Source organism: Plutella xylostella, chromosome 23 (assembly GCF_932276165.1).
Source record: "Plutella xylostella chromosome 23, ilPluXylo3.1, whole genome shotgun sequence".
Taxonomy (NCBI): domain Eukaryota; kingdom Metazoa; phylum Arthropoda; class Insecta; order Lepidoptera; family Plutellidae; genus Plutella; species Plutella xylostella.
Window position 1 is genome coordinate 1,858,251 of NC_064003.1, and position 576,716 is coordinate 2,434,966.

At 37.0% G+C, this 576,716-nt stretch overlaps 19 protein-coding genes and 4 long non-coding RNA genes across 36 annotated transcripts; 10 read left to right on the plus strand and 13 right to left on the minus strand.

The window, feature by feature from the left end:
* Positions 1-45,674: 45,674 nt before the first annotated feature.
* On the minus strand, positions 45,675-87,635 carry LOC119692526. 3 transcript variants are annotated; one of them, XM_048629541.1, is made up of 7 exons: positions 87,285-87,635; positions 68,535-68,588; positions 54,000-54,133; positions 53,667-53,759; positions 48,226-48,411; positions 47,050-47,220; positions 45,675-46,791 (listed from the first exon to the last, which is right to left on the minus strand). In XM_048629541.1, the coding sequence occupies exons 3-7, from the start codon at positions 54,072-54,074 to the stop codon at positions 46,606-46,608; spliced, it is 711 nt and encodes a 236-aa protein (XP_048485498.1). In that variant the 5' UTR covers positions 54,075-54,133; positions 68,535-68,588; positions 87,285-87,635; the 3' UTR covers positions 45,675-46,605. The 3 variants fall into 3 exon arrangements, with proteins under 3 accessions (XP_048485498.1, XP_048485497.1, XP_048485496.1); XM_048629540.1 differs by lacking the exons at positions 68,535-68,588; positions 87,285-87,635 and adding an exon at positions 68,110-68,381; XM_048629539.1 differs by lacking the exons at positions 68,535-68,588; positions 87,285-87,635 and adding an exon at positions 58,774-59,313.
* A 43,048-nt stretch (positions 87,636-130,683) lies between these two features.
* Positions 130,684-153,001, plus strand: LOC105398244 (gustatory and odorant receptor 22). Its single transcript, XM_048629542.1, has 9 exons — positions 130,684-130,838; positions 132,294-132,392; positions 133,653-133,825; positions 135,189-135,314; positions 135,643-135,716; positions 136,866-137,011; positions 147,616-147,812; positions 151,561-151,722; positions 152,624-153,001. Exons 1-9 carry the CDS (start codon positions 130,805-130,807, stop codon positions 152,789-152,791), a joined length of 1,179 nt encoding a protein of 392 aa, XP_048485499.1. The 5' UTR covers positions 130,684-130,804; the 3' UTR covers positions 152,792-153,001.
* LOC119691901 (retrovirus-related Pol polyprotein from transposon TNT 1-94) lies at positions 137,164-146,577 on the plus strand. Of its 5 annotated transcripts, XM_048629535.1 has the most exons (3): positions 137,164-138,649; positions 143,527-144,452; positions 144,621-146,577. In XM_048629535.1, exons 1-3 carry the CDS (start codon positions 137,497-137,499, stop codon positions 146,445-146,447), a joined length of 3,906 nt encoding a protein of 1,301 aa, XP_048485492.1. In that variant the 5' UTR covers positions 137,164-137,496; the 3' UTR covers positions 146,448-146,577. The 5 variants fall into 5 exon arrangements, with proteins under 5 accessions (XP_048485492.1, XP_048485491.1, XP_048485493.1 ...); XM_048629534.1 differs by having other exon boundaries at positions 143,527-146,577; XM_048629536.1 differs by having other exon boundaries at positions 137,164-138,438; positions 144,102-146,577.
* Positions 153,002-158,186: 5,185 nt separating the features above from the next.
* Positions 158,187-159,051, plus strand: LOC125490406. Its single transcript, XR_007267667.1, has 2 exons — positions 158,187-158,408; positions 158,903-159,051. It is a non-coding gene; the product is annotated as an uncharacterized LOC125490406 (long non-coding RNA).
* A 40,999-nt stretch (positions 159,052-200,050) lies between these two features.
* On the plus strand, positions 200,051-201,010 carry LOC125490420. The gene has a single exon (XM_048629593.1). The coding sequence runs from the start codon at positions 200,051-200,053 to the stop codon at positions 201,008-201,010; it is 960 nt and encodes a 319-aa protein (XP_048485550.1).
* A 412-nt stretch (positions 201,011-201,422) lies between these two features.
* LOC105396024 (Kv channel-interacting protein 1) lies at positions 201,423-377,000 on the plus strand. The gene is made up of 10 exons (XM_048629594.1): positions 201,423-201,433; positions 201,644-201,822; positions 253,409-253,612; positions 293,655-293,675; positions 303,619-303,621; positions 364,725-364,827; positions 365,095-365,186; positions 375,981-376,054; positions 376,348-376,560; positions 376,890-377,000. Exons 1-10 carry the CDS (start codon positions 201,423-201,425, stop codon positions 376,998-377,000), a joined length of 1,011 nt encoding a protein of 336 aa, XP_048485551.1.
* On the plus strand, positions 261,753-267,498 carry LOC125490397 (uncharacterized protein K02A2.6-like). The gene is made up of 2 exons (XM_048629498.1): positions 261,753-261,933; positions 263,547-267,498. The coding sequence occupies exon 2, from the start codon at positions 263,569-263,571 to the stop codon at positions 267,391-267,393; it is 3,825 nt and encodes a 1,274-aa protein (XP_048485455.1). The 5' UTR covers positions 261,753-261,933; positions 263,547-263,568; the 3' UTR covers positions 267,394-267,498.
* On the plus strand, positions 372,951-374,826 carry LOC105396021 (small ubiquitin-related modifier 3). The gene is made up of 3 exons (XM_011568006.3): positions 372,951-373,115; positions 373,292-373,408; positions 374,251-374,826. Exons 1-3 carry the CDS (start codon positions 373,098-373,100, stop codon positions 374,386-374,388), a joined length of 273 nt encoding a protein of 90 aa, XP_011566308.2. The 5' UTR covers positions 372,951-373,097; the 3' UTR covers positions 374,389-374,826.
* Positions 377,001-382,970: 5,970 nt separating the features above from the next.
* On the minus strand, positions 382,971-386,846 carry LOC105389055 (delta(14)-sterol reductase TM7SF2). Its single transcript, XM_011560114.3, has 4 exons — positions 386,505-386,846; positions 385,168-386,422; positions 384,554-384,974; positions 382,971-383,986 (listed from the first exon to the last, which is right to left on the minus strand). Exons 2-4 carry the CDS (start codon positions 386,416-386,418, stop codon positions 383,700-383,702), a joined length of 1,959 nt encoding a protein of 652 aa, XP_011558416.3. The 5' UTR covers positions 386,419-386,422; positions 386,505-386,846; the 3' UTR covers positions 382,971-383,699.
* Positions 386,847-387,188: 342 nt separating this feature from the next.
* LOC105396022 (probable phospholipid hydroperoxide glutathione peroxidase) lies at positions 387,189-390,761 on the minus strand. Its single transcript, XM_011568007.3, has 4 exons — positions 390,603-390,761; positions 390,127-390,332; positions 389,769-389,932; positions 387,189-387,488 (listed from the first exon to the last, which is right to left on the minus strand). The coding sequence occupies exons 1-4, from the start codon at positions 390,689-390,691 to the stop codon at positions 387,345-387,347; spliced, it is 603 nt and encodes a 200-aa protein (XP_011566309.3). The 5' UTR covers positions 390,692-390,761; the 3' UTR covers positions 387,189-387,344.
* A 469-nt stretch (positions 390,762-391,230) lies between these two features.
* LOC105389053 (iron-sulfur cluster assembly scaffold protein IscU) lies at positions 391,231-395,822 on the plus strand. The gene is made up of 3 exons (XM_011560110.3): positions 391,231-391,413; positions 391,497-391,800; positions 395,362-395,822. Exons 1-3 carry the CDS (start codon positions 391,324-391,326, stop codon positions 395,427-395,429), a joined length of 462 nt encoding a protein of 153 aa, XP_011558412.1. The 5' UTR covers positions 391,231-391,323; the 3' UTR covers positions 395,430-395,822.
* A 220-nt stretch (positions 395,823-396,042) lies between these two features.
* Positions 396,043-409,809, minus strand: LOC105389052 (protein Son). 3 transcript variants are annotated; one of them, XM_048629423.1, is made up of 15 exons: positions 408,876-409,809; positions 408,507-408,587; positions 407,772-408,020; positions 407,253-407,416; positions 406,550-406,722; positions 406,004-406,147; positions 405,284-405,340; positions 404,738-404,799; positions 404,231-404,328; positions 403,627-403,721; positions 403,093-403,173; positions 402,733-402,840; positions 398,321-398,506; positions 396,871-397,056; positions 396,043-396,605 (listed from the first exon to the last, which is right to left on the minus strand). In XM_048629423.1, the coding sequence occupies exons 1-15, from the start codon at positions 409,709-409,711 to the stop codon at positions 396,495-396,497; spliced, it is 2,631 nt and encodes an 876-aa protein (XP_048485380.1). In that variant the 5' UTR covers positions 409,712-409,809; the 3' UTR covers positions 396,043-396,494. The 3 variants fall into 3 exon arrangements, with proteins under 3 accessions (XP_048485380.1, XP_048485381.1, XP_048485382.1); XM_048629424.1 differs by lacking the exon at positions 405,284-405,340; XM_048629425.1 differs by lacking the exons at positions 396,043-396,605; positions 396,871-397,056 and adding an exon at positions 398,868-398,936 and having other exon boundaries at positions 398,365-398,506.
* Positions 409,810-411,556: 1,747 nt separating this feature from the next.
* On the minus strand, positions 411,557-415,577 carry LOC105383649. Its single transcript, XM_011553740.3, has 5 exons — positions 415,151-415,577; positions 414,817-414,914; positions 414,397-414,513; positions 412,944-413,179; positions 411,557-412,363 (listed from the first exon to the last, which is right to left on the minus strand). The coding sequence occupies exons 1-5, from the start codon at positions 415,152-415,154 to the stop codon at positions 411,949-411,951; spliced, it is 870 nt and encodes a 289-aa protein (XP_011552042.3). The 5' UTR covers positions 415,155-415,577; the 3' UTR covers positions 411,557-411,948.
* A 3,063-nt stretch (positions 415,578-418,640) lies between these two features.
* Positions 418,641-440,371, minus strand: LOC105383660. Of its 2 annotated transcripts, XM_038113274.2 has the most exons (6): positions 440,232-440,370; positions 427,537-427,640; positions 423,570-423,686; positions 422,348-422,428; positions 421,733-421,968; positions 418,641-421,358 (listed from the first exon to the last, which is right to left on the minus strand). In XM_038113274.2, the coding sequence occupies exons 2-6, from the start codon at positions 427,636-427,638 to the stop codon at positions 420,959-420,961; spliced, it is 936 nt and encodes a 311-aa protein (XP_037969202.2). In that variant the 5' UTR covers positions 427,639-427,640; positions 440,232-440,370; the 3' UTR covers positions 418,641-420,958. The 2 variants fall into 2 exon arrangements, with proteins under 2 accessions (XP_037969202.2, XP_037969203.2); XM_038113275.2 differs by lacking the exon at positions 422,348-422,428 and having other exon boundaries at positions 440,232-440,371.
* A 41-nt stretch (positions 440,372-440,412) lies between these two features.
* Positions 440,413-444,970, plus strand: LOC105386101 (transmembrane protein 230). The gene is made up of 3 exons (XM_038113276.2): positions 440,413-440,479; positions 443,169-443,205; positions 443,648-444,970. The coding sequence occupies exons 2-3, from the start codon at positions 443,178-443,180 to the stop codon at positions 444,007-444,009; spliced, it is 390 nt and encodes a 129-aa protein (XP_037969204.2). The 5' UTR covers positions 440,413-440,479; positions 443,169-443,177; the 3' UTR covers positions 444,010-444,970.
* A 37-nt stretch (positions 444,971-445,007) lies between these two features.
* On the minus strand, positions 445,008-452,279 carry LOC105386100 (dnaJ homolog subfamily C member 21). The gene is made up of 7 exons (XM_038113273.2): positions 451,831-452,279; positions 451,049-451,193; positions 450,685-450,832; positions 447,303-447,517; positions 446,748-446,975; positions 445,871-446,245; positions 445,008-445,696 (listed from the first exon to the last, which is right to left on the minus strand). Exons 1-7 carry the CDS (start codon positions 452,019-452,021, stop codon positions 445,154-445,156), a joined length of 1,845 nt encoding a protein of 614 aa, XP_037969201.2. The 5' UTR covers positions 452,022-452,279; the 3' UTR covers positions 445,008-445,153.
* On the minus strand, positions 447,947-450,491 carry LOC125490357. Its single transcript, XR_007267625.1, has 2 exons — positions 450,360-450,491; positions 447,947-448,934 (listed from the first exon to the last, which is right to left on the minus strand). It is a non-coding gene; the product is annotated as an uncharacterized LOC125490357 (long non-coding RNA).
* Positions 452,280-454,172: 1,893 nt separating the features above from the next.
* On the minus strand, positions 454,173-470,730 carry LOC105386116. Of its 3 annotated transcripts, none has more exons than XM_048629343.1 (12): positions 470,654-470,730; positions 469,410-469,442; positions 469,143-469,211; positions 467,710-467,834; positions 467,169-467,352; positions 460,289-460,456; positions 456,179-456,368; positions 455,898-455,978; positions 455,761-455,805; positions 455,531-455,620; positions 455,128-455,214; positions 454,173-454,363 (listed from the first exon to the last, which is right to left on the minus strand). In XM_048629343.1, exons 2-12 carry the CDS (start codon positions 469,436-469,438, stop codon positions 454,280-454,282), a joined length of 1,152 nt encoding a protein of 383 aa, XP_048485300.1. In that variant the 5' UTR covers positions 469,439-469,442; positions 470,654-470,730; the 3' UTR covers positions 454,173-454,279. The 3 variants fall into 3 exon arrangements, with proteins under 3 accessions (XP_048485300.1, XP_048485299.1, XP_048485301.1); XM_048629342.1 differs by having other exon boundaries at positions 454,173-454,366; XM_048629344.1 differs by lacking the exon at positions 469,143-469,211 and having other exon boundaries at positions 454,173-454,366.
* A 15,150-nt stretch (positions 470,731-485,880) lies between these two features.
* Positions 485,881-543,271, plus strand: LOC105386098 (mucin-5AC). Its single transcript, XM_011556592.3, has 4 exons — positions 485,881-486,098; positions 537,191-537,283; positions 537,795-541,161; positions 541,440-543,271. Exons 2-4 carry the CDS (start codon positions 537,219-537,221, stop codon positions 542,268-542,270), a joined length of 4,263 nt encoding a protein of 1,420 aa, XP_011554894.3. The 5' UTR covers positions 485,881-486,098; positions 537,191-537,218; the 3' UTR covers positions 542,271-543,271.
* LOC125490412 lies at positions 520,752-521,011 on the minus strand. Its single transcript, XR_007267673.1, has 2 exons — positions 520,963-521,011; positions 520,752-520,815 (listed from the first exon to the last, which is right to left on the minus strand). It is a non-coding gene; the product is annotated as an uncharacterized LOC125490412 (long non-coding RNA).
* On the minus strand, positions 524,720-525,334 carry LOC125490411. Its single transcript, XR_007267672.1, has 2 exons — positions 525,111-525,334; positions 524,720-525,016 (listed from the first exon to the last, which is right to left on the minus strand). It is a non-coding gene; the product is annotated as an uncharacterized LOC125490411 (long non-coding RNA).
* Positions 543,272-543,432: 161 nt separating the features above from the next.
* Positions 543,433-546,499, minus strand: LOC105386095. 2 transcript variants are annotated; one of them, XM_048629567.1, is made up of 5 exons: positions 546,386-546,499; positions 546,039-546,095; positions 545,667-545,816; positions 544,153-544,383; positions 543,433-543,600 (listed from the first exon to the last, which is right to left on the minus strand). In XM_048629567.1, the coding sequence occupies exons 1-5, from the start codon at positions 546,428-546,430 to the stop codon at positions 543,502-543,504; spliced, it is 582 nt and encodes a 193-aa protein (XP_048485524.1). In that variant the 5' UTR covers positions 546,431-546,499; the 3' UTR covers positions 543,433-543,501. The 2 variants fall into 2 exon arrangements, with proteins under 2 accessions (XP_048485524.1, XP_048485525.1); XM_048629568.1 differs by having other exon boundaries at positions 543,433-543,588; positions 546,386-546,494.
* A 4,252-nt stretch (positions 546,500-550,751) lies between these two features.
* LOC105386094 lies at positions 550,752-555,052 on the minus strand. 2 transcript variants are annotated; one of them, XM_048629570.1, is made up of 6 exons: positions 554,903-555,052; positions 554,749-554,802; positions 554,211-554,297; positions 553,702-553,812; positions 553,053-553,175; positions 550,752-550,922 (listed from the first exon to the last, which is right to left on the minus strand). In XM_048629570.1, exons 1-6 carry the CDS (start codon positions 554,942-554,944, stop codon positions 550,881-550,883), a joined length of 459 nt encoding a protein of 152 aa, XP_048485527.1. In that variant the 5' UTR covers positions 554,945-555,052; the 3' UTR covers positions 550,752-550,880. The 2 variants fall into 2 exon arrangements, with proteins under 2 accessions (XP_048485527.1, XP_048485526.1); XM_048629569.1 differs by lacking the exon at positions 553,053-553,175 and adding an exon at positions 551,907-552,029 and having other exon boundaries at positions 554,903-555,051.
* Between the last annotated feature and the right edge of the window lie 21,664 nt (positions 555,053-576,716).

A 576,716-nucleotide genomic window follows, 5' to 3' on the forward strand; every position in this document is an offset into this window, starting at 1 on the left:
TATATATTAATTAAGAACAAGTTTCTTTGAAATCTATCCAAACACTGTTGACGGTTATAATTTTACCTAAGGTCTAACCTGCACCTGGCTCTCTCGAATGGAACCTTTGTGTATATCCCCAAGGTCTAAACTGCCTTCCAAAGCTTGGACCATTCCCCACTATGATGATCCACTGCAGGATGGTGGGCTCACATATTAAATATTATTATGCTATCTATATAGATATGCAGGTTTCCGTCACTGTAAGAGTGATTGTATACATATTACTTAAATTTAAAAGAACTTATTGTTACAAGTCAGCGCCGGTATCCAAACCTTTATCTCTGGCGTGAGAAGCAGGCGCTTACCCGACCTATCAACGCGTGCTTAGGCTGTCGAACTCTAAGCTCGCCTGCCCGTGGTCTAAAAAACTCATTCATCATCAGGTCATCAGTTCGTCTGCCCGGTTTCCTACACGTGCTTTTATAATTATTGGCACACTTATAGGACGAACTACTTCACAATAAACACTGTAAACAGCGTGACGTAAAGACAACGGCAGGAAATCCTATTCCCAAAAATTTCGCCGCAAAAACTCAAATTATAAAAAAGTATGCGGTAATGACATTACTTTATTAGATTGTGGGGAAAACACTACTTAATTCCGGGTGCTAGTTGCAATTGTTTTTTTTTCTTTGTATACTTTATTGGAACCTAGAAGAGGCGCTACAGAAAAGCTAATTAAACAATGCTAAATAAAATAACAACTTTGAAACAGCATTTTTTTTATAATTCATAATAAATAATAATTCATTTATTTTCTGTTAAATTTACATCGTCAGATTAATAATTAAGTATAATTAATTAATACAAATTAATAATTGTATATTAAACAAATTTACAAATTGATAATAGGTATATCACAATGTGTCATTAATTAATTATATTTTGTTTTGAAACCCTAAATTTAAATCAATACCAAGTTTATTGAACCACATTATTGGAGTAGGTTATTTACATTTATTGAATGAGTTTTCTTGGACTTTGACCGAGTAAATTATTCGACTTCTTGTAATAACTATTAAAAAGTACCTATAGTAATTAACAACCGTTTAACTACACTCTGGGATGTCCCTAATGTCACTTTAATCTTGGGTTCAGGGGACAATAACATTTCCATATGGAAATTAGTTACAATTCTTACAAATGAGTGAGTCAGGGTAGTAACGTTTTTTGTTGCAAAAATGACGTGCAAGCGAGGCTCCACAGATCGTGAGAATCTCAGGGCAATTTACATTGAACGAGTTAAATCCATAACACTCATTCTCGTTACTTACATGTGTACTGAGCTTGTAATTAGGTACTCCGTAGTACATTTTAGTAACCTTTGGTGTATGCAATTATGCATGATACCCAAAAAGATCAAGGTTCTATTTGTATTATTATTAAGGGCTACAAATAGTTAATGGGTGTGGCACTTGAAGTTGTTTGTGAGCTTAACTGTACATAGGTAATATAACCAATAGAATTTTAACTCTTTGCAAAATGAAATGCTCTAGTGTTTGTCGCCAACTCGCTAAGAAGTAACGATCATCCTTCGCCAAGGATGGTCCACTGCGGTACTTTGCTAAGAATCGTCACAATACCTACCAGCTACACATCCTCTGCCTCCTTCATCGAATTATTATTTTGCATTCAAATAATGATCACCATCACTACCCATAGCTGGGGCACGAACACGGGGGAAAGGGTTTTAGGCCTAGTCTACCATGCGGGCCTAGTACGGGTTGGTGGACCCCAACACAAGCAAGCTTGTGCTGGTATAGTTGTCGGGTAAGTGGTCAAGATGCCCGAAAGACTCTGACTAGGTTTAACGACTGTTGCTAAAACAGCAACCGGGGCCCACGGTATAACGTAACGTGCCGTCCAAAGCACGGAAACCACTTCAAATCTGTCACTCATCCAATGGGTACACACACATGGCATAAGTTGTTTAACTTCAATGATAAGTTACAATCACTGAAGTTTTAACCCTTTATAAAGCTCTGGGCGATATATGACCATCATATTATTATTTTGAACTTTATGACATCGACTTAAGGTCCAAAAGCAATGAAATATTGGAACTTACTCTGCCTTATAAAGGGTTAAATTAAATTAATCTTAAACCAGAGGAAATCATCGAGCGCTCAGCGAAAAAGACGTAAATGTCACGGGTGGCGGTGTATTGACAAGCGGGGCAGATATAAATATACGGCAGACGAAATAACAAGCCCCAGTGATATCGTAACACTGTTTAATAAATGGTAATTTGACACGACAAGTCAATTACTAACGGACATAAACATGTATCGGCACTGGTGGAATTTCGCTATACAGAACGACCAAGCCATATTTGACTTACAAAGGAGTCAGCATCGTCTACGCTGAATGATAAACATTCATTTTTTGAAGCGTAGATTGCAACAGACGCTCGAGGTTTACTTTTGCAGAAGGTGCTAAGTCAAGCTGTAAAGCCAGAGGTTGTCAACCTTTGTAGAGACTCTTCTTATTTTTATTTGTTGCAAGTGTGTTTGTGATGTCAAATTTGCAATTGATGAAGAGTGTTCGCATAAAAAGCTTCGTAAAAAATATATAAGTAAATGTTCCGTTAAAAGCGTCATAATATTGTCGATGTAATCAACGTAACGACACTATATTTCAGCGACTCCTCTTAAATATAATTTTAAATCAGATTAATAATCAAAATAACAAAATGAACAATATTTGAGGCAACGTATCCAATTCTACATATTCCAAACTGCAATAACACTAGCAACGTGACTACAACATGACAATATTACCAATCCTTCATCTCAATAAAATAGAGCAGATCCGTCTAAAACACGCATAAACGCAGTTCTGAGCGCTGCTCATTAGCTCAATATCAACACGTCTCGTACCTTTAACAGATATATAATCACTTGTATTATTTAAATTGCACCTGACAAATTACATGTTGGCACGCGGCCGCCGTCTTAGCAAGTTGAGTGCCGCCTGACGGATGTAGTAGGAGCTGCTACATCTTTTTCTAATATCTTTTTTCTTCCTCTTGAAAAAAGTGTGTTTTTTTTTTAAATTTCAAACACACACAGCAAGAACACAAAAATAAGTAATAAAAATAAATACTAAGTAGACTAACTTCACACCCTTGAACACACACTTGTAGGTATCGGTATCGGACTTGTACATATACATCAACTACCTAGCGGTTATGTTATTATGACCCGAATAAGTGTTTTAACACAGCATTGGTAAATAGTCACGTGATTAACAAAATTTGTGTAGTAGAACAAAATTTGTTTTGAATGACCCACGAGTCACCCCTTTTAACAAAATATTATTACACATTTTGTATAACGGTATCTAGATGAATAGATATGTATAATAAAAACAATCAAATTTATATAACAGCTCCATATAAATACAAATCTTATGGACAAGATTTGCCAATTAGTAGTCGAACGAAAAGAAAATGTGGACGTTGAGTAAAAATTACGTCTCATAAATAGGTGGTGTGTATAGCTGCTCCCACTGGCTTGCAGAGTTGCACAACCACTTTCCTTTATAAAAAATATATATCCATGGACACAGCGCAATGTATCTCGGGGTTAAATTATTTAATACACTCATAAGCTAAGAAAAAGTTCCACTCACAATATGCCGACACCAAATGACTCCAATTCGTTAAGATATTTATAATTTAGTCGATCAAAATATTAATGTTTTCATTTGGTATTATTCTAATGCAATATGCAATGTTAAATACATTAAACTTTAATATTGCAGACGGCGTCATTAAGCTGGCTTTTCTTTCTGTAGCAGTGAAAGAAATAATAGTGGACGTAGCTATACATGATGTATATGTTATGTATTCACACACCGACAAATACCTACCCATGAGTACAAAATAATGTGGAGCTAAAAGTACTGCTTCGTGATTAAGTAAATTTGTGAACGTATTAACAGTCCAGTCCAGTGGTACAGTCAGCTGCATTAGTAGCTAATCACTTTTGTACCTTTTCAATCTAACAAACCGCCTATCCATTGATTGAAACATTGACAGTTTGTCAGTTTGATAAGGTACAGAAGTGTATAGCTACTTATGCAGCTGACCGTACATACCTTACATTGTATTTTTGATTGTGCACGGTAACCAATACAGGGCAGTATTTTTTGCCAGAATCGATCCTGTGAAATTTGCATGTAGGTATGACTCATACAAGAACTCATTGTGTGGAAATAATATATTTAAAAAGAACCGTATTATTTATAGTTCTACAGTTATATTGGTAGCAAGTGTATGGGCGTTGAAGGTACAAAATTACCATTATAATATCGAATTCAGTATATTGGTTATGTTAGTATATATGATTATTGGTAATGTTATTGATGTTTCTAGATCTTCTCCCAATATATTTCATATGAAATTTTATCTTGGGGATATCTTGACTCTTCCTCATAATATTGTATTATGATAGTCAATACTTAAATTATAATATTAATTCAAATTAATATAGATATTATTTATTTATACACAGTTTATTGTATTAATAACATACACAGACAAAATACGAAGTTAGAAATACCAAAACTTTGGTAAAATTACCACCTTTATAAGTTTCACTTTGAATGAAAGAAAGTGTTGTACGCGCGTTTAATTCTTTTATATGAACATTTGCATAGATAGATATTCGTAGTCATTGTAAACGGTGTCTTTAAAAGCTTTTTAGCCATCTGAAAACAAAAAAAACTTAAGTCTACTGCAGTATCTATTATAATTATATCCAAAAAGGCAGTTTAAAAAAAAATACATACTACTTATATTTATTAAGATGAAACGGTGAATGAATCATTCAAATATCTAGTCACCATCACCATTAATTTAAAATTTATTAACGAATCTTAAATTTTAGTAGATTTGTACATAAAAATTTATTCCATAACGTCTGAAGCACCGCGTAAATATACAAAGAAATGAGAGCTTTGTGATAAAGCTATTAGCGGCGCGTTTTGACTATTTCAGTAAGACGAGTATTTAAATGAGGTTGGATTGGCACCTGTATGTCTGGTAACTCTGTGACGTCACAAGTGGTATTAACCTAAATCGGATATTTGCCCATATAATGTTGTGTTTGCAGGTGACATATGCTTTGCTCAAACGGGTTTATGTATGTGTCTATTTATAAACGATGAATGTATTTGTGGTTGCGTTATGGCCTTATTGATAGAGTCGGGATATTTGGTGATTTATTTTATGTTTTACTGATAAACTATACATTTAGTTTAATCGATTAGAATTACTAGTAACATATTAGAAAAATATTCAACATATAGTAAAAAAAAAACAAGAAAAAAAATAGTAAGTAAACGAACACTTAGCAAACTAATCTCCATTCATGTGTTCATACATCGTTATTTCAGTAAACCAAACCTTCACTATTCATTTGGAAATAGGAAAGAAAGGAAGCCAAAGATAAACAACGGAATATATTTCCACAATTCTAATACTACGGCCAGATAAACCCTTCATTGTTTAGGACAACCTGGGGGTCTTCTCTAGCTAGACAAAAAACAAATGAACGAGTGTTGTCATGTAATTGATACGTCCAATGCCACCAGGGCTAGTAGCACGGGGCGCATTTAAGACGTGACATAAGTTTTGCATCGCGCTCAGTCACATCGCGCTGCCTCAAGAGCGAGCGCGAGGGAGAACTTTTATCACGTCTTAAATGCTACCAGTACTAGCCCTTCAGATAGAGTCGTGGTTAGGGCATTTAGATAGATAGATAGATAGATAGAGTACTCTTTATTTGTACACCAAGAAATAATTAACAATTTTACATAGACACTTAACTAGGGTACAAAAGGCGGTCTTATCGCTTATAGCGATCTCTTCCAGACAACCTTTGGATGGATGGACTAGAGATATAAAAGGGGTACAGTGTACTTACTCAAGGAATATAGTTATATATAGTAGTAGATACTTCGTTTATGGTAATCTAGAGTGACCGAGGCTCGCCCACTGCAAGCTGTGGGTTGTTCACAGTGAACTCAAATCTGATTCGATCTGGGAAAGTATAAATCATAATTCTATTACATTGAATAGCTTCTTTAGTGTTGCTTCACGCTTGTATTCTCGGACTAAATTATGCTATTTAAACTAAAATAAGGGACTCCTAATTTACATGAGATTAGTACTTCATTTGTTTTAATGTATGAAAAACCTGGCGTGAGTATATTATATTTGGCTGATGATAATGATGCATATTTTCAGTCATATTCAGTAAAAAACACAATTAATTTTTTTTAATTTGCGTATATTGCGTAGTTCGAAAATGAATTAAGAACGAAACAATAGTTGAACCCATGCATCATAAAATAAGGTTAATAAATAACAGCAAAATGATTAAGGTGGATACATGTTATGAACCAACAATAATCATTACAAATAAAACGAAAAATAACTTAAAACAATAAACCATTAATGGCGTCAAAATGATAAATAGTTTATTGCTATTGTAAGTGACTAATAATGGTAATTAATCAATCTGTGCTTAAACTGTAGCTATAAGGGTAAGACCCGGTTTACACTTACACTAACAGTAATATAAAAAAGGATTTAATAGTGGGAATACCATTTAACCATTTACATCGATTGTAAACCTTATAGATGTAGTCAGTGATCCAAAAATTCATCCCTTTATTTTCGGAAAAACTATAGGTAAATGCACCAAGATATAAACTATGTACTTAAAAACCTTTACTTAACTTAGTATGTAAAACAATTTTTATAGTGACTTGGAAAAAGTTCTTTGCTCTAAAGAATTATAAAAGGATTTTTGTACCACAAACGGCATTGGTTATGTTAATTCTATACTCACGTATCTCAGTCAAATTCAATTAAATTTATTCACTGTTGGCACTGGTAATGAGAGAATTATGATTTATTGATAGTATTGCACTTAATACATAAATGCTATATCCGTGAAATACCATCTAACGCTATTGTTTACTGTTAACTTTAATATGTCAACTGGTTGGCAAATTACCAATTAAAGGTATTGTTTACTAGCCAACTTTCCTGCACATAAGTAGGTACAGTATAGGTACATATATTTTCTCTAAATGCGGTATGATACAGTCTAGCGGTATAATTTAACGGTTGTAGTCCTATCCATTCCATGACTTGGAACTTAAATAGTTTTCGCTGATGAATTAAATGGTATGATACTTACTACAACAATAATGATAATATTAAACTGAGAAAAATGTTGAAAATGTTACCGGGGCCTGTAGTCTGCAATATTTTATAGATTTCAATTGAATGATATGATAACAATATGTCCCATTCGTCATATAGAACTTTTTATTTACAAATCACAAGCTCTTAATTTATTCGTCTCTGAAAGCACATGAATAAAATGTAATTCTTACTTCTTATCCTCTTATTGTTCATCTGTCTTATTTCACTCATACTGTGATCTTCTTATTCTTCTTCTTCTTCTTCTCTTTCTGATGCATATAACTCGTCACACCCCAAATGGATACGACATTTTCCATTCTTATTGCATCTTAGAAGCAGCTTAGCGGTTATGTTAACGAATTCAAATGCAGGTTGCACAGCGTTTATAGTTCCCATCTCAGCGACGTTCCTAATTTGTGAGGCTTATCTAGTTTTATTCCTTACAGTTCTAACGGTCGAGTTACTAATGTTAAGAAGAAATGTTTTTAATAAAATAAAAAAAAAATATTACTATTAAATTCATGTTTACAATGTTTTTAAATCTTCAATATTTCTACCAGTAGGGTCTTCCTTTATGTCGCTGTATTCTACACTCACGGGAATTAAAAAGTTCCACTCAGAAAATTCCGAATCCAAACAATCCCCATTTTTTTTAAATTTGTTTGACAATATCCTTATGCTCTGTTAAATGTACTTTAAGGTTGCAGAAGGCGTTAATAAACTGGCCTTTTCCGTTAAGTAGTAATTTTGTGTTTTTCTCAGTCGAAACTTTTCATTGCCCGTGAGTGTATTTGGATAGTTACATAATATTACGAATTCTGATTGAAATCATTCGTAAAGATCGTGGTTATAAAAATCAATTGCTAAACGACTACTTTACTGACCACCGGCCCTTGGAAAGAACAGTTGTGAATAGTAGTACCTAAGTGCACCATTGTTCATTCGATGAAGCCTCCATCACGACAGATAAAAAATACACTATATTTCAAATGCATTGCTATCGCGATTCTGTTTCCATACGGTTCACATCGCTTTGTCCATCGAAAGTTTTCCAAAGAAGGCAAAACATGTCTTCAACGGTTGACTTACGATTCACGTTAATTTCCACCCACCCAAGTCTAGGGGTCAACCCATAGTGTACAGACGCCGTCAAGCAATTACATTGAGCAAACTCCACTGAAGCGTTGCCACCTGTTCTCACTTCAATATCGTTAATAATATTATTAGTAAACCTTATCTTGCATTTCAAAATAAACTTAATATCGTTAGCAATAAAACATAAAGCACAGGAATAGTTAAAATGATGGGTGAAAGGCAAAGGATACTGACCATAGAAGCGTCTGGGTTATAGTTGAAAATGCTGTGTAGGATTTGAAAAGAAAAGTCAGATGGATGATAGCATCCTACGCAGTTTCATTCATAGGAAGTCCGCTGCTTTGTTTTGTAATGAAATTGTTAGTTTATTTCTATAAATGTGTCATGAAGACAGTGTGCTAGGCGTTAGGAAGCGGGAGGTCCTATTAGTTATTGTTTTGTCAGGTATAGTCCGGATGCATGTTTCTGTGTCACTATTCTTCTAAATGACCATAGTTATAGACATCTGTAAGTACTTTATTGTGATTTATATCGTTCAGACAGGTTTGTTGAATTAATGAAACTTAACCTCTGCACTTGTAGCCTATCGCACTATATAGACATCATTTATTCAACAACAACCATGGTCAATTTACTGGTAAATAATAATATTAAGGCGTCAAAAATGCAATACTTATTAAGCATGTATTGTGTAAGTAGGCATTTGATAAATTCATAAGAAACTATGACAGTATTGATTTATATTATATTATAATTAGAACTAAATGTTAAGAAGCAATCATACATAGTCCTGCTGAGCTCATTCAAATATTTTGATTTTAATTACATTTTCGATAGCTTCATTACAAAATACACTTTAACACGTAACATTACATGAATTAGGTAGTTATACCTTTTTCTAATTAATTATTTTAGAAAGTTCTAATGTAGACAATATTTTTTGTGTTTGTGAACGATAATAATTTTATACTATACAGGATGTCCCGTATACCAACTAAAACAGGGTGATTCAGCGATCAAAATTTCTCTATAAATAATAAGACACCAACTTTCCAACTTTATAAATATAGCGCCTATTTCTGTCTCATCCCATTGTTAATTCCCGAGTGTCCCACAACAAAGCGCATATCTTAAGACTCGTCCCAGCTATCGTCGCACGTGGATCGCAGGCATGACTGTTTGTCTCAAGATAATAATTGCGGCGCGGCCGTGTGTAGCATGCATTGTCATTCGAATTGTGCAGTTTAAAATTATTGTTATTTTTTGCCGCGGATGCGGAATTTGTTGTGATATCGAGAGATGCTTCTGTTATTTTTTGTTTATGCGAGCTTTCTCATTGGATGTTGTAGCCGTTTATAAATAGGGTTGTACTGAAAGATTATATATGTATTTATAAAAATATAGTTAAAAATTTAAGGTAAGTACAGATACAGATCAAGTTGAATTTGCAAGCAGATATACATAATATAACTATATATTATGGAAGATATTGTATAAGAAATGGATATGGGCCTCACTAAAGCGACTATAGGTCAGGATTTTACTCAGGTAATATTGTTGCAGTAAAGTAATACAGCAAGTTCAAGCTTCTAAAGTTACATGAGCTTTTACACCAACAAATAAACCAAGAAATTGTCGCAATAAACTTTTAAAAACAAAAAACACAATTTATAGTGCAATTAAACAACAAATCTGGCAGTGTTATAGCACTAGTACGATCATAAATAACATTCGATTATTCACCTTTTGCACTATAAAAAATTTGCTTTTTATTGTGCCTTACAGACATTAAAATGGATAAGTAGGTACGTACACCGCGCTACGACTACAAAGAACAGGATTTTGCTTATAAAATAATAAAAGTGATGGAAAAAATAAAACTTTAGTGTCGGTAAGAAGATCTATTTTCGTTTACAACGGATTACGCACTGAATCTAGCCTAAGTACGAAATGGACAATAAATATTCGCATAGCTAAATACGGTTACATGTATCATTATGGTTTTGTGCGAAAGGACCCTGCCAAGACTTTGTTATACATCCGTAAAATATCTCCTAACTTTCAAGCTATTCTGACTGAATCTGAATGAATAGTCTTCTCTAAGCCTTTCACCACAGTGGCAAGCCTGGACGAGTCTAGTGTTTTTCACCGACACAGAAAAATAGGACCGAGAAGATTATGAAAATATAATATAATAGTTTCTAATAATAATCCAAACGGTCAGTCTTCAGGCCGCATCGGAGGTAGTCCTCAAAATCACCTAAACTAAAAAACCTCATCTAATTTACAAGCATCAGCAAGATTGTACAACCTTTCTTGGTTCAGTAGGAGCACGTACGGCATACTCCGCCATGAGATGTGGAAATAACTCCGAATATGGAGAGGAATGCCCGATTTGCGCCTACTAGACGGATGCTGAGTCAGGCCAGACATCAATTAGCCAAGCATAGACGGCGCCGGCAGAGTCACTCTAGCTCACGATAAATGTATTACTAATTTTCCTGAAGTTTCTGTAGGTTGACTGGTAGAAAAGGCTTGTAGCATAAAGTTCACCTTTAGCAAACTTGTTAGTAGATTTGTGCAATAAAGAATCAACTGAATACAACGAAGTTTCGGAACGCCTTGCCCAAACCACGACTACCTATATCATCTAGTTGTATTAAACATGACATTACAGCTTTCGTCCAGTAGTTATTTGCCAACGTAGAGTAACCCTCATGATGTTGGTGAAAAAACACATCATAGCTCAATGATTGTGAATCATAGTAACGCGCTCACGCACTGGAATGACATGACCTTCTTTTGTTTTTATACAGATGTCTCTGTGTTGAAGTAATAGGAACCATTCACCATAAAATATTTGGCAAATGTTTTATGGTGTCGTTCAATGTGGTTGTGCTTAAGTAATAAGTAATTTGATTTGATACTTGACTGATATATTTTTTTGTGGCTCTGGTTTTTTCAGTTAAACTTTTGTGGACCATAGGGCCTACGCCTACATAATTTACTATATATTATATTATTATTATTGGTGTGCACCTACAACATCAATAAATTTAAAATAAATCATTATTTATATAATATTATGTGTCCGACACTTCATCTTACAACGCTTCGTAAAGTGCAACGCTAAACGCCAAATTAAATTTAAGCTGCCAGCTAACATACCGGCTCCGGCTTAAGCCTACCTAGATGGCCTAACCGCAAATACTAGATCTGTTTTCATGAATGAGTTACGAAAGTGTGCATTTGCATTTAAACATTGGCGGAAACGTCGGTACGTTGGTGTTACTCCAGACACGGCGTAGGGACGGGGGCGATTCTCTACACTAGTAGACATTTCATTTATTACACTCACGAGCAATGAAAAAGTTCCACTTACAAAATTTCGACACCAAATTACCCCTATTTTTTAAACATTCAATTTTGAATTTCATCAAAATAGTTACGTTTTTAGTTGGTAATATTCTGATGCAATTTTGATTGTACTGCAATATCGCAGACGGCGTCTTTGAGCTTTACAATATTACACTGACGTATAATGAAAAAGTTACACCTGCCAATTACGTTATATATATGTCACTGGTTGTTTTTATTGCTCGCGAGTGTAGTAGGATCTAATAACCCACAAACAGAACTCACTTTCTCACTGGCACCATCGAAATAGCCCCCTAACAACTAGACCTTATGAATGGAAGTTTCTGAATGGAGCCGGCCGCCTGCATAAGTCACGGCGACATATCAGCGACTCGCCGCATTACTCACCGGCAAATCGCACCAGACATCGCACTGGACAATATGGCGGGATTCGAGAATATTATGATGATTTAGGTTACTGGTGTTGGGTGTAAAGAGGTTATGTTTGTGTTTTTTGGAGTTGTGGATTGTAGATGGGGAAAGTTCGGAAGCTTTTTAGCATTATTTTTCGTTTGTTCGTCCGTCTGTTTGCCCGTGTCAATCATCGTTATATGACAATGAAAACCCTATACACCTTGATTTTGGAAATTATTTCCCATTGGAAAATCTAGAAAGATGTTAAAGTGTGGCTTTGGTTTTTGTCTCAGCACATTTATAGGATAGCATGGAATAACCACAAAACCTATCGTGTATTTCTGAAATTTCTAAGTACAGCAGAGGTTGAACGACTTTTACGCCCCTTTTTAAAATTTTCGGATCAGTAGTAATTATACCATTTTTACAATACGCTGGTCATATGAGAAAACGCTGCATCTCATATTATTCTTCTAGCACAGAGTAGCTACAACTTTATAGAGTTGTAACAGGAATTTATGTTCTAGTCGGACCGCACTTTCTTCGGCTTTCAGACAGTTATATCTAGTTATTCACTTCTTTAGAATGCGAGATGCGACGCTGGAACCCCGTGATGCTAAATGGGGAGTTCCTATACGCTCCTTATACAAATACTAGCTGTTCCCGCGACCTTTCACCTTTATAATATTAGTGTGAATTACTTCAGCATCATCAGACAGGCAAAAAAAAATGCATTTTTACAGGCCTGTAAGCTTTTGATTCTTAAGTAGAGACCGGAAAATCGATTGTTCATAAACAACGTGATAAACAATGAATGGTTATGTCACAACACAGCAGAGCAGCCACTGAACAGTGTAGACGTTCGGTAGCGTGATATGGAATGCGTTTCGTTTCCGAAACCTGTTAAATTTTCACTGTATTCAATTGAAATGGGTCGTTTAGGAATCTACCACTACTGTCCATTCACAATGGTTTTCTACCATTTCATGGGATTTGCAACTATCTCCGACGCTCTTTTGTAAAGGACTAAATATAGTTCTACAATACTTACTTACTACAAATTGAGTTTGTTGAAAATTTTATTACGACTATAAAATAAAATCAAATTATACAAAACACAGCTCCCAATACGGTTTAAAAGCTGTTGACTTAAGTCCCGTTACTTAAAAATGATGTAAGGTTTACTTAAAATATATCGACGCTTTATTATTTAAATTATCGCCGAACAAAACTAAACATATCATTATTCATAATATTTGGCAGAGAAGATTCACCCTGGCCGCGCGCGAATAAATTAAAAAGCAAAATTCGAAAAAAGAACAATGGCAGAAGCTTGCGGGCCGCAGTTATGACGTCATAATTAAGGAGGCTGCACACCAGCGAATTACCTCCTTCGTGAGTCAGTAACCTCATCACGCGTGAGAAAAATGAACGTAATAAAAAAGTAAAAGTGCTTTCTTTATACAGGGGCAGGCTGTATCACCGCTCGATTATCGGTACCTTATTTCGGGCCAAATGATTCATGTCGATGAAAGGAGCGGAAGGGTAACATGTAAAGAATTTTTCGATTAGCGGTACGAGAGGTCTGCTTCATAACTGTAACCGAAAATACATAACAGAAAGCATATCTTAATGGATTGAGGAGAGCGTGCTTAGTTGCTGAATTAATGCGTTTGGTGCGTGATAAATCAATTGAAAAGTGGACAAAGGCTACGTAAGGGGGTCAACTCCTGCGCATCGTAAATTGCGATGTCACTGGTGTCGATAAGTGAAGGAATTGGTGACATGTCGGGGCGTCCTGGTGCGTCACTCTGGTTCCTCGCGACTGCACAACTACCGTGCTAATGGAATGAAAATTTAAGCTTATCACAATCGAAATCAGTGTACTTTAAATTCATTATCTTCGTTGAGGTTTCCGTAAACGAACGGTATTTAATAATAATGAACCATAACGATTTTGTTGATACCTTAAACAGATTTAAAGGAAGGCCTCTTTGCGATGCGCATCTTTTCATGAAAATGTGTGTCTTTGTGCGACACATCTTGTAGGTACTTTAAAATACAGTATAGGTATATAACAGCTGTGCAATTAGAAATAGATTTAATTTGTAATTTATTTTCCATTTCAAGGGAAAATGAACTTCATTTACCAGGCATAAGTATTTTGTCAATCAAACGTCTCGTAGGACTCACTTTGTTACATATTTCGACCTATTGCAATCAATATTTACGTATGTATGTTTTTCATCTTATGATGATAAATTTAAGTATAAAAAATTTAATTACTCCAATAATTTGTACGATCAAGATCTAATTTGTATTAAAATTGTCTTGTCCACTAGAAGGTTGTCTGGTAGAATGAGCTGACTGTTTTCTATTATGTTATTTATAACTTGTAATTTTGTAATAGTTTCTTTCATGGTGCAAAATAATGATTATCCCATTGACGAGTAAAGCCACAGGCTAACACTAGTCAGCAATCATAAAAATGGCTGCGAGATCGTGCGTGGGCGACGTCGCACGTTCCATTTATGACAAATATTATTAAATGCAAGTACCCGAGTATTAAATTAAAGTATTATAATATCCTATTGCGATTGCAATCCCTTTTATTGCTGCGAAATTTATAATTGTCCTCTTAAATAGTTGGCGTAAATCGTGTAGTTTACTGTGTGAAGGGTCTAATGAGGGTCCACAGAAGTTGTTAGAATCTGTATTTGATGTATAAAATCTCATCACGAAATCTTGGGCTCATGATATAAGATGTTCATAGTGTATATTGCTCTACCTTCTGCTTCCTCTTATGTATACACTCACGAGCAATGAAAAAGTTTCAGTGACATATGGAACAAAAGTGGCGGGTGAAACTTTTCATTGCACGCGAGTGTAGTTTCCGTGACGAATACTAGGGCTGGACTAGCATTTGTCCCCGTGAAAGGATAAGCTAGTCAGATTAGTCGTAGCTTACTGTCCAGGGTGCGCCGGTCTTAATGCTAGATATACTCAATACGTACGTAGGTACTTTGGGAGGACCTTTTCGTGTACCAAATTGCTTTACCTAAATCTTCATTATTCAATCGATTATATACGAGTACCTACGCTACTGAGTAAACTATTTATCAAGCAATCGCTTACGCACTCTTTATGTCTTCACTTCTTCCAACAGACCTTTGGAAGTAGCCTGACTAGAAAGGCCATGATAAAAAAATATTACGTTTGCTTTGGTTTTTCTTTTTATAATTCTGATTATTAACTTTCATTTTGATATTGTCGCCAAATTAGGTATGAAAGTTAATCCTTGCAATAGTTTTTAATGTATTTTTCATCACTTTTAAGGTCACTTTCATGCATAACCATAAAGTTTAATCTAATAACGAACGCGTGGGAGTGTAGTAATTAACTCTTTTTGATTATCTTATTAACTTTCTCTTGTTTACAACTAGACGGTCGCATTCAGCTACTGATGTCATCAGAACTTAATTAGTAGTTGTGTTTTGTTCCGTGGCACAAGCGATAACATGTAGATTTGATGTGATGAGTGGACGATGGACCGGTTAACTGTTAAGATTTGGGTTAAATATGCTAGGCCTATACTTACCTAAAAGCGCTCATAAAAGAATCGGGTTCCCGGGTCCTGGATATGCCCGGAAAATAACAGATGCACCTTAGTGAACTGTTTTACATCGAATTTACCATTACAAAAGCTGAAATCCATGCGAATATTATGTCGAAGCCTGATTTTGTTTTGAAAATTGTTCATAATATATTTGAAACCGACAGGAACCCTTTATTAGCTATGAAAATTTTACATGGAAAAAATAGTTATACCTAGACAGTTATAGTATATTTTTTACAATTGACTTACATATTATTTTAGTTTACCTCAAAAACGTGATCTATAACTACGGTAGCTAAATTAATTCTTAATTTCGACGCTAAATTAATTTGATTTGTGAACATTCGCCGATGAATTATTCATGCGAACATGTTAATGTTCACAATAAAACCAATGAGGTATAATATGCCCGCTACTCCGATCCGAATAAGGAGATTGTTCAATCAGTGATTTATTGCAGGAGAAAGCGATACCGTTTCGATGAGTTCGCGAATGTTTCATAACTTTTTGAGTGTTTTCTCACATATTCCTAACTTCAAAGTAAATGTAAGTAAATAACATCTATATGGAAACATATAATTTGTACAAAATTTTATGTCAAAAATCGCATGTTTACTGAATTTAGGTGGGAAAATGCGAAAGCGTTTTTGGATACTCCTTCTCACTTTTGTTTTCTAATCACCGACGGAAAAGTATTGTGTGTGTATGTGTTGTAAATTTAACGTGGCTGTGTGTCTACTTTAAACGGGATTACTAAAAGTGCAATGACGGATTTCCTATTATTATAGTTGTGTAAAGAGCATAGTTTTAGTATTTAAGTATTCTAAGTTTGAATAACTCATAATTATCAAATAATCTAACACAAACTCATTGACCCGGCAAGCCATTCCGTCAGAGAGAACATATATCAATGGCAGACAGAAGACCAAATAAACTCCATATTGGCACACATCGGCCCAGGCATAAATATTATTGGCATTCGTTTTGTTCCCTCACTACATTTTTGATGTTTTTAACTTGGTCTTTGGGTTGGAACCGGGAAAATAACTGTCAAGATTTTTGTTTTGGCTGGTTTAGGACAATTTTATTTATTTATTTATCGTATGGCTTTACTGGTCAGGTACATAAAATAATATTAAAATAAGAATTTATACACGTCACTAAAAACTACAATTATTTAAATATGCAGTAGCGCTGCTGGTGAGGTTGGTGAAGTCATCGGCAGGTCCGGCATATTTTGTGATAGGACACTCGAAGACGATGTGGTCTATGGTCTGCTGTGGGTGTCCGCATTCGCAAGCTGCTGACTCGCTCCACCCCCACTTATGCCAGAGGTATGCACAGTTGCCTACTCCTGTTCGCAGGCGGTTAAGTCGGCACCAGACACTCCGCGGTTCACAGAAGCCAGCTGGGCGTTGGGTTGTGCTTGGTACAAATAGTTTGCGAGATGGTGGGTTTTCGCTCCATTCACTTCTCCACGCATCGCCAGCTTTCCACGAAGGGTTGTATGTGTGGAAGCTCTTGGCAGGAGGGTCACGTGACTTAAGCCGTGTCTTTTTTAAGGGCTCAAGATCCTCGTTGATTGGCAGGGTAGGGTTTCCCAGGATCTTAACCATCTCACGGTTGAGGCAGGCTTCACGGCGAATATGGGGTGGGGAAATGTGGCTCAGGGCCGGGAGCCAATATGCAGGGGTGGGCATTAGACAGCCTGATATAAGCCTCATTGAGTGGTTCAGCTGGACATCCACCATCGAGACGTGTGTGCTGTTCTTCCACACAGGCGCACAGTATTCAGCCGTTGAGTACACGAGAGCCATGGTGGAGGTTTTAAGGCATGCAGCGTTTGCTCCCCATGTCGTGCCTGTTAGTTTTTGGATGATGTTATTCCTGCTCTTTAGTTTCCCTGCCAACTTCTCTAGGTGATGTTTGTAGGTGAGACTTCTATCCAGGGTTACCCCCAGGTACTTAGGGTAGAAATTGTGTCGCAAGATGGTTTCTTGGAAACTCACCTTAAGCTCTCTATCGGCTTGCTTATTGCAGAGATGGAAACAGCAGACTTCTGTTTTTGTTGCACTAGGACAGAGACGCCAGTTTCGGTAGTATGTTGCCATTTCCTTTAAATCTCGCTCCAGTATTACCTCAGTAGCTTCAAAGCTTTTATGCTGGGTCGCAAGTGCAAGGTCGTCTGCATAGCCAAATTTCCTCGAGGTGGTACTTGGAAGGTCGTGTATGTATAGTTTGAAAAGTAGTGGTGCCAGCACTGAACCCTGTGGTAGTCCATTATTTAAGACTCTTCTGTTGCTAGAGGTTGTAGAGAGGTTTAGGACAATAATAATTATATAGATCAAGTGAAAGAGGTCGCCTCTCGCACTCACGCCATTTTATATTTATTATTCACAATTTTAAGTAAATTTTTCTTCCGTTTTGTGTGTGTTCTGCTGTGTTATAGATATCTTGAATTTTTAAGGTTAAATGTAATTTTGATCAGTTAATTTTATGAGTCCGTGGTTACTTGAAATAAATAAATTATTGTCATTCTAATTATAAGGTACATTTAATAGGTCACTTGGGGTAGTCCTTTATGTGTACTTTTCATAAAAATAGTCATTGTAATAATGTTGATAAAAATGCTAAATGTTCTAGCTCTCGGTGCAATGAGTAGAAACCCAAGTTTTTATGTGCGACAACTTCAAAAATATTTCCCAAATAACTTTGGACGCAAATAAATATCGCTCTGTGGCACTAAATGTCAATAATATGCAAAATAATGGATGATAATCGAACTTCGTCTTGTGATTTGTTAGCTCCGAGTGTTCAAACATTAGCCGACCATTGGAAGGTAATGTAACTATCAAAAGGATTTCATTTTAATATTCTTTACTTTACTATGTAAAAGGCATGAATGTAATAAGTAATAAAATTGGCATGAAAGTAGCAAGTAATTAAAATTTAATTCAAATTAAAAAGCTTAGTACTTATGTACATATTTACCTAATTCCCACTTGATAAAGTTGGCCGAAAAAAAAACTCAAACTCAAATGTTTTTATTCATCGTATAAATAGGTACCTATGTTATTCCCTTAAATTGGGCCAAACACATTGAATTTCATATAACTACGTACAATCGTTCATACATACAATAAACCGTCTTAACCTGCTGACTGCACCTATATCTCAGACATTGTCTCCAAATTAACACCTACATTGCGTTTTCTTTGTTCTCAATGTTTGCACCACTGCAATTGCACGGGTTCAATACAAAGTGTCAAATTAGCGACATCAATGCAGTGGAAAAAAACGTAGAATGAAATGCTAATGTTGACACACCTACAGACGAGTAGAATACTGGAGGGTCCACTCTAGCTTAAGAGAAACGAAGTTACGGAACGCTTGTTACGATAAGAGCGGTGCGCGGTGGTGGCGTAATGGACAAAGCCTCGTCCCTCTCAATCGAGAGGCCGTGGGTTCAAATCCTGGCCTGTACCAATGAATTCTTTAAATTGTGTTTTCAATTAAGGAGTTTAAGTACAATAATACCACGTGCTGTTACGGTGATGGAAAACATCGTGAGGAAACCTGCACATCTAGATCCTAGATATGTATCCTAAGTGCATTGTACTTATCCTATGGGTCGCAACTTATCATGAGTACAAATGTGTGTCCTTCGGGGATTACAGTCGTGAGTGCATATGTATATGATACGATATGTATGTTGTTACGATAACCACGACTTTATCTCAGCGTAACAAACGGACCGATGACATGAAAGTTTCGTTTGTTTTTGTCAATCTAGAGTAACCCTCCAGGTGTAAGGAAGAACTAAAAGGGCATTACGGATGTCGGATACTGTAATTAACCCATCTCACGACATCGGTGTCTGCTAGACCGAGTTCACACACTTTGACACAATATACCGTATCTTTTAGACAGGGTGACGGCAGGGTAGTATGGTAGGTATATATTTTGTAATTTATTTGGGTGAGATAATGAGAAAAATAAATCAGTTAAATTAAACACCGGATAAAAATAATAATTGAGTTCCGATTGGGGTTTCCCAAACTTATTAAGCTACAGTCTTTATCAACACTTGTAAATACAGTCATACACATATATTTTTTAAATGCCACAACCGTCATAAACTAATCTCCTAGACCGCTATGTTCAAGTCTTCTAGATCTTTTTGCCTACGCCTAAACAGATTTATATTTCGTGAGCGGAAAACGGCTGACATTCCTAAGGGTCGGGCCACACTAATCGCAGGGTTAAGGGTGATTACCGCATCCTGCCGGCATGTGTGGGCGCACCTCAGCCTGTGTGCCTTGCTAACTACTAACATTATCTTTGACGGAGTATGGCGGCAATTAATCAACAATTTACTGCCATCATCACTGGTGTCTAGCTCTAAGATGTTATGTTTTATTACGATTGGGGTATGAGAGTAAATTGTCGATTATACAGGTTGACAAATTGACCGATTTGATGTTAACATTGGGTTGGTTCCTTGTCGCAGTAACAGTGATAATAAAGAACATACAAATACACTCACGGGCAATGAAAAGGTTCCACTGAAAAAAGGTCCAATTTTTTATCAAAACGGAAATGGCTACCTTGATGACGTCTTCTGAAACATTGAAGAATATTTTAACAGAACCTCAGGATACTACCAACTAAAAACTGCAATATTTTATTCCAATTTTACTTTAAATCTTTGAAAAAATTGGGGTCGTTTGGTGTCGGCATTTTGTGAGTGGAACGTTTTCATTGCCCAGGAGTGTATTAAAGTTACTTCATCTGGGAAATCGGAATGAAGCAAGAAATAAGTTAAGTTATCAGTAGGTCTTTTTTTAGTTTCTGAGTCGATACTGTACGGGTACTAAAGCTGTGACATATTTATATGCATATGTATTTTTATAACTGACCTTATTAGGATGCTGAGGTGCCAATTTAAATGCATTTCATCGCTTCTGACTAATCAGCCAAAGGCTAAAACGTCACTTAACTAAAGTAAAAGTAAGGCACCCGTGGGCGGCTATTATACAGCTTTTATTTTAATAAGTTCAATTAATAAGTGTATCTCTCTGTACTGTGTCAGTGGGGCGAAAGTAGGCGAATATTAAACGACGTCATAAACTTATTGAATTAATAGAAGAAGAAGGAGAAAGTAATAATGTTTTTGCTCAAGTCATAAAATAGCGAAGCTTGATTTCGATTTATTTATGTGAAAAGAAGTGGGAACAGTGTATGTAGAGCTCGTAAATTATAATGTAAAAATTTGCGATGGGTGAATTACAAGTAATGTTCGATTGAGTTTTTCTTCAGATGTAAATATTTCAAACTGAGATAAAGGTATATGTATTTATTCATTGCTCGCAAGTGCTATTGTATTAATTAACTACCGTACGTCAATAACATTTTTGTAGCTGTACTATTTAGATATTTACCTATCATTCCATTTTTAGGTAAACTGCAAACAAATGCACGATTCCATTTCAAGAATTGAAATCGCATTTCAATTGCACAACCAGCGCCTACGGTGAGGCGGTGTAATTGCAAAATAATTGATTCTTTTGATGAGTGCAGCACACAAAGTGTCACTTATAACGCACTTATCCAAGACGTATTCTTTATAGCGACGAGATTCTGATGAAAATTACATACACTTACAATCAGCTACTTGGCTAACGTTAAATTTCCTATTTCCTAAAAGTTACTAAAAATCCATCTTCTTCTTATTGTTCTTCTTTTCCCTAGTCTTATAATATTTAGGGTCGGCTTTGTGCTTCATATCGTGCCATTTACATAATTTTACACTGTTAAACTTAATTGCTGTTCTAAATATTACAAGTATTTTAAAGTCAGTTTTCAAATGAGTATGATGAACTTTATTAGTACCTAATACATACCTACTTACAGCCAAATAATCTAAACAAATAGCCTTCGTAGCTTTTAAAATCGGAACAGCTTCGTTTGACTGTTCCGAATAGCATGCCAAGTGCATTCGTCGTTATTACCAGAATAATGATGGCTGGTAAAAAACGAGACCGCTCGCCACACGTATGTGTTTATGTTTCTTCCTTTATTATGCAGAATATGAAAGTTTATGCCGATTGCAGTGATTTGTCAGACGTGTGATTGCTGTTTGTAAGAGGTTTTTAATAAGTGTATTGGAAACGCTAACGTTTTAATATAAAAGTTTATTTATTTTGTAAAAGTAACATAAATTATACGTATGTAAGTGTTTCCGTTGCTTCGCATGGCCTTGGGAATATCAAACCTAACATATCAGGAAATCTTTCAGCAGTTTATGTATAAACTCCGTTCTGGCACTAACAGATATTTCTAAAGTTAAATTTATCAAATACCACCTACTTCGAAAACCTTTGCATTCCATTGGTGCCTTTATTGCATAGCCGTATACGTTCAATCATGCGAAGAATTTGCATAGTTTCCTCAACAAATCATCAATAAGAGAACGATGAGCTGTCGTTTTTTTTGTAACAAGCATTTTTAACCAAACGATTTGGCTATAACCCTAAAATGCCGATGTGATGATCAAAGGGCCTCTGGGGTCTGCCAGACCGCGGCCGACTCATAATCTGTCAGAATTTAACAATATTTTGTCTCATTCTTCTGTTTATTGTTCGAGAGTAGACGTGTAGACATGCCAGTTAGCGTTAGGACCAATACTTATTTGTATACAGAAGGTAAAGTTATCTGATATAATCCCGTGTATAATATATGTATATGTCATGGTCAGAATTATCAGGCCCTTTTGCTACACTCTGTCCTCGGATTTCCTCATTTTAATTTGTATCAGTTACTTTCAGTTTCGCACTTGAGAATGCTAAATAAAGCATAACTTAGGTATGGAATGCAGCGCTGTATTGTCGTTTAATTACTAAATATTTTTTATTCAAATGATAAATTTATTGTTACGACCGAATGGCGTAGTGGTTAGTGACCCTGACTACTGAGCCGATGGTCCCGGGTTCGATTCCCGGCTGGGGCAGATATTTGTTTAAACACAGATATTTGTTCTCGGGTCTGGGATGTGCCCGTAAAATGGCAATAGGCCCGCCCCTTATTACATTGGGACTAACATAACACTCTGGCGAAAAGTGGGTGCAGCAATGCACCTCTGCCTACCCCGCAAGGGAGTACAGTAGTACAAGGCGTGAGTGCGTGTTTTTTTTTTTTTAATTTATTGTCCACCAACCCGCACTTGGCCAGCGTGGTGGACTAGGACTAAAACCCTTTCTTCATTGGAAGGAGACCCGTGCCCCAGCAGTGGGGACGTGACGGGTCGTGATGATGATGATGATTTATTTTGTGTCCGCTAGATGTCTGTTGATCCGATCAAACTTTAGTGTCCCTCACTAACCGACATGTCACCCGCACTATCCAATAACCGCGCAAATTACAAACCTTTTCTCTTTCATTGTTCAAACGCCTGTAACTTCTAAACCTCGATGGAAGGACAATAATGGTCGGTGTTGGAGTCAACGCGTATAAATTAGACGCGGAGAGGCGCCCCGACACCGCCCGGCGCGAATATCGGCCCCGGAGATCTCACGGACTTTTACATGTTCGGACTTTACACATACTTTTATTTATTTAAGTACCTATATGTTGTAATTTATTATTGGTAACTTTTTTATATAGCCCGAAACAAATAAATAATTAATGTCCGACTGCCAACCTTCAACTACCTAATATTTTTAAAGAAAGAAGGCAAGATTTTCCCGTGAAAAAATCCGGCATAAAAAGTAGCCTATGTATCAGCTTTCTACGTACAAAATGTCGTCAAAATCTTGTTATGATGGGTTAATGTTTAGTTTAGGGTAACATGTATGTGTTGTTTCACTGTTATCTTTCACATTTTTAGGTTAATCTTTAGTTTAGGTTAGTCTTTAGTTTAGATTAAGTACCTAACTTATCCTGTTGTAACATCGTTTAAGAATGATGTGGATACCTATAATGAGGCTTACATATCAGTATTTTATTATAAGAAAGACCTCTGTATTGTTTTATATGTATGCTGTTGGTGTTCCTTAATAAATAAATAAATAAATAAAACCTGTTCAATAGTTATTACATAAAAGAGTAACAAATTTTCATACTTTTGCCTTTAAAGTAGGATAAGATGTCACTATATAGTTGTTTGACTGGCTTTAAAATACTCTCACTACATTGACAAACCTTAAAGGCCCCAATTTCTTCTCGAGGGTTAAGATTGTAAACATTTTCAGCCAGCAATAAAAATCGAATAAGAATTTAAAAACCGAACGTTCTAAAGAGGTTCAAATTCACAGACGCCGCCGCCCAACGGCTAGGCGCCGCTCGCCTCACCGAATGTAAACGTTCCCTCTTTTTGTTCTCCTCCTTTGCTTTTTTATTAACTCTTTTACTGTCTTTTGGGGGTCTCCGCTCTTTATTTAATGAATCGGTGTTAACCTTCGCGAGCAACGAATAACAGGGTGCCGATTGTAGATAAACCATTTTGTGAATACTAACCGACCGAATTATACATGCGTTTGAGCATGGAAGGATCGTTTAGAGAGGTGAAGAGATAGGGAGTGGATGGGACGCATTCTTAACTTGGTGGTGTTTTTTGTTTTATTTTTCCTGTTTAATGGTGGAAATGACGGGATGTGCCGTGCGGTCTTTTGCTGTGAGTCGATAGATACGAATCTATATTATTTGTTTATTTCTTGTTAGAATCATTCGATTTTATGTGAACGTTTTGTAGCTATAGGCAATAAATGTGTCGTATAAATGTTATATTAGATGGTAAATTGCCTACTACCTACGATGACAGTTACATGATCTATAATGTAGGGGTTCGATGGAATGATGCTAATTACAGATACTTTGTCTATATTAATAACTGGTAATATACAAATACATATATATTATTTAAACGAACAAACAAGGACCATTTATTTAATAGTTATAATTATATTTATTTTACAGCATGACATTGTGGTTTATGTTTTGTGAAAGATTTATAGGCTAACATTGCTTAGTCTTGTCACCTAGCGACATCTGTGTTTTTTATTCAAAACTACTCTTAATAAACAATATTGTATTCATTGCTGTGATATTTGTCGTCAGTGCAATAAAATTATGGAAAATAGTGACACATTGATCATTAAAAAAATATACAGAAATTGAATCACTTCAATCCATACGAAGATTCATTATAACACTATTGATCATAGTTGTGCTACTCGCTACAAGATGGCGTTGGAGTTTAAATATAATATTTGGCAAAATATTACTTTTTTAAACGTATTAAATGTACAAGTAACTGGTGTTTTATTCTGGAATAATATCTTAATAATTAAAATACAAAAATACCTATATGATATGTTTAAGGTGAGTCACAAAAAAAATATAGGTACCTTGGTCGAAAACTATCTAATAGTTAGGTATAGCAAAAAAAGGTTCACACAAATTAGTAGGCGGTGACTACAAAATAAAATGTAAAAAATATGATAAAGACAGAAAGTATAACAAGGTCTTATACCAACTGATATTTATGACTAATCTGGTTCAGGCTATGGTCCAAACATGAAATCTTTGTCGGCATCTTTTTGATTTGAATAATTTTGGCTGTTGCTTATTAGTTTTTTTAAGTTGTTCTCGGGTTATGGTAACATCAGATTGAGTCAAGGGTGTAGATATTATACTTTAAAGAGCAAAGTTAAAGTTGCGGTATTTTAAATTAATTGCCAATTCACTTAACGGCTGAAAATACTTTTGCAAAGTTTTACACGTTATGATTATTCGACTTCAACCATTTAATGGTTTCTGTGTCAATGCTTTATTTATGAACGAAAGTGAGATTAGATACCTAGCAATAAAAATACCATCTCCTGAATAATAATTTGCTTACTTCTACGTCTTGTTAAAGATGTACTTATTACTTAATATCCTAGAAGTACTTATTATATAATAGTTCCTCGCTTCTACGATTTATTCTTAAAGTTCCAGAGCTCTTACAACAATTGTTTGGAACATCTATTAGCACAAAATTTACAGAATCAATCTTAAGTTTAGATATGAGTCATTTCATTCAGGTTTGTGTTTTATTCCTGAGCTTTAGATTATGAAAAGATAAGAAGCGAATGGTCAATCGGATACAAAAAAGGTCGCCTCACAGCTATTTTAGGTCGTTAAAATAAACTTAACGGACATTAATCATTTAATTAGCAGACCTTAAGTAGTATGTGATACTGTGAAGTTTCTTTACGTTTATACTAAATTTGCATTGCATCATTTTGGGTAGGCAATAGTGTATGATATTTTGGAAACGAGCAGGGCCGATTATTGAGGTACAGAAAGTACGCTTGAAAGTACCTACATGCAATAAATCCAGACATTATGAATACAATAATTTTGTATAATTCTTCTAATGCCTCTCTACTACTGGAGGTTGGCTGTCAGCTCTGCATACTCCTCTCTATTCTTCGCCAAGCGCATCAGCTGTTCCACGCTGGCCACTCCCGTCCATTCTCTTATGTTACGGAGCCACGACTTCCTTGTTATGCCCACACGTCTTTTCCCCTTCTCATTAATATTTATCTTTAAATACCCTCAATATTTATTATAAATCTCTCTATATAGAATTTATAGGTACTTTTTACAGACAAGAGAAGGTATGAATTCACGTAATCTCTAACTCTACATTTGCATTTACGAGCGCAAAATTTCCAAAAAAAACCTTCATTCATGACACCTTTCCCACAGTACAAAAGTTTAAACCTACTTTAACGCGTCAAAGGCTCCGAAAGAGACAATCTGGAGCCAAAACCACCGATAACCGAAGCTTAAACCTCTGAAAGACGGTTTAATACTGGAACACAGTTTTAAGTTTAGAATAGGGAAATTGGGAGAAGTGAACTAGGTAATTTAAGTTATTTTACGTATCTGTAGAGATTGTTGTAGTCAAGGTGTTATTGTTCGTTTTATTTCATTCATTGTTTCTTCTTGAGAGACATGGCAGCGCTCTGTGAACAAGGAAATGGGCCAGGCGGGGATGTCTTGGGCGGATGTCTCTGAGCTGGCCCAAGATCGTAAAGAATGGCGGCGCTTCACTTCGGCCCTTTGCTCCCCAGCGGAGATTGGGAATAAGTAAGTAAGTAAGTATTGTTTCTTCTTATACTGCCATCTGTCATAAAATATCATCATCATCTAATATAATTATGTAGGTTGATAAAAACCAGCTGAGCTCCTACATACTGCAGCATTTTGGGATAAAACAAAAATTTGATTTAACGATGCATATAAGTATAATTATGTACAGGGTGATAACTCAAAACCATAAAACCACGTTTCCTCGGTCTACCGCAACCAGCCACAAGCACTTGTATCTATTCTGTCTATTCAAAAATCTCTATGGCACATAAAAATCTATTTTAGCCACTCAACAGTCAATTCAAGAATTAAACAGCCTCATATCATATGATAACAAGTATGATCCTATATTTATTTTCACATACAGACTTGTGTCTCACGCACATCGCCAACATTCTTTGTCCAAAGCTCCATCGCGCGGCCTTATCAAAGCCCCACCCCTAACAGCCGATCGCAGACGATAAGCAACCCAGGAACGGACTTGCGAAACCCAACTTTAAACCATATTGTTTTAAAGATAACCATCTAGCACTTCATCAATGAGTTTAACTGTACCTGCTTTCTTCCATTCAAAGGCACAGTTTGCAAGCATATCGCTTAGATTTACACAAAAGATTTAATCCTGTAAAGTAGCCGAACATTGCAAGTAATCATTTTCACTATTGAGACACCAAACAAAGTGGAGATTTCTCATTTTTTCCCCTGCTTTGTGACAAAGGGTTCTTATAGAAATGTGGTGTCTGTATTGTCGCAGGCAAATGGTATTAAGGGAAGCTTTTTCTGAGCTAACGCTTCTGGCTTATGCTTCAATATGTGCGGTGATGCAAACGAAGTTAGGTGATTCATTGTCAGATGTTTATTTTACTTTGCCTGCGACATCCGGAGCAGAGAATGTGCTGAGATGGACGTGAAAGTACCAACACTTTCATCGGAGAAGGTAGTTGAAATACTTGTAAAGATGGTTGCTAATTAATAGGTATGTTTATATAGTTTTAGTGGTAAGTACAAACAACAAGAGGTTCCGGGTTTAATTCCACGGTGGGGCCATCATTTAGGGCGGGTGATTCCCTGATAGTACCATCATAGTTACAAGTCGCATGCGTTAATCATCACGAATCACAACTTTCAATGGCAAGTGCTGAAAGAATAACTGTCTGTGTATTTATACTCTTTGAAGAAAAAAACAATGGGTGGTATGAATTAGTACCTAATTCGTGAACGGGCGATGCTTGAGCGACATTCCGCACGCGAAGTAACACCATCTCCTTGGGAACCGCGCGCTCCCATACACATATTTCAAAACGCGATTACTATCTCGGCGACTATGCACGCGAGTTATTGAAGAGAACGTGAAAAATGATGACTTGACGCAAAGGCGACGCCGACTATACGATGTCTCTTTTTTTGCCATTGAAAATTTTGTCGGCGAAAAGGGAAGGCGAATTTGGGTGAACAAAGCGGTGCGCTGGCGCGGCGGGAGCGCCGCGGGGGCTTGCGCCCGGCCGCCCTGCGCATCGCCCACGGAGCGAATACTTGTCGCTTCTCACAGTTTTGTTGTCACGTAATTAATTTATTGCGCACTGAAGGTACAATTAAGACGCGTCTTCACCTGGCAGGTACTGCACATAGGTGGGTCCGTTCTCGAAATTGAGACATTAGCGGTCGATCCGCTTTGAGCGCAATTTTGAGCGGCGCGTTTGACTGTCATCGTCACGGAATTTTATTGTTGGCTAAACAAGACTAGATGCGGCATAGAGGTGGTACTCATTGTCGAGCGGCACTGTGACGCTTCCGGAATGTGTGTCGGTCTTTTGGTAATCATTTAAAAATATGATCAAGATGTCTGCCGGGTCGTGTCATCTGGAACTGTGGGATAGTTCGTAATCAGCGCGCCGCCATCAGCCGCGGACAATGTCCAAACCTGTCCGGCGCGTCACGACCTCATTTACAAGATTCACGGCCTTTGTCCGACACATCCACTTAGATACTCGTAACTTCTGTTTGTGATATACAATGTCTAAGTCCTAAAAGTGTCACTAACCCCGCTCTACATTGCACACGTTACGTTGTAACTTTGAATTCCAGTTTTTAAATGCACCAAAAAGCAATAAAGCGTGCTACCAGCAGTACCTACTTGCGCCCATAAAAATATTTTCGCATCAGAATAACTTATGTGCCACCCCATAATGCCGCGAGACGCACCGGCAAAACCTAATTCTGGAGTTATGTCCCTGGCAGATATGAGACTGGGAGATGTGAAAGGTTTACTAATGCGCAATTTTATACTTTATTGGCAATAAAACGGAGTGCGGCGAGGATACATGTATCATAAATAAGCATGTTTATATGGGTATAATAGATCGAATAATTGGGCGTAAAAAATAATGGAAAGGCGTGGAGTGTGTTTGGGCAACGTGAGCCAAGCGAGCGCCGCCCATTGGCTGAGCGAACACTCACATTGTAGTGGCGTGCTGAGCCCATTGTAACACTTCACGGACGGAATTTATATGCACGATTTACTTTTAATAGAGGTACATGAGCACCATCAAACTTCTAGAGATTTTTAGATTAGTGGTGCCAAAAAATTAATACACTAATTAGGTAATGTGCAGTAAGAATGACACATCTGCTGAAAAACCGATGACTGGTTGTGGTAGTAGAGTTAGGTATCGAGCGAACAGCACGAATAGGCTAACATAGCGTGAGAAGCTCTCGAGCCGGCTGGACCTACAGCATATTAATACATGGACGATATACGTATAGCTGGTGGTAGAAGTAGTTCTTGAAAGGATGGCCCAGGACAGGACCTTAGGATGGACCTATATTCAGCAGTTGGACGAGCTTTTTGGCTGATGATAAACCTAATTAACATTTAAATAACACATTCTAAAGCAAACCATAAAACACATCTTTATAGCAATCTCAACGAAGTATTTCAATTAATTACGTACAACATTAAAGCAATCTAATAAAATCAAATTGTTCAACTTCATAACCTGAAACGCATCAACGGATAAAATTTGACAGTATTGGTAGAATAATCTTGTAAAGAATTCGTGTCGGTGCCGCGCGATGTGTATCGCGGTGATAAATGCACGCGTCACAATTTATTGTGGGGTCTAAACGCCACTATTGTCTCAATGAATACTTTTTTCCCCGAGATATTATAGAGGCCCTTTGACATAACGCCACTTGATGGGGATTAGGGCACGATGCTGTTGTGACGGCTCGTCCGACGCCATTCTGTGCTCGATCGTAAATTGATTTTGATGTCTTTTTTATGAAGCACAGAAATCGATTTTTGATTTTTATTGGCTTAGTGTTTTGATATGTTAATGTGTTAGATGATGTGCTTAATATTGTGAGCGGATGGAGTTGGAATCTGCTGGTTGCAGGCGGCGGCGGCGGCGGTCGTTTTATGGTTGCTACGGCGAGCTCGACGGTCATAAAGAAATTAAGACTCAAACAAGTAGTATAAGGTTAATTTATTGAAGGCATTTGTGTTTAACGCGTTTACGTGACGAGAGCTCAGAGTCGCCGCGATCTTTTTTAATTTTTTACACAAAACACCAGATATCTTTTTATTACTTGTATCGTTTGTGAATACAAATGCGGTGCTTCGATTGCGGTATATATGTCATGTTTTAATCGGTTTTATGATACTAAATGTTTGGACAGGGGTTTTATAGGTGTAGTAACATGATATTTTTGTCGAGATACACTTTTGTTCTGGATTTTTATGATTATTTGACTATGCGGAAAGACTGCTTAAATTGGCTCTGTGAGAAACTTAAATTATCTTATTGTTCGATGACGGTGAAAATGCGTTGTTGAAATATTATTATCACACTAGTGCTTGTACATATTTATATTGTGTTTTGACTTCTATGAACTAGCTGCAAAAAATTGACAAAAAATACGTATGGAGGTATTTAAATAAGAATACACAAAACAAAAAATATTAGCCAATCACCACTTAGCCACTAACCTCACTTAACCAAGCAAATATTAGCCAGGCAATCAGTCCCTGCCCACAAACCACACATCTTCAATAAATGATTAAATCGAGCGACACAGAATAAAAGATGGCGTCCGCGGGCAGTTGGTCTGTGACAATGCGGCCACCTGTACTGCGCATGCGTCGCGCAGCTGTGGGGGGTCACTCTATACATTGACGAACGAATGACGACAAGCGACACGGTTAAGGGTGTTTTTGATAAGGTGCGAATTTCATACAAGTATTATTTGTGACGCAAGGAATACGAACGCGAGACGCAGGATAATGGCGACAAATGGAATCCGCCGGCTATTAAAAACAGCCTGAGAGCGTTTTAATATGGCGTGGATTTCATCAAGCATGCGGGATCGGACGCCGTTTTCCCGCGTCCCGCGTGTGAATTCCACGCATTACATTTATAATATGAAAATAATACTTTCAGGTGTCACGCGTGCGGTGCAATCCAACGTGCGTAATGAAATCCGCACCATATTAAAAAGACCCTAATACTATACGCATAATAAAGAGACAGATTTTGTTAACGCATCGCTCTAAAGCTCCGGAAAAACAAAACTGCAGCGCTAACCACCACCATCTCGTTATATTAAACGTACTGATTGCACGACAGCTCTCCTTCGTTATTTTATCGTCAGTATAGAGTAACCCTCGTGTGGCTGCAATCTGCGCACAATGGAGGCTTGTCTGTGATCGCCGACCGCAATGTGGACGGAGGCTTACATTTTTTCGCTGCTGTACTAGTTCAGATGGTTTGTGAACTTTATATTATTATTATGTACCTACTTTATATAATATTATGTAGGTCCCAGATAGCCCCGGTAGATTACCTAGTAAGACACATTATAATAATAAGTGGGGACATCTCATACACGGCCATCCGATCCCAAGCTAGGCAGAACCTAACAAGATCTGAGTAAAAATATCTTACTTTAAACAAATATCCCTGGCCGGGAATTATACCCGGGACCTTCAGCATAGCAGACAGGATATGTACCACCATTCCAGTTGGTGGTCCATATTGTGATACCTATTGAAAATAAAATAAGTACAAATATAAGTGAACACCAAATACCTTTTCAAAGCAGCAGTATTCTGAAATTATTACCGACTGAGATAGTATTAAAACAATTATTAAGTAAATTAAAATTACGACGCTTAACAAAATCTGATAAATCTCTTAAGATATCAGTAGCCATAACTACTAGTTAACCAAAGTAGTAAACTTTATATTATTACCAAATGAAAGTGCTAGCGCGCGCGTTGATGTCTTTTGTATGAGGAAAGTGCCGTATGCTAATCGCTAGAGGTGGTTAAACTGTGTTCTTATTTATTTTCTGTTAAGTTCACTTTTAATTTGTTTTTATTATGTTATAACATATAAACTGTTTTTAGTTGTTAGTTAATTGAGTACCCTCTATGAATAATCATAATTAGTCGCAAATATAACAGTAAAAATGATTAATTACTAAAGAATACTAAAGATATGTTCAATGTTAAAGCGTTAGTCAAAAAGTGTAATAGTTTTAGAATTGTATATGTCGAAGTAAATGTAAATTTTAAATCAGAAATACCTACATATTGTTTTCTTTGTGAAAAAATAGTTACTAGTAATATATACGAATATTTTACACACAGATTGGTCATACATTTTCAGATTATCAAACCAGATCTAACAATTGAACATACTGGGCTCGGTAACATCAAATAATACATCAAAATCCGTATCGAAGTACTGATGAGAGCCTTCAGCGGCCGCAGCTTGAAAAAGCTCTCGCTAACGGAAATGCCACCAACGATACCTCGGCGAGCCTCTCAAAGGCGCCGCGGATTCCAACGCGCTTTGTATAAACCAGCCTGCGTCATAAATAACGCTGAAATGATCGCCACGTCAGCCGGGCGCACAAAAACCTTCCTATTTGACATCTAAATTATTGCAAGTAGGAGGCCAGCTTTCAGTAAGCACTCCGCCCCGAGATCCCCCCGAATGGGCAGATGAACAAGCCAACACACCAACAAAGGGAACAGCAAATAATATATCAGATAAAAGAATTTTCAAAACAAACTCAAAATACTAAAGCGTTTGACACGAGCATCCGCTGCTCGCTGCACAAAAAATGTGGAGGAGCGGCGCTAATTGGCGACCCGAATTGGACTCTACACAAATATTTGTTGAGGCGATTTTTGTTTGCCGTCGCCACCGCTTTGATCCCGAGATAGATCTCAATAGTGGTGATTAAAGGCGCCTGTGATTTTGGTTGAATGCGTTTTTTTTTCGCCCTCCGCTGCCTTCAGCGGGTGTACAGAATAAACGGCACACTACTGTAAAAGAATATACAATTATTGGGCTTTGAACACTTACAGCGGGGGTGAAGTGCTCATAAATTCACGTTTTTTTCGTTCCGTTTCGTGCCTTTTAACAATCATAAACGGTTTTTGTGTGGAATGTGACGTTATTGACGATGTGTCAAAAGAGGCGTGTGTTTGAGTCCACACGATGATACGCTAATTACACGCTCGCCTATTTCACGGTTAACCCTCGTTTATCGGTGATTTGTTTCGTAACAAGATTACTTTTTTGGGTGATCCTTTTTCATTGTTAGCCGATTTAGTTTTGGTTTCGCTACAATTAAAAACTAAATATTATTATAGACCGTATAAAAGGAATTATCTATTATGATTATACTACAAATAAGATGACTAAAGAGGACCATCTTGCAAAAATATTTGGCAATATACAGTGGAACCCTCCAATCCTTGAAGAGCTGAACAGCCAAGTCGGCATCTCTATTGTTTCGCATCCGTCACGCTTTCATTAAGACGACTTCATTCAGAGGTGTTAACATTCAACGTTTATGTTTGAACGCCGTAAATTTGGTCCTTCCAAGGCTGTGTAACAAAAGGGCCAAGTGTCGTACAGTTTTGAAGTTGATTTCACAAGAGGCTGGCTGTACCCCGCGTGTGGGCCTTCGTCGCTGTTGAAATAATGTGGATGTGACAGTGATATTATTACGTTGGATAGTTTGTCCATATCACTGTTTGAGAGAATGCGTTGAAAACGCATTCTCTCAAACAGTGATATTAAATCAAAGATCATAATAATATAATTATAACATAATCATTCATTTGCTGCACTATTGTTTTGTTTACTTCATAAATAATTAAAATAACAGCATGAAATATACACGGAATTTTATCTCTATAAAACCCTGAAGCAACAAGTTTTACTTAGAGAATAATATAATTATGATAATTTTTGCAGTAATGCATTAGATTTTTAGTGACAAATTAATACACTTAAATAAAGTTTTTTTCTTTAAAATCGTATCAATGTTATCCCACCTCGCACGAATCTCAATAGGTCACCAGTGTCCTCATGAATGGGTGGTATCGCCGAGGCAACGGCGCATTTGTCCGGAATGTTACAACAAAAAATGCGTTCCTGATTGTTACAAATAAAAGTAACATCACCCGGGAGCCTGAGGGGCGTTGTTCTAAATGTTATATTAATTATGTCCAATTAATTTTGAGACGGTCTGCTTGATTCGCAAGGCTTGCCAACGTGTGGTCTGACCCAGACTCAACTCTTTCCAATTTGTTTTTTATTCGGCCTGATTATGACTTAATTAGGTACGCCATCCATTTTATTGCGGGCGCTTACTAATCACGTTTTAAGCTAATTAAAATTAAAGGTTTATAGCTTTGCTAGTCGCGGTTTAATATTTTTATCGCATCAATATTAAATAGATTTGAAATATGACAAAAAAGAGGTTGAGTATCAAAATTAAACGCTTGTAAGATGACAATGGGGTACGGCACCCCAATTTTTGTGTTTGTATTGGTGTCATCCTGATTTCACACGTTCATAGTTATCTGTTTTATAATATTTCGTGTTTCATTGTGTTGGGTCGCCTCCGCGGCGCCGCCGCCCGATTATGTTATTGTTGGGGACCGAAATTCTTTTATTTGACCTAAACGACATTCTTAAAAGTTTGGTGTTTTGCGACCGTGAGGATGTTTGACAAAAGCTTGTTTTATTTTGTTTCGGGCGTGCGATGACGCGGGCGGGTTGTTTGACCTCCTAGTTAGCTTCGGATTAAGTGCTTTATGGTCGCATGGGTTTCACTTTAGTGAAGATACTTAAGTATAAAATAATATATCTAATTATGAATTTAGAAAGAAGAATGCTCTCGTATCGTATTTGATGACCAAATCGGCCTCAGGTACCGTTTACAAGATAGGACAAAACTTGGTAAAATATCGTAGTCTGTTTATGCTTACACGTAGGTACATTTTTTTGGCACTTAATTACACATTCCATAATATTATAAAAAAAATGTTACGAAAAGGGAGAACAAAAAGTATTCATCTAACCGAATCAAATAAAATTATGGTAAATGCAAAACTTAAGGCGATGTATCTTCAAATTTAAATGTCATTGAAATACGTTTTTATCTACATTCTATCGATCTATTTTTCCGCAACAATTAACATTGCAAAGGTTACCGCCACTGCCGCAACTTGCTGAAACTTAATACTGACCCAAAGATCATTAAATTGTCCAATTATATTCGGTTTTCAATGAGTATGGAATAGTTATAATATCATGTTACCTTCCGGCAGGCTAGACGTTGCCTTACTTTTACCTCCATGCATTAAGGATTCTATCTGTAACGACCTAATACGTAACTGTTTTAAAATTTGTGGTTTAGATACATTATTATTTTAAAGATGAAAATAAGGATTACGTTTGCGTTTCTCAATGATCTGTAATACGTTATTAATATTACTTATAAGCCGTTACATACAATGAAATATACTTAACTTATTAATATAGCCCACAGCATAATTAATTACATTTTTTAAAGTTTGAAATAGACCGCCATTTTAGCTTTTTTATATACTACCAGTTTAAGTATATTACCTGTTTCCTTTATAATTAATAAAAATTATATTACGATAAGATTCGATTTACAGAGCTTTAAAATTATTTAGCATAAAATTATTTAAAGTAAAATCTATAAAACGAAATAACATTGAAACAATACATAACAATTATTGTATTTCATTCACCAATGTACCATTGAAAACAAAGTCGAACATGCGAGGCAATCCATTCCAGTTTAAAGTCCGTTATCTGTGATTTAGGAGTGCTAAACCACAAAATCATGTATCGATCTAAATAGTGTTGTCAACTTATCTAACAGGCAGTGGTTAACAACCATGTCCGAACACGAAACGCTTACCAATTATCAGGAGCCACAAACCATTCTGGATATCTGGATCTATTTTTTTTACTTTATTACCTGTTTGGTACCGTATCCTAAACGGCCACACCGTCACGGCAACACAAAATACGTTCTAACCGAATGTTGTAAGAGTCTTTTTACATTTTGTCCCATATAGAAGTAGGGTCAAACTCTTTTTGTTAAGATTTGTGTGTGGTTTCGAGATATAGAAACAATGGTTTTTAGGTGGCATTTTGGCGTCTTTGCAGATTAATTTCGTGAGTAAAAAGTTAAGGGTTTGTTTAAGCTACTTGTGAGGATCAATAGATAAGTTTCAGTCATGATAATCTTTTTTGTATGGATGTCGTAATCCTTCTTGATTTATTTTTAATATTTGCAACGTGGGAACTTTACGTTCGAACAAGTTGGTTCATGTCTTCACCTCTAAAGGACTTCTCTATAGGTGAAGGTTTTAAGGCGTGGTTCCTATTTTGTAGTTTGAAACCACTGATTGGATATTAAAATTATACAAAAGGAATCATAATAGAGATGAGAGTGTGTTTATTAATGAGCTTAGATATAAGATATAAATGCTACGCAAATATTGTATAATTTCCTCGTGTTTAATTCCAAATGACACTTATCCTACTAAAATTATACCTAAATGCGAAAATTTGTGAGTATGTATGTTTTGTGTGTATGTTTGTTACTTCTTCACATCAAAACGGCTGAACCGATTTAAAAGAAATTTGGTGTGGAGTTAGCTGACACCCTGGATTATTACATACTTTTTATTGCGATATTCCCACGGGAAAACTTTTTCAGGCGCGGGTACAGCTAGTTGCATATAAAAAACACATCGGTGACTAAAATCTAGACACTAAAGCGCGTCTCGGATGTTAGTAGAGATTTATGTAGAGCACCATTAACTTGACGCTTTTAACTACATTAACAAAACCATTGGTACTGATACTGTAACAAGTACATACATTCCATTCAACATTTCACTAAGAATTCGAGAAAATTTCGTGCGTCAGATACTGCCGAAAGAGCGAAATCCGGGGGCCTATTAAGACATCAGTTGCTCTCGCACATGGCGTTTAGTTCCGGAGTGAGTCACTTCATGTATGTATGTATGTATGCAATATGCACATGATTCATGCGCGCGCGCCGCTCCCGGAGTATCTCGGGATCTGCGGTGAATCAACGACACGATGCCGTGACTTTCCATTGGGAATTTTCTGTGCTTATTACTAAGTATGGAAGCGTCCGTAGTCGAGTTAGCTTGAGTGTTCGTAACTGGTAATAGAAGTTAAGCAAGACATGGCACGGTTAGTTATTGGATGAACCAATTTCGAAGTGACATTTGGGTTGACCACTAGCTAGCTAGCTTGTGTTGGGTCCACCAGCCCGTACTTGGCCAGCGTGGTAGACTAGACCTAAATCCCTGCCTTCATTGAAAAGAGACCCGTGCCCTAGCAGTGAGGACGTGATGGGTTGTGATGATGATAATTACTAAGTATTAGAGATGGGCCGAAATTCGGTAGACATTCGGTTTAACCGAACTTCGGCAGGTTTAACCGAACTTCGGTATTCGGCCGAAATTCGGTTCAAATGCCGAACATTCGGCACATCTATTTCTACAATTTTGTATGAAATACATTGTCGAATTTTGAAAGCAATGTTTTTGTTGGCGGGTGTCTCTACCTGGTAATGCATGGCCATTTTTTAAACCGCATTGAAATCGCGAAAAGAGAAAATGTTTTTCTACTACCTTAATAATTAACGTTAATATATAATATCCAATCTCCATGATTTTTTAAATGTTAACGACTCAATGAAATACTTGGTTTATAGTTTATTCTTTTTTCTAAATTTGCTATGGATTCAAACTTGTGGGCACCTCAAATATCGTAATTTTTGTGATCAAAACTGTGTCTGGAATTTCGTACAACATGTAGTTGTAGGGTTGTGTAAAAGTAGTATAGTCAACTGTGTGTAGAATCAACCTATAATATATCATGCTGAAGCGATTGACATCAAAATCAAAGATATTTTTTTTTATATTTACTTGAAAAAAAAAGTTTTCTACCGAAATTAAAATTTCGCCACGAAAAGTACCTATATTGTCAGTCGCGAACTGCATTGATCATAATACCTATTTCGCTAGGATCTCTCTTGACAAACTAAGATTTATAGAACAGCTGCAAATCCGAATTTCAGCGATAATTCTTGAAGTTGTTTAGTAATTTGGGTATATTTCCCTGCCAATTACAAAAGTAAAAAAAATACCGAATGTTCGGCCGAACTTCGGCCGAACTTTTCATTTTCACCGAATGTTCGGCCGAAGCCGAACTTCGGTTCAAACCACATTCGGCCCATCACTACTAAGTATATAGCATAGAACTTTATTACTATACAACAGGATAACGTAGAGACTAGTGAGTTTACTGCTTTGCTAAAGTTCCTACACCTTAACAATTATTATTTCTTAGCTAATTTTGAACAAATGTTTACTGGGTATTTTCAGGGTGTGTGCGCTTTGATTTTCATGAAATTCACAGAAAAAATCTTTTAGCCTATGTACCTACTGAAAGAATTGAGAGGCATCCTTTTACTAATTTGAAAACGAGAAGATTCTATATGCATCCTCATATTCTACCTAATATCGACCTATCATTTTTTTACCCCAAGCATTGCATAGTCATATTGTCTGATACAACTCAGAGGAATCCATCTCATGATTTCGCAATCGTGAGAACGCGAGCGTGACGCCGACTCAACGACATTCCAAATTCCAATCAATCGAGTCCATTCATTCACCTGAACTTTTATCAATCACCCTCCAATTTATTGGACGACTATTCTGGTCATGCAAACTATTGAGAATGTACTGCCCCACTATTCATAAGTCGAGGGAAAAGTTTCATATTAACAAGAAAAGAAAAGTAGCAGTAGCTTGCCATTGATATAAGAGCCTTGGTTTGAATTTATATCACCCTACTTATTGAATTTAGAGTTATTGAATTTATGCTCTTCTGGACCCACTAATGAATACAGGTAGGACATCAAGGAAACTCCAAGAAGGAAGATCTCGCAACTCTGATGGTGGAGGATATCAGCCTCCACCATAACAAATCCGTAGTAATTTCAACATTGCAATAAAATAGTTAAACTTTCCATAATCCGAGTATCGTCATGGCATAGTTTTCACATGGAACGACCACTGTGACTCATCCACAGCGAGAACAATTCGCCAGCATATTTGCACAGCCTTCTATTAGGTAGTACATATATCAAATTACTCATATTTTTTGCTTTCTCGGCTCTGAATAGTGAATCACTTTCGTTCGGTCAATGGCGTGACCTTGGGGCCTATGAATGAGATGAGACCGGTGTACGAATGTGCGGTCTTTAGTCTGTTACCGAATAACCGGATAGTGGTTATCGGTTGTTGCGTAATACTACACAATCGAGATAGTAATATATTAGTGTTTATTTATAACTGTGACAATTTTTTTCCCGTTATGTTTGAACGATGATTATGATGTTTGCACGAATTAGTAAATGTCTAAACCCAGTTTAAAAGTTTAGTGATTACATATTTTTATACAATGTTTTCAGAATAACTTTTATTACTCACTCCTTTCACTAAAATTACCAACGACAAAACAACATAAATAACCAGCCATACCTAATGCTAAAGGTCTGAGGTCCGTAGTCGTGAATTCCTTCATTTCCGGAGTATAGTCTTGACCTGAATTAACTCCGACGGTATCTCTGTGAAAGTGTTGTCACTAGTTGCGTAAGACTGTCGAGGACTCATCAAGAGATCTGCCAGGTCTATTTTCACTCTTAATGTATATTAAATAAGAGTGGACTAAGGTATCGCCCTTGGGGAACTCCAAGTTTTTTCGCAGTACCTCTCACTGTGAATCTAGCTGGTTTGTATTATGAGATGCTGTGACATTGGGGAAAGTCCTGGTTTTGCGATATACTGATATGGTTATCAGACCGCGACAGGTCTAATTATAATTGTGATTCATCGATTGCAAAAGGCCTAAATAATGTTGCCATATTGCTTTAGATCTGGTAATACTTACAGCTTTTGTTTCTAGAAATTTATTTTCTTTCCTTCTATTTTGCTATGTTACTTACCAATATTTTTCTGAATGTCTCAGATGGATAATGTGCAAACTCCGATCATTTAAGTAGAAACCTATCAAAATCCGTGCTGATCACTTATAATTGGTATCCACTTACTTAAATTATATAGGTACATACATACCTATAGTTCCTACAAAACACTAGGATTGCCCTTGCCCAGTACGCACTTAGCGAGAATCTGAGATTGGTTTTCCTCCTTACAATTAATCTAATTTAGATCTAGATAATTTTCATTGTCAGACCTTACGGATGATTGCTGGGATAAGTTCGAAGAAATAAGGTATTTTTAGTTGGTTTTTTTTTTTAATTTTAACTTAGTGAAAGGAGAAAAATCGATATACCTTAGTACCTAGAAAAGTCGTTGCAAATTATGACGATGATAGAGACACTGATGTTGTATAAATTTGATATAGGTTACTTAAAACTATTTCCTAAAATTACATACAATAATATTTAATAATTAAAAAAAACGTTATCGAATATTGTTGATGTCCCCAATACGACAAAGGACTGCAAGGCAAATAGAGTAGGTAACCTCAAACATGCAATGTGTAAACCCTTTTGTGTTTCTACTTAGTGTGTTTGTCTGTGTGTCTGTATGTCCTTACAGTCACGTTGAGCCTGCGGTTACTACAGGCCTCGAACTTTTTTATTTACTTACTGAGCTTATTATTGCAGTTGGTATATAGGGTAGAAATTTATATTTGGATGTGTTAAAGTTGACAGTAAAAAAATAATAATGATATAATTAAACAACATGCATAATAAAGTGCCTACACAGAATGTTATACTGAAAAAGTGAAATGTGCCTAAATTGTTAAAAAGGAATGACGTAAAGAATGATTTACTGAATACCTATTTGAATATGGATTATGTATCATACGAGTTTAGTAGTTTTATGTGACATAATGCTATTTTTGATTAATATAGGTAAAATCTTTTCATCAGCCTGTATTTACCTAGTATGTATCGATTTTACTGTGGTTAATCATTTCAAGTTATCGGAAAAACCTTAACCACATCATTAATGTATTAGATAATAGTTAAAATTCTTAAATCTGCAGTAATTTTGTTATGTAGAGGTTTGTGTTTTTATAGTATCGAAAAGGATCGTATCAGATTGTGAGAAAACAACTTGCTTATGCTGCTTATTTGCCCTAACTAAAACAAATCTAGAAATGACGTTATTTTCAACTAAAAGAAAAACCGTTGTATTGTATCTTTACCGAATTATCTTAAAACAATAAAATTAGACAGAGGACGTAAAAAAACCTTAGACCCTAGTAAAAAAATGGGAACACCCAAATATTCCGAAAAACTTTTTTCCGAATTTGAAAACACCGAATATGTAATTTACGAAATATTGCAATACCGATTTTTTTAAATGCCGAATTCTAAAAATCACGTAAATTATAATTTCGAATATTATAATCACGAAGATTTGTTATTACGATTGTCAAATACACGAACGTTAAAAAATACGATTACTCAAGCATACGAAAAATAAAATAACGATTTATTATAATCACGAAAAATTCAAATCCCGATCGAAAATGTGATAATTCGTGATTTTGACAAAAAAACCGTAAAAGTCTTAAAAACCTTAGACCCAAAACCTAAAGATAGGTGCGACGACGAGCAAAGCGAGGAGGAGCGTGTTAGGTGCACATAGATATCGAAAAACAAAGCGGAGCGCAGCGAAGCGGAGCGGACCGTTTCAAATATAGAGCAAAACAATTGCTCGGAATTTTATGGTGTTTACCCTAAAAAACCTTAGGACCTAAACCTAAAGATAGGTGCGACGACGAGCAAAGCGAGGAGGAGCGTGTTAGGTGCACATAGATATTGAAAAACAAAGCGGAGCGCAGCGAAGCGGAGCGGAGCGTTTCAAATATAGAGTAAAAATATTGTAAATAGAAAACTATTTGTAGTATTTGTTGTTAAGTAACACAACAAAGCAATGAAATTGCTCGGATTTTTACGGTGATTATCCTTAAAAACCTTAGGACCTAAATCTAAAGATAGGTGCGACGACGAGCAAAGCGAGGAGGAGCGTGTTAGGTGCACATAGATATCGAAAAACAAAGCGGAGCGCAGCGAAGCGGAGCGGAGCGTTTCACATAATATAGCTTAAAAAATATTGTTAAATTGTATACGGATTATGCTGTTAATAAACACACTATTCTTAATAACTATTTCTTGTTAACTAAGATACATTCGGGAATTTGTATTTTCGGAATATTAAAACTTCGGGATTCGTAATTTTAACAATTCGTTATAATAAAAGGTCGTACTTTTAAAACATCGAAATAATAATATTCGGAAAATTGACTTTCGTGATTTTAATAAATATGTGGTTTGAAATTTCGTTTATTGACTATTCGTGATTTTAGTTATTCGGAAACTTGAAATTCGGGATTGTGAATTATTCGGAACTATGAAATTCGTAATTTTAAAAATCGTTATTTTCATATTCGTAAAAAAGTAATTCGGATTTATGTAGTGTACCCTTAAAAAAATATATGTAAACTGCAGCATTCGCCCGGTATAGTATACATATTAAGTTGTAGTGCATAGCGACAATACTACTTGAAGGATCAAAAACCTCATCACGCGCAAACACCTCGGCATTAACATACATAATATCCTTTTTTTAAGTCCCAGTTTCGTGACACATCGTGTGTGAGCCGCGGTAAATAATAAATCCTACTAATAAACGTAAAAAAATACAAGCCTGTTTAGTATGGTGGGTGACTATGGTTCCGTAACAACTTAAAAATATTGTCCTGGTGAAATATTACAGCTAAGTAGTAATACTTGCTACCTACTTGATACAGCTTAGATACCTAAATAAATCATATATTATTTTACTAGCTTTTGCTCGTGATTTGCATAGTCTTTTAAAGGTAAACTTCCACCTATGGGTATCGTACAAATCGGACCAAACGGATTTTCATGAATCATGAATTAAGAAATGGCGTCGGCAATGCCAATAAAGTGGGCGCACTTGTGTGAGTTCCAGGTGGAAATTCCAGGAAAAAAGTAGTCTAACTTACTCAATATCGCATTAATACACCCGAGCTGAGAAATATTGACTATCACTTTTTGAAGAGTTAAAAAAGGTTTCCATCACATTTTCACCACCGATCCCTAACAGTGGAACGTGAGCAAGATAAAGAGCGCAAGAGTGGACCGAATATGTCGCTATTGTAGCGGCGGGGATCGTTAAACCAGCGCTGTGGAGAACTGCACACACGCCTATATCCCTGGCAGGGTAGGCGGAGGTGCTGTTTGGTATGATACTAGTTCCTGCTTTTATGCTACATAGTTCTAAAGTAAAAATAAGGTGTCGGAGAACAAGAAAAAAAACACGCACTCACGCCTTGTACTAATGTACTCCCTTGCGGGGTAGGCAGAGGTGCATTGCTGCACCCACTTTTCGCCAGAGTGTTATGTTAGTCCCGAATAGTCCCAATGTAATAGGGGGCGGGCCTATTGCCATTTTAAGGGCACATCCAAGACCTGAGAACAAATATCTGTGTTTAAACAAATATCATCCGGGAATTGAACCCGGGACCATCGGCTCAGTAGTCAGGGTCACTAACCACTACGCCATTCGGTCGTCACATCCTATACTCAGAAAAAATTATAATAACTTCAACACAGTAAAAATCAAATCAGGCTATATCGGGAATTTAAGTCGAAATCATAAGACAAAATATCTACATGTATTTTCTTTCTTCTGATAAGTAACTCCACATGTATCTTTTACATTAACCCTTTCGGTAGAAAGGTGGTAACCAACCGACCTTTTCATCCCGTTCCGTCTCCATCGCGCCCCCCGCGCGACAACATCGTCCAAAAAAACTTCCGCCGGCGTCAAACAAATAAACAAACAAGTGTAAATAAATCGCCAGCCATAATAATCAGAGCAAACGTCCCGTGTCAACCTAGCACCTTCGGACTACCGACGACAGGTCATTGTGCGACGAACCTCTAAGGCTTAGGGCAAACAGGAGGGTTCCTCTATAAGTACTGATGAAAAATGGACGGACATAGAGTCGTGGCTCGCGCAGTAGCGCTCCAGTAAGATAATAATAACTAAGAAACTTCGTTTTTTAGTCATATAGAGTGACCCCCCTCTGGGAGGCGGGAAATATGAAACCCTTTGAGATCGGTAGCTGAAGTGGTCGTGAAGATTATTGAGCACGAAATGGGAAGGTTTTTGGCCGTCACGTTTGAGGGTGCCGTGTGGAGGGTTATTATTTTATAGGTGAGATATTTGCGTTGATGTTACCGTGGGAATTTGTGTAAAGTTGTTTCATATACTTTTTTTTGTTATAGTGGTGATATGAAACAATCTAATGATTTTAAGTGAAAAGGTCTTCAGGACAAAATTTCTACTGAATACTTACCCTATTTGTTTTAAACATGGTGATCAATCATACAACAACTCTTATTTTCGGCCCAAATTTTAATCAATAATTAAATAGAAGACCCTCATGGAAGAGGTCAGTTCCACACTTGGCCGTCGGTTTCGCCCTTGCGCTTTTGTCGTCGCCAACGCAAATACGCACTCGTGAATGCGTTGTGTAAAGATATGAATTTGTTTCAACTCCAGCCTGGGAGTGGGAACACAGTGGAATGTCAACTGCGTGAAGTAAGTCTGGCCCTGTAGCACGGGTCGCTATTAAGACGTGACAAAAGTTCTCCGTCGCGCTCGCTCTTGAGGCTGCGCGATGTGAGTGCGATGAAAAACTCTTATCACGTCTTAGTACGGCCGTACTAGCCCTTCTGGAGGATTTGTGATATATTATGTGCTTCACTATAAAGGTAAGCGTCCACGTTTCGGCATCGTAGGACAACGGACTCATCGCATTATTATTTGTATATAAATTCACACAAGTGCGTCCACTTCATCGGTATTGCCGACGCTGTTTCTCCATACATTTATGGAGAAACGACAAATCGTTTGGTGCGATACGATACCAATAGGTGGACGCTTACCTACCTTTGTTTGATATCCTTCATTGATATCATCTCATTTATTGCATACTTAGCACTTTCTATTGTAATGAATTCCTGGATTGTGGTTTTAGACAAGACATCCCCTCAGTCGTCAGTCGTAGTGGTCAGGGGGGTCTCTCCTAGATGACGAAAAACGAAGTTTCAGAGCGCTGCTGCTGCGAGAACCACGGCTCTATCTCGTTGTATTAAACGTGCCGATTGAACGACAGTTTCTTTGGTTCGTTTTTCGGCAGTATAGAGTAACCCTTACCTCCAAGTCTTAGCCTACCTATAGAATGTGAGCCGCAACACACTTTAGTGAATTACCTACAATTGAATTGGGTTCAAAGTAAAAGAAAAATCATAACACAGAAGTAGTTTTAATAATAATTTAATTGAACAAACATGGGGGCCATGCTTGTCGTCATTATAAATACTTTTTGAACTATACAAATAAATGATTAATTCATAAATAAACTAGCTCTGTTCTTTACAATAATATTATTAACAGCTTCTATTAAAGCTAGTCGTCTTCATTGGATTTCAGTAACAGTAATATAAATAGTTAACAAATATTAAGGACGAGTTAAAATAATGGTTGTAGGAATAAAACATGTGTACATTATCCTTGCAGCCTCAAACACATCATTCACAATTAAATAATACAGTAATCTAGGGAAAGAGATCGAACCAACAAGTGGGGGGCTATTCTCAAACACACATCATATCCGACAATCGTCACTCGTCTATCTAATGTCTAGTTACATGTCCATGTCAGATACAATACAACCAATCTGCCGAAATATTAACATTAGCCCATTCACGCAGAGTGCTTAAACTTTACATTGTACACAAAGAATAAATATGAACCGCTAATGTTAGATAAGTCTGGTGAAATGGTAATACTAACAGTAAAGTTTACACTAAATAATACCGCAACAACGAATCTGCACAAGAATCGATTAAAATAGGAAATAATTTTAGACCTTGACTAGGATGACGGGAAATTTTGTTGCATACAATCAAGCGGCAGTCGCAATAATAAATAATAACATATTTAAATTCGTCGTCTATTTACAAAATAATACAAAAAGGAACTAATTCTTTCTAGACCCAAAATGGCAATTTAATGGCAAAGAGTTCTAAATCGCTACTAAACCTAGCGAAACGAGACTTGCAAGAACAAGCGTGTGACTTTGCAGCACGGAACCGCCGCGCCTATATAAATAAATACATTTGTCTAGTGTCGTCAAACCAAGCCGGTGGGAAGGATGCGCTAAACTCTTCAATCCCGCTGCTCAGCAGTTCAAGACTTGGCTTCTTGGGAATGTTTCTGGTGGACCCTCTCGAAGAGTCTGCCGAGGTAGCTGACGTAGTCCAGGGAGTCTCTGAAGACCAGCAGCATGTCTCGGAGACGGTCCTCGAACTTGGGCAGTTCGGACAGGTCCAGTGGAGGGATCTTGTCGATCAAGTTGCGTGCTCTGATCAGCTCCTGGAAATAATGGAATAATAGGGTTAACGTTTGTTAGATACCTACTTTATAGAGAGGTATATTATAAAGGGGGTGGATTTGATTGTTGTTAGTGTGTTTGTATTGTATAGGCTCTGAAACCACAAGATCGATTTGAAACATTATTTCTGCATTATTATATTTCATTGTGAATAAGTGCTCTTTATACTTACAAAATTAATAAAAAAATCTGTCCCGAATAATACAGGTAAATACGGATATTTCTTCTAAAATACTTACAAAGAAATTGCACAGCATAAACTTGATGTCATGGTAGGTGACGGTGATGTTAGTCTCCAACTGCTGATCCGTGAACTCGGCGCCCCGCGTCATCTTGTCGAAGGAGGCCACCACGAACTGCAGCCCTCTGTACAGCCTCGGCAGGACCGCGTCGAGCCGCTCGTCTGAGCTCTGAGGGCAAGAGAGAGGAGGGTTAGGGAAATATGTCAATGAGAGCGTAACTATAGTAATCTGGTGTGGACTAAAGGGGCCCATCGATGGGGGATGTATCAACCTGTACCAGATTCCCTTCTGGGTCATCCTGGACCGTCAATAGCAAAAGCTAGACTGGATAATCTTTTTAACATGGTGGAAAATCTAAGCTGCTCTAGTGTTTGTCGCCGACACGAAACGAAATCTGGTGTTCGTGGATGCATTATAATTATTAATTTTTAGGGAATACGTATGGCGTTTTAATTTTTCTATTATCTTCACAAATGCACAGCCTTATCATTTAAAGTACATAAGCAACACGCTTTATCAATCATATTATTATCTTTAAATTTAGCCAAGTTGTCCACGGAAAACATCCAAAAACGGAATCGCAATAATAATTGTTTCCCAATGATTACGTGTGCGATAGCGGATGAGCGCTCGGCCGACAATGCCACCAATGAAGGCAATTCCGCGAACGAGATTCAATAACATACACACATACACGTTTGTTGAGTCAGCGTTACCGCCTTAAATTTTGCAGCAATGATACTTAGTCTCTATCAAATAGACGCTGCTTGAGTAAAAAATTGCATTCCAAAAGTAATCCTTCAATGATCACAAGCACAATAATCAATTTGGTAAGGGCTGCTTACATCCAAAGGCAACATCAGACAGAGTAAGCGTCAACCCAGAATTAAATCAACCAACCAACAGCTTTATTGATAGGCAGCCAGTACTGCCTGAATGAGGAAGGCCAAGTGTTGTGGCTCGTATTGGGAGAGACCGATATTATTACCTAGCAGTATGGAAAGCGTCCGTAGTTAAGCTAGCTTCAGTGAGCAACACATGGCACGGTCATCGGTCAGCCATTGGATCCTTCACTGGAAGGAGACCCGTGCCTCAGCAATCAGATGGTCGAGATGCTCAGTATGGAAAGTAACCGAAGAAAACATAAAAAAAACAATATAAAACGCAACTCACCAAAAGCTCCTCAATGACCTGCGCCGCAGTGCGGTTGTGGTGCGGCGCGTGAGTCGTCCCCGGCGCCGCCACGTGGCTCGCCGGCAACAGCTCCGGCTCGAACCACGACAGGTTGCGGAACCACAGGTCCGTCTCCCACCGCTCTAGTAGCGAATCGTAGATCTCGAAGCTGTGCGTGTGGTACGCCTGTAACAATAGAGTGGAGTGGTGAAGGTTGAGGTTCCATGGGTCTTCTTCTTTTTCTTATCGTGTCGACGAAAAAGTCGCTAAATAATACATCCCCAGAACTGGGCCACTGATACTGCACCGCTGGTAGCGGTCATGAGCTCTTCCCGCTTACAGGTGTACGTCCATGGGTGACATTAGAGTGAGAGACACATGCTGAGTCAGAGCCATTTTACTGACATAATACACACCACATTTATTGTGATTCTTCTTCATGTCACTGTTTTCTATTGATGTTGTTTTGTATTTGTGATGTGTATTCTTTTAGTAAATAAACAATGTGTCTATGTCTATGTCTATTTGAGTATTTTGTAAGGGTTAAAGATTAGGTTTCTTGTACGCAACGATTATGCCGTCAATAATAGCTCTGCTTTCCATGGTTAAGTTTTGCTTGACTTGGCGTTCTCATGTGTAAAACTGAAATTCTGCGTCTATTGCATAACACAATGGTTTTCACGCTCAAATTTTAAATGGCTAATTTTAGAAAAGTTTTTAAACGTTGATTAATAAAATTTTTGGGAAGGATTTTATGTCAAGGTGGTAAAACTTATTAATAAAAACAACCAGTGCATGCCGATGATGATGATTGCTGCTCATCTGAACTCGAGCGCAACTCCGCGTATCACCGTGACTCACTCCTTGTTCTAATCCAATCAAACACACTTGATACAGTTCCCAGTAACATGGAACTATAAATAGTATTAAAAACAGTTACTAGGTGCTGGCTCTATACTGACGAAAAACCAATGAACAAGCGCTGTCGTGCAATCAGCATGTTTAATACAACGAGATAGAGTCGTGGCTCGCGCAGAAGCGTTCCTAAACTTTGTTTTACGTCGTATATGTAGGTACAGTGACCCTGCAGTCATTTAATAAATATGCCGTTGGTAAAGAAAACATTATTAAACGTTTATTTTTAATCTATCGATTGAAAAGAATTGCGTTGTCAATGATTTAAAGGTTACTGTGAGTGTGCACGTTTAGCTGGAAACAATAATGTCTGGAATACTAACATTATTGCCATAGGAAATGGTCCATCAAGCTATTAAACCTTACTATATAAAAGATTGCACTTGCTACTGCCATCCAGTACCTAACTGAAGTTTCTTGTGTGTAAATATGTAAAAAAAAACATTTGGTAAGTATTTTAAAATTATTATTTAATTTTAAATCAACTCCTTGAAATTATGGTTTTGTTTCTAAAATATACACATTGTATGACGAGCGTACCTTTCAACGCAAAATATTTAAATGACTAATCTACTTTCATAAATATTATTATCAAACTATCTTCCATTTTAATAATAAATGTAACTCATCAGAAAATTATAACACTACGGGATGGCGCCTTGGCTGCGACATAATAAAAGATTATTCATTATTGCCGCGTTGAAACAAGTGCCTAAGTAGGTAATTACCTTAACTAACTACCTAACCTATAACTTAATCGAATCAAATTATAATCACAATAATGAATGAAAATAATTTGTGCATTTTACAAAGACTCCATGCCTGCAAGTAAACGGTGCGGCCTTCGTTGATTACAAGACCTATAAAATGATGTTCCCCTCACGTGTAACTACTAGTAAACATTTCCACGAAGGGACAACTGGCCTCGCGTGCTGTGAACCAGGCCAGCTTGGTCCGTCGTGCCCATACTACCTGTATTACAGTTTTAATCCGTGTCAAACTGGTCGCTTCGGAAATAGGAAGACAATAAAATTATTTTCCGGGATAGAAACGAAAATCTAAGTACTAGCTGTTTTATTGATGCTCAATTACAGTTAGTTGCCAATAAATGAACCTGGTAGTTGGTAACTAAACAGATTTGAAGAAAAATATAATATGACTCATGAAATGTTTGTAAATTCAATCAAACCTAAAGACAGATTCATCAAGTAGGTATAATGTTCTTACTAATCTACATTACGCATTCAAGTAAAATCCTGACCTTCCACAATACTTGCTTTTGCCGTCATCACTGTTTTAGATCCTTGTTTGAAAAACATATCAAGTACTTGAAGTAATACTCTACATTTGTACTCATACATGCGTTATACTGAACGACTGAATGACAAATCAACGCACCTATGAAAAGATTTTAGCGGCTTATAACGAAACAGTGCTGTTAATGATTATTCAGAGTAGGGTGAAACTAGGTCTTAGCCAAAATTAAAAGAACTAACCCGGCTTGTTAAAATAACATTTCATAGTAGACTATTACTAGGTTAACATAGGCATGCCATTCTCCTAGTGAGTTGAAACTGGACAACACCTGATCAGAACATTAGGACGTCCATGTCAAGACCAAGGCCGTGTGAAAGCCGAGCCGGGAACAGAAGCCGAGCCACCGAAGTAGACTTGTAACACTAATATTTCCACATTAAAATTTGACACTACTACCTCACATAATAACACTGGTCTGCCAAGCTAAACGAAAACCTAACTTCATAAGGCAAAGGTTGTAACTTGTCCAAATACAGATTTGGTTAGCAGATGCAACATTTAGGTGATAGAAATTAAAAATGCCCTTTGTGATGTAACGGCACACGTCAATTGGCACAAGAAATATTGTTTGCGCTTACAATGGTGCTAATTAAACGCGAATTTGTAAGTGTCCCCTACAACGGCAACCCATTGTGCTGTTACCCAATTGACTGAATAATACACTCAAGTTTTACCTCAAATTCGAATATTATACAGTCCCGCTTGAGCGCTTTGATAACTTGCTTATGACCAACGTTCTAATACCTATATCGTTCATCTAAGCTTGAGACCTAAAGTCGTCGCCAAGTCTAGCGTGGCTTGCATATGTGTATAACAATAACAGTCGACAAATGGGTCTTAAAATTTGATAGGAATGCATGAGGCAGCATAAAGAGCACAGGTGCTGCGTCCGGTCGGTGCCATATCCGAAACATTACCTCACAAACAACTCGTACTCGTCACAGCCATGTGAACAAACTCATTCGGGACATCATGAAGAATTTGTAAACACGCGGTGATTCACCCATAGACAATATCTCGGACAAAAATGATGGTACAAATACGCGAAAATTTAAGCCTTGTTTCAATGGTTCGGTGGTTGCGCGACCTGTGTTATTATGATTAGTCACTCAACTTTCCCAAATTAATATAAGTACAACATATATTTGCTTAAACAGTCTTACTGAGGAGCTTAAATCTATTGAAAAAACAACCAAGCTGTTTTGTGGGAATCATAGGGTATGCTCAATGGTCATAGCAGTTCCATTTAGTAGTTCCGATATTGGCCAGTTATTTTGGCTTATATCATTCTGTAATCTTCCATTCTTAATTCCCGCCAAAATATTGTCTAAGAAGTGTGCGTCCGTGGACCGTGGGTGGGCACATTCGCGAGCCTGCATCCGCACCGCACTTCGGAAGCTTATCAGCCGTCCTGCACCCACACACTCACACACAGCGTTGTTACACACACACACTTGCACGCCCCGGCAGACAGCCTGTCGCCGTGTGAACATATTGTACCTATGTACTAAGTGCTACGGTATGTAATTCAATGTTTACATTAAAGGCGAGATAAGCGCGAATGCACGCGGAATGGCGCGGTCACACCACGCCGGCGGTGTCGGGTTGCTCGCTCTTTCACCGTAACATTTACTCGCATTATAGCTTCACTGAAATGCTCACTAGTTCACGGTCACGTATCCACCTCTATTTAGAACAGTCAGGTGCATGTTTTCGCTGCATTTTCTTGCGAATTTATTGACTCATTGTCGCCATCAGGTGATCGCAAAAATGCGAATGGCCCATTTAGTTTTTGCTAAAATGTTATGTTGTCGTCCATTACGCGGATGGAACCTGCCAAAATTACTTTTGTGACTACAAACGAGATCAGTGTTGCCTTAATAGTGGTAACGTGATACGAGACGTGTCAAAACATCGGTCATTACGACACATTCACACGGTGGTGACGACTTGCGACCAAAATTTGTCTTTGCCGCTTTAAACTCCCAAAATGATACTTAAATACAGGTAGCTAGGATTAACGCGAGTGTTTCGGTTACTTGGGCATTGAGTGCCGGTAAAGTTCGTTGAGTTTGTTATGACATTCTTATTACCTTTCGGCCAGTTATTACCTTAGACCCCACGTGGGCATGACATTACATTACTAGCGCTAGCAACAACTTCAAAGCTTTTACCCAAAACACAACCTTGGCGGAGAACAATAGTGGCTTTTCAATATCAATCAAAGCGACATTAGCAGCGAATGACCGACATTATGTGGATTGGCAGAAAAAAAACGACACATCGACGGCAGGTGGCGCGCGCAATACTAATGCGCACTCAGTATGCGCGTGCGCGCTCGCCCCGTCCTGTACCCCGTTCCGGCTCCCGCGACTCGATCATATCGTTTTACGAGCAGGCGGCCCACAGGACGTCCACGTTCGTTATTGCCGAGCCTACACAATGCCTTCGTATGTCATACATAGACAGCTCCCGCACTACGCGACGCTCGTCGATACATGACCCGTCGATATGTTCGATATCCGCTGCTCGCGCGACTTCAATGCTCAAGTGGACAATCTAAAGCAATCCTGCAATGGATCGTCATTGACTACACACATCGGACTCTGTCTGGGTTATAGTCGGCGGTCATCCATAAGCGATGCGGCGCGGCGACAACGCATTATAGCTCGTCAATCGTCTCAGCTAGCTTCCGATTCGGAAATATATTCAGAGCTGAGGAATGATAATTCTGTCATAGGAATAGACGTATTAACATACCGATGCATTGTTTCTCGTGAAACGTGCATATATTTTGTGGCAAACTAGAAGGCAGTTTCCGTGATGAGTAACACGTAGGTACCTAAATGAGAGACGGTGATGGTTCGAGGCGGTGGTCCGATGAAACGTTTAATTGGAAGGCAGGAAGTGAGGGCGGATGTGCGAAGCTGGCGCCTGCGCGATGCAATCTGGGTCCCTGTGTCGTGGCGGTGAGAAAACATCGCTAAACGCGGCCCCGACGGGAATTTTAAACCGTCTCCCGGGAACAGTTCACTTCACGAGGAGAGATGGCAGACGAATACAATTATTTACAATGCCATCTACGCACGTTCGTCACTCCTTGTGTTCATTGGCAGCGCGGCCCGTCCGTTCATTTGCGCGGCGCGTCGGGCATACAGATGCGCTCGCGAATATTACACTCCATTCATTAGCGGACAAAGAATACTTACGAATGAATTTTTATACGACGCCGTGTTCTCCAGTGTTCGCTTGGCTTGGTTCGCTATTTCTTCCGCTAGTGACGCGTTGTACGGGATTACGCTCTGGAAAGAAAGAGAAGAACATTAGACCTCCTGCAAGAAATTTAAGGAACGCTCTACATTTTATTCTAGTTTCAGCTTAAATATGTGTACCGCTGAAAGAACCCTGCATCCAACAGTAAACTTAATTAATATGGCTAGAGAGACAATCAAGCTTACTTCACAAGCTTAGACAATTAAAATAAGTTGTATTTTTGTAATAATTTATTTAATGGTGCAAAATAGAGAGTATTCTATTCTTACCGTGACTTCTCCCGTATAGTCACAAGGGTTCTCCCAATCGCTGGCGTTCTTAGACACGGGGGCCGCCGAAGACATCGGAGGTAGACCACTGACCAGCAACAGGAGACACACGGCCGCGTAGACGTTGACGTATTCTGTGGAGGGACGTGGCTGTCTTTAAGAGGTCTTGTTAAAATGGCCGTGGCCTAAGACCAATTGACCAGTCATATAAATGGAGACCGCTGAAGTATATATTTTTTTAGATAATTATGAAAGGAGTTGATTATTTAATTTATAAAAATATATTTACATCGAAATAGATTATCATCTATTAAGAAAACCTTCCGTTTCTAATTAACGGAAATGTTGTATGAGGAAAATAAAACTGCAGAATACTTATTTATCTATGAAAAAGGTGAAGAAGACATTATATTGATATTGACATCATCATTTCGATCAAGCAATATAGAGATAATAGTATTGACAAAAGTGCGTCAATGAGATTGGCGAGTTGTATCACTCGAGTTGTGAATGAATCGAGGCACGCGCGATGCAAACGATTATGGTAATCGATCGACATCCGATGAATAAATGTGTATATCCAGAGGTGGACAGCCTTTACTAATTGTTCAGTGAACCTCCATGAATGACTAATACCGTGCGATTTAACGGTTCGCGCGATATGTTCATCCGATATCGATTACTACTTTCATTCACTTAATAAGTTGTGAAATAATCGAACTAGTTGCGCTCCCGCTCCTACTTTTTTCGACCAATCGTTTTGCGATCTGAATATCAATAAGCAGGCTTTGTCTCTAGGCAACCTCCGCGTTACGGTTAATAATACCTATCACATTTCGTTCCGAATAATATCGGGAAACTGATAAACGTTGCCTGAATGCGTTAACTCGGCGATTTCGATTTCGTTTCGTACCTACCTGTGTGTGGGAACGGACATATAATTCTCAAAGTCAAATTCATCAATGAGAGCGCAGCGTGCGTTTTTTTTCCTTCACATATCGTTAGCGAGTTATTGGCGTCGGCCCGCGGCTCCGGCGGCGGTCAAATAAAACCAAATTATAGGGCGCTCGGCCGCTTATTATTTAACTAGGCCCCTGTGAACCGATCCCATTATCACACGCCCCCTGTCCTTTGCCAGACAGAGACAGCAACATCCCGCCTCTCAGCCCGAACATCGGCGACCATCGAAAATGCAACGCGATTTGCATAAACAAATTGACCGCGAACGCTATAAAACCCCACAATATAACTCGATAACTAGACGCGATTCAGTTTACTATTCGACTAATTGACTCAATAATAATGTTAGGCACAAGAGGGGCAATAACGATCGTGTCAAAAGGAAGGGCCGACATCACAACACGCGTTAAACATACGATCATAACATTTTATTAGCACTCCGCGGTCAAAGGCGGCCGCGTGACCGACGCCGCCGTCAAAAGTTCAACCAAAAAAATATAACAGGTCAGCCCGAAAGATATGGAGCCGGGGGCAATGTGTGCGGCGGATTATTCATCACCATCCACCACTAGCAGGCCACTAACGTCATCAACGTATTAAATATCCACGCCTGTTGCGATTATTATCAAACAGCACTGTTTTATCTTTCGTTTGCGTAAAATGACAAATCACTTCGCACGTGGCACGTCACATCCACATCAAACGAACGTGCAGCTAAATCGATGTAAACAAACCCTAATAAATGTAGAGAAAAAATAATTAACAACATTATAGAGACTCGATCGCATTCCTCTTCCCATTGAAGAACTGACCGGGGACCATAAAAACCGTAGATACCTACACGTAACACACGGGCTATAAGGAGGTATAAAAACACAGCCGCCGCAGCCCGGAGGTCGCACTACCCGAGAAACAAAGAGTTCGTTTATTTTTTAACAGCTCGCCCGTACACAAAAGAAGGCATCGCGGCATGAAAAACGACCACAACGAGAGCAGCTTGTTAACTTTTTAAAAAGAAATCGCGCGTCCACTAACTAGAATTTCGGCTCGAAAACCGAGAAAAGTTTGCGCCTCGTCTGCCGAGATGGCGCCGGCTGCAGCGGGTCGATAATTAGCGTTTATAAACTCAAAATTAAACTGCACTCGAACAACACGTCACGGGAGAAGGAGGAGGTTCTCGATAATTGACTTTTGTATCTTCACGCGATGAATCTGGGCGCTCGGGGCCGGTAACGGTACTATTAATATCCATCCGTGTGACATTACATAGAAAATGCGTCATGTTTGCCCATAATAGAGGTTTAATTTAAGTCGATTCATCATTTTGTTAGTAGCGGCTAACAACCGGTGTGGTCGTAAAATTTGACTGCGCATAATAAGGGCGATTATCGCGGGGACGCGCGTGGCGGCGGCGGCGGCGGCGGCGGCGGCGGAGGCTGCTCCTTCACTGAAAATCACTCTGATCGACCGACGCAACAGGTCGATGGCATGAGCGTCGATTAATCACTCACTTAAAAATCGAGCAACCCTTACAAATAACCTGTAATCGAAATAATTTCACATTTCACCTTTTGCGTTCGCATCGCCCCGTCCAATCAGGCTCGGCTTATTAGCAGCACGAACTACAGGCAAGCGCAGCTCTACATTACTAAATGAGCGGCTAAACGTCGCTAATTATCAGGGACATGTACAACTCTTGCAATAACTGTATTTAATTGGCGGCGGGCGCTCAGTGCGCGTTAATGTACATCGTCTTATGTGAAAATGTTGCTAATGAGCCGTCTCGCCGGCTAACGAAGCTGGCATATCACATGTAATAGAGCCCGACATAGGTATTTTCTTCCCTAATTACGATTAGAGGGAAAAAATTGCTGTTTACCTGCCCGCGGCGGATTTTTACGACAAATTAAGGCATTAAGGATTTTATAAATAGATCTCGTTTCTCTTGCAACCTTTATGATGCGTAATATTATTAAGTTTTTTATAACTATGACGTTACATATTCGTTTATATTTTTGATTCGATTTTATAGTTTTCAGTTACTTCATTATATTCGTATTGTCGACCGTAGATATTATGTCGGTAGGTAGGTATATTATGTATTACGTGCAATTAAATTGTATTATTAAATTATGTTTGCACTTGTAGCTAGTTGGAAGAATATTGTGAGTCATTGCCATTGAGGTTCATAGAAACACTCCGCTCTTAGGGAAAGTGGAAAATAGATAACAGTAAATTATAATTTGTTGTATGCAAAAATACTAATAATGAAGGGTGATGATGCTGTGTTTAGTTCAGAAAAGTTAAATTTAAAAGCTCAAGAATCAAGTGGACTTTGTTGGTTTTGTAACTACTAGGTAGGTACCTATATGTTATGTATAGAATTATCTCAATTATCCCGATGGTCAAAGCACTACGCATTAACGGCTGGACCGATTTTGATATAATTATTTAATTTTAGTTGCAAGTATTTGTCATTGTTTTGATTTTTTTAAAATCCCACGGGATAACCGGTAAAAATTAAATCAATCTTTGCGGGAGAATCTCGCGTTAAATATGGCTGACTGGTTTTTTATTTATACCTTCATAAAAAATAAAAAAATCACTATTATGTACAAGTTATAATCTCTGAAAGTAAATAGAAATCTACTTCCGGGTAAATAATGTATTGTTTATCTGACGCGGAGGCTAAAAGCGGGTTTGTGGTCATTTGAGCTCGTAATTATTATTTAATTGGTTTCAATTTAATAATAGTTTCTTCTTCTGACGACGAACTTTGTTAAGTAATTGAATTAAATAAATATGAGTGTAATTAATTAGTTTAATAGTAACATAAATTATAAGCTCTATCTTTATATGAAATGTTATTATTTTCTAAGGATTAAGTGATTTGATTCAATAAATAAACAGTGAGTTATTATTTTTCAGTACAGGTACAATATTGTAATTAAGCAATGTTTTGAGTTCCGTTAATTTAAGGCGAAGGTCTTCCACCCTCGAGTATTAATTTGTACTTATATCGGTACTTTCTTTTTATTCCTTTCTTCCCTCATTACAGTTATGTAAATGAATATAATGACCATACAAAATAATTAACACATTACTACTGAAAAAATATCTACACCAATTAGATAATCCGCCATCATACATCACCGCGACTGTCAAAAGTATGTCACATTTTTGCTTTGGCGACATTTTTTCCATCGTCCAGCCAGATCCCGCCCCGTCTTCGCCGTAAACGACGAGACCCTATATAGAACCACCGACAGATTCAACTAATTACGAAAGCCAGCATAACTGTACGTCGCGCTTTAAAGGATAGAAACGTTTAGTGAGATATGTCATGTCGGTAAGAGTGCGCTACTCTAATTACGGTTTGAACCACGCTTGGAGCTTCGTTCACACCGATCCAGTAGCTTTTCAGCGCGAAAATAGGCGACAGCTCTAGTTTGGTTCAAGTTTTTCTTGAAGGGTGCGACTGGAGCGAGTGATAGGAGGTGTGTGAACGAGGCACGGGCTGAGTTAGTTAGAGGCCTCATGTTTAGCATTGTATGGCGCGCGGAGGGACTTTTTTTGCGTAATGAAATTGTAAGCTCGGTGACGCTAATTGTAGAAGGATGGGATTTAGTCTGATTACTTAGGTCTTTAACAAAATACTTTTTTTTGTTTGATTAAATCTGATAATTATTTTACATTGGAATCCTAAGTAACTATAACATTGAAAAATATGGACTAAAATATGGACCATGGCCAAATCTTAGCGGCATGTTCAGACCTTATAAAAAAAAGTTCCACCGAAAATTTCGGCACTTACTATTTCTATCAGGTGCTCCCGTGCACGGCCGCCACCGCCGCAACACATCACTATCACAATCACTGCATCGGCAATAGAAACATGTCCTGGGGCAGAGTCCAGAAGTGACACCCCTCTGGCAGTTCAGCCACTTGGGCATACTGCTGCAAACATCACACCGCTCCAGAATCCTGACTATCACTGTGCCCCTCCTGCCGAGCAACGCACACGCCGGCAACTCCATATCCTTAAAACAATTCCGACTCTGACTTTGACACACCAAGTGCTGCCCCTTAACACAGCTGCACGGTGTTGCACGCGTCATGTTAAGTGAACGACTAAATTATTTGGTGTATCGCGGGGACAGATAAACCTGTGCGTACCCTAAGCACGTGGCGGTAGGAGTGGGGGTACGTCGGCCAATGGGGAGCCAGGGAAAACCCGGGCCGGCCAATGGCGTCACGAGGCGGCTGCCCGGCCCCGCCCCCCGGCCCGCACCTGTTGGACATGCACCCTTATGTAATCTTCTGGTTCGGGATAAGGGGCGGTTTTCAGTCCGCGTTTATGTTTTCACGGGTTTTTCAAAATTAATTACGTTGGTTTTTAATGTGTCTTTTGGATGGGGTAGGCTTTTTTACTATCGCATCTATTTTACGAAATTAAGAAAACAATATTTAATTATACAGAACACCGATATCTTTATCAGGGTGGTGATGTATTGATGATCTAATTATTTCTCGTAGTCAATAGCCAAGGTTCTGTATTTACCATATTTGTATATCGGCATCTGCTGTGAATTTCTATATGAACTGACTCATTTTGTAATCTAAAGACACGTAGTTTCAGTGGATTACTCACCTGAAAGTTTAATCAGCTACGGATGTATGAATAGTATTTTACAAATGCACTACACCTAACTTACCTACTACTTTACCTTAGGTACTATCGTACACCTAAGGTGCACCTACTCTTAAGTTATCTCAGACATAAAAATTAATCGTTAGTAAAATATTTTTCCTGAAATTGTCTAAATACCTACCACCTGGGTATCTATTTATATTTGTCTATGTCAGCTACATAATAAATGTTACTTACTAGTAACATTGGATCAAAACAAGAACGACACAATTGTATAACTGTTAAACGAAGTCAAAACAACACTATACAATAATTATGCATTCCCTACATATTTAATGAAAGTTTCGGAGCAAAATAAAAAAAAATCATAATTGTGGCGTATATTGTAAGCTATTTATAAATCCATTATCAGGTATTCTATACTAATTGTATGAAAATCGATCCCTCATTTGCGTCCAGTAATAAAATAATTGCGTCATTCGCTGAAAATTAATACTATCTCACTTTACATTCACGCTATTTCAGGACGTCACACATATAATAAATATTATCAACAATTCATGATTTTATTGAGCCAGGCCCCTATCACAAACTTGCTTTGACAATGATTATCGGATTCAATTTGTATTGAATTTGACACTATAATCACTTCGTAAATGTTACTTCGTTCTGACTTCGCGATAGATATACTGGTGATTTGTAACTTATCTGACTGGTTAATCCTTTCAGCGCGGTGATAACCCTAGTCCCTAGGGTTTGTAAATGACACGCTAAGAACAAGACTAAGCGAATGCCTCAAAGCTTCACAAAAATACCTGGGTACTTATAGCCGTTTTGCTAACATCCTTTATAATCGTCATCAGAGCTAAAAATATCGTAAAAACTAAACTTCCGTTATGGCTTTCAACTTAAATTCCTATCCAAATTAGGATATCTTGCACTCGCAAAGATGAAAAATGTTTACATACGTCACTAACTTCACTGATATTGTTGAGTGCTCACACACCTCTCGGCATACCTCGGAATTCGTCATATAATTATGTCGTCAGTGTCGTCACTATAGAAAAAAACCATGCTCTTATGGACATTGGCTAAAAAGGTAATGTTTGGGCATATTTACTTAGAAACTCAGAATTTGGTGTACTCAGTAGGTATAATGTTATAGAATCATGATAAAAAAAAGCTTAGCAAGTAGCTTTTTATTAATTTTTTTTTGTTTAATCTGTCCTGGTAGTGCCAGAACAATAACGAGTTGATATATGAATTATATGCAATTAATGTTTATATACTTTTTATTACAGGTAAGGCGAAAAAAAAAAATATTTCCACAATATATTTAACGCTCTTCAAAAAGCAGGGACATGTAATATAGTCTCTGGAGTGATAAATTTAACATAAAAAAGCGGAGATATACCTGTCATAGGATACCCAGATAAAGTTGTATCTACGAATGATCTACTTATCAAGCATTAACATCCTGTACTCGTAACATAATTATATATGGCCACAGATAGCATAATAATGATTGAGGTAGGTAGGTATATCTCATTCATATTACAATTAATATAGAGAAGAGAGAGATTACTTTGTAAAATACTTCTATATCTAACATACAACTGGATAAAAACATAACTAAAGTAACAACTGCACGATCACGTAACACACAAAAATCTGATCTTTAGATAATGCTCAATATATTGGTCAAGCGCAATGTCTAAAGCCTTATTTCGGCAATTAGACCCACAATAAATTGTGACGTCACAAAAAAAAACAATTGCTGACCTCAACTATGAATGACGCTGAACTTTTCAAGATCCGTATTAGAAATAAAACCTCACGGAAGTGATCCGGTAATGGGGAAGTACAAAAATTGCTATTGAATAAATTTTACATACGAGTACACTGTAATGTAATGTATATAGAGCTCTTTAAAAAATACATTCATACGAATGAGAACCTCCTTTTTTATAAAGTCGGTTAAAGACCAAATGCATCCGTTAAATAATGCGTCAAACACTCGGTATATTTTTTGTAGTAATGGTAATACCGCAATATTTAAAAGAAATATAATTAATATGGAAAACTCTTATCTACCGTAATTCAAACCCGAGAGTGTTAAGTTTGGTTCCAGATCTGCTTACCGCTACACCATCCGGTAATAATCAATGTAAACAAAAAGCGATAATTACAATTATCATTAAAAAAACTACTTAAGTATATCGCACCGCGCGACTTCTGTAAGCGTTTTTTAATAAGGTCCCACGATGCTAATTGCTTATCGACAGTTTTACCTGCTACTGCAACGAAATGCCCTGTTTTTTGGTCATTAGCAGTATTTGTTGGGTGCAAACGAATTAACTAAATGATATAACTATAAATAATAGTTCCTGTTGAGTAGCTATGGTTCCGTTATCATTTACTACTGACTGAGAAACAAGGATGATAAAAATTTTTTTTTTTATAATCTCGGTGAGAACATTCCTCTAACGAGCACTGAGCTTTCGAAAGCTCTGAACAAACTGAAACTGTTTTTTAGGCTGTTAACAATCTATTTTAAGTCCAAAAAAGTGACAAGTATGCACTTCTCAATGAAGAAGTATTAGGAGGCATTCATTACCAATGATAAAAGAGCTGTGGGGCACAAAGCTTTTGCGATGACGATTTTAAACTCAAACATCTCGGTCTTAGGGTGAATATCTGAAATAAGTCATGTTGTAATTAGGTATCTTGTTTCATGTTGAGACATGCACAATGCCTGCCCCCTGCTGGGGTGGTATCCCGATGGCCGAAGAGGGCGTACTGTTTAACATTGAAAAAAGTGAGACTAAATACTAGAATGTATTTCATGGACTGATTAATATTTGCCATCTACTACCATAAAATTATGAATGTTCAGGGCAGTTCACAGTGATATAATTATAATCTATACCATCAACAGTGGTTTGCCAAAACATACAATTAAAGTTCACGTTATAATTTTGTGTTCATTTGTAAATACATATATTAAGTAACTAAGTATGCGACTAAAGGCTGAAAGTATTAATTAGATGTCGGCATCATTATGATCAATTTATTGAAATAAATTATCTAACAGGTTACAGGCCCCACTCACAAACGGCCTATCCCAAAATTAGCAACAAAACGGGCGGACTTCAAAAATAACATAAAACTCATCTCCGTTTAAGTTTCGCATAAATATAAATGTCGTAAAAACCCCATTAAAATTCGCAAACGCTTTACGATCTTGTAAAGACACTGACTCCTGTAGAAGGCCACCGGGCCTATTTGTACACCGTTAACTACTTTATAGAGACAATACCAGCATCTCGCATCCTGTCACTTTAACTTTCACTACATTATTTGTGAGTACTTTACGTAATAAATTAGTGCATTGTACTGTGTTGCTGCAGTTGTAAAACCGATGCGCAGGCGCATTGTGAGTTCGGTAACGGTAGTCGCAAGAGCTAATAAACCCTTGGACAAAAAGTAGCGCGCGACTGTTGTATAAAACTGGTGTTTGGGGCGGCTCGTATAGAGGACCGGAGACAAAGAACGGGGGTATTTAGAACAAACAGTACTACAATTAAATTTGAATGACGTGAATAAGCGTGAAGCTCACTTTGAAAACACCGACCGGACTGGGAGAGCGTGAGATGCTGACTAGAATACACTTTTAATTTTGTAAACAATACATTATGCTATTTGTTCTGAATTAGATACTTGTTTTTATTATAAATCCAAGTACCTACGAGCCTACTAGCTTACGTAAAATTGAGAAATTGTAACTGTCCACTGTTATGATTTCGCTTATATTTAATACACAGCGCAGAATACATAATTACATACTTACCAAATAAACCAGCCATGGTTCTAATGTGTTCAGTTATTACGGACACAAAGAACTAGGTAACTCTAATTAAATATAAAAATACTTTATTGACTTTTTAAAACTTTTTGTCAATAGACTTTAATACAAGGTACGTAAAAGCCCATTATGTAATGATGCTTTTCAGGAACAAGCATTGAATTTTATATACGAGTACTGTCCACTTCGATATCGATACTGAATTTATTGAAACATTTTATGGCTTTTTGGCCAATGATGGTAAGTTATCTGCAGTTGATTATTGTCATCATCATCCATGACGTTCTATTCCAAAGATGGATCATGTTTTATTTGATTTCGGCATAGTAATGGTTACGCACTTAAACGCAAAAGAGCAAAAATTATAAAAATATATCTTAACGCCCAATTTTATTCAATAGCTACTACAGATGTAGGTAATTATAATATAATCACTTAATTCATTATTTTGTTGAACCGAAACTAACCTCACTCACCCTAATGAATTAAAAATTACAAGACATTGATATCGATTCTGAAGGCGGAAATTTTAAATTTAGAGACGTCAAAACCTTAATTTCTTTGTTTAAAATTCGACTCTGTGATTGTTTCCGTAAATGTCATTTTATGCTAGCAATTTTTTTAGTTTGACAGCGTTAAAATTAGAATTTCTGCCTTCAGAATCAATATCATTATTATTATAATTCCTTTCTTTTAACATCTTGTACAACCAAGTTTTGTAAAGTTTGGAATAAAAGATGATACAGGAAACACACAAATAGAAACTCTACTTACGTACTTCAGCGCACTTCCTTTCAACAACAATTATTTCATATAACACTGGCACAAAGGAAGTTCATTATTTTCTTCTAAAAATATAAAATTGTCTGTAAAAACACTTCGCTTTTAATCTATAAAATGCAATCATGTGTCGATGGTTAGTTAATGTTTTAAAATTCAAGGATAAGCTCCTGTATTTCATTATTTTTTAGTAAAAAGAGCAATCTCATCATCATCATCATCAGCCAGTGATCATCCATTTCTGGACAATCTGGACATAGGCCTCTCCCAACGAACGCAACAATATGTCCTATGCCTTATCCATATAGCCACTACTAGATATTTGCCTAAGGTCGGGTCGTCGGTCCAGCGGGCCGGAGGGCGTTCCACGCTATACGCTTGCCATTTTGTCTTGTCCAATAGAAAAACCGTTTATATGTCAATTTTATTTATTCAAAATAAACTAGAATTTTAGACCTGCTACCGTACCAGCACCGACACGTTAGCAATTAACAATCCCTTAGCAGCGTCGCTCGCCTGTCAAACATCTGTCATATCCATACAAGTTACGTCAGGTTTGACAGGGGAGCGACGCTACTTATGGATTGTCAATTTCTTATATTCGGTGGTGGTAACCGCATCGGAAACCGAAAGTAGTATCGATTCCAATTTTGTCACAATATGTAATATCTATATCTATAAATAGAAGCGTACTATAGCTATAATAGTCTATACAGTCTATAGTCAGTCGGTCATTGATTCGATTCTCTCGACTCGGGGTCAGTGTGACTCACCGAGTACTCGACTCGGCCGGAATCGATCAATGGATTGCCCGGCTCACAAAATACACGCCAAAAACGCCTTTAATGGGAACGTATTACGGTTGTTGTTCAAGTGTGGGAGGCTGAGGTACAACGTTCAGACGCTACGCAATGCTTCGTTGAAACGGAGGCTGTATGGGTTTCCTCGAGCGAAGGTCGTCTGAGCAGAGAAAAGCGTTAGTCATCGATCGAGTTTGACGTCAACGATCTGTATCGATACTTGCGATGCAATGCTTTTCCATTACATATCGAGTTACTAAAATTATACTTAAATGTGTTTGTTCTTGAGTAGGTACCTAACTACCTCCATGTAAAAACGGATGCGAATATTTGTCGTATTTACTCCCAACATGGCGCTCGGTACAACCTGGCTCGTACAATGTTGCCGGCGACATTACGATATCGAAATTATGATGTTTAAACCAAAACCACTGGATTCATTTCATATAAGTTTGTGGCAAAAGCAATCAATAGATGTGTGTACAATATATTTTTTGAATATTTTAAATAAGTCATTACTTAAGATATAAAAATACCGAATATAAACATTGAAAATCTAAAATGCCAATTTTATTTTGTGAAATTATAAATATTTACTCATACTCATCATGTACCTACCTAGTACCTACGAAAAAAAGCACAATGGTGCTTACCGAAAAATAATAAAAGACATTTTTAAATAACAAAAAATATTAGTATTTACATATAATATAAAGACAGTTGTATGTTGTCGTATTATGCAAGTAACCTAGTTTCCCATCACCGTACAGACAAAATTAATAAAACCATTCCCTTCAGCGCAAACTAAAAGAGAAATCTCACTAAGGGGGGTATCTCACTACGCAGGTATGTATGAAACGGGCATAAACGCTCCGCTATTAAACAAGATATAACAGCATAATTTCGTTTGATTTGACATGCCGAAACAATTTAATCATTATCTCTGTCGGGAAATTAACAAAATACTCCTCACTGTAAAACTATCTCACTGTGATTCAACGTAAAGTCTTAAATCGCGAATGGGGTGTAGGTTTCTTAGGCTGTTCTGTAGCTGGCAGGTGTTAGTTGAGGAATTGTCGGTATTTGTGCAGGATTGCAACGGGGTCGTATTATGGTTGGTACCCAGGCAGGCTGGGTGGGCAGGCGGTGAGTCCCGGCTTTTTGCAGCCCTGTCTGTGGATTCTGGACCCTGTGGTGTTTCGTAATTTTCGAGAGCTGCCACCGATAGATTTAGCGGCCGTAGTCTAATTTAAGTGTAGTAAAAATCGATTGGATTGGATCAAAGAATAAGGTCAAGTAGAGTTTTAAATATGATAATTTACCTAACTGTTAGTTTACGGTAACTTGAATGACTTTATTCAGTTTGAAAGAGATTTTTGTACCTATGTATTTCAAAAAGGAACAATTAACCAGAAAGTCAATTTCAGTAGGTAGGTAGGTCCTAAATTGAACAGAGCAAAGCTTACACAACTATCACCCAAAATTCAATATTTTGAAGACAACCGTTACCTACCAGAGTTTCCAGAATATTTTTTGTCAACCCCATAATCTTAAAGCTTGAGTTGATATACCAATTAAGTCACGGCTTTTAATTGAAGGACCAGTACGGGGGTACAATTAAAACATTACAGTCCCGGGACATATTATGCACTCATTAGGGCGCAATTAAAATGGGTGCTCATTAATGTGGTAAAAACACGAGACGAAGTGGACTCTCTTACTTTGTAATTGACAATAGAACCGATAGAATTGGCTACATTTTACTTGTTATACCTACCTATAGGTATATTAATTTGAAAAACTACTTGCAGCCTGGTAAAGATGTATGCTTGCTACCTGTTCGTTGTGTGCCTATAAGTTGCATAAATAAATAAACAATAATAATAATAAAATTTACACAAAGTGCGTCCACTACATCGGCATAGCCGACGCCATATCTCCATACATTTGGGAAAATCCGTTTGGTCCGATAGGTATGATACCGATAAGTGGACGCTTACCTTTAGAACTCGCCTACCCCAATGTTTTTTTTTTATTCTGGGGCAGTAATCTTAGTTATATTTATATGACCCCATGATTTTGTACTAGGTATAATCTTGAAAGGGGCTACTAAGCACGGCATTTTATGTCCTTGTCTAAGATCCTGCTAGCTCTTTTAATGAAAGTTGAAATACCTATCTGTTTATTGTTAGCTCTACATTTGATGGAAAGCGCCGCAGTGTGTGAAAATACTCATCTCAACACACTAACGGAACCTCTGGACTGGCTACGGAGAAATGTATTAAGTTATATTCGATGTCTATACACGAGTACACGTAAGTATATTAAATACCTGGGTTCCGCTCATCTCGCATAATCTTTATTAACCAAAACTCATTTCGCATAACTCGTATGGTCTAAACTTTTTTGGCCGAACCATCACTTTGCCAAGACTTATGTGGCATAAGGCTCGTTTCGTCTAAAACTCTTTAGGCACAATCTTTAAACACCTAAGTTTCGTTTGCTCAAATTTATGTTCGTCTATACCTATGTATAATCTTGTTTCTCCTAATGTGTTTCTCCTTATGCCAAAAAAGGTAGAACCCTCTTATGGTGAAGGAAATCATCGTGAGGAAACAAATAAATAAATAAATAAAATAATAGGTATTAACCTGCACATCTAGATGTGTACCCTAAGTGCGTTGTAAGTACCTAGGTACTCATTCAAAAACGGCTGAGGGATTACAGTCGTGAGCGTGTATGTATCTTTTTAACTTAAATTTTCAACACTTATCAAAATAGTATCAATATAATTTTCAGTTGATATAGTAAAATGTATGTGTGATTGCATGTGTATTCTAAATGAAGAATAAATATTTTAAAAGCTCAGTCTACTACGGACTACGTCCGTAATCATTAAAGGTAAAGTAAAATATTAATAATTCCTTAGCTTTAACTTTTCAACTTTTCCATACCGGGCGCATAAGTACAATTACATTACAAAGGGTAGTTGCAAGCATTTCAACTCTGAATCCACACGTAAATAGTCATAATATTGTATTTAAACCTAAATACCTTCAATCTCCTTGCTAGAACTTCTTCTATTCTTCGATGAAACCATCCGTTCAACATGATGTTAAACCTACTACTGTTTCTCTCTCTGAGCCTCCTAATAAACCTATAACCGTTGCTTTGAACACCACTTTATAACACATGATATGACACCATAATCACGGCAGTAAACAATTTCATCAAAAATAGATTCAGCGAAAAATACTTATTTAAAAAATGTAATCGAAATTTCACATTTACACTAAGCAATGTGACGTGAATAGACGCATGTCATCGGGCATGCCACGGCTTGACACTTTCGTATGAAATGACAACTAGGTGGATGTTAAAAAATATATGATATTGTCTATAGTTTGAAAAAAATGCCACGGCTTTATTTCATGTTTCATGCATGAAGGTTTCAACTGAAACAATAACAAACTCCTTACCTTACGCAATCAACTGAGTCTTTTTCTTCACCGCTGCCTCTGAAGCACGGTATCCTGTAAAGAAAAACAATTGTAAATTACCATGTTTTTTGCAATTTGAGAAATGCATTTTGCGATAATAAACTACCAAAAACAGGATGATCATTTCCTAATCAACTGTTTACGTGCAATTCTCACGTATGCCGAAGCGTCCCACTGCAAGACGGTTGCATGCGAATAAAATTGCAATTTGGCATAAAAAAATGTTCCGTACCTAATTTAGCGGGCACCGTCCATGTTGCGTTTTTGCTCGTTTTAGACTTGTGATTATTTTACCAATTTAGGTTTCAAGTCTGAACGTCTAAGTCTGGAGCTCGGGGCTATGGCTCACGTGACCTAGAGACTAAACAAATTATAGGTATGGCCTGTCATAATCGCAAATCAACCAATGTGTAGCGGGAGCATCCATGAAGGTCGTCGAGACCGAAACGAATATGTTTAAATGCTTTAAATCTTGACTTCTTCTTATGGGCGATCCACACTAGTGTGTTAAGCCAATGATTACCGCGGTAATGGACGTTAATCATAGGTGTAATTTGATCACTAAACAAGAGCTAAACAAAGTGAGTCGGTGACAAACACTATACCTCATTTCAGCTAAGGTGATTCCTGTGATGTCATGGAGACGTTTTAAGTTTTGCGCACAGTTTTTGCGGTTTTAGGGCTAGCGCGCAAAAGTACAGTGCCACAAACTTATCTGTTCCGGTGACAGCTCACATATATGTGTAATATTTCTTAATTCTATAAGATTTTAAGTTTGCTCGTATTGTTAATTCGCTCTTGCGGTATTAATAAACCCATCTAATCTATATCAATATACAATTCATAGTAAGTACTGAGATATGGATCAATTTACTTCGCTCTCACCGGAACAGATAAGTTTGTGGCACTATAACTTATTCGTCCCGCATCTGTTTTGTCTATCTATTTTGTCTGTGTCGCTAATGAAATATTATGAATCAACACAGATTTCAATTAGTATTTCTGCGTAATTCGGAAAATTATGAACTGTTTCGGGAATTATCTTAGCTGAAACAAGGTACATATTGTATATAGCTATAGCTTGGTTTGGTTGGGGATGTGTCCGTGGTTAAGGGATTGGCCAGTCAAATTGGCGGTATAAAGTAGCTGACTGCTCAGGATAACTGATACGTCAGGTGGGGGTGCCCCTATCGTGCATCCCAACACCGCATCCCAATACCACCAAATATTAATGGGAACTTTTCACGAGTTGTTCTTCTTCGATTCTTAAATAATCTTAGTAACTTTGTAATTTTGTTTAATAAGTAACACGAATCGAGGATGATGTCAAAATATCGCAGTTTCAATAACGTGTTGTAGTTAATATTTAATGAATTTAACAGCACATTACATAAATTTATTGAATGGCTAAAAAATAATGATCTCTCTATAAATATTTCTAAAACTAATATGATACAATTTCAAACTTATAATTCCAATCCTGACAAAATTAATATAATGTATGAATCAAATCAAATAGAAGAAATCAATAATACAAAATTCTTAGGTTTAATAATAGACAAGCACTGTAACTGGAAGGCCCATATAGAGCAAGTAATAAATAAGGTCGGAAAATTCATTTATGCTTTACGAAACCTCAGACAAGTGGTATCAAAAGATGCAGCCCTAACTGCTTATCATGGGTATGTTGCATCAGTTCTTGCCTACGGGTTACTATTATGGGGGCGATCAACTGACATCTTTAAAGTTTTCCGTATTCAAAAAAAATGTATTCGAGCCATAGTTGGTATAAGGAACGATGAATCCTGTAAACCTTTCTTCAAATCCTTAAAAGTACTAACAATATTTTCTATGTACATAAAAGAAGTATGCGTATTTGTTAGAGAACACATGGACTTGTTTAAAAAGCAATCAGACACAAATGAGAGGTCACGCAGAGATCCATATAAACTAACATTACCGAAGATTAGGGTAGATGTATATAAACATAATGCTTATGTAATGTGTATTAGGATATATAATAAACTGCCAATTGAGTACAAAAGCTTGCCTTATAAAAAATTTAAATGCGAATTAACAAAGTGGCTTTTAAATAAATGTTTTTATTCTCTAGACGAGTATATGATGGTATGACATTAATTTATTTGACATTTAATTATTATTTAGTATAAATTTTAACATAATACTATTTAAATGTGGCATGTGATGTGACTGATAAAAGTTTAATTAAGTATTTATAAAGTAAGTTATGTATTAATTTAATGTAATTTTATCTTAATCATTTATAATAAAATGTAATTTATTGCACGCTTTGAGAGTGGTAATACCACTTATTGTAATTTGCAAGCCTTACCAGGCAGAATATGTAGGAACCAAATTAATGTAAAACAACTAATATTGTAAACCCATATTCAGCAAATAAATATTTCTATTCTATTCTATTCTATTCTATTCTATTCTATTCTAATTTACGATACTATGTAAGTACAATTGTACAATCCTAGTCACTAATTGGCACATAACTAACGGAACACCTTCACGGATTTCCGTCCGAAGAAAAGAGGAAAAGGTGTAACAAATATAAATTAGCAACGTAATTGTGATACAGTTATCGTGAAAAAGAAACGAAAAGTGACATGACCCTTTACGGATCTATTTTGCCGTACCTATCTTACAAATATTTGACTACCGTTTCGATAACGAATTGTGACACCTATTTCATTACCGTCAAAGTGCTTATTAGACTATAGTGTTATAATTGTAGGACTGCTTCCTATTCCGGCTATTGTTATTGCATCCTGTCTACTCTCATCATTATTTGCTTACTTATTAACGTCACCATTTAGTTCAATTTTCCTTGAGAGCGTAACGTACGTGCTTACGCACACATATACGATTAATTTGCATGAGGATACACCAATACCGGGAGTTGGCAATTTTATCAATGAACTGAGTGTCAAGTGTTTGTCAATGAATGAAGTATCGAGCCGTGCCTCCTACAGAGCTATGCCTTCCTAGTACGTTCAGCAATCTTTTAATGAATGTTTGCTCCGTATCCGTTGTAGATCATTAATTGTTTTAACTTTCCAGGATACTGTTTTTATTTTTAGATCAATGTGATTTTCTGCTGCGGATGTAAGGTTCTAGATTGTTTCCTTTGAATGAAATACTGTGATATCCGGTCGTGTCCTGGTTTATTTTGTTGTGATTCCTGTGAATTTAACAACCTTACCCCGGTTTGTGCAGCGACCCAAGGTCTTTACTTCCTTTTGCTTACTTCATAATCCTATATTCTTTAATTTTGATAAGCTATTTTAGTTGTGTATATTACTATATCTAGATTTCTTAGTATTTCATAGATATAATTTATACGTATTATTGGAAACAGTAATTATAATTATGACAATTCAATAGACTATGTAGGTCCTAAAAAAGACGATAAGTTTACATTATTATAACTCTATCAACGGGTTCACAATTTTGGCTTAAAAGCCAATTAACTCAGTTCGTTATCGAATCGGAAAAAGTCGTACAGTCATAAGAAGTACATGCGTGTGGAAAATACGCTTTCAAATTTCCTTTCAATATCTATGTTTGACTTTAAACACAAAAAAGGCTCGGAATCTATTTCCATGGCGCCAACATAGTCCACGCAGAACTCACTATTTACTCAACAAGACGTAGTCAGTTGAACTAATGCGGCAACCATGTCGAATGCCCATAAAAAGCTATGTAAACTCAGTGTGACCTATACCGGCACATACCAGCAAACTGTTTACTAACATTACTGAATATCACCTCTTTTAGCCCGGTGATGTCAGGCTTAGGATCCGGATAACAAATAAAACAATTAATTTTAATGTAAACGTAAATATTAGATAGTACCTAAGTGAAGTGACGGCATTTAAATCAGGACGTGCCAAGTCATTGTCAGTCAGGATGATTTGCAGGATTTCCAAGAATTGAGAAAAGTCATTTAAAGCAATTTTTTTTTTAGAAAATATTTGTAAATTATTAAAGGTAAGCATCCACCTATCGGTATCGAACTCATCGGATATTCGTAATATTATTGATAAACAGCGTCGGCAATGCCGATGAAGTGGAGGCAGTTGTGTGAATTTCTATACAAAGAATACTGAATGCCTTGCATCCGTTACGTACGGTTCCGAAAGGTATTCATCATAATAACATATAATTCAAATAAACACTGGCGAAAATTGGGTGCACCTCAGCCTACCCCGCAAGGGAGTACATTAGTACAAGGTGTGAGTGTTTACATTATATTTATATTGAGTATTCATCATGTGCACAATCATGCAAAACAGGAGTAAATCTAAATAGACCTATAAATAATAATACAAAGAGTGTTAATAGTTAGACTTTAGATACTTGTTTTAATGACATGGATCAGAGTCTAAATAGACTCGTAATCATAGGCTACCTGGATACAAGTATGGAAATTCCACTTCCGTTGACTAATGTGTAGGTCGCACTGTGTAGGTAATGGCTAAATCCTGTTCATGGTAATATCCTAGCTCATTGGGATCGGAACAGTTAGAAGAAGTAGGTAGACATATGAAATATGATGGGACTGTACTAATTTTACAATATGAATAAATAAATGATTATTATTATTATTATATACTACATAGAATAAATACAAAGTTTGTTTTTCATCTGGAAATTTTGTAAGCAAAGCTCAGGTTTACGTTTCAATTCCTTCGAATCCAAGAATAGAAGAAATCATGGAACTAACGCAAAACATTTCCGATAAACCCATGAAACAGGTATAACAATCATAGTTTAAACTGTAAAAAGTAGTCAGATTGTTATTCTGACTTTAGTGTGGCTAGATTAACAGAAAGTGCATTTCACGCATATTTTTTTATTAGCTATACTCAGAATAGAATAGAATCACTATTAGTTCACTATTCTACCTAGAAGTCGGCAGTTGTCTCAAAACGCAAGATCGTAGTTTTCACAACTTGGTTGCGCTGAAATATTGACTAAGCATCTAGGTATGATTCCAGTAAGTGCGTACGTGCATAGTTCGGGTAGGCTTCTTTAGAATATTTTTTAATAATGCTGCCAAGACATTTTTGATGTTGTAAACATAAGTTTACTGGAAATGGCTCCGCTCCAAATACTAGTAAACATTAAATGTTTTTCTAGGTTATAGGTCATTGTTGGCTTGCCTATGAAATTAAACATTTTGAATTCGAAAATCGTTATCAAAATAAGTTCGCAATAGGCGCCTAGGTACTTACTTGCATAACATAATGGAATATTTATTTTTAAAAATTACTAGTAAAACCGAGCATGACGGCTCCATAATCATCATATTAACAAACCGTTCACAGTAAAATCAACTATAGTACCTTAATTGAATGATACATCTGACCTCTGAATAACCCAAAGGCTTAAATAAACTGAATAACTACTGATGCGTATCTTTCTAGGATCCCGAAACGGACATCTGAAAATACCCGGGATCCTATAAATACTCCACTGATCTTATGCTAGACGTCATCGAACGCAGCTTCGGTGATTCAGCTTGTAACAATAGGATCTACTAGAGTTCGTGCTTGTCAGTGGATATTCCCAATCTGATGGTAGGTACACTATGGGCCTATAATATAATCAATGAAGCGATTATTGAACGCAAAATAAATACTTAATATAGAAAAGCGATACTTATGTATTCATAAGGGACTGGTCTACCTTATTACCAGGACAATCTGTTACAATCGATAAATTAATAGTTTTCTTTAGATATATGATCCATTTCCAAGTAGATTTATAATGCTAGTTACAGTTACAATATTATTGTAACAGTCAGCCCTACATCAGTAGGTCGGTTATCCGTACCACTTATTGTGAATATAATAATATTAAATATTTTAGGCACTACTACCGAAACGAAAATGTAAAAAATGTGTTAAATTACGGAATATCCCGAGTGACTAAATAAAATGGTATGGCGATGAGTGACAAAAACTTATGACGACATTCTTGAACTTATTTAAAAAGTGGGCCAAAATTTCTCTTCGGAAAAATGATCCTGCTATGATTAATACTGAGAGAAGAGAGATAATAATTGTGTATACTGTGTCTACAGGAAAGGATTTATTTATTCTTCAGTGATATACCTACCTACGCCTATGCGTAAGGTACAGGACTTCACCTTTGACCTTTTTCAGTGAAGTCTTGAACTAATTAGACTATCCAATAGTAGGTTATAACAGGAAATATAAGACCATGTTATTAATTTCATTCCTTAAACTTACTTTACATACTTTTGGTTATTCTTTATCCATCGGATGGTTTAATACTAACAAGCTGAAAGTGGGAAGGAATAATATAAAGCCACCTTTTTAAAAGACATTCGCATTCACCTTAGAGATTATTTTTTATCTAATATACTCTAAGATATCATCTCACCTACTATATAGGTATCACAAATGAACAAGCTCAGTAGGTACTACTATATTCCATGGAACAGCCTGGAAAATACCTGCATTATTTCCGATCAGTCATTGCAAAATAGCCCTTTCCCTTGCCAACATCCTATTAACCCTGAGCATAGCCAATAATGACCTACCAGAACCATACCTAGCAGCATCAGTGATGGAAAACCCAATGCATGATGCATGATAAACCAAAGATTTTCTTCCATTAAATTAACATTTATAAGATGCGTGGAACGGAAGTAAATCGTTTTTTAACTGAATTACTCGTAATCATGATGTGTCATGGTTAGTTCAGTAGGGAATAGTTTGAGTACTTTCATGGAAAATTTAAACTCATTAACGCACGGTTGCACAACGAATCATCACCTAGCAAACTATCGTACTAAATGCGTTGGTCGTATCGTACTAAAGTCGTAGTAAATGCCTTCTGGCCAAAGCCGCCAAAGGCCATCCCCAAAAGAGCTGTAGAGAACGTCAGTTTTTCACAAACAGACACTAGATAAGTCTCTATGCAGTGGACTGGCGGGCGTCCCCCCTACTATTAAATATACCTGAGCGTAGGTAATCTCTATAATCCCTTATTATTTCTAATTTATGCATATAAATATAAATGACGACCGAATGGCGTAGTGGTTAGTGACCTGACTACTGAGCCGAAGGTCCCGGGTTCGATTCCCGGCTGGGGCAGATATTTGTTTAAACACAGATATTAGTTCTCGGGTCTTGGATGTGCCTGTAAAATGGCAATAGGCCCGCCCCCTATTACATTGGAACTAACATAACACTCTGGCGAAAAGTGGGTGCAGCAATGCACCTCTACCTACCCCGCAAGGGAGTACATTAGTACAAGGCGTGAGTGAGTGTGTGTGTGTGTTTATGCATATAACTTGACGAAACTAAGATTGAAAATCTTATTTCAGCAGAATTTTCGCATTTCCAAAACAACAAGAAAGAACTAAGCAAAAACAAACTAAACCTCAAAACACTATCACGAATACATTACACGACACAAGGAATATAAATGGTAAATATTAATAATTACGTAACATTGTTACAGAGCGTTGCCGCGAGCAATGACCTTGCAGTGAGGTATCGCGACGCGACGACGTCTACGTCACGACGCAACGTAACATTCCGTCACTGACGATGTGACGACGACGCACGTCACGCCTTCACAGAAACACGTTGCAACACAGACCGACAGCGGCGCCCTACATTTTCACACTTATTGTTGAAGTAGGAAGAGCGATATCGGCAGCATTGGTAAGTTGGTTTTAATCGGACATTAATGAACGGTTTATGCAAAGGATTAAACACGTTAAGGCGTTGGTTATTGAGTCGAAAATGTATGAGGTGTAAGGTTTTTAATGCAAAATCTGCCGATAAGGGTTTCCGACTGGGGTTTTTATTAATTTTATGAACAATATGGGCTGTGGAAAAGTTATTTTATTAATAATAGAATAATGTTTATGACTCAAGGGACGACGTGGATTTCATTATTTAGGTACATTATCTGCCTATGTTGTTAAAAAAACCTTACCGTAACATTTTTTTGTTAGAAATTAATTGAAATTATTGATTTTTAGGAGATTTTAAAAAGTTGCTACCATGGAAGTTTTTCTACTTCCATGATCACTACATACATAACACACCAAAAAAGTCAAAATAACTAGGTATACCTACTGACAATAAAAACCTTAGTTACTACCTTATCAACCGAGATCATGTAAATTTACATACCTAATTAACGGAAAAGTTGGATTTATCTTGGTTTTTTTTTTAATATTTACAATCATGTCGCTGATCTACTAAGGGAAAACACATCACAATGGGGGTGGCTAGCACAAAGGGAAATACTAGTCAAACTGAGCAACTTTTGAAAATACTTAAATGAAAAACATTATAGGTATGTATTCGTGTAAAAAATCTCTATAAAGAAGAAATTTTCTAAAGTTATCCATAATTACTATCGAATTACTACTGCTACTACAGAAATAAACATAGGGAGTAACTTCTATATTTATACCTATTACAGGGTCTGATAGTAGTACTCACAGTAGAAATTATTATGACAAAGAATAAAATAGGTAGGTATATCGTCGTTATTATTGCAAAATTAAATTGCGAAAAATCATATTTCAAATACACCTAGCGCCATCTAGTATCGAGTAGCAAAACTATTATTTGCATGTCGCACCTTCTGAGAACAATAGGGCCGTTCAAACGGGTAAAGTGGGCGTCAAGTACCGCTTACTAAACATAGAGAGCAGTATTCGCTAGACTACCACGCTGTATTCCGACTCTTATTCCAAGTTGGAATTTCCAACTAGGCTGTACTATAAAATAAATATACCTACTCTATAAATGTACTGCAACATTCGCTATAGATGATGATTAAAAATTACAAGCCTATGTTAATGATTTTGAGGTTGGTTGGTTGGTATTCAAACCCGGCCGCCCAGAAATGAGTTCATAGTGCCTAATCCCAATCAAAAAAATATTTTTTAAATATTAAAAACTACGAGTATGTACCTACTACCTAGGTCTGTCTGTACGTCATTCGTCACATCTACAATATCTGAAAATATTTTCATGTAACATACTAGCTACTTATAAGAACACTCGGAATAAAATAAGGTACAAGGTATCTATCATAAAAAACAGTTCATCTGTTTGAGATCAACGATACGACATACAATTACCCTGACAAAGGCACAGTAAACTTATAATAACACTTTCTTGTAGTCGGGGGTAAAAAACACAAGTTTTATCAAACCATTTCAGATTGCATCACCATTTCTACAACACAATATACTTAGATACGAAGTTATATTGATATCGATTCTGAAGGCAGAAATTTTAAATTTAGCGATGTCAAAACCTTAATTTCTTTGTTTAAAGTTCGACTCTATGATTGTTTCCGTAAATGTCATTTTATGCTAGCAATTTTTTTTAGTTTGACAGCGTTAAAATTAGAATTTCTGCCTTCAGAATCAACATCATTGTCTTATTAATTTTACTACGAAAGTAAAGTATGTTATCTACTAAATTATGTATGTAATCACTGCACGCATGACTTGCCTACCGTATCAGTGCAGATTGATAACACTAACACACTTATCTATGTATTTAACCTATTACGAAGTATATTTAAAATAGCACGTTGTTCTATAATACTACCTAGTATTGTATACGAAAAAGTTGTTAGGTATGGATTATAAGGAGTATGTATATGTCGCAGGCAACTGGTTTAATCTGCTGTTTGATTGAACCACTAGCCCGTTCATTGGATGGCGCTATTCAGTTGTATGACTAAAGGACAACTCGTCAAGTCGTTGATTGTAACGTTCGACGTCTTGACTGAACGTCATTCAGCAAAGTCGTTGAATGGGATATAGTATAGCAACTTTGTAATGTCTGGTTAGGGTGAACATCACCAGACAAGAGTCAACAAAAAGACTATGTTACAAAGCTCTTATCTCACAAATTAACTAAACAATTGTAACGAGCCGTTACCAAACCATCCACCGCACCTACCCACATACCGAAGCCACAAGAGCGCCCGCGAGTCGAGGTGGGGCACCACACAGGCGACTCCGGAGAATACAAGGGGCGCGGGGCGACCCGCCTATAAATAACCGCGAGCCGGCCGTCCGACCACCATTCGTCACCTCCTGCTCCGACGAGTGACCAGTCCGTTCCCGAGATCCTTCCCTGCACCTCTATCTATCTATGTATCTATTCACGCACACTATTCTCACTACACCGTCCTCCCTACGCTGTGGGTCGCCTACTAGCGGATCGAGGTTCCCCGGAATACACGGACGCCTGGGTCGCCTAGTTTAAAGCGGCCGTGTACCGAACTATACAATCGCTGGACACACACCGGCCCTCAGCCACACGTTCTTATCAACACAGCTACACTCCACAAATCCTGGAACAAATACACACGTACCACCGGTATTCGCCCGACCTCCTGTACCCTGTATTCCTTCCCCTTATTAAGATAGAAACATCCGCGTAGGCCCCTTCAGGGCCCGACCAATATAAATATAAATAACCGTGATAAGTATTTGTGCATTTGTGTAGTGTGTTAATATTAAGTACATAAGCTGTAAGTACCTTAGATATATAAGTTAACCTGGTTGTAAATAAAGCGGGTCCAGTGCCGCCTGAATTGTGTTACACTAATTAATCGGCATTATTAATTCTCACCCCGTACACCTACCGAGGTTATTTCCCTCCAGGGGCCTCAGGATCAAGATCAGGACAGTTAGGACCGCTTCACGGTCATTGTAGATCCCCCAGGCGACCAGGCACTCCTTCAGAGGCTGGCGCCAAGCTGAGCTAGTCTAAGACCGCTTCCCGGTACATATTAATTGAGAGTTACTAGGTAGGTACCAGCCCTAAGCACTAGGGACGTTAGTCATAAGGGTAAGTATCACATTACAATATAGCACCCAACCCCTACTCTCGGGGGAGGCCAGGCAGGTCGATTCACCCAGGGGTCGCTCCCCGGTGATCCAGACCAGCTCCTGCTGAGCTGCTACATTACATTTGGCGCCCAACGTAAAATCCACGAATTCTCATCAATATTTAATATTATTTAGCCCCCCGTAATAACTTGTTAATCATTAGAAATAACCGACCGACCGACTTAACGTTCAAGTTAACTATCTACCCGTAATTGTTCTAAAAATAGACCGACAACCGACCGACCGACCCCGTTTAACAAAAATTACAATTTAAAAGTAAAGAGCACGTAAATTTTTGTTGGTCATTTTTATTTAAATTTCCGTAACCGATTACAAACTGGCCCCGTTTTATAGTAGGTAAATATACAGCATCAAATGCCAACTTCTTGGATTTATAACCTTAATAAAGAGGAATTAATAAGGGAAAGTAGGGAGAGGAAGCTACCGACCGTAAATTTAAGCGTAGACAAGCTGAGGAAGCAGCTGTCCGACCACATCAGACAAGAAGAGGAGGAGACCTTCGAGATGACATCCGAAGACCAGACCAGAACCGCGAACCAGCTGAACCTGTCATCCATCGTGAGGGAATGGAATATATCGTTCGACACCGCATGCGACCCGGTTGAGTTCATCGAGCGCTTGGATGAACTGACGTCATCAGGCGACGTCCCGCAGGACCGATTACTCCAGGTACTACCTAAGGTATTAAGAGGCAAACCGCTATTATGGTACAGAAACAACTCAGACAGCTGGAAAAAGTGGGAAGACTTCCTAGAAGACTTCAAACTCTTTTTCTACCCGGCGGGATACGAGAAAAACCTGCTCGAGATGATCATCGCACGAAAACAACACCACCGTGAATCTTTCGTCAACTACCTGACCGACATACAAACCCTGATGAGAAGGTACGGAAAAATGACCAAAACAGAAAAAGAAGAAAGAGTCTACGAAAACATGAATGCCAACTACAAGTACTACATCAAGAAGCAAGACTTCACCAGCCTCGGGGAATTAATAAGACAGGCAGCCGAGTACGAGCAGATCACAGAAGAATCCTCATCTCAACAGTGGAATCACCAACTAGACCGACACCGTCAAACACCGAAAGTTTATCCAGAAACATCACCAGAACCTCGTAAAATTCACGAAAAATACGACAGGACCACATGCTGTTGGAACTGCGGCAAAGCAGGCCACTCACACAAGGAATGCCGGGGCAGGCAAGTACTGTTCTGTAGCCAATGCGGAGTCCTCGGGAGACTAACGCGCAACTGCTGCAGGAGAGAAACCAAGTTCGGAGACACGAACATAACCGCCGAAGAAACCCAACCAGAATACCGAATCTTCGAAAACGTAAAAATAGGGAACATGACATACCGAGCGTTGATTGATACAGGCTCCACCAGATCTTACATCAGTAGAAACATCTATGAAGAGAACTCGACAAACGCCGACACAGAAAAAATCGCAGGGATGCGAGTAACCGTCGCTGATGGCAGAGTCATGGACGTGAAACTCAAAATAGACCCAGAAATCGAGATACGGCAGAGAAAATTAACACACGAACTCTTCGTACTACCAGCTTATTCACCACCAAACCTAGTTATCATAGGGATAGACCTACTAAGAAAAGCAGGAGCCACAATAGTCTGGCACAACAACACCGAAAATACACCGAAAGTCAGCGAAATCGTCGCGCCAGAATCAACGCCACCACACAATAATATAATAAACGGCCCAAGAAAATCAAAATCCCGCAAGCAAAAGAAAAAACCTAACCAACAACATCCACCAAGATATCCCGACACAGCTTCGATCCAGGAACGAAAAGGATGGTTCGAGAGGAAAATGTCCGAAACCCGAAAATCACCAGAAAATGACCCAACATTTACAATAAAAAACGGCTCACTCCATAAACGAATTGTAAATCCGAGGTACGGGGTCAAGATCAATTCACAATCGCAGTGGAAATTATGCGTTCCGACATTGAAAAGAAGGTCGATTATCGAACAACACCTTAATGAACCGACAACAACAGGCTACCTGACTACGGGAAAAATCCTAAAAAGTATTGCCGAAACATATTACTGGCCCGGGATGTACAAAGATGTTCTTCATCATATGAAAAAGTACAAAGAACGACTGAAATCATCGTCATCAAACTCGCCGCAACCAAATTCCACCGAACCGAAGCAGTAATAACCTACCGACGACGTCATCACCCATCGCCAGATGTGCCTAGCCGCGGTACTCATGCGATGCCGAACGAACCGATAATTCCAAACCTACCCTCAATCATCAACATAATGAAGATTGAAGACAAATAGCCGTAAAAAGTTAAAACATTTGTATATTTATGACCTAGTCATTCCGTACCGTACCGTATAAATCTTATTATGTATAATTTGTAATTTAATTATAAATATACAACCGAAAAACCGCAATCTATATTGAAAATATAGAAATAGGTAAAAATGTAAACGCAAATGCACACATTTTACACCTTCCGTCCGTAGTTTAATATAATTTAAGTAAATATTAGACACACAGACATGTTAAACTTATAACATCCACCTTTTTGCATCCAAGTCACAAGCAAAATGTAGCTCAGACTTAGAACAAGGATTGTAACATTTATGAACGCAGCCCAATACGTTACTCTGTGAACGTACACAGGTTAGGATTTTAGTTGTCAAGTGTCAAACCACCGACCGAATAAATTTCAGCGCAAGGGCACATGCCGTATAAAATAAATTTTAATTGTTAATTTAGTTGCAATGTAAATAATTTAGTAAAATTTGCATATGTAACAAAACCGAAAAACTGAAACCGTATATACCTAATATAATAACCAGGAAAATGTATACCAGTACACAATAAGATGTACATATCCTACAATGTAAGTAAAACTAACCATGTATTTTATCCTTGCTCAGGCTCTTGTAAAAGCTCAATATTCACATCTTTTATGCAAAAAAAGAATCCCGAATATACCTGAAACCGAATGTCCTGATTTACCTGCACCAAGCAAGGATGAAGTGCTCATTTATTGCATTATCTATTTACCTGTAATCTTGTTTTTTTTTACCAATCTTAATAATATTACAATTTGTAAATTTAACCAGAAATAAATATCTAAGTAAATAAAATATATCCTGAATCCAGATGATAAAGTAAGAACCTGTTGTAAACAAATGCACCAGTACATGCACCTTTCTCTTTATTTTTTCTTGTATGTATCTACATAACCTGTGAATTTTTACCAGGTAAAAATTCTCCTGCTGAGGGGGGAGAATGTAACGAGCCGTTACCAAACCATCCACCGCACCTACCCACATACCGAAGCCACAAGAGCGCCCGCGAGTCGAGGTGGGGCACCACACAGGCGACTCCGGAGAATACAAGGGGCGCGGGGCGACCCGCCTATAAATAACCGCGAGCCGGCCGTCCGACCACCATTCGTCACCTCCTGCTCCGACGAGTGACCAGTCCGTTCCCGAGATCCTTCCCTGCACCTCTATCTATCTATGTATCTATTCACGCACACTATTCTCACTACACCGTCCTCCCTACGCTGTGGGTCGCCTACTAGCGGATCGAGGTTCCCCGGAATACACGGACGCCTGGGTCGCCTAGTTTAAAGCGGCCGTGTACCGAACTATACAATCGCTGGACACACACCGGCCCTCAGCCACACGTTCTTATCAACACAGCTACACTCCACAAATCCTGGAACAAATACACACGTACCACCGGTATTCGCCCGACCTCCTGTACCCTGTATTCCTTCCCCTTATTAAGATAGAAACATCCGCGTAGGCCCCTTCAGGGCCCGACCAATATAAATATAAATAACCGTGATAAGTATTTGTGCATTTGTGTAGTGTGTTAATATTAAGTACATAAGCTGTAAGTACCTTAGATATATAAGTTAACCTGGTTGTAAATAAAGCGGGTCCAGTGCCGCCTGAATTGTGTTACACTAATTAATCGGCATTATTAATTCTCACCCCGTACACCTACCGAGGTTATTTCCCTCCAGGGGCCTCAGGATCAAGATCAGGACAGTTAGGACCGCTTCACGGTCATTGTAGATCCCCCAGGCGACCAGGCACTCCTTCAGAGGCCGGCGCCAAGCTGAGCTAGTCTAAGACCGCTTCCCGGTACATATTAATTGAGAGTTACTAGGTAGGTACCAGCCCTAAGCACTAGGGACGTTAGTCATAAGGGTAAGTATCACATTACAATATAGCACCCAACCCCTACTCTCGGGGGAGGCCAGGCAGGTCGATTCACCCAGGGGTCGCTCCCCGGTGATCCAGACCAGCTCCTGCTGAGCTGCTACATTACACAATAACAATAAACGTACCTCCATATTGTTGTTCATAATTATCCAGTTTCGCCACTTTTTTTCTTTGAAACTATCCGCCCGCGGCGTAATAATAGGTAAATCCATGTTGTCACACTATTTTAACACAAATAACGCACTTTAAAGCTAATTTATTTGCAAAAAACTAACAATATAGGTGCTTTTTGTGTCAGCTGTTAGCTGTTAGACGCCATATTTGTTTTATTAACCACCTGACTGATTTTAAGTCAGCTAACTAGTTGGACGTTTTGTGACGCTTGTACAATCAACGTTCGGCCTAGTCATACAACTGAACAGCGCCATCCAATGAACGGGCTAGTGGTTCAATCAAACAGCAGATTAAACCAGTTGCCTGCGACATATATACATAAGTATTAAGATTATATACATAAGATTAACACAATAGTCTACATAATTATTATATCCGACAATATATCCCGGAATTTCCATGCCAGCAACTTACAGCCAGCCTTAAGTTATAAAAACACGCACTCACGCCTTGTACTAATGGTCTCCCTTGCGGGGTAGGCAGAGGTGCATTGCTGCACCCACTTTTCGCCACATCCAAGACCCGAGAACAAATATCTGTGTTTAAACAAATATCTGCCCCAGCCGGGAATCGAACCCGGGTCCATCGGCTCAGTAGTCAGGGTCACTAACCACTACGCCATTCGGTCGTCATCAGCTTTGATATTTTTAAATATAGGCCAGGGGTGGCCATCGCGGCTATCGGTAAGTACAGTACATCGTTCGTAGCAACCATTTTTTCTAGAGTAAGTACTTACGGGATTGTTATATGACTAGGGGTTTAGTCGGAAAAAGTCGTGCTTCGGTCCAATATAGTTGGCCACCCCTGGGTAGATAGTCAAGATTCTTTACTTAGGGCCAGGCCACAACACTGCGTTGCGACGTCGCATTGCAAAAATCAGCGACAATATCAATCAAGCATTTGTACGGGAAAACTTTAAAAACAGTCGCAGAATTTTGCGATGCGACGTCGCAACGCAGTGTTGTGGCCTGGCCCTTAGAAATAAAGGGCAAGCAGTTCAGACCTTATCGGTTACATTTCTTATTAATTATATCGTAATTTAAATGAGTCAATTATAACTAAGTAATTAAGATAACGGAGGAGACGAGAATACTTAACAAAATCAAAGCGTGAACAGAATCACCCAATAAATAGCAAGTCATTTTTCTTCATATTTGGCTGAGGCTGCTTTTAATTAAACTCGCGTAGTTTTTGGCGCGTAGCTATAAGCTCGTTTATAGAAGCTTATGTAGGTGCGCAAAGGCGCACTTTTTGGTACATATTGTACCTACGAGCGTTGGCACGCTTCTAACCTCCAAACCATGTTGCTACTAACCTGTGTTAATTTTTTGGTTAAATAAATATTTTTAATTTTTTCATATATTTTTTTTCAATCAACCACTACGTAAGTATTGGCCTATGGCCTCTCTCAAGGAGAGCCACAATATTCTATCCTTACTCGTCCATCCACTAACGGCAGTCTAAGGTCCTTCGAGCCGGAGGACGTCCCACGCTACGCTATTTATAGTGTAATGGTCGCGAAAGTGTATTGATTGGCTGATATAATAAATTTCGACTATGCTCACAAATCTTGTGAAACTAAGTTGAATGTACGTGTAAATATGCGTTGATTTACCAATTCTTATTACGTATAAGTATACCGCTCCCCAGCCACTCCTTACCAATACAATACGCTCCAGCTACCGCTGCACGGGTTAATTATCGACATAGATAAAAGTCACTATATCGCGGTTGGCAATAAATACGGCGCTGTGATATGTGGAACGCGCATTTAATGAGATTATCGGCGTCGATAACGAACCCGTGTAGCGGCCGCAGCTAATTACCATTTATCGATGAAGCAACGAATATTTTTTACTCATGCGGGATATAAAAATATATAAAAAAACACTCTATTTTGAGAAGATTAATGACACGGCTTGTTTTTACCCTCTGAGGTACATCACGAGCTATTACGTCCCCACTGCTGGGGCACGGGTCTCCTTCCAATGAAGGAAGGGTTTAGGCCTAGTCCACCACGCTGGCCAAGTGTGCTTGTGCTGAGAGAGTTGTCGGGTAAGTGGGCAACCCGACTGTCAGATGTTTTCAAGCCGCCCGAAGGCCTCTGACTAGGCTTAACGACTCTGAGGTACGGAACGCTAAAAACCGATTACATACTTGAAAAAAGCCTCATCGAAATTAATTCAATACCAGAGAATAATACCTAAGTATATATAATATTTATTTATAATAATACATACTTAACTAAATAAAATAAAATAAAACATGTGAATTGAAACGGCGATACGGCCCGCGACCTGTGCATGTTTATACAACATAGAATAGAATAGAATAGAATATTGCTTTATTGAACACCACATAAATCAGACATACAAAAAAAAAACATACTTATAGACTAGAACTAATGTACAATAGGCGGCCTTATCGCTGAGGGCGATCTCTTACAGGCAACCTTATATATATAGCGTACATACATACCTACCTATGTAGCGAAAATCGAGCTTCCAAGCCACAATTTACTGCCACTTCGAGGAATATGAGAATATGCATGCTATGCCTATATTGCCTACTAGCAGTGTGACTAGCTATTTTGCGAGGTATAGTGTATTGTGAAGATAAGCAAAGCAATCAAACCAATTTGCCCTCCGAGCGGGTAAGGTTTTCTTTTTATAAAAAGGCGGAAGTTATCACAGCTAGTAGGTACAGTATGTGCTGCCTTGGTAAAGGTTTAAAATTAACTTCTACTTAAGGCTAAACTCATAATTTTGTTTAGATTCACCTCCTGAGTGGCCTCTTCGGCTTTTCTATGCCCATGTTTAACACCCTGTATTCGCACAAGGCCAAATTGGAACATTGTAGGTGTAGCCATGCCGGTGAATAATCAAAGCTAGCCTGTCGATACCATATACTATGATCTGCCATACAAGACGTACACCCACGCTTCACATACCATGCCTAGTTGATCTATTTCGCTTATGTTACCAGACATAATGTAAATAACATAATTTGTGTATTATTTGTAGTTGTAGGTACTGAACTAATATAGGAACCTAGGTACATTTTATTTTACGAGGTAATAAGTAGGTGGGTACGATTGCTAAATGATCCACTGAACAACAATATAGGTAAGCAACCAGAATTTGTCCATCTTAACATAATAATAATAATAATACGACATACAAAAGAATGAATGTTTAAGCATCTACAGATGTTAAAGTCAGAATAAATTACCGGCTGATAGTAATAATGATACCTACACAGTCGTAACTACAGCCGTGAGTTAATGTAGTAACAATTTAGTCTTTGATCAATATATCCGATTCAGAAGGGGAACCATCTCTATGGTTTTATGAAAAAAACACTTACCGTTTCTCGCCGGCCGGTATCCAGATTCCAGACACTTGTTCTATATTTGAATTCGTAAATTCGCTTCCGTATTCGAAATCAAAGAGACGCGCGCGCACTCGAAAACTCACCGATCGAATGTTAAGATAGTATGACGTACCTACCTACCCAGCGAGTAGGTGCGGTTCGTATAATAGCAAACTCGTATTTATAGATACAAACACACTCACAGAAAACACTTATGAATGATCATTAATTCATCAGTTTTTACCCACGGAATTGTTTGTGCCTAATATTCTTTATAGTTCCGCTTCTGCACTACACACCTTAGGTACAGCTGAATCAATAATTGCCATCCAATTTACACTTTCGAAATAAAGTACCAAAAACCTCTTAACAAAACAACTTTTATTAAATATTAATTAGTCTACTATAATATTTATAGAATGTCACAGCGTTTTAGACTGAGGAACCGGCTTGAATCTCGCGCTGAAATATTCAAATGTAATTTCAGTTTCAGTTTATGAGTCGCGACGTATGTGTGTCGTTTCAGACTTTCGCGGCGGCACTATTAAAATAGTCGGTGCCGTTGTGACTGATATTTGTTAGCGGCGCGGCCCGCAGTCGATACGCTGAAGCGTCGTGTAGCGGGATTATGCGGTTTTGAGCATTTATTTATTTTAAATTTTTATAAGGGTGTGAAAAAAGAGTATAGGCAGGCTGAAAGGGGGCTACTGGGGTCAGGATTAAAAACCTTAAGAAGTTCGTGTTTCCAAATTTTATTCTGTGGAAGTTATTTCCACTGGAAATATGTAAATATGTAGACTTGTAAATGCATTAAAATTTATTTGAGAAGATATAGTAATATTATGAAAATGCCGTCATATATTAATTTCTTGCAGCCATACTTCGATTCTGAATAAGCAAGGCTGAGGGAAATTGTTGAGAACTAATCGCTTTTTGGGAAACCAGTGGATAATTTTCTTGGCTAATGGCATAGACTGATGGTGATGATATTTTATAGTATGTATGTACCTAGGTAGTTAAGAGTATTATTTTGTAATTTTATAACATTGAGTTTAAAATAGGCTTCAGGTCACATTTTGATTCCCTACCTAAATAATTTATAATTTACACAATTATCCAACCTCACCACCTAATTTCAATAAGCAAAACTAAGTGTAGGTGAATAAAATACTCATGGTATTTCCTCAAAGTATCAAGCGGCAGCAGTAGAGTGAAGTGATAATTGTACAAAGAGGCCATACAAGGTCGAATGCAAGGCCGTTTTTACTATTTTTCATAAACAAAGTCTTGACTGATCACAACTTAGATAATTTATGAATACACAATGTAGTATGTAGCTACTTATGGTAGGAAAAATATCGTAGTAGTAGATTTAAATTAAGTAAATAAGTTAACTTTCTTTGCACGGATTAATGACCTAGCTATCACCTAAGTGTCGTTTTTGATAATAAGAAAATAGTTTTGACATAAAGTTGAAAGAAAAAAAGAAATTGGTACCTAAATTAAACCTTTAAATTTATCTGTGTCATTATATTTTTAGAATGGCGTGTTAAACGTACAAATAGGTTAGCTTTTGAAGATCGCAATCGCATAATTAAACCGTAGCCTTTACAACTACTGTAAAGTAAGTTTTTAGCATGTTTTGGAGAAAATTACCCAGGAAATAAATTAAATTGAAGGTTTTACGGTTTGTTTGGACAGTCACTACCTTTATTATTTTTGAAGTCAGTCACTCATGTTTTGTATGTACAACTGTACTCCCTGCAGTGTGCAGTGCAAGGTAGGCAGAAGTGCATTGGTGCACCCACTTTTTGTCAGTGTTGCATTAAGTCCCTATGGAGGCGGGTGAAATAAAATTTTATGTTGCTGCTTTAATAATTTATTTAATAGATGATGGTGTTTAAATGATTCATTTAATAAACCATTAACTTGTTTTATCCCTAACTACAATTTAGATTTTTTTTATTCCAGATCATGGATAAATTTTTGTGGTAACCTTACGATAATCCATAATATGAACATAAAAATATACAAACCTAGATTAACAAAAACTAGGACAGTATCAGATAGTACAGCATTATGTTTTTCTATCATACTCGTAATCATTAGAAAAACGCAAGCATACATTGGCCTGAGGATTCCACTGTTCCGATTTCTTCCTACCAACAAACGTTCACACACTTTCCATCTCGAAACATTTGAATTGCCTTCAATCAGCGCCATTAACCACAATTAAAGGTGTATCGCTGGCCGCAAGAAAAAGACGTCTGGAGTAAATGAGGGTGTGATTAAAAACCTATTAAGTGTCTATTTGTAGAGGAACCGAAGTATTCCCGTGTGTAGTCATTCGGTCATTCGAGCTTACTTTGGATTTGAATTCCCGCCGAAAGAAAACTAGGGCCCGTGTTTTTAATTTGACGATCTAAATACCTAATTTGAATTAAAATATTAGTGTGTTAGTAAAACTTTTGGCAAACGTCTAAGCAGTTTTACAAGCTTGATTAAATGTATTTTATTCAGATGTGTAACTAACCGTAATTGTACATAACTAATATGTTATAACTTTCAATACCGGTATTGAAAAAAGCGTGGATTTTGTCCGGGATCCCGGTATTACGCAATACCGGTATTGCGGTATTGCATGCCCTACTGTGTACCTTGTGACCTTTAGTTTTAGTTTTAGTTTTTAAGTTAGTATTAAGAACTGGGCAGTCTGAAAACCAGCGCAGTGTGTTGCCGCATGCAATACGCAGCATTAGCTGAGGTTGTCCTATTGCCACTTTTGTATTTAAGTAAGCTTTCGAGTTGTATTTTCTGCTTGTGGCAATAAACTATTTTTCTTTCTTCTTTCTTTCTATGTATTACTCTAAAATGTGACCTAAATCCGATTATGAAGAGTTTAAATTTTTGATGAATATTAAAAAAATATATGTATTATCAGTTTTACCGACCTATATTCAAGCGGAATTTAAAAAAAAACTTACAAATTTAGACTTTTTGTTGAGGTGAGCACTACGTGCAGTAGCCATGAGTATGAATATACCACTATACATACCTACTACAACAAGTCACGCGACGGGGCAAACACCCATGCCAAGAGGCCCAAGAGTGATTAACTTAGGTATACTAAGCTTTTTATAGAAAAAAAAAAGTATTGCTAGATAGATAGATAAATGTCATACTCTCTAGTGATCAGATGAAACTATGGCCTCATATAGTTTATCTGTAACGAGTCTGTTAGTCTAACGTAAGTGTTAACTACACAATGGATTAAAAGAGAGTCCACTTGAGTTGTATATTACATAGATAGCTTAACCACGATACCTAATAAACCGCATGTACATAGGTAATCTTATCTCTTTTAGGTAAATGTTTACGGCTATAAATAATCTAATTTCGTTCGCTGTACAATCCCAGACACTCCGTACTAGATTAATTAAATATTTTATTCTAAAATATTTAGTACATACAGCTTCATACATAACACGGTATATACCAACAGCTACACTTTGAAAACCTTGTCAAACTAACAAACCACCTATACATAGGTATATATTCACATTATTCACCCATTCACACGCTGACAGTGTATTTATTTTAGTTGGTGAGTACCTACTTATAGTATTCGTTAAGATACCTAAGTGTCCACCAATGTAAACTTTTGCTGTCTAATAAACTAATAATTATGTTCAGTCAGTGTCCCACATTGTAACAAGTAACAATGATGACGGTAGTGTGATGGTGACTCAGCTTCCTAGAAAAAGACTCGCTTTCTACGCCCGGCGTCAACGTGTCTGATAAAATTCAAATAGAACGCATTGTTTATTAATTGAAAAAAAAGCTGTTACATCAGTGACGATATACGACGCTCTGTGCGTACTACGAAAGTGAAACTTTGATTCACACCACAGCGTCTACCAATGAGTTAAGTAATTGTTGACTAAAGGTATCCTGTATTTGATGCATTTCTATTTTATCCTTGTTATGATACTGTAAACTATACCTAATAAGTTGTGTACTATGTATAGGTAGGCACAGTGGTATATTCAATGAAATGATATCACACACATTCGAAAAATTGTTGTGTCACAGGAATCATCTTAGCCGAACCATAGAGGTAATCGAGGTAGATCGTCGTGTGATGATGACGTGGCTTTCTCGAATACTAGGCTCACTTTTTAAAGCCGGTGGCGTCAGGTTGTCTGATAAAATTCAATTAGGTACGTATTTTTTATGAATCAAATAAATACCGGTTAAGATCTATAAAGAATGGACTCGCGCAGGCTCGGCACGGTTCCGTACCAATCTTTCTAAATTAATAATTAAATACCTAGTACTTTTTTAAATATGTTTAGAAACCAAACTCCAAATCATTTTTAGAAACAGAACCATGAGAAATAGTAGTAAGGACCAGAAAAAAAGATTTTTTGTTTCTTAATTCAAACAGGAAAATGTAACACTGACTTACAAATTAAGGTGTTAAGAAAATGAAATTTGAATAATTTGTTTATCTAATTACTTTGAAATTGCAGTCGATTAAGATTTATTGGTTAATAATTGTAATGTCTCACCGGATAATTTAAATGGCTGATCACATTATTATAGGATGTTCATTAGCCTGGAATGTGTCTAGTGATGCTGTTGATGATTATTATGTTTAGCTTGTAAAGTAACCTCAAAATTCAGAATAAAAACTGTAAGTAAATCATTAGATAAAGATAAAGATAAAAAACCTTTATTCGATGTCCAGCACCACACACCAAAAATACACAAAAACAAAAAAGGTAGGTATTAGGTATTTTAAGTACTTACTCATTTATTCTTTTGAGTTGATAGTCATATTTAAGGTCATATTATTTCATATTTTCAACATGGAACTTATTTTTTAATATTAAATATATCGAATAAGTCGTCACCTTGGAATGACCCTTAATTTGTCAAATTAATTATGAATTAAAAGTGTAAGAGGTCACGTTCCGTGGTGGGTGATTAATAGTCCACGTGCTCTGAGATCGGTTTGAATTAATTTGACAACAACTGACCAAATTAATCATTGTTTCCTATTGTGATCACAGATCAGTTAGGATAACTTACGGGGTAGACCGAATATTTTTTTTAACAAAAGAGTTACATTTGAATTGCTATGTACAGTGCCACAAACTTATCTGTTCCGGTGAGAGCGAACTAAATTGATCCATATCTCATAACTTACCTTTGAATTATATATTGATATAGATTAGATGGATTTATTAAAACCGAAAGGGTGAATTACCACTACATGCTAACTTAAATTCTTATAGAATCAAGAAATATTAGACATTTACGTGAGCTCTCACCGGAACAGATAAGTTTGTGGCACTATACATTTGAAAGAGGACATTTTGTTCTTTGGGATTCACTACATTCGGGCAGCATATTCTTTTATTTAAAGGCAGCGTCCAAAGATCGATGATCAAATCGAGAAATTGGTGCTACTCGATGTGATGTGTCCATTGCGTACGATGCGGAAAGGTTACTTTACAGTATGTGACCACATAGTATAAAACATAGTCGTTTTCTCTGTCCCTTTGTGTACTTAATCTTTTTATCAACTGATTTTGATGAGGATTTTTTTTACATATTAATAGAGTGATTCAATAGAAAGGTTTTTTTATGTTGTATAAGTAATAAATTAAATTTAAAGTTTTTCTGTCGTGTATTGAGTATCAGCATTGTACCGAGCGAAACCGAGGCGGGTCGCTAGACTAGACATATATGACAGTTATTAGTTATACATATAGTGGAGCGGTGGTAGCTCAGTCGGGTAAGCGCCCGCTTCTCACGCAAGAGATGCGGGTTCGAATCCCGGCGCTGACATGTACCAATGAGTTCTTTGAACTTAAGTACAATATATACCATCGCTCTTACGGTGAAAGAAAACATCGTGAGGAAACCTGCATATCTAGATTTAGCATCTAGATATGTGAAGTTGTGAACCCACCAACCCGCAGTGGCCCAGCACCAGCGTGGTGGGAAATGGTCCAAGCTTAGGAAGGCAGTTTAGACCTAGGGGATATGCACTAAAGTTCCACTCGAGATAGCCAGGTGCAGGTACTTACACCCCCACAGAGAATAGAATAGAATAGTTATACATATTATATGTAAAGTTTGTCACCAACACGGTAAGAAGAACAAGATGGCTACACAACAAGTCCCACAATCCTGCGACAGGAGCGACATTCCGTCCTGTGCGTGACCCGGCCAATTACCGCGACTTACAATAATCATACTCCGTAATTCCACCAAATGACATTCCGACAGCCAATATGTGTCATTTGTGGACAAATTACAAGGCAATTTGTGCCATTACCAACTTTGATATACATCTAATCTGGCTCGGTTCAGCTCTTATTAAGACTAGATAGGGTCTGGTTTTGGTTGTTGGGTAGTTACAGGTTGGTTGGTCTAAGTATTGGCTCTAGGGGTTGGGACGGCGATGGACCAGTTGAGAAGTGTACGGCTTATTATGGAATTTGTAACTGGTCAATCGTACGTTTAAATTGACTTTGCATATGGATTAGGTACATTTTTATTTAACGTATGTATTTTGATTAGCACAAAACAGTAGTAATCACAGACCTATATGACACTAGATTCCCCAAGTACATACTTGCGTGTCAGAACAGAAGGTTGAACATGATCATATGATCAACTTTTGGTTCATACATTTAGTTAGTTCCGGCCAGCTGTCATTATCAGTGTCAAAAATAATAACTCCTATACAAATTTCGGCACGCCCGGTTCTCATAGAAATGAGTGCATTTGTGACATCTGGTGATATACTCGTAGGTCTGTGGTAGTAATAAGTAATTATATTTATTTCTATTCGCAGACTTTTGGCAGAAAGCGCTACTATATACATAAATATAAATACAGTCGTACAACTCGTAAGTACCTACATATAAATGAGTGTAATTTGTTCGGGCGTCTGTATGTATGTAAGGGGTAATTTTGCATATCATTACGTCGGTGCCTGCGCATTGGTCCACGCAGTAGGAGGCGCCAAAACATGGCGGACCATGAGAGAAGTCAAGTAAAATCTACTTATTAATTGGCAGCTAGTACCAGGTTATTGATGTGTATTGATTTTTGTAATGGCAGAAAGGCTAGTACCGGGCGCATTTGAGACGTGACAAAAGTTCTTCGCGCTCGCTCTTGAGGCTGCTCGATGTAAGTGACCGCGATGCAAAATGTGTTTTGTCACGTATTAAATGCCCTCCGTGATAACGTTACAGTTAGAAAAAATGTGAAAGTGGTATAACTGGTCAAAGATGGAATTTTCATATTTGAAAACAGAGCCTTTTAAAGCTTAAGTCTGCTTAATTAAGCAACAGGAAAAGAATTCAGAAAATAATAAATTTTAAATCTTATTAATAAATTATTCGGAACGTCGGTCCACAACACACAAATTCAGGCAAAAGTTGATTTAATTTTGGAATCAATTGCTATTCAAACTGGCATATAGTAATAAGAACTAGCAATACTGTATTTTGTCTAATTATTAACTAAGAGGTTGCTCGCGATAAGACCGCCATATGTGTTAGATTAAGTTTTTTATAATTTTGTCCATGTTTTTTGTTTAAAAATAAAGTAAGTAGGTATATCTTATCTTATTAACTCTTGAAAGTTCGAAATTTAATGTAACCCACCCAACTTTCTTTAAATAAGATATCACAAAGATATTTTAATTAACACCCCCACAATGAATACAATGGAACAGATTTCTATATTTTGATACGTAATATATTATTATGTAAATATGTAATTGTCATCATCATCCATATTTTTCATCCACATTAGTGTTCTAGAGTGGAGGCCGCGACTAGGCAAACGTAGTGTGGGACGCCCTCCGGCTAGATGGAGTGACGACTTGCGAAAGGTGCCTGGTTATGATTGGATGCGGAAAACTAAAGATCGCATCCAGTGGCGTGCTTTGGGAGAGGCCTACGTCCAGCAGTGGACTGCTATAGGCTGGTGATGATGAGGATGATCCATATTTTTTGCTGAACCGAATCAAAAAATACAGCTATTCATAGTTTTGTGCTTTTAGAATCGTTTCCACGAAGAAACGAAGATAGACTTATCTTAAATACTCCTACTGCCATCTAGTATCCAGTAGCTGAACTTAGCAATCTTTTAACGACATCTGCCGGAGATGTCAAGCAACTAGATACAATTTTACTAACGCTAGACTATATTGGTAGTGTTTAGTTTAGGGCTTTGGTAATAGAAAGCGCTAAAATATACATGGTCATCTACTTATACGATTTTGAAAACGGGTTGATTGTGGCACGTGGTCAGAAAGGTAATTTTCAGGTAAGTTACCTCACGTAAATTCGTCCTTTTCAGACCCCTTAGCATGAATTTTCTTATCTTTTCATATCCATGTATCATATCATTGTGATTTGAACAGGAGGAGCAGAGCTGTCCTAGTATGTAAAAGCAAGGAAATTTCAACAGTTTCAGGGAGTCTAATCTTGCTGTTTTATCCACATATAAATCCACTCCTCTCCATACACTCTATATTTATATAATTTGAACATTTATTTATAATATATTAAATATGAGGTCGTTGTCAAGCCTCATGATCTTATTTCATCACTCCCTACCATTGTTGTTTTATGCTCCTTACTAACATACCTCATTAAAATAATATAATCAAAACCACTTAAATTTTGATGTAAGATAAAAATAACAATTTCTATGCACTATAAATCAAAATCTAATTGCTCGGACTTGGACTGAAAACTATTCCCGAACCAGAATATCCCAATATTAGGGAATGCCACAATAATGGGTGATTCCCCGAAACTGTCCCACGGCTGCGGATAACGTAATCGTCTGTAAAATCGCAACCAACGGGGTCACTCTATAATATCTAACGAAAAAGTAACCCTCAAATTCATAGACAGTATTTTAAATTTACAACAAGGTTAAAATACACGAATTCCGATTCTTTACGTCACCCAAAAATATGAATTTCGTATAATATTTTTGGGTGACGTCACATTAATATCACGTCATTTTTAAACCTATTGTAAAGTGTCAAAAGTATCTATGAATTTGAGGGTAAGTTTTGGAGCTCTGCTGCGCGAACCATCACTCTATCTCGTTGTATTAAACGTGCCGATTGCACGACAGCTCTCGTTCGTTCGTTTCTCGTCAGTATAGAGTAACCCTCCTGTTACCGAAATTTCAAACCACATTGGCTTTTATGTAGAGCGTAACTCCTACGCAGTAAGAGTTAAATTTGAACCCGAATTCGGGTTTTGTACAAAATCACCTGCTCAGGCAGAATTACCTCAAACGGATTTCCATTTTGTTCTTCAACTGAATTGTACTGAACTGCAGCGATGTTGCATATTAAGTGGGGCATATTATTCTTCATCATTGGGTGTAAAAAGGCATTATTTACAATTTTATCACAATATTTTATGGCAATATTCTGAATTCATTCAATATTCTGTAGAGTTCATGTTTGTAATAGACTTCTCAGTGAGAATGTTCTAGGAGGTAAATTCACCTAGATAATTTTATTTAATTTATAGAAATCTTATTATGTGTTTGCCTCTGTTTGTTCTCCAATAAATAAAATAAAATAAAAATTTAGGACGGCGTTATTTACCAAGGGTTTTCCGTTTAGGAGCAATATTATGGTGCTACTGTCACTGGAACTTTTTCATTGCATTGCATCATAGCAGTGCCTATGGGAAAATCTCAAAAAAAATCCTCACCACTTTTGCAACACCCTGTATACATATAAAAGCGAAGGTACCATCCGCGTCAGCGTATCTCCAGCAGGTCGATAGATCTTCATTAGAGGGCAGTTTTCTGTCGACGCGACGCGGGTTCAATCACTTCACCAGGTTTAACCATTCAGTGTGGGGTGCTGACGCAATCGACGCTTTTCATTAACATTGGCTCACGCTGGAAGTTCCTTTCTGCATTCTTTGCTTTGATGCCGACATAAACTTGGAGTTCCTTTCTGCAACTCAGCACTGGGTGGTTATTTTTAATGGTCATTGTGGTGCACGAAACTAGCTTCCGCTATGGACGTATCACCTGCTTCTTAAATAAGGAATACTGAGACGAATACATACCTAAACACATACCTAGGTTGTAGGTATACTTACATTTTATTTAAAATTTAATAGCATAAGGGCTGATTTTTCAATGATCAGATAAACGCTATCTGACGAATAAATTTGTAGCTGTCACTGTCTAATACAAACAGTCAGACGCGACAGCATCAGAATTATTCCCCAGATAACCATTATCTGACCATTGAAAAATCAGCCCTAAGGCATATACTATTATAATAAAGACAGATCGTAACTCAATAAATTGGGGACCAGTTCTTTTCCTCGGAAATAAAAGAATTAGAACAATGTTGAAATGAGAAGCACCCGACACTCGGAAAAGGGGACTCGTCTGATTAAATTTGCATACATTCATTCAATCTCAGTTCAGTTTCCACGCTGAAACTTTCAAAACGTTAAGCTTCACGAAATTACGTAGAACATTAAAAGACTTTGAGCCCTAATTGCTCTAAAGTTTGTGACGCCCGCGCACCATAGAAACAAGAAGACAGCGCGACGTCACGGAAAATTCCACGGCCGCGAGCAAGTAAACAACATCCGCCGCCGCCGCCGCTGCCGCCACTCGATGACGTCATGGAAGATTCCACTGCCACTGAAGTAAACAAGATTCGCCGCCGCCGCGTGCCGCCACTCCCCACTACAGAAGCCGCATATAAAACGGCGCACGCGCGGACAGAAAGGCAATACTCGTGGGGTCGTCTTAGTGCTCACACCTAGCTCTGGTTGCGGTTCGGTCGACCGCGTCGCTTCCGGAGGTCTAGTGCGCTAAGACATAGACCGGCTCAGTAAGTCTGCCTTCCTCAAGCTTGCGTTGTGGTCTTCCCCCGCACACGTTTGCAAGAGCCTGGTGGAACTACGGAGTTCTCGAAAGACCTGGCACTTCTACTAAGTCTGGTTGCGGTTCGATCGATCGCGTCGCTCCCAGAACCCAAAGGAACTGCCGGATTCTGTACCACGTTTATTCCACCCCTGCTTCCCCAACCTCTCTGTAAAAGGGCCTTCAGCCGCAAGCATAATTGTCATATCCAAAAGCATTTAAAAGCATAAAAAGTCGCATCAGAATTGTCAATAAAACTAGATTATCGGTTTTTGGTCGTATTCATAGTCTGGGCCGTATGTTATAATTATATCGTGTTGTTGGTTAAGCATTATATATAAATAAAAGTCAAAGATTTTATCCTCGTTGTATTCGTAAAACCAAATCAGTTGTTTCAATTCAAACTCCACTCAGATAGGTAACCCAAATGATCAGTCATTAGGTTCATTTATGTTAGCGTAGCACCCCCTGAGCTAGCCGCCCCTAAGGCGCTACGTTACATTTGGCGCCCAACGTAATAACCCTGAAAGGGTAGGCCCAGTTGTTTCGTAATACTAAGATTTACGTTACATTTGTTGTCCAAATTAGTAATCCAAACGGGAAGACCATTTTGTTCGGAATTCAGGCCAAGAGTACAAGTAGGTACTTCGGTAGTCTTTCGTTTTCATCGGTTGGTCAAACCACAAGGGAGGTTCGGTTTTTGTCGTATTATGAGTAACTTAGTAGGATACGTCAAAATCGACTCAGTTTAGTAAGTGATTCGGTAGGTTTCAGTAGTCAAACACCAGTCACAAAGAAAGGTACGGTCAGTACAAAAAAGTAAAATAAACCCGGGATTCAAGAAATAACAACGGAGTAAGAAGGAACGAAATAGGAAAAGAAATAAATAAATGTCATCGTGGATATATAAATTAAAAAAGGAGGATTTAATCAACGAGTTAGAAAAACAGGATATACAGTTACAGTTTAAAGATTTATCAGTAGAGGATTTAAGAAAAACATTAATTAAAAAACTAAGGGAACAAGCAGATAGGGGGGAAGAAATTTGGGAGGAAAGCAGGTCAGAAGAGGAAATGTCAAAAGAAAAGAACAGCACAACGACTGCCAGGAGCCCGACAGACGGCTCAGCAGTCAAGATAACAGCAGAAATACAAGCGAACAAGGAAATCATGCAGGCGGTCTTGGGATGGAATATCACATTTGATAACCACAACGACCCAGTAGATTTCATAGAAACATTAGATGAATTCATAGAAGGCACAGAAGTGAATAAGGAGAAATTATTACACCTGTTACCGAGGATATTTAAAGGACAGGCTTTAGCATGGTATAGGAACATTAAAAGTCTCTGGAATACTTGGGACGACTTTATACAAGGATTTCAACTCCATTATTACCCGAATAACCAGGAAAATAGTTTATTAGAACGAATAATCGCGCGAAAGCAAAGATACTTAGAAGATTTCAATACTTATTTAACCGATATACAAACACTAATGAGGCGATACGGGAAACTGTCAGAAGAAGGAAAACTCGAAAGAATTTACGAAAACTTAAACACAAATTACAAATACTACGTCAAACGGAAGGATTTCAGTAAACTTAACGAACTCATCTCGATAACAAAAGACTTCGAAAAACTGAACGCGGAACGATATAAATCAAGGTCAACACCAAACGCCGCAACAAAACCAACATTGTCAAGCAACCGTAGACCACCTGAAGACGATAGAATACATAGGTCAAACAACGGTCGTAAAATAAATCCAAACTACAACAGCGAAACAATGGGAAATAGGTGGCCTGTCTTTTGTCGCGACGCATTATCTTTGTTATACGCACACTCTATGCACGCGTCCACATACTTTTTCACAAATCGCCTAAGTTTAGGAAACCAATATTCTTTTTGAATTCTTTCTAATGTTTTAGAATAGCCCGGATGGCCCATCTCATCGTGATTTGCTTTGCATATTTGCCACCTGGCGTTTCGCGGAACAACTAACCGTAAGCTGTCCTCTACCTTCCTATACACGGTTCGATTTTTGACATGATAATTCTTTTTAATATCTTTACACTCTTCATCTTCTTCCGGCTTAAGGATTTTAAACACCCGTGCGATATCGGGATCTGCCAGTTGCAATGTAAGAAGCCAATTATCCTGTTCAATATTATAAATATTAACGCATGGATTGTCATCTGATCCCACGGTTAGCGTGGCATTCCGGCTTAAGGCATCAACGTGCGTCATCTGAACTCCGGGACGATACTCAATTTCAAAAGAAAATTCAGAGATTTGAAGCCACCACCTTGCTATCCGCGGAACCAAGTCTCGTTTCGTTAATGTAGTTCTAAGGGCAGCGCAATCTGTATATACTTTGAAATGCAAACCAAGTAAATACACCCTTAACTTTTTTAGAGAGCAGACGACAGCCAACGCTTCTAATTCGTAGGAGTGCAAATGTTTCTCTTCGGCTGTCGTTTGCCTACTGAAGTAAGCGACCGGCTTTAGTACCCGAGTTTCCTTCTGCCACTGCATCAAAATTCCTCCAACGCCAAGGGAACTGGCGTCGGTGTGCAGTTCAGTTTCGAGCTTGGGATCGTAAAGTGCTAAAACTGGCCTGCTTACAAGTTTCTCCTTCAAAACTACAAAGGCTTTATCTTGTTCGTGAGACCATTGCCAGGCAGAATCTTTCTTAAGTAGGTACGTTAGGGGTCGGGCAATTTCCCCATAGCCTTGGATAAACTTACGGTAATACCCGATCAAACCAAGAAATTGACGAACCTCGTGGATGTTACGGGGTGTAGGGAATTTCTCTACAGCCGCAACCTTTGCCTTACCAGGCTGTATACCTTCAGAGGATACTTCATACCCCAGATACTCAACCTTCGTAGTGAAAAATCTACACTTTGATAACTTTAAGGTCAGCCCAAACTGCCTAAAAAGTTTCAAAACGTCCTCCAATCGCTGAAACATTTCGTCCGCATTTTTAGAGGGTATCAGTACATCGTCTAAGTATGCAAGAGCATATTCGAATCTCTTATTGCCCAAAATCTTATTGATCATCCGCTGAAAGACAGCCGGGGCATTCGCTAGCCCGAAAGGCATGCGTTTAAATTCGTAATGCCCATCGGGCGTTACGAATCCAGTAAGATGTTGACTATCTTTTGCCATAGGGACCTGATAGTACCCGGAGGCTAGGTCTAATGTGGTAAAGTAAGCGTTACCACTGAGATTCGAGATCTGGTCGTCAATTATTGGGAGAGGAAAACGGTCTTTACACGTCTTGTTGTTGAGGGCTCGAAAATCAACACAAAGTCGCTGTTCACCAGTTTTCTTCTTAACCATTAGAATAGGGCTGGAATAGCTAGAACTTGATTCTTGGATGATGTCATTACGAAGAAGTTCATCAATAGTTTCCCTTACTTTTTCGCGCTCTAAATGTGACAGACGATATGGCCGATATACCACCGGTCTATTATCCAAAAGTTCGATGTGCAACTCCACATCTTTCACACAGCCAATTTCGTTTAGATTAGTGGCAAAACAGTCCCGATAATCTTGCAAAAGAGAGTATAACCTATCTACTATCTCTGTTTCTAAACCTTCACCTATTTTCACATCCTCTCGCTTCAAAGGTTCCAAATCAGCCGCATTGGTAACGATCCTATTCATTTGGCATGAATCTCTTTCTAAGAAAGGTACGGCTCTTGCTATCAAAGTGCCTGTATCAAATTTCACAGCACCGGACGCCAAGTTGGTAATTATCAAATTACCCTTGCCATTTGCAAGGTGGTAAGCACCTTGAAACAAACCGAACTCTCGTCCGGACACAACAGAACAGTATCCCTCAATGTAAACATCACCAGTGTAGGTGGAATCACCAGCCTGTACAGTTACGATGCTTGTTTCCGTGACTCCAGTAGGCTCAGCAATGTATAGCTTAAGTGGAGCTTCATCAGTTTCGGAAGTGAACGGATTGCAAGATGGACTCTTGTAAAAGGTTAACCTGTCACTGTTTTTTAAAACCGTAATGAACGGAAGTTCCGTAAAGTTCTGTCCGATAATAATAGATGTTGGCATTATTTCATCAGAAATTACAAGGATCTCGATAGATGCATCAACTTCGTCAATTTTAATCGTTACATGCGATTTATACAAAGGATGAATAGATGAATTGCCAAAACTCCTTACTACAGGTAACCCGTCGTAATTCTTGGTCAATTGCAAGGCGTTTGCATCAGTTTGACGAATGAGACTACACTCGCTACCAAAATCAATGTATGCCTCAAAAGTTTTGTTATTTACTGGGATAACCTTAAAAAATTTGTCGTTAGCCTTATTGGACACGTCAATCTTTAAAGTCTTTCTCTCAGATGTGGTATCTTCATGAGCTTGTGATCGCTGCAGTGGTGTAAGCTTACAGTCATCACTGTCATGCCCGATTCTATAGCAACGTTTGCATTTAATTAGTGGCTTCGGACATTTATAATAAGGGTGTCCTTTTGAACGACAGTTAAAGCAATTAACGTTATTATTCCTATTCGATTGGTTGGCATCGTTTCTATTTCGGTTGATGGTTCTTTGATTACCTCTACTATAGTTTCTGTTTTCATTTTGATTCAGTGACTGTGAACGTTGGGAGCAAAGGAAATTTAATAATCCTTCGGGTTCCCTACAATCTAGAGTTTGCGCCCCACTTTTAATTGAACCTTCACTTAAACCATGTACAATACAATCAACTGCTTTCTTGCCACTTATTTCACACCTGTTTAATAAGCTAAGTTTATCATAATAGTACTCCCTAAGGCTTTCATCATTTCGTGAAGTTCGGCTAAGCATTTCTTCAAGAAGACGCCCATAGTTCTCCTCACTAGGAAATGCCTTCTGAAGTTTGATCTGCCATTCACTCCATGAATAAACCACTGATGGTAGAGTTTCAAACCATCTCTTGGCCAATCCGGTTAATTTTTGTAAAGAGAAATGTACAATTTGCTTTTCGTCCCATGCATAAATGGTGGCGCATTCATTCACCTTCTTTAGCCAGCCTTCGATGGTTTGAGCTCTATTGGAAGGATCAAACTCTGGTACCACGTTGTTCAAGTTGTTACTAAAAGATGAACTCTTACTTGATTCACCCTTGAAGTCAGCCAAGAGCTTTAGTACATCCTCTGTAGTTAGCCTGCTTGAATATTTACGCACTTTCCTGGGCGCTCTCTCTTCACTAGAAGACGATGATGAAGATGTTGAGGGGCTTCTTCTCCTCTTCCTCTTCCTTTTTCTTTTCATAGGTGGCGTCGAGGGCGGTGTAGCGCCGTCATCCTTCTCGAGAGGCATAGCTGTAACAATTAATTTCCTCTGACTAGCTATCCATTCATAATAACATTAATTCCTATTCAATAAAGTATACTATTCATATCCGATCTTGTTTTATTTTATTTCCAACTATGTACATGAGCACCTTAAACTTTTAATTTTTCCAGGAATAAAAGCAATCTTTAATTCAGTTAAAAAGTCTTGTCTTGTTTTCCTCTATGCATAATTTGGTATATATCTTAGTTAATCATACTCAATAATAAAAAATAAACTGTTTCCGTTAACGACAATAGACATACCTAGTCAACAACTAGTAAACATGGATAATTCATTCAAGTAGTAATCCAGTGGACATGGCTAGTCCACTCATACTTCATAAGGACATACCTAGTCCTTTCTAACCAAATAATCCAGTGAACATACATAGTCCACTCAAGTAATAGTCCAGTGGACATACCTAGTCCACTCATACTTTATAAGGACATACCTAGTCCTTTCTAACCAAATAATCCAGTGAACATACATAGTCCACTCAAGTAATAGTCCAGTGGACATACCTAGTCCACTCATACTTCATAAGGACATACCTAGTCCTTTCAAACCAAATAATCCAGTGAACATACATAGTTCACTCAAGTAATAATCCAGTAGACATACCTACTCCACTCATACTCACTAACGGACATACCTAGTCCTATCTGACCAAAAAATCCAATGAACATACATAGTTCACTCAACTAATAATCCAGTAGACATACGTAGTCCACTAACTCTCATCAGTTTTGAAAAATCTAATAATTGAGATCAACAGAGATCTAATCTAAGTTCTATGTACCTACTCAAATTGTCTGTCTAATAATTATTCATGTCACCTTTGTAACCGGGTACAATTTAGGTAAAATATTTTGTTTGTTCATTTTTATTTGTATATTATCTTTATCTCAGTGAAATTTCAGCATGTAAGCATCATCATATAAATGTAATTGGAGCAAAAACTACAAAAACAAGAGCTAGGCAGTAATTTATTTGCAGCTTTTAAGTACTTTTAATTTAACGAGTCAGTACGATCGAAGAGTAGCCTCGACCACGTACAGTGTCATGTGTGTCTATATGTACGATCGAAGAGTAGCCTCGACCACGTACAGTGTCATAATGTTATGTAATTATGTTTGTCATGCTTTATATTCAATGAATATGAATTTATTAAAAAAAAATAATTAACTGCCAGTCCAATTCTTGTAGCTTCAACTCATTTCAATTCGACATAAAGAAAAAATAAACCATGTGAGCGTACATACCTTGGATTTTATCCCGCTTCTGAAGTAATAAGAAAACTCCAAGTACAGCACAAATCACTTTATTCCTTTTCACAGATTCACTTTACAAATCACTTAAGATCACAATAACAATCCACAAGTAGGTATAAATAATATATGCTAATGTAACATCGACCATCCTCGTCGACTGACGGAGAGCGACTGAACCGAGCTAATGGCTCTCACTTGCTTTTATACTGGTTTGGCATCACTGCTCACTCTTACATTTAGCCATAGACGGCGGGACTGAGGCAGTGTTGCCAAGTGTAAAAAGACGTAGTGAACTCGAATCATGACAATCGTAACTCAATAAATTGGGGACCAGTTCTTTTCCTCGGAAATAAAAGAATTAGAACAATGTTGAAATGAGAAGCACCCGACACTCGGAAGTGGGGACTCGTCTGATTAAATTTGCATACATTCATTCAATCTCAGTTCAGTTTCCACGCTGAAACTTTCAAAACGTTAAGCTTCACGAAATTACGTAGAACATTAAAAGACTTTGAGCCCTAATTGCTCTAAAGTTTGTGACGCCCGCGCACCATAGAAACAAGAAGACAGCGCGACGTCACGGAAAATTCCACGGCCGCGAGCAAGTAAACAACATCCGCCGCCGCCGCCGCTGCCGCCACTCGATGACGTCATGGAAGATTCCACTGCCACTGAAGTAAACAAGATTCGCCGCCGCCGCGTGCCGCCACTCCCCACTACAGAAGCCGCATATAAAACGGCGCACGCGCGGACAGAAAGGCAATACTCGTGGGGTCGTCTTAGTGCTCACACCTAGCTCTGGTTGCGGTTCGGTCGACCGCGTCGCTTCCGGAGGTCTAGTGCGCTAAGACATAGACCGGCTCAGTAAGTCTGCCTTCCTCAAGCTTGCGTTGTGGTCTTCCCCCGCACACGTTTGCAAGAGCCTGGTGGAACTACGGAGTTCTCGAAAGACCTGGCACTTCTACTAAGTCTGGTTGCGGTTCGATCGATCGCGTCGCTCCCAGAACCCAAAGGAACTGCCGGATTCTGTACCACGTTTATTCCACCCCTGCTTCCCCAACCTCTCTGTAAAAGGGCCTTCAGCCGCAAGCATAATTGTCATATCCAAAAGCATTTAAAAGCATAAAAAGTCGCATCAGAATTGTCAATAAAACTAGATTATCGGTTCTTGGTCGTATTCATAGTCTGGGCCGTATGTTATAATTATATCGTGTTGTTGGTTAAGCATTATATATAAATAAAAGTCAAAGATTTTATCCTCGTTGTATTCGTAAAACCAAATCAGTTGTTTCAATTCAAACTCCACTCAGATAGGTAACCCAAATGATCAGTCATTAGGTTCATTTATGTTAGCGTAGCACCCCCTGAGCTAGCCGCCCCTAAGGCGCTACGTTACATTTGGCGCCCAACGTAATAACCCTGAAAGGGTAGGCCCAGTTGTTTCGTAATACTAAGATTTACGTTACATTTGTTGCCCAAATTAGTAATCCAAACGGGAAGACCATTTTGTTCGGAATTCAGGCCAAGAGTACAAGTAGGTACACACGGCAACGTCAAATGGTTGGCAGGGCACACTAACGTAGTGTATGTGTGTGTGTCGGCGACGTCGACACCAACGTAATCATTTAGTTCTCGACACCAACACACGGATATTGTAAACATGTAGTTGTGCCAGTGACAATGATTCATTGTTTTTATGATATGAAGCAAAATTTTGCCGGGCACTGTAACAGATTGAATGGCTCAGTTGGTATGATACAAGACTGACTAAAACCGAGACGGTGGTTCAAATCCCGTTGAACCTTAATTATTCCTTTTTTGTTTTTTTTATAGATTTAATTTATTTTTCAAGATGGTTAATAATAGTATTGTAGTATATAAGAATAAAAGCAACACAGAAAGTAAATGAAACAAGTTACTATGCGTTAAAATTACCAAATTTTTTAAAAACATTTTTTAAACTTTTAGGTTATTACGTTTTTGTTGTTTTTCGTTATAAAACGTAGTTCTAGTTTATATTATTAAGGAAAATTTTCAATTTGCAGTTTTAAATCATAATAAACATCAGACAGTAAGTAAAATAAAAGAATTAAGTAAAATAAAAATACCCAACAGTGGACTCGAACACACGACCTATGTTTCATAAGTCTAACATTCTACCAATGAGTTACGAAGTGTATAGACACAGGTAGTGAAATTTTGCTTGACGTCAATTTTATAACTAACTATTTAAATTACACTACCGATTGATATGTTTATTTCACAGCTGGTGTTCGGGCGTTTGCCTACGCGCAAACTCGTTTATGCTGCTGCTGTGTGTGTGCGGTTTGTTACTGGTGTGTAAGCCGCTTTTATGCACACATAGACCACGTTAGTGTGCACACATACACTACGTTAGTGTGCCCTGCCAACCATTTGACGTTGCCGTGTGTACTTCGGTAGTCTTTCGTTTTCATCGGTTGGTCAAACCACAAGGGAGGTTCGGTTTTTGTCGTATTATGAGTAACTTAGTAGGATACGTCAAAATCGACTCAGTTTAGTAAGTGATTCGGTAGGTTTCAGTAGTCAAACACCAGTCACAAAGAAAGGTACGGTCAGTACAAAAAAGTAAAATAAACCCGGGATTCAAGAAATAACAACGGAGTAAGAAGGAACGAAATAGGACAAGAAATAAATAAATGTCATCGTGGATATATAAATTAAAAAAGGAGGATTTAATCAACGAGTTAGAAAAACAGGATATACAGTTACAGTTTAAAGATTTATCAGTAGAGGATTTAAGAAAAACATTAATTAAAAAACTAAGGGAACAAGCAGATAGGGGGGAAGAAATTTGGGAGGAAAGCAGGTCAGAAGAGGAAATGTCAAAAGAAAAGAACAGCACAACGACTGCCAGGAGCCCGACAGACGGCTCAGCAGTCAAGATAACAGCAGAAATACAAGCGAACAAGGAAATCATGCAGGCGGTCTTGGGATGGAATATCACATTTGATAACCACAACGACCCAGTAGATTTCATAGAAACATTAGATGAATTCATAGAAGGCACAGAAGTGAATAAGGAGAAATTATTACACCTGTTACCGAGGATATTTAAAGGACAGGCTTTAGCATGGTATAGGAACAATAAAAGTCTCTGGAATACTTGGGACGACTTTATACAAGGATTTCAACTCCATTATTACCCGAATAACCAGGAAAATAGTTTATTAGAACGAATAATCGCGCGAAAGCAAAGATACTTAGAAGATTTCAATACTTATTTAACCGATATACAAACACTAATGAGGCGATACGGGAAACTGTCAGAAGAAGGAAAACTCGAAAGAATTTACGAAAACTTAAACACAAATTACAAATACTACGTCAAACGGAAGGATTTCAGTAAACTTAACGAACTCATCTCGATAACAAAAGACTTCGAAAAACTGAACGCGGAACGATATAAATCAAGGTCAACACCAAACGCCGCAACAAAACCAACATTGTCAAGCAACCGTAGACCACCTGAAGACGATAGAATACATAGGTCAAACAACGGTCGTAAAATAAATCCAAACTACAACAGCGAAACACACTGCTGGAAGTGTGGAATGCCGGACCACTTAGCTAGAGGATGTAGGAGTCGGAGGGCAATATTTTGTTGTAAATGCGGAATCATGGGAAGAACCAGTTTTAATTGTTGCCTGAAGACAGAATCAAGAACAATAGAAAATGAATCGTACACAATCAGGGACGTAACGCGCGATAATCGAATATTTATTGAGATACAACTTAACGGGAAGAAATATGAAGCATTATTAGACACGGGGGCAACAAATTCATATATAAACCACGAAATTTACAAGGAATTATTAGACGCAGGAGCAATGCAGTTTGACACAATAAAGAAAGTTATCCTAGCCGACGGAAGCATAATAGAAATAAATAAAGCGCTAACATTAGACATAGAAATAGACGGCATTTCAATAAAACACCAAGTCAACATGTTACCTAACACGAAAAGGATAATAATCGGGATGGATATCTTAAAAAGACTAGGGATGGACATAAAGTGGAACAAGATAGAGGAAAATAAAGATATTAAACCTGAATTAGCCGAAACAAATGAAATGAAAAGCACAGTAATACCATCAGAAGATAGTTTAGATCAAGCTCAAAAAAAGGAATTAGAACAAGTCCTAGATGAAGAGTTCAAGAAATGCGAAAACAGCCCAATCGGTAACAAATGGGTGGAACATAAAATAAAGCTTAAACATAAGGAACCCGTCAAGCAAAGATACTTCCCACGGAACCCAAAGATTCAAGAAATCATTAATGAACACGTACATAAGATGTTAAAAGACGGCATTATAGAAAAATCAAGTAGTCCTTACAGCTCACCGGTAGTCCTAGCAAAAAAGGAAATCGGAGAATATCCTAAATATGATTTCGAGATACAATACCGCAGCGGGACACAAAACAAAATAGCCGACGAGTTGTCTAGGAACCCAGGATACGCCAGTGCAGTCGAAAAACAAAATTGGTATGACAAGAAATTTAAGGAAATCGCGGAAAACCAAAACAAAGACGAAAATTACTGTATAAAAGACGGAAAGCTATATAAAAAAATCACGAACCACTTGTACGGCATGAAATTAGAAGAATATTCAGAATGGAAATTATGCGTACCACGTGAGGAAACTTTAGAAATTTTAGAACAAAATCACGACGACCCAAGTGCGGGACATTTAGGCGTGAAGAAAACCTTGAACAGAATCGCCCAACGATACACTTGGCCTGGGATGTATAAGGACGTAACGAGATACGTGGGCAGATGCGAAGCATGTCAAAGGCATAAACCATCACAAGAGAAAAAGGCAGGGGTAATGCATATAAAGAGTGCCAATGGTAAGAAGAAGAAGAAAAAGAAGAAGAGGAGTGGAAAAAAAAAAGGGAACGGGGGACACCGAAGTGGGATAGTCCGTCTCCCTAAATATATCAGGAAATCGCAATAAGAGCGCGGTTTTCCCTTTCCTTTTCTTTTTCTTTTTAAAAGCAAAGGAGCTACATTTTTTTTATTTTTTTTGTTGGTATTTTTGGCTCGTCACAATTTTGACAAAGTTTTTTTTGTTGTTTTATTCTGTGTACTCAAAGTCAAAAGCAGAAGGAGTACTATTTGTTAAAATTTGGTTAAAATAGTTAGTAAAATAGTCGCTTATATAGGTATAGGACTACTATTCTTGGAATAGTTAGTAAATTAGTTTTTCTAAGTAGCACTTAAAAGTATGAAGGTAGTTAAGTTTCGCAAGTTTTGAGGGACAAAACCACAAAAGGATTTCAGAGTATACAACATGTACTTAGACGGTGATTTTTACAGGTAAAAATCTCCATAAGAAGGGGGAGAATGTGACGCCCGCGCACCATAGAAACAAGAAGACAGCGCGACGTCACGGAAAATTCCACGGCCGCGAGCAAGTAAACAACATCCGCCGCCGCCGCCGCTGCCGCCACTCGATGACGTCATGGAAGATTCCACTGCCACTGAAGTAAACAAGATTCGCCGCCGCCGCGTGCCGCCACTCCCCACTACAGAAGCCGCATATAAAATGGCGCACGCGCGGACAGAAAGGCAATACTCGTGGGGTCGTCTTAGTGCTCACACCTAGCTCTGGTTGCGGTTCGGTCGACCGCGTCGCTTCCGGAGGTCTAGTGCGCTAAGACATAGACCGGCTCAGTAAGTCTGCCTTCCTCAAGCTTGCGTTGTGGTCTTCCCCCGCACACGTTTGCAAGAGCCTGGTGGAACTACGGAGTTCTCGAAAGACCTGGCACTTCTACTAAGTCTGGTTGCGGTTCGATCGATCGCGTCGCTCCCAGAACCCAAAGGAACTGCCGGATTCTGTACCACGTTTATTCCACCCCTGCTTCCCCAACCTCTCTGTAAAAGGGCCTTCAGCCGCAAGCATACATAATTGTCATATCCAAAAGCATTTAAAAGCATAAAAAGTCGCATCAGAATTGTCAATAAAACTAGATTATCGGTTCTTGGTCGTATTCATAGTCTGGGCCGTATGTTATAATTATATCGTGTTGTTGGTTAAGCATTATATATAAATAAAAGTCAAAGATTTTATCCTCGTTGTATTCGTAAAACCAAATCAGTTGTTTCAATTCAAACTCCACTCAGATAGGTAACCCAAATGATCAGTCATTAGGTTCATTTATGTTAGCGTAGCACCCCCTGAGCTAGCCGCCCCTAAGGCGCTACGTTACAAGTTTAACAATTGGCCCATCGTGTTGGAACTAGGGATGAAAGTGAAGTTGTTTGTTTCTTTATAAGATAGGTACCTACCTAAAAAAAATATTTAAAACTAGGAAAACATCATTTTAGCTCTTGTGCTTGTCATAGAGACGCTAAGAAGAATATTTGTAAACTTATTTGTATCCTTGTTTATAAAAAAAATCGTTTCTTCTTCTTCTTCTACTTCCTAGCCTTTTCCTTACTTAGGGTCGGCTTTGTGCGTCATGTTTATAGTCATATATTATTTCTAAGTAACTTCCAAAGAAGCTGCAAAATCTTTGCATCGTCCACATAAGACGACACGTGACGTGACACGCAACACATGTTAGAACCCATTTGTACGGCTTACGGCCAAGCCTGTACACTGCATCGTTACAGGGACACCCTGTATTATGCATGACATCTGTATAATGCGGCACATCAGAATAATATCAGCTGGGAAGCGGAATGCTCGTGGTAAGGTCGGTAATGTTTGCGGAATATAGCTGGTATTGTTTCTTGTCATTTGAGTATGGTTATATGAATGATAGAACGGTTCCCCTCATCTGGCCTAATCTTTATTGCCCTAAAATCGTTTCGCATAACTCGTAAGGTCTAAACTTTTTTGGTAGAATCATCACTTCGTCAAGACTTATGTGGCATAAGACTCGTTTCGTCTAAAACTCTTTTGGCACAAACTTGAAACATCTAAGTCTCGTTTGCTCTAATTGTTCGTATTGGTATAATCTTGTTTCTCCTAATATTATCTTTACAAATACTATATTAAGTATGTTTTAAATGTACAAATTGTGGTATTTTTCTCCTACATCCCGAAAATCACGATATTAAATGATCAAAATATCGAAAGTGAATGACCATTATAATTATTACAAACGTCAAAAGCAAAGCGGGGCGCAGCGAAGCGGAGCGGAGCGTTTCCCACATAGCGGCCACAAATACAAGGCACCAGTTTGCGCTCCATGAAAGTTAAAGCCAAACGAGTTAAGTAAGTACTGAGTACTTTATACTATGTAGGTACTTACCTAGCTTCACAAAGGCAGTCGGTAGAAAGTCTGAAAATCTGAAAAAGGCCATAAATAGTAACATAGGTAGGTATTCTGGATTGTGTATTGAGATGAAAAATGGTTCGGAAAATATAGTTGTACGGTTGACAGTGCATTTACTCTAACGATGACAGCCAAGCACTCGAATAAAGTCTGAAATAAATGGACCTGCTTCTTATTGGGTACTTTCGGAGAGTAGGTACTAACACGTATTACAGTGTAGTGTTAAATGTGAAAATATTATTGAAGTACCTACTTGCCTAGAGTGTCTGCGCTGGGATGAAAAATGATGTTATTATTTTATAAATACTTATTTTGTTACCTGTAAGATACTCACTTATAACAATTATTATGTATTATTTGTTATTGCACTCATATTTACACACAATCATTAACTAATAACTTTTTTAAAGGAAAATAAACAAAGGAATATTTTATCTAAAGCCATCCATATTTATTTTATATGTTTTCATGATAAGATATCCTCGTTGGGAGGTGAACCTCCATATTTCGTGTCCGGCCGTTTTGGCTTCAGCAAGCTTTTTCCATTCGCAAAATTCATGGTTCGTTTATATCAACCGTGTTTGCGCCACATATGAATTATTCAAAAGATTCGTCTCTATCTTTTTATGAAGCACAAAAGAAAAAAAACTGCCGAATCTCATAAAGAAATATGTTCATTGGAGGTGTAAATTCGTTGTTCTTTCTGTGAGGTATTTGTCGAAATTTTCGGTAAGTTTATTTTTCTCGAGGAGTAGTAGCGCAGTAACAGCTGGTTGCCGCTTCGACGCATAACTCGACATTGTATTTCTAGAGTAAATAGGTATAAATATTTGAATCTTTTTCTCTAAAAAATTTGCTTTTATGGGTAAATTGCGACTGGTTATTTTATGTAAAGAATATTATTTTTAGTAAGTAATTCATAATGGAAGCAAAAGCGGAGTTTGGAGAGTATTGTGTCTTACCGTTTTTAACCCGCGACGGAAAAGGGGTGTTATATTGCTATAATATTTATAATTTTCATACCTATTTATAATTAACCCGCATAATTTACGTTGCTGCACTAGCTTTTCATATTTTATGTGGTCAAGTCAACTAGGTACCCTACAAATTCACATGACAACTTTGTAAACCTGGTGTGAAAACAACAATGTATTTCTAGACATTCGCATTTAGTTTACATTCCCAACATCTTGCTTTCACTAGTCTTCCGTCTCGCATTCTCCACTGCGGGGCTGCGTCAGCAACTTGGATACAAAGCAAACATTTGCTCACTTGATGTAACGTATCAAAACAACGCAGCGCTCACATCGCCCTCTCTAGAGTTACTCTATACTGACGAAAAACGAACCAACGAGAGCTGTCATGCAAGCGGCACGTTTAATACAACGAGATAGAGTCGTGTCTCGCGCAAAAGCGGTCCTAAACTTTGTTTCTCATCATATAGAGTGACCCCCCCTGCACCGGAAATTAGCCGTGGAAATTCCAACAATAACCGACCGCCTTTAACCGCTCTTATCACGGCGTGCTTAGGACGCATATGGTTTGAACGAGACGCATTTGTAGACTGGTGAACCTAAAATCTAGGAAAAGTAACATTTGTAAACTGAGTCGCTCTCCATATTATTAGATGCAGCCGGGAACTCTACATTATTTTAGACTTGGCCTGGAAATGTACGAGATTATGAACCGTAATAAAGATAGCGTTTTAGTGAAGTGTACTAAGTGTCAGTGAAAGCATAAATGAGAGAAGGGTCTGAAGTGAACGCGTAAGATAAAATATGACTGTGTTTTATGTGTTCAATTCCGCCTTGTTATTGAATCCTTACTGAAGTTTAAGGGAACCTTTAGGAGGCAGTTGGCGACTTTGATAACTTTATTTTATTACGTGCGAGCATAACATTCCCCACATTTCAACAATGTGATTCACATTATTTATCCATAAAAAAACTTTCACTTATGATGACATTAAATTCAGTAGTAAACCTCTGAATCGCATCTGAAATAAGGTAATTGTAATATGTCGGTGGGGGTAAGGCAGCAGAGGCATGGGGTCATTCTATTATGAAGAAATCGAAGTTTCGGAGCGCTGCGGCACGGCTCAAATCTCGTAGTATATTAGTCGTTCCGTTCTTTTGTTTTTCGTCAGTACAGAGATAGAGTAACCCTCCACGACGAACCGATATCTCATTCACGTGGACCGATGTTGTCTATTCTACCGCAATTAGCGACTCCTTGTTACCCGAGATTGGCTCGGGGTAACTAATAACTAATCAAACTTGAACTACGGGGTAATATAGCGTGGGTATTATGTTAGGTGTGTACATTGCTTAATAAGTAGAGTGATGTTAGTTAGAGTAAGATATTTTGTAGTAGTATTATGAAGCAACATTTGAGGTATTTACTAGATCGATATAAAAATAAAAAAGTGGCGATAGAATTTTAGGTTATGGCAGGATTAAAGTCTAAGGCTCTCCTCACTGCACTGATTTTTCCCTCATATTAACTAACAAAAATACAGAATTGGCCATTTCATTGTGATGAATTAATTCTAATATTGCTAAGTTTGAAACGTTTGATTCAGATAGCGTTGAAACTCCGATACAGATTGTTTAAGCGAATAGCACAAGATTGTTGCAAACTTCCGTAGATTAACTCGTGACTGTGTTCCGATAATGACTTATTTGTCTATTCTGAGAAGGATCGAAGACTACAATAAATATTAACATATCTACCTACAAATCGAGCACGTAAGTTTTTATTCTTTGAAGAGAGCAAAATATTTCTACTTATACAACAGGATAATTTGTTTCATACAAATTGTATAAAGTTATTAGATTAGCATCCACACCTGTGCCTTCCCGAGTTTATCTTCTAATTTATCCTTACCTTATCTTTCATGAGAAGATGGAAAATAACAATTATACTGTACCAATCCTACGTAATGCAAAATTAATGTCTATATTAAAGTAAATACCTACCTACGTACTACCTTAAATAACTTTTAATCAATACCGTATTACACAACATTCATAAAAGGGAATAAGATTAAGAAATAGGTACTTTCAAATGTCTCAAATTAAAAAACCTTAATTAAGTAGATATTTTTTGAAAAACCATCATAAAATCTACAGACATACAAATATACATACATAGGGACCGCAAACATTTAGCACGTTTTTTTTGTCCAAGTTTAACGAAGGCCGCAGAGGAATGAAAAGCTGAATGTTTCAGAATTCACAGGGAAGTGCCGCGTATTTTCGCTCGCCATGTGTCGCACAAGCTGTGGTGCTTACTGAGAACACTCTATTGTACGGAGCCAACCACTGGCTTTCAGAGAAAAAGCCCCTTGAAATCTCAATATCAAACAATACTAGGCATTACCATGTCAAAAAGTCGCTTTTGGAACAAGTTTACGTAGCGTGCAACAAAGGTATGTATGGGGGCTTGTTGGTGTTAGACATTTATTTCTGTAGGTACATTTCTCGTTTTTCCGAAGACGTAAAATAAACGTTTTTTTAAAGAAAATAGAAAGAACCAACCTCTCTTCTAGGCGTGTAATGCATTCAAATATTCTTACCCCCTTATTCATAGAGAAGTTACAAGACGTTTTAACTAATAAACTGTTTTGTCCCTCTCTGTCAAAGAACAAATTGTTCCCTGTCGGAGAGGGACAAAACAGTTTATTAGTTAAAACGTTTTGTAACTTTTCTATGAATAAGGGGGTAAGACTCTAAAGTTACAATAGAAAAATTATTTTATCTTATGTTATCTTAAAAAAATACTACTCTGTTTTCTAAATGTACAGACCTATCTCTATTTCATACTTACCTCGAAGAATTTTAAAGTGCAGAGGCTTCGATCGTGGTAATGTGTTATTTAGAACATCACGAGTGTTTTCTAAAGTGGTTGTTAGCGTAAATTATTAATTAATGGCCGCACCTTACCCGGCTTACCCTGACGAGACAGATGAAGGTATGTAGTAGGATTAACCTGCGATGAATTACATAAATCTAAATAAATACAGACATAGATACCTATTTTTAAACGGTTTAGTCTGTTTCATTTTAATACACATACATAAATATTATGCTAATGACTGTAGCATCCAAAGGGGTAGTCAAACGGTGAATAAGAAGGTAAATTTATATAGTTTCAAAAATTATAAACATAAAATACAATAACATGCCCAATATTAATTCAAGATTTATTACACTTGTTGGTAAAGAAACTTGCAAGCTCATCAAGCCAAGGTTTCTACCAACAGGTAACTGTTACACTTTTTGATGCTCCAACCGGGGATCGAACCCTAGACCTGCGTCAGAACATCACTCACCCCAGTCATCTGAAATACTTTTAAACAAATGGCGACTCCACATCATTTGCCTGCCGCATCAGCATAACTGTATAACCGAGTAAGCGGAGGCGGCGTCGAATGATTGATTATGGCGTATTTTGTTACCGAAGCTATAGAAGGATAACTAATGCTGTGTGGAACAGTAAGTTATCTTCAAACTGTTGTATTATTTTCTTAGGAGCTTTTATTTGGAGCCACGCGTAGCGAATGAATGTTTGTCAAACACAACAGTTAAAACAATGTCCCAATTATTTTTATTGCTGAAACAGGCTTTAGACCAAGCAAATAAGATAGTTACTTAAAGAAAAAGTAACCATAGACATTACCTATATTGGTGGTAATCAATTTGTTTTGATTCATGCATGTCGCAATGTATTGAAACGTATTATCTGCGTAAAATTTCAGTTTTTTGACCTCATAGTTCATGATTTGGATTACAATCGCTGACCTACGAAGTTAACGTACTGTTTTACCTTATTTCAAACTACTCGCAGAAGTATTCACGGCAACTGTGCCTGGCATCAACAATACCATACGGCATTCTGCGTTCAAAGTTACAAAATGAACGACAATCGGTTTCGTGTGTACAACCCAAATCAAAATGAGGAGATACGGAAGAGAGACATGATGGGCAAGAATGGCAGCACGGATTTAATGGGAAATGGGTGTATGTAGCAATTTATTTATCAACACTTTAATACACAAGTACTATTACGTGTATTACCTTCTACGCAGATTGTCTGTTGCTGTAAAGGCTGAAACCTACTATTTCTATTTATCTAACCCTTATGAATGTCTCACCAGCTATTTCAGTCTGACGAACGAATGTGTAGTGGTTACTAGTTACTGACCCTGGGTGGTGTGCCGTATATCCAGGGTTTCTATCCCCGGCAGGGGCAAATATTTGTTTATTGGTAGATATTTGAACTCAACTCTTGGGTGTTAAAGTTTGTGTTACGTTTGATATCTCCAACCCTTATACATGTATACAGGGTTATTGGTAAGTAGACCTGATCCTTTCAGGAGGTGATAGAGGAAGGCATTTGCAGTCGATTATACCCTATAATGCATTATCCGAAACTTAACCATTTCTAAGATATTTAATATTTAAAGATTTTTTGAATTTTTGCCAAAATTTCATATTTATAATCTAAAATAAAAAAAACTAGCCATATTTCAATACTTTTTTTATTTGCTTTGCATTAGTAACATCTTAATAAACTTATTAAAATAATCAAATGGGCATTATTCGACTTAAATTAGACACAATACCTCAAAATAGATAAACATTTTTAAAAAATATTCAAAACCTAAAAACAAATAAATTAAATTAAAAAAGAATTTCATATAACAATTTTTTGTGCACTTTAGCTTAAAAACATTGTCAACTTATAAGCTTTCAAATGAGATATTCCAATATCAAATCGATTAAGGTATCATCAAGATATGGCCAAAACAATCAGAGAAGGCGGACAAAATTCAACAGAAAAACTAACAAAATTAGCGCAATTTCAAGGTAAAAACCGGCCAAGTGCGAGTCGGGCTCGCGCACAAAGGGTTCCGTAGCAGCAAATATAATAAACTTATTATGTCACCTATCTCAAAAACTATAAGAGATACTTTACTATAAGAGTACATGGCGACCCTCGCCATTCGAGACGGGCCTAATGCGGTCGGCTAGTAAAAATTGTTGAAGCATTAAAAATATAGTGTCTTCGTGGTATACTATCGTACATTGTGTTGTGTAAATTATATAAATGGGGAACACTGCAACTACAATGAGGCCTCCCGTAGAGGACCTAAATCGTCAAGATATCCTCACTCAAATAGGATATTCAAACAAGATAATCCAGCACAATGAAAATTTGATGGGTCACGTTGCGAAGACCAACGATTACTTGTACTGGCTGATGTTCGTGCTAGCAGTTCTGGGAGCATTTTTTCTGGCAAAGTACGTGAACGACTGCATCAACGGGAAGATCGAGCGCCGCGCGCGTGCTCACGCGCTCCAGATGAGGAGGTTGGGCCAAGCAGAAGCGGTTTGAGTGTTAAAGTTCAGTGTTACGAAAATAAATAATAATTGTGAACATAATAATATGGGCAATATAGTGATTGAAAGTTGAAAGTGATTAAACAGGAAGATTTTTATGGACTGTCAGATTGCGTATGTAAGTTAATTATTATACATTTATTTACGAAGGTATTACCCACCCCCATAATTATTCATCATAATTATTAATTCTTAATAATATGTAATCAGTTAGTTAATTAATACTTGTATTGGAAAATCTTATTTAATGGCATGTAACTTGAACAGAGTATATGATAAACTAAAAGATATTCGTACATATTTAATAAAGATAGGGGCAAAGCGAAGGCATGGTTCCATTTTAACGAAAAAATTAGAGGAAGCCAATATTTTGTTATCGGAATATAATACTTTAATTGACGATTTTAGCGAGGAGTGCAAGTTAGGTCAGATAGGTAAGGAGGAATTGTGTTTAATTACAAATATTTCAACGAAGTTTGAGTCTTTATTTGAGGACGTTAAGAGTTTATGTTGTGAAACTTCAATTATGGAGACTTTTAATTTAAAAACCGCTTTGACCTTATTACCCATAATGACAGATCAGGAGAATAATACAAAACAATTGATTGATGGAATTGATTATTACAACACTATTTTGTCAAAACAAGAATGTAAAACTAATTTGATACAATTTGTGCTTAAAAGTCGACTATCGCAAACGGCTAAACTTAAGATGGAGTCAAATTACACAAGTGTGTCAGCTTTGTTACTGGATATGAAAAGTCTATTATTACCGAAAAAATCAGCAACGGCAATACAGTGTAAACTCCAGAATATTAGGCAAAACGAACTATCTGTTAGTGAATACGGAAAGGAAATTACAGAACTTTTTGCGGATCTCACGGTTTCTCAAGCTGACGGAAATTCAGATCACTATGCCATATTACGGCCGTTGAACGAAAAGATGGCAATTAAACGATTTTCCGACGGTTTGAGGAACCGACGGTTAAGCACAATAATTGCTGCACGTAATTTCAGCTCACTTCAGGATGCGATACAAGCAGCTCAAGATGAAGAAGTGTCATCTTCTGGAGATATCATGGGTATGAGTAATAATAACCTACCTTCTAGGAATTACAGAGGACGCGTATTTACAAACCAGAGAGGGTACAACCGTGGGCAACCGCCGCAGCGCGGGTACATGGGCCCGCCGCGCGGACACCCGGGCCAGCAGCGCGGCCCAGGGCGCGGCCGCGGGGGCTACCAGCAGCACCGGGGAGGTGCCTACTACCAGCAGCGCTATCCAGGTAATAACTCTAATTATTTTGGCAGGCCATGGAACTATGACAATGGGAATCATGTCAATATGATGAGTGACGACTCTCATAACACACCGGAGGAACAGCGTGAGCAATCATCGGAAACAATTCAGTTTTTTCGAGAATAATGAAGTAATATTTTCTTGTAGCAGTACCCTATTTACGAACCTCGCCCTAAATGGAAAAGATTATGCATGGCTAATTGATACGGGTGCGTCATTATCGGCTATAAAATGTAAACATTTATTGGAACATAACATCGAGTTTATTAAGGAACGGTCTTGCATAAATGGTATCGGCGGCACAATACAGGCTATTGGATATGTTTTTATTCAACTAGAAATAAATGGACATTGTTTTCAACATAAGTTCTTCGTATTTGACACCATACCATGTGTCACAGCAGGAATATTAGGTAGCGACTTTTTAGAGAAGTACAGATCAATTTTAGATTACAACACCAATACGTTAACCTTAATTGGAACGGATAACATAAACATCACTATGCCGGTGTTAAGAAGTCAAAGTCAAAGTCAAAGTCAAAATTTTTTATTCATCGTACAAATATAAAATTTTCTGATGAACGTCAATTTTTACAAATTACTCTCCGTTCGGATAAGGGGGGGCTCTTTCTGTCTAAGGAGAAGAACGGAGGCAAGAAACTCCTGAGCCATCTTTTCAAAAAAAGACTTAAAACTAGTTGGTATACAATACATATAAGCTTAATTATTATTATTATAATAATATGAGCAGAGCTAACTACTTATCACAGCCATGCATTAACGTCCTCTAAGTAATCATCAATTCTATAATAAGCTTTTTTACTGAGTTTCTCTTTAATGTAACACTTAAACTTATTCTCTGGCATTTGAGCAACTTCTGCTGGAAGCTTATTATAAAATCTAATACAGTACCCTAAAAACGATTTATTAACTTTCGCCAGACGCATCGCTGGAAAAGCCAGCTTATGCTTGTTCCTAGTATTAATGTCATGATTACTGCCAATTGTATCAAAAGTTGAAATATTCTTTCGTACATACATTAAATTGGAAAAAATGAACTGACATGGAACTGTAAGGATGTTAATTTCTTTAAATAGTTCTCTCAATGAATCCCTGGAACCAAGTTTGTATATAGAGCGGATGGCTCTTTTCTGTAATACAAATATAGTCTCAATATCAGCGGCTCTACCCCAAAGCAAAATGCCATACGACAATAAGCTGTGGAAATAACTAAAGTAAACTAATCTGGCGGTTTCAACGTCGGTCAGTTGTCTAATTTTCCGTACAGCAAAAGCTGCCGAGCTCAACCTTCCAGCCAATTTGGCAATGTGAGGTCCCCATTGTAACTTTGAATCTATAGTCATACCAAGAAAGACAGTATCATTAACTAGGTCCAATTTATTCCCATCTAGAATAATGTTAGTATCGCATTGTCTAACATTCGGCAGTGTAAATTTAATACATTTCGTTTTCTTAGAATTCAATAAAAGATTATTTACGGTAAACCAATCGTGTATGTCAGATAGAATAGAATTAATTTCATAAAAAATATTTTCACTTCTTTTAACTTTAAAAAGCAAAGAAGTATCGTCAGCAAATAAAACTATATTAGTCAATTTTTCAACCATAAAAGGCAAGTCATTAATATAAATGAGGAATAAAAATGGTCCTAGAATAGATCCTTGAGGGACGCCTATCTTTACATGAGCCCCCTGTGATTTAGTATTATTAATATCGACCCTTTGTTGCCTCTTGTCTAAATATGAAGCTATCAAATCTAAAGCCTTTCCTCCTATTCCATAGTATCTCAGTTTCGAAATTAAAGTCTGATGGTCCACACAATCAAACGCCTTCGACAGATCACAGAAGACTCCAATAGCATCGTGATGGTCTTCCCAGGCGTCAAATATGTGCTTAATTAACGCAGTACCGGCATCGGTTGTTGATTTGCCTTTTGTAAAACCATACTGCTGGCTATGAAACAGTCGAGCTTCATTGAAATGCAAAAGCATCTGACTGAGTATGATCCTCTCAAATATTTTACTCAAAACTGGAAGAACCGAGACAGGCCTGAAATTTGCAGGGTCCTCCATATCCCCACTCTTGAACAGAGGTATAATTTTACTCAATTTCATAAGATCTGGGAACACACCTTCAGCGATACATTTATTAAAAATGTTAGCCAAAATTGGGGCGATTTTATTAATAATAGAAAGAACAAATTTAACTGACATTCCCCACAAGTCTTCAGTTTTCTTCATATTTAAGGACTTAAATGTTTTTATAATAGTTAATGTATTTATATATCTGAATTTAAATTCCTTATCGGTTGAAGGTGCGTTCTCCTTCATCAGGGTTTCAGCTAATGTAGCTGAAGAATCTAGGTTGCAAGTAGTCTCTAAAGGAATGTTCGTAAAAAACTCTTCAAAAACTCTCGCCACCTCGTCATTTGATGTTATTATGTCATTGCCTACCTTTAAAGATAAATTAGTCTCGCGTGTTCGATTCTTCCCCGTTTCGTTATTAATAATATTCCAAATGGCCTTAGATTTGTTAGCCGAGTCTTTAATCTTGTTATTAATAAAAATTGTCTTCGCACAGTGACAGACACATTTGTACATTTTGCTATATTTCTTCACATAAGATTGAAGAGTTAGTCATGACTTTCATGATTATAATTATTAAATCCCAGCGCGATCGGAATCTGTTTATTTTGTCAAGACAAGTATGTCTGAGGATTGTATGGTGTGTACCCAACAAATATGCGATGGAATTTATATAGCAGGTTCAATAGTTAGGCCAACTAATGGAAAAATACCCATTCAAGTTTTAAATACAACGGAAACAGAACTATCTCTACATTCATTAGAGCCAGAAATACACAAGCTAAGTGATTATTACATATTTCAATTTGGTAGCAGTGGAAATAATGCAGATAGAGTTAAAAAATTACTGCCGCAAATTAAATTAGGACATCTAAACCAAGAAGAGCAGAGGGCTATAGAAAATATATGTGCGAAATTTGCTGACATATTTCATTTGTCGGGGGATAAATTGACCGCAACGGATATTTGTCAACAATCAATTCAATTAAAACCTAACGTAGAACCGGCATTTAGTAAACCATATAGATTACCCCAAGCCCATAAGGCTGAAATCAACAGGCAAATCACTGAAATGTTAAAAGACGGAATAATTGAACCATCTCAAAGTGAGTGGTCAAGTCCGATATTACTAGTGCCGAAGAAAAATGTTAGTGATTGTAAAAAAAAATGGCGACTAGTTATTGATTATAGGAAAGTTAACGAAAGAATACAAGATGACAAATTCCCCTTACCCAACATCTCGGAAATTTTTGACTCTCTTTCGGGTGCAATTTACTACTCACATCTAGACTTATTTTCTGGGTATTATCAGATGGAACTCTCCGAAGAAAGTAGGAAATTTACAGCTTTTTGTACGCCACAGTGTCAAGTCACGAAACCAAATGTAAATTCAATAAATGAAGAAAATAATGCCAATACTTGTTCAGGGCAATATCAGATGAAAAGAATGCCAATGGGGTTAAAAACCAGCCCTAATGCATTTTCGCGCATGATAAATATTGCAATGTCAGGCCTAGCATTTGACAAATGTTTTGTCTATTTAGATGACCTCATAGTTTTTGGCCGAAGTTTGGATGACCATAATAAAAATTTATTTGATGTATTTAGCCGATTGAGAAAAGTTAACCTAAAATTAAACCCACAAAAATGCGATTTTCTAAAAAGAGAAATTTTATATCTTGGACATGTTATTACTGCAGATGGAATTTTACCAGACCCGAGTAAAATTAAAGTTATGGCTGAATATCCCATTCCCAAAAATTTAGACGAAGTAAAAAGATTCGTAGCTTTTAGTAATTATTACAGAAAATTCATATCAAATTTCGCAGAAATAGCCTACCCTCTTAATAAATTATGTCGAAAAGATCAACCTTTTATATGGGACACTCAATGCCAAAATTCATTTGAGAAACTTCGCAATGCACTATTGTCTCCACCTGTACTACAGTACCCTGATTTTTCAGACGCTAATGAGTTTCAATTACAAACAGATGCTTCTGGCTATGCCATAGCTGGAGTATTGTCAAACAAAAATGGTAGGCCAGTAGCGTACACAAGCAGAGGGCTTAATAAAGCTGAAACAAATTATCCGACAATAGAAAAGGAATTGCTCGCGATAGTTTGGTCCATCAAGTATTTTAGACCATATCTTTTAGGCAAACATTTTAAAGTAATTACGGATCATAAACCACTTGTTTATTTGTTTAGTATGAAAGACCCTAGCAGTAGGCTAACTAAATTTCGTTTGCAGTTGGAAGAATATAATTTCACCGTAGAATATGTAAAAGGCAAGGACAATGCACCAGCAGATGCACTATCCCGTATAAGATTGACTTCAAATGAGCTGAAAGAGATGAATGAAAGCGTGATGAATGTAATGACTAGAGCACAAGCGAGAAAACTTACTATAAATAATGACGAAAATACTACTCATGACGTCCCTTCGGACTATACTGTTTCTACAGACCAACCAAGAGTAATAGGAATTAATAATAAACCGAAGGAGTCTGTGGAATTGAGTTTTATAAATGAAGAGAAATTAAATAAATAAATAAAAGACAATTTAATTACAGAAAGAAGTTATCAAAATATATTAATGTATGTACCGTCAAAGAAAGTAATTTATATAAACCCATGTTCGCATTCACAATTCACGCGAGCCGTATTTGTGAAGGAACTTGAGGAATTTTGTAAAAAATGTTCTGTTCAAGCAATATATTGTATAAAGAATAAAGAAAGTAGTATATTTATAGAAACATTGGCTAAAGAAATAAAGAAAACAAGTGAGTGGAATGGTCCACGATTATTCGTTCTGCAAGGAATTCAAAGAATTGACGATAAAGACGACCAGCGGGTTATTTTGAACGACTTCCACTTATTACCAACCAGTGGGCACGCAGGTATAAGGCGGATGTTTAATAAAATTAGGAAATACTATTATTGGCCTGGATTAGAACGCGACATAAATAACTTTGTAAGTCGTTGTGATAAGTGTCAGAGACAAAAACATTCCACTTACGTTAAAGAACCAATGACAATCACAACTACCGCGCACACCGCAATGGAAAAAATATTTTTAGATGTAGTAGGACCGCTAGATCAGGATCATAAAGGGTATAGATACATTTTAACTATGCAATGCGAATTATCAAAATTTGTTCAGGCAGTTCCACTTTTGACAAAAAGTACTTCTGAGGTAGCACAGGCTTTTGTTAACAGCTTCATATTATCTTACGGAATACCAACAGAAATTGCGACAGACAGAGGAACGGAATTCCTCTCTTCTACGATGGCTGAGGTATGTACACTTTTAAACATAACTAAGCTACAGTCAACAGCATATCACCACCAATCAATTGGTGCTTTGGAGAACTCACATAAAAATTTAGGAGCATATTTAAGAATACAAACTGACAATCACCCCGAGTCGTGGAGTAATTGGTTGCCGTTCTGGTGTTTTTCGTACAACACTTCTGTTCATACAGAAACAAAGTTTACACCTTTTGAGCTTGTTTATGGAAAAAAATGTATTTTACCTAGTAATTTGTCAAATGGTACAATAGATCCATTATATACTTGTGACGACTACCCTAAAGAACTAAAATATAGGCTTCAGGTTTCACAGAAAGAAGCTCGTGATAACCTTATATTTAGTAAAACTGTAAAGAAAAATGTATACGATAAAAATAGTAAGTCTGTAGTTTATAAGCCAAATGATTTAGTAGTAATTAAGAAAGAAAATTGTAGCAAATTTGATAGCCCATGGACGGAACCATATACTGTAATCAGAGATTTATCGCCCAATGTAGAGTTAATAAAGGATGGTAAAATATCAATAGTACATAAGAATAGGACTAAACTATATAAAAGTTAATAACTATATTTTAATCAGGGATATTACTTGTCTAAAGATTTTAATTAATAATATTCATAACATGTGTACTACAATATATAAACATAAATGTATGTGTAAAAAAAAAAAAAAGAACACATAATATAAAGTTTTTTTTTTTTTCCCTTCCGTGGGAGGTGTAGTGTGTAAGTAAGACTATAACAACTATATTATAATACCTACATGTAATCTTTACTAACACATATGTATACTCTCTCATACTTTTATACAATATACGTTTAGTTCAGCATCAACCGTTCGTCTTTCAACTCGCCTCCGACCTACCTCCTTACAGATCAAACCAAAAATCGTTGAAAGAGTTAATTAGCATGCATCACCTCTATTTTTTTTAGAATTTTATACCCCGTAGTTATAAAAATAGAGGGGGGGGGACATACTTTTTACGACTTTGAGAGCTGATATCTCAAAAACCGTTCACTTTAAGAAAAATGTTTTTTAGAAAACTTTATATCATTTTAAAAGACCTTTCCATTGATACCCCAAACGGGTATGTACATCGAAAAAAAAAATTTCATCCCTCAGTTACATGTATGGGGGGCCCCACCCCCAATTCTTTTTTTTACTATTTAGTGTCATATTTTTGTAGCGGTTCATACAACACATATTCCCATCAAATTTCATCACTGTAGTACTTATAGTTTCCGAGTAAATTGGCTGTGACAGACGGACAGACGGACAGACGGACATGACGAAACTATAAGGGTTCCGTTTTTGCCATTTTGGCTACGGAACCCTAAAAAGTGTGATGGTTTTCAGTCCTGTTCACTTTAGTATGGAAACCCCTGTTGAGTTTTCTCCGCCTTCTCTGATTGTTTTGGCCATATCTTGGTGATACCTAAATCGATTTGATATTGAAATATGTCATTTGAAAGCTTATAAGTTGACAAGGTTTTTAAGCTGAAGTGCACAAAAAATTGTAATATGAAATTCTTTTTTAATTTAACTTATTTGTTTTTAGGTTTTGAATATTTTTTTAAAATGTTTATCTATTTTGAGGTATTGTGTCTAATTTAAGTCGAATAATGCACATTTGATTATTTTAATAAGTTTATTAAGATGTTACTAATGCAAAACAAACAAAAAAAGTATTGAAATATGGCTATTTTTTTTATTTTCGATTTGATATATGAAATTTTGACAAAATTCAAAAAATCTTTAAATATTAAATATCTTAGAAATGGTTAAGTTTTGGATAATGCATTATAGGGTATAATCGACTGGAAATGCCTTCCTCTATCACCTCCTGAAAGGATCAGGTCTACTTGCAAATAACCCTGTATATGACTGTGTATATTATATATATTTATATATGTATACTGAGCATGTAATGGAGGAAACTCATATCCTGTAGTGGACGCTGTCTTACGGGCTGTCCGATTAATCGGTAACAACTTAGAAACATAACAATAATAAGCTCTGGTAACAAGAATAAGTACCTATAACTTTTAACTTGTTCTCTTCTCCCGCAGCATACCAAGCCAAAGACCTGCACGGGCCGCAGATCACGGCGGCGGACGGCGCGCTGCTGGACGAGCACGACTCCTTCTACCTCACCACCAAGAGCCTGCTCGTGCTGTTCCAGATCATGGGCGTCATGCCCATCATGCGGGTGTCGCGCCGTGAGTTGCACACGACCGTGCGTTCATAGTAGTGTGTAGGTGGCGTGGGGGACCCCGTCCGAGTATGTGGAGCATGAGTATATAGAGCGTGGGACACCCTCTTTCTTATATGCTTCGCATAAGTATATAGAGCGTGGGACGCCCTGTTTCTTATATGCTTCGCATAAGTATATAGAGCGTGGGGCACCCTCTTTCTTATATGCTTCGCATAAGTATATAGAGCGTGGGACACCCTCTTTCTTATATGCTTCGCATAAGTATATGTTCGCGTGGGACACCCTCTTTCTTATATGCTTCGCATAAGTATATAGAGCGTGGGACGCCCTGTTTCTTATATGCTTCGCATAAGTATATAGAGCGTGGGACACCCTCTTTCTTATATGCTTCGCATAAGTATATAGAGCATGGGACACCCTCTTTCTTATATGCTTCGCATAAGTATATAGAGCGTGGGACGCCCTGTTTCTTATATGCTTCGCATAAGTATATAGAGCGTGGGGCACCCTCTTTCTTATATGCTTCGCATAAGTATATAGAGCATGGGACACCCTCTTTCTTATATGCTTCGCATAAGTATATGTTCGCGTGGGACACCCTCTTTCTTATATGCTTCGCATAAGTATATGTTCGCGTGGGACACCCTCTTTCTTATATGCTTCGCATAAGTATATGTTCGCGTGGGACACCCTCTTTCTTATATGCTTCGCATAAGTATATGTTCGCGTGGGACACCCTCTTTCTTATATGCTTCGCATAAGTATATGTTCGCGTGGGACACCCTCTTTCTTATATGCTTCGCATAAGTATATGTTCGCGTGGGACACCCTCGTAGTGACCTGCACGGGCCGCAGATCACGGCGGCGGACGGCGCGCTGCTGGACGAGCACGACTCCTTCTACCTCACCACCAAGAGCCTGCTCGTGCTGTTCCAGATCATGGGCGTCATGCCCATCATGCGGGTGTCGCGCCGTGAGTTGCACACGACCGTGCGTTCATAGTAGTGTGTAGGTGGCGTGGGGGACCCCGCCCGAGTATGTGGAGCATAAGTATATAGAGCGTGGGACACCCTCTTTCTTATATGCTTCGCATAAGTATATAGAGCGTGGGACACCCTCTTTCTTATATGCTTCGCATAAGTATATGTTCGCGTGGGACACCCTCTTTCTTATATGCTTCGCATAAGTATATGTTCGCGTGGGACACCCTCGTAGTGACCTGCACGGGCCGCAGATCACGGCGGCGGACGGCGCGCTGCTGGACGAGCACGACTCCTTCTACCTCACCACCAAGAGCCTGCTCGTGCTGTTCCAGATCATGGGCGTCATGCCCATCATGCGGGTGTCGCGCCGTGAGTTGCACACGACCGTGCGTTCATAGTAGTGTGTAGGTGGCGTGGGGGACCCCGCCCGAGTATGTGGAGCATACGTATATAGAGCGTGGGACACCCTCTTTCTTATATGCTTCGCATAAGTATATGTTCGCGTGGGACACCCTCGTAGTGACCTGCACGGGCCGCAGATCACGGCGGCGGACGGCGCGCTGCTGGACGAGCACGACTCCTTCTACCTCACCACCAAGAGCCTGCTCGTGCTGTTCCAGATCATGGGCGTCATGCCCATCATGCGGGTGTCGCGCCGTGAGTTGCACACGACCGTGCGTTCATAGTAGTGTGTAGGTGGCGTGGGGGACCCCGCCCGAGTATGTGGAGCATAAGTATATAGAGCGTGGGACACCCTCTTTCTTATATGCTTCGCATAAGTATATAGAGCGTGGGACACCCTCTTTCTTATATGCTTCGCATAAGTATATGTTCGCGTGGGACACCCTCGTAGTGACCTGCACGGGCCGCAGATCACGGCGGCGGACGGCGCGTTGCTGGACGAGCACGACTCCTTCTACCTCACCACCAAGAGCCTGCTCGTGCTGTTCCAGATCATGGGCGTCATGCCCATCATGCGGGTGTCGCGCCGTGAGTTGCACACGACCGTGCGTTCATAGTAGTGTGTAGGTGGCGTGGGGGACCCCGCCCGAGTATGTGGAGCATAAGTATATAGAGCGTGGGACACCCTCTTTCTTATATGCTTCGCATAAGTATATAGAGCGTGGGACACCCTCTTTCTTATATGCTTCGCATAAGTATATGTTCGCGTGGGACACCCTCTTTCTTATATGCTTCGCATAAGTATATGTTCGCGTGGGACACCCTCGTAGTGACCTGCACGGGCCGCAGATCACGGCGGCGGACGGCGCGCTGCTGGACGAGCACGACTCCTTCTACCTCACCACCAAGAGCCTGCTCGTGCTGTTCCAGATCATGGGCGTCATGCCCATCATGCGGGTGTCGCGCCGTGAGTTGCACACGACCGTGCGTTCATAGTAGTGTGTAGGTGGCGTGGGGGACCCCGCCCGAGTATGTGGAGCATACGTATATAGAGCGTGGGACACCCTCTTTCTTATATGCTTCGCATAAGTATATGTTCGCGTGGGACACCCTCGTAGTGACCTGCACGGGCCGCAGATCACGGCGGCGGACGGCGCGCTGCTGGACGAGCACGACTCCTTCTACCTCACCACCAAGAGCCTGCTCGTGCTGTTCCAGATCATGGGCGTCATGCCCATCATGCGGGTGTCGCGCCGTGAGTTGCACACGACCGTGCGTTCATAGTAGTGTGTAGGTGGCGTGGGGGACCCCGCCCGAGTATGTGGAGCATAAGTATGTAGAGCGTGGGACACCCTTCTTTCTTATATGCTTCGCATAAGAATATAGAGCGTGGGACACCCTCTTTCTTATATGCTTCGCATAAGTATATGTTCGTGTGGGACACCCTCTTTCTTATATGCTTCGCATAAGTATATGTTCGCGTGGGACACCCTCGTAGTGACCTGCACGGGCCGCAGATCACGGCGGCGGACGGCGCGCTGCTGGACGAGCACGACTCCTTCTACCTCACCACCAAGAGCCTGCTCGTGCTGTTCCAGATCATGGGCGTCATGCCCATCATGCGGGTGTCGCGCCGTGAGTTGCACACGACCGTGCGTTCATAGTAGTGTGTAGGTGGCGTGGGGGACCCCGCCCGAGTATGTGGAGCATAAGTATATAGAGCGTGGGACACCCTCTTTCTTATATGCTTCGCATAAGTATATGTTCGCGTGGGACACCCTCGTAGTGACCTGCACGGGCCGCAGATCACGGCGGCGGACGGCGCGCTGCTGGACGAGCACGACTCCTTCTACCTCACCACCAAGAGCCTGCTCGTGCTGTTCCAGATCATGGGCGTCATGCCCATCATGCGGGTGTCGCGCCGTGAGTTGCACACGACCGTGCGTTCATAGTAGTGTGTAGGTGGCGTGGGGGACCCCGCCCGAGTATGTGGAGCATGAGTATATAGAGCGTGCTTGGGACACTCGAGCACGACCAGAAGCAGCTTATATAATGTACTTTATTGAATAATGATTGTCCGGGGTCCGGTGCAAAATAGAAAGTCAGCGACCGATGCCATTCTAAGTAATAATTTCACCTCGATGGCAATGGCAAATCGTAGACGCCCTTTAGTGTTCCTTGTTTAAATCAATCCAAAATGAATTAATTTTTATTGCACTTTATTATACCAAAAGTAAATAACAGTAGGTAGTACCAAAAAGAAACAGTGTTTACAAAGTGTACGTGACCTTAATTCAACAAAACCTTGCTACTCTTAGAAATACTAGAGTGTCATAAAGGTAGCGAGAAAACTTTGTTGCACAGTAACTTTGTTGCAGAGAATGTTACAACCAAGGGACATTACTACGCGGGGCGATAGTACGAATTTTGGGCTTCTTCTTCCTCAAGTTGATAATAAATGAAACTTGCGTGCGTTGTACTAAATAGTTGTGACCGCAGTTTCATTAGCAATCACAGAAGATGTTGTGTTTAAGGGTTTAAGTTTGTAATCGGCATAAGAGGAAGGGTTGATTTGACTTTCTATGTTTTTGCAAACTATTGTAGGTAGTGCCTAAAGGTTCAAGTGAAATACGCAACAATTTTTTTTAATATTTTGCACGTCAGTCGTTATAGGGAGGTTTATTAAGAATTTGCATTAGTCATCGAACAAAATTTTATCAGAATAAAGAGCTGAGTGATTATGGATTGTAGCATAAAAAATACATAGCGCAGGTGACCCCAAGGGTAATTATTTGTATCTAGAAACTAGTTGACCATGCTGACGCCATGTTGTTGTCCCGTAATCCCGGTAAGTCGGTAACAGAAAGTGCTTTTAGCCCCTGACCGCTGCGCTGCGGAACACAAAACAAGTTTAAAGTGACACAGTAATTACTAAAGTACTTGCTTGTGGAAGACCTATTCTGGAATGTATTCATTTATAATAAGTTTTTCCTTTTTACATTGTCTTTGTTCGTTGATCGCACTTTGGACGCAAATCTGAGTGGTGAATCCTTTCATTTGTATGAAAAACCCTAATCTATAAGTATAGCAGCATCGATACGCCGATGAACAAGAAGAAAAAAATATTATTAATTAACTCACTATTAAAAACCACTATAGTAAAATATAGCAAGCTCTTTTTCTAGAGAGATCCTAATTACGAGCTTTGCTTTACCTTACAAGATATCCCTAGAATATTCCTGATTAAAAAGTTGGTTGTGAAACTAACAAATACCTACCGTAGTCTTCTAGACTCCTCCACTTAGCAATTTTCGATTCAATTTTACTTATCCAGACGAAAATATGAGAATAAGGCATTTGCTCGGTCGTTGTTCACAGATGCTAAGACGACTAAGCGCACTACGTTCAACTGGATTTCGAAGGCGACGCTCTGGGCTTACCTCGTCTGGAGTCTGGAGTGCATTGTTGTCGTCAAAGGTGGGTTTGGCTTGAATTCATTTACTTACTTACAGTATTTTTAACACCCTAATACAATGTAAATACTTAGTGCATTCACACGAATGAAGAAAAATACTAAGAACTTGTTTTAATTATAAACCATTGCGTAAGAGTGAAAACAAAATACCTACTTATATTTTTTTACACTAACGATTTCGTACACAAACCGACGCGGAAGCGATCTATCAAAGCTAAGCAGATAAGCGTGCCGTGCCAGGCAAGTCCTCCAATAGCCAGCGAGGGTGGCAACATAAAGTGTCAGTGTTGGCAGATGTTTTCCTCGTACACAATTTAGCTGCCAATTAATCTGTTGGATACCTACAAATAATAAATTTAACTTAGACCAATATTCGTTTAACTACAGCGCACTAAAATTGAGGTTGCCATTGGCCTGTTTCTTTCTAGTCTTTATCCATTCTAGAAGTAGAACATAGGGTTTCCTTTTTCTCGAGCATTCAACTGTGTCTCACACGTATTTTAAAATACCTACCAACTATATTTTACAAACAAACAATACAAAATCCCAGTACCGATCCCAAATTCCCTCAGACATCATCCAAATATACGAGTATGTTCGTAGTAAAAGCGAGACGTGATGCGTGTTGTGATACGTACAATGTCACACTGTATGTTACGCGGTGACTCTGTCGCAAGGACTCTTTCACGACTTATTTATTGGAGATGAGCTCTTTTATATCCTTAATGAAGTTTGGAAAGCTTGCCGGTAAATGACTTTAAGATTTAACAATGGCGGCTTTTAGGGAACTCTTGAAGTATTTAATTAACTTTGCTTGCTTGTGTTCTTGGAGGTGAGTAAATAATTAAGTCTCTTATTCTGAAAAAGACAGCTTAGAGCAATATGCTCGAAGCCTGGTATTACCTAGCATAAAAGACTTTAAAAAATGTTTTATGGCTTACAATTTTCAGTATCATTAGTGCTATCTACCGTTTTATAAAAAAGTAATCTAATGTACACCCTGCATAATCCTTATCGGACGATCCTGCACTATATTTAAAATTATTATTAATCTATATATTTATTACAGTGAAAATCTAAAGTGCCACCTTTTCCTTATACGTGCACGTGCATATAATACGTCGGGCGCACACTGGGCAGTGAGCACCTGACGCTAATCTTTCCAGTCTGTAGCTTCTGTCAGCTTTTGTCACCGACTTACTACGAAAAATAAGTGAAAACCTAACAACCAACTTAAACCAAACGTTAACTGTACATTCCAGTGGGCAGGGAGCGGCTGGAAACCTTCCAGAACAGTTCCAACAAGCGGTTCGACGAGGTCATCTACAACATCATATTCCTGAGCATTCTCATCCCTCACTTCCTGCTGCCCATCGCGTCGTGGCGACACGGGTCGCAGGTCGCCATCTTTAAAAACATGTGGACTCACTATCAGGTAATTAAGCCTCGTAATACTGTAAAATACTATAGAGTCTAAAGCTAGAAGTGACATGTGGACACATTATAAGGTAATTAAGCCCCATAAAATGACATAAGAGTAGTGCCTGAAGCTTAGTTGCAGTGATACGCAATTTTTAAAACCACACGTCTTATTTTTAAAAATACAATATAGACGGCTTATTCTTGACAGCCATTTAAAATCCTCACGTGCCGATATTTTGTAGGTATAAAAAATTACAATCAACTTTGCGAAATGATATTTATCCCAGAATTCAAAGCTCTTGAGTAAAAGCTTACTTACTTACCTGTTTTTAATTATGGAAAATATTTATCTTATATACGGCTACTAAACTGGGGCAAAAGACGGTGATTTTAATTTAAAGTCACGTCCGTCGTCTGAGCATTCATTTAATAAGATATTTTCTACAAAAAATCTTCTCTATTTTCTTTGCCTGGTTAGAAGGGTGAAAATTGAAAAGCCGGAAAGAGACCTAAATTAAATTTCGGTACAAAGTTTGTTTTCCGTGCCAAATTGGGCTCTATTCACTAAATGATAAAGTTTTGCTGTGTTGAATTTAGGTATTTAAAATTGCTATTAAAATATTTAAATAATTTCATCTTAAGCAAGTTAAATCATATGTAACCACATAAACAAATAAATAAACATTTTGTTGTCCAACAAAGTTTACATTATACACACCTGTGCAGTTTCAGTGATAGTATTTTACGACAACGTCAGAGAATCATAAAAATCTATTTCTCACATAATAAAAATGGTATTATTTATCTATCAAATATAAAATATTCGACATGACAGCATTTCAACCGAGTCCCGGTAGACTATTTTCAATAGAGTAGCAATTCCAATTCACTGAGGCTTTTCATCTTTTCGAGTCAAGATTGGAATTTGCTAAATCTATTTTCGTTTCGGAAATGGAACAGTGGATCGATAAAGGTACAGTTGCATTGGTATTATAGTATACATATATATATATATATATATATATATGCACTGATATGTTATTATAACTATTCTATTGTAAATTTAATAATGAATTTAAATATATACAATTCAGATTTGTGGACACTTTTTGACAAGTCTGCAAAATTGCAAATGCATCGACTCAGAGTTTGTGAAAGACGAAAGAACGCACAAATCATTATCCTATTTTAAAATGTTCTTATGTTGGTAATAGTAGAGGTATGTACTTACACTGGGTTTAAAAATACTTACATACCTAGCTTCTACACTTTTTAATTCCCTTTTTCTCCTAAGTTATTGTCCAGTCAGTTGCAAACAGTTTACCTTCTAGGAACGCATCCAGCGTCTTTTGTTTCTCACACTCATTTGTTTTCAGCTGAAATACCTGAAGATCACGGGCACCCCCATAGTGTTCCCCAACCTTTACTCGCTGACTTGGGGGCTCTGCATCTTCTCCTGGGGGCTGAGCTTTGCAGTCATACTGTCCCAGCACTACTTGCAGGTATAAACTATTAAAGTAGGTATTCGTTAACACGAAAACGTGTGAAGAATTGTTTTGCCAACTCATTTTGAAAACAATGATTCAGTAGCAAAATGACTATTAGATTTTCCACCTTTTAAAATTTTATTACATTAGATGGCGGCATTCTGAAATTAGTATAAAGTATACTTAATTATAAATCTAAAATTAAGACAGCTACAAAATTCAATTTTTATTTATTAAATACTTATAATACACCCATACCTAAATTAATCTAAGTACTCTTTGGTCTAGAGACACAAATCTATTGAATGTACCTAAGTCTTCAGTTCAGACTTTAATCTTACAGGATGACTTCGAACTCTGGCATTCCTTCGCCTACTACCACATCATCGCTATGCTGGACGGATTCTGCTCCTTATGGTGAATATACTGTACATATATACATAGTTACATAGATAACGATCAACTATATAGATAGGTATTCGAGCCCATAAACATGCATACACTTGTGCTATCACAGTCAGATTTTATGTTTTAGAAAAAGCATGATTTCTGCCTTATTTATTACGTAGGTAAATCTGGTCTGAAATAAATGATTTATTATTATAAATCAGATAATTTTGTGTGTTGTATTTTATATCTCTTGAGGATCTATATATTTCATGCTCTATTTTCAAATTAAACCAAAGTCAACACGGTAATTAGTGTAAGATTCTTCAAAAACATGAAACCGCTTTAACATTCGTATTATACATATTATTACCTCAGTATTTGTAAGCAACCATTTAAGTTAACAAGGAGGGAATAGTGCAAATATTAGCTGTAAACCGACAAAACACAAAACATTTACTAACAAGATAATTAACGGTCCTGAACACAATGTTATTTATGTCCCAAGGTTTTGTCTTATTGTTAAAATTTACATTGGAGTCTGGAATTGTTAGTTTTATTATTTATTATTTATTTATTTATAAACATTGCAGTGATACATAGGGTACAGAAGAATTCCCACAAAACCAATATTTTTGGTTTGACTGTGGGTAAACGGTGACATTTTAATTAAGCTGTTATTTAAAAATTAACAAAATAAACAATATATTGACTGTGTCAAGTGAGCAGTGCAAGGAAGGCACCACTCTCAATCATAATAAGTAGGTCAAAACCTTACAAGTATTGGCCTAAGGCCTCCTTACTAGATAGATTATTAGAGTTATACGTGTGATTTTATTTACTTCGCATAGGTGGATTGCAGACTTTTAATAGGTTATTTATTTCCTTCCCAATATCATAGTTTTACATGAATCATGTACGTACATGATTCAAGGTAAGGTTTTGGGTATGCTATGAAATTAGAACACCAAAATCAAACTGGCGATATACTATGGTTGTAGAAATCCACCAATGGTCTAAGCATGAGTTTATACTTTAGGTCGTAGCATAGCTAGTGATATATTATGACTTGAATGTCGATTTTGTGAAGTTTGAGCTTGAGGGCTTGTTGCTATATGAGATCTTTGACATAGCTGTACAATTCGAATAGTTGTTTTCTTGGGGTTTTTATGATTCCAGGTACATAAACTGCAACGCATTTGGCACGGCGTCCAAGGGCCTCGCCACAAACCTGCACAAGGCTTTGGAAGCGGACCACCCCGCGCTGAAACTGGCTCAGTACCGCCATCTCTGGGTGGACCTGTCACACATGATGCAGCAGCTAGGTAAATAACCCTATTATGTTAAGTATGCAGGTAGTTCTGGGTACGTCTAGGTCAATAGATTGGCTGCTCTGTATATTTTTCCCAATGTAACAGGGTCCAAGTTTGGATGTGTTGGATGTGTGCGGACACACACTTGAGTTGCGACTTTGTTGAGGTGAACGCAGCCAACACAGAATAATACTATGAACTGTCAACTTCATTATCTGTGGATATACATACTCTGTGATCGTTTTGTACTTACTTTGTATTCACCATTACTTGTAAACTTGCAATTAATAAATATTATAATAAATAGATAAATCCGTGAACATCTTGGCCTTTTAATGTTATCAGGTTATGGGCCGACCCGTACCTAGTGTTATTTTCAGTAAAAATAAATAAATTAACAATATTTTGAAAAAATAACCTAAAAGTGAAACTCGCGTGGCCACCGTAAAGGATTTTTTTCGCCGGTTTTCATTTTTCAGCTTCTAAATTTCAGCTTCATGATGAGTTCTAATGCCCACAATGGCATCGAAAGGCTAAAAGGCCGGGATAACTATGCCACATGGAGTTTTAGTGTGAAGACTTTTTTGGAACATGAAGAATTGTTGGAATGTATTGAGGCTGACATTGTTAAAGATGCGAAGAAGGACTCAAAAGCCAAAACTAAGATCATTCTACTGGTGGATCCGTCTTTATATATCCACATAGAAGAAGCCACGACCGCGAATCAGGTATGGGAAAATTTAAAAAAGGCCTTCGAGGATTCTGGTCTATCAAGAAAAGTAAATTTACTCAGAGATTTAATTAATACAAGTCTGGAAACAAGTAACGGTGTTGAAGATTATATAAGCAAGATCATGTCAGCAGCCCACAAATTAAGAAACATAAAATTCCACGTTGATGATGAGTGGTTGGGCACATTGATGCTTGCAGGCTTATCAGATGAATATAAGCCAATGATCATGGGATTGGAGAGTTCCGGTGTAAAGATAAGTGCAGACTTAATTAAAACTAAATTACTTCAAGAAGTAAAGGATAGTAGTGCCACTTCAGCTTTTTACACAAACTCGTCTAAAAAATTGTTCAGAAATAGCCATCAACAACAGTCTAAGTCTAAGGGCCCCCGATGCTTCAACTGTAACAAGTATGGGCACTTAGGAAAGAATTGCTGGTTTAAAAACAAGAAAGATAATCATGATAACAATAAAAGTAATGGTTTTGTTGCTGCATTTTCAGCCTTAACATCCAATGACTCTGCAAAGTGGTATCTCGACTCAGGCGCCGCCATGCACATGACGATGCACCGGGAGTGGTTGCAAGACGAGACAGTCCCACCAGTGCGGCATGTCCGCATTGCTGATGACAAGATGCTGCATGTTGAAAGCTGTGGCAAGGTTGAAATATGTGTACCTTCCATAAATGGCAGTACCAGTATGATTCAGGTGAGCAATGTCCTATATGTTCCTGATTTAAAAGCAAACCTGTTATCAATCAGCAAGATAATAAAGAGTGAATGTAAGGTGCAGTTTGATGAGCATGGCTGTCAGATATTCAATAAAAATGGAGAAAAAGTAGCAATGGCTAGTCAGATAAATGATACTTACATTCTACATACAAAAACAGCTCATGCTATGGCAGCAACAACAGATAATAATAATAGACGCATTTTTCCTGAAATAAAAATGACATATTATGTATCTAGCCTATCTGAAACCTAGTTAAACATTGTGAGATATGGCGTTTCGACTTTCTCCGTGTTCGGCATCATAAGGGTCACAGTGACAGTTAAATAAAGTCCATTTTTCTCTCCACCTTTAATTTGCAAGGTGCGGGTGCCTATATAAATAGAGTGAGTCGCCCGCGCGCCTCAGTTGTAATATCACCATGCAGAAATGACTAGGTTTCAGATAGGCTAGATACATAATATGTCATTTTTATTTCAGGAAAAATGCGTCTATTATGTAGTCTGAGCCTATCTGAAACCTAGTTAAACATTGTGAGATGTGTTTATTATCGCATGGTGGAGAGAAAACCAACTGTGACCCATAAGCTACTGATGAGTATATCAGTAGATAAATATTTGAATCTATAAATTTATAATGCATAGATTTCTAGGTAATAGATATACTAAAAAGAAAGGTATAAGTATACATAAGACTTAAGTACTTCCTTATTATTCCTGACTTGTCAGAAAGTTATGGAAGGTATGTACCTATACATATAGGTAGGTATTTATACATATGGATACACACAGTGCCTCTTCGAAAGCAATACTTATAAGTAATTATTGATCAAAATCTTGTTATTGTCAAGGCAATGTTTTTAACATACACTAGCCGAATGGATGGAACCAGTGAAATACTTTGCAACAATATTTAAAAGCTGTAAAATGTAGAATATCGATCCAGGCCGCTGGGGCTCAGGTCAGCACATGCTGACTAGGGTATGTAATTCTGGACTGACCTCAGAAATGCAGCAGCCGACCCTGGAGCCTCGAGGACCTGCTCAGTCAGCCCTGTACGACGACACGGCCTGCAACACCTGGCGCGGCATCTAGTCCTTGGAACTAGGAGTGGTGCTTGAAGGGAAGATAATTTTACTAAATATCTCAGCCTCATCAGCTACTGGAAAAGATTAGATGAAGGCTGTGACACTGGCGGATAACTAAGTATTCAGTTTTTCAAAACATGATGCAGGTCACTATATTCATATACTAGATTGACAAGTAACACACAGTCTAATTTTGTATTCTAACTAACTCGGCGGTTAACGAGTTCCTGTGCAGACTACTAGGAAGGAAAGTTATTTTATAAGCCTTTGCACCGATTTTGTGGGCTACTATCATTCTGTATCATCATGTGTGAATATTATGAGCTCTGGCAGCATTCCTTGGTAGATGACATCAATTAATAAAGATTGATTAACACAACAATAACAATTATAATAGTTGATAAATGAAACCCGGCTAACATGTCTTAACTGGGTAAGTAAATGATCAGTCATGCCACCAGGATAAGTAAAATGTTCAGTACTTCATATGAAAAACATTAACAAGGTCACCTTTAGGTATGTTCGTCAACACTAAGGGCAGGTCTCGGCCAAAACCTTAAGGCTTCGCCTTGTTGCAACTTCAAAGGTACGTAGGTAGGTACCTACTTACATTGTTGTAGGTTCGATTTTGAAACCATTAAGTCAACCTAGATAAAACAAAATAAAATAGCAGATTAAATAAAGATGGTACGTAAAGATGTTAGTTGTACCTGATCAGACCTGATGCAACGACAGCCAACATAGACTCTCTAATCTGTGGAAGCAACAATCATGGTGGCGGGAACATGGACAGTTGGACGAGCCATCTCGAGCCTGACTTATCAATCAGAACTGACAGTTCGCCAACAGCAGATAGCTTGCGGCTATCTATAGGTAAACTTAGGTAGTTAGCTATACCCAAGAAAAAGTCCTTGGACATCGATATGACAGTGGAACTGTGAATAACTGTGACATTCTTTAAAACAAAAAGACTTGTTGTTGTTGTTGTCCAGCTAAGGAAGGTTACCTACTTCAGCGACCTGGTATTGCATTCTGAAAGAACTGCGAAGAGTTAATATTATGACTAATAATTATTACTTATTTAGAAAGTTTTCAGCAAACTCTAATAAATCAAGCAGCTACCACGTCACCGCTGCCCGGTTATAACTCTGTACTAGCTTAGTAGATATATATACCAGTTCTAGCCTTCAGCTAGAGGCCAGAGAGCTCCTAAATGAGATGCGAGTACGAGCATGACACAAGTAATTTTTTTTACTTGGTAACTAGTTACGTAACTAACTGAAAGATCCATAAAACAGATTACTCAAAATGTAATTGTGAAAACGGCACGTCTGCATCTTAACCAGTCAGTATAAGTACTTTCAGCAGATACAGTGTTGAAAAATAGTTATGAAACGTTTGCGCCAGAATCGAATTAAAAATACATTTTCAAGCAATTTTGAAGCCGTTTAGGCATGAATAGGTACTTTCACACTTTGGATTGTGCTCCAAATGATAACCTTCGAAATTCATAGAGATTTAATGACGACTGCCATTGTTTATTATCTAGCCCCGTACATTGAGTAGGGCTGCGGCTACACGTGATGTGATACACAGTACACAGTAGGTATATGCATGTTCCCAGAATAGTGGAAGTTATAATTTTACCAAAAGGTAGTCGTCTCGTGCAAGAGCACCGTTACTCGATTTATTCGATACAGAACTAGTAGACAGCTGCTGCTGCGTAGGAGGTTCACGCATTTTTCAACAAAGAGCTCGGATACACACTCACAATCCACTGGGACATAAGGAAGACAGCTAATATGGTGCCACTCAGAAACCGCGATGACACTCCGATCATGATCACCCGACAGTAGGATCATAATAAATTCGGTAACTTGTGAAGCGGTATGGTATAGCAACAGCGACTTTCACGAAATCAGGAATTAGCTCAGTGCTTTTAGGTTGAACACTCGCCGGTGGGATTCACTTTGCTCATAGCCGAGAAAAGAAAAGACTCAAAGCTGGAATCTGCCGATGTGTCATGACACTTAAGATAGTGTCTGGGGGGGTCACTTTATATGACGAAAAACGAACTTTCAGTGCACTGCGACGCGAGCCGCTCTATCTGTTTGTATGTATTAAACGTGCCGATTGCACGACAGCTCTCGTTCGTTCGTTTCTCATCAGTATAGAGTAACGCTCCTGTACTTACCGTGCGTCACCATTCCCATGAGCAGTCCAATGATCTTTAGCCAGTTTAGAACAAAAGCTGCATTAGACAGTTTCTTCAGCAGAGACATCGAAATAAAAAATTGATTGCACAACTATCCCCAGGAGCAGTCTACAGGTCACTTTGGGCAGTACAGAAGAAAGCTGCTTTAATAGAATACCCTACCTCAGCGGAGACATCAAATTGAAGTGCTATAACACTTTTAGAAGCGGTGCACGTTACCCGATTTGTAATGACCAACCTTGGCAGTAAACGTTCGTCTGCATATGCCAAAATCACTGATGAATAGCGCACGTTACTCGATACCTTCTAAATAAGTCACTCATAATGATGGCTGATGATGATGATGACCGTGCTAGCAATAGTGCAGGCGGTTCCGCTGAGCATAAAATCTCTTCCCAGACAGGGGGCGTTTGGATCTGGCAACCAGAACAGGAGTGCCAGGTGTGCGCAGCGATGCAGGTGGGACAACACAGCCGCCAGGGCAGGAGTGCATGGCTGGGTCTATGCAGCGATGCAGGTAGCACAAACCGGTGGCCAGGGCCAGGACCGGGTGTACGCTGCGATGCAGGTGGCACAAAACGGTGGCCAGGGCCAGGACCGGGTGTACAGCCGCCAGGGCAGGAGTGCATGGCTGGGTCTATCTATGCAGCGATGCAGGTACCACAAACCGGTGGCCAGGGCCAGGACCGGGTGTACGCTGCGATGCAGGTGGCACGAGACGGCGGCCAGCGCAGGAGCACAGGGCCGGGTGTATGCTGCGATGCAGGTGGCACGAACCGGTGGCCAGGGCAGGAGCGCAGGGCCGGGTGTACGCTGCGATGCAGGTGCCACGAGACGGCGGCCAGCGCAGGAGCGCACATGGCCGGGTGCAGGTTACACGAAACTTCAATTTCACCGAATCGGCCTGCCTACCCTCAGCGGGTAGGTACCGGCGGATCACATTACTCGCCGCACATGCCACAATGTCCCAACATACTGAAACTCGGAGCCACGTGCTTCCTGTAAAAAATCCTATGACGGTCCTGGAAAGCTCCTGTTTGTAAAGCCTTACATAAGCTATAATCAAGTGCATTATTGTAATAGCAAAGTTTTTATCAACTGTTTTCTAAAAATATTAGAAATTGAGGGTAGAAAAATATATTTTTATAATTTTTTCCTGTATAAAATTAACATATGCTTTACTTAAAGCGGTCATTAATGTAAGTATCTAGCTCAAGCGCCACTAGTAGGACCGGAATATGTGATCAATCATCACCACGACTATTGAATCGGACCCTACTGCGTGGGATAAAAACCCCAAGCGCCGGAGCATTATGACCAGTGGCTGAGCTTTTAAAAGCAGTAAATAATAGCATTTTACTCACGGCTTATCAACTCAAACCTTCGTTGCGAAATCCTCAGCAATGGCTGCGTGCGCAGCAGCCGGCAGGCCCCGCGCCGCCTGGTCCGCATCACCCTACAGCTCCCGGCAGCGAGGACTCCGCAAATTCAATATTATATTTTTCCCCGTCGGAGCGAAGCCGACGAGAACCGTGGCTACACTGAGCCATTTTGCCGAAGTATTCACTTCAAAAATCAAAAACCAACTGAGGCGCGCGGGCGACTCACTCTATTTATATAGGCACCCGCACCTTGCAAATTAAAGGTGGAGAGAAAAATGGACTTTATTTAACTGTCACTGTGACCCTTATGATGCCGAACACGGAGAAAGTCGAAACGCCATATCTCACAATGTTTAACTAGGTTTCAGATAGGCTCAGACTACATAATACCTATTTATGGCACTTGAGAATGGGCCATCTGAATTTTACAGACTTAAATAAAATAACAAACTGTGCTACTGGTGTAAAACTGTCTGAAGAGAAAGAAAGTTCTGTCTGCATTTCATGTATTGAAGGGAAACAATCAAGGCTACCTTTCCCCAGTGATAGCCAAAGAGCGAGCTCCCGTGCAACATCATTGCTAGAGCTCATCCATACAGATGTATGTGGTCCGATGCAACAAACTTCAATTGGAGGAGCAAGGTATTTTGTGACTTTCATAGACGATTACTCCAGAAAAGTATTTGTTTACTTTATAAAGTCTAAATCAGAAGTATTTGAGAAATTTAAAGAGTACAAAAACAGAGTAGAAAATGAACTGAACTGTAAAATTAAAACATTAAGAAGTGACAATGGCAAGGAATATATCAACCAACATTTCAGTAATTATTTAAAGAATTGTGGTATTCTACACCAAACAAGCAATCCATATACTCCAGAACAAAATGGACTCAGTGAAAGAATGAATAGAACTTTGATAGAACGTGCTAAATGTATGTTATTTAATGCCATGTTACAGATGGGCTATTGGGCTGAAGCGGTGGGCACAGCTGCATATATTGTCAACCGCTCCCCAACACGAGCTCTCTCCTTCATCACTCCAGAAGAGATGTGGACTGGAACAGCGCCGGATCTAAGTCACCTGAGAGTTTTTGGATGTGAAGCTATGGTGCACATACCAAAAGAACAAAGAAGAAAATTAGATGCCAAGTCACGTAAATTAATATTTGTCGGGTACAGTGCTTGTACTAAGGGCTACAGATTTATAGACCCTCAGAGCAGACGAGTATACATGAGTAGAGATGTAATATTCTTGGAAGGCACAGCAAAGAGAAACACAGTGCAGTCATTTGCTTCTGAAAATAACACGGTGAATGAAAAGTCTTCATCAGCACCTGAAAAAGAAAAGAAAAATACATTAGAATCGGAAGTAAAAGTACAAGAAGTTGTTGAAAATAGAACACAGTTAGAAGATAAATCAAGAGAAAAGGAAAACATTTTAAATGAACAGAATAAAGTATACCTACCTTTGTCACAGACTGAAACAGCACCTGAAAATAATGAAAATGAAAGTTATAATGAAACCACTTCAAGCACACACTCTGAATTATTGTATGAAAGTACTCACGAGGAAGATACAAACTCTGATCCAAATGATGAGACTTATGTTCCCAGTGGAAGTGATGTAGACACCAGCCCTGAAAACAAACAAAGACCTAGCAGGAGAAACGAGTTCTACCAGCCCAGATCATACATATGCATGAACAGTGAGTCCACCATGAGCTATCTTGACAGCGATCCACTATGTCATGAGGAGGCTCTCAATAGCGATAAGAAAAATGAGTGGCTAAATGCTATGAATGAAGAATATCAAGCTCTGTTACAAAACAATACTTGGAACTTAGTAGAACTACCTGAAGGTAAAAAAGTAATCCCCTGCAAGTGGGTTTTCAAGACAAAAAGGGATGAAAATGGTAACATTCAACGATACAAAGCAAGACTGGTGATAAAAGGATTCAGACAGACCAAAGGAGTCGACTATCATGAAGTTTACGCTCCTGTTGTCCGATATAGCTCAGTAAGATATTTACTTGGAGTGGCTGCTAAATACAATTTGCGAATACATCAAATGGACACTGTAACAGCCTTCTTACAGGGAGATGTAGAAGAGGAAATATTCATGTGTCAGCCACCCAACTACGAAGAAGGACATATGGTGTGTAAGCTGAACAAATCTCTGTATGGCCTTAAGCAAGCTAGCAGGCAGTGGAACAAGAAGCTCAATGAAGCACTCCTCCAGATTGGTCTGACACGGTCCAAGGTAGATCCGTGTATTTACTACAGAATAGTAAATGATAAGAATATCCTGTTCATCACTGTATATGTCGACGACCTAATGTATTTCTTTAATGATGAAGAAACCGCATCAGTGGTCAAGTTGAAACTGAAAGAAAAATTTCTGATGAAAGACATGGGTGAAGTGAAACAATGTATGGGATACAAAATCAAGCAATGTGGTGATGAAATTCATGTCAGCCAGACAATTTATATAGAGAAAATACTTGAAAGATTTGTTATGTCAGATTGTAATGCAGTATCAACACCATGTGACCCTAGTGTCAACTTGAAGAAAGCTGAAAGCGAAGAGGAAATTTTAAGGAATATTCCCTATCAAGAGGCAATTGGCTGCTTACTGTATCTGTCACAAGGAACACGTCCTGACATAACATATATAGTAAACACTTTAAGTAAATTTAATAACCAACCAACAGCTCAGCATTGGGCAGCTTTGAAAAGAGTCTTCAGGTATCTGAAAGGAACAAAGGACTTACAACTTGTCTTCAAATGTGACGCTGGTAATATTGTTGGATATTGCGATGCAGACTGGGCCAGCAACACTGATGATAGAAGATCCTGCACAGGATATATGTTTCTATTTCAGGGTGCAGCAATAAGCTGGAGTTCTAAAAGGCAACCCACAGTTGCATTATCAAGTACAGAAGCCGAATATATGGCCCTATCTTCAGCTATTCAAGAGGCTATGTGGCTTAAGCAGTTGCAGGAGGATTTTTGGCCTTCTCTATCCAATGATTCATTTGATGTGTACTGTGATAATCAAAGTGCTCTTAGTATTGCAGGTCATGACGTATACCACGCACGCAGCAAGCATATAGACGTGCGATACCACTTCATAAGGGAGAAAATTGAAGCTAAACAAATAAGCCTCAAATATCAATGCTCAGAGGACATGGTTGCAGATGCACTCACGAAGGGCCTACAAAGACTCAAGCATGACCGGCACCTCAGCACAATGGGTCTGCGTTCAGGAGAGGGTGTTGAGGTGAACGCAGCCAACACAGAATAATACTATGAACTGTCAACTTCATTATCTGTGGATATACATACTCTGTGATCGTTTTGTACTTACTTTGTATTCACCATTACTTGTAAACTTGCAATTAATAAATATTATAATAAATAGATAAATCCGTGAACATCTTGGCCTTTTAATGTTATCAGACTTTCTAAATAACACAAAGGTTTTGTGCCGATTTCTGAATTTCCTATAAACCCTTTTTAAGTTGTTATATATGGAGTTATAGACGGGGAATAGAGTATTTATGCCATATGAAAACCAAATATGAGATAGAAACTACATTAAATAAAATATATAAGTACACCCTGTAGAAAAGTTGCTAATTTATTTTATTTTCTTTTACACTAACTTTCTTTTCGAGTGGAAAGCAATAGCCGTTTGTCCGTCTCGATAATAGTCTTCGAACCACAACAAGTGATTAAACAGGGCAATAATACCGCCATACGGGTTTAGCACCACTTCAGTTCAAGTACTAGCTATTTCTGTAACGGAATTCGGAGAATAAGTTTCAATCGTCCTGAATGTCATATATTATCCATCAGGATTCCGATGATTCTTTGCGCTCACACTTAGGTACCTACTATAGAAAGATAGATTGAATTTGAAAGTTACCATAGTAAATAGTTGTCCATCATAATTACTATGAAGTCATTAAGGGTGGGTTGCACCATTTAACTTTAACTATAACAAACGTCAAATCCCTTGAAGATCGATCTCTCTCGTCAAGGGATTTGACGTTTGTAATAGTTAAAGTTAAATGGTGAAACCCACCCTAAGAATGCCCGTTGTTCTATATGTGAAGTCTACGAAACTCTATAAAAAGGAGATACAACTTACTTAATTATTAGTGAACCAGGTAACAAAATACGATGACGACAATACTTATTGTCTTCGCGTTTCAAATAAGTACTAACTACGCGTGTCATAATATAATTATGGCTCTTTGTCAACGCTTCGATGGGGCCGAGGCACACACAACTCATCAAAGGGCCTCACCCAGACACTCTGGTTACACGTAACAAGGAGACAGTAGCCTCGGCCGAGCACTCGGTCAATTGCCAACCGTTCATTGGTCGAATTGGGTACTGTCTGGCTCCTCTACTCAGTAGGTGTAACAAGGGTGTAACTGTGATTATAACTGTGATTCCTTCCACAGGCCGAGCATACTCCAACATGTACGGAATCTACTGCATGGTGATATTCTTCACGACGACGATCTCACTCTACGGAGCACTGTCGGAGATCCTCGAGCACGGGTTGAGCTACAAGGAGATGGGGCTGTTCGTGATAGTGGGCTACTGCATGACGCTGCTCTTCATTATATGCAACGAGGCCTACCACGCCACGCGGAAGGTGCGACTCTCACATACAGCCAAATACTATCGATAAAATCGACGCTGGTAATTTACAAACTATCGATATCGATAATATTACTGTATTGATATTACTATCGATAAGACATACTATAGATAGCATCGTTATTATCGATAGTCTAGTCAACGTTTAAGAGCAACATATCGATACTTTATTGATTCCCAGCGTTGCTATTCAATTATTAAGATAGATACTATCGATATTTTCTTGATGTAGAGCATTGATTCTATCGATAGTATTGCTTTTTACCAATGATATTGCCGTAAAACAGCTACTAATACACCTAGGTACATAACCCACGGTGATGTACTTCACTCTCGAGCTCGCTGTAGGGAGCGTGTCGGAGGTCCTCGAGCACGGGCTGAGCTACAAGGAGATGGGGCTGTTCGTGATAGTGGGCTACTGCATGACGCTGCTCTTCATTATATGCAACGAGGCCTACCACGCCACGCGGAAGGTGCGACTCTCACATGCAGCCAAATACTATCGATAAAATCGACGCTGGTAATTTACAAACTATCGATATCGATAATATTACTGTATTGATATTACTATCGATAAGACATACTATAGATAGCATCGTTATTATCGATAGTCTAGTCAACGTTTAAGAGCAACATATCGATACTTTATTGATTCCCAGCGTTGCTATTCAATTATTAAGATAGATACTATCGATATTTTCTTGATGTAGAGCATTGATTCTATCGATAGTATTGCTATTTACCAATATTATTGCAGTAAAATAGCTACTAATACACCTAGGTATATAACCCACGGTGATGTACTTCACTCTCGAGCTCGCTGTACGCAGAGTGTCGGAGGTCCTCGAGCACGGGCTGAGCTACAAGGAGATGGGGCTGTTCGTGATAGTGGGCTACTGCATGACGCTACTCTTCATTATATGCAACGAGGCCTACCACGCCACGCGGAAGGTGCGTCCGACTGTCACATACAGCCAAATGACAAACTACCTACTAAAAAGCATTACTATCGATATTATTGTGTTGTATAATACTCGTATTAGTGTCGATATCACAAACTACCGATAGCATCGATACTATCGATAATATCGATGTATGTAATGTAATCTATCATGCTACCAGGAAGGAGAGATAAGCGGTCAAAAAAGTTATAACACTTTTGACTGAAATACTTAACCACACTATTGCAACCTACATAACCTGAAGTACACGCAAGGAGTAACGTATCAACTGTACGCGGACTCGGGTGTACGTCCAGTGACTCATCCTAATCGGACTGGCTAATCATGTTTCTTTTTATTTCAGGTTCAGCAACGTCACTCAGGAAAGCACCTTTCATAAATCGATATTAATTTTCTTACATTAAAACATGGTTAAATTGAGAGTAAAATGCCTCTGACAAATTCAATTTGCAATCCGAAGTGAAGTATCTGCGTACAAACTACAAAGTTGCAGTATTTGCCGATCAAAAGCGATCGTAGCTCCATTCTCTCGTTTCACGGCTGTAAAATGTAAAATAGTTCATGAAACTTTACGTTCCGAAGGAAATATTTTATTGATAGGTAGCAAGGCTCTTAGATAGTGTTTGTGAAATCGTAAACTTACAATGGAAGTATACAACTCCAATTCCTTTCTCATTGTAAAGTATAGGCTGGGGGAGGCTACCCAAACCTGAAACAATTAAGAAGAATTTGAGTATAATTGATTCCAATTTTAAAATTGTCATTGTCAAAATGTTTTTTTTTATTACCAAGCTTAGAAGGCAATAAGCCTTCTTGATAGGCATGATAATTCTTATAGGCAAAGTGTTAAGTGAACTGAATTACAAGGATTACAATTGTGAGCATATTTATAGGTACTGTATGTATTTCATATTAAATATCTAATCGGTAAATACAAAAGGGAAGTCGATAGGAATCGTGTTGTATGGGCCCTTCGCCACTGGCTTCACCATTGTAACGGGGCGCCGTACATTCTCGAGTTCTACCTTTATGAGATAACCCATCGTACTGTCAGCTGCATTAGTAGCTATAGATTGGCAAGTTGCTTGGCGACCCTCCTTGCGGGGTGAAAGACGCGGAGGGGACGAGGTACCCAAGACGACAGCGGGTAGCGGGAGGGGTAGCGGTGAAGGGCAACGCGTGCACTGCATGTCATTGTTACGGCAGTCTCGGCTCGGCCGCGCAGCCGAGGCGGCCACATGTCTTATATAGTCTGTCATAATTTGAGTGCGACCCACATGAGATCATTGATCCTGAGACCATTAGTCGTAGGATGAGTGTTGAGGCCTTTTTAATATTATCATTATATTATTATTAGGTATCTATAATTCGTCAACAAAATAACGTTAAAAACAACAAATCGTATAATGTCTCAATATAGGGGCTCCTTGTAGAACAGCGTACCGGATCAGTCATGCTACGCGGCTAAAGGTTGGTACTGCGCAGTCAGATACGAAAAAGTAAACAACAAAGACGAAGAGTCCATATGACAGTGCGTCAGTCAGTTGTCAGTTCTTGTAACTAGGAAAGCAACCAAAATTTATGTGATTTAATGAAAGCAATGAATGAGCAAAACACAGAGAAAAATTACAAAATTGATGAAATATTGAAAGAAAATGGTCATATCGTGCTTCGCCTACCCCCATACCACCTGGAATTAAATCCTATTGAACTTGTGTGGCGGTACGTGAAAGGCGAGCTCGCAAGAACGTCGATTGACTCTAACTTAGATAAAGAGATAAAAGACTTAGAGTTGCTTTTCTCTAATTATTCGCCTGAAAAGTGGAAAAATTGTGACGACCATGTCATAAAAAATTAAGACGAATATTATAAATCTGATACAGTATTTGACGATGTATTGGACAGGTATTTTATTGTTTATTTATAATTTAATGTAAATTAAACATAAAATATTATAGGTGTACACTGAACTAATATGACTGGCGTACTCTAGTACATTATACTTCAAAGTAGGTATAATGTTTTTTGTCTTAGATTTATAATTGAAGTTAATGAAAACGATGATGAAGATGAGGATGACGACGACGATGAACAAGTTCAAACAGAGAGTGAAAGTGACATGGAAATTGATTTATAAAATAAAACACTTTTACATAAATAAATTCAAATTGGTAGATATTCTGAAGGTAAACATCCAAATTTTAATGCTGTCAAACTATAAATTTTAAGCTAAATATGACATTTACGGGAACACTCATAGAATAAAATTTTACTTACGTCAGAAATAGTTACAAGCTATCGCGAGATTAATCCGGGCACACTTTTCTACGTGTGTAGCATGTCATGCTACCTCGCCCCCGCCACTTCTTTCACCCCGCAAGGAGGGTCGCCAAGTAACTTGCCACATTATATACACTTTGGTACATTGTCAATCTGAAACCGCCTATCAATACATTGAAATATTGACGGATCACCAGTTTGACAAAGTACAGAAGTGTATTTAGCTATAATGTATTTTTTCTTACTTGTCGTAGATTTTGAGCAATCTTTGAGTGTCTTTTTATTTGAATTAATTTAAAAATTAAATAAATTAAAACTTAATGACAAATGAAATGCTTATGAGCAAAAATGATTGATTTCGTAATTAAGCCATTTATTTTGGCCGTAGTTTATTTGTTTAATAGTACTATTTTAATTAAAAAGACACACAAAGATTGTTTACCTTTTTCGCCAAATAAGAATGAATACAGTATACTTATGCAGCTGACCATACATTCGCAGGTGGGCCACGAGTTCCAGGTGCGGCTACTGAACGTGAACCTCGGCTCCATAGACCGCAACACGCAGCGCGAGGTCGAGATGTTCCTGGTCGCCATCGCCAAGAACCCACCAATCATGAACCTGGACGGCTTCGCTAATATTAATAGGGAACTGTTCACTGCGGTAAGTGTTTAGGTGACAAATTGAGGCTTGTTTAAGTCCGGCTCTAGCGCAACCTGAAAACCTAGCACGGGGTGCAAGACTGATCTGCTTGGCTAATCCTCACTTCACGGTGACAAACCATAGTTCAGCTCTACGACACGTTTATTTATAGAAACTAGTAGTTACGTTTTGACATGTCGTTTTCTGCAATGCAATCTGAAGTCGTCCGCTATAATTACATTAATGTAATCAAACTCATCTCGCAATACCCCTTTAGCATATTGAATGCGTAATGGATATTAAACGTAAAATAAAAATGAGTTTATGGTTTTCGTGTATGCTTTATCGGCTTTATAGGAAAAAATAGCGGAACAGATTAGGATAGAGATAGTGAATAATCTGGTTACACATTGGGTACTATGCACCCAGTAATACCCATTAGGATTAGATTAGCCTATACGTGGATTAATCAAAAGAGGCAAGAGCGAAAGCATGGCCTAAAAATTCTTCAGTGAAATCGGAAAACTGAGGTTTTTATAAGGTATTATGAGGTATTGTGAACCTTAAAGCATAGGTTCACAATACCTCATAATACCTTACAAGTTGATAAAAAGGGTCATAATATAATAAACCTCCAGAGACCATTATAATCCCTGCTGCATCAGCCTGTAATCTTCACCGTTGAACGTAGGAGCGCCACAACAGTCTATCCTGGTATCACTAACGATCAAGACTGTTAAATAGAAATAATAGAATAGAGAAAAACGGACTCAATTTATTGAATGCATAAATATAAGCATAAGTACAAAGCATTTTCTACCAGTCATCCTGTGGGTTGGGTGGAAGTGAAAGATTTTTATATTATTTTATAGTGTGCAAAAACAAAACCAATACCTATTAATTTATTATCCTTCCCTCACAGAACATAAGCTTCATGTCGACATACCTGATAGTCCTGATGCAGTTCAAGCTGACTCTGCTCCGTCAGGGCGCGCGCAAGATGCTCAAGACCATCGTGATGGCCGTGTTCAACTCCACCACCACGCTGGCTGATGATGATGAAGAGGAGGAGCCGGATGTTGGCCAGTAGACTGGGGTAGCTGGGTGAAGGAGCGTGCATATTATGACGGGCTACGAGTTTGATAGTTGGTCGAAAACTTTTATAGTTTAACTTTTATAATAGAATAGGCTTAAATAGGTTGAGTTTAGTTTAAATTTTAGAGATAGGGTTTGTTGTACTTTTAGAAGTGATTTTAGTACGAATCTATAATTTAATAAGTAATTAAGTAAATGAAACAATTATGTGTTTTTGTGAGTTTTATTATTGTTTTAGGAGATAAATAGATTATAATAATGTCCTCCTAGCCGAATTTCGACCACGGCGGCCAATCTCAATTGAGATCAGCCATCTACGCAGGAGTAGATTATAGTGCCCAAGTGTGTGCGCAGTACACAGGAGCACTCTCTGTTCCATCACTCTCATAACCCAATGGGACGGATTGACCGACACGACTGGAGAGAGCTAGGCGCACGACCGACTGCTTTACATGCCCATCCGACAGCATGGATCGTTTCACTGTTTCGGACATCAGGTGATCAGCCTTCTATGTGCTAACCAAACTTAGAACCACAATTTAGAAACACAAATTGATGGTCCCACCCGGGAATCGAACCCGGGACCTCTGTGTCATGAAGCGAAACTTCTACCACTAGACCACAGAGGCAAATAGATTATAACTATATCCTATTCATATTTGACCTTGAAAAACTTTTTTCTTTTTATCTTAACGAGAGAGCTTTGCACATTTCAAGCAGGAAATTAACGAAGATGGATTTAGGTTTTACCTAAATAAGGTAAAGTTGACACAGGCCTGAATTATTATTAAAAAGTAAGTAAATATCCGCGTTAAGTTTACTTTTGAGATTGTAACGTTCTTAATTGTATAGACTTAATTCATCCATCCTCATAAATGTGTTCAAGCTCATAGCTAAGCTTGTAATATTATCCTAACTTCCTAAGTTTAATATTATAAATGCGAAAGTAACTGTGTCCGTCTGCCTGTTTGTTACCCTATCACGCCAAAGCTACTGAACGGATTTGAATGAAATCTGGTGTACACCCTGAGAAAGAACATATTAATCGCAAAATTCCCACGGGAAAACGTTTAAGGCAAAGCTCGCGGGAACAGCTAATGAATAAGACGATTAATATAACTATATAACTATACTGTTGCAAAAAGGGTATACTAAGCCAAAACCTACATGTGCAGCATGGTATATCTAAGCCCGAAACTGAAATCAAAATTTGAAAATTCGCGAAAAAAAAATTCTTTTTCCATAGAAACTTTGTTGGTGACTTTTTACTATGGAAAATATTTTTTTTTTTCGCGAATTTCCAAATTCTGATTTCAGTTTCGGGCTTAGATATACCATGCTGCACATGTAGGTTTCGGCTTAGTATACCAATTTTGCAACACCCTGTATTATAACAATTAATCAATACACCCCTGTAGCAATTAAAAATATCTACGTCTTAACGATTCAGTGTTGAAAGACGGAACTTAAGCCATGAATAATGGAATTGGCGACGAATAATTAACGCTGATAGAATAATATAACCTACTCTGTGGCTTTCTCTTCAAAGAATACTCTTTATTCCCAGGGGATGAAATAGTTTAACCAGATCGTAGGTCGTTGACCTAAATATTAATAGGAGTGGTTTAAGCGATCTATGCATTCAGCAAGAATTGTCTAGGTTACCTGCTGTTATCGAGGTCTGATTGTGAATGGGTGATGCTGATTAGAACTGTGTATAGTTTTGTCATGATTTTAGTATTCTTCGTGTACTTAATATTTTATGTTGCAGTAATCACATAAAAAATGTACCATATTTGTATTTATTACCTAATTCTATAAAAACTTTGGTATTCTGTGATAGTTTTGCTTTGTTACATACATAAAATACATACCTACCGTGCATACATTATATGGGTGATCTTGGTGAAGCCGACTAGAGGACACAAAGTTAAATTGATATCCTGTAATTAATTCAAAGTTGTTAGTTTGCAGGAGAGGGTGTCAGGCTCCTGAAAGTTTACAAACTGGAAAGATGAAAGGTAAATTATAGCCTTCGTTTTTGCTTTTCTGTAGTTAGGCAAACGTTTTTATTCTAATTGTGTGGATGGCAAACACAAGGAGTATACTATACTTGAGGCATTAGAAACTGAAATCGAACTTGTTAGACCTCTCGTACACATTTATGACCGTGTTCCAATATGTCTGTAAGTGCGAGCTGGAGGTCTGATAAGATTATTCGAACGTTTGTAATGGTTCAAGTACTTATAGGTTTTTTCACCATATTGAAAGGATAAGCCATAAGCCATTCAGTAACAGTTCCTGATAGCTGACATATACAGGATGTAATTTCAACAGTGCCGTAAACTATCAGGCCAATGTACCAATCCTGTATAGAGCTTTTTTCTCCGTCACAACCATTAAACAAATAAAAAATGGCAGCGTCATATTTTACAGCCGTGCATAACTTTCCAGTGGCTGCCCCGTCACGACCAGTTTGTCCACTGTCCGTCACGGTTTAAGGGTGCTTTTCCACCAGAGATGTGCTATGCTACGCTGCTATGGATGAGTTTGATATCCACCAATCATATTCAGTGCTCCACAAGCATAACATTGGTGGGAAGTTGGGAACGGAATTATTTAGAATCATCGTAGCAAAGTTGCATAGCACAGCTAAAAAGGCAAGGTCCCTGAGTTTGCAATTTTTTAAATCCCAAATTTTGGTTACAACTATCAAAAATAAGCAAATTAACAAACCTAAAGCAGCGTCGCTCGCCTAGTAAACATCTGTCAGATTCCTACAAGTTACGTCAGATTTGACAAGCGATTGTTTATTGCTAATGATCGGTCGTTCATCAATCAGGTTAGATAATCTCAAAATATTTATTTGCAACTTGAATGCCAAAAAACTCATGGAATCTACATGGAATACAAATCATGAAAAAAGGGAATACTGTGCCAAAGTATGACAATGTCGGACATAATTTGATTCCATATCAGTGTATTACCCCGTTACCCACCAAAACAGACCTTGCTACATAGGAGATAAGGATTCAAAGGTGCAATATAATTTGGGTGTTCCGTTGCCATAGCAACAGGTGGTCTTTGCTCTCACAGGCACATTACCTCCCCCTATATCTAAAGGGTTATTCTCAAATGACCATAATTTAATAAAATTGAATTAGTTTGTTTTATTATTGTAGTATTCCTAATGTAACGTTATTAATTTGAAGTATTCCGGAGCTTAAGATGTCCTGAAAAAAGTAGATAAGAAGTATAAGTTAATAAGTTAATAAACCGAAAGATTTATGATAAATACAACTAAGAAAATAAATGTTTCAATAACTAAACTGAACTGTTTAAAACATAAATAAAGTTGGAACATATTTCACAAATAATATACACTGTCAGCAGATGTTTCACCATATAGACATATTCAGTTAAGTTGCGCAGTAAAATAAAACAATAAAAAAGGCTCTAAAATGTTAGTAATGGAATAACCCGCTGAGCGGCAGTTCCGAAGAATTATTACCCCGGACGGCTCGCTGGCGGGGCCTTACGATAGCTACTTTAACTTCGGTATTTTGCAGCTTGTCTCAAATTTTCTATTATTTTGTTTTGGGAAATGTAACTCATTTAATATAGTACTTAACGTTAGTCGAAAAGTGTGTTTTTATTTGAGTACAACATGTTTATTTTTATTTTTCTTACTATAAATAACATAATATATTACTATTATAACTTAATTTGTAAAGCTAAGCGAAATAAAAAAACACTATAACGCTGCTACGCGAAGACTACGCCGTGCCGTAGCATTCAATGACTACGACGCGGCGTAGCAGGCGGCTACGAGGCGGCGTAGCAAACAAATAGCAACGAACCGTAGCACTCGATAGCTGCCGAGTAGTAATCTATAGCGATGAACCAAAGCAATAGATTTGTGAGCAATATCTATAGATACGTAGGTACTGGTGTAATGTACTAGTGGTACTGTGTCCCTTTTAGCTTACACTGTGCAGGGAGATTCACCGTCGAAATAGGCCATAATCTGTAGTGTGAATGTGTCTGAAACTGGAATACAAAGAATCAAAGGCATGGCCAAAATTGGTTGGAAGGGTATCATCCGCACTGTCCTTTGAATCGATAGTATATATTTATATACTCTCGGCCTGTAACAATGTAACTTGAAACACAATTTCGTCTATTTTTATCATGTGAAAAGTAGGAATTCAAATGCCAACTATTGCTTTTATAAGATGCCTGTATGGTATATGAATTGGGGGTGTGTTTAGACGAATTTTGGACCGCACTGCGGAACACTGCATGTCGCGTCACGTCCTAGCACGTCCCGTGTTATCCGGGTCTGAATAAAACCTGCCTATTGGCAGCCATCTTGATTTATTGTTCACGAAATATTTCTTTAGAAAAATTTAATACTCATGCGTATTTGAAATTCAGTATAATGATACAGAGTTTTTGGAAAAAGTAAATTTTTAATCGAACAATAGACACGGTTATTCTGGACGACTTTGATTATTGAATTGACCCTTCTTAAGCAAAGGCGGTTCACACACTTTACCGCCTCAGTGTGTGAATCACCTAACCCTCTTTACCTTATATTTACTAGAAAATCATATACGAATGAAATAAATATAACAGTTATTATTTCTTCTTACAATATCTTGTGAATAGCTCAATACTGAGGAAAAATATGTCAATTCATTCTCTCAAGCATTATTTGAAAAGGTCCTATCCAAATCTGTCACTAAATTAATGGAGAAAGTTTGTCCAATTCGTGAATCCATTTTTATATCCATTCTGAACATAATATTTTCTATAATTACTTGCAAGAACTTCTAAAAAGGGAGAACGGTATTTTAAGTATTCAAATACCACTTTATAAGTTGAGATTCTTCAATAAAATTTGACGTTACATTTTTGTGTACTCAAGAATTTAAATAAGTACGATTGAGTGGAATCTATTCGTTCGCGACTTAGGTACTTAAATACTGTTACCTTATTTTAAACCTATTATTGTGCGTAAATTGTATACAAAACAGTTCATACAAATAGAATTAAGTATAGGTAATTATATAATCAACATTAATATGATGTAAAATTATAAAGTTTTATAAAAAGAGATAATATAATAATACATAATATTTTTAAATTGAGTAAACACGTGGGTTTTGTGGAATCAAGTTGCGTACAGACCGGCCCAACGAAGGCCAACGAACGGGTTTCGTTGGCCTTCGTTGCTGCAATCTGCCCTGTATTATGTATGATAAATATCCATCATTGGGCGTTCGTTGGCCGTTCGTTGGGCCGGTCTGTACGCAGCTTTAGACAACCATAACACGTCACATACAACATACACATCAATTTGGCATGATTTGACATAAGACATAATATGACTGACATGTCACATGGATAAAAAACAACAAATTCGTAAATAATGAAACAGAAAACTGAATTAAATTATAATTATATTTAGCACACAACATAAATAAACCAATTAATATGTGTAAATTTAAATAAAACGTTTGGAAGTTTTGAATACGGTAGAGTGGGTCCAGTGGGTCTTACTCCACCCTCTTACCCATAGTCAGAAATGGAAACAGCTTCAATGTTAGGTAAGTAAAATTATTTTATTATTATTACCTGACTGGTATTGCTGTTCAAAGGTAACCGTGCTAGTTTCGGTATCGTACGCAACGGAGGCATCGCATTCAGTTTTTATTGTAGAGAAATTCACATGACACAATGACTCAACTTAACTTCATCAACATTGCCGACACTGTTTATTTATGACCATCGGTTTGGTGCGTTACGTTCTATACCAATTATAATAGGTGGACGTGTGGGACGTCCTCAAGATTATTACTTTGGTCCTTTTTCTGGACACCTAAGATGATCGTTATAAACCTGGCATGTCGTCTAGACTAGACCATACATAAATGCATCTTAAGAAGCACCCCAAAAATTCTGTTATCGGTCTTCAGTCTTGGTTCATGATCATATTTTTTTCAATGTTCACCCTTCTGGAAAATATTTTAACAATCCAATGTCTTATTAAACCTGTGCAATGACTAGATGGGTGAATTAAGAATGTCGAATAATGTTACAGGTCTGCTGTTTGTTTGTTGGCTGCTATCGAACTGCGTAATCTGGTTTTGTTTAACTTGTCTGGAGGACCAGTGTCAAGAGAACTACTATCCAAAAGAGAATTCTCAGTGTGGTTATGTCGTGTAAATAAATTGAGTTGTATACCAATGTGAAACTGTGAGTATGTTATTTTTACAGGCGGCGAATTTTTATAACAGGCTTATTATATCTGAAACCCAAAAAAATTAGTCAAAGCAAATTGTATATTTCAAATCTTAAAATGTAAACTTATCATAATATGTACTTATAACCAATCATATCATGATTTTAAAATAAATAAATGTTACCCTTTTAAAAAATGGTACCAATTATAATGGGACAATTGAATAAAGTAGGTCCAATCACAACATAATGATACACACGTCATACGTACAACACCCCTTTTTTTCTAACCATCCGTTAAAAATAATTTACATCACTTCCCGCAAGCAATTACCAGGGTAGCAGAAGCCGCTAGGAGTAGGTACAAAGCATGCATACAAAGTACCAGGAGTTTACACGTGCCCATCAGCCGGACGACGACAATAATAGCGTCAGCGGCAGACGAGGCCATTTACCTTGTAGCCTCCTGATATTACCTACATGCAGCGATCCTATCATTGATCTCCTGGTTTTAGTTGGGACGCTATATCTGGTTACGCCCCGTCTAGTCTTAGTATTTTAACGTAATCTTAGTATTTTTCATTGCATAATTTTTGCACATGGCAACATGGCTTGAGGATTTTGAATTTTACGTGGAATATGTGAACCTGCTCGCCATTGGTCCGTTGGAAAACTCGGATGACTCCTCGACCAATCAGCGACGTTGAATCCATACGGTGAATACGAAGCCAGTTTTCCGATGGACGAAATCACGTTGTGTGTAAAAATTATCGCGCCATATTTATTTTATATTAACTAAACATTATTGGATAAATATCGATCTGTGAATATTGTGGTCAATATCTTGGTGTACTGTGTTCTCTGGAGAGTGTACTTGGTGACCTGTCACCATGCTCCTATGCATATCGTCGCAGTCGTAGAACAGTGACGGATCTGATTTTTTTCGGTTTTCGGATTATTGCAGATTCGTCTTTAAAATTTCATTATTTACCAATACAACAAAAGTTTAAAAGAAAATCTTTTATAATAAGTGAAATACAGAGTCAAACACTGACGGTTTTGATTTTTTCATATTATGACCTTTGGAATTTACAGGTATGTTCAAGCCTTCTACTTATTAAAGCTGCCACGAGCCAATAACTTAAAAATTATAAATACACTGTCAATTTGCTTTTATATGCCGATATTCTCTAAGAGATTTATGTACCAATATCATATATACCAATATTGACCAATATGTAAGATCTTAGAGCGATGCAATATAGGTTACTTTAATATGGACAATACAAAAATGTACTTACGTACATAAATTACACAAATTTGTAACAGCTTGCTTGCCCTGTAATAACAAGATATTTGAAAGAAAGAAAGAAAGAAAGAAAGATACATTTATTTGGCACACTGAGACAGAACAATAAGACAGAAAAAGAAAAAGAAACAACAACAAAATAAAAAGAGAATACTTAATACAGAACAAACAAAACAAAAAAAGGTTGCTGTCCAGAGTGTCAAAACGGCACCAGCTCAGCATATGCTGTGGACAGTGAGGCCACAGCGCTGGTTTTCAGCTGGCCCTTGTGTTGACCTCAGTCACGAACGCGAAGTTGGTATTATATATATATTAATGATGGGTTGTGTTATGTGATAAGATATTAATAATTACATAGGTTATAATTGTTGAAAGAAATAAATATATAGTGGGTGAGACAGTGTTTGTGTAAGGTAGGTAGGTAGGTATATAGATAAAATGTAATATGTACAATCTGTATCAAATGTATTAAGTAATAAATATTAAATATTAGAAAAGGTAGAATAAGTAGAAATACAAAACATAAACTAAAAGTAAATAAAAGTGCACAATAGTAGTAAGTACTATTAGCCGGTACACAATGCCAGCCGATCATGGTACCGCCTACTTACTTATAAGCAGTGGCGGGTAACCATTATGAAACGGCACCCACAGCCTGCAGCGTGAAAATATTTTTCAGTATCCGGGCGTGACCCGTTCAGTGTGCCCGCGTCATCCCGCCAGCCGTGCTTAGATAACGGGACGAGGCAGCGCCCGCGCACCCACGCCTGGATACTACCAAATGAAGTACCCCACGAACAGCTAGCAACAATCCTTATACTCCAGTGTATAAGTACCTAAAGTGATACATAATGTTAATTTCATTACGTAATGAAGGCTGCGTTGACCAAAATAAAAGGTAAGAGAATAATAATATTATTACTGTGGTGCAATAAAAGACAATAGGAACACAGAAATAAGTAGTAGGTTAATAATTAATAAGTCATGTCGACGACGGGTAAAATATAAATAGATATCTAAACAGTATGGACCATAATTATATTAGTGGACATTAATATATTATTTATTTATTTATTGTTTAGAAAAACCAACAGCGTTTCACAAAATATAGTCTTAATTAGGTAAGTATTCTTAAATAAGGCCAATAACAGGTTTCTACGAAAAATAAGTGATCTTAATTACATGATAGCAAGCAAACAAACATATTTTTTAAAGGAAAAAAAAAATAAGTTAAATTACTCAGTTATTGTAGTAGTTACATGGATGGGGAAAACATATTATATAAGTATTTAAAAATTTAAAAATAGCTAACTGATAACTGTTACAAATAAATTATATACTTAATTAGTCTATATATTAAATCCACATATATTATAATATAATATTTTATACATATTATTACACAATCCTATTAAATAAAGCCACAAACATAATCAATTTATTACAATTTAGATATTTATTTATTACTTCACTGAAAGGGAGTTGTTGAGCATACTTATCATGCATCTACCCACCTATTTATCTAGCAGTGTAAATACAAATTTAACTTCTTATGATACAGTTTTTGAATGAGTTCCTTGTGTTGCGGAATGGGTCGATGTGTGAGTATTGTTTATTGTAGGTGCGGAGTAAGCGTGTCATAACAGAGTTTTGGCCATAATTCGTGCGATGAAAAGGAACATGAAACAGGGCCGTGTGTCTCGTACGACGAGTTGGGACACACAAACCAATTTGGTTCGTAAGATAAGGACAATCTAGGCGACTATTCAATAAATCGTATAGAAGTGTCACGTCGGATATCATGCGACGGTTCTGTAGGGTCTTCAGTCTGTAGTATCTACAACCTTCCTCGTATGAAACTATACCAACTTTCGCCTTGTAATTGAGGTATTTAACCATCTTTTGTTGAACACGCTCAATTCGATGGATGTGGGTCACATAGTTAGGGTTCCAAATACAGCATTATAAAAAATATTGTGTATACTCAACATAAAATAGAATATAATAAATATAATACGTGTTTTCAGGGTCAATTTAAGCAGCAGAGTAACCGGAATAAAAAACAGCAACACCAGATGTTATGATGATAAGTTTGGTGATGATTATTTAAGATTGCGATACTATGCAAACCGCACATTCTAAGATTTTCATATAATCGCTTAGCTATCAGCACTGTATAGTATCAGCATAATTCATCAAAAACTGTAACTTTACTGAAACAGTCAGAGACTCGGGATACCCAATTTATCATAATCTCCCATTCAGCCAATCACAGTGCTGGATGTCATACTTAAATTTTGTTTAACTTCTCAGTTGTGAAAGCGTCAAAACAAACCACTAGTGTCAGTTGTACAAGCAATGCGGCACTTTGGTTTAATAGCTATTGTACCGTATCGTAATTACATCGCTTAAAGAGATAGTGGTACGGGGACTGAAGTTTCAGATTCAGCTTAAGTTTATATTGCGGTGAGGTTAGTAGGCTAATTAGTGGAGCAGTTTGGTCATGGCTTAATAGTTTCCGTGTATGCAGGGTGGAGTTTTATCAATGTGCTACCTATCATCATCGACCCATCACATATCCCCGCTGCTGGGGCACGGGTCTCCTTCCAATGAAGGAAGGGTTTAGGCCTAGTCCACCATGCTGGCCTAGTGCGGGTTGGTGGACCCCAACACGAGCAAGCTTGTGCTGAGAGAGTTGTCGGGTAAGTGGCCAACCCGACTGTCAGATGTTTTCAAGCTGCCCTATCAGTAGGTCAATTTATCTGAATTTATCTAAGCAACTTTCATTATTATATGGACCCCGACTCTGAATTCACGAAAAAAAACAGCTGACGTGTTGTTTGTTTAAATATCGTATAACTTATTTAAATTTTAATTACACGTAATATATTATTTCATATTCTCAGTAACTCGGGGATCAACCAATAACTTTATTAACAGAAAATAATAAAGCAGGTTTCACGAAAACAAAGCAATTTTGGGGCGACTTTGTGCTTACTTTTTCAACTGAACAACGAAATTATGGGCAATCAAACTTTATTGGAAATCATTTAGCTATAATTCAGTAATAAATTATCCGACCTCAATAAATTTGTTAGCGATAAAAATATTTTCACTTCAATTTGACGCAAAAAGTTCTATGAAACATTCCGGTCCGGAAAAGGAATGCAATAATCATTGAAGGGTATTAAATTCCCCTCAATGTTAAAGAAACCCGAAACTTCATAAACATTAATTATTATTGTTGAATGACTCTTTGAGTATTGTATTAATTAAGGCGATTCAATCGTATTACGGTGGCTAGACGCATCATGACAACACACATCTAATTAAAACGCAAAGGCTAAGGTCTGAAAATCTGAATGTTTTTTACTGAAGTGCAATACAAATAGTCAAAATTATGTCGTTATGTAGTATCTGTGTTTCCTTTCGACTTATCAAGCTTTTAATCCATTTAGCAAACCCTTTGTAACTTGGTATGAATTGATCCGTATTGAGGTTCATAGTAGATAACAAAGTGTTTTCTAAATAGATTAATAAGAGCTTTTATTGGTTTATGGCTAATTGGGTTAGTATTCAACACTCTTTCTCTATCGTGGATGATAATGTCTTAATTAATAGTCTTTAACCACCAGCGCTGACCAATATTCCTCCAGCATCCCAGTTGTACCCTGAAGCAGGTCACACCCAGGTGGTCATTGAATTAGCAGGTTTAATTGAGTTTCTTGCCGGTGGCGGCGCTGGCGTCGCGTCGGCTTTGCCTCCGAGATTGCCGACTCTGCCCCGTGTAGCCTGATCGAATCATGCTGCGTTTATAACGGATGCTAGTTTTGGTGGTCAGGGGTCACTCTACAGGGTTTTCAAAACTCGTAGAACAAAAGTTGTTCAGAATGACCTCTTGAGGCACCCCCTTTCGGCTTAGTATAATACTCTTTTTGCGACACACTGTATATGACGAAAATCTAAGTTTTGGAGCGATGCTGCGCGAGCTACGGCTGTTTCTCGTTGTAGTAAACGTGCCGATTGCACGACAGCTCTCGTTCTTTCGTGCCTTGTCAGTGTAGAGCAACCCTCCAGTTGTTATAAAGTTACCGAAGTTAAAAATTCAATGATAATTTAATTGAACGCGTAATAATAATAATCTTAATATGTGGGGACATTTCACACACGGCCTTCCGACCCTAAACTAAGCAGATCCTGTACTAAGGGTATCAGACAGCTGATGGTAGGTATCAATTAAAGCCAGATCAGTGCTCATTATCACTAATATGGTTAAAACCCGTGACTTCCTAACTTCCTATTTCGGAAGCAGACTCGCTACCACCTGAGCAGAGCTATAGGTACGTGTTGTCTTGTGCCGTTCATTAGGGCCGATTTGAATGCAGTACTTTTTAATTAGGTATATGTCCCATCAGTGTGTATTGTTGAATCAATGTTTTAAACTACGCATCATTGGTTCAGTTATCAATTCATATATGTATAAACATCTAAATTAATTTTGAAACAACAACAAAATAAAAAGAGAATACTTAATACAGAACAAACAAAACAAAAAAAGGTTGCTGTCCAGAGTGTCAAAACGGCACCAGCTCAGCATATGCTGTGGACAGTGAGGCCACAGCGCTGGTTTTCAGCTGGCCCTTGTGTTGACCTCAGTCACGAACGCGAAGTTGGTATTATATATATATTAATGATGGGTTGTGTTATGTGATAAGATATTAATAATTACATAGGTTATAATTGTTGAAAGAAATAAATATATAGTGGGTGAGATAGTGTTTGTGTAAGGTAGGTAGGTAGGTATATAGATAAAATGTAATATGTACAATCTGTATCAAATGTATTAAGTAATAAATATTAAATATTAGAAAAGGTAGAATAAGTAGAAATACAAAACATAAACTAAAAGTAAATAAAAGTGCACAATAGTAGTAAGTACTATTAGCCGGTACACAATGCCAGCCGATCATGGTACCGCCTACTTACTTATAAGCAGTGGCGGGTAACCATTATGAAACGGCACCCACAGCCTGCAGCGTGAAAATATTTTTCAGTATCCGGGCGTGACCCGTTCAGTGTGCCCGCGTCATCCCGCCAGCCGTGCTTAGATAACGGGACGAGGCAGCGCCCGCGCACCCACGCCTGGATACTACCAAATGAAGTACCCCACGAACAGCTAGCAACAATCCTTATACTCCAGTGTATAAGTACCTAAAGTGATACATAATGTTAATTTCATTACGTAATGAAGGCTGCGTTGACCAAAATAAAAGGTAAGAGAATAATAATATTATTACTGTGGTGCAATAAAAGACAATAGGAACACAGAAATAAGTAGTAGGTTAATAATTAATAAGTCATGTCGACGACGGGTAAAATATAAATAGATATCTAAACAGTATGGACCATAATTATATTAGTGGACATTAATATATTATTTATTTATTTATTGTTTAGAAAAACCAACAGCGTTTCACAAAATATAGTCTTAATTAGGTAAGTATTCTTAAATAAGGCCAATAACAGGTTTCTACGAAAAATAAGTGATCTTAATTACATGATAGCAAGCAAACAAACATATTTTTTAAAGGAAAAAAAAAATAAGTTAAATTACTCAGTTATTGTAGTAGTTACATGGATGGGGAAAACATATTATATAAGTATTTAAAAATTTAAAAATAGCTAACTGATAACTGTTACAAATAAATTATATACTTAATTAGTCTATATATTAAATCCACATATATTATAATATAATATTTTATACATATTATTACACAATCCTATTAAATAAAGCCACAAACATAATCAATTTATTACAATTTAGATATTTATTTATTACTTCACTGAAAGGGAGTTGTTGAGCATACTTATCATGCATCTACCCACCTATTTATCTAGCAGTGTAAATACAAATTTAACTTCTTATGATACAGTTTTTGAATGAGTTCCTTGTGTTGCGGAATGGGTCGATGTGTGAGTATTGTTTATTGTAGGTGCGGAGTAAGCGTGTCATAACAGAGTTTTGGCCATAATTCGTGCGATGAAAAGGAACATGAAACAGGGCCGTGTGTCTCGTACGACGAGTTGGGACACACAAACCAATTTGGTTCGTAAGATAAGGACAATCTAGGCGACTATTCAATAAATCGTATAGAAGTGTCACGTCGGATATCATGCGACGGTTCTGTAGGGTCTTCAGTCTGTAGTATCTACAACCTTCCTCGTATGAAACTATACCAACTTTCGCCTTGTAATTGAGGTATTTAACCATCTTTTGTTGAACACGCTCAATTCGATGGATGTGGGTCACATAGTTAGGGTTCCAAATACAGCATTATAAAAAATATTGTGTATACTCAACATAAAATAGAATATAATAAATATAATACGTGTTTTCAGGGTCAATTTAAGCAGCAGAGTAACCGGAATAAAAAACAGCAACACCAGATGTTATGATGATAAGTTTGGTGATGATTATTTAAGATTGCGATACTATGCAAACCGCACATTCTAAGATTTTCATATAATCGCTTAGCTATCAGCACTGTATAGTATCAGCATAATTCATCAAAAACTGTAACTTTACTGAAACAGTCAGAGACTCGGGATACCCAATTTATCATAATCTCCCATTCAGCCAATCACAGTGCTGGATGTCATACTTAAATTTTGTTTAACTTCTCAGTTGTGAAAGCGTCAAAACAAACCACTAGTGTCAGTTGTACAAGCAATGCGGCACTTTGGTTTAATAGCTATTGTACCGTATCGTAATTACATCGCTTAAAGAGATAGTGGTACGGGGACTGAAGTTTCAGATTCAGCTTAAGTTTATATTGCGGTGAGGTTAGTAGGCTAATTAGTGGAGCAGTTTGGTCATGGCTTAATAGTTTCCGTGTATGCAGGGTGGAGTTTTATCAATGTGCTACCTATCATCATCGACCCATCACATATCCCCGCTGCTGGGGCACGGGTCTCCTTCCAATGAAGGAAGGGTTTAGGCCTAGTCCACCATGCTGGCCTAGTGCGGGTTGGTGGACCCCAACACGAGCAAGCTTGTGCTGAGAGAGTTGTCGGGTAAGTGGCCAACCCGACTGTCAGATGTTTTCAAGCTGCCCTATCAGTAGGTCAATTTATCTGAATTTATCTAAGCAACTTTCATTATTATATGGACCCCGACTCTGAATTCACGAAAAAAAACAGCTGACGTGTTGTTTGTTTAAATATCGTATAACTTATTTAAATTTTAATTACACGTAATATATTATTTCATATTCTCAGTAACTCGGGGATCAACCAATAACTTTATTAACAGAAAATAATAAAGCAGGTTTCACGAAAACAAAGCAATTTTGGGGCGACTTTGTGCTTACTTTTTCAACTGAACAACGAAATTATGGGCAATCAAACTTTATTGGAAATCATTTAGCTATAATTCAGTAATAAATTATCCGACCTCAATAAATTTGTTAGCGATAAAAATATTTTCACTTCAATTTGACGCAAAAAGTTCTATGAAACATTCCAGTCCGGAAACGGAATGCAATAATAATTGAACGGTATTAAATTCCCCTCAATGTTAAAGAAACCCGAAACTTTATAAACATTCATTATTATTGTTGAATGACTCTTTGAGTATTGTATTAATTAAGGCGATTCAATCGTATTACGGTGGCTAGACGCATCATGAAAACACAAATCTAAGTAAAACGCAAAGGTAAAGGTCTGAAAATCTGTATTTTTTTAACTAAAGACAAAGAGTCAAAATTATGTCGTTATGTAGTATCTGTGTTTCCTTTCGTATTATCAAGCTTTAAATCAATTTAGCAAACCCTTTGTAACTTGGTATAAATTGTATCTGTATTCATAATAGTAGGTATATAACAAAGTATTTTCATAATAGATTAATAAGAGCTTTTATTGGTTTATGGCTAATTAGGTTAGTATTCAACACTCTTTATCGTGGATAATAATGTCTTAATTAATAGTCTTTAACCACCAGCGCTGACCAATATTCCTGCAGCATCCCAGTTGTACCCTGAAGCAGGTCACACCCAGGTGGTCATTGAATTAGCAGGTTTAATTGAGTTTGTTGCCGGTGGCGGCGCTGGCGTCGCGTCGGCTTTGCCCCCGAGATTGCCGAGTCTGCCCCGTGTAGCCTGATCTAATCATGCTGCGTTTATAACGGATGCTAGTTTTGGTGGTCAGGGGGGTTTACTTTACAGGGTTTCCTAAACTCGTAGAACAAAAGTTGTTCAGAATGACCTCTTGAGGCACCCCCTTTCGGCTTAGTATATATAGTATACATTTTGCAACATCTTATATATTTTATGAAGAAATTCTAAATTTCAGAGCGCTGCTGCGCGAGCTACGGTTGTTTCTCGTTGTAGTAAACGTGCCGATTGCACGACAGCACTCGTTCGTTCGTTTTTTTGTCAGTATAGAGCAACCCTCCAGTTGTTTAAAGTTACCGAAGATAAAAATTCAATGATTACAAGTGATCACACACGGCCACCCGACTCCAAACTAAGCAGAGCTTCTACTAAGGGCATCAGACAACTGATACACAACCACATCCATAGGCACATAATACAGGTATCAATAAAAGCCAGATCAGTGCTCATTATCACTAATTTGTTTTCCCTAAACGGGGCTTGAACCCTCGACTTCCTATTTTGGAAGCAGACTCGCTACCACCTGAGCTATAGGTACCTACGTGTTGTCTTGTGCCTTTCATTAGGGCCCATTTGAGTGCAGTACTTTTTAATGGTTGGTTCCATCAAAGTCAAATATTTTTATTCATCGTAAAAATATAAAATTTTCTGATGAACGTCAATTTTTACAAACTACTCTCCGTTCGGATATGGAGGGCTCTTTCTGTCTAAGGAGAAGAACGGAGGCAAGAAACTCCTGAGCCATCTTTTCAAAAAAAGACCTAAAACTAGTTGGTATACATTACTTATAAGCTAAATAATAATTATTATAATAATATGAGCAGAGCTAACTACTTATCACAGCCATGCATTAACGTCCTCTAAGTAATCATAAATTTTATAATAAGCTTTTTTACAGAATTTCTCTTTAATGTAACATTTAAACTATACATCAGTGTTTATTGTTGAATTACTGTTCTAAACTACGCATCAATGGTTCAGTTATCAATTCATAAATAAGTACATCTAAATTAATTTCCCATTAGTGGTTCGATTTCGGAATTTGGTTGCGAACAAAATTTGGTAGGTAACCGAGGTAAACTTTGAGAGAAATTGTGCGAAAGAAAACTTAGAGAGAAAGTACGGCTAATGAGAGTTTGATGAAACGTACTTACTTTACAACTATTGTGAATAAATTTTCATGTATTTATGCTGCATTACCTACTATAAGTTGTTAGCTTCTTTCGGACAGATAATTAATTCAAAATATAATGTAGTTTGATTTCTAAGTTACCCACTATCTATACATAAAATTACTATGATGAATGTGAGTTCTAATTCCGCTGAAATATTTATTATGTTGTACGAGTATACAACACGCCACTCACATACACCGTAATTCACGTCGCCAATAATACAAGTTGTATTTATTTGTGAAAATATTTCGGTTTTCCTCAAATGTTAAGGATTAGTATTTTTCTCATTTCTGATGTTTTCTTCTGCGGATATATTTTCCGAACGAAAAACCAGTGATGGATGTTCTTTGAGTCGTTCTAAGAAACTCATTAGATTATGTCGACTGTGGTATACTGTATGGTAAAAATTTGTAGGGGGTTAATTATAATGTACTTACCTATTCTATTTTATTCTCTGTAAATACCGCACCTGGCTCTCTCCGTACTTACTAAACTATATCGGAACTATATTATTTAGACAGTTACTGATTCGATAAAAATATCTACCTATGTGCTGCAAGAATTACATCTTAACTCAAACACAAATTTGTATATAGGTTGTATACCTATATACTTAAGTACTAGAGGAAAAAAAATATTCTACACAAGCATTTCACTTCTAGAAAAAACAGTCCTCATCCCTCATTCCTGAGCTGAAACAATAGTCGTGCGGCGTCCTATTTTTATTTTAAAACCAACTCAATTAACAGCTTCGTAAAAGTGGTCTAGAAAAGGCAAACGTATTTTTTTCACGTAATCGTTTCTAGTTGTTAACGGAGCACTACAGTCAACTGTTAATGGGCCAGGGTGCGACCACACCGCGCTGCAGGGTGCGACCACACCGCGCGCAGGGTGCGATCACACTAACGCTGCAAAAGCCCAATTTCGGTGATCAATCAAAATCTCAATTTGAGCGTGTCAGTCGCGCGGCGCGTTATCCATCTTGTCTAATTCCGCCATACATTAGCGTCTGTGCTACAAAGTTTTCGGTCACCTCAGTTTATGAAAAATTTCATTACGATCCCATCACTTCTTGCTGTCAAACGAACGTGTAACGAGCACGGCTTCGCAAACTCCGCTCAATAAACATGGCCGAATTCGATATTAATTCGTTCCTGCCGCTTCCCTTTAACTTTGTAAGAAGACATTGTTTCGTGTAATTGAAAGCCCATGTTTAGTCTAAACAGGCGCGTGCAAACATCAATAATTGCCGCTCGCACGAAATAATAACTTAATCAAGGCGGAACACAATACGCAGCTATACGGCAGACGTAGTGGGCGCCTTTTATCAGGAAATTGCTGAAGAGCTATCACGCAGACAGTAGCTGTACATAAAATTAGGTTGCGCTGCCCTAGAGGGGAGCGGCGGCGGCGGCGGCGTAGCGTAGCAACCGTCAGCATCCCTGCCAGCCAGTGACGACCCGAGCCTCGAGGGAAGCGCGCGCCGCCGCGCCCCTAAACCCGCCGGAAAAATAAAAAAAAACAATTCCAAATTCAAATTTAAACTTGGAACATGTTCATTCTATTCATCCTCCTTACTGTGTACCTCATAACGCTCTGCCACGGCTGACGCCAGGATGCCATGTGGATTGATACCAGTGAGATAAGGCGAGAGTGAGCTGCAATTTGCACGGTCGAGTTAAGGTGATTTACGTGGCTGATTGAAAAGGTGGGTAGGCCCTTAAGGGCCGTTAAGTACACGACCGTTATCATTTTTGACAACGGAATTTTTTATAGACATCGCACTGTGTTTTTCTAAAACAATGATCGAGCTGTTTTAGACTATAAGATCAGGATTTACAAATGAAACGTAAGTATTTAAAACTGTAAGTATTTTTATGTACCTTGTTACAATAATTTAGGTTATTCTATGTATATGCCGTAATCCTTTTTATGACTCTTATAGCTTGGATGAAATACGAAGTTATAATAAGATGTATCATGTTGCGTTTGAAATATAAACCGAGATAACGACGTCTGTACTTGATCTGTAAAGCCTCCAATGACATTTCCTTACACGTTGTAGGTACATGCGTCCTTAGTTGGCGGGGTTTCAGTTTTTCACACTACAACAACACACTGAAACATGAAAAGTAATGTTTCAACTGTGACTAAGTTATGTTAGGAAAACCATACAAAACATTATCTAAAGTTTACAAATTCTAAAATGGTAGCGAAAGTGCAAAATGGAAACAAAACCTATGTAAAGAAATACAATTGGTTTTGGATGCGATCTACACTTAATTCCAGGATAAAACTACCGTATACTGTATGTTAAGAAATCTTTATTGAAGCCAATATTATTGTGCTTATTTTTATATAGGTAAAGATATTATGTATGGGTTTGTATAGGCATACGTAAAAACTAATTAGCTACTTGCCAATTCCAATGCTCGTCTGAAAGAGTTAGGTACTTACTTTAGAACCTTAAAGCGGAGCATCCTAATGTAAGTATTTAAATTCTTAAAATAATTTCTCCGGATATGTAGGTACTCTATGTACACCTTGAATGGTTATTGAAATAAATGTTTTTTTTACTTATTTTAATGATGAAAAGAGTAGCTTAATGACGCCGTCAGAATATTACCAACTAAAAACGTAACCATTTTGTTCAAATTTGCTATCGAATGTATTAAACGTGTATTTTAGTGTAGTGTGAGTGTATTATAAAAGTAAGAATATAATAAGCAAACTGTAACTAAAAGAAGGCACATAGATTTCTGAAGAATTTTCTCAAAATAACAAATAATAAGGTTAACAATAACAGATTTTTTGAGCTATTCGACTTGTATAAATAAGGGTACAAGTGCTCATTTAATGGTAATACCGAGTTATACCAGAACTATGTTCGGCGAAGTTGTTTGTGTAACTTATTTGGAAGGGTTTTTATCTCTTTTATTTGATATTGGAGAACTAATGGAAACACCCAGTGGGGAGTCCATCAAACTTTCGTAGAAATGTTCTGAGGTTAGTTTTATTTATTTTTGGATGATCATACAAGGTGGGCCAAAATAAGTCATCCGATGTTGCTCTAATTTTATTTCTAAATGAAAAACTTCGATTCTTTTTTTTGATTATGTTTATGAAATTAATTAAATTAAAGGTTCAACTTTACAATTTTATCTGTAAAGTCGAGAAGATGATATCGGCCAAATGGGCGCCGTCACAATTGATTGCCATACGGACTCGTTTTATGGCATTTCTCATCACTTCAGTGAGAACTTCGGGCGAGAGATTCTTGCACTCGTGTCGAATGTTGGTGCTTAAGGTCAGAGACACGGGCTTATTCACATAAGCACGGGTCTCCAAAAAACCCCACACTAACCATCTGAAACGGTTAAATCGGGCGATATTGCAGGGAAAAATGACAAATAAAACGAAAAAAAAAGGCGTTCCGCGTTCTTTGGGAGTATATCACTCCCTGGCAACTTGTCCACCAATATCAAAACAGATTAGAAATGAGAGCAACTTCCAATAGGGAGATTACTTTTGGGCCACCTTGTGGTTTAATGTTTCACTGTGTCACAAGCTTGTGTTGCTTTCTACTCTACTGTCTAAGTTACTGAAAATGCAAATTTTATCGATAAAAAACGAAATCTCTGAAACATAATAAATGTATAGGTACGTAAGATAAATCTGTAAGTATGTTTTACACTTGTTCTCTTTCCCTTTACATTATTTTGTATAGATAAATCTAAAACATCGACATTTCAACAAACAATTTTGCATGTGAAATCCTCCACTACAGAGTAATTTACTTTGCTTATAGTTAAGTTATGATGATAAAATATTAGATTCCCGTTTTTGTGATCTAAAAAAAGTCCGGACATTATGATGTATCCACGAGAAACAATAAATAAATAACATGACACGGTTCTCCTTTTATCCCGCTCCAGATTCGAAGATGTAGTCAAAATCGATACAGGGTTATTTCAAGTTAAGTGGACCGCCGGTTTTAGAGGATGCTTCAGATTTATTATTGTTTCAGATTTTGCTTTCTGTGTAGGTAAAAGATTTATGTATTGTGAACATTGTAAGCACTTATTTGATGGATTAAAATGGAAAAGGTTATTATGTATTTGAAAGCATAAATTTTTAATAAAAAATATAAGTGTACAGTACAGTAAAATTGCGATCAAGACTACGTCTGTGTAATTCCCAAGGTGGTAATCAGGTAGGAGTCATTTGCATGTGAGCGACTCGCTACACATAGGTATATTTATACTCACGTGATAGGTATAGCATAGGCCGTATTCTAAATTTAACTAAGTAGTTACTTATCATTATAAACTTTTACATTACTTAGGTATAGCTATCAGCAGAACCACGACTAATAATAACATTACAACCTCAATATTTTATCGCTTAAACAGTTTCTCAGCCCCAATTTTCATTTCCCGATATTTATGTAAACCGAAGAATATAAACAAAATGGAAGTCGTGTCCAGGACTACATCTGTTAGAGGCCGGGCGTCCCCAGTGAGACACGGACCCGGCATTTGCATACTCCGCCTTTTAGAGCCTCGGGAATATACCTAATAACGATAATAGGTTTGCGCTGATGGAAAAGTTCATTTTGTTTTCAGTTGCCAAGTGGAGTAATTGGAAATATTTACAGTTGATTAGCTGGTTGTAGTTTATTTGCCGTAGTAAGAGTGATGCTTAGGTCGATTAAAGATTAAACGTTGTTTTTTGTTCATGCAAAGTTATGTGCGTTTGAACCTTTATTTCTCCATAGTCGGTTAAATCATAACCAGGGAAAGGTTGATCAATTATCCGTCATCTCTATATTAAATTCTTGACAGCTGTTTCAAAAGTCAAGCAATAATCCCTGGTTTTGCTCTAACCCACTATGGAGAAATTGGCACTAAGCTTTAATATTACCTACCTTAAAAATGTAAAAATGTGTAGTTAGACAAATAATTCAAAACGTTTTTACTTATGAGCTCCCAACGCTTAGCATGCTAACTTACAATGCTCAGTAGATTGTGGTGTAACTGGCAGCTAGAACTCGGTGGGACGTGACAATCGTCTCCGAGACATTATCACGTATGCTATCACACTGTATCAAAGATAAGACTCCGGCGAAGATGTCATGTGTGAATTGCATGCTGAAGCCATCATGTTTTAGTATCAGGTAGTTATGTTATTATAGATGTTAGGTTAGGATAGCATAAATATAAGCTCAAGTCACGTTAACACCCGACCTAACTATTATAAAAACTTTGAACTGTTATTTATTTTATCAAGCCAGAGATACAGTCCTGTACAAAATATTCTACCATATGAATATTTTAGGTTACACACTATTTTCTAATTATACTTTCATTAATATTAATGTTATTTAAAATACATACACTAGTTTTTTGACAGACAGCGACAAAGAAGCCTTTATATTTGCCTGAAATGGTATTCCCGCAGGATTTCCGGGCTGAAAATATAACCTGTATAATGTTATGGCCCTATAACTTATGCTACTGAGTGTTTCTTCTTACTGAAAGAGTACACACTGCCTTCTACAAGAATTTTTGTAAATAATAATACTATTAAAACGGTTTAGATATTAAAATTAAAACATCTTAGTGTGATGAATATCTGCGCATATTTCAAAAAGCAAAAACATTAAATACATAAGTAATTAATATTTGTGTTAACTTCTGTTCTTGTGTGTGTACCATAAAAAAGCGGACTGCTGTGTACAAATAAAGAATAACATTATATCTATCTATCTATATTTTCGCAAAGAATCAACATGAATTCCAGCAGCATTCTTCATCGATCTTAGTAAGACATTCGCTTGTTTGAGGACTTGTCACAGGTTTTAACTGCTACCTTGATTTATTGGGAGTAAATCGAAGGAGAAGGCTCGGCCACGCTTTGTCAGATAAATTGAGTTACAGGCACAAGGTTGCTCGCTAATGGCTGCCTGTTCCAATTTGAATATACCTCCTTTGGGTAGTCGTTAAAAATAAGAGTCGCGATAAGTTAGGGTACTGCATAAATATATTTTAAACACATCCATGGGTTTCTCTGCGCCTTAAAAATGGTTTTCTGACGGATTTCCGGAATCAAATCAGACTGACCTTTTAAACTTACTTGCTTAACATTACATTAGATTATAAATAGTTTAGTTGCATCATTTTATAATCTTGAACAAATAAAGGACTTTGTATTAAACATTATATTGACTTCTCGACAATAGCTACAATATGCGCAATTATTATAAAGAAATAAGGTTATTGAACTAAGCAGACATGCTCGTTTCGGAAGGGTCAAAAAATGACAATACTTAGGTGTTTTCTTAATAAAGTTGAAGAAAAACGAGGATTTCTCAGAAAATTATTCAATTTGTTCTGTACAGCTGATGCTCAAAGTAATTCTTTCGTTTTTTCGTAGTCGTCTAAATGTTGTTACACCAAAAGTTTTCAAATAAAAATCGACTTTATTTTAAAATAAGGTACTTAGGTATTTTTTTTTAATCATAGGTTTATTTTTGATGAGAAAAGACTTAGAGCTCACTTTTATTTCTATGATAATTAATTACACCGAGCATTAAAAGACTAGACACATCAACTCGTAAAAACTGAGCTTCATATTAAAAAGTCAACGAACTAGACCTCGTTTAAATTTCATTTCATTAGTGACAAGAATAATTATAACATGGTCATAACAGTTTATTAATATTATAACGAGACTTTTTATTTATTTCTTTAACCTGAAATAAAAACTGTACTCGTATCAAAACATTCACAACTAAACTGATATCTGATTAACTAGGTACTGTCAAAATAATAAACTCCATAATATGAGATTATCTACTAATCTTACCTAGGGCTCAGCACAGTGTAATAATATTGTTTAATACGAACAAAGGGCAGCTTCGTCAGTTGAGAGAATACGTACTATAGTAACTGTAACGTGAATCCACGCGATATGAGCCCCTTTTCTGTTAACATACGAAGTGGGTGGATATTCTAATCTATATTCTATTTTATTATCCGTGGGGGTGTAAGTATCTGTATCTGGCTATCTCAGACGTATCACCTGTTCCTAATATTTTATACATACTTGGGTACATATTATACTAGCTGTTACCGCGCGCTTCGCTTCGCCTTAAAGAGTTTTCCCGTGGGAATTCCGGGATAAAAAGTAGCCTATGTTCTTTCCCAGGGTCTAGACCGTATGTATACCAAATTTCATTCAAATCCGTTCCGTAGTTTTGGCGTGAAAGAGTAACAGACAGACAGACAGACACACTTTCGCATTTATAATATTAGTTAGGATTGTACTATTAATGTACTTATACAATACAGTGTTGAAAATAAATAAATAGCATCATCAGCAGTAGAATCCAACTCTGACCAAATAGCCAATTCTCAGCCAACATACAGCGTAATTATTTAGTATGAGAGCGATCAGACGTTTAAGTAGTAGACTTGGCCCATTCTCGCTAGACCCACTGGACTTAGAGTTGAACCCTCAGGAGTAAACGCTACAAGCTTTGTACTGTAAAGTTACAACTAACTACAACATAGTTCAGTTACGAATTCGAAAGTCTGTGTTACCAGTTTCAGTAACAGTTAAGTTAATATATTCTATACCTTTCACAGCTAATCGAAAGCTAAACATATTTACCTACCATTTCTTTTGACCCCAGAAGGTTTTTTATACATACCAACATACTATAAAAAAACATTATCTCTCTCTCTCTCAGCCTTCTGTAGTCCACTGTTGGACATAGGCCTCTCCTAACGATTGCCACCCCAAACGGTCACCCGCCATCTGCATCCAGCGGCTTCCCGCTACCTTCCGCAGATCATCAGACCAACGGGTTGGGGGGCGACCGACACGCCGTTTGCCGACACGGGGTCTCCACTCCAGAACCTTTCTACTCCAGCGGTCGTCGGCTCTGCGGGCTACGTGGCCAGCCCATTGCCACTTCAGCGTGCTAATCCTTTTGGCTATGTCGGTAACTTTAGTTCTCCTGCGGATTTCTTCATTACGAATCCTATCTCGCAGGGACACGCCTAACATAGCCCTTTCCATAGCACGCTGAGCAACTCTGAGCTTGTGGATAAGCCCTTTGGTGAAGCACCACGTCTCGGCTCCGTAGGCCATCACTAGCAACACGCACTGATTGAAAACTTTTGTTTTCAGACACTGAGGTATGTTTTCAGTGAAGATGTGTCGTAATTTCCCGAACGCTGCCCATCCGAGTTGGATTCTATGAGCTACCTGTTTATCGAAGTTGGATTTACCTAATCGGATCACTTGTCCTAGGTAGGGATACTGATCTTGTGTTGGGGTCCACCAACCCGCACTTGGACTAGGCCTAAACCCTTCCTTCATTGGAAGGAGACCCGTCCCCCAGCAATGGGGACGTAATGGGTCGTGATGATGATGAATCTAAGTTTGTCTCCTTTATTTAATAAATATTTCATTGATGTTATAGTCTTCATATAGCAGATGTTAGCCTCCGCCTCCGGTTGCCCTACATTGCTCTGACAACTGAAATAATTAGCTTTTAAATATTCAGGTCAGTTAGTTTTATTTCGGTTCAATTCCAGTAATGGATATGGACATTCTGATTGCTTTACTACATAAGTATATCGTAAATTTTATCGCCCACCTATACCTACCTACCCTACTCTACCTATAATTTTATTACTGACTGGTTTTTCTGACACAAAAATCGATTTTATTGATACAAGGTACACCTAATTTTAAAAAATTGAAATTGTCCGCTGCTGGACCAAGACTTCTCCCAAGGAACACCACAATACTCTATCATCAGTCTTCCTTGTCCAGCCAATTATTGGCCGTTGGAGTGGAGTTATTATTCTTCAAGATGCACATGCTGAGCTGGTGCCTTTTTGACTCTTCTGCACAGGAACCTGTTGTGTTATTGTTTTTTTTGTATTGCAATATTGTCTGTATTTTTTTTCTGTTGATATAGTTATCTGTTATCTGTTGATAACTATATCAACAGAAAAAAATAGGGACAATATTGCAATACAAAAAAAACATTTTTTTGACACATTGTTGACACACTGTTGAGTGTCAAAAAAATGTTTCTTTATCTTTAATAACCGAAGAGAGGAGCATAACAGGCATTGGTGGAAAATTCAGGGCCTTTGCACAGCAGTGGGAGACTATAGCTTCATTAATAAAAAGGCTCAAAAACTTTTAGCCGGGTCTCAAAAGTAGACTAGGACATTTATCTAAGTAAATTTCATACGGTGAGCCATTAGACTCAGCACAAGTTTATTAGACCTCAAGTGGACAGCACTATATGATTAATAATTTATTAAGCCTCTTTAATAGAAATCTTTCTCCCTAGGAATTATGACTTTTTGTAGGAAATGTTACAGCTAAAGATATGGATAGCGAAATAAATTGTAGAAAAAATTAAGATTACCTGGCTTTTGGAACAACACAGATGGCTAATGTTTTTTTAATGAGCCGCGGTATGCCTTTTGCACTGAATCAAATGTTGATCGTTATTCGTGATTAAAATTTTAAACACTTACATTAGGTGCATCTTTATAAGCATCTCGACATATTTAATCTGGGATAGTTGCTGTCCTATGGTACCCCGGTGGTACAGAGGGCCTTTACAAGCGTGCGCCACGCCGTTCTGTCCTCAGCAACCGCTCTGGCTTCCGTCCAGCTCAGGCCTTGCGCTCGCAGCTCGCCGTCCACTGTGCGCCGCCATGTGTGCATGGAGCGACCGCGTCTGCGGTGGCCGCCAGGCGGTTTCCATTCGAAGGCAATGCTCGCTTTGCTCTCGGCTCCTTTTCTGATTGTGTGGCCAATCCATCTCCATTTTCGCAATGCGATTTCTTGTTCGATGGAGGTCTGCTTACACACGTTCCACAGGTCAACGTTCCGGATTGTGTTCGGCCAGAAGATGCGGAGGATCGACCTCAGGGATTTGTTGACGAACACTTGTAGTTTGTTCATCAATCCCTTAGTCACTCTCCACGTTTCACAACCGAACAGCAGAACCGATTTGACGACGGAGTTGAAAAGGGAGATTTTCACGCGACGCTTGAGCACGTTGGAGTCCCACACTGGTCTTAGTTGTGCGAAGGCAGCTTTCGCCTTATTTATTCTTGCAACGTCTTCGTCCGTCCCACCTTGGTTGGTGACTGTAATGCCGAGAATTTATCTGGGATGGTTTAATAATATATTTTGTTCGGTTTTTTGTAATTAAGTTTTAAATTAGGCACATCGGTGTAACTTACACCCCTCATAATACCACTTTAATTAAGTAAGCAAAGTTTTTATTTAGGTCTATAGTTATCTGTATCTATCTATCTATGCATATGTGTAGATATATCAGCGGTATTATTTATTATTAGGTATAAAAGTGTTATTTTTAAATGGGTCCCAATGGCTCAGCCCGATGCTCAGGCACAGTTCAAAATTAAACAATTATTCAAATAATGCATCAGACAGTATTTCGTATAATAATATGCAAATTGTCGCGTGATTCCACTACGTACGAGCGCTGTGGAATTAAACGAGTGCTACATGTTCAGATAATATGAGGTCTCGAGATTAAAACTAGTTTTTCCACAGTTTCACTTCTCCATAAGAGGATTTCCGTTGGGAATTGTGGGATTGATTTTTTTTATTTTGATGTAAGAGTTAAGTTACGTTAAAGTTTTAAATATTTATTTAGGTACACAAGTTTTGCAGTGTTAACACTTTTTTAATTGTGTGTGCAAAACCTACAAATGTTGAAACTTTTTGATACTATTAATACGATAGCAGCAATAATTCCGATGCTGAAAGATGGAAGCTTAACATAACAGGATCAGACAGATTGATGATTTACTTTAGTTTTAGTTCCCGAATTCCTTTGCGAAAGCGTACTGATTTCGCCATGGTGACTTGACTTCAGTTTCCATTTATATTACTGTCTTATACAGGGTGTTATTCTGAACAAAAGTTGTTCAGAATAGCCCCCTGAGTCACCCCTTTTCGGCTAAGTATACCCTTTTTGCAACCCCCTAATGTTTGAATATCGAATACTGTAACAATTTCACTTGACGGCTAGTGTCCGAAAGTGAGCTTAATTGGTGCATTCCGGTCACATTCCACTGCCACCGAATACCAGACTTTACTTCATTGAAATATCAAACAGTTGAGCGTTTGCAGATTATCATGCGTGCAGATCACCACAAAAAGAAATTACACCAGGTTTAACAGGTGTTGTATGGCAATTGACAGCGCTAAACATCTGTATAACGTGTATCTAGAACATAGTGAACCCTGAAGGTTTCTTAGGATTCTTTGGTAGTATGAAGATAATCTATAATGGAGCTGATATAATTTTTTTTTATAATCACAACAATATACAAATACTACACTCGCGGGCAATGAAAAGGTTCCACCAAGAAATACACTAAATTTCTTCTAAACGGAAAAGGCTAGCTTAATGACGCCTTCTGCAACATTGAAGTACATTTAACGGAGCATCAGGATATTACCAACTAAAAACGGTAATAGTTTGTTATTTTTCTTTTTTTTAATGTTTGAAAAAATTGGGGTCGTTTGGAGTTGGTTTTTTGTGAGTGGAACTGTTTCTCTGTGTATAAAGACGGAGACATTTGATAACGTAGATGTGACTAGGCGTAATAACTACTAAACCGAATTTAAAAAAAAATAATTTACTATTACACATTCCACAAAATCCGAAATCCCCACGGAAAACCCTTGAAAAGCGAAATTCGAAGCTAGATCGAAAAAGCTAGTCTTTAAAATAAGACTTTTGCTATTACGTAGCCCCGATATTTCACTCCCATTTAAGATATCCAACCAAGAGAGAAATAATATTTCCTCGGAAATTCGTACAATTACATTCTTCCGTCCATAAAATGGAATATTGCAGCTACTGCAGTGTGGCTGCACAGGATTCTACTTATCTCTTTACATTATGACCTTCTGAAGTTTAAATTGAAGTAGTGGTTAGCAAATCCAGTACGTCCTATACAGGTGTGATAGTTTTTCGAAAACTATAAGTATCAAAATCATTCTGACAGATAATGTTGACAAAGATGACAGGAGAAACCATAAACTATTTTCTATTTAGTAAATTTCAAAACAGAAACATGTCCAGCGAGCACCGGATTCGATACTATTTTCGAATCTACACGAAGGATCACTTTTACCACTAAACGTATTTAAATCAAATTTTAAATACATTTTGTACTAATTGACAGACGTATGACAGGCTACTAAATACGTTTAGCGTTTGGTGAAATTTCACCGAACATATGGAAAAAACAAATGTCACTTTTGGAGCTAACTTTGCCTTCCATTTTGACAGTGACAGTTGACGATACGCAACGTTAACGGAGGATCGAAACTTTTGCGCACGACTCTGTTACTTATAATGTGGCAAGTTACTTGGCGACCCTCCTTGCGGGGTGAAAGAAGTGGCGGGGGCGAGGTAGCACGACATGCTACACACGTAGAAAAGTGTGCCCGGATTAATCTCGCGATAGCTCTAGTAACTATTTCTGACGAAAGTAAAATTTTATTCTATGAATGTTCCCGTAAATGTCATATTTAGCTTAAAATTTATAGTTTGACAGCATTAAAATTTGGATGTTTTCCTTCAATTTGAATTTATTTATGTAAAAGTGTTTTATTTTATAAATCAATTTCCATGTCACTTTCATGTTCACTCTCTGTTTGAACTTGTTCATCGTCGTCGTCATCCTCATCTTCATCATCGTTTTCATTAACTTCAATTATAAATCTAAGACAAAAACCAAAAAAAACGTTATACCTACTTTGAAGTATAATGTACTAGAGAACGCCAGTCATATTAGTTCGGTGTACACCTATAATATTTTATGTTTAATTTACATTAAATTATAAATAAACAATAACATACCTGTCCAATACATCGTCAAATACTCTATCAGATTTATAATATTCGTCTTAATTTTTTATGACATGGTCGTCACAATTTCTCCACTTTTCAGGCGAATAATTAGAGAAAAGCAACTCTAAGTCTTTTATCTCTTTATCTAAGTTAGAGTCAATCGACGTTCTTGCGAGCTCGCCTTTCACGTACCGCCACACAAGTTCAATAGGATTTAATTCCAGGTGGTATGGGGGTAGGCGAAACACGATATGACCATTTTCTTTCAAAATTTCATCAATTTTGTAATTTTTCTCTGTGTTTTGCTCATTAATTACTTTCATTAAATCACATAAATTTTGGTTGCTTTCCTAGTTACAAGAACTGACAACTGACGCACTGTCATATTGACTCTTCGTCTTTGTTGTTTACTTTTTCGTATCTGACTGCGCAGTACCAACCTTTAGCCGCGTGGCATGACTGATCCGGTACGCTGTTCTACAAGAAGCCCCTATATTGAGACATTATACGATTTGTTGTTTTTAACGTTATTTTGTTGACGAATTATAGATACCTAATAATAATATAATGATAATATTAAATAGGCCTCAACACTCATCCTAAGATTAGTCTTACCATTAGTGGTCTCAGGATCAATGATCTCATGTGGGTCGCACTCAAATTATGACAGACTATATAAGACATGTGGCCGCCTCGGCTGCGCGGCCGAGACTGCCGTAACAATGACATGCAGTGCACGCGTTGCCCTTCCCCGCTACCCTCCCGCTACCCGCTGTCGTCTTGGGTACCTCGTCCCCTCCGCGTCTGTCACCCCGCAAGGAGGGTCGCCAAGCAACTTGCCAATCTATAGATGCTCTGGGTTTCGTACCCGGGCCGGGCTACTTATATTTAAAACGCCAAAGTAAATAAGTATGGACATTCATGGGAATCTGGGTGGAGGAATTTAGATGGATTTTATTATGTAGGTAGCTGGAGGTGGACACCCAGGACTTGATACATCCATATCCATTTCACGACAACGGGTTTGACGTGCTGAACCTTAAAAATTAACAGTATCATTATAACAAATGGTACCTACATTGGGCTACTCATAGTGTTCAGTTTATAAGTTTATAGTTGCGAAGTCTGCTCATAGATGGCGTTGTAGGTAGTCGTGTACATCGCGGTATGGTTTCGTTTTAGCTTATGTATTTATATTTTGTATGAATTTGTAGCTAGCCCCTAGCCCCCTGAAAAACAACTAAAATAAACGGTTATTCTTAATATTACGAGGTTTCATTGTGAATTGTGATTATATTATGGTCAATAAGTGCTAGAAAATAGAGTTTACACATAGGAAGTTCACTAATGAAATGCCACACCGTAATACTCGTTTTAAGAGAAAATTCGAAAACCAAAATTAACTTAATAACTTAACTTTCCTAAATTAATATTAAATTTTAAATACACATGACTTTGAATAACGAAGAAATACATTTGAAAGCAGGCAAGAATAACAAAGCTTCGAATACTTACTGTAATGTAAACATAACTCGTTTCCATTATTCAACAGGTCTTGCTTATCTAACAATCTTAGCTGCTGCCGTCTGCTAATCGCGTTCTAGCGCGCGTTTTCTAATTTAAATATTAGAAAAGTAAGCAATACAATGGAACTTAATTAAGCTTTGGAAATATCGAATTGAAGACAGAATATTAAGAATATCGATATAATATAGCAGGTGTCGATGTTCTTAGTAAGTTTAGAAGTTTATAACAATCACATATGCGTATACGTTCATTTGTCGTAAGAGAGTCTCCACTTTTTATGGTATCTCTCCAATGAATGATGAATACATATTATTATGCTCTGGTGGAAGCTTATGCATATAAATATAAATAAATATACGTACATAAATTTTACTTGTCCATATAATTTTATATCAAAAACCGTTAATTAAACTGATCCAAATAGACATAAGTAAATGACAAAACAGCGTTGTTTTTGTTGACGCCCCATTACGTCGTTAATCCCGCGAATCGTTGGTGTTTCTGCGAACCTTCACAATCGGCTTAGGGCATGGAGTGGTCGCCCCTTTGATGAACAAATGATTGTGTGACGTCATTTGTCACTTTATCACTGAACTGACTGCCAATCTAGGTTCGTCAGGTTCGTGGACCTTTGTTTTTTATACTGATATGATACCTATTTAAGCCTAGTCCTTGCACTTGTGTGAGTCGGGTTTTTTACGTTCAGAGGAATTGTAAGGTGCAATATGACTGCTCTGGGTATCAGTATATCTATTCGCAATTTTGGGTAGATTTTGATAATACAGTTAAATTAGTAGGTATTTATAAAAAAATATCTTTTCTTAATTATATTATAATTTTCTACCACTCGATATACAAAAAAGCGGATATCATTTCGTCTGAAAACAAATGATATTATGATAACTATGTCACTTTATAATAACATAATTATTTAATGTGTGCCAAATTGTATCATACTTAACCACATACACCAATTGTACTTAGTAAACGTAACTACATAACTACAGTCTCATTTTAAACAGCAAAATAAGGCTAAGAAATCAGTATCAAGTTAAAAGCATCCTTCAAGTTACGCTCCCATACCACACTCGAAGTGAAAAGCACAGTAAAAGCACTCGCAAGTTTCCACTGTCAATATCCGCTTACAGCCGACATCCTCGAATGCTCAAATCGATAAACGTGAGCTGTCGAGTTTGCGGAAGAATCGAGAATGATGGAAGAATCTAGAATAATATTATATTGTAAACAATCGACCGTTGCTAAGATTCTAGTAATGATTCGAGTTCTAACATATCATACATAGTGATCAGTTCTTTACTTATACGTATGTACCTTAATATGGGTTCAATATAGAAGGAAGAAACCTTTAAGATTTAGTAACATTAGTGCCAATTTCTTCATAGTCGGTTATCTAACCGACAGGGATTGATTTATAAATTAAACGTTATCTCCATATAAAACTCATAAAGTCAACCACTACACCCTGGTTATGCTCTAACCGACTATGGAGAAATTGGCACTTTGTATAAAAAATTAAAGACTTTAATAATCATCACGTAAATTTTGTTGTGACCTGATTTTATTAATTTTTCTGATAATCAAACTAATATGACACGCTGGTAGAATTTCTAAATGAATGCTCTGTAAGCGCATTGAGTACAGCTATCAATCAATCGCATGGATTAAGGGAAGGTTTCGGATATCCATTAAGTGATGAGAGTTGAGGGCCCTTAGAGTTGCTGTGCCATTTAAATCGAAATCCGCCCCCAATTCATAAGATTTTAAAGGACATGCAAAGTCTATTAAGGGCTGATTTTTCAATAGTCAGTTTAAACGTTATCTGAGGAAAAAAAAGGTTGCTGTCACTGTCTCATAAATACATTCTGACGCGACAGCATCAGAATTATTCTCCAGATAACTTTAATCTGTCCATTGAAAAATCAGCCCTAAATTGGATAAAGATTTTAATAAAAATGTGGATAAGGATACATTATGACAGGTGATCACTTATTTGTCTCTTGGCACGGTCACTTATGATGATAAGTAGAGCTCTTAGATTAACAATACACGTTTAAGGTAGAGCTTTAAATTTTTGTATCTTTTCAACGTAACAAACCATCAATGCTGGAATGATTTAGCGACTTCTGTTACTGTTTACATAAAGCTGAATCTATACTGCATCATTTTAACACGAAGATAATATACTTGATTCAGGCACCTCAAAAGCTAAATTGCGAAATACCTTTATCGAGCTGCTCGTATATTAAGAAGCAACTTACGACAGGATACAAACTAATAATCGAAAAATACTTGAAGTAGTTCCAACTCAAGCTAATTTGTCAAAGGGCAACCTCAGGGCATAAGTGACAGAGACAAGGGTGTGAAAGAAAATCAATTCCCTACGGACCGCAAACAAACGTATATTTACCTAACAATACATAGGTGGTACATATAGTTATGCAATATTTTGTATGAAGGGTACGGTAAGGAGAATACTGAAATCATAATTCTTTGCTAAAACTATCCTAAGCTGTATCTTTTTCAGTGATGACTAAGAGGTTTTATATAATCGTTGTTATTGTTATTTAATACCAGTAACAATGAGAATATAAAACATTCTATATTTAAATCGAAATCCGACCCGGGAACTCTTTAATTTATTGGATGAATTGAATTCAATGATCAGCTCATTTAAATTGGATTATTCTGTTGTATTTAAAAATACAATTTGCTGACTGAATTTTATTCATCTTTTTGAGTCTTTTATGTTTTCATTAAGAAAGAATATTAATTTGTTTTACATGAATGCTCTTCTGAGTACCAAATTAATTCTGGATTAAAATGAATCTGTTTTGGATATTCTGGGTAGATATAACTTTTTACTTTGACTTTTGGCCAGCGGGAATAGTTTTTCGCTAGTAGTAGTAGGACGCCACAGGGATGCGAAAAATACAACGAAAACCACCGACAGTGCTAGGGTTTAAATTTTATTTTTATTAAGAATATTATGTTTTTATTGTATAATTGTATATTTAATGCCTATGGATAACATTTTGGCTGATAATAAAGGACAGTTATTATCAGACAATCCTTTCCCTCAATAAAAAATGTGTATGCAGACATAAAGTTGCTAAACTAATTCATAAAAATCATTTCGACTACACTGTTTCACTCTCTCTTAAAACTTATTTTTTTATTTTAAATCAAGGTAGGTATATATTTAGCAGGTGACTAGTTGGAGGTCGTTGAACTTTCTGGATTACAGACAATTACACGAACAACTCTCGACGTCAGCGAGCTAGTTCAGCAGGCTCTCTGGGGCGCAACACCGTCAGCCAAATCACGACTTTAAGTCATGTGAACAGGACTGAAAATATAACATTTCTGCTCGGCCATAGTCATACTTTTTTCTATTACCTTTATGGCAGCGTATATGAGGGAAGTTTTTGAATGCGAATGTGTGGATGGTGGCGCCATGTGTTAGTCTGATGTTTATTTTAGTTATTAACTTAGAAAGAGTTTTGGTAAATGTTAAGGTGATCACAACATATTGTTGTAATCAACATATGGTTGTTTTTGGAAATTTGCTAAAGTTTAACTAACTAAGTATTTGTTTTAACACGCCTCGGGGAATAAATAAGCGGGTTTCATCTCAATAACTCAGATTTACTGTAATAATGAAAATTTAAACCCACTTTATTTTCATATTTCCCATAACTGATCGTTGTCAACCTGCTTGCTATAATTAGAAAAAATTAAACATATATAATCTTTATTTTAGTTTTTACAATAACCGATCGAGGTCAACCTGTTAATAGTAAGGATTCATTCAACTGCAATGAGAAGATGGTAGAAATAGACAAACTATAAAATTATTTGATGGTGGAACCTTAACAATATTCAGGAATGGAAAGCCAGTAATCTTTCGTACCTTATAAAAGTTTACAAAGCTAAGGCCTAAAGCGCGAGGCAATAATTTCAGGCTAAAACTAAAGATTTAGAAAAAAACATTTACCTATTTGAAAATGTAAGGTTAATCGCCTGCAAAACGGTAATAATTTCATTCAAACCTAATAGTTAATTAAACACCCTCATACAGTGTAACTGTAATCCTAACTATCCTATTACCTCAAGTAAACACGGGTAACAATAGAACAATGTATGCACCCCGCTTTATACGCTCGTAACTCAAAGCCATAAAGATTATATTACGATACCCATAATGATAACAGCTTGTGTTATGGCGGTATGACCACAAAGAGTATAAGAAAGAATGTTATACACTCACAAGCAATGAAAAATGTCCAGCGACAATAGCACCGAATAACTCCCAAACCGAAAAGGCTAGCTTAATGACGCCGTCAGCATTATTGAAGAACATTTAACAGCACATCAGAATACCTATTACCAACCAAAACTACGTCTTAATTACGAACGCAGAAAAGAATGTGTTTCTCGTAATTTCATAGCTAAAGGACTAGCTAAATGACAACTTAGCATAATGTGTCTTTCAATTTCAAAGAATTAGCTTTAGGAAATCTAGTTTAGGTACCTCAAAATTTATAAACTAGCTTACTTTACACGAAATCCTCCAAAATATTAGTTGACCACCGTAACTAGGGAGGCTAACACAGTACTTTTACCTTCTAGAATTTTCTAGAGCGATCCCAAAAATTAGGAGCTTCCCCGGAACGCGGCTAGGGATCGCTTACGATATTTACTGTAGTAAAACCTGGACAGTACGATAACTTCATACCACGGCTTTTTTTATAGCCTACTTGTTTTCCCACTGCTGGGCAAAGGCCTCCCTTTTATCTTCCACACCTTTCGATCCTGTGCGCCCTCAGCCCAATCAATTCAATCAAATTTATTTATTTATTTTTTTATTTATTTATTTCAATAACTTAGTCCAGGTCGTCCCGCCATCTCCGTCTCGGCCTGCCTCTCCGCCGGCGCCCGTCGCCCGGCACCCACTCAGCTTAGTTTTAGAAAATGGAAATGTTATTTGGTAGACAAATATGTAATGTTCTCGTTTTAAAATCCAATCGACATACTATTGTCATCTATAAAGTTTATCAGACTTGCAGCCTAGGTAAATACACTTTATTTCATAATGAGGACTCACGTCCTCCGCTGTCGATAAATTCGTTTAATACACTTTGCACCAATCACAACACCGTATTTATTGTGAAACGCGATATAGAAACGTTTATCTATGTCGATAATGCATCGTGCACAGGGGACAGTAATCATTTTATTTTTAAACATAGAACTACTACCGTGATAAAATGACCGTAAGTACTGCTTTGGTTTCTCTCAGGGCTCTCAGCGCCTGCCTAGACTAGCCTTTACGATTTTGTGGCTTTGGACGGGAAGGTAAATATTCGTCTTTTATACCCTCGGATGCCGCCATGTTTTTTAGGGGTTCTCCTTGATCTATGTTGATTGCCTTCTTTCCTAATATTGCGGATATTAAAAATAGGGTCTCTTTAGTCGGTGTAAAATTGTAATAATATTACCTTATTTTTAATAATAATGTTAATAGAATTAATTAATGTGTAATACACTCACGAGCATTGAAAAAGTTCCATCTGCCATTAAAGTTATACCACTGGAACTTTTTCAATGCGTAAATTTAGCATATATAGTAATTCATCATATCCTATGTGACGAGTTCACGTTGTGACTGACAAGTTTACAACATTTCGCCACCAGATTTTTATGTAACCTATAGTTTCCTACTTCTGGTCAAAGGTCTACCCCTGGGTCTTCCACCTATCTCTGTAAATAGCCTCCTTATTCCAGCTCCTACATATAAGGCCTCTAGAGCTGGATTTGCTATTTTTGAAAACTAAAAAAACTACGTTTTCTCCTGTCATCTGCATAAATTATCTGTCAAAAGTTTCATGATAGTTTCCGCAAGAGGCTCCACTGAGTATGCGAGAAAACGTAAACTTTTATAGTTTTCGTCAAACTAGTGTTGCCCAAATTCAGTCTTGGTCTTGCAGTCTTGGTCTTGTTCTTGCGTTTTTGCAAGACCAAGACCAAGAACAAGACCGCGTATTTTTAGCAAGACCAAGACCAAGACTGACCGTGCAAGACTTGAGCAAGAACAAGACATAGCCTGCAAGACTCTTGCGTCTTGCAGAGCGCTATTTCACTGAGTAGTTAGGTGTAACAGTTCGGTGTATAGGTAAGTACGCTTAGGAATTCTATGAGATGCAAAAAACTGTATCAAAGAAAATGAAAAACTGGACCTATGCGCATTACGACTAATACCATAAACATAGCGAATAAAAAAATATCTATTAAAATCAAAAAGTAAACTTTAATAAATAGTAATAGACTAATAGGTAATTGCAAGACTTGCAAGACTCTTGCTGCAAGACCAAGACCAAGACCAAGACTGGGAGCGCAAGACCAAGACCAAGACCAAGACCAGGTGTATTGGCGCAAGACCAAGACCAAGACTGGCTAAGTCTCGTCTTGTTCTTGCATTTGGGCAACACTACGTCAAACTATCAAACCTGTACTAGACCCCCAGGTCATCCCACCATCGTCTTCATACGTTTATTATCGCTTCCAAATCGCTAAGTCTCCGCTAATAGGTCGCTAGGGTTCCCGGGGTTTAGTGCAGTGGTCCAGTTGACCGGGCGATTAATTCGCCCCCACAAGGAGTATATGTCAGAAGTTCGACCACTGGTCCCCGAGGATGGGGCAATATCGTAAACATTAAAGTTAAGTCGTCTGTTGAGAGTACGCACTTATGTTGATAGTTTTATTCCAAATTTATGGAGCTGTTATAGCTTATAGTGTAAGTTGATTATTGTATAGCATAGGTAAAAGTTTTTTTTTAACTTATCGGCGGCGGCGTGTTCTTAAATTGTAAATTATTACGATAAGAAGGATGTAATTAATTAATGATATCAACAGAAAATCCTTTTTTATTTCTATAACTTATTAGTGGCTTAATGGTATTCCAACTTACATTCAAAGTATTCCTCAATAAAATCAGCATTTATATGCCGAAATACTAATTCAATATTCTCTATACAAGGCTCTCGCTGCCTTTCGTCACAGTCTGTTTAGGCAATCTCATTATTTCGTAAATTTTGTACTGCCTGTCGTATTTTGTTATTTCCTTTTACGCTCTTTTTTAGATTGCATTGAAAATTTTGGGGCTTTATTTATGTTTTTCTCTTAGTCGACAGCTGGCTACTGTGGGTCAAAGGATCATAAAATTCATAAGCGTGTCGTTTTACTTTACCTATAGGATTTAGAAAATAATAGAATATTTTACTTTATTGATAAAACAAACTACAAATATTTATTTAATAGTTATGGGGTACTAAGTGAGAATTGGTACGAGTATACAGGGTGTTAACTTGATTGCGTTGGAGCGGGAAATGGTAGATACAGCTGATGATACTGAACACGATAAGACATTAAAAAACGTATTTTATTTGCTTTAAGCTGACCAACATAAAACAGTTTTATTTAGTTCATTTTAAAATTTCATAGTCACCCTATTCATGTTTAGGTACGTTTGACAGAATGACCATGAACTTGAAAGCCAAGGTCTAGGCCAAAAAAATCAAAGCCAAGGTCAATAAAAAAGTATGCGTGCATCAGCACCACACTTGGAGCCACATCGTCAAGGTACCTACCGAGATTTTGGGTACTCGAAGTACCCAATCCATTGTAGACATTTCATTTTACTCCATAAGTATCACTTTATTGATACACAATAATTATCTTTTATGAATACAGAACAATTTCATTTTATGCTTCATAACATAGGTCACACGTATTCACAGCACAGCACAACATAAAACGAGATGAGGAACAAGGCTTGGTAATCAAAAGATAGAATTGTAGGTACCTTTTCCCTTTTAGGTAATAATTGTAAAAAATGATTGTAAACAATTGTAAACAAGTAAACAAGTACAACAATGACTGACTGACAGACTAGATCCACAGAGAAGGTAATGACTATCATAAATACTCGATGGTTATGATACGCGAGATTGTTATTATTCTACTGGTATTCAAAGTGAGGCCATACTTATTATGAGGATTTCCGTACTATTCGTCATCAAAGACGTCTTAATCGCAAGTACACAACACAAATCGAGATGAGCGAGTGTAAGTAAACTAATTCGTCATTGAAGTAGACCCTGTTATCATCCTGTTATGCATTGTGGTCTTTTATCTTTAGCTGCGTACAGACCGGCCAAACGAACGCCAACGAACGGGTTTTGTTGACCTTCGTTGCTCAATCTGCCCCTGTCATATGTATGATAAATGTCTATCGGTGGGCGTTCGTTGGGCCGGTCTGTACGCATCTTTAGGTAATAAAAGAAAAATAAAACGTGGTGAGTATCAAGGGTGAATACTAAACGCTTACCTTATTCTGAGTAAAAAGGTTTAATTATTGTTCTGAGCTCCTAGAAAGTCATAAATTATATTCTGTACGATCTATGAAACTTTATGCACATCAGCTGTTTAATTCATAGAGAAAAGAACACTACGTGTTGTTCAGGGGTGGGTCAGTGCCTTAATGGCTGAAGTTTTAGTAGAAGGTAGTGCCATCTCTTTATATTACTCTTACTACCAAAAAAGATGTAAGATGGCGTTATCAACAAGACCATAGAACAATAACAAGACACATAGATAAGTAGTATTTGAATGTTAACATTGTCATGATCTATGGCTTTTATGAAGAAATTGCGTGTCAGTGTCAGTTCAGTTGTCTTACAATGTCTCGCAAATAACATTTTTGTAATAAAAGCCTATACTCTTGGTATATCGTTATTTATAATTTTTTTATACCTACAAATAAAAATAAACATGGTGTGTCAAGAAAAAGCATCTTTATCCGCAAAAAGTGTTTTTATGAAATTCTTGTGACCTGACAGATTCCATATGGATCCAGGTTCCATGTGGTTCCACGGGAACCGAGCTGAAATGGCGGCACTGGCAAAGAGCGATCGACATCTTCATATCCGCTGAAGATTAAAATACTATGTGTACCAAACTGATAAATGTCGTCAAAGATTTGCCTCGCGAGGATAAATGATGCACTATTGGACGAAATGACTTTATCACCACAAGTGACAAGATTTGCTTCTCTTGGGAAACATAAACTAGCAAAACATGAATTGGTTTTCATGGTGAAAGGAATACATACACCCACTCGCATATTATTTTACAAGTGACATGAACAAAACTGAACTGAAACATTGTTATATGCGAGGTAATAAAGAGTTATATAATAATTTGTTTTTTATTTATTGTTGCATGTAGGTAGGTACATAAATAGATTGAACTTAAATTTAGCTGATAAATGTAATAACTGTTGTGTGGTGTAACTACGTTAACGCAAATATGTTTTATATCTTTATATAGATTGAAGTTAATAGCCGGATCCCCACCAGACGATCCAACGCGATCCGATCGCGCGATCCAAGGAATCTTACATACTAAACTTCTTGGATCGGGCGATCGGATCGCATTGGATCGTTTGGTGGAGATCCGGCTATTAACTTGTGATAACAATATCTATATATACAGGGTGTCCGAACAGGGCACCCTGTATGTATGTACAATGAGGTTGAGCAATATAAAGAGATGGCGTTGTAGGCTCAGTATGACGTATAGAGTATGACAAAAAACTCCTCGAGATGCCACTCTTTTCACAATTGTTTATTTTTTCTCTATGGTGTTGTTGATTAGTATGTCATTAATCACCATGAATAATTTCAATTTTATTTAATAATTGTTATTACCTACTGTGTAATTAATTACAATCATAGTTACATCAAATAAATTATGAAAAGTGAAGTTGATAACAAATTTACAGTGTGTGTTCTTTTGCAATCGAATGTCTCATTGGTTATGTGTTTGTGTAGGGTGACCATGTTTTTGATTAAGGTAAAACTTTCCACTTTACTTTAGACTTTAAACATAAATATTCGAGATTCTGATGTTTTTTTTCTTAGAAACGTGCTTGGTTAGACTAATACTAACCCCCATTTCCCGCTCAAACGCATTCTAGTTAACACCCTGTTATAAACAGGACCTTTAGAACCAAGAATGTCCCTGTTTCTTAAAATAACATGTCATTGTATTTACCAATTGTATGAAAGATCTCCAATACTTTGTCTCCATGGAGTCCAATACAATTATTTTAAATTTAAGTTATTTAATAAAAGCTACCGAATTATTTACTTAACTCCTTAGTCATAATAACAGTAGAATTATGAACTCTGTACTGCACTAATCTCTACCGCTATCAAGCCGCATATTAAAATACTAAATAAGACTTTAATCTTCCCCACTAATAGTTTCATTACTGCAGCCGGCCATCTTGGCTCAAATAACTTTTTATTGAAAATATTAAATCGCTCCTTTAGATAAGAGGATTTACTAGACGATATAGTTTTAAATGAGATGCATTTCGATGGATTTGGTTTTAAGCTTCGGGTCTCTTTTGATGGCAGCGGCGAAGACTTCGCTCTCAATCTCCGTACGTGAGGATATTAAAATGTATATTATAAGAAGACCATTTACGCCTGTTAGCTAACTAAAATATTTTTATATTTTCTGTTTACTTTTTTATTACTAGCTTTACCATACAAACCTACACGTCATGCTCTTTAGAAAGTTTTTCGTGGAAATTCAGAAGCTTAATCGGTAATGAATTTAAATCAACATGAACATCATTTTACTCATAAACCACATTGACCGCCCGCAGTAGAAACCATTCCACTTGAGAAATGTTCCCAATTATCTGTACCTGGCGCCACAGGTAGTGTCTCATTTAGTTTAGTTAAATCTGCTAAGTTATGCCAACACCCTTTTGGCACTCTATTTTGCTACTGATAAACCCGAGCTTAATGCTAAAAGCATTTTCTACCAGCCACCTAGAGGAGATACAGGAAAAACAGTTAGAAGGTGTTCGAAATAAAATAATAACGAACTAGGTATATTATGAGGACCTAAAAATTTGGTGATAAATGCTAACTGTAATACATGTTATTTAGTATGAAAAAAGCCATAAAAACGATTTTCATCTTCTAAATATATTTAAATGCAGTAAGACCATATAAATTACGTTATTTCCATTAAAATACGTAGGTAATAATAATAATTTTGCCATTACGCAGCAGCAATCATGTGTACAAATACTAGGCTGACATGATATCGAGAAGCAAACGTGTAAACTAAGTCATAAGATCGTATCTACTGACTTGACTATTCCAGCAAGGGAAACAGTTACATTATGTTCCTAAGATAATTTTATCATTATTGATAAATAAGGTTTACAAATTGTGGTATGCTACCGCAATTTCTTTAACTAATTCAGTAAACAAAAGAAGCCAATACATAGCTTTAGGCTAACATTTATGAGTATGGTATGACAATTCTGCTTGTTGAGGTAAAATCCCACACTGTTTATCAGAAGTTCAAAAGTTATTAGTAAACGTATGTACATTGCCGGGTATGTATAATAAAACCTTAAAAATTACTGCAAACGTCCACTAATCATTCGCCCTAAACAGTGTGTGAATGTCTCTACCCGTATTCAAATTCGCTCATGGCGGTAAAGATAAAGGGATATAGCATCATTGTTACATGTAAGATCGTCTTTGAATCGTTTCTGGAATAGCCGTCTATTGGCGATCAGCCAACTACGATAGTTGCCTTTGCTCCAACGAGCAACTGGACAATATTGGATCTGCTATTGATATTTTGGCTTGCACTTGTTTTGTATGATTATTATTGTGTGCGTTTGAGGGGGTTGTGAAAGTTTTTGATCGAGTATTAGGTATTTCGTTTTAACATCATCATCGCAGCCTGTAATCGTTCGGTGCTGGGCATAGATCCTCGGAGATTCCTCCGTTGGTGTGTGTGTGGTATACACTTGAATGAGAACCTTTTTTCGAAGTCGGTTAAAAACTCATCTACCCCAAAAATCATCAGTTTTTCAGCCAATACTTGATCTTTTACATTTTAATAGGCAGTAACCTATTTATTTATTTGGTAACTTTATTTTTGATGCAATCGGTATCATACATATAATAGTCTTATCCTCAATGTTTGCGTCTTATTTGCAGTTGGCTAATTATATATTTTATTTTTACAGGTTTAAAAGAACTTTGACGAAAAAGAATTGACTTGACTTGTGGTAAGTAAAGTTTCTGTTGTTGTCATTGTGTAGCTTATAGTCATATAATGTGCCTAGTAGATACGATAGAATTTGATCACTGTTCTTCGCATAGTTTATATACATATATGTACCATATAGGTACAGTTAATTTAGGGACCCTTACTGCCTCGGGTATTCATTGATAATATTATAATTCTGCGTTGTATAACTGATGGATTATTTTTACCTAAAATTAAACAAAAACATGATAAGATTCCTAATCCTAACCAAATGTAAAAATATTCAAATCCTATCTAAAGCATCTTCGTAATTATCTACTAAGAAGGTAACGTTGTGTGAATAACATAAAAAAAAACAAGCAGGAAATTAGAAATGTCGAAAACATTCTTCCCTGATTGGTGCCGCGAAATAAATGTTTTCCGTTTTGGCGAAACCGTCGAAGACAAAAGCATCGATCAGTGTTTTCTAAAACTCCTTTATTTCGTTAGATGTGTATTGTATTTGAAATATATTTTATGACATTAGAAGTCCCGGGTTAGATTCGCTGCTGAGGCGGATAGATCTGAGTATACTTTTTTAATAAAAGTATAAGTATACTGAAAATAAATTATTTATCGATATATATCATATATAGTCCCACCCGGTACAGATTAGGACACGTTATAAAACCATTTAATTCAAAAATAAACGTAATAATTATTGATTTGTAAATATACACATTGAATTCCATTACTTTTATATCAATTCATCTGTACATACCGTCGATATATTTCTTCCACCTTTCTATAACGAATAGGATGGGACAGCTCTACTGTGCTCAGTGTGACAGGGTGTTCAAGACGAAGTTCGGACTTGCCAGCCACATAAGAGCACTGAGTGTAGCAAAAGTCGCTGTTGTCGGATACGACGAAGAGGACATCATCATCATCATCATCATCATCCTAACGAATAAATTTAACCGACATGTCTACCAATGGCCGCAGTGTATTTAATAACAAAGACACATTACAAAGACACACCTATTTCCAGTAGAGCAATACAGACTAGCAAACACTTTTAATTTAGTTTCTAATTAGAGGAAGCTAGCTGTAATTACATTTGTTCCAGTCAGAAGTAAGTTTCTTTAACTCCCCCATACGGGCAAAGGTGTGGTCACACTGAACATACGAATAGGGAGTATATTGCATAAAAAACCCGTGATCTGCACCGTTAATATTCAGTATTTTCAGCATATCTTTGATATATTGTAGTTATATTAAACGACATTTCTGAACGAGACCATCACGAACCTTCAAAATCCACAGCCCACTGCAAATATGAGGTTACAAAAATAATGACGTATTTTGTAATACGGCGATACGGCTCGTGACCGCTCGTGAGTACAATAAACGTGAAGTGTAAAGCTAGTGCATGGCTCGCTATATGACTATCCCTTCAGTGATTACAGTCGTGAACATAATGTATGTATTTATTTAATACATAATTGATGAATTATTAACAATAGAAGTTAAATGTCTCACATTGTTTGTTTGTGTGTGCGTGTGTAACGTAGTAATTACTAGAATAAACTGTTCTATTTTTGAAGTATAATTGCAGAATCGATTTAAATCATAGTGCATGTCCATTTAAATATAAAAATTGCAAGGCTAACTCTGAGTAGGTATGTAAATAGGTCTACGTCACGGAATGGCCTTAAAGATGGCGATTGTTATAAATAATTACACCTTGCACTTTCCGTGAGATTAAAAGTATTTTTAAATATTTATTTTTACAGTTTATATTACAAATATAGGTATATTAGTGAGTTCAATTCTAAATATAGTTTTGAGACACTACTAGATGTACCTATGATATGTTTATTTAAAATTTATAGAGTGGATTAGGCCCTATCCTTTACGGGACTAATCCTCTCTAAAATTATATTTTGAATACTTACATTAAATTATCAGTTAACCCTAATTTATAGGTTATCTTCCTTATATTATGATACAACACCATGTGCACAAAGCCTTAGTATCTCTACACGTGGGTCCTGCCGGTACTTGTAAAGAAACTGAAAGCACTTCCTTTTGCAAGGCTTCCTAAAGATATCTATTGTCTTGTTTGAAACTGTAACAATAGCTTTTATTATGATGTCTTGTTATTGTTGAACTGGTTTTCTGTATTTAACCGTTACTTTCTTAGTGAACCCTTTTACAGGCATCGACTGAAATATTTCGACCACATTTAGAACTATATGCCATCGAACTGTGGTCGAAATACAATTAAATATTTTGACTTTACTGCCTTAAAAACAACCAAACACGAAATTAAACTGCTACGGCGCCGGCGTAGCAGTGCTACGAAACTCGTAGCCAACTTCTGCTACGCTCGCTGTAGTAAAAAGTTGTAGTCAAGTAATTACCTGACGAGGCAATGACAGGTGAAACTTTTTATAATAATATTGTTTATACTTACACACTGATTTTGCTTTTCAAATAAGTACTAATATTAAATTACTCAGTTCACCTGAAACAAGATCACTGAGAATACCCCATCCTGTATACTTACAACCTTTCCTTTCTCAAACGATAAAGTTGAATTATAGCTTGAAGATTACTCTGGCTTTCGAAAAAATACGTTTTGGCGAGCAATTGCTGCAACCACGACTCTATCTCGTTGTATTAAACGTACCAATTGCACGACAGCCATCCTTACTTTGTTTTTTTAAGCCAAAGTTGGCCTTCTGTACCGAGATCGCGTTCACTTATCTCACGGCACATTCAATATTAGGCTTTACGTTACCAGCCTGACTTGTTTCCTGCGAAGCCTTCAAATAAATCTGAGGCTTTCCTTATTGAATTCATTTTGCGTCGCCGGCCCTGTGTGTGTTGGTGTGCGAGCTACGAATCAGGTTAGGCTTTATATTTTATACAGTGGGTAATTAAATTTCAGTCCAAAATGTAAGTGCTCTAAGAATTTTAAAGCCAGTCATCCTGTTGATGAAATCTAATCATTTATAATGAAACTTTGAAACTATGTTATGATATGGCAGACTATATAGAGCCATTGAATACCTACTTACAAACCCATAACTGAACTGAGTGTATATAATTACATGTGTATACTATGCAATAAAAGTATAAATAAATATTCCCTATTGAAGAAATATTTTAATTTTAATATTTGTTAATTCTAAATAATACTTTTGAAAAACAGTAAAGCAAACTGCGTTTGCATCGATAGTTAATAATATAGGGAGTTGAAGGCCAAAATTTCCGCAGAACGCTTAGATTTATAGCACATATTTTTACTGTATTATTGGTTTTGTTTAGTTCTCCTATGTTATTTTGATTTGCATAGCAAAAACAGTTTTCTTTGTTAAATTGTAAATGATATATTGGTTTATGGTATTAATCAACTCTAAAAAACCCCGACATTCAACACTAGGGGCGTCTTGCACAACAAAGTTAAATAAAATTAAATAGTTTGTCTCTTGCTCTGACAGTATAATGTCAGAGCAAGAGGTCATAGATTTAATTTTATATAACTTTGTTGTGCAAGACGCCCTAAAAAAGTCACATAACTTTGGAATGGCTAAGCCGATTTTGATATTGTTTACTTGTCAGTGACGCGCGAGCTACTGAGCGCATCGAACGTGTATCGAACGAACGTGTATCGTGTGAACGTGTGTTGTGCCTTTTTGGATTTTCACTTTTTGGGCTATAAACTATGAATATACACAGAAGTCCAGTCAAGGTCGGGGGATCACTCAGTGATCTGTCCAGCTTACGGGACCGGGATGCAGACAACCTCGTGACCCTCCGCAAGCGAAAACAACCCGAGAGTGACCTTGCCGATACTCTCGCCGATTTCCGAAAAGAACTAATGAAATCCTTCCAAGACTTCTTCGAAATTCAAAATAAAAGTTTATCGTCATTGTGTGAAGATGTACGCCAGATCAAACAAGAAATGTCCGGGATGAAATTATGCAACGAAAAAATTTTGCAGGAGCAGAATAAACTAAAGCATGAGGTATCCGAGATCAAAACTGATAACAACTTGACCAAAGAAAAAATCGAAAAGCTGGATCGTAATCTATCTCAGGCGCAGCTAACCATTGCTCAACTTTCTTCTAAACTACGTGACAATGACCAACAAGGACGCAGAAATAACTTAGAATTCACGGGGATACCACAACAAAAGAGTGAAAACTTGTATAATATCATAAAAAACATTGCCACTAAAGTTGGTTTTACCCTAAATCCATCGGATATAGATTACATTCACCGCGTCCGAAGATTCAAACAAATCACGCCGGGCAAGCCAAGCGTCGCCGCCGCCGCCGCCGCCGGAGACGACGGTGTACCCACTTCTACCGATTCTACAATGATACCTAACATCATAGTCCGGTTTTGCCGGCGAAACATTAAAATGGAATTTCTATCAGCTGTTCGCGCTCGCCGGGGACTCACTACTGTTGATGCCGGCTTAGATGGACCCTCGAAACCCATTTTTGTGAACGACCATCTCGCTCCATACTATAAAATGCTGTACAGTCGTACCAGAGCTCTGGCCAAGCAGAACGACTACAAATACGTCTGGCTGAGGGACTGTCAGATTAACGTTCGAAAGAATGATACGTCGAGACCAATTGTTATTTTATCTGAAAATGATTTAGATAAAATATGACTTCCATTTACCGTTAATAACATTAACACAAAATGCCAAAATGTTCTAATGTTGAAGTTCATATTAGCTCTGAGTCTTATCGTTAATTGTTTTGCTAAAATAATGCTTACAACCATAACTATATCTATTTACACAGCTAACGCTTTTTGTTACGAAGCACGTAATTGTTCTTATGTATGTAACCTTCATAAAAATTATAATTACACGTATAAAAGTTTATACTATATGCTTACTCTTATTTACACTCGGATTCTTTGTAATGCTTTGTATATTCTTCCGACAATGCTTTTGATTCATTATAATTACATTCCTAATGCTAGCTATAGACATATTGTCTACATAAAAACATTAACTATGTGTACTATCTACAAACATAACATGCTATTTCATGCGATGAAACTGGTTTGTTATCATGGAACGAGTGTAAGTTGCGATCTCGAAAATATGCCTTGTATTATGCATACTTATCTATACCTATACTATTACAATGACAGCTAGATATAACTTATCCTTTTATTACCAAAATGCGAATGGGCTGCGTACTTAATCAAATGAGTTTCTTACAGGAGTTTTGAATAGTAATTATGACATTATTTGTATTACTGAAACTTGGTTACACGATGGTTTCTACAGTAGGGAGTTCTTTGATAATCGTTACGAAGTGTACAGATGTGATAGGGACCGAGCGGCGACGGGGCGAGAGCGCGGGGGCGGGGTGCTAGTGGCGGTGCGGCGCGAGCTGTGCGCCCGCGCGGCCCCGGCCTGGTGCGCGCCGCCGCCTGCAGACGAGCTGTGGGTAAGTGTGCCGCTAGGTAAGCCTGTGCCCGCCCAGGCCGACACTCCCACAGGACAAGTCAGGTATCTACACATTGGCCTTACTTACATACCTCACGGTCGCACTCACGAAGCTTTAATTAATTCATTCTATGATAGGACGAGCCAAAACATTTTTAATAATCCTGATGATATATTTCTTGTGTTAGGTGATTTTAATGTCACTAATGCCATCTGGTCCTATGACGAAGATATTAATTCCATGAATATAAACACAAATAACGACAATTTGGCAATAGTAACTGCGGAATTTATGCATTTCTCGGGAATTATGCAATATAATGCAGAATTTAATTATCTCAACAGAATACTGGATCTAGTTTTTTGCTCAAAACCATGTAAAGTTTCTTCTGTACATAACCCGCTCATCACTGAAGACCGACATCATAAGTCTCTCGAAATTGAACTATCTCTCTTATCTCCCCCCCCTCTAAAACACAACAACACAGTTAAGAAAATGTTTTTTAAGGGTGATTATGAGTCTATCCGTTCTGAGTTAAGTTCCATTGATTGGGTAACTGAGTTTTCTTCTTATAATGACATAAATATGATCACAAATGCTTTTTATAATATTCTAAATTCCTTAATAGAAAAATATGTGCCGATAACTACACGAATTAATCAAAAATACCCACCGTGGTACACCAAACCTCTTATTAAACTCGCAAATGAAAAGAATAAATTTCATAAAAAATGGAAGATCTATCAGAATTTAAGTGATTATCGAACTTTCTCCACCTTAAGAAAGCGATTTCGAAAGATGGAGCGTGACTGTCATGAATATTACTTGAATGTATCTGAAGATAATATCAATAGGAACCCTAAATATTTTTGGACTTTTGTAAAATCTAAAAAGTCCAACAACGACATCCCTAATACAATAACTTATAAGGGCGATAGTCTATATGAAGGAAGTCAGATTTGTAACGCTTTCAATGACTACTTTCACTCGGTTTTTATTTCTTCTAATAATAATATCACCCATGACCATTCCTCCGGCTCCGTTGCTGATATTGACTCCATAAAAATCGACGAAAAATGTGTCCTCAGTGAACTTAAAAAACTTAATATATACACAAGTGCTGGTAGCGATGGTATCCACCCATTATTTATTAAACAATGTGCAAATGAAATTTTGGTGCCTTTGTTATATATTTACCGCTTCTCTCTGCTAAGTGGCAATTTTCCGTCGGTATGGAAGAAAGCTCTAATCACCCCCATACCAAAAACTGCTCAAAGTAATGATGTAACACAATATCGACCTATTTCGAAACTATGCACTTTTGGTAAAATCATTGAGAAAATTGTTACAACTCAAATATCTAGTGCTGTAAAACAGGAACTATCTGAAAACCAGCACGGATTCGTAAAAGCTCGTAGTGTTGACTCAAATATGGTAGTTTTCTCAGATTATATTCTTAATGCCATGGACAGTAACCTACAGGTGGATGTCGTGTACACCGACTTCTCCAAAGCGTTCGATAAAATTAACCATGATTTGCTTTTGGTAAAGCTTATGAGGGCCGGTGTACACGGCAACCTATTAAGATGGATAGAATCCTATATACGGAATAGAAGTCAGGCAGTATGCTTGAAGGGGTATTGCTCCAGGTTCTTGCACATTCCTTCAGGAGTTCCACAAGGTTCACACCTAGGACCTTTGCTGTTCACGCTTTACATAAATGATTTAGGTAAGATCCTTGGTAACTCTGATCACTTACTTTATGCTGACGACACTAAGTTGTTCAGAAAAGTTTCTAGTATCGAAGACTGCATGGGTATTCAACACGATCTCAACTCATTATTAAATTACTGTAATACTAACCAACTCTTTCTTAATGTTGAGAAGTGTTTTGTTATAACTTAATACTCGAAAAAAGAAACCAATTATGTTTGACTATACAATAAATAATTTAAAACTCGTACGTGTTAACAGCATCCGTGATCTTGGCGTTATGATGGACAGCAAGGTTTCATTTAATCCACACATAGATAATATACTTAACAGAGCTTTCAAAAACCTTGGTTTTATTACAAGAATCAGTAAACCCCTTAGGGCGAATTCGTCCAAACATCACCTTACACGAGAATAACTATACCGGAATTAAAATTATACGCGAGTAAATATCTAGGATAAGTACATTTGCATTCTACCAAGTTATACCATGATTAAATTGAATGAACGAGGAACGAAACTGTAATGCAACTAAAATAAAAATAGCTGCGTTTCAAAGCATGCAATAGAAATGACATGCCAACTTAGTTTGAATGGATTATAAAAGTATGAAATTGTTTATGTTTTAATATTTTATTCGCTGTTGTTATTGTGAGACTTTGCCTTTTAACGTACTTTTGTTTACGTTTTGACAGATGTGTTTATATGTCATTATGACGGTTTTCTAATCAGCTGATGTGCTGCCGCCATTACAAAATTACTCTCGGATAAGCTCGTTACACGGTCAATTTTGGCGGTATAACATTTTATTCTTGGGATAAGCTAGTTATATTGGTTTCAGGTTTGGTAGAATGCAAAATCTGCTTACTCGCGAGTAACTGGTACTTTACTCGTGAGTAAACAGTTACTCGACGTTGGCCGAATCCGCCCTTAAAAGAATAAGTACTCTTAAACTTCTTTATAATTCGTTTGTTAGGTCTATTTTAGAGTTTGCCAGTGTAGTATGGAACCCTTCTTATCAGATTCATATTAATCGTATTGAAAAAGTACAAAAAAAGTTTGTTAAACTGTTAAATTACCGTAGCCATCGTTTAGATTCCTATGAAAATTCACTAAATTATTATAACTTAACATCGTTATCAAACCGCCGTAAACTCATTGATATGTCCTTTCTTTTCAAAATTTTAAATAACTTAATCGACTCCCCAACACTTCTATCTAAAATTAATTTTGTGACAAGAATACGCTTGCCCATTCGCACCTCGCGAAATAATAATAAAACGGCACTTGTGCCTCCTAACTTAAAAAAAAATTACACTCGTAATAGCTTCATATCTCGTTCAATCACGACTTACAACAAAGAATTTTCTGACGTGGATTTATTCAATAATCACCTTATATCCTTCAAGAGAACCTGTTTCATAAGCATGCAACAATAAGTAATAAACTTTTCATATAAGTAAGTACAGTTCCCCTGAATTGATAGTGCACATGTAGATCTTCACACCCGAATCATTGAATCGTAAGAGCCTGAAACAACACCTGCATTTTGCACCTTGTTTTAAAGAAATAGGAGTCAATATCACGTGTCACATAATCGAAAGCAACCGATCTGTCAAAGATTTCAAGCGCACTATCAATTTTGGACAACTGTAAAATATTATTTAATCTTAATTATAAGTACTTACAAACTAACTTTTGTAAGAATATTGTAATGCTGCTTCAACATAAAGTGTCTATTTTGTAGTTTATACATATATATATATATACTTTCAAATTGATGTAATCGGATTCCAAATTGCTTCTGTATTATTAAGCGTCTCTTTAGCTCTTTTTATTTTTAATATAAATTGAACTGTATTTTCGGCACAGTAAGGTCTATAATAGAATGTAAGTTTATTTAGATAATTGTCTGTATGTATGACTGTTTGTTGCCATAATAAAGATAAATAAATAAAATAATTTGACTGATAAGAATTAAAATAATTAAAAAAAATGCAGCATATAACTGGTTTATGTCAAGCCTAAATTAGTCGCTTACAAAAATAAAGTGTCTTTTGCTAGCGTTTGCCTAATAAAATGTAAAGAAAATCACCTCCTATTTTCCCAGCAACTGGGCTCCAATGTCCCGATTATCTTTGATTTCAAGCCCAATTTCTTGGAACTCTCCTCTAAATGGGCCAATTGGTTTAAACTACGGTTAGCTCAGAAAAACCATTCCACGAAACCGTTATCGACTGACCAAGTATCATATTTCGAGCAGAAAATGTAAGGGTGTGCCCGTTATTATTCTAAGATTATATTTTATATTTTCTTAGATATATAATTCTTTGTTATTTCTATCATAATATAATACCTACTTACAATTATTTCAAATAAATTCTGTGGAGTGACAATAATTTATTAAAAAAAAGAAAAAAAAACTAGGTACATATTATTTTTTTGGTAATAGAAGAGGTCGTGATAATTATTTTCTTTTTTTGAGACCTACATATGTCCAAAACGCCAAAGTTATTATTAGTTTTCAATAATTTATAACTGGAGATTACTCAGACTTTACTTGAAATCCGCTTCGATTGACGTTTACCCTCTATCCTTTGTACTAGCAACAATGATACAGGGTGGGCACTTGTGGTGGGCACACAATACCGTGGAAATGAATACCACCTTCGTAACCGTAATGCTAGCAGCTTATGTCAGGTTTTATTAAAATGTTCACTCATCTTTGTTATTACTATGCAACATGGCCATATATGTATTACTAGCTGTTCCCGCGCGCTTCGCTTCGCCTTAAAAAGTTTTCCCGTGGGAATTCCGGGATAAAAAGTAGCCTATGTTCTTTCCCAGGGTCTAGACAGTATGTATACCAAATTTCATTCAAATCCGTTCAGTAGTTTTGGCCTGAAAGAGTAACAGACAGACAGACAGACAGACACAGTTACTTTCGCATTTATAATATTAGTTAGGATTAGGATAGTATACTGCGTGATGATAATGGTCAAAGCCAAGTAAAAAAGAGTATCTGAATCGTATTTATTGTTACAAAAAATTTATATTTTACCATAATCAATATCTACGCCAAACAAAAAATATTTTTTAGTAAGTCCCAATAAGTTTAGTTCCTATGAAGTTGCTATAACCTAACAATATCCAAAGTAGAGCAACTAAAAGTTAAGGAACTTCTAGATCTAACTAGTGAGGCTGTTAGAATCGTTAAAAGTTATACAGACTAAAACACAAAACTTCACGTATATACAAATATATAAATTTTATTTGATTATCGTATGTTATATTATATATATATATGTTATATTTTAACACATAGGTGCGGTAGTAACTGCGTATAAGTACATATTCATTTTATTACTATATTTAAAGGCTATAGGTATATGTGTTAGTAAACACTAGACATATTATTATAATAACATAATCTAAACGTATGTTTAGATTATGTTATTTTAGCGGGAAGCCGCTGGATGCAGATGGCGGGTGACCGTTTGGGGTGGCGATCGTTAGGAGAGGCCTATGTCCAACAGTGGACTACGGAAGGCTGAGAGAGAAACGTATGTAGTTAGAAATTATTATTTGAACCTATTTTATAAAATTTACTAAAATGTTTTAACATTTCAACAAAGGTAATTTCAGCGTATTTATTTTATATTGAGATTGTTTACTGCACATTACACGTACAGAAATAAAAAATCTAATAGTAGCTAAAGCGTGAATAAGGAATTATTGTAAGGCCATTAATGCACCGAAAAAAAAACATACATTTAATTTCAATTCGGTAACTTCATAAACTATGAAAGAAAGTTTGCAGTCTTAAAAATAAAACTACTTGTATCTTACGAGAGTGCATTTAAAAAGTCGCCCATAGTTTTAGTTAGGAAACTGAGATCGTTTATCTTCATAACCTTCTTAAACTCTACATTTAAAGCTCTTTAATTTCAAAACGCTTAATCGTTGAAAGGAGTCTCGGATATGAGTAAATTAGAACCTTGAGTGTAGGTTTAACCCTGTCTCTCTCTTACACTATATTAGAGAGTGAGATAGCCGCACGTGGGTGTTATATTCCTAACTCTTGCGGTTTTCACGATGTGACGTCTTCTAAGACCTGCGGTTTAACACTTGTCTCTGTTAGTTCTAATATGGCTACTGCGGTGTACGTAATAAGGAACGGATTCAACTGCAGACGTTGGCTGAAATTGGATTATTGGAATGGCCTAGGCAGAATACAGTGTGGTCTGAATAGTTTTAGTGTTTGTGAACTATCTGGGCACTAAGTGCTACAATTGTTAGGAGGTTTCAAGAAATCTTGGCTTAGAACGGCCAAAGATTTATGTTGCTTGTTGGTATATGCGTATCTGGCTTATTATCTGCCCGTTTTCGTACACACAACTGGACATAGGCCTAGCCCTGCCCTTGGTCTACGTCATACAGTCACTATCGGCTACTGTAACTACACTCACGGGCAATAAAAATGTTCCATTCATAAAATGCCGACACCAAACAACCCACGCCATTCTTTTCAAATATTTAATTTAAAATTTGAACTAAATATTACCGTTTTAGTTGCTAATATGATGATGCTCTGTTAAATTTACTTTAATGTTGCAGAAGGCGTCATTAAGCTATCCATTTCAGTTTAGGAGTAAATTTTTGCTTTTCTTACGAACCTTTTGATTGCCCGTGAGTGTAAATTTGAAACTTGAAGATAAATAATAATAATAATATGTTTTAAGTTTTAGTATACTTAACACTTTACCATTGATTACATGAACACACAAAAAGCGGGCTGAAGAAAATGTTACAAGTCAACATTTTTACATTATTCCCATATCCTTTTGTTGGTAAGAACAGAACACACAGTCGCACACATACCTACATAATTATGGGACCCAGTTGCTATGACAATTTGTCATCCGTCAGACAAAGGCAAATGCGCCTTACCCCACATGTACCCCATTTTACACCCATTTTATCATATTTGCTAGTAAAATTTGTCATAAAGCCGCACCTTTTGCGTCAAAGCTGATGTTATGTGGAGGTGTGTCGCTATTGTGCCAAATGCCCTTTCATTATTGACCTGTGATTGTGCGAATGTGGAACCGTCATGCTTATTTCGGACGAAGCTTTTCACAGCTAGTAATTTTATGTGTTGGTGAAGTTAGCCAAGGTTGATTTTGAGGTGCACGTTTTGTGTGTTAAACCTTACCTACTTTACTTATTAAATCTACGGAGGAGTAATTTATATCCATCAGTACATGGTTCTAGACAATCTAGACAGATTTACTCAAGATGTCACCCCAATTTCTATACATATAATTAGAATACTTGCCTATGTATCTCATTCTTTTGACGACCGAATGGCGTAGTGGTTAGTGACCTGACTACTGAGCCGATGGTCCCGGGTTCTATTCCCGGCTGGGGCAGATATTTGTTTAAAGACAGATATTTGTACTCGGGTCTTGGGTGTTGATATTTATATTTAGTATCTATCTATCTATGTATTTGTGTAGATATATCAGCTTTCCGACACCCATAACACAGGTTCTGCCTAGCTTGGGGTCGGATGGCCGTGTGTGAGATATCCCCACATATTTATTATTATTATTACTAAAATCTTACAATGTATCCAGCTTGACTAAACAAACATTGTATTCAATACTACACGTTACAGGGCACTTCAAAAATGCGATGTCACAACAAAGTTACCACCTTTACCTATCACGGTTGGAATCTAAACGTTATTTTACCGTAGCACATAAACTCAGTCGTCCAAAACAAGTGCATATCAACATCAACACGAGATTAAGTCAACATTGTTGATGAACGAATCAACATGTTGATCAACGTAACTATGTTTGTGTCCAATAATGGTCTCTGCGGTTGCTGAATTATACATAAGGGGGTGTGTACAGTGGATGATACTGTATTGCAACACATTCTGTTATATGGAGTCCTAAATTACTCTTGCGATGCACACTGGATAGAATTTTGTCAGTAAGTGAGCTAGGTATTTCTCCCAAACGAATTTGTTTATAAATAAATCTTTTTCATTATTAAACATGACGTGACTTTGACGTTCTTGTATTTTTATTTTGAATGAAAAGCGTGTAATGTGTTAAAAAATCAGTTAACCAACTTTGTTAAGTATAAAAGCTAAGAAATATATTTGAGCTTAGTTCATGTTTCCAGAGATTATAAACATCCATGTTTATCTAATGTTGGAGTATTTTCATTTTAGAACTACTAAACTGAAACTTTATGTTCGTTAATTTAGGTATACATGCAGACTGCAGAGTATTAAAAACCTAACTCAACAGCAAGAAAACTCGCAAAGTCATAACATTTCATTTCATGCTTTTATTATGTTATATATAATTTTATGAAAGTCTTGGATGCGTTTATAATATAATAAACTCTCAACTCAAAGTTATAATAGTATCCGCAAATTATAGTAGGTATATATATTTTTTATGCTTCTTTTATTTTGTCTTAATACATATTTATATTAGTATAAGATAATAGAATATTGATGCCACGAAAATGAAACTTACAAACATACTTACAGACTCGGAACAATGTACAATACAATAGGCGGCCTTATCGGTAAGAGCGATCTGCCACGGGCAACCAAATATGTTTTTTTTTATTAAATGTGCTTCCATGTTTAACCCTAGCATCAGCTGTCGTGGTTACACATAAAAATATATATCATATCTTAACGGCTTCGCACGCGGAGAAGCCCTATTCTATAAACCTGTTAAGTTGCCTGGTGACCGCGATATTGACATAAATATTATACAAAGAGCTCTGCAATAAATAGAACTCTTATACGCTGACACGAGATAAGCATATATAATAACCAAGCGGCCTTGACTTGGCAGCATGTCGTATTATTTGACATGTTACTGTATTGTGAAAGCACCTTTAAGGCCTTTTTTTTTTCTTCTTATAGTGCATTTTTTAGACTTGTCATTTATTTTGTCATATTTTGGTTCATCAACACATGAGCGTTAACAATCACATAGGACACTGAAATTTTCCATGTTTCAAAAGCCAGTAAAAATATTTTTTTAAAACACTGTAATTAATTTCAACTCGCTTAGGTATTTGTATTTAAGGCACCACAACCTGCGTGAAGTTAGCAGCCTAAAGTTAGCAGCCTATGAATATGCGACCAAATTAAGATGGTCACTTCACTCATCCTGTTCTTATTCAATTAAAACGTATGCAAAGGCTTACGTTGTGTATAGTAGTAGTACTATATGCTAATAAAAATTTAATACAAACCAATATTGACAAAATTACCATAATTCTAACTTATTTAAATTAAAGTCAGCAGCCTAAATGGTCCATTTGTATGGAGACACCTGGAAGTTGTCCAGATGCCAGCATTTCACCTTGTTTATTTTGTGTGTGGTTTCATAAGAAAAGGCTGACAGAAGTTTCATCAACATTGAAAGAGGATAACAGGGGTAACGGGACGAAAGAATGAAAAAAAATGTAAGCAGCCTAAATGGTGAATTTGTATGGGGGCACCTGGAAGTCGTCCAGATGCCAGCATCTCACCTAGTTTATTTTGTGTATATTCCCATAAACAAAGGCTGACAGAAGTTTCATCAACATTGAAAGAGGATAGCAGGGGTAGCCAGGCCACTTTATAACTGATTTTGGTGGAAAAACGACATTTTGTATGGAGACACCTGGAAGTTGTCAAGATGCCAGCATCTCACCTAGTTTATTTTGTGTGTTGTTGCATAAGAAAAGGCTGACAGAAGTTTCATCAACATTGAAAGAGGATAACAGGGGTAACGGGACGAAAGAATGAAATAAAAAGTTAGCAGCCTAAATGGTGAATTTGTATGGGGGCACCTGGAAGTCGTCCAGATGCCAGCATCTCACCTAGTTTATTTTGTGTATATTCCCATAAACAAAGGCTGACAGAAGTTTCATCAACATTGAAAGAGGATAGCAGGGGTAGCCGGGCCATTTTATAACTGATTTTGGTGGAAAATCGTCATTTTGTATGGAGACACCTGGAAGTTGTCCAGATGCCAGCATCTCACCTAGTTTATTTTGTGTATATTCCCATAAACAAAGGCTGACAGAAGTTTCATCAACATTGAAAAAGGATAGCAGGGGTAGCCGGGCCACTTTATAACTGATTTTGGTGGAAAAACGACATTTTATATAGAGACACCTGGAAGTTGTCCTGATGCCAGCATCTCACCTAGTTTATTTTGTGTGTTGTTTCATAAGAAAAGACTGACAGAAGTTTCATCAACATTGAAAGAGGATAACAGGGGTAACGGGACGAAAGAATGAAATATAAAGTTAGCAGCCTAAATGGTGACTTTGTATGGGGGCACCTGGAAGTCGTCCAGATGCCAGCATCTCACCTAGTTTATTTTGTGTGTTGTTTCATAAAAAAAGGCTGACAGAAGTTTCATCAACATTGAAAGAGGATAGCAGGGGTAGCCAGGCCACTTTATAACTGATTTTGGTGGAAAATCGTCATTTTGTATGGAGACACCTGGAAGTTGTCCAGATGCCAGCATTTCACCTAGTTTATTTTGTGTGTGGTTTCATAAGAAAAGGCTGACAGAAGTTTCATCAACATTGAAAGAGGATAACAGGGGTAACGGGACGAAAGAATGAAAAAAAATGTAAGCAGCCTAAATGGTGAATTTGTATGGGGGCACCTGGAAGTCGTCCAGATGCCAGCATCTCACCTAGTTTATTTTGTGTATATTCCCATAAACAAAGGCTGACAGAAGTTTCATCAACATTGAAAGAGGATAGCAGGGGTAGCCAGGCCACTTTATAACTGATTTTGGTGGAAAAACGACATTTTGTATGGAGACACCTGGAAGTTGTCAAGATGCCAGCATCTCACCTAGTTTATTTTGTGTGTTGTTGCATAAGAAAAGGCTGACAGAAGTTTCATCAACATTGAAAGAGGATAACAGGGGTAACGGGACGAAAGAATGAAATAAAAAGTTAGCAGCCTAAATGGTGAATTTGTATGGGGGCACCTGGAAGTCGTCCAGATGCCAGCATCTCACCTAGTTTATTTTGTGTATATTCCCATAAACAAAGGCTGACAGAAGTTTCATCAACATTGAAAGAGGATAGCAGGGGTAGCCGGGCCATTTTATAACTGATTTTGGTGGAAAATCGTCATTTTGTATGGAGACACCTGGAAGTTGTCCAGATGCCAGCATCTCACCTAGTTTATTTTGTGTATATTCCCATAAACAAAGGCTGACAGAAGTTTCATCAACATTGAAAAAGGATAGCAGGGGTAGCCGGGCCACTTTATAACTGATTTTGGTGGAAAAACGACATTTTATATAGAGACACCTGGAAGTTGTCCTGATGCCAGCATCTCACCTAGTTTTTTTTGTGTGTTGTTTCATAAGAAAAGACTGACAGAAGTTTCATCAACATTGAAAGAGGATAACAGGGGTAACGGGACGAAAGAATGAAATATAAAGTTAGCAGCCTAAATGGTGACTTTGTATGGGGGCACCTGGAAGTCGTCCAGATGCCAGCATCTCACCTAGTTTATTTTGTGTGTTGTTTCATAAAAAAAGGCTGACAGAAGTTTCATCAACATTGAAAGAGGATAGCAGGGGTAACCAGGCCACTTTATAACTGATTTTGGTGGAAAATCGTCATTTTGTATGGAGACACCTGGAAGTTGTCCAGATGCCAGCATCTCACCTAGTTTATTTTGTGTGTTGTTGCATAAGAAAAGGCTGACAGAAGTTTCATCAACATTGAAAGAGGATAACAGGGGTAACGGGACGAAAGAATGAAATAAAAAGTTAGCAGCCTAAATGGTGAATTTGTATGGGGGCACCTGGAAGTCGTCCAGATGCCAGCATCTCACCTAGTTTATTTTGTGTGTTGTTTCATAAAAAAAGGCTGACAGAAGTTTCATCAACATTGAAAGAGGATAGCAGGGGTAGCCAGGCCACTTTATAACTGATTTTGGTGGAAAATCGTCATTTTGTATGGAGACACCTGGAAGTTGTCCAGATGCCAGCATTTCACCTAGTTTATTTTGTGTGTGGTTTCATAAGAAAAGGCTGACAGAAGTTTCATCAACATTGAAAGAGGATAACAGGGGTAACGGGACGAAAGAATGAAAAAAAATGTAAGCAGCCTAAATGGTGAATTTGTATGGGGGCACCTGGAAGTCGTCCAGATGCCAGCATCTCACCTAGTTTATTTTGTGTATATTCCCATAAACAAAGGCTGACAGAAGTTTCATCAACATTGAAAGAGGATAGCAGGGGTAGCCAGGCCACTTTATAACTGATTTTGGTGGAAAAACGACATTTTGTATGGAGACACCTGGAAGTTGTCAAGATGCCAGCATCTCACCTAGTTTATTTTGTGTGTTGTTGCATAAGAAAAGGCTGACAGAAGTTTCATCAACATTGAAAGAGGATAACAGGGGTAACGGGACGAAAGAATGAAATAAAAAGTTAGCAGCCTAAATGGTGAATTTGTATGGGGGCACCTGGAAGTCGTCCAGATGCCAGCATCTCACCTAGTTTATTTTGTGTATATTCCCATAAACAAAGGCTGACAGAAGTTTCATCAACATTGAAAGAGGATAGCAGGGGTAGCCGGGCCATTTTATAACTGATTTTGGTGGAAAATCGTCATTTTGTATGGAGACACCTGGAAGTTGTCCAGATGCCAGCATCTCACCTAGTTTATTTTGTGTATATTCCCATAAACAAAGGCTGACAGAAGTTTCATCAACATTGAAAAAGGATAGCAGGGGTAGCCGGGCCACTTTATAACTGATTTTGGTGGAAAAACGACATTTTATATAGAGACACCTGGAAGTTGTCCTGATGCCAGCATCTCACCTAGTTTATTTTGTGTGTTGTTTCATAAGAAAAGACTGACAGAAGTTTCATCAACATTGAAAGAGGATAACAGGGGTAACGGGACGAAAGAATGAAATATAAAGTTAGCAGCCTAAATGGTGACTTTGTATGGGGGCACCTGGAAGTCGTCCAGATGCCAGCATCTCACATAGTTTATTTTGTGTGTTGTTTCATAAAAAAAGGCTGACAGAAGTTTCATCAACATTGAAAGAGGATAGCAGGGGTAACCAGGCCACTTTATAACTGATTTTGGTGGAAAATCGTCATTTTGTATGGAGACACCTGGAAGTTGTCCAGATGCCAGCATCTCACCTAGTTTATTTTGTGTGTTGTTGCATAAGAAAAGGCTGACAGAAGTTTCATCAACATTAAAAGAGGATAACAGGGGTAACGGGACGAAAGAATGAAATAAAAAGTTAGCAGCCTAAATGGTGAATTTGTATGGGGGCACCTGGAAGTCGTCCAGATGCCAGCATCTCACCTAGTTTATGTTGTGTATATTCCTATAAACAAAGGCTGACAGAAGTTTCATCAACATTGAAAGAGGATAGCAGGGGTAGCCGGGCCATTTTATAACTGATTTTGGTGGAAAATCGTCATTTTGTATGGAGACACCTGGAAGTTGTCCAGATGCCAGCATCTCACCTAGTTTATTTTGTGTATATTCCCATAAACAAAGGCTGACAGAAGTTTCATCAACATTGAAAAAGGATAGCAGGGGTAGCCGGGCCACTTTATAACTGATTTTGGTGGAAAAACGACATTTTATATAGAGACACCTGGAAGTTAGCAGCCTAAATGGTGACTTTGTATGGGGGCACCTGGAAGTCGTCCAGATGCCAGCATCTCACCTAGTTAATTTTGTGTGTTGTTTCATAAAAAAAGGCTGACAGAAGTTTCATCAACATTGAAAGAGGATAGCAGGGGTAACCAGGCCACTTTATAACTGATTTTGGTGGAAAATCGTCATTTTGTATGGAGACACCTGGAAGTTATCCAGATGCCAGCATCTCACCTAGTTTATTTTGTGTGTTGTTGCATAAGAAAAGGCTGACAGAAGTTTCATCAACATTGAAAGAGGATAACAGGGGTAACGGGACGAAAGAATGAAATAAAAAGTTAGCAGCCTAAATGGTGAATTTGTATGGGGGCACCTGGAAGTCGTCCAGATGCCAGCATCTCACCTAGTTTATTTTGTGTATATTCCCATAAACAAAGGCTGACAGAAGTTTCATCAACATTGAAAGAGGATAGCAGGGGTAGCCGGGCCATTTTATAACTGATTTTGGTGGAAAATCGTCATTTTGTATGGAGACACCTGGAAGTTGTCCAGATGCCAGCATCTCACCTAGTTTATTTTGTGTATATTCCCATAAACAAAGGCTGACAGAAGTTTCATCAACATTGAAAAAGGATAGCAGGGGTAGCCGGGCCACTTTATAACTGATTTTGGTGGAAAAACGACATTTTATATAGAGACACCTGGAAGTTGTCCTGATGCCAGCATCTCACCTAGTTTATTTTGTGTGTTGTTTCATAAGAAAAGACTGACAGAAGTTTCATCAACATTGAAAGAGGATAACAGGGGTAACGGGACGAAAGAATGAAATATAAAGTTAGCAGCCTAAATGGTGACTTTGTATGGGGGCACCTGGAAGTCGTCCAGATGCCAGCATCTCACATAGTTTATTTTGTGTGTTGTTTCATAAAAAAAGGCTGACAGAAGTTTCATCAACATTGAAAGAGGATAGCAGGGGTAACCAGGCCACTTTATAACTGATTTTGGTGGAAAATCGTCATTTTGTATGGAGACACCTGGAAGTTGTCCAGATGCCAGCATCTCACCTAGTTTATTTTGTGTGTTGTTGCATAAGAAAAGGCTGACAGAAGTTTCATCAACATTGAAAGAGGATAACAGGGGTAACGGGACGAAAGAATGAAATAAAAAGTTAGCAGCCTAAATGGTGACTTTGTATGGGGGCACCTGGAAGTCGTCCAGATGCCAGCATCTCACCTAGTTTATTTTGTGTATATTCTCATAAACAAAGGCTGACAGAAGTTTCATCAACATTGAAAGAGGATAGCAGGGGTAGCCGGGCCATTTTATAACTGATTTTGGTGGAAAATCGTCATTTTGTATGGAGACACCTGGAAGTTGTCCAGATGCCAGCATCTCACCTACCTACCTGTCAGCCTTTTCTTATGAAACAACACACAAAATAAACTAGGTGAGATGCTGGCATCTGGACAACTTCCAGGTGTCTCCATACAAAATGACGTTTTTCCACCAAAATCAGTTATAAAGTGGCCCGGCTACCCCTGCTATCCTCTTTCAATGTTGATGAAAACATTGAAAGAGGATAACAGGGGTAACGGGACGAAAGAATGAAATATAAAGTTAGCAGCCTAAATGGTGACTTTGTATGGGGGCACCTGGAAGTCGTCCAGATGCCAGCATCTCACCTAGTTTATTTTGTGTGTTGTTTCATAAAAAAAGGCTGACAGAAGTTTCATCAACATTGAAAGGGGATAACAGGGGTAACGGGACGAAAGAATGAAATATAAAGTTAGCAGCCTAAATGGTGACTTTGTATGGGGGCACCTGGAAGTCGTCCAGATGCCAGCATCTCACCTAGTTTATTTTGTGTGTTGTTTCATAAAAAAAGGCTGACAGAAGTTTTATCAACATTGAAAGAGGATAACAGGGGTAACGGGACGAAAGAATGAAATATAAAGTTAGCAGCCTAAATGGTGACTTTGTATGGGGGCACCTGGAAGTCGTCCAGATGCCAGCATCTCACCTAGTTTATTTTGTGTATATTCTCATAAACAAAGGCTGACAGAAGTTTCATCAACATTGAAAGAGGATAGCAGGGGTAGCCGGGCCATTTTATAACTGATTTTGGTGGAAAATCGTCATTTTGTATGGAGACACCTGGAAGTTGTCCAGATGCCAGCATCTCACCTACCTACCTGTCAGCCTTTTCTTATGAAACAACACACAAAATAAACTAGGTGAGATGCTGGCATCTGGACAACTTCCAGGTGTCTCCATACAAAATGTCGTTTTTCCACCAAAATCAGTTATAAAGTGGCCCGGCTACCCCTGCTATCCTCTTTCAATGTTGATGAAACTTCTTTCAGCCTTTGTTTATGGGAATATACACAAAATATACTAGGTTAGATGCTGGCATCTGGACGACTTCCAGGTGCCCCCATACAAATTCACCATTTAGGCTGCTAACTTTTTATTTCATTTTTTCCTCCCGTTACCCCTGTTATCCTCTTTCAATGTTGATGAAACTTCTGTCAGCCTTTTCTTATGAAACCACACACAAAATAAACTAGGTGAGATGCTGGCATCTGGACATCTTCCAGGTGTCTCCATACAAAATGACGTATTTCCACCAAAATCTGTTATAAAGTGGCCCGGCTACCCCTGCTATCCTCTTTCAATGTTGATGAAACTTCTGTCAGCCTTTGTTTATGGGAATATACACAAAATAAACTAGGTGAGATGCTGGCATCTGGACGACTTCCAGGTGCCCCCATACAAATTCACCATTTAGGCTGCTAACTTTTTATTTCATTTTTTCCTCCCGTTACCCCTGTTATCCTCTTTCAATGTTGATGAAACTTCTGTCAGCCTTTTCTTATGAAACCACACACAAAATAAACTAGGTGAGATGCTGGCATCTGGACAACTTCCAGGTGTCTCCATACAAAATGACGATTTTCCACCAAAATCAGTTATAAAATGGCCCGGCTACCCCTGCTATCCTCTTTCAATGTTGATGAAACTTCTGTCAGCCTTTTTTTATGGGAATATACACAAAATAAACTAGGTGAGATGCTGGCATCTGGACGACTTCCAGGTGCCCCCATACAAAGTCACCATTTAGGCTGCTAACTTTTTATTTCATTCTTTCGTCCCGTTACCCCTGTTATCCTCTTTCAATGTTGATGAAACTTCTGTCAGCCTTTTCTTATGAAACCAAACACAAAATAAACTAGGTGAGATGCTGGCATCTGGACAACTTCCAGGTGTCTCCATACAAAATGACGATTTTCCACCAAAATCAGTTATAAAATGGCCCGGCTACCCCTGCTATCCTCTTTCAATGTTGATGAAACTTCTGTCAGCCTTTGTTTATGGGAATATACACAAAATAAACTAGGTGAGATGCTGGCATCTGGACGACTTCCAGGTGCCCCCATACAAAGTCACCATTTAGGCTGCTAACTTTATATTTCATTCTTTCGTCCCGTTACCCCTGTTATCCTCTTTCAATGTTGATGAAACTTCTGTCAGCCTTTTTTTATGAAACAACACACAAAATAAACTAGGTGAGATGCTGGCATCTGGACGACTTCCAGGTGCCCCCATACAAAGTCACCATTTAGGCTGCTAACTTTATATTTCATTCTTTCGTCCCGTTACCCCTGTTATCCTCTTTCAATGTTGATGAAACTTCTGTCAGCCTTTGTTTATGGGAATATACTTAAAATAAACTAGGTGAGATGCTGGCATCTGGACGACTTTCAGGTGCCCCCATACAAAGTCACCTTTTAGGCTGCTAACTTTTTATTTCATTCTTTCGTCCCGTTACCCCTGTTATCCTCTTACAATGTTGATGAAACTTCTGTCAGCCTTTTCTTATGAAACCACACACAAAATAAACTAGGTGAGATGCTGGCATCTGGACAACTTCCAGGTGTCTCCATACAAAATGACGATTTTCCACCAAAATCAGTTATAAAATGGCCCGGCTACCCCTGCTATCCTCTTTCAATGTTGATGAAACTTCTGTCAGCCTTTGTTTATGGGAATATACACAAAATAAACTAGGTGAGATGCTGGCATCTGGACGACTTCCAGGTGCCCCCATACAAAGTCACCATTTAGGCTGCTAACTTTATATTTCATTCTTTCGTCCCGTTACCCCTGTTATCCTCTTTCAATGTTGATGAAACTTCTGTCAGCCTTTTTTTATGAAACAACACACAAAATAAACTAGGTGAGATGCTGGCATCTGGACGACTTCCAGGTGCCCCCATACAAAGTCACCATTTAGGCTGCTAACTTTTTATTTCATTCTTTCGTCCCGTTACCCCTGTTATCCTCTTTCAATGTTGATGAAACTTCTGTCAGCCTTTTCTTATGAAACCACACACAAAATAAACTAGGTGAGATGCTGGCATCTGGACAACTTCCAGGTGTCTCCATACAAAATGACGATTTTCCACCAAATTCTGTTATAAAGTGGCCCGGCTACCCCTGCTATCCTCTTTCAATGTTGATGAAACTTCTGTCAGCCTTTTCTTATGAAACAACACACAAAATAAACTAGGTGAGATGCTGGCATCTGGACAACTTCCAGGTGTCTCCATACTAGGGCATGCAATACCGCAATACCGGTATTCGTAATACCGGTATTAGGGACAAAACTCACGCTTTTTTCAATACCGGTATTGAAAGTTAATACCGGTATTGAAGTAATACCGGAATCGGACTTTTTTAGGCTATAATAAAGCGATTAAGATATAGTATTCCTAAGTACTGTGAAAGCGCACTTGTTTCCAACCGTTTGATGCATTTTTCGGCCGTTTGATATCTACTGTTGACCATGCGTAAACGGACACTGGATGTAAAAATAATAATTTTTTGTAAAATTTAAACTCTAATACTCAATTCTCGTAAAAATCTATTACAAAAAACTGAATTTCATTGCTTTTTCTCGTTTTATTTTGACGTATACGACCTTTAATCACAATATATGCCATTTATTACAAGGAAATTTAATACCGGTATTAATACCGGGATCCCGGTATTGAGTTGCAATACCGGAACTCAATACCGGTATTGAAAATAGTTCCGGTATTGCATGCCCTACTCCATACAAAATGACGATTTTCCACCAAATTCTGTTATAAAGTGGCCCGGCTACCCCTGCTATCCTCTTTCAATGTTGATGAAACTTCTGTCAGCCTTTTCTTATGAAACAACACACAAAATAAACTAGGTGAGATGCTGGCATCTGGACAACTTCCAGGTGTCTCCATACAAAATGACGTATTTCCACCAAAATCTGTTATAAAGTGGCCCGGCTACCCCTGCTATCCTCTTTCAATGTTGATGAAACTTCTGTCAGCCTTTGTTTATAGGAATTTACACAATATTAACTAGGTGAGATGCTGGCATCTGGACGACTTCCAGGTGCGCCCATACAAATTCACCATTTAGGCTGCTAACTTTTTATTTCATTCTTTCGTCCCGTTACCCCTGTTATCCTCTTTCAATGTTGATGAAACTTCTGTCAGCCTTTTCTTATGAAACCACACACAAAATAAACTAGGTGAGATGCTGGCATCTGGACAACTTCCAGGTGTCTCCATACAAAATGACGATTTTCCACCAAAATCAGTTATAAAATGGCCCGGCTACCCCTGCTATCCTCTTTCAATGTTGATGAAACTTCTGTCAGCCTTTTTTTATGGGAATATACACAAAATAAACTAGGTGAGATGCTGGCATCTGGACGACTTCCAGGTGCCCCCATACAAAGTCACCATTTAGGCTGCTAACTTTTTATTTCATTCTTTCGTCCCGTTACCCCTGTTATCCTCTTTCAATGTTGATGAAACTTCTGTCAGCCTTTTCTTATGAAACCAAACACAAAATAAACTAGGTGAGATGCTGGCATCTGGACAACTTCCAGGTGTCTCCATACAAAATGACGATTTTCCACCAAAATCAGTTATAAAATGGCCCGGCTACCCCTGCTATCCTCTTTCAATGTTGATGAAACTTCTGTCAGCCTTTGTTTATGGGAATATACACAAAATAAACTAGGTGAGATGCTGGCATCTGGACGACTTCCAGGTGCCCCCATACAAAGTCACCATTTAGGCTGCTAACTTTATATTTCATTCTTTCGTCCCGTTACCCCTGTTATCCTCTTTCAATGTTGATGAAACTTCTGTCAGCCTTTTTTTATGAAACAACACACAAAATAAACTAGGTGAGATGCTGGCATCTGGACGACTTCCAGGTGCCCCCATACAAAGTCACCATTTAGGCTGCTAACTTTTTATTTCATTCTTTCGTCCCGTTACCCCTGTTATCCTCTTTCAATGTTGATGAAACTTCTGTCAGCCTTTTCTTATGAAACCACACACAAAATAAACTAGGTGAGATGCTGGCATCTGGACAACTTCCAGGTGTCTCCATACAAAATGACGATTTTCCACCAAATTCTGTTATAAAGTGGCCCGGCTACCCCTGCTATCCTCTTTCAATGTTGATGAAACTTCTGTCAGCCTTTTCTTATGAAACAACACACAAAATAAACTAGGTGAGATGCTGGCATCTGGACAACTTCCAGGTGTCTCCATACAAAATGACGTATTTCCACCAAAATCTGTTATAAAGTGGCCCGGCTACCCCTGCTATCCTCTTTCAATGTTGATGAAACTTCTGTCAGCCTTTGTTTATAGGAATTTACACAATATTAACTAGGTGAGATGCTGGCATCTGGACGACTTCCAGGTGCGCCCATACAAATTCACCATTTAGGCTGCTAACTTTTTATTTCATTCTTTCGTCCCGTTACCCCTGTTATCCTCTTTCAATGTTGATGAAACTTCTGTCAGCCTTTGTTTATGAGAATATACACAAAATAAACTAGGTGAGATGCTGGCATCTGGACAACTTCCAGGTGTCTCCATACAAAATGACGATTTTCCACCAAAATCTGTTATAAAGTGGCCCGGCTACCCTTGCTATCCTCTTTCAATGTTGATGAAACTTCTGTCAGCCTTTTCTTATGAAACAACACACAAAATAAACTAGGTGAGATGCTGGCATCTGGACAACTTCCAGGTGTCTCCATACAAATGGACCATTTAGGCTGCTGACTTTAATTTAAATAAGTTAGAATTATGGTAATTTTGACAATATTGGTTTGTATTAATTTTTTATTAGCATATAGTACTACTACTATACACAACGTAAGCCTTTGCATACGTTTTAATTGAATAAGAACAGGATGAGTGAAGTGACCATCTTAATTTGGTCGCATATTCATAGGCTGCTAACTTTAGGCTGCTAACTTCACGCAGGTGGCACCACACAGGATATAAACCCTCGTTGTGACACACGACAGCTCATTGGACTCAGTTCTGCATTAAATTAATGTTTCACCCTGTATGTGTGTGTGTGGGGTTCATTTTGCACGCACGGTTCATTTTTGTAACATAATTTCATTAAAAAATATACGGTTTTAATCTTAGGCCGCTTATAAAATTAGTTAAATTATATTTAGATTTTACTGTCCAGTTCTGAGGTTATTGACGTGTGCAGGGTATCACTGCCCAGGTATTGTGTGGTGATAGACGTGAATAGTGTACAGTATTTTCAAAGAAGTGTTTAATTACTTAAATAAACATACCTACCTATATCCATATCCACGTACCTAGCATTAACACGGAAATAATAAAACTCGGTGTAAAGTATAAAATCAACTTTTACTTCGTTCGCATCGCCCTAGTTTTGCGAACTCCGCCGAGCATAGGTTTTATTACCTGTAGCACTTCAGAACTATACTTTAAGTAGTTCGTTCGTAAATAATACTTACGGACGGTTTTATTTTATACTAGCAAACATGTTACACCAGTGGTTTGGGGCCACTTTGGAGCTTTAGTATAAAATATTATGTAAGTACTAATGTTGTACAAGTTTACTATAACATGTTTCACTCAGATCAGACATTTATATTATTATTTACATGCAATACACTCCTACACTCCGTTAGAGCAATAGTAATGGGCATTGATAGTGAAAGTTCAAACATCTTTATCAGCACAGTCTGGTGAAAATAAACTAGGTAAGTACTTAAACTGTTCTGTACTGCAGTCAAAATACAAAACACATTAGCGAGAGAGACCTTAGATTAAAAGGAGAGAACTCTATTCTATTCTATTCTATTCTATTCTATTCTCTGTGGGGGTGTAAGTACCTGCACCTGGCTCTCTCGAGTGGAACCTTTGTGCATATCCCCAAGGTCTAAACTGCCTTCCTAAGCTTGGACCATTTCCCACCACGCTGGTCCACTGCGGGTTGGTGGGTTCACATATCTAGATGTGCTAGATCCAGATATGCAGGTTTCCTCACGATGTTTTCCTTCACCGTAAGAGCGATGGTATACATTGTACTTAAGTTAAAAGAACTCATTGGTACATGTCAGCGCCGGGATTCGAACCCGCATCTCTTGATTGAGAAGCGGGCGTTCACCCGACTGGGCTACCACCGCTCCGCAGGAGAGAACTCATATTTTCCAAGTTTTCGTCGTTGAAATTCTTCATTTTTCATTTCCACTCGAGTGTGGTCCCGCGTGCGGGTCAGCGCCCTGAGTCCCCGACGTCGAGTGGCCGGGAAATAACTAAGCACCTAACTGTGTGGAATGCAATTTTTAAACCTTATCGGAAAAAGAGAGGTGTTATTAGTATAATATTTGTGGCTGTATCTATCAGTTTGTGGTATAGTGTAGCTACAAAACTGCTCCAACCATTTTCGTTTGGTTCAGTGTCGTAGGTAATGTTAGTCCAACAGAAACAAATGACTATAAATAAAGATCATGGACAAAAATGTCTGGGAAACAATGTGGAAAACCCTTGTCAAACGAAATTAAAGCAAGTAATTAATGAAATATCACAATTCTATATAAGTATATGTAAAATGAATACTAATATTTACCAAAACAACATTGAAATATCTCATCAGGTCTGTAAATGAAATTATTACAAATAATTAAATTGAAATTGCCTACTAAGTCAAATAATATTTTCATTATGTGTAAACCTGCATTCGTCGCTATAATTGATTTTTGAGCTTCGACCGTCACTCATCTAGTCTGCTTTGCATCTAACTGCGGAGTCTCTTATAAAATATTGCAAATTCTTTTTGTTACATAGTAATTTATTTAGCAGAAATGGCTCCGTAGACCAGACGTCCCAGTACTAAAAAACAAATGTAAATAGACTACGCAGCTGGGTACAGCACAGCTTGTAATTTATTAAGGTCCGGCCCTCCTCGTTATTGACTCCTTTGTCTCTGCCCGGGACTTATGTATTTAAACTACATTATGTATGCATAGACAGCATACATAATTACATACGTACCCACCTATTCTTACAATATTTCCGCGCGCCACATAAATTATTTATCCTTTACGTCCATGAATACAGCGAGATAAGACAGATAAGATGCATTAATTTTATCGCAACGCACCCTTTTTTTAAAGGAACTTTGTGTAATTTTTCTCGCTCTAAATTAGGGTAATTGCTTGAAAGGTTTAATGATAAATGCGTTCTTTAGAAATGGCTGCGCGTGAAAAGAATTAACGGTCTTCGCGTCAGAGGGCTATGGGGGAATATATAAATGGAGACTACGTGATGGAATCTGCTTGCCGAAACCGGGAAATTAAATTAATAGTGTCTTAAAACACGATACAGTAAGGGTGCCTGTTCACCTATTGTTTATGCTATGCATATGCAGAGCTATGCTGCGATTATATTATGAGTAAAATCCGTTCCCACCAGTACGTGAATATGATTGGTGGATATCAAACGCATCCATAGCCACGTAGCATAGCATATCTTTGGTAGGATAGAACCCTAAAGGTTATGGGTGTGGTACGCGTTTGATCTGTAAATAGTTTCAGCCACGGGGTCAGATATTATATCATCAGAAACATCAAGCAGATGCTGACCCCCACCGAATTCAACTTAGGTTTACTTTTCCGTAAACACCACCTCTCAATCTAACGCGATTCTTGGCCAGCAGACAGTAAGATGCAAGTATAAACTTGCTTCATCTAATATCTATCTGTCAGGTCAGATATCTGCGTGGCAGGTTGTACACCAAGTGGAGGCTCCGACTGTCATTGATTCGCGGCACGTTTGCCGAAGCTGAAACCCATCCGCTAGATGTGTTTGCAAATGAATGTCTCGGAACGATAGGCCCATTCCATCCACAGCCCTATCCATTAGTTACTTACTCCGCCAAATTGAACTTTAGCACCGCGCAACAGAATTTAAAACAGGTCATCGGTCGAGCGCTGTGACGGACCACGCTTTGATGTAGCATTCGATAGATGAACTCGTAAATAAAAATCTAAGGTTACTGGAAATCGGCATTCGTAATTGGAAATAAGAGCGGAAAAAGATTGGATATCGTTTTCTGAAAAGATAGATAGAATACACTTGATTTGTACACCAATAAAGAATATTAAGATTAACAAATTGCAACTTAATTAGGGTACAAAAGGCGGTCTTATCACTAAAAGCGCCATCTCTGCCAGACAACCTTTCAGCTTTCAGAGATACTTAGACAGATTTTAACGATTATGTCGCCAGTAATTAATAACGATACTAAGCATTAATTAATAAGTCGAGTACCTAAGTAAATAAATATGTTTGAAGCAGTAGGTATAAGTTTATAATTGAAATGTCTGTCCCAGACCATTTTGCCTTGATCATTATTATTGTAAGCAAACGCCTTAAGCCAGATTATATTATTATGAATTACATTCAAAGAAAATTCGCTTTAGTCTGCTCCAATAATTAGATACTTCGATGTACATAATATAGATTATAGAAGGTTTTCTTCATGTATACATTAGATAGAAAACCTTCCGCATTTGTGTTCAAGTTTATCTTACCCACTTTGATTTTTGATGAAGTGAATTAACTATTTCTTATAATAGAAAACAAGGAACTAATTATCATGAACGTTAAAAAAGATGATTAATTAGAAAGGAACCACCTCAAATAATCTATAAAAGTTTCTACTTATAGATTCGATCAATTGAATCTAGAAGTTTCGGAACGAACGTCAAATAGGATTACAACTTTTCACGATTAATTCCTAAATGGGCTTCGGCTTCGTCTAGAAATTCACACTTCACTTCAGATACGGTTCGGAAAACTTGGCGTACTTAAAAGATTGTAAAAGTTGGTCCGAACTTATTTCTGTCTCTTTGATGTGACCAGAATATATAAGAATTTGAGATAATTGGCAACAAACTCCGAAGGGATAAATGTAATAAATTTCTTGGCAAAAAAGAGTACAAAACGAAAATGGAAACATTAAGGGCCTTACCACAAAAACTTAGACAGTATTTAACATATGTTTAGCGCTCTCAAACGCCTACAAAATCTGTTGAATTTCGTTTTTAACACTACTTAAACAGTGTTTAAAGTTTATTGTGGTAGCACAGTAATATTTTTACCAAATTTAATAAAATACCTGTGTGTAATAAACAATGCGGACTAATAAAAGAATTTACATTTAAAAAAATATTTATAGTCCCGTCATTAGTAATCACTACGAAGTTTCATTGCATCATTTCTGTTTTAACCTCAACGTCAACCGCACTCCATCATTTATAAAGGAAGTTCGAACTACAGAGAGGCGAAGTTCGTGTGTCTCATAAAACTTTTTCTATTACATCTGGAAGTGTGCAATGGCGGCGTGTCTGTAGGTACAGTCAGCAATAGATAATTGTATGCCATCCCAACGCAAACTATATGATCCTAGACTCTATACTGAGGGCAGAAGGTAGGTGAATATAATTAAATTAATTTATCCATAGATACAATCAATATCTACAGGGTCTCCTGTAAATAGTGGACCAACGGAAAGGTTAAGCCCCAGTTTCACTATACTCTGTTAGATCATAACAAGGGATTAGTTTTTGAATTTGACACATCTGTTAAGAATTTACTATGGAGATGACGGGAACACGGGTGTTAATGATCTACCAGACTATGGTGAAACTAGGCAAAAGTATTTTTCATGTCATGTCACAGTCATATTGAACGTCAGTTGGTCATAAAATTAAAGTGTCTGCGCCGGAGTGGCATACGTATATCTTTGGCTGACTGTACCCACACGAGATCCGAGTACATACATTTATTGCACACGTGTGTAAACACGGTAAGACTTTTTGTTCTGTGTGTATTGTGTGAATAACTTTCAGCTTTGTTTGTGTACCTATCTGTGATTGGATAAGGCTTTTTATTATCAGTGGCATGTGTGTTGCGATAAGCTATACGTGTATATAGCTACCTAAACTATAAATGTGTTTCAATCTCCCGACAGCTGATCTATGGATCTATCGGCAATATCCATACCTATAGCTGCATTTTGGTATATCACGTCGGAAAAGACATTCAATACGCATTAAATTGGTTTCGACGGGTCTACCGTTTGAAACTAGATAGCCATTGTCGCATATAATACTAACATTCCTCTCCAATTTAGAGTCTAACCCCAAAATCTAAAGAAAAAAAAAGAATTCAAAAGCTTTCGGAATGCGGAAGATTGCTACAAACTAAACCGACTATCGGCGTCATTAGAATAGATAAGAATGAACTAAAATGTCATCTAAGTATCCCGGTCCGTAATCTCGACGGATTACGACGGATTTTCCGCCCTGAAACTAGCTATCACTGGCTAATTTATTACTCCTCTCAGATTGAACTGAAATGGGGTAAAAAGGGGCTTAGGAAGTGTTAGCTTTGGAGACGAACTAATGACCAAGTCATAGTTGAAATAAAATAACGATTAGACTGCAATTTTCACTCAAAATTTTATTTTTCACTAGTTTCAATTATTATGAAAATTTCACAAAAAAAATAATGGACAACTCCGAACATTACTTACACAAGAAAAAGACTTGTCCTAAGCAAAGAAAACTAGCATAAATGTAGTGAACACAACACAAACATATCTTCATACGGAAAATAAAACTGGCAACTACAACCGTCGATTCTTACAAAGCCGCTTCCCACTTTTTTCTCCGAATAACAGGGGGGTCACTTTAAATGACGAAAAACGAACGGCTATATCTCGTTGTATTAAACATAGTAATACGGACTGCACGACATCGACAGCTCTCGTTCGTTCGTTTTTCGTCAGTATAGAGTAGGCCTCCAGTTTCACAGTTGGTATCAGATGTCCCATTCCGTATTCACCGGGCGCGAGTCGTCACCGGTTTGTTTACAGACTGCCGCCAAACGCAATAAACAGTTGAGCTGGAAACGGAATTACTCATTCGACGTGACGGTTTGACCCCAGCGTTTCTGTTGTTGTTTATTGATGATTGCTTCTTTCTGGTGAATACAGGGTGTTGCAAAAGTCGTATACTAGGCGAAAAGAGTTGTTGACTGCGAACGAAAAAAAAAACAGTTCCTCATAGTAAAAGTCACAATATAACAAACTAAGTTTCTATGGAGAAGCTTTTTTACCATCCCCGCCATCAAAACAATATTTTAGTTGAAGCGGCGTAGTAATACAATTACTTAATCTATGTGACCTGCCTTTAACATTGGAAGTTATATAAACAGTGAGTTCAATCGCTCAATCCATGCGAGTAACGGCACGCAGTATCCGCCGCAAACCCACCGACTATGTTACTATTCTTTCCGAGTGTCCAGCAAACTTTGGCACCCGTCAGTCGCCGTATTGATCGAGAACTCGATGCGGGTCACCGAATCGAATCCGATCGATTCCACCGATTTTATCTCGAATAGCGGCGGATCGCGGCGGCTGAGCTAGATAGGGTCGCGTCTAACTTGGGATACGCGGCTTGTGAGTGTGTTTGTGCCTAATGTCAGTTGTAAAAGAGTGCAAGATGCCGTTTCAAAATAGGTTATAAGTTTCTAACCACGCGCTGTTGTGTAGTGTCCATTTGTAACTGATAACTGGAAACTGAACATATTACCTATTATCGATAAACATGATGAATCTGGGACGAGTCAATGAGATATACTTCTTATAACCGGTTTATTCAAGACTAGAGGATATACCTCTAATAATACGTTTCACTAGGTATGTAAGTATTATAATAAAATTATGTACTCTCTCCACCGTATTTTTACCTTATTTGTGCCCGTTTAGTTTAGCTCTGCCCTATAACTAGGTAATAATCAGTGTTATTTTTGAGTTGTTTATTGTAATTCCCCAGCAAAATCTGAACTTGTCTTTAGACTTGTATCAAGCTTGTATCTGATACAGACTTCGTGAGGATGGCCAGAGAGGAAAAAGTTATTGTGTCCTATGTCCCACAGTGGACGATTACACGCAGGTTATTATTTTATAGTTGCATATTTATACATATAGGTACATTAAATAAATCTTTGTATGCTTAGCAATAGCTATGCTTATACTGAAAGAAGAAAATACGGTATACAAATCATTATTATTTTATTTAATGTCGTTTGAACATAAAAAAAATACGTGGGCAAATTTTCTCTACTAATGTTTTTTTTTACCTAAGTCGTGAGTCAGTCGGCCTAAAATGGATTATTTATATTCCTTCCCGGGGTCGTGGATTTGTGTGCTTCCTAGAATTCTATTGTACATTTCCTTGGCTCGCAAATAGATCGAAGTAAACTTCCAGAATCAAATACATACGTAAAATGTATGGTTATTTTCCTTGAATAGTCTTTTGATTGAACTTGTGGGCCTTTTCAATAAATGTCTACCGATAGAATAAACATTCTGTGCGGTTCATAGTAGGTACTAATATAAATCTTGAATTTTTTTGTTTGTAATTGAAAAAAATATCTGATTTCGTTACAAAATTATCTAAGCTAGTTTAGACATTATAATGAAGTGGTTCCATTCAGGTAAGTCAAGTACAAGAAAATAACACCTCCACAAATAATATGCATACATACTAGAATACACCCACTGAAAATTAATTGTTTGTTAATTGAATATCTTCATTTACATCTATAGCATTTACTGTAGATATTTATTGCAAAAGTAATAAAATACGATCATATAACTCAAATTTTCCACGGCATTAAAAACCTTATTCAAGCCTGTTGACTGAAACAAACGACCTCATCAAATATTCATAGGTCTTTAGGCCTCATAAAATTAATTCTTTGTCATTCGTCTACGAGCTAACTCGCTATTAAAGTAAATTTCTAATCGGCGCTAACTTAAATCCATTTTTGCACCCGAATCCATAAATTTTGCGTTTTTTATTTCTCTCACTTTGCCAGTTAAATTTGAATATTCATACCAGGTCTGCACAAGATTGAATAAGTAATAAGGTTAAGCCACAAAAGCTTATTGGTAGAGTATTGTGATTTTGATTGGAAAGGTTTTGGGATAATGTAACATAAAGTCCTACAACCTCGTATCTGATATAATATATTTATATGTAGATGTGTTATCGTTTTTGTAAATACATTAACCATATTTCAGTTTTCTGATTGTGACATTTACCGAGTTACTAAAACCTTATGCTAGCCATTCAGCTATAAAGACGACGTTATGACAAACTGTATTTCTGCTTTCTTATATTTAAGCTTTTCACTACAATAAGTACGGTGGCCTGCGCCTAAAAGTATACAGGCGGAGTTTTTAAAATCGATCCCTGATGATGAAGGGACCAGCTACATCTGTTATAAATCTGGGGACGTGTTGTGTGTGATGTGTGTAGCAGTGGTGTTTATGTGGATGTGCTCGAGCAGCATGTGAGCTTGAGATCGCTATTTTAAAAACTCCGCCTGTATACTTTTAGGCGCAGGCCACCGTACATACAGTATTATATAGGTAGGTTCGCCACGATATGTGAAATTCTATAACAACGCGCATAAGCTTTGGCCACATCAATGAATAGCTACAACCATTTTATTTATATTCCTCTCGTAAAGCGGAAAAACTGCGATACGCTTTCACACTAAAGCATTTTATTGGTGACTTTAAATTTCTGTTTTGTCATCGCTCTATGTTTACGAGTCTTACCCATCAGGTACAGTAACTACCTATAAAGAATAAGGTCACAGTAACTTGATAAAAATATCTATTCTTGCGCCACTGTATAGTGTACAGTATGCATTCTAGAATGTCCTTACATAATACATAATTTTAGAATGCGGATACTGTGCATATGGAACGCATCTGGACTCTAGATGAGCAGGTGTCCACACATTATTTTCCTTCAGCATTTACCTAGTTAAATTCCTTAATTAAAAGAGTTAATTAATTGTTGTCATAAATTAGAATGCACGATCTCTTCAATGAGTGGACGAGATCTTGTCCACTCCGCTTTGCCTCTACGGCTCCACTTGTTATGTATATAGGTACCAACACCAAGACATAATAATTATTATGTGAATGTCTCAAAGCGACCAATAGATACAATACTATCACTTGTTACAATTACAATACATAACACCGTCATGGCGACAAAAGCCATTGGTGCCTGTCGCGCCGCAGCACTGCATTCGAACCGTGTGGCGTGTGAACATCACTTATTTGGCTAAATTATGCTCATGTACTGTAGAAAATGGCATAGGTAGCTGCTCTAACAAAATCCGTTACCTATTATTTATTTTATTTATTTGGTACACAAAACAGAATAAAATCATTACAAATTAAGAATATAAGCATTGAAGAACATAGATCTAGATTTCATTCCAAAGCATGCATACACATAATCATATTAATATAAGGAACATGCTATATTCAGAGAATTCAGGTCCTGACGATATCTGAAATTCTCTATACAAAAACACTGAAGGGCAATGAAAAGGTTCCACTGAGAAAAGCACCAAATTACTCCTAAACGGAAAAAGCAAGCTTAATGACGCCTTTTTCAACATTGATGTATATTTATCAGAATATCAGGATATTACCAACTGAGAACGGTAATATTTTGATCAAATTTTAAATTAAATGTTTGAAAAAAATTGAGTCGTTTGATGAGCGTATTTTGTGAATGGAACTTTATCATTGCCCGTGAGTGTATTTAAGATAATAATGAAAGTGTCATTTTTGGCCCTTAATCATTTTTTGGTTTAAAAATAACAATTATTTTGTTTCAACAGCTAAATATAATTTAGAGTCCAACGCCACTGAAAGACACATTTGACATTTCGGCTGACTAAAAATACCGCTATTTTGTAAAATGACGCCCGTATCCCTGAGCCCGCGCTCAATTGTCCGGCCAGCGGTCACCTGCTATTGTCAACACGCGTCGGCGAGCGGAAGCAGCACCCTGTACTTAGGCGGACCAAATTGTACACAGAGCATACTGTACATTGTAACGCAACCACAGAGTGGGCTGACCTATATCTTTTACTAGCTGTTCTCGCGAGCTTGGCTTCGCTTTATATAGTTTTCCCGTGGGAATTCCGCGATAAAAAATTGCCTACGTGTTGATCCAGGGTGTCAGCTAACTCCATTACCAAATTTCATTAAAATAGGTTCAGCTATTTTGATGTGAATAAGTAACAAACACACTCACAAACTTTCGCCTTTATTAGTAGGACTTTACGGAGTGCAGTTTTTTAAACTCGTGTTTTAAAAATATCTGCTTATACTTATAGCGGTGTCACAACGATTGCGCTTAGAACTTTCAATCCAATATGATGCATATCGCAATTGCCGATTTAAGGGCTTTAATATCATGAGAATTTCAAGCATTTGTCATAAGCTGCGAATGCGCCGGGCCCACGGGTTGACGAATCTTTAAAACTTTAATCTGTTTACCAATCATACTATTTAAAATTCTTATAGTAGGTACCTACATAATATTTATTATTATATTTGACACTCGTCTATACAATCTAACATAGTCACACAAATGTTAGTCGTACGGAGCGAGTGTAAACAGTACTTCGCTAGCCAGCGGTCACCGCCGCGCGCCCATCTAATTGCATAGCGATCTGCTATCTCCAGGGCTCTGTATGCAAATGTTGAAACATTTCTGCATACGGAATTAGCGACGAAGCTGCACTCTCAAATGCTGATTAGAGTAAATTAGTTATTATTTATTCAATTGGCTTGTTTTACTTTGTAGCTTTTTGATGCGAATCGGTGGGACGTATCAGTATTTTAATGTTATTTTTTGTGAGGACAGATTGTGTTTGTTATGTGGCCAGTTTTTATGTTTGTTATGTAGCCATGAACCTTAAACAACTATGCTAACTCGCAAAAATGATTGAGAACTTTAATTAAATTTATTATTAACCTTTACTCATTCAGATATTATCATAACTATCGATAAAAATGGCAATATAAAATATCCATAGGTTCGAAAAAAATTAAGTTCATCTCAATAAATATACTCCGACTCTTTATCCTAAGAACACTGATGAGAAAATACAAGCAGCCCGCAATGCATCCAGATTAGCGCTCGCTAAAATCCAAACCACAAGAAACAGTTAACACATTAGGAATTCCATCTCATCAGCAACATTGGACCTCAAACTCTGGGCAGCAGTGACGACATTACAGCAGCAGTAAAAGCCACATTAGTATCTTTGGACAATAAATCGCATCTAGCGAGGAAATGCTCGAGGCGTCACTCTATATTACGAAAAACTAAGTTTTCGAGCGCTGCTGCGCGAGCCACGACTCTATCTCGTTGTATTAAACGTGCCGATTGCACGACAGCTCCCGTTCGTTCTTTTTTCGTCAGTATAGAGTAACCCCCCTGTGTCCATTGTGGGAATAATGCAGTGGGGCTGCGTCATTGGACATAGATTCAGTTGCGGGATTTATGCCGGTCTGACTCGGCCTGAGTCAGTTAGCTTTATATTTAGGGGATCTAAATGATTTTGCTGCCTATTGGACCGAAATTCTAAGACAGATAGCCGGTAGGGGCTGGATGAGAAAGGCCGGTGATATTGTTGTGTAGTATTTATTGGAGAGTGCCTGTCTCCAAAGTTAGGCGATTATTGGCTGGATGATTACAATTATGTACTTACATTTACGGATGTACTACAATGTATTCTAAATAACCATAAAAAGATGCACAGTTAATGTTTGTTAAAACAAAGAGTTTACGCACATATACGTACATTTCTGATTTAAGTACCTATCTAAGAACACTTTTAATAATGAAAATATATACCTGAAAATCAGGATTACCTCAATAAAATCAATCCATGATCAAATAATAATAAAATGGAAATCTATAACTATTTTTCATTTAACTTAATCCGAACTTAATCCGAACTTAATCCCAAAAAAACATAGATTCCCAACATTCCGCGAAAGGTAAATTTCGGCCGTCACCTTAGTGACGATAAGCATATAAGCCTAAGCCGCGCTCCTAAGTCTTTCAGAGGGCGGCAGCTCCGGAAACGACACATATTTTATTCATGAAGTGGTATTGTTGTGGCCTTTGACATACCCAAGGTGTGAAGAGTGTACGCTAGTAGGGCTCACGTGAAACAAAAGAATATATTTGGGTAAAGAGTATAGTGTGGCGGTGGAGCATTGGGTAATGCGCTGGTTTTTCACAAAAGAGATACGCATTCGATTTCCGTGCCGTGTATAATTGTTCTAAAAACACAGGAAGCAAGTGAGAACAGCAACAAGTGCATTTCAATATAACAGATTAGGTAAGTACTCGTAACAAACATTGTAACTCAGGCTCTCAGCATAGAAACGTTTATCAAAATACTGCACGAAATGAGCTTTCCCGAGTGACGAATCAACTGTACTCGTATATACTTTATACATCCAACGGACCCTGGGCAGTCAGCGACTGAAGCTATTCTGGCTGGCTAATATTGTCACCACGGTGACAAACCCTAGACTAACTGTAGTTTTTGTCACCAACACGCTAAGAAGAAGATCGAAATTCTGTACTTAGTGAGCGATGACGTAGCGACTTTATGTGAATGTTTCCGTCGCCGTAATGAAATGAGCAGATGGCGGCAGAGGAATGTTACATATTAATGATTGTTTTAATTGCTTTACTTTCGTCTTCACGATAAAATGTGTAACTTGTCCTTAAATAAATGTTACAGCCTGGAATATTATCAGTGATTGGCACAAATTAGTATATGTCCATAAAATAACAAGAACAATCTTCTTGATAATTATGCATGTAAGTATGTAAAATATAAAAATTTAATATTCGCGATTAGGTACATTTTTTTTACGATCTTATGATTATTAATCGATTTATGTTTATAATAGTATTCAACCAAGTTGTTATCTACTTTCTTATAATGAAGGCTATGTACTTACCTGCTTTCTTCATTATCTCTAGCCCGGTATTTATTTATCTTAATGGAGTGAAAGTTTTAATGGCTTTATTTGCTTTCTTCCCTAGATTTTTTATTAAACTGCATCTTGTCACTTGAAAAGATCAGAAGCTTGGTTTTGTTGTAAATTTATTAAAATATTCAAATTCATAGACTGTTTTGTTAATTTACAACAAGGTTGAAATTGACTTTGAAACACACGAGTTTCGACTCTATACGTCGGTCAAAAAGTTGAAATTTGTACATCACAACGTCAATTTTAAACGTGTCAAAAAACTTTATGTGTACAAATAAAGAATATTCTATCTATCTATCTATGAATTTCGGGGCTCTTACCCATCGATAGAAGTTAGAAAAAAAGATTTGACTCATTTGTCTTTTTGTTAATATCCGTCATCAACTAACACCCACTCCCACAGAAGTGACAAAAGGATGAAGTAGAAATAACCGTGGCAAGTCTTTGATCAACTTTCTCGTTATTTTTGCGCACAAAAGTGGAAAAATAACAGAACCTGTAATGAACGAACGGGGAATTCAATGGATTTCTCTCATAATCGGCAACAGATTGTCTCGGCTCCCTGTCCGTATTATTTCATAGTTGCCGGATGCTTTGTGACTTTCCTTGTCCAATAATAGTTTGCGCTTTTCTTTCTTTCAGTCCCCTCGGTATTGTAAAATATAATATCCTTCCAATTGTTTCTTTTTAATTGGAGGAAAACGACTAGAGACAGACTGATAATGGCCTTAGTAAAAAGTATAATTATTTAAAAGTCGGGAAAGGTTGGCTTATAAAGCTTTTTCGGAGAGGCCTATGTCCTGTGTTGGACGTGAAATACCAATAAACAAACACCAATTTGGACCGCCACAGGGAAGTTTTCGATCAATTTAACAGGTCACGTGTAACATTTTTAAAACACATGAACGCAGTTGGTCGAACATTTTTGCCGCTTTGACAATCATCAGAGCGGAACCATGGACAATGAACCTTTTGTCAGTTTTGTCACACACACTTTTTTTCTGAAACAGTAGCTTTGAGTCGTGCGTGACCATACATACATAAATATGCTCACGACTGTAATCTCCGAAAGGGTAGTCAGAGGTGACTCGCAAGTGAGCCACCCGCTTTTGACTATGCATAAATCACGAAACGTATCGCCGTTTTTGAATGAGTAGGTTGGTAGGTATACAATATAATGCAATTAGGCTACACAAATACCTAGAATCTAGATCGTAACATTTTTTGCGTAATTTATATTTTTTGCCGCGATCAGAGCAGAAACATGGAAAATGAACCTTTTGTGAGTTTTGTCACACTTTCACTTTTTTCTGAAATATGTGGGCAGATTATCTTTTTCATAACTTGATTATGAATCTGTAGATTGACCCACAAGGCTCATTTTGTCTTAAAAGATATTTGGGTGGTCCATCACTTTGCCATAAAAAGGTATACAGAAGGGATAGCTTTAGATGAAATTACAATATATTTCACTATTTTATTTTATTAATTTTTCATACAACAACAACTTACATATTACCACATTGTATTATATGGATCTAAGAAAGTTGTGCAATAAATACAAACGTTTCCTCAAGAAAATCCTCCAGTTCTACAGAGAAGGCTGCGTTACTTACTGTAGCGTCGGAGAAACAATGACAGAGACAAAGAAACTCTTCAAGGCAGTTATCTCTAAAAGCTCCTCAAATACTCTTAAAATTCACCCATTGTGTCGAATGTTCTAACAATATTTTCACGCAAGACTTAACTTTAATAACAGAGGGGTACGGTTTAAAACGCATTGTTGGCTACTGAGCTGCATCCAGGGCAGAGTATAATAGCGTAATGGTATTGAAATTAAGTAAGTATGTATTTGTTTATGTGGTGTTGTTTTATAGGTAATGAGTTTAAATTATAGTCAATAAAGCCACAAAGTGATCGTTTTATGAGTAAAAACCTATACACTATAGATTTTTCTCTATAATATATAGACAATTTATCGAATAATATTGATCCCTCCTAAACAAAGGATGACAATTAGGATAAAGTTTATCTTTCCAGAATCAATTTGACGAACTCGAAATTTTTTGCATAAAATAATGAAATGAAAGATTTTTATTTGTCCTAATTCAACTTGACCATCAGTGATTTCAGTCACATTTCATAAAAAAATACAACCATCCCGGTTACATCACAGTGCACTTACTCTACATAAACTTTTTAGTTCATGGGTTTATGTATATGGGGGTAGAGATACCACTGAATACCACCGTTATTTTGCATATCTAAAAGAATTCATACACCTTTCCCCAGTGCAAAATTGAATAATAATCACTTTCACATACACAAATTAAGACGGGCCTTGGAATTACAATGTCGGCAGGAGAGAGTAGAATTTGGTAATTTAATTACAAAGGGAAGAGTAATATTCATTCATTTGGACGCTTGAATTTTCCCCATGCACGCAAACAACGACGGCAAAGGAATAAGGAGGTATCTTTTCATTATTTCACTGTTAAATTTGACGACCTGTACGTCTATGCTGAGACAAAGAAGTAATTTATCTATTTTAAAAATGCTTTAATTATTAAGCCCACCACATTTTATTTGTGCAATAAAGTTAATAAGTGTTAAATCCAACTAACTACCTCAGGAATAGCTTAGGTCTACCAGTGGAAAACATTCATAATTTATAATCCATATTTTATTTATGTTCTGTGTGAACACCGTATCCAAATCCTAATCCTAACTAATATTCTGTCTGTCTGTTACTCTTCCACGCCAAAACTACTGAACGGATTTGAATGAAATTTGGTATACATACGGTCTAGACCCTGGGAAAGAATATAGGCTACTTTTTATCCTGGAATTCCTACGGGAAAACTTTTTAAGGCGAAGCGAAGCTCGAGGGAACAGCTAGTAATTCAGGATTTCACTCGTTAATCAATTGTCCGATACCCCGAATGTGCGTTCAGAAACGTAAATGGTAAATGGCCAGTGGCCTCACTACATCGATTTATTAAGAACCATTGGCACGTTTGCACTTCACTGCTTCACCTCCATCCATTTACCACTAGTGATGGGACAGTGATCGATTGATTTTGTTATCGATAGTTTAAACCTCAGCCAAAGTCCGGCCTTTGCTGAGTAATGGTTTCATCACAACATTTATTCAATGACTTAAAGTGGTGGAAAGAATCCATTTAAGTTTTTCTCGCAACAAAATTCAAACCTTATCTTTAACCCTGTGGCATCAGAGCCTATGGGGTTATGTTTTTGACGCTATATTAAGTCCCGCGTTATCTCAATGCGGCAATTATGAGGATCTCCGTCCTACCTTTTCACCCCATTGGGTTCCGTCTGCTATCTACCGACGCAATTATGCGGGATTTTTATCCTGATTCAATTCATTATGCCGGGACAGATTTGAAACTTCCTCTGGATAAAATGTCAATAATAAGGTGGGAATATTAATTCGATAATTTATAGCAACAAAAAGACCGAGTTTTATTCTTGGGTTCTTATGAAGAAACAATATTCAGCAATAAATCGAAAAAACATTTAAGAGATTATAGAATAGAATAGAATAGAATACTACTTTATTGACTAAAAGCAATTTACACAAATAACAATTTACAATATACGGCCAATAGGCGGCCTTATCGCTAAATTATATTATAGCTTAAATTTATTAATTTTAATAGAGTCACTGAACTTTGTATTCTAAAGAATAATTAGTGTAGATGTATGTGTGAGTGTTAAAAAGGGTAAGCCGAAAATAGGAAGAAGATAATTTCTCAAAGTCGTAGAGCCAAATTTATTCAGAACAGGCTTAGTCAATACAACTTTTGCAGCTAGCACCATATAAATTTCATTTATCGAACCCAGATTGCTTTCAGACGCACATGTTTTCATCGCTGATAAGGGGAAGCAATACAAAAAGGCGGAATTTCATTTAAGTACTACCTTTCACTGCCAGTTTGCACGGTCTAGATATTCTAGATTAATGTTTCAGACGACCGAATGGCGTAGTGGTTAGTGACCCTGACTACTGAGCCAAAGGTCCCGGGTTCGATTCCCGGCTGGGGCAGATATTTGTTTAAACACAGATATTTGTTCTCGGGTCTTGGGTGTTGATATTTATATTTAGTATCTATCTATGTATTTGTGTAGATATATCAGCTGTCCGACACCCATAACACAGGTTCTGCCTAGCTTGGGGTCGGATGGCCGTGTGTGAGATGTCCCCCACATATTTATTATATTTATTTATTATGTTAGATATTCTGTAAGAGATCGCTCTTAGCTGTAAGGCCGCTTTTTGTTCATTATTCCTAGTTTAAGTTTTTGTTTGTATGTTTTACTATTTGTTGTGACCAATAAAGTCATAGGTATTCTATTCTAGTTGTTAGCCCCATCCCTACCCGTCTCGCGAGCGCCGCGTGTATTTCAACTCAGCATTTCTATTTACACATTTTGTTCTATCCGCGCCGTTGCTAGTAGAAAAATGGCGGCGTGTGGCGGCGTTCATCTATTACTACTGACTTTTACTACGAGGTGAAAAATCGCCTATTCCCAGAGTTAATGATCAACGATCTTTCATGGTTTAGTTTTAATAAAATTTCAGCTGTGTTTATATTAACGTTTTTACTGACACAGGTACTATAGAAAAATAATGTAAATTTTACGGCGAGGTTTAGTACTTTTTGTATGACCTTTAATTAATTACTGATTGATTTAAATATGATTTTTTTTAAAGACATTACAAAAAACTGTTTAGTTTTTGGGATATCTCTAATAAATATACTAAATAATTAAAAATTGATTCTTACCATACCATAAATGCAGGCATGTTTTAATGCCAACTCTTAAATACATTACAATATAAAACACAGTATATGTATATGTATAGTTCTTATTATAATAAATGTGGAAACATCTGTATGTATTGTATGAACTATAAGAAGCTGCATAGCTTCAGTTCTTGACCTCCCACAACATGTCGGCTGCTGATAACCCTACTAAATATCGTAGTCCACTCGAGTACCCTCCCGCCTAGCATGTGCTCATTACTTAGCTTGAAATTGGAGGACTACACAATTATGTCGCCGGCTCTATAGCCAGTGCGGATACTTTGTAAGTAAATTTATGACACAGTGTTGCAACTCTGTCATTTTAGAATGACTAACATTGATTAAAGCTTTTTGCATCATCTGGCTAATATGACGCAGAAAAATAATACCTACCTCATTCCAAAACCATGATCGAATACATAAAATATGTATATGAGATAGCGATCTTATATTATGATGTGTATGAAAGCTCTCATTTATGTTTATGCTACGCTCGCTTTAATAGACGGGAAAGAGCTAAATAGGCTCAATATTTTTATTGCTTTTTTTGCAAATCTTTCCTCAAATAATATAAATTTAGCAGAACACCCTATATGACTGATATAAACTGTTTTTCACGACCAATAACAGCACAATCTGCGTAAAAATCTGGATAGAAGTTAGACTAGTGCATGAAATATATATAGTGGCACCGTCCAATTTATTACCACGTAATTGGGAAGCACGCAGCATTAGCCGTTTTGCTATTCAGAAACCATTCTTGGTATTTGAAGGGTCGGCTGAATTCGAAATTGGGTGTGATGAGACCCTGATATGCGGTGATCGGCCTGACTGTCTAATCAGCTCTGATGTCGGTGGGAGTGGCTGAATTATAGTGACGGGAATGGAAATGTTCAACATACATACATAGTGAACCCAGAACGATTATAATTTAAATAGCAACGTATCGTACATGCAACGGCATTCAACAACCCAACATTCGCGAAGCCATAGGCATAACTAGTCTGCTTTCGACATATGTGTAGGAGATCAGAAGTTTAATCCGGAGATACGGAAATAATCTTATTTGTACTGGTTACTAATACTTGATGAGTACTTATTAAAATTTCGTTTTTGTTAGTTATCTAGTCGATATACTTACTCAAGAGATTATGATCGTAACTCAGAAATTGTACTCCAGCAGAGTTGTTTAATGAAGGATTATAGATTGCTGATGTGTCGATGACGGTACGGTAGCAGAAATGACTATTAATTGTTGACCACAAATAGACAAATAAAGAAACCTTTCTGCTCTCGTAACAGTCCTATAAATATGTGAGTATGTAATATGATGGCTGGATATGGTGGGTGCAGTAGAAATGAACTGCACATGTGGAGATGCGGCGGGGAAACGCGCAAATGCAAATATTTCCCTCAATACGGCGCAATGTGGGGGATGAGAAATGCGTACAACAAAATCTTACTTTTTATTAGTTTTTCTGTGACGTAAAGAAAAGCACTGTGTATAATTTGGATAGAAGCTGCGTTTTGAAAGAGCAGAAGTGTGTCAGTGTTGGTTAATAATAAATAATAATACTAATAACATAACTACTTACATAGAAAAACTTTTTTCTAAAACTATTTGTAATAGGAAGAAGAAGGCAGATAATAGTGTGATACACGACTCATGATTCTCATGAAACCTGTTCTAAGTAAAGAAAACTCTATACATTCAATTGGTATAGGTATAAATAATGTAAGTAAATATTTCATACATATGATATTAAGTATTTTTCTGCTCTGCAAAAAAAGCCTACAAAATTTTATAGGGAAAATATCCAAGATAAACTTAGACGTATTATTTGAGGAGCATGATAAAATAAATAATAAATTTCGTGGCTTTAACTTGGTATGGACGTATTACAGGATTTTCTTCATAAATTTTCGTATTTAGTATTGGAAACTTGCTCTCAGTTGGCTTCAAAGTGACTCGGAATCGGAAGCAAAACTATCTTGGATAGAAATAGTCCTACCCACAAACTATAAGTATCCCCATTTACAGTATGTCACTGTTAATTCATGACTAAATGAGTTGTCAGTGTTGGCAACACCAACACAAAGTTTATATTTTTAATATGTTATTTTGTTGTCTGACAACTCTCTTTCTATCTCTCTACCCACCTACCGACGTGTGTGCATATTGTTAATCACTAATAATCAATAATAGTATAGTCCCGCTTCGCTTCACTCAGTCTATTAATCGTGCAAAATTTCTCACCCTGAAGACGCACAGAGCGGTAATTGTGGAAACATTATTCACAAAAAAAATACTTATACTCTACGCTTCTAGAAATTCTAGAGAATTCTAAGTATTATTCATATCATGTTCCTAAGCAGTTTCAGTGACACTCGCGTTGCAGACATGTGAGCATGGCAAGCTATTCGTTTAAGTAATATTTCAAGCGCACTTTGCTTTGTGCTTACCCCCCGCGACAAGATACCACATTTGTCTTTCTTACTGTGAAATTGTATGTGAAACTGTATGTATCCAGTATACAGGGTGATTGCTAAGCCGATATATTCGTTTAAATGGATTTTAGAGAAAGGCATTTGCAGTCGATTAAACTCTATAAGGCTTTAAGCGAAACTCAACCATTTCGAAAAATGAATTTCCTTCTATACAGATTATGAGCATCCATCTATGCCGGCTATAAAGATTGAATTCTGAAAAAATATCGATCTTTGAATCGAAAAGCTGCCTTCGAATAAAATTGTTCATCAATTGTCAAAATAAATACAGTAGCCGTAATAATAAAATTGCTCTTCATTTGGAAAATTCCTTTCCGGCCTGGCCGACTTCCGGAAAAAAGATGGCAACTGGTGAAAAAAAAAGATAAAGTTGGATAATCGCCAAAAATATCACAGTCAGTGTCAACGGTCAGGAAAATACAATACAACACAATGCGAGTTTATTGTTCACCGTGGGTAATATAAAATTGTAATTATTATGAATTTCTCAATAAATATTATTAATAAAACTGTGTTATTTCCTTGGGTAGGTAAATGAAAGCATTTTCATTAAAGTGATCAGAGTATGTCCATAAATTTAAATGAAAATAGGCCTGGATCCTATGCTAACAAAATTATTAAACTGACCCTCAATAAAATTTCGGTCTACTTACTGAGGTTTAATGAGATAACTTCTTTGCGTCCTCTTTTTATAACATCTTCATTTATATCGTCTGATCTTATACGTCACAACCGGATAGTGTAATGGTTTGTGACCCTGACTGATATGCCGAAGGTCCCAGGTTTGATCCCAGGCCAGGTATTTGTTTAAAGGTTGGTGACTTGTCTACAAGTGGTGGTTGGTAGCATGGCAGCGCCCAGATATCACTACGTCAGTCAGTCCCTGTACGAATGGAGCTGTCACGCTGTCAAATTCATGAAAGTTGTGTAAAACCACTGTAAAACAGCAGACCTATCCCAAAAAGGGTAGACGCTCGGTGCAAACTCGAATAAAACAATACAAAAGGCACAAAATTTTATTTGGGAACAGGAAAATGTGTTATTTTCAACTTTAATGTAGAGTCCTTATGCACTAGCGGCTGTGGTTACATATTAAAATGTAATAGTGGCTGTCCGCGCGAAACACAATTTCATACTACAGCACAAAACGCAACCGTTAGTGCGTAAGCGCGTAAAGCTAAAATGCGTCCTTATTGCATAAAGCAATATCTACCAGACAACCTTTGAATGAAAGAGACGTATATTATGTGGGGATTTAAATTTGGTGGTGGATTTAGCTACAGTTTCAAATAGATGGTTGAAATACGGCGGTAGTCTCGTATCTATGTCAAGTGTTCGGGGCGGCGGCGGCGGCGGAGGGCGCGCCAATTACCAACCAGAAATACCCGCCGTTGTCACACTAATTACTGCTGACTTACTGTTTTTTGTTTACCTGTGCTTTAAAAAAAGCGAGGATTTATAACGGTTGTGGATTTTTTTACAGATTTGAAATAATTTTGTACTCTGTGTTTAGTGGATAAATAAGTTCTTGTTAATAAGATGAAGTTACTGTAAGAATCCTTTGCCCATTGTATTATTGTATATCTATTTGTTTTTACAAGTCTTATGTGCTAAATTCATAAAAACAAAAAAAAAGCAAATCATTATTTTACTGCAGTTTTATAGTAGCTACAATTAATTTAAGACTGCTACGAAATTGCTACGCGGCTACGAAACTGCTACGCGCTACGCAGTTATAATTCTTACGTATGAATATAAACCAAGTTATTATAAAGCTCCATAAACTAAAGAATACATGTTTTTTTCAGTACAAAGTGTTTAGAATACGAGTTTTAACAAGTTATTATCAGTATAATAAAGTAGTGCTTTTCTTTGATTTCAGATACGTGTTACAGCTGAAACTGCAATGAGTCAATTTTATGAATGTAAGTACCAACCAACATAATTGCATAGAATGCATTCCCATCTGTCGAATACCTGTAACTATGTAGGTGTATGCATGAATAGAGCCACCTCGAGGGACGAATCAACTAAATGTATAGGTGCGGCGCATCCTGGACAGACCTCCTTCAATCCTTCCACCATAGTGTCAATCCGTACCCTCAAATTCATAGAATGTATTGTAACTTTACAACAAGGTTAAAATTGACTTTGAAACACACGAGTATCGACTCTTTACATCCGTCAAAAAGTTGAAATTCATATATCACAAGGTTAATTTTAAACCTGTTGTAAAATGACTAAAAGTTCTATCAATTTGGGGGGTAGTCTGTATGTAAGTGATGTTAAGGAGTTAGTTATCTAACTGCTAAGCAAAGGTTTCGCCATGCTTACTCCACATTTTTCTGTTGTTGACCTCATGACGTCAGTTCAAAAATAAGTAAGAAATCAAATGACGGAGGTTTAAAACTTTTACTTGTCTTCCTGTATCTCATTGTGGTCGCATCTTATCGTATATTTTAGCATAAAGATGAAAAGTTGGGGCAAGTCGAAATTGCCTGTTATTTTTTATTACTTCAAATGGAAGTTTTATATTGTTTTTCAGCAAACGTGACAGTGGTTGGGTTTTACTTAGCTTAATTTTATTACGTCCGTTCTGTTTCGTTTTAAGACTCCTAAAGCTTTATTAAAACTCGTTGCTTTGAAGAAGTTTTTACGAGTTGCACATTATTTGGAGTATATGCATCCTTTCCATTATACACGTAGGTAAGTATAATAATTTACTTATGTCTTAGAAATTGGTTATATAAAATGCATAAATTTCATTATTTTCAGGTTGTTTAGTATTATTTTATACATATTTTTCCGAAAAGTGGGTGCAGTAATGCCTTTCTGCCCACCTCTCAACCTTTCAACAACTTTATTTGAGTGCATAAGATACACAATCTTTACACTGATAATGAAGAAAGACTAACAGACAAAACCCTGCCACATGTTTATAATATTAGAGCGGCTATTTTCAGGCAATCCCTTTATGGTGATTTCAAAAAGTCAATTAATCAATTAATCGTGAATATTCGATTTGTGAATAAAAATTTGCTGGTTGGAATTCGTCACGTCGAGTTGAATGGTCGGTGGGAAGCGTGAAATTAAATTACCTATTCGATTTGGAAATCTATTTTGATAATCTGTCAAACCTAACACATTCAAATTTTATTTTTGTACTATAGGCCATATTCAACTAGCCTGTATTTTTTTAAAAGAACTACGTCATCACGACCCATTACGTCCCCACTGCTGGGGCACGGGTCTCCTTCCAATGAAGGAAGGGTTTAGGCCTAGTCCACCACGCTGGCCAAGTGCGGGTTGGTGGACCCCAACACAAGCAAGCTTGTGCTGAGAGAGTTGTCGGGTAAGTGGGCAACCCGACTGTCAGATGTTTTCAAGCCGCCCGAAGGCCTCTGACTAGGCTTAACGACTGCTACCGAAGCAGCAACCGGGACCCACGGCTTAACGTGCCGTCCGAAGCACGGAAGCGTCCAGAAAAGCACCACTTGAAATTGGTCACCCATCCAATGGCTGACCGTGTCAGTTGTTGCTTAACCTCAGCGATCAGTTACGATCACTGAGGCCCGCTCGACTACGGACGCTTCGTAATAATGCTTAATCAGAAAAAAATATGTCCTGTCACAGAAATTATTCTAGCTGAAACGAGGTATAAGTGCATTGTACTCATTCAAATTACCTGAACTATCACGTCATAACAAATACACATTGTACAGCGACAAGCGGGTGGCCCGCTAGCGAGTCACCTCTGACTAGCCCTTCTGGTATAACATTCGTCAGCATTAATTTATGTGTGTACAACTCGTTTTTTACTATTTTACCAGAATTGAGGCGGCTGTCAAGTTAAAAATTCGTTTCCTTATCTGTGCCGCGGTTATCTGCGCCCGTAATTTATTAAAGCAATTTATATTTTTCCTTCACGGAAGGAACCTCCTGCGAGTGATGTTGTGTACCCTTTTAGGCCACTGGAGGAATGTTTTACATCTCTGCAAAGTTATCGTGGTTATTGTACATTAGATTACTGTTATTTATTTCAAGGAGGAGAGCCAGAATTGCTGTTAGCAATAATAGGTTGCCGCATGTAGTTTCAGAGTCATTATTCTTATTGGAGTTAGTGTCAAATTGCTTTGAGTCAGAGCGGCCACACTACTTTTAAAGCGATTATCGATACTAGCAGTTAGCCAGTCATATTCATTTTTATTTGTGTTGCATATTTTATGTTTAATTATTGAAAGAAAAAAATGAAGAAAGAAAGAAATACATTTATTGGGAAACATGTCATCTTAATTACACCCTATAAATTAAAACCCTCAACCTTAAAAAATGCATTATCAATTATTAACCACGCATCTCAAACAAAAATAAAAACATTGCAAAATATTTTTACGTAACTGCATGATTCCATTTCAAACTCATATAATGGCTATGTTATGGTCACGATTTAAAAACAAACTAAACAGGGGCCCGTGAGAATAAATAGCAGCAGCCTTCTCTTTATTAGGGAGTCAGGTCTCTCCTTACTCAAGGCTACCCTTTGTTGATGCCAAATTAAATGAAGCAAGCGTCAATGGGCCTTCACCAACATATTTTCGTAATGAAAAATATTATATGAAAATGTTTGTTGTACTCTTTTTCCTCCATCCATCCTTTCCTAAGATGGGCGAATCTACTAAATTGAAGCAAAATGCATGTAGACTTTTATTTTTATGACTTTAGCTGCAGTTCCCAAGTGAAATGGTTCTTTTTGTGAGAATCGGTAGCATTTTTGGAAGGTTGGGGTAAGGACAGATTATGTTTTTTAGTGGTTTGTTTTTCAAAGCCAATTTTCTTTTTATACCGTGCGGATTTTCATTAAACATGATCGTAATTGAGAAAGATAACATGTAATTTGAAACGTTAATTCCACGTTTTGTTCGAAACACTGGATTTACTTAGGTAAAACAAAGACAAAGACAGACACACTTAGATTACCATACATAGTAGAAAAGTTCTGACTTAGCTGCTTGTGAGGATCCAATTAAAGTTTGAAAACTAAGGAGTGCTTTTATGTTCCTTCATAAATAAATGTCCTATTATAATTTAAAGCTTATAACAAATGATAGACAAATGAGAGCCGGGCTCATATCCGATACATTAAATAACAAAACTTTGGTAAAACTTGGATGCTGCAACGCACCACTGCCTACCCTGCAAGGGAGGACTAATTCAAGACACGAGTGTTAATGTTATGTTAACATTTCACACCCGTACTGGCTGCTATGATTGCAGAGCTGGGTAGTTGTGAAGTTAGAGTTGTTCCGTAGTTGCTAGTTTTATCTGCTGGGTGTGGAATAAATTGAGATGTTAGTTTGGTGTTTCCTGGTGGGATTTCTCTTTGAATACAAAAAACCGGCCAAGTGCGAGTAGGGCTCGCGCACAAAGGGTTCCGTAGCAGCAAAATTACAGTTAAATCAACCTATCTCAAAAACTATAAGAGATACTTTGATCAAACCAAAAATCGTTGAAAGAGTTAATTAGCATGCATCACCTCTATTTTTTTTAGAATTTTATACCCCGTAGTTATAAAAATAGAGGGGGGGGGACATACTTTTTACGATTTTGAGAGCTGATATCTCAAAAACCGTTCACTTTAAGAAAAATGTTTTTTAGAAAACTTTATATCATTTTAAAAGACCTTTCCATTGATACCCCACACGGGTATGTACATCGAAAAAAAAAATTTCATCCCTCAGTTACATGTATGGGGGGCCCCACCCCCAATTCTTTTTTTTACTATTTAGTGTCATATTTTTGTAGCGGTTCATACAACACATATTCCCATCAAATTTCATCACTGTAGTACTTATAGTTTCCGAGTAAATCGGCTGTGACAGACGGACAGACGGACAGACGGACAGACGGACATGACGAAACTATAAGGGTTCCGTTTTTGCCATTTTGGCTACGGAACCCTAAAAAGGATTTGTATTTTCGGGTTTATTTGAAAGTTTTTGTTAGGTTTGGTTTGATTTATTAGAAAATAATATCTATATTATCTACAAACTGTAATTGGGTTTTAATCAGTTTTAAATGTTTTTTTATCTGAGTATCTTCTGTCCGTTTAGTTATTTTTATAATAGGTATTTATGTAGGTAAATAGGTAGGTACCTACTAATGCAAATGCACAGTTATCAAAATGCAAACACTGCAGATTTAGAACAAAGTATAAATCTCAATAATGTTTTACCTCTTTTTTTACTAAATGCTTACATACAAGGAGAACACCCTAGGCTACATACTAGGCGAAGAGACTAAGAGCGTAGACTTATATCTTCCTCTCATTAACATAAAATAAGTCCGCCACACGGTCCGATATATCCACATAAGACCAAAATTCCTTGGAAGCGCACCACAAGCCTCTGTCTCCAGGGGGTCACTCTATTATGACTAAAAACTATGTTTAGGAGCGCTAAACGTGCCGATTGCACGACAGCTCTCGTTCGTTCGTTTTTCGTCAGTATAGAGTAACCTTCCTGTTTCCAGCACTTGAGGCTGTTGACGTAATCATCCCTGAAATGAACACTTTATAACCATTGCCGTTGAGGAATACTTTACAAATCCCGTCTGACAGGGCAGCTGCCAAACAAAATTGCCTTCGCCTTAACACATCACTCCATTAAACGTGTCTGAAGCACTCCAAATTGGGGTCCTGAGAGTCATTTGTTTAGCGCCACACAGATTCATAATTAAACATGAACACGGTGGCAACGGCCGACTGATGTGGACTATGGATATTAGAGTTTGGTGTGATAAGACTAGGTACATAGAAGAAGCAAGAAGGCAGAAAGACTGTTTCGCATTAATCGCAACGCATCAGGGAGGTTACTCATAAAATAGACGAAAGAACGAAAAAACTGTAGCTTTAACCACGATTCTATCTCTCATTGCGTGACAATTCTCGTTAGTTTGTTCGTTGATTTAGTGAGTGACCTGATACAAATCGTACAATAGCGTAGCGAATCCAAAGGCACCAAATAAAAAAAAAATTATAAAAGTAATTAGACGTGAAACTATAATTTATTTGAATAAAGATAATTTACTACACGTCGATAAACTAAAACATCCATCGTCAAAAAACCTACACGTATATTATCTGTGCCACACACATGCCATAAACTTCTTTTTAGCTTACATTTATGTACTAAAAGATATAAAATATCATTTACGTATGTCGTCGTATGTATTTAATTGGTAGTTTAGCTCGAGCTCATAAAAGCAGTCTGCGTCAGCAATCTGTTTATGGGCTGTAATTATGACAATTGATCGTTCGTATTATTTGTAATGGATATAATATCGCATACAAAGGGAAAACTTATTTTATCGCCCAACGAATTAATCACTTAGGTGGCAATACCTACTTGTATGGACTAGCGAGCCTCTGTCCAAAACGCGTAGATGACGCTTTCTGTATGACACCGAGTATGTACCGGCGACTTTTAGTAAACCGCTCTGTTCGCAAATAACATTGATGTTAACTTATGTTAGTTCTACTACCTACCTAAACCTATCTACCTTAGAAATGAAATTGTATAAGTACCTAAATAAGTAATTTTAATACCTCCTTACTTAGTGCAAATGTAAAAGTAAAAGATAAGTACCTATGTATGTAGAAATTATAATGTTATATTCATGTTACTGCTTCGTAGACCACGATTGTATCTAGTGTCAAGACAAACCCTTTAGGTTTAATGGCACGTTAATTTAAAAACCTAACTATGTAACAAAATGTTTTGTATAAAATAAAAGTCCACCTTTTTTATTTTATACAAAACGTCCCCCCGATTTCATTCAAATCCGTTCAGTAGTTTTGGCGTGAAAGAGTAACAGACAGACAGACAGACAGACAGACACAGTTACTTTCGCATTTATAATATTAGTAAGGATAGATTCCACCATTTTAATTTCAACTCGAACTTTAAACAAAACAGTCAACGGAAAATAACCCTATTGCGTATTTTACCCGCACATACTAAGGGTAGAGTGTGGTGAGCTGTAAGGAATTCTAGGCCATTAATCTAGGATACATTCATTTGCATATGGTAATATGGTGTGAACATCGGGGAACTAAATGAGAAAACCCTAAGCTTTCCCAATTGCGAATTTCCTTGATGAAATAGCGGGGTCTTAACTGCTTATGACTTAGGGAAGGTCAAGGACATGTCTTCAGTTCTAGTCTTGGCCCTTGAGGTCTGGGGACAAGAGATTGTAGAAATAAATTAGCTTTGTGTACGTAATAAAGTGAGAAGTAGTTTTGAGGGTAGAAGCTAGAAGGTTGTAAAATATATATATGATATTTCTACTAGTGCGTCTCGCTAGTAATAAATATGAGGTGAATTACCAACATACTAACTTATTAAGTAGGTACAATTTTAATTTATTTTAGTGCTAAAATATCATATTATTATACAGTTTTCGTTTCCACAAGCGTTCCTATGACTAACTAAAAAACTTCAGTCCCAAACTAAATCTTACAATACGAAGACAGAACACCGTAAAGAAACAATTTGCTCTGCCGTTAACCTCACAATAATTGCTTCACTTCGTCACGTTCAAAATGAAAATCCTTTGAGTAAAAAAATAACTTTATTCTCGTTTTTCTTCCCTTAATTCCCGCTAAAGACAACAAACTGTAGGAAAGCTTTTTATTCCTCGCAGCGACATTAACATAGCAATGGATCTAGAAATTGAAAACTTTTAGAGATCCTTGCAAAATAAACCTTTAAAATCCATCCGCGCTTTCTAATAAAGTATTTTAAAGAAATAGTTTGCAATTTACCGCGCACAAAGCAATTTCCGCCACCTCAATTCTTATCTCCCCCCCACACATACGGAATCCTTCGTGAAATCTTTTTATTTCTTTTGTCTTAGAAGTTGCACAAGTTGACGTTTGTCGCTTTCATTTGCATGAGCCTCGGGGCTCAATTCTGATGCAAATCCAAGGAAAATACCGGCCAAACCGCTTTATTCATGAAGACTAACTACCAGGGAATTAGACCTGTTAAGGTTTACATTCAGAAGTTTTCACTTCGCCCCCTTCTGTGGGATTACGCTGGAACTTGCAGTAATCCTTCCATGCTTACAGTTTCAGCAACAAATAACTATATGTTACGATAGATATATGGGTATGGACGGCTAATTAAGTGAACAATAGAGCTGAATCTCACGTTAGCGTTAAATTTTAAGCAATCATTAAAAATTTATTAACGTTTGGCCGATTAACTAGGTAATTCGACAGTGGTGTTACAATATCTGGATACTGTGTGTGACGAAATACCTATCTAATAAAATTGAATTTAAAAAATATTGCGATCATGAATAACGATCTCTGGAAAACATGACTGGTAATAACCTATGTCTTATTTTAAAATAATCGCTAGTTTGCCAGTAGTTTAAGTCACCAACACTCTAACAAGAGATTAATAAAATACATAACCGAAGCATACCTTTAGTATAATGAAGTACCTAGTCCTCTTATATTATTATCTCTATGACATTTACTATTATAACATGTCATTATTATAACATAACACTTACTAAAAGCTTACATTATTCACTAACATAAACTCAAAGGTCAGCGCAAGTGTCAGATATCATTTCGAGCATAAGGACTTAGTTATTTATTCACCAAGCACCGCCCTTTTAGTGGCACCAAGTTTATTTGTAACTCGATTAACTACTAAACTACGTTTAAACATGACTAACACTATCTCTGTAGCGTTAACTACTGTGAATAAATTGAAAGTTTGTTGACCTGAGGTTAGGTTGATAGTTACAGCTATGAATATGCAAATACAGTTTGGTGACTGAATACGAGTAGAACATTTGAGTATATAAAAATGAGACCTGCGATTATTCTGTTAGCAAATCCACATATTTATAGGTACTACGTATAGATACGCTTTATGGATAAGCTTTAAGAATAATTTCTCTTCAACCGAAAAATATCCTGACAAAGGCATTCTTTCAGCCATTAAATACTTACATAAAAAAGCAATGTTAAACTCGTTGAAAACCTGAAAATGCATTTAAAAGCAGACTTTAGCTTAAACTAGGCTCACCGAAGCACTTTGTAAGCGAAGCGTCGAGGTTTGCATATTCAATCTCGAGCTACGAGAAAAGAGTAAAAAGTCCTTCCGCCGTCGAAATTAAAACGCCTCCAAACAAAACGACGGGGCTTGTTTAACAACAAACTAATTGTCCTTCGCCTCTGTCCCCACTAACAGTACTAACAGTCTTATTTCTTTGTTTACAGATTCCCGTCGGCCGGCCCCCGGCACGCTTTATTGAAAAAGTTTGCCTATACAACGCAAAAAAAACACTTCCGTATCGCTTCCTACAGTCTTTAACTCCATCAAAAGTTTAACCCTCGTGTAACCAGTGATTCCACTAACAACTTAAAAGTGAACAGTGTTGCTAAAGTGTAACCCGTGAAACGAAAGTGTGAAAAAATGTGCACGCGTGGCTGTTGAGAATGTGCGTGTGGGGTGTAAGGGTGCGTCCGCATTGAGGCACGCTGGGCGCGCGCCACGGAGAGTGCGGAGGAGCGCGAGGGCGCGGGGGGGGGAGCCTCGCCCGCGCCCTCCCCCGCAGCCGACGCGGAGGCGCCGCGCCGCCGCCGCCACCGCCGCCCGCTGTACCGCCGCCTCTTCAGCTATGTGCGCACCGCGTGGACGGGCGTCAAGTTCGCCTTAGGTAAATTGGTTTTTTGTGCCGTTTGTGGATCGCTCGGGTCAATCATGGTCATATTGTAAACAATTGATCTTATCCCAGAAGGATATGGAACGGATCACCCTCATATTAATTTGTGTGTAGCGAAAGCAAGTACTCACATCATTTTATTTTGTGTGCTATTGAGTTAAGTTGTTTTTTTTCATACTTAAAACCAACTTTTTACTGGTAAGGTGAACTAGGTTTTTCAGTTACTTTTTAGGCCCATCCTGAGTAACTTTACTCAGTAAATAAGATGAAATATTCGCTCTATTCATGTTTTATATTCTAAAATCCATCACGCTACGAAAAACTACCAAAAAAGCTTTACTCGTTAAAACTTTAAGTATGATCTTCAAAGTCAGGAGAATTTTAATTGAAATACTGAATAATCTGCTATATTTCTAGTGAAAGAGAGTTCAGATTGCCCTCCAGTCTGGAAACTTTAAGGTCAGACTGAAGACTACTTAAAATACCTAACAACTTTTTGCGGTGAAAAAGGAAAAGGTGTAAAGCCAATTAGCGCTTCGCCAGCTACCGAAACGGAAACTCGACTAACCAGATTTTACTTACCTAGGTACTTTTTTTTTAATATATTTTTTTTGTAATATAATATTTATTACTTAGAATCGTTTTTATTTAGAGCGGTTTTATATAGACTCGTTGGTACGGTCACTAAAGGAATGCACGCATGCAAGCCCATTAAATAAAAAAGGCGCCAAAAAATGGCTAGTATGAAATCACGATATACTGACGTTTATATACGTCGATAACGGTGCCATGCAGCCGTGACAGATCATAATATAACTATTATCGTTCATGGAAAAAATCCCGATACCTTTTATACGAAAAGCTGAATTTATATCAGCGCAATTTCCGATGAAGGATCTTAGCTTTACGTATTTACCTATAGGGTCAAAGGGAGGATTGTTTGATGTGGAAATTGAACGGGTTTCTTTAGTAGGCGCTCCGTAGCGCTTATATTTGTGCAGGAAAATGAGAGGAGAGTTAGGAAGGTAGTGTGTATGGAGCCTTGTGATTTTTATGGGACGTGGCTGGATAAGTAAAGTTTGTTTTTTTTGTTGCAATACAATAACTCGTATTTTCAGCAAACTATTTTTGTATACTTAATATAATATGTTATATAAATAAGAGGCAAAAAACAAAAAAAAAAAACACAAACAGGTAAATTAAACCTAATTAATACAAAAACTACATGTAACTTAGACCACATCACTACTTTCTAAAAATACGTTACAGCCGTAATATGACCGTAAAAACGACCGGTCTTCATATCACCCTTTATTATGTACCCTTCGGCTATTATCGTATAATCATTAAAAGACATTGCTAGCTAATAATCGTAAAAACGTATGAAGGTAGGCCCGCAAATAGTAAATTTACCGGCAATGACACTGTAAGGCAATGGTCACGTATGTGGCCTCATAACTCCAGTCGAGCACGTTACTAAGTAGTAACACAGTAAAGTAAGAACAGTGATGAATCTGTACAGTTGTACGAAAAAGGTAAGAACTATTTCAAAAATTAGTAGAAGCTGTTCAGGATGGCCCACCTGAGTCACCCTCTGCCTCTTTCAGCTACAACTACTATACCAGTTTTGCAACCGACTGTATAAGAATACCAGGCATTACGAATGAATTTAAAGTCTTATTTCATAAAGAATAATCCTGACAGGGAATAAGTAACAAATTACTTAAAATTAAACAGAAATAATAATATGATGATTATATTTATAAATAATATTTTCAATCAATATTAAATCGAGTATGTTTTTTGTAATTCCGATGCGTATCAATCTAGGACCAAGCACGTTTACTGTTAGATCAGTGATCTGTAATTTGCTCTCGTTTATATTAATATTTTTAGTAGCCATTACGTATTACGTATGGCTTAAGTAAAAAAGTATGTCATAAAATGATGGTATGAATATAGTATTGGTAATAAAAAGAGACCCTTTTTAAATGTCCTGTCGATTGCTAACGTTCAAATAATATGCGCTATTCTAGATAACGTTAGGTGTTATATTGATATTATGATGTAAGACTTTCTCGGGATGATCGGCTATTATAAATATATCTATTCTATCTACACTTTGTTTTTCTAGTAATATTATTTAAGTTACAGAAACATAAAACGCTCAATAGTAGGCTATATAAGAATGCTTATACAGTGGACCCCCTATAATCCGGCCCCTGTCTAATCCGGCGCCCCCTGTAATCCGACATAACAGAATTATGTTTGACAATCTTTGCTAATATACCTAGATCACGCAAGTTCGAACAGATCACAACTCGTATGCACCACCGCTATTGTGCTCGACGCGTATGCATTGTTTTAATTAGTTTGAATTTGACTACTAGTGATACCGGTACGGCCTAGCGTACGTTCATTGTTTACTATTTTTTCATTGTGTATTAGGTACTAACCTAGTAATGTCGTCACAAACCCAGAAGCGAAAGCACAAAACGTTGACAACTCGTCATTAGATATGTCGGATTACAAGGTACTCTTTCGTAAAAAATCCGGACTATAGGGGTCTTAGTCAGTGCTCTATAATCCGAAAAATTCGATAGTCCGACACTGCCCTGCATAATGTTTGCCGGATTACCGGGGGTCCACTGTATCTACTCCTTAATTAAAAAAGCAAACCAACTTTCACGTACTTTTAAAAACAAAACTTGAAGTGAAACAAGAAACTGTTGTCCTGAAAACAAAGTCGCCCGGCCGTTGAAAGTTGAAAACATTAGAATACCTCAAGAGTTAATTTCGTTAGTTCATTAAAACAACTTGAGTAAGCGAGCGTTCCTGAAACTTGTGGTTTTCAGCATCCGCCGCCGTGACTCACTGCATAGCAACTTTTACTCTATCGACACACTAATTATTATAATTAATAACTTTTACCGTAGGTATTAGTTTTAACCCTACATTCAGTAAAAGCAGGTAGGTGTTATGTTATATTATATTAACATGATATATTATTTATATTATATATTAACATGATGATAGAAACACACTATTATAGTTCAGTTTTAAATAATTTATTAGTTTCGATGATTGTACTTACATAGAGGTAAACGTAAATAACACTGTTAAGTCGTCCCTTTGAAAGGCACAATTCAAAAAGCATCAATAGTCAGCATTATAGCGCCATAACGATCCTCAAATTATTCCTTTTCATATTACAACGTTGGGTTCAAACTCTTTCAGAACTCGATCCTTTTTGCAGCGGATTGGCAGTAATGAAACTTTTTGGTGAGGCTTTTAGGGCTGTAGGCTCGCAACCTCCTTCTAACAATGTGCCAGCTATTATTCTTTTTAGATCGTTTCTAAATCGAAAATGCTGGCGTTTTATCTCTTACTTTCTTTCTTCTTTCAGTAGTTAACTAGTTCCGATCATCATTTAGCAGGAGTTTCTTTAGGCGTGTCCCAGATCTTTTTGGGAAAGTATATAAGCACTATCTTTCGAGCTTGAAGAGCTTTTACATTTAATCGTAATCTACGTATTACCATCCTAACTAATATTATAAATGCGAAAGTAACTGTGTCTGTCTGTCTGTCTGTCTGTTACTCTTTCACGCCAAAACTACTGAACGGATTTGAATGAAATTTGGTATACATACGGTCAAGACCCTGGGAAAGAACATAGGCTACTTTTTATCCCGGAATTCCCACGGGAAAACTTTTTAAGGCGAAGCGAAGCGCGCGGGAACAGCTAGTTTACCATAAAAACTCTATTATTCGTAACCTAAATTTAAACAGTATGTACCTAACAAGTTATTGTTCTGTGACAGTATTAACGTTTGCCAACCGCTACATTATAATAGCTATACTTACATACATTAGGCCTAACCAAATAAATAATTTACATATTTTGCAGGAAATATGGTGACTGTTTCACTGAAAATCTGTTCATGCAAATGTAACGCGGACAGACCCACTCTCCAAATAGCAAAATGGAAATTTATTAGCCAAATTATATTAATTTAGCATTTCAATGTTACTGTTCGAAAGTGATTTCAGGATAGGATACCAACATTTATAACAAAATAAAAAGATACATAGGTAATTTTATTTTGATAATATTATTTTAATCAACACTGTGAAGAAAGACTTCGTATGCACTTATTGCACAATGTATTATTAGGTCAACACACGCCAGCTATTTCTGCCAATTTATAATTGGATTGCATCTAAATTGTCGCTTCATAATAGGTTGGCACCAAACCAACGTAAGTAGTCGATCAGTCGCAAACCTCTCGCCTCTCGGGTCGCTAAACAACAATAACTGTGACATATCAGTGTGTTTCCAAACATTTGTATTTCTCGGCAAATCACTTTAACGAGTGTACGACTCGACCGTATCAGCGTTGTTAAATATTAAAGTGTTGAACCGAAGCCAACGTCTCAGTGTCGTCTCAAGTACAGCGCGCAATAAAACCACTGCGCCCGTTCACTGTTTGTGTTTTGTAAACTATTCGCACTGCACAATTTAAGAGTGTTTATTTTACGTATTCAGACAAACTGTTGCGTCTGCCGTGTGTGTGAGGAGCGAGTCGCACTGCCATTACGGATATCGCGAGTGCGACAGAGAGGGCCGCGAGCGTCAAGCAACGAGCCTTGAGCCTCATACGGACGAAGAGGTTCAAAAATGTGACCGACACTGACGTAGACTTGGAAGCAGTGACGGTAGAAGACGGTGAGACAGTGCCCGTAACTGTAGTCCAAAGTATAAAATCCAGTTTGAAAGATAAAAGATCTAGGAAGATTAAAGGAAAGTCGGCGAAGAAAAGAGTTCGGTTTTCAGACACGGACGAGGCATCAGAAAGGATTCCGTTCTGTCGCCGCTTTGTGCGTTTTTTCCATTTCCTCTGGCAGTGCACGAGGAACACAGTGCAGGCGGTGCTGAGTGAGTCACGTTTTGTTTTCTTTTAGTTTTCCTTTGTTTGTTTTTCGAACGCATTCTGATAACGCTACAGAAATTTGGACATACCTAGGTTGTCTGAGCTGATCCTTTTAAAATAATAAGAAGTAAAACTTTAGAATACAAAATTTTATGTAAAACGTAAACAACTCCTATAAAAATATCTGGTTTGCAAAATAAATTATTTTGCTGGCTGCGGTGTCTAGCATTATTTCCGGTACAGCGATCACAGTTATTACTTTTCTTTTTTATTTGCGCTGCTGTGAAAGAATATTAACATTTCACGTCAGCCACTTTTATTTTATACCGTAGCTTTTATGGATTACTGAAATAGTTTCAGGATGTGATAATTTGATAAAGTGGTTGGACCAAAATTATAATTAATATAATAAATATTCTTATAAAATAATGTATTTACCTACACCATAAAGTTTCAGTGATCAATTTCGAATTTATTTAAAATTTTAATTGGTAAATGTATGTATGGACAATAGCAAATACTTCCAAGGTTTATCAGTACAAGTATACTGAAACGTTCAGGAAGTAGATGGAAGTCCGAAATAGTTGTTCGAATTAATCACGAAACCGGCAGGCGTTAGTTTACCAACAATTTCGTAATTGAATTTCTGAACGATACCCCGGAAAGTTGCGGCTAAGAAATACGAAGATACGTGATTTCTTTTATTTTGTGTTCAGGAAAAGAAAATAAATCAGCTTCGAAAAGCGATGACGGGACTCAGGAATATAGTGAAATCAACTTATCTGTACCACCATCGACTAATAATCACGGATGAAGACAGGCTGAAGAATGGAGGGTTTGCATACAACTACGTCAGCTGCAACTGGCCCAGATAAGGTTGGTTTCGCTATTCGTGCTTCATTACATTAGAACCATGTCAAACTAGAGTCCATGGCACCACTGAAGTCCGATTATATTTCGTGGTTTCATTATCGATATAAATAACTGTGTAGTACTTTGACCTGTTGGGCAACAATCGCACGTTTTAAATTCACTCGATTCTAATTCGATAACTACTTTTTTCCCATCACTACTACTCCCTACCCCCTGACCGCCCAGCTTGCTGTCCTCATTCTTTTTCCGTGCGGGCAACAGTCAACAAGTTAGAAATGTCTAAAAGAACCTACGAAGAAAGGATTGACTATTACAAAAATAAAATTAAAAAGTACATGGATAAAGATCGACAGAAACGACGACGTTTGCGGTTGAGTTCATCTTCGGATGATTTCCCAGAAAATGACTACAGTAAGTACCCATATACAATATTATTAAGTGTTCCGAAGTGCTTGTGATACCAATTACTGAAACCTAGCCGACAATGATCTGTTTAGTTACAAACGCTCATGCCGGTTTTATATTGCCATAGATTCAAAATTGAACACGGCAAATAAAATTTCAAAACTACCCGCCATAGATTCATTTTATGAACACGGCGTTTTCAAATCAAATCTGATTTACCCTTTCTTCTCCTTCAGGGAGCGAGACCCTGGTGCTCGACCGAGACCAGGAGGCTATCATCGAGACCATGGACCCTCCTCCAGATCTCCGAGATGATTTAAGGGCTGGCTCCGCGGAGCCGCCCTCAGAAGACGCAGTGGACTTGATCATCGAGCCAACAGCGTCGGCCACGGAGCCTCCACCGGCCACAGAGCCAGCGGTCGCCGACCAGCCCACGGGCGCCGAACCCACCACTTCAACGACGGACGTAGACCCCGATATTTTACAAGCTCTCGGGGAAGCTACGGACGTGGGACCTACGTTTGGTGAGGAAATACACCAAACTTTATGCCAATTATGGCAGCCCTTACTTAAAAAAGGTATGTCCAAAGAAGCGAAGGACAAAATTTTAAAACAGTACTTGGTTCCAAGCAACTGCACACTGCTGCAGGCGCCGAAACTTAACATTGAAGTCTCCGCGACAGCCAACGAGATGGTCAAGTCACGTGATAAAAAAGTGGAGTCTGCCCAGCAACAACTTGGCGCGGGCATCACGGCCATCAGCAGAGCACTGACGACGCTGATGACGACAAATAATAAAGTGGAGGCCGTTAGAGTATTAAGTGATGGCTGTCGGTTGCTATGCGATTTGCATTTTATGGAGACACAAGGCCGAATCAAAATGCTCGCATCTGGGCTTACTAAGCCATTCCTGAACGTCATTCAAGACAGTGTACGGGACGAAACTTTGTTTGGTAATAATTTGTCTGAGAAGATTAAAGCATCAAATACTATAGAAAAACAAGGTATGCAAATAAGGAAGACACCACAACCTCCGAAAGCCACCACGTCCAGCCACTCAGGACCCAGACCTTCCCAGTTCCAGGGAAATTGGACGGGCCCTCCTCGGTACCCATACCCACCGAGACGGGGGGGGCGCGGGGGACAGCGGAGGCCGCCACCCAGTGCGCGCCGCCCGGCGCCGGCGCCCGCGACCAGCAGGCCGCCGCCGCCGCAGGGCAGGTCGCGTGCCCCAACTCGTCCCTGATGCAGGTACATTCTGGTCGTATTGCCTTTTATCATAATTGCTGGCTTAATATCACCAACAACAATACTGTGTTAAATTGGGTTAAAACAGGTGTTACTATTCCATTCGTCACACAACCTTATCAAATAATGAAGCCTAATAACCATCAGTCTCTTACAGAACAAATGGAAATGTCATTGGCTATTGATAATCTTTTAGAATTAGGTGCTATATCTCACGTTGAACCAATACCTGATCAGTATATTTCTAAAACTTTCTTAGCACTTAAGGCTAGCGGCAGCAAAAGATTTATTCTTAATTTAAAATCTTTAAACAAGTTTATACCTAAAAATCATTTTAAAATGGAAGATTTTAGAACTGCTTGCAAATTGCTTCAACCAAACTGGTACATGGCGAATATCGATCTCAAGGAATCATACCTACTTGTTCCTATATCTGTCGAAGATCGAAAATACTTGCGTTTTGAGTACATACCACCCGGCTCCGCCGAACCGTATACCTATGAGTTCAACGCCATGCCCTACGGGCTGGCCATAGCACCTAGGTGCTTCACTAAGATAACAAAGGAATTAATAACCCATTTACGATCAAAAGGATATAAATCTGTCCATTATTTAGATGGTTTTCTGTGTCTAGGTCGCAATTATAATGAGTGCATTGCTAATGTTCGAGAAACCATATTGTAGTGTTTGTCTGTAGCTATAAGCTATAGTGCACAGTCTCGTGCGCACTTGTAGTGGAGCGGCGCGGCAGTGGTACGAGAGCCGCCGGCGAGGGTACACGCGCCTGCTTGCATACGGTGTAGCTGTCGAGCCTGTGTCTGTCGGAGTCCTAAATATTACATGGCAACGAGGAAAAAGGTCAGTGCAAATTCAACTGTGTACAAAATGTAGGTGTAAAATTATAATAAACAATAAATACAGCAAAGAAAAAAAAACTTGTGTTGATAATGATAAGTATGCTTAACCGTTATTTCGAATAGCTGATTATTCTGGACAATATGGATAATGTTTGCTTATAGTGACTTAAGAAACAATTTGCCCTAATGAAATGCAGATAATTATTATTATTGCTGATGAAAATTAGTCATTATATCACTCGGCACCCGCATAGCTTATGCAAATAAATAACCGCTTCATCAATCAATATTGTTGAATGTGTACCTACTACGTTCATGCATGTCATAATCAGGTACCCATGTACATATTTGGTATAAAACCAAAGACAGTAGGTAACTAATTGTTTTTCTATAGTTAAGTACATACCTATAGTTAAAGATGGAACTTACCTACTGCGTAACGGCTACAGTGACCGATACTGCACAGCATAATGCGTTTGGGCAACAAAAACATATTACATACTTTCTATTAGTGAATTACCTTCCTACCTATTCATGACTGTGTGTGCGATGGTTAAGTGAGTATCTATGTGTTAGTAATAAGTAATCTAGGTACCTAATGGTCATTGTCGTACTCATTAAACTTGAGTGATGTTTTTTTTATTACTTACCTTTATTGTAAACATAGTTATGGTGCTCTTACTTACCATTTGTTTCGTGAAAATTAGTAGTGTTTTATCCTTCTTAGAAAACTGGCCTATTCATATGCTGTTGCAGGGTTAGATTAATTGCCTAGTATGTAAATGGGTAGTTAAAGTAGTCATCTTCTATTTGACTTGAGTGAATTATCTACTAGAGGTTTTCTATTAAGTAGGTAGGTACCCGTAATAGTACCAACTTACCTACATTTAACCGTTTAATATAGGTATGCCAAAGAAAACTGTGAAATTAGTGCATGTGAACTGTGGAATGTAGTGACTGTGTCAATTAAATTAAAATAGGCATAGGTACTTAATACTTAATGCAATAATTTTATTGGTAGGTAGGTACCTACTTTAAAAAAGGTAATACTGGCTTAGATCGCAACTATAAAGTTGGTGCCTTACTAAGACTAAAGTCGCGTAGGTATACATAACATAACAATAGCTAACAAATTGTATTTATGATGGCGTATTAACGCAACCATTAAATTGGTAATTATGATGGCGTATTTAAACGCATCCATTAAATTGGTATTTATGAAGGCGTATTAACGCATCCATTAAATTGGTATTTATTTATGATGGCGTATTAACGCAACCATTAAATTGGTATTTATGATGGCGTATTAACGCAACCATTAAATTGGTATTTATTATGGCGTATTAACGCATCCATTAAATTGGTATTTATGATGGCGTATTAACGCATCCATTAAATTGGTATTTATTATGGCGTATTAACGCATCCATTAAATTGGTATTTATGATGGCGTATTAACGCATCCATTAAATTGGTTCTTATCATGGCGTACCAACGCATCCATTAAATTGGTTCTTACATGGCGTACTAACGCATCCATTAAATTGGTCATTATTAAGGTTCACAGTGCACGTAAACTTTCAACCATTCAGGATAGTTTTGCATTGTTTACAGGTAGCCACATTAACTTAGGACAATGACAGCAGTACCACTGCTGGATAAACTCGACCTTACGGGCGATGGCGCTTCCATTGGTCAGAGATGGGAGAAATGGCTACGGTCTTTAAGCATTTATTTGGATACCACCGATATTAAATGTCCAATTAAAAAAAGGGCTACACTGCTTCTTCTTGGTGGCTCGGACCTTCAAGATATATTCTATAATTTACCTGGAGCCAACGCTGAAGCGAAAGACAATGCGGACGTTTTTAAAATTGCAATTGATACATTAAACGATTATTTTGCGCCCAAGCAGAGCAAAGTTTATGAGCGACACATCTTTCGGTTATTGGCTCAGAATCAAAATGAGAAGTTCGATCAATATCTTGTCAAACTTAGAAAACAAGCCGAAAAATGTAAATTTGATAAGCCGGATGAACATCTTATTGATCAAATAGCAGAAAAATGTTCATCAACGGATCTAAGGAAAAAAATATTGACAATAGGAGACGATATAACTCTAGATAGAATCATTACTGAAGCTCACACGCTAGAGGTAGTTGATCACCAAATGAAGAATTACAGAGAAGACTCCAACCAGGAAACTAATGCTGTCTTTCAAAAAAAGAACGCTGATAAGGCTTACAACCAGCGACGAATAGCGAGCTGTAACTGTACTAGATGTGGGAGCCACAAACATGAAGCAACGGATCAAACTTGCCCAGCCCGTGGTAAAAAATGTCATGTTTGTGGCAAATTAGGCCATTTTAGGCAATGGTGCAAGAGTCAGGTGGCACAAAAAAGGAAAGCAACGGAAACGAAGAAACAAGACAGACAGGAAAATGACACTAGAAACAAAAAGATGCGGAGAGTAAACAACGTTGAGGATGCGGAAGAAATTGACTACGTATTCTATGTTGACAACGACGCCACTATAGAATGCGTCATGGGTGGAGTTAAATTAAATATGCTCATTGACTCAGGCTGTAAACCAAATTTGATCACCGACAAAACATGGAAACTTCTAAAAAGCAAAAATATAATATGCACCAAGCAAGTAAGCAAACCTGACAAGACGTTGATTGCATATGGAAGCAAAACACCGCTAGACGTACAAGGCTCTTTTGAAACATTAATTGAGACGAATGGTAGATCCGAGCGAACTACTGTCTACGTGATTGGTAATGGCAGTCGCGATTTGCTCGGAAAAGATACGGCTGTGCTGCTGGGGGTTCTAAAATTAGGCATTGGAATAAGCCACATTGCGGATAAACCATTTCCTAAAATGAAAGATGTACTCATTGAGATACCAATTGACGAGCAAATGAAGCCAGTATCTCAACCTTACCGTCGCATTCCAATCCCTATAGAAGACAAAATAAATGCAACAATAAAGGAATTGCTAGACAGTGACATTATAGAAGAGGTGCATGAACCTTCTAAGTGGGTATCCCCGGTTGTACCTGTACTCAAAGACAATGGTGATCTACGAATATGTGTTGATATGAGACGGGCTAATCAAGCTATCTTGAGGGAAAATCACCCATTACCGTCTATGGACCACATGCTGCCCAAGATAAATAAAGCACAACTATTCTCCAAATTAGATATCAAACAAGCTTTTCACCAAGCAGAATTACATCCGAACTCCAGGCACTTGACAACTTTTATAACATCAAAGGGTTTGTACAGATACAAGCGCTTAATGTTTGGAATATCCTGCGCGCCAGAATTGTTTCAAAAAATTGTCGAAAAAATGCTTATCCAATGCGAAGGGGTGATCAATTTTATTGATGACATATTGGTTTATGGGCGCACAGAGGAAGAACATGATGAGCGATTGGGGAAAGTACTAGAGGTGCTGAAGCAAAATAATGTACTCCTCAACGAAAATAAATGCATTTACAAGGTGCCAAAAGTAAGCTTTCTTGGTCATGAACTTACGCCAGAAGGTGCGAGGCCTTTGGACAAATACATAAAAAGCATCGAAAACTTTCGAGTTCCAAAAACCATTGAAGAACTCCAAAGCTTCCTAGGGCTCACCAATTATATAAACAAGTGGATCCCAAATTTTGCAACTGAAACTGAACCGTTGAAAGAGCTTCTGAGAAAAAAGCTGGGCAGGAATTCAAGTTTGGAGCAATACTGGACGAAAGTACACGATGAGTCGTTTCAAAAACTTAAAGCTTTGCTGACTAACATTCAAACTCTTGGGTACTATGACGTAAATGACAAGACAGAAGTCATAGCCGATGCTAGTCCTGTCGGTCTAGGGGCTGTGTTAGTACAGTATGACAATAACGGACCAAGAATCATAGCCTATGGGAACCGCACGTTGACTGATTGCGAACGACGTTACAGCCAAACTGAAAAGGAGGCTTTGGCCATGGTTTGGGCCATTGAGCATTTTAACGTTTTCCTCTTTGGCAAACAATTCGACCTCATCACAGACCATAAACCCCTGGAAATCCTGTTTGGACCAAAATCTAAACCGTGTGCACGCATTGAACGATGGGTACTCAGACTCATGGCATATCGGTACAACATCAAATATAGATCTGGGAAATCAAATATTGCCGACTCCTTATCACGCCTCGGGCAAGACACGGATAAGCCTAAAACGAATATTCAAGATCATATTCAGTTTATTGTACACTACGCCAAACCTCAGGCAGTTTCAATGAAGTCTTTGATTGAGCATTCGGAAGATGACCCAGAAATAAGGAGTGTGAAGAAAGGATTAGCTAACAACGAATGGGACGAATCAATAAAAACATACAAAGTTTTCGAAAATGAACTCTGTTTTTACAACGGGTTATTGTTAAGGGGAAACAGAATTGTGATACCTACGAAATTGAGGAAAATCGTGTTGGATGCCGCTCACGAAGGACATCCAGGGATAGTCGCGATGAAAGGGCGACTCCGCTGCAAAGTATGGTGGCCTCGTATGGACAAAGATGTCGAAACATTGGTAAAATGCTGCAAAAGCTGCACTCTTGTAGGAATACCAAACTTACCCGTACCGATGAAACGACGAGAGCTTCCGATTGCTCCTTGGGTAGATGTCGCGATGGACCTTTTAGGACCTCTACCCAGCGGTGAATATCTCCTGGTGATCATTGACTATTACAGCAGATACAAGGAAGTAAAGGTCACAAAAATTATAACTAGCTCACAAATAATAAAACTGCTGCGAGAAGTATTTAGCCGACTAGGATATCCTTCTTCAATTACTGCTGATAATGGGCGCCAATTCGTAAGTGAAGAGTTCCGAAAATTTTGCCAAGACTGCAATATAATACTACATAACACTGTACCTTACTGGCCACAACAAAACGGAGAAGTAGAAAGACAAAATAGAGACATTCTTAAAAGGCTCAAAATCTGTAAATTAGAGAAGAAAGACTTGAAGGAATGTCTTTGGGATTACCTGATGATGTACAATTCCACGCCCCATTCTACCACTGGAAAAGCTCCGTCAGAATTATTTTTCAAGCGACAAAACAGAGATAAAATACCCTCTATGATTGATATAACTGAAAACTACGATTCTGAAGTAAGAGATAAAGACAAGGAACAAAAACAAAAAGGGAAAGAATATGCGGATATGAGAAGAAGAGCCCAAACATGTGATCTAAAAGCAGGAGATAAAGTATATGTCAGAGAAGGAGACGGAAACAAATTGACCTCAAATTTCAACCCTACACCACATGTCGTTGAACAAACTCAAGAAGGAGATACAATGGTGAGAAATGAAGAGACCGGTAAAGTGCTACGAAGAAATATCATGCATTTGAAAAAGATTGAAGGTGAATGGAGATCAATTAACCCAGATACTGAGAACAGTGAAGCTGATCATTAAAATGTAAATTATGAAATCATACTTAGGTCATTGAATTACTTTGTTGCTAAGGTGCATCTGTGATTGTGTGATTTGTGTGATTTAAATAAAGATAATTACAAGGAAGGGAATGTAGTGTTTGTCTGTAGCTATAAGCTATAGTGCACAGTCTCGTGCGCACTTGTAGTGGAGCGGCGCGGCAGTGGTACGAGAGCCGCCGGCGAGGGTACACGCGCCTGCTTGCATACGGTGTAGCTGTCGAGCCTGTGTCTGTCGGAGTCCTAAATATTACACATATTATTATTAGAATGCCTTGGCTTTGTAATAAATTATGACAAAAGCTCACTGCAACCTCAACAAAGCTGTAAGTTTCTGGGCTTCATATATAACACCACAGACATGACATTGTCCTTACCTATAGATAAACGACAAAAAATTCTGCAACTCGTGCAAAAATTTCTAAGCCTACCCACTGTTACAATACGCGAATTCTCCAAACTAATTGGTACTCTTGTGTCAGCGTGCCCAGCTATGCGATACGGCTGGTTGTATACCAAAATATTAGAAAGAGAAAAATATTTATTGCTGCAAAAGTATAAGTCGTATGATCAGAAAGTAGATCTCCCGCCTACAATTTTGCAGGATCTTTATTGGTGGAACAATAATGTGCTCATAGTAAATAACCCTATCAAACAACCTAGCTTTGATTTAACTATATACACCGATGCCTCACGCACAGGTTGGGGGGCATATTCTAATGACACACGAGTGAATGGGGGCTGGAAAGATGAAGAATTAGGCTACCACATAAATTACCTTGAATTACTATCAGTTTTCCTTGCTTTAAAATGCTTTGCTAAAAACAGATTCGGCTGTTCTATCTTGCTTCGAGTAGATAACACTACGGCAATTAGCTACATTAATCGAATGGGTGGCATTCAATTCCCACATTTGAATGCACTTGCACGTGACATATGGCAGTGGTGCGAAAAGCGAAATATTTGGTTACACGCCTCCTACATTAACACAAAGGAAAATGTCGAAGCCGACGAAGAATCGAGAAAGATAAATTCCGATGTAGAATGGGAGTTATCAAATTCCGCATTCGAGTATATCGTACAACAGCTCGGCAGACCCGAGTTAGACTTGTTCGCTTCTCGCACTAACGCCAAATGTAGCGATTATGTGTCGTGGTATCAAGATCCCGATTCGGTAGCCGTAGATGCATTTACAACCTCATGGCAGCCTAAGCTATTTTATGCGTTCCCCCCTTTCTGCTTAATTTTGAACTGTATCCAGAAAATTATTCATGATGAAGCTACGGGAATTCTCGTATTTCCTATGTGGCCCTATTAATTTGGGATACCACGGTTGTCCTAACCGTGGTATCCCAAATTAATGGACATTTTAGTGTCTGAAATAGTAATTTTGCATCCAAACCCAAGTCTGCTATCATCCCGTTTCAGACGGCGCCACCCACTGCACCAGACACTTACCCTGGGGGCGGCGCTGCTCTCCGGCTCGCGTTCTCTCGCCGCGGATGCCCACCGGAGGCCATCGACCTAATGATAGCTTCTTTGTCAAAAAGCACATTAAAACAATATAGCGTTTGTTTTAATCAATGGTGGCAATACTGTTACACAAATAATCATGAAAAATTTGATTCTTCGACATCAATTATAATTAAATTTCTCACTGATCAATATAACAACGGTGCATCCTATGGCACTATCAACTCTTTTCGGTCAGCACTGTCTCTGTTACTAGGAAATGATATTTCCCAAGATAAATCTATAAAAAGACTGATTAAAGGTGTATTTAGGTATAGACCTTCCTTACCAAAATATGCGAACACTTGGGATCCGCAAATAGTCTTGAGTCACATATCCAAGTGGACTCCACATACAGAACTTTCGTTAGAGAAGTTAACTAAGAAATTAGTAAGCTTATTAGCTCTTTGTACGGCTCACAGGGTACAAACATTTTCGTTGATTAAGTTGAGTAACATTATAATCAGTGATAGCGGTGTTAAAATTAATATTGTTGATTTAATTAAAACATCAGGACCAGGACGCGACCAACCAGTGCTGTACCTTCCATATTTTAATGATAATCTCGATATCTGTCCAGCGACGACACTTGTGGATTACATATCCTTCACAAAGGAACTGAGATCAACAAGTTCAGACCACCTCTTAATAACTGTGAAGCGCCCTCATAGGAACGCCACTGCACAGTCAATAAGCAGGTGGATCAAGCAAGTGCTGCAGGAGAGCGGGGTGGACGCGGCGGTGTACAGCGCGCACAGCGCGCGCCACGCCGCCACGTCCGCCGCGCACTCCGCTGGCCTCTCTCTCGATCTCATCAGGAAAACAGCTGGCTGGACTGCGTCCTCCTCCACCTTTGCCAAATATTATAAACGACCACTGCTTGAACAAAGCAACTTTGCCAAAGCTGTTTGTATTCCCAATAATAGTTCCAGTTAATCACGATTGATATCTGTTTCAATTTGCACTAATATAATATTATATAATATAAATATATTATGTACCTAGTAACTAAAACTAAAATTTTAGTAATTAAGAACTTACTATTACTTACCTCAGGGTGTATTGTAAATATTTGATTTATGTACCTATGTGCCTACCTCCGATGATAATTATGTGATTTATAAAAATATACATTGTGATTATGAATTAGAATCTCGTGTTTCATTAGCAATAAACTAGCAGTTATTAACAAATGACCTGAATCAAAACTTTGGCTCTGAACATCTACACAGTTATTTATATCGATAATGAAACCACGAAATATAATATATGATTAAACGAACTTACCTAAGTGAAGTTCGATCAATATTATATGAGTGGTTTCATTTGAAGATATAAATACCCTCCCACCCAAAACCCATTCAAAGTTTTGAATCAGACACGCGATTTCAGGTTATATACTTACTTTAAAAGAATGAGGACAGCAAGCTGGGCGGTCAGGGGGTAGGGAGTAGTAGTGATGGGAAAAAAGTAGTTATCGAATTAGAATCGAGTGAATTTAAGACGTGCGATTGTTGCCCAACAGGTCAAAGTACTACACAGTTATTTATATCTTCAAATGAAACCACTCATATAATATTGATCGAACTTCACTTAGGTAAGTTCGTTTAATCATATATAGCCGCGGCGCTGTTTTCAACGTAGTATTGTTTATTATTCTTTGGCTGCACTCATTGAACTAAATATCGGATAGTGTAAGCTAGGTTAGTCCCCGATTTTGCCATAAGATTTCCGTCGTGGCGCGAACACTACACTCTCAATAACATATATATACTACAGAACATCCAAGGATCGATAACAAATATATATTTGTACCGGATGGAATTAAAACCCCATTTTTTCAATAAATGAAACAAGGAATGTTGAGTAGGTGAACCTGCTTTAGAGTACTTCAATGAAAAATTACAATCCATAAGTTGCATAGTGATAATGAAAAACTCTTTTCTCGACACCCTGTAATCTGTAAGTATTTAACTGGAATCTAAGTAAATAAAGGATTACAATTTCTTACTTATTAAGTACTTACTTACTTTATACTTATATGTATATTATATTCTCTGTTTCTTTTTGACTGAATTATTTAATATACAAAACTCAAATAAACCAAAGCTCTCATGGCCTTTATCTTCGAACAAATTGACTACGATTCAACTTAAAACATTAGGAGTAACTTTCCGCTATATCGAAAAATTAGGGTTACCAGTTAACCTCGAAATAATAACGATTATGTTTTGTCTACACCAATTACTATTCAATTATTTTTATCCTCATAATTTCGAGTGTTTTCTTCAAAAAAAATATTCTTCACATTCATTACAAAACAAAAAGCGTGAAATTTATAACGGTACATATGGTAGCCCTATATGAAATGTAATGGCGGGGCAATTCTACACAACAGTTATTGGCAGGACCTCGAGAGCCCTTCAGCGGAAAGCCTGTAAGTGACATAATCGTAAAGCCGGGGCCCCGTCCAGTAAATTATTATATCGCTACGCTAAGAATTCCTGCGTACATTTTATGCCCCGTTTATATTTATCGCCTGAAATATTATTTGGGTCCCATTTAATGATGCGGCAAGACCGCGTTTTGTTTTTTTCTTTAAGTACCCGTATGTTTATAAAAATATGTGTAGTGTGGTCCTATATTTTTATAGTTGACTATTGAGTGTGACGTCGCGCCCACTTTACTGTACCTACATTTTTGTACGTTCCTGGAAAGAATAACATCGAGTAAATACTTAATTTAATTAAGTTAAATTGAAAAAATATATATTATAAATTATAAATAGTGTATTCATTAATCAGGAGTGTACAATGTTAATGAAATTCAATAATTGTTTTGTTTCTTGTGTCATTCATGTGACTGTGCTAGGTATATTGTTCTTCACTCGAAGCGGTAAAATTACACTGATACGCTTTTATTATTGTACTTAATACAAACAATATACATGTATGTAATGAATGAATTTATGGCAATAAATACCTGAACTGTATTACAATCATTATGATTATCGGCTCCGGCTGGACATAGGCCCACCTGTCCCTCTCCCCCCACTCGGGTAATTGAGGGAGGGAGGTACCCAGCACGTGACGTCCTTTTATTATCCGAACCAGGGGGTCACTTTACATTACGAAAAACCAAGTTTCGGAGCTTTGCGCGAGCCACGACTCTATCTTGCTGTATTAAACGCGCCGATTGCACGACTGGTCTATTTCGTCCGTTTTTCGACAGTATAGAGTGACTCTCTTGGCCCGAGGGTAGATTACGTGTCTTAATCTGAAAGGAAGGTTAAAGAAAAACCTTTTATTTTCCTCAAAACGCTTTATGTTACGGAATTTATTCGGCAATATTAATGGCAGAAATATGAAGGCATTTTTGAATATTTAACTTACGCGTGAGCTATGTATTTTTGTATGAAAATTGGGGTTTACAGTGTACAAAAAGCTAAGCTAAGCATCAAGCTAAGCTAGAAACCGTTTCAGCACCGAATATTTTTTAATTTATTTGTGTGTCACGTCTGCGTGTGTATGAAATAAATACCTATAATTGATTTATTTCTTTATACCATTTACAACGCTGGCCGCACATACTTGATACGCAAACAGATCCAAGCCCAGCCGGCGATGGAAGCGTAATCAGAGTATGATTACATTTGTATTGTAATAATGACGCGCAAATTGGATTCACCACCGACGGAGCGAGAAACAGCGCCGTCTGGCTTTCAGCTCATATGAAATTTAAATGAAGGCAATTGTACTATTTTATGGCGTTTCAGTTCAAATGTAGACGCTATTCTGTTCTTAGAGAGATTATGTGGGTATTTAGATTAAGAAAGGTTATATTATTATGTGGAAAAATATTTACAAGTTTTTCACATGCATTTTATTTTGACTCTCTAGCGCAATTTCGGCTTTATAATTTATTTTTAATATATTTTTTGTATAAGTTCATCTTTTTATACGAAATTTAATGGGAAACAATCAGATAAATCTGTAAATTTTTGGAATTTTGCCTAATAAGCGATCTACAAAAGGAACATTGTAACTAATATACAATTTTGCGTTGTGAAGCAACAGGTTTCAATCACGATACTTGGAGGAAAAAAGTATTTTATGTTATGCGCAGTTTTCCACACAACTGGTTTTCTGATACTGAGCTCATAAGTTCCCTTATCTGTGGCCCATCTCAGGACGACACCGGATTCATGGAACTAAGTGTTTCCATTTTTGAGGCCTTTGTTATTCTAGCGCTTGAAAGATAATAATAATACAGTGTGAGTCTTTATTATTTACGTACAACCTCGATGAAATATCCTAATCCTAACTAATCCTAATCCTAACTATCCTAACTATCCTAACTAATAATATTATAAATGCGAAAGTAACTGTGTCTGTCTGTCTCTCTGTCTGTCTGTCTGTCTGTCTGTCTGTCTGTTACTCTTTCACGCCAAAACTACTGAACGGATTTGAATGAAATTTGGTACACATACGGTCTAGACCCTGGGAAAGAACATAGGCTACTTTTTATCCCGGAATTCCCACGGGAAAACTTTTTAAGGCGAAGCGAAGCGCGTGGGAACAGCTAGTATTATAAATATGCGAAAGTAACTGTGTCTGTCTGTCTGTCTGTCTGTTACTCTTTCACGCCAAAACTACTGAACGGATTTGAATGAAATTTGGTAAACATATGGTCTAGACCCTGAGAAAGAACATAGGCTAGTTTTTATCCCGGAATTTCCACGGGTTTTTTTTTAAAACGAAGCGAAGCTCGCGGGAACAACTAGTATATTAAATATATACCAGCTAAGGAAAAGTTTTGGCCTGGTCTCTACAGCTATTATTTAGCTTAACATTGCCATAAAATAAACAAGTCGGCAATTCTCGGCAATTTTATTGTTTAACCCCTTCTAATGGACTCCCTGTTGTATAATTACGCCGATGTGATGTTAATAGGTACCAATAATGGCGAAGAAGAATACTGAGATAGAATAAAATTATTGTTATTGTTTGGTATAAATACACTAGCAATGAAAAAGTTCCATTCACAAAATGCTAGACACAAGAAAGGCCCGTATTTTTTAAACATTTCAAATATTGAACTTTTTAGTCGGTATTCTGATGCGTTATGAAATGAACTTCTATATTGCAGACGGCTTCATTAACGTAGTCTTTTCCTAATTATTAATAACCTTATTAGGTGGAATTGTTGTTCGAATTTTTTAATTGCTCCGCTATAACACTTTCCAAGTGTACAATAACTTCACCGATTTAAAATGCCACGTGTAGCTCGAACTGCTATAATATTATTCGCAACTTTTGATTTAGGGGTTGTTCTTGGCAACAAGTTTAAAAGAACATTATTATTCCAATTCCAAGTTAAAATCTTGTTTTGCAATGATAAATATGCTATGTTGCTTGTTTTGAGCTGAAATGCTAACTTTAGAGAACAAAGAAAGTGAAGGCGGAATCATTTCAAATCATTCGAATATTATCTATTATTCTTATAACAGTTTCGTTAGAAAAGTGGCTATGGACAGACACACAGATACACAAGTTAATCTTACAACAGGATATAATAATAATATTAATAATAGATATGTTGGACCATCCCACCCCAAACTAGACAGAGCCTAGAGATTACAATAAGTATATAGGATAACTCAATAATATCCACACAGATAAAAATATTGATTAGATACATATTAACTCCCAAGACCCGAGAACAGATATAGATCTATCTTTAAACAAATATGACCTTCAAATGGGACCTTCGGTATAGTAGTCAGGGTTACTAAGCCCTACACCATTCGGTCGTCATATGTTTTAGTCATGCTTAATTACAGTTTATTATCAACCGTCAATACCGCATGTACAAAACAAGACAGATTACGACAATATTGGCGACACTGACAGGACACTTGATCAATTACTGATTGATTACACCACTGATTTACTGAACTACAATCTATGACACACACTGTGCTTGATACTGTTATGTTGTAGGTAGATCATGAGTGTGTTAATAGGTACTGACAGCCTAACTATAATCGCGAGTAATGAAAAAGTTCCAGTGACAATAGCGCCTCATCATCACGACCCATTACGTCCCCACTGCTGGGGAACGGGTCTCCTTCCAATGAAGGAAGGGTTTAGGCCTAGTCCACCACGCTGGCCAAGTGCGGGTTGGTGGATATCGCCTAATTACTACTAAACGGAAAAGGCTAGCTTAACGACGCCGTTTGCTGTATTAAAATACATTTGTACTTTAATACATTTGTATTTTAATACAGCGCATCAGAATCTTACCATATTAAAACGTAAATATTGTGTTAATTTTTAAAAATAATATGTATGAATAAAATCGGGGTCATTCGTTCTCGGTGTTGGTAAGTACCTATAAATGAATATGCATACAGGTACGACCATCTTTATCTCAAACACGTGAAATATAAACAAGCAAAAAACGCCAGATCACTCATTGCTTCACTCGTAAACAATATGTTGGTCTTGACCGTTCACTTCCTTGATAATGAAACAGCTCATACCGAGCCAAGAATACCCATTGTTTATAGAGTCGGCCGCCCATCCCACCAGAGTAAATAATAGCCCTTACCGTAGTCAGGTGTTCATAATATTTCAGCGTGTACATACAGCAAAAGATACACGTGCGCCACCCGCAAACAGATTGATCTTGGGACTTTTGAGTGGAAGAGATAAAGATAAAAGATAAAATGTGTACTTACTCTTTATTGCACACAAACAGAAACCAGTGTTTATAGAGTCGGCCGCCCATCCCACCAGAGTATGGGTCTCATGGGTGGAATATGTATGAATCAAATAATATTTTATTACTTCAAGTTAAAGTATTGTTCATGTCTCGTAACACATTGTATGAAATTAAAGTGTTTGTTCTAAGGTAGCCTATGTAGCTCTTTTACTGACTGTATCTAATACTGTACCTAATAAACTCAGTGATAATTACTAATTATTCTTTAAAAAAGCAGATTTTATATACAAAATACACACTTACTTTATGTCCACAATTAAAATTCTCGTTTTAATTTATGGCTCACTAATTAAACTCACCGGCCAATAAATTACTTTAAAGTAATGAAAATTAAGTAACTGCAATTAATACTATCGGGAATTTCCCGCCGACAATCACTCATATTAATGACACACCCGCGCTGTCAACGAGACCCAATATACCATTGACAAAGGAATAAAGAGAGGACATGGCATATCCACGAAAAAAATGCGCCTACCTAAACTTTGGTTTCAAATAAAATGGCGGCTTTTTTCTTGAAAAATGTAAACAAACAAATTGTTTGACAGCTGAAGTACCTTGTGTTTGGATGTCAATCAACATGGCGACCGGTCGCAATGTTGTAATTTTAGGCAAATACAAAACTACTGTTGTCCTTTTTTACGTAGGATAACACCAATAAGTTAAAAAGAGACGACGATATATTTTTAAGTACCGATTTTTATGCCAGGTCCTCTCTTTATTCTTTTGTCATTGCAATATACACTATACAGGGTGTTGCAAAAGTGACATAGTAAACCGAAAGCGACTCAAGGGGTCAGGGAGTACTTACTAAGAATAGATTTTATTCTGGCTTTAGGCAATGCTAGCTGTTCTACCTGTTACATTATTTAATCACTGAAAACTTTAATGTAGAACTTTTCCATCCAAAATACAAGAAATACTCTTTTATTTATTAGTTCAGATCAGTATTTTTACATACCTATAGCATTAAGAGTTGTATCGTTAATCACATTAAAATTTACCAAATAGTGTTTTCTACATAAATATTATTATTATTTTACGTATAACACGTTCCTTAATATTATGTAATGTGTATTATTTATGTAAGTATATTATAGGTATATATATATGATATATATATAGTTATTACATATTTATTTGTTGTTTTTTTTTAATTTATTTATTTAGTGTATGTACTGTTTAAGTAGTATATATTTTATGTATATATATACTTGCACCACAACTACCTCACAATCATATAGACTTACTCTCTTCCATCCAAAGGTTGTCTGGTAGAGATTGCTATAAGCAATAAGGCCGCCTCTTTGTACTGTTTTATTTTTAAGTTTTGTTTTTTTTGTAATTTTTGTTCTTGGTGCAAATAAAGTGTTTTGTATTGTATTGTATTGTTCCTATACCTACAATTTATAATTACAATTACTCTACGTACAGTAAATATCTTCATGGAACAGGAAGCCACTGATATGCACTTAGTAATATAGTGGTATGTACTATCTGTTTGTGTAGTGTTTGCCGGTCATGAATATGATAATCTGTCTGATGGAACTAACACACTGAACATCATATTGAACAACCCATATTACCTACGTGGTTCTTGGAATAGTTACCCTACGTGAAAGTATATAGACATGTAGTAATGTGGTAATAATGAACGGATGCTTTGATATAACTGGTAAGCATGAAATCATCTTAAAAAAATAGTAATGAAAATGCTGCCATGCCCTTTTTATTATTCTCCCCTTTACCTAGACAGGACCTACAGCCGGTGTATAATAATGGATTTAAATTATTTTCTTTTTAGTAAAAATTCTTATAATAATAATGATTTGTATAACACTGAGCCACTAACAGTTTTTCCCACGCCGCGGCAAACGCAATGCGGTCAGGTAGTACATTTCGCGCTACAAAAGAACTCGAGGCGCCCACTTCAAACGTCCGCAGAGCGTCAAATTCGGGCGGGTTTTCGAACAAACCGCGCGCTAACACAGCAAACTCCGACCGTTCCCCGAATCGGCCAAAGATGTCGGTGAACATCGACATGGAGAATTTCTCCAAAAAACGCAACCTTCGGCGACGGACCCTCAACACACTGAAGTCCGCAGTGTCGGCGCTCAAGCAAATGGCCAGTAAGTGCTTCTCGAATATTCCCAATCCCAATAACAATATACCAACTTCCCTTTTAAATAGGAAAAGTTACGTACAGTGTCAAAGTTTGAACGTTACCACACAAATTTGCGTAAATGGCATTCAGGCCTCGCTTGAGGGACATCGAATGTTTATTAAAAAGTTTGTATTTCTTTCTGCGTGTTTCTCATTCAAAGATAAATTTAATGCGACTGTTTCTTGTTTCTTGACTGTATAATACTTGGGAATGATAATTTATTTAGGTTCTTATATCCTTTTCATATAAGTATACTAAATTAACATAATTTTCACGATGCTCATGATGTTTGAACAAATAAAGCTCTTCTATATTATCAAACTTATTTGTACAAGTCACATTCATACAACGCTAAGTTGGAAACACGAAACAGTCCAGTATTTCTCGAAACTCTTAATAAAACCGGCAACAACAGGAAGCTTCAAAATTGTGGCGCCCAAATAATGTTGCGGCTTTATTCCCTTCGGGTCCTTGACGCAAGATGGCGGGTTCCGCAATAGTGAAGAGGAACGGGGCTCCAACAATTCGTTAAGTATTTGTGAGCCGTCAACGCGAATAATGAAAGCTTCTTCTTTCTTTATCCAGTATTGTCTGTTCATTGTGACGCCGGCGGCTGAAAAACATTAGCCGCTCATCACTCATGCGGTGGAAGCCATCTTGTTTGTCAAATGTCAAACCAACTCGCGCCGAGCCCACTTGACAGGTGAATCGATTTGATAACAATTATTTCAATGGTCCTTTATCTTTCTCGTCCCTGTTGACAACCGATCTTTCTTCGCTGTAAGCTACTTTGGGGGAAGTGCTGAAAGAAACATAATTATTTATCATGGCCAAGGCTCATTTCCTATTCTAAGTAGCGCTCATAAAGCTCATTTTAAAGTGAGACTGCGTGAATATGTTTGTATGTGTTATTATTATCAGTTAATTCTATGTTAAAATATTCCTATGCAAACTTTACCATTACGCACACAATTAAGCAACGTCTTCATAATTTTCCTGTCAAGGAAGCATTCTGAATCCAACGAGTTTGCATAAAATTTATGCGCCCACCACACAGTCTTACATAGTCATGGGAAGCGCTACTTTATTCGTTGGTAAAATGCGTTCCTTTTCACGCGTCATACGCCTCCGTACGTGGGGAAAATAGAAACAGCTCTGCCATGCCGTGCCGTCAAATCTGACGTTTATTAATGAATACTGACAGTGCGCCATTGTTTCTTTCCCTGATTACTGCGAATTTCGCGCGTGGAATGGCGCGGGAGAAAGGGACCTCGGCGAACAGAACGTTCCGTTCCACCAATGATTTTATGCTTAATTGATGAAATGAGTGATACAGCACTCGCTGTGATGACTCGAGTTCCGGACTGCCATTGATTACTGGAACGTAATTATTTATTGAATGGAGCTTTCAGGCGTCCATTCATCCGTGACTGTATCGTATCTTTATTCAAACCACGCTTACGTTTTCAACATCAGATAAATTAATCACGTTTTATTTGAAATTCTGACAATCATCTTGAATGTTTGTTGTAGCTGATTGAGTTACTTGTTGAAGTTCATACGTCACGACTGTGTCAATGAATTTGTAAGCTGTGAAGAGGGAATTCAGTGGCGTCTGTTAAATTAAGTTTGGAACAGTCGCAAGTGGGTAAACCTCGCGTGCGCGTTAGAACCTTTGCTAAGTTAGCATGACAAATACTGGCACTCAGAGCGGGGGTTCTCTAACACAATAAAATTATTATTCACAATGTTATACGAACTTATATATTATATGCGAGAGAGTATCATTTCGCTTCTTTAGCACCAGTGTTAATGAAACGATAAAGTTAAGTAAAGCAGTTCAGATTTTAAATTACAAAAATGTAGTTTTTAATATACCTACATATAGTGTAGATTAATAATTCTTCCATGAAACTGTCAAAATGTTAGTAATTTAACCCTTCAAGTGCACCTAATCAATAACCACTAACCATCAGCGAGAATAAAGGACGTTGACCACAAATCCTGCCGCCTAATTACAGAGCAGCGCCGCAGCCTCGCTGACCAAAGATAATATTACCCACCACGACATTATTATTGTACGGTTACACACAACTATGCATTTAAAGCCATATAATTTACTATTAATAGACCTTATAATGGTAGGTAACCACTTGGTGCTGGACTGTGACATTTAGATTTGTGTGTGTGTAGAAGACCTTTTCTTTCTTTCTTTCTAAATTCGGTGTGTACAAAATACCTATTTCAACTTTCGTTTCAACAAAATGGCTTCATACACACAAACTTACGCGATACAATATTAGCAGGTACCTAGTAGGATTATTCTGGCTTTGCACCCGGTTAGGGGATATGCAGTCGGATCTATCCGTATCCGAGCGTGGCCGGTTGATTGTGATATATTTTTATCCGCGCCGCGAGTACCCTAATGAGGCCATATGTTATTCTAACGCCAGTTCAGCTGAATTAATATTCACAAAAAACGTGGTTTTACGCGGGGGCATAGCGCTTTGAACGAAAGGTCGTGTCTGCCTGTCACAGGAATATTCACAAAGTATCATGTAGAGGGCGTAATGTTTGAAATAATGATAATAATATTTTATGTACACCGCAGGAAACAATGCCAATTTAATATGTTGTAATGATTTCACAGCGATAATCAAACTGTGATAAAATTCAAGCGCATAAAAAATTATTAAGTGCTGTAACTTATTCTAGAGAACTACTTTCAATACCTCATAGGACTGGCATGTACTGACAGCTTTTATTTAAGGTTTGCTTATTTTGCAGTCAGATCATCGAGAATCCAATTTCAAAAATCTCAATACGATACAATAAAACAACTTAGCCTGTCCGATATCTCCGATCATTTTGACAGATTTGGGTCGCATTGGAGAGCATATCACGATGTTTTTCTGACGACATCAACACTGCAACGATTCAACCAATGATCTCCTACCTGGTTTCATACCTTCTTTTTTAGTTTTCGTCCGGTTGTGACACTTATATTCTGAATTGCAGCTCTTCTGGTATTTTAGGAATAGCCGTGGTTTGAAAGCATTGGGAATGATTTATTCAGCGAACATACTTTGCATAGGGTAGCACCGTATCATACAAACCATTTGCTATTATAATAGAAAGAAAACTAAAAAAGGTAAAAACATTGGCCGAAGATAAAATATGGTAGGTAGATTACAAATTTATTTTATTTAACATCTGGCAACCCCAGTCTACACCGCTGTTTCCATTATGAGTGAGCAAAATATTATGTTGAGTATGTATTGGCTATTTTTAGTTCGACCTTTTTACATATTATCTAGGTATGGTAACATTTATTGTTACTACAAGCTTTTGGTATGTGTAGTTGCGGAGATTTTTAAGTTTATGGAACCTAATTACCTATGCAAGGTAAACAAACACCAAAAGAATATAGCGTTTATAACAATTGACTGTCTGAATTTGAATGAACTATAGAAGTAACAACACGAATTCTAGTTATGTTACTTCTATGGTTATATATGTTTATTCTAAACATGACTCTCTCTGAACACTCTCGATTTATTTGACAAAAATCTCAACCACAATGGATTTATTTACATTGATTTTAAATTAGTGAACAAGCTATTCTCACTTATCAACAAACGTGAGAACAACCGCAGATTTGTTAAAGATGTAACGCAACACAGATAATTACTGTTGTAAACTTGAGTCGAAAGTTTCTCGCCACAGATATAACTTTGCCAGTAAAGTTTGTTCGTTTGTGAATGGTAATGCTTTAATGTTACTGTTATCTGAACTTACGTCGAGAAATTACACAAATGTATACGTTTTAATGTGTTTGAGACATCCGGTGGCCAGACAAATATATAAAGTAATGAATAAACATTTACTCATAGAAGTCCGGTTAAGAGTGGGATTAAATTCTAACGTAAGACGGAACATGAGAACATGAGTTCTGGAGTAGAGGCCACGAAGTGTAGCGTGGGACGCCCTCCAGTCAGTTGGACCGTAATGGATGAAGCAAACCGCGGATAAAGGCAGGCTTGTGAGAGGCATATGTGGATGGTTACGGGCTGATGATGAAGATGTAAAACAAAAGCAGGAACCAATCTACGTCATATCTAGTAATACAAAAAAGTTCTACACCCAAAAGCCTGACTCCAAATGGTCCCAGTAAAAAAAAAAAATATTGAACAAAATATTTACGTTATTAGAACGCGCTTAAGGTATGTAATGTACCTACATCAATAATTTTTAAAAAATGTTTCCGTTTATGTGTATATAGATGCAATGTCATTAGAACTTTTTCATTGCTAGTTTATGTATTTGCATAGAATGTAAGCCGCCATGTCACTTTAAGCGCACTCTTAGCAAATGCAATAAGGCATGTCGATCAATATACGCCGCATACTGAGACTGTGCAGCGAGCAACTGCATTACCGACCGAATTCAATAACGGAGACGCCAAGCCAGGTGGCCTCATGCCTAGGAACACTTCCTGTGGGGTTAAATTATATATACAGGGTGTTGCAAAAGGGTATACTAAGCTATCGTGAATTTTCAAAACTCGTGGATAAAAAATTGTTCAGGATGACCCCCTGAGTCCTCCACCCTGTATTCAGGTGTTGCAAAATTCGACGAGAGTTACTACAGATAAAATTCTACCCTGTGTACGTTGTATGTTCCATCTTTTGAATACCTAAAACGATTTCAAGTGGAAATTCTGAGATTATAGTTTTGATATTCCCAATTTAAGGGATATGTGTACATGCGAATGTTGTGTAATTACATAAATGAAGAAACAATAAAGGGATCTAAAATATTGAAGTTACCAATATACCTAATAAGTAGGAGTAGGTATTATTATTACTATACTGTGTACACTCAATGAGCACTTTGGTTTTAAAGTACTCAAAATCCTTAGGGAGCACCGTCGAGTCTAACTTTATTTTAGTTCTCCCTTCCAAGCATACTTGATCTATTACAAACTCATTTCAAATTCCTCTTCCTTTTGTTATTACAGTCTTATCGTGACCTATAAGCAAGCTAAGCACCGTAACCCTATAATAATAAAGTCCATTATCGTTTCTCTACTTGAGTTTTAATTCAAGTGCCGCGATATAGTCCAATTATTATTTTCCATTGTCCAATCTCAGTACATAATGCGACCTCGATCTGCTTGGACAATAAATATATTTTTTGGGTTACACTCAACGGGAATTTCCTGGTGTTTTGATTATTATTGTTTTTTTAAACACAAAACAACCCTGCCCATGGCCATAATACATAGCTAAGCAAATTCAACCTGTTTTGAAAATTAAATGTTGTTTAACGATGTGAATATTTGTTTTACAGACATACTCATATACATGTATACGTAGCAAACTATATACATACCTACTCCCTATTGACAAGGAAGAAAAACGAAGGGATAAACTTACAGGGCCAATTTTTTCAACGTTATAATTTAAAATGAGTTGCTAAAACCACTACTTAACATGTAAAACCTCGTAACAATCCCACTTTCTTTATCACTTTGTTAAAATTTTATCACTAAAGCTGCTCTTTTTGTCAAGAACAGTCGAGAGATCGTCACAATAGGGTCCCAACTAAAGCTGAGTGTTGAAGAAAATCTCCCTAAAGGAAAAATTAAGGGCCATCGAAAACTGATGACGCGAAAAACCCGATAGAGCTATCCAAGCCCATTTAAATGTCGACACTTGCGATGAAAAGGGATACTAAATATATATTTTGCACCTTTTATATGTATACGTTTGACCTTTGAAAAGATAAAGTCGTAACAGAAAAAAATAGTTTTAATCGCAACCCGTTTTCAACATAACCAAAAATATTTTCATCTGAGTATGTCTAAAGATAGAGAATTTGTGAGTTTTGTCACTGTAAACCCTTACATAGTCTGTGAGTTAGAAGCTAATAACAATAAAATTATAAGTTCAGCTCTCTTCAAGATACGTCACTTTCGTAGCATGGTCTACGCGGATGGCGTAGCGGAGCGGAGTTCGTAGCAAGTTGCTACGGCGCGGCGTAGGCATAAAATTCTCCTGCTAAAACGAAGCTTGCATTTAGCAAAAATTTAACTTTTATGGATTTGAAATTGTGTACCCTCATCTGTGGCATGAGAAGCAGGCGTTTACCCGACTGAGTTACCGTGCACCGCTCCTATAATAATAATACTTATGCATATGTATTTAATGTACGTACTCGTGTGTAAGTTAAATATATAGTAGCCAACTATAGGTGCAATATACTTATCTTGCCTTTGCCTATGGAAACTATAGGTATTTGATGATTTATGAGCTGATATAACAATAAATACAGAAGTAATCAAATGGAAATACATATAAGAGGAAACCACTCGTAAAATTCGCATTTATCCAGCACACACAAATACATCAGAACAAGTACCATTACTTACGTCAATCTATTAATCACACTATCTCTTTCCAACACACATTCGAAGCAAAGGACAAATATAAACGAACATCACATAAATCCATATTTATGGAATCGATGCAGTCATAAGTTTTCTCTCCATCTGTTTGGAAATCGGTTTGTGGTCGTCTCTTTGATACGAGTAATACCATGTAAGATAATAATGTATGTATGTAAAAGTATGCATTTACTCTGAATATTAGTATACAGGATGAGCCATTGTTAACGCGATATCGTTAGGAGGTGATACACATAGTAATTCTTAGCAACTTTTGTTCTTGGAAACAGGAATTGCAAAATTCGCGACCAAAAAAAAACAACCACTTTACTAAATAACACCCCTCTTTTTCCGTCAGGGGTTAAAAAGTAACACACAGCCTACAAAAAACTCTTGCAAGCAGAACATCTGAGAAGAATTTGAGCCTTATAGAGTTTCCTCACGTGGGGTCGCTTCTACAAAAGGAAAAGTTGGGAAAACTGATAAGTCACGTGCTTACCTCAAATGACAAGACAAAATTTACTTCATATGAGTTAGTTATATTTTATATTAAGTATACGTTGAACGTTGTAATGCTAAAATAAAATTCTTAATTGTCGGTTATTGTTTCAGTAGTTTCGGCCCTAATTATTAAATGAGTTGCTAATGGCATGGATTAATTAAATTTCGTTAAAATACCGCTTTTATGTAGCCAGTTTATTCTCTGAACGGAAAAAATATTCGGATTTTTTTACAATAAAATAACTATAATGCTGGGGAATCTTTGCAGTGATGCGAAAAACTTAGCTTGGGACACTGTCTATAGTGCTGATACGATGGATGCAAAGATTAATATCTTCAACTCATTAATCATCCAGCTGTATGATATCCATGCGCCTGTGAGAGCAGTTAAAATTAAACATCTTCCTGCTCCTTGGCTAACTGATGAAATTAAGCAACTCATTAGCCAAAAAGCTGCAGCCAAATCTAGGTTTAAGTGTAGCTCATCTGACAGAAATAGGCAGAAATACACTGCTATACGTAATCACTGCAATAAGGTGTGTAGGGATGCACAACGACGCCATATTCACGAATCGGTTCAAAACGGTGACCCAGCTAAAGTCTGGAATTTCCTCAGGTCGCTAGGAGTTGGTAGATCTCGTTCTGATTCTATTCCCAAGGACATAGACATTAACTGTCTTAACCAGCATTTCACATCCTCTGTGGCCATGAATAGTGCTACTAAACACAACACACTGAATTTTCTTTCATCTCAACCAACTCCTGACATTTCCTTATTTAACTTCAGTGACTTTACCGTTTGTGACGATTGTGACGTTAAGAAGAGCATACTACATATCACATCGAATGCGATCGGTACTGACAGTATCAGTCGGAACATGGTTCTTCCTATTCTTGACATAATCCTCCCAGTAATCACACACATCCTTAACTATTCCATTTCCTCTAAAACATTCCCATCCGCTTGGAAAGATGCTCAAGTCACTCCCTTGCCCAAGAAATCCAATCCATCTCTTGCTGACTTCCGTCCTATTTCCATCCTTCCCTTCCTTTCCAAGGTACTCGAACGTCTGGTCCATTACCAGCTGAATGCATTCCTAGTGCGAAACAACTTAATGAATCCGTACCAATCTGGGTTCCGCCCGGGACATAGCACTGTAACGGCCTTAGTGAAAATCACTGACGACGTTCGTCAGGGTATGGAGAATGGTGAGCTGACGGTGCTGTCACTACTCGATTTTAGCAATGCCTTCAATACAGTCGATTATGACATACTATTGGGGATATTGCGCTCTCTTAATGTATCTCCAACGGTAATTGACTGGTTTCATAGTTACTTGCACGGGCGCCGGCAGCGAATCCGTATTGAGGAGTCATTCTCTCTATGGTGCAGCACAACGGCCGGAGTCCCGCAAGGTGGCGTGTTGTCCCCTCTTCTCTTTGCCATATTTATTAACAGTATTTCTAATCACTTATCTTCTTCCTACCACCTTTATGCAGATGATCTACAAATATACAGCCATGCGCCTTTATCAGATCTCTCCGTTGCAATCAACAGAACAAATACTGACCTAGAACATATTTTGACGTGGAGCAGTGACTTCGGCCTAAGAGTCAATCCGACTAAAACCCAGGTGATCATTCTTGGCAGCCCTAGATTTATTTCCATGATTGACTTCGATTCCCTTCCACCAGTTATTTTTGATGGTGTACATATAGAGTGGAGTAAAGAAGTTAAAAACTTGGGGGTGTATCTGGACAGATCTATGACATGGAAAAAGCAGCTGGAAGTAGTTAGTAGAAAGATGTTTGCTTCAGCAGGTTCACTTCGCAGATTGCGGAATTTCTTGCCCACTTCCACCAAAATTGAGCTTTCTCAGTCTTTACTTCTACCTATTTTAGATTATGCCGATTCTTGCTATCCAGATTTAACTGAGGAGCAGTTAAATAAGCTTGAGCGACTCCAAAATTTTTCTATACGGTTTATATTTGGCTTACGCAAATATGACCATGTTTCCGACTTTCGCGCGAAACTCAAGTGGCTCCCTATTCGTCTTCGTCGCAATGCCCACATTCTTTCACTTTTATATTCCATACTCTTTAACCCAACATACCCCGCTTACTTAAAAGAACGCTTTCAGCTTCGTTGTGAATCTCACAACCTGACACTGCGCTCTACCCACAATCTCCGCCTTAATATCCCTCCTAATACCACTAAATTCTTCAGTTCTTCTTACACAGTACGCGCTATCACTTTGTGGAATGATCTTCCCTCAAAAATCCGACAAGCACCAACTCTGGAAACCTTTAAGAGAATGGTGAAGGAACACTACCTTAAATCAACTGTTTAGCTGTTATCAGATCATTAAATATGTATTAAAAATCATGTAAGTATGTAGGTATAATATGTATGATATGTATGTGTATGTATATGATGTATGTATGTATATGTATATATGTGTTTGTATATATTTATATATGTATTATATTGTATATAATTGTGTATTATAATACATGTAGTAGGCGTATGTACTTGTGTGTATTTTTTATTTATTTTTTGCTTATATTTAGTGTGTAGTAGATAATAATAACTTAAATTATACTATATTCCTTGATTAAGTACACTGTACCCCTTTTATATCTCTAGTCCATCCATCCAAAGGTTGTCTGGAAGAGATCGCTATAAGCGATAAGACCGCCTTTTGTACCCTAGTTAAGTGTCTATGTAAAATTGTTAATCATTTCTTGGTGTACAAATAAAGAGTACTCTATCTATCTATAATTTACATTAAGACAAGTTGCACAAAGCTTGTAAACTCAGTTAAGATATCGCTTAAAGATCCTTTCCTGACAATAAAACGTAGTAAGGTAGTATTTCGCTTAAAACAAACAGAGTTAGCTCAGTGGGAAGAACATAGCGTTGTATCGGCTGGGCTAATGCGAAAATGATGGAAAATGAACCTTTTGTTCTCGCAGAGAATCTTTGAAGTAGAAATGTGTAAATGACAGTTGACCTACTAAACGAGTGTTTTCATAACACGTGATTTTTTTGTAGACTGAGGCATTGCATTTCAGTTGTACTGTTTTTTAAATGCTCGCTGAAATTAGGGTCGTTATAAAGTTTTATACGGTCGTTATAAGGTTTTACGTGTGTAACTAATTATGCAGTTCCGAATGAAATCGGACGATCTAAATCATTGCTATGTTTATTTAGTTCACACTTATAAATGGTCATTAATTTATCTTTTTACTTTTTAACCGACTTCAAAAAAAGGAGGAGGTTCTCAATTCGTCGGGATCTTTTTTTTTTTTTTTTTTTTTTTATATTTTTTTTTATGTATGTTCACCGATTACTCCGCCGTTTATGAACCGATTTTGAAAATTCTTTTTTTGTTGTATTGGGTTGAGCTCCCAAGTGGTCCCATTTTTTTTTCAGAATTTTATCTCACCCCCAAGGGTGGGTAAAGGGGTAAAAACAGGGTATGAATTTCCATTTTGGGCACATATTAACCGATTCTAATGAAATTAAGAACGTAAATATAGTTCTTATAACAAAAAAATATGATGGTGACCTTGAGCTGATCTGATGATGGAAACGGAAGGCAGTCAGGGGAACTCCTCAACGGTATATAGCAACTACTTCGTGTTTAGGCTTGAATGATTCGTATTGATTAGTAGGACTTTTTGGTATCATTTGCACCTTACTTTTGATTGAAAATTATTACCAAATAAACTAAAAACTATTAAATAAAATAATAATTAAAAAAATTAAAAAACCGACTTCAAAAAACCACTAAAATGTAAGAAATAATTTAAGGTTTACACAAATTCTACTCGTATGAGACAGTACAAATATACCTAAGCTGGAACTGTTCTTTTTTGAAGTTGGTGCCATATTTCTTCAGATTACTTTGTCACCGCACCAACATCAAAAAAGAACAGTTCCTGCTTAGGTATATTTGTACTGTCTCATACGAGTAGAATTTGTGTAAACCTTAAATTATTTCTTACATTTTAGTGGTTTTTTGAAGTCGGTTTTTTAATTTTTTTAATTATTATTTTATTTTTCGTTTTCATTTGACACAACATCTCATCTGTGCCAGCGTCCGCTTCACGGGTCTGTTATCAACGTCGATAAAATCGTTTAATGCGCATTTCAACACTCACAGCGCCCTTTTTAATATAGTGTCGTTTATCGACATCGATATCGATCGCGTGTAGCGGTAGCAGGGGCACAGTACGTTAGAGATAGTGAAGTGAAGCAAAGTACGAAATCAATGGCAGAAATCTTTGAAATTTATTTGCTTTAACATAGACAGGGGTCGTGAATTATGGACGCCTTACTCAGATTTAGTTAGGTTGGCTGACGTTTTGTTCTTTTATAATTTATTTGTCTATTTAGTTCGTACTGAATGATTTGTATTTAAAAAATAAAATATAAACAAAATTAATTTTGTTCTACTAATTTAACGGATTTTTTAAATTGATGGCTTAATCTGCTTTGAAGTGTTAAAAAGATCACCTTTCAGTCGCACACAAAAGAATCGTATGCTCATCGTTAATCAAATACAATGGCATGTGTGCCTTATTAATCAATCTAGAGAGGTAATTTGTTAAGGACAGTTTTAATAACTAATATACATATGGGAAACTTACCCATGCTTTCAAGTGGTTTTTATATCACAAGTCACAACTGATCCTTTTTTTTCCATTGGCGGATGGCGTCGCCAAAATTTGGTTAGCATGTGTTTGTCATCGACATTTAAAAAAAAACTAATTTAATGCTGTCTCTTGTTGCAAATAAGCTGCCTAGTTGGCCTCCTGCCATCGGAAGTTATTTGACACTTTGTCTATCGTCCTTGCCTTTTGCTTAGTACGTCTCGTCTTGGTTTTACACATTGCACAGCTATATACGAGGGCGGGTCAATAAGTCCGTGACTTTTTGAAGAAAATACTGGTTTTTGGATAATTTTATTTTTTATTTTTCAACGTAGTCTCCTTTGAGCACTATACACTTTGTCCAACGCTGCAATGTTTTTATCTCTTCCAAAAAATGAGATTTCTCGAGGTCATCAAAATACCCACATTGGCCTTCTGTGGCGCCGATTCACCCCGAGAAACCCACTGTTTAGACTGCTGTTTGGTCTCTGGTGTATTGTGGTGGATTCACGTTTCGTCCACGGTGACAAAACGGCGCAAAAACTCGTCCGAATTTCGGTTGAACTACGCCAAACACTCCTCTGAATTTTTTCAATCATTTCAGGTGTAGAGACCTCAACTGGGTGCCATGGACGTCCGGCATCTTCCGTACTTGTACGGCCAGAACGGAATTCAGTAAACCACTTTTTAACCGACTTCGAAAAAGGAGGAGGTTCTCAATTCGTCTGTATGTATGTTTTTTTTTTTTTTTTATGTATGTTCATCGATTACTCAGCCATTTATGGACCGATTTTGAAAATTCTTTTTTTGATGTATTGGGTTGAGCTCAGGGGTGGTCCCATTTTTTTTTCAGAATTTTATTCCACCCCCAAGGGTGGGTAAAGGGGTAAAAACAGGGGTATAAATTTCCATTTTGGGCACTTATCAACCGATTCTTATGAAATTTATAACGTAAATATTGTTATTATAACAAAAAGATATGATGGTGACCTTGAGCTGATCTGATGATGGAAACGGAAGGCAGTCAAGGGAACTCCTCAACGGTATATAGCAACTACCTCGTGTTTGGGCTCGAATGATTCGTATTAACGAGTAGGACATATTGGTATCATTTGCATCTTACTTTTGATTGATAATTATTGCAAATAAACTAAAAATAACAAAATAAAATAATAATTTTAAAAAAATTAAAAACCGACTTCAAAAAACCACTAAAACGTAAGAAATAATTTAAGGTTTAGACCAATCCTAGGTCACAGTATAAATATACCTAAGCAGGTACTGTTCTTTTTTGAAGTTGGTGCCATATTTCTTCAGATTAACTACTTTGTCACTGCACCAACATCAAAAAAGAACAGTACCTGCTTAGGTATATTTATACTGTGACCTAGGATTGGTCTAAACCTTAAATTATTTCTTACGTTTTAGTGGTTTTTTGAAGTCGGTTTTTAATTTTTTACCATAGATATTGATGGCGCAGAGTCCCCATAATCTTTATCAAGCTTAGCCTTGGTTTCAGTGATGGTTTTTTTCCGCAAAAAATCATGCTTAGTGAGCACACGAAATTCAGTTATCCATTATGTTTTTAAATCACGCGGCAGTTGCTAAGAACGGGTGTAAAACACAAACCAAGTGACGTAACTGGTCCAAATTTTGACAGATGTCAACTGACAGTTGCCTGTTGACAGGAGCAATGTTGTTCTTTCAGTTAGGTGGCGAGAAATTACAAAAGTCACAGACTTATTGACCCGCCCTCGTATATCAATATACAGCTTTAGTTTTGTTTGTGGCTGTGTTTTACACTATCTTTTTTTTTAAGCCTACTTTATTTGCTACTGCTGGGAAAAGGCCTCCCCTTTTTCCATCCACACCCTTCGATCCTATTCGATGAAAAATTCGACGTGTAGGCCTCGGTAGATCACAATCGACTTTATATTTCCGATGTTACCTAATATAGGTAGGTAGGTGGGTATAGTGTGTATTCTCAAAAAAGAATGCCAATGCCCCCTATCACACGCAATATTTTGATAGATAGCTGAATACATCCATCAATAATGCTCATTTCATTGTTATATAAGTAATATTTCACCGTCCCTAGCATCGCCACCCGCTGACCAATGCTGGTGATAAATTCGTGCGCCTTTTTACTCCCGTTAATCCTTCGACATATTTCGCCGCAGATACCAGAATAGGGGGCCTCGGTCTAATCTGTACTTTGATTAATTTCAGCCATTGATCACACTAAGTGCGTTTGGCCAAGAAATGAGTGCTTTGCGATTGTCGTTGCTCTGGATGGGTAAATATGTGTGTTGACCACGTGAAATTGTGTAATAAGTAAGAATTAATTAATCTTATGCAACCCTGAGAGGGAAACTAGACAAATATTATGTAAACATTTGTTTTCTGAAAAATCTGAACCGCAAATTTCTTCTAATTTAGATATAAGTACTCTATACTGAACTTTGTCGTCACTTCATATTATTCTTGAATAAACTATCATTATGCATACATGCATTTTGTGACAATTATTTAAGACAATACTTTATTTTCTGCTAGATTAAATCTGACCTTAATCGTCAATTAATTAGTTAATCGATCCGACACATTTTTAATTCTGTTATGGGTACAGTGACGTCGTCCATCATAATGTGTGTATCGCATGACCCAGCACTATCTGATGTTCTCATCATGACGCAATGGCTGAGTAGTGAGCAACCAGCCTTATAACGAACTGAATTTCATTGCTCCTGCTGGCTTTCCTATTTAAGTAAAACTATAAAATTTTCTTCAGGGGCACCTCGTCTACTTTCCTATTTTGACTACTTTCCCATTGCGTCAACTTTCCCATTTCGTCCACGTATTGGTCCCACCTCGTCCACTTCCTACTTCGTCCACTTTCCCACTTCGTCTACTTTAGTACTCACAAGTCAGAGACGTCACTCTACGGAAGAAACTAAAAATATAAAGGGCAGTGGTGAAGGTGTATTGTGCCCGGAACTTAATTTAAAATAGACTGTCAGCTTTGGGAACAAAACTACTGTTTTTCAGGTACTACTCAAAAATGCCTATTCATACAGGGTGTTGGTTGCAAAAAGGGTATACGAAGCCAAAACCTACATGTGGAGCATGGTATATCTAAGCCCGAAACAGAAATCAGAATTTCAAAATTCGCGAAAAAAAAACATTCTCCATAGTAAAAAAGACACGTGACCAACAAAGTTTCTATGAAAAATGATATTTTTTTTTCGCGAATTTTGAAATTCTGATTTCAGTTTCGGTTTTCGGTAGGTTTCGGCTTAGTATACCCTTTTTGCAACACCCTGTATATCGTTGCAACTGTATTTTTTATTACGGTTAAATCATCCAATATTCATACTACAGTAGCCATGTATGATGGCTGATAGTGGTAATGAAGTACGCCGTCATACCCAGTAGACGCTCCCAAGGGTGTAGGATATAATTTTATATATAATTCGTTTGTACAAGGTGACCTAATGTTTTAATAGTCAAAAGTTTCACTGTGATATTTTAGTATACATAATGTTCACATGGCCTAATTTTACTACGGTTAAGTAACTGATTGATACCAATGAAATACGTCACCGCACACATAAGCTTAACGTAAAGGGATCGCCTTTTTTTCTTCTGTCGACCAGGCGTTCGCGCGTTCGCGTTCTACTGGTTGGCAGAAGAAAAAGAGGCGATCCCGTTACATTACGCTTATATGTGCGGTGACCTTAATGCGTTCGTGTTCACAGTCATTGTGTGCACAGTAAATACAGAGTGTCCGTGAAAGTATAATATGCATCAAAAGAAAGTGGTAGACTCAGGTGGTCTTTCTCTTCAACTTAAAATGCTACGACGTTGGAAAGCTCGAGTTATTTTTCTTTGCCTCTCCATAGAAACTTTGTTTGTCACGTGACTTTTTAGTGGGACAAAAATGCTTGTCCCTGCTGCGTCATCCCCTTTTATTTTATCTTTGCTTTCACAGACATTGTGTATGAGAAATCCCAGTTTAAATTCATCGTTTCATCACTCTATTTAAAACGCAGCGCGACAGAGATTACGGAAAAAAAATCATGTTCATCCGATATCATCAAATGTATTCACAAACTAACAATAACATACTAAATACTTTCAAAACATCTTACTAACATGTTAATATGTTTCCCAGGTCTAACAGCGCAGTCAGAAAGTAAGCTACAGATCAAATCAGCATGACTTTAATAACTAGTAGAATTGAACCTACCCATACACTTCATTACCCATATTACTTCCATACCTACCTTTAGATAGTAAATACTCATCTTTGATTACTAAATCCTTCTCTTTTATCTCTACTAAAGAAAAGAGATGGGTTTTCACTTGCAATTCACTATCAGATACATTTTACTGCATGAAAACGACACTGTTTTTAATTAACCAATCACGTTCAAGGATTGAATCGTTTATTGGAATCCAACACTCTCATTGGCTCTTAAAATAGCGTTGTTGAATGCACATGTAAATTGAGTACATCTCCAAAGTATGCGTATTTCATTTTGTTATATTATACTATAGCCTCCTTGGTAGTTTGTAGAGTTTAGTTGCAACTGTAAACCAGACACAGTTGAATTTCAAATACCAAACTTATGCTAATGTACTATGAAGAATTCAGATAATCATCTACATACGAGTATTTTTGGTAATAGATAATTCATTCACTTTTTATCTTTTAAGTAAAACCTTTATATGCGTAGTATTAACGCTAAAATTTTCGTTTTAAACATACTGAGATCAGTTTGAAACATTCACGGACCAACTATAGCTAAGACTCTTCAGTATTTCATCTCTCGAGTACATCTTACTTGAACCCTGCTTGACCCTATACGCATGGCTGGTCCAGTCAAATTAGAAACTTCACTATCACTAAAGTTCACATACATCACATCATAACACATGGGTAGTCAAGTCATGTTTTGATTCTGTAGATGTATTTTGCTAGCGTACTTCCTAATGATCCTTTTTGCAGGTTTATTGGTGAGTGTTTTAGTTATAAGTATTATAGTTCACATACTTTTAATATTATAAAAGTTAAAAAGATATCATTATTAAATTAATCCCCGTATTCTTATAATGTGCCATCAACGAATTTAGACTTTTATACTGAAACAATGAGTCGAAAATTGTGAGTTTTGTGCCGATTTACGAGATACTCGTATAAACTCAAGGGGTCAAGTGAAAAATCTAAAAAGTTGAAATAATAATTAGAAAGCCCATAATAATATTTTTAAAAATACACAAGATAACAAACACATTAACGTTTATTTATTTATTTACTTTCTTACTTATATTTTATGAACAGCTAATTGTTTGTGACGAAAATTTGATATGCTCCGATATTAAATTTTTCGGATGTTTTCCCATATTTACCTACTTGGTCAATTTAGATAACCCTTTTGAGTTTTTTATATTATATCGATGCTTTTGTTTGATATAATAACCGTTTATTTTGTAAATTAACTTGTTTTTAGCCAAGCGATACCTCCTGAAACTTTATAGGTATTTATTTATATTCAAACCGGTACTTTAGATATTTAAGATTTTAAGAAACTTTTAAGATGAAATGATAGGCCGAGCCCGCCTCCCCAGAGGACTATAAAGATACAATATACGCCCGTAGCTCTAATATATTTTAAGTTAAGGCGGTAAGTAAACAAAATTTCGCTGCTTAAGTATAAACAGAATTTTGCCTTCTCCTTTCCATTTTGTTTATAAGACTTTCTGTGCCAGGCGTGAATATCTAAGGCGGTGAACATAGAAAACTTGAAACCCTACTTGTCAGACAGGCGCGAGCATAGGATTCGATACTATTTTCGAATCTACACGAAGGGTCGCTTTTACCAAACGCTAAACGTATTTAAATCAAATTTTTAATACATTTTGTACTAACTGACAGACGTATGACAGGCTACTAAATACGTTTAGCATTTGGTGAAATTCCACCTAACATGAAAAAACAAATGCCACTTTTGGAACTAACAAATTTGCCTTACATTTTGACAGTGACATTTGACGATACGCAACGTAAACGGAGGTTTCGAATCCTGTGCTCGGGCAACAGTATAAATGCGTAAATCAACACCGTGCACTGCTGCCGAAGATTACATCATTTGTATTTTTATGGATATTTTCTCCTTTGGTGTATTAATTTGTTGACAAAAAAAAATACCTATACCTAAGTAATAATAAATAATAAATGTTGATATGGTGTTCCAAATATTGGACCATTTCTTCCGACTTTTCAATGCCGTATTATGTTTAAAACAAAAATATCCTTGTGAGCATATCTTAAGAAACCAGGTAGACGTTTTATTATATTCCCAGCAGATGCTCAAGGATCAGAATTAATATTCCCGACTACAAGCTAAACAGAAGTTGATAGTAAACAACGCTGCCCGACCGAACAGTTCGCGTACTACAGAATACTTTAGTTTAAAAAGTTGAGGCAAGTTGTTGGGAAAAATACAAGTTCGCCTCTTATACCTCTTATCTATCCTTCCCCACGGTCATTCTAAGAATGTTCTAGGTTTACAGAATCTATTGTAGCTGTCAAATAGACTTTGTTTTCTTATGAAAGTACCTACCTACTGTAATTATTTACTCTGGCGTAACCAGAATTAAAAACCTACCTTGCTATAAACTTGGTAGGCCAATGTAGTAACACAAACGTTTCGCAACAGATATGCTGATTTGAATATGTAAAAAGAGAAAATTATGAGATAATTGTTTTTGTTTGTCATGATTAAATTTCGCTGGCAATGTAAAAAATATAATTTGTACTCGTATATCGATCGATGACAATATAAAGTAGACAAGGTCCTTCTAAAGGAAACTTTGCTACATAATGAAAGATCGAAAGAAAATGAACAGGAGGTAGGTACAAAAGTAGAAACAATACGACACCTTCAAAACTATTCAAATTCCTAACTCGGTATCCAGTTTTTATATGACCTCTTATTGCAGTGGCGATGTACACTTCATGCCACAAAAACAGAAACAGCTTCAGCGTGAAAAGTTCACGTCAAGAGCACGATTTATGAGCAGAAAAGTCGAGAAGTTGAGCGCAAGGAGTAATAACTCTTGCAGCGGGCAACGGCGATGAAAAATTAACCCAGCTGAGATTTTTTACAAGAAAATTGCTAGCGTAATTTTTTGTCCCGATGTGTAGCAGATGGCTCGGACATTATAGAAATATTGTATCTAAATTAAGCGCTAGCTGATGCCAATGGATTTCGCTCCGCCTTTAAAGGTGGGATAAAACACATTTGGAATCGAAATTACATTTAACAAAACCATTGCTGGTTAGCCAAACGTAGTTCTTCTTCTTCTTAAGTCCTTTAACTCCTAGTGGAGCATAGGGCCGCAACTACAGCTTTCCACTTCTGACGATCAGAGGCAGCAGCCACAACTTCTGGCCAGCTCATGTTGATCGACTTGATCTCCTGGGCTAATGTCCTTATCCAAGTTATTCTTGGGCGCCCTATCCTTCTTTTTCCTTGCGGGGCAAACACTAGGGCCTGCTTTGTGAGTTGAGTGCCAAACGTAGTTAGTTAAACTAAAATTAAAATATATTTATAATTCCACTACTATACCCATTTTCATTCTTTCTATTTCCTATCAATTTGGTTGTCTGGAAGAGATTACTTTTAGTATTAAGGCCGCCGATTGTGCTATTTATTTTCTTTTCATGTTTGTAATACTGTTTCTGTTTGTGTGCAATAAAGAGTATTTTATCTTTTATCTTTACTTTCAATTTAAAAACAACTCACTCTCTGGGTGCAATGATCTAGGTACTTCTCTAGAGTAGCTTATTTAAACTGACAAATGAGCCCGAAGTTTTAAAGTGAAGTAAAGTCTTAAAGTGAACTAGTTAATTCCCGTTTTCATTCAGAGTGATTGATTCGCGCTCGTTATTTAAAAAGAAAAGACGAGACTGAAAAGTTTAGTAAAATGGGTATAGCTATGTAGTATTTTTAAATACGAACATTTTCTTAACTAACATAATATAGGTTTAGCTAAACATATTGGTTTAACTGGCTTGCTGAGATAAGTCAAAAAGTTTGAGTCAAATTTGTAAAACTTTCAGTTACTGAATTTCGCCGTAGTCGGGTCCACTTCGGGCTCTTTTGTTCTACACGAGTATTGCGACTAACTAACTGCAATATCATTGTCGGTTTTACATGAAGTTGTAAAACTGACCGTTTCCACTTTATCCAGATCGTTACTTGGTCCGTCCAACCACTGGTATAATGTAACCTTATCAATGCTAAAATGTAATAATAATAATAATAATAATAATAACGCGGCAGGGCAGCTTGTGGCGAGCTGTTGGGCATTAGCGACCCCACCCACCCGATGCCGGGGAGAACCCCTGTTCCTCATCTCTGGCTTGCCTTTATTGGTTGTCCAGAGTGAACACTGACGAGGAACAGGATCTCCCACCTCTTGCTTGCCTTCATTGGCTGGCTTGAGTGGTGTACCGCTAGAGCAGAAATGCTCGGAGGAAGGAAGTATATCCAGTAAGTGCTTGTAGGGGTCTTGACCGGCATCCGCGATTGCTCTGAGAGCCTTGGTATACCTCTCCACCCTCAGCACCTCATGCCATGTTGCCCTCTTGTTGCTACGTCACTGTAATGTGCTAGCGACTGTTTTGGGGGGCCCATTTAATGTGTGTGCGAGTCACCCCCTGCCTTTTTATCCGTATGTGAAACATATAGGTCCAGGCAGGGGCCATATTCCTTCCATAGTCCCAGATACCCAGTCCATTTAGCACCCCATTCCATAACCCTGTATTAGTTTTCTCCATATCCTACAATAGTCCTGCACTAACCGGGGATTTTCCTTGGGTTCACTTCTATAGTTATCACAGGGAAAATCGTCGGTTAGTGTCACATTCCATATAGATTAATGTTGTCAAACGGGCCTCTACGTGTTGGCTTCGGCCCCATGCACGCCTTCCAAATGCCCGGGACCCCATGGTCCCGTGATGGTAAAGACACAACATAATAATAATAATGTCCTCCTAGCCGAATTTCGGCTACGGCGGCCAATCTCAATTGAGATCAGCCATCTACGCAGGAGTAGATTATAGTGCCCAAGTGTGTGCGCAGTACACAGGAGCACTCTCTGTTCCATCACTCTCATAACCCAATGGGACGGATTGACCGACACGACTGGAGAGAGCTAGGCGCAGGACCGACTGCTTTACATGCCCATCCGACAGCATGGATCGTTTCACTGTTTCGGACAACAGGTGATCAGCCTTCTATGTCCTAACCAAACTTAGAACCACAATTTTAGAAACACAAATTGATGGTCCCACCCGGGAATCGAACCCAGGACCTCTGGGTCATGAAGCGAAGCTTCTACCACTAGACCACAGAGGCAGTTAGGCTAAAATGTAACTTTAATTCAATTAAGTATATTTTTAAAGTGTCATAACAAACACATCAATTTTTTTTTTTTTTAAAGACGTTTATTTATAATAAAAACTTAGGCTAATACAAAATTTTTTTCTGCCAAACTGCGTAACAGTTTGTTGGCAGACGCTCTTAGTTCTAATCTAAAAACTAAGTACTGACACTTATTATATTAAATTTAATTTATAAATAATTAAACTAATGGTACAGTTGATATACAGGGTGTTAACTAGAATGCGTTTGAGCGGAAAATGGGGGTTAGTATTAGTCTAACCAAGCACGTTTCTAAGAAAAAAAACATCAGAATCTCGAATATTTATGTTTAAAGTCTAAAGTAAAGTGGAAAGTTTTACCTTAATCAAAAACATGGTCACCCTACACAAACACATAACCAATGAGACATTCGATTGCAAAAGAACACACACTGTAAATTTGTTATCAACTTCACTTTTCATAATTTATTTGATGTAACTATGATTGTAATTAATTATACAGTAGGTAATAACAATTATTAAATAAAATTGGAATTATTCATGGTGATTAATGACATACTAATCAACAATTAAACAGCTGATTGTCATAAAGTTTGATAGATCGTACAGAATATAATTTATGACTTTCTAGGAGCTCAGAACAATAATTAAACCTTTTTACTCAGAATAAGGTAAGCGTTTAGTATTCACCCTTGATACTTACCACATTTTATTTTTCTTTTATTACCTAAAGATGCGTACAGACCGGCCCAACGAACGTCCACCGATGGACATTTATCATACATAATACAGAGGCAGATTCAGCAACGAAGGTCAACAAAACCCGTTCGTTGGCGTTCGTTTGGCCGGTCTGTATGCAGCTAAAGTTAAAAGACCACAATGCATAACAGGATGATAACAGGGTCTACTTCAATGACGAATTGGTTTACTTACACTCGCTCATCTCGATTTGTGTTGTGTACTTGCGATTGAGACGTCTTTGATGACGAATAGTACGGAAATCCTCTTAATAAGTATGGCCTCACTTTAAATACCAGTAGAATAATAACAATCTCGCGTATCATAACCATCGAGTATTTATGATAGTCATTACCTTCTCTGTGGATCTAGTCTGTCAGTCAGTCATTGTTGTTAACTTGTTTACAATCATTTTTTACAATTATTACCTAAAAGGGAAAAGGTACCTACAATTCTATCTTTTGATTACCAAGCCTTGTTCCTCATTTCGTTTTATGTTGTGCTGTGCTGTGAATACGTGTGACCTATGTTATGAAGCATAAAATGAAAATGTTCTGTATTCATAAAAGATAATTGTGTATCAATAAAGTGATACTTATGGAGTAAAATAAAATGTCTACAATGGATTGGGTACTTTGAGTACCCAAAATCTCGGTAGGTACCTTGACGATGTGGCTCCACGAGTGTGGTGCAGATGCACGCATACTTTTTTATTGACCTTGGCTTTGAATTGTTTGGCCTTGATCTTGGCTTTCAAGTTCATGGTCATTCTGTCAAACGTACCTAAACCTGAATAGGGTGACTATGAAATTTTAAAATGTACTAAATGAAACTGTTTTATGTTGGTCAGCTTAAAGCAAATAAAATACGTTTTTTAATGTCTTATCGTGTTCAGTATCATCGGCTGTATCTACCATTTCCCGCTCCAACGCAATTAAGTTAACACCCTGTATAATATGAAGGAATTTTATGCTATAATTTAGATGTTAAGTTTCAGAATTTAAAAAAATATTTTTTAATTTAAGTTTTAATGTAGTTTTACAAAATTTGTCGGTAGATCGCAATAGGGGGATATTATTACATATTTTAGGGGTTAAGTATCTTCTTGTCCTTTGTCCGTAGTAATTATTTGCCTTTGGCTGTATAAATTTTCTATTATTGGCTGATCTTGTAACATAGTGGTGATTTACCAGGGTCTTATGGTCATCGGAGTAATATGTTTCAATAGCAATCAGATACTTAACCTTACAATGAACTGGGAGTATTCGGCATGAGGCGAACAGTTTGTCATAGTCTCCATCACAACTATCTTTTGTTTTCTTATCAGCTAAATATTTTATTAATCTTATTTGTAGTTGTTTAATTTTATCTAAATATGTTTTAAACGTGAGGCCATAGCAACTCAAACCATAACTAAACATTGTATCTGCAAGGGCGTGATACACGATATACAGGGTGCGTCTATTTAATATTTTGCTAAGATGATAGAACTTGCCTAGAACTGATCGTAGTCTATTACATATTTCGTTAATGTGTGGTTTCCAATTAAAGTTACTATCTATCAATAGGCCTAGGTATTTGAACTGGTTAACAGTTTCTAACTTTTTACATTGACAGTTCTGATAGTCAGCGTGCAAACATTCGTACGTGTGGCCAATGATGTTAACTGATTTACTCGCTTTTGCTTTTTTATTATATGGCGAATATATGTGCATACATTTTGTTTTATTTATATTTAATATTATGCCATTATCGTGGGCCCATTTGGTAATCATATCAAAGTCTGTTTGCATATTGTTTTGTATTGTATCCAAATCCCTTCCGGAGAGCAACAAACACATATCGTCAGCGTACATAAAAACATTACATTTTTTAACTACGTTAGGTACGCTATTTACATGCATTATGTAGCCGACGGGACCGTACACTGAGCCAGTGGGCACGCCCAGATCGACGCGCACCTCGGACCCCACCGCCCCGCCCACCGCTGTCCGAAGTGTTCTGTCTGTGAGGTAATTACGGAACCACTGGTTTGTGGGACCACTGATTCCGCACTCCTCCATTGCTTGTAACAATTGGCAGTGGTCAAGGGTGTCAAACGCCTTTTTAAAATCTATAAAAACAGCGAGCACCTGCTGACCACTGTTCAGACTTGTGTTGACACTGTCGGTGAACCGGGCCAGTGCGGTGGCCGTGCTGCGCCCACGCCTGAAGCCGTGCTGCGAGTCCGATATTATGCCATGCTGCTCAAGAAATGAGCTTACCTGACCTACGACAACCTTCTCCATGATCTTATTGACCACTGATAATATAGCTATTGGTCTATAATTGGTATAATCCATGTGACTCCCCTGCTTATAGATGGGTCTTATCAGTGTGATGGGTCTTGAGTTCATTAGGATAAATGCTATTAGATATACATAAATTGATAAACTTAGCTAAGATTTTACTTATATCGAATTTCACATATTTTAAATCCTGTACCCTTATTTTATCAGAGCCAGGAGCTTTTTCACACTGTAAATTATCTATTATTCTAGCTACCTGTCTGGCACAAACTTTTTTATAGCGGAACGACACATCACTGCTTTTTACATAACAATCTCTGTCTAAAAATTTTTTATTACAGTTGTGCTTAATATTATTTATCTCTTGGGTAAACGTATTAGAAAACTTATCGCTTATATTATGTAAACTATCAGATTTTCCTAGGTATTTCATTATAACATTGTCTAAATTAGTTTTATTTCGCCCGAGCCACTTATTTATATTCGCCCATATTTTTCTAAAGTCCCCTTCGCACTTCACTATCTCATTTTGCCTAAACTTGTTTCTTGCGGCATTAATTAATTTATTTACTTTATTTCTAAACTTTGTATATGTTAACCTATTATTCATATTATTAGGAGCAGATTTCCAAGTTCTAAATAACTCGTCTCTTTGTTCCATTAACTGGTTTAAATGTTTACTTACCCAGGGTTGCGTTGTTCTTTTGTTAGTTTGGGTAACTATAATCTTACACTCTTCGTAAATACCGCTGAACACAAGGCATAGCTTATCATACAAAAGCAGTGGGCACTCAATGGATAAAAGTTCCGACCAGTTCACTGAACCTAATTTTTCCCTAACTAAAGCATTATTTAAGGAGTTTCGCTTGGCGTTCTCACAAGGTCTGTTTTCACCCGGCACTGTGTCGAGCCTAATCCCCACCAGATGGTGGTCCGACAACTTGCAGGTAAGCATGTGTGCGTCGGGAGGCCGCGCGCCGCTAGCGCGCACCCACACATGGTCGATGCACGACGTCACAAGCTGTCCGTCCACTATCGCCTCCCGCGTTATCTCCGTTGTAGGTATCGCACATTGAAGGCCCGCTCCACACATCGTGGTTTTGTAGCTGGTTACCGTTTTGTTTTCTTTATCGCCCAACATGTCTATGTTTGTGTCGCCAATCATAACGATGTCGTCTTTAGTAGGTATCGTGTTCAGTAATGTTTGGGTTTCTTTCAGGAATCGCAATTTATTTGTTTTAGGGGGTCTGTATGTCGCTAATAGGTGTATTATATTATTTTTAGTTTGAAGTTTCCCATATAGTGTCTCTGAAGCAGAAGTATCCTTTATTTCAGCCGTAAAGTTCAGTGATTCCTTTACATATATCAAGACTCCGCCTCCTTTACTTTTTTCTCTTGTGTTTGAGTATATATTGTATCCAGTTATAGAATATAGGGGTAATTCATCCTTTTTAATGTTTACTTCTGATAGTACAATAATATCAATATTTTCTGCACATAATTTTAATAAGACAAGTAATTCATCGAAGTTTTTTCTGAGTGATCTTATGTTTAAGTGTATTATATCAATTTTGTTTTCTTTATCGTTTATCATTAGACTCCAATTTTTGGAGTTACTGTATCTGGTATATTTTATTTCATTAATGATCTGTTCAAAGTCGGTGAATGTTGTCGATATAGGAAATCACGTAGTGTGTTCACGCCTATTTTATTCAACCGATTGTGGTTTTTTAGCAGCCTCAATGAGGGGCTTTATATCATCCTCGCATCTAATATTATATATTTTCTTTTCATTCTCATTCTTCCGAACTAATATTCTAGAATTCTGCATCCATATATATTTATATTCTGGCTTAAGCTGGTTTTTAGTGGACCAGAATAGTTGGCGTAAGTACTTAGACATATCTTCATTTATGAAGATGAACTGCTGGCTACTATTTCCATACACGCATCCATTTGTTAGTCGTGCCTTCCGTTGTCTTATCCACTGATCCCGCGCAGCGCGCGTACGGAGCGTGATAATTACCGGTTGCGGCCGCGGTTTTTCGCCCAACTTTTCTACGCCTACCCTCTTTACGTCTTCTATATCTTCAGATTTTAAATTCAATTTCTCAGCAATAGTACATATTACCGTTTTAATGTTTTCATTTTCTTTCTTTTCTAGTCCGATAATCTCCACATTCCTTTCCTTTTCTTTTTGTTCCATCACAATTACTCTTTCCTCTAAAGCTTTATTGTATTTTTCCAAATAAACACTTCTTTGCTCCAATGCATTTATCTTCTTTTCTGCGCTCTGCTTGAACTCGACCATTTGCTGGTACTGCTCTGAGTAAAAGTCAACAATACCTGTTATTTCCTCTAACTTCTTTTCCATTTTAAAAATTATCTCAAGCTTTTTGTTAACTTCTCCCAGTAATGCTTCCACAGTAGTCTTATTCGGATCAACGGTTATCTTCGGTGTCAGCAGCTTTGGTGAGCCATCACCTTTCTGACAGTCTTCGCATATCTCCGTTTGCAAGAATGTCTTCGCATTACGCACACATTTTTTGTGGTAAACGCCCTCACAAGAGCCTTTACATTTTATAATGTCATCCTTGGTAGTAGAGACAAATAGTCTACACTTTTTGCACTGCACCATGATTGACACAATTAGTAGTACCGGTACTGTCCACGATAGATCGTAATTGTATGCACACGTCCGCACGCTAAGAGCACCCGTGCGCGATTTGAATACATGATATAGCTATTTATAACATAACCGGATCAATTAGAACAATATTTGTTTTTTTTTGCAATTACTGAGTATGACTACTTATCGCAGAAAGAAAAATAATTATATTAAGTTAGTAGTCTGGTTGCCACAGAACAGGCACGAAAGTATATTCTAAACAAATAAAAAGCCTTTTCAGTTGGTAAGCCTTAAGAGCCGCAAAGCGTTTCTAAATAGTGAGGTGTCCTTAACGGATGAAAACCCACAAAACGCAAGGCTAAGGCTCTGGGAGGGAAAGCAGCCCCAGGATCCTTTTCTACCTCTTGAGGAAAAACTTGCTCCCGGTAACAGTCTTCCCTGGCACATCTGGAAGACTCTAAATAATAATAAGTTAATATTGCTGTCTAAGCCAAATAAAGTTTTTCTTTCTTTCTTTCTTTCTTTCTAAATCGGTTGCGAGCAGAGGTAGGCTGCTGCAAGGACAATCTCTGTAAGTGGGGCTATACCGTTGGTACCAACCTATGCGACTGTGGTACCGCCCCCAGACTATGGAGCATGTACTCTCCTGTCCCCTGTGCCCTTCCACCTGCACTCGGGAAGACTTACTCCAGGCCAACCAGAATGCTATCAAAGTTGCTTCTTTTTGGTCTGGACAAATATAAAAAATCGCATTTCATTGACACGAAAGAAGAAGAAGAAGAAGAAGTTGGTAAATTATTTAAGAGCGCTAACGAGACAGACCTTTCCCAATGCGAATAGAACGAGGAGGCACAAACCGCTAAACGCCGGGCTGATGAAGATTGCAGTTTTGCGATTTTCCATTCGATTCTCAGAGAAAAGCCACGAAATTGGGAGAAAATTGGGAAGGAAATTCGTCGCCTTAGGTCTCGAGTTAACGCCGAAAATTAAGCGGATGAGAGTTTTTAAATTAATCAAAACGTTAAAACTGTAAGTTTTTTAATTATATTTTTACATGCCTACAAGTCTTATAGTTTTGACTTTATTATTTTTGTCGTTTCCCCGAGATTATTACTGAAATAATTTACTGGCTTTTAACAGTAACTTGCCTAATGCCTACCAAACAGAACAAAAAGGTAAGAATATTAGATAGAAATATGTTCAAAGTTTGGACGAATGTTCCGAGTTCAGTAATTGCCAACTCCCGGAGGATATGAACACTATTCGTGTGGTCCACTTTTCTATTTCCCTGTGTACTAGAAGTCAACATTTATTTGTCTGTCTAATAAATAAGTAACTTATCGGTTAGGTTGGCAACTTATTACTTTGAGAAGGTACGAGGTAATTTACAAACCAACTACTACTTTTTCAATATCTAATTGTTATGGCTCTATACTGAAATAAATTACATTATTTAGGGTCAGTTTTGTTACCAAACACAGAACCTATTTAAAATTGTATTTGTAAAATTCAAATTTCAAATACATTTTGTATTAACTAAATACGTTTATCGTCTAGTGAAAGTCCACCTTAATCTTTTTCGAATAATGTTCATATTTATATGTATTTCGTAATCCCTTAGAATATAGGTACTTTGGACAATCAATTAAAAGTATCTCCCACGCAACAGTTATCTTTATCTCGCTCCGGCTACGCACACTTTCCTAATAAATAACAGTCCACATAAATATGATTTAGCTACTCGCACCCCGTAATTACCTACCCGGAGAAGTTATATCCGACGTCACGGCCCGGCTGGTGGAACAGTAAAATACACGCTGTATGTTTAAATGACATGCTTTCGAAAAAAAGTACCACATAATATTCTTATGCGCTGTTATATACGCTTCAATATTGCAGACGGCGTCATTAGGCTACCCTTTTCCGTGTAGGAGTAATTTGGTGCTGTATGTCACTGGAACTTTTTCATTTCTCGCGAGTGTATTAGATTATTGGATCAAACTGAGTATTACACCTAGATTCTATTGGTGGCGTTACGAAAATATATTCTGAAAATAAGGTACCTTACTACTACAGTTTCACTATATCAGGCCGCCCGCCATGTTTCGCGTATTTCGCGCTCATTCATGCGTTCATTTCCGTTTCCGCTTTATTTTCACGCGCGCATTTCGCTAGGAAGGAGTTTTTAATTGTTTCGCAGCTAATTGTTGGATTTTTGGAATAAATTATTGGGCTTTCTTCAGAAGAGTAGGAATGAAAGGAACAGTTAAGATCAATAGTTACTTACTAAGAATTATAAAGTGGTTCACCTATGTCTTGAACATTGAACCTATGTATCTTCGGGAAGGTCACTAATAAAATTCACTATGTCAATATAGAGGTACATAATAATGGCAAGAGGGCGGAAATTGTTACAATTTTGGTGAAAGAGGCTGATAATTTCCCGCCTCCTCCACCAACGTCGGTAGAGTGAGGTCACCGATTTGTATGCTCTCGCGAAAAGAGAGTGGTTATAAATTTCATAGTATATAGGTATTAAGGTGTTAAGTGTTTGTTTTTTTATTGTAAGTAATTGTAAAATACTCATACCGTCTGCTGATATTGAGTTGCATAATAATTCAGTTTTGTATAGAAATTTACACAAGTGCGTTCACTTTATCGGCATTGCTGACGCTGTTTCTCCAAACATTAATGAAAATACGTTTGGTCCGATACGTACGATACTGTTAGGTGGACGCTTACCTTTAGTCTGTACTCTGTATATATGTCGCAGGCATCTGGTTTAATCTCCTGTTTGATTGAACCACTAGCCCGTTCATTGGATGGCGCTATTCAGTTGTATGACTAAAGGACAACTCGTCAAGTCGTTGATTGTAACGTTCGATGTCTTGACTGAACGTCATTCAGCGGAGTCGTTAAATGGGATATAGTATAGCAACTTTGTAATGTCTGGTTAGGGTGAACATGACCAGACAAGAGTCAACAAAAAGACTATGTTACAAAGCTCTTATCTCACAAATTAACTAAACAATAACAATAAACGTACCTTCATATTGTTGTTTATAATTATCCAGTTACGCCACAATTTTTTCTTTGAAACTATCCGCCCGCGGCGTAATAATAGGTAAATCCATGTTGTCACACTATTTTAACACAAATAACGCACTTTAAAGCTAATTTATTTGCAAAAAACTAACAATATAGGTGCTTTTTGTGTCAGCTGTTAGCTGTTAGACGCCATATTTGTTTTGTTCACCACCTGACTGATTTTAAGTCTGCTAACTAGTTGGACGTTTTGTGACGCTTGTGCAATCAACGTTCGGCCTAGTCATACAACTAAGCAGCGTCATCCAATGAACGGGCTAGCGGTTCAATCAAACAGGAGATTAAACCAGATGCCTGCGACGTATACAGTGTGTTGTTTTTCGGACCCGACAAACTTTAAGGGCGGACCCCCACATATGGGGGTTTTTTCTCGATGAAATTATTCTTACTATCCACCCTTAAACTTTGTCGGGTCCGACAACACACTGTAATACTGTATAGCGTACTTGCCCCTGTCATTGCCTAATTCACTGACGAAATTCCACCGTGTACATTAACGCCCATTAGTCAATAACATAATCTAATCTATTGTGTACACTCGGTGCCCTAATATTAGCACTGAACTTGACACAAGATAACATCCAGCTTCTAGCTCAGTGGGTCGCCTGATCCTATAATCTAGGGATTACATGATCATAAACTACAGATTCACGAAGGAAACGTAGACTGGTAGGTTTTATTGCATTTTTTTAAACCTTACTGGTACTACATGTTGAACATTTAAAAATAGTTATACCTCATGCTTAAAATACCAATGCGCTATAACCAAGATATTAACCATCGAAGTTTTCTACTTCGATGATATTCACCTGAAATTACTGTTGAGATTTTCATGAAACGCTCCATTTTCCATCATATTGTCAACGATGCGGTTTTATTTATCAAACTGAATAATTCGTTGATTTAATATTAATTCACCTCTCTGTTTACAGAGCGCACACTTATCAATAATTATTAAAAGCATATTGAAGCTTTTAATTATAATTCTTGTTTATACTTTTGGGATTTTCGCCATTTTAAGCGTCGTTTTCTTTTCAACTGATCGAAAAAAGGCTTTACGAGTTTAACACTCATTAAATACAATCATATTGAGGGAAACATTAATTTCAAATGCGGTATTTTGTTTTACAAAGATTTGCACTCAATCATAAGACAAAAAAATATATATAATATAGTGATGTGAGTGAGTGGGCTTATCCAATGTAACTGAACCGGCAGCATTGTTTGTATGTACGAAAGTATTGAATAAAACATTCGGACATCGCAAGCAAGCTTCTCACTCTTTTTGTATATTGTTCTTGTTTACCCTGTTATACTCCTGTATAACTTTAATAGACCCCTGTCCTCAGTGGAGGATCCAAAAAAGAATGGGCAACCGCTAGATGATCGATCAGACGACTTGCGAGATGAGTCTACAAATTCTAATAATAGATTTCAGTAGAGCATACCATATTGCCAAACTAGTCAGGCTCCGAAATACCGGATATAATACCTGACGGGTCACTCTCTAAATCAACGAACGACCAAACAAAAATTGTCACGCTATCGGCACCCTTAACACAACGTGATAAGAGTCATGATAAGCACTGCAGTTTCGTTTTTCCGAAGCTTCGGAGCTCTGCGCGAACCACGGGATGATACTCGTATTATAGATTTTTGTATTAAGCGTGCCGATTTCACTGTAGCTGTCATTCGTTTTGCGTCAGAATAGAGTAACCCCCTAGTACCTGGACCATGTTAGCTTCAACTCCGTCGCTAAGCCCACGTCTGCAGTAGCTGTTTGTTATCCGCCCAGATTACCCGCTGCTGGTCAACAAGTGAAGCCGACAAGCCGTGGCTAGACTAGACTTGTCACGGACAAGCCAATTACAAGCTCGTGGATTACAATACTGCGGAGTTGCGGAGGTACGCCGGAGGTGCAGCGAGAGTGCTGTGAGATGTGGTGTTAGATGGAAGAAAGAAAGACGGAATGTTTGTTTGCAGAAAAGGAGTGTAGGACTTTTATGGGAATTACTGAAGTGTAGATTCTTTTCAGGAAAAAGAGTAGAGTAAGTTTACAGATTCAATTATAATAAATTTGGCATCCTTACAATCAGAAACAGTTCATAGGTTTAGGCCCATTTTCTAAAATATACTTAGGCATACACATATTACACATACATATTATTTAAGTAGTCGAAGAAATCATCCCACCCAACGTGCCTAATACTTACTTATAACAATATAGGTACTTAGTTCATATTCAGAACCCAAAGCCTGATAAATAACAAACTTAGCAAGCAAATACGATATAAATAAAATACTTAGCAAGCGACTGTGGGCTCTAAGCCATAAGATATATTTAGAAAGAGCTGCTTTATACGAGCTCTTTGAGATGTCGGGTCATGTCATGTTCTCAACTCAACTGACTACAATGAAGGATAAGCTTAGAGCATACGACTTTCGACCTTCGTTCATTTGTTTAAAGCTGACTTTTGACTGATCTGAACCTTCAAAGTTTTAGCTTACTGTTGTAAAAATAGTTACGTAAGGTGGAAAGATTATTTCAAATGCATACGTACCTAATTAAACTAAAAAAACACAGTGTGGACAATGGACATAGTAACTTAGTGTTGGATTCCATAACCCATACAATTATTGAAAGCCAAACGTCAGACGAAAATTGAATAGATAGATGAAGATGAAAATGCATAGTGTGGAGTGTACTTAATATTATCTTTCTTCCCCCTGGTATAAATACCTTCTCATCTTATTTATACAATAAAATAAATAATTTAAATAATGAGTATTACGACTTCCAACTTTGAGGGTACTTCTTTTAAAGAACATTTCTGTAGCCTATTCACGTCAAACGAAAGACGGTAAAAGAAAGATAAAAATGTTTCTTAGCCACATGGACTTAGCAAAAAATTTATTCAGGCTGAGGATTGAAAAGAGCTCTTGTACAAATCCTACTGAATCTCATTCATGAATGTTAGACATCGTGCAACAGGCTGCTCTCATTACTACCTCCATATTGTTACTGAGTCCGCTTGCTCGTATTTTGTTAACAATATTCCAAGCTCTTTGCAGTTTTGTAACAGTGGAAAGTTTTCGGAGAGAATTTAAGTCCATTTTACCTGGTTTTATTTGTAATCTTATTGTAAAAATGTTGCAAATTAGTACATAGGTGAACCATACCTACACCGTCGTCGATAAACTCTTGTTAATTACGTTTTTAATTTTTTTTTTTTTCTTTCTCACTTCACGATCTTTCTATTCACCTATAAGTTTAACTAACAAATAGGAAGCACTAAACCACCGCATGAAATAAATGAAACAAAAAACTCTGTGCAGTTTATGATAGTTCTGGTTTCGTACCTCCATCAATTCCGATAAAATGTTCCAAAAAAACGCCTGATATCACGTGTGCAAACAAAATACCGATTTCTCCTTTCAATTAAAAATCGACAGGCGTGTTTGTCAACAGATATAAATTTTGTAAAGATAAAAGTAAGCGGCCATTTTGTGAAATTTCATCCGGAAGGGGAAACGTGAGGACGCATCGAATGCGAAATGAGCGGGAACTGGAAACAATACGTAAGCTTTAGCCAACTTTTTCAATAAACCTGCGACTGTACTAGCCTACAGTTGCCTCCCTGCTCTATGTGGCGGGCTCAATTATGCAAAACCTTTTCACTACACACTAGGGGTGACGGACGAGGCTTTTTAAATTATTTTAATGTAAATATGTACAAAAACAAAAGGTTTAAAAAATACAGTAAATAATTTGCAGCTACCAAAAAATATAAGATCTATATCACCGCTATAATATTTAATTTTATGATCCTCACTAACGGGTAATACGTGACATGAAAAATACTTAACCTATAGAGAGTGTTTGTATGTATCGATAAAATATGATTTGATTTATCTATCATCCACCCATGAGTCTTATATCGGATCAAACTGTTTGCACTGGGGTGGGATACATATCTCTTTATCTGACTGTACACTCTTACTGACATGTAAGTATTTTGAAAATTACTAAGAAATTTTATATAGTCGTAGAACAAACAATTTTTTTATATTGAGCCTTTGAGCCATTTCTTTATATAGCCAACCGAGTCTTAGTCAAGCCTTTGGGACAAAGGTAGAGGTATAAGTTTCTGCCAAACTCGGGAAAAAACCCCTCTTGAGAACCAGCAACTCAACTTCGGTCGTTATGGATGGGTCCTTAAATGAGCTGTCAGTCAGTAGGGTTGTTTTACTTTCTATCAGGAGTTTAATTCATATCTTTCGTGGTTTATGTTTCTTTATTTTATTCGCATGAAATAAGTATCAGTATAAGTTCAACGGCATCTATAAAACAGGGCCTCGATTCTTGCAGTACGTCAATTGTATCGCATGATTTTTAGGCGACACAGAACAAATGGTAGTGAAACTTTGTAGATACTGATAGGGTTATTTTTATCGCATACATCGTATATTAAGGTGTCATAAGTACACCTTGTAAGAGGTCTAAAATGCTAGTCACTGAGATACCGATGTTGTTTTTTACGAAAATTAAGGCACACTGCAGACGTTTAAAGATTTAAGCTACATAAAACTATTCTTACCTACATAAATTTACGTGCCAACCCTGGTTCCACAAACTGAGGTCAAATTTATTTCTGCGCCCATCAATAGTCAGTTAGTAGTTTTATTTTGCGTTCAGCTTTTACGGCGAGTGAATGCGAAGCCGAATGCAGACCACTGTGCTCAATGTTTTTTCACATACGTTGTTACGGGTCTTATACATCCTATAATTATATTGTAGTAGTTATAATCTCTTAGTCTGGGGAGAGCAAACTTTTTTCCAAAACAAATATGTATTGGCAATTGCCTATTACCTACCTTATATAAAATAAATATATATAAACTAAACTTCCTTACCGAGTAGTAAGTAGACAAAAGAATTAAAAAATTATCTCATAAAAATTACCACTCTTCAAAAGGCACGGACATAAAATCTGTGGAGTAACAATCAATTATAAAAAAATAAAAATAAAATTACCTACCTTCGCACATATATACTTATCATAATCTTAAACATAAAAGAGTTCCCGTGATAGTGCTAGGCTTCCATCTCGTTATGTTATGTTTAATATCAAACTTTGCTAAATCCGTAATTTATAATAAGGAAAGTAGGTATTCAGTTTACCATTTTCAAGTAAAACAATTGGACTAAGACAGAATACTCGTATTAATATAGTATTTAGGGTGCTTTTCCACCAGAGATGTGCTATGCTACGATGCTATGGATGCGTTTGATATCCACCAATCATATTATTGGTGCACATAGCTTAGCACTGGTGGAAACGGATTCAACTAAGATATGTTTTTTGTATGAAATGATGCGTGCTATGGATGTGTGCTATGGATGCGTGCTATGGATATGTGCTATGGACCATCGCGAGTGGTGTAGCTATGTATGTGCAGAGCAGACCTACAGTATGCCCGCGCCGCCGCCCCCGTCGTTTCCCTACTATCGATACATAGCATAGCTCGAGATGCGCATCTTTCTCGCACAGCTACTTTGCGGCGGCGCATCTTCGTAGCGCATCTTCCTCGCACAGCTACCTAGCGTAGTATTGGTGGAAACGGTCACATATTTTCGTAGCGTAGATATTACATCTTCGCAGCATAGCTGCATAGCACATCTCTGGTGGAAAAGCACCCTAAGTCTCTAAACGCCACAGACACAATAATATCTAGACCTTTTTGGAAACTAGTAACTATATACCTATATATCTACATCTAGATAGATAGGTAGTTTCAATTTCCTTTGTTTGTCAGGGGAACAACGGATTAAATTAAGATGAGTTCTGGAAATTTCGATGGATATTAAATTTCGGAATTGACCTCAAAGGGACCAACCGAGATGGGTGAGTCCCACGCTTCCTTCGATGGGTGAAAGCCTTCAGCGACCTACCTACATAGGCCGAAACTATGTAATCAGGCAGATTCTGAAATTTCCTCTATTATAAATTCTCTCTCTAACCCAAATTAGCAATTAAATGAAAAATAAAACATTGATATGCGATCAGCTATAAAATTAATATTTTTCTTATAATTTCTTATTACCTACCTACTAAATGGTGTATTAAAATTTAAAATATATCTGTATTTCTTTTTAAAAAAAGTTACCTTACCATAATTTAACGTAGGTAGTTTATTGTTATGATTATCAAAACTTTTAATTAAACAACTCAGTCTATTTTATATCAACCTTCAATCAACCTTCCAACACACACACAGAAAATGAAAAAAAAAACTCTTTAATGCAAGCATAATTTACATACCTATTAAATTAAGTATAATTAAAACCCGTATTTCATTACGTTGATTAACAAAATTTCAAAAGATTCGTCTGACACCAAAGAGCTTAGTGTCACAACATTATGACGCGTAAAATACAACTCATCGGGTGTTTAAAGCTTAATACCGCTGATCCTTAAACAAAGGCTAAATAGGAACGAATAACGTTCCGATTTTAATAAAGCTGGTTAGCCAATGAGAAAGATATTGCGCTGGTTAATTGGATTAAACAGTGGTCCGGTGAAGTAATTACAGAGAGAGAAAGCCTTATCTACGGACCACAAGAAACACAAAGCTTAGCAAAGGGTTAAATTAATAAAATTTCCTCACATATTCTAATTTATTCGATGAAACTTCTTGCTGGTGTTTTTTCCTTGAGATAAATATTTGTAATTTTTTTGCCTTATGACTTATTACATATTTATGTAGAACTAGCTGTTGCCCGCGAGCTTCGCTTCGCCTTAAAATTATGTTGTCGTGGACGACTCCCGAACTACCTACCCAATGACATGCCATGGTGGTATTAAATTAGATGAAATTTGACAAATAAGTACGAAGATACTTGACTAAAAATGATTTTCATGACTTCATTGAGCAAAGACTTGTATAGCAATGGCAGAATAGTAATTTATAAATGTTTAATTTCAAGCATCTAACTTATGCAGTTTTGGTTTTTTTCATACTACTTATTTTTTTTCACTTTAACTCTCATTTTTCAAAACAAAACCATAACTTTACTAAGGTGTGCAGACATGTTAGATTGAAAACATCTAGGTATCTTGCAATATCCTATTGTAACTAAGCTTTACGGCTGTTTTAACAGCATGCAGATTTCATCACGAACGTGGGATAGCACGCCATTTTCCCGCATCTCGTGTGCATATTCCACGCGTTACAATGAATACTTGTATGAACGCGTGCGGGGAAATCCCGCGTGCGTGATCAAATCCGCATGCTGTTAAAAACAGCCTAAGTTAATGCCGAATTTCAACCGGTAACTCCGGTTTTTGTGTGAAAATACGGTACCTAAGCTACGTCCTACGTCGATCGACGATCTACGTATCAATCGTCGACGATCTACGTACTTCCAAATTTCAAGTACCTACGCTACGTTTAGCCTGTGCGTGTCATTCATAGGAATTCCGTATAGAAAATCTCTGCACATTTTTCCTAAACCACCTACGTAATAAGTTTCATGGTTTTATCTTCAAAAATGACGCATAAGAACCAAATTTTAATAACAATGAATAAAACCTCGTGTTGAAAAGTACAGTCGCTTATTGGGTTGTTTTCGAGGACCTTATAATCTTACTGCAACTACATACAAACTATAAGTACATTAGCTAAAATCAAACCATACCGCGATCTATATCCGATCTGACAACGCCATCTAGGAGAGGACATAGCTACTATATAAATTAAACTTCTAAAACTCAACACCCATAAAACTTTCAACCCCTATATTACACCCCCACACTGGTTTTTTTTTTAAATGCTAATTATTATTTTTTTGTGATTATGTAGTGCCTAAATACAAAATATAATATTTTTATCTTCAAAAATGACGAACTTCATACAAAATATGAACCTCTATCTTCATCAATTTTCATCCACTCACAGATCGAAGTTTCAAAAACGCTAGAACAAAATTTTTAATTATTGCTCATCAAGTGCTTAAATATAAAGTTTATTTAAAAAAAGATCTACCCCGGCCGGGAATCGAACCCGGGACCTTCGGCATAGCAGTCAGGGTCGGGCCACTAACCACTACGCCAGTCAGCCGTAGTATTTTTATCTTTTAAGAATTAAGTATTCGCATACAACTTTTAACCCCCCCTTTTAACCCCTTACAACCTCCGTTTCGCAATAAAAAGTAGCCTATGTTCTTTCTCAGGGTCTAGACCATATGTATACCAAATTTCATTCAAATCCGTTCAGTAGTTTTGGCGTGAAAGAGTAACAGACAGACAGACAGTTCCGGATATAACCAACAGATGGCACTAAAATCGCAATACAGAGAGCTTGTATGGAACTGAGGCCAATTAATATGAAGATCCTACATCGCGGTATTAAAGTTTTTCAGTTGTCTGAAATAAATACAAAACCTAATAACTTAAATCTATTCTACAGTAGGAGAGTCAGACAGTGACTTTCGCATTTATAATATTAGTTAGGATTAGGATAAGCTACATAAATAATGAGACTACTGAGATACCACATGAGACTCGTAAGATTTTTTTATATGATATTGAATATCAAAAATCTGTGAAAATTATAATAAAACATTGTGCTCATTCATTACAGCGCTACTTTTTAGGGTTGTCTGTTTTGGATAGCGTTTCGCTTGTAGATCACTGAACTGAAAGAGATGGGGATTAATATTATAACGGAAGCTCAAAACAATCATTCACGCTGAATTGGTCGCAACTGTTGGGAACCCTAACCGAACCGACGGCGACCTTAAAAAACACTGATAAGTATATTAAATTATATTTATAACTTTTCAAAGGCTGCACCATTGTGCAAAAATTGCTTAAAAAATATTTTGTCAATAATTTTTTTGCATAGTTTTCAGTCGGTAATCAAGTCATTGGTACAAATGATCATGTTAACTGGGCCACTCACAACATAACCAATACTGGGAGGTCACTCCATGTGACGACAAACTCGGAACGCTGCTGCGCGAGCCACGACTCTATTTCTCTGTATTAAACGTGCCGATTGCACGACAGCTCCCGTTCGTTAGTTTTTCGTCAGTATAGAGTAACCCCCTGGCTCGCAGCAGTGTCCGATGATGCCCGCTGCTTTCAGCGCGATAATTCGAACGATAATTGCAAGCGATTAGTCGCCAATGCAGTGGCGGCGCGGGACACTGACGTTTCAGCAGAAATCCTGATGGAAGTGGACCGCAAACACAATATTTTAACATGAATAAACAATGAATAATGTATTCGGTTTTAATGACTAATAAAAGTATAGCTAATGTAGGTTTCTGCGTAATGGTTGTAGTGGTTATAGTCACTAACTGCTGATGTCTGATATTTATTCAAATCATTGCTGCGCACGCAAATATTCTTAAATTATAAATAAATGTCGCTCTTGCTTTGCGGAAGCTAAGGACAACTCACAACCGCCATGTTAAAGAAAAACTCCAGATATGATAAAAACATATATTATATGATAGGTACTTTCATTAGCCCTGAAATAGTCTTCAGCTTTCATGCCATTTGTAAATTCAAAGACGCTTGAGCGTTTCTGCATGTCTCTGCCATTGTGTGTTCTGTTAGTAAAATACAGGCAGTAAATGGAGTCACTTGATCATTTTACACACATGTGATTACAGTGCGTTAAAACTGTCAGCACTTGGTAGCTTTAATAATTGCATGGAACGAGGGAATTGATACAATTACCTTTTTAAAAGAAATATAGGTAACATTGATGGGTCGGAAAAAGGCACGGCATTTAAATTTTGCTGACTGATAAATAACACAAAAGTATATTTAAATAATAATATAGAAGTGGGCTTTTAAAAGCCTTCGAGGCGTGGGTTTAAATCCTGGCACGTACCAATTGTTTATTTTTTATGTAAGCATACAACGTGATCTTATGGTGATGGAAAACATCGTGAGGAAAGCTGCATAATTAGTTAATAAGTCAATCTGAACCCACGAACCCTCAATGTTGCAGCGCGGTGGAAATTGTCCAATGTTAGGACGGCGGTATATACCACAATTAATTTATATATTAGCTTGTAAACATAGTATGCTGTAGATAGTTCACTATTCAATAATGAAACTTACAGAGTAAGTATTTTCCATCTAAGTTAGGTCACCATCATCATCCTACAATCGATCACCGTTCTACATAGTCTTTTCCTGATGAGTGCAAAAATAATCTGGGCACGATACATAAATAAACAATCTAAATGGGACGTAAAAAAAACGCGTCTTTTATATTCCCATCAGATTTCCACAGAAAATCCAACAAAATAGGAGAATCCATGCAGCCTTGTGTCATACGCGATTTAAACCAGCTCAGGTACTTGCAACATTTAATGGAAAACAATACGTGTTCTGAATAACGCAAAGCGTTGGCAAAATAAATAAAAACAGAACCTGCCTACAAACAACCATAGTCTGATTACTCCGCAAATGAAATAACTCTCTTCCAGTTTGAAGCACGCAACGGTCGGTTTTGTTTTTATTCGGACATTCATTTGTTTTTAATGTATCGACACAGGAATAAAACTGTATACCGAATGGTGTGGTCACTGTAATGTAATATGCTTTTGAATCGATGTTGTATCGATATAAACTTTAAAAAAATACATTTTACTATGTATATTTTCAGTTAAGAACAGGATACATGAAAAACTGCTCTTAAATTTTTTCCCCAGTCGGGAATTAAGACATATTGCATATCTTGTGTTAATAAAACAGTCGGTGTTTCAAATATATTTGTCTTTTTTGTTTAGGAAGGTAATCTTCAAAAGCGTTAATTGTTTTGGCAACAAAGTGTAAAATTGTAGGCTTCAGTTCACGCCTCCTGTAAAACGTTCCATTCTTTGAATTCTCTCGTACATTCAGCTTTTCAACACGGGAATGCATTTTTGCTGGTTTTGTGGAAAAACGCCGTGTAATTCACTGAAAAATTCGGGGTATTTTTACACTTTACTTTTTTTTGGTTGTAGGTATTTCATTTATATTTTAACGCTTTGTAAAAAAGCATTTATTTACTTTTGTAAACAAAAATTGAGTCTATCCACCCCCCTTATAAACCAGCACGATACACACAAAATTGGGATATTTATGTCATTAAACGCCAAAATTCATGTATTTCTCACCTATTTACAAACACTGTTCTGTGAATACAGGGGCAGTCTATTCGAATAAGTTCGACATAAGGTCCAAAAATTGTCCCACAACTAGGCCCTTTATCGTCTACTTTGTACTTTACGCAAACAGTCGAAAGGTTAAAAAAGCTTTATAAAATATTCACAAATCAATCACATGTCAGCGCCGGACGGGAAAATATTGAGTAGAAGTTTCACTGTCGATGTCAACGTCGCGGGGCTCACAGCGGCGCGACTCGCGTCAATAATAAATCTTACGCTGAAATCTCCATTACTCTATTATTTTTATACGTGGATCTTTTCATTGCAACTGTTGGAGGCAAGTGAATGTTCTCGACATAGGGAAACTTTTTTGATCCGTAGATAACTCAACCATTGGTAAAAATGGTAACTATTAGTTGTTAAAAACCAACAAAATTGGTATGCAGCTGTCATGGTTGACACGTTACTTGACTAGTGATTAAAGTTGATAACGATTGATCCGTTATATAACAGGCTTATAGTAAGCAACTTACATTATGGTACCAATGATCAAATGATCTATGTCGGAGAGATTCACTGATTGACAAATCTACTGATAAAATTGCACCCTGTATAATCTCTTGTATTGTTTCTATGAGTTCAGATAAGTATATACAATGTGTTGTTTTTCGAACCGGACAAACTTTACAACTACGATTATCTATGATGCCACCACTACAAACATAGAACGCGGACTCGAAACAACAATTTGCAGTTCGATCCAACAACTTAATAAGTCCTGAAGTTGGCTGCCATTACACTTTTGTGCTTTAAAATGGCCGCCATTTCTAGAATATTGAGATTTTACCTCACATATGGGGGTGTTTTCTCGATGAAATTACTCGTAGAATACACCCTTAAAGTTTGTCGGGTTCGTAAAACAACACATCGTACATTGATGACCTCCGATCACTGGCGCAATGTAATAGGTAATTATCCAGGATTAAGTGCATATCAATAAAAATACTATATACCTAACTATATTCATATAATACTGAAATACTTTTCTAAGAAGTCTCCATTATATTATGCCTCGTTCATCCCCGCTTTATTCTGCTAGTCAGAAATCAGAAATAAGAACAGACCCCAGGGCGGTCCCAGCGGAGACAGCCAGGTAAATGTATTTTTGTATTATCATTTAGGAACATCTGCTAGATAACAGAATAACTCGATTTGGACAAATTGCCCGCTATAAAGGTTATCGTCAAGATTTTCCTCCGTAATGGAACAAATAAAGCTCAACGGTTACTAGGTATATAGAGTGCCAAAAAAAATGGGAAAGGCTTTTCCGCCTATTTCTGTCTGATATTTCTTTCAACAAAAAAAAAAGTCATGCAACAAATAAAAAAATATACCAAAAATTTATCAGCGTTTCAATTTGTGTAACCGTTTATTTAAAATATCCCTGGCTGGTACCAATATATTTTATAAAATTTATTTAGAAATAACATAAACAGAAATACAATGAATAGGGTTTATATTTGTTTTTAGGACTCCAATTACTGGAGTTTGAAACGTCTCGCACATGGCACATTCTGTGTCGCTAGAACTGATAGGCATAACACAATTTTTACAACTACGATTATCTATGACTATGATGCCACCAATACAAACATAGAACAGCGCGGACTCGAAACAAAAAATTGCAGTTTAAACAACTTAGAATAGAATAGAATAGAATACTCTTTATTTTGCACCATTAAAAACACATTACAATTCACAACTTATATACATAACATAGTACAAAAAAGGCGGCCTTATTGCTTAAAGCAATCTCTACCAGACAACCTTTGGATGGAAGAGACAATTTTAACATAATTAATGGGAGTAGAGGTGCAAGGTATACTACTTAAACTGTACATACTATATAAATAAATAAAATAACACAATACAAAATATATATATATCTTTACCTATACATATTATATATTACATAAACTCGTAATTCGTCTATCTCTCGTAACTCTATAACTCGTAATCGTTAATAGATCCTGAAGTTGGCTGCCATTACACTTTTGTGCTTTGTCAAACTAACCAACTGTCAATCTTCGAAATAATTAATAGGCCGTTTGTTAGTGTGATCAGGCACAAAATTTCATTCGCTGCCAACTTAAAAAAACCAAGTTATTCGAACTGCTCATTAACTAATCATTCAAATTACACTAACATCGCATTAACAACTGAAAGTGAAAGTGAAAGTGAAAGTGAATCTGCAGTAATGGATGAGAGCGCGGCGGGTATCGGCACTCGCGTCACGTCGCGTCGACACATCACATGTCCCGGTCTAGAACGTTCCAGAACGTGCTAGTCATTATGCCAATAGGCACGGGCATAAACAATTAAACATACCGAATAACTGACTGACAACAAATTAGTGAAGAAATAATGAAAGAATAGGAAACGAGTAGGTAAACCAAATAAATACCGAAATAAATTGCCACTTTTCTTTTATTTTGAAATAATTTTCATACGCCTATTTTATTTAAATCAGAATGCTACGGCGACGTAACAACGCTACGTGACTCGTAGCTCGCTCGTAGCCCTGTTTGCTACGCCACGCCGTAGGCTAGAGTAGAATTATCATAGCTTAATTTCATTACCTTATTACAAAGAGTTAAAAACAACGAAATACCTGAACTGACTTCAACCCTACAATTACGTGTCCTTTGCGTAACAAGTCCCGTCAACTTTCCCCGGCCACAATACCCACAATGGACTGTGTCCCCCGTCACGGCCCGAGAATGACGGACGTGAGCAGAATGCCGATGACGTCATAACGTCCTTCATTAATAACTGCTACGTCACCGTGCCACAGTTGGCTTCACCTTTATTATAATAGAAATGTCCTTTCACAGTATTCTCTAAGGTTTTTCGAGCGCACTCTGGATTACATGAAGAATTTTAAGCGGATTTATCCGAGAGTAGGTTTCGTTTTAGTGGTTGAGACTTTTTGAGCGCTTTTTAATATTCAGTTTTTTTTTGCTAAGTTTTTATTCTACGACTATGAATAACTATAATCTATTAAGAATGTATTTTAATACAGATAAGTTGTCTATTATGTTTTTTTCATGATTTTTATTTTACATCAGAGAGATGCATGTTGAAAATTATGACTCTACCGCAAGTAATTGAAAAATTCAGTAAACTACGAATTGCATCAATTTCGTGGACTGTAAATATTCTAAACACAAGAAGTATAAACCTAAAAAAACTTACATTAACACAATTACTGTCAATTAAGACATGACATAAAAACCAACATTCATTTTACGTCAGGTTTACTGCGACGTAAGAACGCCATTTTATACTGAAAATCCTATAAAAAGACGTCTCATCAATAAACATCCGCCGTTGACCGGGAATAAGGTTAAAAAGAATGGCGGAATGTCGTAAAGTCAACCTTCGTCCTGGATAAAGGTATATTATGGAGAGTCTGACTCTTAGTGTCAATTTCTCCATTGTCGGTTATCTAACCGACAGGGATTTATTTATAAATTAAACGTCATCTTCATATAAAATTCATGACAGATGTGTCAAAAGTTAACCACTACCCCAGTTATACTCTAACCGAGAATAGAGAAATTGGCACTTAGAATCATTTCTTTTTATTGGTTATTTGTCTGTGTGTGCAATCAATGTGACCAATTCTAAAGGAACTAATTTTAATAGCGTTACTTTAGGAACATTTTTGTGACATTACAAGTACAACCATTATAACTGTGTCTCAATCAAATATTTCAAATTGATGTGTTTATATTGTAAGATTTGTTTTTGACATTACTAATGTGTAATTTCTCCCCACGCTGCCTGCAGTCGGTAAGTTGTAGCGACACTGTAGCAGCTTTACAATGTGTGTAGTCCTTTTTATTTTACAGATTTAACTAGATGTGTGTTTAAAATGTGTTGTGTTATGAAATGTGATAGTTTTTGTTGCTTGATTATGATAAGTAGAAATTTGAGATTATGTAGATGTCCCTGACCTAAACAAGTGAAATAGAATATTTGTGCAAAAATAACTACATTTATTATTAAAATTTAAGTAAAGTCAAATTTGCATTAAATGGAAAGAAAAATATACAGAAAATAACCTTCGCGTTTAAACTCTAAAACCAACGGTCATAACCTGACATAAGCGGCAAATAGCTGCAAAATCTCTTTCTATGTTCCGTACGCGACGGATATTTTCAAAAAAGATCGTTGTCTTTATGCACACAGGGCATATTTTAGCGTATCCTCTGGGCTTAAAGCCCGTATTGTCTTAGAGCTCGAATGCTGAATGCGAATGAATATTGAAACGAAGAGTCAAGCGCTACACAGAGGCTGGGGGGTACTCTGAACTACGCTACTGGGCAGTTCTTCTTTTTAACCTACATAATGGATAAAAAATTATCCCGAATTTGAAAAAAAATACTTTAGCTTTTTGGTGAACTCTAATAATATTTATGATAGCTACATTTCTATTCTATCGAAAAAGGTGGTTGGCCGCGAAGTTTAAGTATTTTTTCAAGATTTTCAGAACATAATACGTGGATAAGGCAAAGAAAATTACACCTTCGTCACAGAATCTTTTATTTTTTTTTATCGAAATAGTCTTCGTCGATTAAAATGAAACTTTTTTGATACGTTAATAAACAAAATACCATTTTAGAAAACATATGAAGGAATGGATTTTTAGTAATAACAAAATATTTATTAAGTAGTTATTACCACTCTGTCACAATTTCAGCTAAAATGAAGCTTGTTTTTGCTATAAATATTTTTTCGCTACTAATTACAGTCAAAAATTAACAGCATAGACGTTAACATCAATGACTAAATTTAATATGATTTTTCCAAAGTTGCACTATTTATAACAGAACATATAAACGACCAAAAATAAGTTGACTACCAGGAGACACCAATCGTTACAGAGTGGTAAACGATGTGACATAGTTGTTATTCTATTAAATATGCCGCAGCGTTTTGGAATAAAACAGTTTTATTTAAAAATAATAATTTAGTAACTTACTTATAAAACATTATGGTTTCAAGTTAGTCTAAAAAATTACTGGATATATCTTTATTGTTAGTATAACTAATGAAATCACACTTGAGAACCTCTGGAGAGTGAAATATCCGTATTTCAGGAACTTAAAGGACAAATTTGTTCCAACTACATAAAATAGTGTTTATCTGCACAAATAATATTTTCGGCAACCTAAAATTTAAGTAACTTAATGGAAAATTACGTAATTTGTTAAAGTTTTAACCAGCCATATTTCGAAAATACAGCAGTGGCTCTTAGAACTTGAAAAAAAATACTCTTTCCTTTTTTAATTGCCTTAGAAGCTGGAAGGACTTTAATGTTATCATCAAACATCCGATAAATCATTCTCCACCATATTAAACAGTCTACCACATTCATCGTCTGTTCTTGAGAACAATAGCACGAAATTACCTTTTTCACAAACGAAACTTTTTATTAATGCAGCGCAAGTGTATTGGACGTTCCTTTCGCTTCTTACTTTAACCAAAACGTGTAGTTTCTCTTCAATTTTTCTTTGATGATTTTCCTCAGGTTGGAGTGTTTCGTAAGAATGTGACAGATTTGTCGTGTGACAGAGGGGTAAAATGTGTTGCAAAGTCGATTAGCATTTAAACAGTAATATAAAGTGTAATATTCACATGTTGATTGCAAAGTAATTGTTATTACCAATGAGTAAATAACAAAATAATAATTTAATTGTATTTTATTTTAACAATTACCTACGTGACGAAGCTGTCGCCGAATAAACACACGCACCTCCTGTCACACTTTGTGGGTGGCCGATACGCGGTGTCTGGATCTCAAAGGGGAAATCTTACCAAGGGGAAAAGGAGACCTAAACTCTGATCGATGGCAATAAGGACGAGTGGCTCAAACAAATATTTTAAATGGCAACCTACGTGACAGAATGTAACTACTAAAACATTAGGTAGTAAGAGACAAATTTTCAACATTTTTTTTAAATATTTCTGAAATCATTTAAAAATATATATTTTGTTTTACTAATTAGGTAATATCTTCTGGAGTTTAAATAAATTTTTATATTTTATGTCGTCATATATATTTTTCGTAACATTATCGAATATGCGCAGGATGAAGTGGCGGGAGACAGCCAAGATTCGTATGAAATACACCTCTGTCACGCGGATTTACCACTCTGTAACGTAATTTTAAATACAAAAATATAAATTTATATTTTTGTAAACGTGCACAGCCGTTGTGTTTTTAGTACAATGCACGCTGAAATATAAATAAATAAATAAATATTTGAAAAACTCATGATTTTTTCTTCACAACTGATGGAGACTAAGTTATGTAGGTTAAAAAGAAGAACTGCCCTACTGCACTTGAACAACTGCAAAGTCCACAAAATCAAAAGTACACATAGATTTAATTTAAAATAGTCTCAATGTTACTGTAAAATCTTGAATCCTAAGATTTAAGAGTAAGTCTTAGGATTTACCGACATGAGTTGTGAGTTGAATTTATGAAAATAAGTAATTTTTTAGCGTTTTACCATTACAATTTAGTACATGCCAGGTTTTGCCACTGATAGGTAGTAAAAGTTAGTTTTGTGATAAAAAACAAAGATTATTCTTGAGAGAGTTTAAACGGTAGATATGTCATAGGTTATGAGATTTATTTCCCAACCTCCTAGATGTTAGTCAATACGTATAATTTTAAACAGTAACTTATTTATATTATTCGCTCGAATATTGTCTTGAATGGTTTATAAATGCATGACACCGCATGTAGAAATAGTTTGTACCTAAGTGTTATATAGATACTTTGTGATGTTTTGTTTTTATAATATTTAAGAAAAAAACTAGGAAAATATTTAGTGCAAGTGCTTTGCGAATGTATTACCTATTTTTAACCGACTTCAAAAAAAGGAGGAGGTTCTCAATTCGTCGGGATCTTTTTTTATGTATGTTCACCGATTACTCCGCCGTTTATAAACCGATTTTGAAAATTCTTTTTTTTTTATTGGGTTGAGCTCCCAGGTGGGCCCATTTTTTTTTCAGAATTTTATCTCACCCCCAAGGGTTGGTAAAGGGGTAAAAACAGGGTATGAATTTCCATTTTGGGCACATATTAACCGATTCTAATGAAATTAAGAACGTAAATATAGTTCTTATAACAAAAAAATATTATGGTGACTTTTAGCTGATCTGGTGATGGAAACGGAAGGCAGTTAGGGGAACTCCTCAACGGTAGGTATATAGCAACTACTTCGTGTTTAGGCTTGAATGATTCGTATTGATTAGTAGGACTTTTTGGTATCATTTGCACTTTACTTTTGATTGAAAATTATTGCAAATAAACTAAAAACTATAAAATAAAATAATAATAAAAATAAATAAAAAACCGACTTCAAAAAACCACTTAAATGTAAGAAATAATTTAAGGTTTACACAAATTCTACTCGTATGTGACATTTTCATAATCTAGCATTTTTTCTTATCGTGTCCTCAAATAAGGCAACTGATACATCAACATCAAACTGAATAGGTTGATGTATCAGTTGCCTTATTTGAGGACACGATAAGAAAAAATGCTAGATTATGAAAATGTCACATACGAGTAGAATTATATATACATATATACACTCATCCTTCAATTTATGTTACTAACACGGTTTTTCGGTCGAATGCATCGTCCGCAACGGGAGGCTGGGTAAGCTGCAGTGCACACAACGCAGCCTTCTGATGATAAAGGATGAATGCATATTCGTATCAAACGGATCTTCTCTTGTGTGCAACTCCATTTTAGCCTCGGGCCTGTTTTGGGTAAAAGATAGAAATTTAAAGATACTTTCGTTTTAATTTGTCTTTTAAATTAAAACTTAATTATCTTAATCAATTTTTATTTCTTAATAGGATTGATTGAATAACGTTTTGAATTAAAAAAAAATATTTTTAATCGATTGGTCATACTTAGGTTAGATACTTACAATACTTATAAGTGAAATTTCTGCTTAGGTCATGCTTTTACCAGAGAACCTATACAAATATTCCTTAGTATATGATCTATTTTAAATAATCGATATAAACCCCCCAAAACGATTGGGATTAATGTATAGTAACTTTCTAATACCCACTCGCGATGGAAGACGAATGATCGAGTTAAAAATCGAACTTGGACCCGAGCCATCTGCCGTCGGTGGCCGTTTGAGATGGTCCAACCATAAATAACTTTACTGCAGGGGTATTTATGACACAGATCAAACTGTGTAAACTGCATTCATTCATACTTGACACAAAAGGTAAATAATTAATATTGTGTATTTTTATTTTAATTTATTTCAGGATATACTTACTGGCAAAAAAAAATAATTCGCCATGGAAACATTTATTTTAGCTGATTAATAGAAAAGATATACAAAGATTGTTTACCTTTTATGTCAAGTATGAAGGAATTCAGTATAAGTATAGTTATAAATGAAAATAAGTTCTACAAAGGCATACTTAATTAAATTTTTTGATGTGGCTCTATGCTGCATGTGAATAACACAGCAAATTCTGCCAGTGTCAACGTGTTTCAGAACGGTGTAGTGGTTACGGTGATTATTTTAGAATATTTACACAGTTAAATCCTGAAATAAACAAACACGCACAATATATACCTACTTAAAAAAATGTCACAAGTTTGTGTTAGTAAACTGCGGACACCTTGTAAATACCTAATTGTGTCACAAGTTTGTGTTAGTATCGTCGTTAATTGAAATCGAATTCAGCTAAACAGCCCGTAGCTGTTTTGTGCCTATTAGTTTTCACCCAAACTAGTTAAGTTTATCCCTGTCATTATCAGTACACAACTTATCTAGGTAAAGCCGATATCAATTGGTTTGGCCCCAACTTTATCATAGTTTTGGAACATTTGAATATCTTATCTTCTTGTCTAGACATTATCATTTCTACGTCTCCGTGTATAATTGTCAATATAGCTTTTAGAGATTAAGGGCCACTTTTACGAAACGCTAAACGTATTTAAAATCGTATTTAAATCAAATTTTAAATACATTTTGTACTAACTGACAGACGTTTGACAGGCGACTAAATACGTTTAGCGTTTGGTGAAATTCCACCTTAATCTTATACTGTTGAATAACGAATCTTAATTATTTTTAAATGAAACAGCGTTAGCAGTCACCTTTCAAACAAAATATCAAATATAAATAAATTATATTTAATACTAAACTGATTTTAAATGAATTTGAGAGTTAGTCTACGCTTTTATACACAGACTATGAACTCCCGAAATAAACCATTAAGCAGACAAAAACATCAACAACTTTGAGAAAAGTTTCATTTGAATTTCGAATTACTGAGAAATGTAATTGTGAGGAGCCAATAATTCCGAAGCCAACTAGAATATCACTGAGTTGTATTTGTAATAACACGTTTCTTAGAAATTTCTAAGCAATATTATTATTTTGAGTTCTTAAATAAGTAGGACTTAGTAGGAATACTTTAACTAGTTATTTGATTACAATACAAATTTTGATTCAAATTTAATAGCATGATTAAATTCAATAAGTACCTACACCTACTAGCACTTAATTTTGTTTTTTTTTTTATTTCCTTGATATTACGTTGGATTATTGGACATTTTATACAGTTGGAATAATAACTTTTGTAGCTGACTGTACCATTACATTTTCACTTCGGATTATTTTGTTTTAATAACATGATATTATCATTTTAGGAAAAAGGTCACGTAAACTTGAAACAGTCTATTCGAGTTGTCACTTATTTTTATAACGGTTTTGTTTGTTCCCTGTTTTCGTTTTATATTCCGATGTTCCCAAACAAAGCTTACAATACAAAAGGAAGAAATAATAAAGTATATTTTCCGTGCTAAGAAAATTTGGTGGAGAGCCACACACTTCAAAAGATTCTTTGAAATAAAACATAGAACTTGGATTTAGCCGGAGAATCGTTTTTTATCATTCTATTAATATTATATGTGGTAAACGTTATTTTTAGAAGTCTATTATACTTACACTCACGAGCAATGAAAAAGTTACAGTGGGCAAAAAGCGCCAAATTACTCAGAAACAACAAAGGCTACCTTAATGATTCCGTTGATTACGCCAATATTTAAGAAAAATTTAATAGCGCATCATATTATCAACTAAAAACATAAACATCATGATCAAATTCTAAATGTAATGTTTAAAAAAAATAGGGTCATCAGGTGGCCACATTTTGCAAGTGGAACTTTTTCATTGCCAGTATTATTTGGACGACCGAATGGCGTAGTGGTTAGTGACCTGACTACGGAGCCGATGGTCCCGGGTTCGATTCCCGGCTGGGGCAGATATTTGTTTAAACACAGATATTTGTTCTCGGGTCTTGGATGTGCCCGTAAAATGGCAATAGGCCCGCCCCCTATTACATTGGGACTGACATAACACTCTGGCGAAAAGTGGGTGCAGCAATGCACCTCTGCCTACCCCGCAAGGGAGTACATTAGTACAAGGCGTGAGTGCGTGTTTTTTTTTTTATTTTTATTATTAGAATGTCAATAAAAGTATTAGTACCTAAATCAATAATTCTACTCCGATCGCCATTACGGGGTTGTGCCCAGTAGCGATGAATCATAAAATTAATATCGCAGAAAATCGTGCCTTTCGCCTAATTTCCAATGAAAAGTGTATTATGCAAATTGGCAGAGTAATGTACGAGAGAAATAGCCGGGAATCGACGATAATGCTCCTGAATAATGGGACCGTTTGTACCGCAAGCACTGCCACTATCGAATACGCTTAGTTGGGAGGAACCAGATGGGTGAAATACTTAGGATTTGGCATTGAACGTCAAAAGGCTTGACTATCATCAAAAAAATATTAGTTATGATTTTTTTTACCTTCTTTTCTTAGTTTGTCAGGGACTAGCGATAAGTCATGAGGCCCGGACTGACCAGAACAGTCCATACATCATTTGGAGAAGCTCCTTGCTACACCTATACATTTAAAAAAAAATACACTCACGCCTTGTACTAATGTACTCCCTTGCGGGGTAGGCAGAGGTGCATTGCTGCACCCACTTTTCGCCAGAGCGTTATGTTAGTCCCAATGTAATAGGGGGCGGGCCTATTGCCATTTTACGGGCACATCCAAGACCCGAGAACAAATATCATACCTACACATTATTCACATTTATGTCATTTCTTTCCACTCCCGAAGGATAATCCAAATTACGAATTATGTCATATTATATACATTACATTTATTATATTATTATACACACAAAAATAAATAAGTATACTTAAATAAAATGGGTCTAAGTAGAAACCAATACTTTATACTTGACGACCCTCAATGGGACGAGGACGCTAGATAATGTCAATAGCAAACCCTCCCAGTAGGTACCTACGTCCAATACATTAAGTACCCCCCAATTCACGTCCGAGCCGAGTCGTAAACCACACGTTTACGATCGCACAAGATGCTGAATTAGGGCAACGATAGTAAAACTACGTAAAGTAGTAAGTATGCCGTAAAAAATATAATGAGGAAATCAGTTGCCAATTAATGCTAAAGATTTTGATAGTATTAGAAATCACGCCATTCTACGTACCGTAGTAATTGACACTGGAAAAAAGGGATTTGTGGATGTTTTTAAAGTTTTTTCTTACGATCTAGATTGCAGAACTTCCAAACCTCTATTTTTATTTTGTGCCTCATTGTATAGTTCTACCGTAATATTCTTTTATCTATCTTAAAATACTCATATTTACAAACTGCGATCATCAGAGTTCGGCAGCAAACACACCTACTTAATCCAATTTGCTCAGTGTAAATACCCTTTTTCACCACCTGCGCGGTCCTAATCCCGTTATCCCAACATTCCATTATTAAATGTATCCTCTTTGTTATTGAAACAGTTATTTTATTATTAAGGGTTGCCGGGTCCGGTAATTTGGGATTTCTAAGTAACATAATTTGATTTAAATTAAATTTCTGTCTTGTTACCCACAGGTTAAGTTTAAGCTGGTGATTATCGTGTAATTTGAAACTTTATAAACTCGGTTTTTTTTTCTTTTACAGGAAAGTATCATGGTATATCTTATCTAGAACGTTTCTATGTAGGTAATTGGTTGAATAGGCTAATTCAATTTATTTATATTACCATATTCATATTCATTTTACCACACCATCTACCAATGCTACACAACTTTTTCTAAGAAAACTCACGCTTGCATCATGATATATTTTCCATCCTTATTTAATTGTGAAAGAAATTCCGTAAGTAAAGCTTGTCGATCATTTCATGTTTTATCTTTGGCGTAGTGTCTGTTATTTATAGAAAGTGAAACATCAAACTAGTCGCGCCACCGATCGTGCAACAATCCCGAATATTCAGGGACAAAACGCGATCTCGCCATGCCATTGCACGCGACGCGACGACAAGCCATTGAGCTGACACTCGACACTCGACACGCGGTGTCAGTGTCGCGGCGCGGTGTCACGAGATCGCGTGTCGATGTCGCCGTCTGGATTGAGGACTGTGGATTTACGACTGCTTCTTCTTGTTATTCATAATGCGACGCAAAGCAGCGCAACGCACCAATCATAACCTACCTAATAATTATGGTAGAAAATGCTCTTAGCACAACTAAATGTACAAAAGGAGGGCTAACCTTCCTTTTGTACATTTAGTTCTTATATTTGTGCAATAAATAATTAAATAAATAACCTTAACACAGTTAATGCTGAATATTAGAATCCGATTACGAATTAAGGATGATAGTAGGTACCTATACCATTTCGGTACCTTGCTCTTGACTAGTGAACACACATAAATTATTATGAAGCGAATTGGTAATGTATGACAGCATATTGATAAATACCTATTTCTTCGCAAAACCGGAGTAGGGACCCGATCGTGGATCGTCACTTGTCACGCTCATTGAATCTTTCACGCTGAAGACACATTTGTGCATGACAAATGATGGACATGGTGGAACGACTTTGAACTTGAAGATCATTGAAGTAGACACTACTTTATAAGTAGGTATTTACTTAACGAATTTAACGAAACCCAAAGATGGATTATGCTTTCAAGATCCTGATGTATAGTGCCACAAACTTATCTGTTCCGGTGAGAGCGAACTAAATTGGTCCATACCTCATTCATCATGTATCATCTGCAATCGTTTCTGTTCTCACTCATTCTATTCTATTCTATTCTCTGTGGGGGTATCAGTACCTGCACCTGGCTCTCTCGAATGGAACCTTTGTGCATATCCCCAAGGTCTAAACTGCCTTCCTAAGCTTGGACCTTTTCCCACCACGCTGGTCCACTGCGGGTTGGTGGGTTCACATATCTAGATGTGCTTAATCTAGATATGGAGGTTTCCTCACGATGTTTTCCTTCACCGTAAGAGCGATGGTATACATTGTACTTAAATTCAGAAAAGAACTCATTGGTACATGTCAGCGCCGGGATTCGAACCCGCATCTCTGGCGTGAGAAGCGGGCGCTTACCCGACTGAGCTACCATCGTTCTCACTCATTTCTGCCCAGTACTTCGCTTCGGTTCAGGTGTTAGATGGTTCACGGATATTGCCAAGAATTGTTACAATTGTACGTGGATGGGGTTAAGTTATTTGACGTCTTAAAATGTGTAATTATTTCTGAATTTACCTAGTCGTTAAATTAAATAGATAGTAAAGTAATTAGTATTTCAAAAGTGCTATTATTTAAAATACTTAAATCTTTAAAAAAATTTTAAAAGTTTTGTTAAAGTTTTTAAGAATTGCCTTATTAAGAATCGAATTTAAATCTACGTTGCTACAGTTAGGTATTTTTCATCCATAAAAATATTATGAAGGCAAGCAGTAGCACAGTCTAAAATTAAATATATATATTGAAAACTATAATACATATATTAAGAATAAGCCATTATGAGTAAAACCTAAATAAAATTTTCCTCTAAATCCAGCCACCAGCCAGTATACAACACAATATAAATCAATTGTCAGCGGTGCGCGCTCACCTCAGGAAGGAAAATTATGTTTCGCGAAGAATGTCGACGCGATAACAGTAAGTAATATACTGTGCTAGGGAAGTGTGAGTGCAGGGAGGGGTCGCTAGGTGGCGCCCTGATCTGCCCTCAGAATAAAGACTAGGGATCTTGCTCGACGCATGAATAAAATATGGGGCAAAAAGGCCGTATAGCTGAGCGTTTCTCACTGGCTGGTTTCAATGATATTTAAAAAAATATAATAATATAAAAAGAGGTGGTATTTGTTATCGATTTCCCGACACTTATAAATGATGAATTCTCAATTGTTTTGTACAGTTGAATCATACAAAGTATAAACAGTGGCCGTGAAAACAATTTTAACAGGCAGGGCCTGAGATTTGATTAGATTTCACATAATTATGTAAGTAAGATTTATTATACGTTTTTAAAATCGTACTCAAATAAAATGTTAATTTTTAACGCCTTTGCACACTTCCTTTATAAACATGCTCTGAGTCATTATTTATTAAGCAGCCCTCTTAAGCGTGGTCTCTTTATTGAATCCGAAAGAAGCGTCATTTTATTGGCTGAGTATTTTATTAATTCTCCTAAGTGTCAAACGAAAGTCCTTTAGTGGTTTTCTTTCGTTTCCTTCGGTATTTATCGAACGTATTTATTCTTAGATTAAATTTTCAGATCTACAGTAAAGTTGGCCTAAAACTCCTAAAAGGCTTAATATTCTTATAATGCATTTTTTTGTAAACCTGCAATATAACCTAACTCACTAAAACGTTTTAGCCGAGCTCAATTCTAGACTCTTCCCAGCTATTTTTCAAATAAAAAGACAATGTAAAAAGCAAAGTTTAAAAGCCGCGGTTATTTGCTGGTACGATAAAGAGTTTTATGATATACCTGCGTTCCCGGGGGCATTTTATGTGGTTTTTACACGGTAACTTTTTATCGTTCATACGATTACGTACTCTCTAGGGAACTGGAACTGAACGAGATCACGCGGCATTGTTCTAGATTAAGTTTATATGTTGGGGTAATTTTCAGAAGGACATTACCCCGATTTTTATCTGAAGGGCTTACCAGGTAAGGTCTTTGTTGTCCCCGGTGATTGGTAAATATATGGTATTTAAATAAGAATTACTCGTACCTAAACGGCTATATTTCTTGTAAAATATTTACATACATACATACATATAGGTATGCTTACGAGTCTTACGACTGTAATCCCCGAAGGGGTAGTCAGAGGTGACGTCGCTTTTCGCTGTACATTTGTTCTCACGTGATAGCACTCAGCTACTGCAGCGCCTTTGGTTGGTTTAAAGGACACTGCGCTGGTTTTCAGTGGAAGCCTTATAGTGACGCACTACGCGTAGGTAGTTAATAAAAATAAAAAAAATAACAAAAACAAACGAAAACACGGGGGAAACAAAGTGCAAGTGCGCGAGCGACGACATGGCGGAGCGCGTTCGCCCTGAAATCCACTTTCAGGCATATAAGAGAATGGACGGGAGTGGCCAGCGTAGAACAGCTGATGCACTTGGCGAAGAATAGAGAGGAGTATGCAGAGCTGACCGCCAACCTCCAGTAGTGGAGAGACACTAGAAGAAGAAGAAGAAGATAGGTCGCGAGCCGTGAGAGTTTGTATTAGTGAAATATGTTATATTTGAGCCAAAATTCTACAGCTGCTCTCCGGATCTTGACTCATAACAGTGCAAGTTTTGGCTCCACAAAGTTTAGTCGTCACTCGTCACTAACAAGGCAAACTTTCCTTCAACAAAAAGGTAAACTTGTGAAATTTCTCCTCACGCTATAGAGGATATTCACCACCACGTTTTAGTAACGGTGTTTGTTTACAGAGTGTTCTGCGCATGGCTACAATTTTTGGTTGATAGAGGAAGCCATCCTGGATAACGTCTGTTGTTATAAAATTCGCAAACATAAAAGCTTGTATTGAGGTAAATCTAGTAACGTTTATGGTTTCGTCAGTTTCTGTCAGTTTATGCCCGGAGCAAATCAGGTATAGTGCCACAAACTTATCTGTTCCGGTGAGAGCGAACTAAATTGGTCCATATAATCTATGTCAATATGAAATTCATTAGTACAGTAAGTAATGAGGTATGGACCAATTTAGTTCGCTCTCACCGGAACAGATAAGTTTGTGGCACTATACCTGATTTGCTCCGGGCATAAACTGACAGAAACTGACGAAACCATAAACGTTACTAGATTTACCTCAATACAAGCTTTTATGTTTGCGAATTTTATAACAACAGACGTTATCCAGGATGGCTTCCTCTATCAACCAAAAATTGTAGCCATGCGCAGAACACTCTGTAAACAAACACCGTTACTAAAACGTGGTGGTGAATATCCTCTATAGCGTGAGGAGAAATTTCACAAGTTTACCTTTTTGTTGAAGGAAAGTTTGCCTTGTTAGTGACGAGTGACGACTAAACTTTGTGGAGCCAAAACTTGCACTGTTATGAGTCAAGATCCGGAGAGCAGCTGTAGAATTTTGGCTCAAATATAACATATTTCACTAATACAAACTCTCACGGCTCGCGACCTATCTTCTTCTTCTTCTTCTAGTGTCTCTCCACTACTGGAGGTTGGCGGTCAGCTCTGCATACTCCTCTCTATTCTTCGCCAAGTGCATCAGCTGTTCTACGCTGGCCACTCCCGTCCATTCTCTTATATGCCTGAAAGTGGATTTCAGGGCGAACGCGCTCCGCCATGTCGTCGCTCGCGCACTTGCACTTTGTTTCCCCCGTGTTTTCGTTTGTTTTTGTTATTTTTTTTATTTTTATTAACTACCTACGCGTAGTGCGTCACTATAAGGCTTCCACTGAAAACCAGCGCAGTGTCCTTTAAACCAACCAAAGGCGCTGCAGTAGCTGAGTGCTATCACGTGAGAACAAATGTACAGCGAAAAGCGACGTCACCTCTGACTACCCCTTCGGGGATTACAGTCGTAAGACTCGTAAGCATACCTATATGTATGTATGTATGTAAATATTTTACAAGAAATATAGCCGTTTAGGTACGAGTAATTCTTATTTAAATACCATATATTTACCAATCACCGGGGACAACAAAGACCTTACCTGGTAAGCCCTTCAGATAAAAATCGGGGTAATGTCCTTCTGAAAATTACCCCAAAATATAAACTTAATCTAGAACAATGCCGCGTGATCTCGTTCAGTTCCAGTTCCCTAGAGAGTACGTAATCGTATGAACGATAAAAAGTTACCGTGTAAAAACCACATAAAATGCCCCCGGGAACGCAGGTATATCATAAAACTCTTTATCGTACCAGCAAATAACCGCGGCTTTTAAACTTTGCTTTTTACATTGTCTTTTTATTTGAAAAATAGCTGGGAAGAGTCTAGAATTGAGCTCGGCTAAAACGTTTTAGTGAGTTAGGTTATATTGCAGGTTTACAAAAAAATGCATTATAAGAATATTAAGCCTTTTAGGAGTTTTAGGCCAACTTTACTGTAGATCTGAAAATTTAATCTAAGAATAAATACGTTCGATAAATACCGAAGGAAACGAAAGAAAACCACTAAAGGACTTTCGTTTGACACTTAGGAGAATTAATAAAATACTCAGCCAATAAAATGACGCTTCTTTCGGATTCAATAAAGAGACCACGCTTAAGAGGGCTGCTTAATAAATAATGACTCAGAGCATGTTTATAAAGGAAGTGTGCAAAGGCGTTAAAAATTAACATTTTATTTGAGTACGATTTTAAAAACGTATAATAAATCTTACTTACATAATTATGTGAAATCTAATCAAATCTCAGGCCCTGCCTGTTAAAATTGTTTTCACGGCCACTGTTTATACTTTGTATGATTCAACTGTACAAAACAATTGAGAATTCATCATTTATAAGTGTCGGGAAATCGATAACAAATACCACCTCTTTTTATATTATTATATTTTTTTAAATATCATTGAAACCAGCCAGTGAGAAACGCTCAGCTATACGGCCTTTTTGCCCCATATTTTATTCATGCGTCGAGCAAGATCCCTAGTCTTTATTCTGAGGGCAGATCAGGGCGCCACCTAGCGACCCCTCCCTGCACTCACACTTCCCTAGCACAGTATATTACTTACTGTTATCGCGTCGACATTCTTCGCGAAACATAATTTTCCTTCCTGAGGTGAGCGCGCACCGCTGACAATTGATTTATATTGTGTTGTATACTGGCTGGTGGCTGGATTTAGAGGAAAATTTTATTTAGGTTTTACTCATAATGGCTTATTCTTAATATATGTATTATAGTTTTCAATATATATATTTAATTTTAGACTGTGCTACTGCTTGCCTTCATAATATTTTTATGGATGAAAAATACCTAACTGTAGCAACGTAGATTTAAATTCGATTCTTAATAAGGCAATTCTTAAAAAATTTAACAAAACTTTTAAAATTTTCTTAAAGATTTAAGTATTTTAAATAATAGCACTTTTGAAATACTATTTACTTTACTATCTATTTAATTTAACGACTAGGTAAATTCAGAAATAATTACACATTTTAAGACGTCAAATAACTTAACCCCATCCACGTACAATTGTAACAATTCTTGGCAATATCCGTGAACACCTGAACCGAAGCGAAGTACTGAGCAGAAATGAGTGAGTACAGAAACGATTGCAGATGATACATGATAGCGCTCGGTCTGTGTCTTGGCTCGGCTCCAAACACGATGAGGTGAAAATTTAGTAAGGCCGAAAGAAGTGCATTATTTATGAACATGCAAAAAATTTGTTGTGTTGACACTTTCTTGGTTAACAAAAGCAATGCCATTTTTTGTTCTATACCTCTAAATCACGTCGGCGTCGTCTAAACTACGACTTATTAAAGTTTTTGTACGAGTTACACGGTAGGGTCATGAAGTCACGGACCCATCAGAAATCATCTCTAAGATCACACAAAATTGGGTTGCATATCAAACGAAAAGCAAATGTATTCAAATATTCCATACTTCCCAAGCCATACGCAAATACACTCGACAAGACTCTAAACACACCTTTACTTCTCAATAATTACAATACGTTTTTATCTTTCACTTTTTTGCGTTATAAAAACATTGTGGCAATATTTTCCCATTACAGAATGATTGAAGCACTCAGTCCCAAATCAGGAGGGTTACTTTAGCTTTCCAAAAAACAAGTTTGAAACGGTATAGAGTCGTGGTTAACGCAGAAACTTAGTTTTCCTGAAGCTAGAGTCAGCCCTCAGACCAACCGACCCGGAGCAACACAAACACATCCTGGGAACCTCAAACTCTCTTTATAACAAACATTATCATAAAAGCTTTCTATTTGTTTATATTCTAAGGTCAGAACAATGACCCTTAAAATATTCCTATCTAAGTTAAAGGGTTCATTTTCGTGCCCAAAATCTAATACAGATTTTGCTGCTCAACCAATTTATTAGGAAAGCATTTTGGAAATCTGCCAAACTGCCACGTGAAAAGTCGTTATTATGATGAAATTGATAGCGTGGCTGTGCACGGTAATCTGCCTATCTGGATAATTGAAATTGGATTACAAAAATACACAAAATAACTTGGGATTTAGATACCACTACTTCACAATTCTTTCATCTTTAAATCAATCTTAACTACATAAAATATGATTTTATGAACATAATTTTCAGCCAACACACCTTTAATATGTCATGGGTCTTCCTCATTACCTATACTATACCGAACTTCTTCATTATTTTCAATTTCCTCTTAGCACATGGACGGTATTTTTTTGTTTAAAAATGTAAGTATTTCAGAATATTGCCCACTCAACTGCGACTTGGTTCAAACAAAGAACATGTAAAATAACCATAGAGGTGGAAGATAATATGTATGAAAATAGCAATCTCCGTGCACACTCGGTAGCTGTCCTTCTCTAGCAAGTAGCATGCAATGGGCAGAGTGAAAGAGAGAAAAAACTTAAACGAAAAAAGAGCCAGAGCAAAAAAAAACTACCAGTCTAATTTCCGCGTACATTAAAAACTTAAAACGTGGAAAGCTCTGAAACTTCCTTGTCCAGTTTTTGCACAAGTACTGAAGATGTTTTCTTTTTATATTTTATAACCACTAGAGAGATAAAAAATACACCTTTTGGATTCTAATAAGGATTAAACAATACTGTTTAATAGTTATTTTTGTGAATTATTTCCATAAACATTTGGGCTTGAATAATCCGATAGAAGTCGGTCAGATTACAAGAGTTTACAATATTAGGCATCTTTTTCCCTTCTCATTTTGCGCGCCCAACAATATTTTAAATGGGCTTCTACTCAGTCAAACACTAAAGTACCCTTTGACTGAAATCTGCTAAGTCATTTCTTTCATAAATAGATAGCCATTAACTTAATTGAATCATAACTTTACTGAAACCAACCTATTAATCTAATGGATTGAAAGCGAAAATATCATTAATACTTACTGATCTTTCACGTAAAATGTTGACTTACACTAAATAGGATTTGGGTTGGAAATCAATCCAGTGTTATTGTAGGGTCACAAATAAATTACATGACTATAAAGCGAAGAATAACAGTAATCTATCCTATTTCTACAGGATGTTGCAAAGAATGGTATACTAACCCTAAGCTTTACAACACTCTGTATACAAAAATGAATGAAAAGCAAACTGAAAAGCAAAATTCCGTCGTGAAATATCCAGTTGCTTCACAATGCACACACCGAGTTAGAATACCAGTGGCGACAACCTGCCGCCTGCCGCCCCCGATTGATCGAGAAAGACTACGTGGGAATTCAATTCCGAAATCTCATATCTGGTAATCGGCTCAGGCGCCCAATCTCCACCAACTTGCAGTCCGTCCGTTGTCCATCGCACAGAATAGGATCCAATGGGAGATTTTCAACCATAGACAAAAACCGATTATAGATGGCGCTATTAAAACTTCATACTCAACAGCACTGCATATTTTATTAGCCGGCATTGATTCCAGTCCTTTCTGCCAATACAAAAACCCAATGGATGTAAATTCAACCATATGCAATAATTGTTGTATTATGCATAATATTTACTTTAAGACAGCTTTGTACCATTTATGACATCTTCCGTCTTCTCAGAAAAATGCAGCTCATAAAAAACGACAGGCCGGATGCGATCTATTTTGGAACTTACTAAACGTCAAAAGAAAATGTCCCATTCCGATACCCTCTGCCGTGTATAGTGCCACAAACTTATCTGTTCCGGTGAGAACGAACTAAATTGGTCCATACCTCATTACTTACTGTACTAATGAATTTCATATTGACATAGATTATATGGACCAATTTAGTTCGCTCTCACCGGAACAGATAAGTTTGTGGCACTATAAATGCATCGCTGCAAAGATTTACGACGGAACTTTTAACAGTTGGCGAAGTTTTTATTTCTTTTACGGCAATGGCAAATGACTTTTCGGCCGGCAAATGAATTTAGGTTTTTTGCCCCGCACTCTTTCAACTTCGATCGTTATATTTTTGAGGGATCTTCAAACTTTTATACGTGGATCTGTTTAATGTTAAGTACCTTCTTATCTTACTTTTTTTAACAAACACTCGCGGGCAATGAAATAGTTCCAGTGACAAAAGCACTAAATCACACCTGAGCGAAAAAGATTAGCTTAAAGACGCCGGCGCCGTCTGCAATATTGAAGTACGTTTAACAGCGCATCAGAAATCAGAATATTACCAACTAAAAACGTAAATATAGTGTTAATTTTTTTATTACTTAGAGGTTTTACAATTCAGGCCATTTAGTGTCGTATGTAATTTTGTAGTTGAAATTTTTTCATTGCTCGCGAGTGTATTTATGATGTAAACTTTACATTGTAAAGCCTGAGTGTAGTGTCCTTGAAGAGGCTGCAACGCCTGCAACATATAAGCTTGCAAGGAATGCAGCCTTCACGAAGTAACCGTCTAGCAAATCGGGGGGGTCACTCTATATTATGTAAAACGAAGTTTCGGAGCGCTGCTGTGCGAGCTACGACTCTATCTCGTTGTTTTGCTGCCAGTTTCCATAACTCTATCTATCAATAACTGGTAGTTACTTTGATACTATTTTGACATATTAAGGGCCTGTTTCACAATGTCTGGTTAGTGGCTACCTGTGGTATAAAATACATGCTGTCACTGTCCAAAATATAATTACAGAGAGTGACAGCATGTATTTTTTCTCACAGGTAGCCACTAACCAGATATTGTCAAAACCGGCCCTAAAAGTTAGATTCTGCCTACAAACAGTTGTCGATAGATAAACTTATTGAAACTGCCAGTAAAACGTGCCGATTACACGGCAGCTTTCGTTCGTTAATTTTTCGTCAGTATAGAGTGACCCTCCGATTGCCGCACGTAAGGTTGTGGAAGGCAACTATGCGAGCGTCGCGGTTTGTTTGCGCTCAAGTTCATAGTGCTTCTGCATAATTCACTGTGCAAATGGATTCACAAGATTAGGCTGCACGGGCTTTGGTAACTGTTGCTTTTCAAACATTTCGGCGTTAATTTTATATGTAAAGATCCGGACCAATAAAACAGTCGGTATTTCCCTTTGACAAAGTACTTAAAGAAGATAACTGATGATATTAACTGGAGTATAGAAGATATCCCTGTGATATTATGATACTTCAACTACAGATAAACTTCATCAGATAATAACCGGATGAAAACAGATTATAATCCGATTACATCCTACTATGACATCCCATGAAGACAGACGGTAACGTTTGAATTATGAACTAGGTATTTCATACTTTAAAAAAAAGCGTTCTTTGTTACAGATTTCTTAGAATATTTCCCATTCATACTCGACCCACTGAATCGAACATTAGGTTTTGTAACAAAAGTGCCCGGGAACCTTTGAGAAATACTCAGTATGCGTCTGGAAATTCTTCTTCAGAGCACGCGAAAGTACTATTTTAACCTCAACGACGATTGTAATACATTCCTGAACACATGTTCTTACTAAACTTCCTCTCGCTATCAATTTCTGAACCGGATTCTATAAAGAGTTGGCCAATGATATTGCCTACGCGTGAATTGTGGTCGATGGGATTTATTGCTCTTGCTGGAAAGTTGTTTCAACCAAGTTCATTGTTCATTGGGTGGGATATAGAAAGATAGCCGGTTACTTTTTTACTAAGATTCAGAGGGATTTAATAACTTCGCAGGCCGTTTTTTCTGTATATTTTCACCTTCAGTAATCAAGTATCGGTTCGATATTTGTTGTGGCTACAGGGACACATAAAAATACAGTTATAGACTTCAAACTTATAACATAAGTACATCAGGGTGTCGTAAAGTATTAAAAAATTGTATCTAAACTTGGGTTTACAAATACCTGTAAAGGTAAGCATCCACCTTTCAACGTCGTACACAACGGACGCATCGCTTTCAGTATTCTTTGTATAAAAAATAACACAAGTGCGTCCAGTTTCTCCATACATTTATGAATATCCGTATTCGTATGGTCCGATACCTACGATCCCCTGCGAGGATTACAGTCGTATAGCATAAAATTCGTGAAAACAACAATAATTAGCAATCTACCTATCTCAATGTAAGTGTATCTCTACAAGGAGTTAAAAGCGAAGCGGGCAAATTCCAGCAATAGTTCGGTATCGATGACAGATATTCAAATGAGTCGCCGCGCGGCTCCAAGTCGGTTCTGTGGTGAGCGAGGCGTGAGCATTTTTACGTTCTCCCTTGCTTTCTGTTCCAGTGGATTCTAACTGTGCTACCACAAAAATTTTTAACATTGTTTAACAAGTGTTTAACTAAATTTGACAGATTTTGTAGGCGTTTGACAGCGCTAAGTAACTGTTAAAAACTGTCTATTTTTTGTGGTAAGGCCCTAAGTGCTTGTTCACATTGACTCCGGAGTGACGGAGCGGTAGCGAGAGCGGTAGCGGGCAAGACAGCGGGCGCAGGAGGGTTACCCGATATTTTTTTTATTTTTTTTACATAGCTATATAGTGTCCCATTGCGGGGCAAAGGCCTCTCCATGCTTATTCCACACCTCTCTGTTATCGACCACCTGACGCCAATCCGGCAAAAATGTGTCCATTTCGTCCCGCCATCTCCGCCTAGGTCTACCTGGGCGCCTTCGCCCGTCGCTTGGCAAGAACAAATTGTTCTCTGTCAGAGAGTGACAAAACAGTTCAATAGCTAAAGCATCCTATAACTTTTTTTATGTATAAGAGGGTTACTCTATACTGACTGACGAAAAACTAACGAACGAGAGCCGTCGTGCAATCCGCACGTTTAATATAGTAGAGTCGTAGCTTGCGCAGCAGCGCTTCGAAACTTCGTTTTTCGTCTTCGAGAGTGATTTCTCAACTTCGCCCACGGGCACAAGTACTTCTTTTTAATATCTAACCAAGAGCTTTGGAAACTATAATATGTGTTTGATAAGCTTTCCATGAAACTTATTATTATAAATCATACACAAGAACGTAAATAAAAAAATATCTCAAAGCTTTTTATCATGAAATTTCTAACTTACAAATTAATTACCTTCCTTTGTGAACGATTGGCTTGATAATTGGTCATTATTGGATAATTGGTAATGGAGGATCCGCAATTTCTAACTAATATTTTCACTCAAAATATGAAAATATCGACAGGAACTTACAAGCGAAATTATTATATTATGTACTTTATTCTTCATATTACTAATCGTAGCGATTCTAAAAGCACTTATTTTAATAAATTAAATAGCAAAGTATGTAGTATACATAGGGTGTTACAAAAAGGGTATAAGTACTAAGCAGAAAGATCGTGACTCAGGGAGTAATTCTGAACAACTTTTGTTCTATGATTTTAGAAAATTCACGAAAAAAACCATATTCCATTGAAACTTTTTTTGCGTGATATTTTACAGAGAACGATTTTTTATGCGTTCATGTCCAAAACTCGTAGAACAAAATTTGTTTAAAATGACCCTCTGACCCCTTTTGGCTTGGTATACCCTTTTCCAACACCCTGTATAATATATACCTCCATACAAATATACCTAATTCCTCTGTGCAGACACCGTTTCCGCGTTGAGGCAAAAACTAATTTCCTCAGTACTGAGGCCACAGCTGCCACTGTCTGCTGCTAGCTGAGCCACATTTTAGGATAACCACTGCTATGTGTGTCAAAATATCATTTTGTATACATGGTGTGGTAAAAGTGGTATAGTGCTAAAGCTGAATGGAGGTGACTCGGCACGTCATTCTTAACTACTTTTGGAATTGGTGAAATAAAATTACTATTTTAGGAGTTCTCTCCTACAGTGAACTCATGTGACGAACATACTTTATATTATAGACAAGCTAAATAAAATATTTTTTTTTAATAAAAAAATTTGGTCCTAGTAATTTACTTTTACCCCTTTTCAGCTTACCATTTTTGCTTACATCCTGTATAGTAAGATCGCAGCTTTATTGTAGAACACACATTTGGAATGGTTGGCTACCCCTGCCTTTGGTTACACTCCGGAACTAAACCTTCCGGCCGCTGCCAACTGATTTTAGCAATAGCTACAACCGCGAATCAAATATGAAACTGAAAACTGTCAGTGCTCAGCAACTGAAAGCAGGGTGTACACTAGGTGTATTTTTTACTGACGTTTCAGTAATGTACACGCCATACGGAGCAATTTCCAGTATGGGAACAACCCTGAAATTGTGAAATAAAAATCTATCCATACATTCGGGTTGCGTAGATATGAATATTTTTTTTTACCATTTCATTTGTTAAGTATAAATTTAAGAAAAAATATAGAAATAAAAATTGTCTACTTACGTGGATTGAACTCTAATTCAGTATCGTCCGTTATTTTTAAATCCATATTTCATTAGCTCTGTGCCCTCCGGTTGGTTACCCCTGCCAGGGTTAATAATTGAAGCCGATATGAAATTATTGGATTATCGTTTTCAATTTTCGGTAGCGATTTCAATTAACTTGTATTGTTCGTTGTTTAATGTTTGAATTGTTACTTGGATGCTGTGAAACATCACCAGTGTTTGTAAACATCTGTTCAGTATTACATTTATATTTCATTTCATGGAAAATTAATTAGTCTTCACGTTATAGCGAAAATGTTATCTATGTGGTAGTGCCGTTTAGCGAGTAACCGAACAAAATTAATTAATTACGAATTCCTAGAAACTTAGGATACTGGGTTAGTATCGGTACTTAGATACATAATATCGTGAATAATACACTTTCAGTTTTTACAAATATTTTGAAAAAATAGTCATTTGTAAGTGGGAATGACTCAGCTCGTCATTTTGAACAACTTTTTTTGGTGCTACTTTTACTTAACAGTCTGTACAAAGATGACCATATGCCACCCTTAATAAAATCATCGCACCCGCTATTAATTCGTTCCCAGCATGAATAGTCGACGTCCATTACCACAAATGGACTCTACACGTAGAAACTCGGCACTATTGCATAAACTAAGTTAAAGTAGTTGCACTCTAGCCTATTAGCGCGGGGGTAAGTGATGACCCTAGCTCAATAATTTTCTTGGCAAACCAACAGTTGGCTGGCTAAACTACATGTTTATTATAGGGAAATTGAAAAAGCTAGCGTTTTAACGTAATATTTTACGGAATTTTATTAGGTCTGCTGGCTTTCCATTTGTGATATTGGAGTTTATTAAAAAGGAATGTAGGAAATTTTGTTAACTTTTTGGAGTATTGGTTACTTTTCCTTGTTTACTTGTATATGTATAAATATAATGCAGGTTGTCTGGTAGAGATTGCTATAAGCAATAAGGCCGCCTTTATGTACTGTTTTTATTTTTAAGTCTTTATTTTGTATGTTGTTCTATTTTGGTGCAAATAAAGACTATTGTATTGTATTGTATTGTATAATGCAAACTAGTGAACGCTACGAGTATTACCTACATATTATTGATACAATAAATTAATTTAAAAAACCTATATTCCAACGCCCAGCAGCAGAAAACTGCTGCTGTATTTATATAATGAAAGCCTTATGGAAAATAAAAGAAGAAAGTAACGAAATAAAATATAAAGTGAGCGTAAAAGGAAAAATAAAGTAACTCATTTTATGACTTTATATCAATTTTCATATCGGGAGAATCATAAAAGTTCAGACTGTGGAGGATATTATTAGCTATATTTATGGAAATTACTGGGAATTGATCTGGCTTTATGTATTACTAGCTGTCCCCGCGCGCTTCGCTTCGCCTTAAAAAGTTTTCCCGTGGGAATTCCGGGATAAAAAGTAGCCTATGTTCTTTCCAAGAGTCTAGACCGTATGTATACCAAATTTCATTCAAATCCGTTCAGTAGTTTTGGCGTGAAAGAGTAACAGACAGACAGACAGACAGACAGACACAGTTACTTTCGCATTTATAATATTAGTTAGGATTAGGATTTAACATCATATAAATAGGCTAGGTAAGTAAGTTGGCTAAATTAACTTATGAGTACTCATGACTGTTTGGTGAAATTGTGCTAAATTGCTGCAAACATTCCTCAACACATTATGCTACGTACGAATAAAATTATATTTCCCAACAATTGCATTTATTTTTTGTGCCTAAAATAAATAACGTGTCATAAGTTATTGCCCTCGTATGTCGGTGTATTGAAAGGGTGATAATTCGCGTTGTAACGTTGTAAATCCACGCACGTCGACACTTACACTGGGGGGGTCACTCTCTAAGACGGAAAAGGAGAGGAGGGCTGCTGTGCGAGCCACGATTCAAAGTCAAAATCAAAGTAAAATGTTTTTATTCATCATATAGGTAAATATAAAATTTTCTGATCAACGTCAATTTTTACAAACTACTCTCCGTTTGGATAAGGGGCTCTTTCTGTGTAAGGAGAACGGAGGCAAGAAACTCCTGAGCCATCTCTCTCGTTGTATTTAACGTGCCGATTGCACGACATCTCTCGTTCGTTCGTTTTTCGTCAGTATAGAGTAACCCTCCGGCTGTCGCGTGATACTTCGAGCTACTGTATAACCTTGGTGAATCAGTTTTATTTACTTTGTTCCTACCTTAGATTAACAATATACGGAGAGGATGGAGTATCAGTGGAAAAGAAACGTTTCGACAAATAACACTTCGCTTCTAATACTTAGCTTTTATTTTGAATTAGGTAGGTTAGAACATTTGTAATCTTATTCATTGGTCTTGTCATTAGGTTGACAGTAATCAAAATACGGACAGTTTTTCTTTGTTTTTGTATGTGGCACCATCCTATTCGTATATTGTTAATCTAAGTTTTTTAGGGTGAAAATTGGCATTGACAACGATGACGTTTCGCAGTGGTTTCCAAATAATTTCCTGTTGTCCGAATCCAAACCCGAAGTCGACCCAGATAGCGGAAGCGGGTTCCTTCAGCAAGGTCCCACTGGGAACTTAAACATTTGACCCCTGAATTATGCATTTTATAAACTACTTTCTATTATCATTGCACAATCGACTGACTTCTACTTTGTTTGATAACTTTTTTGTCTAATTTATTTAAGTGTAATTTAAAAACTTATGTTTAGGTTTACATTTTACAGCGAACAAAAACCAGACATTTATCTGTCGTATTGTATATTATACATTGGTACCTAATTATAAATATAAAGTCCTTGAATTACACATAAACATAACATAACTGAAGGATGGCGATCATGTAGCGGATGAACAGATTTGGATGAATGTTGCCAAGACGTCGCTGTATTTTTTTCATAGTGTGTTTTTGTTTTGAAACTACATCATAACTGGACACTGAAAAGCCCATTATTATTGTTGGGGCCGTTTCACAATGTCTGGATAATGGCTACCTGTCGGATAAAAGACATGCTGTCGCTGTCTAAAACACAATTGTTTTAATTGTGTAAGATTATAACTAGGTAACACTGGTAACACTATAATAAAAAACCAACAGAATAACATTTTCAAATAAATTCCTATCCTGACGGGTCGCAATCCTTATCTTACTGAAATTAGGTCGCAGTGGCAAAGGAATCTTGGGTACAGTCACTGTAGGCCGCCATCCTCTTTGAAGATAGTGCTCAGTATCGACAAAGACTTATGTAATATTACGTAGAGCTATTGTGCGGACATAGATCCTCCGATATCGTCCGATGTCAACGGTACATGATTATGCCTTGGACATGGGCTTATTGCAATATTATTACTATAATGTATAATCTTTTCCTTTTTATCTATTGAAACAAGCCGTAATATTATTATGTTTCGCGGTCTATTTATTAGATTATTATCACACGTAAGATGACCGAATGGCGTAGTGGTTAGTGACCCTGTCTACTGAGCCGATGGTCCCGGGTTCGATTCCCGGCTGGGGCAGATATTTGTTTAAACACAGATATTTGTTCTCGGGTCTTGGATGTGCCCGTAAAATGGCAATAGGCCCGCCCCCTATTACATTGGGACTAACATAACACTCTGGCGAAAAGTGGGTGCAGCAATGCACCTCTGCCTACCCCGCAAGGGAGTACATTAGTACAAGGCGTGAGTGCGTGTTTTTTTTTTTTGTAAAATCGGCGCTATAAGGTGAGTATAGACTACATCTTTACTTATAATAGAACAACGAGCCGTTCGCTGATTATGCTCCTACTTTACGTACTTTTTATCATGCTTTTGCCTGTATTGTACCATTCGTATTCTATTTTATTCATTTTTTATTCATACTCTAGTATGAATGACGGCCGAATGGCGTAGTGGTTAGTGACCCTGACTGCTGAGCCGGAGGTCCCGGGTTCGATTCCCGGCTGGGGCAGATATTTGTTTAAACACAGATATTTGTTCTCGGGTCTTGGTTGTTGATATTTATAATTAGTAACTATCTATCTATGTATTTGTGTAAATATATCAGCTGTCCGACACCCATAACACAGGTTCTGCCTAGCTTGGGGTCGGATGGCCGTGTGTGAGATGTCCCCACATATTTTTTTTTTTTTATTTACATAGATCCTCCGATATCGTCCGATGTCAACGGTACATGATTATGCCTTGGACATGGGCTTATTGCAATATTATTACTATAATGTATAATCTTTTCCTTTTTATCTATTGAAACAAGCCGTAATAAATGTTTTGCGGTCTATTTATTAGATTATTATCACACGTAAAATGGGCGCTATAAGGTGAGTATAGAATACATCATTTACTTATAATAGAACAACGAGCCGCTCGCTAATTATGTTCCAACTTTACGAACTTTTTATCATGCTTTTGCCTGTATTGTACCATTCGTATTCTATTTTATTCATACTCTAGTATATACTAAGTCTATGGTAAGAACGTTACATTACACAGAACTCGTCAAAATTTCAAAGTTGTCAAATAGCGTAAACAAACGTCTGACAAGCCAAATAAAATACCAGATAAAACGGTTTTTCACTCTTTGTGGTAATACAGTAAGTATGAAAGAAGAATAATCAGCGTTTTGGTATAATACATTTACATAGCCACTGACACCATATTACTTATAACACCCCTTTTTAGATTAGACGTTAACATATGAGTAGTAGAAAAGAATACTTTCCGACATTTCGTTTATCCGTTATGAAATGTTTGTGACAACCGATAATCGAATCTAGAGGTAGAGAGACGAGGGATGGGGTGACACGGTGCCAGTGGGTATTGCCGCTTTATTGATGAAGGAAAATTAGATAGAAAGTAAATGCAAGATATTGTAAAAGAAAGAACTTTGATCACATCAGGATTCAGGAGCAATATACTCGTAGGTACTATGTTCATAATAATTATATATATAAATAAAAATAAAAAAAATACAAAAATACGGGAAAAAACAATAAGTAGTTAATAACAAAGCAATTGGTTTGGAACACAAGTTTATGTGTATGTAAAATTGCGCTACGTCAATATGAATATCTTTATTATATTCTATCTCTAATACCCTTTTGCTACAAACAGCAAGTTAAACTATACTTAAGTAGTTCTGGGAACGGAAAACTTACCCCGCGTACGTCAAACGGCAACAAAATCATACACAAAGCGGCAAATACAGGAGAGATAAAATGAAAAAGAATCTGAAAAATGTCTTGAAGAGTCCATAAAGTAGCAATAAAGCTATTGGCAGCGCCTCAAACAGGCCAAATTGGCTGCGAGTACGTCTGTTGATCACAATATCCGGATGCTCGGAGCCAGCGAACTTAACGAGGCACGAGACTAAAGCTGAGTGTACATTAGGAGTGAGTGAACGAATGAATGATCATTCATTTGCGAAAATATGGGTGAAAGATGGGTGGAATGTTTGTGGACGTATATTATGTAGGTAAAGGCTGTCAGAAATCTTATTTTCTAATATTGAATCTGTAGTCGTAACCCTTCAATATCTGTGCAATTATGAATATAATAAAACTAACAACATTCGTAAATAATTGTTAATTACCTACTTTAGTGACTGAGATTTAAATTTTTAATGTTTGTATTTTGACGCATACTAAGTTATAATTTGATTGTATTATGAATACAAAAATATATTTGGTAAGTTTACATTATACACATTCAGAGTAAAATTTTATTAGCGTAGTTCGCGTCGGCACGACTGTACAAAGTGTGCAAGCACCCTAAGGCGAAGAAAAGTTAGCGAGCAATCGACAACACCTGGCTACCATTTTGTGGCAAACGTTCTCCTTAAACTGATCCGAAGTGAACTTTCAATAAATGTTATCGTAACATACCTCGTAAACGTGCCTGTTGGATTATTGAAGTTCCTGAAATACATTCATGAAGCCAAGTTTAGGGATGTTTAACGTAGAGCTAGCGAACTTTACTGATAGACTGACTTTATGATTAAGTTGGCTAATGTATCTTGTGCCATTTTTTCATTTCATCATATTATATTAATGTGACTAAATTATGTAAGTAGTTAAGTGGTTTCAGTTATATATTTTGTTATCAAATTTAACGATAAATATATTTAACTACCTACCCAATAAAACGTATAATATTTATTGCCAACCGTTCCATCTCCTGACCCGGGGCATTTGGCACCGGCCGTTACCTGACAAATAAAGTTAATTTCAGGTTCAAACAGAGTGTTGCCATAATAGTAGTTTCAATTTTACAGCCTCCGAGGCTGCGTTTCCAGTATGCCAACTGTATGCCCGTAGACGCGCGTAATGCGTACAGTGAGCACAAAACTAGGAAACTGTACATAATATTAAATTGATAAGTCACTAACTCTACACAGCTACTGAACACTAGAACTAGTCTAGAGGTTGTCACCGTGGCAAAAATATTAGCCAATCAGATAAGTGGTCAGTCACTGACTGCCAAGGCTGCGCTGGACATATACGGTAGGTACGAGTTGTACGTCAATCGGGAAGGCTCGTTTCAATCACCCCACAGAAGCTCTACAAACCACAACACACAGACACATTTGACACCGAAATCCTGTGAAACTTCCACCATCTCCGTTTTTCTCCGATGTTTGAGAATGAAATTTTCCCCGGATGGTTGATAATGATAGACGAATTTTACCCAGATGTTTTGAGAATGATGGCGAACTAGGCACGGACCCCTGGCACCCGGACGGGGCGCAATGCGGCAGACGTGACTCAGGTTCCGTAGAGGCCTAATTCTTCGAGACAAGTCTGGGCTACACCTTTGAGTGAGGCGGGAGAAAAATAAACACCCTATTAACAGTGAACATTTTTAGTGTGAAGTGAAACTGAAAAATGTACTGTTTATTCTGAGATAAAATATTATAATCATCGTAAATTTAATCATAAAATTTAGTCATTAGCGGGAATTTAATGTATCATTTGGTACCTGTAAAATGAGTAGGTAATCTAGGGTACCAAGAGAAATAAAAAAAACCTTCTATATTTTCTAAACTAAGTAGTAGCTTTCAACTATGTATACAAACAATCTAGGTACGATGACGTCTCAGTACACAATCTACAACTCACTCCGCGGGAAACCGTAAGATAAATGTAAGGGGAAGGCGGGCCAATCTGTGCACAATGCAGGCGTCGCCGCAGATCGGATCGGGGAGGTCGGGGACATGCGGATATTTATTACACTTCCGAGCGGCGCGGCCGGCCCGCATAAATCTCCCAACGATTGCTATCAACGGAGACATTTTTGAATTCGGAACTCAAATTAACGGAATTTGAGTTCGAAACAGATAGAGAATCGGTAACTTTTTTGTATTGCGTCAAATTAGAAGTATGCTTTCAATTTTAAAAACTACTTCATTAATAATAAAGCGAGTACCGAGAAATGTGCTCTACAAAGTATTATGAATACTTAAAACATTTTAATCATAACATTCATAACAGGCTGTTCCGAGGAAAGCTATGATAATAAAAATCATAAATTGGTTTATAAGAGAAAAAATTACACCCTTAATTAGGTCTTTGCTGCTACTGTAGGTAAAAAGTCGAAAATATTTAAAATACAAATAACTATGTCTCAACAATGACATTTACAAAGTAAACCTGCGTTTAAAATTCCCTCCAAAGCAAGGGGGCTCCTTACTTTCCTTACCATGTCTCACCTCTAATCAAACGGGTTCGTACGTGATATTGAAATTTCGTCCGTTAGCAAATTTATCTCCGGATTGTCCGGACCACGCCCGGCCCGGTCGCGTCCGGGAAACGGCCTATTTCTGGTTACAATTGTAACGTTCCAAATTTAATATTCCGATCACTTGGCGACTTCGCCATTTTGACGAGCGACCCCTAAAATGGTTAAGTATTTGAGTTGTCAGACTTGCCGACTGATAGTCCAAATGCTTTCTATAAATACTATAGTATTTTATGTAACATGCACTAGCCGTATTTATTTATTACTAGCTGTTCCCGCGAGCTTCGCTTCGCCTTAAAAAGGTTTCCAGTGGGAATTCCGGGATAAAAAGTAGCCTGTACTTTCTCAGCGTCTTGACCGTATGTATACCAAATTTAATTCAAATCCGTTCAGTAGTTTTGGCGTGAAAGAGTAACAGACAGACACAGTACTTTCGAATTTATAATATTAGTTAGGATATATAGTATAAGCGGTAGCTTGAGGTATAACCTTCGACCATTGGTAAGTATAACCTATAAACTTAAGAAGTACCTAGCTGAAGTAAATGACTACAGCCTACCAGGTTGTCCTGCTGATGCATGATTATAATAAGAGTGGGGAGACTTGCGCTTTAGCTACAATATAATGTGTTCCAAAACTCCAATTCGTTATTTAGGTAAGTTATTTTCACTTTTAGTGTGCCTTTCACTTGTTCACTATTCAGTGCGTCCCACTCATTCCAAAGTGAGAATGTATTCCTTGTAACGATGTAAGTATCTACATTGTATATATAGGGATATTGTATTCACCTATGTTAGTTTTAGGATCATTTATCTATCTACCGTAACAAATTCATATTTTTGGTTAACACATCTCAAAACTTTTTGCTCTTGAACTTTCGGCTTGATGAATAGAAGAGAATACTATCGTTTACGCCTATTAATGGTTTTCACATCAATATGTATATTCATGAAAAAAATACTTTTCTGTCTGCTGTATTAATTGCAGGCACCATATTTAATAAATAAATGTCTGATTGTAATATCACTTTTTGAATGTTGACTAAAAAACGTTAATTACCGCTTTGAGAAACGTTTAGGGGGCCTGAATAGGACACCAGTTGTAAACCAATATAGGCGGTATCCTCCAGGGTTGCCATCAATTACTCGTTATCAGCCGGCAATTTGTTGGCAATCGGACGTTACCTGTACGCTCCGCCAATAGGAAGCGAGCAATTTGACTAAACAATACAATATCACTTTATACAATACATTATAATAACTTTGTATACAAATACAATACAAATGTTATGTTAGTATATTATGTTATATTGTGTCCGGGATACTACATCTCTTCAATTAGGGTCTTCTATTTAGATACTTATGGGTTGCCGGGCTGGCTAATATGAAGAAGATATAGCCATGATTGGATCATAATATCGGTCCTAGTCGGGTATCGATCATTCTTCCTTCTTCACATTAGTCAATGTGCTAAGCACTGCACAGTTTCTTGGTAATACTTAATCCAAAAAAGAAATCCATTTATGTAGGAATCGAACATTATCATTTATTATTATTTGGATAAACAGAGTGTGTGAAGAAAGAAAGAAAGCATCGATTGTCTATGGAAGGAAGTTTGACTCTATGAATGGAGGATTAGCAAAAATGTAGTTGTGCTCAAACATCAATTATTTTAAAGATGTTTTAACTAAAATAAACGTGATTCTTTGATTAAATTAGTTTGGTTCTCATTTCCACCGCCTGGTCCCACATTTATATTCCTTAAGCCAATCAACACCAAATCTTTTATACATTCAATTCTTGATAGCCTTAATCATATTTCAAATTAGCTACACCCTTATCATGAGCCGTGATTAGCGTCAGGTGCGAATGCTTAGTCGGTACTTAAGTAGTTAAATGACGGCGTAGTGTTTCGAATAGGCCTCTTTAGCTCCAGTAATTACCATCGTTACACCGTTGAGACATCGGGGATCGATGAGGGACATGGCTACGAAATGCTACGAGCTACGCCGTAGTCTCGTAGCACTTTCGTAGTCTTGTTGAAGCTTTTAATAAAAATTTGTTCTAAAAATTGAATGAGACCAAATTTTTGTAAGGAAATATTCTTATTATGTTTATATGATAGCTTTTAGTACTATGCCATATTTTCTGATAGCGTGGCGCGATTTGATTTTGCCGTTTTTTGTTTTCTACGATTCTTGTTACAGTAGTTACAAAGTACGAAAACCTTGTTATTTCTCTTTGAAGTCAACGTATTTCTACCTTAATAAGTTCTTGGTTATTAATTAGCGTCAAAAGCACTCACTGCTGTTGTATGAAAAATATTTTAAGTATAAAAACACAGAGCAGATGTGCGCTAACGATGAAAATAATTAATAAGTTTTAACAAAAAAACTTTGCCTCCGAGGTATTTAAAAATATTTATTAAAAAGCTGTGAAAAAGAGGGAACACTTAATTTATTATTCTATTGTAGCTTTAAAAAAAAACAAAACAGTGTATATTTTCAGGAAAAAAGTTTCCGGAAATTTCACTCTTCCGAATTTGTACCAGAATTTTAAGGCATTTCATTATAACTATTATATGTAGAAAGACAGTCATTTTATAAAAGCACATGATTTGTGTAAGTACGTGTATTACGTGGGTCAGACTTGGGTCCACTTTAGGTATTTAAACTTGTCCTTATATTATTATTTATAGTGTCCGCTCTCGGGGAAGTGAAACCTAAACACTAATTAATAACATAAACTATCCTAACTAATATTATAAATGCAAAAGTAACTGTGTCTGTCTGTCTGTCTGAGCTGTCTGTCTGTTACTCTTTCACGCCAAAACTGTAGAAATCCGTTCTACAGAACTGAATGAAATTTGGTAAACACATGGTCTAGTCTAGACCCTGAGAAAGAACATAGGCTACTTTTATCCCGGTATTCCCACGGGAAATCTTTTTAAGGCGAAGCGAAGCTCGCTGGAACAGTTATTATACCTATATGTGGAGGCATGTCACACATTTTCCTTCATCATATTCCCCATATTTTTGAATTAAAAACACTCACAGAAACAAATGAACAGCGCAATCAACCAGCCTCTATTAAACACGCACAACATAAGAACAGCTGTGAAACTCGGTCGAGCAGATTTTGCTTTCAGCGTTCAAAAGAGACGCACGGAACATTTAACAGACAAACAGACATATTGTTTCCGGTTCACGCACGGAGGCGGAAGTAGACTCTAACGGCAGAGCGTTCCATTTTTGAAAAAGACGCCATTTTCTTAGCGATGAATTGCTTGCGCGCCGCTTTTTTAGAGACTAGACTGAAAGCTGTGACAATAGTGTTGTAGGACTGTATTTTTAAGAAACTATTATAAAGTAAACTGTTAGTATTTAATCCAGTATTCCAATCCTTACTAGATAGCCTGTACTTGTATTAAATTATACTAACTTTTCAGTAACGTAAAAAATACAGTTAACGTCTAAACGTTTTAGAAGTAATTTAAGAAGAGCACTGAAGTCTTTAGCTGCAAGTTAGTCGGCAGACTAAAGAGACAGTTGGTAAATAATTTTAAAACTTTCATCGCATACATTAAACATATTTTAAACTGCTGAGGCGCTCTGCCGCCATCACTCGGCTAACTTTAGCCACTGCAGTTCATATACAAGTTTTGTGTTTTATAATTAGCCTACTTACGTGCAAAATCTTTAAACTTATAAAAAACAGAAAATCTCCTTTTTCTAATATTGATAGCAGTCATATATCGTATACCGCAGAGAAAATGCAATGCACAGAGAAACACAAGAATTTCTAATATAGTTAGAAAAACTTACACTGCTAAGTTTAACTTATACCTACTCTCCATAATAACTACTTACTCCTCCAACTTAGCTAAACAAATCTAAAGCTAAAACCATAATAGAATTTCATCAAGCAATTAGCCTTTTAGCTGCAGCTAAATGATAGGGGAAACCGAACCGATTTAGTTAGTCTAGGAATTCTAGATCTTGTTCTAGATTAACAGTCTGCGGCTCTTTTAGTGCTCTCCGAGTTGGTATTTAGTCTGCTCATTATCTTTTCTCTTTGATTTCTACGGCCGTGTTGGTAACAATGGTGTTTAGAACTTAACGTAAATTACTTGTGACTTTCAGTGGTACTTTGTTAGGTTACTTTATATGTATATGTTTGTAGGTATAGGTACTTCTTCGAGTCAATCTTTCTCAAAACTAGTTAAAGTAAGTCAAAATCTTTGTCTAACGAAATAAGATTGTTTAATAATAAATACAAAATCAGCTACCTGAGTCCATTTGAAATATTCAAGATAATATAAAAGGTAAAATTCTTATAGGTAGTACCTCTGACATCAGTGCACTATTATGATATTGCATTGAGTGCGCCGTACACCCCAGGGTAATCTGTCGAGAACTATTTACTTACATGAGGTAGACTTCGAACAATATGAGGGGTAATATTTCTGAAAGATATTTCTGATTTATGTTAAAGTTTTACTTGAGTTAAAAGTAGTTTTATGTACGCAGGTGTTGCCCCCTGCTTCGCTTCACCGCTTCTGGGATAAAATATAGCATATGTGTTAATACAGGGCGTTATAGCTTCCTCTTTATCAAATGATGATGGGCACAAATATATGGAAGCTGGGACCAGCACCAATAGAAATGAGTGATACGTCGTTGAAAAGGTATTTTTTAGCAGAATATGAATAACGGAAGCGCTAGTCTTGATTTACTGTCCGATTAGAATAATCGTACCTTGAAAGATTTTATATTTTATTTCTGTAATTTTAATGTTTTTGTTAGTTTTTCACATTCATTTTTAATTTTTATAACAAAATGATCATGTTTCATATAATATTATATTTGTTTATTATCTCAGTAAATAAAAGTTATACTAATAAAGTACCAGTTGAAAGTAATTTTTCCAATTTCAATAATACGTGTATTACGCCCTAACTGTCATCAGAAGAGAGAGTGCAATGCCATAGAAAAATACTTCCTTCCGACGAATATATTTCAAAATGGACAACTTATACGGATTTGTCGTCATAATACTTTTTAGCTCACTTGAAAAGAGCTATCCAACGATGTATGTCTCGTCTTTATTGGACATAGGTCCCAAATCCATCCATCTATACAAACTTTCGCGTTACTAGAATAAAACTCACAATATTACTAGAATAAAAGTCAGCGCGACAATAAAATTTTGGTTGCAAACGAATAGATGTCGAAGGGTTCAATTATTTGGTCAAGTCCGAAGCCGCAGCACCAAGTTGTCCAATTACAGAACTTGTTTGACCCTCGACCTTTACTTGGCTTTTATGGTTATTTCTTGCTCCCTTCAGAAGTTATATTTAACTGCTAAACATATTTTACTAACTACTTCAACTCTCCAACCAAACGATCATCCCATTCCATAACCAATTTATTATAGGACATGGGTCTCTTATAGCCATAATCTCCACATTTTCCACGCTTGGTAGCCGAGTTAAAGATATCAAACTACGTACGGCGCGGTCCCAGGATTCTCTCAGTGCAGCAGTCAAAGTAACTTACCACACGCCTATTACCCAAATTATTTTCCTAACTGAAATTGTCAAATTTCTCCTAAACAAAGACTACGATACTAATGAAGACAGAAACTCTTAATAAATAATAATAAAGTTATCTTCAACAATGAGGAACAAGTTCGGGGTTCGCTGAAGCAGACTGGCTACTGAGAATACTGAGAACACGCCATTGTTCAGCGCTGAAGGATCTTCTATTGATCCATTGATATGAACGCCTTTGTACTAGGTGCAGATAGGACAAGTTACTTGAGACAGTGGTTGCGACTGTGATGAGATAGTCGCCACCACTTCTCAACAAGACATTGTAAGTTCTATGAAAATCTAGGATTCTAAAACGCTCAGATTTATACCTCTAGCGTAGGACGAAAGGTGTTAGAAAACTTGGAATTTTGAATGTAATTTATTAATTATTTATAATAGTAATAACTGCATTCATTAGAAATTTGTCTAATTCATATTGCGTCCTTTGTAGTCTCATTCATGATGTGCATATATGGTAAGGCAGGCAAGCCATGGATACCTAAGCTATATACTACTAAGTAACTGTTTCTTACCGTTATCGTATGAATATGATTAATAATCACGATGAAGCCAACTAAAGACTATGTCAACAAACCTTTTAACAATTTTAGGATCCAAAATGAAGTCACACTGAAGTAAGATGAAGATGTTTAAAAAATTCAGCGTTATATTGTTTTTTCTCACGGAAGTTCGTCGCGACGCCGGAAGTGACAGGTGAGGGTCGAGACTTGAACCCGAGACCTTTAGCTTGAGAGGCACACTCTAATTGCTGTGCCTACTTACCTCAGATATTTTATACCTATTAGCTTTACTGAGCAAAAAGTGTATTTATACGGGATGTATGTAGGTAATAATACTATTGGTAAAATTATATCCTTCTATATATTTTATATAGCAAAAAAAAATTCTACGAAATGTGTAAACATGATCAGTTTGTAGAGCATTAAAAAAATATAAAATTAATCATACCTAGCTATTACTTACAATTTAATTACGTCGCTTACACCTAAACCTAAATGATTAAGTAATAAATGGGTATTAGGACACCCACAAAATGCAGGTAGGTTTAATAGTATTATCAAACCAATCACGAGCTAAAATCTAAACTGCTTGACCTGTTTGTGATAGCCCAGTAACCGAACACAATGACTATTGTTCAATTCAGCCCTTCTCACAGGCGACCACAACGTAAACAAAAAGGGGGAACCTGATTATGTATATCTATACTTCAGTGAATACGGAAATTTTGTATTATGTATTTTCATAATTTGTCGCTAAATTATTCATATATGTATATATTATAAGAGAAAAGGCCGCCCTGCTGAATAAGACTCGTAGGTACAAAATAAAACTCACGGTTTCACAAATTTACTCCCTTACGGGGAAGGCAGATGTGCATTACATGCATTACATTCGTACACAATTTTTGCTGTTAGTTCCGTGTGTAATTGGAAATAGAAGGCAAGTAGGTATATTGTTATAATTCAGAGACATCCATATACTATGTAAATATTGAGATTACCTTTCCTTAAGATGCATCTGATTTGATGCTGAAATCTTGTCACTCGGGTACCCTGATAATATATGGAGTACTATTTTCAATTATCATAAGTAATTGATGAATTCTAAGCGATCACTCAACGCCCTTCTATCTTTGACAAGCTAAGGCGGGCGACCACATCTCTTGCTTCTATGCAATATTAATGAACACTTCATTTGGTGCTTAAAGTAATTAAAAGTTTTCAGTCTGATAAGCGTTGTTGAAAAGATTTTCAATCATATTAAAAATATATTCTTAGATAAAAAATATTTGTGCGTAGGTAATCATGTATGTTAAGAATGAATATACTTACTCTGAAATTAGTTAAATGTTCCATTGTTTCTAAAATTCGTACACAACATAAATTCAAATATATTTTATCCCTGAGTGCTTTAGGTTACTTTATATCACACGGAAACAGGAAACATCTTAACTATTAATAGATAGGCGAAACTCGCGCGGTTGGAATATTCAAATTCCTTGAAATCGATGGCGCCAAATACCTTTTGTATATTAAGTTAAGTTTGAAGATAAAAACTGTTTGGAACAGTTCGGTGGGCCAAAAAAAGATTTAAGTGTCGTTAAAGTAAACCAATTTTCGTAAACGACTTACAAACTTTCCTCTTTGTGTTTTGATAGTCAAAATTACGTATTTAGCCTGCCATCGGCACATTTTTGGGTCAGTTCATTTCAGGTCTGAAGCCTGAAGGAAAACCGCAACTGCTAAAAAAAAAATATAATACTATCTTATACATAAATGACGTAAAATATTGAATTTTGATCGCAGTGATCACAAATTTCAATAAGCAGCAAAGTTACATATGCATCGATTGTCAGAAAAAAACACACCTTTTCACATGGCGATTCTCAAACGGCGTTTACTTTTCCCCGTTAATTCACCCCGTGAGTATACACGGCTCGATTGCATATTAATGGAGTGGTCTGTAACCCGTAGGGCGTCTTTGAGGCTCGATGGCATCTGCATGTCAAAGCTCACAGCAATTATAGTGGTTCGTATTTACTGCGTTGTAGCGTTGCGGTGTGATCTCGCTGAGACAACGACAGCTGATAGGTTAACAACCTATAATTTGATATGCTAAGTTGAGGCCTGAGATAGGCCTTGTGTCTAAAAGCTTATAGTCAGCTGTATGCTTGTAGAAAGTGATCCTTTTTTAACTATAATTATGTATTACTCATATTTTTATCTATCAATATTGTAGGTACAATATTAATTCATAGATAATCGAAATATAAAAAATACAATTCCAATTCCTCTCCAGTCCATTAGTTTCCTGAACATCCATCATCAAACGACGCGTTGTCTTGTGCGTCCAGGTGAACGGAGCCTTGGATGAGATCTTTAGTTCAAAGGAAGCTACATTGATGGATCTACATAGAACATACGTACTGTTTGACTTAAATATAATATTTATTTATTTATTTATTTATTTATAGACACTTTATTGCATACTTAAAAAATAACATACACAGACAAAATACAAATGAAGAAGAAGTTAGTACACAAAGGCGGGCTTATTGCCAAAAAGCAATTTCTTCCAGCCAACCCTTGGTTGGTGGAAAACTCAGGTAAATTTAACAAAACTCTTTTATACAATAATAAAAAGAAAAACAGTAAATGCAGACATATAAGTAACTGAGACTACATTAAGCATGTCCAAAATAAACTTATAAACTAGAATTATACTACCTATTCAACCTACTTAAATAATAATATAAATACACATATACCTAAGAGACAAAATACACTTAATATATACTGGCTATATTAATACATACATATACTTACTTACATAATTATAATTTCCAACCTAAGGTCTGATAATAGTGATCCTTTACGCTCTTTTTAAAGGTAGCAAGCGAAGGTGATAGTCGTACGTTCACGGGCAAGGTGTTCCACAGACACGCCGCCTTCACAGCAAACGAGTCACTATAAGAAGCAGCGTTACGATCAGGCACACTCAACATCTTGTTCTCTGTAGATCTCAACGCTCGGCCGTGGGAACATAGGAATGAAAACTTAGATTTGAGATATTGGGGGGAAGAAGGGTTATTCAAAACATTGAATAACATGTTGAGAATGTGAGTATTCCGGCGAAGGCGAATTGGGAGCCACTTCAATTGAGCACGATACTCAGAAATGTGATCGTACTTACGTAATCCAAAAATGAATCGGATACATAAGTTCTGGAGACGTTCGAGTTTGTTGAGTAGCTCTTCAGTGAGGTCAAGATAGCTTACGTCAGCGTAATCGAGAATTGGGAGCAGTAGAGACTGTGCCAGCGTAACTTTAGTGTTAAACGGTAGGAAATACTGCAAGCGTTTAAGAGAGTGGAAAGATGCAAAAAGCTTCCTGCTCACAGCATCAACTTGGGGAACCCAAGAGAGAGTGTTGTCCATGATCACGCCGAGATTTTTTACTGAAGTTACATATGGTATGTCCGATTGGTCATACCTGACCCTCATCGCAGCTGCAAAGTCAATCTTGCGTAGCATTCTGGAGCTGCCAAAAACGATTGCTTGTGACTTAGTGGGATTTAATAGCAGACCAAAAGATTTCACCCACTTGGAGATAATCTCCAAATTGGTGTTGATGAGGCTAATAGCAGAGTTGAGGTGTTCTGGAGGTGCACTAGTGTAGAGCTGGAGATCATCCGCATATAGGTGGTAGAGAGAAGTGAGTTTATTGGCTAAGATGTTTATGAACAAAGAAAAAAGTAAAGGAGAAAGAACGCCGCCTTGAGGGACGCCAGCAAGTACTGGACACCAAGTTGAACTCTCGCTGTCGGTACGTACACACTGCTTGCGTCCCTTGAGGTAAGACTCGAACCAACTAGTGACTGCCGGAGATACGTTAAGAGTGCGTAAAATACCAATGAGTAGATCAAAGTCGACCGTATTAAATGCGTTACTGAAATCCAGCAACGCAAGTACAGTAACGTGTTGCTTATCTATGTTGCTACGAATGTCATCGGTCACTTTGATTAGGGCGGTAACTGTACTGTGGCCTGGTCGAAAGCCGGATTGGAGAGGGTTAAGGAGATCGTTGTTGGATAGGAAACTGGAAAACTGTTCAAAGACAAGACGTTCGAGGACTTTTGAGAGGAAAGGTAAAATTGAAATTGGGCGAAATTGCGACAAAGACGTAGGATTCGGGACTTTTGGCAGTGGAAGAACAAATGCATTCTTCCATAAGCTAGGAAAGGATTTGGATAGGAGGGAAAGGTTCATGAGGTTGGTTATGTGAGGCAAAATAACGTCTAATATTGGATTTACCATGGAGGCACTGATATCATCAATGCCTACTGCTTTGCTAGTTATCGCCGAAATACATCTCTTAACGTCGCGGCCAGAAACAAGTTTGAAATTGAATGAAGGGCAGTCAGGGAAAGGCATAGCAGAAAGATGACTTAGAGTTGTGGCTTTAATCTGATCATTCAGAATCAGAGGAGGGGTTGAAAAATGCTTGTTGAGAGCAGTAAGGTCAGTGTTGATGTTTGAAAGTGCCTTGGTTTTCCCTATGCCCAAAGATTTCAGGAAGTTCCATAACTGTGAATTATCACAGTTTTCTATAGTTTTATGAATATGTCGGCGTTTTGCATCCCTACACACTCTATTGCATCGATTTCTCAGCTCCTTGTACATCCGCTCGTGCTCCTCAGTGGGTTGCTTCTTGTAACGAAATCTGGCGTGATCACGTTTGGACATGAGCCTCTTTATGTCATCTGTGAGCCACGGGGCAGGCAGCTGTTTAACATGGACTGGACGGAGGGGTGCATGTTTATCAAAAAGATCGGTGAGGAGAGAGTTAAACAGAGCGACCCTCTCGTCAATGTCGTCTATGTCGTTCAGCTGTGCCCAGTCAATAGCCTTAGCATCTTCACACAGTTGCAGCTCGTCCACCTGTTTAAAGTTACGCTGGAGAATGGTACGCTTCTTGGGTTTTGGAGTACGAATCTTATATGAAAGGTAAAGAAGATCGTGGTAAGAAAAGCAGTCAGCTGCTAACTGACCATGCTTAATAACGAGATCTAATGAGGAAACGATAATCAAATCAAGAAAAGTTGGATCTGAATTAGGCGGATGGTGAGTTGCATCTGACGGTAAGATGTGCAGATTTTTAGACGTAACAATGGAGTGCAGAGACTTGGATCGAGAATCGTTCTTTAAAAGGCAAGTATTGAAATCGCCCATGACTATGGTATTGTCGAATAAAGGAGAGTAATCATCAAGAAGTTTTTCAAAAGAATCAAAGTAATTGACAGTCATCGAGGGGCTGTAGTAAACTCCGAGGAGAATCCTGCTGTGGCCGAGACGTACTTCTATGAGAAGGTGTTCTGCCTTCCCAGAATACTCACTCGGAGATTTACTAATGATAGAGTATGGAATGTGGCTACGAAGGTATATAGCAACACCACCACCGCCTTTATTGACGCGATCATTCCGGATGAGCTGGAAACCAGGTAGTGGATACAAAGAAGAGTCGAGTGAGGGTTTCAGCCAGGATTCTGAAACAAGAACGGCATGAATGTTGTTGTTATCGAAGGACGTAAGCATATCGGAATGGTGTGCGAATATTGGTAGGAATCTATATATCGAGGTAATACGGAATGCATTCAAGTCCTATGTTTGATGGTAAATTGTATGGAATTCTACAGATGCTGAATGTCTATTTGATATGAATTGCTCGTCGCAAGTCTTCTCTGACGATCGTTTCAGGGGTTACAATGGTGTGCTTACGGTTACGCTATGGTTAGGTAGGTTATACTACACAGCAATTTAAAATCAAATTATAATAAAGATTTGTTCAAACATAGGGCCTTCTAAAAGAAATATCTACCAATCGACCCATACAGCCGAGAACATTGAATAAAGCGTGATTGTAGGGATATCATAGGCTTAGATTAAGTTTATATTAAATCTGTGAGTGATCAAATTAGGTATGGCTATCGATAGCATTATTGGACCATCGGGCATTGAAACCTTTTTAGATTTGTTTTGTGACGGTAAAGTTAAGTGGTCCATTATCTACGCCCTTACTCTAACTTAATTCAGTCTAACAGTATTTTTGCTTTGTTTCCAGATTCGGAACTCGAGGAATTGGGTGAGCAGTTGCCGCGCTACCGCCCGGACTCCATCGCGGCGCTGCGGCGCGCCACCCGCTTCACCGAGCCCGAGCTCAAGAGGTACTACACACACACACACACACACACACACACACACACACACAAATCCACATAATAGCCTCCGTTTCTTCATCCGGTTACTGCCACCAGCAGCCACCTGCTGTAAAAGGCCCGTTGGACCGCTACCATACATACGATGATTGGCAGTCATGATTCAATGATCACAAAGTCACACGCTTCGAAAAGCAGCTGAAGATTAGAGTGTTGTGTGTCAATTGACAACTTTTCGCGTTTCTCAATTTGCTAATGGCTACCTGAACTTTACAGGTTATACCGAGGGTTCAAAGCCGAGTGTCCAACTGGCGTCGTGAAAGAAGACACCTTCAAACTGATCTACGCACAGTTCTTCCCACAAGGAGGTAAGTTACATTTATACATATATACTTGTGGCTCTCACTGTCTCAATACTAACATTCAGACGCAATAACATCAAAATTATTGTTCTCCGGATTAATTTAAAAAATGGTAAGTATAACATGTACTTTTAGAAGCCCTTAAGAGATCATTAAGTCAGATTCCGATCCCTGAAGGCTAGTAAGGTACCGTACTTTAATAGGTAACCCTTAGCTGTATTTATAAGTAGTCTAGAGTATAGCGATACCTCTTCATCATCATCGTCAATTAAAATCGCCAGCAATCGTCAACCGCTGGAAATAGGCCTAAATGCCATACCACTCTGTTCTCCTCATCTCACATTCTACATCCTACCTTAATTTACCTTACCTAAGATTTATTCCCTGCCTTCCAAAACCCTGGAAACAGTATTCCGGTACACGAATAAAAAACGCGTGTTTTCAAATAAATGTTTTGCTTAAGCTATGTGTGTTTTATTTACGTCCCTTCACTTGGTAAGAGACATTAGCAAGATTTATTACTAAGTAAGATGTAAGTTAGGGATGTATGGAGCTCCGTATTAAGCAGTTACAGTTAAATAAGTAAGTACCTAGCTGCTTCGTATTATTAAATTACTTTTTTGTTACAAAATATACTTACTTTTAAAAATTTGTAACGCAGAATTGATTTCCATTACGAAAAAAATGATATGAATTATTAGCAACATGTCTTTCACTTAGGTATTTAAAAAAAACCTGCGTTGCTAGCCCCAAAAAGCTGGTGCTTGTTCTTCTTTAGGTTAGAACCTAACATTTATTCTAATAATAATAATAAGTAACCAATAATAATAAGTAACTTTTTAAAATTACCAATCTATACGCCTTTCCGGTGGTTTACCCGCGAACAAACGACAGCGTGAGTCGAATAGAATCCAGCATACATACGAAAGTGTATAATTCCCAACATCACGCCACTGGAGGGTTACTCTATAGTGATGAAAAACAAACGAACAAGAGCTATGGTACAAATCTGCACATGTAATACAACGAGATAGCATCGTGGCTCGCGCACTAGCGCTCCGAAACTTCTTTTTTAGTCATATAGAGTGACCCCCAGGTCTTAATACCCCTCCCATGTAACATCCCTGTTCCCTGATAATATATATGACGTCATGGGACCATGTAGGCACATCGCTTGCCGCTAATGGCTCCAGACAAGGTAGGAACATTTTAATACGTCACCTTTTGTTCACACCATTAAGTTTAGCAAATGGCTGTTTGGGTGCTACTGGTAGATACTGTTACGGTATCGATGAATCAAGTTGACAACTTGAGCGTTGCGGGGGCATTTCCATAAAGTAAACGTAATTTCTTGTATAGTGTTCTGCAAAAGGCGCGGGTGATAGCTTTAGAGGTCTTAAAATGTATCTCTCAAATATAGTGTATTTGTAAATGTAGGAATTTAACAATATAACTATGTATCTATAAGTATATATTAAACATTACCAAAATACCAATGCAGTTTTCATTAAAAATACTCTTAATTTCCCGATTTTCAATATTCCACGATTTCACGTAATCGAACCAGCATCCGAAAAAAATCAGGGCGCATTCACGAAGCGAGCTCTCATGCATTTTATTTATATTCGGGGAAATTTTCTTAATCGGCGCATTCGCTTGGGATTGCGAGGTGCATTCAAAGAGGATCGACTTCATAATGGCATTTGATCAACCGATTCTGAACAGCAAAGTGTTTGTAACGCGATCGGTACAAATTTATCCTGATTATCCTGAATTTACTTATGTAGGTACACTGGTACAGTGCAGTCACGCTCATTGTAGGTATCAGGTATTTGGGATGGTTATATAAGCACCTGAATTACCAAATAACAGCAACATTATTTTGAAAAAAGTGTCTATTATTTAATTTATTTCTCTTATAAACTCACTAGATAAAATAATTTCGCATCCTAATTAGATTTTCAACTGAAGCTATTACAAAACAGTCTCATCATCGTCAGCCAAATGCATTTATTTACCAAAATTCACTTTAATTACGTAAACAGAATTTTAATTTTCTTAGGGCCACTTGCACCAACATATTAAATCTAGATTTAGTGTCAACTTTTATATGGATTGACATTTCTTAAATCAAGATTTGACACTAAGGGCCACTTGTACAAACATTTAAATCTAGATTTAGTGTCAAATCTCGATTTAAGAAACGTCAATCCATATAAAATTTGACACTAAATCGAGATTTAACACTAAATCTAGATTTAATATGTTCTTGCAAGTGGCCCTTAATCTAGATTTAAATGTTTGTGCAAGTAGCCCTTAATCTAGATTTAGTGTTAAATCTCGAGTTAGTGTCAAATTTTATATGGACTGACGTTTCTGAAATCGATATTTGACACTAAATCTAAATTTAATATGTTGATGCAAGTGGCCCTTAGATAAATATGGTGGAACTGTGAAATCGCAATAGGTCGTCGCATTAGAAATGCGACGTCACTCAGAATACCCAGTGGGTGCTGCATTCAATATCCGAGCTTTTCCGACTTCAGATTATTTCAACTCCGGATTTCATAGCAATAAAATGCTTGCTGCAATGTTGTGTAGGTATTAGTTACACTGCATCGGCTACTATATTTTTTGCCAATACCTACTTCTTCTGTGATGTGATATGTGATCTATACCTACTTATTCGATAATAAATAACATGTCATCTACCCAACATTCAGAAGAATTTGTGAATATTAACATGCCATAAAGACAACGTGTTCTAAATATTGTTTTAACTAAGAAAAACAATTCTAGTTTCGTTGTGTTTGCGTTCGGAAATAAACTAGTTGTCTACGATTTATCGGCGTGGAAGTAATAAAAACTTCGCTTGCACCGTTTGGCTTAGTAGTTAAGTCGTTTTTTTTTTAATAACAAAACCTACATGTTAAAGACAAAACTTTACCAAAAGACTGTTATTTTTTCTGTACAACCACCATTATTTTAAGTATTTTAATGAACACAGCAAATAACAAATTATATTCCCATTTACCTGTTTCCAGCAGGCCTAATCCCGCCACTTTTAATAAAAGACTTTCCCTTCGAACTTAATCCTACTTTTTAATAAAGTCACGCTTTTAAATAGATCCGAAGCTATGATCCTACCATAATTTTATACACCAGACCTTACTAGATAGGTACCAAACTACTTACCCAATTACATTTCTATAAAATTATATTTATCCTATGATGTAAAAGTGTAAAATTTTGTTAAAGAAGTAAATATTTCAGTGTGGATAAAACGGCTATATACCTAGATCACACCCCCAGATTTGTAACGGTAAACACACGTTCCGTTTTTACGATTTCAAAGGGCACAGCTGTGAGCTATCCCGTGTTATTTACACCTGCTACAAAAATAATACTACATTTCGTCGGGAATTAAGCAAGTATAATATGAGTGAAAGTAGATATAGAAAGTATAGCGAAATCTGACCGAAAATTTTATCTCTGATAGGTTAAGTATCTTATCCATCTTACCTACCTTCCGCACACAATTTATTGTGTATAACATAAAAGCTCCCGAGATAAATGTGAGTTGTGTTCTGGAAAAGATTGCTATAAGCTATAAGACCGCATTTTGTACCTACCCTGTCATACTCATACTGTATCGTACTGGGTCATACTGAACCAATTGTTAGGTAGGTACAAGTTTTGGAAATTAGCGAAAAAAAACCTTCTCCATAGAAAAAAATAATATGTCCAACAAAGTTTCTATGGAAAACGAATTTAGTAAGGTTTTCGTGAATTTTCTAAACTTGTAGAACAAAAGTTGTTCAAATGACCCCCTGAGTCACCCCCCTTCGGCTTAAGGTGAGTATAGATTTCAACATTTTGTCGAGCATTTCTGTATTATGTACAGTTCTAACGAATGGTACAATACCAGCCAAAAGCATGATAAAAATGTCGTAAAAGAAAGATACTTAGGTACACTAAAACATTTATCAGAGAGCGGCTCGTTGTTCTTTTACAAGTAAATGTTGTAGTCTATAGTATCAGTATACTTACTTACTTACCATTTTCCTACACCCTGTATAGAGTAAGTACTATCTATGTATCTATCTAGATTGGCTGAAAGAAAAAAGCCAAGCAAGATAAAAAATACTGAATTTCTCACGATAATCAGTATGAATGTAAATAAATGGTGATCTAGAGCAGTGTTTTTCAACCTGTGGGTCGCGACCCCCTGGGGGGTCGCGAAGCTTCTGTAGGGGGGTCGCGAAGGAAGGGAAGGCGAAAAAACTGGGTAGGTACTTTAGTTAAAAAAATCAATAAAGACAATAGGGAATATGCAAGTGGTTCAAATAAAGGTCAAATATTATTTATAATAAACTTTGTTGTTTCATAACTACGACTCCATCATTATTTTTGATTATAATTTATTTTTGAGCAAGTAAATAAAGTTGAAAAGTACAAAAAAACTTCGGTAAATTCTATCTTCCGAGAAACGTCACCCATTTTCTTAGGGCGGATGTGACGTCATAATTCTGTATATATCAATCTCAGAATAATAACTTCTTTGCGTTTGCGTATAGTTAAATAAATGTCAAGTGTAAACAAAGAAATGTTAATGTCATCGAGTATTTGTGATGCTCGTTGTGATCAGATACGATGGATCAAATAAAAATTCTTCCAATACGAGTAGATCCTAGCCTCCTATAACCTCTCCACTTCTTGTTTGATATGCTTGTTTGTTTGCAAAGTTTAGGACTTTTTATATTTTTTGTTGGTAGTGTATGGGCTGCCACTAGTTGTTCTATTGTAATGAGGCGTAAACAGCCATTCGCTAGTCAACGAGCCACTCAAATATGCTCCATATTGCAACACAATAAAATTAAATTTGTATTGTAAGTATTATGACATGAACATGACACAAGTTGCTCTTTCTACTTTTAGGTTATAATGGCAGTCGTTAGTATATTTCAAAAGTTGTTATTTTTTTCTAAATTAAGTTATGGAAGAATTCTCGTAATCAGAAGAACTGGACACATAAAATTTATTACGCAGTATGAACGAGTAAACTGTGGCCAGCTGCGGAAAAGGACAGCAAAGACTATTGAAAAGTCGAGAGCCGTGTGCCCAAATATTAGGGAATATGCATATATTTTTATACTCTTATTCGATAGTTTAGATAAGGGGGTTTAGACCTTTGAGATATGCACAATGGTTCCATTCAAGAGAGCCAAGTGCAGGTTCTTACACCCCCACAGATAATAGAATAGAATGACCCACTAACCCTAGTCTCTCTTACTGAGAACCAAAGTTACAGTAAGTACTTACATACAATACAAATATTACTTTATTATTCATATTGCCATAATAGCGTAATATTGTGTACAAAGGTCCTCTGGTTTGCGCGCTCCCATTTCAAAAGAGCTACTAGCAGCTATTTACGAGCTCCCATTACAAAACAGCCACTGGTCACACTTTATTACCATTACAAAACAGCCCCTGATCACACTTTATACACTTCCTTTTTCGTTTGTTACCATGACAACATTGGTTTGTTGAAAACACAAAAGTACTCTGTGATTACTTGATTAGGTAAAAAATCTATGCCGACTGACGGGACTCATTATTCTGAGCCGTGAAATTAAACGATTATGACGTCACGACAGCCCGCCATCCTGACGGGAATTTCAAAGTGGTTGTGATGGTTGTAATTTTTTAACTTTCTTTAAAATACCTTAATTACTTATTTTGGCGTTGAATTTTTTTTACTATAATAAAGTGATGTAAAACTATCCAATAAAAGTATAAAAAAAAAATTACGCATATTCCCTATTAGTATTATTATAATCTTAATTATAATCTTACTTTAAAAATATTTTTACTTAAAATTTTCTTAAATGCGAAGGTTGAGCTTCTTTTTATTAATTAAATTATCTCATCGTGGATCTGTTTTAGTAAAATAGACCACATCCACTTAGGCAGATTATACAAAAGACTGAAGATTATAATCAGCATCTGTATCTAGCCGCTGTGGACTATGAAAACTCCTTCAACTCCATCGAGACATGGCCAATTTTGGAAGCGTTGCAAAATCGACTGGCGCTATATCGATGTATTGTGGAGTCTGTATGATGCCGCTACTATGATAGTCCAAGCACAGGACCACAAGACAAAACCTACCCAACTGCTAAGAGGAGTGCGACAGGGGGATGTGATATCTCCGAAACTGTTCACCAATGCATTGGAAGATGTCTTTAAGACGTTGCACAGGAAAATACATGGCATATGTATAAATGGCGAGTACATGTCACACCTCCGCTTCGCGGACGACATCGTTATTATGGCAGAATCTCTGCAGGAACTCAGCTGGATGCTAAATCCCGACGACGTGTAGGCCTCGGTATGAACTTGGACAAGACGAAAGTCATGTACAATGCTCACATCAAACCGGAGCCGGTCGTCGTTGGTGAGGCAACAATCGAAGTTGTGCAAGAATATGTCTACCTCGGGCAGACTATTCGGCTAGGCAGAAGCAACTTCGACAAGGACTTCTGCAAGGCGCATCCAACTGGGTTGGGCTGCATTCGGGAAACTTCGTGGCGTGGCGTGGAAGGCCTTCCTGCCTGGTTAAAAGACGACGACCACAAGTATTATTTTTTAGTAAAGCCAGGTATTTTGTCTTTTTTATTATAATTTCACCCTTAAAAATGTATTATTATCTTCGATAGGAATTCCGGGTTGCAATGGCATTAGTCGTACGTATGTAATGGCCACACGTATCCGAAAATAAATAAAATAATAATGTTTTTAAATCTTAGTATGTACTTCGAGTCCTAATCATGGAGACCATAAATACGTGGTATGGAATAAATACTGTAATACACATAACTACATACATGACAAAAAAACGAAAGAGTCAAGGGGGTCGCGAAATATTTTTTTTATACCAGGGGGGTCGCATTATGAAAAAGGTTGAAAGACACTGATCTAGAGAACCTACCTGTCTAATGGCAAGAGTTCTCGTGGCAAAAAGTTATTCCTTCTCTGATCGCAAATACCTAATCATATTATTTGTGCAATGCCACCAAAAGACAGAGGCAAAAGAAGCAGAATAATATTCTGATTAATATTATATCAAACTGCTCGTCATGGCTTGAACGAGCATGATACGCATGATACAAGCGGTGGCTATCCTTTACGATACGAAGATGTGATACTGGAAAATTGTATTGTATAGAATTGCATTGCAAACATAAGATAGTTCAAGTCCAACATAACTTTGCCGTATTAATTGTAACGTTCCACGTGTAACGGAACGTAAAAATATCGATATGCATGGTGGACATCTCTAGACATTTCCGCTTACACATCGTATGGTACAACACTATAAAGGAAACGGATACCTTCAATGTTGGTAGACATGTTCTAGAATCTAGAACAAAATATAAATCAATACACATTTTCGTTAAATAAATCCGTTTTTATTCTTACTATAAAAATGTAAAATATGAATTTTTATTCTGTTCCAATATTTTCATATTACATTATTATTATAAAAGTCGACATGATATATTTAAAGCTGATGAATTTAGCATTAATTTTATGGTCTATCTACCATTATTAGTAAAAAATAGGTATATTTTTTATTTTGTACACGGAAATTCTCAGATTTGTGAATATTGGAATCAATTTTAATCTAAAAATAAAAAGGAACGTATAGCGCAGACTCGCGCCCTTTCACGCATCGTACTGCGCAGCAGTTGGTAGCACTGTATCCGTTCCAAGCCACTCTAGCCGGACGCCATTACCACGCCACCGGATCGAGAATCTGTCAGTTGTGCGTGTTTAGTGAAATAATCATTGGATATTTAGCAAATTTAGTGGTGTTGTGCTCGTAGTTTTGATAACCACATCTATTCCAATATGTCTGACGAAAAAAAGGTAAGAATTCACACGTATTAACAGTATTTTCATCATTGGACACCAATCATATTTCCCACCGACCGACATGGCGTTCTTTGTAACGTAGATAACTCATGTTATTTCACTTCGAAATACGATAAACTTGTCTTCTCCATACGTCGTTATGTTTATTCAATGTTTTTATTTGTTTTCAGGGAGAAAGCGAACACATCAACTTGAAAGTCTTAGGTCAGGATAATGCTATTGTCCAATTCAAAATCAAAAAACACACGCCGCTAAGGAAATTGATGAATGCTTATTGCGACAGAGCGGTACGTACACATTTATCCATTCTATTCTTCTCTGTATAGTTACTATTTCATGCATACTACACACGTAAATCACTTTGAACTGAATACTAACCCTAAAATAAGTAACAGCTTTTCACCTCCCACTCTTAGTTATTGCACACTTATTGATTTCTCTCAGCTTATTCCTAGAAATTCCTATTAATAGCACTTCACCTTGATCTGGTTAAGAGCAACTGCGGATGTGTTCTTTATAATTTTCTGAAAAGTTATTTGTTTTTCTGAAGCTGTACTTGTTCACTTCAAAGTTGTAATGCTCTAAGGTTTAATCTATGATTAATGGGTATTTACCAAGCTATGACCTAACCAATACCATGACTTTCAATTAAAGATTCATGTTATTTTAAGTTGGTGATGTTTTCGAAGATCCTGATCCCGCTACCTGTATTTTGTGCTATTTATTGTACATATTTGTGCGAAGGATTCTCACAAAAACAACATTAGTCTTATTAATCTTGTACACACTCAGATCAAGGCTAAACATGAAATAAACCTTTCTACACTTGTATTTATTAGATGCTAACTTTATTCCATAATATGAAAGCTGCAAAACCATACAAATTCATGAATAAAATTTGTTTGTACATTATATTCCTACACACGTCATAAACAACACCAACACTCAAGCATTTATGCAAGGCTGCCATTCTTTTATAACTGTATTTATTCATCCACATTATCTCAAGCAATGTATTGTCCACTGCTGGACATGACCCTCAAGGAGCGCCACAACACCATCTCATCCAAGCGCAAAAGCTACTACTCTAACGCAGTCCATATCTCATGATGATGTTGATTATTTCCAGGGTCTGTCCATGCAAGTGGTGCGGTTCAGGTTTGACGGGCAGCCCATCAACGAGAATGACACACCCACGTCGTTGGAGATGGAGGAGGGCGACACAATAGAAGTATACCAGCAGCAAACAGGAGGCCTCCGAGTGTAAACTATCTCTATAAGGAACTGTCCATGTCCATCTGGAAAGCAGTGGTTTAGTCCATCTCAAACTTTAAATATTAAGTTAATTTTAATACAAACAACTACACATAATTTTTAAAATGGAAACATGTACATGAATTTTTGTGACACACCCCTATTTCTTGATGCTCTGTGAAACAAAAATTCCCTTTAGTATAAGTTGAAAGTTTAAACCAAATGTGGTAGGTGTCTTTCCGACTGTATCAATGATTCCGATGTGATAATTTTTGTAGTTTGACATACTGTGTAAACTGTACGCCAGTATTCTGAATGCTGTGGCATAGGCATACCGTTTAGTTTCATTAATGAATGTGGTGACTGTTATATTTATTGGACGGGTCGTCCATCCAACATCAGGTCTGTAACAGCTAATTAATGTATCGGAAATAAAAGTAATTGTAAGAACTTTGATATGTTTTAATTAAAATTTCCCTGCACTGTATTCCTTCTTGCAAAATCATTAGGTACCTATAAGAATTCTTTCTACTTTTATTAGTGCACTAGTGACAAATAGAAGTACATTGCTGGCTATGAATGTTAGTTTAAAAAAAATATTCAATATCATAAAACATGCCTAGTCATGTATTAGGTACTTTCCACATGCTGTATCAATATGATTGTATGGGTATTCACTATTACAGAATATTGTGCAATACATTTGCATCTTTAGTAAATTAATTTGTGTTTTATGACAAGAGGAATAGGATCTTTAATTGTTAGGTATGTCATAATTTTTTAAGGTTCATACTTATTTGTGGGAGTACAACTCACTCATTCGTATGAGCCTTGCTTCGAAGTATAGATATGTATTTGTCTCCCTTGTGTCTAACCTTCACACTTGCAAAGGTCAGATGAATCACCATTTTATTTTTGAACCATTATTCATCGATTATTTTAATATCACCAGCCAGCAATCATCCACTGAAAATGGATTCAGTTTATATATTACAAGATCTTTTCTATGTGAGTTATTTTTTGCACCGAGACGTTACCTTTCAAAAGTAAACTTAAACTGGCAGGAGAGTCGCCATCTAGCGGTACCCTAGCTGCACTATATCAACAACACATGCGTTTATTTGCTCGGTCAATGATTTAACTCACACTAGGCATGCTGCTCTATATTTGTGGTCGTTTATCATAACTCCAAACGGTTTATTCTTTGAGTTGTGCCCTTATATTTACTAGGGGAGCGATATATCTATGGACCATTCAGTAAGTAGGTATACAAAGGTACTTATACAATATGGCCAGTCTCTAAGCTACCACATCCTAACTTAGCCATGGATTTTATAAATGTAAGTATGCAGACCACTGGAATAGTAACTGGTTTCTGACAACCAAAGAACATAATAGTACCTACATCCTTACTCTTGATAATAAGGCTGTAAAAACTGGAATTAGCATTACTGATGGGACAGGGCTTTGGGTCTTGGCAGTTTTGGGAAAGTAGGTTTCAAGCGACCGAACTATCTACATGTCACCTTAAACAAGTTGGGTGTGAAAGGAAGGACTGTTTACTCTTCATGTTGCATACAAATTTAATCATATTTTTTGTTACAGCTAACACCGCACAGTACGCGCATTTGGTGTTCAACACATTGGATCAAGACCGAAGCGGCTTGCTTAGTTTTGAGGTGAGTTTAATTATTTAATAATACTTACTTACCTAGCACACGTAGGTATTATTTCATAATTACCTCAGTAAAAATACCATGTACCTACAAGTGTAGGTTAAGTTTTTGATGACTCATCTTTATAGTGTGTGGGGGAGCCACTTCCGCTCATTTTGAGTAGATACCTACCTAACGACGATGGTGACTAACCTTAGACCCAATAATGTTATGAAAGTGATTTGCATTCATTTCATAATCCTGCGACCCTAGGTGCATCTAACATGTGAATAACAACTTAATTCTTTTATTCACAGGAATTCGTAACGGGCTTATCGATACTATCAAGAGGCTCCTTAGAAGAAAAGTTAAGGTGGACCTTCTCTCTATACGACATCAACGGAGACGGGTGCATAACTAAAGAAGAGATGACTGAAATCGTCACTGCGATTTACGACCTCATGGGCAAAATCGTAGAGCCGTTGTTAGAAGAGGATGTTGTGCTGCAAAAGGTGGAAAGACTGTTTCAGGTAAATATTATTCCCTATTTTATTTTGTCCTTCGATAGGTAAGTACTTAAGTAACATTTTTCCTGTATGGTACTTGTCTAATATGCGGTTATTAGCCAGTTGACTAAAATATCATCATCACGACCCATCACATCCCCACTGCTGGGGCACGGGTCTTTGGTCTAGGGTTTTAGGCCTAGTCCACCACGCTGGCCTAGTGCGGGTTGGTGGACTAAAATATAGTACATTTTGACTGAGTTGCTTAAATAAAAAACCTTCCCATCCAAAGGGTTTCCCATGAACCACAGACTGCTATAATTTTAATACTTGCTTTATTTTCTAAATTCCAGAAAATGGATCTAAACCGTGACGGCGTGGTGACCCTCGACGAGTTCCTGGACTGCTGCCTGCACGACGACGGCATCTCGCGGTCCATGGGCGTCTTCGACAGCAACTTCTGACGCAGCGGCGACGCGCGCGCCGTCGCGTGCCGCTGAACCGACCTCCTTGCGTGAATGAGTTAAATTTTGAACGCAGCGAATGCTCGACCTCTTTGGTACGGCGAATGTGCGACCTCTTCGGGTGAATGAGTTTAAAAATGGATGTCCGAACTCTTTGGCGTGATTGGGATGACGACATCTTTAGATTAACGGGTATGAAAATTAAAATACCTACTTATTGGTAAACTATTTGGGTGGCAAAGTCTGAAGACCTCTTTGGATGAATGAGTTGAAAGAAAAATGGTATGAATAAGAGTTCCAATTTTAAATGACTAGATGAAACAGCTCGGTTATTCTTTATGTTACCTGCTGAACAAAGTTTTAACATTTTATGGACCATTAGGTACTTACGTATATCTCTAAAACCTTTTGTGTAACAGTATACTTATCCATAGTTAAGGCCAAATAGCTATCAAAAGTTAAGATAGGCCTTAGCTTAGTACCTATTTACCTCAACCGAGCTGGGATGAGTGTACGAGATGCGGGAATTTTTAAAATAATAACTCTGATCCGTATTTAATCTATTACCATCTTCACTTAGGTTGATGTGTAGTTTTAATGTCTCGGTTTTTTTGATGACGCTCCTATGAGCGATAGATAGACTATGAAATCTATAGTTTCTTTAGAAAATAATGAGGTCAGTGAGCCATCAGGACATAAGATGTAGGTACTTTTCTTATCCTAAACTTAGCTTCTATCTCTTTACGGTCAAAATACTCTAGTAGATACAGAAGTATGTATTTGTGTCTAAAAACACTATAAATCTTTCGCCGCTTCCTTTCAAGATTCCCTTCTTTTTTAAATCGTTCCGGCCATTTTTTATAGTATTATAGAATAAATAATCATTTAATATTAAAATTTTGAACTACGCATTCGCACGTAACGAAGCGACGCCATTTTGGTTAGTCATAGACAAAGTGACATGGCTACACACACTCATTCAAAGGAGAGACGCCCTTTTTCATACAAGATGTTGTCTAATATTCCTACCTATTGTTAAAACCGTGTGCTGCAATCGCATGCTGTTTTTCGTACCTATGATGAACTTTTTGAAAACCATAATCATTAATCCATCATACCTACACTGCCACATCTTTCTACCATTAAATTGGCGAACTACGTACCCACATTTAAAATAACTACTTACTACCTACCCCTACCACAATGTTCAAACATTGTTAATATGAGTTATCTTTAGGTTTTCAATTTAATTAAAAAGCGAGTCCTTCCCGAATCCTGTATCCACAAATCTTACTTTGTTCTTATGTTAATTCCAAAGAATAGAGCATATTTTCTAAGGTTATTTATGTAAAATACCCATCACCAAATGTAAATAGACATTGTAAATAATATAGATCTTAATGTGTATATTTTCATAGTGGACGTTAATGGAACCAAGTAACTGACATTATCATAAATAACAATGGTTTGAAATCACAATAATTTAAATTTAGGGTGAAACTATAATATTATGTAATATGAATTCTAATAATTGTCTGTATCGTGATTCTATAGACGTGATCAGTGTGATTCAACAATAAAAATACTTATATATTTCACGATAAATCAATGTGGACATAATTTTTAGTAGCCTAGACTAGACCCTCGCTAGACCTAAAAGTCTAACTTTATTTTTTTATTTCCTTGAACTGTTTGTTTATGGCCTTCATCCAAATGTTGTGTGAAAGTGTTCCTCAGATCAGAATAGTGCGACTAAACAGGAAAAAATGCATATTATAATTTCCTAGTCAGGTATCTCCCCCCGAAATCTATCAAGGTACTTGGCACGTAATCCACACAGACGTCGGATATTTATAAAAAAATGCGAACAGTTTTCAAATTTACATTGAACCAACACAAATAAACTTAAACATTCGAATAATCACTTGCGAATAATGTATCGAGTCATTTCATGAAGTTTTTCAGGTATCGGTCGAGCTTAAAACCTGTGTAGAAGATGATTAATTCGTAATCTTCTCCAAATCTATACTAAATAAATACATATATTAAATTATTTTATCCATTGTTATACCTACCTAGTTAGTTTAACAAATAAGTTGAATCTTTAACCTAAACCCTGCTCTGCTTGGAAAATAAATAAGTATCTACTACTGAAATATAATTAAAATAAGAGCATTATAAAATGATAATTTGTGTACTTATCTACAAAATAAAAGAGAAAATATTTAAAAAGTAAATACTTAATTAAAGAATGAGTCTTATGATGAATTAGATAATTATAAAATAAATATACTTACCATTAAAATATGAACCGGTTGATAGATTTTTAATTGTTTATGTACTTACTTACTGTAGGTACACTTATTGATGAAAGTTTTCTGTTTTACCCATAAGAGAGTGCCAAAAATAATACCCGTTTTCATATTATTATTTACTTCACGAGGAAAGTTAATTATTATCTATGATTATTTATAGACTTGAGGCGATTCACAATTTAATAGAAGTTCTAATTTAATTAAGTTTCTTATGCATTGAAAAGGCTGTAAAGGACATGCTCCCGGAAAAAAATACTAGCTATCTGTTGGTCAAACTGAATAACTTTCCACAAAAAAATATAGCTTCGAGTTACCGCGAATTTGTACGGCGCTGCGTCGTTAGCGTTAGCGAAGTCTTAAGTTTCTTCTGAAAAGGTGTCCAGTTTGACCAGTGAAGCTTGTGGTGTAAATTCTTTTCCTAAGCATCACCTTTACACTTGTACTTTCACAATTTTATTTATATAGGTACCTATGCGTCAACTAGATTTTAATAGAAGGAACTTTATTGTTTGTTAATGTTTAAATGAGTTTATTCAATATAGGCCTATTAAAATATATCGACGTTGCAATTTAAGGTCCATTGTATTATGCTAAACCCGGCAAATCTTGATGTCTTAGAATAGTGTGTTGCTTATGTTGCAAGGCGTGTAAATGTAAATAACTCATAATGTATGTACCTAATGACACCATTGAAAATATTGAAATAAATCCTCCTATTTTTGTTTTTCCTTTCTTAAATTGTATTAACTATAAACATTTTTTTTTTATTTCTTGCTAATCACCACTGCTCTTGTTTTGCAAAAATACTTTTGAAAAAGTATGTATGTAATGTACAGTCAGCCAAAGATATTTGTGTGCCAACACAGCGTCGCTAAAATTTGATCGGAAGAGTTAAGTGTTGCGTTGCCGCCGAGTCGACATTACAATCTCTTTGGCTGACTGTACTTTACCTATCTCTGAAAATGACATATCAGTATCATCGAATAAATATACTTTACAAAATACCAACATAAACTGAGTGGCTCTTTTCATTAAAATTATGTTTACATACAAGTGCATTTCGAAATATTTATATTGAACCATAAATATCTACCATCCTTTTTTTATTTCATATCCTGTTAGGTATGATTTGCTCTATAATAAATGTGACGTACTTAACTTTAAAATGGAGTCGGTAGGATAAAACGGATGTTTAGAAATTATATCTGTAACGTTAGATATTTGAATATTGAATTGTTTATTTACAAATTGTATGTGTATTTTATAGAAAAATAAACAAATAAATGGGATTAAACATGAGGTTTCATTTATAAAAACTACGTTATCTGTAATGTACAAAATGAGCTTTTTTATTATCTATAAACAAACAAAATGTTCCATGCAAATTAAAATTATACGATAATAGAAATAGTCACAAAATTAAATTAAATAGACACACAATAGAGTAAGAGTCACATAAACCAACTGATTTCAGAGCTTCCAGCGCTAAGGGGATAATGAACATTTTTTTTTTCATGTTTCAATATTGATTTTAAGCAGACGTTAGAATAGATTTTCAAATGTAATTTTGAAGATAGCTATGGTCTAAATTACCATAAAACAATATGTAAACTAAGGTGATTAAAATAATACAATGATGTATGGCAAATCTCGAAATGGCAAGTATTTTTTCTTTAAGTAGATGCTAAAAAGGCGGACAGAAGTCTCTTTAAAAAAACTTAAAATAAGTACAACAATTTAAATACTAAAAGCTTTATCGTAAGGAAAAAAGATCAATTTGAGCAGAAAACTTTACATTATTTCATAAAATACTACACACCTAGTCACAATAATTACAAAATTGGTAAAACAGTTTTTTCTATGAAAAATAAATCTATTTTATCGTATCTTATACTATTGCTTTTCAAAGCTATTCAGGCACAAATCCATTTCAATACATTATTTGAATTAATTAGATACTACAGTTCCTCATCTTATTATTGACTCGTTTTTCTGAACGAGCTTCGAATCGCATCTAAAGCTGGGTACAGACCGGGTCAACGAACGCCCAACGATGGATATTTATCATACATAATACAGGGCAGATTGCAGCAACGCAGGTCAACGAAACCCGTTCGTTGGCGTTCGTTTGGCCGGTCTGTACGCAGCTTAATACATATTACCCCGAGTTTTTTTTTTAACTAAAGCCTACGAATAATTGTTATTCGTAGACTAAAGCACTCAGGGAGAATTACATACACACATAGCATTTGTAATGAATCTGAAATCGGTTGAGTCGAGTTTGAATTAATTCATTACAGACATACTTCACACAAATCTTTGTCTTTATAATATTATATTAAAATAACACATTTATGTGTGATTGATTAAATACAAATTTATTTAAAAATCTATGGGGCTAATGGTCGTGAGGGTAACCATAACTTGATTACAATATTAACAATATTTAACTACCAAAAGCTAAATACTAATAAGTAATTATAATTTATCCTGCTATGGTTATTTTATTTCTAACGACTAAGAGCCTCATAAATAAATGCATCATAAAGCAGTTTAGATCTTTTTTATTGACCGAAACAAACTACAAATGGACAGAATGGTTAGCAACAATCAAGAGTTCATTCAACTGATTGCAGTCAAGCATTCGTGTCGTCTATTTTTTAACATATTAACATAAGGCTGGTTCCATATTTTGTTATTTCCGGACTCAAATATATGTCAAAGTAGTTATTCAGATACAGAGTAGCCATGGAATTCTATTCTATTCTATTCTCTGTGGGGGTGTAAGTACCTGCACCTGGCTCTCTCGAGTGGAACCTTTGTGCATATCCCCAAGGCCTAAACTGCCTTCCTAAGCTTGGACCATTTCCCACCACGCTGGTCCACTGCGGGTTGGTGGGTTCACATATCTAGATGTGCTAAATCTAGATATGTAGGTTTCCTCACGATGTTTTCCTTCACCGAAAGAGCGATGGTATACATTGTACTTAAGTTAAAAGAACTCATTGGTACATGTCAGCGCCGTAGCCATGGAAATTATGATTAACAAAAAGTGCACATATGAGAGAGAAATTAAACATGGGCCTTTGGAAAAAACGTACATTTAAAATCGTAGATTTAAGTTATTAACACCAGCTTTATATGCTTTATCTATAATTATTTATAATGATATGAGAGGATTGTGTGCTTAATTTCGAATTGGAAAAGTTAGTGCGACAGCTTTCTTAAAAGTTTGTTCACATTTTCAATTTTGTACTTGCTGAGAAACCTTAAGGCAGCGTTCCCACTACGCCGGACCGGCAGATCTGCCGAAAACCGGACACCGGACAGAGTGTTCACATTACATCGGATCCCGGAAGAAATTCAGACAGTCTTCAGTTGAATTTGGACCTGCGCGCGGGGGCGAGGGGAGCACGAGCGGGGCGAGCGGAGGACAGATACCGGCACAAACTCGTTCACATTACTCCGGGCCCGGTCGTTCTACCGGAGATTCGTAGTGACAAAACGTTCGGTAGAAATGCCGGGCTCGGCAAAAATGCCGGACCCGGGATAATGTGAATAGCTTCATATAAATTGTACAGCCACTAGCTCTTCCGGCAGATTTACCGGCGCGGCAGATCTGCCGGTCCGGCGTAGTGGGAACGCTGCCTAAATTTAAAATCATTCATAGTCATAAAATAAACTAGGTAGATACAATAATTACTACAACTCCTTAAAAAGTAAGTCTAATGTCTTTTATTGCTAGGTAAAATTTTGAGTTACCTATAATTAGGTATATAAATTAATTTTATAGAGAGCTCCTTTCCTATACTTTGTCCAGTGGTTATTATTTGAATTGGGTACTTGATTACTTTAATAAAATAATCTCCTTTGAGATCATGATTTAAACTGTATTTAGATCGAAGATGAGCTACTTAGTTAAAACTATTCGCAACCGCAACCAAACTAATTTTATTACATTATTAGATCCTATATTTTAACTAATAAAACTCCAAATTTGTCTAACTATACTATAAACTACATCTTGAAAATATTCGAGATTAAAGATTAAGCACGAACTCAAAGTGCGCTAAGTTTGTGCCATATGTGCAGTATCCAGTGACATGATTTATTTAAAGACTCAGCATGTGTTTAATTTGCTATTCTCATCACAAATAACACACGCACATTACTTATAATTACACTTTCTTGCCTTTTCGTCAAATCCACATCACATGGTGTCATAAAAATGTTGTTATCTTAGAGTGGTTTATCATCATATTCATGAAATTCATAAACTACATCAACTCTAACTACTAAGTACCTATATAATATTATATTCAAGTTGAGCCGATATACCTATCACCTCAATGCTAAATAGAATTACCCACATGGGTTAAAACTTTTAAAGTATCTTAGGTATAAGAACAGAAGGCACTCGCTTACAATACCTTTGCCACGCCGCCCCGTAGCGTCGTTTACACCTCAAGTGGTCTCTGCAGGCTCTGTACAGAAGGGCGACAATCGCTAGCACGACCGGAGCAGCCGCCACTGGCTCCTTCGCAACAATACCAGGTACCGCCAGGGCAATATGGATCATAATGTCGCCTGCATAGTTGGGATGGCGCACAATGCCCCATAAGTTTGACACAAGCAGTTTCTTCCCGTGGAACGTTGGCATGGAGTCCAGATCTGAAAATATTAGTTTAAATTTTTATATTTTGCTTTGAAATGACCTGGGAAATATGTAGGTATAGGTATGTTGCATTTGCCCTATAATCGATTTATGATGAACAAAGCATGCATATTCATTAGAATGGCTATTATTATGCAATGAGTTGTATTTATATTATCAGTAAGGTGATTAAAATGCAGTTTAAGGTAAATGCGTTATATTGATCACGACACGACACTGAATGTGTAATGAGATCTGTCCACTGTGACCAAGGTAATAGTATCAAGTTATCGTAATGAATTGATACAGTTTACATTGAGAAACGTAATCGATTCATTTTAGTAATAGATAATACTAACTAAAAGCATTTATTCTATGTACCATCAGGGAAATCTATTTTAAACCATATCTCTGTGCAAAGATGAGATATCTTGCCAGCAAGTGTATTTATAGTAAAAAGGCGCGCCGGATTCTATGAGATCTAAAGCTTTGAAGCAGGCCACCCTGAAAGAATTCCCTGATAGTACCTACAACTTATGTACATGAGGATAAAGTTGATTGAAAACGTAAATTGGTATACTTACGAGTCAAGCTGGGGTGTAGAGGATTTTTCCTGAACTCATATTTGATGTTGTTGCTAACAAGCATGATCAGTAGGCCAGCCACATACAGGACCACAGTGGCAATCAATGTATTAGTGGATAATGATATTCCTTTATCAACAACAAACTTGGATAGTGTTGTAAAGACAAATGGATATAAGGCACTGGATACCAGCTGCAAGTATCCAACACCTTCAGATTGCCAGAAGAATGTAGTAGTGACCTTATATTCCCTCAATACAAAGTTCAGAATGTACACAATTTGCATCATTGAGAAGAGCAGAATGCTCGGCCTGTATTGTATTTTTCCGAGGAGTTGTTGGTAGTTCTCTAAACTGAGGTTTTCTGTGGTAGTTGCTGGGATGTGGATGCCGTGCTTGAATATCAATACTGACAGGATCAGCTGAAATGTGGAATAACACAAATTATTACTATGTCAGGGTTTTTTTACAGGGTGTAATATAATTATTTAATAGGGTGGAACTAAATAATGTATTATGTAAGAATATCAGTTTTGGTGTTTCATTTACCAGATAAGCAATTTAAAGAAGCCAATGAACTTTGTAACAGTTATTTATACATAGTAAATAACTTACAGCATTGATATTACAGATTCTTGAAATCCATAGTTTGACATGAAGTTGTTTTAAGTGAGGGTGTATTTCTCTTCCCATCCAGTAGTCGTACACAACATATCCAGTGTTTCCATACGGGTTCAGCAGACTGTCATCCAACTTGCGGCTCTTCCAAAACAAAACAATTGACAAAATGACTGCATATGCAAAGGAGGTAGCAGCCAGGGCAGCATAGTTTTTCAATATGTCATCAGCATTGATAACTTTGGTAAAATCCAAAGCAAATAGTAAAGTTATTGTGCAAATACTGGCAAAGAAGGCATTGAAATTGTGCTTCTTCCCAGAATCATCCATTCTCTCTGCTTTTGTTCCCATTATCGGAAGGCAGGCAAACACCGCTTGTATGACATATTGTGCTGATATCAATGCTAAGGCCAATAAACTGTTTGTGGAGATTATGCTTTTGTACATGGATATGTCAGTGAGAGCCTTGACGGTGCAAGATTTAGAGCATGAAACTAATATAGAGAATACTGTAGCGGGCAGCAGCACTATCAGAACCGCTGAGCCTATTCTACCACCAAACTCCCAGCGGCTGCTGATCTGGGCCAGCTTGCTGACACTCTCCCGTATTGGTGTGGCCAGTTTTCTTGTCACAGACTGTGATTTGCCTCTCCGTAGATCATCCTCCTCCTCGTCGGAGTATGTGTCTATTGACTGGCTGACTGATTTGCTGACAGACTTGCTGAGGCTGCGTTCAGCATTGTCCATGAACTCCTTCAGTCGACTGGAGCGGCGGGGAGCCACCTCCTCAGTGGGTTTTCTACTCCGCACACCGTACCCATCTTTAGAGTTAAGTAGCGAATCCACGCCGTTGACTTTATCTCCTGACGCATATTCGTCAGCTAAGGAAGAGTAGTCTTTGATGGAATATTCCGAGCGTCGAGTTCTAGTGCTGCGGGTGAGGTCTACTTTGGCAAAGTCCACTAATTTGACATCGACATCAGTTTTGATGGCGATTCGTTTGGCGGGCGACTTCGGAACGGTTTCGGCTTCTTTGGTGGTTCTTGAGGGGGATTTTCGGGCGGGAAACTTCGACGCGGGCTTGCGGGAAGGCGACTTGCGGGAGGGCGACTTGCGCGAGGGCGACCGCGCGGGGGGCGAGGTCTTGCGAGTTCTGGCGGGAGACCGCGGCGGCGAAACTCCTTTGCGTGTTTTCGGTGGACTCAGCTCCACGGCGCTCGGCCGAATACGGCCACTTCTAGTCGACATCGTGCTACAAAACAATTACACAACGCGTTAACATTTGAGTTTCTAAAATACCACAACACAAAACAACCACTTGTCAGGATAAATACCTGTCACAAACGTATATTTTTTCTTCTCATTGAATATTTAAATTCAAATACACGGTATACACTTGTATAAACTTTAGTTAACCACGATTACCGATGTAAACACAAATAAAAATATTAATTTCTCTACGGCACAGAATCAACTCAACGCCAAGCAAAAAACGAAGCGCCGCCAAGCCGATTACAACGAACGACGCTGATTTTTTTGAAAACAAGCCTTATGATTGGCTAAAAATAGTTAAGGCCACCTCGTTTTATTATTACTTGTCTCTTTCATCCTTAACCAGTGCTTGCTAAGTGTAAGTGAGAGAGCATATTTTTATTTTATAAGGTTGGTATTATGTTCACAGAGTAAATATGGAAATTCATAGACAATTGATAAAAATCCATAGACCAAGAAAGAATAGGGATTTGATGCTCGATTTGATGTCTCTTAATCTAGGGATGTACATTAAAATGAAATATTTTATCGATATTTTAAGTTTATGGACATTTTAAAAATATGAACTGAACACTTTGATAGTAGTAGCAAAAAATATTGTATATCTAAATTAATAATTCGGTGGTGTCCTACGTGTGATTGTGATTTTTCCACTTTTTCTTCGTTATCTACGTGTGGTATATATTTTTATAGGGTATTGGACACGATGTGATTTCATGAGTTATGCTATAAAATACAAACACTTGTTTACTAACAAACTTTTTATTAATTTCAGTGACCTTAAAACATAAATAAACGTTTTTACACACTTTAACTTAGAATATAAATATTGAACGTGTGAACGATACCGGGATTACCCAGGAATGTTAAGAATTAACATGTATTTTGTAGTTTGGTCCCCTCTACCAGTATTTCTCCAGTGACTTGACTAAGTCAAGTGGGTCGGTGTTAGGCCCATGCCTCTCTACTGGGACACCCTCTTTGTCAACGATGAACTTTGTGAAGTTCCATTTGATGAAGTTCCCCAGAGTGCCTCCTTGCTTGTTCTGGAAATAAAGTTAAATATTTACTAGATAGACTAGACTCTAGACTAATGTACTGATAGGTAATAAGTCGTATTGTTTTATGTAATATATACGTTTACATTGTGGTAGTGCCTACGCTTGAGCTTTTGAATAAGGGTAGCTGTACTAGGAAGGACGTAGAGGTATAGTTCAAAGCCTAATCTTCTACAACATTGGCTTTACGATGGCATTTTACCCACAATTAAAATGCTTAGAAATGTAATAATCATGAACAACCTCTAGGTACCTATATGATAAAGAATCTTTACCTCAGGGGTAAACAGTAATAAGTCCAAGTTTATAAGTCTCTTTTTTTTACTCTATTGAGATCGCGTGAATGAGCTCAAACACATAAGTGTAAAAAAGAGACTAAAAATCTTGGACTTATTACTGTTTACCTCTGAGGCACAGAACTATAAATGTAAAAGAAAAACATAAAATAAATAAACGTGAAAAGATGAAACGACAATCCATAATATTGAACAATACGATGTAGGTAATTAGGTAGTTACCTAGTAGGTACAAAGTCCTTTGTGGATTTTAGATATCTGAGCAGTGAGCAACGACATTGAATTATGTCTAATACATTATTTTACCTTCATAGGATCGTTCACTCAGGTAGGGTATTAGAAGTGATTAAGATAAAAATTGTGATATTATGACCACTCATAGTAATTTTGATAAGTTTACTAGTTGGATAGTTTAAAACAGTGGTAGGTTTCGAGCTCACTGGTAATATCGATTCAATTTAAAATTGGATTCAGTGAGTCAGTAGGTTAGGTAAATTAACTATTGAAATCGATGAAGTTCCAATTGCGTTTCACCCTTGCTTGATTCAAAGAAATAAAACAGGTGGAACAAATCATTTGTAAAATCAATAACTATGTCCACACCTATCATCAACTCTATGTTAGTTTGCCTTCTATTCTTCAGGAATGCTTATTGGTTTTATAGTAAAGATTATTGAGACCCTTGGATATCATGTCTAGATATAAATATTTACCTTACTAGAATCTCATTAGAGTGTGTGTTACATTCTCATTAGAGTCTATTGAGGCATTGTGAAACAGGGTCTAATGAGATTCTACTAAGGTCAGTTACAGATTTGTTACAGATGAGCCGAGGTATCGTTCCTTTTATAAGTTTTTTTTTATAAGAGCAACCATTTTGAATCATAAGTACCTAGTTTTTGGAAGATTTAGGCACTTTTTTTTGCCTGACGGTACATTATTTATAAACCTGTAAATGTATAATTACATGGATTTCACGCTATTGTGCGCAAACGCATTGCATCACTGATGTGCAGGTTTCGTGGTAGCCCGAACAGCATCCTATCTACTCTGGCAGATAAAATTGACAGCCCATTTGCTAGACACTGGGTCTGGGTGTACATGTGTGTAAATAGGTCTAAATCTTGTCACATATTTTGTTTTTTTTTTTGTTTGCCTATCTTTTTTACTTGCATGTCTTTTGTAATTATTAGTTTAGTATGTTTTGGTGTAATAAAGAATTATTATTATTATACAGGTTTATAAATAATGTATGAATTTTAATAAATATTGGTAGTGTTTTAAGAGTTTTAAGACAAATTTTATTTGTTTCACTCATATTTGATAGGCAAATCACCCTATATCAAGGTCGATACTTATGTCATTTTCCGAGCAAAGTATTCATATAAAACTAGAGTGGAAAAACCACTAACCACTAGTTCCATTCAAGGTTGAACCGAAACAAATCAATAAGTATGTAGGTACTACTCATAATTATTTTCATGTAAGTATTAGAAAGGGGAATTGTTTGTTTATGGAGATTAGATTACAATTCAAAGATAAATTCTATAATAAGTACCATGAAAAACTGACTGTACTATCGATCCAACAATATGATACTTATCTAATGATCGATTTGAGTCACATACAAAATATTTTGGTGACATTTGAGGTGTTTTTAAATTTTGTTCATGGTTCTTAGAAGCTCGTTTTTTTTATTTTTAGGTATTCCTCAGCTCATCTATCTTTCATGGATGACCCCTAAGATCAAGTTGTTTTATTAGAAATGTTTAACAAATAATGTATTTTAGTTTGGCTGAAAATAAGGTAAATTAGCCAAGGTGTTTTTTGTACATTTCATTTTCTAAGTTTACTGTAAGTCTCTGACTCATCTGCTTTACTGTACACAAATATGTTAAATAAGAAAGTATGGTGCAATGTCCTACACATTTCCTTAATTATATTATCATTGACGTATAAATAAATCGTTTACCTTTAAGAATTTCCACAGGGGATGGGCGCTGTCGCCGTTAACATCAATCTTCTCAAATAAGTCGAACTTGACCTTCCTCTCTGAGGCGAAACAAACAATTTCCTCCGGGTTTCCAGGTTCTTGTCCAGCAAATTGGTTGCATGGGAACGCCAAAATGCGAAGTCCTAAAAGTTGCAAAGGATGATAACATTATCAACTTTTTTGGGTTTTATTTTGGTTTGTCAGTCAGTACCTACCTAACTATTGCACAAACATGCACAATACATTAAAACACCCCTGCCCCATATCGCACTCATTATGAGTATGAATATGTTAGAATAGAATAGAATAAGATTTTTAAAACATCAAAAAATGTTACCATTGCTTTCGGCATACTTTTCGTACAGCTCGTTGAGTTGTTTGTAGTTGTTTGCAGTAAGGCCACACTGAGATGCAACGTTCACGATGATGCAGACATGACCTTTGTAAACGTCGAGCTTGACTTCTTCTCCCTTAATGTTCTTCACTGTGAACTCATGGATGGACTTAGCCGCCTTGTAGTCCGGGTTATTATCAGCCATTTTACTAAAATAACAATTAAAATTGTCAAGGTCAATACGTACGTACCTAGGTGATACGCCACTGCTAATTTACTGATACCTACACCTATTAGGTACCTACTAATTATGATAAAAATAGTGATACTGATGTTCTTTTGACACAATAATAATAATATTTACATCATAAAATGTCAACAATGTAAAACTAATAAAAAAACAGCCGGCCGGTCAGTTACATAATTCAACTAAAAATAGAATTATTTCCAAAAAAGTTAGGTGTATCAAATTTACTTACACTGTACTTAATTGAGCACGAAATAAGCAAAATACGTTGCCGGCGACAGGCACAAGCAACTTATTTATCGTTCTAAAGGCGATTGTCATGATTCCGTGATTCTAGAATAAAACTTGTCTAAATGTACGTTTAGAACACACATTGTGCAAACATAGGACTTCCGTGGCTTTCAAATACATTTTTGAAATGTTTGAATGTCATATTTTACTAAACCATTACTTTTAAGACATCGATTTTGAAATATAAAATTATTACTTTATGTTTTGCACCATGTATTAGTATTTTATGTAGATTTCATAAGTTCGCTTAGATATTGTGAAAAAAATATGATGTTTCAAACGTTTCCTTAACTTCAATCTGACAAATCATTACTTACTCTATGTTTTCACTGTTCAATGACACACTAGCGGACGCGACTGTCAGCCGCAACTGATAGTGTTCACGGTTTTTTGGGACAGTTCGTGCCAGATCGCTCTCGGACATCTTTCGTTGTTAAAATGTAAACAAAAACTTATTCATAATATTCATAAAATAACGGATAATATCTCACGTTTTATTTTGTTCTAATACTGGCTACACTGGAAATGAACACAGACCAATATTGGAAATTGACATTTGACAGTTAAGCTAAGTTTCGTTTTCGTATGGTGTCAAAATTTATTGCGACTTCCTTCGAGTTGTTTTTGCGATAAAATTAAATAAAATTTCTAAAAACTACAAAATGGCCTTTCTTCAACGAGTATCGAGTTTACGCAAATGTGTGAGCCTCAATGGGCTTAGCAGTGTGCAAACCGCTTCTTATCACGCTAATGTAAGTAAAAAAAGATGTTGTGCAATGTCAAGGTTTATCGATTCGAGCGAGCGGAGTTATAACATTTTTGCATACATTTACAGGTTATAGACCACTACGAGAACCCTCGCAATGTTGGTTCTATGGATAAGAAGGACAAGAACGTGGGCACCGGCCTGGTGGGGGCTCCCGCATGCGGAGATGTCATGAAACTTCAGATCAAAGTCGACGCCGATGGAAAAATTATCGACGCGAAGTTCAAAACATTCGGATGCGGCTCGGCCATTGCTTCTAGCTCTCTGGCAACAGAATGGGTGAAAGGGAAAACCGTTGACGAAGCCCTGAAGCTGAAGAATACCGACATAGCTAAGGAACTGTCTCTTCCTCCCGTCAAACTGCACTGTTCTAGTAAGTTCCTTCCTATTACTTTGTTTGTTCAGTTGGAGTTTTGGTGCTACTAATTTTAATATTTGTTTACACTTGGTTGATGAGCTAATTAACATAATAAGACACAACTATTGGGTGATTCTCCAAAAGCGGCTCCAAAAGCATAATTTCTTTGGCGCATTTTTTTTTTCATGTTGTTTGAATATTATACCCCACATATTGTAGAGGCTTTAGACCTCTTTAGTTATCTCTTGTTGGCCCTGAAATCTATCGAGCCGATTCAAAGTTACAGCGATTTTAAACAATTTTGGGCCAATGAAATTAGATTGGCACCAATGAAATTAGAAAACACACCAAAGAAATTATAAAAGGTCCCAAAGAAGTTAGTTTTAAGAACAAAGAAATTAGAAATTACTTTAAAGAAATTAGTTTTATACGTAGATTGCAAATAATACACAACAAAACTAAAAATCACGCATATCTTTATTTGTTTTTAACATAATTACCTGATCACGTAAGGGTGCAGGGGTTCTCAACATCCGAATGAACCAATTGCCAACCTCACCTGCCCGTGGTGCACTCTGCTAAATAACAGATGAGGCTCTGGCGACCGGATGATGGTGGTATAACCATCCAAAAACAGCTACACCAAATCCCATAGGCCGGCGATGGGCAGCAGCGTCACCGGTATGAAAAAGTGTAAAGAGGACGAGGACACGATAACCCTGGAGTCCGGCCACATGTTCTACCATCAGGAGGGCGACCAACTGTCCCAAGGTGGCGTAGGATTCCTCGCCAACAAGACCCTTGTCAACAACGAAGCAGTGTGTCAAATCGGGTAGCGTACCTAGTACTTAAACTAACCGAGAGGTATATATTCCTTGAAGGTCGTACAGGTATATGCACCAACCTCGGGACACTCTGACACAGAAGTCGAAGTAATATACGAGTATATCTCTAGGGCATCACGTGTACTGCTAGGACCCAATACACCGTTGTGATGGGGGACCTCAACGCCAAAGTGGGAGTACAAGAATGCGACGAATCGAGGGTAGGACATCATGGCTTTGGTATCAGAAACCAGAGAGGCCAAATGCTTGTAGACTTCGTGGAAAGGGAGGGGCTTTCTTTCTGATTAATTCTTTCTTTGAGAATCGGCCCCAGAGGAAGTGGACATGGGCAAGCCCCGATGGTAGGACGAAAAACGAAAAAGACTTCATTATGACTGACAAGCGGCACATATTCAGAGATGTCCCAGTGATCAATAGGTTTAAAACTGGGAGTGATCACCGACTTCTCCGAGGCACTTTGAATATCAACTTCAAGCTGGAGAAGAGATGTCTGGTGAAGTCGACCCTACGTCCTACACTGCACCAAATTGGAGCTGTCAACACCAGCTTCTAGAGAGAACTACAGTTCTTCAGAAGGGTGACCAAACCCTCCTGAAGAACTATAGACCGATCTCGCTTTTAAGCCATGTATACAAGCTGTTCTCAAGGGTTATCACGAATGGTCTTACCCAAAAGTTAGACGAGTTTCAGCACCCGGAGCAGGCTGGGTTTCAAAAAGGCTTTAGTACAATAGACCACATCCACACAGTAAGGTAGATTATACAGAAGACCGAAGAGTATAATCAGCCTCTGTATCTAGCCTTTGTGGACTATGAAAAAGCCTTCGACTACATCGAGACCTAAGCAGTTTTGGAATCCTTGCAGAGATGCCAAATTGACTGGCGCTATATCGAGGTGTTGAGGTGTCTGTACAATGCCGCTACTATGACTGTCCAAGTACAGGACCACAAGATACGACCTATCCAACTGAAACATGGAGTGAGACAGGGGGATGTGATATCTCCGAAACTGTTCACCAATTCACTGGATGTCTTTAAGACGTTGGACTGGAAATGACATGGCATATGTATAAATGGCGAGTACATGTCACACCTCCGCTTCGCGGACGATATCGTTATTATGGCAGAATCTCTGCAGGAACTTAGCTGGATGCTAAGTGGCAAAAATGCTGCTTCCCGACGTGTAGGCCTCGGTATGAACTTGGACAAGACGAAAGTCATGTACAATGCTCACATGAAACCGGAGCCGGTCGTCGTTGGTGAGGCAACAATTGAAGTTGTGCATGAATATGTCTACCTTGGGCAGACTATTCGGCTAGGCAGAAGCAACTTGGACAAGGAGGCTGCAAGGCGCATCCAACTGGGTTGGGCTGCATTCGGGAAACTTCGTCACATATTCTCCTCGTCCATTCCTCAGAGCCTGAAGACTAGCTAGCTGGAAGCTAGTGATGACGTATGTTGCTGAGACGTGGAAACTGACGGTAGGACTGGTCCACCGATTTAAAGTCGCTCAGCGTGCTATGGCTCTCCATAGAAACCTGATGGATCGTATCAGAAATTAGGTTATCCGTCAGAGGACTAAGGTTACCAACATAGCTGTCAAAATATGAAACCGCAGCGTGGGACGCCCTCCTGCCCGCTGGACTGACGACCTTAGGCAGGTAGCCGGTAGTAGTTGGATGAGGAAGGCCGAGAACCGAGTGTTGTGGCGCTCCTTGGGAGAGGCCTATGTCCATTGGATAATTATTGATGATGATGAGAGAATTAACCATAATAGACATTGAATGCATAAAGTTAGCGTTATTAATGGTGTTTCATACTCAATACTAATTTCTTTGTATCAAAACTAATTTCGTTGGCGCAGAATGCCAAAGAAATACAAAGAAATTATTGCCAACGAAATTAGAAATCATCACTTAAAAATTATTTTAACAGAAAGCTGATGTACAATTGGAACCTCTTAGTGACACATGCATACTGTTTAAATAGACATACGTGGACAAAAATATGTATGCAACAAAAACAAATAATAGCATGAAAGTAACAATCGAAGAAATTAGGCACTTACCTGACCAAAACCCGTTATGGCGCAAAAAAAAAATTTTTTCGTCATACTCCGTAAACTTACGCTCCTCTACTCCTGGTCGAAGATAGTGGGGGACTGAAGGGTGAGGGACGCATGGTGATTATGTCCGGTGATCGTTTAAACGCAGAGTACGAAGACGGTATCGTTACGCCAAAGAAGTTAGTTTTTTTTCTCGGACAAAATTGAATGCGTTATATTTTTGAAAACTAAACCTAAGAGTGAATAGAAACCTAATTTACAGTTACCATAAGTATCTGTTATAATGATAACATATAAATCATAAGTTTATTTTACTTTAAAAAGTGTTTTTTTCTTGACCTAAAAATAAAATCAAGTGAAGGACGCGCCAAAGAACTTATGATATTGAGTTTTAAAAAATCATTGTCGCTTTCTTTATAAATTTATACATTACATTACTAATGTATAAAAACGGTCACAAGATACATTATTCAAAAAAAAATACATCCTGGTATAAAACTATCAATTTCATGTATTTTATGGCTTGGACATACCTAAATCGCGTCATTTGAGAATCACCCTATTATATCTTGTCTGTTAGTTTGACCTAAAAAGTTTACATCACTATTGATAATAATATAGACAATAGTATCCATAATGTGTTCTAATGATTTAATAACATTTCTAGTGCTTGCTGAAGATGCCATCAAGGCGGCCCTGTCAGACTACAAAATCAAGAACCAACAAAAACAGTAGAAAACAGTAGCATACACACGGGAACAGATCTGTGATTGAAGGAAGATTGAAATAATGGAGTCTGCAGTTGTAGGAAGTTGTGTAACTTTATAAAGTCCATTTGTTTCTAATAGAGAATGCAAAAACAGAGGGCTTATATTTTCTTAGTTGTTTAGGTAGTAGCAGAATGCATAACTTTATATTTGCTTTAAAAGCTTTATAAAAATAGGTTCTGAACTTCTTTATGAATACTAAAAAGATAAAATGATTGATGATCAAAACTAATAAAATACATTAATTATTAATGCCCTCAAATCTGGAAACTTTAAAGGGTTATGAATATTATTGTATGTTTTGTTAAACCTAAAGTACATGTTATTTGTGTTGTAAATAAATGATAATGACAAAAAATTATCACAGTTGTGTTTTGTTATCTTCTATTTTTACAGCCGAACTATCATATTCATAAAATCATCAATTTGTCGTACTGATAAGGATTGGTGTTGGTAAAACCAGAAAATTTAACAACCTAATACTCAAATATGCTGGATAGTGTGATTAAAATCTTGTTAGACAACTGTTAGTTAAAGGAGTATTTTATTTATTTTAATATGCAAAATGAAACAAAATTAACTTTATTAAATACAATGTATTCAGCAATCAACTAGCAAGGTGCCTAAAACTGAAACTAATTTTAAATATCACTATAAAACCTACTTCAAACTATCTAGTGTAACTTTAACTTATTGCCTTATCGAATAACACATACTATTGACTATAAAATGTGTAATTGTTGATCCAAGACCCTGGAATTAAAATATTTTTTATTATGTGGGTTAATAGTGGATGTCTACTGCCTAGTTGTGCAAAGCTAACTTAGTAGCGGAATAAAATGAGATTTTATAGTATCATTTGTTATGGTTACATTTTTATGATCGTTATTAAAAAACAATGGGGCATTGGCTATGTTTTCTGGTTGATGGGTTAGATTAGCTAAGTTCATTTGTTTTCTAGATTTTACACCATCACAATCGTTTGTTCTACTGTAAAATTAGCTTTGCAAAACTCGAGTAATAAAATTAATATTCATGTTAAAATCCCAAGTTTTTGCAGGGCGAGTTGCGCGGCGTCTGCCTTCGCTTGTTTCTTGTTGGCGCTCGCCACCGCCGGCTGGTACTCTGTGTTGGCCACCTTCACCTGCAGAAAGCATTACAATTTATAACCGAGTATGTGGTATTCCTAGCATGGGGCGTACGGCAAGACATGGCAAAATAACTATTGTCTTGTTTTGCGTCCTGTGCTGAAACAGTTATGGTAAAGACTAAAATGTGGGTGTAAGTCGGAAATTTGTTATTTATCTGTTAACTGCATACACTGGTTAAATTTATCGGTGATCAAGCAACTGTTCTTTCATCACATTCCAGCCAGAAGTTGGTCATTCACTCATTACTCTCAGCCATACCTTAAACAAGAAGTTCTTCTTATGATCCGGCCCACACTCGAAGCACAGATTGTACTCGGGCGGGCCAAGCTTGTGCTTGGAACAGTACTCTCCGAGCAGAGACACGGGGTGCTTCCCGCCGGCCACCAGGGGCGCGGGGCCGCCGCCCGGCTTGGCGGGGCGGTGTGCGCCGCGGGGGCCCTTGTTCTGTGGGGGATACGGGTGGTTATTGGATGGTAATGTATTTGGTGAGGATTGGGTGCGCGGGCTGGGCCGCGTTGGACCTTACCCTGCAGAAGATAAGGGTGGTATTGTTTACCTATATTATTTTTATAAATTAATTAGAGCCGTGAATTTTGTGGTAAAAAGGAAAACATGACATAAAGATCCATATAAGTAGTGCAACGAAAAGTGGGTGGTTTGCTAATAATAAATGATTAGCAAGTATGTTTTAATTATAGTGGGACTGCCAAAACAATGGAATGTTGCTATATATGTATAATGTTTAAATAACCTTGGCAAAATGAAATTGGCAACCAATCGTTTGCTTGCTCATATCATTCTTGCAAATGATAGTACACATAAAAACTGGATACCTACACTACTTACCATAAAATAAATTGCGTTGCGTTAAGCTGCCAACAATTTTCCAAGCTTCCATCCATTGATGGTGACAGGACCGCATCAGTAGCCAGATCACTACAACTCCTATTATGTATAAACCTATATATTTTTCTGAACCCTACTACACCTACCAGGAGCGCATAGCTCCAAACAGCCCTACACTCGAAACTAATCTATTCTTCTGAACTACACTTACCAGGAGCGCATAGCTCTAAAGAGCGCAACAATCGCTAACAAACCAATCTATACTTCTGAATCCTACCACACAGCTCTGCACTCACCCCCCCGCGCCCCGCGGCCTCCTCCTCGGCCTGCAGCCTCCTGGTGTCCAGCTTTACCTCCAGCAGGAGCGGCTGAAGAGCTCCCGTGCCCTCCTTGCCGAGCCCGCGCCCTCAGTCCGTAAGTGCCCGCGCCATAGAGACGCAACGCCTCTAGTGTGATGTTTACTTACGTCGACTGGTCTGTCGTCATTTGTTACTGCTTTCTTTTCGCTCGTCTACTGTTTTAAGGAACGCTATTTCTCTACTATGTCATTTACTGACTATGACAGGTCTCTCATGCATTCTTATGCGGATGTACACTTTTCAGTTCAATAGGGTAGTTTCCATTTAAATTCTATTTAGTTCGTATTTTAGACAGTAATTTAGAAACCACATGGTATTATTAACAAAGCGGACTAAAAATTACAATTTAAGACACTAACCTATTCTTCTGAAATCATACCAAATTACCAGGAGCGCATAACTCTTAAGAGCGCAAAAATCACTAGCAAACTAGCCTATTCTTCCGAACCACAAGTACCAGGAGCGCATAGCTCCAAACAGCCCTACAATACAACTACACTCACCCCCCCGCGCCCCGCGGCCTCCTCCTTGGCCTGCAGCCCCCTGGTGTCCAGCTTCACCTCCAGAAGCAGCGGCTGAAGAGCGCCCGTGCCCTCCTTGCCGAGCCCGCGACCAGGCGTCCAGCCCATCTTCTGTAGGAGGTGCATTCCCATGCCCCCGGCTACTGGGGCGGCTCGGGTCAGTTGGTCCTAGAGGGGTGGAAGAGGTTAGTTGGGGGTTTTTGAGTTGGTGGGGTTTGAGTGTGACGGTGGGTTTAGATTTTGTTGGTGTTCTTGATGAATATTGGTTTATTTGAGTTTAGAGGAAGATGAAAAAACTGCTATTAAAGGTGGAATTACGTTGAGTTTACTGAAGTTTCAAGAAGTTTGTCAAGATTCAATAAGAGAGACAGTAATTAATATATTATTTTACTGGTATCTAGAAGAGATTAGAAAAACCAAAACATACACGATTGCTCAAATGATATTGGCCTGCAAGTCTGGAATCAGAAACTTTATCAAAATTAACCTTAAGAAGTTGGTTGTTTGTGCCCCTAACGTGAATACTTACCTCCGAAGTGTTTGCAATAACCGAGCTGACCGGCTAACGTAGCGCGCATTTCACCTCTATAGCTAAAAGCTGCAACAAATATTCAAGAATTCCCCATCAAACACTATGCGTGCCTTAGAACCTTCAAAATACCTGAAGCGATAATGCAACTTTGAGAGTGGCTTACAGTTTTCATTATCCTTCAATCCAAAAGTGGAACATACATTATAAACAAAACTATAAGCCACGATAAATAATATGTACGCATTTTAACGGTTCAAAGAAACACATAGTCTTATAATATATATAAATAGAATATTTTACTATAATTGAGCCTTTCCAATAACTTTTATTTAAATAATATTACCTAATTTACAGCTGTTGAAACTTAAATTTGCTGATAGTTATGAGTTACAAATTTATATTATGTTATTGAAAAATAATATACTGAATAAATACTTTTAATATTATTATAGGGCTTTTCAATTACTCTTTTTGAAAGAATTAATAATAAAAAATAGGCCAAATAACTACTGCTACTTTGAATAAACTTCATAAATAAATATCAACTATATATGAATATACTTAATAATTATGTGATATAAGGGGAAAACTGAATATTTGTTTGCAATGTGATCATCAACGGATGATATTTAGAATGCCACACGAGTGGCACACTAATTATCATCACGAATCTTTCTAGAACATTCTAAAATGTGTAAGGAGTGAACTAACGAAAGTTCTCTCTTTACACGAATAGCGAATTGAATTTGATACATGCAATGGTTAAAATACATGTATGTATAACTTGTAAGAAGTTCCTGATAAAAATATGCTTTAACCATCTCATGATCAAATTGGAAGGTCAGAATAAATAACACTGTTGGAGTTCAGAGCATACCGTCGCTAATTAATTTAGCACATACTGTGTAAATGACATGTTACATACATTTAAATTAAACTTAATTGGGTGTACAGTACATATATACAATCCGTACACGGGTTGATTAACTTGGATTCTCCCCAGCTTAACTGACACTTAGGCCACCAGAGCGGAGCAGTGTATGAAGTAATATCGACCAATGAAATTGCATGAGCGGAGTTGTTATGCAGATTATTGCAGATACAGGTAATCTACTGGTGGTCCGGCTTGAATCCTGATACGGTGTCAAGTAAGTAAGCTGGTCAGATGCCAAGTTAATCCGCCGGTTATTAAACAAAGCAACGGTATGTTCTGAACGCATGTCGTGATTATTCTGAGGCGGCAGTCTGCGAGCAGCCGGCGGCCGGGCTGAAATAAAACTCATTTGAGCGCTTCAAGTGTCCAACAAAACCTTCCCTGGTGCTTGCCACATTTATCAAGAAGCTTTAAGCCTCGTATTCACTAGGCAACAAATTGTCGCAGAACCTGTCTAGGCACATGTCGTCTACGTGTCGCCGCGACGTCGACTATACAGCGACATCTACGTGTCGCAGAACAGGTTGCGTGTTTTGGCTCGCGAGACAGAACTTCCTGCGACATCAGTCTAGCGCACAGAGAACTTTGTGTCTAGCGACCGCTGTTGCAGAGTGTGGACGCGTGCGCGACTTCTAGCATCATCATGCCCGTAGAAAAAACTAAATTGACTTCCTCGGGCGACATGTCGGCGGAGACTGCTGGTGTGGACAAGCAAAATGTATCACGACATGTTACCAAAATGTTCTGAGAACACGCACCGTAGATGTTCTGTAACAGTCTCAGAACTTGTGCCCTAGTGAATTCGAGGCTTTATATCTCAGACAAAACTTAACCAAGTCAAGTTCACTTTCCCGGCGGTTATATTTACCAAATCGTCAAGTTTAGCTAACATTTAAGTCAACTGTCATCAGAGGAGAAAATATAGTGAGTGACACATAATTATATTTTGATAGTGACAAATGAAGGTAGGAGATGACACTAAAGACTTGGTAAATAATAGGACAGTCGCATAAGGAGCGAAGAAGAAGAAGCGATCAATATATAATGCGGCAAGTTACTTGGCGACCCTCCTTGCGGGGTGAAAGAAGTGGCGGGGGCGAGGTAGCACGACATGCTACACACGTAGAAAAGTGTGCCCGGATTAATCTCGCGATAGCTAGTAACTATTTCTGACGTAAGTAAAATTTTATTCTATGAGTGTTCCCGTAAATGTCATATTTAGCTTAAAATTTATAGTTTGACAGCATTAAAATTTGGATGTTTACCTTCAGAATATTTACCAATTTGAATTTATTTATGTAAAAGTGTTTTATTTTATAAATCAATTTCCATGTCACTTTCATGTTCACTCTCTGTTTGAACTTGTTCATCGTCGTCGTCATCCTCATCTTCATCATCGTTTTCATTAACTTCAATTATAAATCTAAGACAAAAACCAATTTATGTTTAATTTACAATAAATTATAAATAAACAATAACATACCGTCCTGTCCAATACATCGTCAAATACTCTATCAGATTTATAATATTCGTCTTAATTTTTTATGACATGGTCGTCACAATTTCTCCACTTTTTAGGCGAATAATTAGAGAAAAGCAACTCTAAGTCTTTTATCTCTTTATCTAAGTTAGAGTCAATCGACGTTCTTGCGAGCTCGCCTTTCACGTACCGCCAAACAAGTTCAATAGGATTTAATTCCGGGTGGTATGGGGGTAGGCGAAGCACGATATGACCATTTTCTTTCAAAATTTCATCAATTTTGTAATTTTTCTCTGTGTTTTGCTCATTAATTACTTTCATTAAATCACATAAATTTTGGTTGCTTTCCTAGTTACAAGAACTGACAACTGACGCACTGTCATATGGACTCTTCTTCTTTGTTGTTTACTTTTTCGTATCTGACTGCGCAGTACCAACCTTTAGCCGCCTAGCATGACTGATCCGGTACGCTGTTCTACAAGAAGCCCCTATATTGAGACATTCTACGATTTGTTGTTTTTAACGTTATTTTGTTGACGAATTATAGATACCTAATAATAATATAATGATAATATTAAAAAGGCCTCAACACTCATCCTAAGACTAATGGTCTCAGGATCAATGATCTCATGTGGGTCGCACTCAAATTATGACAGACTATATAAGACATGTGGCCGCCTCGGCTGCGCGGCCGAGACTGCCGTAACAATGACATGCAGTGCACGCGTTGCCCTTCCCCGCTACCCTCCCGCTATCCGCTGTCGTCTTAGGTACCTCGTCCCCTCCGCGTCTTTCACCCCGCAAGGAGGGTCGCCAAGCAACTTGCCAATCTATAGTATAGTAATGGTAAGAGAACAATAATTAGGAAACTTTCCTAGAATAGATTATTACGCCATATTTAAAAGTTAACTAAAATGTGACAGCACCAGGGTATAGGTTTTATTTGAAACTTAATAAGCGATTCTCAAGTAAGCCTGTATGTATTGGACTAGATCCAATCACAACAGGCTTCGGATATTTTGTATTTCGGCGCTGCTTTTCAGTGACATCATGATATAAAGAAACCCATTAATTTTATCCATATTATTATTATTATTTATGATTACTTTATTGCACAAATGTGACATTATAAAATATGAATCATCTACTTCATTTGCCTAAATTCAATGTATCAGTGTATTAGTAGTAGTATCAGTGACATCACAAATCTGCTCTTACATAAGTACTGGAGATAAACAGGTGAATTTATGTACAAAGTTTCTATGTAAAATAGGTATTTTATCTCAGACGTACAAGTACACTGTACGAGTGTACGGGGGTTACTTTTAAAATCATAACGAATACCATCCTAACCCCATCCATCAAACAGCCAACTGAAAAGCAGCACCTCATACAAAATAGGTCTTTAGACCCACATCATTTTGTTCATAATGCAAGCATCCACATACCTTCTTGGCCCAAGCTTGCGTCCCGCTAGCCAGTTCCCTTGGCGTGAGTATCTGAGCCCCGGTGGATCCGGTGAATTGACCCAAGTTCCTCGACTCTTTAGTTCCGAACTGTGGAAAAATATAATATATAGATTTAGGTTTTTCAATTGTCACTTCATTCATATTTATCTGTGGCTGTCATGCTGTCAACTGTATAACAAAAACATTCAGCGCAACTGCATCAGAATTATTCCAGAGATTGCTTTTATCACAACATTATTTGATATAAGAAGTATTTTTTACATGAATAATTTTAATAACTTCAATGTTAAACCACTGTTGGCATGTCTGGCATTGATGCTATAAAATATTGAAACTTACCCCGCGAACAAAGTTCATTTCACTCTTTTCTTGCTCTTTGCGAATCATAGACAACTTCTCAGATACTATTGCTCGGATGTCCTGAAACAGAACATAAAATATTAACCTTTCCCATGCCGAGAAATCAGACATACCTACTATATAAGTAAGTATGAATGGGTTGTGAGTGAATAATAAAGTTATGCAAGATGGAAAGCTACTCCAATATGAAATCAATTTCCATATCCTAACTAACTAATATTATAAATGCGAAAGTAACTGTGTCTGTCTGTCTGTCTGTCTGTCTGTCTGTTACTCTTTCACGCCAAAACTACTGAACGGATTTGAATGAAATTTGGTACACATACGGTCTAGACCCTGGGAAAGAACATAGGCTACTTTTTATCCCGGAATTCCCACGGGAAAACTTTTTAAGGCGAAGCGAAGCGCGCGGGAATAGCTAGTTCTATATAAAACACATAATGGGGTAGATTCTAAAAATATATTTTGCATTACGAATAATTTTACTTCATGAAAGAATATAATATAACTCACAATCTTTGGCGGCTCGATTCCCGGCGGGTACACCTGCGGGCCGGGCGCGGGCAGCGCGAGCGGCGCGGGCGTCGCGGCCGGCGTACTCTGCAGCACTGCAATAATCATTCACATCTTCAGAATAAAATGGGAATTTTTAACATTATTATTCGTAAGCTGCCTGTTCACCAGAGCAGAGTGGTGCGAGGTTTTAATAGCCTAATGAAATTGCATGTCAAAGTAGTTAGCTCTGCTACCCTGCTGTGCTCTGGTGAACATAGGCTGCCTTAAAATCTGTTTCTTTCAATTGCAGATTATACAGTAACTGCCCGTTTCAATCGCTATTTATCGATAGCGGACAGTGACTTCATACGATTTTGACGGAATGCAACTTGTTTGACGGAATGCAACTTTTTATGTGTCAAAGTCGTATGATAGCAACCGTCAGCTATCGATAGATAGAGTATTGAAACTGGCAGTAAATGTACAAGTTAAAGTTGGAATGTTTTACGTGAGCCTGGCCTGGAGTATGTAATATGTTATTCCCTTATACGTCTGACGTACTCCGTACAATTCATTAACGTACCATTCAGATACACATCACTAATTAAATAACAATACTCACCTGCACTGGATGAGAATCCCGTGATGAAGGGCGCCATAGCGGTGTTGGAGACCTGCGGCTCCGGCGGCGGCGCCGGCATGATGGCGGGAATAGCTGGCCTGGAACACACACGTCTTAGCGTTATACAGGCGTCATACTATAGATATATAGATAGGTAGAATATTCTTATATAATATGTATTTTTTCTCATCAATGATTCAAGGAGTTAAAAATGTAGTTGAAAGTCTAGGATATTATCAGGTTTTTTTGCCTAAGGGGAAAACCCAAGGTCAAGTCTGTCGTGTTGCGCCTGAACTTTAGTCCAAATAATATTCAAATTAAAACATAGTGACATCTTCGATACCATTGAATAATGGCCACGATTGAATGCAGTGGCAGTCAGGAGCTTTTTTTTCTCCGGTGCGACCTATAATCCATCCAATATTGAGATTTATTACTGAATGATTACTCCGAATTGAGATGGATGGTTGTAAAGTTGTAATAGTAACATGCAACTTAAAAACTTACTTATCAGCTATTGCTGGAACGGGGGCTGGCTTTGGAGGTTTCGAATTCAGTTTAGCGATTTGCTGAAACAAAAAATGTACCCATTAATAATTTATATTAAGCTCTAAGCTATAGTAGTCATATTCAAAGCATAAAATGTATTATACCTACGAGGGGTTCATCTAAATAATTATGTACTAAACAGATATAATCTCAAAGTTATAATATAATTTCCATCTACAAAGGTTACAATGCCCAATATGCCCATTTTGATTAGTATTTAGTAAATAGTTAAAACTGTAGATAGATAGATAATTCTTTATTGCACACACAAACATAAATTACACAAGGAAATGTACAATATAGACGGTACAAATGGCGGCCTTATTACTAAGAGTAATTTCTTCCAGACTACCTCGGAGGAGAGAAACTATACAAGAAAAGGGGAAAGTGCATAAATTACAAACAGAACATATAACAAGGAGAAAATTACAAATGATATAACAAGGAGAAAATTACAAATGAGGAGAAAATTACAAAATTACAATTACTGTAATATGTAGTTACCGTTTTACTTTTATCTAAACTATTCGCTCCTTTTCCATTGCCAAGTTTTTGCACTTTCTGAAGCAAAGAGCAAAAATGTTTATACAATAATGAATACTATATTCTGATTTTTATGGTCCAGGCATAAGTTTTGCAGGTCTGTTTTTTTATATCAAAGTTTGTAAGTATGGAGTTTTGTTGCTCCTTCTCGGAAAAACTATTTGGTATATATAGAAAGCTGACATCTTGGATCAACGTAATTACTATAGGCTACTTTTTAACCCCAAAAATCCCAAGGTTTTTTAAGGCGACTAACTATTGTATATATACAGTATACAGTCCAACTATAAAGTCGTGAAAACGGAAGTGGATCCTAACTATTTTTTTAAGATGGTATTTTATTGATCTGTTATATTAATTAAAGGATAAGTGCCAATTTCACCATTCTCTGTTAGAGCATAACCAGGGAGTAATGGTTAACTTTTGACACATCTGTCATGAATTTTATATGGAGATGACGTTTAATTTATAAATCAATCCCTGTCGGTTAGATAACCGAGAATGGTGAAATTGGCACTAAATCCGTTAAAAATCCATAATTAATCGGTATTTTATTTTTAAAATGTATGTAAAAGCAAGTAAATAACTGATGATCATAAAAAGTCTAAGCAAAATCGCACTCTTTGAAGTCAGGACTTTATAGTTTGACTATAGCTCCATACAAAAACCGTTCACACTCACATTACTGGCGTCCTTCTTCGGCGACACGGGCACCCACTCGGTGTCTCTATGCTGCGAGCCGGACGACACGGGGAACTGCAGGCGCAGCTCCTCCTTGTTGGCGACTGCTAGTGTTGTGGACTTCACGGGGAGGGGCGCGCCGCCCTGGTAAAGGGAAAAGTATGAGTAAGAAGATGTTTAGTGAGATACAGAAACAATATAAATAATGGAACATAGAAGGAAATGTAATGCCACCTCAGTAATTTAATCTAAATGCCATTATGAAAGAAAGAGAGAAAACTGAAAAACAAGAAATACGTTTATTCATTGCAAACACATGGTGTGCTTGTAATTAATAAACGTGTATGTTTATTTTTTTTAAAACGTATATGAACGTTTTTTATTTGATGATGACTGTCTGATGAACCATAACCATATTTTAGTACGTTAAGTCTATACTTGTAGTTTTTTTATTTCAATTGTTGCAGCTAGAAAGTGATGTAGATTTATATTGGCCCGAAACATAGATTCTGATGATCTGATGCCCTATTCTTTATCAGAACTCACCCTTATATTCATGACAATAGGAGCCTTCTCCTTCACCAAGAATGGATGGTGGAAAGCCAGCGTGTCTTCGTTCTCACTGTCGTCGTCATGAGACGACACTGAAGACAACTCTCCGAGCGCTTCCTTCTTGGACAGGTGCTTGCAGAAGTCTGTCAGCTCGTCCACGGATTTACCTGTGAAAGAGGATATTAGTAGGCTGGTTATTGAATTTGGTTATTATGTTGTTGAAAAACACTAGAGTCTAAATAGGTCCCACGCATCATGGGTGTTGCATAAGTGGGAAGAGTCGGAATTAGTGGCGAGATTCAATGAGTCCAGCATCCATTTTGATACTGTTTGTAAATTACTTCATTGCAGTTAAGGAAAACATAGTGAGGAAACCAGCACATCTAGATGCTATTCAGCATCCGCGCTATGTTCATTGTACTAATTTTAAAACGGCGCGCCAAATGCAAACTGTGTAACTTTACTACTGTACTGTGTACTGCGAAAATTGGATGAAGTCTCACTAGCCAGTCACCACTTTGGGAATAACAGTCGTGTATGTACGGTCAGCTGCATAAGTAGCTATACACTTTTGTACCTTGTCAAACTACTTACATAACCAACTGTCAATATTTGAATAGGCAGTTTGTGAGTTAGACAAGGTACAAAAATGTACAGCTACTTTATGCAGCTGACTGTACGTAGAAAAACCACTCACCCCCAGACTGTATGGCGGCCATGACCTGGCTCCGCGTGTGCGGCGGCAGCGCGGCGGCGCCGGCGGGGACCAGCCCGTTCTTCAACATGTTGATGGCGTTGCGTCGAGCCACTTCGAGAAGGCGTTTCTTCTCGCTGTCCGCTAGGCGCACGCCTGTTGGTGATCTGGAATGTAGAGGATGGATTTGGTGAATCATTGGTGATTCTATGGCTATTGAAGTAGAGGCAAGGTATCTAGTCCTAGTCCTAGTGTAGCCAGGGTATTTATTGTTGCATCTTCAATCTTTCTAGCCCTAATTCGAGAAACATCATGATGAAAGGTATCTGCTAGGCTGTTGAATATAATATATTCATGCTTTATACCCTTTCAAAAACTACTTGGCCAGACAGATTAGCGTCAGTTGCTGAATGGCCAGGATGTGAGAATAGGAATATGTAATACGTCATTTGACGAGGCTGCCTTTCTGCACCTCTTACTCTTAAGAGTACACTTTTTATCCAAGAAGAATACTTTTCATACCTGCGACTCCTATGCCGTGGTGACAGATGCCTGGACCGGTGCCGCGGCGACCTTGACCTTCTCCCGGACGACCTGTGCCTCGATCCACTGCGATGCCTTGAGCGACTGCGGTGCCTTGAACGACTGCGATGCCTTGACCGACTGCGGTGTCGAGAGCGACTGCGGTGTCGAGAACGACTTCTGTGTCGAGAGTGGGAGTGATCTCGACGGGAGGAGGAATGGTCACGACGGGATGAGCGGGATCTGGATCTGTAAAGCAGAATGTAAATATTGTTGAAAAGAAAGAATATGGAAACTTTTTGGCTCAGGGCATGAGTCAACATAGCTTGGGTGGCTAAACAGCTAGTTACCACTATACATGTCCATAAGAATTTAATTCCATAATCACAGACCTCAAAATCATGCAGCACATGATATAAAGTCAGACAGTGTAGGTCATAAAAGTTTGATGTTATGCCCAGAGTTGGCTCAATCTAATTAATACTGATAAGAATGAAATACAAAGCCAATCAGGGTGAAATACCCACATAATCTCTGAAGAATAAAAAGACAAAACAGTATGAAGTTAGATTTTATGAGACTCCCATAATATTGAGTTGTTCAGAAGCCAGGGCAGTTGCTGAGGACAGGATTGTGTGGTGCACTCTTGTCACGGCCCATTGTGCCACCCGGGTACCATAGGACAGCAAAAACATAGCATTGGCATATAGTTTGGTAATAGAAAAATGGTCAAACCTCTTATGTGATCTGCTCCTGTCTTTTTTAGATGATTTATCTATGTCTCTCTTTTTTGAACTATTTGTGTCATCTTCAGGTCTGAAAAAAATGAAGTGATCTTATGATAATGTATTGAAAACATCTTTATATGTATATATTTAAGTATCAAATAATAATAATAATAATAATATTTACTTTAGATATATCATCAATTACAGGAATTGTCAACTGGACTCCCCAAGGAGCTTTTATATTTCTGAACATTTTGGATACACCACAGCTTATTTATGTATACCTACTTTTATGAAGTGGTAGTTAAAATTATAAGGACTATCTTAGCAATAAATAGGTAATAGCTGAATAGAAATCTGTTAATATGAATCTTACATTTTTTCTGCAGCTTGTTTCTTCAGTATGCCCCCAGGGTCTGACGACCGTGGGAACTGTGGGTTGGAAAAGTCTTCTTTATCGGAACAACTAGATGAGTCTGTGTATTCTCCTTCCTCAGTCTTTTCTGCCTTTCTCCTGCGTTCCTCTTCAGCCTTCTTGACAGTTTCCTCAAACACTGCACTGAACTTCAGGTTCTTTATTTGAATTTTCCCTTTCGTTTTATCATTTTCTGCATGTTCATTCTTTTTGCTGTCCAACTGACGTCTTAGGTCATTGCTGTCCAGTTTACAGTCATCAGGCAGGGGAATGCTGCTGAGATCGTAACTGTCCACACAGATGCTTACGTTGTTTGGGTCTTCGCTTTTGACAGAGACCCTCCGATGTTTCTCTTCTTTAGGCTCAGACTTAACCTTAGGTTCTTCTTTAACCTTCTCAGTTTTGATTCTTTCAGCTTTTATTTTGAGTAAGTCGGGGTCGGGTTTGATGTGTGTGGGGGAGCTGGAGCGAGAGCGGGACGAGTCTCGGCTACTTTTGTGCTTCTTAGATTTACTCTTTTTCCTTTTCTTCCGCTTGCGCGAGTACTCACTGCGGTCGGAGTCATCGCTGCCGCTGCTGCGACTGCGCTTCTTCTTCTCCTTCTTGTGCTTCTTTTTACTCTTTTTGGACTTTTTAGAAGAGAGCTCCTCAATCTTTGGCGGGTCAGCATTGAAAACACTGAAAAGTTCGGACAGAATTTCACTTGAGGATTTTGCGGGTTCATCTTTCTTTTTTCTGTCCGGGGAGGTCTTCTCTCTTTTAATTAGAAGCTCAATTTTGTCAATTAAACTAGTCATTTTAAAATCTCACTAAATTATATCAGTTCTATTCATAAAATCACAACAATTCAGGCAGTAATTTCAGAAAACACGCATTCTACCATTTTGTTGATATTTTAATAAAAATAATGTCAGTTTGACAGTGACACTGAACTGACAGACAATAAAAATACCATAGACAAACATTTATAAATGTTGCCAGAACGAAAAAATATCTCATCCGATCTTCAGAATAATGATTCAAACCTTGAAGTTGGTTTCCTGAGTTTTCCCGAAAGTGACATTTTATAAGTGAAATTCTAAATTCCCGAGTGTTTCCAGGCGAATATATCTCTCATCTACGATTTGCTGATGACATAGTTATTATGGCGGAAACGCTGGAGGAGTTAGGCGAAATGCTCACAGACCTCAATGATGCCTCTAAACAAGTTGGGCTGAAAATGAACATGGACAAGACAAAGGTCATGTCGAACGAACATGTTTCATCATCGCCCGTAACTGTAGGAGGTGTCACCATCGAAGTTGTCGATCAGTATCCCTACCTAGGACAAGTGATCCGATTAGGTAAATCCAACTTCGATAAAGAGGTAGCTCGTAGAATCCAACTCGGATGGGCAGCGTTCGGGAAATTACGACACATCTTCACTGAAAACATACCTCAGTGTCTGAAAACAAACGTTTTCAATCAGTGCGTGTTGCCAGTGATGACTTACGGAGCCGAGACGTGGTGCTTCACCAAAGGGCTTATCCACAAGCTCAGAGTTGCTCAGCGTGCTATGGAAAGGGCTATGTTAGGCGTGTCCCTGCGAGATAGGATTCGTAATGAAGAAATCCGCAGGAGAACTAAAGTTACCGACATAGCCAAAAGGATTAGCACGCTGAAGTGGCAATGGGCTGGCCACGTAGCCCGCAGAGCCGACGACCGCTGGAGTAGAAAGGTTCTGGAGTGGAGACCCCGTGTCGGCAAACGGCGTGTCGGTCGCCCCCCAACCCGTTGGTCTGATGATCTGCGGAAGGTAGCGGGAAGCCGCTGGATGCAGATGGCGGGTGACCGTTTGGGGTGGCGATCGTTAGGAGAGGCCTATGTCCAACAGTGGACTACAGAAGGCTGAGAGAGAAGAAGAGAGAGAAGAGTGTTTCCAACTTTATGATCGAAGGTTTCCAACGAATAGAGTGTCCCATTACATCCAACGAACCCTGCCGGGACTGATTTACGGTATTGTTTATCATCGACTCAAGAATATTACTTAAGTAATTTTTCTTGTTCATTTCATTTTGACGAATATAATGTGCTGGTAGTGGGGCGGAGTACCCAGTAATACAGGTTTTTAACCTAGCACAGGGGCTCTGGCTATTTTATTGTATTGTAATGTTTTTGAACAATAAACTATTTTCATTTTCATTTTCAATATGGTACGTAGGTTAGTACTTCAAGATAACCCACTTATGAAGTAAAGACTACCTATAGCAATTTTAGGACTTAGATAGGTACAATTTGATAAAAATTTTAGTGTGTAGGTACCCAATCCAGTTTTTAGCCAGTTCAGGGTAGAGTCTTACTTACTCCGCTGGCTAAGCAACCCGAAGTGAGTCCGATACAAGAGATCGCCACTTCTGACGGTCCAGTGCAGTCTCCCGCCAGTCTACGGCTTGTAGCTCGCTAGCTTGTAGGGTAGAGTCTAGTGATGCATAATACTTATTAGGTACCTAGGTAAATATCTCTCAGAATCTCCTTCCTGTACTTAAATAATTTAGTTTTATTTATGTAGACTTCAGAGCAATCCCTGTTTCCTAACAACACATTTTAAGACAAAATGATACAATTTATATTTTACCTTGACGAGCACAAATGAAACAGTCTCATTGCAGTTAGCAAAATATTATTTTATTAAAAAAATAGTTTGTAGGTATTATTTAAAAATAATTCCGAAAATTTGGTGGAAGAATAGCGTGCAAGCTGGCTGTTGCTAGCGTGGCCAACCTCCCAACCAGTAACATTCAATCATAATCACATCCCTAATTAAACATTATACTGCGATGCGTTGAGCGAATATCAGTGAAGAGAACGAAACATATTCTCGCATACAAAATAAATTAGCTAGAACTACGTTTGAGAAAGAGAGGGCAAGTAAGCGGCTCATTGTGTCTTAATATAAAATAAGGCCACTTAAGTACAATTTCATTTTTGTAAAAGATAAAAATCTTAAGCTTTTAGAGTAGGTAAAATGGGGCAAGATTTTTAAACTTTTCGTAAATTATCTATCAGTCACCTCTTGACAGCGCGGCTGAAGAACTGCCCGCAACGTTTGGAAAGTCCTTCGGAAGCCTAGTTTGGTGTACAGAGCGCGGGAAGCGTGGTTTTCCGGACGAATCACCACGAAGGATTTATACCCGCGAGCTTGGACCTCCTTCGTTAACCTCCGAGCTAAGAATATCCCATATCCTTTCCTACGGAACTCTGGATTGGTGTGCATTGCGAACATTGCCCCGTAGTATGATTGCACCATCCACGCGGCCAATTGACTTTCTACGAAGATCCCGTACGCGGGTAATTCGGCGACTAGTTTCTCAAAGATTTCCCTACATTCTAAGTCTGGGGCCGAGTAGTCGAGGTAAACAGCTCTCATATCTTCAGGTCCCAGTCTCCTAAGCTCCACATTTGGTGGCAATCTGGAAAAAGAGAGAGGTTTAGGTAGTTTTTATTCGAAAAAAAACATAAGATGATTGAAAACTAGGTAAGTAGGTATAATATCTCTGTTTTTTTTTAAACCCCTTGATTTGATTTATTTGTAATGAGTTTGAGGTTGCCAGAAATTAATCTAAAAGAGTTCAACCACAGCTACGACTTGCTACGACACTGCTACACCGCGTTGCGTAGCGAGGCGTAGCCGTAGCGAGTTGTATGCTAATTTGTGTTGCTAATGTACGTAATTGTAATACATTGAAAGTAAAGCACTTTATTAAATTACATTATTTTGGCTAGATGTAGCACAGTGGGCAGACCTTTAAGTAAGTCTAGCTAGAGAGTTGAGAGTGTAGCTGATTCGTTTTTTCTGCACCCTATAAACTTTACTATGAAAGAGTCTTCTACTGTCAGTGAACACTTATAGAGCTTGTATAGTGTAATGAATCATTAAGAAAGCATGATGGTATATACCTTTATAATTATACTCTGGTAGCACAGTCTCTTTCAAGGGTTTTTTGCCTTTAGACCAAAATGAAGGAAGAAAGAACAAAATCGTCAACTCACTGTTCATTTTCCGGATCCTCCGGCGTTTTATCACAGACGTAGATATCACCGGCGATCTTGTACACAGGCGTGTAGTGCTTCTCCAGCCTGCTGAAGATGGCCTCGTGCGTGTAGTTCAGGTACAACGTAGCGGTGAGGTCCAGGAGCTGGTCCTCGGAGGTCACCAGGTCCACCAGTTCCGACTTATCTGATGGACAGAATATTGTGACGCTTTCGTAGATGTTTTCGCTGTTCGGCTGGAAACGGAATGGTGTTGGGTGTTAGGAAGGTTGCATAAATTACTTGCTGTGAAGAATATGTATATAATTAATTATCTATCTATACATTCTGTGTAGATATATGAGCTGTCCGATACCCATATTACAGGATCTGCCTAGCTTGGGGTCGGATAGGAGTGTGTGAGATGTCCTCACATATTATTATTATTATAGTTATCACGGATTAAGTGGGTAAGTTATTCGTCATTTCCTTACTATAAATTTATCACAGAATATTTAAGACTGTAAACCTGTTATTGTACCTTCAATAAAGAGTAATTACCTAAATTTTCAGGAATGCGTAGACCTATATTTTATTCATTTAAAATAACAATCTAGCTTTAAAATATGTACACAGTATCTCTGAATTCTTATAGCATTAAATCCTTTCCTATATCACAAAAAACCATTAAAAATTGTCCACGTAATATCGAGAGATCGTAAGAAAGCTTTCAGAGCAAAAACCATCCGTCTGCAGACAACGATAAAACGATAAGAACTTGAAACGTACTTACCTACTTTTGTTTATTACTTGCTTAAGTTATGAAATTATAAGTGAAAACCTATAATTAGCTTTTTGTCTAAATAAGTTTAATTAAGATTATCTTGATTATTAGTATGAAGCTGTTGGATTTCTACACATATAGGTAATAAAAAGCTTCTAAAAATGTACCTACTTGTCTAAAACACTAAATTGGTATCAAACTTTAAATATGATTACTTATTTTGACCACCCTTACCTAACACTAAATTTGGAACTTTCAGTATCACGAAGCAAGTACCTAAGTATTTTTTAAATAAAATTATCGTCATGAATGCGATGTTAGCTTGCTCTGTAACACTGAATACTGATCTATAATGAATTTACTAAATAGTAATTTGAAAAGAAGAGAAATTAAATGACCCCTATTATGTTTTCTGTCATTGAAGCTTTTCGCGAGCTTTGCAGTTCTAGTTTAAATTGCATTTATTTATTTAGAATAAAATCAGAATGGTAATCATAAAAGTTATGAAATAAAACTGAAGAAGCATTATTGGAAAACTAATTAATATTTAGGTGTATGAGATTATAAAAAAAAACTTATTGCAAAATAAAAATAATACTAAATAGGTACTGACTACAGAGAACAAAGCGTATAAAATTTTCTATACGACTAGTAGTACTCAAATAAAATTTAATATAAATAGTGACATACCGTGCCAGTGGACCCGGGGAAATGCAGACATATCGGATCTTCCGGCCAGTTTTTCGCCACGTAGAAATGAAAATCCCATACTTTGTTATTCAAATATGTTTGTATAGTCTGATGAAACTGAAATGGAAATAGAATTTACTTTAAAGTTACTTATTCATTCATCTTCCTGTTCATATTAATACGTTAAGTTAATAATGGTTACGGTTTAGGTAATAAGTATAATATTGCGTAAACGGATATTATTATTGAAATCAGTAGAACGCATAACAATCTCAATTGAAAAAGAGATTTATGTGTGAAGGTTGTTATGTGTCCGACAGGGCAGGGTGCCAAAAACAGAATTAGGTATCACAAATGTAGAGGCCTTAATTACTGCAGATGATATTATGTCAGGTTCAATGCCGGCAGATAAATACTGACCTTCAGTGATTCTGGCATATACTGCACCAACCAGTCTGCCAATGCCGGCAGCTCCTGTTCCGAAACCAGACGAAAGTTCCTTCCTTCCGGGACTATTTCTGAAGCAAACGAAACCACATTACTCTCCGACCGAGCACAAATCACACAAAAACTAAACACTGCCGCATCAATCGTTAAAACTTCAACACAAACTTTGCGAATCCCGGCTCTTTGTCACACAGAGTTTAATGCTCAAAGCAGCTGGATTACGCATCAATAGATTTGCGAGCACACAAATGCACAGCGAACAAAAAAAGCACAAAGGTGTTTTTTGTGTGGAATCGCGTGTACGTACCCATAGTTTATGCTAGCGGCGACGGCTGAACGTACAAGCCAGTATCGAACAAAAGTCCGAATAACTGAGCTGACGCGCGTTCCCCGCGCTCCCGCCGGCGACTGCGGGCGGCGCCGGCTGCCACCCCTGCCCCTGCCTTATACTACACGGTACTGCTAAGGGCAATTATTCTAACACTGTGGGGAAAGCGCGCAGTGTTCCCATGCTTGTATCGTATACCGTATGACTCGAAATGCAGTTTAATGTTAGTAGGATGAAGGTTCGGGTCAAGGCCGGTGTTTTGCCGCATGCATCGGCGCTGGCCACATGCGCAATCACTGCAGTATGCAGGCGACGGCACGTGTTAATAAGGACTGGACAGATTTGGCATTGTTTTCGGTTTAGCAATAACGTCAGCCCCCTCCCCCGCCCCTCAGGACACGGCGCCCCGGACAGTCTCACTACGACTGCTAAAGCTCTATTGAAATAAGCTTTATAATCCTGCGAAGGTCAAGGTAGCGCTAGTGTGAGGCTTTTCTTGGCGGACCCAATTAGATCAATTATGCCGTTTTGCACTTTCTTTGCGCAACGTTATATTAAGGTCATGAGGATGTTAAAAAGCTCCGTTGTATTTTTCCGTTGTGATTGATAGCTCCTGCAATGTTCGTTCGGCTGCAGGTGTGAAACTATGTGAAAAGGTTAAGGACATAAATTAAACTGTATAAATAAAAAAAATAATTATTTTAGTATTTAGTCTATAAAACTTACGTAAGGTAAGTACTTAACTTCAACATAGCCTAGACTTTACCAAAACCAAAGCTGTGTATTTAGTTATTCGCAAATAAAAATATACGAAAATATTTTTTACATCCTATTGGAATAGTCGTTTAAAAAATCTTCTTCTTCCTCCTGCCCTCTTCCCAGTTCAGCTGGGGTCGGGCCTCCTCGTACTGCGGCGCCAGGATATTCTATCCCGGATTGTCGATGTGGTCAGGTTTTGGGCTTTCATCTCCTTCTCAATATTGGACCACCATGTTGCTGGTGGTCGTCCTCTTCCTCTCGATTGACTTGGGATGTGCATGGCTTTCTTTACCGCGTAGTCATCTTCTCGCCTCATAACATGCCCAAACCACCTCAGTCGGGTTTCCTTTAGCTTCTCTGCGATTGGTGTTTAATAGTCGTTAAAAAAATAAATTTAATATTTTCCAAATCGTTTCAAATATACGGCCAGATGCGAGTCGGAATAACCAATGAAGGTTCCGTAGAAATATAGACAGACAGGCGGATGATTCTATAAAGGTTCCGTTTTGGCCATTCAACTAAGTAACCCTAAAATACATACAGAGTTGATCTAGAGATGGTTACCGTGATGCAAGGATAAAGTCAGTCAGATTAGCTCCGGCCGCTGACTGCTCAGGGTGCGCCGCCGCCGGACGTATGTAAAGTTTATGTCGTAGAGATTGCTATAAGCAATAAAGCCTTTTTGTACTGTTTTAAGTATATTTTTGTTGCATTTCTATGTTTTTGCAAATAATAGTATTTTATTTATTGTTAAATACAGTTGATACCTACGTCACTCGCCGAGGATGCTTTGTGTACCCCATTGGATTAAACTGTATGAATAGGCAGGTCTTATCGCCAAACAATACTTTTACATTACTATTCATTCAGTCACGTGCTTTCTTAATGTTGTGCCGTGGTATTTTCCAAATTGTTATAACCATTAATTTGTAAAAGCAATGTCAATGTGACTTAGTTTACAATACTTTTAAAATATTATTGCCTTACGACGCGAAGGCTTAGTTTTTCTATAAATTGACCGCAAGGAATTTATGTACTTTTTATGATATAATTACACAGGTGTAAATGTTTTACAGGAATTAAATAAACTAATAAGTACTTACCTCATCTTCAGACTGTAATCTCAAGCCGTTTCAAGAATTCGTTATTGACGCCTATAAACTCGTTTAATGCGCGTTCCACCAATCACAGTGCCGTATTTATGCCGAATGGCGATATAGCGACATTTATCTACGTCGTATAACAAACCCGTGTAGCGGCGGCACTAGATCTCTCCCAATTACCCACTACATCTAAATATTAAATTCAGATGTTTTTTGTTTAGAATACCTTATTGTTTTACTAATTTGTGTAACTTATGTTATATGTACTTAGGTAGGTACATGTACCTACGCGTTTATAAGCACGTCATTCAATCCACAAACGTGAGTGTGTTCACTAGAATTGCAAATTTCCATAAATACATATAGGTTTTCGGCATCACTGTTTAAAACTGCAGAGGAGGAAAGCCAGTCGGTCATATCTGCAGAACAACCTATAACAGGAATAACAGCCTCATAGTTTCCGCAAGAATTGAAAAATACTGAAATGCAGTTGGTATTTTTTGTAGAGCAAATACGAGTAGGTATAGTAATACACTCCCGGGCAATGAAAAAGTTCCACTCACAAAATTCTGATTCCAAACGAATCCAATTTTTAGAAAGATTTAATTTAAAATTGGAACAAAATATTACCGTTTTTAGTTGGTAATATCCTGAGGCTCTGTTAAATGTTCTTCAATGTTGCAGAACACGTTATTAAGTTAGCATTTTCCGTTTAGAAGTAATTTGGTACTTTTCTGAGTGGAACCTTTTCATTGCCCGTGAGTGTAATATGGTAGCTACTTAATAGGTTAAATCCCTAAGCCAGTATTCCACCAATAAGGTGGATAATATGGGATCCATAGTGAAAAATAGTTTTTAAAATTACGCCACTTTTTATTAGTAGCGCATGCTTTTAGGATCGATATACCTAACTGATGTGTACCTAATTTCATAAAACAGCCATGTCAGACCATTATGACTCTTAATGGCCTACCAAAAGGGTTGAAATTACGAATGTTGCGTTGTTGTGAAACAAAATACTACCAGAACAAAAAGAAAGTCCGCGCTCCCGTTGATGTCTAATGTATGGAGAACTTTAAAAAATCTTAGAAATGTATTTCCGTTCATATTTATGTATTATTATACTTGATTTTTGACAATGTTTACTCATTCTTTAAATATTTAAATTTAAATAATATTATTTAGTAAGTACTATATCTTATTTGATTCTTACTTATTAGAAATAATGGCGTAGGTATATAAGTATTTGTAATGATACTTACCGAATTATACATATTAATACATTAAAATATTTATTTACCAGTAAAACAATATCAAGTACTTAACTAAATAAAAATGAATACTTATAGAAAATTGTATATTTTTAATCCTTAATATTATTGTTAAACGGTATATTATTTACCTCGTGTTAGTTACACTATTTGTAACTCAAGAACGGCTGAACCGATTTAGATGAAAGTTGGTAGGGAGGTATATAGCTAAGAATCAGGAAAAGGGCATAGAATACTTCTTATCTCCGAAGGTTTTTTTTATTCAAAGCGGTGCTCGTGGGCAGTTTAAAATAAATGTAGGTACCTGTGCACTAAAGGAAACAAATAAAGCAAAAATTACCTCAGTTTCTTTGATTTTATTGACTTTCTTTCAACATCACCGCGGATACCGTATTTCTGCCAGCAAATTTTGTGAAAGCGAGTTTGTTTTCTACTCAAACTTAACGGTTACTTAAGGGTCAACATTATACATGTACAGGATGTCCCAAAAGTCAACATCAAGGCATGGTGTTATATTATGTACCTCAAACTCAAGTTCGCTTTACAATGAGTTGGCAGGAATAGGCATCTACGTACTTCATATGTCTCGAAATATCTCAGTGATTTTCGGACGGACGCACCCATAATAAAGTAATTACTCCTTCATAAATTATTTCACTTATTTAAAGACAACTTGTACTACTCATTTGATTCTCGATAAGTATGAAGATAAGCCTTCAGCGTGAGAGAGAGAATGAATGGTTTTTATTACTTTATTTTGTAAAAGACAGTTGTAGATGATAGTTTGGCTATGTTTATTAGTGGTATATTAATATAAGCATGTAATTACATTCATTCACTCATTATTAACTCAGTTGTGAGCTAAATACAAATAAAACCCTCAAATTGTATCAAACTACTGTTTTGCATTTATAAGCAGTTCTGATAAGTTTTCGGTTTATCACAAAAATCATCATCTTTCTTATATGAACATGTATGGTTTAAGTATTTCACCTAAGTATTTCAGCTAAAACATCGAGTTAGACAGGACCAATAATGTAAAATTATACAATCACGTAAAAATTTGGCGTTTAGCTAAACTTGACTAACCTGCGTTTACGAAAACTATCATTAATACAGTTAATAGCGATAGGAAGCTCTCAATAGTATTGAGCAAATTTTGACAAATAATTAGCCAATAATTTTACATTTTATTTCGTGTTTACGTGCAAAAGCAGAACAAAACTTTGGACTTCAGAAAATTATACAATACGAGTATCACTTTTGCTAACATTCCTAAATACAAAACAATACAGAATAGCTGCTTATGTCGCCCAGTCGTTGTGGCTTTGCGTCAATATATATAAAATATCTACCTATCTAATTTCGTCATATCAAATTCTTCTGTCCTAAAACATTCTCAAAATTCTACAAACGATATTATTTTACAAGTTAATCACAGAGCTGTTGACTTCTCTTGCAACTTTAGTTACAAAATTCTTTGGTTATAAAGTTTTTATGCGTTTCTCATTAGATGCATATTAAAATATGTGATATAATTTACCCGAGGCGCTCTTAGTCTAGCACTAGTAATGATAAAGGTAACGAGACTAGATAAAATAAAGAAGCTATTTACTTATTGTTATACAATAGCAAGAAACAGTGGTTGAAATTTTATCTAGTTTCGTTAAATTATTGGTATACTTCAGGTTACACACATTCATACAACAATATATGATTTTAACATAAATTCACAGAATAATAAGATTATGAATCTTAACGACTTTGTTAAAATTATAACACCTTTTATATATTTCTAACACATATTCATAATTATGTAAATATGTGCTAGTAGTGGCCCAACGGATACCAGGTGACTCAGGGGATCATTTTGAACAATTTTTCTTGCGCGAAGTTCGAAAAGTTACAGAAGAAAAGTAATTCAAAATGATTCTGTCCCAACGCCTCCTTTCTTTTGATACATTATTTACGAGATGTATATGACTTGAAATATAAACTTGATTCATATTTTGTCTTGATTCCGGTGCAATTACGGTTACATTTCTTTCTCATGTCCGATAAATTATCTAAATTTCTTATGCACCTAAACAACACAGCGCAGGTATTTAATACCTACGTACGGTAAGTCACTAACAATCCCACTATCCCGTGGGATGAAATACGCGGGAACTCTATGGTATCATAAAGCATTCCATCGACAGTTTACAGCTATAAGTAAGTTTCACCTACAAAGTATTTTAAAAAACTAATCATGAGATAGAATAGTTCCCGCTCGATCAACAAGTGATATTTTTTTATACATTGGACTAAAAGAGCTAATATCTTTTCAGCAGTTCAGGTAACTAGTCGCGCTAGTCAGCGCCCCACGCTACTAATAAGTCAATGCCCTCGTTCTCACCACATAATAAACAGTTCAATAATACCAAAGGCATAAAAAACCAACAGACCCATTCGTACATTCGTTGTCATGAAGGTTGCCTAAATGAAATCTAAAGTGATCATATCGTTAAGTCCTAAAAGTCGTGCGGCGAAAAACGAGAGCACTAACCGAGATTAAAATCTTAAAGCTACTACTAACCCGCTACGCGATCGAAGACCGCAAGCTAAATGGATTTCAAAAGTCTTAAAAAAATAAAATCTGCTACTTTACTGGACTAGCAGGGACGCGGGCGTAGCACGGCTCGCACAGTACGAAACTTGCGTTCGAAACCGAGCTTCATATACAGCGACCGCGATGCGTCATTCTCCGGTCTTATCACCACGAAGGGTTTATACCCGCGCGCCGCCACCTCCTTGGTCAGCCGTCTCGCCAAGAAGATCCCGTACCCCTTCCTGCGGAACTCCGGTCGAGTTTGCATCGAGAACATGGCTCCGTAGTAGCTCTGCACCATCCACGCGGCCAGCTGGCCTTCTACGAAGATGCCGTACGCTGGGAGTTCAGCAACCAGCTTCTCGAACACTTCTCGACACTCGATGTCGCTGGCGGGGTACAGGTCGTGCACCGCCTTCATGTGCTCCGGCTGGAGACGCACTAGCTCCACGGCCGGTGGCAGCCTGCACAGAAAGATCTACGTTTAAACGTTTCCTTTTAGAGGGTTTCTCGTGAGAATCCTAGAATAAAAATCGTCAAGGCATAATATAAGTAGCTTTATACCTAACAAAGAAACTTTCGTTGAGTGCAAAAAAGAAGCCTATACGTCCGGTGCACCCTGGGCAGTCAGCTACTGACGCTATTCTGACTTGCTAATCCTTTCACCACGGTAACAAACCTTAGACTAGCTCTAGTGTATATCGCTAAGAAAAATAATGACACTAAGATGAAGTTACTAAAACCCGTTACATCTGTTGGGGACACAATTTCTAAGTAATAATAATTGACGAACTACACAAATTTAGTATATAATAGGTAAAAAAACAAGTGAACTAACTCGTCAGTATGCGTGTCATCGGGCGGCGAGTCGCACACATACACATCGCCCGCGATCTTCTCGCACGCCTCGTAGCGCCGCTCCAGGCGCTCCACGATGGCCTCATGAGTGAAGTTCAGGTACAGGGGAGCCGTCAGGTCTAGGAGTATATCCTCACTGGTCAGTAGGTCCACTAACTCGGCGCGGTCCGACGGACAGAAGGCAGTCACGCTCTCGTAGATGTTCTCGCAGTCTGGCTGGAAAGTTTAGAATAAAATTAGAAAAAAGGTTATAGGTTGAGGCGGCTGTATGTATGTATGTGTACTTTTTGGTGAAATTGAAGAGGGTTTCGGTATGTTTACTTGGATGTAGGGTGCGTTTGTTTATGGAAGTGTGCATCGCTCAATATCTAGGCATCAGAAAACTTCTAGGCAAAAAATCTTTGAGTTGCGCAACGAATTTTAGATGTCTTTGGGGATACGGGTTGGCGCAAAATCTTGTCAAGAAGTTTTCCAATACCTATAAGAGTAATGTGGACTCCTTCTCACAGAGTTCTGTCGTAGCGCAGGTATTTTGAAAGAGTCCGCATTACTCAATAAATATGCTTCGTAAACTATTGGGAAAACGGCCACTAACCTGCAACGTCTCCGCAGTATCACACTCTAGCGCCTCCTTTTCAACGAGCTTATAATTTCGGAAACGAAAGCCTAGGGTACCCTACAGGAAAAGTAAAATGTACAAATAAATAAACACACAATAACAAAACAGAAAGTAGGTAGGGCAAGACTAATGGGTTTTAGTTTTAGGCTACGGATGCAATAGTATACATAATGTTTGAACGATCTGAAAATCTCGCTTCTATAAATGTTTCTTCTTCTATAGATGTTTCTCTAACATAACTAGTGTATGTTAGTGCTGAACGTCGACTCACAGACGTTTATCCAACGTTTTTCCAACGTTGAGCATCCTTCAAGTGAGATCTCTTCACGCGGACGGAACAAGGGCCGTGCGCTAAAATGCCACTCGTAAACCCGCCTGAAATCTAGGCTGTTAATGACCTGGCACCCGTTTCACGTAATTGCTAGGGCGGCTTACCCCATGTTTGCTAACAGGGATAGACCAAATTGCTAACGGATTCTATTACTCTTCAATGAAAACGGTTGAACTGTCGACAATTTTTGTTAATTCGATCTAAACCAAACTAATTTCCAACTGACATTCTGTTTGCTAACAAGATTAATAAAAGGCATGCGTAGTCACAATGCAAAGTTGTAAATCAATATCTCTAGTGTTATTCTCGTCGTCTCTGATGTAGGTTATACATCGTAACTTTTCTTTTTTATGGAACTAAGTCTGTTGTGACCAACATACATAGATACCGTAGATATCTAATGATTACAGGCTCCATTTAGTGCTTCCATAGGTTCCATATTAACTTGACAAAATATCTAGGTCAGGTAGAAAATTTAATCAAGCTACGTAGTCCCAGCTAATAAGCATAACAATAAACTAGGTATTAATTTTAGCTATCCATCACAAATTGACCTACAAAAAGATCTAAGAACAAGTTTAAATTTATATTTCTTCGACTTGCACAAACTCAGAATAATGATGTCTTTGAACAACTGCAGACGTTGCCGCAAATAACTTTTGAATCAAAAGTTGGTGCAAGTCGGTCGTAATCTACAATAGTTACCAAGTTCTTAATAAAGTAGCTAAGTATATTTTGATGTAAAAAAATATGTAAATTTTAATTACAGAACAATATTTTCTACTAATTACTAGTCACATCACTTCAAAACTGTTATAGCAAAATAAGCCAAAACCACAACAAAATAAGATACACTTTTGTACTTACAGTGCTGGTGCACCCTGGGAAGTGAAGACAGATGGGGTCTTCGGGCCAGCTCTTCGCCACGTAGAAATGGAACTCCCAAACCTTGTTGTTCAGATATGTTTGTATCGTCTGATGAAACTGGGGACATAATTAATCACATTACAACTATTCAGGTGAAATTTTAAAAGTGATAAGTACCTAGTTGTCTCCGTGTTAATTTATCAGATATGCAATTGAGTAAAATTTACGCGCTAGAGAAAAGAAAAGATGAGAGTGAAAGTTGGCGTCGTGTGATTAATTAATTTAAAATTATTGATATACAGTGAGTAATACCATCGTCTCACAGAGTGTTAACACGTTCACGGACAATCCGTCGAGAGCCGTAATTAAATGTCCTTGCAATATGACTACGCGCCTGTGGCCGTCCAACTTCTATTGGTTAAAACGGACGATCCGTTAACAGCCGTTTCATTTCCATAGTCTTAACAGGAGATACATGGTTTAATGTCGTATTGTGCTAATTCATTTGTTTCTAGGTATCATAACAAACAAGTTGTGGGGGGTTCTTTTGCCCACACATAAGTGAACTTAATAGTGACATACCGCCTGTAGCCGTAACCGTTACAAATACAAATAATCTTCCAAAATTTTGGTGTCACGGCGCGAGCGTCGCGGAAATATTGTGTAAAACGTGTGGTGGGCTGGTAATTTTGTGGCAAATTACGAGGTACATAAATGATAAATCAATAAAAAAATATACTGATTTGCATATAGGATACCTTACTATTCGATTTAAATACTATAATTACTTAAAAACAGCATAGAAAAGCGAATATAAAACTGTAATGAGGAACGAAAATAATTGTGTTTTTGTCGATGTACCTTTTGTATACTCTTAGTACATCACCTTTATTTTTTTTAAATGGCATGCAGAAATTATAAACCGAGGTCTGGAAAGCGTACAAACATTTTTGAAGAGGATTTGGACCTAGAAAATAACTGCCGGTAACGCCTGTAGCCGTAGATGTCACTATACGCATTGTTCGATATGCATGATGTGGCAAACCGCTTATAGACGATACCGTCTATGGCCGTAACTGTCACATTACGTAAATAAAATATAGTGAAATATGACAATACGTTTCAAGGCGTAACGATAAAATGTATGGGATTTTTAGGTGTCATATCAAAATATTTCCCAATCTTCAATTGTCCGTGAACGTGTTAAAATAAACTTATTTGCCTTCGTCTAGGGTGGTATTTCGTAAAACATTGTAACGTAGACGTCTAAACAGACAGATCGCCAAAGCAAGACGTTGCGATATGAGACGCTACAATTGCAAGCGCATTCAAGACGCAATAGAGCAAAACAAGGGCTCCAAAGTCTTTGCTAGAGATCGATCTGTTCGGCAGACTCTGTTGACCCAACTGAAGACCGACACTGGCAACACAGTTTCATCAGTGCCCGAAATTCTGGGAGAAATTGAGAGATTCTACGGACAGTTATACACCACAACACAAAACCCTATTACCAGCGGTGCTCACGACAGCCGAGCGCCACTCACCCGACACTATACCGAAGATATTCCGGACGTCAGTCTAGACGAGATTAGTATAGCTCTCAAACAGCTAAAAAACAACAAAGCTCCGGGAGATTATGGAATAACGACAGAACTTCTGAAAGCCGGCGGTAGACCGATTTTAATAGCACTTCGGAGGCTGTTTAATTCCGTCATACTCGAAGGCACAAGCCCGGAGGCATGGAGCAGAAGTGTAGTGACTTTGTTCTTCAAGAAAGGCAACAAAGCCCTATTGAAGAATTATATACCCATTGCACTTCTGAGCCATGTGTACAAGCTGTTTTCGAGAGTTATTACGAATCGTCTCGAGCAAAGACTCGACGACTTCCAGCCACCCGAACAAGCCGGGTTCCGAAAAGGCTATAGTACCATAGATCACATACACACGCTTCGGCAGGTTATACAGAAGACCGAGGAGTATAATCTACCTTTATGTCTAGCGTTTGTGGACTATGAGAAAGCCTTTGATTCTATTGAGCTCTGGGCGATGCTTCAATCCCTTCAGCGGTGCCATATAGACTATCGCTATATCGAGGTGTTGAGATGTATGTACAATGCTGCCACAATGTCAGTTCGATTACACGAACATAGCACAAAACCGATCCAGTTGCAAAGGGGCGTGAGACAGGGAGATGTTATTTCTCCGAAACTGTTCACCTGTGCACTGGAAGATGTTTTTAAGCTTGTAGAGTGGAAAAGACTGGGCATTAACGTCAATGGCGAATATATCTCTCATCTACGATTTGCTGATGACATAGTTATTATGGCGGAAACGCTGGAGGAGTTAGGCGAAATGCTCACAGACCTCAATGATGCCTCTAAACAAGTTGGGCTGAAAATGAACATGGACAAGACAAAGGTCATGTCGAACGAACATGTTTCATCATCGCCCGTAACTGTAGGAGGTGTCACCATCGAAGTTGTTGATCAGTATCCCTACCTAGGACAAGTGATCCGATTAGGTAAATCCAACTTCGATAAAGAGGTAGCTCGTAGAATCCAACTCGGATGGGCAGCGTTCGGGAAATTACGACACATCTTCACTGAAAACATACCTCAGTGTCTGAAAACAAAAGTTTTCAATCAGTGCGTGTTGCCAGTGATGACTTACGGAGCCGAGACGTGGTGCTTCACCAAAGGGCTTATCCACAAGCTCAGAGTTGCTCAGCGTGCTATGGAAAGGGCTATGTTAGGCGTGTCCCTGCGAGATAGGATTCGTAATGAAGAAATCCGCAGGAGAACTAAAGTTACCGACATAGCCAAAAGGATTAGCACGCTGAAGTGGCAATGGGCTGGCCATGTAGCCCGCAGAGCCGACGACCGATGGAGTAGAAAGGTTCTGGAGTGGAGACCCCGTGTCGGCAAACGGCGTGTCGGTCGCCCCCCAACCCGTTGGTCTGATGATCTGCGGAAGGTAGCGGGAAGCCGCTGGATGCAGATGGCGGGTGACCGTTTGGGGTGGCGATCGTTAGGAGAGGCCTATGTCCAACAGTGGACTACGGAAGGCTGAGAGAGAGAGAGAGAGGGTGGTATTTATACTGAAGTAACATAAGGGTGCGTACTCAGTGCATCTTTAGGCGTTTGTCAAGCTATAGGTACCTATGTATACCATATAAAATGACAAAGTCGCATGCCAATGTCATTAACGGCTATACTCGTATTGATTAACATATGCGTCACCGAACAATTGAATGGTAGCAAGCTCAATGGTTAATTTAATGACTGCACAGGAAATTGCTAGGTTTCATGGTTTCAATGTTAAGGCAACTAGTAATTCTAATGCGACGGTGACCTAGACCTAGGGTTTAATAAGCGATCGTGGGGTGAAATATAATTTTATCACCATTTCAACTAACTAGGGGTAAAAAGGTACACTCAGGTTTGAGAGCTTAATATGAACCTTTTATCACAGCTTGTCGCAAATATGATGACGTAGTAGTTAGTCATTCTCGACTGTTGAGTCAGGGACCCAGGTTTGATTCAGCCTATGTTTAATTAACAGAGGCGATACGTCTTGCGGCTCCTTTCATGAACATGCACGTATTGTGTGATACCTCCAACCCGCTCCTTAAGAGTGAACATGATTTATATAGACGTTTGCGTTATGCGGGCTGTGTGTATATCTTGCAAAAGATGGCTGGTAATGAATGATTGAATGCGGAAAACTATAGATCGCTTCCAGTGGCGTGTTTTGGGAGAGGCTTACTCCAGCAGTGGACTGCTATAGTCTGATGATGAAGTGTGTGTCTTGTCTTGCTGTCATGACTCATGCTGCACCCCCTGTTACCTTGAGAGGACTCGGGCATGTACCGCGCCAACATCAATTCACCCATACAAGCGCCTGACAGATTGCGCGTCATATATTTTTTTGATCACAGCTTGTCGTACCGCCATGCTGGATCCCCTACCTTGAGTGACTCGGGCATGTACCGCGCGAGCTCGTCGGCGACGCCTTGCAGCTCGTGCTCGGGAACCAGGCGGAAGTTGCGACCCTCGCCCACGATTTCCATGTCTGCAACAATATTTATTTATTTATATTGGAGAATCAACAGCATGTTCTTACTTAAAATTGCTATTTAATATATTACTAGAACAGCCATTAACAGATTCCCACAGATAGAAACCAACTTACAGTAAAACAGGTAAAAACTAAGCTAGTTACAGACTAACAGCGGCGAGCGCCACTATGCCTAATTAGAATTAAGTACCTAGTAACTCATTATATATGTTAAAGGTATAAAGGGCCGGATGTTAACCACTGCGCCATCCGGTCTTCGTTTCATGAGGACCGTACTTCTTTAAGGTTACAAAGATGTAGGTAATATACGAATTCTAAATTTTTGACTGATACAAAGAGTCTAAATTTCTTTGTTGTATACGTTCTATAAACTTAGTAAAATAAACACATAGAAATCAGTAGCGGCCTTGCGACAAGTCGAGAGCTGTAACCTGATATCTTCAGCTGCCATTTACCCAGTTTAGTGACTTTGACTGCCGTGTGGTGGAACCAATAATTACACTGCATATTATAAATGTACATCGTGTTGAAAGTGCTGAAATGCATTATTATACTCAAATTTTCACAGGTGACGTATTAAACAAAATGCACTTTACTTTAAAGTTAATTTTAATATTTTGCATGCGCCGTTAATCACATTTATTTACGAGTGAACAAGTTTATTTCATGTTGCTCTGGCACTGACGTCAGTCATTTTATTCGCCACGTGATGGGACATGTGCATTAATTTGCTCGACACAAAGGCCGGTTTACATGCGGCATAATAGTAGATTAATATTTTATAAATATCGTTTTATACCTTTCCAAACTCACAGGACATCAATGTTTTTTGTATGAGTATATAAGTAATGTAATACTGAAAAAGTCATGAATACTTACTTGTTTCGTACGAGTCAAAATGTTTACGCATCGCAAATAAGTTTAAATTCAACATTACATGGACAATATAGCATTCCTAGAAATATGTCGTTACACTGTACGTATGCTACCTCTATAATAATCTTATCTTACGTAACATAACAATAAGACCAAACCGCCTTTACTTACAAAGTTTACTGCTACAGTTTGTACCAACAATACTTACACCGACTAATTAAGTAAAATATGTTACTAATGCCAGTTTAAAATTAATTTTCTTGCTACGTAAACTTTTACAGTACTACGAAATTCGTAGCGGTCGTAGCACCGTAGCAGCTACGACGTAGCATTTTCATACTTCATTACGAATTCTATAGTGAGAAGAACATGCTTCCTTTACATGCAATCCCTATAGCAACAGTAACACCCTTATAGTTAACATATTAGAGGTCAAGGTCAAATAGCTTTACTGCATGCTAGCTCGTTTTGCACCTGTCATATGTGTGTGTGTGCAAATGTATTTTACTTGTACTTATGACCTGCACATCGCTCAATTGATTTCTAGTAATGGTTACTGCCTTGCATGTTTTATGTGTGAACGAGAAATGTCTACCAGTAATATGTTGGGTAATTTTACCTCATACTCATAATGGCATACTTACATGCAACACTACGAGTATTTTGTAAATTATTTAATTGCTATCTTGAAATCGTGAAACTTGAAAAAAGTGCAGTTGTTCAATATTAGCCTCTAAAATCATGTGTCGTAATATTTTGCCATAATCATTATTCAATTGAATATGAGCCACGTCAATGCTTAGAATAAATAATTAGATATATGATTTAGTTAAAAAAAAGTTTGCTCCAAAAGTATGATCAAACGCTAATATATCGCAAATACACTATACTATGACGTCACGCTATGACCCTGGAATGTGCCAGCGGCTGGCAACCCGACCGACAGACAGCGCGTGTACGTGTGACAGACAGAGCCATTGAAAGCCTATAGTCACGTTTGCGAGACCTAGTTAACCTACACACGAGTAGAGATGCTATAGGAAATACAGGGTATGAGTTGGATAGTATTGTCGTATGGCCGCCGGCGCAGAGGCCGACCAAGAAGGAGATGGCGGGACGACCTGGACAATTTTAGCCCGGAATGGTGTAAGCAGGCCCAAGAAAGGGATAAGTGGAATGTTCAAGGAGAGACCTTTGCCCAACAGTGGGACACTAAAGGTTAGAATAAGAATAAGAATAAGAATAGAATAAGAATAATTTTTATTTCCATAAAAAAAATGTTACAGTTACTTGTTATACAAAAACAACAATTTAGTATGTCTCTACTCCCTAAAGTAGGGTGAACCCTGTGTCTTAGGATGAGTAGTTACACTTCCCGAAAAATGAGAATTTATGCTAACAAGTCTCAACAACAGCAAAACAAAGAATTATCCAAAAACTAAAAACAACAATAGAAAAAACAAATTATTTTACATGCATATTCATCTTACTATTTAAATTTTTATACAGATGAAAAAAATATAAAAAAGGTGAGGTGTGTAGAATTGTGTAAGTTTTAGAGAAGATGTGGAGTGTAGTGCATGTATGTAAAGTGTATTTATAGTGAGTGTTAGTGTAAAATGTATGTGATTCATTGTCAGTCTTATTGTTTTATATTTTAAGGGCCGATTTTTCAATGCCAGGATAAAAGGTCAAATAACTATCTAGCGAATAATTTTATTTGGCTGTTTATCGGCTTGGTAGTTGCTAAACCATTTTTCAATTGTGATTTATTCCATAGGTAACTATCTTACCGATTTTTCTACTTGAACTCTGGAAAGGTGAAACAAGTATATGTAGACACCTAGTGCTAAAGCAGGACAGACTACTATTTTGATTGTCAGAGTCAACTGTCACTGTCAAGCCACAAGCCTCACTGACTGTTTTGTTTGGTTGTTTATTGGGTTGTTTCAATTTTGGTATTTATATTTGTTATTTTTGGATCGCAATGGAATCACAAAAAAGAGAGCGTTCGGCGAATTTTAATATTAATGAAGTTACTGTGTTAGTGAGTGGTAGATAAATTTTATTCAAACATATCATAGAAAATAAAAAGACCGATGCAGCAACAAATAATAATTTTCTTCCATGCAGTCTGCATGGAAGAAAATTGAGTTTCTTTTAACTCCAGTGGTATAACCAGTCCGCTCATTGAAAATCCTTTAAGTACGAGGGCATCAAAAAAACAATGAAGAAGAAGTCGTAAGAAGAAGTCTTCCCTGCAAAGGCAGGAGATGTACAAAACTGGAGCTGGGCCCTCAAATGCTCCTTCATTTAACGATGTAGAAGAAAAGGTGTTAGGCATTTGCTCCAACATTAGCATTCAACGTATCCTTAATTTAAATTTAATGAATAAAAATTGAAAGAAATAACACCTATGTTTTATTATCAAGTACTGGATGGTTTCTCTCTTTTCTCCTCAGCCTATAGCCGTCCACTACTGGACATAGAAGATCATGCCGCCAAGCAGGAGGGATGTCTTAGATACTTAGGTATATGTAGCATAGGTTACCTACTTATCATAAAATGAAAAACTATAATGTACCTTAATATTTTATTATGAAGGAAGTGCTACTACATTCCTCTTTTTTTTTAAATTAATGCTTGAAAATAAATCAACATAATGTTTGTAGTCTGGCGCCTTTCGGCGATGAAATTCTTATGCATCCCACATGCTGTAATGATCAGGCCTCGTTTTGACGACTCTGACTTTCCTTTCAACAGGATTAATACATTCGTTCATTACCTACTATAGTGCCACAATCTTATCTGTTCGGGTGCTGACGTCGCTGTGATTGAATCCAGTGATGCCATCAAATAAATTTTGCCTATTTCTGGTTTAATTAAACGACAATGCATTTCTGCTATTACCTATTGTTATAATTAGGTACTTATAAGTACTTATAGATAAATCAAAATATAGGGTCGATAGTAAATGAAAGAGGTTATACTATATCAAACGACATTTGTTGTATGGAAAATTTGTCCACGGCAAACAGAAATAAAATAAGTTCTGATTATGTTCTGATATAGGAGATTAAGGGTCTGTTTCACAATGTCTAGTTAGTAGCTACCTGACGGATAAAATACATGCTGTCACTCTCTGTTATTATTTTTTAGACAGTGACAGCATGTATTTTATCCGACAGGTAGCGACTAACCAGACATTGTGAAACAGGGGCTTAATCTAGATTAAAATGGTATAGGTAATATATGTGGGTCGTGGGAATAACGAGATACGACTTAAAAAAAAACTATTAATTATTATTTTTGAACACTTTATTTTACATTTTATAAAGTTAATAGAAACAAGAGCATACAATTAAAAGAAATTCAGACAGTGTGCAAAGGCTAATTCATCATCATCATCATCACGACCCATCACGTCCCCACTGCTGGGGCACGGGTCTCCTTCCAAAGGCTAATTGCCAAAAAGCAATTTCTTTCAGCCAACTCTTGATAGGTTGGGAAAACAATGACTTGTCATAAATCATCATTATTTCGTCTAAAATCACTGCAGGTGCGAGAAATTCTTCTTGGTATACTGCCTAAGATTTAAAGTATCTTGTCATGTCCTCACACCTGTAATCAAAGAAAAATAAAGATTATATACTTTTCATCACGAGTATCACGACCCATCCCGTCCCCACTGCTGGGGCACGGGCCTCTCGGGAAAATATTTAATAAAATTACATGGAGTATATATGGGTAAAATTATTCGTCATATTTGGCAACACTAACCTGTAGCCGCTGCAACTCGTTCTTCCACTTTTTCAAACGGAATTAAAGGCGCCTGAATATGTTATTCTTCCTGCATAAAAGCCAATATATATAGTACTACTTTTCTTGCATCAAATTACAGCGTTTTTGGCATTATTTCACCCAGAAAATCACAAAACAAATTAAATAACGTAGCGTCAGCCTCTTCGCAGAAATTGACAACTCAAATAACGCACAGAGTATGAAATGACGTTTGACAGTGACGTCTCGTTAGTTGCACATTTTGACCACCGGAACAGATAAGATTGTGGCACTATACCTCTTTTTGGATCGCCAAATCATCAATATCATCGAAAATATCCATTGAAAAGACGATTATTCTCTGCGCTTGTATAGTTTAGAATTGGTATAAACACAAAAAAGAACTTACTTAATAACCTCAAATGTCAAATTATCAATCGAATAAGCACTATCTGGCGGCTCAAGCAGCAGATAGATTTATTCTCCAGTTAACTGAGTTATTGGACGAATAAGTTCTATCTGACGGTTGAAAAATTCAATATTTCGCTATCTGTCGAATAAACGCTATCTGGTTGTCTATCTGAGCATTGAAAAATCGGCCCTAAGTAATATAATTATGATGTCACTGAAATAATTCTTTCAGTTTCATCATAGTTTTTAGATTTTAGCCAAACAGTTATAACCTTTTTACATTCAAAAAGGGTTTTTGGGTATATAATAAGAACTTTATTTAGTGTGTTATATATGTATGGTCCCAGAAATCTGAAAAATCTCTGTCTGAAACAAGTTCGCCCAATATTTGTTTCGCAAACAATATCCTTTCTGCGCTTTGAGAGATGTTGAAATACAAGTTTATTATGCTGTTTTAGGACAATATTTTGAATAAAAAGTTGTCTGACAGTTAATACGTCACAGAATCTGTAAAGCTCAGAAGTTGGATGAAGAATTGGCTTGAAAGTGCAAACCTTTAAAACTGCTCGCTGTGCACGTTCTAGAACAATAATATTGGATTTATGTGCACCCCCCCAACAGCAGATACAGTATCGCAGAATTGATTCACATAAAGCATAATATATTATTTTTAATAAATTTGGATCAGCTACGTGTCTAAGGTTTTTAAATATATGGATCAGTCTTCTTACTTTGGCACTAAGCAAATGAATATGTCTTTTAAAATTAAGATTTTGATCGAGTATGATACCAAGGTATTTTATCTCAGATACTTTATCAAGTGATCTGCAGGAACATGTTATTTGATCTGAGCAATCATGTACCAACAACCTGAATTCACTTGTTGGTTGGGTGGAGTTATTGATGGAAAACGTTATATAGTTAGTCTTTTGAGCATTCAAAGTAAGTACATTAGAAGTAAGCCACTCTGTTACTTTATTAAAACCAACTTGAGCGATATCAAATACATTAGACCATGATTTGCCCCTGAAGAGTAAGACTGTATCATCAGCATACGTAACAATGATTCCTTGAGATAGTTTAAGTCCGCAAAGGTTATTAATATAAATTAAAAATAAGGTTGGCCCAAGGATACTACCCTGGGGCACGCCCCATTCTATAGCTTGAGTGCAACTGATATTTTCCCCTATTTTTGTACACTGATGTCTGTTTGTTAAATAACTCTCAAACAGATTATGTTGTGTGCCTCTGATTCCAAGATGTTCAAGTTTATTCAAAAGTAGTTTGGTCGATACAGTATCAAATGCTTTAGCAAGATCCAGAAATATGCCCAAGCATCTATCTCCTTCATCCAAGCTCTGCACCACAAAATCAATAACCGTATGGACTGCATCGGCTGTCGACTTCCCCGAACGAAAGCCAAACTGGTTCTCGGATAATATATTATTTCTTTCCAGATAATCAATAAGTCTAGAGTTTATTATACGCTCAAGTATCTTGGACAAGGACGGGAGAATAGAGATAGGTCTATAACAATTTACATTAACTTTATCACCCCCCTTATAAATAGGGATAACGACAGATCTCTTTAGTGCATCCGGAAAAATCCCTTGCTCAAGACAAGCATTAAATATATGGCACAGAAGAGGAGTAAGGATATGTTTATATTCTTTTAAGATCTTGTTTGTAATATTATCCCATCCAGCAGAGCACTCATTTTTTAGATTCACAATTATATTGTTTATCTCTTCATTATCCGTTTTCATTAATATAAACGAGTCACGCTTATTGAATGTAACAGATTCGAAATTCGGTTTCGGGTTTTTATTAGAATATTTATTGTTAACTTCTTCTGCCAAAGATTTTCCAACGTTTAAAAAATGATTATTTACTAAATTAACTGATTCCGGAAAAGATTCCCCCATTTTGAGTAGCTCTTGTGCGTTATTTCTTTTTATTGATGTCGAAGTAATATTTTTTATAGCCTTCCAAAGTGTTTTACTATTTTTACCAGCTTCTCGTAATATAGATTTTTCATGCTCTCTTTTTAGTTTTTTAATTAAGTTGTTACAGTATTTACGGTATCTCGAATACGTAAGCTTGATGATATCGCTATCTGGATTGGCCATAGATTTTTTATGCAGTTCGTCTCTGTTTCTGATGCATCGAAGTAAACCCGGAGTAAGCCAGGGTTTAAGTATCCGTTTGCGCGATGGTACCCTAGATTTTGTTGAATTTTTATCAAGAAGTATCTGAATGGACTCAATCAATTTATTAAGTGCTATGTCAGGATCCTGTATTTGGAATATATCGCTGAAATCATTGCCACTAATATCTCTTGCAAATCCTTGATAATTTACTTTGACATATTCAGTAGGTTTTAGTTTATTTATTGAATCCAAGCATATACAAAAAAGAACAGCTTTATGATCCGTTACCGTGGAATTCAGAACTATAGTGATTATTTCCTTTTTTGTTTTAACAAAGACATGATCAAGACACGATTTACTGGCATCTCTTGTTATAAAGTTATGTCCAACAAGAAAACCATGGTATGCAGTAACATTTAATAAACTTTCGGCACTTGCATCATTTATTTATTTATTTATTTATTTATTTATACTTTTATTGCACAATTTACAACAGTAGATGTACAATGAGGTGGACTTAATGCTAAGAGCATTCTCTACCAGTCAACCTGCAGGAGGTTCAGGAGCAGAAAGTAGGGAAGTGCAAAAAAATAACAAAAATTGTGGTCAGGGTTGATGTCAATATTTAAGTCACCTGTTATAATTATATTTTGAAATGTCGATAAACTTTGTATTATGTTGCTCAACGAATTAATAAAGTTATCCGTATTTTTAAAGGATGGAGAGCGGTAAATAGCAATAATAGCTGTTACGTTATCAACGTTAATAATTAAACAGTTTCCATCAGTAAATTGTGGTTCATGAATGGATATACTAAGATTTTCTCTATAGTAAACAGCAACTCCATCATTCTGGTTCATAATTATTTTATTCGATATTGATTTGTAACCTTCTATAGACGGCAAAATCGGGTTACAGGACAACCAGCACTCAGTCAAGATAACGATATCAAATTCCAGCTTAACTTCGTGTAGAAGAGCAAGAAATCCTGCCAAGTTGCAACCAACGCTACGAATATTTTGTGTTATAAATTTTAAAATGTTACTTGACGAAGGTATCAGATTACAACAATTTTCTGTATCAGAAATTAACGACTTACAAGTCAAAATCTCGTCAAGATCATTCATTATGTTATTATGAGTATCGAATTTTATTTAATAGCTCTAAATGATCTGTTGTAATTATTTAAAGAAATTTCTCCCAATATATTTTTTGTGTAGTTGTTGCATCGTAACGCGTCAATTTTTATATCTGTTTTGTGTAAGCGAAAGATTGTGTAGTTATGAACTTTAAGTGTGGATGGTTGAAAGGTTTTGTATGTGTGTGTGTGTGTGTTACAGTTTTATAAATGTTGTACATTATTACAAATAAAGATGTTTTATATGCTAGGAAGTGAAGATGAATACTGAAAGCATATATAAATGCTATAATAAGAGGAGAACTTAAATAACAAAATAGTCATTTGCACTTTTTCAACTTCTCTATATCGCTTTCACTCATCACACGTATATAAGGCATATTCTCGGCCTTCCTGAGGTAGATTAATCCGTTCGACGTCCAGCAGTAATTGTAATTGTACTCCTTGGCAAATTCACGAGTTACATAAAACAGACGCTGAGTTTTGGCTGTAAGTGTCTCAGAAATAAAAACACTCTTCTTAGGCCCTTGTCTGGAAGGGATCGCTATAAGCGATAAGACCGCCTTTTGTATCCTAGTTAAGTGCTTATATGTAAAATTGTTAATTATTTCTTGGTGTACAAATAAACAGTAGGTACTCTATTTATCTATCTAATATGCTTGTCACAGCACCATTTTCCCCAAAAAATAAAATTTACTTTTTCCGAAAAAAATACATACTTTGTTATTAATGAGTGACTAAACTATTTTAAATCTTCAGTAGTTTATAAGTAGGAAAAGCGTGACATTAGTATTTACAATAGGTATTAGTATTAAATTCTCTCATTACACTGGTAGCACTATGGCATTGGGGACGCTTCTGGACTATGTAATTAGAAAACTACCACGGTAATTAATATATTGCGAGCTACAGTGATTACGATACTAGGTTAACAACCTGTTTTAATTGAAAACATGCTTTTGTATGCGTAAGTACATAGACATAATACATAAATGTATTTACTAGGCTTCAGTGGAAAAACAGATGAATGTTGAATACGTATGTTATACAGGGTGTTGCAAAAAGGGTATACTAAGCCGAAACCTACATGTACAGTATGGTATAGCTAAGCCCGAAAATGAAATCAGAATTTAAAAATTCGCGAAAAAATCCAGCCTGTATAGGTCTGAGTGAATGTGTCTATATTAAAACCCACCCGTAATTAAATTGCCAAAATGAGTTTGTAACTTTTCAGAAAAGCCTAACAGAAGCAAGTATATTTACCAACTTTAGGTGACTATGTTTTTGATAAACAGAACAATGAACCAATACTTATAGCATGGAGATAGAAAGTGAGCGATAGTGTTTTATGCCCTAATTAAAAACAAAGTTAAGCCAACCTTATTCAAAACTTATACGACCTTATTTCATAGCAATAGAGTTCAAAACTTCACTTCAGCTGTTATTTGTGCTAGCTTGTGATTTTATATCGCGTGCTAAAAGTGAGCACGTAATAAAGTTCACAATATGTATATATATTTAAATCGAATCACTCACGTAAAAATAAAACTTTTTATAGTGTTATACACAGTTATGGTTGCTTATTTTGAAAGTCGAAACTCAAAATTAGCTTTGAATTTTAAAGACCTCAAGGGGTGATGAGACTCGTGAGGATGAAAAAAACATTGAAATAATACTGTAATGCTCGAAAACTACTTACGTACTTAATGAAGATATTATGACCATGCAAAGTTTTTATTTGCAAAAATTTGTTCTACTTACGTAGTAAGTAGGTAAGTACCTACCGACTTTTAGGGAAATTGCCATCTCTAATAGGGAAAAATATTTCGATTTAAGTAGGTAGGCAGTAATAAAAGGACCTACTTAAAAAGTATTTCGTATAGCTTCAATTAATAAGTTCTGGAGATTTGGCTAATAATCGAGAAAGTTCAGAGAGAACTCTTGTGACCAAAGAAAACTTATTAAACATAATAATTGATATCAGGAGAGTTAGCCTTATTGTACCATGGATTACTAATTAGTAACTTCGTAACAGCAGGAAACTAAACAAATTATGACCTACCTATGAAACCACTCAAAGCTTTTATAACATAGCTAAGAATACTGTCACACACATCACGATAGGTCACTGCTCATCATTATCGTCAACCAATACTTATTAGTCTATTTAAGGGCATAGGGATATAGGTCTCTATTTTATGAAAAAGTGAATTAATCATCAATTCAAACTAAGAACATAAAAATAAAAGAAGTTACGTTCCTAAGTTAAAAACTTTGAACTAAAGCTGAAGCTATTGTGTGAGCAGCACTAGGCAGAAGACAAAGGTCAGCAAAATAAAAAGAGTTGAAAGTTGGCAAGTTGGTCGGCATTGTTCCCCATAGGAGCTAAAAAAGTAAACACAAAGCACCAACTAAGGTAGAAAAACAAGTGAATTTTCCATTTTGAAAGCTGATGTCCGTTCTATGTAGAACATTATTGGAGTCTTCCATTATCTACCAGCTCGGCTGTCTGCCAATCAACATGCTTTGAAAAAACGCGGTGGATCAAGATGAAATTACATCAACGTGTTATAACATTATTATTATGCAAACTACTTCGTGAAATCCTAAAACCCAGTTTAAAGTCGAAATTTTCATAAAATGATGTTACATAAGTACCTATAGTTTATTTATAGTGAAATTGTAAACAATTTTAATATTATCACAACCAACAAAATATCACATGAAACATCTAAGAAGTATTTACTAAGAAAATGGGGCACTTATCTTCATTCGGCTCTAAGACTTTATTATGAAACTATACCAGCATGAAGCCTCACCTTATTGTTGCTGTTGATGTAACAAAGTAACGCATTTTTCCGGTACCGCTAAAACCTTTATACATCACTTACCCATCTTTTTTGAGGTATAATATAAGGATTTGTTATAAGTAGGGCTAAATTGTTGGTTGAGCTGCTTTACTTATATCCTTCTTTCATCTTTCAACTTCTCATTTAACTACAGCTGTATAGTGATGGTATGGCGCTATCAATTTTTCAAACTAATTAAGTATATGATTATGATCCAATGGCTTTTCCAGGATGTACCTACCTACGATGTACAATACCATATTATAATCCTTATGCATCTTATAACTAGATAAAGATCAAGAGGGAAAGACATGATGATGTACTTACTCATATCATAATCCAATAAACTGACAAGAAATACCTAGGACTCTCTTATATGATGTATTATCAGTTCATTTTTGAACTTAAATTGTGTTAGTGAAGATGTCGAAAGAATGTAATAAAGAAGAACTTGTACACTTTCAGATGGGAAAAATGAATGTCTCTGGGTCAGCGAACCATGGAGCATAAAATGTATGCTACAATCTGAGATATTACGTACTAAATTACGACTACAGGTTAAGTGGGGAAGAGCTATAAAGCCATGCAATTTCAGACATAAAAGTAAGCATGGACATGGTACAATCGCTGGTATTATACGAGTAGTACCTCATTGTAATATTTATGAAAAGGAGCTTATTTGGGTTTATGAGTATGAGTAAGCCCTTACATTAATAGAATAGAAGGCCTTACATTATAATATTTATAGGTAAGTTTATAATTATACCTTTTTCCTAAATTATGTGGAGGTACTTGAGAGCTGAGTTCAAGAGGTACTCGTATTAAGAGTAAACAGAATCCATTGCGTAGGCAATTAGCAAAATCAATAGAGAGGGAAAAAGTTTGTTAATTACAGCGTAGATTTAACGAGTCGTTATGTCAAATCGTCTAAAGTGAGTAGGTACGTACGTAGGTAGTTGGTTACCTAATCCTTTAAATAGGTAGGTATATGTATAGATTGTATAGCCTGTAGATTATTGCTTATAATTACTTAATCCTAATCCTATACATACACATGAGGAGATACTGTTTGTATGACTATCTATGACGAGAAAAAACTGAGAAGAAAGGTAAAGAAACTTATAATTACTAAATTCGAACTCCTAAAAAAATCGTCTGAAAAAGGTTTTTTTTTTCACTTAATGACTTGCAAACCTGCAAACCTTTACCTTGCCATAATGCAGACACATATATCATACTTAACGAAGAGTAAGTAAATTGTTGCCATTGCCATTTCTCCCAGCTGACGTATTATGTACTCCACATATACTTATGCCGACTGCGATCCGCAAACCATACTACCAACATAAAGGAAGGATATAGTACGCTGAATGGGGTTTACCTTAAGCCGGCGGGGCTGGACCGGTGTTGCGAGCCTGGTGCCGGGGGCTGCGCTGAGAGGCCGCGAGGGCCGGGGTCGCCGGGCGGGGCGCGGGCTCACTCGGGCGGCACACTCGGCGGAGTGCCGGCCGCCCCCGCGCCCCCCGCGCCCCCGGCCCCCGCCCCCCCGCTGCGCGCGCCTCCGCGCCGCCGCGACTGCGCCTTGACGACTGCAAACCAAGCGCCGTTGTCAACCATTTACATATAAAGGTGAGCGCCCATTTTATTCATACTTACCCTTAACTCATTTTCGTCTTTTAATACATTTTGTCGTGCACGGTGTGGTAGACGCACTGAAGCGTGCCCTTAAGTAGGATGATAAGTGTTTTTGGAGTTAGTGGGTATCGGATCAGCTGTTTTCGGCGAGGTTATGGGTGTATCGATCGTAGTGTTTCACCTAGTTGCACGAGTTGCCTTTGTTTTGGCGGGCGGCCAGTCGGACGATGCTGGCCGCTGGCCGGACCAGAAAACTACCTTTTGACAGGGAAACCTTCGAAAGGAGGCCAGATATTTTTTTTTGTCGTTGCATTGCATTATTTATATGGCTACGTATAGTCGTATAAGTATCGTTTATATTGAAGGATATTTTTTGCGGTCGAACTTATGTCACCGAATTTTCTAAAAGTTGGTTCAAAACGCACCTGGTGTTTTTTTATAATCTAGGTAATACTTACCTCTACGTAAGTAGGTACAAAGTTGAATTTTATCAGTGACGTTCTCCTTTGTAGCTGAATATATATTATCCTTCATACTAAGTAAAGTTTCATACCTACCCGTAGATATAATTACGTAGGTTCTCAGAATATTTGCAAAAAGCGTCTCTCCGTCTAACTCAATCCCACAGTTGGCATCACATTTTTATCCATTTCTTCTCTGAGCCCCATTTAGATAAGTGGCGCGCCTTCCGCCGTCATTCCCCACCACTTCTAATTCTAATAGCGTGTTCCGTGGAGGTTTGTGCTTCCTATTGCTTTTGGAACAAATTTAGCAATAAACTTGCAATAAACACGCTCGATTGGTACTTAGTTATATTAGTAGAGGTCTACCTGGTAGATAGGTAACTTGTTCGGAATGACCCTCTGAATCACCCTCTTTCGTGTTACTATACCCTTCTTTTAACACCCTGTATAGGATAGATTTACTTACTCGTCATACTTAAAGTAGGTAATCTATCCACCTACCTATTTACTACATAAGTACTACGTATATTTTTTATGTATAAAGCAGAAGAAGCCTTTATTGAAATGTAGAGCACTTCCGACACTCATCTTTTAACCTTTCTGTTATTGTTCTTAAATAAATAAATAAATAAATATGTGGGGACATCTCACACACGGCCATCCGACCCCAAGCTAGGTAGAACCTGTGTTATGGGCGTCGGACAGCTGATATATCTACACAAATACATAGATAGATACATATTGAATATATAAACGACAACCAGACACAAGGCAAACACAAATGCTTATCACACAAATGTTTGCCCTGGGCGGGATTCGAACCCGCGGCCCTCAGCTTCGGAAGCAGCTTCACTACCGCCTTAGCTACGGTGCCGTCGGTGTTCTTATTTTTAGATTGAGTAGTTAGGTAATGTATCCTCTAAACCTAAAGGATATACATATCCCTCCTGACCTTTATAATAAGAGTTAAAAGATACGTTGGTATATGAGAAGGGCGAAAGTTCAAAAGCTTAGGAGCTGATTCGTGTTTTCGCTGCGTTAATATCAATTAGCTCTACCTTTCCAATTAGATTCTACTTGAGGGAGCATTTATTTCTTCCTTCAAGCAATAACACCTACAAACGGCCAGCTAAAAGGAGTTTTGTTAGAATATGATTAAGTAATTTACTTTCGTAGGATAAGGTTTAAAAACAGATAAATACTTACCTAAGTATTAGATACCTATTTTTTTATCATAAATGTCCGTGAAGGATGCCATAGGTTTGTCTTTGATTATAATTATTACCTAGGTTCCAACATTAAAACTATTATACCTAAATGTTCCTAAATCATCAAAACGGGAGTTGTGGGCGTATGTTTCAAAACTAATCAGGCAATAATGACAAAAAAATAAAATTAGTCATCATCATCTCAGAAACGAACTGTTCCTTAGTAAGTAAATATTTAAATTGTTACCTAGAGTTCCTGGCAGTTGCTAGGCGGAGCTAGACTTCAGTCCGCGCCAAAGACCTGAATTATTAATACGTTGAAGAGACGACATTGCAGAAGCTGAATGCTACTGCACTGAAACAAATGAAATTCACTGCGATTCCTGAAGTTTTACGGGCAATTTGAACTTTGTTTAGCGCCGAAATTAACAAAATGGTCCAGTTTTCATATTGAAGTGTCAGTAACAGAGTTTGGGGAGGTACTTAAACATTGGAGCAAAATATACCTACCTACATACCTACTTGAATTTAGGTCGGTAGGCAATGTGGAATGTGAATCCCTCTAACCCTAATGTTGGTAGCGATAAAAAATAATCATTAGGTACTGTAAGTAGGTAGTCTAGGTAGGTTACCTTATTAGGTTTGGGAATGAAAGCTGATGCCGGAGTTTTAATTTGAATAAAAAATAGTGCTGAATATTGAGTCTATCCAGGTCCAGGCAAGATTACTACCTCGCTCTGTTGATGTTCTGATCTAGCGTTGAAGTTGATAGAATCTAGCTTACCTACTTAACTCTATCTCACAATATTTTGAATTGATTAGGTATCGAATGCAAGTGATGGCATGACTGGAACCTAGAATGATTTAGGTACTTTTAAGTGATTTGAATACATTTTCAGAAGGTTCCTTTGGATGCCATGGAACATTACCTACTATTTTCCTCTTACTTAAGTAACTACAAGGTAGGTAGGTATTTACAAACACTTTTTTAATGTTTTTTTTTTGTTTCAGCCCTATTCGATGACCTATTTATTTCATCATTTAAAAGGTGAGTATCTTTTCTATCATTTATTAGGACATCAAAGTTAATTTCCCGATGCTCTTTTTTATTTTTTGATTTTTTGTTCTTTTAATAATTATTCAGAACATCCTAAAACCGCGGTTTTCTATTACTTGAACCCACAGACTACTTTTACCAACAACATAAAAGTCTTGTCAGTGTCATCTGTCAATGCTGTCACTTGTTTGCTTGCTTCTGCTTCGCGAATTTTGTGAATGAAACCAATGTTTTGATTGCTTACAAAGCAGTAATTTAGGTAAAATTTAATTAAAAATAAAACAAGGAGGGAAAGTAATAAACGAATTATTACATTTTCTATTTACTGGCATTAAGGTATATTAAATATAACCTAAAATATAGTAGTATTGTGATATTAGCTTGTTGGGCGAATATGGACTTCCCTCATTTATTTTACGTCTTACATTTTCAGATTACCTGAAACCCTCCAGAATGTCAAGATTCCGGTTCGGCAGGCAGCATGATGGCTACTTCAAAGTTCCCAGTGACGATAGCGGCTTCTTAGATGCACAGTTTGAATGTCCTCCACCTAAAATACCCTGGAAAGCTATTTCATTGGCTTCTTTCCTGTTTATAGTGGGCACAGTGCTATTAATCGTAGGCAGTCTCATTGTATCCGGGTACATAGACACTAAGTACTCGGACCGACTGTGGCCAATCATAGTTTTAGGTGGTATAATGTTTTTGCCCGGAGCCTATCACATAAGAATAGCATATTACGCCTATAAAGAGTATCCAGGGTACAGTTTTTCAGATATACCAGAGTTTGAATGAGTCCGCATTTTACTCAAAATGGTTTATGGATCTAAATGTTGTTATTTAAGTGTTTAAGGTGGCAATGTTTCTATGAATGTTAAAGTAAATATTTTAAATGTTCTTCTGGTGCTTCGGATGTAAATGATAAGATTTTTTCTGCTTAAAGGTTTGTCTAGTTATGGGACTCTTGAGAGGTGTTAAGAGTCTTTGTTTTATATTAATTTATTTCTGTGCCACAAAAGGGTAAAGAATGAAATGAATCTATGATTACATGGATTTTAGGCGTATACTTTGCATCACACCATTGGTTCCAAAGTAATTTGTCAATTGGTCAGTTTTAGTTATAATAAATTATAAATTATGCTGATATGTGTAGTATGTATCTTTTATGTAATTAAACGCTAGATACCCCAAATACTGATATAAATATGTGGTTTGCAATGATAATGTATGAATTTGGTGTTAATTAGTACAACACACAGTATTAATTAAATTTAAATATATGTGAGTCCAACTGCAGATTCAAGTATTACATGATGTGCTTTGATTGGTATTATCATTGAGAAGGACTTAATTTCACTCCTTCATTAATTAAAGATTCCTTCATTAAAGAAAGAAGGTAAATAAAATGTCATCATAAGTTATCGTTTAGCCCTCAAGACACATCACATGGTTGATATCCTTTATTTATAACATGCTCTGAGCTAGAATCAATTGTCCTCATAAAAATATATTTGAACCTGATTTACTGGGAGTTAGTCTGAACTATGGGCACAAGCATAGATAGCCAAGGATATATTGTAAAAGTTCAAAATCTAGTTATAGTTGTAATTTTGTGATGTTATAGTGACTGTGCAATAATTTCACATTTCCATTGTGTTAAATGTGTGTTTGCTGATAATTATTCTGCACTCTGCACTTGATAATTATTCCATTGTATTATTGCTATTAAGGATCTACTAATAAATGTTTTACAAAAATTCTATTTGTTTCTATACTAAAATCAAACGAGCAGCTTAATTTATTAGGCTTTAATGACAGTGATCATAATTTCAATAAATTACTTGATAAAGTTCTCCTTTAATAATGTGTATAGAGTTAAATAAAATCACATTCATTTTACACATAATTAAATACATTGCAAGCTATCTAAAATGCACATTTATCTATTTCCTCTTTTACCTTTCTTGGTAGCCTGTGAGGAGCTGGTCTGAGGCAGTGGGACAGAGTGTCCTGTCTTTTTCAAATGTTCAAATAATTTATTCTTTGATCCAAAGTCTGATTGACAAATGGCGCAGCGAAGTATCATAGGAGCCGGGTCGTCTCCATCAGCCGTTTTAGTCTTTAAAGGTTTCCTATCTGCTTGCTTCTTTGTCTTCACATTTCTTTGCACTTTGCTAGGGAATTGTTTGTCTTTAGGGAGTGCGCTGACATCGCCCAGTACCTCATCAGTGGGGGTTGTACTGGACACTTCATAGAGATTCTCTGTGGAAGTCTGTGATTGGCTGCCCTTCTTGAGATCTGCCTCCTTCTTGGCCTGTATTTGGCTCTTGAGCATGTTGAATTTCTTGGCTTTCCTACTCCTGGACGGTCCTTCAATTTCGTTGAAGCTCATTTCGTCGTGGCTGTCGTTCCCCTCGCTCTCCGCTAGAGGGGTAAATATCTTCTTCTTGTTTTTCTTCTTTTTGTGGCTTTTTGGAAGTGCCTGGAAATTAAAAAGTTATTTTATTAGGTAATGGACGCTAATTGACAAGATTAGTTCCTAACATTGTATCCTGTGTCGAAGTGTCCTGTGTCGATTATCCTGACTTATTAGGTATTAATTCATTACAGGTGACTGAGTACAAGTTAAACATTTATCGATTTCTATGATGGATACCTGGACTTTATCAGAATCGTCATCATCGTCACTCAGTGTTTCTCGCACATCCCCATCAAAGTCTGACGTTGAATTTCCTAAATTCTCCTTCTCTTCGTCCAGCTGTCCATTGACATCTGAAGCAGCCGCCATTTCCTGATCCTCTGGTTTATGTACAATTTCTTCATCATCTATACCTTCTTCAACTTCGTCACTCAGTGGAATATCGTCATCCATGGTCATATTGGCTACGTTTTCTTTATGCTTCTTACTATTCTCGTGGTTCTCGAATGAGTTAACATTCTTGAACAGTTTGCTACATGCGGTGCAGTACAAGTTCTTGATGGCCGGCTTTTTGGCCGATTTCGGTGTGGATTTAGATGGTTCGCTCGCAAGCTGAAAGGGTTAGAATTATAGGATTAGCAAATTACTTATAATTATATTAAACTCACAAAATAAAGCTGATATTAACTGCGGAATATTGTCAAAATTTAAATAAATTACGAAATACACATTAAATGAACCAAAGTAAGACCAAAGTTCTCAAATTTGTGTGGCCTACCGTGCTGCCGTTTTCAACATAACATATCAGCAGGGAAAAGTGGGTAAATCGCTTACGAGTCTTACCTGACTTTCCTTTCGCTGTTATACATACAATCGTGCAATATTATACGTTACAAACATTTAACATCTCTGTACAAAAAAGTATCTGCATGCGGAGTGCAATTTTTTACACCATTCGAGTAGTAACGAGTAAACGCGAATTTGAATGACGCGAGAGAGTTGCCACCTAGCGGCTCCAAATTTGCGTTCATTTTCACTGCTCGAACAGTTAAGAAAACTTGCACTTGGCCCTCTGAAGTAAAACACACAACAGAGAAATTATGACAAATCTTACATCTTCAGTTTTATTAGAGCTCTCTTCGTTACTGCTCTCCATACCTCCTTCGCTGATGGTGTCGTCTTCCGAAGATATTCCGAACTCTTCAGCCAATAGCGATTCTATTTCGCTCAATTTCTTCTGATAGTCCTCGCTTTGGAGGAAAGTTGATTCTCCCTCTTTCTTCTTGGCTTCGGCTATCTCTTTCTGTCTTTGTAGTATTCGGTCTCGCCTCATTTGTTCAGCCTGAAATTGTTATGAAAGAGTTGCGTTAACAATATTCGTAATCTATCACATGTATGACGGTTTAAGTGTACCTCCACACTGTATCATAATAATGATATAATGTTCTTGATAATGCATACTTTGAAAAGCTCTAATTTGTTTTTTAGTGGCCTATAAAGTCACCAATCATCAAATAAATTCAGACTCCAAAGTCAAAATTCTACTAAGCATATCGGAGAACGGAGACACACTATAGTTAGACTGGGGTGAAGGCATTAGCCAGGCCGATTAGCCTTGACTCAGTTAAATATCATTTAAAGAAAACACAAAGTTAAATATACAACCAACCTTTTTCTTATTCTCCTCGACTTTCTCAGCCAGCACTTTGGCATGTTCAATAACCCTTCTGTCCTTCCGTCGCACGAAGCTCACGAGCCTGCGTATCTCCTCGTTGCGTTCCTTGCGAGCTTTCTGGCGGATCTTGTTGTTCTCTTTCTCCATCGCTTTGATGACCCGTCGGTTGTCGCCTTGAGAGATCTCGTACTGGTCCAGCCATACGAAGCCTGTGAATGGAAATAGATTGTCAGCCAATCATTATCTTTTTAATAAGATTTACATAGACTTGTAAAAGCAGGCTTGACATAGTGTTAATTAGGTAGGTATTTAACACAGCAGAAGCAATCCACTTCCACATATCAAACGGTATAATAAAGTCAGGAATAGTTTATTCATTTTAGGGCCGATTTTTCAATGCTCAGATAGACAGATAGATAGCGTTTATTCGGCAGATAGCGAAATATTACATTTTTCAAATGTCAGATAGAGCTTATTCGTCCAATAACTCAGTTAACTGGAGAATAAATCTATCTGCTGCTTGGGCCGCCAGATAGGGCTTATTCGATTGATAATTTGACATTTGAGGTTATTGTAAGTTCTTTTTTGCGTTTATACCAATTCTAAACTACCGAGCGCAGAGAATAATCGTCATTTTCAATGGATATTTTCGATGATATTGATGATATGGCGATCGAAGAAGAGGCAGTAATGAACGAATATATTAATCCATTTGAAAGGAAAGTCACAGTCGTCAAAACGAGGCCTGATCATTATAGTATGGGGGATGCAAAAGAATTTCATCGCCGAAAGGCACCAGACTAGAAACATTATGTTGATTTATTTTCAATCATTAATTTTATAAAACAGGAATGTAGCACCACTTCCTTCATAAAAAAATATTAAGGTACATATAGTTTTTCATTTTACGATAAGTAGGTAACCTACGCTATGTATAAGTATCAGACATCCCTCCGGCTTGGCGGGATGATCTTCAATGTCCAGTATTGGACTGCTATAGGCTGAGGAGAAAAGAGAGAAACCATCCAGTACTTGATAATAAAACATAGGTGTTATAATTATTTCTTTCAGTTTTTATTTGTTAATTCTAAATTAAGGATATGTTGAATGGTAATGCTGGAGCAAATGCCTAACACCTTTTCTTCTACATCGATAAATGGAGGTGCATTTGAGGGCCCACCTCCAGTTTTGTACATCTCTTGCCTTTGCAGGGAAGACTTCTTCTTCATTGTTTATTTGATGCCCTCGTACTTTAACTTAAGGGTTTTCCATGAGCGGACACTTGTGGTTATACCAGTGGAGTTAAAAGAAAACTCAATTTTCTTCCATGCAGTCTCCTTATCTTTATTTGTTGCAGCATCGGTCTTTTTATTTTCTATGACATGTTTGAATTTATCTATCAAACTCACTACACAGTAACTTCAGCATTATTAAAATTCGCTAAACGCTCTCTTTTTTGTGAAACCATTGTGATTCAAGAATAACAAATTTAAATACCAAAATCAAAACAACCAAACCAAACAGTCAGTGAGGCTTGTTGATTGCTCTTTGCTTGACAGTGATAGTTGACACTGACAATTGAAATAGTAGTCTGTCCTGCTTTAGCACTAGTGTCTGCGCATAGACCTACTACCTCTAGACTGGCAATCGCCGTGTGCACTATTCTCTTTCTCACTCAAACCATAGATGTTGCCGACAAAAAAATTAAACCTAAATATGGGGAAATTTAACTTATCATAATAACAAAAACAAAACTTGAGTATATCGTCGGTTGACAGGAAAGAGACACTAAAGGCTAACTTTTCGATAGCCAGATAAAAGTTTTGCTGGGAAATAATTTTGATGCTGTTGCGTCTCAATGTTTCTCAATGTTTGTATTACCCAGATAACACTCATCTGAAAACTGAAAAATCAGCCCCAGTGAGTTTTTCCTGTCAACCGACGATATAAGAAAAAAAACTTTACTCATACTTATTTGATTTCAATATAATTATTTAATATACACAAACTGAGTGGATTGTATGATTCATTGTCTTCGTCCAATCGAAACAATCCTCTTCAAAATGTGCCGAACACAATTTTTGTATGTTTCTTTGGTTCCCAATTTGTGCGACCGGTAATGTCTATCCATTTTCTTGATATTTTTTTTTCTGTCGGAAACCTATGAAGCAGAGATAAATGGATGAGCATGAGCATTATAATCGTGGGCCAAATATGTGATGGGGTTTTTTTTTAAAGGAAACACGCATTTCGTATCAATACAATAAACTTTATATTATACAGAAGAAATCACACATAGAAGAAAAAAACGAAACGAACGTTTCCTCACAATGAGAGGCACCTCATTTGAAAGAGGAGAATGACTTCTACAAAATACAATCTTCACAAAAACCGAATTCGTGCGCCCCATTTGTAAACCCAACCCGAGTCCGTTACAATTTCTAGTATTTTCTTTGCATACTATAATATTTGTGGGTAAAATAAATTTTCAATAACTTGCAACACCATGTGATTTGTTATGATATGGTACCTCGTAATTTTTACTTAAAACTGATACTAAAAGACCTTACAGTATTAAAATTAGTATCGTTTTATATTAAAATCGAGCCAATAGATAGTACTATGATGAATGTAAGCTTGTTAAACTTGATAGTATCTACTTACATGTGAAAATATATCTCATGCATCATTCCATCGTGTTTTCGTTCAATATGCTCTATACAACCGAACAAAATCCACCCACCCATGTCACACACTCGTTAAGTGATGATAATAGTCTAATAAACTTAATAAACACCCACAAATCACTAGCAAATCAAAAATAAATAGCATTTAGAAAATTTTGTTGTAACTGTCAGCCTTTGTTTGGCACAGATTTTTCATTTGTTTCATTGTTTGGCACAGAGAACTGACGTAAACAGGCGCCACAGCAAAAAGGACAAAAAACATTTACAGCTTAACGTTTCTTTCTTACGCTTAATGTAGCTAAGCGTCTCTTTTTCGCAATGTCAGAACTGTCACGATTATACCCCTGTGTGTCTGCGCATATACTTGTTTCATCTCTCCTGAGTTCAAATAGAAAAATCGGTAAGATAGTTATCTATGGAATAAATCACAATTGAAAAATGGTTAAACAACTACCAGGCCGATAAACAGCCAAATAAAATTATTCGTTAGATAGTTATTTGGCGTTTTATCCTGGCATTGAAAAATCGGCCCTTAGTTTGCTGCCTCTATATTTTGTTTATCTTCAATGTACAATCTAATAATCATCAGGATAGTGAGTTATAAATGTATTTCCTTAATATTAACCAAGTCCAAATCCATGAGCAATCCTAGAAATAAAAGTAAGTATAATATGAAGCACAATACTTACTTTTAGCAGTAGAGAAGGACATCCAGTGTGCGTAGAACTCGTGAACCTCCTCGTATGGAGTGCTGGAGTTCCCAAACTTGGGTATTTTATTGACCTCCTCTGGGTCATCCAGGAAATCTGTCTCTTCGGCGGCCAATTTTGAGAACACCTGAAGATGTTTCAACAAAGGATTACTAATTGATAATGTAATGTTAACAGCATCTTTTAAATGGTGGAAATGTCTATGTTTTTTTCAGTAATAAGGCCAGTAAGTCCAGGAAGATGTCACCAACATCTAGATTTAAATGGTAGAACAATACAAAATGATAATAATGATCAATCTTAGTTCAAAGCTTCTCAATAACTTTAACTCCACACAACATACCTCTGAGTAAACACCATAGAATCCCTGAGGGTCATCCCCAAAGCCCTTGTAGCATGAGGGTGTGAAGTACGGGAACACATCCAGGCTGTCATCATTAAACGAGCTGCCGGCACCACGCAGCAGCTGCTCCCTGTGGTTGTCGTACCTGGAATATTGTTAACATAAAATGCTAATTATTGTATGCAAACAGAAAGAGTTCCATAAACATAAAACTGAAAATAAATAGCAAATCTTATTACTTAAAGTTATCTCTTCTAGACAACCACATTATAAAAAATATCATATTCATTACTAGGGTTTTAAACAACAATTGAATTTAAATTTGCCACAGATGAATAAATACCTAATACTGTTAAGATTGGTTTGATACTTCTTCACAGGTTCTAGAAATTACATCTCTTCTTAGATAACAGACCTACTATAATATTACCTGTTGAGCTACACCATTTGGGTCCCAGAAAGATTGTCAAAAATGGTGTTCACATTGCATAGCTTTCAAAGCACATTGCAGCAGAATCTTCTTCAACATAATAGGCTGGTTTTAGTCATATTGATCTGCTGATAACCAACAAACAGTAGCTACTAGGATTTTTTTAATGAACTGTCAGCACCAAATCTTTACTATCAGCAACGCATCAGCGTAACTGTAAAACCAACCTTAGACTGATGCAGTGTATTTAGTATTTTTTATACATTCTCCTGGTTGAGCTTAAGTGATAAATCCAAATTAGATGGAGTAGTTTGAAAATGAATCCAGTTCAGTAAATAGGAAGTAGACTTACCAAGCTCGTTCCTGAGGGTCATACAGCACTTCGTATGCATTCTGAACCAGTTGGAACTGCTCCTTAGCTTCGATCAAATTATCTAAGTTCTTGTCTGGATGCCACTGCAGAGCCAGTTTCCGATACGCTGTCTTGATCTCCGAGGCAGTAGCATCTTTAGCAATGTTCAATACTTCGTAGTGACACTTCATTTTTAATATTTTATAGCATATTAGGCCTATAAATTCAATTTAATAAAGATAACTACAGAAAAAATATACTTAACCTATTACACAGGTTAGGCCAATATTTATATTTTACACTCGTATAGAAAGGTTAAGTTACGTTTAATAAGAATTGTATTTATTTTTCAGTAATTTCCTTGAAAATTACAGTGTTTTGACAACATCGAGAAAGTATTGATTATTTTTGACGAAAACCTTCCATGCTTTTTTCAGGCTCCATACGTCAAACTGGGTCCGTTCCGTTTCATGTGCAAATGTTTTTTGTTTCGCGTGTCATGCTTAAAATAATAACGGTTTAGGGTTTGGAGGGTGGAATGATGTGCTGCAGCGATTCTGATTTCATGCTAATAGTAACAAATACTAACAAAAAATATATGTGTCCTGCAATGGACCTCAATAAGAGAAGCTGAATAATAATGAAAGGATTGAATAGGCTTGAAGCCATTTATTTTTTTCTCTATGCTTGAAGCCGAGAACTGCGATCTGCAGTGCCGTAGTTGCACTGCTTGGGAGAGGCATTATCATTATGTCCATAATATATCTAATAATATTTAAGTATATTGCTTAATTTTAGTTGTTTCTCTAGTCATAATAGTAGGTACCTACCTACTTTTTTGCCAAGGTAACGCACTACACACGATATTACCTACTATGACCATCAGTGAAGGAATACGTGAAGACTTCAGTTTATATTTCACTGGTTTAATCATTACATACCATATATTATATTTAGGTCGTAGCTACAGTTACCCGGCATCCACTCGTAAGTACTCGCAGTCGGGTGGACTCCACGTGGTCACCTATGAGGCTCGCGTGGTCATCGACTGGAATTCGCCAAGCGAACTTAGTTAACTAAGCCAATTAATTTTTCTACAAATACAGGTGAGTGTCTCATACAAAGTTGAAAAGGAAAAATAGCTCAATTTTATATAAAATCTTATAAAAAATATGCTCTTAAAATACCTGCTGCTAATACTCTAATAGACAGCATAGCCTGATTGTATATCCGGTATTTCTAGCTGTAATAGAACGTAGTAAAGGTAGGTAAGAACTTAAAAAAAAGCTGTCGAAAATCTGTAGGTCGTGTCGCTATTCTAGACGCGAGCTATTTCAGCTCACTTATCTTTCGCAAAATTAATGAGCTCGGAACGAAACGTCACGAGCGATGGTCACGAGCAGCCTACCGTGGCCATTTCTGCTATTTTGTAACCAACAATCAACATTCTGTACCTAAAGGGAGGAAAAGAGGGAAAACTTTCTGCCTATTGAAGGGTTTCCCTTTAGCAATAGGGTAGGTGGTGAATACTTACACATTCACAAAACAAACAAAAACTTTCTTACTGCCAGAACGTCCAGCAGTTCTAAGTCGTCCAGGCAGACAGAAATCTAAGTTTTGCCTGATGTAGCTCGTTGCAAAGACTACAGACTCATAAATATTTGCCTAGATGTTCGGTCGTTCCATCCATAACTAAGTAGCTATAATATTTTTATACCTAACGTGGTTGTATATGCCTTAGACAAATTACCTACCCAACCTCTATGTCTGATATAAGGTTTTTAAAGTTCTTTTTGTTTGTGTGAACAAAAAAACGGAATTAATTTAATAATTTAGTAGAATGATACTACCCTAGAGCTCCCATTGCAATTAATCCTAACTCAAAATTGTACTTTTGTCTCTTCGGCGGGTACAACTCCACATTCCGGCGTAATTATTTAATTACGTTCCTTGTCTATTTTTTACTGCACTGCTAATGTTTTCTGTGATTTTTTCTACCAAACTCTAATACTTAGTAGATCTATAGGTACCTTGGAGTTGGAATAAGTTTTCACTTTTTTTTTTTTTTTCCTCAGTGGTTTTCTTAAAGAAAATAATAAATAATGTAATGTGTTTGCGTATGAAACGGTTTTGCAAATCTAGTATTCACTTACACCACCTTCAGCTTCAAACTCACTTACACCACCTTCAGCTTCAAATTTCATATATTTCCGATTCAGCGGTAAGTTTCGGAGGTGAACCTCCATATTATGAAATTTGACTTATTTGGGAATCGAATCCAGGACTCAAAGGTATCGGACAGGGTCATGCGGTCTCTAGAATATTTAGTATAAAACGTTCAATTCTAAGTAATACTTTATTATTAATAAAGAATATTACATATGTAATGAATAGGTCAGCAAATTATAAAATAAAATCCCGTCAGTGTAAAACTGCGCAGGGGTAAAGTTCAATCAGTTTCTGCGCAGGGCTCACAGATCACCACCTTAGGAACTTCAGCCTGAACTATCACTGGCTGACTTTCCGGCAAGCCCTCCTGAAATAACAAGATCTAAGTACTTATATGTGGAATGCTATAGGCTGTGATGATGACATTATGATCATCAGCCTATAGCAGTCCACTGCTGAACGTAGACTGCTCCCAAAACTCGCCACTGTATCCTATATACGCGATCTATAGCTTTCCGCATCCAATCATAACCAGCCACCTTTCGCAGTTCGTCACTCGTCATCTTACCCCATCTAGCTGGAGTAAGTTCTACACTAAGTTTGCCAAATTAAGTTAGTACATAACATGGTACCTCTAAGATATGTCATCATCACGACCCATTACGTCCCCACTGCTGGGGCACGGGTCTCCTTCCAATGAAGGAAGGGTTTAGGCCTAGTCCACCACGCTGGCCAAGTGCGGGTTGGTGGACCCCAACAAAAGCAAGCTTGTGCTGAGAGAGTTGTCGGGTAAGTGGGCAACCCGACTGTCAGATGTTTTCAAACCGCCCGAAGGCCTCTGACTAGGCTTAACGACTGCTGCCGAAGCAGCAACCGGGACCCACGGCTTAACGTGCCGTCCGAAGCACGGAAGCGTCCAGAAAAGCACCACTTGAAATTGGTCACCCATCCAATGGCTGACCGTGTCAGTTGTTGCTTAACCTCAGCGATCAGTTACGATCACTGAGGCCCGCTCGACTACGGACGCTTCTCGGAGCTAAGATATGTAAATATAAGGAATTAGAATTAAAAATATTATGCAATTGTAGTAAATAATAGGTGTAGTGTAGTGTAGGTATAGCTGGGTACCTTATAGGGTTCATATTCAGTGCATTCGTCACACTCTATGGTTTCAGTATCGACCGTTTCATGAGGTAGGGTTGCATCGCTTAGTTCCTGAAAAAATAATTTAATAGGTCCAAATTACAATTTTAAATCTGAGAAAATATTAAGAGCTCGTTATAAATATTTTTTCGCTATGAATATGTGAAAAGAATAGTTAAGTAACTGAAAAGGCTTGGTACCCTTATGATTGAATTTGTTTTGATTTGTTTGTTTATTGTTCATTTATTTATAATATTTCTTAATAATACATACAGTGCTCTTAAACCTATTATTACTGGTAGTAGTAAGCAACACATTGACACAGGTAGATTATGTGAGACCATTTAATTTTAATGTATTTTTTTTTGTAATTCAATTATTATAATACCTTAGCTGTAGTGGGTTCATATGGATCGTAGTAATAGCATTCGTCACATTCAATTGTTTCGTTATCCATCATTTCAGTTTGAGTCTCTTCCTGTAAAAGTTTATTAGATAAATGAACGATAATAAAGTCCGGTCCTAGTCGTAACCCACAATAACAGGGTTACATCTAGGTAAACTTGTTAACTTTAAAAGTTTTATACCTATCTGATAAATTATAAGAATCATATTTACCTTTTCACTTCCTCCTGATGCAACCACTGAATCATGTTCAATTTCCTGTTAAAATTGATGGAGATTAAACAAAGTTTATTCATGGCGAGTTTAATTTTATTTCGGCCGGTATAAAAAGACATGTTTGTCAATCTTACCTTATCCTGTTCAGGTGTATGTTGACAGGCACACTCTATGAAATCTTCAGACTCCTCAATCAGAGACTCACGAGCAATTTCCTATAAAATGTTAATACTTCAATTTAATGTATTCCAAAGTTATTTAAAGAGGTGACAATTTAATTATCAGTCACTCTTCTGTGTCTCGGTCGTTATTATTTACAATAACAATAGTGACCGAAGGCCTCAGCACAGATGTTTGCTCCTAGAAACCAATACGAGTATTTAATTAAGATCTTGAAAACTACGTGAAAACTCACAATCTCTGCCCCGCTCTGGCTCTTGATCTCTGCATCTTCCGGCGCGGCGGCGGCGTCAGCTGGCGGCGGCTGCGGCGCCAGGGTCGGAGCTGACCACTCCTCGTACAGGGCTGGGATAGCGCCGACGTGAGGCAGCGGGTTGCGTCGGCAGTTGTCTGTGATCCACTTGTGTTCCAGTTGGGATGCGGATCTGGTATCATAGGAAGTATGTAAGTAGGTATATGTTTTTAAGTGGTTCGTTATCTGTGTCTGTTTAGGTAAGTACTAGGACGAAAAATGAAAGGTTTATACATATGGAGGGTCGGCAGACTAAAGTACACAAGTCATAATTCATTTTCACTTTAGTTTTTACAGGAACAACAAAAAACATAATAAAAATCAATGTATTTGGAAATTAATAATTTATTTATTACACTTACATTATTAAACAAGAAATACATTAGATGAACATAAAAAATCTATAAAAATAAGACAAAAGCGGACTTTGAGTGACTTATGTGATACGTATTATTTACTAACTACACCTTAGATATGACTTAAGTGATTAGGCCTAGTGAAGTGTTGCTTTTATTTCAGATAATAATATTAATCATACACTCACAGAAGAGAGGTGTGTGTGTGTATGATTAATAATTATCTAATTATTGGACTCTTCTTCACTACTGAAAACATCTGGGAGTGTGTTTCGAGCTGTTTCAGAAGTAGGCAAATTATTGTAAAAACTATGAAATGTGTCAGGTATAAGCGGTAAAAGTGATATCAGATCATCTTTTTTTTCTTTAGATATAGGTAAAGGTTGGTCAGTTATCACTGGTATAGAATCGGGCACTACTGAAGCTCTTCTCTTCAGATTCAAAGTCTGGAAATCACAATTTCGGTCTAAGGTATTCTTGAAAAAAATAATACCAAAGTCTTTTTCATACCTTAGCCATCTTTTCTCCAGCCATTTGAACTGGTCTCCCGATGTATCTTTGTATCTAAGGACTAATGGTCCTTTTAATAATGAAGAAAAGTCTAAAAAGTCATTGCGATTCATATGTATGACATTAAACTTTTTTCCACTGGACTTTATTAACTGTATCCAGTCATGGGGGTGATAAATTTCTATATCGGTCTTTTTCTTTTTCTTTTCTATGATACCATGATCCGTATCTACCTCTAAGTGACTATGTCCTGGAATCATAAACTTATGATCTATTGTCTGGACTGGTGTCTTCTGCATGACCCATGTAAACATAGCAGTGACATGGGAATTTCTATTTTGACCACCACATGTGTCAGAATAAAATGTTATATGCTTGGTACATGGAGGAACCATAGTACAGATGTGTTTGTATAAACATGAGGCTATTTGGTTCGCTCCACGTGCTGCTATAGTTTCGTACCATACATAGCAGTAAGACTTTCCCGTTTTGTTGTCGTGTATAGTTAAGTTGAAGGTCCACAGTTGGCGTTTATAAAAAGCAACGGATGATTTTAGCATAGGAGTGGGCAAACATTGTTGCAAATCGAAAGTATAAGTCTGATAGGTGTCATCTGTTGTAGACATATTTGTATCTAATGCCTTTTCCTTGTACGCACCATCCCCTAATTGCACATGCTCTTGGTGCTCCGACATCAGTTCTTGTTTTGCTTCTTCATCTGAACACAGTTTTATTTTCATTTGAAATTTATCACAGGTGAAACAAGTATCGGCGCGGGGTTTTTTAAATGATAATTTTAATTTCTTGAATTCTTGTGTGTAGATTTTTATAGAGGGATGTGTTTGTTCACTGGGTCGAGACAGTTTGTATTGATCATACATTCGTTGTATTGTCAAGTGTGATGGTAAATATTTCTTTGAAGTACTCTTTCGCGTGTAATGGCTTTCATAAGATGGGAAGGAAAGTATGTGATTTTTTATTTGTAATCTTGTGTCATCTGAAGTTTTATTTTTAGGTGTTTTTTTTCCACGTTTATCGTCTGTTTCAGTACCAGCGGTAGAGGATCTTTTTTTTAAAGCTACTGTTTTTATGAAGTTATCACTTTCATCCAAAGTTTTAAGTAAGCAACCTCTACAAACTGGTTCACGTTTTCCATTGACAATGAGATTATACTTATATGTTTTGGTTCTAAATTTTTGCTTATCGGGATCTTCTGTACGTATCCTTACAGATGCTTTATCTTCTATATCTAATAAAGAAGCCATGTACGAAGATCTTTTAGTATAACAACCTAATTGCCAGTATTCCTTAAAAATGATTTGTCGAACTTCTAAAGAGAATCGGTCTTTACATTTCATTCTACATGGTGTCAGATCTTTCAACCTTCTTTCAGGAATCTCTTTGCCTTTTAATGTTTTATAACTTTGGCCTGTATTACGCATTTTTTTCTTCTGTTGTTTCAACACACGCAAGCTTAATCCAGCAACCGCCGGTGGTTCATTTGTAATTTCTAATTCTGAAGTCGTAGAAGAACTATCATTTGTTGCATTTGGTGGTTCATTTGCAATTTCTAAGTCTGAAGTCGTAGAAGAACTATCATTTGTCACATTTTCAGTTCGATGTGATCCCGTTTTTGACGATACCGGTTCGTTGAATACAAAGTCGGGGTCAGCTATAGAATCATCTGAATCTTCGTACCTGATCTCAACTCCTCTGAATGCGTTTGACGTGGATGGTACTGGCTCCATGTATGGATCATCGGTTGATCTCATTGCTTGAGAAGTCGTCAACACGCTTATGGTGCCTTCGTTTTCTTCTTGATTTTCACCTTGAATAAAGTAAAAGACAAATTAGCATAAGCAATTTCAATTAATGAATATCTATAAAAATATGCATCAGTTTATAGTTAATTTATAAATACTGTGCTTAAACACTTACTTTGTGTGGGACTTTCATCCTGTACATTTCTCAGCTGCGCCAGTTCCACTAGCTTTTTTCCTCTTCCGAAATTCATTTTTAAGAATAATTCACTTCACACAATATGAACGTACTGTTTTAAATAGAATCAAAGTTAAGACTGAAGCAAAATATCACTTATATCCCACAGGATTGTTATAAAAAATATCGTGTAACCACTTGTAGACCACCCGTAGTTAACTGGTGTTCAACAAAATTCTTTGACGATATATTTTTTATTAAGTGGGTAGTAAGACACTTGAGAAATGGTGTTAAAATTATTACGTACCTTATAACATAAGTCGTTCCTTATCGGCACAACGCGACTGTGGAGTATTTGTTCCTTTTCACATAAGTTCACTTATGTTGTTTAGCCTGATTACAAATTGGTAGCTATCAAAATGTTCATAAGGAACAATTTGAGACTTAGCAACTTATAATAGTGATTTGACATGTGTGGTTTAGTCCAGCTATGAGTCAAGCCAATATAATGCCCCTGGCGATTTAAAAAAAAATTGAGGAAAAAATGACTTATGTGCTTTAGTCTGCGGACCCTTCATATATCATTGCCGTTAGACGTTCGTTCGTTCGTTCTATCGTTATTGAAAGCTTTTGAGGGAATTTAGCAATTGTGACACAGCTCAGAGTCGCGAGCACCGGATTCGATACTATTTTCGAATCTACACGAAGGGTCACTTTTACCAAACGCTAAACGTATTTAAATCAAATTTTAAATACATTTTGTAGTAACTGACAGACGTATGACAGGCTACTAAATACGTTCGAAACATGTTGAGCACAAGATTCAAAACCTCCGTTTACGTTGCGTATCGTCAAATGTCACTGTCAAAATGTAAGGCAAATTTGTTAGTTCCAAAAGTGGCATTTGTTTTTTCCATGTTAGGTGGAATTTCACCAAACGCTAAACGTATTTAGTAGCCTGTCATAAGTCTGTCAGTTGGTACAAAATGTATTTAAAATTTGATTTAAATACGTTTAGCTTTTGGTAAAAGCAACCCTTCGTGTAGATTCGAAAATAGTATCGAATCCTATGCTCGCGCCTCTGTACATATGTAGTTGTAGTAAGTGCGTATTTGACAAGTTGAACTAGATGCCATGCTCAATGACAATATTCAGCTTGACCCTTCGTTTTCACCCGGGTGCCAACAGTGCTAAGCTACCTCACCCAGTTTGCGTATTACGTCAAAGTGCTTTATTTCAGCGATTTCACCTGATAATAGACGTCACATCGTCAGGCTTGCTCACGGCGCGGATGTCCGGATCGTAGAATCCATCCCCTGTGTCATAGCAGCCGGGTGGTATGTCCCGGGTCGGCTGGTCCGCCGTCAGATACGAGCGGCCCGCCGGACGGAGGCCGTGCTGATGCTCTACTGAAAACCTGAGGAATGGAAGTTATTTTGTCATTTCAAACGTAGGGATTGTATCTACATTTAGGACTTCAAAAGTGCGAACTTCAAAACGCTTAATAGTGCTCTGGTCATATGCCTAACTTATCATAACATCAGTTGGCTGATGAAGATGAAGACTTTAAACTTCAAAGTCTGTCGAATCAGCTGTGCTAAGAACGAAGATTTTGTCACAATCGTATGTAATATGCATATTTTTATTACGACACACAACAACATGATCCGTGAAAATATATTTTTCAGTTCAGGATTGCGGCGAAAAACTATTTGTCTTGTTGAGTATACGATTTATCAAGCTCGGAATATTTATATCGAGTTATCCATTTTATTTTATTACAGCCTACACTGTTTTACCCCTGCCCTGTACATGTGTACACAGAGACACAGTGATACATAGTCTTAGTACATAAGAACTACCTAACCAAGTTTACCGTTCATATATTTTATAACCAATATCTTAGAACACGATGATTACAGCATTCATTTATGTAGGTATTGATTTACCTATTCGAAATACATAAGTAGGTTCCTTTATTTATTATTAAACTCCACAGAAAATACGGCACGAGATTTTCTGTTCGAAATATTAATTAGTGGCGTAGATACTTGTAGAGCGGATAACAAAAGAATCCTCCAAAGACTTGCGATGCGATAAACAACACAAACAATAGAGAACGAGTGTACACTGGAGGACTAGCTAAGCGTAATAGTTTGGACTTCGTGCCGTTCTTAATTCGTAGGTCATATGGATTACATTTCAACTGCAAATTATTCATGGAATGTGACCACTGTACCTACAGAAGTGTACTCGAATAGATGATATTAATTAATAGCTAGTTTTATTTTAAAGTGCATTTGTTAGGAAAGATTCATGTTTACCGATGCGATAAATTAAAATATGCGTTTTCAGTCTTACAACAAATGAGGTCGGTTTGTTAAAAACTAGTCTCTTAGGTAACCTAGTTTTTTTTAAATCGAATATAATACATAATATTTGCGACAACCAGTAGTTCAGAAGTTGTGGGTTTTTAATTATTATTTATAGTATTTCAGAAGCTAAATGTTTTCAATTTTGGCTAACTTTGAGCACTGGTGCTCACTGATTTGTCCTATTTAGGGCCGATTTTTCAATGCTCAGATAGACAGATAGATAGCGTTTATTCGACAGATAGCAAAATATTACATTTTTCAAATGTCAGATAGAGCTTATTCGTCCAATAACTCAGTTAACGGGAGAATAAATCTATCTGCTGCTTGGGCAGCCAGATAGGGCTTATTCGATTGATAATTTGACATTTGAGGTTATTGTAAGTTCTTTTTTGCGTTTATACCAATTCTAAAACTACCGAGCGCAGAGAATAATCGTCATTTTCAATGGATATTTTCGATGATATTGATGATATGGCGATCGAAGAAGAGGCAGTAATGAACGAATATATTAATCCATTTGAAAGGAAAGTCACAGTCGTCAAAACGAGGCCTGATCATTATAGTATGGGGGATGCAAAAGAATTTCATCGCCGAAAGGCACCAGACTAGAAACATTATGTTGATTTGTTTTCAATCATTAATTTTATAAAACAGGAATGTAGCAGCACTTTCTTCATAAAAGGTACATATAGTTTTTCATTTTACGATAAGTAGGTAACCTATGCTATGTATAAGTATCTAAGACATCCCTCCAGCTTGGCGGGATGATCTTCAATGTCCAGTATTGGACTGCTATAGGCTGATAAGAAAAGAGAGAAACCATCCAGTACTTGATAATAAAACATAGGTGTTATAATTATTTCTTTCAGTTTTTATTTGTTAATTCTAAATTAAGGATATGTTGAATGGTAATGGTGGAGCAAATGCCTAACACCTTTTCTTCTACATCGATAAATGGAGGTGCATTTGAGGGCCCACCTCCAGTTTTGTACATCTCCTGCCTTTGCAGGGAAGACTTCTTCTTCATTGTTTTTTTGATGCCCTCGTACTTTAACTTAAGGGTTTTCCATGAGCGGACACTTGTGGTTATACCACTGGAGTTAAAAGAAAACTCAATTTTCTTCCATGCAGTCTCCTTATCTTTATTTGTTGCAGCATCGGTCTTTTTATTTTCTATGACATGTTTGAATTTATCTACCAAACTAACTACACAGTAACTTCAGCATTATTAAAATTCGCTAAACGCTCTCTTTTTTGTGAAACCATTGTGATTCAAAAATAACAAATTTAAATACCAAAATCAAAACAACCAAACCAAACAGTCAGTGAGGCTTGTGGCTTGACAGTGATAGTTGACACTGACAATTGAAATAGTAGTCTGTCCTGCTTTAGCACTAGTGTCTGCGCATATACTTGTTTCATCTCTCCTGAGTTCAAATAGAAAAATCGGTAAGATAGTTATCTATGGAATAAATCACAATTGAAAAATGGTTAAACAACTACCAGGCCGATAAACAGCCAAATAAAATTATTCGTTAGATAGTTATTTGACGTTTTATCCTGGCATTGAAAAACCGGCCCTTAATGATCATTTGTATAGCAAATGGCAGGTAATTTAGAAGATTTAGGCAGGTAAGGTGCAAAAAGGACACCTAATATTAATCTTTTCAAGAGTTAGAAAGGGACAAATTATTTAAGCCGCAATAAGGGCGTGATCCCTGTAAATAATGGTAATCCTTTATGAAAAATACGACAGAGACAACACCATTAGAGAAATAAACTTTGTTTGGGTAAATTTTAAGAAGCTCAGAAAATTGTCTTTGGACAACTCTCACTTAAATCTGCACCAACTTTTATATTTTCATAGAAATGTATATTATAATAGTTAGATTACTACATTTTAAATCAGGGCTGATGTAAATTATCAGCTGCTCTACTTTATTAATCAAAATGAGTATTTTTTGTTAAAGAGATTTATAAGAAATTCAGTGTGGTTACAACAGACTTAGAACCCTTCATTATTTCCGACGAAAGTTCCTCATTTATCTCTTAACCGCATGAATGGAACCGTAATGAAGCTTTATACAGCTCCATAGTTAGGTTTAGTCATAGACTAATATTAGTCTATGGTTTAGTTATTGAACGACCTAAAATATGAAAACGACAAACGACTCTCGCGACCTGCAAAACTGAATTTCATAATGTTGTCGACTGTTGCGGGAATCTGGCTTAGTGTAGGTCTGTACATTATGTGAACCTATTTTTCAGCATTGTGCAATACGAATTTTCAGCATTTTCCGACAAGTTTTGTTCAATATGCTACTCGAAGGAATTATATTATGATATTTCAAACCTGGCGTGCAAATAAGGAGGCCTATACCTACCGAACAGTGGGCGATAGAAGGCTGATGATGATGATCATGATGATTTCAAACCTTTATATAAACTGACAAGCGAGCGATGCTGCTTGTAGATTGTTAATTGCTAATGTTTGGTGGTGGTAGCCCTACAGCAGCTAACCTGAGATCGGGAATCCACAGAACTTCCACTCTCTGCTTCCATAAGCCAGTGGTCTGTTAATTTCTACATATAGATTCCCCCTACTATAAAAATCAATGGATTAGCTGTCCATATATGCAAAGTCCAGCAACCCGCACTAGGCAATAGTGGTGGACTAGGCCTAAAGCCCTTCCTTCATTGGAAGGAGACCTGTGCCCGTTCAGCGGGGTCGTGATGGGTCGTGATGATATGCAAGGTTGTAGTATATGAGCATGCAACCTGCATGAAGGTTGCATACCTATCACGTATATATAAGGGCATCTGTCAAATTAGCTGTCAGTAATAAACTAGCTTCCATGGTATTCGTTTGTTTCCCTTCCGCACTACGGATACTCCATCTGGCGACGAGCGAACCCACAAAAACAAAAGAAAAACAAATGAAGCGCTTTTGTTTCTTTTCAAATGTTCTGGTGAAAATTTTGTAAATAATGGCGTCGGTAATCGGAAATTTGAGTGTTTTTGACTATAAAATTCACGAGTGGGAAATATTTCACGGACGATTATTGCAATTTATAAAGTTAAATAACATCGAGGAGGAACATAAAAGTGCAGTGTTGTTGACGCATATTTCGGAAGAAGTGTATAAATTGGTGCGAAATTTAGCGTACCCGCGTAGTGTGGAAGAGGTGGACTTTCATGGCTTAAGATTACAAAAAGCTAAATGTTCTTTTTTCCAAGACAGTGTGACGTATTTAGGCTACGTTATCGACAAACACGGCTTGCGCACCTGCCCGACTAAGGTAGAGGCTATATTGAAGGCGCCAGCTCCGACCAACGTACTCGAGGTAAAACGATTTTTAGGCGTAGTAAATTATTATAGGAATTTTATTCCAAACGCGTCTTCGCTTCTGGCTCCGCTGCACGAACTGCTGAAGGCGGGCGCGCGCTGGGAGTGGACGCGGCGGCACGGGGACGCGCTGGCGGCCGTGCGGCGCGAGCTGGCGTCCGACCGCGTGCTGGCGCACTTCGACCCCGCGGCGCAGCTGGTGCTGGCGGTGGACGCGGGCCCGGCCGGCCTCGGCGCCGTGCTGGCGCATGTGGATGACCGGGGCAGGGAGAGGCCTATCGCTTTTGCGTCGCGATCACTGTTACCGAGTGAGCGGAACTACAGCCAGATCCACAAGGAGGCCACAGCGATTATATTTGGTGTCAAGCATTTTCATCAATATTTGTACGGCAGGCGCGACCCATTTATACTAAAAACGGATCACAGACCTCTAATAGCGATTTTTGATAAAAATAAGGGTGTTTCGGTTACCGCGGCTTCACGGCTACAAAGGTACGCGCTGATTCTGTCGGCCTACAACTACTCGGTGCAATATATCAGCAGCAGCAATAATCTGATAGCGGATTATTTTTCTCGATCGCCGCTGCCTGCCGGGGTAGTGGAAGGTGACGACGGAGATTTGCCTTCTCTGAAATTCTTGAATGCGAACGTGGAGCCTCTTTCATTTGAGTCGATAAAACGAGCATCAAATTTAGATCCTGTTATTAAGACAGTTATGAATTACATGGAATACGGGTGGCCACGAAAAATCATGTGCAAATCAGTTTTACCGTATTTTCAAGTAAAAACTGATTTGGAAGTAAATGATGGGTGTCTTTTCCGTGGACATAGAGTTGTAATTCCTGCAGTGCATAGGAAACAGATGTTAGGAGAACTCCACTCGGGGCATTTTGGGATTGTCAAAACAAAGAGCAAGGCCAGGTCGAGGATGTGGTGGCCCGGTATAGACGGGGACATCGAGCAGTGGATAGGCGCGTGCGACACGTGTGCGGGCCTGCGGGCGGCGCCGCCCCGCGCCGCGCCGGCGCCCTGGCCGCGCCCCGCCGGGCCCTGGCAGCGGATCCACATAGATTATATGTCGATAGGTAACCTCACGTACCTTATTGTGATCGATGCCTACAGCAAATGGCTGGAATGCATCTACATGAATTGCGGCACATCCACTCAGGCGCTCATCGCGAAATTGAAACATTTAATGTCAGTGTTTGGCGTGCCAACGGTTATTGTTTCGGATAATGATGTAAAGATTTGTTCTGCAGAATTTTTAACATTTTGTAAAAACAATGGCATTAAATATGTAACGTCTCCGATTTATCACCCGTGTAGTAATGGTCAGGCGGAAAACTCAGTCAAATGTAGTAAAAAGATGATCAAATGTATTCTAGCTGATAACAGTAATGTGTCTTCACACTGTATTCAAGACAAATTGTTAAGCTTTCTATTTGAGTACCGCAACACTGTTCATTGTGCGACGGGTATGACCCCCGCTAGACTGATGTTTGGCCGAGATTTAAGGAGTAGGTTAGATCTTATTAAACCTCCAACGCACCTTGCCACTACGGGTACATCCGCTTCAGACGAACTAAAACCATTAAACCGAAGTAGGTGTTTCGAGGAAGGTGAAACAGTTTTAGCAAAGTGGTTCACTGCTAGGAAGTATATTTGGTCGCCCGGAGTTATAAAAAGGAAGATAGGGAATCGAATGTATGAAATTTATTTCAATGACTTTGATACCTTAGGAACTCGTCATGTTGACCAAATATTGAAATGTAAAGAGCCTAGGAATGTAGAAGAGAAACGGAGTGTACATACGCAAGATTCATATGTAAATACTCCTGTTATAATATATGATGCACCGGAGCGACCACCTTTACCCCCACCGTCACCGCGCGCTTCATCATCATCTGAGAATGTCAGCAGCGAGGGCTTGCGCGAACAGTCAGTTGCTGAGGCAGCAGCTGTGTCTGAGGGAGATGAGAGTAACAGCGCCGGAGACGCTGGAGGTGGTGAGGGCGAGGGAATGGTTACTTGTGATGATAACGCAACGAGTTCTGGTCTGGAGCGGACCGACGATGTAGACGAGAGTAGTGCTAATGTGCATAGAGATCTAGATGATGTAAATATTGACATTGTAAATAATAACGGTCGTACACTTAGACCTAGGAAGAATATTGACTATAAACAATATTTTTAGAGATTCCAACATATTCATTGTTTCTTTCTTTGTGATAATAATCTTTGAAATAGTGGTGGAGGAGTGTAGTATATGAGCATGCAACCTGCATGAAGGTTGCATACCTATCACGTATATATAAGGGCATCTGTCAAATTAGCTGTCAGTAATAAACTAGCTTCCATGGTATTCGTTTGTTTCCCTTCCGCACTACGGACACTCCAAAGGTACAAACCTGCGGTCCGGCATCTTACAATACTTCCACCCTTCTTCATGCTCCACCCCGTCAGCGAAAACCAGCTTCGTCTCAATCACCTCCCCCCGAGCCCAGCGACCCCGCACCCTCACCCCGCTCGGGTAGATAAGCTCTCCGAGACCGTGGAACTCACCGTCGTCGAACTCGCCGGTGTAGATCACTCCTGGAGATTGAACAGATGGATAAGTGGGAAGTTTTGCCGTTCCAGCATTGAGGACTAAACGCGAATGTGTGATGTGCTGCGGAAGTGCAGCTTCCTTGTTGCTAGGCGATCTCTCATACATAGTGTAAAGACCCCTCACTTGCTTGTGCCACTACACAAACGAATGCATCACTGGAAGTGAGACGATGGCAGGAAAATTTAAAGGTGTTGAAATGATAAATAAGAGGTAATCAATATAGTAAAATTAGACAAGCATAAATCCCTGGAGGTAATCGTAAGATCGCTGATACTGTACCCATAGTTTCAATCGATTGAATGGTAACTCTATAAATGATATATTTTCGGATTGGTTCTAACCATTAGGAAACGTATAAGTCCCGTGGCCGCTCATGCCGAGCGTGTCCCAGGTTCCCTCGTACTGGCTCCCGGTCGGGAACTGTTGCACCGAGCGACGCACCAGGGGAACGTCCAGAGGAACTGCCCTGGAGTGGGAGGGACTTGTTATAATGTATAGGGTGTTGAAAAAATTGTGTATGGTGTTGTATGGGACGCCTAATGGGTTTGACTTGCGTTTCTTTCAGAAAGAAAAGTTGTTCAGAATGACCACATCATTAAGCTTTCTAATTTCTCAGATACAACAATAGGTTCAATAAAACAAATAAGTAATCTATAATAGAATTTACCTTTATTGATGCAGCCGTTTATGAAAGGAAATATCGAAAAGTCTATTTGTAAGATAGTTCCGCGCGACACAATAAAACTTTGCTAAAAGACAAGAGAACCGGAGTAATATCAGAGTAAGCACAAGTTTACTATGTAAAACTTAAGTAAGTACTTTCTTAGGTACTAGCAAGTTAAAGTTAAAATGAAAACTGAAGTTAAAACAAGATGGGAATGATGAAATGAGTTGACACCGAGAACGCAAACTTATTCTTTGAAGTACTTATTACAGTTTTATTCATTTGGAAAGTTAAATTTCTTTCAGTTCATGTAGGTGTATAATTATAAAGTACCTACTTTCTCAATTTAAGGTTTAATGGAGTTAATATTTGCAGTCAAAATCGTGCATACAAGGTACCATTTTGATGCAAGACCAGGAAATGCATGTGGGTAGCGTAAACGATGTGTTAAGTGTTAGGCTTATGAAGAAATTGAAATATCTACCAGCAAAGAAGAAATTGAAGTAAATACCATACAAAATTCGAAACTATTTACTTGCAATTTTTTACACCTTGTTATAAATAGGTATAATAAACTACTGCGCAACATTATATTGGTAATTATGAGGTTGTTTTTATGGATTTTACAGTGACGCTGGTTTTTAGCGCTGATGCTTCTCTCTATACGATTTTAGCGTCAGATTATCGTGAATGTAAAACCTAACCAACAGCAACATCATTATTATGGCAGTCATGGGCCCCACCCTAATAACACCACGATATTGTTTTTCAGCTACCATACAGCAGTTAAGTAACTACCGGCTAAGATAAAAAAAACTAAATAATGTTATTTTGATAAGTTACTAACTAATTTTGTGTACCTACTAGCTCGGTGAGTGACCACTGAACCTCATCTTACAGGTTTTTACCAAGCTTGAGTATCAGGGGACACATTATTGATGCACTATTACTTACAGCCTAATCTTTGTTTGTTTAACTTTGGTTTTTGTACTTAAGTTTTGCTATGAAATAAATTATATTATTTATTACCGGCTAACTCATCAGGTAGACCGGTGGGATGTTCCACTCTCACCAAGTCTAACTATTCGTGTTCTCCACTCGACTACTCACATGCACTCTACTTTATGTGCGTCCGAGAATCTTTTCAGAAGCTGCTCCAATAGCGATTTGCGTTTCCACCTAAAATGTAAGTAATATTACAGTTAAGTAAGTTCTGTTTTTCAATGTATTTTAATAAAAATATGTCTATAGAGTAGCTTCTACAAGATTGTCGGACGAATTAATAAGAGATAAAAAAGTTTACTGTGGGCTAGGGCAGTGCTCGTCACGATTTCCCAATAATAGTGATTTAAGGTTTATTTCAATTAATTTACTCACGGATTTTCTGGATATGTGCCAGTGTCCATTTTTCTGTAAAGCATTATTTGTAATTAATTTATAAAATACGGTCACGTGGAGTGAGAGGAAGCTAAATTAGAGATATTAAAGTTTCTCACTGTTGTTTCATTTCTCGCGGTGTTCCTTATACTCCACCTGAACTTATTCTATTTGTTTATTTGTTAGGTAAAAGGTAAAATCTGCCTCCTATTTTTTATAAGTAAGTAGTAAGGAGGTAGGTATCTTAATTCAGCATTACTCATGCTCATTTTAAGTATTGGAAACATGATTACAACAGCTTAAACAGAAACCCGCCAGACGGCAGGTAAAATTGGAAATCTCCAAGAGAAATGCACCCATTGTGATAGCGGCACTTCGTATGCTGCCCAGGCGCCGGTCACGGTCAAATCCTGAACAACACACACAGCATACATTATTTATACACACACAAGTGAAACCCACTCGTGAATAATTAGGTTTAATGGTGAATGAAGGTAAGAGTTTGCGGATTAAGAATTGGTTTGTCCGGCGGATGTCTTGTGTTGTACCTACATAAGCGGTTTGGTATATTGTTCGGTATTTCTGATGGTTTAAAGAGATGTAGGTATATTACATTAGACATTTCCTAATTTACATCTTTATAACCATAATATTTAAGTAATCGGTTGATTGTGCCTTAAAGTTCTCTATAAATTTCGTCTACGATTACTAATATACAAGCAATCGCAACATTGAATACATTTTATTAGTTTATTGCCCTTGAATGTCATGTAAATGGTTTGGTGCCATCTCTGAAGCTTCATCACTCTAGACTCTATCTCGTCGTTACAATAATATGACGAAAAACGAAGTTTTGAACCGCTACTGCGCGAGCCACGACTCTATCTCGTTGTATTACGTGCCGATTGCACGACAGCTCCCGTTAGTTCGTTTTTCGTCAGTATAGAGTAACCCCCCTGTATATTATTTGAAGCTAGTTCAGTGGATGCGGACGTTACATGACCGATTCTTGATGCAAGTCTCATGCAAGCACGAATTAGCAAATTGCACGGTTGCCTTCCAGAGGACTGATCTAGTTGGTGGGATGGGCAATTTAATTGAACCGGGAAGTCATGTGCGCTTACTTCAGTACTTAGTGCCAGGTTAGTGCTTACTGAATTTTAAGTTAAAGCTGGCAAAATTTAAAAATGTTTATGGAAGTGCTGAAGGTACCATAACAATTGTTGCCACGATGAATTACTTACATACGTTTTTTACTAATTTCAAATCTGAATAGTGAATCTCAATCACATCTGTACAATACCTACCACTAAGTCGAAAAATTATTTTTATAAAATCTGCTCCTAAAAACTTAGTTTTAGGTGTCACAAAGTGACAATCATAGAGAAAAGAACACTACGTTTTAAGAGATGGGAGTACAAGGGAAAAAAAAGAAAAAAAATACTTGTATTACACGCGTACTCACACAAGGTACCAACAAAACAAAAATTATGACGTACAAAACTGCCAACATAGCCCCGCTGAAATAGTGATGTGCTTCTTATGAATATTTTTTATCGATACCTAGTAAAAAAAAAGTGCGAGTGTATGTATTACTTTAATTTCAGTTTTTACACAATAGGATTTCAGTGTTACACAATGACACCAACGTTAAGTCTCGGTTCAACGTTATGTTATGTTCCTATTTGAACACAAAAATATAATCCATAAAATAAACTCGAGATTTTCCGTTGACGTAAGTGCTATGATATAATGTTGAAATAAAATAAAAGTGGAAAAATATAATTATATTTATTTATTATAAAATAAAGTGTCTGCAGTAAGTCCCTCACATGGAATTGTTTTTTTTTTCAATTGTTTTCTTAAAATGATGTGGTAGAAAATGATTGCCACAAATTCGTTTAAGTTGATGTAACTTTTCAATAGGCACATAAACCAGATCCTCCTTACCGGTCATCTTAACCCACTGTTTACATCTGCAAACAACATTTTTATAATTATTATTAAACAATTAAATTTTATTTAAGTAGGTATAATAAAAGTCACAGGTAATTTTTGTATGGAGATCCGAATTAGATTTTCGCTAATTTCCAAAACTAGTAGACAAAAGTTGTTCTGATTGATGAGCTGTGCGTACTAATAAATGATAAATAAAAATATCGATATCGATAAAAAAAAACATTCATGCACTATTGTTGGTTGTGCTTACCCTCCAGTTATTTTATTAGACTTTAACTTTTTTATACATATAAATAATCTAAATCCTATGCTTTAGCCTTTAATTGTAGCTTACCTTTCCTCATCCAGTGGAAATATGGCCATGAAAATTCTCTTTTGGCCATCTATACGACCGGCTAGCGGCTCTTAAACCACATATTTCACAAGTTTTATAAAACATAAAGCAACACTCATAGTTAGGTACCTCCACACAAACACTGCACTTATCCACAGTAATAATAATATATAAATAACTGTTAAATCTTAATTTTATTTATGATTTAAAATTATTTTTCAAACTAAACGATTGACTGACTGACACTGACAGATGACAAAAGCCAAAAATGTCTATGATAGCGTAAAAAGTACTCTGTGAGCGGTGCTCGCCATTATTTTTCGTACGCGTTCCATACTTATTTTTTTCGAGACTGTCTTTCGCCAGACTGGTGACAATCTTGACCACGACAAACATTAACGTATAGTGCCACAATCTTATCTGTTCCGGTGGTCAAAATGTGCAACTAACGAGACGTCATTGTCAAACGTCATTTCATACTCTGTGCGTTATTTGAGTTGTCAATTTCTGCGAAGAGGCTGACGCTACGTTATTTAATTTGTTTTGTGATTTTCTGGGTGAAATAATGCCAAAAGCGCTGTAATGTGATGCAAGAAAAGTAGTACTATATATATTGGCTTTTATGCAGGAAGAATAACATATTTAATGGTGAATGAAGGTAAGAGTTTGCGGATTAAGAATTGGTTTGTCCGGCGGATGTCTTGTGTTGTACCTACATAAGCGGTTTGGTATATTGTTCGGTATTTCTGATGGTTTAAAGAGATGTAGGTATATTACATTAGACATTTCCTAATTTACATCTTTATAACCATAATATTTAAGTAATCGGTTGATTGTGCCTTAAAGTTCTCTATAAATTTCGTCTACGATTACTAATATACAAGCAATCGCAACATTGAATACATTTTATTAGTTTATTGCCCTTGAATGTCATGTAAATGGTTTGGTGCCATCTCTGAAGCTTCATCACTCTAGACTCTATCTCGTTACAATAATATGACGAAAAACGAAGTTTTGAACCGCTACTGCGCGAGCCACGACTCTATCTCGTTGTATTACGTGCCGATTGCACGACAGCTCCCGTTAGTTCGTTTTTCGTCAGTATAGAGTAACCCCCCTGTATATTATTTGAAGCTAGTTCAGTGGATGCGGACGTTACATGACCGATTCTTGATGCAAGTCTCATGCAAGCACGAATTAGCAAATTGCACGGTTGCCTTCCAGAGGACTGATCTAGTTGGTGGGATGGGCAATTTAATTGAACCGGGAAGTCATGTGCGCTTACTTCAGTACTTAGTGCCAGGTTAGTGCTTACTGAATTTTAAGTTAAAGCTGGCAAAATTTAAAAATGTTTATGGAAGTGCTGAAGGTACCATAACAATTGTTGCCACGATGAATTACTTACATACGTTTTTTACTAATTTCAAATCTGAATAGTGAATCTCAATCACATCTGTACAATACCTACCACTAAGTCGAAAAATTATTTTTATAAAATCTGCTCCTAAAAACTTAGTTTTAGGTGTCACAAAGTGACAATCATAGAGAAAAGAACACTACGTTTTAAGAGATGGGAGTACAAGGGAAAAAAAAGAAAAAAAATACTTGTATTACACGCGTACTCACACAAGGTACCAACAAAACAAAAATTATGACGTACAAAACTGCCAACATAGCCCCGCTGAAATAGTGATGTGCTTCTTATGAATATTTTTTATCGATACCTAGTAAAAAAAAAGTGCGAGTGTATGTATTACTTTAATTTCAGTTTTTACACAATAGGATTTCAGTGTTACACAATGACACCAACGTTAAGTCTCGGTTCAACGTTATGTTATGTTCCTATTTGAACACAAAAATATAATCCATAAAATAAACTCGAGATTTTCCGTTGACGTAAGTGCTATGATATAATGTTGAAATAAAATAAAAGTGGAAAAATATAATTATATTTATTTATTATAAAATAAAGTGTCTGCAGTAAGTCCCTCACATGGAATTGTTTTTTTTTTCAATTGTTTTCTTAAAATGATGTGGTAGAAAATGATTGCCACAAATTCGTTTAAGTTGATGTAACTTTTCAATAGGCACATAAACCAGATCCTCCTTACCGGTCATCTTAACCCACTGTTTACATCTGCAAACAACATTTTTATAATTATTATTAAACAATTAAATTTTATTTAAGTAGGTATAATAAAAGTCACAGGTAATTTTTGTATGGAGACCCGAATTAGATTTTCGCTAATTTCCAAAACTAGTAGACAAAAGTTGTTCTGATTGATGAGCTGTGCGTACTAATAAATGATAAATAAAAATATCGATATCGATAAAAAAAAACATTCATGCACTATTGTTGGTTGTGCTTACCCTCCAGTTATTTTATTAGACTTTAACTTTTTTATACATATAAATAATCTAAATCCTATGCTTTAGCCTTTAATTGTAGCTTACCTTTCCTCATCCAGTGGAAATATGGCCATGAAAATTCTCTTTTGGCCATCTATACGACCGGCTAGCGGCTCTTAAACCACATATTTCACAAGTTTTATAAAACATAAAGCAACACTCATAGTTAGGTACCTCCACACAAACACTGCACTTATCCACAGTAATAATCCTAACTAATATTATAAATGCGAAAGTCACTGTCTGACTCTCCTACTATAGAATAGATTTAACATATTAGGTTTTGTATTTATTTCAGACAACTGAAAAACTTTAATACCGCGATGTAGGATCTTCATATTAATTCGCCTCGGTTCCATACAAGCTCTCTGTATTGCGCTTTTAGTGCCATCTGTTGGTTATATCCGGAACTGTCTGTCTGTCTGTCTGTTACTCTTTCACGCCAAAACTACTGAACGGATTTGAATGAAATTTGGTATACATATGGTCTAGACCCTGAGAAAGAACATAGGCTACTTTTTATTGCGAAACGGAGGTTGTAAGGGGTTAAAAGGGGGGGTTAAAAGTTGTATGCGAATACTTAATTTTAAAAGATAAAAATACTACGGCTGACTGGCGTAGTGGTTAGTGACCCTGACTGCTATGCCGAAGGTCCCGGGTTCGATTCCCGGCCGGAGTAGATCTTTTTTTTAAATAAACTTTATATTTAAGCACTTGATGAGCAATAATTAAACATTTTGTTCTAGCGTTTTTGAAACTTCGATCTGTGAGTGGATGAAATAGGTGTTCATATTTTGTATGAAGTTCGTCATTTTTGAAGATAAAAACATCATATTTTGTATTTAGGCACTACATAATCACAAAAAAATAATAATTAGCATATAAAAAAAACCCAGTGTGGGGGTGTAATATAGGGGTTGAAAGTTTTATGGGTGTTGAGTTTTAGAAGTTTAATTTATATAGTAGCTATGTCCGCTCCTAGATGGCGTTGTCGGATCGGATATAGATCGCGGTATGGTTTGATTTTAGCTAATGTACTTATAGTTTGTATGTATTTGCAGTAAGATTTTAAGGTTCTCGAAAACAACCCAATAAACGACTGTACTTTTCAATACGTTTAATTCATTGTCATCTGGTTCTTATGCGTCATTTTTGAAGATAAAACCATGAAACTTATTACGTAGGTGTTTTAGGAAAATACGCAGAGATTTTCTATACGGAATTCCCATGACTGACACGCACAGGCTAAACGTAGCGTAGGCACTTGAAATTAGGAAGGGACGTAGCTTAGGTACCGTATTTTCCCACAAAAACCGGAGTTAGCGGTTGAAATTCGGCATTAACTTAGGCTGTTTTTAACAGCATGCGGATTTGATCACGCACGCGGGATTTCCCCGCACGCGTTCATACAAGTATTCATTGTGACGCGTGGAATATGCACACGAGATGCGGGAAAATGGCGTGCTATCCCACGTGCGTGATGAAATCTGCATGCTGTTAAAACAGCCGTAAAGCTTAGTTACAATAGGATATTGCAAGATACCTAGATGTTTTCAATCTAACATGTCTGCACACCTTAGTAAAGTTATGGTTTTGTTTTGAAAAATGGGAGTTAAAGTGAAAAAAAATAAGCAGTATGAAAAAAACCAAAACTGCATAAGTTAGATGCTTGAAATTAAACATTTATAAATTACTATTCTGCCATTGCTATACAAGTCTTTGCTCAATGAAGTCATGAAAATCATTTTTAGTCAAGTATCTTCGTACTTATTTGTCAACTTTCATCTAATTTAATACCACCATGGCATGTTATTGGGTAGGTAGTTCGGGAGTAGTCCACGGCAAAATAATTTTAAGGCGAAGCGAAGCTCGCGGGCAACAGCTAGTAATAATATATAAATAACTGTTAAATCTTAATTTTATTTATGATTTAAAATTATTTTTCAAACTAAACGATTGACTGACTGACACTGACAGATGACAAAAGCCAAAAATGTCTATGATAGCGTAAAAAGTACTCTGTGAGCGGTGCTCGCCATTATTTTTCGTACGCGTTCCATACTTATTTTTTTCGAGACTGTCTTTCGCCAGACTGGTGACAATCTTGACCACGACAAACATTAACGTATAGTGCCACAATCTTATCTGTTCCGGTGGTCAAAATGTGCAACTAACGAGACGTCATTGTCAAACGTCATTTCATACTCTGTGCGTTATTTGAGTTGTCAATTTCTGCGAAGAGGCTGACGCTACGTTATTTAATTTGTTTTGTGATTTTCTGGGTGAAATAATGCCAAAAGCGCTGTAATGTGATGCAAGAAAAGTAGTACTATATATATTGGCTTTTATGCAGGAAGAATAACATATTCAGGCGCCTTTAATTCCGTTTGAAAAATTGGAAGAACGAGTTGCAGCGGCTACAGGTTAGTGTTGCCAAATATGACGAATAATTTTACCCATATACTCCATGTAATTTTATTAAATATTTTCCCGAGAGGCCCGTGCCCCAGCAGTCTGGACGGGATGGGTCGTGATACTCGTGATGAAAAGTATATAATCTTAATTTTTCTTTGATTACAGGTGTGAGGACATGACATGATACTTTAAATCTTAGGCAGTATACCAAGAAGAATTTCTCGCACCTGCAGCGATTTTAGACGAAATAATGATGATTTATGTCATGTCATTGTTTTCCCAACCTATCAAAAGTTGGCTGAAAGAAATTGCTTTTTGGCAATTAGCCTTTGGAAGGAGACCCGTGCCCCAGCAGTGGGGACGTGATGGGTCGTGATGATGATGATGAATAAGCCTTTGCACACTGTCTGAATTTCTTTAAATTGTATGCTCTTGTTTCTATTTACTTTAGAAAATGTAAAATAAAGTGTTCAAAAATAATAATTAATAGTTTTTTAAGTCGTATCTCGTTATTCCCACGACCCACATATATTACCATATACCATTGTAATCTAGATTTTAATCTCCTATATCAGAACATAATCAGAACTAATTTTATTTCTGTTCGCCGTGGACAATTTTTCCATACAACAAATGTCTTTTGATATATTATATTCCTCTTTAATTTACTATCGACCCTATATTTTGATTTATCTATACTTATGAATGTACCTAATCATAACAATAGGTAATAGCAGAAATGCATTGTCGTTTAAACCAGAAATAGGCAAATTTAATCGATGGCATCACTAGATTCGATCACAGCGATGTCGCCACCGGAACAGATAAGATTGTGATAAAAAAATACGTTTTGATTTTTATTATTCTGTGAAATTAAAGATCATCACAACAAAATTGTTAGAGACCAAAATAATAATTAGTTTCGCTGATAAGTATTTATTTTTATGTGTTTAGGTATATTGAGCTTATTTCAGGTCATTCAGTAATTTCCACTGTGGAAAAGTTTATTTATGGGAAAATTGGGTTAAATAATAATATGCAATAGAAACAAAAAGCAACATTTGCAAGGCAATAAACAATGCTGTCTGGCGAAATTAAATATTTACAAGTTTCTTTGAGGTCTTTGTGATTTATGAGAGCCTACTAGACAGTATAGTTTTTCAGGAAAACTGTAACTTATGTCTTATTCAAGCATTGTTGGTGATTCGTTCTAGAGAAAGGTGATATTCAGGCTGAGCATGAACTAAAGACGCTTCAGGAAACATAAACGGTTTTCAGCTTTTGAAACTTTAACAGTACTGTTTTATGCACCGTTCTTTTGAAATTTCAATTATTTGAATTGACACTCACATTCAATTGGTCTTTTCGATGACATTTGTAGTGAAATGGGATGTCTTTGTGGTGTAGAAATTGGCAGACTTTTAATTTATCGGCCATCGCTTTTAAATTCGGTCTACCTTCGAATAGAATTCTATTTTGTGACAAATTTTTGTCCAGTGGCAGTTAATTTAGTTCATTGAACCAATCGGTGTTTTATGGATTCGAAGTTTTATAATTGATATTCATTCAATATGAAATTCAACTGCTGGACATAGGCCTCTACCAAAGAATGCCATATCCTACCTAGGGCAACTATATCCTACTCATAATTATTATAAACGTTTCTATACTAAACACAGAAAGTTTGTAAGTATGGATGTGTGGTACTTTTTCACAGAAAAACGGCTAAAGCAATTTTGACTATTCGTCTGATAAAAGACATGCTGTCACTCTCTGTAAGTATGTTTTTAGACAGTGACAGTATGTTTTTTTATCCCACATTCAGGTAGCCATTATCCAGATATAGTGAAACAAGATCTTAGTATACAGTAATCACATAACAAAAATATAGGTTTAAAGGAAATTGCAAAAAGCAAGGGTGGATGAAGTATGTGAGGATTAGGACGGTCTAGATAAAAAGTCCGAAACCCAAAATATTCAGTCAAGACTTCTCTGAAGCTGCGTATGTAGTTAATTACGTAACAGGTACACGTAATTAACATAGCGTTATACCATAGATAACTACAACTACCTTTAACTATATTACATTGGATTATAGTGGTTGACAGCGTGTATACTGAACTGACATCATTAAATATGCATCGAATATGACCTTTTTCTATGTGATAGGTTAGGGTGACCATTTCTATATGATTTCAAAAGCAAAATAGAACCGACCAAATAGTTGGTAATTTTAAAATAATACTTACATTTCACTTAATATTCATGCAAAGGTTGTATGGAAAACAGATAAATATTTTTTTTATCACGCTTTTAGCTAAGTATGTCTAAGTTTTGTCCGTCTAAGTTTGGTGGGTGTTGGTGTACCTATAAGTAGGTACTTTTATATTTTATTAAAGTAGAATAACTGTAAAACGTGTGCGAATGAAGTATATAAATAAATACACTCACGAGCAATGAAACAGTTCCACTTACAAAATATCGTCAACAAATGTAATGACCCCAATTTTTTCACATTTAATTTAGAAATTTTGATCTACGCATTTACGTTTTAGTTGGTAATTTTCTTATGCGCTGTTAAATATACTTACCAATATTGCTGACGTCATTAAGCTACTCCTTTCCGTCTAGCAATAATTTGGTGTTTTTTTCTCACTGGAACTTTTTCATTGCTCGTGTGTACACATAAATATATGTATATATAAATAAATAAAATAAATAAATATGTGAGGACATCTCACACACGGCCATCCGACCCCAAGCTAGGCAGAACCTGTGTTATGGGTGACAGCTGATATATCTACACAAATACATAGATAGATACATACTAAATATAAATATAAAGTCTCCCATGTGCCTCACCGCATGGCCACAGCGGGCATCGCGTGCGGGCGGCGCGCGACCGTTATCTGGCGCCGCCATCTTGTGGGAATGATGCGCAAGCGCCGCCGTCGTCGCCGCGCCGGGCGAGGTTGTGTCATTCATGGCCTGTCGGGCCGTTTGTCAATATTATGATCTTGCACTCACTTAATGAAAATGTGATGAAGAATTTGTCGGGAGTCTTTTGATTTATGACTGGTTGTACCATTTTTGACAGTTCTTCGGTCTCGGTCAGACACTTCTACAGTACAATAGTATAGAGAAGCAAGCACGAATATTGTGGCACCTGATGTCGATCAGATTTTGAGTCTATTTAACAAATTATAGGGAAAAGCGGATTGCTGAAAAAGCACTATGAGAGATCAAATTACCATTTTGATAAATTAAAATTCTAGACAAAGAGTAAGTACAGTGCTCCAAAATTGATAATGCGCATAGAAATATTTAACAGATCGGTTGTTTTCGATTATGTGACACATGATATTGACTCCTATTTCTTTCGAACAAGGTGCAAAATGCAAGTGTTTTTTAAGGCTCTTACGATCTAATGATTTGGGTGTGAAGATCTGCATGTGCATTATTAATTTTGGACAAGTGTAATATGATGCTAGAAAAGCCACGAAAGCTGACAATTTTTCATAGTGTAATTTATTACGATCCTCGTGTCAGACACAGATGCAATAGCGGGGATTGGAGCTTTTTATTGATTTCTTTTTATTACTTACTGTATGAATATGCATTGTACTTCACTTCTTTGTTTTCTAATGACTGTTCTTTGTTATTAATATTACCGTTTGTGTGTGATTAAGGCATACCTAGATAGTCTAGTACTTACCAATTAACCTGGCATAAGGTTGGTACTGGTGTAGCTGTACAATTTCCATGATTTATCTGGTGATAGTTTATGAAACTACATAATAACAAATAAGACATAACATAAGGTGCTTTTGGAATTAGCTATATGTATATCCTATGCTCGGCGTATCTCTACGTGATCGAATCAGAAATGAAGAGATCCGTAGAAGATCCAAAGTAACCGACATAGCCTATCGAGTCAGTAAGCTGAAATGGCAGTGGGCCGGACTATTGCTCGAAGGTCTGATGGTCGGTGGAGCAGAAGAGTCCTGGAGTGGAGACCACGTACCGGCAAGCGCAGCGTTGGGCGGCCCCCCGCGAAATGGACGGACGATATAGTGAAGTCCGCGGGGAAGCACTGGATGCGAGCCGCCTCCGATCGGACAGGGTGGAAATCATTGGGGGAGGCCTATGTTCAGCAGTGGACGTCCTATGGCTGAGATAATATGTATATCCAAAAATTTACACTTAAACTTTTAACACGCCTATTTTTCGGATGGGCAAAACCGATCATACCTGATTGAAAGTTGGTATATTGAGTAATAAACACTGGAAGAGAATAGTCTAATACCTAGGTATAATATTCAGCAAATCTTTCAAATACTATCACTACGTAAGTTAGTATGTACCTTCGTAACAAATAATTGCTATGTAGGCTCTTCCCACACACGTATTTTCGTCCCAATTATTTAAAAAGCATATTGCGAGTCAAGGTTAAAGTTATTACTTATTACAATAGATATTTGTATTACAAAATACTTGACAACTTAATTGAGAATTGCGAGAATTCGATGTGAATCCCGATCGTGCCGTTGTCATTATTTTATTGTTATTGAAGAGCATCAAAAGCCAATTTTGATGAATGAAAGGAACTTTTATTAAAAAGCTCGTTTGTTTGTGGTAGTGATTGTGTAGCTTGTACAATACCTTATGTTATGTATGTAACCCTATGTAAAATATTCACGATGCACATAAGTTAATGCTCCTTTCGGGAATGATTTTTGTACCTCAGAAACTGGACTTGCAACTTTATGTGAGGATCTTTGTTTTACTCTGAAAAAGGTAATTTTACAAAAGTAAAAAAAAGTTTTTCTTAAAATGTTAACTTACTGTTTTCACTTTTAAGGTTTTAAGGTACCTACTTACAGATTTTGATTGGTGTCAGGCGAATTATAGGGTCACTTCTACAGACATGAAGCTTTATCCCATGACTTATGGCGACCGGAATTATCGAGTTATGTTTTATTTTTATCATTTGGAACAGTTACGGTCCGGTAAGCGGCACTAAATGAACATAAACAATTAAATAAAATAGTTATCTGTGTGCACTAAAGTTCCCAAATCCATGCGCAAATTCATTGGACCAAAAAAAGTGTATCATAGTTTTTTGGAGTTCCGTTAATAAATTTACAATGCAGCTTTGTCAACTAAATTAAATAAGTATTAAATATAATAATCAAACCACGGCGCCAGTAGTAAGTGGGTAGGTACATATATACATATAGTTATGCAAAGTGGAAAATGATCCAATCATTATTGGATCAGCAGCCGATGATTATTAAAATGATGATAGTGTCATAGTATCCAGAAATACGATAACGTCAACGCATTGCAGCAGAAAATTTTGAACTGTAATAAATCCGGAACCAACTCCAAAGCATTCGATTTACAAATAAAAAAAAGAAATAAGTAATCGATTTGGCCGATGATCGCTTCTCTCGATCGCTCGAGGGATTAAAAGTGAATCGGGCGTATCGGTACGGTATCACAGATATTTCGACCGCTACATTTTAATGTCGTTTACCGTAGGAAAAAATTGTAGTCGAACAAAACTGTGTAAACCTTAGAACAATCTGTGGAAAGAAGAGAACTCTTCACAATGGTAATGAATGCACGAAAAATAATAAGAGCTTGCTGCTTGTATTATATTATAATACTATACTGCTACTATACTGGACTATACGCGTGCAGTACAAAAAATACTGAGAAACGGAAGAAAAATTAAAACATAATACTAACGAATGAATTAATTTTTACTTGCTATTGAGCTGAATATAATTAAATTATACTTATTTAATACCAAGGAAACCCAAACATTAGTCTGGAATTTCATAAATAATATCATGTAAATTAAGAACTCTTAAGTTACAAAAAACAGTGAAGTTGCGAGTCCTAGGTATATCATTATATTTCATAAACTAAGTAAGCACTTGAAAATCTCATGCCAGTTATATACCACGCCACCTCTTGTATTGCCACAGAGTAAAACTGCAGCCTTCCGAGGCAGCTTTAAGTACCAGGCGACAAAGTGCTGGAACAATATTCCCCCTCCACTGCGCAAACTTAAGTCCAAGCACCTCTTTAAGATTAAACTCCGCCAGTACCTAACATGTATTTAAGCTTCCTGCACTTATCGCCTTATCCTGTATTTTATTTTAATATTATACTATTTTTTATTGATTAAGCATCAACCTTTTATGTATATTTATACAAACCACACTTTAACACATTACCCCATTACCCTATTATATTATGATATGTATATATATTGTTTTAAACTATTAACACAAAGATTCTAATTTAAACATAAATCTTTCGGAGCAAACACAGCACGTTTATATCATATATCATATTATTTTTTAGCCGCGTACCACCTCAACTCGCTGGTTCTGGCAGAATTACCAGCGCTGTATACTTTTTGTACAGCACATGCTGAGTCAGAGCCATTTTACTGACATAATACACACCACAATTATTGTTATTCTTTATGCCACTGTACCTACATTGTTGTTTTGTATTTGTGATGTGTATTTTGTGAGTGAATAAACGATGTGTCTATGTCTATGTCTATGTCTATACCTTAATTTGTTTGGACATTGATAAGAAATAATAATAATGTCTCTTCTACGTTTTCGTTGCCCCTCTAGAGTAGATCTATTGAAGGTGAAGTACCGTTTCACAGTTACCGTCTGAGGTTTACAATCGCTATGCTACAGTTTCCTATCGGCATTACATCAATTACTATGATAACTGACACAGGTACTTATAAAACTTGTCAAAGGCATTCCATAGGTCCTATAAAAAATAATGGCCTAAATTTGATTTCACCCGGTCCGTTTATTAGGTCACAGGACTTGATCTTTATGAACGTTTTATTAAAAATACTTAACTTAATTTAGGCTGATTTCTTGATGATGGATTCATTCTAAAAGAAAGACTTTGAGGTATAATAATATTATTTACGAAATTATTATAATTCAGATCATCTAAGCAAGTAAATAAGGCATTCTTTCATAATTATCACGAAATAATTAAGTAGACGATGAGCACACTTCAAGCGCGAGAACCTGATAAAGCGACTACAATGACATGTTAGTTTAAACATTCATACTCACAGACCTAATCTGCATATTATTTCTAGACTACAAAGTTACGAAAATAGGATCAAATACAACACATCATTCGCCTGGTTATATTAGGCTATCAGGTCACGATTGGAGACATTTTATTAGCCAGAAATTAACAGAGCTTCGTACCTGAAGGAAAGCTCATAAATCTTTTAAATTATAAAGACTTTGGGCTGGTGATGCTCGTGTCTCGCCTTGCCCTTATTCTGATGAAATCAAATGACCATAGCTTCCTTCTGGGCCAACTCTCTCCTTTACTCCAATAGAAGTAGATAAAGACGCAGAGAGTAGGAAGTTCTGATTGTGAGTCTACATGCTCATAATAGAGGTTGCTCCAATTTACATATATTTTACCAAAGACGTGCCTCGCATGCAGAAGTCTCTATCATTTTTTTTCATACAGACTGTACTAACTTTTTTCTCGTTGCATTTGGAGTCTCCTATATCTTTATTTTTTTATTTTGGAGGCGGTTCAGTTGGCTAACAATTAACGGTAGCGGTTTCAAGCGACGCTATTTAGAGGTTTTGTGGTTTTTACCTTGTAGGGTGTTTAGAATTTACATTCGTGGGAAACTTTTTGTTGGTATTTAACATTTAGCGCTAGACTGGATTTATCTTTAGTTTCGCTACAGTTATGTGGTTGACATAAATCAGGCAAGGTGAAGCATAAACGGTGTTCATCTCAACCTTGATATTTGACTATATGGTTTGCAAAACGATGGTAACTAATAATAAAGGTTATATCTAGATGACAATTATTATAGATGCAAAATATTAACCAGCCTAAAACACAAGAAAATCGAAAAGCACATTGAAAATACGTAAAGAAACTTGGAAGTAAATGCAGTGATGTTTATGCCAAAAGTACTAGGACATCATAGATCCACAGCAGCTTGCATGCGCTCCGCTGGGACTGTCGCAGCCATACAACGTGCAGTCCTCATTTATGATGTATTCAGGTTGGCCCATAATGGTGAAATTTACTTTCGTTTGCGGACACTCTGAATACATGAATGGGATACGCCTCAATGGAAGCATCGTTCACGCATGCTGTGCGACAAAGAGACATGGCAACCGGCTGAATAATTTAATTTTGGAATATGCCCGTTGGCGTATGAAGTTGGTATGAGAGTTTTTTTTGTTAATTAGTTTCAGACACAATTAAGAATACGTGGTATTCCTGGAAACTTCATGAATTGAGGTGATAATAAATTAGTAAGTAAGTACATAAAAGTTGTAAGTTTTTAGTGAACTACTAGAGTATAGGTTCAGGTAAAAAAAAACATAAGTATTATACGAGTCTAAACAATATATTATCCTAAAGCACTCATAAAAATTCCAGCGGGAACGTTTAAAACAAAGAGCACCTGAAAGAAATATGGAAAGGAAAAGCCGCAATTTCTAGTCAGATCTTTCCAATAGTAATTGATTTATCCTTTTCTCTTTGCACATAAAGAGCAAAATTCCATTACCTTTGAACGTAAAATATGATAAAGGATAGGTTACATTTAGTTATCTCATTCCATCTTCTTTAACATCTATTAAAGTTGGAAAAAATTTTATTTAATAGAGCTTATTTTAACCTTGATGCACTCTCGATAATAGCTTAATTAAGTTAAAAGGTGATGCGTAAAGAATGGAGAAGCTTTTATAGTTTCACCATTTATAATATCAACTTTTACAGGGTCACATAGGTAGATGTAGAATAGAATAGAATATCTTTATTGAACACCAGAAATTAAAATATAAAAAAAGAGAACTTATAAACTAGGAACAATGAACAATAGGCGACCTTATCGCTTAGAGCGATCTCTTACAGGTAACCTTAAACATAAAGAAATAAAAGTAAAGAAAATTTGAGGGCGGTGTACCTACTACCTAACTACTTATAATATAGCTAAATAAACCATACATACTATAGCTACATAAATACTAACATAAGTTACATATTGTAATACTGTGATTGTAATTCACAACCCTGCGTGAAACTTCGCTCCCGCATGTGGTATGTGGTGGAGTGTGGCACTCGAGCAATTCCAAATTCAAAATGCCAAGTATGTTATGAAAACATAATGAGGCGGGGAAATTCACAGATAACTTCCAGTGAACTCGGAATGCTTTGGGAGCTAACACAGATTCACCGGTGATAAATCGGCGGTGTCTCGCGGGAGGTGAAATGATAGCCGAGCGCCTCCGCCGCAGAGCCTTACAGTGTAGCCCCGGCATTAGTCGCGAACACTCGTGCGCGATCGTTTCCGAACGGACCGAATACGTCGAACTCTTTGCCGCCACGTTTAAAAATAAACAGTTCGATTTTTAAAGTTTTGATTTGAATAAATAGCGGTATTTTCTCGTGTTTGAATTCGGAATTTGAATATGCCGATTTGATGTTGGCGCTGGTATAAAGTTTTTGCTGTACACAATATTTTGGTGAGTTTGTATTTTTTTTATGACAAATTATTGTAATGTATTTACGTATCAATATTAAAATTTATAGTCACTTTCGTAATAACTGCATGCATAATATGATGGTTTTGCAAGTTCTTATTTGTCGTGTCTCGTGTAAATGTAGTAAATGAAGAGCTTTTTACTGGACAAGACGAGCGAGCTTTTACGATTTTTAAGAGACAACTTAACTCAGTAGTTGGTACCTACTACCTGTTCCATATTTAATGAGAAAACATAAAAATACTTATTTAAGTCTTGAAAATATTTTCAGCGTAGGTAGGTACTTGGTAGTGGTACTTTAAATTTGGTAAATTTGACGCGTGGGTACAAAATGTACGAAAGGTTTTTATTAAAATTCAGATCCATAAAATAATCTTTGTAGGTTAAGATATTTAATGAATATAAGTACCTAAATTTCATAAAGGGTAAAGATAATTTATTTTATCCTATTTTACCCTACGTATCTGTACGCCAACTTGTTAGACCTGGTTCTAAACTCAAAAAGGATAGTCTAGGAATAGGTGTGTCTGGTATCTTCTGATCAAAGTTTAACATGTTAGCTTGATTGAGTGGAAGTTATAAATAAACTTTCTACATGCAAGGAGATCCTATATATGAATACAACCCTAGCAATTCTGGAAAGGGTTCAATTCCCTGTGTGTATTTTAAGAAAAAAGTATTTCAAAACAAAGTAAATAGTTTAAGAACTAATTTTAATGCTGTAAAATCGTTAGTTTTTTTTCCAAATAGTTTTACTTATAGACCTAAAAAAACTGGGTTTGTTTAAGTACAGTTTAACCAGGATAAGTTTTTTATTGTATACTCATTTATAAAATATGTAACGTATCCTATGGTATAGTTTTATTACATGTATAAGAATGACTGATCCGATGCCCGATGCCAAATGTTTCCGATGTTGGCTCTACCAAATAAAAACTTTTTCAAATATGAGCTTTGCCAATAAATATTTTGATAGTTACAATATTTACTTTATTGCTGCAATGCAGAGTTTTCATAGCGGGAACAATTTAGGTCATTGACCGTAGAGTTCCGAAACTGTAAAATAAATATTGTGACCACTTTTTGGACACCCGAGTTCGCGTTGTTCTGTGCTTTGGGCACATAAAGTTAAGAAATTATTATCTCCTAAAGTTTGAGAAGTTATTGGGGGCTGTTTAAATGCCTGAAGGGTGCAAAGATGAAAGATTTATTACTGTATAAATATCTGTAAAATTACTTACCCATCCTAAAATACGGTTATTATTATTGTATAAGTTGTATATATGTAACATCACCTAGCTCTATTAGATAACAATCTTCGTGTTCTAGATATAGGCCTTCCTTCTTCTTTCACGGCCACAAATATCAGTTACCTAGTTTACATTATTTTTTAAAAGTATTTTTAATAACTAACCTCATCTTTGGCAGCTATGTACGTTTTATTTCAGCACTGTTTGTGTACTTTGCCCGTGTTCTTCTTCTTCCAATGATATTGTTTGCGCGGCGGCTTCGTTATTGCTCCGAAGTTAAATTGCGAACTGTAAAACTGCAGTCAAGTGGTTCAGCAAGTTCGTTGCCAACTCACACTTGAGAACTGGACCTAATAACTTAAACAAATATATGTATATTTGTATTGCTAGACAAATTTTCGTTTATTTTATATTGGTAATTAATTTATTAATAATTTTGGTAGTTAATTTCTTAATTATGTGTATGTTGTGATTTAGTGTGAATAAATGAATTGAATTTGAATTTGTAATATGTGGTAATATGTGCCCTACCACAGTAAAAAATAAGGCAGTGGTAAATCCACCAATCAGTTTTATAGTCCAAATCTTAGGAGAATAATTTTATTATACACAAAGGCTTCATTTCAGTGAGTTTTAGAAACTTAAGAACGGATAGAATATAACATGAATACGTAACTAGAACCTATAGATCGTTGCGTTACAAAAAATTATTTGCTTTTTATTAGTTAAGATTATATAATTTATAAGTTATGGGTTTATTCGAAGGGTGTAACGAGAAATAGTCCATTGGGCCGGTTTTTAAACCAGCGCCACCGGAGATTCTACAAACAAACCATTATGTGAGATGCCGTGGTTTTTTTTACAGAAAAGTACGAGCATTAGACGGAGCTTTTTAACCAAAACGGTATGGCTGAGACTTAAGAATGTATATTTTTAAAATATTTATTTGTACATGCAATATTAAAGATAAGAGGTAAAAAATCATTTATTGTAATCATATCGTCAAGTTAGCCAAGCGAGATTATCGCCACTATCGGAGTGCCCAAGTTCCTCTGCTTCTTACACAGGGTGTGCGAATTATGCACCTTGACCTAGCCACCGCCGAGCTCCCACAAAGCTTTGTTCTCTTTGTACTTATTAAAACTTCATACGACTGCACCAAGTTCATTTTCACATTATTCTTCATTCCGACCAACTTTGAGCTCATGAACGGAACACCAGTCAAAACTTTGGAAAAATCTTGCACCTTTCTAGCTATGTAATAATAACCTAACTGGCGTTAAAAATCTCTGAGATTCAACAGTAAAAGCCGCATAACTTTTTAACGGCCAAACCGATTTTGATAAAATATGGCTAAGAACACTCGGGGCGGGGTAACATTACCAATGACACAAGAAAAATATTTCGAAAATTATGTAGAGCACTTAATATCTGGATAGCGGAGCCGACCAACCATACCTAGGCTGATTTATATTGGAAATGTATGTAAATGTACGTTTGTGGGAAATAGGCTTATAGGGCGCATCCGTCCAGTAGACCGCATCTGTAGGCTTCTCCGGGCCATAATTATAAACACATTCAAGTAAAAGCAAAACGTAATTTAACACCATAAAAGTCGGCGCCCAATGATCTTAGTAAATCGAATCACGAATGGACTTTTTAAGTTTTGTTTTTGTTGTGATCGCATCGGTGTAAATAGAATGAGGTCATTCACATTGTTGAGTGAAATAACTGATCCGCTTCTTTTATTGGCGAGACAAGTGTTGGGACCCGGCCGGCTCAAGATTATACTTGCGAAGCCATCAGCAATTATTTTGAGTTATCGATGTCCTTAAATTTAATATAGAAAGGAATCTAAGGGTCATTAAATCTATTGCTTTCATGCTTTGACAGTATAGTGCTAGAGCAAGCGAGCAATAGATTTATTTACGTTTAAAAATGTTTGGCGCATGTCACCCTAAGTACCTAACTGCGTATGCATAATATCTTGCAGTTTATAAAAGTCAACAGTAAGCATATCTGGTAAACCTATATGGTTTAAAAATACAAGTAGGTGAATTGGACTAAGAAATCAAGTGAACCTTTTGAATCCATTTTAATGGCCACTAAAGATCATTTACCTCCTTGGCTCAAAGACACACACACACACACACACACATACGGATATAAAGGAAAAAGTTAAACTTTCGCTCACGTCCTTGCGGTTAGAATGGCATTATTTATGCAAAGAAGGCTCTTTCTAACATTATGTAGAAACGTCCACACACGCGGTGGCGAGGGGCGTCCCACGGATTCGGGGTGGCTTTAACACATAAAGTAATGTGCACAGACACCTGTGAAAGCTATTGTAGGCAACCAATAATGTTGCAAGTTAGGAGCAGTTGGATGGTTTTCAGTAGAATAGGTGACTGGCTCCTGATGTCTGGATGTAATTTTGTAACTATTAGCTAGAGCTAGAGCAAGGCTGGCTGAGCTGAAATTAGGGAGATATTTACAAAGGTTCCACTCGAGAGAGCCACGTACGGCAGCTTCACCCCCCCTCAGAATAGAATAGAATACCTAAAGAAATACCTTTTAGGATGATCATTATAAACCTGCTAAAAACAAAAGTTACAAGCAGAGCGAAATATTTTTAAAAGCAGTCTACTGAAAATATTCTAAGAAATATTTTGTAACGTAATTCTTACGTACTTTCTTATATGAAAAAAAATAACTCTATACTCCGAACTCTTCGATCGAATTGCTCTGGGATTACGGTGTGGAGATTTGACCGTATTAACTGGTATTAAGTTGTAAATGCAAGTGTGTTTCTCCGGGCGGCGTCATTTCCCCCGGGCGGCGGCTCGCTGCCGTATTGCAGGGAGCCACGGACCAGAGGTTAAGGCGAGGTGCTAGCTCTTATAGCAATACCCTTTATTTGGACCAAAAACCTAGAAATACCTACAATAAAAATATATACTTAAAAGGAAAACAGTAGAAAATATTATTATAGCAAACTCTACCATACAACCTTTGGATGGAATAGAGAGTTTGAAAATATTTAGGAGGTTGCTGTGAATGATAAATAGACTAGTAATATCATTTCTTAAATGAGATCGGAACAAAAAAATTTTTGTAGTTGGCAAATTTAGTTTTAAATAAAAAGATTATCAGTAAGCAGAAGGTGTTACGTAACTAAGGGGATCATTAGGTTTGTGACAAATTAAATCGATATTCTTTATTAAATTGGTTCTAATGATAATCATGATGAGTCAAACGACCTAATCATTAGGGTTATATTTTCGATAGATATGAAGTTATTATGCAATCATTATGAACTACAATTTGGATTTAGTTATATAAGTACGCAAAATGAAGAACCAAACAAAGGTTGGTTGGAAGACATTGCTTCTTGGAAATAAGCCCGCCTTTGTATTATTGTTTGCCTTACTTTTAAGTCCCATTTTTGTAACTGTGTTTTATAAGTATACAATAAAGTGTTTATAAATAAATGAAGTGAAATTATAACATACGGTATTTTTACAAAAAACTATTAGCTTATACATATTAACCAAAAACGTAGAGTCTGGTCAAAATCGCTCTGCTCCAATCTCCGCTCACATCCCTTGCTCACAGCAGCCAAGTCTTCCGGCAGAAGCGCCAGTAATGAAAACACGTAGAGCGGCATAATAGCTTTCTGGACAAAAACACTGGCCACTCAAGTTTATGAGCCATGTAGGATGTTAGCTGTGCCGCGGTTGTTACAAGTCTTCATTACGGAGGCAAGTGGAAACACTGGAGTTAGTTCCGATAACTATTGTAATTTACGTCAGAGACGCTACACTGTGTTAGTACAAAAGTGATACTTTGTATTGACCACTGTATTTTTCGGATATGTTGTATTGATCAGAGTAAATAATCTGCCGTGGTCTGGCAATCGGATACCGAACCCGGGACCTTTGCGGTAGCGGGATAATCAGTCACTATGCCCTCGTTAATATTTATTTAGATAATTTATATAAGTAGGTACTTAATTAAGTTTTATAACAAAGGTTGTAAAGAACAATCACCGGAGTCCTTTTGGCTCACAAGAAACTTTTTCAACCACCATGTTATTCTTGTTATTATAGGATACTAGCTGTTCCCGCGCGCTTCACTTCGCCTTAAAAAGTTTTCCCGTGGGAACTCGGGATAAAAAGTAGCCTATGTTCTATCCCAGGGTCTAGACCGTATGTATACCAAATTTCATTCAAATCCGTTCAGTAGTTTTGGCGTGAAAGAGTAACAGACAGATAGACAGACACAGTTACTTTCGCATTTATAATATTAGTTAGGATAGGTACTCTATAGTATAGGTACTTACCTACTATAGTACTATATATATTATGCTTTGTTTAGATTCGGTCCAGGGGCTATCTTGTATCAGTTAGTAAAGTTAGATGAAAGGTATCATTGCCGAGTTAATTTTGGTAGAAATTGAGTTTTGGAACAGTGAACTAAACAATGGAATATTGATAAGACCACAAATCCAATTGGTTTTCCTAAACACTATAATTTTAACCCAAAGTAATTGTAGAATACCTATTTAATGTAGGTAAGTACTTAAGTATATTATCTACCACTTTCCCCTTTTGGGTTACCCTGTCTAACGTCCTATTTAGAAAATATTCAAACTTGGAAAAACAAAACAAGCCAGCCGCAACAAACCTGACCTGAATGACAAGCAATAAAATCAAACATAGAACGTCGCTTTACCCGACCAGCACACGGGTTATTTAAAGCTTTACCCGCACACGGCCCGAGTCGTTACTCTCCCAAGGATGTAATGAGGTTGTGGAGGGCGCAAAAACACTTGACGACCTGTTTACTGCGAGCCTCGTCTGACTGGAACTTGACTGGAAGCGAGTCCTGGAACTGGAATATTATGCTCTGTGATACAACAGGCTATGTTGTTTGGCAGGTGCTAACTATGTATAGTGCCACAAACTTATCTGTTCCGGTGAGAGCGAACTAAATTGGTCCATATAATCTATGTCAATATGAAATTCATTAGTACAGTAAGTAATGAGGTATGGACCAATTTAGTTCGCTCTCACCGGAACAGATAAGTTTGTGGCACTATATTATATTTGGGATAAGATCGTAATGAAATTCGTACAAATACTTACAAGTATTAGTACTTAAGTAACATACAATTCTAGATGCTTTGCGCCCACCTTGACCACCAAAATGACATTTACTTACTCTACACACTGTCAAAGCCTGGCAAGAATAGATTTAATCTCGATTTAAGGGTTGGTACAACAGTATACAAGACACTGATTTTACTGATCCCATTCCTCTAAAACGCTATGTGCAATGTATAGAATAGCAGTCAGAAGGTTCGGTCAACTAAGCAGCCTGCTTTTCCCACACGCGTCTCTATGCTAAACCGAGGCTTGAAATAAATAAGTACCTAAGCAGCGGAAATCGTGTCACCACAAAATGTGCTAGAGAAAATAGAGCAAGCTAAAGTGGAGCTCTTAGTACTGTTTGACTTAGCCGTGCCGTGATGCGCCAGACTGTTTGTCCCCAAGTGGAGTGTGGGTGTGTGTTGAAACACACGTGTTGAGAGCTTTTCGCCCATGCGATGACCCTTTTAAACACATTTTCAAATAAGGAAGTCAGTTGCGTGTATTTTTACTCTAGCCAATCAATGAGGCCGATTCTGAAGGCACGTATATTAATCTGAGTACTGTCAAAACTTTTATTTGGTATGTGGAGATCATTTAAAGTTTTGTCATTGCAAAATTTTAATTTGGTGCCTTCAGGAATACCACGGATATTTAAATAAAAGGAATGAACACTGTTGCTGTTTAGTAGCTCTTAAATAAACATGATGCATATAATAAACACAAAAAACCTCGTTCACGGGAAAAGTTATCGCGTGAAAAAAACCACGCTCAATTTTGTCACCGAAATACAGCAACATCTTTTCCGCATTGTAACAAAGATGCTTCGCCATTGTCTGCCTTAATGATTACAAATATCTTACATTGCACGTTACTTGAGTAATTCGGCGGATTATCTGCATATTACTCGTATAACGTTATCTCAATTGCCTTGTTACTCGTGAGAGGCATGCAACATCGTTATAACAGTTACCTATTGTCTCTTACCGATACAGTTAGCGCTACTACGATTCACACCCTCATTATTTCACTATTATTGAGGTGTTCAATTACATTCTTAATTAAAACAGGTGCGAAATCAGATGTTTTGTATCAAATACCGTGTTACAATTACAATGACTTTATTATTGGATTTGGCTAAAAAAACAAAATACGATAGCTGAATATTTGAATCGGTTTGTCTAAAGTTCATGTAATAAAACGTATCCATTTTGTATCTATTTTATCCCGACCCTCTCACCAAAGAGTTTTCATTTCCTCAAAACAAGTATAGAGTACCATAGACAATATAGACGCGTCGTAAAGATCCTCTGTGGAGTCCGCCTCCATTCAGCCAGTACGTGCATCAGCCTCCGTCGTTCGACCTCCTTCCTGCATTTAGCCGCGTTTATTAACTTCCTGTCTTCGCGTCCTGATTCCGTTCTTCGCTCCGTGCACTTACTACAATTTCCTGCCACCCTGGTACTTGTATCTCGTTAAGCGAGGAAACTCCGATTAGGTTTTTCTTTTTCTTCACACATTTGTTGTTTGTAGAAGTGAAAGATATCTAATGTTGACTCAGATGTTAGAATAGTGAGCATTCGGTGCATTTACTAGAGCAGAAATTTTGTCGTGGTACAAGAGTTTGGTAATGGTAAAACGGTTGTATGTAAATAAGTGCATGAAATACTTAAATAATGATGAAGCAGAATCATCGAAATCATTATATTTTATTAGAAAATAGCAGCCAACAACGGCTATTTTTTGGAAAAATAGTATAAGTGCTCAATAAGATCGGACATGAACTTACTATAATAATAATATGTACTTATATATTTTTTTAAAATAAGTATATTAACAAAAAAGGTTGAAGTTCCAAGAAGGTGATATTATTTTCGGTGTATGAAAGCTCAATCAACTACGCTTTCGTAAGCAGAAAATAAGCTCCGGTGTTTCGTAATCGCCGAAGAAAAATACGACATCATTAATTTACCCTCACCTAGAACTAATTTCGCGTACGTTTTTCCCGCTGTTTACTCAAAATTCGGGACAAAAGTAGAATTAGTCGCGACCTCTATGGTCCCGAAATAACGAGCGAATATAAAGGCTAGTCCACACGTTAGCAGCAGTGGAGAGTGCAGAGTGAAGTCGCTCATTAGTACATCGTGACAGTAGGGCTGCCAAAAATCTGCACTGGATTTACAAACAATATTTTATAAGACATGGATCTTTTGGATGCTCAAATGCTAGGGCTAATATATTATATTTTAAAAATAAAAATATAAATATAGGTTAAAAAGGCCTTAAAATATTTGAAACTGGTCTACATCTTTGCCCCTCTGCACGTCTGCACTTAACAAACACGAATCTCCTCAAATTGTATGTGCGTTTTAATACTAAAAACACTTAAATGAATTGAGTAATTACTAAAAGTAACCCCACAATATCAAGGTAGCTTTTATGAAATGTATACCTCGTGGTATGCTCTCTATTTTACATTACTATTTTGTGGTTGTTTTGACGACTGTCTCAAAGCTCAAAGGCGACCTTGTCGTTTGTACAACATTTACGAGCGAATGATAGCACTAAGTGCTTTTACTCGACAATTCAGAGATTGCCATTATATAGCAGGTAGTTTAGGGCCTAGGGCAATCAACATCGAGTGACTGCAATCGATGTATAAGGGGGTCACTCTCTAAATCGACGAACGAACGAGAATTGTCGCGCAATCGGCACTATTTATACAGGGTGTTGCAAAAAGGGTATACTAAGCCGAAACCTACATGTGCAGCATGTTATATCTAAGCCCGAAACTGAAATCAGAATTTGAAAATTCGCGAAAAAAAAATGTCATTTTCCATAGAAACTTTGTTGGTCACGTGGCTTTGTAATATGGAAAATTAATTTTTTTTTCGCGAATTTCCAAATTCTGATTTCAGTTTCGGGCTTAGATATACCATGCTGCACATGTAGGTTTCGGCTTAGTATACCAATTTTGCAACACCCTGTATAAAGATAATAATAAGATAGAGCGTTCTATTAAGCGTGTTCATTGTAAGCGTTGATTAAGTCGTCGATTTAGAGAGTAACCCCATCAGGTAAATAAAGGTAACGTACCATTGCCATGTAGCCAATGGGATGTAGCTTCCTAAAAGAAAATACGGAATATGTACGTAGTATTCTGGTTACTAATTGACTTTTAACATACTAAGCGGACCTGAGTTCTAAATACAAGCTTTCATTAATACCTTGAGACCTTCAGGTCCTGACAGGGTTATGGGAAGCGCTTTTATGTACTAATTCCATACTCTATATCGTGACTGTAACAGGTAAAGGCAATAAACATATTATTATTGAAATAACGATAAGAGCTTTCGTCCGAAATCATAAGCTTTGCAATTGTATGTGTGATGGTAGCCGTTATACCACACTCTGAAGTATCATTTGATGCTGGCCCAACACATAACAATGATGTTACTGTTACGGCTTTCTGAGTTAACCGTATCTCGGAGCTTAATATGGGCTGTGTGAAATTATAATTCGTACATACTGATCTGATGTAGAAGTGGTAAAAATCATGAACGTGCTATAATATATAGCTATATATTGTTCTGTTATTAAAGAGATTTTGTAGTAAAGCGTTGTTTTGTTTGATAGTGACTAAGTACTTAACTTATTCAATTATATTGTTTACTTCATTTTATATAATAATTGTCTATAAATAGAGGTAGAAATTAAATCGCTTAAAAAGTAATCACTTCTGAGGAACATGAATCTTATTTCATGCGCTAACGATTCTCACCATACCTTCATAACAGTAAACGACCGCGAATATGTTTCAGGGGATTACAGTATTATTAATGTGTATTTATACAGGATGTTACAAAAGTGATTTAAAGCCGTAAGGGGGTGACTAATGCGGTCACGATACTACACTAGACGCACTATTCTCAAATTTCACAAAAAATTGGCATGTTTACAAACAAAACCAAATTCTCTGGTAGCGATAGCAGAATAAATCGCAAAACTTATAGCTATGGAAATAGGTGTCTGGAGAACCAAGAGTGGTTCTTGTTAAGTGAAAAAAGGTGACTACCTATTCAAAGTCAGTGGTTATAGAGTTACGCAGGACATAGAATGGCTTCCTAAAAAATTCCTGAAATTAATCTGCTAAAAAATACAAAACTACATTACTTACCTATACATATAGGTAGGTATATGAATCATATTTTGACCCTAACAGTGTCTATTCTAGTTATTATATTTGGTCATTTTGGTCCTAACGAAGGTTGGCGATCATCCTTCCGCTGATATCCTTCGTATTCTAGATCGTCGCAGGGTCTGTGCGTTGTTTATCATCATCATCATGACGATGAACAGAATAGGACTGGAATACAGCTCAAAGTTAACCCAATGAACTAAAATAGTTTAGAAATTTTACTACAAATTCGCAATATGTATGTAAGTATAAAAATTTAAAAATTCGCAAAGTTTTAAAATTTATTTCGAATAAACACGAAAATAACAACGCACCAAAACAGCATACACGTAATTTAAAATTCAACTTTGAAAAGTTGGTTGCTTACCGCTAGAGTCTACACTGGTTTTTACAACCATCGTAAAAAGGTGGAAATGCAAACTCCGAGCTATGTAAATAGGTCCTGCGGGAAATACGAGGTTTCCTTGCAGAATCAAAATGGCGAGTTTCAAAGACTCCCACACTTAGTTTACTGAATGTTGAGACTTGCGAGGGCGAGTCAAAGCGTTTGTAATTTGTAGAACATTCGTTTTGGCTGGTACTTCAGAAATCACTTGAATTCAATACAAAAATAATAACATCAATTGTTAGAAAACATAATAACTATAATTTTGAGTAGGTAATTATTATGGTTCACCTCGAAAATTAAACTATGTGGACTCTGTACTGATGTATGTACTGTACATATGTATGATTTCAGCGATGTACCTAAATGTAAGCTCGTATTGATGAAATTAACCAAATACTTTGCGAAAAACATTTTGAATTTCGTACGCGGGTGATTTTATTTACTGCAATCTCATTAATATTTCCCGAGCAAATTGAATTGATTTCCATTCTTATGATATTCGTTTATTTTTCACATTCAGATTGGATCCATGAATAAATAATTCTCGGCGCGAACTAAATGGTCGCTCACGAAGTTAGCCGAGCAATTAAAATGAAGTTGTTTGACAACAAAATGTTGCAAAGTCAATTATGTCAAAGCTGGGCAAATTTGATAAACAGAACGATTCTAACCTAATTTTGGGGATTATAGTTACTTACGCTTGCACATTAACAAAGTAGAGTTATGGTAATGTGCTTGGATGAGAAGGCCGAGGACAGCGTTTTGTGGCGCTTTTTGGGTGAGGCAGTGGATTATTAAAGGCTTTAATTGTTGATGATTAACTGCCAGTTTCTATATCTCTATCTATCCATAACTGGTAGTTACTTTCATACGATTTTGACATAAACAAAAGTAACAATCTGTCAAAATCGTATGAAAGTAACTACCAGTTATAGATAGATAGAGTTATAGAAACTGGCAGTAAGTCTTATGTACCTACTGTCAATGCCACCAATAGAAAAATAGATAGGTATAGTAAAAGACGTTGAGAAACTCGCGGCAGAAACCGGACACGTCCGCTATTGTACCCCGCTTTGCTGTGCCATTCATATTTTATACGCAATTTAAGAAAACGCTTACTGCAAATATGTTGCTCCATTTGAATTTATTCCATTGAAATGTATTGGATTCTTGCAGGAACCGATTCATTTTTATGCTTCACCAGTTTATGTTGTCTAAAATTTTTGTACTTTTTCGGACGTGCAATAGTAAATCGTACATATATATTAAATTCAGCTTGAGCTGTAGTAGCAAAGATATGAGTTGGTAGTGTTTAGTATCTGCCTTTCAGGTTAAACGAAGTGGAATACTGTTCACAGCCATTCATCATCATTTTGTTATAAATATGCTTGTCGTTAGAGAATTATTTATGTTCTTTGGTCATAATAAGTAATAGATATTAAGTACCCTTGGTATTATCGTCATCGTACCAAAGGGTACCTAATTTTGTCGTAAAATATATCAAAGATGTTTTAAAAAAAAACTACTCAAGTAAACTTTTTTACTCTACAACAAAAATTCCGATCTTAATGACCTGTCTCATTATGGCAAAGGAAACCTCGCAGCACTTGTGAACCAAAGGAAAAATAATATCAATTGATCTTACACTTTTCACATTTTCAATATCAATTTTGCGGCTTGCCAACGAGCGATTGCGAAAGATCTCAGTGTAATGCTCTAAACCCGTGGCGATCACTTGTCTACTCCGTAATAGATATTGCATCGATAACCCGATATTACTTCACATGAAGTTTTATTACAGAAAATTCTTTCTCGGCAAAAATCCATAACAGTAAGGATTATAAAAGGAGGATCTATAAAATGTAACGATTTTATACGTGAGGTTGTATTGTTTGGAGCGGGAGATGTATCCGTTTTATGTGAGGCTGTTGTGAAGAACAGTATGAGTATAAATAGGAGATGTGACACATACACGCGAAATGACTTATGTAGTGATTGTGTATCTTGTTAAAAAATATTCGTCCCTTCTAATTATCAGGTTCTACTTATATGGGGTATTTTATAAGACGGCATAATAATATTGTGTCATAGTCAGCAACATCATCAGTTTATGATTTAAACATAGAATATCCCTCAGTAGATTTTGTCATTAACACTGACACACACTCATTCGTTTTTTGGGGCCTTCCAGTCCCTATTTATTATCATCCGTTGTCCAGAATTGAATCCTCACTATTCCTCATCTATCTGTCTGAGTTCGCTATGTACGGTCCATCGTTCAAGATCAGTAACACAATTATCATTATTATGTAATAAATCTCTACCACTTCTCTGTATTTATTATTTATACTGCGGTTAGCAGAGTACATTTCGTGTTATGGGTTGTACGCTTTACGAATCTCACTGCGATTGTAAATTCATGTCCTTCCACCACCACGTTTGAAAAGGGAAGCATTCGTAAACAGGGACAGGAAAACGGATACCTAAAGTACGTATTTGATTGTTTCCACCTTTTTATACGTACCTTGGTAATCAAAATATCGCAACATGAACATTAATTTAACAATGGAACATATTATAGGTTAACTTTTTCTCATACACTCTCAGCTTTTTTTATTCTCTTCCAATAAACAAGACAAAAAGAAAAATAAACAGCATTTTCAACCGAACTTTTGAAAATGGAATAACGTATTCTTTTTTCAATCTACTCCCGTAAAGCCTGTTGCTGGCAGATTTTCTTTTCAGCCAGTCACTGCCGAAAAAAAACGAAAAATATTTCGATTAAAATCTTTTAGACAATAGGATGTTCGAGATGTGGTGATAGCGTAGCTACAGGGTGCTTGTTATAAAATATTTGCGGGGTTCACGTAATAACAAGTGGTCTAACGAGTTGTTGGCAGGCTGCCCGAGTGTTGCTGTATGAACGCGGAGCAGGGTTGCCAGCTTTTCTATTGTGGATTTAATAAAGTGCATAGTACAATGTACTACAATACACGTTATTAAAGTCCTAATGAGCTAGATGTTCTACTTATTAGCATTGCTTGTTTGGCTTCTTGTTGCCCTCTTTTGTGGAGAGGTTGGAAGTTATGAAACTTTTGTAAATACGTATACACCACCTACCTACTTGATACACTCCCAAGCAATGAAAGAGTTCCTCTGTTAAATTCTCTAGATGCTTCTGTCACACCTATCGCACTGTAAACGTATTTTTTACCCTACACTTATCTTTATTTAGGGTTGGTTTTGTGCGTCATGCCACGCCATTTTAGATTTTCCTCTGTCATACCCTCATTTACTCCACATCTCTACACACTATCATATTTTGTTTCACGCAACGCAAACCTGATTACTAAATCCTGCGAACAATAACTCCACTGCAATCCTAGTCTGGCAACACCGCCCTCCAGAATGTTCCAAAGAGGTCGAGAATTCCGCTTTGCTCCTCAACAGAATGCAGGAATCTGCATGTAGCCGCTTATCGCGAGTGCAGAGTGTGAACTCTACTTTACCATTTAGTAAGGTTCTTTGAGCAACCATTTGCAATTTTGAATGATCACGGCCCTCATATAAGTTATTGGACGTAGAGTTTTACGATTGCTTGTCTATTGACAAGTACAATAAGTTTTGTAAGTTTATTTTATATGTGTGTGTACAAATAAAGAATATTCTATCTATCTATCTATCTATAATAAGAAAGCATTTAAGTGTTAATAAAAATAATATTCTATTTATTTACAGGTAAGACCAACCACTTTACGATACGACGTTAAGGTAAACTAGCAGCTTTAATATGAGTGGATGAATATCAAACTGCCATATGTCCACCTACCCGAAAAATTTACTTTTTGATTTGGTCGTGTTCTCCGTTAAAATGTCAGTTTGCCTATGCCCTTCAAGTTCCAATAAGTGCATGGCATCCATGAGAAAAAGCCGTTAAAAAAGTAAGTTTTTTTCAAATCCTTTTAAGTCTAACCGTTTCGCATTACAAATTTTCACAAGTCCATTCCGGCCAATCACAGACGGTAATTTTTTCAACATGGCGTCAGTCTTGGTGAGAATTTCGAGGCTGTGGTGTGTGCTCCCAGTGTTATATAACGAATATAAATGAAAATGTTGAGGAAATTGTGATTGTGGACCCTGATAAAGCTTGGAAAAGGAACAGATTGAAGAGTATAGCAAAAAAACGACAGATAACTATGGCAAAGTAAGTTTAAAACCCCTTTTTTTTCAACCCACGTGTCAATCACAAAGCAATTTCGTAGTAAACACAGGGTCGTATCGGGTAGAATATAATACGGTAGGTAGGTACTTTTCTACCGATGAATTTTGGTTGATTAACTTCATTGTATTTAATAGAATATAGACTATATTAGTCTTACTGAGTCCGGCCCATGATATTAGTATTTTTCAAACAACTATAAGTCCTTATGACTCATATCAAAACAGCATAAGTCTTGTATGGGCATATCAAACTGCTATAAGTCCAAACTATTTATTAACTTTTACGCATTTCTATGAGTGTTATAATGGATTTGTTTATTAAAATACATTCTTAAGGTCACAAGTCAACTGATTAAATCACGGGGCAAGTTCTATGACCATTAAATAATAGAGAAAACAAAAACCTCCATTTCCCAAATTTTGCGTGGACGTGACATATGGCAGTTTGATATTCATCCACTCATATTCACACTGGTAGGTGGTATATTATAGTCTCGACAAACGACTTCTGAAATATAGTTACATATAAGTACAATTGCGAACGAATACAACATTAAACAAAGCCATACCATGCCATAATAAGTAGATATACGTTTAACCAATTATAATTAGCGATGGCCATTCCCGTGAAAATCAAGGCCTTGATGTTTCCCGGAGGTCTGCATGTCTTCAGGCCAATTACCTGATACTTTGCTATCTCTACTAAAAGGATCGTTTAAGGAAGTGAAGTGAGGGACTTTATCGATGCAAGATGATCGCTGGAATGCAAAGCTAAGTTTTATGTTCTCTATGGTTTGGTAGCGGAATTTGCCGTGAAATTTAAAGGAAATTTCATATAGGATATGCCTTTGATCGAGAATATGGTAAAACAAGGCATAACAAATCGGACACATTCTTTGTACTGCGTTTAATATTTTGATATCTTACATTATGGGTGAGTGATTAAGATTGAACTGTACAGTAATAGGGCATATACATATCAGAAACACAAAGGGAGTTTTTTATCCCAGGATTCCCACGGAATAAACATCCTAACGAGAAGCGAAGTTCGCGGGAAAATGCTAGTTTATACGTACATAACATACGATTAGAGGGTACACAGTGGGTAGTTCACTGCAGTATGCGGCCGGCAAATTAGTACGGAAAGCTCCTAATTGTTTGTAGGACAGACGGACAGACACGGCGAGTCGCTAATTAATTTACATGGCGCAGCGAAGTTTGCTGACCCACTGCATAGCTGCTGTTGAATCTGCGAAATGGCGGGAAGATGTGCAGTACAGGGAGTTCGACAAACTTTTTCGGTGATAGAATGAAAGAAAGAGAGAAGATTCTTCTCTCTTACTTTCTTCTCAGAAGAAAAAGGTAAATAAACAAAAGAGCAATTAAAAAGTTCCAGTGACAATAGCGACAAATTACTCCTAACCTAAACGGAAAAGAATAGCTTAATGATGCCGTCTGCAATATTGAAGTAAGTAGGTACGTAACAGCGCATCAGATATTATTATTTAAAAATGTATCAATTATCATATTATTATCATCAAACCTGCGAATTAACCGTCGAAAAACAGTGGACATGCGCGTAAAGTCGACTGACACCGACCCACTTGTTCTGGAAAATGAAAGCCTACAGACAGTATCCCGTTTTGTGTATCTCGGCAGTACAGTCACCAACCAAGGTGGGACGGACGAAGACGTCGCAGCCAGAATAAATAAGGCGAAAGCTGCCTTCGCACAACTAAGACCGGTGTGGGACTCCAACGTGCTCAAGCGTCGCGTGAAAATCTCCCTTTTCAACTCCGTCGTCAAATCGGTTCTGCTGTTCGGTTGTGAAACGTGGAGAGTGACTAAGGGATTGATGAACAAACTACAAGTGTTCGTCAACAAATCCCTGAGGTCGATCCTCCGCATCTTCTGGCCGAACACAATCCGGAACGTTGACCTGTGGAACGTGTGTAAGCAGACCTCCATCGAACAAGAAATCGCATTGCGAAAATGGAGATGGATTGGCCACACAATCAGAAAAGGAGCCGAGAGCAAAGCGAGCATTGCCTTCGAATGGAAACCGCCGGGCGGCCACCGCAGACGCGGTCGCCCCGTGCACACATGGCGGCGCACAGTGGACGGCGAGCTGCGAGCGCAAGGCCTGAGCTGGACGGAAGCCAGAGCGGTTGCTGAGGACAGAACGGCGTGGCGCACGCTTGTGAAGGCCCTCTGTACCACTGGGGTACCATAGGACAGCAACAACAACAACATCATCAAATTCTAAATTACTTAAATTTTTTTAAAAATTGGGTAATTTGATGCAATTATTTTTATTACCTAATATCTATAGCATAACACGATCGCCTAATATGTCCACTCGAAACAACCGAGGTGTTCAAATAGGGTCTGCATTTCGCGCTTCCAGTGACAGAGCTGTTTGCCTATTCAAGTGCACTGAATCAACATAATCAGCCACAGCATTAGCTTGATTGTTATATAAAATGACCGGAATGCAGATTTTTAAGTAAATTCTGAAGAAGATCTGAAGAAACTATGGACAAATTCAGATTTAAATGTTGTAAGTGTACATAAAGTAGATCCACCCGTTGATTTAATTTTTTTTTATTAGTATTAACTTTATCTTTGGTAATATTTTGATGTAATGTTAAATGTACTTTAATAATGCAGACGGCGTCATTAAGCTAGCCTTGTCCGTTATGGAGTAATTTGGTGCTATAGTCATATAGTCTATGAAACTTTTTCATTACTCGCGAGTGTTACTGTAAAGATTAAAGAAGGTTAAAATCGGATTTACAAAGATAAAAAGATATACTTAGTTGTTTATTACTAGTAGAAGAATATACAAGTACAATATATTTATAACAGTATGTACGATCGATCCAATAGAATAGCTCACCCGCTCTATCTACCAAATACTACCAAACCAAACAAATGCAACAGCAAATATCTATAAATTTCTTACCCAGCACCAGATGTTCTGCAGTCTGTTAAGTTTCGTCTCGTACAGTCATTTGTTTCCGAGTTATCTAGGGCTTAATGTGTCAGCACGGATCTAGGTGCCCTACATAGGTATACCTGCAACCATTTCTATCTGTATAGATACGTATATGAGGAATATCATGTTATTTTAATAATAATTTTATGGATAAATAATAATGTCATACTTACATAAAATAATCATCGTCTTTTATTTTATTTCCATTGTAATTTTAGTTGGTAGGTGGGTATGTTATATGAGCTACTTTATACCCTTGAATTTTATTTATTTAATTCTTTATTGCATATTATAAAATAGGAGTACAAAGGATGGACTAAAAGCATTTTCTAAAAGCATGCATCTACATGTAGAGAGAAGCTCAAGAGGATGATAAATAAATAAATAAAAATAAATGATCTAGTATTATAAAATACGTACATAATATAATGTAAAATACAATATTTTGCTTTACAAGCGTCCAATGGAGTTAAATTATTAATTTTTAGGCTGTTAGAATCTTCTTTTGTTTAGAAAGATTGATGGATGGGTGAAAAAAAGGCGATCGAATTTTTGCGAAAATAAAACTGTTTTTCATGCTGATTTAATAAAGTGCATAGTACAATGTACTACAATACACGTTATTAAAGTCCTAATGAGCTAGATGTTCTACTTATTAGCATTGCTTGTTTGGCTTCTTGTTGCCCTCTTTTGTGGAGAGGTTGGAAGTTATGAAACTTTTGTAAATACGTATACACCACCTACCTACTTGATACACTCCCAAGCAATGAAAGAGTTCCTCTGTTAAATTCTCTAGATGCTTCTGTCACACCTATCGCACTGTAAACGTATTTTTTACCCTACACTTATCTTTATTTAGGGTTGGTTTTGTGCGTCATGCCACGCCATTTTAGATTTTCCTCTGTCATACCCTCATTTACTCCACATCTCTACACACTATCATATTTTGTTTCACGCAACGCAAACCTGATTACTAAATCCTGCGAACAATAACTCCACTGCAATCCTAGTCTGGCAACACCGCCCTCCAGAATGTTCCAAAGAGGTCGAGAATTCCGCTTTGCTCCTCAACAGAATGCAGGAATCTGCATGTAGCCGCTTATCGCGAGTGCAGAGTGTGAACTCTACTTTACCATTTAGTAAGGTTCTTTGAGCAACCATTTGCAATTTTGAATGATCACGGCCCTCATATAAGTTATTGGACGTAGAGTTTTACGATTGCTTGTCTATTGACAAGTACAATAAGTTTTGTAAGTTTATTTTATATGTGTGTGTACAAATAAAGAATATTCTATCTATCTATCTATCTATAATAAGAAAGCATTTAAGTGTTAATAAAAATAATATTCTATTTATTTACAGGTAAGACCAACCACTTTACGATACGACGTTAAGGTAAACTAGCAGCTTTAATATTCACACTGGTAGGTGGTATATTATAGTCTCGACAAACGACTTCTGAAATATAGTTACATATAAGTACAATTGCGAACGAATACAACATTAAACAAAGCCATACCATGCCATAATAAGTAGATATACGTTTAACCAATTATAATTAGCGATGGCCATTCCCGTGAAAATCAAGGCCTTGATGTTTCCCGGAGGTCTGCATGTCTTCAGGCCAATTACCTGATACTTTGCTATCTCTACTAAAAGGATCGTTTAAGGAAGTGAAGTGAGGGACTTTATCGATGCAAGATGATCGCTGGAATGCAAAGCTAAGTTTTATGTTCTCTATGGTTTGGTAGCGGAATTTGCCGTGAAATTTAAAGGAAATTTCATATAGGATATGCCTTTGATCGAGAATATGGTAAAACAAGGCATAACAAATCGGACACATTCTTTGTACTGCGTTTAATATTTTGATATCTTACATTATGGGTGAGTGATTAAGATTGAACTGTACAGTAATAGGGCATATACATATCAGAAACACAAAGGGAGTTTTTTATCCCAGGATTCCCACGGAATAAACATCCTAACGAGAAGCGAAGTTCGCGGGAAAATGCTAGTTTATACGTACATAACATACGATTAGAGGGTACACAGTGGGTAGTTCACTGCAGTATGCGGCCGGCAAATTAGTACGGAAAGCTCCTAATTGTTTGTAGGACAGACGGACAGACACGGCGAGTCGCTAATTAATTTACATGGCGCAGCGAAGTTTGCTGACCCACTGCATAGCTGCTGTTGAATCTGCGAAATGGCGGGAAGATGTGCAGTACAGGGAGTTCGACAAACTTTTTCGGTGATAGAATGAAAGAAAGAGAGAAGATTCTTCTCTCTTACTTTCTTCTCAGAAGAAAAAGGTAAATAAACAAAAGAGCAATTAAAAAGTTCCAGTGACAATAGCGACAAATTACTCCTAACCTAAACGGAAAAGAATAGCTTAATGATGCCGTCTGCAATATTGAAGTAAGTAGGTACGTAACAGCGCATCAGATATTATTATTTAAAAATGTATCAATTATCATATTATTATCATCAAACCTGCGAATTAACCGTCGAAAAACAGTGGACATGCGCGTAAAGTCGACTGACACCGACCCACTTGTTCTGGAAAATGAAAGCCTACAGACAGTATCCCGTTTTGTGTATCTCGGCAGTACAGTCACCAACCAAGGTGGGACGGACGAAGACGTCGCAGCCAGAATAAATAAGGCGAAAGCTGCCTTCGCACAACTAAGACCGGTGTGGGACTCCAACGTGCTCAAGCGTCGCGTGAAAATCTCCCTTTTCAACTCCGTCGTCAAATCGGTTCTGCTGTTCGGTTGTGAAACGTGGAGAGTGACTAAGGGATTGATGAACAAACTACAAGTGTTCGTCAACAAATCCCTGAGGTCGATCCTCCGCATCTTCTGGCCGAACACAATCCGGAACGTTGACCTGTGGAACGTGTGTAAGCAGACCTCCATCGAACAAGAAATCGCATTGCGAAAATGGAGATGGATTGGCCACACAATCAGAAAAGGAGCCGAGAGCAAAGCGAGCATTGCCTTCGAATGGAAACCGCCGGGCGGCCACCGCAGACGCGGTCGCCCCGTGCACACATGGCGGCGCACAGTGGACGGCGAGCTGCGAGCGCAAGGCCTGAGCTGGACGGAAGCCAGAGCGGTTGCTGAGGACAGAACGGCGTGGCGCACGCTTGTGAAGGCCCTCTGTACCACTGGGGTACCATAGGACAGCAACAACAACAACATCATCAAATTCTAAATTACTTAAATTTTTTTAAAAATTGGGTAATTTGATGCAATTATTTTTATTACCTAATATCTATAGCATAACACGATCGCCTAATATGTCCACTCGAAACAACCGAGGTGTTCAAATAGGGTCTGCATTTCGCGCTTCCAGTGACAGAGCTGTTTGCCTATTCAAGTGCACTGAATCAACATAATCAGCCACAGCATTAGCTTGATTGTTATATAAAATGACCGGAATGCAGATTTTTAAGTAAATTCTGAAGAAGATCTGAAGAAACTATGGACAAATTCAGATTTAAATGTTGTAAGTGTACATAAAGTAGATCCACCCGTTGATTTAATTTTTTTTTATTAGTATTAACTTTATCTTTGGTAATATTTTGATGTAATGTTAAATGTACTTTAATAATGCAGACGGCGTCATTAAGCTAGCCTTGTCCGTTATGGAGTAATTTGGTGCTATAGTCATATAGTCTATGAAACTTTTTCATTACTCGCGAGTGTTACTGTAAAGATTAAAGAAGGTTAAAATCGGATTTACAAAGATAAAAAGATATACTTAGTTGTTTATTACTAGTAGAAGAATATACAAGTACAATATATTTATAACAGTATGTACGATCGATCCAATAGAATAGCTCACCCGCTCTATCTACCAAATACTACCAAACCAAACAAATGCAACAGCAAATATCTATAAATTTCTTACCCAGCACCAGATGTTCTGCAGTCTGTTAAGTTTCGTCTCGTACAGTCATTTGTTTCCGAGTTATCTAGGGCTTAATGTGTCAGCACGGATCTAGGTGCCCTACATAGGTATACCTGCAACCATTTCTATCTGTATAGATACGTATATGAGGAATATCATGTTATTTTAATAATAATTTTATGGATAAATAATAATGTCATACTTACATAAAATAATCATCGTCTTTTATTTTATTTCCATTGTAATTTTAGTTGGTAGGTGGGTATGTTATATGAGCTACTTTATACCCTTGAATTTTATTTATTTAATTCTTTATTGCATATTATAAAATAGGAGTACAAAGGATGGACTAAAAGCATTTTCTAAAAGCATGCATCTACATGTAGAGAGAAGCTCAAGAGGATGATAAATAAATAAATAAAAATAAATGATCTAGTATTATAAAATACGTACATAATATAATGTAAAATACAATATTTTGCTTTACAAGCGTCCAATGGAGTTAAATTATTAATTTTTAGGCTGTTAGAATCTTCTTTTGTTTAGAAAGATTGATGGATGGGTGAAAAAAAAGCGATCGAATTTTTGCGAAAATAAAACTGTTTTTCATGCTTAAAAAGCTTATTCATATTTAATCCATTCGTTCGGGAAAATTATTAGGCTGGAGTGAAAAATATTCGTGAATTTGGACTCGCTTTACAGGTGAGGCTTGTGAATTATTAGGTAAGTTTTCTGTAGTCACGGAGATGAACACTTCTTGTACCTAATAATTGTACTATAAAGATTTTAGTAAGTTTGTAGTTTTACTGTAATTTTTTTATAAGTTTTTTATTTAGATTCCGTAAATTCGGTCGTATGACGTATTACTTAATAATAATAACACAAATTTGCAAATACTATTCCATATTAATCCTAGAGAATTCAAAAGGTCTGACATGATAACTTCGGGACAGTATAACTTTCAAAAGCTCTTTTAAAACTTTATAAGCCCTCACCCCCGATTCACAGAATGATAATTCACAGAGACTATGGGGCTGTCAGTATTATACTCAGCTGTTTGTCAGCATTATACCCTGTGCCTTAGGTTGTTATTGTTCTTCATAAACTTAGGTTTGTTGCAGATAAACGGCTCTTCCACCTTATGAATATCACAGCATATTAACAATACCACGATTAAATAAGAGATTAAAGTTGTTCAGTAAAAAAATATTCCGAATTTTCAGAAGAATAAGAAGAATAGTAGCTGTTTGATAGAATATTAGAGTAAGTTCCAGTATTTAGAACAAAATATAAGTCCCACAAATATGTAGCCAGCGATACCGTGAGAGTAAAGCTTAATCACCCGTCCAACATATCTAGACCTAGGTTATCTAGACCCATAGATAGCAAACTTTAAGCCGTAGAGTTCTCAAAGTGAAGTATCGGCATTATCAGTGCACTCCATCCTAACTGTTATTGCATTTTCAACTCTATTAGTGAAGCAAAAAGGTCCCTTTGTACAGTCGCCGCAAGTTTCAAAAGGACGTAGTAAATCCGTTTATAGGGTTAGTTTACAGTCGGATGGCCGATTTTTATCGCTTTGCAGCTCAAAGCCAGTCCTGATTTCTTTACGGTTGGTGTGTTTGTGGTCTCTATGTTTACTTAGGGATTTATTTGGAAAGAGTACATAAGATACACATTTTTTTTGTCGTAGGTATGGTATTTTATTCTTACCCTCTGAAATAGGCTTTGGGAGGTGATTTCAGTATCTGATGGCAGTGAGTTAATTTATGGGGTCTAAAATCAGTTCTGTTAACCTGTCTACGGAGGCAAAGCGGCCAATGAAGGGTTCCATATAGTCACTAGAGATAGCCATACAGCTACGGAACCATATACATAGCATACTTAGTTTAGCTCTAATGGTCCTTTCCAAGTTTCTTACCCATCATTCTCAGTCATCTATCCATAGATCTCTAATACAATAAATCACATAACGACTATCCAATCAAGTACAGCAAAGTAACATGGCTTAATTTCAACTTAATTGGCTTCTAGAAAGACCTTTCACAAGAAGTAAATGCTTCCTAAGATTTATATTGAATTTAGCGAAAAGGTAGAGAAATCGGGCTATACGTGCCGACGACCGTAAGTAGGACGGTTTATAGGGCAATAGTAGGTAGCTGCGGAGAGCGGCAGAGAACTTGACTGCTGTACTCTATGGTGCACTTGGGGGCCGTCCATTAATCACGTGAGGTCGTTTTTCTCATTTTTTGACCCCCCCCTCCCCCCTGGTGATATTTGGTGAGGTTTGAGACCAACCCCCCCTCCCCCCCTGGATCACGTGTATTTTTTTGGAAGTCCATGTAACGGCGGGCGATTCAATCAAGGTCAAACTACAAATCGTACAAATTTTTACGCCGTTCAAAATTTTGGTTCAGATATAGCGCTTTTTGACAAAAAATTAATACACGTGATGTCTAACGAGACCCCCCCTCCCCCCTCGTGATGTTTCGTGAGGTTTTCCGTACCCCTCCCCCCCCTTTTGAGCCTCACGTGATTTATGGACGGCCCCTTGGGAGATCGTCGAAAATGTCACAAAAACAGGAGATTGACCCCCTGATTCACCCCTTCGGCTTAGTATTCCACTTTTGCAACAGCCTGAATACTTATATACGTAAATATTATTAGTCGTTAGTCACAGGGTACCACACTCTGTAGTCTGGATCCCCCTCATACTCCATTATGTCATAAGTTATTCTGATTCACATTCTATCACCAATTCTATTTAAATATTGTGATGATAATTAAATTTGATAATGGAAATAGACTCGAAATCCATTTCATTAGATCACTAGTTTAATTCCAACTCTCTAAACAGTAGGTTGCTATTACTTTATACAAGTAAAAGCTGCGGAAAACAACAGCTATGGTATATACATAATGTCAAGTGCAGATATAACCATAATGTCCGTAGCAATAAAACTCAAAGTGGGCTAATGGCCGTCTGTAAACTAAGGTTTTCGAGCAACAATTTAGCGACGATATGGTCAGTTTAAATGCCATGTTTTGGAAAGTTATTGAAGTATTTTAAAATGTGAACATTGTTGTTCAAAATAGTGACATCACATAAAACAGAACCGTGCAAGTTATCTCTAGCTAGCATTCGTATGCTCTCAAGAGTGAAGTCAAAGGCTGTCGTGCAATCAGAACAGTGAAGTTCACTCTAAAACTCTAGTCTGCATATAAGATACATAAAGTTTAATAACGGTAAAACTCCATGCTTGTGCACTTAAAAGAAGGCTTTTAATACTTTTTTTTTATATTATGATTATGACACCAAAAAAAATTAAGCCTGATTTATTTACGCAACTCTCAGAGCGACTTATAGTAATCACAGATGAAAATCTCATACATATTATATGTTCTATAGATAAGTATATAATTCTAATGTAGGCAGAAAAGTCCGCAGCTTAAGTGCCAATTTCACCATAGTCGGTTATCTAACCGACCAGGATTGGTTTATCAATTATACGTCATCTCCATATAAAATTCTTGACAGATGTGTCAAAAGTCAACCAATGATACCTGGTTATGCTCTAACTGACAATGGAGAAACTGGAACTAAACATGGTAGCATCGGCCGTCGCATGTAACTTGTTTGTCGATCTTTAACCGTCGCTCGGATACGATTGAGGGAGATAAATCGCTGAACTTGCGGGTCACTCTATCTTATGAAAAACCAAGTTTCAGTGCGCTGCTTCACTAAACACGGCTCTCTCGTTGTATTAAACGTATCGATCACATGTCAGCTCACGTTTGTTGGTTTTTTGTCACGCTAATCGTAGAGTAGCCCTGTTGATGCGAATGCGACACTAATTGGAAACCTACTGTATCGCTTTACAAATGCTATAGCGGTGTGAATAGTAGGGGGTGTTAGCGAAAACTGTGGGTAGTATACTCGAATTCTGGTCATTAAGCAAAGCATCCTCGATGACCACAATCAAATATTGGTGTAAACGAGTGCTCGATTCATTAGGTGTGTCAATAGTCTAGGAATAGTTAAAACTATACATCTATTAGGTATGAATATATGATTATGATGTACAATTTTGTACATATCTAATACGCTTATAAATATACCAATGTAGGTAGACATGACCATATATTATGTACTTACCAGATACTTATTTTCCCTGGTTATGTTTCAGCGGACACTGCCTTTAAAAAAGAAAATAAATAGAGAATTTATTTCAGAACCCATTTGTTTCTCATAATTAGATCTTTTGAGAGCTACAATGTTATAAGTAAGTCTGGTAAATGCTTTTGGTTTACTTACGTTTGCTTACTTTTAATCAATATATGTATATTATGTGTAGTTAATACAAACCTACCCTACCCAGTAAATATTTTACGGTAACGTAAAAAACGAAGACTAACAATAAATAGTCCTGGTTAAAACCCGCTTTGGACTGATTTTTATGAAAGTAGTGGACTGTAAATGTTTCTAAACCAGGACTATCTTTATTAGAGTTCAAAATAAATAAAACTACAAAAAAACTTCTAAACCATACACACAAAGCTCTCTAAACTAAACTAGCTTCTTTCTGCGTCGTTGTTTTTAATTTAATCCCCTTAAGTTGGGAACAAAAGCCACTAAGCACTAGCCGTGGCACTGACAATATTATTTCATATCTCTCGTGAGCTGAGCTGGCACAATGTCACACAACTTTGTCGGAGCTAAAACATTTTTAGACTCCTACTATGGAACTGGCTACAGCGAAAAACTGAAAACTAAATTAATAGAGTTATTTCTGACTAGAGTAAAATTACTGTCGTACAAAATTATTTTGTTTTTGGTTGAATACTTATTATAGTATTTTTGGGAGGTTTGTTCTCAGTTATTAGGGTATTTCACTGAAATCAATTTCACTGTAATTACTTACCTATAGTTAAAAATAGGTAAAAGAAAACGATAAACCTTTGACGACTATAAGGGACATTATAACATTTCTGCTCTAGTTTTCCCGTGTAAACATACAGAGGTATAACATACATCCGAACAAGTAGAAGAGAGTGATTACTTTCATGTAACATTCGGAGTTTCCCGGAAAACTCATATTTCAATATTATACCGCGGGATTGATACTATTTGCGAGCTGGATTTGGGCCAGATTTTTCAACAGCCATATGCGGCCGTGTTCTGGCAATTTTATAAATGCGACTTTTCAGTTTGTTAGCGGAAATGTTTGTGTGAGGATTAAATAGAATATTAGCGCATCGATATCCGATGCTTTTAGCATTAAGTCCACCCTTTGTACACTTATTTATTTATTTGTGCAATAAAGGATTAAATAATAATAATATCCCTTTTGACAAACACATCTATTTTTCTATCGTTAATTTTGCGTTAAGTAGAGGTGCTACATTATGTTAATTACATAAATACCTGCTATTAGGTACTACGTAAACTTAGTCTTCTTCTTAGCATGTCGATGACAAGCACTAAGGCTACACTATCGTTTGTCACCGTACATGGTAAAAGGATTATTGTATTGTATCAGTCGCTTAAATTAGTCATTAGTATTTTATAATTCAAAGTACAGTAATAGTATTTTCGTGTACCTCTTTGAATATCATTATTATGTATGTATATATTTATATATAATTTATAGTATAATATGTAAGTATATTTTATGTATTTCTATTAATTTAATTATCTAGTGACTATATTTAGTTCTTCCTATTTAATTTTTTTGCACCTTTCTACTTGTTTTCTTGTACCTCCTGTAGGTTGGCTGGTAGAAAATGCTTTTAGCATTAAGTACACTTATGTTATATTTGTGCAATAAAGTATTAAATAAATAAATATAGTAGTTACTGAATTTAAAAAAAAAAAAAAACTGAACGCTAAACTCTCAAACTCTTCTCCAGTACTGGCCAGCTATAACCTGATTGAGAGAAAAAATAAAGAAAAAGAAAGTCCTCAGTCGAACAACGTAATGGGCACAGACGTTCTTCAGTCTTCAGCAGCTGGAACAAAGGCCAGTAAGGAGTCACATAAACTTATATGTGCCAGACTGCCAGAGAGAATGGCTTTTGTTTCACTTCCTCAATGCAAACAAAAATAATCTAACCTAACTAAAACCTCTAACCTGTATACCGTTTTTGATGAAACGTGTTAAAGATAAAATTTGTGTGAAGTTATCTCATCGAAAAAATGCATTAAAATCGATCCAAACACTTGTAGTTACGTATTGTTACTACAGAGAACACAAATGGATATGACAATTGACAAAGTTATAATATTTCTTCGTTCCTTCTCTTCTTTAGTAGGTATTCACTTTAAAAATATTTAAATCAATTAACTACACTTTGCCAACCTATCACGTAAAGTCGTAGTTAATTGACATTTAACTTTCATCCCACAAAACTACCATAAATAATCCTAAGAGGTTTTGTTCTTCTAATGGCTGTTTCACTTTTAATCTATGTTCGAACTTTTTCCACCAGCCAGTAGCGGGCCATAGACAATACGTGAACCAGACGGCCTACGTATGACGTCATTGCTCTTTTCTAAACTGCATGGCGGCAACCTCTTTACCTAGATCTTTGCTTTTGCGAGTTCACCTCCCTGGAATAGGTACAAATAGGGCTGCCAGCTGCCAGACTAAATCGTTGCTAAAAATAAGTAAAGAAATAATGTAAGGGGAAATTTCAATGTAATAATTACACATACATTTCTTTATTGTGACACCTAATTTGTGCACCTAACCGTAGTCTTTTTAAGCCTAAGAAACTAATAGGTACTCGAAAAACATGAAAAAAAAACCATAAACTTTTGAACTGCTGAACCGATTTTGGAGATGGCTTTTTCAAACAACACTGTTGTTATAAAAGACAAAGAGAAGGCATTTTAGAGGTTAATAGGACCAGACTCCAGACATGGACAGACTAAGATAAGTACACTAATTTAACTTTAAATTATAACATGCCTCTTTCCTAATCAGGGCTTAAAAACATCGTTATAAAATTTTCCATGAGAATTGGTAACCCTAAGTGTCCCAGGGAGCACACACACTGAGCTTTTTCCTGCTGATTAGATTTTTCAATGGAAAGGAAACGAACATTTTAGCAACTAATGAGTTTATTCAATTATACCCGAGAGAGACAGTGCCTTAAGGAATAATACGAACGCTTTAATAAAGTTTTGTCTTATTGAATTATCCGTGCAATACCGTTTTATATTCCAGGGGAATCCAATTTCGTAATAAAAATGGATATAGGTACTTAAGTAGTATGATTTTTAATACTTAGGTTTAATTTGGTGTAAACTTAAACTGTAGAAATTGACTCTGAATAGTGAAAAAATACTGACTAATTTAAGAGGGTATTATTATTATTATTATCATCATCATCATCACTAAAATAAACAAAATTACCTTTCCTCTCAGTCTTTCGCACTACCTATAACTTTCTTCACAACACCCAAGGTTAGCTGGAAGAGAATGCTGTTAGCATTAAGTTCGCCTATGTACATAAATTTATTATTGTGCAATAAAGTATTTAAAAAAAAAAAAAAAATAGACCAATTGAGTTGCAAGGCTTTGGCCCTGCTGTTACAACAAAAGAAACCGCTAATGTTGAGTTGTTTAAGATACTTACATACAATAGCAATTGATAGATATGATTCAAAATGTATTCACTTTTACAACCCATAACATACTTACACTGATGATTGAGTAAAATGAGTCGTCAAAGTTAGTGAGAAGAATGCCATATAATATTATGTACGGTCAAGTGCAGAGAAACCTGACCCCCATCTCATAGTAACAATGCTTCTGAGGGGGGTCAGGTTTATCTGCCTCTTACTGTACAAGCTTTTCTCGTTTTTATCGCCAGACCTTGCCATTAACATTCTGAAGTAATACAATACATCGGTACTTATCCTAGTCCATAACTATTTATCGTCAATTGGATAGCGCAAATAAATGCTTACTTCTATCTAAGAGTATAAAATGCTTATAGCATTAATTCCACCCTTTGTACAGTTATGTTTATATTGTTGTGCAATAAGGGATTAAATAAATAAGTTAGTACAGGAAGTCGTATAGGGCAGGGGGGTGTGGAGAAAATTAAAAGCTTAAAAGTAATTTTAAAAAGCAAGACTCTGGACATGCATCCAATCTACTATGTAAATTTTAAACAAATTGTCCGTTAAAAGTGGCAGATCGAATTGATATCGACTAGCAAATTAGTAAGCCAATTCACTAATTACCATTGGTAATCGAATACTACCGATTATCGATTCCGGTGCATAATCATTTCGGACAAAAGCGATTGTCACGGCGGCGGTATACAAAGGAAAATAAGCTCTGTGATGACCTCGGGAATGCTTTAATTTAGTCGGACGTTCCAGTAACACTTAAAGTTTAATTTTGCAATTCCCCACGGCGGCGGTAGGACGTGCGATGATGTATGGTTAACCGAAATTGCCAATTTTCGGCGCCAGCAAAATCTAGTCGGCAAAGTGACGGCAGATTATAGACGTTCAAATTATTTATTTAATATATTGCCAGTTTAGTCGTAGTTTCGAAATAGATTACTTTTTATTTATCTACACTTTCTTACTTTCTGGTTTAAAGGTATTGTATAAAGTAGATTTTATATTATTTTATAATTATATCATACTTAGTATTGGCCATGAAAAAAAGACAACCTATAAACTGTAACTAGGGAATGCAATCTCGTACGAGATTTCCACCTAGCGAGATCTCGCGAGACTCAAAACGCAGTCTCGCGAGATCTCGCCAATAACGACATCTCGCGAGATTGGGAGAATGTCAATAAAAACATTATGCAAATGCTTGTATTAGGAACTAGTTACTGACATGATTTGTAATTAAATAGTAACTTCGTTGTTAGTTATTAAAATAATGTAAGTTTCTTTTAAAAATCAACAGCAGAGTACTTATTATTTTGTCTCTAACTCTAATAACATTTGTTTATGTCTATACCTAATTATTATAAGTCCCTACTGTAGCTAATAAGTTCAAAATCATACAATATTGGTAACAAAATAATGATCTATATTAAGTATTGCTTTAGTTTCAATAATTAAGAGTAATACAACATTACTGTTTACAAATAAAAACAAAAATTTAACTTCACAAGTTTGATATAAGGGTATTTCTTAAAAATAACAAAAAAAAATATTTTTTTTTAAACTTTTTTTTTATTTATTTTTATTTATGTTATTGGAAAGTGTATTGAAAATAATGAATTTTAATATCTTCAATCAAGCTTAACAGGCTTTGCAAGGGGTAGAAAATGAAGTGTGAAAGTATGGTTGTGACAAATTAAATTCCTTGTTAAAAATTCGATTTTATGACTGATTGCGTAAATCTCATTTTCCATATTCCAAATCAAAGTTTTCACAGAAATAATATTAAAGTTTGTGCCTTCAGAATAACTATATTTTTTTTTTATTAGGTAGTTACGTCACATCCATGTTAAACATGGATGTGACATGTTAAAACATGTCACGACCATGGCCTCAGAAAGCTATGGCTGTGACTGCCATGGTTGTGACATTTTCGCACCGTGCTCGACATTATTTTTAAATTCGTCATTATTTTTGGAATTTGTTACTTTTATCTGTAAGTACATTGTTTAAGTTATAAATTACGAAAAACAAACTGACAATACAGTTGAGCTTACCTTATATAACTTGAACACGGTCTGGACAGGTTCAGTGTGTTAATTTATAAAATAAAACATAAAAAATATTACTCATTTACACTCCACCATTCATGCCGGCCAAGAAAGGGTAGGTCATACAGTGTTGATATAGCAGAAAAATATATAGTTATAGCAGATAACTACTATAACTTCTAACCTTTTTTCAAGTGTAAATATTTCGAGCCACAGCTGTGACAAAAAAACATCGGACAAACTTTACGAAAGGTTTTGGTTTTAACTTACTTAGCTAAACAACATGAAATATATGTATTGCGATAAGTTAATTGCATATAAAATTATTATATAATGTTTTTTTGTCTGAAAAAGCACCAATTAATTCCAGAAAAATATTTTGTTGAGTAATTCGGTGAGCGGACATCGCACGGCTGTGACATTTTGGGGGGGATATTGAAATCTATAAATACAAGGCTTATTTATTTTTATGCATAATTAACTTGCCTCTATGATATAAAATATGATTTACGGTTTTAATTCATACCTAACAACTATGAGTGCTTCCAGCTACCCGATTCTTACGTAAGACAGTATTTTTTATAAGAATAAGAAATACCCATAAATGTTGTGAGATCGTATTAATCAAATACAATAAGTTTAAAGTAGAAGATGAAGTTATCAAGGTACGGAAAGGCAAGTTAGTTTGTCTGAAAATGGCTTGTCAAAAAACACATATTTTGCATGAAAAACACGTCGTCATACTGCATTTCTCGATCTCGTTATCTCGCGAGATCTCGTACAAAATTTTACGAGATTTAATCTCGTAAAATATGGCCGAGATCTCGCGAGATAGAGATCTCGGCGAGACGAGATTGCATTCCCTAGCTGTAACGTTACTGTGCAAGTGTAGAATAACACCACCTATGCATAGTAATCCATCAGTAGTACAAATATTTTTGTTTACAAGAGATACAATAAAGGATAGTGGTACCTATACAGTTGACTTCTTCGTATGTTTCTGATAGTATCAATATTAGGTAGCTTGGTACAAAAAATAATAAAGGTACGCTGATCCTGAAAAAAATCATTAATAATGAGTTTTTCCGATTTCTTCTTTTCATCATTCGACTTAGAGAATATGAACACTTCGTATGAATATCGTGAGTAGTACAGTACTTACTGTAGTCATAAGCAGATATTTGATTTTTTTTCTCATAAAAACAAGAGCGCAAGGGCTTTTTGTTGACCACTACTGTTGCAAACAGTGCTGACCACTACGTTGTAAATGTTGTAATGCCGTAAAAAACACAGGTCTATAAAGTGTCCTGTCGGGCCGCAGTGATCATTCACCGTTTTACTTGTGAAGCTTGGGGGTCACTCTATACAACGAAAAACAAAGTTTCGGAGCGCTGCTGCGCGAGCCACGACTCTATCTCGTTGTATTAAACGTGCCGATTGCACAACAGCTCGCGTTCGTTCGTTTTTCATCAGTATAGAGTTACCCTCCTGCAACTGTGTAGCGGCTGTGGCAGTAAAACAGATCTGTTTGTCTCTCTGAACGTTTAAACTTTACGACCAATAGCTGTCTCCTATAGCACTGACTCTCCCGACTCATTCTTTATTTGAAAGGAAGATATGGGTTTAAAAATTAAAATTAAGGGAAGAAGATTGTAGAGTGATGAGAAATCAGGCCATCTGTCAGAGAACATGAACAACTAACGTTGAATGAAAAATTTTTATCGGGAAACCTCCCAGTCCTTGCAAAAAAAAAACTTTTGAAAACCTTAATTTTTCGTCCAGGGGCTGAAATGGAAATAGAGGTCAGCCACAGCCCAAAGCCTGCCTAACCCCACCCTCCATCATTCATGTACGTTTCTGAGAATCTGTCCATCCATTTGTTTATATTTTACCTGTTTTCCTTTTCTACCAATATTTGAACACAGAGGAGAACTTTTTGCCGCGATACCTATTATACCCAGACAATATTATAAAAAAACACTAGGATGCGTTTCCGTCATAGATATGCTATACAGCTATAAATGTATCTGATCTGAATTAAATCTGTATGGTGGATATATCACACGTATCCATAGCAGCATACTATAGCACATCCCTGGTAGAAAAGCATGCCTATACTCAACACAACTCAACATGTTCACACCCCATTAACATGAATACTCGACATAACGACTAAAAGCTCTTATCACAGACTACAATGTGTTCCACATTCAGCGACAGTCGCATTTGCTATTTTGAGCTATAAATCTCGGTTGCCTCAGTTAATATAGTGCCACAATCTTATCTGTTCCGGTGGCGACGTCGCTGTCATTGAATCCAGTGATGCCATCGATTAAATTTTGCCTATTTCTGGTTTAAACGACAACTCATTTCTGCTATTACCTATTTTTATAATTAGGTACATTCATAAGTATAGATAAATCAAAATATAGGGTCGATAGTAAATGAAAGAGGATATAATATTATATCAAACGACATTTGTTGTATAAAAAAATTGTCCACGGCAAACAGAAACAAAATTAGTTCTGATTATGTTCTGATATAAGACATTAAATCTAGATTTTACAATGATATAGGTATGTAATATCTGTAGGTCGTGGGAATAACGAGATAGAAAACTATTGTACTTAATTATTATTTATTTATTTATGAACACTTTATTTTTTCATTTTCTTAAGTAACAAGAAACAAGAGCATAAAATTCAAAGAAATTCAGACAATGTACAATGGCTAATTGCCATAAATCCATTTCTTCCAGCCAACCCTTGATACTCGTAGTGGAAGAAGAAGATGTCATTAATCAACATTATTTCGTCTAAAATCGCTGCAGGTGCGAGAAATTCTTCTTGGTATACTGCCTAAGGTATAGGTACGCAGCTTCACTCACACCTGTAATCAAAGAAAAATAAAGATTATATACTTTCATCACGACCCATCCCGTCCCCACTGCTGGGGTACGGGTCTCTCGGGAAAATATTAATAAAATTACATGTAAGTATATGGGTAAAATTATTCGTCATATTTGGCAACACTAACCTGTAGCCGCTGCAACTCGCTCTTCCAATTTTTCTAACGGAATTAAAGGCGCCTGAATACGTTATTCTTCCTGCATAAAAGCCAATATATCTAGTATTACTTTTCTTGCATCACTTTTCAGCGCTTTTGGCATTATTACACCCAGAAAATCACAAAACAAATTAAATAACGTAGCGTCAGCCTCTTCGCAGAAATTGACAACTCAAATAACGCACAGAGTATGAAAGGACGTTTGACAATGACGTCTCGTTAGTACACATTTTGACCACCGGAACAGATAAGATTGTGGCACTATATAATAATAGTACGAGCACATTTAATATCGCAGTCACAGAGTGTATATTGCATTCTTTATTGATCCAATAATATAAGTGTAGAGAAGGTGGGCTTCATTCTAAAAGCATTTTAAAGCAGTCAGAAAACGCATGGTTAGTAAACAACAAAAATATACTTAATATAATATTGAATGACTGTATGGTATAAAAGACAAGGCATTATGATAAAACGAACTTCAAAATACTGAGCAAATAACTGTTTCAAATTGCAAAGATTCATCAAATGATAACCCTAATGGTTAATGATCCTATCGTCAATATAATAAAATTAACTGACCGTATGAAGCTGTTATATTGTTAGTTCAGACCGTCATTTTGTAAGTTAACACATAATTTAATGTAATAACATAAATGACGACCGAATGGCATAGTGGTTAGTGACCTGACTACTGAGCCGATGGTCCCGGGTTCGATATTCCGGCTGGGGCAGATATTTGTTCTCGGGTCTTGGATGTGCCCGTAAAATGGCAATAGGCCCGCCCCCTATTACATTGGGACTAACATAACACTCTGGCGAAAAGTGGGTGCAGCAATGCACCTCTGCCTACCCCGCAAGGGAGTACATTAGTACAAGGCGTGAGTGCATGTTTTTTTTTAACATAAATGTCATTCTGTATTTAAATGTCAGTTATGTCAGTCAAATGGTATTAACTGACAATGCATTAACCGTTAATTTTATGAAACCTTTCGTAATAATGTTATTCCATTTGATTTAAGTAGGTTCCCAAAAAGCTGTTCTCAAAACTACCTACTCCGTCACTATTTAGTTTCCTAAACTTTTCCTGTACTTATAAAAGTTTCCCTGTTTTTTCTAGTTTGACAACTGTCTTTTGATTGACTTTCGGTAGTGCTAGCGAAAAATGTGTGCCTTGAAAATTATATAAATAACACTCCATATAACACCACTACTTATATAGCTTCCCTAACCCAACTCCCTAACTGCTTAGAAGAAATACCATTTCCCAACAGCTCAATACAAATTTCTCACGGTTGCCGTAAGACCGCTAACTTAATACGCATATAAAGAAACGTTACACTAGTGCCTTGTGTCTAACCTCTCACATTAACATTGAAATGGCATCTGGAGAGCATAATATTAGCTCATAGCCGCCGACTCTGTGTAATTAACATTTTTTCTGCAAATACAAGACTCGTCTCTCTTAGTTCATTGAACTGGGTGTGTGGTATAAATTAGTGGCGTAGCGGATAGGTTTTATTTAAAAAAGCGATCTGGTTTGTACCGAGGGAACACATCCTACATGGTTGACTTATTTAAAGAGCTGGAAGGTTTTAAAATCAATGTAAGTAGGTGTCTATGTAACTAAAGTCTTCTTCTTCTTCTTCCTTGCCTTATCCTTATTTAGGGTCGGCTTTGTTGGTCATGTCACGCCATTTTACCCTATCCTCTGTCATATCCTCATTCACTCCACACTGTAATGTTCCATCGATGCCGAAACATTAACTATTTCGCAAATAATGAATTTAAACTACGACTGGATGTTCCGAGGGATTTGTTGCGCTTTGGAAGGGTTTTCCCGTGGGATTTTTGGAAAAGTTGTCTATTAAATCATTCAGGGTGTCGGCTAACTTCGTGCCAAGCTTCGTTGTACCGATTTCGGATCACAGAATAATCAAGATAATTATTCTGAGTGTAGGTGAGCCTTAATATTGATATCGGCGAGTTGAGGGTAGAGGATAAGATCCACGTAAGCGAGCAGCGCGTGGGCACTTTTCACTTTTTTGTGAGCAGCCGTGGTGAGCAGACGGTCAGATGGAGGGAGTGATCGGTGCCGTGGGAGCTTGAGGACCAGGCGCGTGGAGCCGAGGCGGAACACCGTGTGCGAAGCTAAGTCACCTTTCTACTCGTATTTACTTTTTGTCTCTCGTATATGATTGAGAAGTTATACCTACACTTTATTTCTTGAAGGACGCTAACCCACGGCTGCAATTCCCATCACACTGGTATAGGGATTAGATAGGTACACTAAAGGTCTCCTACGTCGCTCATCCAGTATTTAGCTAGCTAGAGAAAACCTACACATTACCCACAACAAATAGGCAGGTAACTTCATGGTTAGGATGGGGAAAGTAGTTACTTTATCACAAATAATAAATTAAATAATATCTGAGGCTTATTCCCAGCGGTGGGTAGATGCGGGCTGGTGATGATGATGATGATGATTATCAAATAACTAAAACCTGACAATAGATCTCACTTCAAAAATAATAAATTCTTATCAAATAAAAAATATACACCTACCTTCAAATTTGTTCTATGGTTCTTTGTTCAAATTATTGATTTTTCATTAGGTAAATAAATACTTCTATAGAATCTATGCTATAGTAATTATTCAAAGAATAAAGTAGATACATACTTAAATAAACTTTTCAAAGATGATTTATTGTAGTATCTATATGGCAGAGAAGATTATTTGACTTTGAGTTTAAAAACAAGTAACAGCGCAGGGAAAGCATTGATTGACGGAGAAATTTACTCTAATAAGTGTCAAGATATCACAAATAAGGGTCCTAGATACTTAAACTAAATCATTTCTGGTCCTATATTGCTCAATAAATACAAATGGCTTGAAGGTAGATCAGATTCCTGTCCAATTTGCATATTTTCAGAAAGTTATGTAAATTCTTACCCATAGAAGTGTTTGTTTCCTTGTTAAATCAATAAATTCTAATGTAGATAAAGATAGCACGGATATAGTAGGAATAAAGTTAGCTAGGATATATTTATTACAACTATTTATAATATATTTGAATAAGATTATATAATATTCACTATATCATAACAATTATCCTATATTCCAATAAGATCAAAGAATATTCACTATTTCATATTATATATTTAATCTTTTAAAATAATAAATCACTTCCCACTTGGCTACAAAATTAGAGTCATATTATTATATTTTCAAATACTTATCTATTATGAAATTCATGATTTAATAAAGTTACTATACTATAAATTATTGAACTATTCTAGATTCAGTTAATTTATGATTATAAATAAAATTGTCCCCTTAGCTTTGATAACATGTATTCATGTTGATTTATTTACATGAAATAAATATAAAACATGTAAATATATAAGGTTAGGAGCACGGGAAGTGATTAATAAGTTGGTCGGAGGAATGTCCAAGTCAATGGTTGTGTTCCACGAGGGCTCCGATTGAATATTTGCTATTATTTATCTATTTTAGAGTCTTATATATTGATTCAATCGGGTGTAGTGATCAAGGCCTACAAAGCGTATGGAGGGGCTTCCCTTATTAACCAACACCAAAAAACATTATTATCTATTTTATCATCTTTATGTACTTACCTGTAAATATGTATTTATCGTACAAATAAAAGTTGTACATTAAAGTTGTAGTATATAGGTCAAAAATTATAGGCAGGTAGGAAGTATGTAATCAGTTCTAGGTCATAGTTTTATTTAATTCACTATCTTTCGTTTATTGGGTTACATCACAACGTAGGGGTTCACTGGATGTTTCATGGCCAATTCAAAACAGTATTTGTTTCACTCTTATTTCACTCAAGTTAGTTAGGTGTTTTCAAATATCTTCTTAGTAAATCCATTATGTAGGAGTTAGGCAGGAGGTAGGGCGAAACGTTACAATTTGGTACCGAAAGACCAGGATATTAGGGAATTTGCTTCATCTCTTCATGTTAGATGTCAGGCAGCTAGTTTTCTGTTCTTTTATCTGAAATTTTACAAGTCAATTTGATTAAAATAGTACTTATTTACAAATAAATCACAATATTAACTCACTTTTGCATAGTATATAGGTAACTTACGTTTGTCTCGAAAAAAACATTAAGTTTTGTTGTTTGTCTTTGCGATTAGTAAGTAACTATTTACTCAATATGGCGGTTTTCACATAAAGGCATTTCTTTTAATTTTATGGATAGAAGAAAGTTTCAAAAGTTTGTTTTTAGTTCGAAAAACTTTATGCAGCATTGCACCACAAACAACAAAAAGACAGAAGGTTATTTTTTTTAACAGAGTAACTTTTATTGCGTCACAGACAAGTATAATATTTGGCAGTGTGCTGTGTGCTTTATTTTACATTACATGAAAATCACTGCAAGTTATAATTTTTCACTAATACTCTCAGTATGTTTACGTTATAATAAGTCTCTTGCGTTTTGTTCGTAATGATTTGTTACATACTAGGGGTAGGAAAGTGATTATATCCTTGATATAATCACAATTTGTTGCCGTGGAGTGATCGAACTTATAAACGAAAGAAATTTAATAGGAAGCGCAAGAGGCTAGGTTTTGTAATTAGGAAAGAATTTGTGAAGATAGCTAGGTAGGTAGTTGATAAAGTTAGAATGCGGATTTGGAAAAACTTAATCCATTTATTAAAATTTACTTAACTAATAAGTAGGGGTTGTAGTAATGTTATGTAGCTCGTTAATGAATTACAAAAGATTAGGGGTTGTATAAGGCTAAGCTATGCTCTTCGTGGAGTTAAAGGAAATAATAATCATCATCATCAGGAATTGTATATGTATGTGGCTATGCTCCTCGTTGAGTAAGAGGAAATAATCGTCATCATTATCAGGGGTTGGATATATAATGGATTCTAGTTCAGGACATTATTTATAAAATTTAATTGGTAGGTAAAGGTATTAAAGAGAATAACATAAAACATAGTTGTATAGAGACTGATTTATCTGTAGGTAGGTCATATTAGTGTTGGTCTGAATCACTATGAACGGTTCCTCTGATTATGTAGCTGATTAGGGAATTATAAGTGAATAGGGGTTGTAGGTAAAATAATGATATGGTTTTATTTTAGGTAAAAGCAGTAAAACATTTATTAAAATCAAAAATTATATTTAAAAAAAAACAAATGTAACGAAAACGCGGCGCATTTTAGTCCTTATGAACAACCTGAAATGATTAGAATAGATAAAGAAATTCTGGCCCAGGTAGATGATGGGTGGGGATTTTGGTCTGGAGGTGCGGTCGGCTGCATCGGTGGATTGAGGAGTTTGCGTGGCAGAGCTTGTGTGATTATTGCTGGGCTGGACTGGCCTGGTTGGAGGGGGATCGGTAGTTATAGCAACTAGTCTATAATTATTAATCATCCTTTTGGCTGGGTTGGTTCGGTTTGGTATTGATTGTATGAGTTTTGTTGTGTGGGTTCTTCGGTTTGTTGGTGTGGTTGATTGTGCTTCTGGATCGGATCTTTGCTTGTCATCAACAAGGTACTTAAAAACTAGGCTCTTAAATTATTATACTTGAATGTCTGAAAGAGTAGATATATTATACAACATTGATCATAGGAGTTGGGATAGAACTGTAACACTATCTATGCTATCATCCTAACTTAGAATAACCGGAAAAGCCCAAATGTTAAATTATCAGATTCTAGAGAGCCAATTAGTAGTAGATGTTATCAGACATTTCTCTAAACAAATACAAGTATGAGTTACAGTTAATAAAGAAAAGAAAATATAACAATAATCTCATTTGATAAAAAATTTAAAGAAATATATGATGAAAGGATAGCGGTCAGATATAACAATAAATTTAGAAAACAATTAATGTGTAGCAAGTTACTGTTGTTGATAAAGTGTTAGACCAGGTGAAGTAGGCTAGGACCTCATTTAGTATCAATATATTGTTTGTAAGTTAAGAACTATGTGGGTAGTTTAGTTGTTCCTATTTTGAGCGCGGTTGCAATACACTTCTTCATCTGAGTCAGGATGTTTACTTCATAGTATATAATCTCAGAGTTTGGTTGTCAAATAGAGAACATCATCATCATCATCAGCATTCAAAAAGTATGTCATATCCTGAAAAGAAGAATAGAATTTAATTAGAAAAGCTAAGTATTGTGATGATTTACATAATTATAGAAATTCAGGAAATGACTATTTAGTTCAATATAACTTAAGTAGACTAATAGGATAATACATTTAGGGAATGGTTTTATGAATGGTAATCAATATTGGATCTAGGGTATGATTTTCATAGCAGTCTAACAAAATCTAAGTACAGGCAGTATAAATAAAAAAATGTATTACAATATGTAGAGAAAAAAATAGGTACTTACTTATTGAAGAATAGTAACTTTGGTCTATAAGCAGTAAGGGCTTTGTGAATGTTTTGTCACAGTGGATGGTTTGATCAGTGGTTTATCATGGGTTCTAGTCCAAGAAGGAGTGTTGTTCGTTTTGCATTGTTATGTTTGGTCCTGAAATAAAACAAATAATGATATAGATATAATTCAAATAAAATTAGTTACGTAAATGTAGGAGTTGAACTTGAAGAGCAAATTATTAGGATACTTATTTAAAAGGTGAGGGGTTGACAATAAGTTAAAATATGTTGGTTAGTCTTGTCAGTATCAATTAAAAACTGTATGGGAGATATTTAATTGAGTTAGATTTTTATAACAATAGGTCTATTATAAACACAAGATCCGTAAAACAGAGCTATTGTATGAAGGTATAAATAACTAACAATTCAGAGGTTGTTTATTTTGAATCACGATAATTTGGGCATGAGGACTTAGTTTAGTAGCATGCATACAGGGTATTTGAAAGAATAATGACACTTACCTGTAAGATTCACTCATTATTTTAGAGTTTCGTAAGTTTAATCGGGTAAACTTTAGATTTCTTCGTGCGATCGATGTTGTTGAACACAACGACGCATGCTTTTGTTTTGATTAGTGCGAAAAAAAAAACAGCCAAACAGGTTAAGGTTATGTCAGGTTGACATTGACAGTTTAGTTTTAATAAATTTGACAGTTAGACAGGTAAGGCACATTTACACAAACAGCCTAGAATAAGGATAATGGAGACCGTGTTTTTCAAATAGGGGTTGTGAAGGAGAGTTGTAGTATCTCAGAAATATTTTTAGTTACCTAGTAACATTATTTTTGACTTAGGTAGTTACTGAGGGTAGAAAATGGTTGAAGTAGAAGTAGTAGTTAGACATATTTGATAAAATAAATAGTGTATTAGTGTATTAGGTTGTAGAAAAAAAAACTAGATGGCGGTATTTTGATGTTTTGGTATCGATGGAATATTGGGGTGGATTTGTCTGTTACATGAGAGTAGGAACTTTCAATTTTGGTAAAATTAATCTGATATAATTTTCTTTTAAAGAGAAAACAAAAGGATAGGGTATTTTTATAGCCATTTCCCGGGGATTATGTCGTGATTATAATGTTTCGAAAAACTGAAAGAGCAAAGAATGTGGAAGGAAGAAAAGTACTTTAAAGGTCATTTTAAAGTATAAATGTTGATAGTGTTAAAGGTACCTGGCCAGGTCTTACATAGTTGATTAAAGGATGATGAAGAATGAAGTTTTACTTATTTAATATTGAGTGCGATTTATAATCATGACAAATACAACTGGGAAATGAAGGGTTTATTGATACTTCGTTCAGACACACACACACACACATTTATAAGGGAAACTTTGGTATATTGTTTCTGTAAAACTTGATTGAGTAGTTACCTATTATATAGGTACTTATTTAGCTAAAAAATAAATTTATTCCAAAAGTTACCTTTATTTCACAAATATTTTCCAAATGATCAACTAATGTAGATACAAGAATTATTGCTACTTATGTAATAAGTATTTTAATAAAAATTAAAAAAAAAAAAACTGAGTAAAATCTTAAAAGAAAAAAAAAGATTTTTATAAAATAAATAGTTAACTTTTTTTTTAAAACTACTAACTTAATAATATGTGGGGATATCTCACACACGACCATCCGACCCTAAATTAGGCAGAGCCTGCGATATGGGTATCGGACCGTCAGTTAGTAGTGTGCAAATTGGTTCAAGTAATTTACACACCATACACTCTTAGTCTTGCTTTTGTAGTAAATTGGCGAAGAAAGGCGGTTCTACTCGGGCACAAACGTGGTACAAACGCTTTAGTCGATTTATTATTGAAGTTAGCTATGCACGCATTAACACATGAGACGTCTATACAGGCTATAGATGTTTTTACAAAGTACCTTTTACAGACTCCACACGACACACTACACTTTACACAAAAAAAAAAACAATTACTTTGAAACAATTTGCTTAGAAAATATCTACATAACAAAAGTTGATCATGACGGAAAACAAATACACTTTACACCAAAAACACATTCTGATCGAAGTGTAAATAAACTAGATGTATTTTCTTTTCAATTTAGGTAGGTAAATGATAGAAAAGAAAATTAATAATTAGATACATGATATTTTATTGATTTAATCAGTGGGGAGGAAGAAGGCCTTGATGTTTATTAGAGTGGCGTGAATCAGAGAAAGAGGATGAGAGTTGTGGTGAATTGAATATCTAAGAACCTATGTATTGAAAAAATAATACCTACAAACATATAGTTAAGTGAAAGTGGCTTTAGTAAAATATCATGGCTGTTCTCCTGCGCTGAAGGAAAGATTCCGATTTCACCTTAATCACACAACACTATACAAAAGAGAATATTTATGAAGATTTTGGTGTTAGGATAGGACAGCATAGTCAAATTATACTGTTGTATTGTACAGTATCTTCATAATATTCTATACTCAACATGTACTTACTTACTTAAAGAAAAAAAATATATATTTTCAACACAAATTTTGTCATTTTGCTGAATTGGAGAGGGACTGAAAAGTTGTGAATCAGTTGTAAACATGAATGCAATAATGGTTCACAATAATAATTCTCTTTCTAGTTTTGGTAAAGTGATAAGTAATAATTCTACACTCTACATCAAGCTCGGAGATTGGTGGACATTGTTCCTGGGGATTGTTAGAATGAGACTTGAACTTTATTAATTTCTATTGATGATGCATCGTCGAAAACATAGGGCGTGGGAGAGTTCGTGCTCTAAGAGGGCGTGTTAAAGATGCTATAGAATTCTTAAAAATAAATTTAAGGTTTTGTGGTTTCTCATTTAGCATTGGATCCTTCTGATCGACAGGGTATCCCCTTGTTCCCGGTTTATTGGAGCATGAATAATCTACTAAGTATTCGATCAATAGTTATGTAAATAATAAATAATAATAGGGATGGTCGATGATTTTTGATAATTTCTGGGGATCTTGTTGGCTAATCATCTGAGTCATTTTACACTCATACACACAGACATATTGAGGTGATGATCGGAATTTCCTTTTACAAATTTTTCATCGTTTAAATTCAATGAATTTGATATTTGCGAAAATAAAGGGTGGTGTATATTATTGTGTATATTTTTTCCATATCTCAATTATAATATACTTGCGATACTACAAAAATATAAGGGGTTGAATGTAATGTTCCATCGATGCCGAAACATTAACTATTTCGCAAATAATGAATTTAAACTACGACTGGATGTTCCGAGGGATTTGTTGCGCTTTGGAAGGGTTTTCCCGTGGGATTTTTGGAAAAGTTGTCTATTAAATCATTCAGGGTGTCGGCTAACTTCGTGCCAAGCTTCGTTGTACCGATTTCGGATCACAGAATAATCAAGATAATTATTCTGAGTGTAGGTGAGCCTTAATATTGATATCGGCGAGTTGAGGGTAGAGGATAAGATCCACGTAAGCGAGCAGCGCGTGGGCACTTTTCACTTTTTTGTGAGCAGCCGTGGTGAGCAGACGGTCAGATGGAGGGAGTGATCGGTGCCGTGGGAGCTTGAGGACCAGGCGCGTGGAGCCGAGGCGGAACACCGTGTGCGAAGCTAAGTCACCTTTCTACTCGTATTTACTTTTTGTCTCTCGTATATGATTGAGAAGTTATACCTACACTTTATTTCTTGAAGGACGCTAACCCACGGCTGCAATTCCCATCACACTGGTATAGGGATTAGATAGGTACACTAAAGGTCTCCTACGTCGCTCATCCAGTATTTAGCTAGCTAGAGAAAACCTACACATTACCCACAACAAATAGGCAGGTAACTTCATGGTTAGGATGGGGAAAGTAGTTACTTTATCACAAATAATAAATTAAATAATATCTGAGGCTTATTCCCAGCGGTGGGTAGATGCGGGCTGGTGATGATGATGATGATGATTATCAAATAACTAAAACCTGACAATAGATCTCACTTCAAAAATAATAAATTCTTATCAAATAAAAAATATACACCTACCTTCAAATTTGTTCTATGGTTCTTTGTTCAAATTATTGATTTTTCATTAGGTAAATAAATACTTCTATAGAATCTATGCTATAGTAATTATTCAAAGAATAAAGTAGATACATACTTAAATAAACTTTTCAAAGATGATTTATTGTAGTATCTATATGGCAGAGAAGATTATTTGACTTTGAGTTTAAAAACAAGTAACAGCGCAGGGAAAGCATTGATTGACGGAGAAATTTACTCTAATAAGTGTCAAGATATCACAAATAAGGGTCCTAGATACTTAAACTAAATCATTTCTGGTCCTATATTGCTCAATAAATACAAATGGCTTGAAGGTAGATCAGATTCCTGTCCAATTTGCATATTTTCAGAAAGTTATGTAAATTCTTACCCATAGAAGTGTTTGTTTCCTTGTTAAATCAATAAATTCTAATGTAGATAAAGATAGCACGGATATAGTAGGAATAAAGTTAGCTAGGATATATTTATTACAACTATTTATAATATATTTGAATAAGATTATATAATATTCACTATATCATAACAATTATCCTATATTCCAATAAGATCAAAGAATATTCACTATTTCATATTATATATTTAATCTTTTAAAATAATAAATCACTTCCCACTTGGCTACAAAATTAGAGTCATATTATTATATTTTCAAATACTTATCTATTATGAAATTCATGATTTAATAAAGTTACTATACTATAAATTATTGAACTATTCTAGATTCAGTTAATTTATGATTATAAATAAAATTGTCCCCTTAGCTTTGATAACATGTATTCATGTTGATTTATTTACATGAAATAAATATAAAACATGTAAATATATAAGGTTAGGAGCACGGGAAGTGATTAATAAGTTGGTCGGAGGAATGTCCAAGTCAATGGTTGTGTTCCACGAGGGCTCCGATTGAATATTTGCTATTATTTATCTATTTTAGAGTCTTATATATTGATTCAATCGGGTGTAGTGATCAAGGCCTACAAAGCGTATGGAGGGGCTTCCCTTATTAACCAACACCAAAAAACATTATTATCTATTTTATCATCTTTATGTACTTACCTGTAAATATGTATTTATCGTACAAATAAAAGTTGTACATTAAAGTTGTAGTATATAGGTCAAAAATTATAGGCAGGTAGGAAGTATGTAATCAGTTCTAGGTCATAGTTTTATTTAATTCACTATCTTTCGTTTATTGGGTTACATCACAACGTAGGGGTTCACTGGATGTTTCATGGCCAATTCAAAACAGTATTTGTTTCACTCTTATTTCACTCAAGTTAGTTAGGTGTTTTCAAATATCTTCTTAGTAAATCCATTATGTAGGAGTTAGGCAGGAGGTAGGGCGAAACGTTACAACACTCTCTCATATTTTCTTTCACGCAATCAAGCCGTCTTTCTTGGTCTTCCTCTCTTGCGCCTTCCTTCGGGTCTCATTTCCAACACTTTCTTTGTCACATAATCATCTTCTCGTCTATGTAACTAAAGTAAAGTTTGCAAATAATAAAAAACTATTTTTTTTTTCGATAAATCGTAGGAAATTAATGCAATTTATTATTGCTCCTACAGTTTCATTCACAATAATAATTTTATTGACAGTGGTTTAGATAAGGGCATTCGAAAAGTACCTTGAAATAATTATAAAAAAAAATACCTAATAAGGCCTTACAAATGTTTTTTCATAATGTTTATAATGTGTCTAAATTTTCATGGCTAGGCCTTAAAGTTTGCTGTCTAATCCAAATAAAGTTATTCTTTCTTTCTTTTAATTAATTTAATTAATAATTATTGCATGTTTTTTCAAGTCACTTTTATAATATTTTAAATTTGTACATCTTTATGGTAGACCATAGATGATACTAGTTTTGACCTTGTTAAACCCTGTCTATAACCTATGTGTCACAAATAAATGATTTTGAATTTTCATTCTTCTTCTTCTTTCTCAATAATACGCTCTCCTACTTAGTACCTATATTTGTAATTATATGTGAAAGCTTGTTATTAACTCATATGATACCTAATATAATGTTTATATCTCTGTACTTAAAGTTGTTAGCTTTCCAAATAAAATAAAAATAAAAATATCCACAACAATCTCTACCTCTCATGCCTCGGCCCTCCCGCGTCAGCGTGCGACAGGCATCAAACACCGTTAGGCGACGTTTACACTCAACCTAGACCTGCCACCGCCGAGACTCGAACCTGCTGCCATTGTCTCTGCCACCTGCCAACTGGGTCACTTCTACACCCATACGTGTGAAACGTGAAGTGTTCACTTTTGATTCTTGGTGGCTTTTTCGGTTGTTGACTTTTTGGGTTAGGAGCTTACGAGTTGCGAGCTGATGAATGAAATGTGGATATAGATTGTTTTTTTTTATTAAAAGGCAGGTGTTATCTGTGTTAACGTTGATATTGTTTGGAATATCGGATTCATATTATTTGAATACAGCATATTGTCATACATCTTAACTTGTAACTATATTAAAAATAGTTTACAGAATAGTGTATTTGTTGTATGTAATGCTATATTTCCCTAGTTTCCCCTTGCACGTTTATTTTGGCTTCTTTTGCATTGTATTTAAATTCGTTGTCAACTGGGTCAGTGGTTTAAGGTCTTTGAGCGTCCGTGCTACTTGTAGTAGAGATATCTCGGTGACGATGCCAGTGGATTTGGATAATGCGTGTTTGTACAATGTGCAGTGGTTGCGACTTTAAATCTGAACTACTTGCAGTCTGAATGAACTCTTGGCATGTAACTAAATGGTAAAAAAAGTTTTAGCTTAAAATTTACACTTAGGTTTAACTCTAGTACAAATAGGTACCTACCCCACTATAACTTTATTTACGAAAGTCATAGGTACATACCAGTATAGAATGATATTTTGTTATCTTCCCTGGTACTTAGTGGCGGAACCTACCATGATATTTAGTATAACAGTGCCTACTTGAAATCTGTGCTTTGATGAATCTTGAACTAATTAAGTGGCCCAAGAGACATCTTATTGTACTAATGAGGTCGTGGCCACTAAAATTTAGCCGATAGTACTTGAGTTATCCAACCTTATTTATATATATATATATATATATATATATATATATATATATCCATAGAAGAACTAGCGGAAAATCATGGATTATTCGTACATTACTTGTAACATTTACAACTAGTTATTTATTATTGTTGTCATACGTACACTATTCATTAAACTTAGAAAGCATTTTAAGCTTTTCATAATGCAACTTACAAAAGAAAGTAAAAGACACCTAAGCGTGGTTTAAATAAAAAATCTCTCACTCAACTTTAGAAATATGATATGAGGAGCTAAATTGCTTTGCGTTTAAGTGCTTTAGCATGTTCCGGATCCCTATATTCTACGCAGTATGTGTGCTTTTAGCGCGTTATATTATACCTTTTACATAGATATTGTTGTACATAATGCTATCCGACGTTGTGTTTAAAGGTAATGTATAATTGACAGAGTAGACATTGCGAAACATACAGTTATGAAATTAAGTTTTAGTACTTACACAAATATAACTGAAATGTTATAAGTTAATCGTAGATTATGGAAACCAATATAAAAGTATGTAAAAGCTCTTCTCATCTCAACAGTAAGCTCACGTGGAACTTTGCCTCGGTGTGGTACCTGACGAATACTAATAAAAATATTTTATTTTTAATAGGTAATTCAGCAATATTTGTTTTCATACATTTTGTACAGATCACAATTTTTTTATTTAATAATAGTTAGGATAAGCTTTATTTAAATTAGAGGAAATATTACAATATATTATTATGAGATAGTAACTTAAGCCTAATAAAAAAATCATTCCTACACCCTAACACTGTTTTGAATTTTGATGTTTTATTATTGAATTTATTGTCATAATAATGAATGAAACACTTGGGTTTTAGGAAACCAATCTCCAAAACAGGAATAACGCATACATGTGGTTTAAGGATATTAGCATAAGGTAGGTAAACCTAAAGCGTAATAAAATGAAAATGTATTTTTTTCCATAAAAAACAAAATTTAATAACGTTTTGTTTAAATCACTGCATTGTCGATTCGCAGCCTAAATGAATAAAAATATGCATGAGCGAGCCGTGTCGTGATGACTGGCAATTATTACGATACAACGGAACTAGAGTTCGGGAGCTAGGAAGTACGTCGACTTATAGAGAAGCGAATAAGTAGAGTTCCGTCACTTGAGTATTAAAATTCCTTTACATTTATAAGTTTTTTTTTCAATGTCGGATAGTGGACGAAGTAGGAAAGTAGACGAGGCCCTCCTGAAAGAAATGATTACAGTATGTATTAAGTACAGTATATAAAAAAATGACTCAAAAAGAGTAGAGTTATCATCGCAGCTATCCGTAATAGACATACAAACTCACATAAAAGCAGTAGAAACACTTTTCGTTCATTATGGATTTTCACCATAAAATAAACGGGTCTGCACTGCAAAATCACGAATTAATTAAGCCTATTCCATTGTTAAGAAACGACCCTACTGTAACCCACTTCCAAGTTGCATAACATCGGGCATGTCACTGTCAATCAAATGTAAGAAATAAACTAATTTTAGGCATGCCTCTTCTCACAAGCCTCGTGGTGCAACGACTAACAAAAGAGAATACATTTCAACGGTTCAATTATGAAATTGAAGTGTTGAATATGCAGTTAGTCCAGAATTGGACTTTAATTGAAATCGATTGAGCAATGCTCTTAGCGTATTTTTTTGTCTGTAATATTCGTTATTATTACTGTGAATATGAGCAGTGAGATTCTAATAATATTATAGGTAGATAGTGAAATATTCTGCAATGTTGAAAACTTGCGCCATTCTTTACGTCTATTTTTTCTTTCTTTCTATGAAAGTAATATATTTCACCAACTATCACGATCTACATGGCGGCACCTAACTCCATTGATAAATCTTACTCAAAGATAACTTAAATAAAAATCTTTTTTATCGTAAAGTTAGAAAAAAACGTTTAAAAAGTGATAATTTGTCACGATTTAACAGTTTGCTGGGAAAACCGCTCTTATTAGCAAGTCTTACTGTATTTTTTGTCATTTTACCGTAAATCGACATAGTTTAACAGATCGGGCTTCAAGATAGTTCACTTTCTTTGCAGTTAAATGGTGTTTTTGGGTAATGTCACAGAAGTAAGAGGTAATAGCTGGTACTTTACGGGGCTCAGGTGATCTATGTTGCGATAGTGAGATCTAGGCTCAGAGTTATGTTTTCTAGGTACTTCGTGACCTGAGCTAGGATAACGGGACACGAACAGATTACTTACAACAGCAGCAAACCCTAATATGTCTGATATTTTGAAATATTGTTATTATTATTAACAAAGCAGAGGCAGAGATAATCTAAATGAATGATGTAAAGGGATTCAGAGTGAATATTGATTAGCGCCTGAGATTCCTTGCTTAACGAATGATATAATAACAACAATGAGCAATAGCTCTTCAAAGTTACAAGGATCCATGTATAATCATGGTAATTTAGGGTCGAAGGGACATTAAAACATATTTATCTAAATCATATGTTACTATCGTTTGGCTCCTCATAATAAAATCATATTTTACAGGGTGTTAGTCACAATTTAGGGGGTCAAAATCTGTAGTTCTAGATCTTGTAAATTTTTCCGATGTTGGTCAACCCTAACGGTTACCGTTTCTTCCTCTTATTATTATACCTCTGCCACTTAAAATCTAATCAGTTTTATGTCTCCAGTTCCAGGGTTGGCTGCGCATGGGACAGTATGATGCGGTGGCTCCTGGCGCTGACCGCCGCGGCCTGCGTGCTCGCGCAGGACTCTGAGGACAGGTGAGGACTCCGTGCTACTTCTGCTACCCTGGTACCCAGGGGGGTTACCACCACTGAAAATAATCAATTAACAATCCTACCCGCACTAGGCCAGCGTGTGGTGGAAACCCTTCCTTCATTGGAAGGAGACTCGAGCCCCACTAGTGGGGACGTGATGATGATGATAATGAATAAGCAGCGTCGCTCGCTGGTCAAATCTGACGTAACTTGTATGTATCTGACAGATATTTGACAGCGAGCGACGCTGCGTATGAATGGTTAATTGCTAATGTTCGGTAGCAGTCCTGTTGCCTGCGGGAGTATACATAAGAGCTAGCACTTCACATGAAAACTAAAAAGTTATTAGGTGTGATGTGGCGTGAGTGGAATAAATACCATTGCATTCAATTAAAACATATCCCTATTTTCAAAATAATAGATCAAACTCACATGATCATCATATTATACACATTTTTCGACATTTGGATAAATTCAGATTCATTTTACTCATTAGCAATCTTTCCCATTCCAGGAAATCGAAGCTGCCCTTCATAGCCGATGCAGTCGGCAACAAGATCCCGCCGCCATCAAACGGACCATCTCCAGTCGGCAGTCCGAGCAACCTGCTGACTCCAGACCGATACGAATTCTACACTTTCGACGAATCTGGAGAACTCGTGAAGAGACTGATGACACTTGAAGAGATACAAGCCATAGTTGCAGCAGGAGAGGGAACCGATGGTCATCTAGTTACGTTTGCGAATGAAGAACAACCTAATATTTCGTTCAACTTCAGTCAAGCTCCGTACACAAAGGTGCATAACGTAGTGACCAATGTGCAGAATGTACTTAAAGCTCAAATGGAAGCCCAAAAGAACAACCCACCAACTCATGGCGCTTTAGACACGCCCGATGTATCTGATTCGTGGAGTTTAATCTTGCCAACGATTTTTGGTAACACTGGCGCTGAAATAATTCCTGATAAATCTTCAAATTCACACGCTATTCCAGAAACTGATACTGTCGAAGCGGACTTTGATGAGAACTCATTGAGTAAGGAAGGCACCAACCACGTACTGAGCAGTAGTGCAGCCACGTCAAAGTACGAAGAGCTGGATATCACAACAGAAGCTATAAGAGATGTTACACATAAATCTGAACCGACAACCACATCAACAACAACAACAACTACTACTACCACAACGACAACTTCCAAACCAACCACTACATCCACCACTACCACAACCACCCCTCGACCGCGCCCTACTACCACTACCACCACCACTACCACAACTGCTAAACCTCGTGCTACATCAACTACGACCCAAAAACCTCGTACCACTTCAACAACAACTACCACTACTCCTAAAGCACGTGTAACAACTACAACAACGCCCAAACCACGGACTACATCAACAACCACAAAAAAACCAACGACGACCACTAAAAAGAGACCGGCTCCCACAAGTTCTGCTACAACCCCGAAACCTAAGACAACTACAACTGCTAAACCAGAACCAAGCACAACTGAAGAACCAAAGATCACTACAGCTAAGCTGACACCTAAACCGATAAAGTTAACAACTGAAAAACCAGTTATAAGTAAAATTCAGTCACCACACCTAAATAGGAAGCCATCAACTACGACGGAGAAAATGACTACTGAAGAAAAACAGACTTCTTTTGTACCAGTTTCCACCGTGACCTATGTGACCACCGAGCGCACATCGACTAAAGCAACTGAATCTGTAAAGACAACCGCTGCCTTCGCAAGTACTACGAAAAGATCTGTGACTACAAGTAAATTGACTACACCTTCACCATTATCTACTAAACAGCCTGTGATCACGACTTATAAACCACCTAAAACTACGATTGTGTCAACTTTGACTCCAACAACAACTACACAGGAAACTATATTTGAACGAATTGATAATGCAACTACTATTACAACTCAATCCGTATCGCCTTCCACTACCTTGTCAACCACTGAAAACATGTTAGCTGTGAATATACCAACATCGGAAGATAATAAAGAACAAGTCGTTTCAAATGAAGGCGATGATATAATTCCATTCTTTGATATTGCCCAAAGCATAAGTCAAATTGCATCAGAACTAGACAATGAACCGATTCCTACTACCAGTAATTTATTAGACAGCAACAAAGCAGGAGACATGGAAAGTAAAGAAAATTTAGAAATAGAAATAAACGACGTTAAAACCTCCGATAAAACAACAACTGAACTTCCCAATGATATCAAAGATAATGCTGACAACTTTGTCAAAATATCTACTATAGACCCCCCATCATCAGCTGGACTAACCGACAATAGAGTAACTAATGCGGGTAATGTAAATAAAGAAGAGATCAAACTTGATGCAACTGCACCACCTCCAGAAGCACCTTTAAGTGCGGCTACTACTATTGATCCTATTTTATCTGAATCTATGGATGACTTGTTCTCCCAGATTATCAACCAAAACCGTCAAAATATTATACAAAATACTGAAAAGCCTATGAATGAAGAACCAACATTATCAACCACAACGTCGAAATCTATTATTAGCACCGAAAAAGTTCAAGATACAACTACTACAGGACCTACGCCAAATAAGATTACGGTTGAGAATCGTTTCAAGGAACCTACACAACAATTAAATAATAATATCACAGAAACTAATGAAATCAAAACTATTCCTCAGGATAATGAAATTGTTTTATCATCGATAGAGAAAACTAAAATAGAAAATAATAATAGTATAACCAATGATAAACCTGATGATAAATTTGTTCAAATTCCTGTTATAAATAAAGATAGCAGTGAAAAAGCAACAGAAATAACAACAACAACAACTGAAGCCATTGTGAAACAAGAAAGCACTACTTCTGTAAACAAAGAAGATAAAACAGTACAAGAAGAAAGTTCTAGTCCTACTCCTAGTACTAGCTTTGAGACAATTGTAACTAGCCAAGAAAATAATAAATCTGACGTACCGCAAGAATCGGTTAGCAAAGTTGATGAGTCGGCAAACTCAACTGCTGTTCAAGAGAGTTCTGTTATTTCCGATACTAAAAAAATACAGAGCGGGCCAGAATCCAATAAAATTCCGGATCTTAAACCTAAAATAGATGAATTTAAGAAAAAGGTACAAAAAGTTAACATCGATGACAAGGAACTAGCTAATGAAAGAAACAGCTCTTGGAAGCTTATTTCTACTGTGAAACCCCCAAAGAGTAATGAACTACTAAAAGATAAGTTCAAAAATGAAAATAATCACTTATCAGAGTCCGAAGAAAATATCAAGAATATAAACTTAGAAGTTTCCAAAGAAAATCAGGGACTAGAAGTAACTACTAAAGATTTAGGCGAGGACATTGCGCAGTTTACGGAACTATGCAATGAGCTTGCATTCAGGTACTGGCACTCTATGACTGAGAATCTTGAAAAGAGGCGAAGTTTTGTATTGTCTCCTTACTCAATCACTTCTATGCTGGCTATGATGTTCATGGGAGCTAGAGGAGCTACTTCAGGAGAAATGAATGACATTCTTAAACTGGACGACATGGTTACATTCAATCCTCATTTCACCTTGAAAAACATTTCGGACTCCATTGAAACAACTCCAGAAGCTGGTGTGGTTGTTTCTGCATTTGTGAGACAGTTATATTCAGACAGGAACAAAGGAAAGATCCTGTCATTCTACAAGGAAAGAGCTCAGCACTTCTACAATGGCCATGTTGAGGAAATTAACTTCAAGCTGATCAGTGACATCATCAGGAGGCGGACCAACTTGCTTGTGAAGAGACATTCTTGGAACCGAGTTCCAGAGTATATGAAGACTAACAGCATCACCATGCAACCTCCGCTAGCTGCCTTATCAACGAATGTCTTCCAGGTGTGTAAAATATTATTATTCTTTCAATTTAATTCATTACAACTTATATTATTAAACGTATCTGGCTAATCCTCTCGCCAGACACGGTGACAAATCCCTGATCCAGCTATTGTGTTTATGTCTGACACGCTAAGAATAATTGTATGAAGATTTGATTGCGTAAAAGTTAACAAAATTAAATCTGAATATTTTGGATTACGAGTTAAAAAGTACATAATACACTTTATTATAAATCAAAGAGGTAACAATAAACTTAATCTTTTCCCACAATGTTTCAGACGGACTGCTCCGGCACATCAGTGGAGGGTCGCGACGGAGAGATGTACTTCGTGGTGTCTCCGAACGTTCGCCAGCGGCGCCTGGTGCCGGTCCCCGCCGTGGTCTACAAGAGGGGCTTCCTGGCCGGCTACGACCCCTCGCTCGACGCCACCGCCGCCGCCCTAGGCAACACCAACTCCATCGTCAGCACTCTCTTCCTCATGCCCGGCCAGCAAGGCAACGTCGTACACGCCGAAGATCTAGAAGAACTGGAAAAGAGACTGCTCGACTCGAACCCTACTACGGAAGTCTGGAACAGGTTGCTCAGGACACTGCTTCCTCGTATAGGCTTGGAGCTGCAAATACCCAGATTCTCCCACAAATCTGTCTTCAACGTCTCTTCGACACTGAAGACGATGGGATTGAAAGAGCTGTTTGACCCCGAGCATGCCGATTTAGGCGGCTTGAATGGTCCATCCAAAGACTTGTATCTATCGGACATGATTCAGCTGACGACGTTTGTGACATGCGGAGAGGGTTCTATCGGGGAGCAGCATCACATCGAGGAGTACCCCGAGAAGCTGGACGCTAACAGACGGCGGAGGACTTCGCGATGGGCCGCGAGCTGGGAGGAGCCCAGAGACTACCAGCGAGCCTTCCATGACCCGCACGATGTAGGCGACGCCATGCATCTGCCGCTGCACCTCCGCCCGAGGCAAGCGAGGGTACCAACGAGGAGCGCGCAACCCGCCAGACTGAAGTTCGACCGACCCTTCCTCTTCTTCGTCCGACACAATCCGTCAGGAATGATCCTCTACGTCGGAAGGTACAACCCGCGGCTCCTACCGTGAAACCATGTGTGAAAAGACTGCTAGTGTAGTTCAAATTATAATATTCCTAAGATCGGACAGTGATCGAGAGAGCTGTTTGGCGCGTGTGATATTTTTATGAATGTGGTGTTAATAATGTATGAGCATTTACGTGACAGTATTAGTGCAGTGAGTCCCGGTGTTAAAAAGGGAATTGACTGGGTTGAAAGTGTGGATTCGTAGATTATTTGGGGCAGATATCTCACATCGTTATAGCTACAGCATTTACAGTATTTATCTGGCAAATGTTTTAATTCTCAGTGTAAGTTATCTTCAACATGTAGCAAATATGAGTGAAATGCTTACTTGATTACAACATAGAAGAAAATATAGATTTGATTTTAAATATTAGCATATTGGCAGGTTTGCAAGCTCTTACTTGCCAGTTCTTATCCAGCTGATAGCTAAATAGCTGGTGTACATGTTTATGTAGTTATGTACTACGGATGCCGCGAGCCGAGTGTTGAACATGCTGGTTTTATGTGAACAGTAACTAATATGGTGAGAGGTGATAAGTTTAGCCGGTAAGAATAAGTTCAATTAATAATAGATTAGACTTAGCAGTTTAAGTAGATTTCCATTTAAGATTACAATAAAATTATGTGCAAATGCTCTAATAATAAGGTAGGTAGTATATCTATAATTGTATGAATATACCCAATTTCGTTATTAACTTAATACCTGAAATATTATAACTAGAACATAGCTCTATCACGTGCACTTTAGAATATTATTACATATACGACTGAGCATACTGTGAAGTACTAGTTCTATCCAAATATGGCAAAATTTACATAACATACTTGGTTTGCGGCATCTGTATTATTAATTTCTATCCATGTTGTTAATAATAATAGGTACAATAATTATTATGTTTAGAATAAACACAAATGTCTATGTCGTATGTCCGTCAAAGCACAATGGAACACATTATTATGTGTAATTTTAGTTCATATCATAGAATAAAGTCGATAATATAAACAGTTTATCTATTATTTACCTTGATTGTGGATTATTTTGACAACCCACACATGCATTTGCGAGCTCTCAGTTACGAGTAGAACTTATATCGGTAGGTAGGTACATAATTTATATTGCCTTCATCTGAAATTGAAGTAGAAAAACAAAAAAGAAAACAAGTAAGTATATTTACATCATGTACTCCTGGTAAAAATCAACGAAAACAATAGTCTTTGGTACAAAATATCAATCATTACTGGTTGAAGAAGGGCTTGCATTCTTCAAAATGAGTCTTGAGGGCGGAGCAGCCTTCGACTTCTTCCTCCCATTTCGGACAGTTCTGGAAAAAAAACTTATATAATATAAAAAAATAAAATTGAATATCACAAGAACTGAACAAGTTTTTAATTCAATCATCTTTCGGGATCATACTGGTAAGATTACCCATGGTGGAGGGATATGAGTGACCAGGCCTATTTGGCACAATATCTCTAGAAACAACCTATTAATTATCACAGGATTTTTATCTTGATTGTCCGCCTATGATGATCATCATCAACAGCCCGAAATGGTCTTCTACTGGTCATAGGAGCGCCACAACACTATTTCTAAGGTAAACCTTAAGACTGTTAGTGTTATATCCACCCACCACCTGTCTAAGGTCGTCAGTCCAGTACTGCACCTTTCAGCATACACTTGCCCGAGGTGATCGACTAACTTAAAACTAAACAAAAGAAAGTAGGTAACAAACAGCTACCGTACTACTAATTTAAGTGACACATTAGCGATAAAAAAATCCATATAAGCAGAATCGCTTGCCATCACATCTGTCAGATCCATACAATTTACATGAGAATTGACAAACAAGCCATTTTCGGTGGTGGTAACTCCACAGAACACTTACAGTCAACAGAGTAGTGCTGATGCAGTGCAGCATGCGTTGCGGGAGACAGATGAAGGGGGGTCCGGGGAGCTCCTCCTTGGCACAGTTCTCCTTGGCCTTCTCCGCGGCGTCCTTGAACTCGGGGTTTTCGTCGACAAGCTGGTCAATGAACGCGGCCACCGCCTCGAAGTCTATGGTCTCGTCGTCCTTCATTAGGTTGTTCTTTTTTAACATGCAGACCTCTTTGGTGCACTGGGAATTAGAAAAAGGTTTTTGATACAAATCTATGTTTCGATACATTGGAAATTTGTATCTCAGCGTAAAGAGAGTATGGATCTATAGAAGAGATATAAAAAACATACACACATAACATACTGACGAATTAAGTTTTTTCCCTACTTGTGCATGTAGTTTAGACTGATAAAATTAATCAAAATAGGTTCAAGATATTACATACATATACCTACTTGAGTGGATGAATATCAAACTGCCATATGTCCACCTACCCGAAAAATTGACTTTTTGATTCGGTCGTGTTCTCCGTTAAAATGTCTTTTGCCTATGCCCTTCAAGTTCCAATAAGTGCAAGGCATCCATGAGAAAAAAGCCGTTAAAAAAGTAAGTTTTTTTCAAATCCTTTTAAGTCTAACCGTTTCGCATTACAAATTTTCACAAGTCCATTCCGGCCAATCACAGAGCGTAATTTTTTCAACATGGCGTCAGTCTTGGTGAGAATTTCGAGGTTGTGGTGTGTGCTCCCAGTGTTATAACGAATATGAATGAAAATGTTGAGGAAATTGTGATTGTGGACCCTGATAAAGCCCGGAAAAGGAACAGATTGAAGAGTATAGCAAAAAACGACAGAAAACTATGTCGAAGTAAGTTTAAAACCCCTTTTTTCCAACCCACGTGTCAATCACAAAGCATTTTCGTAGTAAACACAGGGCCGTATAGGGTAGAATATAATACGGTAGGTAGGTACTTTTCTACCGATAAATTTTGGTTGATTAATTTCATTGTATTTAATAGAATATAGACTATATTAGTCTTACTGAGTCCGGCCCATGATATTAGTATTTTTCATACAACTATAAGTCCTTATGACTCATATCAAAACAGCATATGTCTTGTATGGGCATATCAAACTGCTATAAGTCCAAACTGTTTATTAACTTTTACGCCTTTCTATGAGTGTTATAATGGATTTGTTTATTAAAATACATTCTTAAGGTCACAAGTCAACTGATTAAATCACGGGGCAAGTTCTATAACCATTAAATAATAGAGAAATCAAAAACCTCCATTTCCCAAATTTTGCGTGGACGTGACATATGGCAGTTTGATATTCATCCACTCACTTAATATTCATAAATTAACGAGTCTTTTTTCGGATCAAGATCATAAAACTTTGTCGTGAATGATAGCTATTTTTTTCTGTTTGGTGTGGTGTAAATCATCCCGAGTGCACATAAGAGCAAATGCCGAGATCATGATCACCTGAATAATAGTGGTTATGATGCCAATGAAGTACTCACATCAGGACGCGGAGGTCTGGCCGGGGGCCCGCCAGCCGGGGGGCCCGCCGGGGGGGCCGGGGGGCCCTCCCCGCGCCGCTCGAAGCCGCACGACGCGAAGTCTTCGTCCTTGAAGATCTGGGGCATCTTGCAGCAGGTGTGCGGCGCCACCTGGGAGCGGGAAAATCGAGCTATAAATAGGTACATCAGCTTGTAGAATCTAGTGACTACTATGTATTAGATTTTTTGACTCATTTCAGTTAGAGAAATTGAACTTTTTTAGATACATATTTTGTGAGCTTATGGCCAATCTACATTTATAATAATTGCAGCTGAACAGAAACTGATGTACTTAGTTGGTAAATATTTAATAATATATGTATACAAACTTACCCTGACTGGAGGTGGTCCCCTGCATTGTGGGGGCGGCTCTTGGCATAGAACCTTCACCTGAAAATAATAAATTTTGAAAATTTCATGACAGTGAGTGGTTTAATAATGTGTAGGTAAAATGTACCCCTTATGTTTTTCGTTAAAAAAAGACTAAATAGATTATGAAACAAGATTTTTTATTTGCTACAACTGTTCTAATATGGACTACCACCATACCTTAGAATAGAACCAATCAGAGTTGATGCAACAAGTTACAGCTGAAAACCAATCAAACTCATAGTCCAAGTGATGTCACTTTTCATTTTAATCCTTGAACTAAAAATAAACAATTCTTTTTTCAAACTCACCTGCACAAAAGCAAACAAAACGACAAACAATCCTGTCCTGATCATGATAGTTCCGTGTGAGGGTGGAAACTGACTCCAAGCCGTGAGTTCACGTCGTTTTATACCCAACAATGGCCGACCATGGCCATTGTCAGCACGGGAAGTGACCAAGGCGCCCGACACCATACGACGATTAGGAAAATGAATTTTACTAACAACCGTTTAATCGGTGGTTTAACTGTTGAAATTATGTAAATAAATTGTGTAAAATGGGTGTTAGTTTTTTGAAGACTGATGGTTTTTATAGCGGAGGGACTTTTTTTGCCTGCGATTTACTTGTCTACATATTGGAACTGTCATGAACACCGAGTAGTCCGCGTTGTTCTATGGTCAAGCTCATCTTCTCCGTTTCGTATCCGAGATAAACATGAAAGCGGATCTAGGGTCTGTCGACGAATTAAAAGAATTAGCCAGTCAGAATCAAGTGTTCCTTGACTAAGTACTTCTCTAACGAGAAGGTCAGTATAGCGTTAGTTGCTGACTGCCGAGGATGCGCCGAAAGTATTTAATTCTACAAAAGTTTACTACTTTTGCTGTTCGATATATAATGTCACTGAATCTTTTCCATTGCTCGTGAGTGTAAATTACGGTTTATATGCCTTTCGTGAACTCCTTCATCATCATGAATACTAGTTATTGTTTTCATGGTATTTTGGTAATAAAAAAATGTATGATTATGTATTTTGTTAGGGCCAGTTTAAGTGAGTTATCTAGGACTTCCGTGCAGATTTTTCTAATCAAACATGCGACATTGTCGTTCGTAATTAGACATAATTGTGCAATTGTCACCGTTTATTATTTTGTATGCATGTTAAATGTATTCAACGCAGTTAATTTTCACTGGTGCTTCGAGATTACATTATTCTGCGAATTATGTTAGCCGTTTATGGTTACGCTAAGGTTAAATATGTATAAAAAGACCTGCTGAATTTTAGTTCCAACGCTACTGGTTATTTCAGCGATGCACTTACGTAGCTACTTTCTGAAATTAAGTTCTAGGGATCGATGGATGTCGATTATCGTAGCTTGATCTTGTCTCAAACAACACATAACTACGTCTAAAACTGATAATTTCTCACATTATTTTATTTTGAAATGGTAGTATTCTATATTGAACCAGTTTCCGATTTTCATCATAATGTGATGACTTAGGAGACGAGCACTTATCCCACAGTTACATCAAGCGTTAAGGATAATTAAGTAATAATTATTGCATGTGATCACTATGAACAAACCATTGTTTATATTTTTTCCTTTATTTTATCTGCAGTAATAAATGCAATGTTTGCAAAGCGGTAAATACTTGTACAAACTTCGCATGAAATAATTACTATATGGTGTAACGATTAGTATTAGCGGTTTTACTAACGTCCCGAATTTGAATCCCATCTAAAAAAAGGGCTATTGCCCGACTACCGATACTGGTCGATTCATAATTATCATCAATCTGTCATGGTCCACTAGTAAAGGAAGGCATTTTATCCCAAGAAATGCTCTTTACTATTTCTACTTATTTTGCCTTCCTAGGCCTTCCTCATCCAGCCACTCCCGGCTACCTGTCTTAGGTCGTCATCGGTTCATCGGCAACAGGCCTGAAGGTGCCCCACGCCACGATACGCTTGCCTGTTCATGGTCTCCAGAACTTATTTATTTAAGCGTTACTTGTCGGCTGATGGAGAATATCTCAGTCATAAGTCATACTCACTTCAACTTTGAAGGTATTTCTTAGTACCTATCTAAGATCTTGCATTTAAGTAATTCATAATAAACTAGGTTCTAAAACGCTTCACATATCGTAGAGTTCATTAGATACCTATCTGTAGCTAGGCTAGGTAGGTATTCTGTCCAGATTTTTTTTCCTTATTTCAGCAAGGGGTGTGTCCTGCGTGCAATGTATCTTACGTTACGAGGTATAATCATTGTTTCCGTTCAGCATACGTGATAAATGTGACAATGACAATATATGTATTTTGATTATAGACCGCATAAAACGTCAACTTTATGAAAAATTACAGGAACCACATTTTAAATTTTTGTACTAAATGCGTCAGTACCAATGAAATACGAATATTTGGCAATAAGTCCGCCCCCTATTAGTTAAGAACACGACACACCCGGAAATAGTCGCCACAATTTTAGTTACGAAACGTATAAATTGTCATAGAGACCGGATGGGGCGGATTGCCCAAAATTGTAAGGCGATTGCTAACGTTCTCTAAACATGCATAGTAACATACTGGTTATCCATGGAAATATGGATCAAATGAAGTCACTTTAGACTAAGAAAAAGCCGCCAACTTTTGCCAAATCATGAAAAAACTAATGAACTTTTCATCATTATTGCAATGGTAAAGTGTGTTTCTCTATGATATTAGATATCAGGCATCATGGAACGGTCACCACCCCAATACAAACAAACAGTGGACTGTAAACTACAGTTTGTTGTTCACGAGTTCTAGGAAATAAAGTATGATTGGATTGCAATGTTATTTATACGATTGCAATCATCCGCTATGCTGATTATTAAATACCATTGAAAATGGTCTGAAATAGAACAAATCCTTACTATAAATTGCAGATTGGTTTCCTCGTCTAATTAGTATAATAGAGTATTCAATTATTTTATTAGACGCGATGATGGCGTAGTAAATGCAAACATCGTTAGGAATGGATTATTATGAACACTGTGGCGTAAACGTGACTGAAATAGGGATCTGACGTGTTTGTAGAGACGTCTAGATTCTAGATATAAGTAAAGGGATATAGGGCACCCACTTATTTGTAAAAGCAGTTCATGGTGTCGAGATGGTAACGATGTTCTATTATAAAGTAAATAACGAATATTTATTATTAACTACTTACTTAAATTAAATTCTGTTAAATTACATATATCTGTTGTAAAACATATATCTCTGTACAAAAATTGTGTAATTATTGTATAATTTTGCGAACTTTGTCTAACTCTGCTCTTCAGGATATGAAATATAGATTTTCAGGCGATATTACAAGTAGTTGACGATTTATAACTATGCTCAATTTAAAATGATTTGAATGCAATCTTGAATAAAATCACACAATAATAATGAGGATGATTCACATAGGTGTGAGATTGTTATGTTCAGGTGTATTCTGGAAATTAAGCCTTCTGTGTTGGCTTTAAGAATAAAAATCGAACTGCTGTACATGGCTACCTATTGTGTACTTTTGTTTTTATGCAGGACAGAAGCATTATGGGGAATTACCTCTAATAGAGGGTTGTGTGAAAAACACCAACTTATAGGTACTATGTGATAATTTGCAGATATATACTTAATTTCAAGTTAATTCATAATCGTCTTTCTAACAGCCTTTTTTTAAATATATAAGGTTTCTTGAGAGGAGACAAAGAACATGCGTGTAGCGTGGGACGCCTCTCGGCTCCATACGCGACGGCTATACTTACATTATACAGTAGTGTTTAGACGAGAAAATGGGAGCACATAGCGTTGCGGCCCTCTTTAAGATGCTGACTACATGGTACGGTTGACTTAGGTACTTACATTTGTACAAAATAACTCCCTAATTAATAAAATGATCATGATCAGCCACTTTTCAAGAGGCTTGCAAGCGGCATCATGATTCTTGATACTCGAAGATCGAATCTTTGTGTCAGACATAATATTAAAATTCGAGTAACACGATGACGCTTGCACGGCTCTTGTAAAATGACCATTGGTTGTATGAATGAGAGTTTGTTTAGTTAACGCAACGCCTACCACAAAACTCAGAGAAGTAAATGTGATTGTTCGGATGTACTCAAGGAGATGCGTCACACGGTCAGTGATTAGTGTCACCCGCTGACACGGCGCGCACCTTGAACTACGCACGCGTCTCGATGCGGTCATTGCGACCAAATACTTACTGTGTTCACAATCATCTTTGTCTGTTTTTCATCCCAGATACAAAATTTTAGATTCTGATTCTGAAGGGTTTAACAACAGTCGATTGTCCCGCGATTAAGTGACGTATCGTTCTATTGGCGGGACAATCGACTGTTGATAAACGTTCAGAATATGTCAATTTAAAATCTGACATTAAAAAACTTTACTTGTAATTAATGGATAAATTTTATTCGTACCTCGTACAACAGAATGCTCAGTGTGGATTTTGTTACATAACGTTAACTACGATAGGGTCACTGTATTATTAAATGTACATAAGCCTATATACTTACCTACATAGTAATAGGGGTTAATCTCTAGGTAGGTTTCTGAATCATGTCTTAGGTAGTTAATTATACTTATTTCACTTATTTCAAATGACTGAAACCTGAAACTAATGATAGATATAACGATAAAAACATATTTATTTATATTTTAGTGAGACTATATAAGTACATAGAATTTTGTATTATTAATTCCGCTTTGTACACTTAATAATGAGATTATAATTTACACAATGAGTAAAGAGGGCTCCTTCATTTCTTATGAGAACACTTCCAAGCTTCTTCGGGACATTTCTGAAAGTGAAAGAAAATATCCTAGATTAGGTTTGAGTTGAAAACCTTCGAAATCATTTAAAATTATAATGGAGAGAGACAATAAAATATAAAGGAAATTTTAGAAAAGACCTATGGGAAGATCTGTTGGATAAATACGCTACAAATGGGTTGGGACTAATATTATGTATTAACATTGTCGAAAAGATATAGGTATGATACATTAGTTCAAGCCGTGAGTATAGATAAATTATATTATTTATATTGCTGATATATCTGCAACTGTATATAAAGAAGTGGATGTGAGGAGTTACTGCGAACACCTTGTTACCTTGAGCATGGTGATGTGAGTGAGCGCGATGCAAAGCTTTTATCACGTCTTGATGTGTGATATGTTGTGTTTTGTCACGTCTTGATGTGTACGTCTTGCGCCCCATGCTAGCCGTATTGGAGGTGGATGTGAGGAGTCACTGAACACCCTGTATTACCTTGAGCATGGTGATGCTGGTGACTGAACCGCCTTCTCCGCCGCCTCCGACCAGCCCTGCAGGTGCATGTGAGGAGTTACTGAACACCCTGTACTACCTTGAGCATGGCGATGTCGGTGCACGTGAAGGCGTCGTAGGCGCGGCACGGGTAGTCCAGCCCTGGAGGTGGCTGTGAGGAGTTACTGAACACCTTGTATTACCTTAACCATGCGATGTGAGTGCATGAGCGCGATGCAAAACTTTAGTCACGTCTCGATGTGTGCGTCTTGCGCGCCGTGATAGCCCTTCTGGAGGTGGATGTGAAGAGTTACTGAACACCCTGTATTACCTTGAACACCCTGTATTACCTTGAACACCCTGTATTACCTTGAGCATGGTGATGTGAGTGAGCGCGATGCAAAACTTTTGTCACATCTTGATGTGTGCGTCTTGCGCCCCGTGCTACCCCTTCTTGAGGTAGATGTGAGGAGTTACTAAAATATGAACACCCTGTATCACCTTGAGCACCCTGTATTACCTTGAGCATGGCGATGCCGGTGCAGGTGAAGGCGTCGTAGGCGCGGCACGGATGGTCCAAGTACTGCCGTAGCTCGCGCTCTACGCAGTCGCGCACCGCCTTCTCCGCCGCCTCCGACCAGCCCTAGAGGATGTGAGGAGTTACTGAACACCCTATATAACCTTGAACATCCTGTATTACCTTGAGCACCCTGTATTACCTTGAGCATGGCGATGCCGGTGCACGTGAAGGCGTCGTAGGCGCGGCACGGGTAGTCCAGCCCTAGCCCCGTAGCACAGGTCGCTATTAAGACGTACCAGAGTTCTCCGTCGCGCTCGCTCTTGAGTCTGATCGATGTGAGTGAGCGCGATGCAAAACTCTTTTCACGTCTCAAATGCGCCCTGTACTAGCTAGCTGTAGTTATTACCTTGAGCATGGCGATGCCGGTGCACGTGATGGCGTCGTAGGCGCGGCACGGGTAGTCCAGCCCTGAAGGTAGATGTGAGGAGTTACTGAACACCCTGTATTACCTTGCCTTGCGCCTAGCTCTCTTCAATCGTGTCGGTCAATCCGCCCCATTGGCTTATGAGAGTGACGGAACAGAGAGTGCTCCTGTGTATTGCGGACGCACTTGGGCACTATAATTTAGTCTCCGATGGCTGATCTTAAATGAGATTGGCCGTCGTGGTCGAAATTCAACTAGGAGGTTATTACTATTATTATTACCTTGAGCATGGCGATGCTACTGAACACCCTGTATTACCTCGAGCACCCTGTATTACCTTGAGCATGGCGATGCCGGTGCACGTGAAGGCGTCGTAGGCGCGCCAACGAGTACTCCAGCCTTGCAGGTTCATGTGAGGAGTTACTGAACACCCTGTATCACCTTGAGCATGGCGATGTCATTGAGCTCGATGTAAAGCTTCTATCACGTCTTCATGTGTGCATCTTGAGCCCTATGCTACCCCTTAGCTTTGCTAGCCTGGGGGTAGATGTGATGAGTTACTAATAGATGAACACCCTGTATTACCTTGAGCATGGCGAAGTCAGTGAGCGCGATGTAAAGCTTTTATCATGTATTCATTCATGTGTGCGTCCTGACCCCTGTGCTAGCCCTTAGCTTTGCTAGCCTGGAGGTATTGTGATGAGTTACTAATAGATGAACACCTTGAGCATGGCGATGCCGGTGCAAGTGAAGGCGTCGTAGGCGCGGCACGGGTGCGCCAGGTACTGCCGCAGATCGCGGTCCACGCAGTCGCGGACTGCCTTCTCCGCCGCTTCCGACCAGCCCTGGAGGCGGATGTGAGGAGAAGTTTCAAGAAGCGTTGCGGGATAGTTATTTTGCGTTACTTTAGATTGAATAAATTAAATGGATAATTATTTAGAGGAAAGGTTTCTAAGCGAAATATTTCTGTAACTACGAGTAAATAAACAATGCAGTGGCAAAAATTTATTCATCATCATCAAAAAATAATCATCCACTGCTGGACATAGGCCTCTCCCAAGGAGTGCCACAATTCTCGGTCCTCGGTCTTCCTCATCCAACCACTGCCTAAGATCGTCAGTCCAGTGGGCAGGAGGGCGTCCCACGCTGCAAAGAGTATTTAACAAAAATAAAGGCTGTGGCTGGATAAATATTGCGTACTTTCTTATGAAATTTCATATATTAACCAAACCTATCTACACTTAATGCATCTCAATGGAAGCCCATAGGAATCCTGTTGATCAGAAGCTTCGCCACTGATACTAGCTAAGCAAATATTTTCAGTAATTTTCTTAACATTTTGCACACCGTTTTGAAATAATTCGTAGGTACCTGGTGTTCCTCGGCCCAGCGTCGCAGGTGGCTCCTGTAGGCCTCCTTGTCCAGCGTCTGCTTGTCCACCAGGAAGCCAGACTTCTCGAACACGCACTGGATGTCGTTGCACTGTGGGTTGATGATGAGGTTAGTTGGTTTGATATAGGCCTGGTTTATAGTCGTATGTATGTACAGATTTTGATATACATATACGAGTAGAGTAAACAGGTTACTGAATCTTCGTCGACAACTTCTTAGTTACTTGTATGGATTGAAGGATTAAACAAATGATTCAAATGTTTCAGTATGATATTTTTTTTAGCGTGTCGATGACTAACACCAGACTGACTATACTAACGCTGAGGGTTTGTCACCGTGGTGAGCATTAAACAGTATTACACAACACACACACAGATATAATAAGAATAGAATAATTATAGGTACATAGTTTTTACTGTGTCAGATTCTAAAGCTAAGAAACAACGGATAAGAATTGTACGTTGATAGGTAAGAATAACAATATTTACAGGTCCCTGCAGCTTGGGGCTGGAGCAGGCGGCGAGGTGCTCGGGGTCGCCCAGGTCCGGGATGTCGCAGCACGCCGACAGCGGCTTCTGTAAAAGAATAATAAGGAATAATATCCAGTAGGAATACATCATACCTTAGACCGTATACAGAAAGAAAGCTGGTTACAAGAAGTCAGTCTACTCTCCTTTTGCAAACCAGCGCTGATACGCTGTTATCAGCACTGATTCGGAAATATTATGAAACTGACAGGTCTGCGCAGGTTACCAACTTTAGCCAACTTTCTTTCTTGCCAAGGTTCTAACATAAGCCATAACGTTTTGTTATTTTACATGACATTTTGATTGCAGTTCTTAAAATGTCGTTACTCTGCCCAAAATAAAGGTTTTCTTATCCTGAACCTGGACACAAATTTTATTAAATGACAATTATAAACTGACGAATATTTCAAGCGACGATTAATGTTATGCCATTATACTGAAACTTTGAAATGAATGAAAATACGAAAGAATTAAATGTGTTAGTAAAATTACTACGTACCAAACTAGCTCCCTTTTTCCTCAACTCTTCAAGGAACAAGTTGCCGTGTGTTAACTGAAAATACGATGTAAATTGTTGGATAAAACGTGAAAGATACATTAATATATTTCAGCGATATACGGATTATTTTTTCAATTATATTAATGTAACTTACAGAAACACACAGTAACAAAAACAACACACACGAATTATACATATCGAGAAGAAAGCGGGAGCAGACACTACAAATCACTGAATTAATAACTAAGGTAATGAAAATAAACACAGGAAAAAAACAAGTTGTTTATTAATAAATTGATAAGGCATTTCTTCGTAAACGTTATCTACGAGTCAACAAGTCATTGCGCTGATTCTTCCTTCAGTTATTTATGTGCCGTTTGAACTCTTGCAAGATCTTGCATCTTTAAAAAAATATAAAACTCTATTTGGTTGATGTTACTAGGACAATTATACATCTACGTTTACGGTTTACAGTTCTCTGAAAAATCTACTATATCTTGCATTAACCTGTAAATCTAGGTTAAGGGCGGCTTGCGTGACTTCCTATTTAAAGATATTTTAATTGAACAGAAACAAATGCCGTCAAAATTTCACTGACACTGTCACTAAGTGACACTTGACACTACACAAAAAATAACAATGCCAAGATCTGTACAACATAAGAATTGAATTGATTTCTCCCTCTTCTGCAACTCCTCTGTCCTCTCCATATCCCCTCTAGTTCTGTTCTCCTATGAAAGCGTTGCGTTAGCATACCTACAGATGTTGGAATTTCATTTCAGTTTGTGATAAAACTCAAAGTAAGTATGAGTGGAAAAAGTGGCTCACCAATATCAAGCAATACCATGAATGAAGGAATACATCGCGAGGAAACCTACATATCTAGATTAAGCACATCTTGATATGTAAACACACCAACCCTCAGTGGACCAGCGTGGTGGGAAATGGTCCAAAATTAGGAATTGTAATGGTACTAGGTATAGGTACGACATGCTTCAATGCCGCCTTTTTTGACAGATACAATGCCACTAAACGTATTTAGCGGCGCTAAACAGCCAATTTTTGGTATTTAACTTTGACACTTCGATAAACGTATTTAAGAACAAAATTTTTGCTCTGCAAGACGTTAATTGCATTTAACAACTTAAATGTGTTTATTTTACCCTTAAACACAATTATCATACGTTACGCAAGCCACCCTAAATCTATTCCTTTCGCGCTTTGACAGTACCTATAGGTACAGTTAAAAAGTGACATGCCTTGACTACTTTAGACATGGTGTAGTCAGAAAATATTTATACAACATGCAGCCATTGGCTCGACGTTACAGTAGACTTCTCTCAAAGGCGCCATCTACAGAAAACGCCACAAACTGGCTGTTTGTCTGCCTCTGCTGTCTGTTGGCAATCCGCCTACGTTGCTGATAACTTTACGAGTACCTCTATTATAGCCTTCACTAGAGAGAGATACCCACAACTCTTTAAAGCCTCATGTTTAACAGAAAGATGGCGTTATTACACCTATACCATACCTACAGGTTATTTTACACTTCAATAACAATAATGGTTTTTTTAAGTGAACATTTTGTCTCAGTGACCTATTTGATAAAATAATAAGGAATAAAGTTAAAATTTCTATTCCAAGTTTAGCTATAAGTCCCACGGCTGCCACGGTGTATTTTTGCTGCTGTTACGTAAATCAATTTAGTTATCTATCACCATAGACAGATTGCATTATAATAACCCCAAGTCATCCCTCAATCACATTATAACGATTGATTCCACCAACTCAAACGTTTCCTTGGAAAATATGTCGCTCATAGAATATTCACACATAATAAAAAGGGTAAGACAAATCAAATTAGACGGCGATGTGCTCATCCGAATAGCTTTATGTGCGGACCAATAGCCGTTGTCGAGTGATCGTCGGCGACAATCTTACGCTGAGTAGGGTTGTGGCACACCAATAGGAAATTAATTTAGGAAACCAGGTTTAGCTGTCATATCGTATGACGCCTTTTGATTTGAGGACTTTGGATCACTGCACTATGTCCCATCATCATCAGCCATCAAATAGTCTACTGTTGTACTGACAAAATGCTCTCTGTGCGCCACGACACTTTGTCTTCGACATTCCTCAGACCACTTCCTGCAACTAGTCTGGTCTTCATTTGAAGCATCCCTCGGTGTATTTACTTGTTTGTGGTCTCCATAGTTCAACCCCAACATATCCGTGTTAATTGCGGAACGTTTAATAATATATTCCTCTTGGTGTGCCCCTTTGAGAAGAGGACTCATGTCAATTGCGTGGTTTATAGCTCATAAACGTCCCCATTACTGATTCGAATAAGTGGTCACAGATTATATTATAGTAGAGAGCCAGTGACGCGGATCGCTTCAACTACTTACACAGATTATAATGGTACTCGTTACTCTATTAGTTTACTTACAGACATACGTCATTATTAGCCAATCATCGGTCATTGCAGTATAGGTATACGGTAGATTTAATTAACTCCATTTTTTACCTTACTTTTTTAAATACATAAATATACCGAACTATATCGATATTGATAATAGAATAATTTATTCACGAGAATTTAAATAAAATTTAACACAAAACTTATAACTAGATAAAATTAAATATGCACTACTAACTAACTAAATTATTAAACTAAGTAGGTAAATATAATCAAAAAACGCTAAGAATTAAAATAATATTTATGTATCTGAAACTGAAAGCTAAAACTGACCTATTGGGGGCGGTCCGGTATATGACTGGTGCATGTCCCCAAAATGCACGCCGCATTGCCTCTCTGGACGGCAAGGGAGAGCCTAGCCTAGCTAGCTATACAACATGTACAACTTTAACTTAAGGATAATTTTATGAAAGTATGTAGGTACTTCTGATAACTCAAACTACTTTTGCAACAAATTATACCTATATGTACTATGCCAAGGTGCAAACATTTATTTATAACATTGTATAGAAATAAACAAAGATATCGTCCACCCCATCGCTTTCTTTGTAAGTATCTGTTACTCAAAGTTTTATTGAACTTTTATGACCGCTTTAACATTCTTTAAATTTAAATGCGGGAGATATCGATGCTACTAGTTTCTATTTGGTGATACCTCGGTGCTTTTGCCACTAAACTATCGACATTTGTACACTTACCTAGATAAATATTAATTATAATTATAAAATCCATACTTACACCTAGAGACAGTTTTTAAATTGAAGGGCTGAGCTGTGTTTAATGAAATTTCGCTCAAACAAACTAGCATTATTTTAAGCCACATAGGTACAAACATACAAATACACATATAGTGAAATCAGCCTTGGTTAGACAAGACAACAAAAAAATAAATAGAAACAAACAGAATCAGGAGCTAATTTGCATTTTAGCGTCATTAAGTAGTTAGTGACTTTAATGAGATATCCGTTCTAGTTTTAATGAAGGGAAACCCATTAAATAGTCGTAAAATAAAATTCTAAACACGACTTCAGTACATCTAACTGGCACGAGAGCCTCCCCGAGTGACTTATCTGGGGGGTCAATCTACATGACGAAAAACGAAGTTTCCGAGCGTTGCTGCGCGAGCCAGGACTCTATCTCGTTGCATTTTTATTTTATTTTAAATAAGGATCACCAGCAGTTAACACAACAGACATACTTTCAACAGAAATTTTTTCATAATATTTCGTTGTGAAACCATTAAAGGCGTAATTTAATACATTTTAGTACGTTCAATGCAACGATATCGATCTACCAATTGCATCTCTCACCTTCGTAATTTGTCTAGCCACTTTACCTTATACACGTGTCTAACATGGTGTACGTATTTTAAAAACAATAAAAATCCGTTTAAATTATTTATCAAATCAATACAATTTGTGCTTCACTAAATCGAAAGGGTCAACCATGAGAATAATTTTCAACAAAGATACTTTATAATAGATACTCTATTTATAAATAAGAATATCTATTCCCTCTAGTTGCGTAATTCATACAACAAACATTTCAACAGATTTGATCAAGGCATAAAATAGGAGTCGGGATGTCTATCTAGTTAGCAAATAGCTTACACTATCTATGTCAATGATTGCTTTACTTAATTGGTGTAGGTTTTGAGTTGTGGTTGAATTCATAGTTTTTTCCTGCAAACAAGTTAGGAAATCTATTAAAAGCTTAAAAAACTATAATAATATATAATTATAGCCTCTGCCACTCATTTGCTTTTATGATTTATAGTTACATAGTATTGTACACTTCTTAGCGAGTCTTAACGAGCTGGTGTATAGTTGGTCACCGTTGTGAAAGGATTAGTCAGAATAGCGAAGCAGTCGATGACTGCCCAGGGTACATCGGACGTACAACTAATAAAGTACAGTTGAAACATGACTCAGGAGGCTCTTTTCATGCATCCCTATAGTATAAAAATCACACTCATCGTCAAAATTCAATTAACGAATGACTTCATAAACTTTTTCGGCACGATAAGTCGATGCCTTATCTCCTTCTTAGCTGGTAGAGTGTTTATCCAGCACCTATGCCGAACCATCCCACTGTGGCCCAAGATAAAACACTTGAAATGGTGTCCCGACCGCCCCTGCACCTGACTCAATAGAGAACAAAGCCATTATCTCATATTTTTCCACAAAAGCCAGGCCGGCGGTGACATAGCTTAGGACTAGAGGATAAAGAAAAAGATGGAAGAGGAATAGCATCATTTATTTTTAACCGACTTCAAAATAGGAGGAGGTTCTCGGAGTTGCGTGTCGTAGGATCATTTGACAAATAGATTTTTTGTGAAATTACTTGGGATATTGCAAAAACATGGATAAACTAAATAATGGTGATACATGTTTCATTTTATCTAGGCACCAGCAGTTTACGCTAAGTGAAACATTCCGCTTAGCTTTTGCGACATTGTGCACCTAACATTCACTTCCTCGCTTTGCTCATCGTCGCAGCAATCTTTAGGTTGACAATAGTTACCTTCGTCTAATTATTCGGGTTTTCGCAATTATTTCCCAAGGATTTTCGCGAAAACTCGAGTTACCAAATGTTCCTACTACATAATGACAACTACTACACCGATATATATTATATAAAAAATAAACAAATAAAAAAATATTAACAGATTTCAAAAAGTAAGAGAGGTCGTAATCCTACAGAGGCTACAGATATACTCTTAGAAAACATCAGATCTCTCTTCTCCCGCTACTCCTATTCCGATTGACAGACGGTGTGCAAACAATGCGGTGTGATTAGACGGAGATGTGCCGGCGCCCACGTCCGCGCTCTATGTCCCGTCCTATGTCCATACGCCGTCTCCGCCGAGACGCGACCTTCGAGATTCTTATAATATCGATCTAAGAACCTCTGATGGTAAGGTGCATTGGGGAAGGCCTATTTACTGCAGGGGAATGGGCACGTAGCCTCCTATATACCCCCAGATAGAGCAAACCTTTGTCAAACTTAAGAATAATGATAAGGGATACTAACTTTGATACTAACCAAAAGCTTTTTTTATACAAAACTAGTATACTCTACCTGAGAGGGAAAATAATACTTTTCAAAAGCCCTTAAAACTTCGATTATTATACTTTACTTACCGAAATATTTTCTACGCCTAAAATTTCTTTGATATAAATTTGAACATAGCCATAATATTCCAAATTGACTAGATGATATTGAGGTTATTTTAGTTTCTTATTGAAAAATCTCATTGCTAACTTAATTATCACACTAATGTAACGAAGTAACGAAAGCCAAATAGTTTTCAAAATGCCATCAGCTCACCTAAGCTTTACCTATACATATGCCTGCGCTTGAAATACAAAGGTTACAAATGTTTGTTACCCAATTTGCGGGGATGGCTAAATTTGGTTACAATTTGTAACAGAAACCGAACACTGGTGTCGGGTGGCCACCCGGCCCTTCGGTGCCGAAATATGGGCAAACTATGGTAGGACCTTTGGAAAACAATTTCATATTATCTACAGTTTACTGAAACTCCGTGAAATATGTAGTACCTATGCAGAGATATGATTATTTTTCCATATAATTCACAAGTTTTTGCATTTTATAGGCCTAATGAAAACTCATTGAGTTAAAAACATAGGATTAAAATAAGAACAATCACAAGTTATAGGGCGACCTCGGGTCAACGCAACTCAGCGCAACGCATCAATGGGGCCTCACGCTTACGCATTAAAGATGCAGCTTTACCATAGTAATTGACTGTTCTTATTTTTTATTCAGTATTTTGTGTAAATCTTTATTAAAGCCAATGAGTTTTCGACTCTTCGTTATGGCTGAGAAAGGTTGAAGCTCCTAATCGAATTTCGAGCATGGGCTCTACAATCAGTGGGTAATCAACCAATCACTACACATAATAATTAATATGTTTATCTATTAATTAGTTTACCCAGAGTTTATATTGCTAGTTGCAATACCGAAGGCAGATTCAATATTCAGTCCCTATATCGATGTAACTAAGTCATCTGTTCTACATAATATTACAGGAAATAGTATTTATATAAAATTTAACGTTTAAAAAGAACCATACACTTTTCCGCATATTGAGAAATGTAGCAAACCCCTGGAAAAGCTCGTATCGTGACCGCAAACTTGGAAGCTAGTGTGGATTTATATCCGAACAATGCGACTAAGTTTTAAGAAAGTAGTAATATTTAACTTTTCTGTACTGTATTTGAGATAAATATATTAGTAGGTATCATAGTAAACATGCAGATACCACAAGTCAAGGCTGCAATTTAATTTGTTAACAGTCTACTTTTACTTTTTTTCTGTTCAACAAAACAGTGATAACACATGCCACCAAGTTTGCAGGTTTAACCTACGGTAGCAGTATTAGGTACGACTGCACGTAGGCCTCGCTAAGCCACAGGCGGAGATCTGAAGTTTTCTACATTTAGTAATTACGAGCTACTTTTGTCTAGTCCTTGTCCCACTTACATCCTCCCGCTGTTCCATAACAACCTGCAATGCTATACTTAGAAATGCTCACCAACACACTAGCAGGCTTAATTAGCTGATGTCCCGATAATTATGACAACTCTGCTGCAGCTTTCACTAGTGAAAGGGTGAACCGTTTTTTATGAAACACACTAGAAGCGGTCCAGAAATATTGGAGCTAAATTTTGCAGCACCGTCAAACCCAGAAACTTATGCAAATTAAAAACAAACTTTATTATAAGGGCATATCACCAACATGAAAACCGTTTTCGCCTACCGGTCGCGCCGCCCTAGCCCGTCTTGGGCGGTGCATGGCTCGCTATATAAGCGCGCGGCTGGGCGGGCGGCGGCAGAACACTTGTTGCCGCGCCGCAGCCAGCTACATACCGTGTCGCCGCCTGTTGAACCAAGTTCCCGAATCAGGTAAGTCTTATACCCCATCCACACGCTCGGCGAACAATGGCAAACAGCAAACAGCAAACAGCAAACACTGACGTGTGGATGGGTGTTTGTCGTTGTTTGCCTGTTTGTGTTTGTGTTCGCCAGTGTTCGGCATCGGTGTCGGTTTTTCTTGCCAGATCAAAGGATGTTCGGCAAACAGTTTTCTACGTATCCACACGTCTGACAGCGATCAGTATGCGCGCTGAGCTTGGAGGAGGCGGACGTATCAACTTGCTACACTTTTTCGTTGACGCGCATTTTTTTTTATGTATGTTCACCGATTACTCCGCCTTTTATGAACCGATTTTGAAAATTCTTTTTTTTTGTATTGGGTTGAGCTCCCAGGTGGTCCCATTTTTTTTTTCAGAATTTTATCTCACCCCTAAGGGTGGGTAAAAGGGTAAAAACAGGGTATAAATTTCCATTTTGGACACATATTAACCGATTCTAATGAAATTAAAAACATAAATATAGTTCTTGTAACAAAAAAATATGATGGTGACCTTGAGCTGATCTGATGATGGAAACGGAAGGCAGTCAAAGGAACTCCTCAACAGTATATAGCAACTACCTCGTGTATAGGCTTGAATGATTCGTATTGATTAGTAGGACTTTTTGGTATCATTTGCATCTTACTTTTGATTAAAAATTATTGCAAATAAACTAAAAACTATAAAATAAAATAATAATTAAAAAGAAGAAGTCAGTTTTTTTATTTTTTTTTAATTATTATTATTATCGCCACCATTATTACACCCTCGTCTTTGCTTTCTTCTTATTTTCCTTTTTTCTTTCTCTTGCTTTAATTTATATAATAAAAATATGTCAACCCGAAAGTATTAGCTCGTCGTCCGCCGTGTTTGCCGGTTCGGAATGTTATGAGCGTTCGCCGAGCATGTGGATGGCTGTTTGTGTTCGGTGATTGTGGTTGGTGTTTGTGACTTTGTTTGCTGTTTGCCGTGTTTGTGACAAACAGCAAGCGTATGGATGGGGCTTTAGAGTTTAGAAAAAGTTAAGAGATAGGGTGCGTGATGTGTTTTCTTAGATGGATTTCTTGGAGCGGAAAAAAGTTCTTTGTCAAGTGTTTTTTTTACGGATGGGATGATATGACAAAGTTATTTTTTGTCTTAGACAAACTTTCTTAACAATTAAGCACGACCAAAAAATATTATTGTGTAAAAAAAATATTACTTAGTTATAGCATAATAGCTAAGTTATAGCAAATAAAGTAATTACTTTAATGTTTTCAAACCCCTATACGTTTTTTAAATCTTTAAAATATCTACTAGACATCCTACTTACAAATCGCAAAGTTGAAACTGCGTAAGGAAGTCAGTTAAAGTTTAATAAAAGCTAAAGAAGCTGTGATATCTAAGTTTATAGGCACTTTAAGTGAGCTTAATTACGAGGCATAAAAACTTATTCCATTGCAGCTTTACCAACTTTATACCGCAGCTTTAAAACGTACCAAGACTTTATTCTTTCCGTGTCAAAGTGCCAGTAATGTGGATAATTTCTGTGTCAACTATTGACATATTTAATAATGTATAAATTTTAACAATGAGTTCTGAAATTTCCGTACAGATAAGACAAGAATTTGACTCACAAATTATTATGATAAACGCTCTTCTTCACAGCGTTTCGGTCTTTCACATTAGATCTGGACTAGGGTTTGTCAACATTAGTCATAGTAAACGCATTAGCCACTTGTGAAAGTTACGCTAACCACATAGGTACTATTAGGTACATATTCTAAACCTCAAGCAATAGTTAGTTTAATACATATTATGATGTACTGTGGAATTTTGTATAGGAGATGGGAAAAATACATTTCCGGCTATATTTTTCTTGTGTAACGTTGATCAGATTGATCAGTAGATAACGTGTTGCGGAATCTGTCATTGTGTATAAAATAAAATTTATACGTCACTCCGGGAGGGTTTCGTTTGAGTGCATCAAAAATGTTTTTTTTTACTTATTTATACTTTCTTAATATACATAATAAGGTTTACATATAATAATTAAAAGCGTAAAAGCGTTAGAAAAACAGCTTTCTATTAAATTCACGTGCATACAGTACATATTATTGTGGGAATGGAATCCATCAAAAACATCAAAATCTTTTTCGTTGGTATGTAGGTATTCTGAAAACAAAACTAGAGCGATACTGTAAAAAACACCGTCGGCCAATCGCAAAACATGTCATTTCCAAACTTAGTTGTGAAAACAAATATGGAAAGACTGTCTTTTTAGATGAAATTTGATACTAACTAGTCCGGCTTCAAGATAATGAATAGGGGGCTGAAATCAAACGATCTATGAGGTGATCCAAAAGTCTCTATCAGAGAACCTGTGCGTATAAAAAAACATACTAAAGTAAAAACCAAACTTCTAAGAAACTGTAGGTATTGCGTACTGAATAATTTATCGGGATTCACCCAAATGCCTTAAAAACGCGACAAATAAATATGGAAATCTGCTAGTAAATCCCCTAAAAAGACAAGCAAAGATCTTTAAATCCGTAGTTCGGTTAATATTTAATGCAATCTTAGGTAAAGCTTGTTTGTTTGATGTCCCGTGAAACTAAATAAAAACTTTCTTGTTTTGGTACATTAATTAAACCTTATTTTTCGTAGAGGAAGATTACATTTTGAAATTCAGTTACTTATGTTTAAATAATATAGTGCATTATTTGATTAGATAGATTTACTAAGTACAATAAACTCTATACATAAAACGGTTCAACAATATTATGTAGTAGGTAATTCATTTATAAGTAGAAGTAACTTTCATCTTATATTTTTTTGAATACAAATAGTTCAAAGGCAGAATACATTCCGTACAAATATCTGAAACTTCGACCTGGCACTCCCGAGGTTCTGATTGTGGTTTTGTTAATCTTCAAACAATTATAGTTTGCGGTCCTTTAGGGACGATTTCGTCCGCAAATCTGCTTGTTACGTCATGTTGGATCATTAGATGAGTGAAATGATAATGTAATGTTTCTGAGGCAATGCAAGTAATTAAACACTTCTTTGTAACTTAGAAAATATTAGAATAGATTATAAAAAAAACAAACACTCACACCTTGTACTAATGTACTCCCTTGCGGGATAGGCAGAGGTGCATTGCTGTACCCACTTTTCGCCAGTGTTATGTTAGTCCCAATGTAATAGGGGGCGGGCCTATTGCCATTTTACGGGCACATCCATGACCCGAGAACAAATATCTGTGTTTAAACAAATATGCCCCAGCCGCCGGGAATCGAACCCAGGACCTTCGGCTCGGTAGTCAGAGTCACTAACCACTACGCCATTCGGTCGCTCGCTAGAATAGAATATATATCTTTATAATCACCACAAATATTAAAACATACAAAAAATACATACTATAAACTAGGAACAATGAACAATAGGCGGCCTTATCGCTAATAGCGTTGTCCTACAGGCTTATATCTCTTATATTTTATTACATTTTTCACACTTTTAATTTATGTAACTAAGATAAGTAGCTACACTCACGTGCAAAGAAACAGTTGCACTTACAAATTGCAGACAGCAAATAGCCCTAATTTTTTTGAACATTTAATAGATTTGTACAAAATATTTACATTTTTAGTTGGTTATATTGCACTGTAAAATGTAATCAAATATTGCAGAAGGCGTCATTAAGTTAGTTCTTTCCGTTTACAAGTAATTTTGTGATTTTCTCAATGGAACTTTTTCATTGCCCATGAATGTGTTCTATACTTTATTAGATTATACACACACTTTTCAATTTTCTACAACGTACTCTAACTATAGTAGGTTTAGCTTTGCTTCGAGTTCTCCGAAAACTTTTTCCTGTTGTTCGATTTCAAATTACATACCCCTTTAAAACCTACGCTGGATAAACAATTAACACAAAATTTGTCACCCGTTGTAGTTACGTTTAGCCATGCATTCATGCATTATCAAATTCCTGTTCCATTTGATTTTTAACATATTTATTTCGCGAAGCTACGGATATCTAGACTACTAGGTTCCAGATTGAATTGTAAATTGAAAATTTAAATATTTATTAAAAAGGAAAGGCACTAAAATATCAACAACCGATCATTATTCTACGAGTATTAATTTGTATTAAGTTTGAATACAAGTATGTATCACAAATGTGACTGTTCACACAGTTATTATACCTGCCTACGATATATCAATTATCACTTACTTACGCGTGCCCTGGTATTATAATATTATGTATACTATACAGGGTGAAATTTTACCAGTGGTCGACCCAGGTTAATACTGATTTACCTACCCGATAACTGAATATACCTGTCTATTTCAGTTTACGTTACCAAACGTTAAGCGAAATCATAGTGGCAAATTAGTTTTTGGGATCATTTCGGCCATTTCAGGTATGTACGTACGTAACTAATTATACTAACTAACGTAACAAATATTATTGAAGAAAGTGAAATTATTTTTATTTTCACCGACAAACTATAGACTAACCTATTTTCTAGTGAACCACTTACAAAATTCCTCCCTGTTATACATCTTACATGTTACTTAAAGTGAAATTTCGTCTTTACTTGACGGATACGCTTTGTAGTGAAAGTTATGCGAGAAGCCCGTATTACCATGAATTTTCAGCATTCAGTAGCTGAAGTGGGTAGAAAGAGACAATAGAACGTACCCACCCGGCCTTAAATGACATACCTCATTAGAACCTCCCACATTCATAGGTATCTTCATTCAGTTTTAGCTGTTAAGTTAAAATAACTACCATACGTCAACATACATCACATTCAATAAAAAATTGGTAGAGTAATGAGATAATCATCGTAGTGGCTCTAAGTAAAAAAAAAACTAAGGTATTGCTAAAGGTTTTTCTAATTCGTTTTGGTTTTGTTATTGGCATTAATTGAAGACAGATGTTCAATATTCTAATTTAGGTGGGTAAGTACATATACATGTTATGAAATATTAACACGTCTAGCTGAGATGATATTTTTGATTATTTTTATTTACCTTTGACTTTCACACATATAGGTAATTAAACAACAACATTAAAGAGATTGAATAAAATAAGATTCCAAATATATGTCTGTGATGTTTTTAGATACTTATCTGACGGCTTTTGATTAAACATAGGGCACATACTTTATATCACGCGTATATAAAAAATAAATTGAATACTTACTCAAACTGAGAAATCTTAATGTATAAAAATATACTTATCTGTACTAATAAGTAGTAGTACGTAGGTAATAACTAATAATATAACTATTACTTACTTATGGATAGAATTTGTTTTTTTAAACATTAAGTATTTACTAAATCAAAAATAAAAACACTTGGGTAATTAAGGTTTTAAAATATATAACTTTTATTCAATCAACAATTAATATTTTGACTGATTAATTGACACAAATTTTACTGAAATCATGAATGCAATTGCTGCGCCAGTCATTAATTCCGGTCACTTGTTTTAATTAATTTCTTTGACATGGAATTAAAATAAAATAAACTTTTGATTGTCACGATATAAAGTAGGCCTCGGGGGGCTTCTTTTGGGGCCCCCTCACTGACTTTAGTGTGTATTCTAGAAGAGCCACCTTGATATTATTTATGTAGTCTTTCTTTTTCTTATTTCTTTAATCAGATTTTTGTAGAACAAAAGTCAGAATGACCTATCATTCGGAAATAAACTTTAATCTGGGACACCCCGCGTATATTGCACATTGTATTCGGCTTATTCATCGTCCAATTTCTCCACCCTTTTGCTCATGGATGTATGTCGCACCTGCGTTTTTGTTTTTCCACCCTCGTCGCATCCCCTACGAAATGCACGTTAAATTGTCGTGGCCAGAACTAGCCGAACCGGGTGAGAGTGACGGGTGCGACGGCGCGGGCGGCGTGACGTCATCACACACGAGCGCCGAATGTGTACTCACGATGTACTCACTGCCTCGTGAGGACCACCGAGTACCGCGTGTCTAGTGGGTAATGGGTATAAACGGGAATTAGTGTTTGTTATGCGACTAGGTAGAGGCTAAGTAGGCTGTAAACATTTGGACTTCGTTGAGCGGTAGGTTGGTGCTGTTTTTGCCAGTGATGAGTACACCTTATTTCTATTTAATGTACTTAGGGTGGGTTGCACCATTTAACTTTAACTATTACAAACGTCAAATATCTTGAAGATTGACCTCTCTCGTCAAGGAATTTGACATTTGTAATAGTTAAAGTTAAATGGTGCAACCCACCCTTAATATTGATGAGCCTTCACTGTCTTATTTTGCAAAATTTATTGGTATTAACCGTGGTTCGGGGAAACCAAATCTGTAGTGTACTACGGCGGCGGCGTAGCGGTCGTAGCAAGGAACTTTCGTAGCCGCTGTGCTATTTTCGGCATTACATAATTAATTTACTAAATTATCTCAGCTTATAATTTATTTAGACTATTTTGTGTTTTTTCTTGTAAATTAATGAGATTTTAGCGAGCCCCAGCGTTTTATGTTCATTATTTTCGGCAGCCACCAAGGGGTTAATTTATTTAGCAACAAAAATTAGCCGCTACGCCATCCGCCTTCTGTCTTCTGACAAAAAACTTACAAGAATTAAGTCCATTTAAAAAATGATTTGTTGAAAGAAAAACAAAGGCTCTATTTTTTCAGTCGTGTTTTTTTTTATTTTACGTAGTACTTACAGCACAAGTAGCGCTTAGTACCAGGGGAGAATATCCGCATTTATGTTATCAATACTATAAGAACAAGCGAAAAACGCGGTAAACTCTATCAGATACATAGTAATAATAAGTATTGTAACGCATTTCATTAGTGACAATTGAAACAACATGATTGTCCGCAAAGCCAGTTTGGGCCCATATCTTAGACACGAAAAACATAAAAATAATCGACAGGTTGAATTTATTAATTTAATATTTGATCTAAAAGTTCACGCATTGGAATCTCATCCAAGACATTGAGTAATCGGCCAATCGGACGATAAATTTCATAATGGAACGCACAAATCACTGGCCCATACGAGAGTCGTCGCTTCCACGTGTCGCGTTTAAAAGGATTTTGATTTGATGAACGATCGGACTGGACACGTTTGTCTGATTGATAATGTCTATCAAGTTTTTACAAGTAAAAAAAATACAAACAGACGAATTGACAACGTCCTCTTTTCTTCAAGTTGAAGATATGTACAGTTATTATTTAGCAAAGATAAAAAATATTTTGTACAAAGTAAAAAGATTTGTATCGAATGAATTTACGTACACTGAAAGAAAACTGTTTTCTTTCAGTGTACGTTTAAGTAAGTTTAATTGGTCAAATAGTAAAGTATTCATTTGTATGAGCTTTTCTAAAGAAATAGGAAATGGCACAAAATAAATACCATATCCTTGAAATTAAAATGCTTATTTCTAAACCTATGCTTTGATCTCTTTGGGGTAAAGAGTGTTATAAAAATAGCCTGTGAAAGTTGATCTCATGTTGTGGTCAAAGAATTTAATTTAAATATGATTATGAAAACAAAGATCACTGAATACTAAAAGAATTCAGAATATTTATACCATTTGCATCCATTCCGTACAGAAATTAAAACAGTAAAATTATTGTTTTTCAAATGTCTACACATTTTGACTATTAGAGCGTAAAAAAGATCTAGTTTCGTATAGTAGTAGTAGTAATAGCAGCAGAAGTTAACAAATTATACCATAAAAATATTAACAAAATTAGAGCGTAAAAAATATAAAAAAAGAGCGGTGGTAGCTCAGTCGGGTAAGCGCCCGCTTCTCACGCCAGAAATGCGGGTTCGATCCCGGCGCTGACATGTACCAATGAGTTCTTTTAACTTAAGTACAATGTATACCATCGCTCTTACGGTGAAGGAAAACATCGTGAGGAAACCTGCATATCTAGATCTAGCACATCTAGATATGTGAACCCACCAACCCGCAGTGGACCAGCGTGGTGTGGAAATGGTCCAAGCTTAGGAAGGCAGTTTAGACCTTGGGGATATGCACAAAGGTTCCATTCGAGAGAGCCAGGTGCAGGTACTTACACCCCCACAGAGAATAGAATAGAAATACCATAAAAAAAAACTTTTTAATAATTTTTTTGGGAAAACATGTGAGCACACCCTGCATTACTGTGCCAAATTATTATTTATTCTTTATCTGAAGATATTGAAGATATCCGAGCGAGACATGTAGAGGATTTATTATTAATAATTAACAATTATTTTAAATAGGTGAAACAATCAATCGGCGCGCCGTGATATTTCCTGAGTGGATTCAGTTTACGCAGTCCTTAGGGAAATCAGCACTAGTCGCATTCGTTGGTAAATTAAATACCGATAACACTATGTCGTTTTAACACCAGCATCAATAATAGTACATTGTGATACAAGTGCGGAAAGTGGGTCATTTCATTACAATCGAGTGTTTGGACGACACGCAGTGGAGTACGTTTCGTCTGATTAGTCTATGGTCTGGTCATTTAACCTAAAGCCAATTTAAATAAGTGTAGATCTTTTATTTTAATTAGAGAGACAAAAACGTTCAAACTTTCCCTATTGACGACCCCTTTTAAACTTGATCCCACATTACACCCGTTCAAATTTCTATAGAAAATGATGGCCTAAATCACTTTAGTTTTCGAAAACAATTTTGCTCTCTTTAATCTGCCTAAGCATTTTTGTGGCGATTTTCTATTGTTAACTTAACACTGTTGTTTACCCGACAACTTCAAAGAAATATTTAGTTACTTGATCAACATAACTTAAGTAATTATTAGTCATAGCCAGTAGGTTTGTTTAATTGTAAGGGATACATATTAGTTTTTTAACCTTTTCTGGTTGTAAAACTTTATGTAGGAACAGTGCCATCAGTTTTAGCGTATTACAACCAAAAACATACATAATTATCTTTGTGACGATAATGATGATCGTCTGCGGTCATATTTATCAAAATCTCTATGAGGCGTTTTAATAATTGTAGTACTTATCCACTACTTACTGAAGTTATACAGGGTGTTGGAAAAGTCGTAAGTATAGTAAACCGAAAGGGGGTTCACGAATTACCAAAATTCGTAGAGCAAAAATTGTTCCGTATTCCGAACACCTTAATCACTCCGTTTCAGCTGACTATACCAGTTTTGCAACACCCTGTATATTAATCTCAACGTGGTAGCCACGTGCCCCCACGGGGGCTGAACTAATATTTGTTACGCTCTTCGTACGTAATTTTGTTCAAATTTATCGGTACACCGACCGCCACCGCCGCTGGAGTTCTTGAGAAATACTCGGACTCAGGGGCGGTGTTGTCTGTGAAAATTACTTTTTAACTTGAGGTGAAGATTGGCCGTTGTACTGTAATTTTAAAAGTTCTCTAAAATCCCTCTGTCTTGTGAAGTTATAAAGTTGTGAGTGGCCGGCGCAACAAGGTATTATATTATTCGAATTATATCTAAACTAAATGCATTGTTGTATATGCTTTTTCTTAGCGTGTCGGTGACAAGCACTGAGACAGGGTTTGTCACCCAGGGAGTCACTGTCCATACAATTAAGTTAAGTTTTATCCGATGAAATTAGCTGAAATACAACCGACTGAACACCACAGAACACTATTTCCCTGACGGGCTGAAGACTATTTTCGTAGTGGGTACTGTTGTTGCTACTTAGTAATTTACGTCAAAGTAAAGTTAAGGCAGTATACTTTACTTAAACAGTATTCTAGGTACAAGACATAGTTTTATTCAAAATCATAAATCTAAAGTTGTAGCTTGCAGCCTGAATCGAATAACCGCTGGGCTAAGTGATGGATGTGCTGACGTCACACCTGTCACTCAAAGTTCACAGCATTATGACGTCACGACTTTTAGTGCAGCACAATTTCAGCAAATTGATTTATGACGAATAACGAGTTCAGTTGCATGAATAACGGTATTATATTTTTTTTATGCATATAGATAAAAAATGAGTCAATTTTGCCTACTAAGTACTAAAATACAAAAAGCTTTTTTCATATGGGAAGATAAATCAATGATATTCTTATATAACATATGAATGAAGGTAATTGGGTGCAATTGGGTGTCAACTTTGAACGTGTAAAAATTAATTAAAAAAAATTGTTAGTGTTGCTTTGTTCGTTGTCAAAACGCGTTCGCGATATCACGCCTGTGCTTTTACAAATAAAATATCCGAACTTCTTATACCCATGTGTGTTGGTGTGGTAAAGCAACAATTCAATAAAAACGTTATTAGACTTTTTTCTGCTGAATATTATCCAAAAACAAAGTAACTCATGTTAACCCAGTCACTTTCAATGGCACAACGTAACAAGCAGTCTCAATAAACTCATTTCGCTTCATAAATAACACGTTAATTAAAACTGGGTTTCCATCGGGGCTGTTACAAAACAGCTATTGATTGTTTTCCTTTTGTTAATATTTAGCAATCATTGTATTTGTTCTAGCCAAAACGGGCGAAAATGTTTCAATTACCTTAATTTCAACAGTTAATGAAGCTACTTACGGTAGGAACTCTAAATTAATATGCAATTTATAGAACTATATTAATGAATCATGACCTGCTCTTGTAGATTCGATGTTTGTAGTCCTACGCAATATAAAAAAGCCTCTCTAGTCTCCTGTCTATTAAAACATACTTTTAACTTTCGTTTAAAATACCATATAAATTCTTAGTTCTGTAGGAATCCAGTAATAAGAAAAGAGTAAGTAAGAAATAAAAAGTTACCCAGCACAAATACGGAGCTGTCCGCAATCTTGGCCACACTACAAACCGCTCAAGTTTTGAATAAAACTTATACTTAAGCTGCATTAAAACTGGCAGTGGAATAACTTTGCAAAGTAGAACAATTTAAGAAGTTGATGTTTTAAGAAGTTTTTTTTGCATTGCGAATATTATACAGCCCGTGCCACAACGCCTGGAGTTCGATAGACACGATGATATTTATAAATATAAAAATACATACTAAGTTCCGTAGCCGATTTATGAGTATAACATGACGTAGTGTTTAGTTTAGACCCTTAACTAACAGCCTTTCTCTAAGTACTGTTCTGAATGTTCTGATACAGAAAACGTTAATTACCGATCCGATTTATAAACTCCCACATGATTATCTGACATAACTTGTATAAATCTCCCAGAGAAGCGACGCTGCTTATGGATTATCAATAAGTTACGTTTTAACTAAAATATCTTATTACGATGAGCCACACGTATCTATCACTATTGTCTGTCAAACTCTCCTACGCAGTCGCATCGGAAGAATTAAAACAAAAGCTAGGTATGTTCGATGTCCCCATGGTATCTCCATCGCCTATTGTCCTTGAGATATTTTCAGATGCCCATAAGCCATGAATGGATCGAATGAGACAATGGTAGCGATTCTGAAGTCATCACATTGATATTTATCACTGTCGAATCATAATGACGGCCGACTGGTGTAGTGGTTAGTGACCCTGACTGCTAAGCCGAAGATCCCGGGTTCGATTCCCGGCTGGGGCAGATATTTGTTTAAAGACAGATATTTGTACTCGGGTCTTGGGTGTTGATATTTATAATTAATATGTATCTATCTATGTATTTGTGTAGATATATCAGCCGTCCGATACCCATAATACAGGCTCTGCCTAGCTTGGGGTCGGATGGCCGTTTGTGAGATGTCCCCACATATTATATTATTATTATTATATTAAAATTATTTGTCCAAAATGCGTCGTATCAAATATTTCACAATATAAAATTGGTTTTAACAGTGCTGAAAAAAAAAATTGCCTCCTGAAAACCGGCCTTTAATTTGAGGCTGTATATGTCGCAGGCATCTGGTTTAATCTCCTGTTTGATTGAACCGCTAGCCCGTTCATTGGATGACGCTAATCAGTTGTATGACTAGGCCGAACGTTGATTGTACAAGCGTCACAAAACGTCCAACTAGTTAGCGGACTTAAAATCAGTCAGGTGGTGAATAAAACAAATATGGCGTCTAACAGCGAACAGCTGACACAAAAAGCACTTGTATTGTTGTTTTTTTGCAAATAAATTAGCTTTAAAGTGCGTTATTTATGTTAAAATAGTGTGACAACATGGATTTACCTATTATTACACGGCCGGGGAATAGTTTCAAAGAAAAAAATGTGCTGAAATTGGATAATTAAGAACAACAATATCAAGGTACGTTTATTGTTATTGTTTAGTTAATTTGTGAGATGAGAGCTTTTTAACATAGTCTTTTTGTTGACTCTTGTCTGGTCATGTTCATCCTAACAAGTAACAAGACATTACAAAGTTGCTATACTATATCCCATTTAACGACTTCGCTGAATAACGTTCAGTCAAGACGTTGGACGTTACAGTCAACCACTTGACGAGTTGTTCTTTTGTCATTCAACTGAGTAGCGTCATCCAATGAACGGGCTAGCGGTTCAATCAAACAGGAGATTAAACCAGATGCCTGCGACATATACATACCTTAATAATTATTAACTGGTAAACATTATAGGGTGCACAAAAATCTCCATCAATTTTAATAATGAATAATAATAAAATGTCTATTAAATTCTGGACTGGCCAATCACAGTCCCTAAAATGACAACTGATGTCAGATTTAAATTGAGAATGATGATGAAGAATTTGACAATAAGCCCTCGGGAAACGTCCGGGTTTTAAAAGACATTATACAATAAGAAAATGTGGCCCGCTGCGCCTCAAAATTTTGAATTGCTACAAGTAATGCAGCGCAAAAAATCGTTAAAAAAAACTATGCCGGGGTGCAGCAGGCCGCATTCTCGATGTCAGATCTCAGCGACCAGAATTAGATAAGTAAAAAAATCAAATGTATAATTATTATTATTTATATAGATTTATATTTTATTTATATAGATTTACATTTTATTTATATAGATTTATATTTTATTTATAAATATAGATTTATATTTCACATGTGCGACTGTGCGTGCTACTCTAGTTATAGAGACAAACCGCGCGTAAAGACGACTCACGATGAGGCATTCGCGGCCTCGCTCGGGGGGAAATCAAACTGTTAAAGTTTTTACTGGAGTCGTTCTGGCTTTACGACCATTATCGAAGACAAGCGGGGCACCTACTCCGACTTTGCAGACAAGATTGTGGTGTTAAGGATAATTACATACTTAGTTAGGAGTAGCCCCCTGATACGTTATAGCGTTTATTGTAGTTTTACGCTGATTATTGAGATGTTTTGACAAAACAAAAACCGTATACAAAAAAATACATTTTGTACAAAAAAAATCCATTTTCCTTGTAAATATGTAAGGGAAATTTGAATATCGAGTCTGTTGTGAAACTTCATCTTCGTCAATCGCTTGATCCTTTTCAACTCCTTTGAGGATACACAGATATTTATTGAAGCACACATATTTTGTAATAACACACTTATTTTCGCATTTTATATATATCCCTGAGTCGAAAACTTTGCTAAAGATTTGTTACAGTTACCTACTTAGATCGAAGCACTTATAAAGTTCTAATGTTGCCAATATACTTGTAAGTAGGAAACTAGGAACCTACTCACGTCTACCAGTGTAGGTTTTGAGGTAAAAGGTATTATTTATATAGTCATAATATGCCTTATGGTTTTAGTATTATGTTAATTAATTTATTTATTCTTTATTGCACAATATACAGTTTTCAATAAGTATCATAATTATCATAGCAACTAGACAAGATAGAGAGCATAGGATTAGATGTTTATACAATCATTTTTCGCTCTATTTGGAAATGACAACTCCTAATAAATATAGCTCATTAATATTTAACCCATATCAAACGTAATGAGCAAATTAATTTCCTTCAAACCAAAACGGCTTCTCAATTAAAATCCTGCCAAACAATGTCAATGGATAACCGCCTACAATTTGTTTTAGCAAAGTAAATATTAATTAGTAATTTATATCAATTTTCCCCGTGTGAGGAGGGGAGGGTGATTTCGCTCCATTTCCCCTTATTGCATTAGAGGGGCGCCGCTGCGCAGTTACCGTTCCAAATTTAAAAAGCTAACAATTTTCTCAGTCATCTGTTGCTGGCCGTTAATAATGTGAGGTAAGTAAGACTGGTAGGCAAGGATTAAAAAGAAGAATTAAAGATACCTATTATAAACAAATGAAGAGCGTATTAAAAAAATATTGCTGATTAGTCGTTACATTTTTTTTTTCTAACAGCCTTGGTTACTAACACTGTAATCAAAATGGTGAATTTGGAAAATAACCACTGTCCACAACATTTCCTTACCTTACAATTGATTCACGGCATAATCAAAATCCCTCACATACCTACAGTTATAATCAATGCAACCGTCATATATCTGTATCGACGGAAATGACTATTGAAAGAAAAAGAATCAAATAGCGATCGGGATGGGTTTCAGTGCAGTTTCAGCCCCGCTTTTCCACTTATTGCACACGGAATGAGCTGTATACAGTATATATAGTATACAGTATACTTGTATAGCGACGCCACAGCGGATAACTCGGTATTGCTTTCATAAA

Coding starts and splice junctions, on each gene's coding strand:
- LOC105398244 (XM_048629542.1), top strand. CDS start 130,805: ATGGGCGTCATGCCCATCATGCGGGTGTCGCGCC. Junction 130,839..132,293: donor CATCATGCGGGTGTCGCGCC/GTGAGTTGCACA, acceptor CGTTGTTCACAG/ATGCTAAGACGACTAAGCGC. Junction 135,717..136,865: donor GACGGATTCTGCTCCTTATG/GTGAATATACTG, acceptor TTATGATTCCAG/GTACATAAACTGCAACGCAT.
- LOC105386116 (XM_048629342.1), bottom strand. CDS start 469,438: ATGGACACTGGCACATATCCAGAAAATCC. Junction 460,457..467,168: donor TGTAAGATGCCGGACCGCAG/GTTTGTACCTTT, acceptor TCCATTCCTCAG/GTTTTCAGTAGAGCATCAGC. Junction 455,979..456,178: donor GCCAGAGCGGGGCAGAGATT/GTGAGTTTTCAC, acceptor AACATTTTATAG/GAAATTGCTCGTGAGTCTCT.
- LOC105383660 (XM_038113274.2), bottom strand. CDS start 427,638: ATGGAAATCGTGGGCGAGGGTCGCAACTTCCGCCTGGTTCCCGAGCAC. Junction 423,687..427,536: donor ACATGCCCGAGTCACTCAAG/GTAGGGGATCCA, acceptor TTATGTCCCCAG/TTTCATCAGACGATACAAAC. Junction 421,359..421,732: donor GATGACACGCATACTGACGA/GTTAGTTCACTT, acceptor CTTTCTGTGCAG/GCTGCCACCGGCCGTGGAGC.
- LOC105389055 (XM_011560114.3), bottom strand. CDS start 386,418: ATGTCGACTAGAAGTGGCCGTATTCGGCCGAGCGCCGTGGAGCTGAGT. Junction 384,975..385,167: donor GAATCTGTAATATCAATGCT/GTAAGTTATTTA, acceptor TCCACATTTCAG/CTGATCCTGTCAGTATTGAT. Junction 383,987..384,553: donor TCTACACCCCAGCTTGACTC/GTAAGTATACCA, acceptor TAATATTTTCAG/ATCTGGACTCCATGCCAACG.
- LOC119691901 (XM_048629534.1), top strand. CDS start 137,497: ATGATGAGTTCTAATGCCCACAATGGCATCGAAAGGCTAAAAGGCCGG. Junction 138,650..143,526: donor GGCAGCAACAACAGATAATA/ATAATAGACGCA, acceptor GGCTCAGACTAC/ATAATACCTATTTATGGCAC.
- LOC105396022 (XM_011568007.3), bottom strand. CDS start 390,691: ATGACAATCGCCTTTAGAACGATAAATAAGTTGCTTGTGCCTGTCGCC. Junction 389,933..390,126: donor AAAGTATGCCGAAAGCAATG/GTAACATTTTTT, acceptor TGCAACTTTTAG/GACTTCGCATTTTGGCGTTC. Junction 387,489..389,768: donor CCCTGTGGAAATTCTTAAAG/GTAAACGATTTA, acceptor CTTTATTTCCAG/AACAAGCAAGGAGGCACTCT.
- LOC105396021 (XM_011568006.3), top strand. Junction 373,409..374,250: donor ATGCTTATTGCGACAGAGCG/GTACGTACACAT, acceptor GATTATTTCCAG/GGTCTGTCCATGCAAGTGGT.
- LOC105386098 (XM_011556592.3), top strand. CDS start 537,219: ATGATGCGGTGGCTCCTGGCGCTGACCGCCGCGGCCTGCGTGCTCGCG. Junction 537,284..537,794: donor GCGCAGGACTCTGAGGACAG/GTGAGGACTCCG, acceptor TTCCCATTCCAG/GAAATCGAAGCTGCCCTTCA. Junction 541,162..541,439: donor TATCAACGAATGTCTTCCAG/GTGTGTAAAATA, acceptor ACAATGTTTCAG/ACGGACTGCTCCGGCACATC.
- LOC105396024 (XM_048629594.1), top strand. Junction 365,187..375,980: donor ACAGTTCTTCCCACAAGGAG/GTAAGTTACATT, acceptor TTTTTGTTACAG/CTAACACCGCACAGTACGCG. Junction 376,561..376,889: donor AGGTGGAAAGACTGTTTCAG/GTAAATATTATT, acceptor TCTAAATTCCAG/AAAATGGATCTAAACCGTGA.
- LOC105386100 (XM_038113273.2), bottom strand. CDS start 452,021: ATGAAGTGTCACTACGAAGTATTGAACATTGCTAAAGATGCTACTGCC. Junction 451,194..451,830: donor GACCCTCAGGAACGAGCTTG/GTAAGTCTACTT, acceptor ACAATATTCCAG/GTACGACAACCACAGGGAGC. Junction 447,518..450,684: donor GTCCTTCTCTACTGCTAAAA/GTAAGTATTGTG, acceptor TTCCATTCACAG/GCTTCGTATGGCTGGACCAG.
- LOC105386094 (XM_048629570.1), bottom strand. CDS start 554,944: ATGTATAATTCGTGTGTGTTGTTTTTGTTACTGTGTGTTTCT. Junction 554,803..554,902: donor TTTTGTTACTGTGTGTTTCT/GTAAGTTACATT, acceptor TCGTATTTTCAG/TTAACACACGGCAACTTGTT. Junction 553,813..554,210: donor GCCCCAAGCTGCAGGGACCT/GTAAATATTGTT, acceptor ATCAACCCACAG/TGCAACGACATCCAGTGCGT.
- LOC105389053 (XM_011560110.3), top strand. CDS start 391,324: ATGGCCTTTCTTCAACGAGTATCGAGTTTACGCAAATGTGTGAGCCTC. Junction 391,414..391,496: donor CCGCTTCTTATCACGCTAAT/GTAAGTAAAAAA, acceptor ATACATTTACAG/GTTATAGACCACTACGAGAA. Junction 391,801..395,361: donor CGTCAAACTGCACTGTTCTA/GTAAGTTCCTTC, acceptor TAACATTTCTAG/TGCTTGCTGAAGATGCCATC.
- LOC105389052 (XM_048629423.1), bottom strand. CDS start 409,711: ATGACTAGTTTAATTGACAAAATTGAGCTTCTAATTAAAAGAGAGAAG. Junction 408,021..408,506: donor AGGAGCAGATCACATAAGAG/GTTTGACCATTT, acceptor TCTGCTTTACAG/ATCCAGATCCCGCTCATCCC. Junction 402,841..403,092: donor AAATGAACTTTGTTCGCGGG/GTAAGTTTCAAT, acceptor ATTTTTCCACAG/TTCGGAACTAAAGAGTCGAG.
- LOC125490420 (XM_048629593.1), top strand. CDS start 200,051: ATGAATATACACAGAAGTCCAGTCAAGGTCGGGGGATCACTCAGTGAT.
- LOC125490397 (XM_048629498.1), top strand. CDS start 263,569: ATGACAGCAGTACCACTGCTGGATAAACTCGACCTTACGGGCGATGGC.
- LOC105386101 (XM_038113276.2), top strand. CDS start 443,178: ATGACCTATTTATTTCATCATTTAAAAG. Junction 443,206..443,647: donor TTTATTTCATCATTTAAAAG/GTGAGTATCTTT, acceptor TTACATTTTCAG/ATTACCTGAAACCCTCCAGA.
- LOC119692526 (XM_048629539.1), bottom strand. CDS start 59,077: ATGACGCGTGCAACACCGTGCAGCTGTGTTAAGGGGCAGCACTTGGTG. Junction 53,760..53,999: donor ACTATACGGGAGAAGTCACG/GTAAGAATAGAA, acceptor CTTTCTTTCCAG/AGCGTAATCCCGTACAACGC. Junction 48,412..53,666: donor CGTCGTATAAAAATTCATTC/GTAAGTATTCTT, acceptor CTATTGTTACAG/GCGTACCACACGCACAGCTT.
- LOC105383649 (XM_011553740.3), bottom strand. Junction 413,180..414,396: donor TCCCCGGGTCCACTGGCACG/GTATGTCACTAT, acceptor TTCCGTTTCCAG/CCGAACAGCGAAAACATCTA. Junction 412,364..412,943: donor GAGGATCCGGAAAATGAACA/GTGAGTTGACGA, acceptor CTCTTTTTCCAG/ATTGCCACCAAATGTGGAGC.
- LOC105386095 (XM_048629567.1), bottom strand. CDS start 546,430: ATGATCAGGACAGGATTGTTTGTCGTTTTGTTTGCTTTTGTGCAG. Junction 546,096..546,385: donor TTTTGTTTGCTTTTGTGCAG/GTGAGTTTGAAA, acceptor TATTATTTTCAG/GTGAAGGTTCTATGCCAAGA. Junction 543,601..544,152: donor TCAGCACTACTCTGTTGACT/GTAAGTGTTCTG, acceptor ATATTATATAAG/TTTTTTTTCCAGAACTGTCC.